The 490327-nt window shown below is 43.5% G+C and overlaps 29 protein-coding genes and 3 long non-coding RNA genes across 59 annotated transcripts in view; 16 read left to right on the top strand and 16 right to left on the bottom strand.

The window, feature by feature from the left end:
- Positions 1 to 18739: 18739 nt before the first annotated feature.
- Positions 18740 to 25766, bottom strand: myorg (myogenesis regulating glycosidase). Its single transcript, XM_086117593.1, has 3 exons — positions 25650 to 25766; positions 22191 to 22553; positions 18740 to 22026 (listed from the first exon to the last, which is right to left on the bottom strand). Exons 2-3 carry the CDS (start codon positions 22451 to 22453, stop codon positions 20235 to 20237), a joined length of 2055 nt encoding a protein of 684 aa, XP_085973719.1. The 5' UTR covers positions 22454 to 22553; positions 25650 to 25766; the 3' UTR covers positions 18740 to 20234.
- Positions 25767 to 25802: 36 nt separating this feature from the next.
- Positions 25803 to 31786, bottom strand: LOC147201606 (BOS complex subunit ncln). Of its 2 annotated transcripts, none has more exons than XM_086117594.1 (16): positions 31650 to 31786; positions 31367 to 31549; positions 31049 to 31239; positions 30579 to 30723; positions 30404 to 30501; positions 30250 to 30327; positions 29621 to 29724; positions 29459 to 29547; positions 29208 to 29347; positions 28302 to 28480; positions 27999 to 28086; positions 27520 to 27558; positions 27184 to 27356; positions 27044 to 27097; positions 26852 to 26930; positions 25803 to 26508 (listed from the first exon to the last, which is right to left on the bottom strand). In XM_086117594.1, the coding sequence occupies exons 2-16, from the start codon at positions 31512 to 31514 to the stop codon at positions 26452 to 26454; spliced, it is 1662 nt and encodes a 553-aa protein (XP_085973720.1). In that variant the 5' UTR covers positions 31515 to 31549; positions 31650 to 31786; the 3' UTR covers positions 25803 to 26451. The 2 variants fall into 2 exon arrangements, with proteins under 2 accessions (XP_085973720.1, XP_085973721.1); XM_086117595.1 differs by having other exon boundaries at positions 31367 to 31498.
- A 475-nt stretch (positions 31787 to 32261) lies between these two features.
- fam219aa (family with sequence similarity 219 member Aa) lies at positions 32262 to 41097 on the bottom strand. Of its 5 annotated transcripts, none has more exons than XR_015101597.1 (7): positions 40887 to 41097; positions 37834 to 37930; positions 36980 to 37073; positions 36211 to 36291; positions 35234 to 35309; positions 34387 to 34906; positions 32262 to 34279 (listed from the first exon to the last, which is right to left on the bottom strand). XR_015101597.1 is itself a non-coding variant. In XM_086117598.1 (7 exons), exons 1-7 carry the CDS (start codon positions 40944 to 40946, stop codon positions 34670 to 34672), a joined length of 564 nt encoding a protein of 187 aa, XP_085973724.1. In that variant the 5' UTR covers positions 40947 to 41097; the 3' UTR covers positions 32262 to 34669. The 5 variants fall into 5 exon arrangements, 4 of the variants coding, with proteins under 4 accessions (XP_085973724.1, XP_085973726.1, XP_085973722.1 ...); XM_086117598.1 differs by having other exon boundaries at positions 32262 to 34709; positions 34791 to 34906; XM_086117600.1 differs by having other exon boundaries at positions 32262 to 34709; positions 34791 to 34906; positions 35255 to 35309.
- Positions 41098 to 42490: 1393 nt separating this feature from the next.
- Positions 42491 to 62758, top strand: LOC147201602 (dynein axonemal intermediate chain 1-like). Of its 2 annotated transcripts, XM_086118238.1 has the most exons (20): positions 42491 to 42605; positions 42792 to 42836; positions 42958 to 43050; positions 43172 to 43252; positions 43764 to 43890; positions 44142 to 44197; positions 44340 to 44492; positions 44565 to 44624; positions 44711 to 44836; positions 44942 to 45026; positions 45153 to 45270; positions 45359 to 45402; positions 45496 to 45743; positions 45898 to 45987; positions 46531 to 46618; positions 46774 to 46853; positions 47216 to 47364; positions 48044 to 48143; positions 50337 to 50522; positions 62587 to 62758. In XM_086118238.1, the coding sequence occupies exons 1-20, from the start codon at positions 42570 to 42572 to the stop codon at positions 62689 to 62691; spliced, it is 2070 nt and encodes a 689-aa protein (XP_085974364.1). In that variant the 5' UTR covers positions 42491 to 42569; the 3' UTR covers positions 62692 to 62758. The 2 variants fall into 2 exon arrangements, with proteins under 2 accessions (XP_085974364.1, XP_085974363.1); XM_086118237.1 differs by lacking the exons at positions 50337 to 50522; positions 62587 to 62758 and having other exon boundaries at positions 42497 to 42605; positions 42795 to 42836; positions 48044 to 48412.
- Positions 51890 to 53889, bottom strand: LOC147201604 (uncharacterized). Of its 2 annotated transcripts, XR_015101705.1 has the most exons (3): positions 53531 to 53842; positions 52464 to 53271; positions 51890 to 52393 (listed from the first exon to the last, which is right to left on the bottom strand). It is a non-coding gene; the product is annotated as an uncharacterized LOC147201604 (long non-coding RNA). The 2 variants fall into 2 exon arrangements; XR_015101704.1 differs by having other exon boundaries at positions 51890 to 53271; positions 53531 to 53889.
- On the bottom strand, positions 57735 to 60852 carry LOC147201603 (uncharacterized). 2 transcript variants are annotated; one of them, XR_015101654.1, is made up of 4 exons: positions 60444 to 60852; positions 58611 to 58784; positions 58327 to 58519; positions 57735 to 57795 (listed from the first exon to the last, which is right to left on the bottom strand). It is a non-coding gene; the product is annotated as an uncharacterized LOC147201603 (long non-coding RNA). The 2 variants fall into 2 exon arrangements; XR_015101653.1 differs by having other exon boundaries at positions 57763 to 58519.
- A 5841-nt stretch (positions 62759 to 68599) lies between the features above and the next one.
- LOC147201601 (dynein axonemal intermediate chain 1-like) lies at positions 68600 to 76453 on the bottom strand. The gene is made up of 21 exons (XM_086118236.1): positions 76193 to 76453; positions 75645 to 75729; positions 74156 to 74194; positions 73997 to 74056; positions 73811 to 73891; positions 73564 to 73693; positions 73376 to 73407; positions 73106 to 73234; positions 72757 to 72816; positions 72514 to 72630; positions 72323 to 72407; positions 72120 to 72237; positions 71998 to 72041; positions 71652 to 71899; positions 71470 to 71550; positions 71217 to 71304; positions 70984 to 71063; positions 70464 to 70612; positions 70278 to 70377; positions 69848 to 70033; positions 68600 to 69734 (listed from the first exon to the last, which is right to left on the bottom strand). Exons 5-21 carry the CDS (start codon positions 73874 to 73876, stop codon positions 69627 to 69629), a joined length of 1821 nt encoding a protein of 606 aa, XP_085974362.1. The 5' UTR covers positions 73877 to 73891; positions 73997 to 74056; positions 74156 to 74194; positions 75645 to 75729; positions 76193 to 76453; the 3' UTR covers positions 68600 to 69626.
- A 147-nt stretch (positions 76454 to 76600) lies between these two features.
- On the bottom strand, positions 76601 to 96662 carry LOC147201600 (RNA-binding protein Musashi homolog 1-like). 2 transcript variants are annotated; one of them, XM_086117978.1, is made up of 15 exons: positions 96490 to 96662; positions 95977 to 96017; positions 95294 to 95375; positions 95090 to 95174; positions 91348 to 91377; positions 88056 to 88097; positions 87530 to 87622; positions 82477 to 82525; positions 81662 to 81744; positions 81275 to 81392; positions 80724 to 80804; positions 80133 to 80189; positions 79213 to 79269; positions 78977 to 79131; positions 76601 to 78799 (listed from the first exon to the last, which is right to left on the bottom strand). In XM_086117978.1, exons 1-15 carry the CDS (start codon positions 96645 to 96647, stop codon positions 78758 to 78760), a joined length of 1173 nt encoding a protein of 390 aa, XP_085974104.1. In that variant the 5' UTR covers positions 96648 to 96662; the 3' UTR covers positions 76601 to 78757. The 2 variants fall into 2 exon arrangements, with proteins under 2 accessions (XP_085974104.1, XP_085974103.1); XM_086117977.1 differs by lacking the exon at positions 91348 to 91377.
- A 6971-nt stretch (positions 96663 to 103633) lies between these two features.
- On the bottom strand, positions 103634 to 109931 carry LOC147201599 (protein unc-119 homolog B-like). Of its 2 annotated transcripts, XM_086118825.1 has the most exons (5): positions 109618 to 109931; positions 109093 to 109206; positions 108812 to 108911; positions 108567 to 108739; positions 103634 to 106590 (listed from the first exon to the last, which is right to left on the bottom strand). In XM_086118825.1, the coding sequence occupies exons 1-5, from the start codon at positions 109829 to 109831 to the stop codon at positions 106478 to 106480; spliced, it is 714 nt and encodes a 237-aa protein (XP_085974951.1). In that variant the 5' UTR covers positions 109832 to 109931; the 3' UTR covers positions 103634 to 106477. The 2 variants fall into 2 exon arrangements, with proteins under 2 accessions (XP_085974951.1, XP_085974952.1); XM_086118826.1 differs by lacking the exon at positions 109093 to 109206.
- Positions 109932 to 112575: 2644 nt separating this feature from the next.
- tnks1bp1 (tankyrase 1 binding protein 1) lies at positions 112576 to 129851 on the top strand. 2 transcript variants are annotated; one of them, XM_086117362.1, is made up of 11 exons: positions 112576 to 112769; positions 113050 to 113098; positions 115818 to 116633; positions 117568 to 120445; positions 126964 to 127076; positions 127464 to 127563; positions 127969 to 128113; positions 128247 to 128365; positions 128569 to 128738; positions 128833 to 128923; positions 129076 to 129851. In XM_086117362.1, exons 3-10 carry the CDS (start codon positions 115828 to 115830, stop codon positions 128903 to 128905), a joined length of 4404 nt encoding a protein of 1467 aa, XP_085973488.1. In that variant the 5' UTR covers positions 112576 to 112769; positions 113050 to 113098; positions 115818 to 115827; the 3' UTR covers positions 128906 to 128923; positions 129076 to 129851. The 2 variants fall into 2 exon arrangements, with proteins under 2 accessions (XP_085973488.1, XP_085973487.1); XM_086117361.1 differs by lacking the exon at positions 113050 to 113098.
- A 395-nt stretch (positions 129852 to 130246) lies between these two features.
- Positions 130247 to 132152, top strand: LOC147201597 (beta-crystallin B3-like). The gene is made up of 6 exons (XM_086117363.1): positions 130247 to 130390; positions 130884 to 130974; positions 131053 to 131168; positions 131262 to 131394; positions 131468 to 131610; positions 131726 to 132152. The coding sequence occupies exons 2-6, from the start codon at positions 130900 to 130902 to the stop codon at positions 132003 to 132005; spliced, it is 747 nt and encodes a 248-aa protein (XP_085973489.1). The 5' UTR covers positions 130247 to 130390; positions 130884 to 130899; the 3' UTR covers positions 132006 to 132152.
- Positions 132153 to 133476: 1324 nt separating this feature from the next.
- cita (citron rho-interacting serine/threonine kinase a) lies at positions 133477 to 165970 on the top strand. 2 transcript variants are annotated; one of them, XM_086117247.1, is made up of 50 exons: positions 133477 to 133590; positions 133761 to 133879; positions 133981 to 134122; positions 134420 to 134595; positions 136037 to 136138; positions 137824 to 137966; positions 138282 to 138375; positions 138453 to 138659; positions 139083 to 139236; positions 140278 to 140467; positions 142840 to 142945; positions 143974 to 144117; positions 144464 to 144583; positions 146294 to 146464; positions 146584 to 146637; positions 146716 to 146769; positions 147571 to 147711; positions 147866 to 147991; positions 148376 to 148471; positions 148566 to 148682; positions 149292 to 149401; positions 149803 to 149977; positions 150708 to 150905; positions 151143 to 151196; positions 151592 to 151789; positions 151986 to 152179; positions 152247 to 152382; positions 152512 to 152616; positions 153123 to 153263; positions 153431 to 153538; positions 154416 to 154608; positions 154721 to 154882; positions 155515 to 155538; positions 155851 to 155988; positions 156243 to 156423; positions 156543 to 156634; positions 156725 to 156829; positions 156926 to 157095; positions 157399 to 157443; positions 158305 to 158385; positions 158483 to 158618; positions 158814 to 158953; positions 159056 to 159148; positions 159232 to 159340; positions 159458 to 159586; positions 159757 to 159837; positions 159934 to 160012; positions 160235 to 160417; positions 162015 to 162402; positions 164026 to 165970. In XM_086117247.1, the coding sequence occupies exons 2-50, from the start codon at positions 133778 to 133780 to the stop codon at positions 164047 to 164049; spliced, it is 6411 nt and encodes a 2136-aa protein (XP_085973373.1). In that variant the 5' UTR covers positions 133477 to 133590; positions 133761 to 133777; the 3' UTR covers positions 164050 to 165970. The 2 variants fall into 2 exon arrangements, with proteins under 2 accessions (XP_085973373.1, XP_085973372.1); XM_086117246.1 differs by lacking the exons at positions 133477 to 133590; positions 133761 to 133879; positions 133981 to 134122; ... (4 more) ...; positions 155515 to 155538; positions 157399 to 157443 and having other exon boundaries at positions 138478 to 138659.
- Positions 165971 to 168779: 2809 nt separating this feature from the next.
- myl2a (myosin, light chain 2a, regulatory, cardiac, slow) lies at positions 168780 to 171692 on the top strand. The gene is made up of 7 exons (XM_086117248.1): positions 168780 to 168849; positions 169266 to 169358; positions 170491 to 170566; positions 170859 to 170963; positions 171045 to 171123; positions 171211 to 171259; positions 171329 to 171692. Exons 1-7 carry the CDS (start codon positions 168847 to 168849, stop codon positions 171431 to 171433), a joined length of 510 nt encoding a protein of 169 aa, XP_085973374.1. The 5' UTR covers positions 168780 to 168846; the 3' UTR covers positions 171434 to 171692.
- A 1274-nt stretch (positions 171693 to 172966) lies between these two features.
- On the top strand, positions 172967 to 193171 carry LOC147201594 (paxillin-like). 2 transcript variants are annotated; one of them, XM_086118755.1, is made up of 14 exons: positions 172967 to 173213; positions 183923 to 184116; positions 184228 to 184283; positions 184419 to 184555; positions 184653 to 184848; positions 184917 to 185061; positions 185389 to 186690; positions 187355 to 187624; positions 187856 to 188188; positions 189149 to 189307; positions 189658 to 189831; positions 190604 to 190685; positions 190773 to 190921; positions 190999 to 193171. In XM_086118755.1, exons 1-14 carry the CDS (start codon positions 173201 to 173203, stop codon positions 191263 to 191265), a joined length of 3477 nt encoding a protein of 1158 aa, XP_085974881.1. In that variant the 5' UTR covers positions 172967 to 173200; the 3' UTR covers positions 191266 to 193171. The 2 variants fall into 2 exon arrangements, with proteins under 2 accessions (XP_085974881.1, XP_085974880.1); XM_086118754.1 differs by lacking the exons at positions 185389 to 186690; positions 187355 to 187624; positions 187856 to 188188.
- A 74-nt stretch (positions 193172 to 193245) lies between these two features.
- LOC147201593 (uncharacterized) lies at positions 193246 to 195089 on the bottom strand. The gene is made up of 2 exons (XM_086118756.1): positions 193812 to 195089; positions 193246 to 193482 (listed from the first exon to the last, which is right to left on the bottom strand). Exons 1-2 carry the CDS (start codon positions 194945 to 194947, stop codon positions 193437 to 193439), a joined length of 1182 nt encoding a protein of 393 aa, XP_085974882.1. The 5' UTR covers positions 194948 to 195089; the 3' UTR covers positions 193246 to 193436.
- Positions 195090 to 195529: 440 nt separating this feature from the next.
- rplp0 (ribosomal protein, large, P0) lies at positions 195530 to 198294 on the top strand. Of its 2 annotated transcripts, XM_086118251.1 has the most exons (8): positions 195530 to 195566; positions 196039 to 196147; positions 196230 to 196405; positions 196634 to 196721; positions 197192 to 197338; positions 197553 to 197738; positions 197816 to 197956; positions 198090 to 198294. In XM_086118251.1, the coding sequence occupies exons 2-8, from the start codon at positions 196094 to 196096 to the stop codon at positions 198240 to 198242; spliced, it is 945 nt and encodes a 314-aa protein (XP_085974377.1). In that variant the 5' UTR covers positions 195530 to 195566; positions 196039 to 196093; the 3' UTR covers positions 198243 to 198294. The 2 variants fall into 2 exon arrangements, with proteins under 2 accessions (XP_085974377.1, XP_085974376.1); XM_086118250.1 differs by lacking the exon at positions 195530 to 195566 and having other exon boundaries at positions 195986 to 196147.
- An 886-nt stretch (positions 198295 to 199180) lies between these two features.
- Positions 199181 to 202151, top strand: LOC147201591 (golgin subfamily A member 7-like). Its single transcript, XM_086118757.1, has 6 exons — positions 199181 to 199204; positions 199571 to 199693; positions 199768 to 199920; positions 200664 to 200765; positions 200981 to 201044; positions 201305 to 202151. Exons 1-5 carry the CDS (start codon positions 199196 to 199198, stop codon positions 201026 to 201028), a joined length of 435 nt encoding a protein of 144 aa, XP_085974883.1. The 5' UTR covers positions 199181 to 199195; the 3' UTR covers positions 201029 to 201044; positions 201305 to 202151.
- Positions 202152 to 202647: 496 nt separating this feature from the next.
- On the top strand, positions 202648 to 209418 carry r3hcc1 (R3H domain and coiled-coil containing 1; the record flags this gene model as incomplete). Its single annotated transcript, XM_086117411.1, has 8 exons — positions 202648 to 202772; positions 202981 to 203118; positions 203562 to 204003; positions 204073 to 204248; positions 204338 to 204408; positions 204593 to 204688; positions 204826 to 204963; positions 207499 to 209418. Coding segments are annotated over 7 exons (1164 nt in total), but the record flags the coding sequence as incomplete, so codon positions are not given.
- Positions 205075 to 227934, bottom strand: LOC147201589 (lysyl oxidase homolog 2A-like). The gene is made up of 14 exons (XM_086118753.1): positions 227855 to 227934; positions 225299 to 225601; positions 223228 to 223403; positions 216829 to 217037; positions 214890 to 215106; positions 214604 to 214787; positions 213316 to 213467; positions 212948 to 213115; positions 207495 to 207660; positions 207147 to 207387; positions 206953 to 207068; positions 206537 to 206673; positions 206298 to 206409; positions 205075 to 206220 (listed from the first exon to the last, which is right to left on the bottom strand). The coding sequence occupies exons 2-14, from the start codon at positions 225591 to 225593 to the stop codon at positions 206150 to 206152; spliced, it is 2244 nt and encodes a 747-aa protein (XP_085974879.1). The 5' UTR covers positions 225594 to 225601; positions 227855 to 227934; the 3' UTR covers positions 205075 to 206149.
- A 1756-nt stretch (positions 227935 to 229690) lies between these two features.
- Positions 229691 to 255002, bottom strand: tacc1 (transforming, acidic coiled-coil containing protein 1). Of its 3 annotated transcripts, none has more exons than XM_086117329.1 (14): positions 254847 to 255002; positions 242843 to 242949; positions 235653 to 237495; positions 235111 to 235146; positions 234822 to 234885; positions 234391 to 234586; positions 234181 to 234239; positions 233463 to 233570; positions 233315 to 233391; positions 233197 to 233240; positions 232886 to 233049; positions 232696 to 232802; positions 231956 to 232076; positions 229691 to 231061 (listed from the first exon to the last, which is right to left on the bottom strand). In XM_086117329.1, exons 1-14 carry the CDS (start codon positions 254912 to 254914, stop codon positions 230996 to 230998), a joined length of 3060 nt encoding a protein of 1019 aa, XP_085973455.1. In that variant the 5' UTR covers positions 254915 to 255002; the 3' UTR covers positions 229691 to 230995. The 3 variants fall into 3 exon arrangements, with proteins under 3 accessions (XP_085973455.1, XP_085973453.1, XP_085973454.1); XM_086117327.1 differs by lacking the exon at positions 254847 to 255002 and adding an exon at positions 244290 to 244647; XM_086117328.1 differs by lacking the exons at positions 235111 to 235146; positions 254847 to 255002 and adding an exon at positions 244290 to 244647.
- Positions 247272 to 254465, top strand: aggf1 (angiogenic factor with G patch and FHA domains 1). 4 transcript variants are annotated; one of them, XM_086117330.1, is made up of 15 exons: positions 247272 to 247338; positions 247423 to 247487; positions 247643 to 247834; positions 248185 to 248284; positions 248367 to 248572; positions 248748 to 248879; positions 249262 to 249453; positions 250204 to 250621; positions 250871 to 250973; positions 251099 to 251150; positions 251228 to 251329; positions 252377 to 252542; positions 252647 to 252926; positions 253001 to 253100; positions 253881 to 254465. In XM_086117330.1, exons 3-15 carry the CDS (start codon positions 247649 to 247651, stop codon positions 254127 to 254129), a joined length of 2286 nt encoding a protein of 761 aa, XP_085973456.1. In that variant the 5' UTR covers positions 247272 to 247338; positions 247423 to 247487; positions 247643 to 247648; the 3' UTR covers positions 254130 to 254465. The 4 variants fall into 4 exon arrangements, with proteins under 4 accessions (XP_085973456.1, XP_085973458.1, XP_085973457.1 ...); XM_086117332.1 differs by having other exon boundaries at positions 247273 to 247487; positions 252647 to 252726; positions 252799 to 252926; XM_086117331.1 differs by having other exon boundaries at positions 247273 to 247487; positions 248751 to 248879.
- A 4203-nt stretch (positions 255003 to 259205) lies between the features above and the next one.
- On the top strand, positions 259206 to 264619 carry LOC147201586 (neuronal vesicle trafficking-associated protein 1-like). The gene is made up of 5 exons (XM_086117928.1): positions 259206 to 259440; positions 259695 to 259841; positions 260277 to 260393; positions 261910 to 262020; positions 263217 to 264619. Exons 2-5 carry the CDS (start codon positions 259713 to 259715, stop codon positions 263418 to 263420), a joined length of 561 nt encoding a protein of 186 aa, XP_085974054.1. The 5' UTR covers positions 259206 to 259440; positions 259695 to 259712; the 3' UTR covers positions 263421 to 264619.
- A 333-nt stretch (positions 264620 to 264952) lies between these two features.
- stx18 (syntaxin 18) lies at positions 264953 to 275924 on the bottom strand. The gene is made up of 11 exons (XM_086117927.1): positions 275739 to 275924; positions 268749 to 268816; positions 267987 to 268102; positions 267824 to 267901; positions 267642 to 267708; positions 267479 to 267570; positions 267090 to 267181; positions 266006 to 266064; positions 265794 to 265863; positions 265629 to 265709; positions 264953 to 265553 (listed from the first exon to the last, which is right to left on the bottom strand). Exons 1-11 carry the CDS (start codon positions 275889 to 275891, stop codon positions 265458 to 265460), a joined length of 972 nt encoding a protein of 323 aa, XP_085974053.1. The 5' UTR covers positions 275892 to 275924; the 3' UTR covers positions 264953 to 265457.
- Positions 275925 to 275981: 57 nt separating this feature from the next.
- Positions 275982 to 279640, top strand: LOC147201584 (uncharacterized). Its single transcript, XM_086118827.1, has 3 exons — positions 275982 to 276578; positions 277467 to 277593; positions 278029 to 279640. Exons 1-3 carry the CDS (start codon positions 276290 to 276292, stop codon positions 278405 to 278407), a joined length of 795 nt encoding a protein of 264 aa, XP_085974953.1. The 5' UTR covers positions 275982 to 276289; the 3' UTR covers positions 278408 to 279640.
- Positions 279641 to 335522: 55882 nt separating this feature from the next.
- msx1a (muscle segment homeobox 1a) lies at positions 335523 to 337588 on the top strand. Its single transcript, XM_086118888.1, has 2 exons — positions 335523 to 336098; positions 336667 to 337588. The coding sequence occupies exons 1-2, from the start codon at positions 335657 to 335659 to the stop codon at positions 337083 to 337085; spliced, it is 861 nt and encodes a 286-aa protein (XP_085975014.1). The 5' UTR covers positions 335523 to 335656; the 3' UTR covers positions 337086 to 337588.
- Positions 337589 to 342554: 4966 nt separating this feature from the next.
- Positions 342555 to 345053, bottom strand: cytl1 (cytokine like 1). 2 transcript variants are annotated; one of them, XM_086117869.1, is made up of 4 exons: positions 344804 to 345053; positions 344676 to 344720; positions 343345 to 343491; positions 342555 to 343248 (listed from the first exon to the last, which is right to left on the bottom strand). In XM_086117869.1, the coding sequence occupies exons 1-4, from the start codon at positions 344948 to 344950 to the stop codon at positions 343147 to 343149; spliced, it is 441 nt and encodes a 146-aa protein (XP_085973995.1). In that variant the 5' UTR covers positions 344951 to 345053; the 3' UTR covers positions 342555 to 343146. The 2 variants fall into 2 exon arrangements, with proteins under 2 accessions (XP_085973995.1, XP_085973996.1); XM_086117870.1 differs by lacking the exons at positions 344676 to 344720; positions 344804 to 345053 and adding an exon at positions 343772 to 343985.
- A 1090-nt stretch (positions 345054 to 346143) lies between these two features.
- On the bottom strand, positions 346144 to 357050 carry LOC147201581 (limbin-like). Of its 2 annotated transcripts, none has more exons than XM_086118185.1 (23): positions 356488 to 357050; positions 356309 to 356378; positions 355888 to 356063; positions 355735 to 355791; positions 355474 to 355660; positions 355274 to 355374; positions 355098 to 355163; positions 354859 to 354993; positions 353414 to 353553; positions 352837 to 353161; positions 352524 to 352763; positions 351805 to 351980; positions 351528 to 351687; positions 350929 to 351105; positions 350504 to 350796; positions 350044 to 350218; positions 349688 to 349831; positions 349049 to 349276; positions 348356 to 348549; positions 348156 to 348243; positions 347894 to 348069; positions 347208 to 347291; positions 346144 to 347021 (listed from the first exon to the last, which is right to left on the bottom strand). In XM_086118185.1, the coding sequence occupies exons 1-23, from the start codon at positions 356713 to 356715 to the stop codon at positions 346625 to 346627; spliced, it is 4017 nt and encodes a 1338-aa protein (XP_085974311.1). In that variant the 5' UTR covers positions 356716 to 357050; the 3' UTR covers positions 346144 to 346624. The 2 variants fall into 2 exon arrangements, with proteins under 2 accessions (XP_085974311.1, XP_085974310.1); XM_086118184.1 differs by having other exon boundaries at positions 348323 to 348549; positions 356488 to 357049.
- Positions 357051 to 357217: 167 nt separating this feature from the next.
- Positions 357218 to 363565, top strand: evc (EvC ciliary complex subunit 1). The gene is made up of 20 exons (XM_086118186.1): positions 357218 to 357581; positions 357661 to 357774; positions 357859 to 357945; positions 358648 to 358874; positions 358976 to 359060; positions 359335 to 359433; positions 359603 to 359731; positions 359810 to 359971; positions 360090 to 360306; positions 360646 to 360794; positions 360926 to 361024; positions 361116 to 361328; positions 361498 to 361607; positions 361854 to 362055; positions 362158 to 362382; positions 362470 to 362605; positions 362792 to 362894; positions 362961 to 363087; positions 363165 to 363279; positions 363344 to 363565. Exons 1-20 carry the CDS (start codon positions 357402 to 357404, stop codon positions 363493 to 363495), a joined length of 2931 nt encoding a protein of 976 aa, XP_085974312.1. The 5' UTR covers positions 357218 to 357401; the 3' UTR covers positions 363496 to 363565.
- Positions 363566 to 366663: 3098 nt separating this feature from the next.
- minar1 (membrane integral NOTCH2 associated receptor 1) lies at positions 366664 to 370321 on the top strand. The gene is made up of 3 exons (XM_086118306.1): positions 366664 to 368643; positions 369544 to 369762; positions 369836 to 370321. Exons 1-3 carry the CDS (start codon positions 366664 to 366666, stop codon positions 370028 to 370030), a joined length of 2394 nt encoding a protein of 797 aa, XP_085974432.1. The 3' UTR covers positions 370031 to 370321.
- Positions 370322 to 376151: 5830 nt separating this feature from the next.
- LOC147201578 (rac GTPase-activating protein 1-like) lies at positions 376152 to 383252 on the top strand. 2 transcript variants are annotated; one of them, XM_086118701.1, is made up of 17 exons: positions 376152 to 377305; positions 377611 to 377710; positions 378097 to 378299; positions 378412 to 378554; positions 378739 to 378808; positions 378888 to 378941; positions 379178 to 379252; positions 379321 to 379438; positions 379553 to 379704; positions 380223 to 380387; positions 380490 to 380585; positions 380714 to 380912; positions 381019 to 381124; positions 381229 to 381361; positions 381443 to 381551; positions 381640 to 381748; positions 382143 to 383252. In XM_086118701.1, exons 2-17 carry the CDS (start codon positions 377626 to 377628, stop codon positions 382210 to 382212), a joined length of 1887 nt encoding a protein of 628 aa, XP_085974827.1. In that variant the 5' UTR covers positions 376152 to 377305; positions 377611 to 377625; the 3' UTR covers positions 382213 to 383252. The 2 variants fall into 2 exon arrangements, with proteins under 2 accessions (XP_085974827.1, XP_085974826.1); XM_086118700.1 differs by having other exon boundaries at positions 376154 to 378299.
- Positions 383253 to 431850: 48598 nt separating this feature from the next.
- LOC147201577 (uncharacterized) lies at positions 431851 to 438785 on the bottom strand. Its single transcript, XR_015101527.1, has 3 exons — positions 438640 to 438785; positions 438149 to 438207; positions 431851 to 431995 (listed from the first exon to the last, which is right to left on the bottom strand). It is a non-coding gene; the product is annotated as an uncharacterized LOC147201577 (long non-coding RNA).
- Positions 438786 to 447147: 8362 nt separating this feature from the next.
- Positions 447148 to 490327, bottom strand: part of plxna1b (plexin A1b) — a 178254-nt gene continuing 135074 nt past the window's right edge. For 3 of the 6 annotated variants that reach the window (XM_086117857.1, XM_086117858.1, XM_086117859.1), the window contains 22 exons: positions 483061 to 483157; positions 481490 to 481680; positions 475920 to 476071; positions 472163 to 472286; positions 471957 to 472093; positions 468957 to 469124; positions 466635 to 466728; positions 465634 to 465870; positions 464935 to 465078; positions 463794 to 464028; positions 462077 to 462225; positions 460607 to 460863; positions 458585 to 458651; positions 456403 to 456549; positions 456013 to 456172; positions 455721 to 455824; positions 454983 to 455091; positions 453647 to 453837; positions 451785 to 451954; positions 451106 to 451318; positions 450882 to 451032; positions 447148 to 449672 (listed from right to left, as the gene is read on the bottom strand). In XM_086117857.1, coding sequence (XP_085973983.1) covers positions 449577 to 449672; positions 450882 to 451032; positions 451106 to 451318; positions 451785 to 451954; positions 453647 to 453837; positions 454983 to 455091; positions 455721 to 455824; positions 456013 to 456172; positions 456403 to 456549; positions 458585 to 458651; positions 460607 to 460863; positions 462077 to 462225; positions 463794 to 464028; positions 464935 to 465078; positions 465634 to 465870; positions 466635 to 466728; positions 468957 to 469124; positions 471957 to 472093; positions 472163 to 472286; positions 475920 to 476071; positions 481490 to 481680; positions 483061 to 483157 — 3393 coding nt within the window. In that variant the 3' untranslated portion in view covers positions 447148 to 449576. The remainder of the gene's footprint in view (positions 449673 to 450881; positions 451033 to 451105; positions 451319 to 451784; positions 451955 to 453646; positions 453838 to 454982; positions 455092 to 455720; positions 455825 to 456012; positions 456173 to 456402; positions 456550 to 458584; positions 458652 to 460606; positions 460864 to 462076; positions 462226 to 463793; positions 464029 to 464934; positions 465079 to 465633; positions 465871 to 466634; positions 466729 to 468956; positions 469125 to 471956; positions 472094 to 472162; positions 472287 to 475919; positions 476072 to 481489; positions 481681 to 483060; positions 483158 to 490327) is intronic. The other 3 variants (XM_086117861.1, XM_086117860.1, XM_086117862.1) reach the window with 3 other exon arrangements.

The raw sequence follows: 490327 nt of genomic DNA, 5'->3' as shown, positions 1-490327 counted from the left end.
AGGTTTGGGATCCATTTATTTCACATCCGACTCTGCCAATGGCAAACCTCGAGACATCTGCATCCATCACCTTTGTTTACTGTATGGCGCAGTGAAGCACTTTGAAAGAAGGACCGGGCATAATCATAGCTTCCAAAGTCTCAAGTTTACGATGAGCCCAACCTTCCGCTCATATGCTGAGTTGACAGTGACAAACGGCATGTGTTTGGTGTAAACTGTGACAGCGTCGCCCTAACATAATAAACATTGTTGCCTTCACTTGCCTGCAGGAAATAACCGTGATTAAAGAGACAGGCTCAAAGACGAGGACAATCTTAATACACCATAAGCTCACAATGGCCAGTTAAGCATTCAAAGCCGGTTGAGGGGGGGTGAATGCATGTGATTTTTTTTTTTTTCAATGAACATTGTGGAGCAGTGCTATGGGGAACAAGATTTTCATGAAGCGTGAAATGTGCTGTGTCCGATTTGGTGTAGATCTGCCAACCCAGGGAAGGGCTTTGAGTACCACAATCCCGAAATCATGCACTCACATATTGTTAACACCCACCGGTAGCAGTAAGACAGCAGTAGTACGAGATATGAGAATAAAATCAGACCATATCATGACGTAATCTCCCCATTTCCGTACGATTATGGCAACGCATGGCTGCAATGACAACAACAAAATTAAGCGATACAAAATACACAAGTGGCAATTAATGTTACTTGTCTGACTTAATTCTGAGTTAAATAGACAAGTTCCTCATATGATTATTTTTTTTCTAATGTTGCTCGGTCTGCAACTCAATTCCACCCCAATTTTTCACGTCGTTTTAGGGCAGGCTCCACACATAAAGAGCCTGTACTTCATCAACAAGACGGATTACACGTCTCAAATAGCGTTCTGATCCGAATACACAAATGCCTCAAAATGGCGCATGTTTACCCAACCAAGGTTGGAGAAACTGGGGCAGGAATCATGTCAATGTTCACAACTGTGACATCACCATCCCAGGGAATTCAGAGCATATCGCTTACCGAGTAATTTGGGGAAATTGGCAAAATATGCACTTGGTGGTCGACTTTCACACTTGACAGGCACCCAAGTGAGCCCGCTATTTGAATACAAGTCATTCAAATGTCAAGTTTCTCTGATATTTTCCATTTAAGAGAATAGAAGGGTCTTGTTCCTCCAGAGGCGACCGAGTCGGACCGCTTTGTTTACCTGCGCTAACGCAGTAGTCATAATGACAGTAAATCTTTCTGCCCATATGAAAATGACCATTTGAATGTCATCGGTAGGATGCATGACGGTTGTTGAATGAGTTTTCTTTTGTGGGTGTAAAGTTTCGGACTGAATTTCAACTCAAGCGACCTATAGCTTCTATTCCATAAAAGTTGGCAACAACACTGCATTGTATGGTCTGAGGCTGTCTGACCTGGCATTTAACATTTTCTGCACAACGCATACTGTAGTAGCTGTGACCAGAAGCTCTCATCTCCAGCCAAAAATCACCCGTTCTGTGTGAATGATGACTTGATGTCTAATCTCCCACCTGCTAACGCAGGGGTGTCAAGCATACGGCCCGCGGGCCGGAATCGGCCCGCAAGGAGGTTCGATCAGGCCCGCAGAATAATTTAAAAGTGAAAGAAATGCATAAAAGACACCGAATGAATATTTTTAATAAGGTGCAATTCATGGAGTATCCGCTAGATCTGTTGATTACATTTCAACATTGTCCTAATGTTCTTGTGCTTCTTTAGACCAAAACAAAGACATACATTATTTTGGTTATTTATAGCAGAGTATGGTATATATAATTTTAATGGTCCGGCCCACTTTACATTTACCGAGGCCATATGTGGCCCACAATGTGAAATTAGTTTGACACCCCTGTGCTAACACCTGCTTCCATTGTGACGCTCCCTCCCGCTCGGACTAACCTACAATGATCTTGCGTATGCATTTATAGAAAGGCTGTACTTTTTTTCCCCCCTTTCAACAGTTCTACAAATCTGCTGGAAAACTTCTCCCCCCCCCCCCCCCCCCGCACACACACACACACACCACGGGCAAGTGATGGGAGGAAGATGGGAGGAGAAGGTGATGGCGCTTGGTTGTTGCTGACGTTACGCAGCTAACAGGACTCGCCCGTAAATGAACTCATTTTTCATCCTGCCTCCCTCCCTCCTCCTCCCCCTCCTGTTAATGACTGGCACTTTCCTCATACAGCGCGAGCGCCGGCCCTCTGAAGAGCCTGGCGAGTGACAGCACACTATTCATCTATTTGCGATGGCGGAAGGTGGTGTTTGGTTGAAGAAGGAGCCATTGCAATAATATGGAGGCATGCAGATGCATGCGGCGGGTAAAGAAAGGTATCAAGGGTGGCGGGGAATAAAGAACATGACAACTCTGGAAGACACATAGCATGACAAACAGCCCAAGTGACAGATTAACGGTTCGTGAACCAATAATCACCATGCGGTAATGTCGGTAATTTTTGTTTTTACTTTGACCAACGTCCCAAACAGCCTTCTCCAACTGACAAACCACTTTCAGTTCAAAAGAGAAGAGAGGGCACTTCATTTTTATGACTGTATTGTCCGCACTATAAGGTGCACCTCAAAGCATTCCATTTTCTCAAAAGCTGACATTACACCTTGTAATCCGACGCACTTTAGGGATGGATCAATATTCTGATTTCTTGGACGTAGCATTTTAAGTGTTCTGTAAATAGCTTTGTTACAGCTACAGCGGTTGCCAAAGCACTATCCGAAAAAAAAGCTGGATTGTATTGTATTCCCTTTAGCGAGAGTAGCTCCAGCTAGTGGATGCATAACACAACCGCAGCCATTATTGTATTGTCTATTCTATGCGCCTTATATATGAAAACAGTTTTAAAATGGGCCATTCATTGAAGATGCGCCTTAGACTGCGAAGCGCCTTATAATGCGGGAAATACGCTACCCAAACACCTGTCCAATCAAGAAATCACTCAAATGGAACGTGTCTGACATAAGATCGCCAAAAGGTGTAGCAAAATTCCAGGCCCCAAAGAAATTCAAGAACCGATGAGAAATTAAGTCATTGATTGATGTAACCCTATGGAAAGGGTTACAATGCCCTTCCTAAAACTTTCGGACTCCAGCAAATGGCTTAAATAAAACAAAAATGATTTTGGAGCGGCCTAATCCAATTCTGGGCTTGAAACTGATTGAAATGCCATCACGTGACCTTAAAAACTCAAAAACCCTCCACTGTTGCTAAATTACACCAAATCTGCAAGGAACATTGGACCACTATATCTCGCATATTGTCACACATATATTTTTTTTTTCAGGACCAACTCCTTGTTTTTTTTTCCATTTTAAACTCCAAATTATATAACTTTGATACATTCAACCTTGGCGGTTCCAATGTAAACCCCGTGCAAGTTTCAAGAACATTTACACTAAAGCAAACAAAATACTGCATCATTAGCACTTACTGTTGGCGGGTTCGCAAGAGGTCTTTGTGTGGAAGGATAAAAAAAATAAAATAAAGTAAAATACTCCCAGCTTTAACCGATAGTTCATCAAAGTCAATGATTAGTATCGTTCTTTTGAGGGTTCCACTTTTTGCAGTCTGCAGAGGTTCAAAACGAGGCTGGTGTTTTACTTCTGAAATAGAACTGTGATTAAATATCCAAGCATGCGGTGAAGAAAAACACGCCCCACTGTTCAACACCAATCTAATTACGCTGCCTGTTTGCTTCTACTATCATATTACCTGTTGGTGGGATGACGGATAGCGAAGTCAAAAGAATGCTATTAGGATGGGAAGGCTGCTATTCGGATCCCACTTTTGGCCTTGCAGGGAAACAACATTACAGTTCTACAGAACGATTCGTTAAGATTAGACAAGAATGATCATAAATAAACAACGCTATTCAAACATTGCAGAGAGCACTCTTGTCTTGACGCATTGTTCCCTGATGATGAATGAAGCTGACATATTCGTAAAAATATATATATATACTGTATATATATGTTTTAAGCTTAAAGTCCACCGGGAAAACAAATGCTGTGTTGAATTTGCTCAATTTAATTTCGTCAAGTGGTTGCATTAAATAAAATCATCGGGATCCAGATACATTTTTTAAGGAGACTTTGCATCTCCTTACATACAAAGCGCATCAATATTCAGATGATTCCATTGCATGCAGCCGCTTGAAAAAATAAAATTGAGGCAAGTCAACACACCATTTTTTTCACTGTAGATCATAACATCAATTAATATATTACAATAAAAATGCGGGATTTTTAAAGTTATAAAATGACATAAAGCTTAAATATAAGGAGGGACATAGCTGTATTCCAAAGAGATATTTAAAAAAAGAAAAAAAAGAAAGAAGTGACAGACAAGGACTACATCCACTGTGTTTTTCTACATGACTGTGCTCAAAGAGAGTAGAAAGCTTTTTTTTTTTTTTTGCCGGCTGAGGGTGGCAGATGGAGTCAGGCTCAAAGTGACACGGCTATAAAGCAACACCTGGTGGAGATGAGCTGGTCGAGGCTACATCTGTAGCCATGAGGACTGCGTGTGAATGTGTGTGCGTGTCCTTCGGTCAGCAGGAGCAGAAACGTTGGCACGGTGTGGCGAGTGCGGGTGCCGGTGCCAACTTGAATTCTCTGTGAGATGCGCCAGAAATGCTGCAAAACACATCAGCTTGAGGATGAAAAAGAAGGCGATAGACAGCTGGGGAAATAGTTGCTGTCTGGACTGTCAAACTTCAGCCAATTCATAACTTCATAAGTTCTTCGTATTCCTCGATTTACGCCATATGATATCTACCCTGCAGGTCTGAAAAATAAGAAACGGCTGCAAAATTAATCATTTTTCTGATAGTTGAAGGTATATGACTGGGGAGGAAAAAAAAACCATTTTGCTTTTGATTTATAGTTGCACGTACCAAATTTCAAAAACAAAAACTATTCAAGCAACTATTTGCAGAAATTGAAAAGTGTTCAAAATACTACAAATGATCTTCATTTTTTTTCCAGAACTGTATATTGCTGATGATATGGACAAAAGTAGTCACACACATGACATCGACTACAGGAAGTGAAAATGGAATGAAAACGTAGTCCTGCCCGTCATTCCACGTTCCACTTGTTTGTGAAGACATAATGCAAATACTACAAATTTGTGTCCATGACTGTGCAAGGTTAGAGATGACTTAAAGTTCGAGAGCCTGGCTCACAATCATTCCAAACGTACTTGACGAGAGACTAGTCGAGCTACCTACTTTTGTTTAATGTTCTGCAGCACAGTTATTGGAAGTATACAGTAGAGCACAACCACAAATGACACTCGCGTTATCACAGCATAAAAATAGGTGAAGTCAAAAATGCTAACAACCTAGCCAAATGACTTGGGCTGTTTCCACTCAACTCCTAAACAAGTATTGTACATGGTCAATGCCGTACAAGATACAGTATCACTGTTTCAGTTCTCGGCACGTTCTTATAATTTCTTAAGAACGACCAAGCTGCCGAATTGTAAACACCGTTTGAAGTCGTTTGTTGTCACAATGTCAATCGTTCAAAAACAGACCCTTTTCTCATTACTTATTCTTACTGTATAATGGGGCAAATCATCAGCGCGGTTAATGTGGCGTATTTAACGGCCTATTGGACGAGTGAAGCTCGAGTGAACGAATATTTAACTTGGCCTGATCATTCAGAAAAAAAAGTATGGATCTTTTAGCAATCCGGCGAAATGAAAACAGTCCAAACACATTTATGAAATGGTAAACCCAGCTTTCCTTTCTTTTCTTTCTCCCAACATATCCTTTGCCCACATTGCCCCACAGTTAACCATTCGGAGGGCCTACCCTGTCCCGGCAGCCCACAACCTCGCCAGTCAGAAGTCATTACACCCACTATTAACTCCTGCTCAGCTTCATTAGGCATGCAAATTGAGGAGGGACAAAGACCTGAAAAACTTTACTCAGTCTGACGCACTCCACGTTCCCCCCGCACCCTCCTCTCGCCCTCTCACGCTCCCTTTGAGACAAAACTCCAATCTGTGCTCAATTATGCCTGAATTTGTATTGAGCGGGTTGATGTAGAAACTCTGGTATGCAATCTCCTCACAAACGATTCAGACCTGGCAACGTGACCTGGAAAAATAAAAAATAAAGCATCTGGGTTGGTAATGATTACATTGGCAAACTAATGTCCGGTGACAACAAAATACGCACACCCACTCACAATCCAAGCTTTGACTGGGCTTCCACCGGCTCATTAGTTGAGCTATCGCTGCATTTGTCACACAGTTTGCCGCACCGCGAGTTGGTCACCGATTAAACTTTTTTTTTTTAAAAAGGCAAACCAGGAGTGACTTCATCACATATTCATAAAGATCGCTCGGGTAACACAAACTGTCCTAATGAAATTTCATTGGGTCATAATGTAGACTCATGCAGGTGTGAAAATGAACATGGACATTGGAGGCTGTCATCATTTTAAATGGAGAAGGTTTTTTTTTCTTTTTTTCTTTTAACACTGTGACCTCCATCTCTCTTTAGTCACCCTCTGCTTTTCCCTGCTGTCCAAAGCCACTAACATCAGAAGTGCGGCCAACATGGGTCAGAGCCAATCCTTTGCTCTGACGGAGCGCAAATGTATCACCGGCATGCATCGCTACCAAAGGATAACGTGGCGTGTCACGCGGCGCCATTGTGCATCACACAACAGGTTCAAACAGGTGGAAAATGTATTCAGAGAAGAAGAATATCAAGCTGGTTTTGAACGAGGTACATTTTCTGGATACAACAGTTTACAATCTGGACACATCTAGATACAATTTTTCCCCATTATGCCAAACAAGAACGGCTTGCGAATCTGATAGGGGGGGGGGGGCGCGTTGAAGACTGTCAGTGTCTTGGTACCTCTAATCTTGTCGCGTTAATGTATTTCCAGCTGTTGCTCGGCAGTCCACAGCGTATGAATTTTTAATGTGTTAAGACTGGCGATACTGTCATAGAATCCACTCGTTTGTGAGCAGCGCAGCAGTCAGCAAAGCTGTGGAGCCATTCGGTAGTAAACAGTGCCTTCCGCTGATTTGTATAAGAACTACACTGACATCACTGTCGAGTGTTTCCCAACCCTTATTGAGCCGAGACACACATTTTACGTCAAACAAACAGGATGGCCCCAAAAAGTGAATGCAAAGGTGAATGATTTCCCTGTTGCCATCAAGCAGAAACAACTTATGATAATTGTGTCTCTCACTATATAGGTACATTGTTGGCATTCTATAAATGAGTGAGTCTCAAAATATGTAGTTCGAGGATAGCTATGGGTTCGCGGGCTCGCTCAGGTATGTGAAAGAACTACTGAAATAAATAAATATAAGAAAGGTTTACATGCAATTAGCAAACATATTAGAATTGTGTATAAATATACATATATATATATATATATACAGTATATATACATATACATATGTATAGGAGGAACATGCAAACTCCACACAGGATGCCGGAGCTGGAATCGAACCCGGCACCTCTGCACTGTGAGGTCGACACAATAAAAAAAGATTCTCCTTGGAATAAAACCCCCTGTCTTACTTTTGATGAACGCATAGTCCTACTATGTTACTGTTATTTGAAGTCCTACGTGGTGTAAAAGCTTTAAGAACAACTTGCATCCACCCATTTTCAACACCGGACGCCACCCTGAACTGGTCGCCAGTCGGTCACAGGGCACATACAGAGACAAACAGCCATTCACATCCATCACTCATCAATGAGTGGGAACCGATCTCACTCTTCCCGCTCACAAGTCAGACGAGTGTATCACTACATCATCGGTGACCTGTAGCAAACAAAATGCCAAATCAATTAAGTAAAATTTGTTTATTTCTTCTGGCACACTTGTGACCTCTCAAAACATTTATGAATTTGTATTCATAAATAATTGATAAAGCAACCTTTTCTCTCTTTTTTTACACCATAAATACATTATTTCAATGGGTTCCACAATGATGAAGCACATCTCAGTGAAAACGTTGCCAGCGCTAAACGCTACTGTGACGTGAATGACCCGGAGGCCAGGGTCCAGTCGGAGGACAGGTGGCAAGCTAATCATGTGGAAAATGAGAGCTTGGAAGGCAAGTGTCGTGTGGGCAAGGGGGCGCGCGGTTTTGCTCACAGGTCCCAACTCAGCTGGGAACAAGAGCAGCACCGTGTTCCGCCATGTTGTGCCAGCAAGACCCCCCCCCCCCCCCCGCCACGCAAAAACCGCACAACTCTATTCCGTATCTTGTCACACCCACTCGGGAAGGCCGGCCCGAGCACGTCTCCACGGGCCCCTTCACAACCTCATTTAGCGGTTTCTCAAGACACTAATTCATTAAGTCATTATGGTGATATAAAGAGGATAAATGATATTCTGACCTACCTGTCTGGTCAATGTAATCTAGTATTCCCCATTTGTCAATTATGTAAAGCGGTTGGAATTATACTGTACAAAGCCAACACAGCAGCCTATAGAGGTGGCAGACTGATCAGCGGCACTGCGGTTTAAACATCACATAGCGGCTAATTGCTTCTAAACTTACAGCTTTGTCATTGTCACGTAAAGAGCAGATATGATCAAGTGCTTTATTGTAAGTACGTGTAAAGTAGCCGGCGTGGCGACAGTAGACACACTCACTAGCTAATGCTAAGGCACAATCACATGCTCATGTGTTAGCTTCTTTTACTCTGACAATTTAAGGATATTTTCAAACAATACATCAGCCATCATTTTTTTTAATACAGTAATCCTTTTTTTACAATGCATTGTATTCTGCGTCCTGATTGGCTAAGGAACTGTAGACTATTGTTAACAGTCTCTGCGCCTAATCGCTGTACAGCTTGTCAAATTGTCTCCATGACAAAAGCCACGATATCAACAAAACGTTCTGGACAGTATTTCTAAAAACCGTCTGTTGTTTGTAAAAAAAAAAAAAAAAAGAAATTTTGATTCAAAACTGTCCTTAGAATCTATTTTTAAAATGCTGAAAAACGTCATCAACATTGGTGAAAGTATCCCATGAGATATTAAGTACTGTCACTTTGCAATTGATCAACAGACGATGTAAACACAATTGTTTGATGCCCCCCCTTGACAATTTAAAGTTTAAAAAAAAAATGGTTCCAATTGTGTAACTCTGTAGGCGCCTTGTCACAGAGGGAACAGATGAGATTTGCCATGTAACTGCAATACATCAAGCATGTTACAACATTGCGCTGATTAGATTCCTCAAAAAAAAAAAAATGCAATTCCGATCAGAAGTAGCACCTGCAGTTGGTATTAGATGCATCATTCACAAGGCGAAGTGACTTGGATAGTGCATTGATTTATTGTCCAAAGCTCCCACAGATCCAATAGAATCCAGCTGGTTTCAAATCCGGCTTAGTCCCCCCCCACCCCCCCCCCCCACTAGCCCACAGATAACTCGTAATGTGACCTAGCAACTTCTTTTATAACCTTTGCCTATTTCATTTGAAATCCCAGTTTGTACAAATTAGAGCTCTAAACTCTTGAGCTGAGTCGCACTCCTCTGGGGCGATTAATTTGGTGGGGACAAAATAAAACCCAGCAGAATGGGACAAATTTGCGACGGGAAAGACACAAAAATCGATTGTGTCGTCCCTTTTAGTAAAAATGTAGTTGGTAGCTCATCATACTCGCCACCAAAATTACAAATATAATGATACCGGATGGATATTTTTCCGTACGATCAGGACGTACCCTGTTGTGAGTCAATTAATGAGGAGAGTCCATCCATTAAACCTCCACCGGGGTAGTGTGCACGTGGCGTTTCAGCATCAGTATCAGCGGAAAAAAACGATAATGGGTTGGCCAGTGAGAGAAAGATAGCTCCGCCAACACCATTACACTTTTTCAAGGAGCCACTGAAACGGCCAGTGTGATAAAAGGCATTAATGCAGCGATGGCTCATCAAAGTCAGGGACGAGTGGCCGACGCTTGCCGCAGCGATATATTGTTTGCTGGGCTCACCATTTTGCTACCCTTGCCAAAGCGCTACGTCAAGCAATCGCTGAGTACGCCGATTCGTGAAAAGCACCAGTATTGACTGTGTCGCTTGACTCGACTGTTCTCGGACGACGAAAGATTAAATAACTTTTCACTTGTCTGTAATCGTCAGCTTTGAAGGAAGTCTTACATTCCACAGTCTGCAACCCAAAAGATATATTATCAAACATCAAAATTGTAGATTAGCAGATGAGGGGAAATCTATGAAAATCATCCTGTGATTTCGCCGACGATCTCAGATGTCAACGTCACAATTGCAAAAAAAAAAAAAAACAAGCGCAAGCAGGCTTTTGATGCGATGGTAACAGAGTCACTGTTTGGAGCCATAAAAAGCCAAAGCAAAGTCTGTCTCCTGGGTTAACCCTTCTTTGAGAAAATAAGAAGGGCTGCAGGGCAAGAAAAACAGGTCAATACCGCGGTGTTTTTTTCAGGCAGGCGTATTGTTTGAATGAAACTCCGAGAGGACTTATTGATCAACATTTCAGCATGGAAGAAAAAAAAAAAAAGGCCCCGCAATGACCTGAAATTGTCCCTCCATTTCTGCAAAATAAGGTCCGCTCACAGAAGCGTCTTATCATTCCAAGAGAGGAAGCTGTGAAATTGAATGTGATCCATTCGCAAGGGGGGTTCTTCATTTGCACTAAGGGCCCTCTCGTTGACAACATTTTCATCAAATGGCGTGGGAAAGTTTGAATTGAGAAGCATTAACTGAGAAATAAAAATCCTTCATTGATGTCATAATCGTGGCACTAATTCAACGATGGTAACATTTGCATAATCAATACCAGTCATTTTGTTGTGGTTAGGTGGCATCCTTGGCTCCATCTCATCTGCTGGCGTGCTGACAAGAATTGTAATTTCAAGCGGCCCCGACTTGAGAAAGCGGAACAAAATGAAATCCGTGTAACACCGGGGTTCTTTTTTAGTGCAGGGCCCAAATTAGAAATTTTGTCTCTCATCCCGGGATCCTGACTCATTAATATTTATTGCTACTTTTACTTTGTGGGAACACACTAAAAGCCAAGCCGTGACCCAATTTTGGGATCTGAATCACAGTTTAAGAATACATATGCACATTCTCAGATCAGAGAGAAACGCCATACGCTTTGCACAAATTTCAATGTAAAAATAATTAAGTAGCCCACTGATATCTCTCTGTGGATATGGAAAGAGGCACAGATCAGCGCATATGAGCATCAAAAGTGATGCTCGGAGACAGCAATGTGTTATCAAGATGCCAGAAGGCAAATCAGCATGCCTGTCCAACCCATCCATATGTTCCGAAGGTGATGATAGCTACAGATACAAATGAAAGCTTCAAAAAAAAAAAAAGAATGGGAAAGATGTGAACATTCTTTGTGCATTCTGAAGCATGTTGGTTATCATTTTCGCAAGTGGATTTCAGGCCACATTGAATGACTGTATTGTCGGCCGCTCCCCGTCTGTCAAAGAACGATCGGCAGAGGCAAGACAAGCCGAAGAAAAACACAGGCAGAAGAAAGAAAAGCCATTTTGGCCCTGTCGCCCTATTAATTTGAAGAGAACTAGGAAATGCCAGCAGGATTAAATGTGTTACTCCCACATCCCACCTCCCTCTCTTTCTTTTCTCTCTCCAAATTCAAATTAAAGGATGGGGTGGAGTGGGGGGAGGGAGGGGGTTGCTGCGATGATGGTGGAAGAAGAGAAGAAAGGTGTTAATTGCTTGCCAATCGATAATTCTATAATTACTTTGTGACAAATGGCTGGCTTGTGGTGCTAGGGTAGGTTCAGAACAGGGCGCAAAAGGGGTGAGGATGTTAAAAGGGAACGGCCATGATCAGGAACAGAAATATTTGCTTTGGTGCCTGCAGGCCCGGTTGCCCCCAGGGATTTGTGACAGGGAATTTACGTCAGGTTTAAACAAGAAGCCGAACCTCCCAGGGGCTACTTTGCTGGCTGGCAGGAAAAGAGCAAGTGCAGATAGGAAGATCCATGTGCACATAATGGCAGTCATCATGCACACTTTGGCTGATATTTGTTCTCGGGGCGAATGACTTATTGCATTCCTTACAGTAGACGAGACCGTGTGCGGCAGGAATGCGTTGGCTGGCACATCATCCTTTTTGCATCATTAAATTGTCAGGCCATTTCAAAGGAAAATCATGCAGTTTAAAAAAAAAAAAAAAAAAACTGACGCTGGTGTGTGATTTTAGCTGGACGAATTTGGGCGCTAGCGCCACCTGTCACAGTTCACTTTCTTCCAATCACAGTTTCATTATGCCAGTCGAGCATGAAGTGATGGCGTCTCCTTTGGCCAGAGGGGCGAGCTTTCGGCTGACAGCAGGTGGGCTGTCTGGAGACCTGTCTCGGTCAAGCCACTGTGACACTTGGCGCCCCCTAGCTGCTATGGCTGGGCGGGGAAGGGTCAGACAGGCCAACGTGAGATTGATGGACCGCCTTCATTCTTGTCAAATCACCTGTCAACGCACTCCTGGCACCGAATCCATTTTGTTCTAAGCCACCATTAACCTTGGACCACTTGGATTCATTTCCTTCCTCTACGGCCCGGGCCTTTGCTACCTTTGTCGACTACAGCTGCCAAGCTAGTTACTCGCCTCACCTTTTGTCGTGTTTGTTGAACTTTCGTCCACCCGCGGCTGACTTTTAAGCACGGCCTCTTCGTTGAGCTATTCGGAGGAAAATGACAACACATGATTCTAAAGCTGGGCAAACATTATGCAAATTAAGCCCTTTTCATTCCTGTTTCAAGCCTAATTCAGTCAGACACCTCACTTTTGAATTGGGGCCAATTTCAAGTTGGGTCAGGCATCATTAGTTGTCCAGTAGGTCCTCGGGGAGAAACAATGAGCCACTGACAGCTATCAAGTGATGATACAACAGCGGAATTTCAAATATTTGATCATGCGCAACAGTGAAACAAAGTTTTAAGCAGTTGAGATTTTTGTCACAAAGTTGATGAACAGCAAGCTAAAAATGTGTGTAGCTCTGTTGATGTGATTAGCATTAGCACCACATGTGATTAGCATTAGCACCACGGGTCCACAGAGACCAAGAATGTTTTCTTTTTGATTTTTTAAAATATGTTTTTTATATATACACAACAATAAATGAAAATGCCCTCACTCAAGAACTATTGCTGCTCTTGTTGTGCACGAATATATTAGATAAGATAAGATATCCTTTATTTGTCCCGCAATGGGGAAATTACAATCAGAATTCAGAAAGGAAAAACGCTGGGTAGGGAGAGGGAAAAAAAACCACGCTCGAACTATCCTCTTCCGAGGATAATTTAAGTCCAGGATAAAAAAGACCCTAGCACATGAATAAGCATTAGACAGTTACAACAAGTCACAAGACATAACATGTATAAGGGGGGGATGAATGGGAAGGGGGGGAGGGGGGTAGGGTAGGGTAACCGTGACCCGGCCGAAATGACCAGCTGCACGGATTCACACGAGCGCTCTGCATGTCGAACCACGTCATGGTGGTTAAGTGATATAATTCATTTGGATTTTCAATAACGTCCAATTGTGCTCAATCTCAACACTAACACAGGTTTGGGATGAAATTCAATGATCAACAAATTTGATAAAGATGCCATTCTCCTCCAAAATCATTTGGCTTCTTCAAAATCAGTTAATGGTGAATGTCGAAGCTTTTAAAGAACGACCTTTGACAAAAGTTTCAGGAATTCAGATGGGAGCTCTTCCTTGCATTTGGCTCTGAAAATGATCGATCGCCACGAGAGTTACAAGCGACTTGCGGTTGTTCTCTTAACTGCCCCACAAATTCCACTTTCGCTGAGCAGCTAAACATCCATTTTCTTGCGCTTTCTCGCATCAATCAATATATGTAGTGAGTCCTTCCTTTTTACAGAAAGCACGTAAAAGAAAAACAAAAAAAAATGCTAACTCAAATAGCGCTCCAGTAGCTAGCGCTTTGGGACTTTTAAAAGTCCACCGTTGATCTTGTAATGAATATGACCTTCCTAAAGAGTGATAGTACCAAAGAACAACATAGCCTCACTTCAGTCTTGAAGCTTAAGTATGGTTTTGTCATTTCTTACAAATTATTACTTAGGATTTGATATTCTACTGTATGTTTGAAACATGTATACATAAAGCATGGTTATGAGCAGATGTTTGATCATTTCACAAGCCTATAAAAGGGCGATTGGTCTGCCACTGGCTGCTGTAATACAGATTGATGTTGGGTAGGTGGGGGCCACTGCGCTGCCCTCAGACACACTCTGTTTATTTATACCGTTTGCCCACCTTACCACCACAGGGCTACATTTACTGAATTTACAGTCGGCAGATGAGGGAAAAAAAACGCTAATAACGCAGCACATCTCTGAGGAAGAAGCAGGAGGCTCCTTCGATCCAAACTTTCCATGGCCATACCAGTTTTCATCAGGCTGAATCTTCTTTCCGTTCACTGCCAATATTGCTCTCTATAGTACCCATCTATTACTTGCTGCTCTGTCTCCTGGGGCGTGCACAAATTGGATCCAACAATGAGATGCTGTAATGATTGTTTTTGCATATTTGGGCCTGATTTTCATTAATATATTTCTGATATTATTGTTCTGGATACGGCACCACTTAAATTGCACTCTTAGAGCAGTAACGGAACATGCAAAGGAAGTACTGTATCCTTATAAAGCAAGAGGATCAACTTGCCAGTGTCATTATTCGAATATAATGATGGCCTGAAAGCCACCCATGTTGATTATTTATATACTTGACGGGTGGCAAAAAGGTGCAGAACATTTCTGCTAAATTTTCATAAAATTTATGGGAAGATTTCATCAAAAGTACATAAAAGAGAGCCATACGTATATATACAGTACTTATATATATATAACACTCTCTCTCACACACACACGCACACACACACACGCATCATACTTCAGTTCAAAACCCAAATGAAAACATAAATTATGTATGTCATAAAAAGAGAAAGAATGCAAAAGACTAAGACACACACCAGATTGTAATCTTGATGATCCTAAAAAAATCATAATAATATTATTTATGGATTTATTTCATCCCAAATATTTTAATTTCCTTTTTTGACAAATGTGACTTTTTTTTTTGAGGAGCTGCTGTGAAAGCGCACAAGGGGCGAACACGCAAATTCCACACCGAAAATCCCAATGTCAAAGTTGAGATTCGAACACAACACCTTCTTACTGTGCTATCCTATCTGCTCGATCCAGTAGTGAATTTAAAAGCTTTAGATTTTGCAGCACGCCCACACACACAGAAAAAATTGTCATCCCATCATTAAAGGTGCTGAATAGTGAAGGCCATGAAGTTGTGTTCCAATTCCGAAAGCTTTGAAGCGGTCAATTGTTGGATGGGAGCTGCCTTACAGAGCATGCAGTCTGTTCCACTGAGCACACAGTAGCGGAGGGATCAGCCCATGTCGCTGACAGGAATGTGTCACAAAGTGTTGGCCTGTCCACTGAACAGAGGCGCGAGCCTCAGATCACTGGCGTTGGCCCGCCTTCGGGTTATTCTTTATGGCTGTGTGGCTGAGTGGCTGGCTCTATGCTGTGCAGCCCTCCAGATGGATGCTGGAACAGCGTCGGCCACGGGGCTGAAAATCCCATCAAGGACCAGTTCCAGGCCCTTGCACTGGGAAGATGAAGCACACCTGCATGCCAGGGGACACAGGGCCAAACCTTTCTGCACTTCCATCACCAACGCCAACCCCAATCCTCTTCTCTCACAATGCTCCCCCCCACCCTCTCTCTCTCTCAACTCCCTCCTTTTTGCTCACTTCTACAAGAAAAGACAGCAAGCTCAACCAGCCCGAATATGGAGTGTGGCCTTTGGGGTCTTGTGGTCCTCGCTTGTTAAATAAAGGAGCCGAGCGGCTGATTGATTGACCCTTACCGGTGCCTGCATGTTAGCCCTGTGCCGTATGCCTTTTTATTCAGCCTTTGTTGACCAGACCCGCATTAGATTCTCTTCCATGATGGATGACACCAATTTTCTGTCGAAACCCAGATGAGCCAGCCCTCCCTTGGTTTCTCCTCAGGTAACCCCGGCAAAGCGTGAAGGAACAAGAGTTAGCGAAAACGGCATCGATCAAAAATGCCACTGTGGAATATTTCCTGTGTGCTTTGACTTTTTGGTCAACATCTTGCACCCACAAAAGCAGGTGAAATCATCTTGGCCCATTTCTTTTTTTCACTCTAGGCCAGGGGTGGGCAAACTTTTTGGCTCGGGGGCCGCATTGACTTTTAAAATTTGACAGAAGGGCCAGGTCAGCACGAGCTACGGTACATTAAAAAAAAACTGCATTTGTTGACAGTCCATATCAAACATCAACAGAACAAAAGCATGAAAGTACGGTATTAATATACTTTTTTTAAATGACAAAAGTGTTGTTGATGACCTATTTTAGCCTGTGCATCGCTGCAGATGGGTTGTGATCAGACCAGTAGAAGTAGAGCGATACAGAGGTCCTAGGTGGTCGAAAAGATCCCCCCCCCCCCCCGTGTTCTGCAACTTCAAGTCAATGCGCCACCTGGCGGTGAAATGCCAGTCATTACAAGTCCAATTGAAATGAATGCAATCATTCACATCGAACCTTAATTGTGGACCAACCTTCAGCGGGCCGGATTAAAAAGACCAACGGGCCGGATTCGGCCCGCGGCCCGTAGTTTTCCCACCACTGCTCTAGGCTTTACACAGTCAGAAATTTCGAGCAGATCACTAATCAGTGAGTTTAATTGACTTCCGTTGAAAAAAAAAAACTGCGATTTCAAATTGCTCTTTTCTTGTCAGCACCAATTCATTGCCATTCAGGCATGTGTAAAAGAAAAGAAGATATTTGAAGGTACTTCAGAGGTACCCGCTCAAGTGCTGCACTCTTTTGCAGATGGCCACACAGGTGGAAACACAGGTGGGGAAAGAAGGGGGTGGGGAGTGCCCTGCCAGTTTTGTTTGCTCATGCATTACTAGTGTGGTTGGAGTGTGTGTTCTCATAACATCTGGCCTTTCCTCCACAGACGCGTCAGGGAGAGAACTCATTAACGAAGCTACACTGCACCCTCCTGGATGTTTGCAGCACCACATGCCCGTTAAAAAAAAGTACACTTCACTTTGGGTTTCACTATTGGAGAAAGTTTGGACCAGGGGGGCCCAACCTTTTTTGACCAATGATCTACTTTTTGATCAACCATACGCGCGCAGCACTTACACACGCCATAACAGCCACGAAGTTTTTGTTGTTTGTGAAAAGAAAATCACTGCCTACCTTGGTGGAGACCTGACGCGAGGCATGGGATGCACTTTTGCAGCGTGTTCACGATCGGACCTCACGTGTACCGTTTTAAAATGCTTGTGCCGGCACTCCAGATTTCCATTCTTTGCCTCGGTGAATTGTACACGAAACTAACACTGAATGACAACAATAATAACAGTTAAAGATAAAGCGCAATAGCTCTGATCGCAGACAGCTGGCCGCTAACAACTTCCGGTGATGATGTCACGCGCCATCGTAGGTTAAAGGTGACCTGCTTTTTTTTTTTTTAATATACTTTATGTGAAATTGAGACTGATAGGATGCTCGGGGTGCGGTGTGCACTAACACAAAAATATATCATATTAATAACACGCACACAGACGTTTTCGGTCCCCCCCCCCCTTTTGTTGTTGTTTGTTTTTTCTTCTTTCTTCTTTCTACCCACATTCTTGCTGCTGTAGGCTGTAAATTTCCCCAGTGTGGGACAAATAAAGGATATCTTATCTTATCTTTTCCACCCCTCGCGGTCGACGTATTGAACACCCTTGGTTTAGACCAAAACATCCAACTTGTTTTGTTATCTCCTCACAAATACATGGTTGGGAAGACTCGCAGACTCTGAAACTGTGTTGCTTTTTTTTTTTTTTTCCATGTTGAATTTTCCTCCAACCACTCCAGCATAAATGATCTCTCCAGCAGCCTCAGATACAAACAATATGATTGCAGAAAGCAAACAAAGATTATTGATCGCTGCTAGACAGGGACAGCTAATCAATGGATGTATATCCTGCCCACGCTGGGCTTTGTGACGAGATCAATTTGAAGAAAGACAAAGTACCAGCAACTCAAGTAAAATAGTTGGGAAGCATATCAGCACGTTGCGAATTGGAATACATTTTGAAAACAAATGTACGAGTGAAGGTAGAAGTAAGAAATACAACGTGTGTCCTAGCGTTAAAACAAAAGAGCCACTTGTGTAATTTCTTTTTAATCTTAGTATCTAGCGTACGCTTTTACTCTCTGGCCCCACACAATGAACCATCAGATGATTTATTGATCTGAACCGTCTTCCAAAGAACCTGTATAATTGTTTCATCATATCGCCATTATCACCCCAATGATGAGTCCCTCAAGGGCAAATCTTTCAATACTTTATTCAAAGGCACACTATTTTTCATACTTTGTCCATTGCACACCTCTAAATGTTCCTTTTTTTTTTTTATATTGGCCCTTTTATTGCATGGCCTTTTAATTGACCTGAAATTCCGATCTCTTACCTTTTTTTTCTGGAAGCCTGAAGGATGTTACGTATTATTAAAAAGTGCTCACCGTGGAGGTAAATGCCTTCATGTAACTGCATGTGAAGATAAACTCGATTGAATGAAAATAAACTTTGTTGGTCAGATGAGAGTTAAAAACGGTTTTATTGCATTCAACCAAAAATTAAAAACATGCAATTGGATGCACTCAACAATCAGTCGCCCGAATCCCTCACAAATAAGTTTGTGGCACGTTCGAAAAGCGAGAAGCAAAGCGACATTCGACCTGAGACAATTCTTGTCATGAGGCAAGAGTGTCTGCGACAGAAATAGCAACTGAGTGAGAACTGCTATAGATAGGCAGCACTGCGAGGATGAAACTATGTCAGAGGTACACACAGAGGTTAATGTGTAAGCTATATGTCGAAGTCCACAGTCCACATGAGTAGAAAGCAGACAGGGTGAATAATAATAATAATAATAATAATAATAATAACAACAATGCAATACGCATTTGTGGAGGTAGCCTGGTAAAAACTTCACTTGGAAAGTTTAGGGGAGGGGGGAAAAAATTCCTTTGTAGGAAGCAAAACACATCACAACTGAACTTGAACGTCATTGCATGCAGTACATCACATAAATATTCATAAATTATGTCATCAAAGTTTTTTAGACAGCCTTGCGAAAAAATATTAGCTCTGAAGTGTTTCTGTGGCATTTAAGGCTGTTCTGTGTCTGCGTCGTGCGTAAGTGACTCAATAAGTAAATGCAAGAAGATGAGAGGCAATGCGAGTCGCGAAAAACAAACGGTACAAATTAGAATCCGCTCGTTTCATGATGTCGCAGTTTGAACTCCGCAATCCCGTGAATTAAAACAATAAAATAACCTGAATTTCCCCATGCTGACAAGCTAAGGGCTCCTATTTCAACAAACTCAGTATGATCTTGGTGGGTGGAAAACATGCTTTTTAAACACTCGGAAAGTATATTTAACGATCCAACGGGACATGCATACATATGTACATTCGCTCTGAGAAATCAAACCATCCCTCATCGGGCCATCGTGGTTTTGAGTAAAAATAAGAAAAAAAAAAGAAAACTTCAAACTGAGCCTGAGCGAGGAATTACCTGAGAAAGCGTGTAAAATGCTTAGTACCCCCCTTTTGGAGACTTTCATAGTTACCGTATGTGCTGTGACTGTACCTAATTTGAAAATATGATGACGATCAATGCACTGCAAAGACTTTCTGCAAAATGTGCAATTGCATTTGCAGTCAAAATTATTCAACCGCGATTTTAGACGATTTTTTTTTTAAATGTATGAACGTTCAATTGATCCGTATTAAATAGATTAGTGGCGTTTTTTTTTTATATTGTTCTCATTTTGTTGCTTTCATTGCAAACAACTGCACATTTATAGACTCTACAAATAAATAAAACATGCAGTGTGGTTCTAATCATTTTGAGCGCTGTTGCATATCGAATCGTCGGCCAAGAAAAGATTTAAGGCTCTCCGGTAAGATTTTGAGGCTCTTTGCGAGCCCATTTAAATTTGAATCGAGACCTCTTTTAAGTCGCGATGATCAAAGAATATCCGAATTTTCAAAGCAAGCGCTTCAACTTGGCCGCCCCCCCCTCTTTCTACGCCCAAAGAAAGTAAGCAATTTCATCCAGGTCTACGGGATAATCCGTGAGGTGCAGTGGCTCTTTGATATCAAACCTCTCCCCTTTATAGCTTTTCCAGCGACCAGCCGGAAGGTAAATATCACGCTCTTGCTTTCCAGGCTCTAAGACGGGCGCCACCATGAGATCATCTCCGATCAGAAACTGGGAGTCGATTTTATAGGCGGTCTCGTCACCTGTGGCAATCCACCACAAGGGCCGTATAATTGGGTCACCGGTGTCCAGCACCTCGCCGGCCAGCTCCAAGACCCGCGGCGCGACGATACTCTGATGGAGGGCGGTGTATTTGCGGGCGATTTCGACAACCTCATTGTCGTATGCCCAAGGCGGGATCGAAAACTGCATTGTGGGCATGAACGCAGACAGCTCCAGCCAGCGGATGTAGAGTTCTCGGTCAGGCAAAGCCCGATTCCCATCGGTGCGGTTGAGATAGGCGTTCCCTCCGATCATGTCCGGTAGAATGAACTGATAGCCCAGAATGCTGATGGTGAGCACCGTGGGGATAAGCGATTTGAGCCCCAACTCGTAGCCCCAAACAGAGTCCCGATCGATAGGCCTGAAGAAGCAGGATATGTTTTGAGATTGGTAGCCACTGCGTAGCTCTGCTCGGTCATTGTACGGAATGGCCATCTCGGTGTAGCGCCTGGTGAAAAAACTCGGATCCCGAATGGGAGTCCTGGTGCTGAACTTCCACGGCAAGTAGTTGGTCTCGCCGGCGTCAAACTTGAACGAAGACACCCCGTATCTGGAGCGGAGGGAACGGAGCTGGGAGGCGAACCACTCACGAGCCTCTGGGTTCGTGAAGTCCACAATTCCGCCGATGCCGTTCCACCAGCGGACCAACGCCGGCAGCTGGCCCGTAGGCTCCCGCACAAACAGGGCCCTCTCCACACAAGTGTGGAAGTTCTCCGAGTTGTAGTTGACGAAAGGGTGAATCCAGAGGGACACGAGGAATCCGTCCGATTTGAGCTTCTGAAACATGGTTGAAGCATTGGGGAACTTCACCGGGTCAAACTCAAATTCTCCATAGCGGGGTGTGTAGCGGTCGTCCAGCTCCAGGTGGCTGCAGTTAAAGTTGTATTTGCGGATGTCGGCGGCATACGTCAGAAGTTTCTCTTGATTAATGTCCGTCTTGTGAAGCGCCCACGTGGACCAGACGGGGTGCTGGAACATGGCTTGGGCGGGAACTTTGTTGGGTTTGTTGAAGTAGCGACGAACCATGTACTTGTGGATGGATGTCACGTCCAAGCCGACGCATACTCTGTAGCTAAGTTCGGCGCACGGCGCCTCGCCCGGGTTTGGCTTGAAGGGGCTGTCGTCGTACCGCGCTTGGAAATACATGGTCTGCTCCGTGTCGTTCCAGCCCAAGTGGAACGGGACGGAATTATTAATTTTGATGGCCGTCGCGTTGGATGAAAGCCAATAGCTCTCCAAGATTCCTCCGAACTCGTTGCGATTGGCGTAGATGTCACTCGTCACGAACGGTTTGGGCGACTGCTGTCCGGAGATGGAAATAGGCCAGTGCTGAATAGCGGACACCGCGCCACCGTACCAGTGGGCAAACTTGTATGTCATTGCGTGTGCGACAGAAATGTCGGGAACCAGCTCCTCCCAACGCACGCGGTAGCACTGTACCGTGTCTTTGGGCCGCACTGTCTCAATGAAAAAGTTGAGGCTTCTATCAGTGGTGCGTCCGCAGCTAAGAAGCTCGCCTTCTTTAGTGCACGAGTCCAAATCCAATGTCCCCGACCTGCCAATAGATCAACACATTTGTGGTTTATAAAAGATAGCGTGTTCCGGAGATGGCGAACATTCACGATCACAATCACAGCTAGGGACAATGTGGAGTGCCCAATCAACATATCGCCCGTGTTTTTGAAATGTGGGATCCGAAGTCAGTCAGAGGCCACTCACCTAAAATCCATTCGGAAAACAATAGCTCCTCCCTGGTTGCGGATAATGTAACCATCTTTATTAAGATCCAGGAGCTGAGTCTTGAGCAGCTCAGCTTTTCGGAGTGAAGCGATGTAGTAAGACCACGCGGACACTGCCGCAATCACGAGCACCAGGCCAAGAACGCCGGCTCCGACTAAGGGTCTGGTATCCCTGCTGTGTTTCAGCTTGGGAATAACATCTGTTATTGTGCCACCGGCTCCTCCGGGAACAACCTGGTACATGACTTGTGCTGGTCACTGGACAAATTTTTGGGCTTCACCCTCAATGGATCATGGAATTGCGCTCGAGGGAAACCTCTTTGTTTCGCTGCGGTCCAGTTGTCTGTGATCAGAGAGAGGTTCGATATTATTTGGACAGTGATTTGACATGCATCTACCACATAATTAACCTGATTTACTGTACTTCAAACCAATTTCAACATATTTCAAAAATTCACACTTTTCAGTGTATTCCTCTTCTCATTCCAAAAAAATTCAACATTTTTAAACCAAAAATTCTACATTCATTCCTGATGGGACAGTCAACATAACATATTCACATTGCTACCATTAGGAATTCCAAACATTCAACTCATTCAATTCTCCTTTGGAAGAATTTTCAACTTAAAAAAAGAAAACAAAATCACTCATCAAAAATTCAACAATTTTACCACTAAAACTCCCACAAAAAATTCCAATGTATTCCCAATGACTCATTAAATAAAAAAAAAAAGATTCACATCAGTGTTCTCATTTGAATTTCAAAACCTTCAGCACATTTAATTAACCCCTCTAACGATTTTCATCATGCCAAAAATATCCATGTCCCACCTGTCCCACAAAAAAATTCCACATTCATTCCCACTCCGCATCATTGAATAGCATTTCATATCATTTCACATCATTCCACATGAATCCATGTGCATCCATAGTTTCTCCAGAAATTACAAATGTCCAGTTACTAAATACAGTACATTCATTTTTGCAACCGTTTCTCCATGTAATGCAGGTGCTACATTTGTCAGCAGAAAGTCTCTGCTGCATTCCAAACGCCATCTCGCATTATCTTTATTGATACATCAAGTGATTTCACAGCACAAAGAGGATGTAAACTTAAAAGGAATGTTTTGCGATCCAAACAACAAATCTACTCCCAATTACCCACGAGAGGATAAGGGATAGACTTTCCCTGCTGAATTTTAAACATGCAAGTTCAACTTAAGTCATTTGTATGTGAGGAAGTAGAAGGGGAAAGGAGAGGAGGGGGAGTTGGCTTTTCAGTCAAAGGAGGCAGAGGAAAGCATACTGAACCTTCTGCTTCATCAAGCAAAACAAAGCAAAGCCGACTGCTTTTGGTCAACTTGGGGGGGGGGGGGGGGGGGGGGGGATACAGAAGAAAAGACACACAGAAACTCATCTGCATTTTGCATGAGTATTTTGTAACACTGATACGGAAGGTATTAAATGTGGATTCAAATGCGCATCAGATAAAAGGTGAGCTAGTGCTCTCTAATTCCCCTTACTAGTGATTACCAATCGAAATGACTGATTCTGTGTTCAACCACACTCCGTATGGATTTTCCCCAAAGCAACAGGAGTGATAAGATAAAGCCATCACTAATTAACCTTTGCGCTTCGAGCTTGTTCCTCTCCAGGTGCCGTACCAAAGCAGGAAGCAAGATAAACCCCCAAAAAAGGTAAAGGTGTAGGGGACAAACTGTGTGGCTTGGGCGATTTTTTTTTTTTTTTTTTTTTTGTAGGTCTCAGCAATTACGATTCGTGCTTGCATCAGATTTCCAACCCACATCCAATTCAAATGCTTAGATGTACTGGACACCTGCACACACCCGCATGTGAACATGCACAAAATGCAGGTCAGCAACTACACACTGATGAGACAAAACTGGAGTGGGTTACATTTGCACTATGCTTACCGTTGCAAAAATGAAGCATACAAAAACAAAAAAAATTTTGATTTTTTTTTTTCTGTGAAACACGGAGTAGGCTTGGTTATTTCCTGGAGCTGCTATGCCCCATGGTGTCTTCAATTTGTGCAAAGTATAATGAAATCTCAAAATTTTCAAGGCATTCCAGAGAGAGATATGCTGCCTAGTGTCCGAAAGCAGTTGCAGGTCAACAGTCCAACAAGTTATTAACCCCTAAGAACGTCTAACAACCAAACATGATCTATTTTGAAGTACCCTGATGCAAATCTTATAAAATGGTCATGAATGTGTTCGTAGCTGATATATGAAGTCTAGAGAAGGGACCTTCAAACCTAAGACAGGCAGACCGCTTTACTCGATGAGTCGGCCAAAAGACTGGCAAAACCATGTACCGAGCTTGATGGCAGTTTCAAAAGTTGTTTGATTGCTGTCATTTTTTCAAAGGGTTGTGCAACAATACATGCAAAAATATGAAGTAATTCAGGTTGGCTTATTTTTCAAAAGAACAGCTTGGATCGAGAGAAAAAAACGGAAAAAAATGTAATTACTGTACATTTCACTGATGTTTAATTTATTCGTCCTTTTGTCAGTTTCAAGTTAATTCAATGACCATTGATGCTTCTTTCTGTAACAGAAGCATACGAACAATTTCGTCCATGTGAAAATGTCATTTGGTCACTGAGACACATGACAAAGGATATTTGAAATGTGCTATTTTGCGGCTTGTGGGACCGTTTTGAAAGCATTCTGTATAACTGCAGGGTGAGTTTCCATTTTGGGGTTTCATTTGTCACGGGTTTCATTTGTCATTCTTCATTATAATACGATTTTCTCAACACTCTCAAAATAATGGCTCACCCAGCAAAGAAAAACGTTTGGTGAATCAATGATTAAATCACTCACAAGTACTTTAATTGAACATTGGTTTATGAGGTTCTTGAAATGAACGTGCATAACCATGTCTTTGCATAAACTGCTTTTATTTCACACAGAAAACACGCCAATTTTTCATTTTGCTTCTGAGTGTTATTTCTAAAGCCTTGCGTCAAAATCATTCGCTCTGGTTACTTCGTTGACAGTGATTCGTCCTCTTCTGTACGAGTTTTGTAGTGTGAGAAAAAAATCGACATCGACGTTCTCAGCGATTGTGACAGTGGCAATAAACAAAAAATTTGCTGATGGAGTCACAACGCAAGCTCGTGAGAAATAACGACGTGCACAAAAAGGTTTACGTCATCGCATCTAATGGTTTTTAAAAATAGATTATTAAAACAGGACACAGATTTTGAAAAATGCAATATATTCTACGCTGCACATTTACAACGTCTCACTAGTTAGTCACGGCGAACGTTATTTGAGTGTGCGTAAATTGAGGGCAACGTGCCAAACATTACCGAGGCAAACAAGCACTAAAACTCGTGCAAGTCGCCAGCGACAATTCCAGCGTATTCACATGATCAAAATAGTCATCATCAAAACCTTTTTTTCCCTACCGAACCATGCAGAAACGAACCGGGATCGAGTTGTTGCTCCGCACAACTCCAAGCTGAGTCCAGAGAGTGAGAGAGAGAAAAAAAACTGAAAAGTTTCAAGACATGTTGCGAATCCGCCTTGTCCCCGCGCAATGAATCATGGGAGATGTAGTGTAAACGTGATACGAATTTATTGAAATATAATTGCTTCGTTGATTATTCCTGAAGTACTTATTAATAATTGCGTGGTTTCCAATATTGTGGCATTCATTTTCGTCAAACTAAGAATCCATCGTGAAGCTGAATTTGCGTGTCTTTTTTAAAATAAAAATGTCACGTTGAATTGAAAACATCAGGCACAATAAAATGAGTCAAAATCATACCTGAACATGGTAATTTGGTGAAAAGAATTTTGAAGCCCTTGTGGTGGATATCGATGGATTATGCTTGAGTGCCTAGCATGGCCATTGAGTGGAATAACCTCTTACTGATACATTTTGGTTTTATGAATGCAAAGCATTACAACCTAACGTGCTAACTGAACCGTTTTGCTGGAGAGTGTCTTCTTTGCCTTCAGAGAGTTGCTTTCAAAGTACGTTTCAATGTTACATCAATAATCAATCACCAAGGAGCCTATTCCGTTCCATCAATTCAACAATTGTCCAAGTGTTGTTTGACAGACATCATCGTCTTTGTCAAACCCACATCACCATTGCCTTGGTACAGCAGAGTGTCTGGCATTTGAAACGATAAACAAAACGTGTCTTTCTATAAATGACAATGGAAACATCTCCTGCGGTAAAATCGTCCGCATTCTGTCTTTTTAGTGGCGCTTGGGTTTTACTGCTGCCTTTAGTTTTGTGTACACGTGGTCAAAGTTCTGCAAGAGAAAAAGAGAAAGAAAATACAAGGCTTCATGGACATGTTCAATAGTCATATCATGATGGTACACCTGCACAAACAATGAGCTCCGGTTGAGCTGTATCAAAATGTCAATCTCTATGAAGATACTAGGGGTCACAATTTTATTAGAATTGTCTACTTCCAAGTATCAAGCAATTAAAATAAGAACTGTAGATACTTGAAAAGACAGAACCCAGAGTACAGTTCTTGTATTGAATCTTATTAGATTGCACCAGGCATGATGTTGTGACTCGGGAGTGTGTTACGCAATGTGTTTATATACACATCATACGACTATGTAAAAATAAATGTGAGCATACCTGTATTGCATAGTAAACAATGCCCAAATATGCCGTGATGCATCCACCCAGGAACAGATCAAAAGCAGCAGGTTTCACCCTGGAAGAAACAAGTAACAGTTTTTTAGCTTATATATATATATACAGTATATATATATATATATTTTTTTTTTTTTTTTTTTTTTGGGAGAAAGAAAAAAAAAACATGTGTACCTGTACATCACTACCGGCTGGCTCATTTGATCAAAAAAGGTAATATCAGAATCCCTGTGTGGAAAAGGTGACACTGAATCAAAATGCAAGCATCAGTGCAAGTCAGCACAGTGGAGCTTGTTTTTTTCCACTCAGGTTACCTTTTGTCCTGTCTAAAAGTGTGCCTGTGAACTTGCTGCAAGTATTGTTTGAATTCATGCTCCAGCGAGTTGATGAGCAGGATGTGAGCAGGCTCTTTATCCATCAGCTGCGTGGCACGAGGGACTGAAGTCAGGAAGGACATGAGACTGAATATTCGACTGTCATGGAAGTCCTGCAGTCACAAAATTAAAATTGAATAAAGATTGTAGAACGGTAAGGCACTAAAAAGTTGTCCCAGTTAAACAAAGAAATACATAAATAAATGGACTGTATGTAATGCCTGTATCTGAACACTAGAGGGCAGCAATTCGTTCATATTTTAATGAGACGCTTACCAAGCGGCCTTTGAAGAGCCGAACATCTCGCAGCGAGCTCTTAAAATAAGAGAAGAAAAATACATTAACCGTGTATATGTTATGGTCTATATTGGATGATCTGATTTAGCTATTTATTTATTTATTTTCATGTCTATTCTATCACCAATGGACGATGGGTGAAACGTAACCCGTTGTTTCATTGAGTGATATATGCATACATAATCATTTTGGCCTACGAGAGCACGCATGCAGTCAAACCGTATTTGTAAACTAGTGTGCTGCTCTAGTAACACCACAAGGCCCAAGTAGTGGGCATGTGTCACACACAAGTAGCACCAAAATACCCACTGGTGATTTTGATCAATTAATGCTACTAGTGTGCCAGGTGTCCCAAACTCGTGTGCAAAAACTAGTACTAGTTACTACATGAAGCTTAAGGTTATTGAAATAATGCTCAAACAGCTATTCACAATTTTGGCCAACATAATTTTCCTCACCTTGTCTGATAAATGGTACATGTACCGAGCCAGGGCTTCTGCTACGATGATACCATTCCTCTTAATTTTCTGGAGGTCCACCCGAGAACTGTTCAGACACATTTCAAAAATCAAAAATGTAAGATGCTCTATGGTATTTTTACAATAACATCTCATAGGTGAGCTGGAGCATAACCCAGCTGATTTTGGGCAGGAGGTAGAGTACAACCTGAACTGGTCGCCACCCAATTGCCACTTGCTGTCCACTGAAAATGACACACACATAGCCGCTCAAAATGAATATAAACAGAAGCGAGAACCTACGCAGTGTCAAGCAAGGTGCCCCGTAGCTCGGATTTGGGGTCATCCAGGTGAGAAAGAGTGAACGCAGGTATCCTGCGCAGGCTAAAGCGCTCGTGCTCCCAGGCGACCGTTGACTCCATAAGGTTGATCTTCTTATGGACCATTTGTGTCTTCATCCAAGGGAATATGGAGGAAACCACCTGGTTAAAAGGAAGGTATGATTATTAATCAGCTTGGGTAATATTATCCATCCATCCATCAATGGTCCAATCCGCCTATCCTCACAAGGGTCGTGGGGGTTGCTGGAGCCTATCCCAGCCAATTTCGGGCAGTGGGCGAGGGACACCCTGAACCGGTTGCCGGCCAATCGCAGGGCACACAAAGACGAACAACCATCTGCGTTCACACTCACACCTAGGGACAATGTAGAGTGTTCAATCAGCTTCCATGCATGTTTTTGGAATGTGGGAGGAAACCGAAGCACCCGGAGAAAACTCACGCAGGCGCGGGGAAAACATGCAAACTCCACACAGGGAGGCCGGAGCTGGAATTGAACCCGGTCGATGTGCTAACCACTGAACCACTGCGGGGTACTGTTATTTAAAAATATACAGGTATATATTCTTAAGCGCCAACCACTTAGGTAGGCTATACCCAGAAAATTAAAGTATGCTCTCTTACCGTCTTACATGCTTCTTTAAATGCCTTTTTTTTTTTCAAATTATGAAATTATTTATGAAATAAATAATTCATATCTGGCAGCCTTCAAATTTCACTGTGGACCAGCTTGTCCAACATGCTTTCAACTTGGTCCTTTCCATTTCCATTCTACATCCTTTATCCCAAGATAAATTTTAAAAGGGCGATACAATGTATGGTTAACTTTCTTTTGTTTTAAAATTGGAATGACCTCGTGACTGTATTTACCTCATCCAAATGTTGAATGAATGCATACATGGGAGTGTCCGATTTAGGTGGACGGGACACGTGCATGTACAGCTCATCACCATTGGCCAGTGTGTCCAAACACAGCACAAATGCCACGTTGTCATGTAGGAGACTTGATTCTGGCAAGAAACACAGATTCTAAATAAAAAGCAATGCGAGGCCATGTTCTTATAGCGCGACAGCAGTCCGAGGGGTCACAGCGGAGGGTTCAAAGTTCAACCGGAACTCACCAGCGTGATCCAGGTTCTCTTCAATCCACTTCTTGGTGCCGAAGAAATTTTGTTTTCCTCCTCCAGTCAGGGAGAACATTAAATGGTATCTAATTGACGAACATCAAGAAAGGGGGCAGAATTGAATATTGAATTGAACCTTGCAAATGAACTGTAACTTACCGTGGTCTGGTGCTTGGGCTACTATAAAGCATCTGGAAGAGGCGTGCTAACTCGAGCAAGATGATGACACCACTTCCATTAGAGTCGGCCCCATAGGACAACCACTGCGTAACACACACACACACACACACAGTTTGGATGGACGCCGTGGCATTGCATACTATTGTTAATCCATCATGTGTAGTCATCACACAATGTCAACGCCTGTTTTTGCTGTGTTTTGTTCATCCATCCATTTTCTGACCAGCTTTATCCTCACAAGGGTTGCGGGGCATGCTGGAGCCCATCCCAACTCTCTTCAAGCAGTAGGCGGGGGACACCCTGAACCCGTTGCCAGCCAATTGCAGGGCACATAGAGACGAACAACTATCCGCGCTCACGCTCACACCAAGGGAGAATTTGGAGTGTTCAATCAGCCTGCCATGCATGTATTTTGGAATGTGGGAGGAAACCGGAGTACCCGGAGAGAACCCCCCCCCCCTCCTAAAAATCATTTGTTTTCCAATCACATCTGCTTGTATCATAAGTCTGATGAAACGTATGTGGCGACAGATACCGCTGCCATTCATTGTGCTCAGTCACATTGCTTGATTTTGTCAACATGTATATGTTTACTGTAGTTAACTCACTGGTGCCAGTCCATATGAATCATAGTGGGCAGTGATCACAATGGTGGGTATGTCCTCAGCAGCTCCAGGAAGCACCCCCTCCAAAACACAAGCCCAGTTTTATATGTATTCCAACACAGGAAAGAATGTTAAAAAAAAAAAAAGCTACACTTACTTCCAGTGTAACGAGTGTCGTGTCTGTTATGGCCTTGATTGGGGAATTGTTGGTCACTAAGATCTGAAAGGCTGTTGCTGTGACCATACTTCGAAAGACTGTCACGGATTTCAAACGTAAAGGTCATGTCACGGGAGACGAGTTTCTTGTCAGTATGTTATGCTTTGTCCGTCACCTCGAATGAATATCGATGAGGTCCGCGCAGATGCCGCTTTCTTCACCTCCTCATACATGTGGAGCAGCTGTTCATCCTCAGGGGCCACGTAAACCGGCATGAGAGTCTCCGTCATCAAGGCTTGACTCTCGCTCATCATGAAGGACTGGAAGACACAAAATAATTGCAGTTTCCTGAACAAATTGTAAATTTAGCAGTGAAGCAAATGACGTTATCGAGCTTTTCGGGGAAATTACAGGTGAGTTTAATTTTCTAGACTTGTGTATGTATAAGTGCAGAACCGTTTGCAAAATTTGCTGTTCTCTAGCAATGAGCTGAATGGAAATTTGTTTTATTAATTTCCAAGGGTGTCCACTTCAAATTCAGTTCACCTGTGAGTGTTTCAATCCATTTTAAATTGACCCAGGAATTTTACAGTACCCGAAAGTCAATTATCCTCAATTGTTGTGGGTATAGTCGATCACTGTTACCTGAATTTCTTCAGGTAAAATACTTGTCATATTTTGGGGCAGCAGAATCAGAACGGCGGCAGCGTTTTGTCTCTGAGCCTCAGCGTATGTTTCGGTGGTGAAGTCCGCCACCCTCATGACGACACAGCGTCGGGTCAGCACTGGCTCATCGGCAGCTCGGGCCTCCGCCACCACGATGGCGCCTCGGCAACCTAAACATCCGGCAAAATGATCACGACAATATCGTACATCCATCCGTTTTCTATATCGTTTCCGCTGAACGCATCGCAATATTCTGTGACGGGTACAGGAAATCGCGGTGTGACGCCCTCAGCTTACCATGATTCCGTTTTGACAGGTTGTATTGCTGCATCCTGTAGGCGGTGAACTCATAGGAGGACGCAGAAAACAGATTGGAGCCGTGCAGACAGTTGACACGGAGCAGGAGCACGATGACTGCAAACCGCAAGTCTTGCAGGAGGAGCATGATGTCAACAAGAGAGATATGCCCGGCTATATACACTGAAATGCACATTTATGGAAACATTAAAAAAAATGAAAGAAATCATGGCCTGGCTCAAGAACACACACACACACACAACATAAAACTATCGTCCCTCACCTTTCTCATGAAATCGTTAAGGTCTTCCAAGACATGAGTGCTGTGCTACTCAGTGCAAACTATCTCCTCAGACTCCAGGAGTCGAGGTAAGCCACAATTCGCCATCTGCTCCCAAGGGATCAGCTCCCGGGCTAATCACCCAAAAACCCAACCCTCCCAACATGGACACGCAGGACAGTATTCTGTTACTCATCCATCTCACTCACTCTTCATTGTCGGTTGGCCAATCCCATCAGAATGTTTGTTGGATGCAGAAAAGTTGCGTTACCAAAGTTGTGTTTCTTCAAAGAGGAGGGAAACGACAAATGACAAAATATATTTACAATGATTGAAAAGCGGGCAAAAGTTCTCCCAGAGTTCACTTTTGAGACACTGCGCATTGTATGCACTGATTGAGAGCTCCAAAGATACACCATTTAAATCCAGTACTTAAATGTCATCCTTCACAGAGATCAGAAAGATATGAATTGACCAATTAGCAGCACGCAGACTCAAAGAGATGCCCCGCCCGCTCATTTTGAAATAACAGGTGTAGAAAGTGTCGTGGACAAACCGGCGTAGGTGGCATTTCATATATTTTCATCATGACATGAACAACCGACAAAAACAAGCCGGGCTTCAGCTAGCTTTTATTTCTTTTTTGGTGGTGGGGGACAGTTTGCACTTTACACAGAACTTGAACAGCGTGAAGTCTAAATGGAATCGTTGTACAGTCATCATAATAAGCAAAACAGTCGTTGAGTTGGAAAAGAATTTAAATTGTACAACTGCAAATAAATATGTGTGACGATGCATTGTTACGGACAGAACGGAATCAGAATTTGTGTTACTGACACACATCTTTGACACAATCTACTGTAAATGTTTGCTGTAGATAGAAGTTGGCAGGAACAAATCCAACCAGCAACGCTGGCACCTTACGAGTTTGGTTTTAGTCAAATGGGGAAGATTCAATCCAAAATGGGCAGACAGTATGCGGACACTCACTGCACTTTGTACAATTTGTCCATTTCAGAAGACCAAAATATGACCTCATATGCGGTACTTTAACGACATAAATGACCCCAAAAAGATATTTTTATATATATTGTATGTCTCAATGTAAGTTTAATTTTAACAAAGGGTGTCAACATACAGCTTTAGAACCAAGTTAGGAAGCATGAACACAAGATGTCCCTTTATTATTGTAATTCATGTTTGGTATAAAGGTAAGACTGACAATTGTACAAGTTGCTACGCAAGTACACTGTTCAACTCACTCAATTCTATGATGTCAAGTGGCTGCACGCAATCGTCTCATCTGGTTTTAGATCATTTTTTAAGCTTTTTTTTAATACTTAAAAAATTGTGTCATGATCTAGATCATTTTTTTTCGTGCAACCACCACTTGATGAAATAAAATTGAGTAAATTCGATACACCATTTTTTTTCACCGTTGTGTTACGTATGCACACAGTAGATCAGCTAATTGGTCACTATTGGCACACAAGGGAGTGGAACAAAACCAACGTTGTTTTGAGAAACTTGGGAGGCCTTGGGTCTTTTCGGGTCACTTTTATCAGGACAAATTCACACAATAGTGCTAAGCAAATACCGGGAAATGACCTCAAAGAATGCAAGTAGCGTCGTAAACACAAAAAGCGACCGTGTGGGGAAAAAAAAGGTGATTGGCAGTGACAATAAAAAGTTATGGCAGGTGTTATGGATATCTGTCCAAAATATACAGTACATCAGGTGGGATATGTACAAAAACAACAAAATCACACTTTAAATAAAACTGAAGAACTTGAAATATTTTACACTTTCTTTGACTCGGAAAACTCAAACTAAAAAAAAATAAATAAAAAAAAAATGTGGCCACCGAAGTCATGTTTTTTTTTTTTTTAAATTAAGTCAAACTTCACAGCAAGTACAATAAATTGCACATTGAACACTTTCTAATCCAGTGAGGTTCTCATGAGAAATTAGGAGGATCTGGTACAAAAACTAATGCATAGCAACTAGTTTAAAAAAAATAAAAACGACAGACACTTTGTATGCTCAGATTCTCCAGACAAAATTACCCTTGCCATAAATGGCATAACCCATAATGGCTTTAAAAGGATAACGTTCCTTTTGCTAAATATGACCCATTTTTTTGTAGCTTCAGAGTTTTGTGGAGGCTGTTGCATGCACACATAGCCCACACGCGCATGCGGTGATGCTGATGTTTCGGAGATGACATGATAGCATTTTGTACCATTTCTTGCTAAATTCTCAGGACAAGATACTCCTTTCATAACGACCCCTGGGTTGTCATTGGCTAACAAACTGCTCTGTTGCCATTCCTTACAAATGGCTCCTCAAAGAAAAACATAATACGAACAACAATAATATATTACGGCGAATGATGTCCGACGGTACGATGAAGAGTGAGCCATTATCTGCACAAGTTGGCCATTCGGCAGTTTAAACAGGCAAACATGCAAACCTTATGCTTTCACTTTTTTTTTTTGTTTTGTTTTTAATCACAATGATGAAACAGATGTTACATTTGAAAACAAAGATTTGAACTACCTTTAGTGCTTTATGGTGAGAAGTCCAATGGATGAGGCCACTTCTTGGGCTGTGTAGTACACACGCGTACACATCTTTATGTTGGACACACACACACACACACACACACACACACACACACACAGTAAATGAAGACAAAACAGACGGGCGGTGTGGAACCGCACAAATTCCAATCCTTTACCAGAAGCAGAAGAAATAATTCCTTATCTCCATAAGAGGTGTTTATTTCGTCTTTTGTCCAACGGTTTCTAATCAACAGTCCTGTATGGTCCTTGTGAGAAAAAAAAAAAAGTGAAGACATTTTCCTTCAAGCACATGTTTGTGCCATCATTGCAGCCCAAGTTCACCATACAAGGCAGAAGGTGCACACATCCAACCATAGGAGGAATGTGCACAAGACCCATTGGTGTTACCTACCTCCATCTTCTACTTTTACAAACCCTTTTTTTCTTCTTCTTCTGCTTCTAAAGGTGTGCAAACTGTTTAACCCACTCATTGTGGCCTCTGTAAAAAAAAATTCTTGTGTAAAGAGGAGGGCGGTGCTACTGGATCTGACACGCTGTGGAGGGAGGAGCTTGACAGCACATGCAGGTGGGGTTGACGGCTTTGGGCGGGATCAGATCCAGGTCCTCGTCATCTGGAATCTCATCCAGTCGGTAGCCGTCCTTCAGGAGCTGGATGTTGAGGTCCTGGTTGATTTGCTGCAGGAGACAGAATGAGGACGTGAACCACGTTGATCCAAGCGAGCGAAAGCAATCTGGTGTGGTGACACAGAAATGCGCAATGGGAGCTTTGAAAGTCACGACGTGTGGTCAGCGGAACGGTGAACGAGAAAGGAACAGTGGCAGACAAATGCAATGCATCCCACCACCGCTGCCCTCTTCCCCACGCAGCCAATTGGGGTACGACTAGTCGGGGTCGGGCTAAAGGGATGATGGGATTTGATGACCAGGCGGTGAGGGTTTGTTCTTTCACCAAAATGATTGCGGCTCACTACGTGAACTTCAATAAAATGCGTGCATAGATACCTGGTCCCTCAGACATCTCACCTCGGCCGAGGAGTATCCCGATGACGAGTACCTGGACATGTCGAAGTCGTCATCGCTGCAAAGCAAGAGACAAACACAGTTTAAGGAGATGCCGCAGCGGTAGGCAGATGTTTTGCTTGCTCTTGACGAATAAAGATTTCCCATGTGGATCTGAAGGTGTCATTTCATGTGTTATTTCATTTATTTTGAAGTGGCCAAATAGATATAAGGCGAACCTTTAAATGAGGATCTGTATCCCATCTCTGTTGTATTTTGCTTCTCTTTGTCATGGCAACCGCTGTGAAAGAAGCTGGTGTTGGTCTTCTTCACAATCTTGGAAACGGGACGTTTGGCCGACTATAATCAAACCTTTGTGTCACACTGATTGGGGTTTTGTTTGTTTGACACAGTAAAGTGGACCTGCATGTGGACAATGAGCTCATTTGTGCGTGTGTGTGTGTGGGGGGGGGGGGCTTTTCGGGACTCTACAAAATGACGCAATACACTACGTAGGCATGACATGACAACGCGTCTGCTCACAATGCCCCGAGCATCCAACAGTTTCTCGTCACTCCCCAAACGACCCAGCGTTGTGCACATTTATTTATTTTTCCCTCTTTCCCAAGATCAAGGGGGTCATCAACACGTGAGCTCATCTGTGACCAACACAAACCGAACCGGTCCAGGGTGGAAGCAGGCGCTCCCTCTGAGCTGCTTTTCCCACCTCGCCAAATCCTCACCCCGCTATCCTCTAATCCCACACCCTGCGAGAGGCTTTGCCCCATTTTTGGGATCCCGACTGATCCAACTCTTTCAAGTGGCTTCGTGGATGAATGCAACACGGTGAGACCAACAAACACTCCAAATCGTTCACTCCCCTCTGAGGTCAGGCTTTTTTTTTTTTTTTTAACTGTTGATTTTTGTATTTTGAGGTGTGAAATTATGTTTAGAAGGTGAACTGCCCAATATGCACATACCTGTCGGTGTCCAGTGCCACGAGGGGCTTCTCATCTGGGCTCTGGTCTAAAGAGGAGTAGCCTTTATTTGGCACCACCAACCTGCACACAATCAAAGAGGGTGTTTCTTAATTCGAGCGCCCTTTGAACAGTACGTTTCTTGCGCATTATTCTTCTGTGACAATTTGCTATTTATACCTGCAATGTAGCTAATGAATTCCGTATTGATCCAAAAAAAAAAAAAAAGAATGGTTTGAAAAGTGATGCATTCAAGGCTTTGGCGAAAATACACAAACACCATGCTCAGAAAGTCAAAAGGAGAAGTGCAATTGTGAAAAGTTCCCTTCGTGTGAAAGAATGCATTCAGTTACTGCACATTGGGCATTCAATTCAGTTCCACAAAAGAAGGGGAAAAAGTGAGGTACATCTGTCACCCCTCAGAATCCAGGACGAGAAGATGATCAGTCTGCCTCGGAGCATTTGGCATCGAGCCCCTCGGTAGCCTTTCATATATTCCCACTAATCCACCAGGGAGTGGGATTAGACAGAGGCAGTTGTCGATAGTGTGGGTTATTACACCAGCTTTCTACGCCGACTCCGTGCTCTGCATTTACTCACACGGAACCCAAATAAACCCACGTCTTTGTTGCCGCCGTCTCTTTTTAGCATTACAAAGTCAGATGACATCCCTCAAAAGGCTGGATGCAAACCTTTCATGCGCTTGTACGCGGCGGGCGCTATATTCCGGACTGAATGGAGCTCAACGCGGCTACGGGAAGGAAGTTGTTACCTTGTCCGAGCATTCTTCTTAGGTTGTTGATTGACAGGACTACCCACAGTGCCATTCTTCACTGATCCCTTCCTGGCAAGATCCCTCTGTTTCTCTGGGCAACCACAGAGGAGGGGGAGAGGGGGGGGGGGGAGGTGTTATCAGTAAACATGACAAGGAACGGCAACACTGTCGCTTGTGGCAAAGGCGGTTATCTAGCATAATAGGCTTTTTTTCATGACGTCGGCCGGAATTTCATTGATTCAATGCCAAAGTAAGCTTACGTTCACGTGAAACGGTAAATGCTGTTCGTTGGTAAGAAGGAAAAACTCAAGGACAGGCAGGGCTGACAGAATGCTATTCGGTGTGAATTACATCCTTCTTCAAACTCTCGTATGCCCATCAAGACACAATGTGCCTCAGTACAGTGGTACAAATTTAATTGGTTCTGTGAGCCTACTTGTAACTCGCAAAGTTTGTAAATCAAGGAAGGATTTCCCATTTAAATGAATGGACATGCAATGAATCAGTTCCAGACCCCAAATTATGGTAGATTTATGTGTATACTCTATAATCTTTCTCATTTTAATCAGTGTGTGATTGAAATGAAACACAGTACAGTATAAGCATAAGTGAAAATATCATTCAGAATGAAGAAATTGGCGAAAACTGCCAAATTCATACCTCTATTATGGTAAGCATTAAGGGGCCAAAAAATAAGTTATTTAATGATGATAGCATCACGTCAGCAACCCTCGTGAGGATAAGCCGGTTCAGATAACACACGGATGCAAATATTTTTTTCGGTTGTCGGACTCCGCCTCAAAAAAATCCACATTGACCAGTGGTGAGTTGCACTGTGTAGGTGGCGATACCTATTTGGACTTGCAGCGGTGAGGGCTTGTAGTTTATAGACACCGTCTCTCCTTTGGCATCAGCGTCAGCTTCCGAGTTGGAGGAGGCTGCCGGATCCTAGAAAAAGGATGGGAGAGTGAATTCTTCTGCTTTGTTGTACCATTTGAGTACATTCTGATGCACGCTGACACAAACACAAACATTGCCAGAATGACATAAAGCCTGCAAAATCAGCTCTCTTCAGATGGGATTCGTGTCCAACACCGCAGCACTAATTGCCTGACGACAACTATGGCCGCGTGGTGTGCGGCATCAATAGGCCCGAGTGTTCTGCGCCCTATACACTCCTGGCTCTCGTTCTTTCTGTGTGAGCGCTGATGGCACGGAGAGAAGGCCGTGGGAGAACAGAGGGGGCTCCTGTTGCTGCTGGGGCGTCAACAGATTGAGAGAAGGGAGCGGGGTCATGCTTGGCTTGCCCTGCTAACAGAGTTACACTTTATGCTCATTCGAAAGCCCTCCAGCGTTGCAACAGGAGGGGTTCCACAGGGCACATGGGTGGAGAGTAGAGCGCCAGGCCCTTGGCAGGAAATACCCAAGATTTACCATGGTGATTGATGGATGCTCCGAGGAATGAAACAGGACGAGCTTAATCTGAGCTAAATTAACTGTATCTTGCCTAATTGTGAGAATAATAATTCATTGGGTACACTCACATAACTCAATTACACCACCCAATACAAATACAAAGGAGTGGAAAAACAACAGAGCTTTAAAACGGATTACGAAAAGAAAGACAGGCCCGGAAGGCTATTAATGACGGCAGAATCATTTCCTTGGTGGTTCCCTGCCAGATCTGCGGCTCATTAAAAGTAGTTTGTAATGCCAGTTTGTAGCACAACAAAATCATAAAAAAAGGAACCATGCTGCTTTGAAAGATAATTTGCATGTCACTGCTGAAAATCTATTTAAGACTGATGACATTCAACACCAGCCAGGCTTCTTTTTTTTTATAGACGGTATCAAAAATAAAACCTGACCTGCTGTCCCTGCCTTTCACATCTCTTGTACAATATCGTGACACACCCACTTTTGAGACAAAAATGACATAATCTGCCAATGCATCCGCTTCATTAGCCTGATCTTCCTTGACCACCTTCCCCATTGACGCCAGCGCCACAAGGCTGCTGACGCAGCACCAAATCCACAGAGATTGAAGGAGGATTACACATCAACGCTTCATGGCTTCCCGGCAGCCAATCGCAGTGTGGCCTGACTAATCAGCTGACCACAAATGACATTAGCAACCGCTCTACATTACACCGTAACAGTCAGCACTGCTCTCTGTCATAATGGGATCTCGATTCAAGTAACGTGCTTATTAACATTTGTGTGCTAGCGTCTCATGTGGCCGCATCGAATGTGGCTCTCTGTGACTTTGGAAAATAAATGCTTCATTTTAATATACGAGTACTTTTTTTTTCTCCAAATATAATTCTATATTTCAAGATTATGGTGCTCTTGTGACATTAAAACATATAAAAACAACGATGTGGGTTAAGGACTAAAAATCAAATATGCAGGATATTGTACAGTGTTAAATGAAATGGTAGTTTTTAATACAAGGTGATATCCGACTGTGGTAAAATATGTACGTGACGACGGAACACAGAAGCCAACAGTATTTTTGGTTTGTTTTAATTTCATGAACATAAGGAAGATGAATATGGAAATGTACTCATTTGTTTGAAAGTTGGATTAAAATTGTTGTGACATGCAGAAATAAAACCTTGTGTCTTCAGTAGCAGTTTGTTGATTTCCGAAATGCAACACACAATTGTTATTTTATATATACTGGTTTAAAAAAAATCACCATAGATAGATGTAGTGTCAAATTTGTTTTGTGGCTCCCACTGTTTTTTTTTTCTTCCCCTGTGGTTGATGGCCAAAATGGATCTTTTAGTATTTAAGGTTGCCAACCCCTTGTGCTCGAGCACCCCACACGTAAAACCCAGGAGGATATAGAAGGAGTGTATGTTTGTGTGCGTGCGCGTGAATGTGTGTGAGTGTGGCAGATGGGAAGCTGATTCATTCGGAATGACAATGAAGTGTTTAGCATTACAAAGGCCTTGCCATATGTACAACTAACACCATCAGATATTGTAGCAATCTAAAGTGACTGCACCAATAAACTGGGAAAAAAAACACTGGCAAGCTATGGTTAGGGTATAATTATAATCTAGGATTTCCACCATTTATATCAATGGCTGACTGCAAATAGGAAAAATGAGGAAAAAGATGCTGCTTTGTAATTGCCTTATAGATACTACAAGACGGTGGCAAAGGACTTTTGTCTTAACTCACTTTACAGTTTCATTTAACGGGTAGTTTTTATTTACTATAACTAAAATAATATGTCTCTGTTCATCTATCGGTGCCATATAGTGACAGGCAGAGAAATTCCCCAAAATTTAAGAAGGTACAGGTGCATAGATGATGAGGGTAGATAGCATTTTTGGGAGACATTTTGGCTCAGTAAAGGTTGGCAAAACCGCTCGACGGGATAATGCTCAGATTCATGTGACTTCCTGTGACTGAGATTTGTCATATGACATTTTTAAAAATGGAAGCGTGGACAGCGTAGCAGAGCCTGCAGTCGAGAGGAGGGGAGCTCCTCTTCATCATGTGGAGTTGCACCCAAATAACACGTCACCAAATGACGAAATATGACAGTGTTGGGCGCAAGCTGCGTTAAAAGTCAACACCGACATACTAGGGTGATTTGAAAAGACGTGACTTGTGCCACGTTTAAGCAGGGACGCGGAGAATGCGTTGTTTACTCGCTCGTTTTTCATCCTAGGAGGGGCGAGACTTGGCAGCGATGCTCTTATTCGTTTATCAATCTCACGTTATAGTTTCTCCCATCACGAATACGAACGGAAATACGCTCCAATCATGCTCTCGGTCGGATAGAAGGCGAGCTGGACTAAAACGCAAAATGCACAAAACGAGACAAGAAGGTTTGCAATCGTTTCAATGGGCCGATTAGCATAAAGACGAGCGCTTGCTCGCTTACCAAAGGTTGCGTCTCTCCGTTGACAGGAGGCACTTGGAACCTGTCGATTTCCTCCATCATTTTTGCCAAAAACCTCCTGGTAACGGTTCGATATTCACGATAAACTACGGTTTGTGTCTAAGTGTCCTGATCTGAGATGCTCCGTTGCAGCATTATAGCGGCTGGTTTTCCTCCATCCCCACAGAGGTGACTCGACAGCAAAACAGCAGCACCGCCTTACTTCCGGGTTGATGAAATATTCATGAGGTTGCCATCCAATCAGGGACAATATTACCATCGAGTGCGCAGTGAAGTATTTGCATACCTCGCTTCCGTTTACAATTAATTGACACAAAACCACTGAGTGTGTTTGCACTGTGGGGGCATCCCTCAAATATTGTATATTATACAGTATATTATATTCGCATCCACGCAAACTGGTACCCTGGTAGAAGAACCTGAATGTAAATGACGATTTGGAAATTGGTGTGGAAACAACATTGGTTACTGTTACATTTATTTCGTTGTGTCCATTTATACTGACCAGTTTGCCTAGGAATTTTGCTCAAATATAATGAGATTCATATCATTTAAATCTTGAAAGGCTATCCCAATATACGTTATGTGTCCCTAAAGTCACCATACATTTCCTTTTTTTTTTCAATTTTGGTTCAGGTATCATTCGGACAGACGTCGGGCCATCATTATTTGACAGCGTAGGCTGTACAGTCTTGTAAGCATATCATTCTCTTGTTAAAGGCTAAGGCTCTCAAAAGGACCATGTTTCAGAATGTTTATGGCTATCACACTGCCGGAGTACAATTTACAGTACACTATTCATGTCAATATTTGGTTTCTGACATGAAATACAGCAGAAGGCTTGATACTACCATCACTGACTCAAAATACCACCCTCCCAGAGCAGGCAAAAGTCAGGGAACGTCTATTTTCGACGGTTGCAATGGAACTCAGAATAAACAAACACTAGATTCAGCAGAGAGTGTTGAAAACATCGCCTGTACCGACTTCAGCTTCAAGCGGAAGGTTATGATACTCAACAACCTGAAGCACAAATTGTATAGCGCGCTGGATCAGTGCGGCTGTCATAAAACTTCTGAAAATGCCGCTGAGCTGCAGGCAGAGAGAGAAAACCTTCTTTGCCGGGCCCTAATTTTGCAACCCTGTTCCAATGTCAGGATATGCCAAAATATTCATCCTGAAAATGAACTCAAAGTTTTCCCACAGTTGTCCACACAGAAATGGTCAAAACAAGACATGTATTAAACGCTCACATGGTGGTGGCACCGAACTCCTGTAAATAGCCCAGCTAAAGAAAACAAAAGGGGATGACAGTGGCACAAGCTTCAAAATGTAAAAAGTGAACTCTTCAGATCGGATTTGGTGGCGTGTGGACACGTATGCTTGTTCTGTTTTGCTACTCAGATTAATCAGCTCAAATGTGGTGCATGCATGCATGACGGAAGCATGTTTATTTTGATGATAACTTAAGTGGGTCAAGCAGAGGTATTATCCGCGGGTGGCAGTAACGCACACCACGAGTTGTTTGCGAGCTGCCAGAAGGACAATCGAAGAAGCTCTATTGAGACTTGTGGTTGTCTGGGCAACCGGTATACAACAGGGGCAGCCAAGCCTGGCTTCATCTGCTGGCACTTTGCTTTGGCTCCAAAGTTGACCTTTTTGAAGATGCCGACCAATAATGTTGCAGCACCCGGGAAAAAGGTAAAAATGATCAACGGAGTTGACATGGAATTAAGTGCATGAGAAATAGGGAAACAGATAACATGGGGCGGTGGCTCACTGAAAAAAACCAAAAACATTCTATAGGTAATATTGAAATTTTAGTTGAGCATGTGTAATCCTATCATTGTTGGGTTTTGATTTGTTTTGTAATACTTAACTTTTAAGAAGGTGCCTGCTGCAAAGTCACAAAAAGCAACCAACAAGAGAAAGGTAAGTCTCATTCCAAAACACACCCACACACACACAATTTATGTTTCTTATATTAATTCTTCACTAAAAACAAATGATGGAGGATGAGAAAAAAACACAGCAACTGCATGCCCCATTACAGGATGAGGAAGATGACTTTGGTGATTATGGCTGGGAAGAAAGGACTCATGGCAAACTTACGAAACCTGCTGATCAACTGGATCTCACTGAAGCTGTAAGAGAGAGCTCACACAAAACGACAAAACGAATCATCATGTTGACAATATGAGTTACCCTGATAAATGACTCAGGGTCATACTATGTTCTCTGCTTGTTTCTATATTAATCCAACTAAGGAGCTGAAGGAGGAAGTCACAAGGATTCTGACAGCCAGAAATCCACACGCGCCGCAAAATATCGTCCGATACAGCTTCAAGGTCAGAATATTACAGCAGTCTGAGCGCTCTTGTAAATAGACGAATCACAGCTGTCGTGGCAACAAATTATTCGTTTTAGTTTGTGCTAAAATTAATGCCATGAGACAGATGAAAGTGAAATGTCCAAAAGCAAAACTTTGCATCTTAATGACAAAATAATAAAGCGATTTTTGACCACTGTAACATTTCATATATGGCATCCAATTGTTTTGATACAATTTTTTTTTTGCTACAAACATTCAATCTATTTGAATACATCTTTTTCAAAACAACACATCGACTTTTGACCAACATCAGAATGAGAATGCCTCCACTGTCATTTTATTTTAGCAAATCCAAATTGAAAATTGAAAAATTGAAAATTAAGTGAGATACAATCATTGCCAGTGTTCTGTATTGCTATTTGTCAGATTTTTTGATAAACCAGAGGTTCGTCGTTGCATATCATAACGATCAGATCAATCACCCCAAGCCCATAGGACACTGAATGGATATTTTTGAATATTTTCAGGAAGGTGCTTTCAAGCTGACCAGTGTTGTTGATCAGCTGGCTGTCCACTTTGTCCTGGATGGTTGTCTCATTCATCAGGACTCTGATGAGGCTCGGAGGCTGGCAGCCAGTGAAGACCTTCCTGAAGGTGTTTGCGGCGTTCGCTGACACCTGCAACATTTTCTATTTCAAGAAAAAAAATTGGGGGGTCAATACAGGCCTTTTGTGTGTTATTACAACTGCAGGCAGCGTTCTTTCTGTTCGCGTAGACCACTTCGGCTGACTGAATTCTAGTGCAGTTCATACTTGTAGCCACTAGATGTCACTATTAACAGGTTTTGAAATAAAAAACAAACAAACTTGCATTTCAAGTGTGATTTGGGTCTTGATTGTGTACAGAGACAACAACGGTTGATACTGGAGTCGAGCCTGATGAGGGAAAAACAGAAACACTGGTAAATTGTGTTTTTATTCATTTTAATGAAATCCTTTTTTGGGGAATGTGAAAAACAACCATTCAGTTCTGGTAATGGTAGGATCCTTAAGTCGTCGTTCAGTGTGATTTTAGCGACAGCTTCTTTGTCGGTTTCCTTGCAGGATGCGTCTGGAGATGGAGGTGAGGATGAGGATGCTGGAGAAGATGACAGGCCAGATAGCGTTGCCTCCAAAACAAATGAGCAGGAGCCAAAATGTACAAACCAGTTCAATTTCATCGAAAGAGCTTCGCAAACACTCAATAATGCACTGCGGGTAGGAATGAAAAAAAACCCCGTCTCATTTCTATATCAATTCGTCAAGACTTCAAATTCTGTTTCCATGCAGGATAGAAGCTGCCAGACGGTACCGCCTCCACGCTGCAACTATTCGGCCACCGCTACTCAGGTGGCCGAATATTCTCTGACTTCAAATTCCGCTTAGAGCAGCTAAGAATGCTCAAAAATGCTCAACGGCACTTTTGGTCTTTTCAGTGGGAGATATATGATGCGTACACGGAGGAGCTGCAGAAACAAGAAATGAAAAAAGACAAGCAGAGAGCCTTCCAAATAAAGAAAGATGGTGACCAGAACAAAAAGAAGATATTGAATGACACGCCGGTAGCTCAACTTACTTGCCGTGTTTTTTCTTGCTCATTGTGCAACAAGAAACAATCTTTTTCTGTATTGGCCTGACAAATTGTTTATATTTTTTAATCTCTGCAGAGTGATGACATCACACCAATGGCCATGCCAGTCGCACTGTTGGAACGAATGGTCAATCAGAATACATGCAATGACATAGCACAAGGTGGGTTTATTATTTGTCCGACACTGTGTTAATCGTGTGAGATTATCGATTCAAAGGACCGACTATATTGCAGTCTGTCACACCGCTACTATAACAGTTTCCATTTTTCCCTGTGCGTCCTTTCAGATTTCAAATACTTTGAGGATGCGGCGGATGAATTTAGGGAGCAAGAGGGCACTCTTCTTCCCTTGTGGAAGTTCCAGTACGACAAAGCCAAATGGATGTGCGTCACAGCACTTTGCTGGTAGGCTTGCTCACCAACACGCCACGTGCTAGCTTAAACGCCAATGCAGCGCAAGACGAGTAATGTATGCATGCGCCTTATTCCACAGGAATGAGAAATATCCCGATTTTTTTGGTGTGGCCTTGGGATCTTGTAAGTCATCGACACGAACCAATGAATCATTACCTTTCCGAGAAGCGTATGTGGTTCTTAGCATGACGGAAGAAACATTTCATCTATCCTAAGATGACTTCAGCAAACAGGGCCGCGGGATGCTCCTCTTCTACACCTTGAAGAACTCCACCTTCCCCGAGTACATCTTCCCAACAGGTTCTGGCGTCCTGAGCCTCGATATTCATAAGCGACATTCCTATCTGGTAGCCGCCGGTTTCTATGATGGCTGCGTTTGTGTGTACAACTTGAAGAAGAAGGTACCAGAACCTGAATACAAGAGCAATGCGAAAACTGGCAAGCACACTGACCCTGTCTGGCAGGTGAGGGATTATATTACGGTACGTACAATATAATTAGCTCACCTGCGACCCTACTGAGGTCAAGCGGAAAAGAAAATGGATTGATATATTTATCAGTCATGTTCTGTCATGTAAAGAATTGGTTTATTGCAATTGATGATGGCTTTCCAATCAGGTACGATGGCAGAATGACGACATGGACAACAAGCACAATTTCTATTCTGTGTCCTCAGATGGCCGTGTTGTGTCATGGGCACTCATTAAGGTTAGTTTTATGACCGTTACTTATATATTATGTTTAGATGGTACAATCCAAGGTTACTTGTCAACACACAATAGGTTTTGTAGTCTGAACAAAATCAGACACAAAATGGCTTAGCCAAAGGCAAAGGACTCCTTTCCTGTGTTTTAGCGGCTACAGTTTTTAACTCATTCAGTACCAGCCAATTCTGGACCAAGTCTGAAAAGACGTTTAAAAACGTCTTTGGGAGTGAATGAGTTAACTATCCGGTATCTCCCCCCCAGATATTTGTGTTTATTGTGCTTCCTTCTGCAGCATAGCTGCTGAATGGTGTACGAAGTAATTAACATTTCCACATGCAACGCAGTGCTAACAATTTTATTAAACCGCCAACGCTGGCATTCAATTTGAAATCCCTCCTTCCGTTTCAAAATGGCAAAATCTTGACTGCTCATTGAAATCGAATGAGTTGACATGAGAGCAGTTCATTGCGCTGTCGGGTCTCTGTTCTTTTTTTTTTTTTGTGATCTAATAAATGTGTTTCGCATGTTATTTGCATGTCTGCAGAATGAGCTGGTCTTCTCAGACACGATCAGGCTCACAGTGGCTGATGCTGTGTTGGACGGTCCTGATGGTATTCAGGATCGCAGCACTGGTGAGATTTCACTTCCTTGTGGTCGTATCGTAAACCGTACCAGAAATTGTAGATCTAATTTTTCTCACGGAATTCTTTATGTACATTCGTCGGGCCGCTGTCTTTCATTGTGGACTGCACTTTTAAATGCCTCCATCCATCATCCTTGTCTCCAGTTGGCGGTACATGCTTTGACTTCCACAAACAGACCGACTCTCTTTTTGTCGTTGGCACTGAGGAGGGTAAAATACATAAGGTATGTTGAAATTCATTCCGCCGCCCAAGATTTGGCTGTCAATGAACTGTCAGAGGCTTGAAATACAGCAGCTGTGCCCACAAGCCATAAAGCTGATTTAGTCTGAGAGTGCGCACTTTATTTGTCACCGCACTCAGACCTGCAATCCAAACTGTGAAGTTCTTAAAATTAGACTTTTCAAAACTTCCACCACACAAGATTTAATTCTTCTTTCAAATGAACAACAACATTTTGCAAATTCTATTGTATTCTAATGACCACATTAGGTGTTTGACAATTTCAAAAGTGTATATTTGAACAATTGAGAGAAAAGTTTATCAATCACTTTTGGTTGACAGTAAAATGTTCTTGCCATTCCCTAGTGCTCCAAAAAATACTCCAGCCAGTTCCTCGAGACTTACACTGCCCACAACATGGCAGTGGATGCCGTGAAGTGGAATCCTTACCACCCAAAGGTTTTCATATCTTGCAGCTCAGACTGGACCATCAAGATCTGGGACCATACTGTCAAGTAAGACCAATGCTGGATGAAAGATTCAAAAATCAGCAAGAAACATCTTATTTTGAATACAATGAAGATTATATAGGTGTGTTTCTACATACAGGGTATATCATTTTACTGCGCATGACTTTATATTCTCTACATATGATTTTATAACACTTTTGTCAGACGTGTTAGCTTGACCGCTACATGACGGTAAACCATTCATATCGAAAAAAAACAATCATCCCTAACATTATGTATCATACATTGTTGCCCTCAACGTCCCTTATATCCTTTCTCCATCCCTCATTTTACCTATCTCCGGCCTGTACGTTTTTTATTTACCTGTCCTTATCATTTTGTTGACACTTTCTTAGAAAATCGCTTTCTGACTTTCGGGTTGAGTGAACGCTGGCGCGTTTTGGCTGCCGCTGCTCAACCCGTATTGTTTTGTGTTTTTTGTTATTGTAAAGTGTCCTTGGGTGTCTTGAAAGGCGCTTATAAATAAAATCTACTACTACTACTACTACTACCATGAAAATTGTCCAACTCAGGTGAAAACTAAGTCAGTCATGTTTGAAACATTTCAAAATTGCCTGAACAAAACCCCACTAGGGCTTGCTAAAGAATCCTTCAATATATTACGAATGAAGACCGATTATACTGACCAGGACTTGTCTGAAATGTTTATTTGTTTTTTTTCCAGCACTCCCATGTTCACAATTGAGCTCAACGCTCCAGTTGCTGATGTGGCCTGGGCACCACACTCCTCCACTAGCTTTGCTGCTGTCACCACAGAAGGATTGGTAAGAATCATTTGAAAGTAACAAATCAAGCAGGTAAAAAAAAAAAACAAGCCAATAATCAAACAATAATCTGATAAGATTTGATGGTTTGAAGTGATCAAGATTAAGCCACTGTGGCGAAACATAAGCAAGATCTTAGTTGACACATCCACAATTGTGGAGACACATTCAAATTTAGCAGCACAATAAAGTCTGTCCAAAGCTTTTCAATTGTATCCTGTTTTTTTTCAATCTTCTTATCAAGGTGACAGCTGACTTAAAATAAATAAATAAAAGCACATTTTCAGTAGACATAATAGCGCACCGCTGCCAAGGTTTAGCAATCTTAATATGGAGCAGCACCAAAGTGTAACCTTTCAAACATACACACTTTCTGCATGTGCCAAAATCTTGTCATCACAATGCATTTTTCACTGACATTTTCAAAATGACTTGCGGTGTTAATGAGAATGGAAATTACTGTACTCCCTCCCCCACTACCCCCTTCCGGGTTTCACATCAAAATTGAATGGCCTTGCAAATGCCACATTGTTTACATGGAATCTCACTCACGAGCAAAACAGGAGTGCCCGCATAATTTAAAACCGTGGATATACTGTACTGTCAATAAAACAGCAATTCTCATCTTTTTGCTGATGCATTTTTTTTCCACATTGGGACATTGTCCATGCCGCTGGGCAAGTATTAATTAGTCCTCACACACACCTCTGACTGCTTCTGTTTTGTCACAAAAAAAAAATATATATATATATAAATAAATCTCTCCACCATATCAAAAAAAGGCAGTAAAAAATGGTCAATTAAGTCTCAGCTGTAATATAATATGTAAAACGAGAGTGACGTGTATCATCAGTTCTTAAGAAGTCAGTTAAAGTTTGGTGAATTCCTTGGCCAGCATTTTCCAAAGTAAATACTCTTCACAGTTAAAACAGTGCAAAACATGAGAATATTAAACCGTAATGGCTCATTATCATCAGTCGACTTTTTTTTTTCTTAATCTTTGGGCTGTACCCAATTTTCAACTGTTCTGCCAAGCTAATACTGAGAAAGTGAACAGCTCACGCTGTGTTTTCCAAATGTAAGCCAGTCATTACATTTGTAAATGTCACTTTTGGGTATGTCACCTGTCAATCCAAACTGCATGGAATTAATCAGATGCGAAATTATCCCTTTGGAAGTCAATTTTAAGAGGATTTTGAGAAAACAGTTCCAGGACATAATACAATACAGTATAGCCATATTCATACTTGGCATTTGTCATTTTCTGTGACATCAGTTTGACTCATTTCGACTGATACTGTCTGTGATCATGTGTTTGTGAGGATGACAACATGCCTGGTGGCCCGAGGCGCGAAAAAGAACGTGCTCTGCCAAGACAACTCTGTTCCCATTTTAGGAGACTTGAAATCAGAGCTGACAGATGTGGAATTGTCATGTCAAGATGAAATATCGGTGGGCCCTAGTGAGATTATTGTGAAACCCCATATTTGCGCTGTCATCTTTGCTTTCGAAAGTCACTCATTTGCCCAAAGTGAAAAATATTATTTCGCGTCATGAGAGAGGGGGGAAGCTATTAAAAGCACCTTTCAGTATGACGCGCTGTCAATTCTACAATAAAATAGCTGTACCGTATTTTCCACACTAAAAGGCGCACTGGATTATGAGGCGCACCTTCAATGAATGGCCTATTTTGTCATTTTTTTTCATATATTGGACGCACCGCTTTATAACACTCAATCTACAATGCATCCACTAGATGGAGCTATGCTTGAGGAAACGCCAACAGAACGATCAGATGTCAGTAAAACTTATTTAATAAAGCAGCGACACAGTTCACTTAACCAACAGCAAGTTATAACATTGACTCCATTTCCGTGTTCAACTGCGTAACCGATCGCCTTAAGTTTGAACTCTGCGTTGTAGCATGTCTCTAGCAGGGAGCCATTTTGGGGTGGACATATTACCGTAATAACCATACACAAGGCACATGAGATATTAAGGCGCGCTATGAGCTTTTAAGAAAATGGAAGGCCTTTAGGTGCTCAGAAAACAAGTCTTTGTAAAGACAGAATTTAAAACGCAGCTCTTCGATTGGATCTCATGAGATTCTACAGGTGCTTTAATTTCGTGGTCGACGAGCGCAGGTATCCATTGTTTGCACAGCTCATGAAGTGTCCTGATCATATTTTCCAGGTCCACGTTTTTGACCTGAGCATCAACAAATATCAGGCTATCTGCCAGCAGCCGGTGGTGGCAAAAAATAAGACCAAACTGACTCACATTGAATTTAATCCTTTCCATCCCATCATCATCGTGGGAGACGACAGAGGCTCTGTCATCAGCCTGAAACTGTCCCCAAACCTCCGTAAGAAACCAAAGGTAAGAGTCCTGATCAAGAAGATCCCCGGGAAGTAGCGGCCATTTGTTTGTACCCTTGTCCCATGTCCCTGACACATTACATTGCTCCCTTGTTCTGTATTTATCACCTACGGCTCATTTTACTGAAGAGCAGCTGCTCCTCTAACTTGCTATCAGCGCCAACAATCGATCGTGTCCCTCCTGCTTTTTTTTTCTTATTCGGGCCAGTCAACAATTAGCAATGTGTACACTGAGCCGCTTGTCATTAGATATATCACCGCAGGGGCAAAAGAGAGATGATCTAACTTGTCTTCTTTAAAAGATTAGAACTGTTTTCCTGCAATTTATCCGTTTTACTATGCCTACGGGGCTTACCGGCAGTTCTGACCTTAAATGTATTGAATTTAATCAACCAAAGACTTTCAACGCATTAAATATTCACCATTTGCTTACAGCACGTTTCATATACGCATCGGGATACAGTTTACACTGATATTATTCTTTTTTTTTTTTACGCAAATGTTCTCCTTACCATAATAAGTGCAGATCCCAGAATGATTCACGCTCAGAATTTGGACACAACTTAAACCCATTGGAATCTAAAGTAGATGTGAACAGACATATAAACACTTACAATTGAAATCTGGAACCAGTCCAATTTGATTTGTATTATTCCTTTTTTAATGGTGCAATGAAAATCACTTAAATGCTCATAATCGTAATGTGTTACACATTTTACAAAGCATTGTCGGCCATACTCACAAACGGATCTCTTCAGCATTGAAAACACACACACACACACACACACACGCGCACACACACACACACACACACATACGTGTTTTGGTGCATTTTCAGGACGTCCGTTTGTTCACCCGACATATGGGTACATGCCTTTCCCGTGGTCCTACAGGCTCCAAAAAAATATGGTAACCATGAAAAAAAATCAGGAAGACACCCATCTATTCAGATTTTGGCTAGGACGTAATTTTTTTTTGATTTATGACAAAACTACTACATATGAGGACATTGACAGGTTTTTGTGTATTATGGAGACAGTCACCTCAAACACACTGCCATTTCATGTTTTTGTGAATTTTGAGCCCCCTAGATACACATCATTTTCAAGTATATATGACTTATGAAGACCAGCTAAGAGTAAAGTGTGTAATTTTTAGATTGACTCCTGTTACATACCAACAGTATATGTTAGGCACATGTGCCCAATTGTCATGCTCGGGCACGGGGAGAACTCTACAAAGGAAGGAAGCCCAGATTCAAACTATCAATTGCTGAACTATGAGGCGAATGTGCCAAACAGTCGTTGATATTCACGGTAATAATACAAGACAGTAAAACTAAGCTGTGAAGAAGAAGAGACAGTTAAATATGTGGTCAGTCCACTTTCTTATTTTTTAATTGCTGACAAATATGAAATTATGAACACAGAAAACATGCCACCTCCTCTCCATGACACAAGGCAGTGCAATAGATGAGGGTTGTTTGAACTGAAGAAGATTATGTCAAAATGTGAATACTGTGATGAAGAATTTTTAATAAATGTGGCCATATATTGTGCCATGTGTGTAGCAACTTCTTCTTTAGCTACCTGTTAGACAAAAGCAACTTTTCAAAAAGTATTGAAATTCTTGAAATAGGATGAATTCAAATGTTTTAGGGTTTTTCTGAAATATCACCTCAAACCTAATAAGCCTATCTTTTGTGAGAAGTTTGTATATTGTACGTACGTTTATATACAGCAGGGGTGTCCAAAGTCGGTCCTCGAGGGCCGCTGTCTTTTTGTTTTCCAGCTCTCCCAGGATGTTCTAATGCTGCATCAGAGCTGACTGTTGAACTGATCATCTGAATCAGGTGTGATGCAGCCGCGAGAGCTGGAAAACAGGCACGACAGTTGCCCTCCCGGCCCAGATCGGGACATGCCTGATATACAGTATACCTTACATGTTCGTACATCTCCAAGGATTTTCCAATTTGCTCTTGAAGCTCATGAAACAATAAATGTGAAACACAGTATTCAACAACAAATATGAAATCCGTAATTGACCATCCCACCCTAAATGCACCATTGCTATTGCTATAGTTAACTTGAACTGAAATGTACCCAGGCGTGCTCGCATTTCAATGGACTATCTATTCATTTCCCTTTTTAATGCAGTTATCCTGTTGTGGATGTAGTTTTTGATGGACACCCAGTCTCTGTCTTTCAGAGCTACTAGCTCTGCGTGGAGACAGGACTCACAGCTCGTTTTACCTGGAACGTTATGGCTTGTTATGAAATCAAACATATGTCTCTCAACAGCCTTCACTTCATCATCTGTCCACGTACGTCTCTTATTCCCACCTGTAAAAGAAGGCATTATTTATTAAAAATGGCATTGCAAATGTTAAAAATGCAAAATAAGATATTCCAGGAAATAATGAGAATTTTGAAAAAAATGCTCTTTAACCTTGCTTTTCATTGGAGCACTTTGACTTTTTGTTCATCAAAAGTACTTCAACTTCAATTAAGATATGTTAATTTTTGCCATTTTTGTTTAACTTTAACTGGTGTTTTTGTTGTCCCGTGTGATTGAGAAGGAAGTGTCGTCCACGTTCTCTAACTGGGTTGGAGCAGAAATGTTTTCCAGGGTTGCGACAAAACTGTCGTCAGTGTTGTCAAAGGTGGTTGAAGCAGAAGTGCCTTCCATGTTGTCCGATGTAGATGGCGCATATGCATGGCTTGGGTTCCCAGAAGTGTCAGAGCTTGAGCCTTTGAAAAATTATACAAAAATAGTTGAATGTGGCTTTTCACCATTGCTTTCTTATATGTGCCAAATCGTCTCCTAATTTCTCAATTTTCTTTCGGCTGTCGAGGCCTAATGTGTTTTCAACCTGCACATTTTGCATCTTTCAACACCATTTTCAAATACTGTAGTAAATTGTTTCTAATTCATACATAGTTGTGCATAAAGACTGAGATTATCAGGCACCAATTTACTCTGTCTTATGTCATAACTTGAGGACATTACCATTTTCTGTGTAAGTGAGAATCGCTTTTTCTTGATTAAGGTCAGCATTGGTTTCTTTGCTCAAATCGTCATCGCTCGTGGTTACTTCATCTGGTTGGGTTAAAAAAAAACAGACAGGACAAAATGCTTTTGTTTCAGGGTAAACGCAGAATGTTAGATGTTTTAAAAATGATATTTAAACAACATCAAAATATTCAGCATTCTTCGTTCTGACCAGTTAATAAATGAAGAAACATTATTTCTCATTGAACATTGCTCACAGGAGAGTTTGGGAATAACGTACCACACTATAGAAAGTTTAACTCTGTTCAGCTCTGTGGAACAGCAATATGGGGACATTCAGACACAGCCTCTCCAGAGTTAGGTTAAGACAAAAGTCATGTCACCTGAAACACACTCAGGTTTTTCAGGTCTAAAGAAATATGAGGACATGACGACTGAAATCATGGAGAGTCCATGTTTCTGATTTATAACTTCTCCTGTGTTTGTCAAAGAAAGCTGTAAACTCAAAACTGATATACACTGATAAAATGCAATGACCTGTTGTAAGGATGAAGTAAATCTTCCACTCTTTTCTTGATCTTCAGAAGGTTTCATCAGGATCCGAATACCTGGTGTCTGCAACATAGCAACAGTGCAGTGTCAGAAATATTCAAATTTATTCATCCTAATTAGTTAATAAATGAATAAACATTGTTTTTCATTGAACATCGCTCACAGGAGAGTTTGGGATTAATATACCACACTATAGAAAGTTAAAACTGTTCAGCTCTGTGTAACAGCAATATGGGGACATTCGAACACAGGCTCTACAGAGTTAGGTTAAGACAAAAGTCATGTCACCTGAAACACACTCAGGTTTTTCAGGTCTAAAGAAATATGAGGACATGACGACTGAAATCATGGAGAGTCCACGTTTCTGATTTATAACCTCTCCTGTGTTTGTCAAAGAAAGCTGTAAACTCAAAACTGGTATATAATGATAAGACGTAGTAACCTGTTGTAAGGATGAAGTGGATCTCTCATTCCATTCTTGGTCTCCAGAAGGTTCAGTCAGGTACCCGTCACTTGGTGTCTGCAACATAACAACATTACGGTGTCAAAATATTCAGCATTCTTCATTCTGACCAGTTAAGAAATGAATAAACATTATTTCTCATTGAACATCGCTCACAGGAGGGTTTGGGATTAATATACCACACTGTAGAAAGTTAACACCGTTCAGTTCTGTGGAACAGCAATATGGGGACATTCGAACACAGGATCTCCAGAGTTAGGTTAAGACAAAAGTCATGTCACCTGAAACACACTCAGGTTTTTCAGGTCTAAAGAAATATGAGGACATGACGACTGAAATCATGGAGAGGCCATGTTTCTGATTTATAACTTCTCCTGCGTTTGTCAAAGAAAGCTGTAAACTCAAAACTCGTATATAATGATAAAACGTAGTAACCTGTTGTAAGGAAGAAGTGGATCTCTCATTCCATTCTTGGTCTCCAGAAGGTTCAGTCAGGTACCCGTCACTTGGTGTCTGCAACATAACAACATTACGGTGTCAAAATATCCAGCATTCTTCATTCTGACCAGTTAAGAAATGAATAAACATTATTTCTCATTGAACATTGCTCACAGGAGAGTTTGGGATTAATATACCACACTATAGAAAGTTAACACTGTTCAGTTCCGTGGAACAGCAATATGGGGACATTCTAAAACAGGCTCTGCAGAGTTAGGTTAAGACAAAAGTCATGTCACCTGAAACACACTCAGGTTTTTCAGGTCTAAAGAAATATGAGGACATGACGACTGAAATCATGGAGAGTCCATGTTTCTGATTTATAACTTCTCCTGTGTTTGTCAAAGAAAGCTGTAAACTCAAAACTGGTATACACTGATAAAATGCAATGACCTGTTGTAAGGATGAAGTGAATCTTCCACTCTTTTCTTGATCTTCAGAAGGTTTCATCAGGATCCGAACACCTGGTGTCTGCAACAAAGCAACATTGCAGTGTCAGAAATATTCAAATTTATTCATCCTAATTAGTTAATAAATTAATAAACATTGTTTTTCATTGAACATCGCTCACAGGAGGGTTTGGGATTAATATACCACACTATAGAAAACTAACACTGTTCAGCTTTGTGGAACAGCAATATGGGGACATTTGAACACAGGTTCTCCAGAGTTAGGTCCAGACAAAAGTCATGTCACCCGAAACACACTCAGGTTTTTCAGGTCTAAAGAAATATGAGGACATGACGACTGAAATCATGGAGAGTCCATGTTTCTGATTTATAACTTCTCCTGTGTTTGTCAAAGAAAGCTGTAAACTCAAAACTGGTATACACTGATAAAATGCAATGACCTGTTGTAAGGATGAAGTGAATCTTCCACTCTTTTCTTGATCTTCAGAAGGTTTCATCAGGATCCGAACACCTGGTGTCTGCAACAAAGCAACAGTGCAGTGTCAGAAATATTCTAATTTATTCATCCTGATTAGTTAATAAATGAATAAACATTGTTTTTCATTGAACATCGCTCACAGGAGGGTTTGGGATTAATATACCACACTATAGAAAGTTAACACTGTTCAGTTCTGTGGAACAGCAATATGGGGACATTCGAACACAGGCTCTCCAGAGTTAGATTAAGACAAAAGTCATGTCACCTGAAACACACTCAGGTTTTTCAGGTCTAAAGAAATATGAGGACATGACGACTGAAATCATGGAGAGTCCACGTTTCTGATTTATAACTTCTCCTGCGTTTGTCAAAAAAAGCTGTAAACTCAAAACTGGTATATAATGATAAAACGTAGTAACCTGTTGTAAGGATGAAGTGGATCTCTCACTTCCTTCTTGGTCTCCAGAAGGTTCAGTCAGGATCCCGTCACTTGGTATCTGCAACATAACAACATTACGGTGTCAAAATATTCAGCATTCTTCATTCTGACCAGTTAAGAAATGAATAAACATTATTTCTCATTGAACATTGCTCACAGGAGAGTTTGGGATTAATGTACCACACTATAGAAAGTTAACACTGTTCAGCTCTGTGGAACAGCAATATGGGGACATTCAGACACAACCTCTCCAGAGTTAGGTTAAGACAAGTCATGTCACCTGAAACACACTCAGGTTTTTCAGGTCTAAAGAAATATGAGGACATGACGACTGAAATCATGGAGAGGCCACATTTCTGATTTATAACTTCTCCTGCGTTTGTCAAAGAAAGCTGTAAACTCAAAACTGGTATATAATGATAAGACGTAGTAACCTGTTGTAAGGATGAAGCGGATCTCTCACTCCCTTCTTGGTCTCCAGAAGGTTCAGTCAGGATCCCGTCACTTGGTATCTGCAACATAACAACATTACGGTGTCAAAATATTCAGCATTCTTCATTCTGACCAATTAAGAAATGAATAAACATTATTTCTCATTGAACATAGCTCACAGGAGAGTTTGGGATTAATATACCACACTGTAGAAAGTTAACACTGTTCAGTTCTGTGGAACAGCAATATGGGGACATTCGAACACAGGCTCTCCAGAGTTAGGTTAAGACAAAAGTCATGTCACCTGAAACACACTGAGGTTTTTCAGGTCTAAAGAAATATGAGGACATGACGACTGAAATCATGGAGAGTCCATGTTTCTGATTTATAACTTCTCCTGCGTTTGTCAAAGAAAGCTGTAAACTCAAAACTGGTATATAATGATAAAACGTAGTAACCTGTTGTAAGGATGAAGTGGATCTCTCACTCCCTTCTTGGTGTCCAGAAGGTTCCGTCAGGATCCCGTCACTTGGTATCTGCAACATAACAACATTACGGTGTCAAAACATTCAGCATTCTTCATTCTGACCAGTTAAGAAATGAATAAACATTATTTCTCATTGAACATTGCTCACAGGAGAGTTTGGGATTAATATACCACACTATAGAAAGTTAACACTGTTCAGCTCTGTGGAACAGCAATATGGGGACATTCAGACACAACCTCTCCAGAGTTAGGTTAAGACAAGTCATGTCACCTGAAACACACTCAGGTTTTTCAGGTCTAAAGAAATATGAGGACATGACGACTGAAATCATGGAGAGGCCACGTTTCTGATTTATAACTTCTCCTGTGTTTGTCAAAGAAAGCTGTAAACTCAAAACTGGTATATAATGATAAGACGTAGTCACCTGTTGTAAGGATGAAGTGGATCTCTCACTCCTTTCTTGGTCTCCAGAAGGTTCAGTCAGGATACCAACATCTGGTGTCTGCAACATAGCAATATTACAGTATCAGAAATATTCTAAAAAGTATTCTTCAGTAACTGAAGAAGTATGAGGGCATGACTGAAATCATGAAAAGCAACATTATACCAACCATAGAGTGTCAGAAATATGTCGTAGTTATATGACTTTTGAATAAATTGAACTACTTTTTTCAGTGACCACATTCACAGCACAAGTACTGTGTAGTACAGTACTCTTTATGGTACTTACCACTGTACAGCTCTGATAGCTAACAATTTCAGGACATCAGACACGACTGAGTTCAAATAATAAAGACAACACCCGAAACATACTCTTTCAGACTAAATCAATGTAATGACTGAAAAATGTGGAGTCCATGTTCCTGTCTTTGAATTTCTGTTGACGTCAAATAATCCTCTAAAACAGACACTTGTGTTAACTTTTAAAAGGTAATAAACTGTTGATGAAAATGATCTTTCACTCACCTATGAAATATAATGATTTACTTATTAGATCTGGTTGTCTACAGGTGTATATTCAGGCATTACTTACCAGTGCTCTCCATGCCCACTGAGAATCTCCATAGTCATAGGTTATTTCATTCCCTGCTTCGATATTTTCAATTGCAAACAAGCAAAGATGAGGTTCATCCTGGATTGTCAGCTTTTTCATTCTACAGTTTGGGCCTTTGTGAGCATCATTGACAAGTCGACCTAATGAACCATCTTCATGGGAGGAATCAATGCTGAAATTGAACAATGAAACATGAAATGTTTTTCCAGTAAAACTACAATGTTGTACAGAACCACATGATGTTTTTCTAGATCTTGACTTACCACCATGTGCTTCCTTTCCATTCAAAATCAAACAGGAAACAATTTTGCTTCTCTGTGTACTTTTTCTGTCTCTTGTCTCGTTCATAACTTGAGATTAACTCTCCACGGTACTCAACCACAAATAACCCCTTTTCGATTGGTTCACTTGTAGATACGTGGTAAATACACCACGTCCTAGGACACGAAAAGTTGACACTTAAATGTTGATTAATACAATCCAAATCAGGCTTACACAATGCAGTTAATCAGATATTCACAAATACATGCAGACCAAAAAATAAAAATTTAAAGAAGGGAAAAAACATGTTTAGTGGTACGATAACAAAATAATTCCATGTAAAAACAATTATCAGAATCGCTGATAATTTTCTTTAGCAATTTGTATCAGCACAAAATAATAATGTGGCTCCTTACATCAGAGTTGTTTACATTGCTTGCCTTCAATTGAACAGAATGTATGGAATAGCAAAGAAAAATACCAGCGGTTTGACCGACAGTTTGACTAAAGTGATCATCATAAGTCAAGTGAAGTACCATTTTTCCTCAATGGATAACATTCGAAACCTAATTTCAGTTCCTATACTATTCCACTCCAAACTGCATTATATGGTTGAGGGAGAGAAAGAGAAGAGCAATAAGGTCAAAAAAAAGTATGGGCAGCAATGTTGGTGAATGCATTACCACCATAGTTTTTATTTTGGTCACAGGCAACCTAATGCGGCTGCACAGTGTGCGACTGGTTGGCACGTCCGCCTCACAGTGCCTTCTTGTGTGGAGTTCTCCCCATGGCTGCATGGGTTTTCTCCGACTACTTTGGTTTCCTCCCACATTCCAAAAACATGCAACGTAGTAGGTTCACTGAACTCACTAAATTGTCCCTCGGTGTGATTGTGAGGGTGAATGGTGGTTTGTCTGTGTGTCCTGTGATTGGCTGGCACCCAGTTCAAGTTGTACCCTGCCTACTGTCCGAAGACAGCTGGGATCGGCTGCAGCACAGCCAGGCCCGTATTAGTATAAATGGGTTAGAAAATGGTTGGATGGGATGTTTTTTTTAATCCGATTAACTGTGCGTTTCTATTTTTGTTATTTTCTCTTTGTAAATACAAATGCAACTCTAACAATTGTGGGAGGGAAAGGATTCATCTAATTTCTTTGTAAGCTGTCCTGGCCTTTCACACCTCCGATCTCCAATCAGAAATCCCACTGAGCAATATACACCACTGCACATAGAAAAGATACATTATGATTAAAATAAAAATTAAGCAATCAACAATAATAGTCATAATGGTAATGACATACATAATTCCTGTGACCATTCTTTCAGTTTTAAACTAAGTAGAGACCTTTGATGGGCAGTACAAATTGCTGATAAAAATGTGGATTTGTCAAACAGCTACCACAGCCTTCTTCAATCAGGTGAAATAGGCATTGTGAAGGAAGTTTGAAGGCATCTAATTTTCCTCAACTATTACAGATAGTATGCGTTTTTTATGAATTGTGATATTTGTTGAAGCACAATATTTTAACAGAAGCCGAATAATTTCTATTTCTATTTTTTCATTTCAAGATATTCCTAGTTCTACATGGCAATACAATATTCTCAAGAATTGAATGATAATGGCTGCTAAACATTCTCTTAAAAAGTACTTCAATTATTTTTGCTCCAATATGATCAATGGCATAAAAAAAAACATGCTGTTGTTTATTGTGATATTTTTGGGGTAAATACAATGTGCGAATAAAATCTGTCACTGTGACAGGCTTTGGTTGCAGCTCTTGTCATGTGCGTGTGGTAGCCATAAGAATTAGATAGCAGGTAGATTGATAGCATACCTTTATAATCATTGATCCACTGGGCTTTCAAACAAGGCTTGTCGACTCCAGATAAAATAAAATGAGCAGCCTCAGATTCAGGGCTCAGTCTGGCTCTTCTTTGTGACATTATCACCACCAGTAAACATCTACAATGGAAAGTGAGAAGAAGTCAGCCAGACAAGCAAGCACAATACAATGGCAGCACTTATTTTGGCTCAGAAAGTACTGAGCCAAAGGAATATTATTTTCTTCCTCAAATATACAAAAATTCATTTCATCAAACATTTGCTGGTCAGATTAATAGATTCGGGCAAACCATTTGTCAGGCAGATAACAATGTAAAATTAAAATAGAGTAACACAATATTGTCTTGACCAAATGTACCAACAAAGCTGAATTCTGCTATAATTTCATTGCAAACGTTTGTTTGTTTCTTCATTGAAACGGTGTACAATTGAATCAACACAAGAATAAACAGTGTAAATACACCAGACTTAGCATAAAGGCTAGAAGTGCATGGCCCACTTTCATTAGGCTACCTGTACTAACTAATTTCAATTAACTGCAATCAAATAAAACAAATACTGCACTGAAATAAACATTTGGCACCAAAATCAAGTTCCACAGACTGTGTTGTCAAAGATTTAGAAAGGTTTTCTAGAACCTTGCCTGCAGGACATGTCCACATTACTTTTACTGGAAGCTTATTAGCATGCTAACGATCTAGCTAGCTAGCTAGCTAGCTGTCTAATTGAATGACATTACCTTTGGTGGGCACTGTTAAACACGGTTATATTGAACAAAGTCTATGTTACAGTAAGATAAACGAAAAGGAATTGCTTACCAGGTGGTCATCCACGCGTGGTCGTGTTTGTTTCAGAGAGTTTAATAGATATCTGGCTGTAGGATTGTCTGGCTGCTTCACATGTTGGGTTTTGTGTGACTGCTAATTGAAGTGACTTACCAGGACGAGGGCGGGGAAAATGTGTGAGTCAGTCCGAAAAAGATGACATATGAGGTCCTGCACAATGACGTCACTGAAAGTGTGTTAAAAGTGTGTTAAGGTACCGAAGTTGGCCACTAGTTTTCCAAATGAAAAGTGAGTCGAAAGTTAAACACACTTAAACACACAATTTCTGAAAATTGTGCTCTTTCAGGACATCACTTATTTTTGGTGTGGGAGTATCCTCGTGAGCTCTAGAGTAGTGTAGACTGCGTGGAAATATGAGGACGCGAAAAATGTCCTCATTTTTCCACAGGTCCTCATTGTGAAGGTGTGTTATCATAAAATTGTCCTGAGATGTCATGAATACAAACACACACACACACACACACGCACACACACACACACACACACACACACGCCGGGTGACACATGATTATTAACCTTCGACTTCAGCCCTTGAGAGTGCATTTGGGACATAATTATAAAGTTCAGCACTGCTGACGGTGCTCTAAGACCCCGGAGTGGCAAATAGCCACAACACACAAACACCCACTGCAAAATTATCAACAATATGCAAATAACGTGAACATAGAGGGCCCCAGAATTTGTGCAAACTTGAAAACGGCAAATCAACACTTGTACATGCAGCACGGAAACAAATTTCAGGATGTCGTGGAAAAAATGTCCCAATGCAGAGTGTGCAAATCAGACATGATACAATTGGCAGTTTAACAAGGAGAGGCAGTCAATGAAAATGGGAATTTAATGAAGTTTACAAAATGTCCTTTATAATCTAATTGTCTGTTCTATTGTTCTGAGCTGGAGGGCTGTTAAGTGAACGCCGCTGATGTACACGACGTAGAAATGCTGTTCACGTTGACGAGCGCAGGCTGTCATGCTGTGAATGGGGTTTTGTTGGGAATAATGAGAATCATAGAAGCAAAAAAAAAATACTGGTCGAATATTGACGTCGATATACAGTCTGTGTGTGTGTGCTTGTGTGTATGTATGGCATGGCTGCGTTCATCAATCCGAACAAATCAATATTTTACAAAGCGGACCATTTTTTGTTTTTGCGGTGTCGCTCAGTCTGCTCTTTTTTATTGTTGTTTTCAATACACCGACTGCAGACAGCTTCACCGTGTATGTAATCTCCCTGTGTTTACTCAGCAAAGGTCAAGGAAATCCTGTGTGCCTGCATGTGTGTGTTTGCAGGGCAAGAAAGGTCAAGAGCCGCCCGAAGGTCCCGAAGTAGAAACGGCCAAGATGGAGAAGCTTCTCAACCTACTGAGGGACTCGGAGCAAAGCAGTGTCAAGTGACCCCTCACCGTTTCCTTGTCGCCACGTGTCCAAGAAGTCAGTGCAAAAAAAAAAAAGAAAAAAAAAAAGACGTAATTTCTGCCCTGCATGTCAATTTATTGTCTTTTGTCACTTCCATCATGAACGTAAGAGGTGTTTTTTTTAAATTACATTTTATTCATTCGTTTGTTATTATGATGCTAGTTTTCTATCCATTTCGAGTAGTTGATCAAATTCCCATTAAAATGCATAGAGGGGTGACACCTGATGTATTTTGGAAAAAAATCACCCTTTGTCTTATTGTCATCATCCTTCGTCAAGGCTGGTGCCTAACAAACAAATCACTCACATTCAATTATAAAATGCATTTATTTATACCGGGTAGCACTTGTTACATTAAACGGGCAGTATTAGCACTGCAGTGCACTTCAGCGGTAATTCACAACGGCAATTCCATATGTACCAAACAAGTAGAGTGCGTGAGAGTGATCGGCAAAACAAATTAGCCTGATAGATGAAACGTCTTCAGACCGCAACCAGACAAAATGATGTTCATTGACTTGCACGTGCAGTCCCGGGCAGCATTCCAGGGATGAACCAAGAGTCTTTTGACTTCATTCTACAGTAGAGGGAGAGCTTTGCTTTGAGCCGTGATGCTGCCGGTTGTCTGTGACGCTCTTGTTCAGTGAAGTACCACTCAATGCCCCACCCTTGACATCTTGTTGCGGACACATGCGGCACTCTGTCCATTAACTGTGATTTGTTAGTTCAGCTCCTCTGGTTTTGGTTGGGAGAGGGCTGTTCGTCGATGTTGCTTTGACACAGTGAAACCTGCTTTCTTGCTGTGTTTTGTTTAACCGTGGTGTCGTGCACGATAAGGGCAAATGTATTGAGACATTCGGCCATTACACCTAAAGCGAGTAAAAGGGAGCAAGCAAGGCTATGAAAATCCACTCGACATGTCTTATTATTTAGGTCAGAGTCAGCGGGAGATTGTGTAAAGTGAACCAGATGTCAGAGACGATAAAGTGCTCGGCATAAAGTACACCCCAACGGATATCTAAAGTGCCCTCGCTAATCCAAAGTTTTCTATGGTATGTATTTATAAATGTGTGCTGGAGCCTATTCCAGCAGTCTTCGGGCAGTAGGCGGGTCACCCTGAACCGGTTGCCAGCCAATCGCAGGGCACACAGAGACGAACAACCATCCCCGCTCACACTCACACCTAAGGACAATTTAGAGTATTCAATCAGCCTGCCATGCAGGTTTTTGGAATGTGGGAGGAAACCGGAGTACCCGGAGAAAACCCACGCAGGCCCGGGGAGAATATGCAAACTCCACACAGGAAGGCCGGGATCGAACCCAGGACCTCTGCACTGTGGGGCCGACACGCTAACCACTGGAACACCGGGCCGCCCAAATTAAATTATGTTTCACTGAAAAGTTCATAAAATTGTTTTAAAAGTGGGCACAGTCATTTATGTTGAGCGCTGCACACTGAAGAGAACACTATACATACATACTTCGACCATTACGCAACAGGCCCCATCAGGAGTGCTGGCACACCGATCGCTGGGATTTATGAGTGACAATGACACACACGCACCGGCTCAGTCCCTGTTGTCAACAATATGCTGGGATGAAATGACAGGATATATTTAGAAACCACCTCCAGCAATCATTTTCCTCAGTTTGTGTGCATTAAACTTCCGGGTCTAGACATCACAGCTATTTTCATACAAAGCCCCTGGTAGTTTTGAATTTCCAGAACACATGCCGAAATATTGCTTTTCACCAGACCCGCTGTTTCTTCGCACTTTTTCCCCCCTTCATTGCTACATATGACTCCTCCCACTGCAGTCAGGAAGTCAGGAGGTACTTCTCATTTAGAGGCCGGCCTTCTCCCTCACTGGGAGACAGCACCATCAGTCTGTCTGGGCTGGAAGGGACCCTGCAAGCTCGATAAAGGACGAGACACAGGAGGAGGAGGAAGATAGCGGCAAATGCGTTACACACAATGGCCACCAATGCTGCTGTGGACAGTGCCGGCAGGCTCTCTTCAGTTTCCATAGTGGGGCTTCAGTGTCCTGAGTTCGCTTAAACGTTAGGCGGGATCCATCCTAGAGTCTTCATAAAGCAGTTGAGTGTGAATGTTTCTTATCTGCAAGGTCCCATGTCCACATTTGATAAGCTGGTATACAAAATGAGCATGAAGTAATTGTTGTTCCATTCAGCACATTTTACTTACAGTTAATTATCTAGATGAAATAACAGTGGCAACGATGACTTTTGTCGTTCGGGTGTCACATCAATTCTCAACTATGCATCTCTTCCGATGAGACTTAATATATTTGCTTGTATGACCGACTCCACGTAGGCGCAGTCAAAACACTGTAGTGGATGACGGCCAATATCTGAAAGAGATGGGGGTGGGGGGGGGGGCGGAATTGTACAGTCAAAATTAGGCTTATATAGAGAAACGTAGGCCTACCTGTAATTCTATTTAAAGATCAAATGGAAATAAATATAACTGCAGAGAGACGGCAAATTGAGCAGAAAATGAGAAGCCATGAAGACGGCGCAAGCGTCATCACCAGATAGCCTCGATTTGCATTTTCTTGCCTTTTAAAGCTGCTGGAAATGACATGGAAAGTTACCACTGACACAAATGTCTGCCCTTTGCTTCATGCTAAATGATGGCATCATGCACTGGAAACAAAATGGCAAAGCACCTTTTGTATTCTGTTGTTATATTGTTGAAAATGAATGAACCGAACTTTGCTTACAGTGTTCAGGGTCGGTGCTGGCATCATTTTTTACGTACAGACCTATTATATTAGTGCCAATGATCAGTCTCCTCAAGTGTCCCTTTAAGTTCATCAAACCTAAGTCCATTAAGTTAAACAAAATCGGAATAATTTTGTTAAATCAACCATGATAAGTTACACTGACCTAACTCAAGTGCATCGATCGAGACCACTACAATTGTTCATCATAAAAGACGACCACTTCATTGTGGAAATTCTTTCCATGTTTTTTTTTTAAAGTTCATTGAAAGAGATTTTTATTTTTTCCAGGCTGACTGAACATCAAATCATCCACATCACTATCTCGGCAGGAGTAATATCCAGACGCAAGCAGAACAAAGTCACATTTTATTGCTAATTATAGCAACCTCATCATCTGAGCAAATATCCCTGGGTGCCAACCACGTCACTTCGAGTCAAGTCTGGGTTTATTATTGTCGTGTTTTGTAGCAAGCTTATCTCTTCCGTTAGCAGACCTTAAATTGGGGCTGTCCTTGATTGGATGGGAGTTCAGTTTTAACTGACGCCAACTGCACCAAATTTCACACCTTCGTAGAAAACTGCCGATGCCCACTTGTTATTGAACAACAATGAATACACTGACAACAATGAGAAAGCTAAGCAAAATTCAAAAGTGAATGAAAGTGAAAAATTATAGATTTGATTGAAAATTTTATTCCGAATCTAGTGACATGATTTTTAAACGGAATCTCAGCAGAGCGATTTGTTTTAAATGGTCGTTAAAGTTCAATTAAACACAACATGGGCAAGCGTGGTTAAGTGGATGGGATAATTGATTCTTGTTTGACCGCGGCTAGGCATGCTAACGGCAATTACGCAAACGAGGTAACAAATACGACAGTGATAAAGTTCGCTCTCAATTTACAAGATACGCTCTGTAAGCAGTGCGTTCGTTCTATTTACACGAAAAGCATTTAACATTAGAAAGACACCTCGCCTCCGGGCCATTAAAAGCGCGTTATTTTTATTTCCCACAGATCATGCATCTTTTTCTCCGTGAACAGTAAAACTTAACTGCACAGACTCATACTAATATTAAAATAGTTGCTTACTTACCCAGCAGGCTCTTATTGAATGAACATGTAGCTTCCCTAATGTTTCACAGTCCACAGTCACATGAATCGAAGTGCTCTTCACCAGCCTTTCAGGCTCTTTCTACTTTTGTGTGCTGCTGCCCCCCCATCTCCATCTGTTCATCAAACACAATCAAAGACGAGGCAGCATCGCTTCAGGACTTGTGTGATAGCAAGAGATTGAGAGCACGGGAGAGAGAGTCGGAGAGAGCGCGAGAATGGGGGTCGGTTGGTTGGAGGCGGGGCCGAGTTGGAGTTAGTGGGTGTCAGCAGTGATATCAAGCGCAAAAAAGAGAGAGGAACCGTTCCGAGGCAATTACATCAGGATCCTGCTGCTGCTGCTGCTGCTGCTGCTGCTGCTGCAGCACGGGGGGGGGGGGGGGGGGGGGGGGGGGTTATGGCGAACAAGCACATTGCAGAGCTGAGGGCTGACAAAACAACTTTCCGCACAGCGGTGCGTGTCTTCGGGTAAAACTTCAATTTCGGGATGATTTGGTTCTATATGTAGGAGACGGTTTATGTTATTCACTTGATTTTCTGTTTTGTTTCATTATTTTCGCTTTTCTGAGTGTCAGTGAAGTAATAATTTATTTACGGGTTTTCAGAGGCGGCCCCTAAACGTCTCTCGAGTTGGACGGCAGCTGAAAAAGGCACGTCGTCCGACAGAGACGAGTCTGTATTTTCTTGAGTGTTTCACGAATTAATAAAGTGCCTATTTTAAACACCAACACGGCAGCTTTGTTTGCTTCGGAGCTGCAACATATATTTTAGACACACAAGCACAAAGAAGACAAGAATCCACGTTACAAATCCGTGTTACAAACCAAAGACACCCGTTTAATTGCAAACCGGCCACCCGAGTCACCATCTATCCATTTTCTACAACCGTTAATCCTCTTCGAGAGGCTGGAACCAATCCCGAGTGATTTGTAGGAAGGAAAAGCAGCCAGCCTACACCCTGGGCTGATCATCAGTCAATCAGTGGGCACATGCAGAGACAGACAACCATTCACACTCACTCATTCTGCCACTGAATAGAAGCGGAACCCACGCTGTCAAACAAGTCCTACACTATGAGTGGCCCCTGAGTCATGCATTCCTAATCACTAATCCCCCTTAACCTGACACATCAGATGGATGGCTTCTAAAAACGCCGATGGTATAGAAAAAGATGTGCTTTATCCAATCATAATTACAATTCGTTATTCTCTGGATTGGAAGTGACTTTCAACAAGACGACAACGGTACAGTAACTGCTCCCCAAAGAAGCTTTTACCCTGCTTCTAAAAATTTGCATTTTCCTGCCTTTTGTCATCGATGCTGATTTGTTTCAAGGGCACGGTCATAGATTGTGGTACATCACAGCAGCGGCAGATCCCAAATTTCTAACTTTCATACAGCAACATGGCATCACATGATCAGACACATCCGTGATGATTGCAGTCCCAGCGTCTAATATGAACAACCATGGCATAAAAAAAATAATTGGCCCCTTCCTGATTTACTTTTTCACCTAGGCCCAGATAGGTATGGATTATTTCCCTTACTAAAATCACAATTTAGCACCTGCCAAACAGATGAACAAATAAATATGAATAAATTAATACACTGACGCGAAGAATGGAGCAACACTGTTTAATGGTGCTGTGTGAAATTATGTTGTTTCGCATAAACTGACACGGAAGAAAGGCAAATTTTAAAAATGCCGGCATTTACAGGCAGTGAGGTCAACTATGGATCCAATATTCATATTTTGCAGTCGTAAATAAGAATGGTCACGGTAAAATGAACATGATGACACAGCACGGTGTGGCAGCAGTACAATAAATAAGGCTTCTCCTGTATTTTAGAGCTCCGTTTGAACAGGCTCTGGGGCCTACACTTCGATGTTGTGAGCCACTGCCCTCTACTGGTAGGTTGTATTACTGCCATTGGCATGAGCGCCATTGCATTGCATCTTCTCCCTAAATCATTTACATCAACCCAAATTTTCTAAAACATTATAATTGAGTAGGGACTACAATTAAGTCAAGTCAAGTCAGCTTTTATTGTCAAATATGCTCTATGTGTAACATACAGCATAGATTAATTTCCTCTCTCAACCACAGTGCAAACATGTAGTGCATTGAACACACTGTTAAAATTCCATTAGACATAAATATATAAATATGTTAAATAAAAATGACTAAATATTTATTTAAATTAATATTTTTGTATTAATTTCGTTTTGGTTGCACACAGACAACCAATATTAAAAAATAGGACTGCAACAGCGGTGAGTCAACAGTAGAGGGTGCTAGATCAACGAACTCATGAAGATGAAATATCATAAAAATATTTACTTTCTTTAGATGAGCAGGATAAATAGTAGCCGGTTTGAGTGGTTCCTGCCTTCTGCTGCTTCTTGGGTGTGCTGACCGTCCTTCAAATGGCCGTGCAATATTTTTTTTGTAAGGCTGTTATTGGCATGCAAATCAAGTGGATTAACGTTGCACACACCATAAAATGGTAATTTCTGCCTGGAGCAACTGCGATGGTTGGCGGAAACATTCACATTTGCTAGTTCACATCGACGGCGGAGTCCTGCGGGGCTATTTTATTTTGTTTTTTAAGTTGGGAGATTGCTACTCGGCTCTCACATTGTCCTTGAGTTGAGACAGAGAAGGCCAGAGTCCAGGGGAATGAAGATCAAGACAATTGGCGGCCCATTATTTTTGTGGGCTTCTTCTGCCTTTCTTCTTCTCTGTTGCCATTCAACAACCGCACGAAGGCTCTCTGCCACGGCAAGCTTGCAATACGGGGAGTATCAATGAGCATACCGTACACAATTTTTTTTTGACACAATATGACAATGGAAAGTTTATAATAATCTCATAATCATTCCATGGAGTGAATTTTGAAAAGTCACTTCAATTCCTGATCATGTATTTGTTCAACTACTGTACACACAAAGTTCTACAGAAGGCTCAGAGGAGTGCATAATAAGAATGTGCAAATTGTTTTCCTGTAAAATCCTCCATTGTACTTTTCAGTGCTTATGAGAAGAAAGCGTGGGCTACTTGAAAACAATACTTTGCTCAGGTTGTCTCAGCAGACTGAGTAGCTTCTCCATCTTGGCTACTTCTGCCTCAGGACCTTCAACCAAATCCCGACCCTTCTTGCCCTACACGTGCACAAAGAGACATGCACAGTATCACTGTAACATAACCGTGACACAAAATTTTTGTTTGTTTGTTTGTTTTTAATGAGAATGCGATAATGTTCTTGAAACTTTACCTTTGGTTTCTTGCGGAGGTTCGGGGACAGTTTGAGGCTGATAACGGAGCCTCTGTCATCACCCACTATGACGACGGGATTGGCAGGGTTGAACTCAATGTGAGTCAGCCTCGTCTTCTTTTTATTCACCACTGGCTGCTGGCAAATAGCTTGATACTTGTTGATGGCGAGGTCAAAAACATGAACCTGAAAAACCAAATCACAGCACTTTGTGTGCTGAACAAACACCGTGCATAGTGTGTATTTCAATGGGACGAGGTTAACCTTGCGTTAATGTGCCGTACGTGTGGGTGTGTCAGATGCCCACGTGCAATAAATTCAACCCACGACATCTACCCGAGAGATGACCGTAAATAGTGTTTCCGCGATCTGTGATGGCCCGGTTGCATGTACCGTACTTTTCAGAGAATGTGTTTAAAATGACTCTTACCAAACCTTCTGTGGTGACAGCAGCAAAGACGGTAGAGGAGTACGGGCCCCAGGCCACATCGCCAACTGATGCGTTGAGCTCAAACGTGAACATGGGAGCGCTTAAAACCGTTCATATAATGGTCAGAAAAAAGAATGTTGCATCGCCTGCTCATTTTTTTTAAGATCATTCATAAATTCATTTTACCTGTAATCCTGGTCCCAGATCTTGACGGTCCAATCCGAGCTGCAAGAGATGAAGACTTTTGAGTGGTAAGGATTCCACTTCACCGTATCCACTGCCATGTTGTGGGCATCATATGTGTTTAGGTACTGGCTTGAGTAATTCTTGGAGCACTGGAGAATGAGAAAAGTTGGATACTGCTCAATTTTGGACTGGACTAATCCACTGATATCCCTCAGAGAAAGAGAAGCTAAAGAAAGCAGGAGTAAAAATTGGACTAGAAATAAATGAGAAAAATCCGGGCCCAAATGTTATTTTTCGTCTCAAAATGCGTGGTGGAAAATTTTAGTTTTAGCGACGAATTTAGGGTTGAGCATTTTTTTTTCTTTGTAGGATTGCAGCTCCGATTGCGGTGACAATTAAAGTGCACACCCTCTCGTCTAAATCAGCTTTATGGCTTGTGGGCACAGCTGCTATCTTTCAAGCATCTGACAGCTCACCGACAGCCAAATCTTGGCTGGCGGAATGAATTCTTCCAGCGTACCTTGTGTATTTTCCCTTCCTCCGTGCCAACTATGAAGAGATCGTCAATCTGTGGGTGAAAGTCAAAGGATGTGCCACTAGCTGCAGACAAGAAGGATACGAGGCTGAAATGAGCGGCGCACATTGACAGAAACTCGCCTGGCTGACAAACGTAAAAGCATTCGGTGAGGAAATTCCGTTGGATTTGCAATATCTAGATGGCAAGGATGTCCCATAAATGGAGTGAAAACTCACCATTGGTGAGATCCTGAATCCCCTCTGGCCCTTCAGACACCGTATAATCCAGTGCAAGTCTGATAGCATCTGAGAAGACGAGCTCATTCTGCAGATAACATGAAAATGTAAAAGTACGTCCAGAGAGCAGAAACAACACATCTGATTCGTAAATGTCTGAATCCAGTGTTGTATAAAAGAGAATATATAAGCGCATATATCAAACGAGACACATCCATTCCAATACAGGATGTCTCCATTTCTCTTAGCGAACCTTAGTGAGCGTCCACGACACCACTCGGCCATCGGAAGACACTGAATAAAAATTGAGGCTGTTGTCATTCTGCCAGTGCACCTGAATGGAAAACAGTCGAAATAGCGATGAAAGCAATATCCCGTGTAGTGTTTCTCAACGTTTTGAAACGGCTGCGAATGGATCAAATTCGTCCCACTCACCTGCCAGACAGGGTCGATGTGCTTGCCATTGTTAACGGTGCTCTTGTAGTCAGGGTCCTGTGCCTTGTTTTTCAAATTGTACACGCACACGCATCCATCATAGAAACCGACAGCCACCAGGTACGAATGTCGCTTATGGATGTCGAGGCTCATGACTCCGCAACCTGTCGGGAAGATGTACTCGGGATAGGTGGAGTTCTTCAAGGTGTAGAAGAGGAGCATCCCGCGGCCCTGTTTGCTGAAGTCATCTGCCATTGGGTAGCATGTGAAAGACATTCAACGTCACAAATACTTTTGGTGTTACACAATGTCATTTATTGTTTGAAATATTTCTCTTTAGACTCACATGATCCCAATCCCACACCGAAAAAATCTGGATACATGAAATTCCTAGGGAATGAGGTGCATTTATGAAGTCGCCTCGCATTACGGCGAGTGAGTGCTCGATATGTTGGTGAGCATGCCTACCAGCAGAGGGCAGTGACGCACATCATTTTGGCTTTGTCATACTGGAACTTCCACAAGGGGAGAACAGTACCCTCCTGCTCGCGAAATTCATCAGCCGCATCCTCAAAGTATTTGAAATCTTGAAAGGAAATCCAAGGCGAGCAAAGAGAACATGCGTGACATATTACAGATGACTCCACCGACAAAGACCAAAGGTTGAACACCTTGTGCTACTTCACTATACGAATTCTGATTGACCATCCGCTCCAACAGCTTGGCTGATTTGGATACTTGGGTGATGTCATCGCTCTGTAGAGATAAAAGAAGTTGGTGGGGGGAAAAAAATGTATCAATACAGCTGGCTACAAACGCTTGACAGATTTGCGACTGGGTGCAATGCAACGGTGTGACTCGCCGGAGTCTCAATGAGCATCATCTTCTTTTTGTTTTTGTCACTCTCCTTCTCTTTCTGTTTCTGTTTCTCCATCTCTTGTTTCTCGAGCTCCGCCATGTACACATCATATATGTTCCACTGCAAAGGCGAAACAGGAGTCATGGCAGCATTTGACATGACAAGCGAATGTTTCTAAACTATTCAACTGTATGGATTTCAAAAAAATATTTATTTTTTAATTAAAAAGGTCACAGAATTCTCGACCTGACAAGCAGTTGCGTAGTAGTTGCAGCGTGGAGGAGGAACAGTCTGGCAACTTCTACCCTGCAGGAAAAATAATAACCCGCATGTGTAATTGTGCAACGGATACTTTTATCTCCAACATGGCTATTCAACTCGCACATTTATCATAACATGGACAAAATTAGGGTAGTAGTAGTAGTAGTAGATTTTATTTATAAGCGCCTTTCAAGACACCCAAGGACACTTTAATAATAATAAAAAACAATACGGGTTGAGCAGCGGCAGCCAAAACGCGCCAGCGTTCACTCAACCCGAAAGTCAGAAAGCGATTTTCTAAGAAAGTGTCAACAAAATGAGTTCTCCTTCCTACCTGCAGTGGATTATTGATGGTTTGAGAGGCTCTCTCGATGAAGTTGAACTGATTTGTACATTTTGGCTCTGGGATTGGTATGTCGTCTTCTGCGGGCTCCTCTTCCTCACCCCCATCAATAGATAACTCCTGTGTGGGAAAATCACCAAAGGAACAAAAGAGGAAGTTGTTGTGGGATGATATGTGAATTTGAGATTCTTTCAACTTAACTGCTGCAACCCAACAAGAGCAAATGCTCGCGAGCGTCAACCAAATCACAACGCGCCTCACCTCTTCAGATTCTTCTCCCTCTTCTCTCGTTGCTGCAAAAACATCATAGAATAAATACATCATAACACGCGTTATCTCTTTCGGAATTTCATGACTCGAGCCAAGAACACTGCCCGCAGTCCTCATAACACACAAATATTGGGATTGACAAATTCCTGTCAACAGAAAAGGTTCAGAGCTTCAGTAACCATCTTCAGTGAGCTCCTCGGTGGGTGTCACACTTTGGCTGTCATCAAAATCTTGATATTCGAGGCATCCCTCCAAGACCAAATGAACTGCCATGTGATTCACAACCGTGGTCAGAATGTAAGCACCCTCCTGGAAAAACAATAAAGCAGCAATGACACTGTTACACACAGAGACAAAAACAAAAAAAGCAGCAGTGATGATGCTGACAATGAAACCTTCATTTTAGAACAGATGTGATTGTCTTACGTGAAATTTGTAGTTGGCAATATTGTGGGGGGCATGTGGATTTTTGGCTGTCAGAGTCCGTGTCATTTCCTCTTTCAGCTCCTATTAGTAGCGAAACAATCCAAGAATATACAGTCGCTGTTCAACTTGACGAGACAAAATCCGATTTGTATACTTCATAAAACGACACTTTGCGTCAAGTCTTACAGCCTCGGTGAGTTCCAGTTGATCGGCAGGCTTGATGAGTTTCCCGGGATCGTCATCCTCCTGAAATGCGTTTCATGTGATCCAAATTGTCATGGTATCCATTTTCCTACATTGTTAATGGCTCGAAATATGACAACAAGAATGAGAAACATAACTTGCCTTTTTCTTGTTTGTAGTTTTGTATGACTTGGCAGGGGCCTTTTGATCATGAGAGCCCGTTGTGAAAAACACATCACCGAAAAAAGACGGTTAGAGTTAATATTTGTGCAAGTGTTGGGAGGTCACTGGAAAAAAAAAAATCGGAAGTAGACCTATTGTATCTACTCGGCACTTACTTGATCTTTACTCATCTCTTGTGAGTTGTATTTGTCCACAAATGTACAGTTACTTGTGCATGTAAACCCAACTGCATGTTTGTCTGCACTTCTTGCGTGAATTCTCTTTGCGATGACATCATAAAGGTTTTGATGACATCAGTGTTCATGCAAAGATGACATTGTGTCAATGCAAAGGTAGCGCATTTTTGACACAGAACATTTTTTAGATTAAAAAAAAAAAAAGCTGCTCTTTGTCACCGATTCTGTTCATAATCTTTAAGGACAGAATTTTTAGGCGCTGATGGGGTCCGGTTTGGCGGCCTCTGTATTGCATCTCTGCTTTTTGCAGATGATGTGGTGCCGTCGGCTTCTTCAAGCCGGTATCTCCAGATCTCACTGGAGCAGTTTGCAGCCGAGTGTTGGGATGAAAATCAGCACCTCCAAATTGGAAACAATGGTCCTCAGTCGGATCAAACCGCTGCTTCCTGGCCGGAATGTGTGATGGGATATGTTTGCAAGGAGGCTCTATCTTGTGCTAATGGAAGCAGCTGCCTAGACTGACCTATTTCGGTGAATCACAGAGCACTCTTTCAGCACACAGGCTATTGTGCAACAGCAGTGCTCCAGGTGACTTGAGGCATGCACACAAGTCACTTTTTTTTACATGACAAAAAGAAATCTTTCCTATTCACTGTACTGGTTCAGAGCAAGACAGTCCCACCGCGTTTCCTGAAAGTGGAGACTTCTGGAGGTGATAACTAAAGACTAACTACAATTCTTTTGTCTCGTTGCATGCGAGCAATTCATAACAATCAAGTTTCATATTATCAAACTGAAATAAGACTGGTGTCAGCAATCCCACCGTCATCCCTTGATTTCAGGAATGCTTTCTCGTCACCTAACCCTTGCCCTCATTTCATTCCTCATCTTGTTCTCCTAGGTTTTGCCTCTTGTGTGACTTCAAAGCGATGGCACTCCAAACACGTCTTTCACCTTCATGTAATGCTACTCATGGTCTCGAATACAACAAAACGACTGCTCACGTTTATTTGCGCTACTGCGTTTGAACATTTGAACGTAGCTTTTTTAAAACCAGAGGCACCACTTGAATTACTCCCACACTTTGGTACTACTACTCAGGTAAACATGCTGAATATTTGTGTGTGTGTGTGCGTGTGTGTGTGTGTATGCGCGTGCATGCAAAAAAATTGTTCACACAACTGAGATGGAAAATGCAGGATAAGGACAAGACACTTAAAAAAAAAAAATTAACGGATTGACATTTATCACCCATTTCCCTCTAGATCTGGATGCATCCAAGAAGGACTTACCGGGTATTTCTCCCTTCCCTCAGCAGGAGTCACACCAAACACCACTTTTTGGTCTTGTTCAGAATCAAATCAGTGACAGTCCAGGCTAAGAGCAAAGCACACGGGAAATATGTTGTATTTAGTTGAGGATATACTTTGACGTATCAGGCTACTGGAACATATCTCAGCTAAGTTTGGCCTTGGGAGGCATTTTTGTCTGGCCGAATGTGTGTCACTCATTCAATAAGCAAGCCTGGGATCAATTTTCTTTCACGACGAGTCTTGATTTTCTTGATTGACAGCAGGACAACAACAAAAAACCCCACAAACATAATCTAGTTTATCGTACATACTCTTTAAAAACATAAAATATAAAGTGCTCTCTTTTTTTAAATCCACAGACACATTGTCAATATTGTACATTATCAAGTCAAGTATTCTCAATTCTCTTCTTAATAGTCTGAAAGTGACATCGTGTGCTCTACATCTTTGTGCGAATATGCTAATCTACCTAAAAGCAGAACAGGCATGTGTCGTGAAACAATGAAATACTTTTAACACATACGCACCATGATTGAGTAGACCAGCTCGAGAAGGTTGACGGGATACGCAGGATAAAACAGGTTAAAAGAGTGGTTCAAAGAAGCTAACTTCGAAGTGGACGTTCCTTCCCCTCTACTGAATTAATCACAAACGTTACTCCCATCCAGTGGGCTGGTTGAGTACTCCCGGAGCCATTTTTACCAGACACCAAAGAAAAGGTCACAGGAGGATAAACCTCAAACGAAAGAGGACATTTTCAATTACCAAATTCTAAAACGCCACTTACTGCACCCCACACAGAGCGCCCAGAGCACGGGGAAATAGTCACCCATATTGGGGAAGTGAGTCTTTTCTGCCGTAGCCTTGCTTGTAGCCTCTGCATGCCACTGTTCAATATGTATCATGGTGGGGGAAAAAACAACAAAAAACACACAGACTTTAGAATAATTTATTAAGTTTTAAAAATTCAAATTATCTGGGAGTCGGGGTAAGAAAAGAATTGCTGTAAAGCTAGGCGGGGCCATCCCTCATCTTTATGAACTTGTGTCAGCGCTACAAGCTCAATTCAAACCTTTGGCCCTTTTCCTGACATCAACACAGGACAGATCGTCAAAATACAAGGGGGTCAAAATCTCAACACAGAAAAATATATATATTTTTTTCCTGAAAATAAAATCTTAATGCCGCAAGATTATCCACACATTGTCTGCTTTTACCAATAATAGCACTATTTTCATTTGCAAGGTACAAAATAACTTATTGCTTTATTGTAAGTTCAAAAGTTACAGTGTCGGTGTCCAGCAGTAGTTTTGTGTCGTGTCCCAGATGGTCTGACAGGAATGACTGGCTGGATGAGGAAGTGGCTTCAAGTGTCTTGCCATGCTCAACGTGAATCAAGGCTGAACAAACAGGTCACTTCTTTCCTTTTTTTTTTTTTTTTGCACATGTTGAATTTGTTCCAGCGTTGGACTTTGCCCTCCAGCCAGCGTTTGTCTCCATCGAGACCCTTTATCAGAGCCCACTGGGACCAGACCCTGTTACATTTCATGTTCCCTGCCCAAACCCCCTCCACCAATGTTTACAATGGAGCAGCAACTGTATATCATCAACAATAACGTGGAGGGGCACAAAGCAGTGAATACAAAATAGGTGATGCGAGGGATTCAGTAGAGAGCAGTGAAACCAAATGCAATAGGGGGATCATATCAGAGTGGAGAGCAGTGAAACCAAATGCAACAGGGGGATCATATCAGTACCAAATACAGGCAACTGGTCACAAGTCATTCCGTATCATCCTTTGATGTAAGCACACGAATACGCGCTCACACACTTTTGACGCGTTCGCATTCACCTTCCACAGTGAGAAGAGAACAGAACATTGTTGAGATGTTTTCTACATCTTGTTTCTCGGAGAATGTCCTTCATGTATTTCCACGGTGCTTCACCGTGCGAGCACATAGAAAGGAAACAAAAAAAAATTAAGAAGTGAGTGGATAAAAAAAATAAAATCCAAAAAGTCAACTCAACCCCCCCACCCCCAATCTGACAGAGCCCTGATTTTTCCGGTTTAAATTTAAAATGACTCCATCGACATAGTCCGTTAAGTAGTTTTCGTGCAGAAGCAAGAAATCAGTTTCACCAACATTAAAAGAAAAAAAAAAAGCTGCTGCTTGCAGAAAAGCATTAAAATGTGATGACTTTGAAAAAGAACATAAATGCCAGACAAACTCCCGTTTATAAGTATTTGCCTTATTATGGACAGTGCCACACTGCGTCCATGCTGGAGAGGAATGGCCAATAATGTACACAAGAACTTTTCACTTGCGTAATAAGTAGTGAGATGACCACGTATCGTTTCATATCGACGACTTCCAGTGAAATAGAAGCTCTCCAAACCAACCAATTTCATGCCAGCTGGTTCAGTAGTCCCTCACCCGCACTTCCCCTTCAACCCAAAGTCTATGTACAATATCTTACAGGAAGACATAAAAACATTGCTTTCAAACCAATAACAGAATAAAATACCTCACAGATTATCATATTATGTCAATATTAATAACAATATTACAAAGGTTTGTTTTTAAAGACTATCAAAATATACATTTTTTTCTCCGTGTTTCCATGAAGCTTAGAAAAATGACTTGTCGTTGATTTGTTCTTTGTATGTCAAAAAGGATTTTTGAGGAAAACGCTTCGTGCCCGGTGTTTTACCAGGGACAGCTCTCAAGAATTTCATGATGAAAACATAACACAGTGAGATACAGTAAAAATCTGGAAAAAAAATAGTCCTCTGCGGTTTTCACCGCAGCCTTTTTTTTTTTTTTTGCAGTTTTCTCAGTTTCAAAAAAATATTGGTGGGGTCTCAAAGATGATCCAGATGAGGACACGCTGGGATATTATGTTCGTGTGAGATTAGTACAGCAAAAACAGAGTTCAGGTTTTTAAAAAGATATTCAGTCGGTGGGTTTAGCCACAGGACAGCCAGCGGAGCTGCGGCCAGCCAATCAGGTTGTGCCGCCAAAGAGCACTCAGCATTCGATTGGCTCATCAGCAGAAGAGAAGCCTCCAAATCATCTATGACACGAGTCAACTCAGTGGTAGCCATTAGTAAACGCAGTAGCAATCAGGGGACCCTGAGGACGCACAGAACAGATTGAATACATATCCGCTGTTAGTGTCACAAATAAACACAGGGATTCATTCGTGCGTGGAAAAAAAATCATAACATCAAAATAAACCTGGCATTTGAACAGTGTGGCGTCAACTTTTTATATTCAAGGGCGTGCGTGGAGGTAGAAATGGTGACATACCCCGAGACCATGGCCGAACCCTGTGGTGGGGGCGGGGCTAGCCGCGCTGATGTAGCTGCTTATTCCTGAGTCCTGATTCGCTGCGGCGTACAAGTCAGCCATTGGTCCGGGGCTGCTGGTACTCAGAAATCCAGCTGTGCGAGAAGGGGTGGCGCCTAGGCAGCAGAGAAGTTGGGTCAAGCTTGAACATTAGACTTGCTAGTGCAAAGGCAATTATGCGCTTGGCACATACACACCTCGAACGACTGCCGCCGCCGCCGCTGCCATTGGTCCGTATGCAGTCAAGGGAATAGCTAAAGGTGACAGAAACGTACGGATTTACTGACGTTTTTGTCTCGGGAAGCTCAAACAGCTGCTGAAACACTTATCCGTCGGCAGATTTGAAACCAAAATCAAATCAAGCTTCGGTTTCTTGAAACAGTAAAGGAGGTTTCTAAGCCAAAGGTGCAAGTACAAGTCATGCTCACTAGGGGGAGTATGAAGACAGCTGCAGTCGTCTACTCGGCTCGTTCCGAACGTTTTTTTTTTTTTGGAGCCCTGGACCCCTTCTATACATTTGCTCGACCCTGACGACCTGCGACATCCCACCCGGTCTGGGGGTTTTGGAGTGCGGTTTGATTAAAAACAGCATTTTATGCCCATTGAAACGCCAGGAAGGGGGAGGGGGGGGGCTCATAATTTGAAAAAAAATGCAGATCATGTTGAGTCTGTATTAACAGCGTCATGGGGTAACTTTAACAATACAAGTGGGAACGCGATCTCATTAAAATATAATGAATTGCAGATGTGAAACAGATGAAGTGAGACAACTAAAAGTCCTTTCACCCTCTGTAGTTTCAGTAGCGATAGGTCTCAGTCACATTCGAGGAAACTAATCTTATTTCCAATGTCATAGGATGGTTTTTAAAATACTGTATAGTGTTTCCACTGACCACTTGCAGTTACACCAAAGGACCATTAGAGGTCCACAGACTCCCAGTTACGAAAAAAAAAACATTAGCCCAATCCTGAATCCCCTAGGTCACATTTAAAAGAAGTCCAAAATGGGACTATAAGGATCTCTGATCAATATTGTTCATGATTCTTCTTACTCAGCATGAAGTCAAATTTGGGGATTTGACTTAATGGCTGTTACATATAGTGGGTACCTACTGACCTGTCAGCTCAGGGGGATGGGAAGATGTCAGGAGGGGGGTCCTCTCTAAATGGAATTCTAGAAACAGAGAAGGGCAAGAGAGAGCGCTCTGTAAATACGGTCACCATCCACAAGCCGCACTACAGAGCCACAGCGGGACACAAACTTGAAGGCAAGCGCACAGAGCATCAAGGTTTTATGTGAAAACATCTATTGTGGGGCGAGGCAGGAAGGTGGGAACGGAGGAAAAGGAGGCGCTATTCAGCCAAAGGACACAAGGTTACATAAGTCAAAAAATAAACAGAGCAAAAAATTTGAGCAGACACAAGAGAAACTGAAGATGTTGAGTTTGGAAGACATTCAAAAAAAATTGTGCTGAATAGTGTTAAAAGTGACCGTAAGCGAGCAGAGACTCCACTGGAGGAGCGTTGGTATTAAACTAGAGCCTGTCTATCTTTGCGTGCGTGTGCGTGCGCACATGGCCTCTGTTGTTCCAACACATTTTGTGATCTCAGTGCAGCTGATTCAACTACATGCCACAACCCGCATCCTTTGGCTTTTCTTCTCAGCGACTCGCCTGTGCAAAGTGGAAAAGGGTGTACACACACTCACCTGGAAACTGGTAGGCGTAACCTGGCGCAATTCCAGAGTAACTACGGCTGGTGTAGGTGGTGGTCTGGAAGCCTGGGTAGCCTGTCGGAGGAAAAAAAAGAGAAAAAAACTGAACAACAATATGAGGATGTGCAATTGGGTTTTGCGAAGTGAAGAGCAACAAAACATCTACTCATCCACTATGCAGTATCTTCTACATGTCAATTCTGTACTGCTGGTCCAAACACTCCTCTAACTGTCCACTAGAGGGAACCAAACACCTGCTAATCATATTTAATCGAGCGTCATGGTCTTTTCCAGAATGTGACCTCGATGTGCATTTTGTTTTTTCTTTTGTAGGTTAATGTGAGGAAGATCAAAAAAAAAAACGGAAGGAGAATTATGTTTTTCATTAGTATTCGCTAAATGTATTTAAAAAGTGTTTTTAAAAAAATTAGTCTGATATTCGGACATAAGTACAACACACCCGCGCATCAATTTTCTGTAGCGCTTGTCCTCATTACGGTACAAGTGCAAAACATTTTTAAGGTAATTCAAGTTGTGAGTCGTACCAAGCATGCCGATGCCCAGCATGAAGGCGTCCATCCCATAGGGCATCACTCTGGATCGACCTCTGGCTGAACTTGTTGGTGTCATCACCTCCTTTGGCTGTGCTTTCTTACACTCTACCTACAGCACACAGGGGGGATATCATTTCAGTGATGCGAAAATAAAATGACATGCGCGGCCTAGGTAGGAAAATCTGCAGACATGAATGTAACGCTTACAAACACGCATTTTGACATGTAATTATTTTCACCCAAAAAAAGGCAGAATTAGCGATAAAGCAAAACATATTGATAAATAATATTGCCTTTATAATTGTGCAGCTGTCCCTTAGGCTGTTGTTGTTGTTGTTGTTGCAAATGTTTCGGTGTGTTGCGTCTCTGCTTGCCTACCATTTTATTGTTGATCTCGTGGAAATGAATCTCACACACTTTCTCGACCACATCTTCGTTCTCAAAAGTGACAAAACCAAAGCCTGGAGGACACAAAAACACTCTTGTAACACTCCTATTGTCTGTTAAAAAAGAGTGGCGAAAGCAGAGCCCGCCTTGCAAACACAAACACCTTTGACTGTGCATAAGCTTCACTCCGAACGGAAAAAAATCAGTCCATTTTTTAACAGCGTTAAATATCTCAGGTCTGATGATCCTGATCTTGCTTGCAAGGAAGATCGAGACTATTATAGGCTGATGACATGCGGACAGGAATAGACCGGACAGGAGTGACGGCCGTCCATTAAATCTCTCCTTACCCTTCATCACAGCAGGGAGGTAGCAACATGAAACCATTGTGACATTGCTCGCCTGTCAATCAGCTGTTGTTGATACGCTGGTTGTTCCCTACCTGAATTAACCTCGACCGGCCACACCCCTTTTTCCCCCCACCGGCTCATCTATTACCTCCTGGCTTCTTTCCTCTCCTTCCCCCTTATTCCTCACTCATCTCATTAAGTTCCATCCTCTCCTGGAACCAATCTGACCCTTCATTGCGACCCTCAGCAGGCGCGGCACTTCGGCCTCGCCGGGAGAGGACAGAGATAAATGAAGCATGGAGGAGTAGAGGGTGGAAAAGGCGCATGAATATGAAGATTTTTTTTTCCTGCCTTTTTTTTTCCCCCTCCTATTCTCCCACGAGGACTCTTCATAAGGTCCCGCACACCAATTACTTTAATTTGCGTACGTGTGGGTGTATGATACTCCATACGCACCTCTGTGTCTGTTGGTTGTTTTGTCGAACATAAGCATGGCATCATCGACCTGTGAGAACAAAGCAAAGGATGGGCTTTGACGTCAACACACACACATCATCACACAGCATGGGGTGCCATTGTCCCTCTTTAGCATTGGAGCAAGAGGGGGGGGGAACAGATGGAGAGGGTGAAGGGACAGGGAGGGGTGACAGGTGACAAAGGAGAAAAGACAGAATGAGGTCCAAAAAAAGCGATGACCGCGGTGTGCGTGCGGTAACTTGAAATCCACATTTTTAATGTGACAATCACCAAGGACCGCGAGATATCACAAGATACGTCAGGAAATTCTTCCCTCTTTTGTCCTCCTATTTCTGCACTTGCCGCTCGGCTTTCTCCACAAAGTTTACAATTGCCTTGGAGACGGAAAGAATTTCAATTAGAAGAACGCGGCTTCCCCCAACCTCATTTCAATTTTGGGTGGGGTGGGGTGGGGGAGAAAATGAGGAACTGTAATGCCGAATAACGTGGGGATCAAAAGAGGAGAAAGTTTTGACTGAACATGGAAAATTTGCTGACAAACACTTTGCATCTGAAAAAGAGTGAACAAGGGGCTTTGTCAACATGCACTGCTTTTCTTCTTCTCCCTCGACTTTCCTATTCACACTCATTCCACAGCCCTATTCATATTCCTCCTCCTCCCCTTTTTCACCACCAAATCCCCAACCCACCAACACCCTGCCTGCCTGCCTGCCTGCCCTTTGCTGGCAACAAAAGTTTTGAATTTTCTGACGGTGTCGAAGGCCACTCGTGGAGTCTGATCTTAAGGGCAGGTGACAAACGGGTCTAACTAAAATTGAATCGGTGGGTTGTTTTGGCATGCTCGGCTTATTTATGTTTTCTGTTGTTTTTGCCGGTCAGTGTCGACAGGAATCATTTTGCCGACAATGTCATCTTGTAGGTGAAAATGCAAAGACGCAGGCCGACCGTGTCGTACTCACATGGCGACACAGGTGGGGAATGACGACATGCCTATTTTCATGACGCGGCGGCGCCACTGAAACTCAAACCGGTGTAACGTGAGCGGCAGAGACCTCGGGATGACCAGGACGTCTGCTTTCTAACCGTTAATTCACATGATGAACACCCGTGCACGTCTGTGCGTTTGTTGAAAAAGTTTGCAAGCTAGATGTGCTGAGGATGGAAATGGAGAGGACCAAGGTTGCTTCTGCAGTCTCCATGACCCTTTTTGACTCCCATCTATCTCAATATATAGCACCCCTGCACGAACCCACGCAGCCCCCGCCCCCGCAGTCCTTCAATGAGTTTATTCTGTCCTTCCCGTTTCTCTACTCGTCCATACTCAATGACACAGCAGCGATCTCAGGGAACAGGACAGTAAGTAGACAGCTGCAAGCCAACATGTTAGCATAAGACTAGAGTTACATGAGCAGTTTGAGACCCTGTTAGCATCAGAAGTATTTATGCTAGGTTAGCATGAGCTGCTGGTTTTCAAGCGGAGCCCGAGATGGAAGCAAAAAAAAAAAAAAAAGACATGATGATAATGTAAGGATAACAAAACATTGAATTGAGACAGAAGACAATGGTGGACTATTTTGTTCAAAGAACTTGTCACGTGTATGAGCTTATGCTGCGGTCGCACACTCGCCCCTTGCCCTTGCCAAACACGATTTCCGATGTCCACTACCTCGGGTGCTGTAAGACAATCTGATTGGACAGTTGCGGGAGGACTGAGATTGGCTTAGCAGCAGCTCAATCTCGAACTACTCAGCATTATTGTCGAGAAGATCGACACGTGACCGAATGAGAGACACCTGAAAAGTATTCCGTTTTTTTTAGGTGCAGCTTTTTATGAGAAGAATAAGCGTTCAACATAGTAGATTGTGAAGGGTGGCGTTCACACCCCCCCCCCCCCCCCGCCTGCTCTCGATCCTCACATCTCCCTCTTTCATCCTTGCACGCTCTCTCCGGACAGCTCTCTAAACAGGCCAGCAGACAAAGTGTTCAGTCAAGCCTCATAATTGCTGGCTCATATGGGTGAGTGGAGTCCCAACTTTTCCCGTCTGCCCTGTCCATTCTGCTTTTTTTTTCTTTTATCTCTGCACTCTGTTCTCCATCGACAACTAATGTGCATCCAGATTTGTTTTCCCTTGCAGTGGCTATGGTTCTACTCAAGTATTTTAGTACATAGTCATTCGGCCTGTGAGGTGCTTTATAGTTCAGAAAGGAATGATGAAAAGACTGAAACCGGCTTTCCTTTGGACCATAACAGACGTGAAATGTTCACGGTCGAATTACTTGTGAAGTCCAGACAGTGGATTCAGATTCACGTACGGTAAATCTCAAGATAAACATGGTCGCTACAGTCACACAGGCTAGAAAATATGAACCTACAATAGCTAATAACATATTCTCCGTACGGACATTGCAAATAAACTCACACATCTGACATATTATAATGAACGGCCATTTCCCTCCACTCTGACAAAGCAGAGGAGTATAGATGTGCTTTCAGAAGTGCGCTTAAGGAAACAAACTTCAGTATGCATCAAAGAGTTGCACAAAACGCAGCGCATTCGGTGTTTTCTTTTCGAGGCGGTGCCACAGTATGAAAATAAACAGGACACTGAGTCCTACTCCATCCCAACCTGCACCTTGTAACCAGGCTCGGATAATAAACAAGAAATACCTCCTGCTCAGCAGGAATGCACTGTGAGATTGCCGCTACGCATGATACAGCTTCAGTCTCATGTGTCCGAGCAGTCCAAATATCCCCTTATTCTGTGGAGTCAGCGCTGTCTTTTGATATGAGAGAGTGTAACCACCGGGGAAAAGTGATTCGTCTCAGAGCTGCAAACATTTTTTGGGAACATCTAAGAAACCATGACACACGACACTAGCACCTGAAAATTTGAGTTTAGCACGTGTCACACATGTAATCCTGATTAACAGCAACCTACAACACGATTAATGGTGTGTTTTAAGGACAACAATGTAAGTTTTAAAAAATTTAAATATAAAAAATATTAAAAAAAAATAAATATAGCAAAACCGATTGAAAACACTGTAACGTGTATGCCGGGCCAGTAGGGGGCAACATGAGTTTGTAAAGAAACTCTTACGAGCATGCGCACTGCCTGCTTGTCCTTTCGGGTTATCCAACGCTGTCTTTTGACTGGACTGTTTACATAGCAACAACCAAGTGAAAACGAGAATTTCTTGTCAAGGTTTCACTACAGTGTGGCCAAAATGAACCGAGACAACTCATGAAAAGGACCAAAAATGCTGTCATATGCATGCTAGGGCAAGACTTTGTGATGTCACTTTGGAAAGAATAGCCTAACCACATGCGTATTCACCAGCTGCCTGTCCCAAAACAGATTCCCTGAAAACATTTTATGTACAAATTTAAGCAATGCAAGTACTGCTGCAGGATAGCTACGTAAATAGTTTGGCACATGTTTAAATCAGCAATTAATTGAAATAAACATGAAGAAGACAGTGCGGTATGGTGACATTATTTTTCATGACAAGTGGCGCACTGCAAATTCCTTTCCCCATCATAATCCATCTTTTTTTTTTCTAAATGAGTCTTTTTGTTTTCTTTTGAACCGTAACATGAAAGTGAAACCGTTATACTATTATCTGCATTCTCCAAAGAATGCATATTTATTTGAAAACGGTGCTGTGCAGGTTGGATATTTTAGCATCCTTTACAAACGTGTGCCCTACGGATCTCAACAGAACTGCTTGGTGATAAAAAGGCTTTAGACAACTTCACTTGAATCAAATCAGTGCCTTAAATATGCTTAGACCCTGATTCATAGGCCAAGCGAGACAAACAACATATTCGGCCTTTAGCACAAAGCCATGTCCAATTTTAGATGATTTAAGCAGACTTTTTGACAACAGAAACCCGTAACATTTACTGGATCACTGACTGTGAGTTCTGCTCTCGTTTTGTCTACACAAATGTATGCAAGCTCACCTTTGCTCAAAGCCAAAACGGTGCCACTGTCACACACGCCTTTCCATTCATGCAAATACACACTTAGCAACCCCAAAGGAAAAAAAAAAAAAAAAGAAAAGAAAGACAACATTGGATTACTGTGGGACTATGGACAAAAGCAGGTCACCACAGCAACAAGCTATGGAACTTGATCAGTGTGTGTGTGTGCGTGTGTGTGTGTGATGGAGAAGAGCATCTGTGGTGCTGATTTTTGGGGTAAAATGTGATGCGTTTGGTGTATGTAGGATGTGTGTGGGGAAGGGGGCTGGGGGGGGGGGGGGTAAAGGAGCAGCTGTTGCATTTGGTGAGTTATTAGAGAAAAGCCCTGAAGTCCTTAAAAGAGTCTCAGCCCCACACCCTCATCCAAGCTACAGTCGGCTAAAAAGTAAAAAGTAACCCCTTATTGCATGCAGGCTGGATACTTTGGTGCATTTCTGGCCCATCAGATGGCTGCCCCCCCCCCTCCCCGCCATTCAAACTTACATTTCTTCCTCAATATACCAACATTCCTCCTTTTCTCTGCCCTTCAACCCTTCCCAGTTCCCCCTCCCTCTCGCTCAATAGGGGGTTGCTTCTTCCCTTTCAGTCCCCCGCCATCTCGCTCACCCTCCTCTCCCCGCTCCCTCCTCCCTTTTCCTCCCTCTCCTTAGCCACGCATCTGTCCCCGCAGCGTGTGTTTGTCTTGCACCAAATTTCATTCAAAGAAGCAGTGCCGCTAAGTGAGATGATTAAAAATTGCACAAGGTCAGACCCATTTTATCTAACCACCTTTGATTCAGCTTTCCTCTACACGTTGACCTCCGAGACAAGTTTCTCCTACGGGAGGCCAAACAAAAGTCAAATTCAAATTCTTATTTCTCCCCCACCCTTCTCACTGATAATTTGGCAGATGCCTCGAGATGGACCGAGTAAAGGCAGCAAAAAAATTCAATGTCAATTTTTTGGGGCAGAGAAAAGGTCAAACATATGAACGGCATCAACGGGAGGCATGCTATTTATCGCGGGGGTGCGGTTTCCAAATTGAAAGAGTTTTTCCAAGTTTACCTTTCCAAATTGGTCAAAGTATTGCTTCACGTCTTCAATGGTGGTGTTGACCGAGAGTCCTCCGACAAAGATCTTCTTTGTTCGTGTGACCAACTGGAAGCACAGAAAAGGGAGCAGACCATTTTTTTAAAAAATGACTGATGATGCAACTTCTCTTGTGGTTGTTGTTGTTTTATTCACTGATCTAATTTCAAGTGCTGAGAGCTTGACTTCACATTCAGGCTAAATGAGCTAAATATTAAGTGTGTGTGAGCGCACAGGTGCATGCATGCTATATGTGTCCATTCATATAATTGCACAAAAAATGGCAGTGTGTCTGCGTGCGTGTGGAGGGTGGTGGTGGGGGGTGAGGGGGGTGGTCAGGAGTGGGGGAGGCGGGGTCAGGGTGACAGGGTCACAGTGTCAGGCCGGTCAAGTGGATTGCCGCCTCTCCTCCATCATGTGACCGACGCTAATCCTAACCAACCACAGAGCTGAGCGATTATGGCCGACACATGACATCACTTGGCGTTGCATGTGCACTCACCTTCGGCTGAGCACGGCGAGGAAAAGCCACTTTTGGGTCGATCTGTGCGGGAGACATGAGAGGAGACGGCTTTTATTTAGTCATACACACATCACAGCAAAGTATTTTCTCAGATTCTGGATTCTGAGTTTCAGATTCAGAGTCCAGCTTTGCAGTTTTAATTTATTAGTAAACTGTGAAGGCGATGGCTCTACTGAAGCAGCAGACTAACATATTGAATGATTTTGAGTCTGTGACATTCTTGGCACTGTCGTTATTTGAGGAATCATTTTGTCATTTGAGAAAAATGTGACACTCGTAACCATAAGTGACCTTATTCCTTACCACTCCTTGACATTGATTCACTCTGCGTGTAAATAGACGGTGCGTTCAAATTGTGAATTTAGGTCGGACGATGGGCCTTGAAAAGTAAATCACCACAAAGACGAGCGATGAAGCATGGACTAATTTTGAATGTAAGAAATCGCGCTGGCGTTTTATTAACAAAAACGATCCGCTGACATGATTTGACTCCTAGTAATAATTTCTAAAATTGTAATTTAACTATTTGGGATTTGGAAAGTGTCGCGGCAGCAGTTCAACTAGAGAAAAGATCAATGTTCACTCGTTTCAGTTTTCATATTCAGAAGCCCTGACAATATTGGGGAAATGTAATCTTTGACACCATTCGAGAAGGATCCGGCTAACTTCTAGCATAATCTTGAGCTTTTTAATTGATTACACATTTAGGGGACTTAATATCCCTGAATGGAGAAAGCATACAAATAATTGGGACATGGTATTTCTATAACTTAGCATAGCTTGTTAGTTGTTTTTTGTTTTTGTTTGTTTGTGGGGGGGCATTTCCAGGTAGAGCTTACTCAGATGAAACCAAAGATGCATTTTAACGAAAATGTTGTTGTGGAATGAGTGATGTGCGGTTATGAAAAGCTAAAATAAGAGAACATTCAATCCAGGTTTTTTTTTGTGTGTGTGTAAATGCAGTTTTTTGAGGACCCTTAAAAAAATAAAACATAAAATTTACGTTTCTGCGAGCCTTGCAGACAAAAATGAATTCATCCTCCAAGAGTGCTCATTTCTCCAAGAAACATGCTGTAGTTAAGTCACTGAGCGTATATGAAGGGCAACACATCCAGAAATAGAAGATATGCTAATGCTCAAGAATGTATAGTAGGCCCTTGTTGATGCAAGCACCCCAAACATCCAAACACACGGGTGTGGTGAACAAGATACACATTAAGACATGAACACATTGGCTTAAACGCTTTGTATTATTCCTAGTAGTGTATTAATAAACAAATTCATCTGGACCCCAAACTAGACAAGAGTATGGCAATCGGCAGCCGAAAACGAACACAGATTCCGATTTCCAGAGGGATTCTTCGCACTGACAAATCCAGACAACCTCCATTTAGGATTAACAAGATTTGATGTATCCATATTTCGCCCCCGCTGGAATGTCTGAGCAGTGGTCAAGGTTAGAGATAAATTTAGAAGCAAATGAGTTTTGAATGAGCCGGCCTGTAATAATGCTAAATATGCAAAGCCTGGCCTGGCATTTCAAATTTGCCTGGAATCTTGTGTTATTCCCACCCAAGCCAACAAGAGCTGATTTTTTTTTTTTTTAGGTCACAGAACCTTGTAGTGTATTAAGGTCTTAGGCTTCCATCTTTGTTCTAATAATTGGATGTGTGAAGAGAAACCCCTTGTGTCTCACACAGGCGTTGAATTTATATTGGCAACCAAAAAGGAGCCTATCAAAGAGCCAAACAACACGCACTCGAAAAGTGAGCAATGCGCACGATACGAGAGCGAGCGCGCTTTTCTTCAATATTCACACACTGTATTCATCACTCTCCTGTTATCATTCCCGGCTTCTGATGCCAACTCTTCAGACCAAAATATCCTTGGAGGACCTTTAAGTGTCTTTGCGGCCACTTGGAGAGCACAAGGCTGGGTAACTACCAGGCGGCAGCGGTGCCCTTGGGAGGGATTGCCGGGCGACTTTGCAGCTTCAAGTAAGACAAAAGACAAGAAGCCTCGTGTCACCTCCAGCTGGTCCGAGCCTCGAGACGGCGTACGCCGAGGTGACAAGGACACGCACTTTTGGCGACAGGAAGTGACCACATGACATTCCTTCCAGGATTTGACTCTCATATTTGACATGGGATTACCAACTTGAAGAGCGCAGGTGTCAACCGAACCCCTCATCATGCGGAAGACGCTCTCACCGATACGTTCTCCTCGATATGAGTGCTTGGACCAAAAATGACCCAAATTCAATACCTAACTACTTGGAGCAAAGGTCACGCGGACCTCTGAGGTGTAACGTGATAACGGAATAAGTAAACTGTGTTTATGTGAGTGGGAGACACCAGGTCCCAATTGGAGTAGAGACACATCATCCGGCGATGTTTTTTTTTTCTCGACGGCACAGGTGCTGTCGTTGTTTGTGTAACTGTCCCAGGAAATATTACATTTCTTTGTGTCCTTTCGTAATGTAATAATAAAGTGCAGATTAATATCAGGAGTTTCTGTTCGGGATGGGCCTTTGACAAACTGTATCCTAAATAAAACGAATGATAAATTTGATTCCTTGTTATTTTTAACGGGATGGGAACATCTCTGAATGTTGTATCGAGCAGAATAGTAAATATAATTTAAATGAGAAGGAGATCTTGGAGTAAAAACAGCCTAATACAGTACAGACGGTTATGACTAGGTTAGGCCTAATGCATCTTATTGTAGCGCGACTATGGCTACTGCAGTCATGCCATGCTGTTAAAAAATAAATAAATAGATAAATCATTCCACTTCAGCGAGAAAACAGAATGCATCTAACATGTAATTTCTACAACTGGCGGTACTCAGAGGAAGGCTCTGACAATCGAAAACTAAAGCATCTATTAAGACTGCCGCATTAGCCTTAAGGAAGACAGACAGGCCACAAAAGCAAAAGTAAAATGGCTTAGCCAGGTCACTGTTTGCAACACTCAGAAATAGCTCTTCACATCTTGAACAGAGAGGCTTGACATTTGAGAAGCGTTTCGACCATGTAACAGTCAACTGGCGAAAATGTGGCTAATCACGCACACTGTGGGGAAGAAAGCAATTCTTCTTCAAAAGAGTTACAACTGAGTGTTCTCGTAATGCTCTGACTAACACCCTGCTTCATAACACCCAACCCGCGCTGCGGCTACGCGGCAAAAAGACGGCAATGTGATTTCTTTTATTTATTCTTTTTTTAGTAGCTTGGCTTTTAGGACTAATCTACAACCAATAGTCACCTCACGTGGCCCAGCGTGTTCACCATTGCAACGGACTGAAAAACAAAAACACTTTTTTTAAGAATAGAACCTTAATCGAACATATAAAATAATTGCTGACCCCTCCCAAAAAAAAAAATCAACTTCCATCCGGTACCGTAATAGGTAAAATAAAGAGGGGGGCGGGAGGGGATGTGTAGGAGGGGGAATCAAGAAAAAACGCACGGGGAGAAAGAGAAAGCATTCATTTGGAAAAGAGAGTCGGCTCATGAGAAAGTGGGCCTGTCCAGTGTAGCGGTGCAGCGGGGCCGTCCCAGCAGGCAGCCCCTCTGATTTCATTAATTAACAGGACAAAGAGTACAAAACAGATGGGCCCGTAGAGGAACTAGGGCTCCCGTGCTACCCCCACAGGCCCGCATACTGTATACACAAGCATCCGGATAATGTAGCGCCAACATAAGCACTAACGTACATCGCCCGTGCTTTGACTGGCTCATTACTGCACCTCCACAAGTAGCGTGTGAGCACACTTGCTGAGACCTTCTTGGAACAAAAACGGCAAACAAACAGAAGGCACCCCCACTTTATCGTGGTATTATCACATTCAGTCACAACAACAAAACAGCTACGGGGCAAAATGAGACATAAGTATAGAAAGGGATTTGGTTTGGACCCATCAGGGTCAGTCGGCACAGCTCTCGTAATTAGCGACGCCTACTAATGAGGACCCCCGCCCCAAAACTACCGAACCAAACCCCTACGGCCCTGAAAGCAAAGGAGGTTTTTTTTTTTTTTGCTGTGCCAGGCCGGGCAATCGGGCATGCGTGCTTATGGTGGCGTGCACATGTAGCGCCTGGATCCACCTTCGGAGCCCGTCCAGGCTTTATCCACACATCTGAGGCCGCGCATGGACCTCGGAAGCCCAATCCAGTTTGTTTCCTTCAATCCGATTAGTTGCTTTTCAGATCTATACTAATTACAGCAATCCTCCCGCCCTCCTCTTCGCCTCCACCTTTCTCCATCCCTCTTTGTACGAGTCTTGACCACGTCAGCATAACCCGCTAATCTCCAGTAGAGCTCGCTCGGGCCAACGGCCAGCTTCTGCTAACCAGGTGTTCGAACAGTAGAAAAGTGCACTGCCATTCGGTGCACAGCAGCTGGTTCGAGCATATGCAGCTTCAGTGTGGCTGCAGATGAAAGCCATCGTGCCATACGGCCAGTAGCAAAAAATAAATAAAATAAAATCAACAAGACCGCACCGTGAGTTGATTTAAAGGTCCAAAAAAGTCATATTACTTCTGCTATGGATGTTACGTTTTGGTCAGTGGATTTTTTGGGTGAAAAATGACTAGCCGTAAATACATTTGTAAGAAGGTTTGTGGACAGGTGGAGTACAGATTCTGGGTCTTTTTTTGAAATGTTATTTTTGGAAATGTTTCGGTACCATTCTCGTTTCAGACTCATTTAATGACTCATGCTCCGTGCCCCATACATTTTGCATCTTCAATAAAAGTATTTGATTTTATGAGTCAAATTGGTGAGCATGCACCAGGTCAACTGTATCACGCATTACAGTCTCGAAAAATACATTTTTATTCCAATCACCCAAAACAACCCCTTTTTATCATCCATAAATACTGTTTAGGACGACTATTAGGAATAACACAATGGAATCTAAAATAATTTTGTCTAAAACCAGGTTAGGAGTAGAACACCCCCCCCCCCCCCCCCCCACTGTTCTCACTCGTTCTTTCTCCCCTAACTGCTTCCAGTGAAGCATTTCTCCTGAGAAAACAAATACCAGTTGTGCCCTTCTCCTGTGTCCAGAAAACAGCACACCGCTGCCCTAAGGCCGTTTTCTGCTCTGGCAGGAAATCTAACCAGCAACAACCTCGCTCTAAAAACAATACATGACATCGTATTTGTTGTCATTTGACGGTACAGTTCCAACAGTGTCATCAGAATTAAAGCTTCTGCCCATCTTCTAATGGAAAGCGAGATGTTAACGAAGGGTAAATGTTTAATTCCGCACGTCATGTCTCCGCGCTTTTACGGACCTTGCACCTGTGGATGTAGTTTATTCCCAAAGGCAGGACAATTCTGTTGATATCTCCTATCCTTGTCATATGTTGTACTTTAAAAGCGCTTTTTCTCACACAGCAAAGGTTTGGCTTCATTTGGAGACGGCCTAGCTTCAGATAATTTTTTTTACCCCGTCCACTCAGGAATGTTTGTCTTTCATGTAATCCCCATCCAACCGCAGGTGGCTGTCTGGATTTTAAGCGGCAAATATTGAGAATTAAAAATGGATCTTTTATCATGTGCCTTCGATATGACGTCTCATTCTTAAGGTGTTATTTTACGGTCATCGCGAAGTTGTAACGCTGGTTTTAACTGACTCTCTTTCAATGTCCTTTGCAAATTTGAGGTGTTCATAAAACACCACTAAACAAAAACGCAAATTATACATTTGAATGAAAACAAAACTGGAGGTTACCTTCTTTGTTCCAAGTGTGTTTTTGGATTAAACCCATTTAAGGCTACGTGTGTCCCAAACCAACTGTTTAGCCTTTTGGATCTATTTCAGTTTCCAAGAGTTTCCAACTGTTGCAAAACTGCGCATTCATAAGCTTCCTCCTCCAAGCGAGCGTTCACATCACACGAATCCACACGTGGATGAGCTTTCAAAATATGAGTTTGACATTTAAAATGAACACTTGATAGTTCTCCGGAAATTGTTTCCACACTGAAAACACAAACTATTGTGAGGACAACACAGTTTTTATCAGAGGAACTCCCAGCAGAGATATGCCACGTTCCGATTAAATCCAATTCACATACGAGCAAACTAACAAGATGCGTAACTATCGTGTGTCTATCCGTGCCACACGCGCGCGCACAAAGTTGTTCTTAAATGAATGCAAAATAGCTGAGAAGTTGTTATGGCGACATAAATCCCAACAGGCTGTGTACTTACAGCACTGTCTCCAGCGGCTGGCGTCACCCCCGGCAACAGGCTTGCTCCAACAACTAACCAACGCTACCTTTCTCCACCCTTGGGCCCATGCTGTGCCTCTCATTTTCGCTCTCAAATCATCCTATTGTTATGTGTGTACATGTGGTTAGGAAATGGCACAAGCTAACAACGCCCAATCTACATGACCAAGACTGCAACATTCACACCTTCATAGAGATTTAAACGCAGTGTGTCACAGCATCACACATGTAGGTTGTGTGTGTGTGTGTGTGACACATTTCCGAACACTATTGAGTGCCCACATGTTACATGTGTAGGAGGGGGAAATTACATGAACAGCGTCAGTAATTAAAACTGAACTAGCAGGCAGTCATGAGCGTCACTCCTGGCCTTCACAACAGTCACTCAACAACTCATTTCTTTTCTTCACATCCCCTTTCCCCTCATTGAGGACCACAAGAAAACATTTGCTACCAAAGAAAAAAAACTGCGTAAACACCGAGAAGGTTTTGCGGGGGGTTCCGACCCCATTCAGTTCCCCCAGGTAACCATGGCAATGAAGACCAAGAAAGAACGCTTTCATGTTGGCGCCATGAACCAGGATTTGGAGGGGGAAATGAGCAGAGAGAAGGGATGGGGTGGGGGGGGGGATTGCTACTCCAAAACGTACTCCTCAACTTTACAAGCCATACGGTGGGTGGCTAGATGCACTGAGGGGGAAAACACGCAACACACGTTTGGAAAAGTTACAACCGTGAGTGGCACCATAAAAAAAAAGAGGTGGGACTCACAGTTTTGGAGTCCAGCTCGTGTCTGTTTTGGGCCAGCACCTTTTCCACGCCGGCCTGGTCTGCGTATGTGACAAACCCGAACCCCCTGGGAGTGATCAGAAAGAACATAACTTAAACTTCAATCTACCCCATGTCCAAGAAGAGAGCATGCCAGGGTCCCATCCAGTGATTGGACAATGGGGTGCACAACGCCCTCCTTCTTACCTCGACCTTTTGGTGATAGGATCGCGCATCACCATACATTCCTTCACCTCTCCGAATTTGCAGAAGTAGTCCTTCAAGCCCTCTGTAACAAAACAATCATTTTGCTTGTGACATGACAGGATGGGCAATTTATACATGCGACCATTAAGCATATAACGGGTCTATAAGGACCCACACAACCAACGCTCCACTTGATGGTAATTGTTGTTTGGACACCATTGCAGTCAGTATGATAATAAGATGTAAGGGGGTGGGGCGGTGTGTGTGTGTGTGTGTGTGTTGGGGCGGGGGGGGGGGCACAGTGGCGGGAATAAACAGTGTGCTGCGCGCATGGCTCCTGTGACGGTGCACGGAGCGCTGCAGTAAGCAAAACAACACGCCAGCGTGGCCATCAATGGGTAAACTTGTGAAGGGATCATCGATCGTAGCATATTAGACGTTGTGTTTTATTTAGAAAAGGACACGCGAGTCGCTCAGTCAGTCTCTGTATGTGTTTTCAGCGTTAATCTCCTCGCGTCTCGGCAAGACTAAATCCTAAGAGATGATCCTCATTGAACAGAAAAGCAATGCGTTGAACTATTTACAGTTGAGTTGCAACTCGGTGGAATATGCGAGGGTAAACACGAATACATTCGACCGCTGTGTGTGCGTCTGTGTAAAGTAGCGTGCGGGACATCTCTCACCTTGTGTCGTCTGCCAACTCAGACCTCCGATGAACATTTTGCTGAATGGGAGAAACACAAGCAGAAAGTCACATAGGGAAACGTACGCGTTCCAGAAAAGCACAACACGGTAGCGATAAGAGGAGTGAAAAGTGGAGTCGGTGCGTGCGATACAGCATCAGTAAAGTAAGACGAAAGCATCGGCCATGTTGCGAAGTCACCAATGGGCCGGTGGGGCCGTTACAATCCCCAAGAGGACGAGAAGGCTGACTAAAAAGGGAGCGATTTTTCCCGTTGATGGTGCAGAAGTTGGAGCAAAATGTGGCCTCCGGAAAGAAGATGGATGTGGAAATTTAAAAAAAAAAGAGAGAGCGTCTTCTCCGCTTAGTGGATCCATCCCACACACACAGAAACACGCACACACGGCGTGCTTGTCTTTTGTCTCGGCTCCACTCCCTCACTCAACTCAACTTAAAAGTCCAAGGTGAACTCGAACCGGGACGGGTAGGCCGGGCGAAAGCGGAGGCTTTTTACCAGGGGTCGTGGGGGGAGTTGTCCGTGACGGACGACAGGCTGCTCGGGCTCCCTTCCGTGTCCATGCCGCTCTGCGCTGTTGTATTCCCGCACTGAGAGGAGGCGAGGAGAGCCAGTGAAGCTCCGCCGTTTGCTGCTCCAGACTCAGGGGCGGGCATAAGCGAGGGGAGGGGGGGTGAGGTGGGGAGCCGTGGGGCTGCTGGGCTGGGGGGGGGGGGTGCTTAGTAGGAGGAGGGGTGAGCTTCACGCACACACACACACACACACACACACACGCGCGCGTCCACGAGGAGGGGGGAGGCCCCGCCCCCGCCCGCCTGTCTTTATTCACGGCGCCATTGGTGCGTTCTCACCAGTGTTTTCCTGCGCTCACGTCATTGGCCCATCACAACGTGACGGCCCGTGAAGGCGCTTTTGAATATTTCGCCTCTATCTATACACCCCTTGCCTCTCTTTCTCCCTCTCTGTGCATCATTAGCATGAAGAGGTCATCATTCCCCGCATTATGCGAGAATAATCAAGGGGTTATGACGTGGAACAACAGACTGGAGTGGACTATATTTAATACAGTTTTATTTTTGTTTTGATGCATTACTGTACCGAGGGAAAGTCATGTTTTCCTTGTATTTCAAGGTCAAGTGTATGATGGACTCGGGCTTCTCTCGTGTGGAGTTTACTCCCAAAGACAACATGACTCTAAAGGAAAACATCTCCTTGGGACATGAAGTCTGCCTTTATATGTCTAGAGGAGTGAAAAGGGTCCTTCTTTTTACATTTGGCAGCAGATACTGTCCTTTTTTTCCACGCTGTTTGGTGGACATTTTCAGTAGTTTCTTGCAGAGCATAACATTCACCTTTATTTAAAAATCAGGCACACTCATGAGTAGCACGGCAGTCTGGTGCGTCGCGGCTCTGCATCAGACGGCTTGTGTTTGAATCTTGTCTCCAGTGTTCCTGTATGTTGTGCAATTAGCATCTTCGACCTGTCCATCTTCATTGAGGACTAAAAACATCCAAATATGAGTGTCATTTGTTGTTTTTGTGTATGTGCCTTGCGATTGGTCGTTGTGCAGCCCACCTCTCACCCAGAGTCAGTTGGGATTCACGCCAGCTCACCCATGATTCTAATGAACACAATCTTAGTCATTCCGTGTTTTTGTTTAATAGTGTGACAACATCCAAGCCTTGGCGAAGGTCAACACTTTCTGAGTGATCTAGGTTCAGTACTGTGTTTCTCACACTCAGACACTGGCCTAAAATTCAGTTGGCACAAGGCTCCTGATTTGCGCAAACCTACGAGGCTGCTTTGCTGATGTCAGTTGCTTTTATCAATCAACTGTCACTCCTGAGTGTCTCTTCATTGAGCATTTTACTGTCATGTGTCATTGGTGGGACCACTGTGTCCTGTGCATAGAATAATTGCAGCTAGCCTAATGTATGACAAATACATTACACCAAAGTAGATGAAGCATAGATGATTTGTTGAGCGTGGGAATATTGTCATGCATGTGTTGGAGGTAGGACTTGGAGTTGAAGTGAGCCAAACTTATTTCTATTTACACGGATGTACATTTTCATCATTAACCAACACCGAGTAAAATTCTAACTAGTACAAATGTTTGGTCAGAAAAAAAAAACACATTTAGGCCATAAATATCAAACAATCAAATGACAATGAGTAACTGAGTGCCTGCTTGCGCAAACCGATTCAACATGTGCAGTTCATAATTTCAAACCAAGGACCCCTGGCCTGATTATAGTTATGTAATCCATCTATCTATTTTCTAATTCGCTTATCCTCACGAGGCTCGCGGGCATGCTGGAGCCTATACCAGCTGTCTTCGGTGAGTCGGCGTGGGACACCCTGAAATGGTTGCCAGCCAATCGTAGGGCACATATAGACGAACAATTTAGAGTGGTCCATTAACCTGCCATGCATGATTTTGGAATGTGGGAGGACACCTGAGTACCCAGAGAAAACCCACGCAGGCATGGGGAGAACATCGAAACTCAACACAGGGAGGCCGGAGCTGGAATCGAACCCTGCACCTCTGCACTGTGAGTGCTAACCAGTGCCACCGTATAATATGATGATAAAGATTTTAAAGGATTTGACAATGTTGCAAAAATAATGAACTAAAATAATTTGGTGGTTAAAATGTTTTTCCATTAACCATATTTTCCGCATTTCGCACTTCAACACTCATCCCCGTCTAGCCCAACCCACCAATACCTCTCGCCACACCTTTTCAAGCTACCCAGTGCTCATTCCAATACATCATGCTCAAAACTGCTGCGGTCACCGCTCTACATCTCTCAACCGTTTCTTACCCAGCCAAAGTTCAACCTCATCTAACCCCATTCCGGTCTTTACTGGTCCTTATTTTGTACAGTATTTACTCCTGCGGTGTCAACCTCATGTGACAGACAGCTCTAACCAGCTAAGTGGAAGATTAGCAGCATTACATCAACGTCAGCTACACTCTCAACCGGGGAGAGTTTGGTCAGCTGAGCCGAGCTACTGTGACTAAAGCCAAATAAGTCATGGTGAAATTATTTCACTGTAAAGACAGTGTGAATTTAATCATAGAAATTAAAGCCACAATCACCTGTCAAATGTGTGTGCGTGCGTGTGTGTCTGTGCGCGTGTGTGTGTGTGTGTGTGTGTGTGTGTGTGTGTGTGTGTGCGCATGTGTGTGAGGCAAATCAGGGGGAGGGTGTGACTGTGGCCCGGTGGACCATAGCGAGGGAACAGTATGTAGGACAGGGCCTTGCGCCATGCAGCTAACCTATCCTGTTGGCTGGGCGTGCTCAATTTCTGCATGCATGATCAATGGTACTGGATTAAAAAAGGAGGGGGGTGGGGGGGTGGAAGTCAGCAGGGTGTTGGAGCAGCATGAACAACTTTGAGGGATTTGAGCAAGTACAATAAAGTAGGAACTCACTTCTCTCGATGACATTACTTGTATTTTAAACATAACAAACAAGGATCATAAGAAAGAAGCGACATTGTTTGTGCAGTTCATTTTTCATTTTTCCAATTGTAATGTGTTTGGAAACACAATGACATGATTCATTTCTATTTTTCAAACATACTCCTTCTCGTGTCCCTTGTGCTTTGTTGCCACTCCTCTACCTTAAAACACTGCGGTAGTTTGTCCAAACTAGTTCTTCACCCCTTCTTTTTTTTTTGTTTTCTTGACCACAACTGACCCACAGTGGGAACCCATTGTCTCTGTGTGAACTTTGACCTCTTAGGGCCTGGGACCTGTACCGCACCAGCCTCGGGGCACTTTGAAAGAGAGCTGAGAAGGAGAAGCCAGAGAAAAAGACTTTTCAGCATGTGAAAAGCCGGCAGCTGTGACAGAGTCGGTTCTTGGCTTTGATGGAGGCTGGAGACTTGACTCGCATGAGGAAAATGTGAATTACAACTCTAAGTTCAAATGACCCTCGATTCAGAATCTGAGCAGAAGCTTTCTGAAAAATTCTCCCTCTAAATTCGCACAACACTCCAGAGGTCAAATCATGACCGTGCGTATTCTTTGAGACTGCGGCTCAGTGAGCATTTAAAAACAAACAATGTCTACTTTTATGTATGCGAGTTATTGGTGAGCGCACAATTGTTTTTGAATTTTAATCGACAACGTATACTATAAATTGATGTTTTGTATATCTAGATTTTAGTTCCACATGTTGAAAAAAGCTAAGCATGGTGTCAAATTGCCTGCAGCCAGCTTCCCTCTATGCTTCCTTATGTGCTTCGACGACATCACGGGTCAGCAAAGGGTGAGTAGTTTACTGTGATTTTCTCTCATTATACTGTTGCTTGTGCTTTGTTGTACATTTTAGTACTTGCATGAAAGTTAGGCATATTAAGAATGTAAAATGACTCGCACAGTTAAAGTAGATCTGCAATACATACTTTTTGCAAATTGATCCTGTTCCCAGGAACAAGGATGAAGAATTGTGGTTACTTTACACACTTTATTTCTTGCCTTGCTGAAATCAACCATTTTTTTCGGAGCTCCCAAATGATGTGCAAGTGAATATGCACAGTTTTGTTGATTAAGTGCAAATACCGTAATAGATTTTGGGCTCCAATAAAAAAATAAAATAAAAATAACGATTTGGGTCAGTGTTGCAAATCGAAAATATATTCATCCAGTCACTCCTACGACAATGATGTAACCCGATTTTGTACATTAGTTCAATGATCATTGTGTCATGTTAATGCAGTAAAGTTAGAAGTACGGTAAATATTTGTGTGAAAAAAAAAATCTTGGCCACAATACAAATACATCCCACGAGAAACATGAATGAAAAAAAGAGAACAATGGTTGCTAGTGATCAACGAGGAAGTTGCCTGAAGGGTTTGGATGTGAAGTAGGTAATATGGATTTGTCATTATTGCATAAGAAAGGCTTGTATTTGCTAATTTGAAGGAGGTGGAGGAGATGAGTAACTGCTAAAAAGGGGGACACTGGGAGATTTTTTTTCCCCCCTCCATTTTCTCGATGTGGTTTACTGAACAGGTCCGCCCAAATCTTTTGCAGTTAGCAGTCTGAAATCGCCCCGCCAACTCCTTTCCTATCGGATATGTCGTCTGAACTATGTTCGTTTTGGGAACGCCGTTCCCAAAACGAACATTTTTTTTTTCTCACTTCAAAACATCTATCAAACACAACTGTTCACCGTTTCAACATCTTTGAAGCCAGCGTGCGTCCAAGTATGTATGGTATGTTTAGTTCATCAAACAACAACAACAACAAGCTGGAGGGCCAACATTGAATGCACCATTTGGCATGGGCGTAGTTTCAACTTGACAGGTGGCGTGTGGAAGAAATCATTAGATGTGAGAGGAGAGGGGGCGGAAATGAGCACACCTGTGCTGCAGCCAAGAACCCCACCTTGCTTCTCCAGCCACAAACCCTCCATTCCCCCGGGGAAGGTGTGGCAAATGAAGAGAGACAAAATAGGGAGGAGAGAAAGGGAGAGGAAGGAAGAGGAAGCTTTACAGACCTCGTCAACCACCGACTGAGGGTTGAGTTCACCTTTTATTAATCATTCGCACACAAAACAAACGTCTGGGCCGGCGCCGCGGGAAGGCTCTGAAGAGGTTTCTGAAGGTGGCTGTGAACTTCCTGCATACATAAACACACCACGACTTACAGTATAGTACAGTATTTACCGTGATGACACGGGACTATTTCTGTCCGTGGGCCGTCTGAGCGTAAGCACACGACATCTCTACGCTGTAATACCACACACACGTCTTTTAGGAAAGCCCCCCATTTCTACCACAGAAACAACATTTAAGCCCTGTTACAGAACAACAGGAACCGAAATCTTTGTTCGCAACAAGGAAATTAGTATCATAGCCAATGTACTGTCGGTGATTTTTGTAATTGGTAGCTCACTTTTAGGAAAGTCAAACAGTGGCAACTCTCCATCAGTGGGAGGAAGAGCAGTGCCGATTTGATGGCACCGTGCCAGTATATACAATATTTTATCATAATACCAACATAGCTTATCTTAAATAGTGATTTAATTGCAAAGTCAATGTTGTTGTTGTTTTTTTGTATGATTTAGTTGTTTTATTGTCGGCGGAAGAGAGTCCATCTATCCATCCATTCTCAGTACCACAAAAGCTTACAAGGGTCATGAGTGAGCTGGAGCCTATCCCAGCTGACTTTGGGCAAGATGCGGAAGTACACTCTGAGCAAAATGGGAGAATGTCAACTTGTCAAGATGATGTCCAGAAACGTCTCGATGATGGGCTCATCAATTTCATGTGCACCGTTTGTACAGTTACACACTTAGACGGCGCTTCTAAAAACAAATGAAGACAATTTTATGATGTGATGAAGAAATTAAGATTTCGCTTCTCCACTCCTTGCCGCCTTGTCCAAGAACGAGGAGTGTCAAGGCGATGAGAGGATCAATAAGTTGCTGACATTCTTCAACGATGAGTGTTGTGCTGGTCATTGACAATAAGGGCAAATCATAAAAGAAATCTGATAGATGTAGCAAAATTTGATACAGAGCAGAATGTAGTCTGCCCTTCACCCAGATTCGGCTGGGATAGGCTCCAGCACCCCTTGGGCAGCACGGTGCGCTAGTGGTTAGAGGTGGTTGAAATCTCGGCTCCAGCCTTCCTGTGTGGAGTTTGCACGCGTTATCCACATGGCATGCTTGATGTTTTTTCTCTTGTTTTCCTTCCACATTCCAAAAACATCCACGTGAGCTACATGAAAGATTTAAATTATCCATAAGCCTGTCACCCGTGACCGCGCTGTGGAAAATTTGGATTGTTGATTATCGCAAAAAGATGATTGTTATTGTTGTGGCTGTGTTATTTAGAAATGAGGTTGGTGTCTCACCATTTTTCTTTTCAAATAAACCTTCAGGAGGGCACTTTTGTAACACAATGAGCTATGTGTAAGCTTCTTGATCTTGGATGTTATTTATTCAGTTATACAACCCCTCCGTGTTTCCTTCTGCCCTAAACCCCCTTTTAATTTCGGGGTGGAGGTGATGTCACCTAAAGCAGTTGCTGGAAATGACATCATGACACAGACAGATGGAGTCACGATGTTGGAGAGCATTGTGCTACCAGCCTGCGGTGATTCATTATCTCTTTATCGGAAGATGCAGGCAATGTTGTGTTAACGCGCAGTGGCTGTCACAGCAGCACCTTGCAAAAAGGAGCGCAATGAGAGGAAGAGGAAGTGTGTACGGAAAGATGATTTCTCTCAGGGCAAGGAGGCTCATCGGTGGCATGATACGTACCTCTCTCCAAAGAACCTTCCAAACACACGCGCAAGTGAAAGTGCAGTGTGTCCCTGCATCTCTTTTAATCCTTTTTCCACTCCCCCCTCTATTCTTTTTTCTTTCACCGGACCTCTCATCGCCATTCCGTGCTGCTATTTATAGGAAACTACTGCACCCTCCCTCTCTCTATGTCCCCCTGCTTGAGTGCAGATTCGCGTGTGTTTCAAGGAAGCTTCAACAGACCAGAGCTTCTCGCTCCTAATCACTATAGTGTGTGAATCACTCATCAGCATACATGAGAAGGTGTGTGTGTGTGTGTGTGTGTGTGTGTGTGTGTGTGTGTGTGTGTGTGTGTGTGTGTGTGTGTGTGTGTGTGTGTCGTGGGAGGAGTGGGAGTGCAACTGATTTTTTCCCACTTGTTCAGTTGCTTCCGCGCGCCGACCCACCACTGACTGCTGTTCCACGAAGGCTTGGGAACATATAAATCATCCCTGGGAAGTTGGAAAGTGCAATAAATACATGTGGCAGCGCTTGTGTTTGCATGCTAATTTTACACCCACTGACATGATGTTTTTGTGAGATTGATATCAAACACAACACGTGGTCCGGTCGAGCGCAGCTGTTTTACTTGCGTGCTGCACTTTGTGCAGGCCTCCAGCGAGCCTGATGAAAAGCTGTGGTTATTGATTTATGAGATCACACAGTAATGGTGCCCTTCTTTGTGGGCTAATTGGCAACTGACACATTGGGCCTTCACAGTCTACCTCGTCATGCTTTATTTGAAGGGTCTCATGCTGAATTATGACATCAAATACAAATCCATGGAAGGGTTCCCCAAGGACAAATGGCTGCCGCTTGCAGTCCGACTCAGCGTTTTCAGGCAGTTTGATTGTCTTTTTTTTTCTACTGTTCTCTGTCCACTACCTGGCCAGGAGCAATTGGCTTGAGTAGCAACGTTAGCGTGTTCAGCCAATCAGCCTGTGGGATCGGCGCAGAACATAGCAAAGCCAAACGGGGTGTACTGGAAGCAAGATGGGCCACATACACATACTACAATCAACTCAATCATGATAATCATTATAGTGTATCCTTTATGGACTCCTCGTTGTCTGATTTCATTCCGCATGAGTGATTACAGAAGGGCCTCGGTTCTATAGTAAGGCTTGTGGTATGATGAGACCCTATGTGGATGCCTAACTAGCATGTGAGATAAAAAGAAAAGAGTTGAGAAAAAAATGAAAAATGAGAGACTAAATTGAATGAAGGAGTGGACAGGAAAGGGAGCTTTGTCATGCAGTGAGTGAAATGTATTTCACAGTGTGTGTGTAGGGAGGAGAGCGCAGAGGGGGTCCATTGTGGATCTTTGTGTGGCTCAGATTGTCCTCATCTCTGGGAAAGTGGAAACTCAACCCCGCTCTCCGGAGGTCTGGTTACCAGGTGAGAGAGCCCGACAGAAAAGGGGGAAAACAGAACGGGAGAGTCGCACAGGTGTAGGAAGAAAGACAGAAAGGGACCATGGGATTTCGGCCATGAGTGCTGGAAAGATTCACGGAAATTGAGAGAGGCTGCATGAGACGGATGAACACAGTTGCAAGAAAACAGTGTGAGAAAGAATTACAATTCCACGACAAAAGTCGTTTTAAAAAATATCTGATGTGCCTTCTATAAAACCACTCAGGCAAAATGTACACAAAGGTCTCAACGTTAGCTGGTCGAGTTATATTTCTAGAAACTTATCACCGTGGTTATTTTTTGTTTTTTAACAGCCGAGCAAGAAACGGAACTGAAACCAAAAGTGCTCATGTAGACTTGGAACAATACTCCCCCTGGTGGCAAATACAGGAATTTACTTTCCCATCAGCACAACAAAGTTAGCCTTGGCAATCTCAGGACAGACAAAGCATTATTCATGTTCACTTCACATCGATTAGGCTTTTAAAGTATTTAATCAACCGAATATCCGTGTTTTTTTTTTAATGCTGGAGGAAGTTCGGGTGCGTGGAGAAATCCCACGCAAGCACGTGGAGAAAATGTAAATTCCACACAGGAAAGCCTACTCCTGAAGTGCTAACCCCTAAACGCGCTGTGCTGCCCTTTTTCTGCCCACCACATTGAAATAACCGAGGCTCTTGTACTCTTTAATCTCCAAATGTTCATTTATTTCATCATATTCAATCAAGGTCACTAATATGAACACCAACACAAGCTTTCCTGAAAAGCACTCAGATTTCAGTTTGATTTCCAAAATCTTATTAATCTTGAATGTGATGGGGAACATATCCTTCACTTTCAACCAAGGGCTCAGACACTCAATACGAAAATATTTGACTATTTCATACGGTACTTGAAATGTCTTATTTTAAGGTCATTTGTTTCGTTTTAGACGGTGAGTAAAAAGTAGAAGAACATAACACTGACTGAATGAACTCTTACAGCATGATTGTCTGTCTGTGTTTTCATGCGAGGGTGTTAAAGCACGATAGGTTGTGGCCAGGGGGGTCGCAAGACTGACCATGTGTGTTTGACAGGAGTGTTTTTGTAGATTGAGCTTCTATTTTTCCCTTGGTATTGTCTGGAGTGAATTGTGGGGGCGGTAGCTCAGAAGAGCAGCTGCTTCTGACAAACACTGAGAACACACTGTGACACTCGGGGCTTGAATAAATTGTTTTGTGTGTTTATGTGGGTGTCGCTGCATGTTTGATTGAAAGGACATCTTTAAAAAAAAAAAAAATGAGGCCTACCATATTTGAGACCACCACAGCAAAGCCTATTTGGTCACAGCAGTCACCGGGCAAAGTAAGATTGCAATACATACTCAATATTATTATTATTATTATTTTTAATACAAGTGCATCTCAATAATTTTGAATACCATCGAAGAGTTTTTTAAAAAAAAATTCATTACTTCAATTGAAAAACTCTTTATTCTGTAGCTTCAGTCATATACCGGCACATGGGGAAATACTTTTCCTACCTAATTTGTACATATTTTAAAAATTATACATATGCTTTCTGTAATATTCTAATTGCTTGAGTTGTTAATTCAAATTATTGTATAAAAAATAAATCATGAAATATGTCACTGAATTAAATGAAGTTTTCCACAATATTCTTGATTCATTGAGATACACCTGCATGGCCAAGTACATGCATGCATTTGCGTTTTACCTGTGCATAAATGTGTTGCCGTTCATGAGTGTTACATGCTTGCAGCTATTCACTGCCCTCCGTTATATGCATAGTCAGCCTTGTTGTGCATGACCAGTCTGTTCTCCACAAAATAAAAGCTGTCGGAGCGGGTCTCGTAGGGAGAGTCCACCATCTGATGAACTGAAGCAACAAAAGACAACACAAGCAAGTTAGCCATCCCTACATCACAAAAGTTGAAGGTATGATCGGTGATACATTTGGAATGCCAGTTTTTAGATGACTATGAGGTCCTTTCTTATTCCTGAGGAAATTTCCATGAAATACAAGAGGAGGAGCAGTCATGGTTTCATGTGAACAACTAAAATGAGGCTTTAAATTCCCCTCAGGCGGGTGTTGAACAATGCTCAAATGTGCATGACGTGTTGGAGAGGTTATTGATCGCTCTGATCTTCCCTCCACTTCACAGATCCATTCCTCCGGGAAGCTACACTGGAAAAAAACGTCCTTTCAGTTAAGTGGCTCGTGTGTCTTCTGAAAATTACAAGCTGTTGAGTTCCCTTTTTTGTTTGCTTGTTTAGAGATCCATATGCAGGTATAGTGTTTTATTTTTTTCAAACACAGCGATAGAAAGAAATAGGGTAGAGGTGGTGTCTATTTCTTCCCCTCAGGGTACAATTTGCACTAATGTACAACACCCCATTGTAACTGTACTAATATCAAGGGCCAGTAAAGTGCAAATAGATACAAAGGTTCCGTTTCGGAGGCAAATTGACAGTTCTGTTCCTTTGGCCATGCTATAGTTGATATCAGTTAAATGGAGATCAAGCTGGAGATCGTAGATGAGATTGTTGCGGCAGCAGAAAAATCAATGTCAAATTAAATCAGGCCAGCATGACTTAGTGAATTGCCAATCAAGCAAACAAACAATTCAAATTTCATTGTCACACGCATGCATGTAGCCGGCAACTCAACTAAGGGGCGTGGAAAGGGGTTGGGGGGGGGTGGCCACAATAACCCCAAGCCACACACCCCTGGACGTGTTGGACAGAAAGGTGAGGATGTAAATCGACAGCAAATGGCTCAATCTTCAGTCCACACCCCCGACCATAAATTTTCTAAAGCATCCGTATTGAAGAAGGATGCACCCAGCCGAACAGAAAGCAGCTATATATCGACGGTAAGGTTCAAAATCTCCCATCAGCAATACTCCTCTCTTCACCCATGTTCCTTCTCCCAGTTGACAATCATCTTCAGCGGCCATCATTTCCAGGTGCTCACCCCAGCATCAGCTGCGCTCTGCATGCCACTTCTTACCCCAACAAAGGACGCTGAAAAAAAGAACCGAAGCAAACCACACCACAAAGTGGCCGCAAGGCGTAGATAACCAACCGATCTGTACTGTACCATCCTCCAGTGGCATGCAGTGAGTCATTTGTTTTGGAGAATTGTCACAATGGTAACGGAATGATAAAAAGACAAAGGGATCCTCAAACAAAGCTTGTCCCCACCCCCCCCCCCACCCCAAAAAAATGGTGGATGTCCTGTATTGTTTGCTTTGTCACAGTTCTCATCCATTGTTGGATTCACTGGTGGGTTACGCAAACGCTGTCATGTCCCGATGATGTCACCTTGTCAGCTGACGCACTTATCTCCATCACAACGACACACCCCACGGTGGAAACCCAAGTCAGAGCAGGGTTTTAAGTTCCCAAAGCAAAAGACAGACTATGCCCTGAATTAGTTGTCGGTCAATCCCAGGGAGACTGCGAATGGTCTTTTGAGTGAGACGTGATCTCATGTTAGCTTGACAAATGTTCTTTGTGAAGTCTTTCCCCAACCGCGCTGCGGGATATTATCCAATTTCACTTAATTGGTCTACGCTAGCGACATCAGTATACTTGTCCACTCGATTGCAGAAGGTACAATGCGCCTGTGTATCCACCTGTTGACACTCATACAACAGAAAAATAGCCTTGTGCTCAACTAAACGGGCCCACGTTTCACACTGTGTGGGCGCATCTCTACTTTGGGTGACATTATTGTTCGGTGCTATGCTGTGACTTTTGTGTCATGTAAAACATGACAACAATGGAAACACCGATCTATTTATGTGAACCACTACACCGCCACTGGTCCATGGCAGCAGTGCAACTTACCCAAGCTCTCGGACAGCTGAGGGAACTCGTAGATGTGCTCACAAGTATTCCGGCTATTTGGGATGCAGAAGCCAAAGTCAAAGTCGAAGCTTTTCAGTAGGCGATCTCGGAAATAGTGCCGCTCAATCATTCGGAAGTTGTTAAGAGGTCGGTTCCCGACGGTGAATTCCACTCTGGTAAGACGGAGAAGATCACAGACTGAAGTCACGGGGTTTGTGCAGGAGGTTGATAACTCAGTCACTCACGTGGCTCCCACGGTCATCAGGCGCAGAAAGGCCCTGGTGAACCGGTAGCGTGCAAACCGCCCCGCGCTTGCATCGCTCGCTCCATTTTCATTGTCCTCCTCTACAAGCCATAGCAAAGGGAGATGTTTTTATTTCATCTGACATCAACCTCCAAACCCCCTTGACATACACGACCCTGGGGCGTAGTTTCAGTTCGCTGAGTGTATGTTGCTTTGTAATCATCACTGACGATTAAGTTAAAGCTGAGACCATGACGCACAGTGTGCGCAAGCGATGGGTACCTGAGTGTGGAGGTTTGGCGATCTCAAACAGAACAGTGCCTGTCTCCAGGTCTCTGATCTTGAAGCGTACAAAGTCGATGTTATAAATATTGTCCTCGGGTTTACACAGGTAGCCTGCGATGATAACAGACAGTTTTGCCTGTTAGGACGTCAAACCGTCATGCGGTATAGTCGTTCTTCTAGTGCACGCTGAATTGCCGAACGAGCGAAAAGAGGACAAGAGTGTTCTTTCTAGCACCTTGATGGATATCAAGGATTTGAAATTAATGCTCTAATGGCACGGCCACCCACTAGTGGGGAGAGACAGAAAATATTGTAGCCTGCAGCTCCCATTTCATTTCATGCTTAAATTTGAACAGGGTTTTCAATGGCAAACGCTATCCAATAACTCTGACTGCAATTGGACTTTAATTGTTCACGCCGTGTATTCTGCAGGCTGTTAAGAGGTTATTTATGTCCCCATGCATTGTCAGTAAGGGGGTCGATAAAAGGGCCAATTCCAAGAGGCTCTGCAGGGAGTCAAACCTCGTGTGGGCAGCCGCAGTCCGAGGATATCCTCCGGCGTGACGGCTCCGTTCTGCGCCCGCAGGTCCTCCTCGGTGACGGGCCTGCTGTCCACCTGGTTCCTCAGCGACTTGAGCCGCTTGACAACCCCTCCGCTCGGCTTGCGTTCTCGTGGGGGGGCCGCGGAGCCGTGGCCGCAGCCGGAACTTTTGTCAGCCACCGGCGCGTCGCTCATCTTTGACTTCCCTCGTAGAACCTTGTCTGATAAAAACGTGCTATTTCAATGCTAAATAAAGATAGCGGGGTCGATTGCGAATGTGGAAGGAAGGACCAAACTCTTGCTTTTGTCTGCGCATGCTGTACTGTTGCCCAGACAACGCCAAAGCGTGGGGCCGGTGCAGAAGTTCTTCAAATGTCCGCTAGGGGGCAATGAACACTCTTACATTGTCTTATAAGCAGAAGTACTGTAGTGCGCTAATTGCAAATTGTTTTCATAAACTTTCGGTTATAATATTTGAGTTTCACGACTGATTTAAGTGCTCAGGTAACAACCGTCAAAGCTCACCTGTTTTGTGGGTTTGGTCATGTGACATTTACAAGCTGAGCCCTTAGGCACGCTCATGACATTTTCAGCCAACAGCAAGTGACGAAATGGCCACCCCCTGAGATGGATTAAAAAAAGGTGGACGTGGCTGCTTAAGTCATATTCCACAAACTCGATATTAATCGTTTTAGACTAGTGAACATTTTTGACTTGACTTCCCCTTTAAATAACCTTGTTATATTCTCAACTGTCACACAAGAATAAAAATAGAAAAGGTGTACTCAACCTTCAGTTGCAGTTGCTCACTGAGCTGAATTCTCAAAGATTAAACATCCAACACAATTACAGGAATTGCTTACCAAAGATGAACAGTTATTAATTTGTATATCTACAATTAGTTTTAAGTCTTGGAGTATGTGAATTAATGCTGAGGTACTCTAATGTCTGAAACAAAGAAAGTGATCATGTAAAAACTCTACACAAGGCGGCCAAAGCTTGGATTCCGACCCCATCCTCAGTACCGAGAGGGCGTTCTAACCCCTCGTCCGCAGGTATAAAATGTATTAATTTTAAAAGAAAATTAAACTGTCAACTTTTCATGCCAAATCCTTCAGATTGTCTCAAATGAATCAAATGGTACAATTTGATTAATGTATGTACAAATATTCCTCAACCATCTCAGCGGACGTTTCATTTTCATTTGTGTTTTTAATGCTTTTCTAAGTACAACAGGCAAATGAACTTTGTGGAGCACCCATGTGCTATGCAAATGAGGCCTTTTTGATCGTTGAGATAGTCCAGGTCACCTGGACAGTCCCAGTGACGCACAGTGAGCTGCATGGATCTACGTATTTCCTTTTCTCCTCAATAGCAGCGTACCTTCAGCAAAAACCTGTTTATCAGGTCCACAAGGCAGAGTCGTCAAGTTTATGTGAGCGGCAAAAGGAAACAGCTAGTAAGAATATTCAAAGTAAAATGTTCCCTGACTTCTGTCTGTAAAAATATCACCATATACACCATAACATGGTAGATATTTCTAGTGTTTCTGGGCTAATCGGCGACAATACACTTCGGTTCTAATTTAATCCATCCATCCATTTTCTCATCCGATTATCCTCATGAGAGTCGCGGGCGTGCCGAAGACTATGCCAGCTGTGTTCAGGCAGTAGGCGAGCTACACCCTGAACTGGTTGCCAGCCAATTGCAGGGCACACATAGACAAACAACCACTCACACTAACAATCACACCTAGGAACAATTTTGAGGGTTTCATTAACCTGCCGTGCATGTTTTTTGGATGTGGGAGGAAACCAGAGTACCCGGAGAAAACCCACACAGGCATGGGAAGAACATGCAAAGTCCACACACGAAGGCCGGAGCCAGAATCAAACCTTGCACCTCTGCACAGTTAGGAGAACGTGCACGCAGTTGACCACCGTGCCAATTATGATAAAGAGTATCAGTCAAAAATGTGTCAAAACACAATAAAAAGGGTGTGAGATGTATTTTATTGAGTGAAATGCCTCATTGGTCAACAAGTAAAATAGTACTTGGCGAAGAAACCATTGATGATGTTTGCGTACGTCAGGAGGTATTTTGTTCCATTTGTCTCGAGAGAAACTTTCTAAATCCTTCACGTTTCTTGCCACTGCTTGCAAAGGCAAAGCTTTAGCTCCTTTCACAGGTTCTCTGTCGGGTTGAGGTCTGGAAACCAACTAGGCCACACCTTGACCTTAATACGATTCTTCTAGAGTCACTCCTTTGGTGCCTTGGCATTCAATCCACAGCCCATCTTCAGTGCACTTGTTGAGGAAATAAGGCACGACAGCTCCACAACATTATTGTATGTTCCTACCTCTTGATAGTGCGAATTGCGTTCTCACTCTGATGTATTTATTTTTTTGTCATCCAAACACAGAGAAACACTTTGATAATTTAAGCTTGGTCTCATCTGGCAACAGCACTTACACGAAGACACATGTCACTGATGAGCTATCATTAGAATTGTCCCACGGGCTTCTCAAGTGGTCCTAAGGGGCTACCTGGTGCCCCCTGGCACCATTTGGTGACACCTGATCGAGCATCTGTACACAGCCATTGAAGACAGTAAAACAGGGCATCTTTTCGAGTGGCTTTTTATTGTGGTTAGCCCAAGGTACAACTGCAAAGATTCGTGCTGTCGACTCAGGATCTCTGATGTTGTACCGATGACGTGGAAGGCAGTGGAGAAGTGCTCACTAGATTTACACGGATTTGAACATCTTTGTGGACAATATTTGAGAGAATTAGGTATTTTATGCAAACGGGGAAATGCCTTGGATCTTTGCGTTGAGATCGCTCTTGATTTTATTTTGAAGGCCCGGTCTGTATTTTCCCCTCTATCAACATGTGTAACTTAACCTCTAAAACTGTGTGTTTGGTCGAGCTGAGGAGGAGTGTGGAGGAGGGCAGGGAGTGTTTTCAGAGGCGTCCACACATTGTGACGCCTCCTTCGTGGGAATGAGGAAAAAACAGCGAGAAGCAGGCGAGACGGTGGAGGATAACGCAAAGTTATTTATATTTTCCGTTCATAACTTCCTCCCACTTCCTTCCTTCTTCCCGATCTGTATGACTGCGTGAACTCCAAAAGGTAAATCAAACACGTTATTTTACATCTATACGGAGCAGGTGCACGCCACGCACGCCTTTTATATTTGTGCTGTAATTGTTGAACCGTGTGGAAATTTGCATGCCTTCAACGCGTTGGCCGATCGTTCTGGTTGATTTACTTGCAAAAGTTCCACACTTTTAATGAGTTTCTCCAGTTCAGTGACCGAGGGTTGACCGTTGACGTGTCTATCCGTTACTTATTAAGACGCTCATAAAACAGCTCGGGTCTAACGGCTTTTATATTGTATTGTTATTTCAAGTGGCGTCTTTGTGGGCTTCTGAAGGCGCTGCATCACTCGACGAAAGCAGGTGAGCAGCGCGTAAAAGGTGGGCAGCCAAACAAACATGACGAAGCAGAACGATTTCCCCGTTCCACGGTTAAGCGTGACTACATACACCGAATATATTGATGATCTATCAAGTGCACAGGCACAAGTTTGTTTCCGTGATCACCTGCGAGGAGGAGATGTTATTTAAAAAAGGTGGCAGCCTTTCATGTGATCGCTCATTATGCGCCACGCTCCAAGTCTGGGGGGGGGGGAAGACGCGACTACCCCCCCCCCCCCCCCCATGTAAATAAAAATAGACGCGAACAGTGATATTTGAAATCAAACAAAGCTCTACATTTGTGATTTTGTGTTCACGAGGCTGACACATTAATTCACCTTATGGGTGGGGATCTGAGAGACCAGTCGGTTCCAAAAGACTGACAGGTCAAACCAGATGCTGCAAACAATGCCTGGGGAATTTGTAGTGACACATTTGGAAACGCCACTTTACACTCCGTGTAAACACACCGTCACTCTTGTGAGAGTCCCTGCTATTGGCCAAAAATGCTCCCGTGGCTGTTCAGTAGCCGATCCTCAAACCACTATCGACATGTGGATCTCAGACCAAACCGATTCGTTTGCAAAATGTTCAATGTGGAAAAGTGTATGGAGAGGTGATTTCACTTTGAGTTGATACCTTTAATTCCTGCCTAAGGCATGTACTTGTCTGCTCTTTGTTCTCACCCCAAAACAAGTCACTCAGAGAACAATTGTTTCTAACTCGGTAGGTTTTTGTTCCCTCAAATGTCATTGACATTTCTGCACACCTGTAGGACAATTTTGGCATATTAGTAGTAGGACAATTATTTATGGTCCTAGTGAGGCAAAACTATGCACTGTGTAAAAAAAAAAGTGCTCTTTTTTTTTTAAACTGCGTGCTACTACAAGTGAAATTATAAAATTATTCTAGTTAACTTCTTGCAGTTAGCACGTTGTACTCGTAGTGTGCAACACCACAGCTAGAGACGAGACGGTTGTTTGACCATGCTGCAGTCATTCTACTTATGTGCTGAATTGAACTCGTGAGGGCAAAGAGCATACTAATATATGGACCTTAAGCTAGATATCCGGGATATCGAATGCATGTTCAAATGGCTTTTCATGAAAGTGTGATCGTAATTTTAACATCTTGAAACAATGGAGGCCTCAATAGATGTCACTGCTTGGCAGCAACCAGTAGATGGCTCATTTGATGGCTAGTGTGCTCCCTAAATGGGCTGCAGAGGAAATCAGCCAGGAAGTACTGTCTGCCAAGTCTGTAGAAGCTCTTATAATGACTTCCTGATCTAATTGACCCCGCATATGTGCCTGTTAGCCGCCAGTTTGGACAGCTATTTATTGTATGCTACACCGTAAACGACATTGGAAGTTGCTGGGTTCACTAATCTCAGACAAATATCTAAAGACTATTGTTGCATTACTTTGTAAGTCCTTACTTAAATTGGCCGACTTTCTGATACTCTGCTTGTTGCTTGAAATCATGGGTTTCAACTTTATTTGACCAAGTACATGTTCTGTAATAACATACAACCTCACAACGTCAACAAATATACATCCATCCTGCAACGGGCTTGTGACCGAAGGGCATGTCGTATTTCCAACATTTGAGTTACTTTAGCTGCGTTCGGGCAGTGACCAGTCCAGAGTCAGACTATCCCTCACCTTTCCCCTAAAGTCAGTTGGGAGGCGCACCAGCTCACCCTCAACTGTAGTGACGGTCGGCAGTACAAAAAAGTGATGGATTTATGACTATGATTTATGATGATTATACCTGACATATTTATTCAAAATATCCAAATGGAAATTATGGTGTTGTCGGAATACTTATGTATTTCAGTTTAATAATCATACACTTGCATATTAATAATGATGAATTGATTATGCTTGCAATGAAGAATGCTTATGCTCTTCATAAATATATGCTCATACTTAACGAATGCCTAGTGCACTGTGTGAGATTTAGTGGACACAACCACCTTTCCAAGAATGTGGTTGGAAAGAGATAAGGTAATAAGACAAAACGAGAGCAAGGCCGGACGTGGACGCAGCAGTCAACACCAGCTGCAGCTTACTTGGTGTTTTCAGGAACAATTGCACACATGTACATCATTTTCACTCACATACACACACATATAGTCAAACAAGTTCAGTGTGTGTCTTCAACAGCCCTCACTCCTTTGGTTGGACACACCCCTGTATTAGATTCTCAATGAGAAAATAAATGAGAGGGCGAGCGGTGAGATCCGTGGGTGACTGGCAAAGTTCAGTTTTGTAACATTGTAAGAGTTTGCCCAATCGTTTACGTTACCGATGCATGTAATGATTTATTAAGTGATCATTAAGAATTCTGTGGCTTCTGTTGAACTGGTTCTTGATAAAGCATGTCTTGAAGCAATTAAGGCAAAATGGTTGCCATACCTGGCTGTAAATGGCATAGGCACAGTTGGTCCAGTCTGGAGTTTGTGGACCTCGCAATAGGCAGATCAGTTCTCCCCTTTAATTTACATGCAATTATGATAATAATTAATAATGTCAAAGGGTAAAGCGAAATGAAAAAAAATGAAGCAATCCAAGGTGGATGGCTTAATGGTGTTGTAATGATTGTTTGAGTTATGGGGCCGTTTTCTCCATGCCTACATTGGTGTTTTCCAGTTGTTGTTTTTTTTTAAACTCCTCTTTTTCACTTTCTCTCATTTTAGAAACCCAACGATGCAGAGCACAGTTGACTCCCCGCAGGTGATAGATGTCACAAAATCCAAGCCATCGCTCCCCCCCAAGCCTCGACTTGCTCCCAAGCCTTTCTCTACACAGAAAAACACCATTCGCTCTATAAATGCTCCTCAGGCTGTTAATGTGTCCTCCAAGGACAAGGCTGAAAAAACTGTGGGTAAAACTCCCCCTAAACCCTTGACCAAACAGTCCACAAAACCACCTCAGCAAAAGTCCACGACTGTCAATACAAAGGATCCCAAAAAACAAATCAAAGCTGAAACCAAACCTGTTGCAGTCGAGAAAGAAGTTGCCAAAACGAACCACAAGGCAGAGACTCAGGTGATAACTAACACAAAATCGAATGATGTTGAAAAGAGTGAAGACAAATCTCCGGCGACCACGATCCAAAAGCCTGACGAATCACCGGACAATGACTCATCAAAAACCAATGAAACATTTCAGTGGGGCGGAACCAGGAAGCGCTTGTCCATGGAGCTAACCTCCAAGTTTAACTCTGGTGGTGCGCCTCGACCCATTGACCGCAGCAGATCTCTATCTGTAAACAAAGGAAAAGAAAATGCAAACCAGCCTAAGCCGACCATGCCAGAGTCATCCGCCCCAGAAAGTGATGAGGCCAAAGTGGTGGAAGAAAGCAGCGGAGGTGGCAGCATCAAACGCCGGATCAGTCTTCTATTTGACTCTGCGTCAAAGCCGGAGGTATCTGTGAAGAGAGTGCAGCCTGAGTTTGTCAATGAAACGGCTGGTGTCAAGGAGCGAATCAAAAACTGGACTCAGGAGACCAGGTCAGTACGCCTTCTTTATGCTGTGTTGTCATCATTCTCGGCAATCACAAATTTAATCATGAAGGTCCAATCTTTGATTGTACGATGTCACAGGGTACTTGTACTTCCACTAAAGTCGTATTAGTGCATCCCAGTGGTCGAGTGGTTAGCACGTCGACTTCACAGCGCAGGCAGAGATCGAAGGTTCGATCCCGGCTCCGGCCTTCCTGTGTGGAGTTTGCATGCTCTCCCCGTGCCTGCGTGGGTTTTCTCCGGGTACTCCGGTTTCCTCCCACATTCCAAAAACATGCACGGCAGGTTGATTGAACACTCTAAATTGTCCCTCGGTGTGGTTGTGAGCGCGAATGGTTGTTGGTCTCGATGTGCCCTGCGACTGGCTGGCAACCGGTTCAGGGTGTCCCCCGCCTACTGCCCGAAGACTGCTAGGATAGGCTCCAGCATGCCCCGCGACCCTTGTGAGGATAAAGCGGATCGGAAAATGGATGGATGGATAGTGCATCCCTTGATTAAACTTAAGTTGTTTGAAAAGTTTATCTAGACTTACCTCGTTGATGCTGGGGGGGGGGGGGGGGTAATAGTGTCTAGCTGGTTGCTCTCATGAACTCTAAGGTTACAGTGCTTCCTGTTTTCACTTCTAAGTTGGATTCAATAGAGAAGAAATGACCGTTAAAAACTGTGTACTGTATTAAAATCAGTATTGCATATTTGAAAGGCATGTACACGACGAGCGCCGGAATAAAAAATAGCCTCCGAGAGGGCTGAATGATATCAGGAAAAGATCTAATTGTGATTTTTGTTTTCGCTTACGGAGCTGGTCATTTTTCAAGCTCCATGACGGCCCCATGTCACAAACTGTCGAAAACTGTGGCTAACTTTCTGAAAGCTAACATGAGCGTTTGCTTTTCAATTGAATCACTCTAATTTTTCTCCCCAGCTCAGTGCCATCAACCATGCCAACGATAGAGAAGACTCAGAAATTGCCAGCTGTTTCCGAAGCGGAGACCACATCGTTGTCCGACACGACTGAAAAACCTCAGACGGAACAACTGCACACATCAGAGGAGTTGGAGCGCAAGTCATTAGCAGAAGACGACGATGCCGACGATGCCTCCTCTCCTGAAATGGATAAAAGCCGAGACGCTGCCAAACGCCGCTCTGCTCAATTCGCTGCGGTTGAGAGCGACGACGGTGAAGCCCCTCTTGCCACGGGATCGAAAGCGGAAAGCAAATCAAAGGAACAAGCAGCTCTCAATAGCAAGGACGAGGACATCAGTGAGGTGGAACAAATAAAACAATTGGAATCGGAGAAAAGGCTAAAAGCTGAGGAAAGAAAAAAGCAAAGCTGGAGTTTACAGGAGGAGAAGAATCGAAAAGAGGAGGAGGAGAACAAGAGGAAGAAAGAAGAAGCCAATCATATGAGAGAAAAGGAGAGCAGAGTGGAGGCCGAAAAAGAAAGACTAAGGCTGAAGAAAAAAGAAGATGAGAGGCAAAGAAGGGAGGATTTGGAGAAAGAGAGGCTGAAGAAAGAGGAGATCAAAAGAGAGGAGGAGAAAGAACGATTAAGGCAAGAAGAGAAGCAGAGAAGGGAGGAATTGTTGAGAGAAGAAGAGGAGCGAAAGCGGGAGGAGGAGGAGGAGCAGAAAGAAAGGTTGAGGCTGAAAAGGGAGGAGGAGAAGCAGAGAAGAGAAGCCCTGGAGAGAGAAAGGAGGGCGGAGGAGTTGGAAAGGATGAAAGTGAAGAAGCTGGAAGAGGAGAAGCGGAGAAGGGAGGAACTAGAGAAAGAGAGGCTGAGAGAAGAGGAGAGAAGGAGGGAAGAGAAAGAAAGACTGAGGCTACAGAGGGAAGAAGCGGAGAGACAGGAAAGAGAGGAAGAAGAGAAAGAAAAGCGAAGAGAAGAGGAGCGGAGAAGGGAGGAGAGAGACAGAATGAGGCTGAAGAGGGAACAAGAGGAGAGGCAAAGAAGGGAGGAATTGGAGCAGGAAAAAATCAGGGAAGAGGAGAAGGCGAGATTGAGGCTGAAGAAGGAAGAAGAGGAGAGGCAAAGAAGGGAAGAATTGGAGAGGGAAAGATTGATGGAAGAGGAGAGAAGAAGGCAAGAGATAGAAAGATTGAGGCAGGAGAGAGAAGAAGAAGAAAGACACAGAAGAGAGGAATTGGAGAGGGAAAGATTGATGGAAGAGGAGAGAAGAAGGCAAGAGATAGAAAGATTGAGGCAGGAGAGAGAAGAAGAAGAAAGACACAGAAGAGAGGAATTGGAGAGGGAAAGATTGATGGAAGAGGAGAGAAGGAGGGAGGAGAGAGAAAGAATACGACTCAAGAAATTGGAAGAGGAGAGGCAAAGAAAGGAGGAATTGGCAAAAGAAAGGCTCAGAGAAGAGGAGAGAAGGAGGGAAGAGATCGAAAGGTTGAGGCTGAAGAGGGAAGAAGAGGAGAGACGGAGAATGGAGGAATTGGAGAGGGAACGAATGAAGGAAGAGGAGAGAAGAAGGGAAGAGATAGAAAAATTGAGGCTAAGGAGGGAAGAAGAGGAGAGACTGAGAAGAGAGGAATTGGAGAGGGCTCGACTGCGGGAAGAGGAAAGAAGGAGAGAGGAGAAAGAAAGGTTGAGGCTGATGAGGGAAGAAGAAGAAAGACACAGGAGAGAGGAATTGGAGAGGGAAAAGCTCCGGGAAGAGGAGAGAAGGAGAGTGGAGATTGAAAGAATGAGAGTGAAAAAGTTGGAAGAGGAGAAGCAGAGAAGGGAGGAGTTGGAGAAGGAAAGGCTGAGAGAAGAGGAGAGAAGGAGGGAAGAGATCGAAAGGTTGAGGCTGAAGAGGGAAGAAGACGAGAGACGGAGAAGGGAGGAATTGGAGAGGGAAAGGCTAAGGGAGGAAGAGAAAAGGAGGGAGGAGATTGAAAGATTGAGAGTCAGCATGGAAGAAGAGGAGAGGCTGAGAAGGGAGGAATGGGAGAGGGAAAAGCTCAGGGCGGAGGAGAGAAGGAGGGAGGAGATTGAACGAGTGAGACTGGCAATGGCAGAAGAGGAGAGACAGAGGCGGATTGAATTTGAGAGGGAAAGAATGGAGGAAGAGGAGCAGAGGAGGGACGAGATCGAGAGACTCAGGCTGAAGATCGAACAAAACGAGAGGCAGAGACGGGAGGACTTGGAGAGGGAAAAACTGGAGAGGGAAAAACTGGAGGAAGAGGAGAGCAGGAGGGCCGAAATGGAAAGACTCCGGCTCATGATCAAAGAAGAGGAGAGACAGAGACAGGAGGAAAGGGAGCAGAGAAAACAGGAATCTCGGGTGGCGCAAGCGCTCAAGGAGGAGGAGTCCAGGACCAGACGCAAGATGGAGATGAAAATGCAACAACAAAAGGGGGAGATGGAGAGACGGAGGGGGGAGGCGCAAAGGGACTTCGGCGAAAAGACGGAGCCAAATTTCATCGCCTTTGATGCAAACGATTTTCCTCAAACGCCATACAAACCTTACGCGGAAACCGGCGTCGTTTATGACAACTTCTCGGTCAGCGAGCCCAAGCCTCTGGCGGATGTCGGTCATTTTGATGACTTTTCGGTGAAGCCGACCCGATGGGGGTCGCAGAAAAATGTGGAGGCAACCGCACGGGACGCAAGGGAAGACGCTCGGGGGGCTCCGGATGTTGGCGCTCGAGAGAGAGTGCAGACGGAAGGGGCCTTTGAGCCGAAATCAACCTTCGTGCGCCCGGACAGCGAGGAGGACCACCGAGAGCAAGAGGAGGAGTCTCAAGAGCAGGAGCCGCAGGAGTCTCCACAGATCGAGTTGGCAAAAGGAGGCAAATATTACAAGCATGAGGTAAATTCACATTGCTTTGAACTCTTTTTATGGATCTCTACAAGCCATGATTATAATTGAACATGAGCCCAAACGTAGACCAGGATTCAGTAAACGCCCATTCTGCGTCTTGTATTGAAGTATGACTCTTTTTTTTTTTTTAATGATATTAATACATCATTAACTCCTTCAGTACTAGCCAATTCTGGACCGAGTCTGAAAAGACGTTTAAAAACGTCTTTGGGAGTGAATGAGTTAAGAAATTAATTTCCCAATAACACATCAACTTTATTTGGGGTTAATCAAAAGGCACTTCAAATGGTCCTCAGTGTGTGCTGACATCCCTTCAACAGATTTGAAATGGGATTGGTGAAGTCTTCCTTCTGGATTGTTTTCCCTAACGGGTTTTAGGTCACGTTTCAAGGGGAAAATGTTTCAAATTGATTTTCTCATTAGTTGTGCACAAAAACCTGCCATTTGGGGTGGTGCATAGACTTTTTATACTTTATATGTTGTAGTGGAAACCCAGGCTTTAAAAGTGGAAATTGGGCAAAACCACAAAAGTCATTTAACAGACATTGTGTAAGTGATATTTTACCATTGACTCTGCAGCTCGCTGTCCGACACATGAAAAAAAAAATCTTGTTATTCTCGCTTCACCTGGTTACGCCATGCCCTAAAAAGAACACCGCTGTACTTTGTGTGGGTGTGAGTGATCGTGACTAATAAAACTACGCCAGCCATGAATCGACTTGACTTGCGTCACGATAGTCGATAACGACGATTATGATGATGGATGAGCGGTCAGTCTCTGCTGGCATTGCTTTGAAATGTGATACCTGTATAGCTCAAGCGGTAAAAGAATTATGAACTTCTGACTTGTGTCAATCCGTTGCTGCTTCTCAAATGACATTCATAACCTTTGTTACGCTCCGCTCTGTTCGCTGTAACGTTATGGTCTGCATCTGTGAGGTTGAGACTGAGACGTCTTGAGGAATTGGTGTTGGAACTTTTATTTATTTTTTAGTTGTTGCGCCCTATTTGGGGAAAGCTTTAATTGAAAATTGAATTGAAATATTGAAAGCAATAATCTGTTTTCCTTTTAAAATAGACTTTGTTTTTTTTGGATTAGATGATCTTTTATTGATTGGACGCTCTAAATTGTCCCTAGGTGTGAGTGTGGGTGTGGATGGTTGTTCGTCTCTGTGTGCCCTGCGATTGGCTGGCAACTGATTCAGGGTGTCCCCCGCCTACTGCCCGGAGATGGCTGGGATAGGCTCCAGCACCCCCCGCGACCCTAGTGAGGATCAAGCGGTTCGGAAAATGGATGGATGGATGGATGGATGATCTTTTAGGAAAGGGAAAGCCATCACTGTCATTTTGGTGGTAAACCCACACTATCGAATTTGTAGTCACCAATATTGGTGGACCAGCACACATCTCATGTTGTGTCGGCCGCATTGTTAACATTGACGATGTCAATAAACTGCTGTCTGTTTGTCGTTACCGCAATAGCGTAAACGTATTGTACTTCTCCCATCTGTAGGAGAAGCCCTGAAGTTGCTGCTTAAAGGATAAATTAACCCCCACCCCCACCCCACCCCACCCATTATTTAAAGCAGTTCCTAGGTGTCTTCCTTTATAAAATATCTCTGACATTCTTACGGCAAAATACACAACAGATAATGTCCACTTTGTATCTCCTGATCGAACTCTGGTTCACATTACACGATTTGTGGGGTCGGATCAGTCAGTCAACTGCTGAGTGTGGCTTCTGTTACCATGATGACTTGAGGTGGAGTTGGGATCCGATGATGTGGCTTTTCAATGTTCCCCACTTCGTGTCTTTGCGCGATATATCGCAATTTTTTTCCTAACCCATCTATTGAGTTAACCTTAAAAAAAAAAGAATAATAATTCAAAAAGGCAACAAGCAACAACATTTAGAGACTTTTTACGGCGTTACTGGCGACTCTCCGAATCCCTGCAGCACAGATGTTCACCCTTCCGTGTCCAGGCTGCCAATGAATAACACAGTAAATGAGAGAAGCCGCCTGCGACCATTTTAACCATTGTTTTGATTGATGCTTGCAAATTGGCAGGATTATAACCGATTTTCATGTGGAGCTGGTGGCGCGCGTGATAACATTTTGGTGCAAATGTGGATAACAAAGTGGATGGAGGAATGTTTTGTTTTCTATTTGTCAAAATAGAACTGTTCACTCATTACTTTGGAGTCAGACTTGTGTTGGCTTGCGATATACTGAAATGATATTTTATGCCAGAGTAGGATTTAACTGGCTTGTAGCCATCTCCTGCCTTGTTCTTGTCAGTCCAGACACTGCTGATTGCGTAAATTGTTGCTCACTATAAAACATTTGGACAAACAAACACAAAGATACTGTAATTTATTACATGTACAGAATTGTACTTTTTTTTTCTCTTCTTCTTCACTTCGCAGTGTAGTTTTGCGCTCCGCTGAATTACATCCAAGTTTTCCCTTTTTGGAAGTTTTCACCGCAAATCCTTTTTGTTATGTACAACAGCGACATATGTTTACACACGGTGTGTGTTCAGGCTATACGCAAGCACATACCTCTCATTAAACACAAGCCTTTAAGCCTGCACGAGATTAAAAAAAAAAATCGGCATATTATTCATCGCAAAGAAAGATCTTTTGAGAGTGCAAAGCAAGCAGAGGCAGATCAGATCACCTGCCTGTTTGAACATGCATCATTATTTTTTATTTTTTTGCAGAGAAAACTGTGGGCTCTGTTGCACTGATCTCTGTGGTTAGACAGTCTGTACTCAGTGCGTGCGTCATTGTGATACTCCCTCAATCTTTTTGCCTGTTTGCATGCTTTAGCAAACAAGCCCTAACCTACATGTGGTGAGCTATTATCAGATGGCCCTGCGCATGTTAAACTCTCTTAAAGAGAAAAGAGTCCAGGTTAAAAAAGAAATAAATACAGAATAAAAAACAATTAGCGCAATGTTACATTACAAGACATTACATGGTAAATCAAATTACCTTCGTTACATTACATAACTCTATCGATCAGGGGTGGGTAAACTGATTTTGTGTGATTTTGTGTGTCTTTGGGCAAGGCAACTGAGCCCTAATTTGCTCCCAGTAGGCCCAGCAGTGCCTTGCATTGGCAGCAGCAGCTCATTGGTGTGTGCATGTGTGAAAGTTAGCGTTCGTAATAGAGGATAGCTTGAGGAACATGAATTGACCCCCAACCATGCTTGCTCCACCAGGGGGCAGTGCTGATCCCAAAGTTAAAACTTCCCACTGGTGCTTTTGCTGTCTAGAACCCTGACATAATTTTAATTGTAACGCAATTAAGAATGTCTTGCCTTTTGAAGACTGCATCTGGGTTATGTAATTAATGAACTAAACCGAGAAAAGCTTGAGCAGGTCAAATGTGTCAATGGGCAAACACAACGTGCACAGTCGACTGAGTACTGTACATTTTTCCGGACTATACTGAGCAAAGTGCAAGACAGACAGGATACATCGGCCAGTATGTGTGATCACCACATCCTCATTTGGATCTGACTGAAAGGCTTGTGTGTCACGGTGACCAAACATGGTCAATCTTACATGCTGTCTAAGACTCTGCTTTGAGCCTGTCTACCGCCCCACTTCACAGCACACCAAAGAGGCCGGGCTTAACTGTGGACAAGAAGGTTTGCATGTCCTTTGACCAATCTGGAGCTCACATTTGCTCCGACATTCCAAGAGGATTCCTGGCTAGGAATGCCGCCCTCAGACAAGGCCTGCTTCGAATCAGTTAACTACATCATGACCCAGTCGAGGACACGTCCATTACTTTTTGGATTTTCTTTTGCAAAGCATAGATCTTACAAGATCAGCGCTTAATTTGACCCGGACCCTGCCTTTGGACGTCTTGTTTTGTTTTTTGTTTTCTCCCAAAAGGATACAGCACAAAATGGAAATGAAACTGCCTGTCTCTGAAGAAGACTCAACAACTGACACAGATTATTCTTGTACAATGAGGTACACTTGATGGGTTTCTTGTGATGGCTGTTTACAATGCGACTGCAGTGAATCTCTGAAGGCTCCTGTTGTCTTTTGCTGCCTTGAATGACAACAAATAGCTGGTTTCAGGTCGGGGCCATGAACTGAAATCAAAATATGAAAAGGAATGGTGCTTAATCCATGACAATTTTATGAATTTTCTGTGGAGACCCCAGTCGCCGTGGTATTTATATGAGCTCTCCAACCATGCAGTACTTTGGAGGAAAACTGTCAGCTGCCCAGCTTCATGTGGCAGGCTGGGTGGGCGGTGTACGACGCTCCTTTCAGGGGGCTCTTGCGCTTGTCTGGAGCACTGCAGAGGAGGACAAGGACAACGAAGAAAACAAAGGTGGAAACGGCAATGGGAGATTACAGAAAGCCGTTTTGCCTCTCCGCAGCTTTGCCCACCATAGCAGGAGATCAATGCGTCACTTTTCCATCAGAAGTCGACAAACTGTGCAAAAGAGATCCACTGAAACCTGCACTGTAAGAGCCGCTCTTGTAACCCAGCATACAGCACCATAAGTCTTGGGCCACCAAGGATTTAGTTGTTGTTGGCGGGGTTTTTTTTCTTTCTAATAATCATTTTAGAAAAAGTCCTATTTTGGTGTACAAAAAAAACTGACGAAAAAAATCCCACACTATCTCGATTAATATGTATGAATGAACGTCACATGAACAAGATCCCATTGCTTTTAGTGACGATCTGGAAAGGATCATTTCGTCATCGGTCAATATGTACACATGTGAATTTGTGGATATGAATGAGTGAGTTTGTTTCAAATAATGGTTCTTATCTACTTCTTCCTTTCATAACTTTGCTGCTGTGAATCGTAAATTTCTCCATTGCGAGACTAATAAAGGTTTTCTTATCTTATTGATTGTACCTGACCCAAGCCCTAATTCTTTTATGAGGGATTCCCCCAGACAAATGCATACAGTACACATGTAAAAATACTGGATGGAGCTTAGTGGTCAGCCTGTTTCAGGAAAAAACATGGTTACCCGATAAGGTCTTCCAAATGTGGTGTTTTATCAGTTCCACGCATGCCTTTTCCCTCTCTGTGGTGTCGTGTGTCATTGATAGGGCAGCGGACAATAACAATGTGGCAAAGAGTTTCATCCTACTTTGGCTGAATATGCTTTAGCATCTTGACTGGGTTTCTGACTTTGTAACCATGTAAATATTTGGGGTGGCCATACATCCTCGCTTTCCATGACCTTAAAAAAAACGGGTTACCAGTTTAAATTGTCCACGAATGTATTTTTTCAGTCTCCATGCATTCATCCTTTGCTCTGTCGCTCATGTTTCTCTGTGGTTCCTGCCATCTTGCAAGGTTTTGGCTGGGCTCATTTGAAATGTTAGACACAACACCACCGATTTGTTGTGCTGTCACAATACGTCTTGTAATTTTAGCAGATTTCATAAGCTTAAAATGTGGAAAGTTAAAATGCTACCATGCGAACAGCTAGTATGCTAACATCAGGCCTATTTGTATCTTTCATGGTTAAAATGCTAGCTGGCATATTAATCTAAAATCTTTCAATGTTCTTATCTGGCACGAGGAAGCATTGTCAGATCTCTAACGTTAAAATGAGAGGATACTTTTGCATTGCATTTTGCTATGCTCACATTTGGCAAGTGCTTTGACACACCCTTTGGTTTATTTGGTAACATCTCATGACTCAATGGCATTCTTAAGAGCGGTATATTCATGTGCAGTTTGATGCTTTTGTGTTCCTTTTGCCGAAGAAATAAATTAAAATAGGATGCCATCCACATAGGCCATACATATTTCGGACAGGTTCCCATAAATCATCTCTGGTATACATTTGGACCAGGAATGATCATCTGTCACTTCTACATAATGCTACTTCTCACAAGAATTATAGCCTCATTCTATTACGGTGGCATTTTGTTCCTTACTTGACCATTATGCTCGAGGGGAGCTCACCAATGCATTTTATACATTGTATTTAGTTCGTTTTTGCTATATTGCTTCAAGATTGTAGAAATTTTGCAATAAATGGACACCGGTTTAAGCACGTAAAATCATACGGAGGCTCGGCGGAGTTTTCCCTCTGTATCTAAGTGACGGTATCAGACACTGGGATGCCCCTGGTGACAGATTGCTTTTATTTGGAATGTGCATGTGTCCACATACATTCCAGCATGTGGGTGTGACAGCAATTTGGAACTTTAGGATATGGGTTTCTATATCATTGTGTGTCAGTCTGTGTTTGTGCGCGCTACCGTCTGCAAACACATGATCATGGTGTGAGAGTGACCACAGCCTAGCCTCTTCAAGCAGCTCATTAAAAGACGCTTGCTTGGTTGCTCCTCGCCCCTGTCTCCCTATGTAGTTTGTGATCTTTGCTCCGCGCACAGTTGATTTTCTCCTTCAGTTCTCCATTATGTCATCCTAACGTGATGAGTACAGGTGAGGTAACTGTGCAAAAATATCACAACTTTTTTTTTTTTTGTGTCCCTCAGGATCCCGACAGCAGTTACCGTACACGTAGACATGGTGAAGAAATGGATGCTTTGATTGACTTGGAGTCAGAGAGGCAGCATGCAGCCTATGAGTGGAGGTCTAAAACTGACAGGTAGGATTTACATGTTGACTGGTACAATGGAACTTAGTATGAATGGAATAAACACCTCTACTCATTTGAAGTAATTTACATTGTTGGAGGCTGAGCAGGGAGCAGAATTACCTTTTTGATCACATACACAGTGTCATTGAAGTCCCAATATTTAGCCCTTGGGTTGTGTGTTGGAAAAGTTTAACTCAAAGTTGAGCTGTGGCTGTTGAAGCTCAAAAATGACTCCCTGTACATTTGAGCTCTCAATGCCCTCTAGTGGTTTCAATTTGTAAGAAATTGAGAAGAGTTTGGACCGGAAAATTCACAACAATGTGACTGCGTTGCAACAATAACTTGAGCTTTTTCAGTTGGAGCCTTGCTTATGTTTTTTTCGGGCTGATTTCCAAGGACTGCTTTTCAACCAAGTCCGAGGTCTTTGACTGATCCATTTGCTGAGGTCTCTGACGATCTTGATGCAACTGAACTGGCGCCATCTCCTTTCCCTGAGGTTCGTGATGACTCTGTTTACACACCTTAGACCATTCAAGAATCTGATTTACACAAAGACATAACCTTTGAGTGTACCACTTTGCATATTCACACATTGTACCGTTGAACCATTAAGTTCAAACCAGGACACGGATCAATCCGATTTGTTGAGGTAATGGAAAAGTTTTCCCTGTACATATTGGAAATTGAAATAATCCTCTTCAAGGTGTAGCTATGACCATGATTTTTTCAGTCTCAAGATCCAAAAACAATTGTATGTTCAGAAGTAATCCTCATCCCCTGCATTTTTTCAAAAACAAAGTTCGGTATTCAAACTGTAAAACTTTAGGTCCATTCGCCTTCAGATGGTCCACTCTATACAGTTCGTATTGATTGATGCAAAATTCTAAATCCCATCGCACAGAGCTCCACCCCCCTCCTCAACACCAAGGCACAGAGATCCAGGGCGGACTTGGGCAAGCAGCGCATCCGATCACGCCCATCACGTTCCAGCCGTTCGCAACCATCTACGATAGAAACTCCGGACTGGAGGTCTTGTGACTCCACAGGTCATCCTTAATCTCATTTTCCATATATATATATATATATGTATATATATATATATATATATAGCTTGGATGTTTGTTTTAAATTGGGTCGCTAGCATCACATCCTAATGGATCAACTTTCTGCTGATTTCAGATGGAGGGCAAAGGGAGTCTGACTCAGAGGAGGAACAGCCAAAATTGAGGCTCGCCCCTTCTCCTTCTGCCCCCCGAAAGGTCCCCGTGTTTCCTGGCGTCAGCCCATTAACCCTCATTGTAAGTTCAAGGAGAGCTCATTCAGATGTTTGTCTTTTAGGATTTTGCATCAGCCAGAGGCTGAGCTGCACTGTATTTGTTTATAGAGTAATTACTAACTGGGGGGGGGGGGAGTTAATGTTTCCTGACGCTCATACCAAATATTGTATGCTCTGGTGTAGTTATCACTGTGTGATGATACTGAACTAAACACACTACTTTAGGCTCAGATGAAAAAGAGAGCAGAAGGGCGAGAGGAGACTGAAGACAACAAGGAAAGTCCAAATGATGAAGTGGTGCCACCTCCTTCCCCACTGCCCCGCCTTCCTCGCTCTGCTGCCCAGCTTGCCGGAGCCGCACGAGTACTTCCACCCATAGGCGCCACAGATGGAGGGTAAGAGTAGCATAAAACAAAAGATAAATGCTGGGTAAATAAGAGTTCTAGTCCCCCCCCCCCCCTCCACAAAATCTTTATGTGTGTCTCTCAGTGCGGTCTCTCCAGCTTGGCTGACAGAGCTGAAGTCTAAAAAGCGTATCAGTCAACATGAAGGGGAATGGTAGCAGAGCGGCAGGTGGCAGGTCAGGACTATGAGTCGAAAAAAAAAAAAGATGAAAATATGTTGTTCATTCATCAGAAATTTGTCACCTTTGCTGTGTGTTCTCCGTGTTTAAAAAGAAATGTATGTGAATGTTAGTCATTTGATGTCTTCTCTGGACTGTGTTCCCCACAGGAACCACCGTGCTAAAGGGCAGAATCCATCCATGTCAGATGTTTGTGCTGAGAGACACCTCACCGAGGTCTATATTTGGCACTTGAGTGCCTTATTTGTACATTTGAGCCAGATCTGAAATATGCAAAACGGAACGCAGGCCTTTTTGAAACGGAATATTTTCAGTCGTTGCAAACGATTAGTCCTGGAAATGATTTGCCAAGGCTATGTGACATTTTATAGTCATGGCAAGTACATGTCTGACCTAATGCTGCAAAGTCAACCGGTGATCGTCAACGAAATGCAGAACATGACATAAATTGACAATTTTTTTCTATTTTGTTCTTTGTTGCTGTTTATCAACTGTTATTGACCGGGACTCATGCCATTCGGCCCGCCTCAGGAAATCCAGAGTCACTCACAAGTTCTCGTCAATACAGATCACCCCTTGTCTTTCGATGAACATAATTTGATCTTTCATGGTAAACATTTGCACTTTAAGAAATACGGTAAGGAATATGGTTATGTACACCCTATGTTTGCCTCTACACATAAGTGATCAGACAATCATTTTACTTATATTCAGAGTACAACAAAGTAATCCAAACACATCATGATAACATCAGCAAGCTGAAGAGGAAGGCTTTTATGCTACCGCACCGTGTGAATATGTTTATCGAATTTAGATTTTTTTTCTTTTTTTATGTGCCTTTGTTTTCTAATGAAAAAACAATAACCGCCAGTCATTTATTTACATTTTGTTGCAATTTATTAAAAAGCTTTTCTATGAAATGTCATCGAGTGTAAGTTGTTATTTGTGGCAAAACCCGCACATGATGATTCAGCTGATTAAATGAACACTTGTGACAGAAGTTGGCGTCGTAAGAGGAGGGTTAGCGTGCAAGCTGAAGAACCAGCCATGGAGCAGCCAGGTGGAGAGCAAGGTAGCTGGGTGTGGTCCAGATTGCTGAGTGAGACAGATCTGATCTCAGCTGATTCTCTTGGCTTGCTGGCAGAGCAAGTGCCCACTATATGATCATGGTCAGGATGGCAGCACGGGCCGAGCTGGGCCGCATTCGCCAGGGACAGAGGGCAAGCCCATTGAGAAGCAGTGTGACGGACACAATGGGTGCGACAGACTTGCTGCATCAACAGGCTTTTTGCTGCTGTGGCCAGAAATAAACCATAAATACCCCCCTGGCCTCCACCGACTGCTCGCCAGGCCTCCACACCCACTCACGCACCCTCACACTAAGACAGACTGACAAGAAAGAAAAAGAACAACGCAAGACAGGGATATTGGCTTGTACCAGGTGCACTGACGCAAGCCATCCAGGTGAAAAAATATATATATGTGACCATCAGGATCCTTATCAAGTTTGTTTTTCCTACTTTCTAACGAGTTCTGCATTATCTACCACAGAATGCTTGCTTCCAAACAGTATGTACTATTAATGTGTAATTTGATTCTGCTAAGCCGCCAGATAAAAAAAAAAAAAGCCGCCTTCATCATCAATAAGCATGCGGTAATGTTAAAGGGATACCTCTTTGAATGTGTCAGTCAAAAATGAACATAATTGTAAAGGCAGACTTTTTATGTTTGGATCTCATTTGATTGTGCAGCAGCCTCATACATTGCAAATGATGTTTTTGTAAATGTACTTAACGCACGACTGTTTGGCTGTACAAGGCAATGAAACGACTTAAGATTCTATTCTGCAGAAGTAATTGAAGCAAATCTAAAATGAGCCCCGCAGACTATGACGGTGTGAGTGTGCCATATTGTTTGTCTACATTAGTGAAAACATAACAAATGTTAAATCGCATAGCAACGAACTAAGGAAAATGACAGATCAACAAGGAAGCCCAGACCAGTTACCTGCAGAGAAGGGCCAGGGAGGAGCTGGAGCCTCATATAAGGTACTTGAATGACACAAACTGAGTAAATAGGACTTACCAAAAAGGACTTGGTCATTCATGTTAATATTTGCATCATAGTTGACCGTTTTCGAGTCGGAGAACTTCCGTGGAAAGAAAGTGGAATTATCTGGCGAATGTAAAGATGTGCTGGAGAAGACACAGAAAGTTGGCTCCATCATTGTGGAATCTGGACCGTGAGTGATGCGTCTCCATTGAATAATTAAAGACCCCACCAACCAAAAAACACGGACCAATGTGTGTACGGTATTTTCTCTCCTGTGTTCCAGATGGATTGGTTTTGAACATCCACGTTTTGCAGGCGAGAAGTTTGTATTGGAGAAGGGGGAGTATCCCCGCTGGAGCACCTGGACCAACTGCCAGAGTCACTTTTGTCTGAGCTCTTTCAGGCCCCTAAAAGTGGTCCGTATTCATAATGCCCATTGCCACGTCAACAAATACAACAGGAAATTCAAGCGAGTGTGTCTCTCTCCAGGACAGTGCAGATCACAAGCTGCACCTGTTTGAGAACGCAGGTTTTGAAGGCAGGAAAATGGAGATTGTTGACGATGATGTTCCCAGTCTGTGGGTTTATGGTTTCCAGGATCGAGTTGCCAGTGCTAAGGCCATCAACGGCACGTAAGATACAATCTCCTGGCTTTTCGGTATTATCTGCATGGTTGAAATGCCGGTGTAATAGTTTGGATTATCGATGGAGAGCTGTCATTCAGTCCACTGTACTTTGCCTCTTAAGGTGGGTGGGTTACATGTACCCGGGCTACAGAGGACGCCAGTATGTGTTTGAGCACGGAGACTTTAAGCACTGGAATGACTGGGGAGCCACTGCGCCTCAGATCCAGTCTGTCCGACGTGTGAGGGACATGCAGTGGCACAAGAGGGGGTGCTTCATTGCCACTACTCCAAATCCGAATCCCAACCCTAAACCTAAACCCACTCCCAACCCCAATCCTGTTCCTAACCCTACTCCAAATCCCAAACCATCTCCAAATACTAAATCACAAACCCAGCCTTAAGCCTAAAGCCACAACTCCAGCACCTCCTTACACCTCCTGGGACAAGCCGAAGCCACTGTGATATGACATTGACTCATTACTGGCATTTGTAAGGATGAAATATGCATTTGTGATTACAAATAATAATTAAAAAAATCCCCGACTGTTGATTGTCTACGTGGAATTTATATATATATTTTTAAATCCGTAATATGATGTCGTGCAGTCACGGTGATTTCAAATTTTTTTGAGCCGAGGTACACATTTTACTTCAGGAAAATCTCATGTCATGTGTACCTTTTGCCATCTAAAAGAAAAGAAGGATATTTAATTATTTTGTCCTTCACAAGATTTTGCCTGTGTAGATATTTGAACAAAAATGCATTATTTGGAGAAGATAAGTAATCATTTTTGCACCAATTTACTGAATTTGGGCGAACTCCCGCAATACACATGAGCATCTCTATGAGCCCACTGATATGCCTCTGCACCCTGGTGTTATTGAGAATGTTACAAAACCAAGACAAAAGAAAGCTGGAAATGAGAGAAATGCATCCTAACACATTTTTTGGTATTATTTAAGTGTCACTGCACTCGATATATTTTTTTCTTAATTGGTGACATTGTGCGTATAATGCCATTTGTTATGATTAAGTGCAACCAGAATGTTTTCAATCATAAAATCTTAGCAAAGTAGAGTTTCAAAAAGACGAATGAAAACTATTTAAAGTAAACCTGACATAAAGTTATTTCAAAAATGAAAATGTGTTTTTATATTATTTAAATAAACTTTTAAATTTGATTTGTAGTAAACAATATGAACATAAATAATGGTAAAATAAACAAGTGTGTAAATACATTTATCAGTGTTCTATTTATTCGATTGAATCATTGGCTAATTAATTATTACTAAATATTCAGATGTTCAAAAGTAAAATGCATGTTCTTATTTCTTCAAACAATTTTATATACACATTTGCACTTTCTTTTTTTCCACCTCACCCTGAAATGAGCAGGCCCATCAGCCCATTCAAAATCAAATGTGACACTTAAGCACAAAACTTTCGCCCAAAAAAGTAAGCTATGACTCATCAAACATGAAATATTCATCCTCTGTTTTGCAAAGATGTCAGATGAGACTCATAGTGATATATTTAAAAAGTACTTTAAACATGCTGTATTGCGTTTGCAATGTATCGCGGACTCTATTCACGAATACATTAATTCAGGTTGGTGAAAACTGTTCACAGCTTCTTCCTTTTTAGCTGATAAACGAACGTCAGTCACTTCTTGCGAACCTGTGAAACGAAAGGACGGACTATGTGATTGGTTAAAGGTATGAGGACTGCCCACAAATATGGATCTAACCAATCAAATGCCATCTTTACAAGGCCCTGGCCAATCACATGCTATCTTATTGAAGTACACGAGAACAGACGGGCGGGCAACGCGCAAAATTTGAAAGTTTACCGGAAGCAATGACAAACAAGAAGGAAGCCACCGGTCGTTTTGTATTGTGAAGTCTATTAGTAATATATTCGTAAAGGGACTACTTGCATGGAAGTTCCATGAGGGGCCCCACGCTTTGGGTTTTATGTCTGTGAGTGTAAGTGAAGACGAAAGTCAAACTTTATTTTAGTTAACAAATAAGGGTTGCTAACTTACACTTAGCATGCTGTGTTTACAAATTTAACCCTTGTACATTTTGCGCTATTCTTAATCCATCACAACGTCACATTTAACTGTAGATCTGGTCTGTATGTGTCATTGGCATAGGATATATATTATTGAGAATGTTGAAGTTCAAATACGTCAGCCAGGGAGGCCGTAAAACGATGCCGACCTCCGCCGACGCTATCACCATCCGCAGCTCGAGACTCAATCAGCTGTTTCAGGTACACGTCTCTCTCCAACTGCTCCCAGAATATCAACATGTACAAAAACAAGCAAGTGCCATGAGGTAACTTCCTTTTTGTCCCTTCGTGTATTTCCACAGGGTCGAATCAGCCTGAATGGGCAGCAACCAGGATGCCTCTTGGGTCGGGAGGAGTTTGTGGACTCTCTGTTGTTACTGTACCAAGAGTGCAAATCCCCCGAGTTGATGAAGATACACCATGTGGCCAACTTTGTAAACAAGTGTAAGCATATGACACACAAGTGCCTGTAGGGCTCCAGTTTGACCCATACCCTAGTGAGGACAAGTCTTACGAAAAATTGATGGATGGATGTGTTGTACAGGATGAGCTCAGTAGTCGTATCACAAATCGATAAGCGACTCATTGTCCTGGATTGGCTGCCAGCAAATTGCAGAGCACTTAGTGGCAAATAACCATTCACACTTACATTGAAACCTACGGTCAACTCTTTTGTTAATGAATTGCCACTAAACTGATGACCTGTGTACTAAACTGATGTGTTTTTGTGTATGATGGCAGTTTCTGAGGTGGTCTCTGAGCTTCGGGCCTTGCAGCCAGGCCTTCATGACTTTGAGGTGTGCGCTGCGGTGGGTCACGGTCGCTTTGGCAAGGTTCAAGTTGTACGGGAGAAGGCAACAGGAGATATTTATGCTCTGAAAGTCATGGAAAAGACAGTTTTACGTGCTCAGGAAAATGTAAGTACATAAGTGAGTATTTCAAAGCTGATTTTTTTTCTAAACTGTTTTAATATTGCTTGATTAGATGATTTTTCATCAAGACAACATGCTCTGTGCTCAATTTTCAACTTCAATCTTTTTATTGCACTGGCCTCCTGTGTAGTTGCAATTAGAAGCACCTTGATTAGTGCAGCAAATTGTCAACCTTTCACTGCTGTGTTGAAGAATGTTAGTGGAGTTAAGGATGGTGACTGTATGTTGAGAGGGATGAATATTTTATATGGTCACTTACTTTTTTCTAGGAAGCATGAATGTTTTCTTAAAAGCTACGTTATATACGTTAGACATTGACTTTTCTTAATAATTGTATGACCATCAAGAAAGTGAAAAAGCTCTCTTTCACACTGGCTGTGAATTAACTTACTGTTTCCTGTGGGGGGGAAATCAGTTTTGTAATTAGTACATCCTGGAAGTCATGAAATGCCCTTTATTCAAATGAAGGAGTTGTTTTTGCTTTTCTTTAAAAAAAGGTTTGAGGCAAATACAGGTGAATGGTGAATATAAATCATTTTGATGTAGACAAGGTTTTTTTTCTGGTGTGTCATGACTTATCTTGTAGGTTGTTTGGAGTATTTGAAAACAACAACGAAAAAAAATGCCATAGTTGTGACCTGGCTTAATTGTTGCAGTCAAAGAAAATCCCACTGGAGGATGCTGTGGAGTCAAACACTTACAGTGCAGATACATCATTTCACAACATGTGACTAACAGAGCAGCTCACAGACAGAATAGTACATGAGTTGTAATAGAAAGAGAAGGAAAGTGAGCAATAAATGAGCAATGAAATGTCATGTACAAGAAATGCTTTGTTCAGGCTGCACATCTATGATTGAATCATTAAATGAAACCTCCAACATAAAAGGTTGGCGTTACATCTTTGAACTTTGATCTTTGTTTGTTTATTGAACATAAAACATATATACAGTAATAATTTGACAGAAAATAAGGTAGATAAAAAAAGTAAAAAGAAAGAAATCAATCTTCATTCAACACAGTTATTATGTTCAAGGGAGTAGGAAGAAGTAAAAAACTTATCTAGTCCTACCCCGTTATGTGATTGTATCTAATAAATCATTTTTATATCAATCAGAAAAGAAAAAAGTAAGAAGAAAGAAGTCTCCATTAAGGCTCATACTTTACCCTTAACCGTGATATTTTTACAACTTTTGGTTTGTATCGGGATTATATACTTCCACACCCTGACACTCTTGTGTCAATTTTCTCTTGTATTCATAATGGATATTTATATACCTTTCTCTATTTATCAACTTAGTTCTGATTTATCATTTCAATCACATGAAATGATTGGGTTTTTTTTTTCATTTAAAACCAACAGAAATGAACGATTGCACGTTTTGTGATTTTGTTCTTTGCATATTCTGGGCCCCATTTGATTCAGGTGGTTTTTCATGAAGAGGAGCGGAGAATTCTGTCTTTGAACTGCAGTCCCTGGATCCCACAGCTCTTCTGTGCTTTCCAGGATGACGAGCATGTCTATTTGGTGAGGCTGTGCTTTTATCCTCAATTCGCCACAACTCTTTTTATCATGACTATGGTACGTTGAATTCGATCCTCGGTTGCAATTGAAGGTTAATCTTGACCCTTGACAAAATCATCAGGCATCGTACTGTGTGAATTAGTGATCAAGCAATGAGCTGGGCTAGACAGCTCACCCAAAACCAAAATAAGAGATTGAAAAAATAAATGGATCGATACATTCTCATGTAGTTTATTTTGTAATTTGATTTACAAGAACACTGTAGTTATGTAATGTCAAGCCACTTTGAAAACCTTCAAACTAATACGTTGTCGGGCACTGAAAACAGCGACCAGACTAGCAAGTGTCTCTTGAGGAAGATGAATAATTTGAATTAGTTGAGTTCAATGATTATGGAAAGGAGTATAAATACAGTACATGATGATCTTGACAGTGGAAAAAGTATAATTCTGCACAAAACCTCACAGCGTACCAAAATGTACTTATCGTGCTTTTGTGAAGGTTACTGTTTTTCCATTTTTCCTTCACAGCTGTGAGTTTCAGTACGTGAAACTAATAGAACCGAGACATCAGTCAGAATAATACATGAGTTGCTCCGGGAAGGAACCTGAAGTGTGCGGTGTGAGGAGCAACTTGTTTAAAAAAAAAAAAAAAAAAAGCGACACTTTTGTGTTGAGGGACAAAAATAGCTCTCCTGAAAAACGCAAAATAAACCTTTTTTTCCCTAAAAAATTGAGAATGTCCTTATGGTTTAGAACGGGTAGGAGACGTTGATTTCCTCTAAGGTTTAAACAAAATGTAATTTTGAAAAAAAATGTAGTAGTGTCAGGATCAATAAATATTGATGTCAACATTGAATTGATTGACAGTAATAAAGAACGTTACTGTCCAGTATTTATGATAATCCGTGTCCACACTGTTGACACTGTTTAGAGAAGTGAGCCCTCACATGTTTATCCTGTCCGCCTCCATTTCTTTCTCCCTTCGTGCGTTTTCTTTATTGCCCCTCTGTCTCACCCTGCTCCCCAGCAGAGCATGGAGGAAAATACAAAGCATCCATCTCTATCCGTGTGGTAGAGAGGCTCCCAGTCTCCCTTGTTGCTAGGTAACACAGCAAAATGCTCCCTCTCATTCAGACTTGCCGACCATTCATGCACCAGGGGCTCTCATCTGTTATGGCTATAATGGTTGCCGCCTTATAGCTGAAATCAGCCTGAACAAAAGCCTTTCATCTCCGCTTTCAGACAATAGAGGCGAGAAATGGAGAGACACATTTAGATTTATGCTTGTAAACTTGGAAGACTTTTTTTTTCCCCCTCGCCTTGTACTGGTTTGATGCTTATGAATACAGACAGGCATGCTCTGCAATGATTGTCCCGTTTGTGCCATTTCAGTTTTCTTTTAGAGGAACAGTTGTTTGACTGCAATGTCACGTATAATCTACCACCGCATCTGATGTTACATCATCTAAAATGAAAGCCACCCTATAATCCTAAACAGAAATGTGGTTTGATCTCACACATGGTTCTACTGTTGCCTGTTTTTCTAAATATAGTCCCGCTTATGGGCATTTCGAGATCTATCCTCAACATGAGCTAGCTGCGTATTTTAGTCACAACCAAACCAGACCCAAATAGCGATCCCGCCGGTATGTATTTGGTTTCTGACTGCCTCCAACTGTGTATTAGGCAATGGAGTACTTGCCAGGCGGCGACCTCCTGTCCCTGCTCAACCGATACGAGGAGCAGTTCGACGAGTCCATGGCTCAGTTCTATCTGGCTGAGCTGGTGGAGGCCATTCATGCTGTCCACCAGCTGGGCTATGTCCACAGGTGAGACTGCTTTGTGATCTTACAGAGTCACGGTTGTAGTTGCAGTTGTTGAATGGGTATCTCCTGGCTAGAAATGACACAGGAAAAGGACACAAGCCTTTTGAGTGTAGTTGGAAATAGAATAAACAGTGAATTCATCTGGTCTCCTGCCACTTTCTTGTTTCATCAACAGCTCCAAGCTACCCATTCATCAAACAGAAATTCACCTCATTGACAAAAAAAAAAAAAAGTGCACTGACTTATTATGCATGTCACAAATATGAGCCAACCACCACCTCCTTTGAAAGCAATCTCTTCGAACATAACCACTTACAGAGATGTCAAGCCCGAAAACGTCGTAATCGATCGGACTGGTCACATTAAACTGGCAGATTTTGGATCAGCTGCCAAGCTCACAGCTAATAAAATGGTGAGTGGATTATAACGTTTGCTGTCTGTGTGAATGACTCTGTACTTGACTGGTGCGTCATTTTTATCTTTATCCAGGTGGCCACTCCCACAGTGCCCGTGGGAACCCAAGACTTCCTGTCCCCTGAGGTCTTGGAGGCCATGAACGGGGGCCCTCACAGCACCTACGGCGTGGAGTGTGACTGGTGGTCCCTCGGGGTCATTGCCTATGACATGATATATTCCAAGCTGCCTTTCTCTGATGGCACTTCAACACGGACCATCCACAACATCCTCAACTTCCAGGTGCTTACTGTTTTGAAACTCTCAAATACGCAAAATTATACAGACAACACGCTTCATTTGTTTATTCGCTTGTAATTGGGCTTCGTCTCTTAGTCCCCTCTGTAGTTTTGTTTTCTGTTTTAGCTTTTCTGACCGCAAACGGCAAAATACATTTGGAGTGAACTTGAACAGAGATTGTAAGCCATACCTTCTCATCTCAAAAATGTGACCTGACAAATTTTCATCTTAAGGAATGGACAAAAAAAAGAAAAAAAATCACACTAATAATGAGCAAAAACCAAGTTGCGTCAAATGGAATGCTTTCTAGTTCTTGCATGGTTAATGGACAGATATTGTTTACTCACTTGATTGATTACTCAATAAATACGTATATACCGTGTGTGTATATAACTGAACGTTGAAGTGGATGTTGTCTGCTTTTAGCGTTATCTAAAGATTCCAGAAGAGCCGCGTGCCAGTAAACAGTTTGTCGACCTGGTGCTCAGTTTGCTGTGCGGAGCTAAAGAACGTCTGGGATTCCAAGGACTCAGATGCCACTCGTTTTTTTCCAGAGTGGACTGGAACAATTTACGACAAGGTGAGGTAGAGATTCTCCTCTGGCTATCTGTTGCTTTCTTATAGGGCCTGGCCGATTAATCTGCTGGGCGATTATGTGTGCCAATATTAGGCCTTTTCAAAATAATAATGTTTTTAATAATAAAAATAATAATAATTTTTGGGGGGATGTCATCACTTCATAAACAAAATAATGGAGAAGAAATGTGATTAAGGGGCATCATGTAGAAATCATATTTTGTCCATCAAGCTTGCATGCTGAGTCAAAAGAAAAAAATCAAATCAATGAATGACTGATTGCATTGGCAACAGAACATGATGCTGGTTTGGATAACAGAGAAAGACGTGGAAGAGGTTGACATTTTCAGCACAGCGTCTGTGATAAAATTACACACACTATTCACACCGGGGAACATTTTCATTCAAGTGTCGTCACATTAGAATGCACAACAATGCTGTGATTCCCGAATTCGCCCGCTGTTTGCAATACGTCACGTTTCGAGATGAATCAACAAGTTATTTTTGGTATTCTGACGTTGTTATCAAATATTGATATGCAAGCCCTCCCCTCTCTTCTCAAACATTCTCATCTTTGCTGAATTTTGATTGTAGTCATCTGCAGACGATGTGCCAATGGAAGAATATGCTACCAATTTGTTTTGACAGTTTTTGAATTGAATTCCATTAACTGGTTAATAAACTGTATGAAACAAAAAGACACAGGTAGGCCTATGTATTTATCAATGGATGCAGATTGATATTTAGGCTTCAGCTCTGGTTTAAGATGGGAAGCTTGCTCTGCTGCAGTGAGAGAGGGCAAGTGAGCATAAGCGCAAGCGAACGAGTGAGTGAGCGTGAGGAGGGAGGGACGGAGGCACCATGTGCATCAACGTGCGATTTACCGCACTCGGCGCACACCGCTCTGCGAGGTTCCCCTCCCCTCCTTCTTTCCTCCTCTGTCCCCCCCCCCCACCCCCCTTTTTTGAACTAGCCTGTCTGCCTCTCAAAACATTTCCCTTGCCTTTTTTCGCTCCCGACTCTAATTCTTTCCCCACCCCGACAGCTGTCCCACCTTTTGTTCCTGCGTTGCACGCTGAAGATGACACCTCTAATTTTGAGGAGCCGGCGCAGGCAGCCCCCCGGCCAGCCTCAGCATCCAAGCGAGGAGCTCCCCCTGTGGGCTTCCAGGGCAAGGATCTCCCCTTTCTAGGATGGTTCTTCAGCAGAGCACTGACAACGTTGGCCAAATCAGAGTAAGTTCAATTTGTTCTCTGCACTGTTTGGCTTTTTTAAAAATATTTTTTTAAACACACTCCCTATTTCATCTGGTGGACCTCTTGCATACGCCTATCACCTTTGTTAATTAAAGACCCCATGCTACCATTGGCGCTTCCTGTGTCTCCACATTTCTAATTAGCTTAACAACAAATTCCAGGGCGCATGCATGGTTTTCGGTGACTGGGCACTTGGGTTGTCAGTGTCATGTCTGTTGAGGACAAATTGGGTTTTGCAAAATGCTGTGCGAGACAGCATAAACAGGAGGAGGTTTACTTAATCTGCATGTGTTGCTTCTTTTTCTGCGATTCTTTTTTTTTTTTTTTTTCTGTGTCTTGAGAGCACATGTCGTTGATCCGATGCCCAGGGAGTGCAAATTCACAGGTCAGGGGCTGTGAGCTGGTGTTGTCTTGCCATTGATGCTGATTGGTATGCAGCTGAGTGTGTCAATGAGGTTCGCTGAGAGGTGGAACCCCCCCCCCCCCCCGCCCCACACACACACACACACATTCCCGCCCTCTCTACTGTTATTGTGGGACCCAAATTATCCCTGATCCTGTTTGACTTCCTAACCTCCGGTAATAATCCAAAAGGACGTGTTTGATTAGCCTGTGCCAGCTTGATCGTGCTGGAGACTGCGGATCATGACAGCTGCAGTAACAGAGAGGAAGGAAAAGGCGCGAGCAGATTAGACAGCAAGAGCTGAGATTGGGGGAGCATCTATTTCTATGGTGACCAATGTGCGGTGTGTTTTTCCTTCCCCCAATTCCCCACCCCCATCTTGACTGTTCTCATCGCCTTGTCTTATTTTCTTCATTTTTAAATGTCTCTTTCTTTTGCTGTTGCATACCAGCAGTTATGTTTACTACTCGTACTGTATCTTTTGCTCTTGTTGACTCAGGAAAGAGAGGCACTCCTAGGATGTGTGGGCGCACGCATATGCATTATAGACTCCCGGGAAAAAAAGAGACAATTGAGCCCAAGAATGCTGGGCATGATGATAATGCTAATAATGTGGTTTGGGGGTTTGTAGAATCCTTCTTTTGTTGTCATTTTTGTTTTGGTGAACGTGTCTGACTGCTCATTAGTGACACTCAACAAAATCCCCTGAGCAGCGTGTCTGAAACTCATACTCTGTGCTTGACTGGTGATTTTTCGGGAGGGGGTGGGGAAATGAGCAACAGATCATGTGGCGTTTTATCTTCTGTTAATCTTCTTTTTCGTACACTTATCAAGGTAGCAATTTTAAATACCAAAGGTTAAAGGTGTAAAATGTATGTACAGGTGTTTGTTTTATTGTTCTTAACTCACCCATAAATGGAATGTGGAGGAAAATGGTCATCCTTGGTCAAAGTGGTTTGGTCAATTGTCCAACATTTAAATGGAGAGCTCAAATGAAATGGACAATCAGGTCAAATTGCCTTGAATGAACACAGCCAAGATGGCCATGGTGAGAGCTTTCATGACCCCACAGGGAATGATCTCTGCTCATTGAGGAGATCAAGTGGTCCTAAGTCTTTTTCTTGGCAAATATCTTGCCCTAACTAATTGCCAACCCCCTAATGTAGCAAATAGTCTCCTCCAATACCGGTAACGAGAACAATATTCACTTTTAAGTGTAAATGTGAATATCTCATCGAAAGATGCCATTTGAATCTACTTTGCTTTCTGAACTGTTCCACAGTCATCCTGGAAAAGGGCCTTCCCTAAACAGTTTGCAGATTGTTGGAATAAAAACAAGTGTCCAAAATGTCTCGTTACTGAATTTTGATTCACATGGACTTAATTCAATGCAGCCCCCGATTGATTAAATGATGGATTAAGCGATATGCCTCAATACTGCTGTCCGTGTGTGGTGTATGTTAAATATTCCACAACAGATTCAGACAATATTAGTGTATTAAAGTTATAGCCACATTATGGTAATCCTAGGAAGAGAGCAAATACAGTGCTGTGAAGAAGTTTAAAAAAAAATGTTGATGTTGGTTTTGGGATTTTTTTGTTTTATTACTTCATTTATTTTTTTTAAGAGAAAATGTGAAGCAAATACACACTGGGGCTGGGGGCTACTTCGCGCCTGAGGAGCACTTGGGGATATCGGAGTCTTGCTCAATGACACCCCAGTCATTTGAACTACAATTCAATTAAAATGTTCCGCACATAAAAGTTAAATAAAGATCGCATCTTTTTTGTAAAGAATTCTAGTTACCTTATGATTTATGTTTTAGCTGCGTGTTACTCACAAGTAACCACCAAGTAACCTTGATGTTTGGCCTGGTAAGGAGTGATGATGTGTTGTTGATTTGATTTTTGCCTTTGCTTTTTATTATTTTGCTTTTGTTGACTCTAGGGTAGTGTCTGCAGGCCTCAACTCTCCTGCTAAGACCAACTCCATGGAAAAGAAACTCCACCTTAAAAGCAAAGAATTACAAGAAACCCAAGACAAATGTCACAAGGTCAGACTTTTGCTGGTGGTCCCATTCCAATCATTTGCACCCCGCTCAATGGCTCTAAACAAACACTTTTTCCTGAGGTGTTTACATATGTATTTTATTCTTGTTTTAACATTGTTTTTCTTAAAACGCTTAGCGCCACCTTGTGAAATAGCGGTTTTGAGCGATTATGCTCCGGACACCGAAATGCGCTCTTGTGTTTAAGAAACTCATTGTTAGCTGTTTTATTTTTTCTGAGAGTTGTTTCATGCTCCAGTCATTTTGCCTTATAAGCAGCAGGAGAGAATGGGGCAATCCCCAAAATGATACCCCTTCAAGCATTGGTGTTTATGGCTTCTTTTCTGTTTATTGTCACTCAGTCCCCTATAAATGGTGACACTCTTCTTCCAAAGTGGCCTTTATCGGCTATCAGTTGAGTCATAACTCAGTCGTAACCCCTTTAGATGTCTTAAACCACCTTGTTGTTGATTTACTTACATGGGAACTGAACACAGTGCATGCTGGCCCGCTGCAGCTCCTCAAGGTCACACACGGTGCCGTGCGGAATTCATAAACATTCGTATTAGTACATAAGTAGCCGACTGCCAAAGTCTCTCTCAAGTGGTTACCAACACATTAGTGTAGTCAAACCAACAACATAATTGGTGTAAAACTCCTTTTTTTTTTTTTTTTTTTTTTTGGTCGTGTGTCATATTGTTTTCAACTCTGAGGGCCATATGTTATGAGCATATAAATGTTTAATTGCATCATCAGATTCTCACATACACACAACAAATTGATGGATAGCTTGTTGTAAAACCAGAAGGATTATAGTTGTTCAAGTTACCGTAACAAGGGGTCCGGTAAGCGAAAAATTGCTGCAGGAGATTGTTGTCAATTTTGGCAAAAAAAAAACATGGAAGTTGATGCACGAGATTTGCTTTCCCAGGTCACATATAATAATGTAGCAGGCCAGTTTTGGCCCCTGAGCCTGAGTTTGACGTCTACCAAGACAGGATTTTATTCAATGATTCATTTGACCCTGCATTCAGATGGAGCAGGAGATCTCCAGGTTCCAACGCAAAATGACTGATCTCGAGTCAGTGCTACACCAGAAAGATGTGGAGCTGAAGGCCTCTGAGACTCAGAGGAGCATCCTCGAACAAGACCTCGCCACCTACATTACGGAGTGCAGTGTGAGTCATACAGCACGCAATTATGTCTCTGTAGATGTGAGAGAATGCCTCCAGATATTTTGTGAGTTACACAAACACCTTCTGATATGCCCTCCCAAAAAGCCCAATTGCCTCAGCAAAATCTTTTGGATTTCCAGTAGTCATGCTAATGTGAAATGTTTCCATCAAGCAAGCTCTTAGATCTTGACGTTTCGCCCTAGACCTCTCTGTCTTTACTAATCAAATACAGAGGGAACTCAAATGAAAGCTTAAAACCAAGTCGTTCTCTCTAAAGGTTGCGTGCTATGGTGCCCTCGACCAAATAAACGAATATGACTTTGAGCCGTGATCCTTGCTGTGTTTGCAGAGCCTAAAGCGGAGCCTCGAGGAGGCGCGCGTGGAAGTCTCTAGAGAAGATGACAAAGCAATGCAGCTGCTGCACGACATCCGTGAGCAGAGCAACAAGCTGCAGGAAATTAAAGAACAAGTATGTATCATGGTTGCATCATTCCTTTCGTCATCGTCAATATAAGCTTGTTATTCCATTAGCGCCCGCATGATGACAAAATTCAAAGACGACCGGCTAAAAGGGAAAGTCTGTCGGCTCCGTCCATCTACCCATCGAAATGGGCGATCAGTCTTTGTCTAGACAGTCGCTGGTGTTGTAGTGGTGTACCTGCCTGGCTTCCGCTCAAAGTCAGCTGGGATAGGCTCCGGCAACTCCCCGCGACCCTGTTCAGGATAAGCAGTCCTGAAAATGGATGGATGGATGTTTGTCTTGACCTGTAATCATGAAATGGCGGAGTAGCAGTGCAATGCTGCACCTTGCATATTTCCCGGGCAGGGCACCACCTCTGAGGGTTTCCGTGGTTCTGTAATCATAAAGGTCATCCCTGCAGATGGCATCCCTGCAAGATACAGAAATAAGTGACTTTGATCATTAATCATCACGCTTGCCTACAGTTGTCTCCAGGGGTAAGATAGGCCTAATGATTCTGCATTTGGGATCGGAGAATGCTGTACACGTTTTACTGTGTAATACAGTACTTTACAAATACCCTTACAGTCATGAAGGACCCCCCCCCCCCCCCCCAAAAAAACAAAAACAAAAAAAAACAACCAAGTTATCATTTATCAAGATAAAGCAAAAATGTTCAGCAATGTGTTTCAGCTTGACTCTCCACTAAAGAATCGCAGAATTAGCTATCATAGATTATGTGAAACATTTAATCAGCCTTTCCGTGTTACCTTTGATTTGGTTTTGATGGAGATCAACAATCGTTACTGCAGTGCACTGCAGCTTCTATAGCTGGCTGCGCGGTGAAACAATGTCAGCACATCTTGGTCTGTAAAGCGAGAGAACAGCTCACTTGTTTTCATGCTGTTCAAAACGAGTCTCTGAAATTTGTTATCGCATAATTCGAATGCATAAAAGCACACAAAGCATTTAATGCAAACTTATGATAAAAGGGCCATTGAGAGAAGTACTTAACTTGCGTGAGTCATACATTACGTAGCTTGCTCTGTAAGGATTACTCAGTGCATTGGAATACGGTACTGTTTCCCTTCAATAATTTAACTGTTTATTTGTTGTGGTTCTTGTTTGTCGGAATGTGAGACTAGGATTTTACAACTGGAGTTTTATCAGAGTTTTCTGAAGAATTTGGGTGACGTGGTTTAGTTCCCATTGCATTGGTTCTTATGCTCTATACTACTTTGTACTTGAGTAGGCCTAATAATTTGATGTGGATTTGGACTGGCATGCAGGACAAACATCGTACCTCAAACATAAACAAAATAAATTATTTCACTTCATGTTGGTTTGCTGTTGAGAAGTTTTGTGCCATCCTTGAATGGTAATTTTTATGCAAGCACTGGAAAAAAAAATCACAACATGTTATTTTGTTGTTTGCTTCTATCTGTGTTGTTGAATAGTGTCTCTTTTAGACATGCACTGAGAAATAGTAAATGAAAAAGCGTTGATGAAAATTGTGGCCCCCTTCCGTCATTTAACTTGCCCATCACCAAGCTACATGTAAGGGACAAACTGCTGTACAACTGCAATAATAAATAGACATGAAATGAATGCTCTTTGGCTTTGTCTTGCTCACCTAAACGTTCTCATCTGTGTGATGGCACAATTGATGCAGTTCTTTTATTGGCGCCATGAGATTCTGTTACGGACGTGTTGTTTTAGGAGTACCATGCCCAACTGGAGGAGATGCAAGTGACCATCAGGCAGCTGGAGGAGGACCTGTCCGCTGCGCGCCGCCGTAGTGACCTCTATGAATCGGAACTTAGAGACTCAAGACAAACCAGCGAGGACCTCAAACGGAAGGCTGTGGAGTACCAGCAGAGGATTCAGAAGGTACACTATCCAAGAAATATGCAGTGTACTGTACAACACATCACTGCTCCTGTTGCCTTATTACATGGTAAACATTGGAAATTGGATAAGGTGTACTTCATCATTCTATATGCTTCCAGGCGAAAGAGCAAGGTAGAGCAGAGGTAGAGGAGCTTCTCTCCAAACTGGAAAAGGTAAAGTGAGACTCACGGTGTGATCGTTTCATGGTGCTGCTGTTGTAGTTATATTTCACCATTTGTTTACTTCTCAAGACAAATGCTGAGCAGCAGGTGAAAATCCAAGAGCTCCAGGACAAACTGTCAAAGGTACATTTATCGATGATTTATAGCAGTGGCTCTTAACCTGGGTTCGATCGAACCCAAGGAAATCGGTGAATCCGTGTCACGGATTCGACAGAGCCTCTGCCATCGAGGTTTTAAGACACACCCGACTCAACATGTCAATTAGTTATGACATGCCCGCTTGGCCATTACTGGCTGGTTCATTTTGTGCACAATTAAAAAAACGTATACTTTATACTGTTTACTTTTTTCTGTTTTTAAATAATGTGTTTTTTTTATGTCTTGAATTTGTTTTTCAAAAAAAAAAAAAATACTGTATACAGTATATATCATATTTTTATTTTTCACTAATGAAGCGTTGAACTGGTCGGGTTCTGTACCTCTAACAAGGTTAAGAACTATTGATTTAGAGTAATGCAGTCCTCTTTGTATGTTTGAGACAAGGAATTGTCTTAATGAACTAGAAAGCTGGGTCCGGCAATCGCCGTCGCCTTCCTTGTTCCCCGTTTATTCTGTATTATTGCTGTTTAATATTTCATGCCTGCAGATTTCCTTAAGTCTTTCATTTGATTTTCTGAAATGAGAGATATATTGTAGAGAAAGTTAATCCGTGGTCATTTTTCTCCATAAATGAGAGAAATCTGACTCCCTGAATATGACTACGGCAAGTCCACGAACAAGATTTTGAAGAATCTTAATTATGGCTTTCTTAAATCTGCAAATATCTTGTATTCACTGTATGAGTGCAAATGTCTGGTCCAAATGTTTCAGGAAGTCTGTCCAGGGATCCACTAACTTGCCTTTTAACCTCCTGATCTCCCTTAGGCGGTGAAAGCGAGCACAGAAGCCACCGAACTGCTGCAGAATGTCAGACAGGCCAAAGAACGGTTGGAACGAGACCTGGAGCGCTTGCGAGGAAAAAGCGACTCGAGTGACACGCTCAAACGACGTCTGAGAGAGACAGAGGTACCACTTTAGACAAAAATGCTGCACCTTGCTCTCCTTATTCTAAAATATTCACACACTGTTACCATTGTTCTACTCCCTCCACCTCTTTCAACTTTGTCGCCGTGTACGCTTCGCCCCATGTCTCATTTTCTTGTTTTTGGTGTGTAAGCAGGAGGGCAGGAAGACCCTAGAGAACCAGGTAAAGAGGCTGGAGATGGTTGAGCGCCGGGAGAATAAGCTGAAAGATGACATTCAGACCAAATCCCAGCAGATCCAGCAGATGGCTGAAAAGATCCTGGTGAGAGACCTACAGATAAGACTTCCTTAATACTCTTCAGCACTCCACCCCTAATCGTACCCACTGCCCATCTCTGGTTATCTTCATCGGTCCTTCTGAGAGCTCATACTTGCACACTGCATGAACTAGCTAGCTCAGCTCTCATAAATGGCAGCTTATCAACAGACTGTATAGACCGTCTCAGCATGAACAGGCGCAGCTACGGCCGTTTTGTGGATTTACAACTTCTCAATGCAAGTTTCTCTGTTTCTTTTCATTGTGTATTTGTTGCCATAGTAGCTTTGTGCAAACAGATCTGCATTGGTGTGTGAACATGCGTTTCCGGAAATGGTTGTTTATTCGACTCTTTGTATTATTCAACTAACCTAAACCCTTTCCCTCCAGGAACTGGAGGACCACCTGAGGGATGCGCAGTCGACGGCACAAAGGATGGAAACTCAGCTTATCCAAAAGGAGAGGCTTTATGAGGACAAAATTAAGGTGGCGTTACGGGGCTGAAAATTTCTTCGATAGGATGAACTTTCAACAAAAGCTAGACCCCATGACGTGCATTCGCTGGCTCTGTCTCATCAAGGTTCTGGAAGCCCAAATGAAGGTGGACCTAGCTGACAAGGAGAGCCTAGAAGCCCGGAGAGCGCAGCAGGAGGAGGAGTCAAGAGAGAACAGCAAACTTCTCAGCGAGCAGAAAGCAGTAAGAAAAATGGCAATGAACTTAAAATTGTCACATTGAGAACCGCCCTTAAATTCACACTCTACATTCAGATGCAGGTAAAGCAAATGTGTATTGTTCAGTTTCAGTCTCCATAAATAATTGTAACTCCTGTAAATAATAGAACAAGAAGGCTGTCATGTATTCAGTGTACATTTTGAATGTTTATGTGGGGAAGTTTATGAACTTGCATCTTTCAAAATTGACAGCGTTACTCCATCTTTTCCTTTCTTTCCATGCACAATGCATCACAGTGGTTTGGGTATATTGGAATGAGCACTTTGAAGAACGATTAAATTGTACTGTACATCATTTTGCACTGTAAAGTCTGGGCTCAAATCCTAATCTGGTTAATGTGGTAGAATTGAGGCAGTTAAGAAGCTTTTCATCTTCTGACATTGACAGTAGAAGATTCAAGCAACACTTTTGAGGGAAGCTAAGAGGATTTTACTAGAGTGAAACCTTCTGTCCCCCCCCCCCCCCCCCCTGTACCCCCCTAAAATTTGTGCATGCCAAAACTTGCATGATTGTGTACGCCTGGAGTTTTTATGTTATTTGCACCGTCACACTGTGCGGCCTCTCTTTCTGCAGACCATTAACGCCATGGATTCAAAGATGAAGAACCTGGAGCAGCGCATCGCTGAGCTGTCAGAGGCTAACAAGCTGGCTGCTAACAGCAGCATCTACACCCAGAAGAATATGTGCGCTAACAAGCCCTTGTACCCACATTGTGCTTTCATGAGGGTCCCCACCCACACTGACACCATCTCTTCCCGCCTCCAACGGGTTCATTAGTGTACATTTAAATCTTTTTGCACCATGGCTGATGGCTCCTTTTAATGATTCGGGGTGGCTCATGACGCTACACAGAGCAAATGTCACTGAACTAATCTTTGAATAAATGTTTTGTATTTATTTGAATGAATACATTACAATATCACATTATTTTAGCAGAAAGGTGTTTTTTTATCATACCACTGTTAATTTCACTCTTGTTGAAGATGTAACACAGGCCCCTCTGTTTTTAAACAAACAGGACAGGAGATCCATATATTTTTTTTACATTTTATTTATTTTTGTCTGTTTGGTTTTGCCTGATTAGGAAAGCCCAGGAGGAGATGATCTCAGAGCTGCGACAGCAAAAGTTCTATTTGGAGTCTCAGGCTGGGAAGCTGGAGGCTCAGAATGCCAAACTGGAGGAACATCTCGAGAAAATCAGTCAGCAGGAGCAGACCAAAAGGACCCGTCTACTGGAGCTGGAGAGTAGGCTACGGGAGGTGAGCCAATGGCAAACAGAAACAAAATCTTTCTGCTCGGGATTAAGTAATGTTCTTTAGCCATCTCTCGATGCAGCATTGCATTACAGTCTTACTGTCCACAAAGCGGATTAAGGCGGTTGATCGGCCACTGAGCTGATAGTCTTTTTAGATGAATTAATATACGGTAGGACTACAGATTAGTGCTCAGTTTCAGTGAGAATCAAAGACTAGTTTTCACCCATTCGTAACATTTCACCAAATTCAAAATAAACCACTTTAGCACACACTCCTTCTGCACCCCTTTTCCATATTACTGCAGACAATCTGTTGGCCGAGTGTTGCTTTTTTACCTACTGAGAATTGATGCAAAGTGTGCTACTCATAGCTGACCTCACATGCCAACACACCATTGCTGTCCGATGTCTCATACACATGCATATTTTACAAATGGTCCATCATAAAATCTGATACTCATTTCATCAAATTTTTTTTTTAACGTGTCGTCACGGAAAGCTGGTGTTGAAAACTTGAAATGTTACTTTCATTTCTAGAATTTAGGTTTAGGTAACCGCTGTTACCCAAGTTTTGAGATTGAGTTGTTTGTCAAACTGTTGTTTGTGTTTTACAAAATCTACCATCTGGTACTCTGCACCAACAAATGGTGATATTATATGCTAATATATTCCTTTTCAGGTCATTGTGACACCGCAGTAAACACACATTTACCACTGTCCTGTTGCCTTTCCAGATGGGCTTAGAACATGAAGAGGAAAAGCTGGAGATCAAGAGACAGGTGTCCGAGTTGACGCTCTCTCTCCAAGAGCGCGAGTCCCAGATAAGCAGCCTGCAGGCAGCTCGTCTTGCCTTGGAGAGCCAGCTGCAGCAAGCAAAGACTGAGTTGGAGGAAACCACTGCTGAGGCTGAGGAGGAGATCACCGCCTTGAGGGTAAGACGGCAAGTGCAAGTGAACAAATGACTGCCATTACCATGTGACGGTACGCATGCAAATTCAGGCAATACAGGACGTACATTTAAAAGCAGGAGCATCATTCACCATATGCGCAACATAAAGAGAGTCAACAAGTTAAAAAAAAAAAATTTTTTTTTTACCTTTTTAATAAATTGACTGTTACATTGTGTTTGTCGTTCCTAAATTTTGATCCACATTTTCCTGTTTTCATAGAATCACAGAGATGAAATTCAACAGAAGTTTGATGCCCTCAGAGACAGCTGTTCAGTAAGTGCTGATTTATATCACGGGAAGTGAAATATCTTTCATATCTTCATGGATGGATGGATGGCTCTATATGTCATTAACCAATTCACTCCCAAAGACGTTTTTTCAAACGTCTTTTCAGACTCTGTCCAGAATTGGCTGGTACTGAATGAGTTAAAATGGGTAGCAGAGAGGCTAGCATGTCTGCCTCACATTTCTGAGGTTTTCCTCGGGATTCCTATGTGGAGTTTACATGCGTTAGGTTTATGAAAGACTTTATTTGATCAAAAATACCAAGGTGAAACTTTTTGGGAGTGGAATCTTGGAGTATCAGTCATATCACTTGATTCATTGTCACGGTCAATTATTTGTTCCACAAGCGCTGCAGATTCATTGAGCTCTTTTTGTTGCTTCAGGTGATCACCGACCTGGAGGAGCAACTTACCCAGCTGAGTCAGGAGAATGCCGAGTTGAACCGCCAGAACTTCTACCTGTCCAAGCAATTGGATGAAGCATCAGATGAGAGGGAGGACCAACTGCAGCTGAGCCAAGAGGTGGACCGGCTCAGGAGAGAGGTGGCAGACCGTGAGATGCATCTCAACAATCAAAAACAAGTAATGTTGCCCAATGTTTGACCAAACTCAATTTTCAGTGTAAAGTATATCCATCTCTTAGTTAGAAAGACAATTCCAAACAAATTGGGGCTGAGACTTTTCTGCCACCGGAAATGTCGGCGGGCCAGCAAACAAGTTTTTCCAAATTCATGTGAATGACAGTCTCCTCAACCTGCCATTTTATTTACGTTCCTAGAACATTGAGACACTGAAGACGACATGTAGCATGCTGGAGGAGCAAGTGGTGGAGCTCGAGTCCCTGAATGACGAGCTGCTGGAGAAGGAGCGGCAGTGGGAGGCTTGGAGAGGGGCCCTGGAGGATGAAAAGAGCCAGGCCGAAAGACGCACCAGGGAACTGCAGAGACTGCTGGATAATGAAAAACAAAACAGGTAATGTTGAAACAGTCTTGAATGTATCAGGACTGTGATGAATAGTTCGTTACTGTGCTTTTCACAGGTTACGGGCCGACCAGCGTAGTACAGAATCCCGCCAGGCGGTCGAACTAGCTGTCAAAGAGCACAAGGCTGAGATATTGGCACTGCAGCAGGCCTTGAAGGAGCAGAGACTCAAAGCTGAAAGTCTGTCAGATACCGTGAGTTGAACTGCATTCATATTTCAGATTCAAGTTGAATGTAACTTCTAGATATGTGAGATTACATAATCATCCAATGCAGTCATTTTTGTAAAATTCTGCCAATGCTGATTACTCTTGTTTACACAGCTCAATGACCTGGAGAAGAAGCATGCCATGCTGGAGATGAACGCTCGCAGCTTGCAGCAGAAATTGGAAACTGAGAGGGAGTTGAAACAGAGGCTGATGGAAGAGGTAGGAAGTCAATTAGATTAGCAAGACATTGTCCACACAAATGAAATATATTTCAATTTCAGAACACCACAAGTTCCATCAAACACATTTTTAAGCTTCTTCTCTCCATTCGGCACTACAAAAGTGTGAGGAAATGCCTATTAGAACAGCTGAACTTGATGTGGGGTTATTCAGAGCCACATTACATGGTGGCAGCTATGTGCTGACTCCCATCTAACTTGGATTTGAATGTTACTGGTTAATTCTAAACACGGCCACATCCATAGTTACATTATCGCAGTTGTTTATTTTTCTTTCCCTCCCTAAAAAAAAAAAAAAAGAAATGGCAGATTATAGACCCCAATGGTTTTTTTTTAGATTCATTTTTTTCATGTCTCAAAAACTTGCAATTTGACGATGTTTGGATATACTTTACATTCACTGAATAGGAAGGTGTTATATATGGTTATTTTTTTTTATTAGCACATTTTTTTTCAATGACAGTTTGTCTGATGGTATTTTCACAGCAAGGGAAGCTGCAGCAGCAGATGGATCTCCAAAAGAGCCACATTTTCCGTCTGACCCAGGGTCTACAGGATGCACTAGACCAGACCGATATGCTCAAGACTGAGAGGACTGATTTGGAATACCAGCTGGAGAATATACAGGTGCTCAATTGCAATATCCTGGCAATTGAATGAGATGCTGTCTGGGGACCTTCATGACTGATATTCGAAATTCCAATGATTCCTGGGAGATCTAATGTAGAGCTAAATAAGAAAAGTGTTCTCAGTGAAGTCCTCAAAGGGTTTTACATTTCAGCTTTATTTTGCAGGCTGTATATTCCCATGAGAAGGTGAAGATGGAGGGCACCATCTCACAGCAGACCAAACTCATTGACTTCCTCCAGGCCAAAATGGACCAGCCTTCCAAGAAAAAGAAGGTCAGAAATAAATATTTAATGGACATACATCCAAATAAACGGTTAAAATTAGCTTCAGCACATAGATGGAAGTGAGGTGACAGTTAAAATAATGTAACATTCCCTGTACTGTATATTGCACACAAGTGAGCTAAAACTATTGGGGCGCCTGGCTGTTACGACTCTACAATGTAATACAATACAACGATGTAGCGCATTTCACAACAGCTGCAGCTTTTGCAATTACAAAAGACAAATTACTGATACTAACACATAAGTAGTAGACGCCAGAAAACAATAGAACAGTGTCAGTCTCATGTTGGGTCGAAAGTCGAAAGCCACTAAAGGAAGCCTCTGTTTCATAGCTTTTGTAGTCTGCTTTCGAGCAGTGGTTCTCAACAGTTGTCATCTTGTCACCCTTGGGCCCGCAACTTCCTATTGTTGCAAAGTCACGACCCACTTTTATAGTAGTTAAGAACAATAAATCCTTTTGTTTGTTTGTTTTTTTTTTTTAAATAGCCTCTGAAAATACATTTACAACAATGTACATTTTTAAATGGCGTTTCAAATGAGTTTGACATACCGTCAAAAGCATATTGCTAACTCTGATGTTTGCTAGCCAAAGGCTGAGCTGCACGGTCTTCATTTACAGAGAAGCTCGTGACTAGTGACTGACCCAATATTGTATACTTTACGTGGGTATTTGGTACACATTTATACTGTTCTGAAAAACCCAGAATAAAAATACTGTCTGTGACCCACCAGTTGACAATCACTAATTTGAGTCTAAGATCAAGGCTCTGTTTTTGTAGAGGGGACAAAGGGGAACAGCGCAATTGACAAAATGTTGTCTCATGATATAAATCGAATCATCTCTCCATGTTCCCTCTGCAAGCAGGGTATTTTTGGTCGACGGCGTGAAGATGTAGGCACTACAACTAATGGGGCATTGACTCCTCAACCCCAGCCGGCAGTTCCCTTGCAGTACAGCGACATGAAGCTTGCTTTAGAGAAGGAGCGCTCAAGGTGTGGAGAGCTGGAAGAGGCTCTTCAGAAGATGAGAATAGAGCTACGATCCCTGAGAGAAGAGGGTACGTTGTAACAGTCCATGTTCAGTAGCAGTCAGTGCCAGTCAGTTATTCATACAAGCTCTTCGTAACACAATGTATACTTCTACTGACTATTTTTGTTCTGAAAATACAGCCGCTCATTTCAAAGCGCAGGATCACATGGCTACTTCCACACCAGCCCAGGCTCGCCATCAAATCCTCATGTCGGCCATTGTCAAGTCCCCAGAGCATCAACCCAACCCTTGTGGGCTGCTTAACCCTTCAACCCGCTCAAAGGAGACATCCACGCCTGAAGGTGACACACACATGCATATACACACTCGGTCTACGTTAGATAAATCTTCAAGATCATGTGTATCCTATCACTGTCAACAAAATGGGCCCTTTGTTTGTTTGTTTCTTTCTTTCTTCTGTCAGTCTGTCTAAGGCAGGATTAGGTCCTAAATTACGTTGGATAACTATGCTCAGCACCTTGTAAATCTGAAACACAAACTCCTGTTAAAAAGAAAAAAAAGTTGTTTCAGTTTTTAGCCGCTGTGCTTTTATCCAGCCGATATTGTTAATCCTGCCTGGGCCTCTCTCGGAAGGGAAAGATAATGGATGAAACTGGTTTTAATGTATGTAGATATTTCTCTTTTGAAAGGACCGAATTTATCTCGTCGCACCAATCTGCTTGAACTGTTCTATTTCTTAAGTTTCCTAATGACTTCTGAAGAATCCTCCTATTATAGCAATATAATAAAAAGTAGACAGACCAAGAGGACGTGCTCTGATCCTATCAGATACACGTTGCTCAAGTGACAAGTCCATTGCCTTTCTTTGTGATTCAGGCCTCAATGTGTGTGTGTATGTGTGTGTGTGTCACTTTCACATAGCTATTGTTAGACTGCTATCTCCTTTCTGTCTCTTTCCTCTTATTCCTTGCAGAAAAGAGGAGGGTCACCTTTGAAAGTAAGTTAGCAGTCACCCATTCCTTTCTTACGTCTTCTCCAAAGAGGTGTGCACCTCAATTCATGTTTTTTGGACCTCCATACTTCATCATTTATGCATTCCATTCTGACTGGCATGCAGAGTGGCATTTTCAGCGGCTCACACGCAAACATCTGAGTATTTTCACCCCCCAAAATAAAATGTCTTTTTTATTTTGTCATTTTCACCATGCAAACTGTGAAAAAATAAATCTTGTGAGATGTTGCTGCTCTCCAGTATAACAAAATCTCAATTTCTGCTGACAGCTCTTTCCCCCATATTCTTACATTGCAGAGTTTGGTCGTCGCGTGAAGGAGAGAATGCACCACAACATTCCCCATCGCTTCACTGTGGGTCTCAACATGAGGGCTGCCAAATGTGCCGTCTGCTTGGACACTGTGCATTTTGGACGCCAGGCTGCCACTTGTCTGGGTTTGTCTCCTCTGTTTACAGAGAACGACGGGTGGTATTTCAGCGAGGGATTTATTGGCTACTCTTATCAAAATTGTTAACCATCGTCTTTGAAACCCATCCACCACATAATCTCACATGGACGTTTTTGGGATTGTAACCAGACCTATTTGGAAAATGTTAGAGTGTCAAAAAATAACATTTTTTTGGTTCCAGAATTTACCATGAATAATCTTTATAATTAATTATAATTGTGTGTGTGTGTCATTCTGTAGAATGCCACACTCTTTGCCATCCCAAATGCTCACCATGCCTTCCAGCCACTTGTGGCCTGCCAGCTGAATATGCCACCCACTTCTCTGAGGCTTTATGTCGAGAAAAGGCAAACTCCCCTGGACTACAGGTTAAGGAAGCTAGTGGACATGTTCGCTTGGAGGGATGGATGAAGCAGCCAAGGTTAATGGTTCACTCTTCCTGGCCATGGACAATGAATGTACCATGATGTGAAATTTGATATTAACCATAACGTTCTGCACTGATATTTGAATCATGATTATTTTTCGTGTTTTGCATAGAAATGGCAAGCGTGGTCAGCAGGGCTGGGAGACGAAATATGTGGTTCTTGATGGAACCAAAATATCAATCTACGACACGGAGCCAAGAGAAGGTCACAACATTTTTTTTTTCGAAGATATGAAAGAGACATCAGAGAAAAGTCAGTAGGCAGTGCAAAACTAATTTGACATGTCGTTTTTAGACTGTGTCAATGCGGAGGAAGAGTTTGAGCTTTGTCTTCCTGATGGAGAGGTAACTGTTCATGGAGCTGTTGGAGCCTGTGAGCTCATCAACACTGCAAAGTCAGGTCAGCAGTTCATTGCCAGCTAATTGTACCGCACTCGAAAGTATATCCACCTATCCGAGATTTGTCGATCCACATTTTCTGTGTGTTTGCTTCCAGACATCCCTTACATTCTGAAGCTGGAGTCACACCCCCACACCACTTGTTGGCCAGGCCAGTCCCTCTACTTCATGGCTCCCAGTTTCCCGGACAAACAGCGCTGGGTGGCTGTACTGGAGTCTGTGCTGGCTGGTAGCCGTGGCTCTAAAGACAAAGGGGATTCGGACGCCGTAAGCGCTAAACCTTTTGTCTGTGTCATTTCGAATAATACATGTTTTATGGCCGTGTCAAATTGTAATGGAACTCAAGGGAAGCGTGTACTGCTTGTTGCGGTTGAAGGTTACTAAACAACGTTACTAAATGCTCCCGACATTAGCCAGTGCCTTCATTTCTTCTTTCTCCTCTTCCGTCTTTCTCTCTCTTTGCATGTTATCACCAACCACATCTTCTCTTTGTGTGTTTTGATCGTCCTTGTTAATGTCATTATGTGCTGTGTGTATCCCCATTCGACGCGTTTGCGTGGACCATTATAGGCAGGTGTTTCTAAAAGACAGAAGAACCTGTCACCCCTGGTTCAGGTACAGTAAGAAGCTGCACGAATGCTTGGGCTTCAGTGATCAACTGGCTGAGCATGTAGTTGCTGTACCTGTCCATGCATAGAACACTATCACAGCTCTGTGCAGGATAACGCAGAACCAGGCTGTTAAATGGTTCCGTGGTCGCTGTTTTAAAGTGGCCAAATGTGCACAGAAAAAAGACTGTGCCAAATGCATGGGTCTGTTTGGAACTCTATACCTTTGGCCGTTAGCATGCTGTGCTATGCATGCGCATGCAAGAGCCATGCTGCTTCAGCTCTTTCACTGAAATATACTTACACCTTCTTTGCCACCTTATTGTGCTTCGGAAAGAAGAAAAGCTATTTGTGCTCGGTTGGCATTCGCTACCAAAGCTCCGAACCAAAATATATATGAAGATATTTTTAGGAGATTTCCATATAGTTGCCTTGCCTCCCACACCTCTTCAACTGTCATGGTCCCCTTTGCAGTGCAGCATGCCCAGATGATTCATTTCCCCCTATTGCTGTTATACGTGCCGCTGTGGCACTTTTGCGTTCACCAAAGGAACAGTTACATATAAATAGTCTCATGAATAATTGAAGTACTGAAAATTGGAAGCGCCCCGACAACCGCATTTGTTTGCATAAATTACAATTGTATAGGGGAATTTGGTAATGCCGGTGATATGTGTAAAATGTGACTCATTATTGTTTGTTAAGGCTACCATCTCATCTGTGGCTGCATGTTCTCCAACATTAAGTGGGTTTTGCTCTATCTGTATGAAGGGGATGTTTGAGAGCTGGCTGTCATTCTTGATAAACATCTTTTGATGCCCGCCCCATTTTTTTTCTCCTCACATCTTGTACTTTGCTGTCCTTACAGAAACTTCTGGGCAACTCTTTACTGAAGCTGGAGGGCGACGACCGTCTGGACATCAATTGCACTCTGCCTCTCACTGACCAGGTTCTGCCATAAACATTTTGTGCAAGCTTGTCGTTAGGCGGCTTCGCCATCCGCCTGCAGGTTTTACAACTACGGCCGTCCTTGTTACTCACCTTAGATTGTGCTGGTCGGCTCTGAGGAAGGATTGTATGCGCTGAACGTCATAAAGAACTCCTTAACCCACATTCCGGGCCTGACCGCCGTATTCCAGATTCAGATCCTGAGGGAGCTCGACAAGCTGTTGATGATCACTGGTTCGTCATTGAAGCCATTCACCAATGTTAATTCTTCTAATCCCCCCCCCCCCCCCCAGCCCCCAAGTACCTTTATTACCAAGTCGTAGAGGTTTTCATTAATCATGCCCATGCTTCCCTTCATGTTTTAAGTCTTTCAATATGCATTTCATATCGTGCAATATAAAGTGCATTTGTATGGAATGTGTGTTCCAGGAGAGGATCGGGCCCTGTGTTTGGTGGAGATCAAGAAGGTGAAACAGTCTTTATCACAATCCCATCTCCCAGCTCCACCTGACCTCAACCCCTTCATCTTCGAGACAGTGAAAGGGTGCCATCTATTCTCCTCTGGAAAGGTCAGTTAGATGACTTTTGTCAGATGGAGTAAAATCATCAGTTTGCAGAGATGAGCATTACCCCTCCCAAAATTTTATTTTATTTTATCCCCTCCTTCACAGATTGACAATGGGATCTGTATCTGTGCCGCTATGCCCAATAAGATTACAATTCTGCGGCTTAATGAAGGCCTCAACAAGTTCTGTATCAGAAAGGTAAGCGGCGCATACAGCCGAAGCTATGTTTAATTCTAGCAATGACGTGGGTGATAATGTTCAACTTTTGACTTGATTTACAGGAAATTGAGACCTCAGAGCCTTGCAGCTGTATCCACTTCACTGGCTACAGTATTATCATCGGCACCAACAAATTCTATGAAATTGAAATGAAGCAGTACGTGCTCGAAGGTTTGTCATCCGCCATGGCCTCTCGTCTACATTCGAGTGCTCTTGATATTAAATCGATTGCGCGTTCACTTCAACCTGACTGAGCCGCTTGACTAATGCGTGTGTCCATCCCCGCAGAGTTCCTGGATAAAAACGACGTGACGTTAGCCTCTGCTGTGTTTGCTGCATCCTCCCACAGCTTCCCCATCTCCATCATTCAGGTCACCACGGCTCCTCAGAAGGAGGAATACCTGCTCTGTTTCCATGGTGAGATGTTCTTTTCTGTGTGCCAGCGAAGGTGCCGCCATGCCAATGCAGTAGAGCAAATCGCTTCACTTTCTCTCATGTGCACCTGCTGCTGACACGTAGAATGTTCCCACCAACTTTAAAAGAAGTGCTGATTTATTTTGACTTGACAAGAAAATGTTTTATTGCAGAGTTTGGTGTGTTTGTGGACGCATACGGCCGCAGGAGTAGGACTGATGATATCAAATGGAGCCGCCTGCCTCTGTCATTCGGTCAGTGAATCTTCATTGGATTATAATATTGCATTTTCTATACTGTTTCCAAAATCAGCATGCCATGTGATATTCAATGAGAGTTTGACCTTTCAGCCTACAGAGAGCCATACCTTTTTGTGACCTACTTCAACTCTCTGGATGTGATTGAGATCCAGGGACATTCTGCTTTAGGGTAAGCTTATTATTAGAGACCGACGGGATTCTTCTTGTTGGTTGATGGCAAACGCACACAACCACACAGTACATAGGCGAAACCATTGAATGCTATGAAGTATTGTATTCAGGTTTAGCTACTGTAAGTAAGTGTAAATATAGTCACTCACACTGAATGACTATATTTTTTCATATTTCTGCCAAAACCAGTGTGCGTAGCTTCTTTCTCAACTCTTTTCAGGTCCCACTCATACGCTCACCTGGACATCCCAAACCCACGCTACCTTGGCCCAGCTATCTCCTCCGGCGCCATTTACTTGGCGTCATCATATCAGAACAAACTGAGAGTAATTTGCTGTAAGGGCAACTTGATTCAGAACCAGGATGGCGGAGGAGACTTGCAACATTGTGGCTCTGGACGCAGGTGAGGTCGCCTTTGTTTTCACTCAGGGTATGGACTGCACATTTTTTTCCTCCTCCAGCGTTTTGTATATGTGCAAATGATGCAATGTCCTGATTCCAAATAAATTTTTGTGATTGATTGAGCCACTTCAGCTTCAAGCTAGATGTTGGTATTTGTTTAATCTGACGGGAGGGAAAAAAACATTTAATTTATCTATCAGGGAGATCTTTTGATTGTCGAAGGAAAAAAAATTATCTTTAGTCAGTCTCTTGTTTTGGGTGTGGCGTTTGTCATTCACTTCTTGTTGGTGAGGGTTGGTCTGCTGACACCACTAGTGGAGCTGGCACGGCAGGGCACAGCTTGGCCTACACAGTTGGTGATGGTTAAGTTTGGCCTTCGTATTAAATTTTTTTTTTTTTTTATCAGTGAGAGCTGCATTTTCTTTTGTTTTGCAGGAGGAAGAGATCATTTTTTATATGTAATAAATCATGAGATAATTTAAACATGTAAATGTTGAAGGGGAGTTAATAAAGACTACATTTGGGATTTTACGTCATGTGATTGTGGTCTATTACAACATGATGCTTGCTTTTGAGGAGTCAAACATAGTGCGTAGTGGTACACTCGGCTGACTTGCAGCTAGCGTGGGATTAAGTCCCGCTCAGTGAATGTAGGCATGCATGTTGTTGTGAATGCGAGTGGTCACTGTGTGGCCTGCACTCGACTGGCAACCAGTCCGGACCAGTTTGCCTTTTGCCCACAGTCAGCTAGTATAAGATCCAGCTTCCCTGTCACTGAACAGGATCTGCAGTAGAAAATGGGTGGATGGGTGCTTGCGCTTTTGATGAAGTTAGCACTGGGAAAAAAATGTGCTGATGTCGAAAATGGGCTTTGATGTCTGCCCGGAGCTTATCTGCTACATTCCAAAGCCATTTGTATTGTATCTTTGATTCAGTTTAGCAACCTGAGTCCTGCATTGCCAAACAAATAGATTTTTGAGACTTTTTTAGAGACGAGTTTTGCATTTAAGCGTATTACATAACCGTTTTTCCCTGATTACTGTTTATTAACCGATTGTTTGATTCTTTTTGTTTATTGCTAAAAACAGCTTAATAACAATTGGGCAATATCACATGAGAGGGATTGAGACAGAAACCACAGAATAATTACTGCTGAGAGGATGTGGGCAATTACAGTTTACGAATAGATCGAAATGATTAATTTTAGTTTTACTTCCCCTCTCAAAAATATGTATTTTTTAAATGTCACAGAAACCTGGCATTTGAAGAGGGGTGTGTAGACTTTTTATATTTATGCTACACTAGTGGGGAAAGTGCAGAACAGCTCACAGACACATAAAATCTTTATGCAAATTCCACGATTTATTAGTGGGCAGGCATTCCACAGAAACCTAAATACAAGTGATGAAAAAGTACATTTTTCATAAAATGTCCCCTCGTGGAGCACTACCACAAAGCGGTGGATGAGTTATTCCGTTTCCCTTTACAACATCTGCCGAGTAGAACACAAAGCATTCCGTTTTTCTGTAGAATTGGTAGCCTTGACTCGTCACCCAGGGCACGCTTCCTTTTGTTCCTTTCCTCCTTCTCCCTGACAGCCCTAACAAACGCGGGCCTCCTTCCTACAACGAACACATCTCCAAAAGGCTGGCAGGCAACCCCCTTGTCCACGGGGAGCCTGGCACACCCCACCGCTACCGAGAGGCCCGCACCGAGTTTCGGCGTGACAAGTCCCCCAGCCGTCCTCTGGAGAGAGAAAAGTCTCCCGGCAGGATGCTGGAGAACCGGATCATCGCATCTCCCGGCAGAGCCATGGCCGACCCTCGATTAGAGCGCTCCCCGGCAAGGGCCATGGCCGACCCCCGAATGGAGCGCTCCCCGGGGCGTGTGATGGATGTGCGCAGGGAGAGGTCACCGGGTCGATTCGAGGAGCGCCAGAGGCTTCATACTGGTTCTGGACGCACGCCCATCAACCCCGTTCCCAAGGTCAGTTGATCGCTTTAAATTCAGTCCCGGCCCATTTTCATTTCCTTTATCATACCATGTGGAGAAAAAAAAATTATACATAAAGAGGTACCTTGCTTTGAATGCCTGGAATCTAACCCCCCTAAAAAAAATTTTTTTTAAAACATCAAAAACATCCTTGTCATTGAATGAGTGAACTCATTCGAATTTTCATGAGACACGGCACTTTTATTTATTTTTTTGCATTAGGAAAATATCGGACACCACCAGGAAAAAAAAATCCCTTCCCTGAAATAACGAGCATCTCAATGTCAATTTGCTCACAAAATCTACCGTCTCTGCGTGAGCCCTGGGCCTGTTAGTTGAACACTGTTGACGGAATGGCAACAGGTTGATACACAGGTTAATGGTACCTTCTGCCACCTTGCGGAAGAGCATTTCATTGTGCTGCTCGTCACTATTGGCATCGGTAAACCAAGATACTGTACATTATTTGTGGTAACTATTACCCCATCAATACATTTCCATTTACATATCGCTTGAGCTCTCGCAGCACCCGAAAGTTAATGGCGCAGTGGTTGCAAATCATGGCAGTTGTAGACGTTTCTGTTTGACTTCAGGTGCTGTTAAGAATCTATTTTCACTCGGAGTGATGGTGGGTGGACAGTGGCACAATGACAATATTGAGTCAATGCAGAGTAAACATGATGAAGAACGTTCTTTAAAAGTGGCTTCTTTGCAGTCTTTTGGAATGAGCCAGAAGCTCTTTCCAGTATTTATGCTAATTTAATCTGTCTCCTGGCGGCAGCTTGGTATTTACGATGAATATTTATGAATAGTCTTCTCGTGTTTGCAAGAAAGCACCCGTGTGTATCAGCCAAAAACTCGAGATTATTTACTGCTTCGCGTCCTGTGTCCAACTGTGAAGAAACGAAGGTACCAAAATGCGTGTCTGTGGTTGTTGTTGTTCACTAATGGTTTTCATTTATTACTAACAATCTCAAGACAAACTATACTCGGGGTCATACAAATTGGATTTCATACCACCAGAATCCTCATTATTGCGCAACTGTAGTACGTACAGTTATGTTGTGAGAATACACGGTTCTTTGCAAAAGTATTCACACCCTTGGATTTTTTTAAACCTATTTAGTTACATTACAACCTTTAATTTAAATTTTGGGACTTGTGAGGATAAAGCAGATTGGAAAATGGATGGATGGATATATGAGAAAATGTGTTGAATAAAAATTTGGCATTTGCAAATATGCATATTCATCCCTTTGTTAATGGGTGGCTCCCTAAAGAGCACTGATGCCACCCATTACCTTCAAAAGTTACATCGTGAAATCTATTTGTGGGCGGTCTGAAAGTGTTCAAAGTGATCTTTTAGTGGACACACCCGTTTCATGTAAGGCCACGTGACAGCTGCCCAACAAAACTTGAATCAGAGCGGCAGCACAGAGCTCGAAGGTAACGCTGGAGGAGCTGCAGTGTTCCACAGCAGAGGCTGGGGTCATTTCCGTCATTTCTCATGGTTTAAAAACAAAATAGCTTTAGAATCTGAACAAATTGGAGGTTGACCAGATGAGAATGGGTTCCGTAACTATATTGCTAATATTTTCTCTTGACTCTGTTGGACAGGTATGGGACCAGTCGTCTGTTTAGGAGCCTCTTCTCCGACAGCGAGGAGGTCCTTCTTCAGGAAAGGCAGAAGAGGACCAAATCAGAGAGAATGTCACCAAGTCACAAGGAAACACTGCCACACAGTTGTTTTGATTGGCATCCAAGTAGGCAACCCCACCCAAGAAACAACAATTAGCTTTCGGAAATAAGAGGCCATTGTTCGGGGAATAAACCGATGTCCAAAATGCTATCCGAACAACTTTTCAAGCAGGGTGTTTTGGGGTAGCTCTACCTTTCAGTTCAATGACCTTTAAAGGAAAAGAAACTAAACTTAATGCAATTATGCTCGAAAAGCTCAGCTGTAGCAATGCAAACTCACGTGGATTGCCGAAATATTAACAGAACCAGTTACAGGTCGAAAGAAGAAAAAAAACACACAAGCTCTGTCACGGCCTCCGTAGCATTTCGTTTTTCGGAGCATCTGCGACTGTCAACACATAATCATTAAGAGCTCCTTACAATCATTCTCTACTAATTTTCTGTTTGACTTTGTCATATTGGTACTAGGTTAGTGAAGCCGTGTATTTAAAAAAACAAAAACAAACAAACAAAAAAATCTGAACTAAGTCAATAAAGCCGCAAAGCAGAGGCTTGTCTTCCTGGGGATAGGTGAGAATTAAAAAAAAAAGTGCGCTAGCCGCAATGCCGTGCAGCAGGACCTTTCTAATCCTTCAGAATGCTATCTGACTGTAAATAGACAAGACATAATTTTCTATACATATATATAAATATATATTGAGAAGGAATTTCAAGGCTGGATAAGCCATGTCTATTTTTGTTAAAGGAAAAAAAGTGATGTTCTCTTGAATGTCTAATGAGTATTCTTTTAATATGTGCAAATGTCTCTAAAGGTGAGTGATTGCATTCTGGCTCTGACTAGTGTAGTGCCTCTATTTGTCAATGGCAAGCCTCCATTCCAAAAAAAAAAGAGAGAGATGAAAGCAGCATTGTTGGACTCTCCCATCCCGTCGATGAAATCCAAATTGGTGAAAGTAGTGGCTGAAAATAATTTGGTTCACTCTAGTTTGGAGTCAACTTGTGTATTTTCCTCTGCTTCTGCCTCGTTTGGTTTCTGTTTAAATTCCATCATTCAGCAAATGACGAGGGGAAAAAAAACAACACCGTTTCACATTCTGAGTTCTGTGTTTTTAAAGGCAGTCCTGATTGTGTAAAATGCCAGTTTAGCACTCAAATGAAATCGATTTCGGATTCTTTGTTGTGCTTCGTTTTGATTTGTGTAAATCCTAATGTGACCTGTGACATAAGTTACATTGTGTTGACACAAAATAGATGCTGTATTTTTTGTGTTTTGACAAGAGTCAATCACTGAACATGAAGACTTCTCAACTTCATGACGCTTTGATAGTTTTCAATGTACAAGCTTCCTTGAATGTATTGAAGTTGATCCATTTGGTTGAAAAGGTTTTTTAAGCAATTAATGAACCCAAATGCACACATTTCCTGCTGATCAGAATACAGTGAAGCCCCGTTATATACGTGGGATTGGACGGAGCCCTGCCAGGCATAACAAAAGTACACAACAGACACCCCAACCTCCTCCTAAAAAACAGGACTTATGTGTAAATAAAACTCCTCAACTGCAACATAGTTCCGTGATGACCCCCAAAGCAATACTTTTATCGCATCAACTACTGCTATTGCTATGGCCTGAGTACCGAAACGAATAATGTAGTGAATTCCCATATGCAGGACGTCCGGGGTTTCACTGTTTAAAAACCAGTTGTTTACCCATCCTTGTTTTATTTTTATACTCTTAGGTTGTACATTTCATTTCACTGCTTCGATGCTGGATATGATATCGATGTTTGCTAACAACCAATGTTTTATTCCAGTTCCCTGTGGAGATTTGGTCACAATATTAAATATATCCATTGACTTTGAACATGATGGTTGTTCGTCTGTGTGTGCCCTGCGATTGGCTGGTGACTGGTTCAGGGTGTCCCCCGCCTACTGCCCGAATGAAGACAGCTGGGATAGGCTCCAGCACACCCCCTGCGAACCTTGTGAGGAGAAAGCGGATTGGAAAATGGATGTATGGACTTTGAACATTTGTGTGCATATTTCCTACATTGCCTCGCTTGGGCTTCCTTGATCGTCTCAAGGCTTTAATGGCCGGCAGTGATGTTACCGTTTGTCCACGTCCATTAAGTTTGAAGAGGTCGTTCTATTTTTAGGCACACGCGTACATCCCACTGCTCAGCCTGCAGGGATACAATGGCCCGTCATTCCAGCCACAGTAGCTGCTTTGGCTGCTCACAAATCACAAAGGGAGGGGCTGCTTTCAACAATAGCATGTACCCCCCCCCCAACCCCTCCCCCCCAGTCTCCTTCGGGTAACAATAACTGTGACCTGGCTGTTCACATTATGCTTGCGATATGACACCCCTGACATCTGCCGCGAGGCCATCAAACTGCGTTTTATTTGACAGCGACTGGCGGGAGCGCCTCTCTCGATATAGCTCGCGCACACGTGGTGTCAACTCGTCATCCTGGCTCATTCTCACACACTGTCACTTTTCTTGACCTGGGAACCTTGACTCAATCTGAGAGGACCTGTTAATGAAGCGTGCTCACATTGTAAGGATGTGTTTATTTAGCTGCACATATTTGAACGGCTACTTGTGATGTCGCAGAGCTCGTTGGTGACAGCGAGCATGTGTCTCATGCGTCTGTTGTCTTGTTCTGTTCTGGGGTTTCCAAATCCAGTGGTTTTCAATTTTTTTTCCAACTAGTACCGTTGCACTAAATAATATACCGTATTGACTCGAATATAAGACGGTGTTTTTTGCATTGAAATAAGACTGAAAAAGTGGGGGTCGTCTTATATTCGGGGTCTAGACATTGTACCCATTCACGACGCTAGATGGCGCCAGATATCATTGAAGCGAATGCTGAACTTGATTCCCCAGGCCAAAGTGAACCCCTGCCACGAAGAATAAAAATAGCGGTAGCGCGAAGAAGAAAAATAAAAAATAGTGGTAAGAAGGAAACGAGAAGAAAATAATAGAAGAGACAACAGAAAATGGAGAAACGTAGTGACAATCTGGAGAAAAGCGGGTCGAAGATCAGCCAGGTTAACCAGCAGCTGAGGAGAAGTTATGATGTAATTTACATTTCAAACATCAGAAGCCATTCATTTACGAATGTGATTGCACTTTAGATTTGAACGAGGCAAACTAACATGCTTTTTCTCTCAAATATATTGTTATAATCATTTGTTTCAGATGTACTGTAATTATTTTCTGTACAAAAATTAATTTGGTGTTCAAAAAGTCTTTTTTCAAACTTGAGTCTTGAAAAAGAGGGGTCGTCTTATAATCAGGGCCGTCTTATATTCGGGCCAATACGGTAGTTAACTCTGAAAGCCCTAAAAATTAAGCCACTGTCAGAGCAGTTTGAACATAACACAGCAAAAATACAAGAAAGAATGGAATGAGATCATATTGCCATTACATTTCACGAGAACAGAGCAACAAAATGCCATTAACAAGTACAAGCTGTCCAAGAGACATTAAAAAAAAAACCAATCACCAACAGGGGGAGAAAGAACGTGAAGCCTGACAGGTTGCCGAAATGCGCCCCGATTTCTCAGACGAAAAAGAAAAACAAGAAAGGGCGGGGGGACAAACAGCCCCAAACTATGCTCCTGGAAGAGAGGAGCCCAGTTTAAAATTGTTTTTAAATAAATATGTAAATCCATGGGTGCTGAGCCGCAAGTATGCGTTGGTGGTAAGTATATCTAGCATGCGGAGCACAAATGAACATGTAAAATGTGCCAAATCGTCACTGTCTGTGACAAACAGCTTTTTGGGGGTCTTGGCTCTTGTTTGGTGTTCTTTCATGTATGGAATGCATGAGGTCTTCTGTAAAAAAAGAAGAAAACAGGATAGTCTTCGAACAAACGACCGAGTCCGTCACTGGAGTGCGGATGAACCAAACACTCGCACAATAGGCTGGCGCCTCTTTCTCGTGCTGTTCAGTAGCCTGGGCAGTGGGCACACACTGCTACAGGATGCCATTCCTCTTCTCAACAACTCGTCTAAAAATGGGGCATCATTTAAGATGGAAACAAACGAGCTTTCCAACTGGGTAAATATTTGTTGGCAAGCAGAACCAAAGTTTATTTTTATTTATTTTTTTAAACCAAAACACTCCCTCAAGCTTATTGTTTTGTTACTGTCATCCATACAACAATACATTGGAGCTTTGACATCTAATAAATGTGTCGGAATGCACTTAAACCCAATTTTATCTTACTTCCAATTGCATTTGGCCCATCTGGGTGGTAAGAGCGGGCTCTAAAATGAACCAACATCATCCACAAAATATATTGAGTTTACTGAATGCAGTGGCAGATTGTGTCCACGGCAAATGATTCTGCGAAACAAATACATGCATAACAGTCACAGATGACATCGTAAAGCCAGTGTTCCGTGGACACAGAGGGTGAGACTTTAACCTTGGGTCTGCTTTGGTTATTCTAATCATGTTATTCAGCTCTCTGCTAACAGTGACAAAAGCAAATTTTGCGGCGGTGCCTGTACGTGTGTGTTTGTGTGCTCAAGGGAAGAGGGCACATGAAATAGTATGTGGCCGACAAAGCGCGTCGAAGCATCGTTTACCTGTCACTTCCTAAAGTGGACATCGTTTATAAATATCATCCAGTGGAGATGACAGCTGGGAGGCTACAAAAGGCCACCCACCTTCTCTTCATTGTTCACTGGATCATTGTTGCTCTCACCTCCCAGCTGCTCAACCATGGTAAGTCACACTGTGTGTGTTACGAGACAAGAGATGCTGCCTTGAAGTGCGCAGACTTTTATGTTTCCTTCTCAAATTGAACCGCATGCCATTTTATGGGTGGGGGTTGCTCAAAAATGACTATTAGGCATAATGCTTTTGGGCGATATATTGCTACCTTTTTATCACCCTAAAATTGCTTTCAAGTCACATTATCTTAAAGGCATCATTGCCAGGGTATATGTATTATTTCATATTATTCACTGCAGTAAAAAAAAATGCTTCATGAAAAAGTATTTTGGGCTGATTTCTACAATAACAAGCATGATGATAATATTATGCCTTACAATGAGCCTGGCGACCAATGCGGGATGCATCGTGCCTCTAGCCGAGGTCATGATATTCATCATCATGAATTCCTTACCTTTGATCCACAGCCGCCCAAAAAACCCAAGAAGAGAACAGGAGAGGGAGCCAATTCCAACGTGTTCTCCATGTTTGAGCAGGCCCAGATTCAGGAATTCAAGGAGGTGAGTTTAAACTGCACAACCTGAAACCAATGGGGTGAATCGAAAAGATTACGCCTCTGTCACACATGGATCCTTAAAATTACTTTCCCGCTTTGTGGAAAGAAGTGTTATATGAATATATTACCTCACCAAGTTGGATGACCACATTTGACCGTCTTTGTCATATCGGGTCAAGTCCATAGTTCAAGGACATAATCTGAAATTTGTCAGCAGGGCGTGCAGCTTGACACACAAGTACTTTTGCATGCTTGTAAACCCCCTGTAACCGAGAACTCATTGTTTATCATACTATCTCCAGTCAGGGTTTCACGAAATAAAATTGTTCAACACTCATAAAACAAGCAGGATCAAGTCTTAAATCAAGAGCAACATTTTGCTTTGCTTAATTTACTCGATAATGGCATATTATTTGCTGTGACTTTTCTTTTGTCTACCATTGCATAGTCTACTTCTATCTCATGCGTCTCATTTGTTAGCTAATAGCCAATCAGTGTGATCAATTGTCATAAGCAATGATAAACAATGGCTTCTCAGCCACGTTGTTTACCTGGTATGAGGGTCATGATTTTAACTTACCGCATGAATCAAAGGTTCTTTACTTAAGACCGATTCTTTTAGAGTTTGCAATTAGATCAATTGTAAGATTGTTTTTTTTTTTTTAATGCAATTCATCTCAATGAATTATGGCAGAGTATCAAGGGATCCAAGAATACTAAACCCATGTAAAAATGATGGAAAAGTCACAAGTATCACAATTTTCCCCTAGATGAGGGGTGGCCTGAGAGTCCCCTGATCACCACGTAGCTCCGCCCCTGCCGTGTTTGGCCCACAAACACCTGTCGGCATTTCAGTCCATCCCAGCCTTAACAGCAGCTCGCTGCTGGCATGCGCTCGGCCAAATATTCAGACGGGTGTCATCGGCGATTAGGTTGCACAAGAAATGCTTCTCATGTGGTGCATGCCAAATTTAAACCCCATCCCCTGGGCTTCAGACCTCAACAGCCGTGGACCATGATGGAGATCATCGTGTGTTTCGTTTTTTTTTCAACAATCTCGTGTGTGTGTGTGTGTGTGTGTGTGTGTGTGTGTGTGTGTGTGTGTGTGTGTGTGTGTGTGTGTGTGTGCACCTCAGGCGTTTACCATCATGGACCAGAACAGAGACGGCTTCATCGACAAGAATGACCTGAGGGACACTTTTGCAGCGGTCGGTGCGTTTACACACTTTATCCCTTTGGTGATGTGTTAAGATTTAAACACACACACACACACACACACACACAAACAAAACATGATATGATAGCTTTTCATCGGTCAGGGAGACCAATTTAGTCATCTAAGCCAAAATGGATGCCACACACCTCACCGTAAAGCAGCAAAACCTGATCGTTCTGATAATAAACACAACTTTACAAATATTATAATTAACAGAGATAAATGATAAGTAACAAAGTAAATTATTATACAATATCTACTTAAGTGTCCTTGTGTTTGCTCCTATAGGTCGCCTGAATGTGAAACAGGAAGAGCTCGATGAGATGCTCAAAGAAGCTCCGGGCCCAATCAACTTTACCGTTTTTCTTACTATGTTTGGGGAGAAACTGAAAGGTAGCGATTTATTTAAAAAAAAGAACATGCATGTCAAATTGACTCTAACCACTCTGTGTGTGTGTCCGTCCACGTGGGAAGGCGCTGATCCAGAAGAGACCATTCTCAATGCGTTCAAAGTGTTTGACCCTGAGGGAAAAGGAGTGCTGAGGAAGGACTAGTAAGTGCTGACTGATAAACTCATATGCATCTATGGTACACAATAGGGGGAAAAAAGTGCATTGCTTCATGTCTCCGCTGTCCACAGTGTGACACAGATGCTGACAACACAAGCCGACCGGTTCACCCCCGAAGAGGTAACCCGCCGGTCCACGTTGCGACAGGGGAAGGAGCGGGATGAAAATGTGTTCTTTTGTGTACCGTAGATGGAGCAGATGTTCGCTGCCTTCCCTCCAGATGTGGCAGGCAACCTGGACTACAAGAACCTGGTGCACATCATCACCCACGGCGAGGAGAAGGACCAGGAGTGAATGTCCTGTGCGGGGACACGTGGAGAGAAACGGACTGTGATTCATTCATGCAGCGGCCATGCTGCTGTCGTCGTTTCTGTGCTACAAGCTCACGGAAAAGGTTCAAGATAAGAGCGACACAAGAACGGACTGATCCCCCCCGACAACAACCGTTAACATGCATTTCCGATTAGCCACATATATTTCTCCTTTTTATTGCTTACAATGAAAATATCCATCCAGCCGGTGGTTGTTTGTCAAATAAAAGTTTTCAGAGAAATCGTTTCTGAATCTGTCTCTTGAAATGTGGAAAAAGTGAGCTGGACACCGGAAGAATTTGAAAGGACTATGGAGGAATACTTCATTAATAATAACATTTTAGCAGCTTTGCAATAAAGTGGCCCACTTTTTTTCTGTCAATTCTTTCTAAATTTTGCCATACACATTGATGGGATAAATTCAGGGCCACAAGGTTATTGCCGCTACCAGTTTCACACCATGTTAGGTAGTGAATGTGCGTGGGGTTGGAGAAATTCCACAGAGATCAAGATGAAACCTTCATGCCTTCATTGACATTGTGTGCTTATGTGTGTGTGTGTGTGTGTTACATGCTGGCATCAAAATATCCGTCTCCTGACGCAGAGGGGCTTTGGCGAGACAAAAGCCTGTTGTTATTTTAGTGCAGTGATGTGAGGAGGGTAACGTTATACTAAGAGCACGGGTGCAAAATCTCACAATGGGATACCACCCACTCATCCGTGTCACCCTTTACCTGCCATACTCAAAAAGAAAGTGCATTTTTAAAGGATGTTTTTTTTCTTTTTCCTCACGTTGTTCTTTTTCGAACTTCTAGGGTAGTTTCAGAGCCACGACACGGGTGTTTATAAGGCGATTCCGCGATGCCAGAACCAAACATTTTCTATTGTAGTCAGTTTTTACTTTGTTTTGAGTTTTGTTTTTATAATTCAGTTACTTTTCATTAGGTTTTCGAAAAAAAAATCGTTTTTATTTTTTATTTTTGTTTAATTTTTATTAGTTTTTGTATTTGTACAGGCTTTTTTTAATCTGGAAGTTTTTGTCCAGTGCAATATATACATTTTTTTAAAAGGTCATTATACTTAATGTGTACGGTAAAATAAACTACAATTCTCAAACAACTGTGTGACCTTCCTTCTTCTGCATGGACATACATAATCAAAATGTAATTATAGTTGAAATTATAGTTAGAAAAAAAAAAGCATGGCTTGGGAATTTTTAAAACAATGAATCAGTCATACAGGCTGGCCATTACTAGAATGGAGATATTTTAGGATTGCATGGTGAGTCAGTCTCCACGGGCCTTAGGTTGCCCAACCCTGCTCTAAGAGGTCTCTTATACAGTACAATTTTTTAAAGTGAATTTGTCAAAAAAAGAAAATGTATTGCTTCACCAATTGATGACAAAAATCGTGCTAGTTGACAACGGCAGCAACGTTCACCATTTCCCTCATGTGCCGCTAGATGGCGCAAGCTCCTATGTGTTGAGCTGGTGGGCTGCAGGGCGGCTGCCGGGCTGGTAGGGGGGCTGGCTCCTGCTCTGACTGCTCGGGAGATTCTCCTCTCCGGGGCAATCTGGCGATGAGTGCTGTTAGGGAGTGTGCTTTAGGGGCAACTTGAAAACTTCGCTGCGTCCGTGCAGCACATTTGAGCCAGCGGACGCTACATCGGAGGAGCGGCCAGCCCAAAACGGTGCTCGACGGAGCGGGAACGTCGCGGGGTTTCTCTCAACAGTGTTGATTTCCGGCCAACATGGATGATTTAGGTAAATCTAGCCTAGCGCAACATTTCAATAACATGCGTGCGTGCGCTGGCGCTTTAGCAGCCTTCGTGTACCCAAATACCTGGTTAAGCGGCCTTGTTTGTGTGATGAAAACGTATATAGGTCCCAAGTTTGTGTACGAAGCTGAGAAAAGGCCCCGTGTGGTCATTTAATTAAATGTTCCCTTCAGGTACGTGACGAAAAGTCCACGAATTTTTACACACCTTTGCTCTCTTGTGTTAACAAACAGTCGCCACTTCAGGTCCTCGAACTTTTAATGCGTACAGCTAATAATTTGATTATAACATTTGATTAGAAGCTGTTCGTGTTGGGGGTTCGACTGGAGGTGGACGACAAATTGAGAGCAAGATTGGCATTCACAGGCTACGAAAACAACCAGACATGTTTAAAGTCAATAATTAACTCGATTGTCACGGCAATGGTGCGTTTCTGTTCAAGCCCAGCTGGAGTTGAATGCTGCCGTCCACATTTCATTTTTAGTCCGTTGCTCGCACCACATGTTAACAGTTACAGTATTTCTATTTAGGATCAGACAGTAACTTATGTGATCTCTGTAAATATTCTAAGTCAAATACTCCCTTGTGTTAACGGGAAAAACTGTGCTGTAATTAAAAACCTCGGAAGTAGGCTAATTAAGCCACCAGCATGTTGGGACTTTTTTTTTTTTGCCACGCGGACTTTGTGGTAATGTGTATTTAAAAGTCGGCTGCGTAAAGATAGGTTTAGAGGGAATTTCTGAAGGGATTTTGTTTGCCTTTGCAATAGCATGAAGAAAATCAATATAAATGGACATTTCATCAAGTGTTTTACTCAAATAATTTGGACATTCCTGTCCAAAAGCAGAGCTACTATTCACATCGGGCCACGCCTGTCGTTGCTAACGTGGTGGGAGTGACACTTTACAAAGAATATTAGTCATTCTATATCCATTCCATGTTCATGGATAGCTCCTTCGGCTTACATGGCTCTCCTTGAAGTGGCTGCTTAAAAAAGAAAAAGAAAAAAAAAGTGTGTCACGCAACCCAGTAAAACGTCCGCGTCACAGCGTTGTAAATAATATGCTTTTGCCTGCGGTCTCAAAAGTTATAGTTTCACATGGAGTAGTAGTATGTATCAGGCTTAGTGTTTTGTCTGCTGTCTGGTTGTAATTATCCAAACAGCACTTTGGGAGGTGAAAATGTCGATCCGCCACCCAGATGAGAGCCCCTTTATGTATTTTTAGCAGACAAGAAGAGTCCCTCTTTTCAAGTGATGAGCCAGCAGCAACCTGAAACCTTCCAATGGCCTGCAGACACCTCTCTTTGCTCTCTTTCACTTTGGTCTTGGATCCCACTAGGCAGCTTTGCATTCTCCTCCTCAGGCTGCACAGGAGTACACGCTGGATTGTTGGAATGTGTCGTATGACCCAGCCGTGGGAGCGAGGAGTCAAGCCACATGAAAGCATTGTGCCACAGCCATAATTCATGCTCCTCCTTGCTTCACGCACCCTCTCTCCATTCAAGCCTCCAGGTGGCCAGCCACACAGGCCACTGTCTATTGACAGTTTAAAAGCTGGCAGAGTAGATCACTGCAGATTGTAAATTTTGGTCGTCGGCTTTCTCTCAAGACAGGGAAACTGGAAACATCGAGCGGAGCGATGATTTGAATTGCTTTGTTGTTGACACAGATGTGTTTAATCTTCTCGTGATGCCGTGACATTGCTCAAGGCAAACTTACATTGACCTCGCCTCCGCACTTTTCTTCTACCAAAGTCAAACTCAGGCTATGCACAAGACACGGCTGTCAAATGGACTCCTTTCTCGGAGTGTGATGTGTACTACTTCTCATCTTTGTTAACTTCTCATTGTGATTTGCCACACTGTCATTGTAGTGGCAGCGTTTTGATGTGGGGCAACTCCCCAGAGCTCAGCCGCCGCAGCGTTGGAAATGTCTCTCATAGAGTACTTCTTACATGAGAACTGATGGAGCCTAGAAAGTCTTGTCTCTAAATTTAGGTTGGCAAATTGTTTACGCCAATAGAAAAGCTGCAGAAGTGACATGTGGTTACTTGAGATTTGTTTTACTCACTTTTGCTTTCCTTTTTTTAGCCCTGCCAAGTGTAAAAATGTAAAGGTAGGAGTTATTGTTTTCATGGGTGGTAGTTTGGCAAAATGTGCAGAAATGAAGGAATTTTGGAAAGATAATAATGATATTGAGAGCATTTTTTAAGCTTTTTAAATGCATGAAAAGCACGTTTTTTCTCATTTCTGCTCTCCATTTTGTCAAATTTTCTGACAGTAATATTGTAAGTCTGCCATCAAACAACTTGACTTCCTCTTTGGAGTTGGACTTCAAGTAACGTTGCCCTTCTATGTACAAGTCCGCACTGGATGAATGTAACTTGTGAGTTTTTGCAGGAATCCCTTTCATTCATTCCTGCGGAGTTTTCTCCATCTGTTTAACTTTGAAGTAAACTTGCTGAAGGGCTTTGAGCCATATGTTGGTCCACACACACACACACACACATATGCTCTTGAGATCACAGTTAGCTTGCGTGGACAATCTTAGTGAGCAGTGACAGCTCGTCAGCCAGCCATGTTGCTTTATGTGGGTTCTATTACTTAGTGGCTTGATGTAGGAACAAAACCAGTAAAATGATAAATCACATATTCAGGCTGTGATGTGGAAAAGCTAACATCTGTTAGCTGCATTGTGGGTACATGGCAGATTTTAGTAAGCTCTTGTTTGTTGTGGCTGCTCCTTGACTTGCGAAGGGCATGATTTGTGACAGGATGTGCCATGAGAGAGCTCCGTACCGCGGTGGCAGTCAAGTGCATTGTGTGCCGCGAACCAACACTGCAGGTTACAAATGCTGTGAGTCACTCCCTCCCTTTTTCGGTGGACTTCCTCAGTGAGATATCTGAGCCCACAGGGGCAAATCCTCATATCCGAAAATGTGTCTAGATGTGTGCTCTGCTTCTCTCGTGTGCCTCCAGGCTACCAGATTTTGAAGCTAATGTTACATTTCAAGAATCAATAAATAAAAGCAGCTCGAAGAAAAAAAGGGAGTCTTCGACCGAAACACTTGACATGAGTGTGATAGCTTTTATGTAGTCGGCAAAACCTCTCATTTCAAAAAGGGGACTCTTTGACCTGTTTAGATTCAGAGTCTGTGTTCCCCGTTACAAATAATGGAAATTGTACCGTTGCAGGGTCACTTTTCTGCATATTACCTGTACAGGCATTTTGTATTTTAAACAAAACCCTTTTTTACATTTTAATACTTTAACGCATACGTGTTGTATTTGAAGACTCAAACGGGGCCATATAATGCCATATTGACTTTGTTTTTAGATAACTCGTTGGGTTTTTATAGTGCTTGTCTACCTTTCAAGTATGGCATTATAACCCCCCCCCCCCCCCCCGAAGAAAATGTTCGTTTTCTGCATATTTCTGAAAATGTGTCCGTTACAAAACAATAGGGCTAATTTGAGAGAATAAAAAAACAAAAATAATTTTCAAGGGGTGGCCATCAAAGAACTCTTTGTCTAAGGCAGGGGTGTCAAACTCATTTTTGTCGCCGGCCAGATTTTAGTTCCAGTTTCCCTTGTAGGGCCGTGATGACTGAAACCATATGAAGAAGTCAAGAATAACGATTTATTCACCTATTGTATTGTATTACTGTAATGAGGGGGTTGGTAACAAGAAAATACTTACTGTATCACTCTTAATTACATATAAGAATTTGAAATTTTGGTCGGGTTTTTAGCAAGCATCATGAATGTTGACATCTTTGATTTGCTTTCGCGGGCCACAGAAAATGATGTGGTGGGCCAGATCTGGCCCCCGGGCCTTGAGTTTGTCACCAGTGGTCTAAGGCAAAATGTAAGCAAAGCTGCAGTGTTACCCTCGATTAGCATTAGGTACTGCAAGGTGTTTCCAGCAATAGTTTCTGACAATGTTCTGCTAAGTTGTCAACACCGTCAGTGTGTGCTGTTTGTGTGTTTGGCGATGTTTGTTTCGTGCGCTAGAAGAGGAGACGGCAGCAACTGTCAGTTCCTCTTCCTGCCCTACGGTCATCATCATATTTCTCCTTTTTGATCCCCCCCCCCTTTCCAATTGCCACATAAATTATGGTTGAACTCTGAACGGTATCACCTTATCAGTCTTCCGGTGTCAAGCTGGCACTGGTTCGAAGTAGATTGGTCGTGCCAACAGGCATGCTGCGCAAAGGAAAACCTTTAGCGTCGACCCCATGATTCAATGACTCCTCATGCTTCAAAAGCATGCTCTTGACAATTTGTCTTCAACACGTTCCGAGAGTTTATGTTCATTGTGGTGTGCGGGGTGAGATAAGCCGCGGCTCTTATATCAGAAAATGTTGGCAGCAGGTTTAATAAAGGCACCGCGATAAAGGCCTTTGATTAATGGGGAAAGATAAAGGATTCCCTCTGCCAAGTGGGACGAGCAAAGACGAGGGCTATTGTTTTCACACCTGTTTGTCGCTCGTTGTGGCACATTTTTATTGGCGGCTGTTCCTAATTGTCGAAACTATTGATTGCCCACATAGGCTTGAGCTCCAAATGTATCATAGAGTATCGATCAAGATTTTGCAGTCCCGTGAAGATTATTCACCTCCACATACAGGCAGATACGGTGCAGCTTCGCACACGGCTGATTGTTTTCCAGGGAAGTGCTTTGCTTCTGCTTTACCGTCACTGTCCTCTCACTTCACTTCCCTATGTCCTTGTCCTCCTGGAGGGGACAGAGAGCAGCTTGTTTCCGAGCCTCTGACCTACTTTACTGGAGGAAATACATAACCAGACTCAACTGATTGGATGTCGGTGGAAAAAAAAATATCAGGCCATCTTTCCACCCCATTGTTTTATGCACTCCAGCTTCCACACAAGTCTCACCACAAAAAAAAAATAATAATCTTAATTTCTCAAACTATCTTTTTCGTTGAAATACATTTGACACAATGATATTTGTAGTTTCCCATCGCAGACCAAAATGTTCACGGGCCGGAGCATTTTTGTGGCCCAAAAATATACCATCAAGAAAAAAAAAATGGCGTTCATGTATCAATTTTCCTCTTATCCAGTACTCGTTCAAAACGCTATTCTTATTAAAATCTCACACTATAATTTATCGGCCCTTGGTGTGGTGACGTCCTTTATTGGCAGGCGCGCATCAGTGATTTAAACCTCCTGTTTGCTTATCATCTAAAGAAGAGCCCTCGGGACCCCCCCATGCCCGTCATTGGGCCGTGTGCCAGACAGACGATGTGAGCTTTGAAGGATATTAGAGTGTCAGAAGCAGAGTTATTGCATCGAAGGGAGTGCCTATCAGTCTCGCAAAGGGCGGGCTCTGTCAACACACACAAGACGTTCGGTCGGACATTGTGCCTCGGACTTATTCGAGTTTTGTGTTTCGTGCCAAGTCAACAAACTTTCACTGCCATCCCCCACCCACACATCATGATGATTTCATTCCCTGGCAATTCAGCGTTGGCCAAAATCTCAAAGACAAGTTAGGCCCTCCAGGTAATTTTTTTTTTTTTTGGTGGTTCTGCTCCTATGAGACTTTCTGACCAAATTTCCTGTTCATTTCACTGGGTTTGACATCATAGCAAGTTACATGATGTAGATTTGTCATTTTAAGCATAATTAAGTGTCAATATAATGTGTATAAATCATGTAAGTGCCACATTATCCGCTCGTAACTTCCCTGACTCGTAATTTCAAAAAACACGAAAATCTAGTCACCTGACCTCTGAATTGTAGGAAAGATACTCATTTCAGCGGCTCATAAACTACGCCCTCGTTAGGACTTCCTGAATGGAGTCGTCCACGCGTCACCTGTTGCGTCTTGTCAGTGGCGAGTGTGAGTGCATGTCTGTCAAACGTACGCTTCAAAGTCAACTATTCGAGAACAACCGAGTGTGGCCCTTCGGTTGCACGGCTGAAACTGTAAGGGAAGTGGGAATGGCGTGGTGTCCTGTTTGTAAATGAATTTGGGATGGAAATGACGGAGTGTAGAAATGCGAAAGAGTGAGAGCAGTGCGCAGCTTGGAGGGAACATTGCACAAGACCATCAAATGCTGTCTGAACATCTAACATAGTACCCAAGTGAGTCACATGCTCTGGCTTCCTCTCGACTGTGACCGCCTATGTTCTACTTAACAGGATGTCTTGTGTCCTACAGGTTAAGGTCACATTGGGGGGGGGATTGCAAGCGATGAGGCTCCTGAGCATATTTTTTTGTTGTCTCATTGTTGCACCTGTGTTTTATAGTGAGGGGAAAAAGTCCTGTCTACTGTCAGAGTCCCTCGGGTGGGGGGGGCATCAAGTGCACGACTCACAAGCACAAGCTCCTGTTGTGGTCCAAACCCCGGCGTTGGTATTCATTGTGTGTTAGCACCAACAGGCCGTCTCACTCACAACATAACATGAAAGGCTGTCATATCGCATTATACGCTCACCCGCTTTGTTTTAACACACTTCTGGCGCTGCCCCTTGAAGCTATCTCGTTCGGTTGTTCGGCACCCGTGTGTCTCTCGACGACGAGCCGCGGCATGTCAGGAATTTCTATTAGCCACGTCGAACATGCAGAGAAGAATCAAAGGAATGAGTCAAGCGCAAACGGATAGAGGGTTTGATATTAGAGCAGTCTTACTTTAAATGTCATGACATTTAGAAACTTCCAAGATGAAGCCATTTTTTTCCTTGTTTGCCTTGAGCAAGAAAGGCAGCCCTATTTTAGTTTCAGCCCGAAACTCAACATCACCCCTGTGCAGGTTTCAACATCATGTTTCTCATGGTACCCCCTTGACCACCGCCGCAAACAAACCACTATCAGCCACAATCTTGACTTTATCAGATCTGTTGAGCGCATCGATTTGTTGCGTGCTCGCATTAGCTGAGATGCGTGTCGTGTACGATGTCAAGATGACACCGGGCGTCGCGCCTCTTTTGCCGTCCTTGTCTGGACTTAATATCTGCAATTAACCTTCATATTCTGTCTTTTGAGCTGCTCTTACTGTAGTTCGCCACAGCATTGTTCACAGTCGACTCCTTATATGGTTCTCTTTCCATACCCTTCTTTCCTGCAGTTCCCCCGCCCACCCCCTCCCTCCTTTTTTAAAATCCTGTTCCTTTTCATCCGCTCTCCTGCTGCTCAGATCTCGTCAGTCCCATTTTATCTTCCCCTCACTTCCTCTTTTGCTCTCCCGTGATGATCACCCGCATGAAGCAATGTCCGTGTAATTAAAATGCATACCGTTCATCTGAGAGGAAGGGAGTCTCCTCGGTTCTGCATCAACTCACGTTGTAGCCTTGAGAGCTGTGCATGTAGACACTTTCGCAGTTTCACTCACGGTCTCATTGCCGCGCGTCATTGTGCCAAGCCCGTTGTGCGGTTGTGATTACATTTTAAACATGAGCAGATTCTGATCGGCCGATTAAAAACCGTACAATCGCGATCATTTTGAAATCACGATTAAAAAAACCAGTTATTCATTGATTTAATTAAACATGTAGCATTTATTCAACTCAACTTTAAATGTAACTTAAAATAACAATCAGAGATTCAGTTAGTTACAAAGTAAAATAACAATCTACAGTGGTACCTGTACTTACGAAATTAATATGTTCTGGAAGAAATTTCTTCACCAAAAAAATGTAAGTAGAGACGCGTTTTCCATGTAAATGCCCTAATTCGTTCCAAGCCCCTCAAAATTCAGACATAAATGTTTTATGAAGCATAAAAATGCATCAAAATATGTAACAAACACGTTACCATTAGATTATTGCACAATAAATGAGAGTTGTGCATCATGTAAAAAACAAAGAATAAAGAATAAAAATGTTGGTCATTTAACTTTTAACCGCGTCCTCATCGTTTTTGGTGTTCTTTAGTTCATGTTCTCTCTGAGTGGTTTTTGCCTGGCGTTTTGTAAAGAACTGTTCCAAGCATGTTTGTGTGAGCGATCGCCCGACTGGTGAACACTTTATATTTTCCTGTTGAGGCATTTCGTATGAAGAGACGTTCATAAGTAGAGGTACCACTGTTTTAAAACAATGACACTAAAAACAAAACAAAACACGTGAGTTTTCTGTTTGCCTATAAATGGGATTTTACATGGACTTTAGCATTAGCACTGGCGATGTTTTACAAACAAGTCAAGATGCTTTCATAACCCGTAGGAACTTGCACACACTGCACCGCTCAGCCACTTGGTTGTTTTTCTTCGATTAGTTTTTTGGAACCTGATGAATTTTGAGGGCTCTTGTGATATTTCTCTCTTTACTGGAGGTAAATTTTTTTGGCAACGGGAGAATACATGTTTGTCCTCTTGGCAGAGGAAACTGGCACACATCTGTATTTGTGTAGTTGGTGGATGGGCCGGAGCACGCCGTTCAGTGAAGAGACACGCTTCAAAACATACTCATCACTCCGTCCAAGCTGCTTCATTTGCTTTTTGTTTACCACGTTATTCATGCCACTTTATGGATAATCTGCACATTTCATCCACCACCCACATTGTCATGTCGGGCAATTAAAATTGTGCGTTGCCTGAGGGTTAATCTTTCAGCACTAACTTATTTTGCTGCTGAAAATTGTTTTCAGCGAAGGGTAAAGCCAGTTCAGATGCGCAGCTAATTTGATTAGCATCCCCAGAGCAAACCATCTGGACTAACATCTGTTGACTGAGATCTTCAGCGGCTGCAGTTCAGCTTTGTTCTGACAGCAGCAGGAGTTGGGCACAATGATTTTAATGTCCTTTTCCAGTCAAATTTATGTTGCATCTTTTTCGATGACACCGCCTTAAAGATCTTTTTCGGCCCCATGTCGATATTGCAGTGTCACAATTTTCTCACATCTCACAAATTAGGGGCGGATGTCAAAATGGATCAAACTAGGGCTGGGCATTGTTGAGGTCAAACGCGGCTTTCGTCCGTACAACGTAAATGACATTGCAAGTGTCCTCCACTGACCAGAGTTGCTGAATCGACAGTGTATCGCGTGGGAAAGTATTGCAGTGTATTGAAGAATCGATATTTTTACCCACGTCTTGTTCCAACACAGGAAAACCACACAAACACATCTTGTCTAAAACCAATACTACAACAACGTTGACTTCCCCTTGTACTGATGCATGAAGGGTACAGATCTTGATGTGAGAGGCGATTGTATTGTTTTTTTTTCTCCCCTTTCTTTTCAAGAACTATTTTTCCGCCACTCACAAAGGTTTGGCTTCGGCAGCGTACACAATTTTGCAGTCCGCAATGTCACAGTGGGCGGTGTGACTGTCCACAGTGGAATCTCTGCTCTGCATCCCTCTGTAGTTTAGTGACATGAGAGCCACGCCATACATGCTAGTGCTCGCTCAGTCCGAGTGGATACGCTATGGCTGCGCTCCTTACCGTCTGATGACACGGTGCTATTCTGAGCGTTGGTTTCCAGGTCGTCAGATGTTCCTAATGTTACAGTTTGTGATCTTGCTGTTGTATTTAAAGACCGAGTTTGATGCTGAGTGGCCTGCCAGGATCCCATAGAAGGCCAAACAGCAATTGTTCAAAGTTTTACCAGAACGGAGTCATGGTAGAAAGAGGGACTGATAGGGCTGTTAATTTTTGTCATTGCTTGGCTTATTCTATGCCAAAGGTCACGAATCGACAGATGGTGGATCTTTAAGTATTCACTTGCTTTTAATTCATTGGTATTTCATGAACTTGAAGTTGGGTGTAATTGGCTTTGTTTTAATGTGAAAACTAAATTTTGAAAAAAATAAAACCAGCAACAGTGTATTGGACAATTAATGGTTGCATAGCTTACTTTTTGGCTTAGTTGTAACCACACGGCCCAATGACGTGCATTATAACTCTTCTAATGTGATCCGGCTCAGCCAAATTACTGTTTAGGTTCCCAAGTGAGGACCACTTTTCTCTATTCGACTTAAGTTCCCTCATCGTCTCTCCCGTGAGTAATGTGCCAAAGTTGGAAGACTCCTGTCAGTTGTCTTTTGCGGGCTTGGCTTTCTCACTTGGGACGAGTAGCTAAGTTGGTACTGGCATGCCAGTGCTGTGAGGTGAACCCAAGATGCCCCTGCCATTAAATTGAGTGCCCCCCGCCCCCTTTATACTGTATCTGTTTTGTAAACACCCTTCCCCAAAATGTTTCATTAACTCATCTGTTGTGGTTTATTTATACTTAAATACATGTTTCATGTAAGACTTTGTGACCTCATTTCTTAAATATTGGACTTTTTTTTTAAAAGCCTTTATGAAATCTTGCAAGAGAAATAAAACACCGCTGTGGTGAAGGGGTATGCTATAATAAGCCCAGGTATAGAGTGTAGTATCACCGTTTACTGTATCATCTGCGAATGATTCTTTCTTTTTCTGTGCATCGTCATTGCCTCCAAGTTTTTACATTGCAGCACGTGCTTGCTGTAATGGAGTGGAGGAGACACTTTACCGGTAGGCACATGAAAAGACTCCAAACAGATGAGGGTCAATGAATAACTCAAGTGTAAATGACAGTGTGAATGCTTCAAAGTTGAGAGTTTACGCTCATCTTCCCCACAAGTGCGTATCTGTTGTGGTTGAGTGTGCAAAAAAAAAAATGTTCAAAAATAAATCGTGGACACTCTGGAGTATTTTGTTGTATTAACTAAAATACAAAATCTTCATTCTGTGTTTCCGTAGATGCTTTGTTGGCAGACCTTGAATCCACGACATCCCACATTTCCAAATGTCCACTTTTCCTGTCTGATGAGACGGCCTACTCCCTCCCTGTCGGAGGTCAGGCCCAGCAAGACGTCGGCTTTTCACCCCAAGGCCTAGCCATTCCCTCTGAGAAAACACTCAATGGAATCCAGGAAGCAGACGCAAATGCTCTCGTAAGTATTTTAACTCTCAAGATGAACTGAGGTCGGTCACGGTGAAAGTGTACCTTCATTTAAATGGACAAAAGTCAACGGACTAATTCACATGTCACTCCCTCGCCTCAGTCAAGAGAAACCAGCAGTCCACCTCAACACCCTGGAGAAGAGGACCACGTGTACAGGTAAAACACTTGGTTGTAACATAAACCGCAAAAACAGTGTTGAAATTTGAACTTCGGATACATTGTTTTTGATGATGATGTTCTGGCCATTGTGACATTGTGAGTCGATGTTGAAGGTCTCCGCTTTATGTGCAGTTTTCCTAATAAGCAGAAGAGCAGTGAATCTTCACCTGCCATTAACCAGTCATTTGGCAACAACCTGTCAGAGCTGGACCGCCTGCTGCTGGAACTCAACTCCGTCCAGCAAAGCACCCCCGCCTTCCCGACTGAAGGTGTGCCCGTTCACCCTTTTTATCCAACTCTTCACGATTTCAAATGACAGCAATTTACAGTTTGCCGAAAGCGTCAATATCTTATTTTCGTCAATAGAAGAGGCAGCCCCGCCGCTGCCTGCTAGCGTCATGGTCCAAAGTATTCAGGAGAACGGAGTGTCCGTTCCATCCCAGGACTCGCCACCGCTGTTGGAAAAGCCCAAACGCAGCGCTGCGGTTCGGGGAATAGAAGATGTACGGCCAAGCGTGGAGAGCCTTCTGGATGAGCTGGAAAGCTCCGTGCCCTCAACTAGGTGAGAGAAATGACGTGAAACATTGTTGTGACAAGTCAACAACTGAATGTGAACCATTCTTCCTTTAGTCCAACTCCCTTGTTGGTATCGGATGGGCAGATTGATGGACAGGAAACACAAGGACAGCAACAAGCGAGAATGTCTGCGTCCTCGGCCACACGAGAGCTCGACGAGCTGATGGCCTCCTTGTCGGACTTCAAAGTCCAAAGCAATGTGAGCATTTAAAAAAAAAAAATGTTTGAATGTATTCGTTTGAGAACAATGATATCATGCATTGCAATCATATTATTGAAGGTCATCATTTGAAAACTCGAGATACAATTCGAAATCGAATCGCCATGAGTTAAAATGGAAAACGTTAACGACTGTATGCCTGCACTTGATTTGTGTGTTTGTTTGACTTCACCTTCCGTTCCCTTCATCTCAGTCTATTTTTCTTGATCTGTTTTTCTTTTCTCTATCACTGTGTGTGTGTCTTTGTGTGTACGTATGTACTGTATGTGTTACGGGCAATCTGGCTCTCGACTGTCAATGAACCAGGAAGTGGTAGACCCTTCATATCCTGCGGACTCACCAACGATAACCCCTGACGCTCCGTCCACAGTTACCCACATCGACTCGCGTGTGGATATTGATACGTTATCTTGTTGCACCACACCCCCCTGTACTCCTCATCCATTGGAACTCCACATAGATGAAGACGGTTGTTCAAGCCCTACCTTTACCGCTGGTTCGACTGTCGCGGTTGCAACGTCCAGAAAAGAAGTTGGTGGCGTTGTCACTTCAGAGATCTCCTGTTTGGAGAGCTTCCGTGGTTCGAGTACGCCAAAGCAACTCATTGAAACTGAATTTGGTTGCTCATCCAGTCCATCAGTCACTCAAGTCTCTGCTAATGAAGCCTCAAGTTCACTTGGAAGGAATTCACCTAGTTTCAGTTCAGGCCCTGCCGCTCGGAAACCCTGTTTAGTTGATGTTTCTATCCCAATTACACTCAGTTTGTCCAAACAGTCTAGTCTAACTTCGAGTCTGAGCTCCAGTCCTAAAGATTACAGTCCAGAACCTGCACATCCTGGCCAAGAGATACTTGAAAAGAAAGAACGTCCAGTCACAGCAACAACTCCAGAATCATTGCCAATATCGAACAGCCCAGTCACCGTTCCAAAACTATCAGGACAGGTTTCAAGCCATGTTCCCAAGAGTCCAGTCTTAATTCCAAGGCTCTCTAGTCCAGTTCCAAAGCTTGCAAGTCCAGTGACTGTCCTCGATGTCTCACAAACCAATACCAAAAGTTGTACTCCAGAATTCGTCCCTCAGACTGCACAGCCGGTAATACGTCCAAAGATTTCGAGTCCAGCAACAGTTCGAAAAAGCGAAAGTACAGCTCCAAGGAGTCCTGCTTTAGTCATCAAAAAGACCTACGCGGTTGCAGATACGAGTAGTAGTCTCAGACATTGGCCACTTTCACTCTCTGCTGCATCATCGGCAAGCTCATCTTCCCCTACAACCACATATCAGCCAAGTGAAATAATGGAGCTATCGTGGCCGTGCTGGGAGCCTGTATTGGATAATGCCTTCGATAAACTTCTAGCACTTGACTTGACTCAACCAGATGAAAAGCAACCGCCCAGTTGTCTTTGGCCTGGGGATGAGAGCGAACCATGGGATGAAGATGACGCCACGTACCCAGATGTGAGCCGAGAGGGGACCCTGACACCAATGACTGAAGCCAGTTGGATTGATGAGTGTTTCACCCCCTCCACCAGCCCGGGGACACCAGATGCAACGTTGGATCTGCCAACACAGCAGCCGTCTGCCATCGAGCGTTTGTCAGCTTCTGGCCAAGTAGGAGACGCATCAAATCAGCTCCAAAAATAACATGGCATGAAGTAAATCAAGAAGCGACAGTTGAAAAATATCCCAAATGGTTTATTCGGGCCGCGGGAACGTTCCTGCAGTTCGACACAAGCTTTGTCGAAGTCGAACCAGTGTGGTGTGATGCATGGAGTGTCAATGCAAAAGAATTGCAACAGGCTCCCAAGGGATAGGTTTCTTGTGGCTGATGTCGAAAGAATTACTAATAGGATGACTGCATGCTCCCACTTGCCTGAGTCAACAATTCTGTTTGCCGCAGGACCTCGCCTGTGACGTTTACGCAATGATGCAAACGTCAAGATTGAAAATTTGCCAGTGAAAATATCTTTTTACATACAGGATATATTGCCCTTCATGCTCAGCCTGGCCTTGGCTTGCGAAAGCGCTTTGTGATGCATCTGTATTGTCTTGAGTCTTCGGCATGCCATGCCTCACTTAACGATAGCGAGCGGCTTGGTTTTGCAATGACAGGAGAGTGATGTTTTCTTCGGCAAGAAATTCAATTGGGGATACGTGCGTGTGGCGCAAATGCAGAGCGTTTTGACAGCAGCATAATTTGGGTGCTCTTGATTGTTCTTCCTGTGCTTGACTTGGAATTTGGCACAACCTCCACCACTCCCATCTACTCTTCCAGCTCAAGTCGGTTATACGTCGCACAAAAGAGACGTCCAACGTGCATCCCATGTACAAGGACGGAGTCGTGCGGCGTAAAATGGGACCGGTTATCGTGAATAAGAGTCAGTCGCAAGATCGGCTCATTGAGGAGCTCGAGGGGAAATTGGGGATCGGCCGGGTGCGACGCCGGCGTAAACAACCGCCGGATGAGTGGCTGACGGAAGGAGTCATCGTGATGTCAAACCCGCAGCGAATACGCGAAGAAAGGGCCCTGCCACCGGTGGATAAGGTAGATGTTAGAAACGCAGAGCGGCATGATGACATCCAGTTCAAATCTAAAATGGCTGAACGATCTGGGAAATAAGTGGAAAATATTCCTTTGTGACGTGTTCACCTTTTTTAGTGGCAACTTTTTACTTTTTCACTGCCATTTTCTACCGTTTCTTCTTCTTCCTCCCTATTTGCTGTGCTTTCCTTTCCTCGCTCTTCTTTGCCATTTCCTTTCTCACCCCCCCTCCAGATCATCATCCCTCCTGAGTCTCCTGTCCCACAGCGAAAAGTCCTCTCCCCTCTGAAGTCCCCCGCAACTCCCAAAAAGATACCTCCAGTCAAACAGACCCCGCCGCCACTACCGTTACCCCCACCCCCTCCGACGCCTCCGCGCCCCCGGGAGCCTAGCCCGCCGCCTCCCAAGGAGCCTACTCCTCCCCCAAGGGAGCCCACGCCTCCTCCCGTGCAGCCCCCTCCATCGCCAAGCCCCCCACCCAAGCCCATCACACCACCTCCGCCCCCCAAGGTTTTTGTATCAGTGACCTGTCAGACCGAGTATGACGCCCTCTTCCCACCTATGCAGGCATGGTTCCCCCTCTCTTCACCTTTTTGCTAAAGTCATTCCATTTAGTGTCCTTTAAAACTACTCAAATTTGCTTGCTCGTGAAATCGCAAGTTTATACCTTCTGTATTTATGGCAGCCAAGGGGTTGTTTGCTCCTTAGGTCTGTTTTTGGCAGCAAGCTGAAAACCGATAACCTCTTTGCGTGTCGCCTGAAACCCAGTCAGTCCAGGTTATGAGTGGCGCTGACACCCAGGCTCGAGATTACGAGACCCTTTTTCTAATTCTGATGTATGACAGCGCCCAGAAAGCTGTGTTCTAAGTGGAGTTTAAGAGCTTAGAGGCAAGTTGAGCGTACCACCTACTGGCCATGTGCAGGAATGGGTTGGTTTGCGGTGCGACTGAAACCTCATCTGCAATATGAGGGCGCATTTACCGCTACACGTAAAGCCATTCTCACTGAACACTCATTAAACGATGCCATAGCTTAACTCATTCACTCCCAAAGACGTTTTTAAACGTCTTTTCAGACTTGGTCTAGAATTGGCTGGTACTGAATGAGTTAAAGACGGTCAGAACAGTGTACATTTGTATCATCATAATATTAGCTTCAGTAACCTCAGTCCAAAAAAGCCAAATGCTAACCCACACGTAATCCATTATCCGATCTGTTTATCCTCACGAGGGTCGCGGGTGTGCTGGAAATCGAAATCGAACCCTCCGGACTATAAGGCGAATGTGCTAAGCGGTCGGAGACCATGCCGCCCTTACACTTTATATCTTTGATTTTTATGAAATTGGAAATTCAAGGTTTTCAAGGAGGTTGGTCCTATGAGCTTTTAGACTTCACGCGAATGTTATTTATTTATTTTGTTTCCTGGACTGTCGGAATACAGCCAACAAACGCAGAAAAGAGAGGTTGCCCTTTTTTCTTGCCTATTTTTTTTTTAACCCCTCATACTAAATCTACAATGTCCGTCAGATCCAGTCGCAGGGAAAGACTTCTCCCACCGGACCACCGAAGCCCGCCAATAAACTGGACAACATGCTGGGGAGCCTGCAATCCGACCTGAACAGACTGGGAGTCCAGACTGTGGCTAAAGGTGTCTGTGGTGCCTGCAAGAAGCCCATAGTTGGACAGGTCGGTGATTCCATATACACTGATGTACAAACGCGTCGAACTTGCACACGGTCAATAGCAATCCGTCCGATGTAACTACATTCATGTACGACTGCAGTACACCAGCTTGACTACACGGTAAATGTACCCAAGGTGAAAATGAATTCTCCATAAAATGTGATGAGGTCATCATCATTAAATGCTCTCGGATGCCAATGAGGATTATTTGAAGTTGTCGTGACACGCCACCGTAGGCTAAGATTTCTCAAAACAAATCCCGTTGGGGCTTTGTAAGTTAACATTTTCTCTCTATCAGGCATTCTCCCTTGCAGCTCATTGTCATTAAATCCTTTGTGCGATTAATCCCTCAGGTGGTGACTGCCATGGGAAGAACGTGGCACCCCGAGCACTTTGTGTGCACCCACTGCCAGGACGAGATCGGCTCCAGGAACTTCTTTGAGCGCGAGGGGCAACCTTACTGCGAGAAAGACTATCACAGTCTCTTCTCGCCGCGATGCCACTACTGTAACGGGCCCATCCTGGATGTTAGTAATGCATACATGGACACACTCATGCCATAACCTACTGTAGACTGCGTGGATATTGTTTAGTTATTTATTCCGAGGCTAATGGAACATGGCCATTCATGGATGAGTAACTTCTTGTGTGGTATAGACAGACACATTCATGCCTTTTTTTCCATGATTAGCACACACACACATAAGTGCAACCAGTGCCCATGGGAGGGGAAGTAGACAGTGGACTTTAACCTGGGAATGCCCAAGATTAGTCACTCCCAAGATTTTCCAATCCGCCGCCTCAGAGATTGTTTGACACATCCACAGTTGACTTCTTTCAAAAGCAACTGGCATGAATAAATTGATAGCCATACAAATCTATAATGTTCAATCCGGTGAGCCCCAATACAAAAGCTTGATCAAAATCTTTGGATTAATATTTTGAAATGAAGGTTAAAAAAAAATGACAAAAATGGACTCACGTGTTTTTCACAGTACAGCCACAATATATTATGCAAGTGTATTCTGATGTTCTTGGAGAGAGTGTGTTTACACACGTAATTTGCCTAATTGTACATTAGTGGGTTTCCACTGATTTGTTTCGTGTAGGAGTAGTTGGTCTTTTGTAACCATGCCCCCCCTAGTGGTGAGATTATAATATGCGCATTATTTATACTTTATCTGTATGCGCTGAGGTAATGTGTTATTTTACCCATCGGACTGTTTTCATAAGATAAAAGATCCCTTCTTGGTTTCAGAATTGGACAAACTGACCAAGGTTGTTGTTGTTGTCTCACAGAAAGTGGTAACTGCTTTGGACAAGACTTGGCATCCCGAGCACTTCTTCTGTGCCCAGTGTGGAGCCTTCTTTGGGCCAGAAGGTACCAGAGCACTCTATGAATAGATTCAGGTTGGAGTTATGAAAAAAACATGCGGGATCGTCAGGGTGAATCATTGCTTCCGTGCAGGGTTTCACGAGAAGGATGGCAAGGCCTTCTGCAGGAAGGACTACTTTGACATATTTGCTCCTAAGTGCGGAGGCTGTGCCCGAGCCATTCTGGACAACTACATCTCCGCACTCAACTCGCTGTGGCACCCCGAATGCTTCGTCTGCAGGGTGAGAGCCTCGACTCACTGCGTCCACTCGACATATAAATAAAGCCCCGTCGTTTGATTGCACGCTGTCGTTTGCAGGAGTGCTTCACGCCGTTCATAAACGGCAGCTTCTTTGACCACGAGGGTCAGCCGTACTGCGAGGCGCACTACCACGAGCGCCGCGGCTCGCTGTGCTCGGGCTGCCAGAAGGCCATCACGGGCCGCTGCATCACAGCGATGGGCAAGAAGTTTCACCCGGAACATTTTGTGTGCGCTTTCTGCCTCAAGCAGCTCAACAAGGGCACCTTCAAGGAGCAGAATGACAAGCCCTACTGCCACGGTTGCTTTATCAAACTCTTCAGCTAGACTGTGCACCTTTCCTCGCTCTTCTACATGCACACAATTGTTTTTCTACCACACGCATGAGTCTGAGACACGGTGGGTCACATGATTACAATTTCCTGTTTGCGCCTTCTGACACCGAAAGGATTTTCTTGCCTGTCCAAACTCAGGAATTTGGCTAAGGGTGTTTGATGAGCCAGCCCAAAGAGATTTTTTTTTAAGTCATAATCGTGTCACGCAACAAAAGAACACATGGTCCCGCTCGTGTGTCGTGTAAGTTTAATACGCGTCAAAGGGTGAATGTCGCCGTATAAACGGTTGGATTCTCCCAAGTACACAACGAGACTTTAAACCACATGGTCCGCCTGTGTTCAAATAGTCTTTTGGAATTTTGAGTCAGCCGCTTAACTGAATGGAGTGTGCAGAGCTGTTAGGGCATTTGTGTGGCCAATTGGTGTGAATGATATAAACAAACCTCCAAGCAGTTGTTGTCTTTGCACTCTCCAAACACAGATCTCTTGATGGGACTGTCCCAATTGTCACATGGTGAATTTTACTATTTAGTGTGTTTTTTCCAAATAATTTTTCTACTCTAATATCAAAAAGAAAAGAGATCCTACTTTACTGGCTTGAGGTGCTTAGGTACCTTTTTACAACTTAAGGTGTAATCTATGTTAGTTGGTAACCTACTGGTGACTCTTGTACATGAGTTATTTTATACCACCGGGAGTAACCTTATCGCCCCTTATTTTTTTCCCCTTACTATTGTGCCATTCACTTCGAAATAGGTCACGCTTTATGATGTTTGACTATTGATGCAATTTTTTAAAAAAAAGGAAATGCAGATATTTTACATCTGTACTCATGCACAATTTCTAGAATTGCAACAAATTCTTATCAGGACAAAGAATGCATCTCTTCAGATTTTTACAATTTTGAATTGATCACTTTATTGAATACAAAAAAAAAAAGAAGAAATGGTTCATGCGAGTGCATGCCACTGTCATTTAGTTTTATAAGCACTAACAACCAGACATCACAAAGTGAATCGACAGTGAATTGATATCTCAATCCTTAGACAGAACTGTGTTTTGTCGCTGTTTTGATGAAAAGATATATTTGTAACTCACATTGCTGCGGAGAGAGCTGGCTCTACTGGCATGCAGGCTGATGGTAGTCCAGCCTGTTCTCTGCCATGCACACACAAACACACTTGCTAGCTTGTTGTTCAAAGAAAACCTAGTGCTCTGTTTTTTTCTTTCTTCTCTCAACCAACAAAACTCTATGTGGTTGCTACAAGTGCCAAACGGTAGCAGGTTTTTGTGGGCTTCTCGCTTTATATTAATTTCCCCCCACGTGCTTACTTTTCATCACAGACTGTGCAAGGTGTTCAATGTACATTTTGTAGTTGTAAATCGGAGGAAGCAACGTGCCAAATTTGTCAATGCAATAAGGTCGAATACACTGTGTGGGTCTTTCCTGTGATGTGAGCCTTTCTGGTGTGAATTCAGGGAGACTTTTGTCTGCTGTGCTGCATCTACTTTCCAAATGCGCAAAAGTATACTTAAGCAGAAGAGGATGGCGAGGGAAAGCCCCTTGGTGAACATTTTAACTGGCAATGACTGTACACATCCTGCTGATTTAAAAGTCCACAGCTTTTCGCATGTTGCACCTTCAGTTAGACTATTTGCCTACCAATATGAACAGGAATTGATTATACAGTTACCTCCTAGTTTCCGCCTGTCGAGGTAAACGAGCTTTCTACTTTTAAATGAGATTAAGCGAAATATGTAAGAAAATTTTGTGATGCTTACGAATTTTATTTTCAAAGGAGCTTTGGCTTGCTTGGGTGCTATGTACGCTTGTGTGGGGCCTGATTACAAATTGATCAATTCAACCAATGCAAATAAAATGAGCTCTATTTCTGGCATTGCTTTGTGACTTTTGGTTGGTTCATATTCCTGTTTGTCAACATGACTTTAAAGAAATGTCGGGCATTATACAATGGTAGCGCCAAATGTTGTTCATTAACGTGTCTAAAAATATATATTTTAGCAATTATATGATGAGATAATCCACCCGCGTCACAGGTGTCCTATCAATATGCTATCGATAATCTTGCTAATTGTCTTCATTATAATCCATCCGCTCTTTTCTCCCCAGATCGTAACGGAATTGAATAGTCGGAGCCCCATCTAGCGGACAAACGCTGCTAGGACACCATTCTTCTTGATTCCAGCACTGTTTTAGGAGAAAGTAAGAAATGATCAGCGCGTAGTCGGCAAAACTGCGTCTGGGTGCAATTACAAACGATGCAATTATAAATAACGACGTGATGCAGTACAAGTGGAGGCGTGGTCGCTTTATTTGAAAAATATATTTTAATCATGCAGTTCGTATGCACGTGTCAAGTGTTTTTTCGGCGCTAAAAACGTGACTAATAGCTGCAGTGACATTCCAAAATATCTCTTTGACGTGACATTGTGACCTGGAGCCTGTAGTTGGTGAGCATTTGGAGTTTTGCAGCTACCTTCGAGGATTGAGGCGAGCTATCCAACATCTCCACATACCTCAGGTCCGCCATCTTCTGAAAGCCTAAAAGGTCCTCTTCTGACACATGCTCACCTCGGACTTTGAGACTTTGGAGTTTTGGAAATCGCTGAGGGATTTGAGCAGCTAGTGTTCCCAAATGTGTGGGCCAGGTGTCGACGTGGAGGTGAAGGAGATTGGGTACCTGCGACGCAACGGACGCAAACTCCCCCGAGTTTAGTCCTGGAACACGCAGCGTGAGCCTGCTCACCGAAACTGGGATGAAGCGGACGTAACTGTGAACGCGCGGACCCAATTTGATGACCAAGGTTGACAGATGATGGAGGCCACTGAGCCATGTTTTCATGTCCTCACTGGCAGTAAGCCGCAGCTGAGACGGAACGTCGTAAACAGAATACATATAGACGAGGACCAGTGTCTGCAAGTTAGGCAGTAGCGTCATTGTCTCACGCAGTAATAAATGATCACAGTGAATGAGCTCCAAACTGGATAGTCCGAGTGTCGCCTCTCCTGGGATAGGTGCGGGGACTCGCTGTCCTTTCACACCACATCCACAGGTCAATGACAGATGCTTCAGTCGAGGAAGGCGGCAAAGTATATCCGTTAAAATATATGGCGCACTGATCCCAGTGTCATGACACACCAGAGACGTCAGATTTACAAAGTCTTGGAAAACAAAATCCAAGCGTTGCCTGGATTTCGAGGGGAACTCGACTCGACAGATGCTGAGATGTGTCATCTTCTCCGCTTCACACACTGTGGAGGCGTCCAGCAGAAGAGAGTTGGAACTGTACCTCACAGCCAGATGCGTCAATTGGGGAAAGTACTTCAAATAGCCCAAACTCTCTTGAGAGCTTATGTCCATAACCAAGGAGGTGATAGACGGGAGACCACGAGCTAACTGCTTCAAGTCCTTTTCTTTGGTGCTCCTCACCACCACGTGATTGATTTTCCTACGACGCAGCGTCTCCCAAAACTGACGGCTGTAAGAACCTTTCGGGAAACCCAGAATTATAGTCCAGTCTTTCCACAGCAATCCGCAGTCAACAAATTGCTTAAAGTATTTGCATGTCGCCCGGACGCTGTGCCTGTCTGCCACGCTGAGATATGACAGTACATGCAGCCACACTTCTCCTGGAAGTTGGTGCAGCGGCATTATTAGGTCGACGAATGATCAATTCATTAGCTGAACGTTGGATCAACAAGAATCTTGATATCTTGGGAAGCGCGCGTGAAGAACTTTTCAGCGTGCTGCCATGCGTTCCGAAGTTCATCTATTCTTCAGCGTCAGGCGAAGCGTTTTCTTCTTCTTGTGTAGTTTATTTTGTGGTTTCCAAAAGACCGAACGTTTGGTGTGTTACCGCCACTTACCGGACGGTAGTATAGAGCAGGATACTGTACTGTATAGGAAGTTAATAAACATTTTACCAAAAAAATCACATAAAAAAAACCTTTTGATATAGTTCTTTTTTTTACTTTAAATTTTGGCTCAGCCTCAAAAGTTGCCTTCCTTTTGTTTAAACTTTGTAATATGTGTATGTATTAATAACATGTTCGTTTTGTTTTCTGTTTACTGAGAATTGTATTCTGACTGTTCAATAAAGATTATTTTAAAAAAACTTGCCTTCCTTTTTCCTCACAAATGATTGACATTTGCATTGCCCAATAGTAACCATGGTCAGCCTATAAAGTCCAATGCGATTGGTCAAAATGTTTGTTATAAAAACCGCCTGTGTCAGTCGACTTCCTCTTTCTTCTACGCAGCCCTGGACGCGGTAAGCCATGTCCAGCTGACAGTCGAGCCATCGAAAAAAAACGTCCTGATCTAGATAAACAAACAGAATGTAGTCTGTTTCAATGTCTCGAGAGCATTTGCGTGTTTTCAACTGCGTGTTGAGTAGTACGGCAACATAGTCCTGTTGGACACCGCTAGCGTGCTAACCGCTGGCTAACCTTAGCGAGCGCTAGCAATCGAGCACGTGTCACGTTGGTCTTACTCAAATCTAAAACATGTAAAAGTAATAACTTACGACCGACATGTTAGGTTTGCTTGTTTTAAACAGTCATGCCGCACATTCCACCCTAATGTAGTTTGTAACACAAAGCATGTAAGTAGTGCAATGTCACATTCTAAACATTTAGGGTGCACTGTGTGAGTACATATCGTACGGAAGACGAAGATAGTCCGAACATAAACAGCACTGTGTTAATGATTCAGGTTTTAAAACAATACCTCTTTGGCCGCAGGTACTACCTTGTCTTTAAAACAGCTCTTAAGCGAATCCTTGGAAGCACTGCAAAGATGCCCAGGGAAGACAGGGCCACGTGGAAGTCAAACTATTTCCTGAAAATCATCGTAGGTACCCACTACATTCCGACTTTTCATGCGTTTTTATGCCTTTCCTATTCATTATGACTGTCTTCTGAAAAAAACCTAGCAACTCCTGGATGACTATCCAAAATGCTTCATCGTCGGAGCCGACAACGTGGGCTCCAAGCAGATGCAGACCATCCGCTGTTCTCTGCGTGGGAAAGCTGTGGTGCTAATGGGTAAAAACACCATGATGCGCAAGGCTATTCGTGGTCACCTGGAGAACAACCCTGCTTTGGAGAAGTGAGTATTACCACTTCCCAGTTTTTAAATGTCATTTGCAGGTCAGTTTTAATACGGCCTGTGTGGTGCTGTATTGTCGTTCCCCCTGCAAACAGAAAACTGTTTCCACGCTATCTTTGTTTGTCCAAACCTCCTGACAGCCAGAGACGCACGGTTTCAGACACCAGTTTCTCAAAATGTGAAAAATGCCGACATTGGCACTTTGACAGCAAAATATGCTTTTAACAGGCTCATTCCCCACATTAAAGGAAATGTGGGGTTTGTCTTCACCAAGGAAGATCTGGCAGAGGTCAGGGACTTGTTGGTGGCCAACAAGGTAATACAGATGCTTGTACACACTTGTTACTAAATAATACTACTAAACTTGTTAATAGTATTTTGAAAGCATTTGTAATCTGTTTTTTCCTCCTCAAAATGGGCCATCGTAATAAGCATTTTGGATATTAGTACGCAGGATAGGTTACAATATGGCTAGTTTGGTGCTGTGTTGTCGTTCCCCCTGCGAACAAAAACCTGTTTTCAGCTATCCCTGTCTGTCCAAACCTACTGATGGCCAAGGGACGCAAGATTTCAGACATATCATGCGCAGGATAGGTTACAATACAGCTAGCTTGGTGCTGTGTTGTCGTTCCCCCTGCAAACAAAAACCTGTTTTCAGCTATCCCTGTCTGTCCAAACCTACTGATGGCCAAGGGATGCAAGATTTCTGACATATTGTGGTGGAGTTGTGGTTGAACTGTAACAATTTGGTTAGGGCAAAACTGTAATGCTTCTGGAATGATTTAGGTGCCAGCTGCTGCCCGTGCTGGAGCCATTGCCCCCTGTGATGTGACTGTGCCTGCCCAGAATACTGGTCTGGGTCCCGAGAAAACATCCTTCTTTCAGGCTCTGGGCATCACAACTAAGATTTCCAGGGGAACCATTGAAATTTTGGTAAGCTTTAAAAGTACTTTGGCTAAGGCAAGGAAGCATTGTTTGTATACTGTATTTCATAGACAAACTAGCTTTATGTGCTTGGTGGAATTAAAAGCATTTGCTAATGATTCAGACATTTGAAAGTATAGTTTAAAAAGAACTGACTGAAAGCGTACAGTCCAGTCAAAACTAAGCCAAGTCGTGTGCAAGTATTAACTATCATTTCCCTCAGAGTGATGTCGGTCTCATCAAGACTGGCGACAAGGTTGGTGCCAGTGAGGCCACGCTGCTCAACATGCTGAACATCTCCCCCTTCTCCTTTGGACTCATCATCCAACAAGTGTATGACAATGGCAGCGTCTACAGTCCCGATGTGCTTGACATCACTGAGGCCTCCCTTCATGCCAGGTTCCTGGAGGTAAGAGGAAGGCTCGTGTCAGCTCAAGTGTTCTCCAGATGGAATTCTATTCAGTGTAAAATATTGTTTCTGTATAGGGCGTGAGGAACATTGCCAGTGTGTCTCTTGAGATTGGCTATCCCACTCTTGCCTCTGTGCCCCACACTGTCATCAATGGCTACAAGAGAGTCCTTGCCATCGCCGTGGAGACGGACTACTCCTTCCCCCTGGCAGACAAGGTTGGTATTTGGAAACGTGTGTCAGTCAATGAGTGAGTTTGGTCACAAAGACACCTGTCATTAGGCATAATGGATGTATCTTTTTGTACTGATTCATATTGAATAACTAATGGTAAATTCTCTTGTCCCACAGGTCAAAGCTTTCCTTGCTGACCCATCTGCCTTTGCTGCAGTGGCAGCGCCAGCTGCAGCTGAAACTGCAGCAGCTCCAGCTGCCGCGAAGGAAGAAGTCAAAGAGGAGTCTGAGGAATCTGATGACGACATGGGCTTTGGGCTGTTTGACTAAGACTACACCTACAATAAATCAACACCACGATTTCAATAAAATGTCAAACGGAGCTTTTCGGTTTTTCTGTCGCTGACATGACATTAGACTCGCTTGGCTTGTTGGGAGCACATAGCTTGTGATTGAATGTCTTCTCAAATGAATTATCGCTCAAGGTGATTTACCCACCCTAGCTGTAAATTCTTTGTGCAAAACCAAATCGTACATGAAGGTATGTGTGAAGGGAGCAATGTCTGTGTGAAAGACGAGTGGTATGCCTCAGCTGGCTGTGGTCTGCCTTGCTCAGTTGAACAGTGACTGTTGCCAAGCCTGAATTGGGCACATCCTTGAAATAGCACGTCTTATATTTGATTGGGGGGGGCAGGACAGGACTGAGTCACTTGAAATTGCTTTGGTGTTGAAGTGTGCTAACTATTAGCAGCACGGTGGCCCCTAACTGGGAACGTGCATACGCACACTAAATCAACTTGAGTATAAAATGAGTTTCCAATCCTTTCACTGACAAAAGTGCTGAGGTGTGGAGCAGAGGTTTATCAGCAACAAATATTCAGGAAGCAAAACTACTTGTGCATGTAGATCCAATTTACTTGGCATTATCTCAAATTTCAGGGGCAAAATGCAATTTGGGAGCCCCAAGGTCAGTACACCACCAATGACAAATTTCCTGGGAGTGGGGAATTTAAAGTCACAACTAGTCCAACTACCCAGATTTGTTAAAGTGCAGGGAGGGGACAGTCCGCACAGGTTTGTGACACCGCAACGCATCAGAGGTGCAAAATAATGCTGTTATCCCGTCACAGACCTGAAACTGATACAAGCATGCCGACGTATGCGAACTGCTTTAATTCAAACGAGTCTTAAAATTGAAGACGCACACCGGAAGTGACGTTTAGCCTACGATGCTGTGATTGCGCAGTACAGATGCGCAGCAACACAGGAGGAAAACGTTCACTATGGCTGAGGTACGACTTTTTGGTATTTATCTCTGACTGGAAACACATTGAGTGGTCTTAGATATCCTTGCAAGGGAACAACACATTGTCAACTGTTGTTCGCGATGGCAACAACGGACTTAAACTGTAGTGTATTTCACAACGACCAAATTGCTACACTAAGTGTAAGCTAAGTCTCATTAGCAAGGGTGAGGTGTCAATACTCAATTAGTGTATCTGCGATCTCTCTCTATGGCAGTCAATGAAAACGAAGCAAACGAGCTAATTTAGGTGTCATTGAGCTATCGCAAATCAATGACGACGTTTATGAATGAACGTGAATATCGATTTCGCTGCCTGTTTGAAAATGGAAGAAGTTGTCATTTTTTTGTGAAGACTCACAGTTTACAGGAACTCCAACATCCCGTTGTCAGCACCAAGGTGTTCATCCAGAGGGACTACAGCTCAGGAACTCTTTGCAAGTTCCAGAACAAGTTCCCCGCGGAACTTGAATCCAGGGTACGTTCTTGGCCGGTGAAAGCTGTGTGCAGTCCGTACTGAATCAATCCTCACTTGTTTTTGTTGCTCTTTAGCTGGACAGGCAACATTTCGAGGAGACCATCCAGACTTTAAACAACCTGTATGCTGAAGCAGAGAAGCTAGGGGGGAAATCTTACCTAGAGGGCTGCCTGGCCTGCCTCACTGCCTACACCATATTCCTCTGTATGGAGACCCAGTATGAAAAGGTAAGTCTGGTTCTTTTTTTTTTGAGGTCGCGGGGGTGAGTTATAGACAGATCTCCTGCCTCCTACCCCAGTCACTGGAGTGGTCCAAGAGATTGCTTCAAATGTTTAGCTTTATTCTCATAATAACCTATATTTTGTTGTTCTACTTCTTCCTGGGCGGCCCGGTAGTCCAGTGGTTAGCACGTCGGCTTCACAGTGCAGAGGTACCGGGTTCGATTCCAGCTCCGGCCTCCCTGTGTGGAGTTTGCATGTTCTCCCCGGGCCTGCGTGGGTTTTCTCCGGGTGCTCCGGTTTCCTCCCACATTCCAAAAACATGCATGTCAGGCTGATTGGACGCTCTAAATTGTCCCTAGGTGTGAGTGTGGGCGTGGATGGTTGTTCGTCTCTGTGTGCCCTGCGATTGGCTGGCAACTAATTCAGGGTGTCCCCCGCCTACTGCCCGGAGATGGCTGGGATAGGCTCCAGCACCCCCCGCGACCCTAGTGAGGATCAGGCGGTTCGGAAAATGGATGGATGGATGGATACTTCTTCCTTTCATAACTTTGCTGCTGTGAATTGGGAATTTCTCCATTGCGAGACTAATAAAGGTTTTCTTATCTTATAATAACCCATCTTATATCTCATTGTGTAATATTTTTTCTTTTCAGTGTGGCGCATATACTACCCTTATTATGTATAGAACTGTAATTATGATAAATCACCACTGCTCCACTCGATGGATGTGTGTGTCTGTGTGCGTGCAGGTGTTAAGGAAGGTCGCCAGATACATTAAAGAGCAGAATGAGAAGGTCTACATTCCCAGGAGCCTCCTGCTGACTGACCCCATTGAGAGAGGCCTCAGAGTCGTATCCTGTGTTTATCTCAAATTATTTTTTCTCACTGACAGGACTTAGGTACTTCTGATTAAGACAGATTTTTTTCTCACTGTTTAGAAAAGCTTGTATTTCATTGGAGCAAGACAGTAGGTGCTTGTCATGTTTGGCAAATTTGGGTGTAACCATCACATGAAAATTCACTTCTAAATCACGTTAAATATTGTCCTTAATTGACCATCTTTCAGATTGAAATTACAGTTTTTGAAGACAGAGGATTTGTCCCAACAAGTTAAGACCCCACTCCCCAGGGTATTGCTTTATTTTTGGTATTAAATACTGTATATTGTTTGTGTAATCCATATTGTTTGGCTTTGAAGTACTGTATATTTTCAGAAACTCCAAATTTGACCATTTTTGCAGATGCATTTGACTGTGGAGATTCGATCATATATTATAGAGCGTGTGATGTTCCCTCCTTAGATGCAATGGGATTAGATACGTGTGGTGCAAATAAAACTACATTTTGCTTATTGCTTGTGTTAACACAATCATGTATTTCTTGTGTGCAGATTGCTGACCGACGAATCGTGTGTCCAAACAGACGCTCAGACGTCTGCTTCTCCTGAATCAATGTATATAACAGTTTCTTTGCTCAGTTTTTTTTATTTATATGCTGTATATTCCACTAACTGCCTCTCCTTTTCTTCGTACACGTGGTGACTTTCTTATTGTACACTAGGTGAGCTATAATGCTGATCAAGACAGGGCCTTTAAACCTGTGCCATTTGTTTAACATTAACAGCAGTTCCTCAAATATTTTTTTGTGTGTAATATGTTAATGGAAAGAGTTGCTGTGAAATCAGAAGTGTGATGATGTAATTTGTCATCAGGAAATGAGTTAACTCATTCAATACCAGCCAATTCTGGACCAAGTCTGAAAAGACGTTTAAAAACGTCTTTGGGAGTGAATGAGTTAATGGGCTAATTTTTAAAATGTAGATTTTGTCTATCATAATTTGATATTTTTACATTTTTATAAGAAGACCATTTATAAGTGACTTGTAAGTTGTCTGAGTCTTCGTGAATGTTTTTATGATCACCACAAAATCACTCCACATTCCACACATGCTTTCTGTTGTGGGGTCGTGCTTTTCTTATTAAGACACATTTATTTAAATCTGGGATTCCTTCAGTTCAGGAGTCAAAGAACTGGGTTCTTCCATGGAACCTACTCACAAAATACACCATGTATGTATTGCCATAAAATTTACACACTACCTATACACTAATCGTGGGATCCACATTAGAGATTTGTTTGTGAAACCTTGATTTCAGTTAATGGCCTTTACTGTTAACCTTTTAGTCAGTTCAGCATTTATTGAATGTTACGTGAATAAACAGTACATGTACACGTAGCATTTTAATCGTTTATTCCTTTTTGAGTTAACTTTACTGCTGCAAGACACCACCAGAACGCACCATTCTTTTGAACATTGCTGTAGTAGACGGCAAATATATTGAACTCTTGGAATAATACCTATGTATGTGTCGTTAATAAAATACAACGGTCGCACAAATTTGGAATATTTTTAATATGTATGGAAATTCATTTTCTTTTCCACTCGGTTGAATTTTGGCTGCTCTCGCCACCCGTCCCGGAACTACACTGAGAGACGCAACCAACATTACCACTGGTGAATTTCACGGACATAAACTTTTCTAACTTTTTAAATTACTCACGTAATTATATATCGAGGCAATTTAATCGAATTGTGCGGGAGTTACGTTTAAGACTGCTTCCTTTTAGACTGATTAAGTACCGTTTCCAAATCCAATTGCTAGCTTAGCATGCTCAGATCAGTCATTAGCGTTTAGTTAGGTCTCTCCTTTGAGCTGACTCAATAACATTCATTTCGATTTTCTGGCCACACTGGCGTCCCCCTGCTACGACGGAGTTTATCTCCCAAAGGAAGAGCATGAATTTGTGCAACAGGTCTTGGATGAGCTGGAAACATACCAGAAGAGTAGCCCAAAAAGGTAAATGAATGGGTTATGACAACTTTAGTACGTATTCTGACATGGATATACTGTGTGACAAATAAGTAAAGCATACAATTAACCAAGAATTACAAATTAACATTAGTTCAAAATGGATGGTAGCTGTGTTTAGTGTCGTGTCAAAAAGTTAATGATGTTCGACTGCCTCTGTATTATCCCCCTGGCTCCTGTGTGTCCCCACCTCCAGTGTACTCCCGTTCCCACCTCTACCCAGCAGACTACGATACCTGATCCATAAGACCGTCGAGGAGCTCCCGGAGCTCACCACCTTCTCTGTGGGCGAGAGCTGGTGTCGTCAGGTGGTCGTCTGCCCCTCGGAGCTCAGGTATGCACAAACCGCAGGAGATCAACAATGGGATGTGTTCCGACGTCACTCGCCATTGCATGAAATCATGACAACAGTATTTTATTTGTACTCCACAAGCTGATCACAAAGCAGCCCGTCACCACATTTGTAATGAGATCCAGGATAAGCACTTTACCAACCCCCCACCCCCCAAAAAAACCCCCAACAATTTACAAAGATAATAAGGCTTTGTTTTGATTTAGCTATTTCGCACGATAACTTTACAAAAATGAAACTCAGAATAATATTCAACATTAAAAAAAACAAAATAGAAAATTGTATTTTTCGTAATGTTTTCCAACTTTAAAATATATTTTAAAAAATTGTATTTCATCGGGAAACCTAAAATATAGTTATCATGTGTGCACTTTGGCCGTTTGTGGTTTTCTTTTTCAACCTATGTAAGGACATTTGTTTTGTAGAGGCGAGGCACAGGAAGAACACAATGATGCAGACTGCAACTCAAGCCTGGATGAACAGCCTGTTCGAAGTCCTGAAAGTCAATCTTCCAAATCAACTCGAATCAGATCATCCAGGAGGCCAGACAAGGCGCTTTACACCCCAAGAGCTGCTCGGCAGAGTCTCCAGACCCAAAACTCACAAGTCTCCCAAGGAGTCCAGGAGTCGACCTGTTCAGCCTTCATCACCAGTCTATCGAACTCCTGTTCCTCGTCTGAGGGAAAGTCGTCACTTGTATTAAAAGAAGAATCCCTTCCCACTGCAGCAGATGGCACTGCTGACACATTAACGGAAGGGAAAGCTAACTTGAGCGTTCATCAGGATGACGTGACACTTTCCCGCTTGAGTGAAATGAGCCTTCAGGATGACGGGAATGAATCTGCCACATGCGACCTGATTGAAGAGGTTGGACCACCCGTAATGCTTTTGGTGACCTTTTTGCTTCAATGTTTTTTTGTGCATTTCACCGCTCAGATCAAGACACACCTGCTGGAAGCTGTGACTTTCACCGTGCAGCGTGTATACAATGACTACTCCGTTTACGAGAATGTGCTCATCACCCCTGAGGAATTTGGCCACGTTATCGAGATCTATGACTTCCCTGCCGTATTCAAAACAGATGATCTCTTGGGTGCCTTCACTGAGTACAGGTGAGGTATCCTTCACCTGTTCTTAAGTCTGAACGTTCACCAGTGAGCCCGGGGCTCCTCTAAAGCAATATTTTCCTGTTTTGTATCAGCGATGGCGGAATGAAGATCACGTGGGTGGACGACACGCACGCCTTGGGTGTTTTTGCCACACAAACGGCAGGTGAGATCACGAACAGACATTACGGTAGTGGTTAGGCAAACACCAACAATAAATATGAATAGAAGCTGCACCAGAAAGTGAGCTGTAATGCTTATAAGAAGTGACTTGAATCTGCCGAGTAGGAATATTCCTTAATTGTCATAAAATTTAAGGTTTCATTTGTTTGTGTATGTGTTTAATACAGCTCTGCATGCCCTCTCCATCTGCAACCCTCGGCTGAAGACTCGAACGCTGACTGAAGGCAGCAAAAAGGCCAAAGGCAAAGCCATTCGACGAGCAGGTCCAACTACATTTCTTAAATCTTTCCTGTCTTATCAATAATGTTTACGAGATAGTCATCTTTTCAAATGTTCCACCATTCCCCTTTCTTTAAGCGGCTATAGAATTATTGAGTAAGCTACTGACTGTGTTGTGCAGAGTTCATCCAGCCGGTGAAGGAGCGTCCAAAGACAGACAGCGCTGTTGCTAGGCGGATGGTGGCCCGAGCTCTGGGCCTGAATGGACGAGGGTGTGGACGAGGGCAGAGCTTCTGACAGAAAGTGTTGGCCAATGCAGGTGATTGAACCGAGAAAAGCCATAAGTCTCATGTGACAAAAAAACAAAACAATTTATCTATTCAGCAAATTAAAAAGCATTCATCACAAAGCTTTTATCACAGAAACTGGGTTGTGCTTTCACCGTCTACCTTTATTGCAGAGGATGTCATCCATTCCCACATATCAATCAAATCCACGAGGCAGTATGTGACTGACACCCTTATAAAATGAAGGGAATGAGTCGCATTTACAAAAATGACAACAACAAAGAGGCATTCTCACACAGACACATTTGAGGCTTTGCAACGGTCCCTGATAGCAATAATTTAATGGAAGATGAGGGGATAATACACGGATCATGGAGAGCATGTGGAAGCTAGAAGCAAAATGTCAATAAATAAAACCTTTTCGAAGGTGAGGTCAAGTATTTGCAAATCAGACTCTTCGGCAGAAGACGCAAATACTTTACATTGCATCGTCCTAAAGTCATAAAATCAAAAATCAAATGGCATCGTGTTGAATTATTACCTTTTGCCACTTGGTTCGGTTGATGTAGAATGTCAATTCAAATTAAATTTTAAAAATCAAATTTGGAAACAGCAGAAGCAATGCGATGTATCCATTTAACAGTCTTCCACTGAACTTCCAAAATGTTTTTCCTGGACAAAATGAGCGTGCGGGTTTCTTGTGCTGACCATTCAAAAGGCAATTGTTGGTCAATTTCATTTACAACAATATTTGGCTGCAAAGTTCCCTGACGTATTCATTAAAAAGCACCACAAATAAAAATGTACATTTCGACAAAGACACCACAAAGTAAGAGCTGTACTGCTTGTGGTCTATAGATTGAATAATTTACGGTATCATTTTCCTCACAGTCAGTTTGAAACAAACAAAATATATATATATATATATATATATATATATATGGCTGCTTTCTACCACATTGTCAGCTTATCGACAACGAAACAGGATTTGACAGACTTTGACATCTTTCCAACACATTTTGTAAAATGGTCTTTCTGTGAACTTACGACTGTAATACTACACGCTGCACATTCAAACATGTTCAAACGTGCCAAAAGTGTCCGTTTGTACTTTTATTCGGCATCCCACTTCCTTAACTATGGCCTCCTTCTCCTTTAGTGGTTGGGGAAACATTCCTCCTCTGCTCTTCGTGAATGTCCGACCATCTGTCCGTCTGTCTACCTGTGCGAAAGCTGATTGGTCAGCAGCCCGGGATATGTTTCTTCAGTTTCCGAACTCCGGGAGCCACCTGTGAATGCGGAAACGTTGGCAATGAATAGATGAACAGTTTTCTCGAGCGCTGCCCGTCTTCCTCCTCATGCTCACCTATTTGACAGTTGTACATCCAGACGCGATTTCCGTCGTAGCGGCTGCGGCACTTCATGATGTTGTTGGTGTAGTCGGACTCTGCGACCTCGTAGTTTGGGTTTATCACAACCTGCAATAGCGCTCAAGGTCATTTATCGGCACACTATTTGTGGCACGTATGAATGAGGTCGTCGGCGCCCGACTGATTGATCGGCATTTTGGTAGCCTCGAGACGACGCCGGTGAAAGCCGTTTTACCTGGAGGATGTAGTCGCCAGGCGGAACATCTGTGATGTCGATCCACTGGCAGTCAATGTCATGTCTGTAGGTGTCCGAGCAGCCCACCGTGATGCCCTGCGCTCCGAAGTTGGCGCATTCGTATTTCTTCTCGATGCCTGTCAGCGTTAAGACCAGCCATCGTAAGTTGCTAAACTGATATGGTCATCGATGTTTGTGGATAAAGGCACTGTGATGTCGTTTTCAGCTGACAGCTACTTTTAAAATGGCCGTCCCGAGATGGATGACAGTAGGAGGATTTTGCTGCTTGATTCATATTCCACAGAGGTAATATTAATCAGAATGCCGCGTTTAGACTCATGGATGCGCGTCAAACATATTGGAGTGAAATTTTGGGGCTAAAGTTCCCCTTTAATGAAGGCAACAAATGGATGTACCTTCTTTACAACGCGTGTCCTCCAGACAGAAGCTGGCTTTGTGACCCTCTGCCACTTTAGTTCCATTCACATTCATCAAGTCATAGTGAGTGAACACCTCCATGCTGTGGAAATGTCTGGATATAGATCGGAAATAATTATGTAAAAGGACCCCGTGTATCAGAACTGAACAGCAGTGGATGTTTTGGCATCACCTGTGGCATTCGTGCCAAGTCCAGGATTGATGCCCTGCCCGCGGCCTGAAGTCTGTCTGGCCATTGTTGTGGATCTGCGAGGAGAAGCGCAGCAGGCGGCGGTAAGAGTTTTGGTCGGCCTTGTCGGCACTGCTGGACAGGCACTTCTCCTCCTGGGCACACTGCAGGGCATACATCGGTCTGTCCTCCAGGTAGGCGGTGTGCTCCACTTCCTGGGCGTTCAGGACCAGGTCAGGGGCCGCTGGATAGGACACACCATGAACTCAGTGGGATTGGCAATACTAGCAATGGATGTTGTACGTAGTAGTGAACAGTATATTCAATAATAATGCATGCTTCTCTCCTTACTCAGAGTACAGGCCACCCCAGCAGCAAAGCGTCCACCACCTTTGGGACATTGAATGTGTTTCCCGTGATGCAGGCACTGATCCAGAGTCAGCTCAGTACCTGAACATCTCACTCCACTCATCACAATATCATCAGCTGTAGCGTCGCTCTGCCAGTACCAAGTTTCCTGATAACGACAGGAGCACAGAAGACACCCGAAATGGATCAGCCCCGGGCAGAAATGTGTATTTGACACAGCATTAATAACTTCAACTTCATTTTTTGAAGACATATTGACAAGACTTCGAAAAGGAATATAGCCTCTCTGTGATGGCACGGCGAACCCTGTTCACTTATTCTAGTGATCCATAACACTAATGGATGAAACTCACACACCGTTTTGCCTTAGCGCTGCATGATGTCATCATATTTCTGACATGACGGTTCTTAGCAGTACAGGCCCAAGAAATGAGGGAGGGCCAGTCTCAATTTCACGGCGTCACCTTTGCTTGACTTTACCAATACAAGCTTTATACATGTACATCGGATTTTGTTGTTTGCTGTCACCACTTTAATTTCTTTAGTGAGTGTATGTTTTAAAAAAAACCCTCACATTTTCCAACCGTAGAAGCAACAAGAGAGTTTAAAAACGTTTTGCGGTCAAGCAATGACTGTCATTGCCGTTAAATTTAATTGAAATGGTCCAGTGCATTTTTTTATAGCCACAAACTATAAATGGCACAGGTGGAAACATCATTTCGCGTTATTGCTGATCAGCGTCGACCAGAGACATAAGCGTATTAAGCAGCTGCTTGGGGGCCTCAAGCCTCTTGGAGGCCGCCCAAAAAGTGTGAGGATGATTAAAAATATTAACGAAATAAAAGATGTGATGAGCCCTTAGTTAGTTGCAGCAATCATCCAGCTTTTGTTCTTCAAATAAGCATAGTTGTTAAAATGTTTATTTGTAAATGGACACATCCTACACAATAAAGCCGGACTCACCTGGCCAGACATTTATTTTCCCCTAAATGAGTCATGTGTGGAAACATTGTCAGCCTTACGATTATCTCTCTGATAAATGTTTTGCCATGAGGCAAAACTCATCACAAAATAAATGACACCCGGCTAGTGGGGGGATCTGTTGTGCCCAAAGTGCTGACTCAGCCTCTTTCCTCGACCACATGGAAAGCGCCTTATAAAAGTCAAACTTTCCGACATGACTGATGAGGAGGATTTACGACGTCTGATGGAAAATACATGTAATTTTGCACGTGAGTTAAGGAATAGGACAGTCGTTTGGTGTCATTTATTCCATCTGGCGTGTGCATGCTGCAGCGTTTAAAGTCCAGACAGCCAAAATTGAGCATCATTATCACAATCAGGCAAATGGTGTTGTTTTGAGGGCAATGGGTTGGTTGCCTTGTTTATCAAACCGTCAAGTGCTGTTTGTTAGCAACCCAGTCAGCAAAGGCATCTGGCCCGGATTCGGCATGAAGCTGGCACAGCTGGCCTTGAGTCGGCACTGGCATAATGCATGTGGGCCGAACACGGACCAGGAGTGGCAAAGGAGGCACTGGCTTGACTCTGGCAAACCAGATGAGGGCCAGTTGTGGAGTGAAGTATTTGGGCCAGAAATCAATTTACAACTCCGGCCCGTATATGGCCAGCCAGTATTGAGCCACCCTTAAATGCAGTGTCAGATTTATTTCTTCAACACAGCCTTGTTTTACAATTGCACACCGATGCGGAATTCCATTCATCACACACGCACACACACACACACACATTATCAATTACTTGTTAAAGTTTGTACAATCAATGGGATCAGTTGCAATGCATATATGTGAATGATAAAAGTAAATTGCACATTTGTTGAAGGAAATCTAAGGTGCTTCATGAAATGTTTTGTAAAAGATACGTTCATTAAATTTCAACATTTTCCAAATGTTCTTGTGCTTCTTTATACCAAAACATAGGAAAGACATATTGTTTTGGTTGTTTATAGCAAAGTATGGAATCATTTTAATGGTCCGGCCCACCTGAAATCTACCGAGGCCGTATGTGGCCCACCATGTGAAATGAATTTGACACCAGTGATGTGTATATATAGTAAGGCATTTTTAGCCGAAAAAAACAACCATGTACAGAAAGGCGTTTTTAGCCGAAAAAACTACCATGTATATAGTAAGCCGTTTTTAGCCGAAAAAACGACCATGTATAGTAAGGTGTTTTTAGACGAAAAAAGCGACCATCAATAGTGAGGCGTTTTTAGCCGAAAAAAAAACGACCATGTATAGTAAGGCGTTTTCGCCGGAAAAAAACCGACCATGTATAGTAAGGCGTTTTCGCCGGAAAAAAACCGACCATGTATAGTAAGGCGTTTTAGCCGAAAAAAACGACCATGTATAGTAAGGCGTTTTCGCCGGAAAAAAAACGACCATGTATAGTAAGGCGTTTTAGCCGAAAAAAACGACCATGTATAGTAAGGCGTTTTCGCCGGAAAAAAACCGACCATGTATAGTAAGGCGTTTTAGCCGAAAAAAACGACCATGTATAGTAAGGCGTTTTCGCCGGAAAAAACCCCACCATGTATAGTAAGGCGTTTTAGCCGAAAAAAACGACCATGTATAGTAAGGCGTTTTCGCCGGAAAAAAAACGACCATGTGCAGTAAGGCATTTCTAGCCGAAAAAAAAAAGACTAAAAACGCCTTACTATACATGGTCATTTTTTTCGGCTAAAAGCGCCTTACTATACGTGGTCGTTTTTTTGGTCAAAAAACACCTTACTATGTATCCATGGTCTTTTTTTCGGCTAAAAACGCCTTACTTCACATGGCCGTTTTTTTTCCGGCTAAAAACGCCTTACTACACATGGTCGTTTTTTTGGTCAAAAAACGCCTTACTATACATGGTCATTTTTTTTCGGCTAAAAGCGCCTTACTATACGTGGTCCTTTTTTTCGGCTCAAAACGCCTTACTATACATGGTCGTTTTTTTCGTCTAAAAACGGCTCATCATTCACTTCAAAGAGTGAATGGATAAAACCCTTTTATCCGGCTCATTCGCGACCGACACATCACTTGTGAAAATGTAGGTGATTGAACAGTCAGAGGTGCTACCAAAAAGAACCCTTTCTGCACTGAAATACAATGAAATAAATTTTGATTCCGTTTGCTGCAATACAAACCAGATACTTCATACTTGACCATCAAGTTAATTTAAAACTTAGTACCTCAATTCAAAAACAAAATCTGACGTTGAAAAAAAACGTTTTGTATTTGTAAGACTGAATATGAAAATAAACAGAATTTAATTTTCAGTGAGGATCAAATACAGTTTCAAAGAAAAAAAGTCTAGCGTTTCAAATTCAGATTGTACAATTCAGATTCAGTTATTCAATATGTTTCAGAGTAAAATATACAAATCCATCCATTATCCGAGCGACTAAGCTGATGGTGACAGGAAGGAGAGCATGAGAAGAAAAGAAGACATGGAGAGCACAACAATTTGATGGACAGAAAAATACCGTTCAAGAGTAAGCTGCATCCCAATTTGGACTTTGTATTCACGGTTAAATAAAGAAAAGTGCATTTTTCCAGTGTATGTGGAGTTATATGTGAGGTTCACGAATTATGACAATAAACATATTTTTATAGCAGTCGTTTTTGAGACTTTTTTTTTAATGTGGGTCAAATATGGCTCATGAAAGATGTGGCTTAGTTGAGGTTGAATTCAGGCTGATATCAGGAACCTGTTCTGGCCCAGCGTCGGGCCGGAGTAGGGCCAGATATGGTTTTACAATGCGGCTCAGATCTGGGCCGAATGCGGCCCACATCATGGATGCCAGACGTGGGCCACTGCAGGACCGTCATTCATTGAGGTATGTGGGCCCAGTGTACGTGCCGTGCCTGCCCCAGAGCTGGGCCAGACCAATTTTGCTGACTTTCCCAGGCTTATAGAAAATATGTTTTTTTGGTTTTTATAATTTAAGGTAAACTTGAGTGGTGGGTTCTTGACCATATGAGAACCCCTCAATTATTGCCGAGCATTTGGATGAAGGTGTAACTGTTAAGCCTGACAACTTGAATCATAAAATGGTACGCCCCTACCTGAACCCGGAATTGGCCCGACAACATACCTAAGAATTCTTATTCAGTGGGTCAAGCTTACAGAGTGGCATTCTCATTTGACAGATTTGTCCAGGCGCGTTTTCATTACATTTGACGGTTAACAACATGCACACACAAGCAGTTGCTCACATGATGTCACCTAATTTACACATACCGTATTTGCCACACTAAAAAGCGCAGTGGATTATGAGGCGCACTTTCAATGAATGGCCTATTTTGTTTTTTCATATATTGGATTATAAAACGCATTATAAGACGCAATCCACAATGCATCCACTAGATGGAGCTACGTTCAAGGAAATGCCAACAGAACACTACACCCTGATTTATATAGCGACAATCAGATGTCAGTAAAACTTATCTAATAAAACAGCGACACAGTTCACCAACAGCAAGTTATAACTTTGACTCGTTAACGTTGAACTCTCTTGACGCTGCTCTATTTCCGTGTTCACCTGCGATCGCCTTAAGTTTGAACTCTGCGTTGTAAGCATGTCACTAGCAAGGAGCCATTTTGGGGTTGACATATTACTGTAATGACCATACACAAGGCGCAACGGATTTTAAGGCGAGCTGTGAGCTTTTAAAAAAATGGAAGTCTTTCAGGTGCGTCTTTAGTGCGGAAAATATGGTACTTTTGGACCAACGTGAGCATTTTTAACACCACGCACAGTACTGGACTGTATGTGAACATCTTAAGGGGGCCTCGGAGCAGCCCGATGTCACTGCTCGGCAGTGCTGTACACTCTGTTGAGGTGGGAGAGGCTCCCCTGAACTTCAAACCAGATGCCGTGGCAGCCGCGATGCTCCTGCTGAGGGAGTAAACAAGCGCCTGTGTCAAGGCTTTTGCTGCCTGTTTACAAGACCGCGGTGTCTTGATTTTGCCCTCAGGTATCAACAAAGCTCAGGTTGCTAGTTTGAGCTGGTTCTAATATTTATTTAGGTAACTTATTTAGTGAGACGTATGATGCAGCAAGGCGGCGCATTTTGACAGCAACAACAAGCACCATCATTGAAATGATGTTAATCGAATAGCTCTTGACGCTTGTCAAAATATGAGTAATATTATCTTTGTCAAGGCAGAATGTTTGGCACAGCTCTGACATTGGCTCTCTTTCGTTTGGGTGCAAGTACTGAGCGAATGAGTCATAATGCAACCAAAGTATGTTTGTGAGAAAATGAAATGTTCCCACCCAGTGTTATGAAACTGATTAGTGTCAGTAGAGGTTGCTTAGTCAAAGCCGATTTTGAAAAGGCACGTTTGGAGTGAAAGGGGGACCTGCAATTCCCAATAATATAAATTAGGCCTCGTCAAGAATGACTTTGAGTGGCAACAGGTACTACCTGAAAGGCGTGACTGGCAAATCCCAAGCCCAGCTGCCTGCACACCACCATGGCCTCCATGGTCCCCCAGCTCTCACTGCATACCGTACCCCACACCAGAGAGCCGTTCCTGTCCGTAAGAACTTCCACGCGGCCCTCGTAGGGATTACGTCCGCCGGACAACCGAACCTGTGATGAGGACAGACAGACACGTGTGTCCTGAGATGGCAAATGTATTCATAGTCTGCGCTTAAGTAGACGGACAGACATTTCAGTAAAACTAAAAATTTTTTTTTTTAAATACAGACCTGTGTGCTCCGTGTGTAAAAGTATCGATAACAGCAAAAATCTCAAATGATGTCATCGTTAGGGTGGGAGGAGCCACTCACTCTGTTCTGAAAGCCCATGGCAGGAACGTTACACTTGACTGCGACGTCTTCCTCGTGGCTGCAGCCCACAGAATCCCGATTGAAGTGACACTCGGTCAGAGATTTCTCAAAGCCAGAACACTCCACCTCATTCATGTGCACTGGCCCGATGCCTACAAAGGCAAGCACGCGAAGAACCTTTTTTATTCATACATCATAGCCGGAAGGTGAAATCGTCACCATTGCAATGACAAAATCCTACAACAATTAAAACGGCGGTGACTTCGCATGACCGACTGCCATGTTGGAGTCAACTCAAAGGCAAACGTTCGACTTCTCGCTCACTCAGTTGTTTCAAGAGGAAAATGGATGACGATAAACAACATTCTTATTTTCAAGTAGAAACAAAATAAAGGAATTTCAGTGAAGCACGTACTCCACAAAAGTGTGTCTGAGTACTCTCAGCATGCTGGCTTTCTTCCCGAGCGACTGAGGAGGAATGTCCTTGGTGGTGTGCGGCCAGAAATGTGCTCGCCACCGGAGGGAGTAAATCAACAAGCAGAACACTGAGCCTGAAACTGCAGCACTTACTACTTAAATTCCCTCCAGCCTGTCGTAACTGTTACATGATCACATTTTGTTGAGATTACAAAAGATTTTGGTGGCTGTTAAAAGAAACCCTTTCAAACAAAATGTCTTCGGTGTGTACTTTCAGACACCAGAGTAGCAAGTAAAGCTAATCAGTTGCATAATAAAATAGCTTATCTTGTCTTTTTTTTTTTTTTTTTAAAGCATACGGTTAATCAAGTTACGGATTTCCCAAAATCATCATCATCTATTTCGAGTCGGTGTGTGGGACGCTTTTTGCAAGCATAGTTCAATTCATGAAAAAGAACAGATCAAATTCCTCCTCTGGATTTCAGAACAGCTGTTTTTCTTTGCCGGAACATTTTGTACTCTCATCTTCTCTCCATTCACTCTGAGAACATGTGCACAACGAACTGCTTCAGCAAATGCAATTCCTGTAGTGGGATATTGCATTTCACAGAATCGGGTTCTGGAAGACAATTATGTATTGTCCGCACAGTCATTTGTTGGCCTCTTTTGCTGACTTCAGGTCTAGACTGAGTGAGATTTCATAAAAAACAGCAGGTGGAGATTTGACTCTTTTGTCCAAAAGTTTCATTTTCACAGCTGGACTCGGGTTGAGTGCAACTCGTATGCGAATTGTAATTTTTTTTTTCTTCGTGAATTATAACTTAAATAAGAGAACGATCAGTCTCTGCAAAAAAGTTGTGTTTCAGTCTACCTTGTCCCATACTGGCACCGGTCAAGGCCTCTTTGGCGCTGCCGAAGCCCAGCTCCCGACAAACCACGGTGGCAGCTCGAATGTTCCAGTTGTCCTCGCACACCGTACCCCACTCGCCGTTCCGCAACACCTCCACGCGACCCTCCCCGATCATGGCTCCGCCTTTTAGTCGCACCAGGGGTTGCTATGGTGGTTCGTGAGAAGGGAAAAAAATGGAATTTGGGATCACAGCCTTAAATGCTGTGAATTTAGACCTTTGATTTTTTTTCTTCCACGTCAAGTTTACCTCCACTCTGTATGCCTTCCTGTAACCCGTGCTGAGACTGGGAGCAAAGGTACGCCCGGGAACGCAGCTGACCACCACGGCCATGCCGTGCTCACAGGTGCTGTTGCCCTTCAGCTCGATTTCCCTGCCCAGTTTGCAATCGGACAGGTCGGCCTCGTTGCCGGTGCAGTTGACGGAGAAACCCCAGAAGTTCTTCTTGCGCTTCTTGGCCAGCAATCTGGGATGGGAAGCAATAAATCATTCGATTTGTTGGAGACACGGACGGATGGAAGCCATTAACTTCACATTCATTTACTCCAAAGCCTTTTAGACACATTTAAACACCCGGCTGATCTCCCGTTCTTGAACGAACTGACATCCAAACAGCACCAGCTCGGGCAACAATTTATCACCTAAACTATTCTAAAGTGTATTTGCATTTCATCATTGCTAGCGCGTATAAAATAATCAACATTTCTAAGCCAGGTGTTCGAGCTAACGTAAAATTGATGAGACTCCTCATACGCTATCAACAATGACATCAGAAATGGTTGTGCGGTAAATGATCGTTGTTGAGCTATCAGCATTCCTCATTGTACATTTGTGTACATGTCCTAAATGTATATTTTGTGGGATAGGGACAGAGCCCTGCCTCAAATCGCCAAAATAAACGTCCCAAAAAGAGGTCCCTACTGCCTAATAATGGCCCAAGATGGCAGCAAAACGCTAACGAAGCTCCTAAACTCACTTCAAAATAGTTCTTTGGCACCAAGAAGTCACCGGAAGAAGAAATGACTCATGTAGCTCCTTGACTTCAACAATTTCTTGGTAACACCAAAGCATTACTTTTATATTACTTGTACGCAAAGCTTTGTCCTCAGCATAAGACCAGCAACAGATGAATTTTTTGGCAGGTTCCCCAAAAAAATCTTAAAATAAATGAGTAAATACTTTTTGTTTTGTTGCTATAATACTACAGCAGCTTGACTCCAGTCACTGGCAACAAATTCCTTGTGTGTTTTAACACACTTGGCCAATGAAGATCATTCTGATTCTGAAGAAACAACAGTCATGTTCAAGCTAGGAGCACAAAAACAGTTGTGTGGTGAGAACACGACCCCATGGTCAACTCGAAGGAAACCAACTGCGGCCAACCTCGAAGTACAATTTTAGCTTTCCTCAAAATATTGTTCACAGAATGCGCCTTTGAGTTGGTGGAATGTGCGGAATATGTGCAGTGTTTGTCACATATTTTGTGCCCACCCTCCCTCCCCCAAAGCCACTCCTTGCAGCACCAAATATCTGAAGTTGAAAACAAACATGACATAGCGCTGCTTTGTTTTTCCTCCCTGAAAAATGAATTCCGGACATTGACTCCTCTCACATTCAATGGAGTGTCGTTGAGGTTTGAGAAAATTGTGACTAAGTTACAGTATTAAAAATTGCATTTAGGGTGAATTTATGATCAGTCACATTATTAACTTAAATTAAATTATAATCACCATTAATATTTCAGGCCGTGTTAAAAAAGTCTGTCATAGTCACTTTTAACTTTGGAACATAATTAGACACATCTGTCGGTAACTTGTTTGTGAGTCAATCCAGACTGGTACTGCCTTGTGGTAATGTTTCAGAATGCCAGCATGGGCCCACTCAAAGAGAGCAACAATAAGATGCAGGGCAGAGCCAGACACTTTCCCACCGAGCATTGGACAAACGTTCCCCTGCACATCACCCCAGCCTCTCCTCTATCCGCTAGGATTTGTTTCTGGCTTTGTTTCAAGATTCCCCACACTCGAATCAGCTCAATCTCAGTGAGAAAAGCAGTGAAGGGGTTAAGTGGCCACTGCCAGAAAACCAAGCGGTTATGCAAGACACAATCAAATCAGTTGGCTGTGCTGCAGCTTTTCTAAGCGGCGACATGTTCTAAATATATTCCCGTTGGCTCACGAAGACGTACTTGTAGGGCTTGTTGTTGAAGCGCTTGTCCGCAGGGAAGCCGTACATGCCACAGATGACCCTGCTGTTCATCTCCGTCCAGTCTACGTTGCAGATCTGCTTCCATTTTCCTCCGTCTTTCACTTCCAAAAAGCCCTCGGTGATGGGGACCCTTTTTCTGTGAGAATACGTGGCCCTTATTCGCACGTCCTCCACACTCACCGGCAAGCCCTGATGTACAAAGGGGATATTACATTAGTCACGGATATTACTAATAGGTTGCAAAAGAAGAAAAAAAAGAATTGCCCAAATGTTACCATCATTTTGTATTTGTAAATTAAAAGTTGCTAAATGACACAGTAGAGAAAGAATGCATGTCCAGGGAGCCATCTGTGGGGGCGCATTTGAACCCTTTGCACCTCACCATATCACTGAGTCAGGTAGACAAATATGATCTTTAAACTTACTTTGATGAATAACTGGCATTTTTCTCCCCCATAAATAGGGTACAAACGTAAAGGTCAAGCACAAGAATACGCATCCGATTAAAGTATCTTAATCGATGAACACCGCCAGTGTGAAGTTCTTCTTTATGTTGCAAACAAGGGGACAGAATCAATAGCGCCACTGCTGGTTGCAACCAAGTACTGCACCCCATTTTGCCTCAATTGTTTCATGCCGTGATTCATCAACACTCAATTTCACACCGTCGATTTTTTTAATGATCAAACATTCAATTAATATGCCTGACCCAAGTCCAGCATTGAACAATGGTTTCGTTTTAAAGACATAATCGATGGTCATAGTTCATCTCATACCTGTCAACTCATACGGTTTAGCCATAGTTCATACGGATTTTGGGGTGAATCTTACGTATATGGCCGTATCGCACAAATCATACGGATTCTGAAAATTTCCGCCCCCCCCCCAACAGGTAGTTTCGTTTGCTTTTGCCCAGAATGGTGATAGTCTACTCGAATGCTTTCATTTCGAAAGTAAATATGAATGGATGCTGTAACTTCGAGCCGATGGATCAGCATTTGGAGTTGGTGAAAAAAGTAACGCAGGAATACAACTCTGAACACAGTAATGCCACTAAGTAGAATGATGATTAGACCTTAACCAGATATTGTATTATGGAGATCTACAATAAATATCATTGAAAATTTCGTGGGTTTTTTTCCTGCCGTTATTTTGACATATAAAATGCTTTGGTATGTTATAAGGATTTTTTGCTCTTTATAAGGATTTTTTTGGTAGTTTATACAGGTTGGCGCTCCGAAAAGTTGACAGGTATGTTATCCAGATGGACTGGGAGAAGACAGAAGTAACTGCTGTCGAGTGAGTTGCTGTGACGATCTGCGGGTGGTCTCCGGGCAAACAAAAAAAAGCTGTAGAATCAGTTGGTAGGATGACTACCATGTGTCCTGAGCTCCTCTAAATCAAGCTACAACCTTTTGACTTCTGACCCTATGAGAAAAAAACAACAGCTTAATCATTGTTCATTTCCTTCCTTGAGCCAAGGGTTGTCGTGGGGCGTCTGCGAGGTTAAGCCAAATAGCGGCTTCAGATTTTTAGCGACTCTGCGAAGTGCTGATCTTACTAAATATGGGTCATTTTAGCTTTAGCGAAACCCCGACATGCAGGCACGTCTCCCAGAAGTATCAAATGTTTGCCCACATGGTGGTTTCCTGAGATGGCGTCAGCTTTTGAGAATGTTCTGTAACCCCAAAGCGAATGGAGAGCTCGAGGGGGGCAATTAAGTCAAACCGTGACCTCGACCCTCCTGACTGCTGCGGTTTCAGTGGGAGAAACGGTTCTTTCATCAGGGCTTTCCTGCTGACCATGGCATGATGTAAGCTTTTCCATCCCAAGTCTGGACGAAAAGGTGAAGACATGAGCTCAGAATAGATAGGAGGTTATCATTGTAAATGCTCACCCGGGGGGCCGCGACCACTTGCCGGGAGTCAAACAGACCGATGATTGATTAGGATAATCAAATTGTCTCGTCAAATGTAACAGCATAATGAGAATCGTTGTGCTCAAACGTCAAAAGTGTGAAATGTGCACGGTGGTGTTCGGTGTGAGGGCTAAAATCTTGGCCGGAACGTCCAAGTTTGAGGTTCAGACGTGTGCTTCCGGTGTTACTTTTGGCTCAGGAGGCAGGAAACTGGTTGTTTGAAGCACGAATCAAGAGGAAGCTAGGAGGACAGATAACCGCAGCTGGATCCAGTTCAGAAAAGAAAAAAAAAAAGAACAGACCAGCAGACAAAAACTCAGCCTAATCCTGTTTGGAAGAATCCCAAATCTCCACACATCCCGTGTTCAATCCTCGCTCCATGAATGCTGAGAGACAAGCATTCACACCAATGCTGTTATGCATCCAAAAATATTATGACCGATGGTGGTTTTCCACTGCGTCCCCCTCCCTTGCATCGAACACAAAAAAAAAAAACTCAAAGATGAGTGCATGGAACAGGAGAGCAGTGACACAGCAGTGACGCCACGTGTCTTCCGAAAAACTGATGTCATCATTGCACTGTTCCTTTTTCATCGCAAGTGATCGCGGAATGAAAACCAAAATGAGCAAAAGAGGTCGTGGTAATTTGACATTTGCAGAATTCACACATTTGATGCCCATCTGCAGGCTTGTGATTCGCTGTCGTATGTTCCGCCCAGAGGCAACGACGCAGCACTGATGTCACGCGTGATCTTGTGGGAATTGAAATTGCTGACTCGGCATCCAATCAGACCGATGTAGTTTATGCATTTATTCTTTTTCAGCAAAAAATAAATAAATTCTCAGCACTCATGTAAAATTATATGACGTTGACCAAGACATCCATTGATCAGGAGAGAAAAATCAGCAATGCGTTTTGCGATCCGATCATCAGTCTCAATAGTCATCTTTGTAACTCTCTGACTGTGGCTCTGAATCATTCATTCCCAAAATACTCCTTTTTTTTTTTCCTCAAATACATTCCCAGTTTACTTTGGCCACGTGTTTTTTTTTCTAGTGCCAGCCAGCTTGTGTCTCTCTCTGAAACCATGACTGAAATGTTTCCAAACAGTAGAGCAAACTTGTTATTTTAACTGCTCCGCACTCTCCGCATTGACCCCCCACCACTGCCCAGCAAGTCGATGCGTGAACATGAGACTCTGGTCTAGCCAGCATCTCGCTCAGACTTCCACTACTGTGCATTTCTTCCACTTGTTTTTTCATCCTTCGGTCCAAACGTCACGTTTTTTCCGCACGTGACCTCCCATCACCGCTCCTTCCCCCACCCGCACGTACGCAAACGCACACACGCCAACCCTGCCCGCCTGCCTGCCCCCCTCACTTACTCACTTAGCCCACCTTGCTTAAACATGGCGAATAAGGACCGGCATCATGCTCCAGTGAAAAGCTGAAAAGCACTCCGAGTTGAATTTCACAACGTATAACTTTGCATAACAGCAGTGTAAAAAAAAAAATGAGCAGATGACATGAACTCAGTTCACATCGATGGCCAATATATTTTATTTGAAAAGTTCCGGAGTCATCTGGAGCTTCTGCATATACTTTAAAAAAAAATTGCACAATTGTTGTTTTTCAAGAATTTGTTTCCTCTTTGTGTCCGATGAAAAATCCGTCGGTACAGCATTTCCAAGCCACGATTATGGCTGGCGTATAACTTGACTGCTGTACGTTTGCTGCTTAATATGATTTCTCTGAGGTTCATCGACACCTTTGAGGCTATTAGCGTTGCGGCAAAACATAACGTGCAGTTATGCATGTCAGGAAAAAGGGGACTTTGGATCGGCAAATCGTTCAGGCCAGGATGGGGGAAACATCTGTTGAACATGTGCTGATTCCGTGTCTGTGTTTCAATCCATAAGAAAGAAATTTGGCAAGAAACAACCTTTTCCCTCCCGTGGGGACGCTCCTTCTACCTTACAAGTCTCGCACATACATCGGACTTGTCGGAGGCAAGTTGAGCTTTGTCTCAGATTTCAGTGATTGTTTTTTCATCTATTTTTATTTATTTTTTGAACGATAGAGTATGCGGGGATTGCAAAATGTTGAAAGCGGACACCGGTGCAGCTCAGGCTGGCATGCAACCTTTCACCTCTTTAAGACAAAGCTTTTAATGCTGCTTTTTGTCCTATTAATTTTCAGTGAGCTTCAGATGCTTTTGTGTTAGGCGCGGGTGTGAGTTGGGTGGGACTGAACACCATGAGAGTGACGGTGGGAAACTTCAAACCACTTTGCATGTTTATTTCTCTCAGCCGGACTCCATCTTATCAGAGGATGAGCTCATCGGAACTTGAGTCAATCTGGAAAAGACTTTTCTTTTTTATACTTTGAGAGGAGCGCTGTACTAAGCCACAGTTCAAATAAATTATTGGCAGACAGGGGGCAACTTTCTGGAGAACAAAATGAAGAAGAATTCTGATCTCATTTTCCTCAAATGACACATGTGGTTTTTAGTCCATGTAGTTGTGACAGAAGTTGAAGATGCAACAACGGTGCGATGAATCGCGCCGCCGTGCCATTACGATCACTTGGACAAGCAAACATGAGTTTCCTTCCATCTCGGCGTTTGATTCAAAGACTTCATCTGTTCCACTCTCCCAACATCTGGAGACACTAAACTTTGTGTAACCAGATCATAAGTCGAGTGTCGTGCTGCATGTCAAAATCATTGGCCGTGATTCCGCACCTCGGCAACGCTGTTGCTGAGCGTCGCCTGACAGACTGAGTTCGTTGAGGCAGGAAGTACGGCTTTTTCCTCCACTGAGGTCGAGAGGAAAGATGCACATGACTTTGAAGAAATCGGGAAAGGAAGGAGATGAAATGGCAGCTCTGATGAAAGCTATATCTAAACTCATGCTGACTTGATAATCCAATCCGTCTCCACTCAAGAATAACGATGCTTCGTGAAGCTTCGCCAGCCTGTCAAGTCTAATATCGTAACGATCAAAAACTGTGAGGCGGACGTGCTGTCACCGTGCTTCCCTGACCGCAACACCTGAGCCAAATCCCCAAACATACAATGCAAAAGCTAAACAATTCTGCCGCTCAGATAGCCAACATAGCGATTCATCGCAGTTCTAATCCAACTGTTAACAAAAATAAAAAAATACAAACCTGTGGCAAGTTACCAATTTTTCGCTCTGACAGAATTAGGCGCTAGAGAGAATTATTTAACAAGACATGTATTATTCTGGTGGTTGTCGACAGTTGTGTCCTACTGCACTGCATCATACTCAACTTTCTCACCGTTTCAATCAACACAAAGCATAATTGTCCTTTTTGAGCGGCTCTCGTACCGGATGGCTCGAGCTAGCTTATATATGCACCTGATGGCATGACCAGTGAATGTACTTCTCGCTGTTAGCATTGACCTCTGTTTTAACTTGAATGTACACAACGTCGCCGCCCACTTTCCCTGACTGAGCACAAAACGCCAATTCATGCAGTGAATAAACATGACTGCCTGTTGCTTGGGCCGGTGCACGGTCAAAGAAGTACAGCGACAGCGGCTACACTCGGCCCCATTCCTTTCTCGTTTCCACTTGAAAGGCCTCACCCAGACGGAGGAAATATTTGCAGGGTGGGGGGACTAAATGCCAACAACGCCCCTGGGAGTGTAAACACACAACAAACCAGTGGGTGCTACATAAAAAGACCTCCTGTAAAAAAATTGGTAATTATCGACATTATGAGCCTTTTAAAATGTCCCTTCCAACTGGATAGACACAGATTTGCTTCTCTAAACTGACACAGTGGCAGCCGCCGTTCCAGACAGGTATTTCATTCTCCTCCTGCCATGACAAATTCTTAGGTCACTGACCATCTTCCGGTGTTGCTTCATCCACTTTAGTCTGGCTCAAATGGGAACCCCTTGCGTCAGAGAGCTTTTCAGACATTTCTTTTGCTTCCTGCCTGTCTTCTATCACGCCTACGTCGACTTTCCATCTGGTGTGGAGGTGTTGACGGCAGCCAGACGTGATGAGCTTCCCCTGCTCACGGGGTGGGAAGCCGTTTCAGTGTCTCGGAGGGAAGGGGGAGGGGGCGGGGGGTGAGAGGAGATGAGCGTTTGGGCAAAGAAACGGGCCTGACAAAGTCATTACTTTACTTTGGCAGAAAATCTGACCTGCACGTGCAAGATGACTCGAGGTTTTCATACCGCGGTGTTTGCTCATTCTTCACTGGCATATTTTACACATTTGGATGTTAAAATAATGATTCCAACTCAAAAACAACCGGCTGTGTGTCGGCTATAGTATCCTGACCTGCTCGTCAAAAGCCAACAGAGCGTGATAGATCAATTTAAGCTAGGCTACATCCACGGTAGGCGCGGCATATCCCATCTCAAGTTCACGTGCAACGATCTCGAAGCAAATGCGCAATGCATTACACAATGCGACATCCTACCTTGTCGCTGTTGCCCCGAGTCCGGATAAACTTGAAGCCTGGAATGCGCTGCGGGGAGCACACCACCCCGACATCTTCTGAATGTTTGCAGTCGCTCACTCCGAAGCCGTTGGAGCGACACTCGGCGAGGCTGTTTTCTCTACCGTTGCAGTCCACGTTGTCGAGCCAAATGCGGCCTGCAACGGACACGAGCAAAGAAAGAATTACATGGGTTACATAAATAATAAAGTTTAGGCGAAAGGCGGCCTGGCCTTACTTTTTATCTCTATTCACGGGAATACCAAACTAACTCACTTGGACAACAAACCCAGTCAAGCTAAGTGGTGGATCATGCCGGGCAGCTGATTCATCTGAATCAACCGCACAATGATTTAAACCGTGCAAACCACCAGACTGCTGGTCATTCTGAGCCAGCAAGACATCGACAAACATCCTGATTAAACCACAATTTAAAAAAAAAAAAACGTGACTGCATGTGAGACTGCCTGTCACTTAGCTACCTGGAACCTTTTGAATAAGTCTTTAAACATGTCCGTTACCCAGTTTTCCCGAACAATAGCAGCACTGCCAGTTGTGATAAACCTGCATTACCCCATTCAATGATATTTGCCGGTTTTATGGAGGAGTGAGTTTCGCGAGCCGTCAGCTTTTACGGCGGTTCTCAGTTGCACTGTGCAAAGCGTTCCCAGAAACATCCGAATAACAATTGGTTTTTGTGCAGTAGCAGTGGAGCAACGTCCAAACTTAAATGGCTTTTGCAAGGACCCGTCCATTTGTTTTACACGTTAAGGTTGCAAATGTTGTATTGTTGTTGGCAGCCGAGAAGCTTGTAAACCGTTCGACAAGGAGGAAAAGAATAAAACTCGGTCGGGATTACTGGTTGTGTACTTTCTTGAGTTGATTTATTTTCAAGCATCGGGTTCCTGACACATTAGTCACGATGATAGGATGATATTGAAATCCCCCTGAATTACTTTTATGGCTTTTTATCTCCAACACCGGTAAGGAAACAGCGTCATTGTTTCCATGCGGACACATAAAACAACAACAAAAAAAAAACACTTGCATGGTGTTTTTGTACACACCTCCTCTCCTCTACCCACCTTAACTATAACGCCCTCCGGTGTTGAAGTTAAACAAATTTGTGATGTCAGTTAGGATGTCAACATTTTTTTGAACTCCAGTATCTAAAATCATCTTGAATCCTTACAAAAAATAAATAGACAAATAAATAAATAAATAAAAACCCTCAACCTACTTATAATGAAAAAATGGGGAGGATTTTTTTTTTCTTTTTGGTGAGATTCCGGCAGCTAATGATGTAGCTTCCAATATGTCATATGTAACTTCCGTTTTATCATACAATGGCGCAACAGTGAGGTCAGCAATTTGGGTGAGATAAGAATGCAAAAAAAAGTCCAAATGGACGCATGACAATTAACAGCCAGCCCATTTTAAAAAATTGATTGTCAGGCATATGATTTGGCTCCAAACAATTGCCTTCCATCGTTTCCACACAAAACTTGATCAATTACAAGCAGTTATGCCACAGCAGAGCCAACGTGTAAGCAAGTACGTCATCAGAACTGCGATTGTTTTTATAATCAGGCCTGCTCTTGTTTAGCTCATGTCAAATATTTTGCATGCGGCGTGACACGTATCGGGTGTATCCATTCAAGAACGTCATTTTCAACACTTGAGCGTGACTGCCAACTGACATTCAGCAGCAGCTGGCCCAGAGGTGGAAATGTCATCAGTGGGGTTTTTTTTCTCCTACATGAATGCAGGAATTCCCCACCACCTCAAAACATGTGCATACACAACACACACACGCACACACACACACACTCACACACACACACACACGCGGTCGATGCAGATCACCGTGACTTGTTTCATATGGAAAACAGTGAAATGCATCAGTCGTTCGCTTCACCGACGAGACACGGAAGACAAAATTTGCAGCCCTAAGCCATGCCGGCTCTTGCCTCCCGAGTGTCCTGCTGCGTCCTTTTGATTGGAGGATACTAAATCCAGTACACGTGAAAAGATTTGCAGCTATTTTTCTTACCGTGCCCCCTGCCGTACTTGGCCGAGGGTGACCATGACTCAGCGTCCACAAAGCCGAGCTCTCTGCACACCACCTGGGCGGCGTAGATGGAGAAGTCATCATCGCAGACCGTCCCCCACTCGCCGTTGTAGAGAACTTCCACCCGGCCTTCGTGTTTCTTCAGTTTCTCTCCAACCAGACGTAGCTGTATGGCCGGAGTGCCGGACTCGCTTTGGGCATTGCACGGTAGCCACGTGCATACGAGCATGATGCATAAGAGCCAGAGGTCCGAAGAGGTTATTGCTAGGCGCAACATGATGCAGTCTGATGGTAGAAAAGACAATGAGTGTGAGCAAGATGTTTTTTTTTTAATTTGACATATATGACATTCCTTGTGAAAATTAACCAACCCATCAATTAAGTATGATGTACCCCTTTTTTTTCGCTCATATTGGATTGAAAAAATCTGCGAGTAACTGACACCAATCCAAAAGTATGGCTCCACATCAAATTCTGTAAGCATGGAATTACAGTGGAAACTCTGAGTTTGATCGCAGTCTATTACAAGACGCTAGTTGGCTTCCTCTGCGTGTATTTTAATCCTTTCAGGGACAGCGGTTACGACAGTGGACGGCTTATCATGTCATCAGGTTGCAGGGCGCATGAAAGGGTTGAAACAAATTTCCACATCAGAAATAATGGGAATCAGGAAAATTCATTTTCAAGGTCAAACAGTCACCACAAGGAAGCCTATTAACCATACAAGCTGCATTTTTTTTTAACGGAATGTGCCAGTTTATCGCTAACTTATGTTTAACATGTATTGTAGTTTCAAAACTCACAATTATGGTAATATTTGTATAAAAATCATTTAATGGCTATAATAAATACGTAAAAATGGCTCGCTGTGTGCTGTCAAAAATGGGACCAGCACGCTATTGGTTCTGCTTTAACGACACAAGCTTGACAGAAAAAGCTAAAGCTAATGCTCAATCCCTGATTCTCACTAACTTGTACTCTAGCGAGGCACACTGAGGTCTGACTGATGTCATGCTTTTGCTGGCAATTTGTGCAACTATTGAGGCCACTTTATACAACTTGAGCGGTGTCCCACTCAATTGGATGCCAATTGAGGGGATATTTGAATATGAACGCTTTTCCATATCCAAAGAGTTAAAACCGAGGGCTGGAACGGATATGGGGATAGGGATGAAGAGAGAGCAGTGTCAAGGAAAAAAACGGTTTTGCAACAGTTTGGCCTCCTCATCTGGCCTCAAAAGCGCCTCGAGAATCATGACCAGATTTTTATTTCAATGTGTCAAAAAAAAACAGATCTGACTGCCAAACAGATGCGGCTGCCAAACAGACTGTATTTGACATTAGGTAAGACAGAAAGTTCTGATTTGAGATCAGTAATCTCTCTTTCTCGCTCGCTCTCAGTGACAGCCTCCTGAGGAGCAAATGTTGGCTCCTGCAGGAAAAGTGCCGCCCTTTGTCATTCATCTTAACTACGCCCGGAGGTTCTGCCACTGGGGCTCAGGGGAAAGTCTACTCGACCTCGATATTTCATGAGCAACCATGCAACTGTCAGCCGAGGGACCAAGATGCCTTCGGGGAGGAATGTTTCAGGACTAAGTCGAAGGAAGGCAGGCAGTGAACGTGGGAGGCGCAGAGGAAGATCTCCACGTCACTTTTGAGCGAGGGGGAGGAGAGAGTTTTGCAGTTGACGTCAAGCCAACTGGCAAATCAACTGCAGTGGGCGCACGCACAAGAGAGTAACCTGGAGAAGACCCCCCCCCCCCCCCAAAAAAAATAGTTTGGCTGCAGGAGTGCTTTCTCTGGCTTCATCATCTGCTTGAGGATGGACTCATACTCCTTTCTGCCATTTATGGACTGTGAGAGCGTTTCATTATACTGTCATGAATTTTGTATGACCCTCGGAGGGCTTATAGGATAAACACCCAAATGGCCCCTGATAGCAAAGAGTTTCCTCACACAAAGCAACAATGAGGTATCGCTTTCACACTCTTTACCGTTGTATGTGAGTAGTTTCTAAGCACTGCATCATACAGAGAGATATTCCAAACATTGTTTGCATACATTACAGTACATTATCGATATCAACAGGACACAATATTGAAAATACTGTAGCTCTCTTTCTGGTGCATGCAATTGTACACCATCATAAACTTATCCATTCACATATTGTAGCGACAAACCTGAACTTGTCAACTGAGAATATATGTGTAAAGGAAATGCGAAACATGTTCTATAATTAAAGTGAAATGTTATCTACCTGTGAATAAAATGAGGAATTGCAGTGTGTTGTCCATTATATGATAATAAGTCATCTAGTTTTTGGACAGCAAAGAGTCCACTTTCACCAGGTGTCACTATCAATTTAAGTGTCATGGGCCTCAGTTAACAGTACATACTAATTAGAATAAATTATGTCAACTTTATCAAACAATGGAAGCAGCTTCGCGGAGTAGAAAAAAAATCGAGTGTCAACTGACGTGAGACATACGAAATTGACCTCAAGCCTTAAATATTAAAAGAAAGAAAGATCAATCTTACTCGTGCAGACGAAGAGTCCTTCCCAAAAGTTAGACTTGACGTGTTCAACCTGTGTGAGGGTTTGAGGTGTTAGGCGGTGTTCCCTCGTTCCTTTTTGTACTTTTGCTGGCTCTTCTCGCAGCTCCCCTCACAGCTGGCAGCGCGCTCCCGTCCCACTCCTCTGGCTCACGGCGGCCAATCAGCGACGGCCTCAGCATCCTGACCACGCCCCTTCACCCCACCCCTGCTCTCAGCACCACCAGGGTTACACAAACACACCATAACATGGACCTGCATCCATCATAGGGACTGCTGTGCTTTTGTGTAGCTTCAAGTTTTCGTCAAGCTTTGTAAGGATTGACTATTGTACGATGGACAACGCTATTCTGAGATGTGGGGTTTGAATTTCAATTCTGGCTATTTCTATTGTAAAATTATTTATGGGCGAAAGGGCACACTCACGCAACTCGCTCTCTGTGAATTTGAGTTTCAGCGTGGGACAATGGCTTAAATATGAGGAAAGTTATCCAATACATAGACAGTCTAATGTATAATTGCTCGGTCCCTTCATTTTTTTTAAGAATTCATGCATTTATGTAACTTCCTCTATTAGTTTTACTACAGTCACAATAAAACAGTAATTAACATACAATATAAAGGCAATCCTGAGTAGGTTAAATTGGGTTGTTCTGCGTTTGTGTAACTCATGCGCTAATGCGTTTGAATCTTGAAAGGTCCCCTTTGCACCGCACGTGACTTCAAGACGCCCGCTCGCGGTAAGAATGAGAATAAATTGACAACCATGACGTCAGCTCTGCAAGTTTTAGCACTGCTCAAAAGATTAAATAAAATGCATGACTAAATTAACTTACAAGATTTGCCCCTACTACTCCATTGGGGACTTGATGGAACTTGGCAAAAGTGCACAAATGGCTCAACCATGTTTTTAAACTCTGCTGCGTTTGGAAAGTCATCATTTTTGATCGGTGGGGAACTCACGTGCAGGACAATTTTAACATAGGAAGAAATGGCAAATGTATGCTTACTTCTCATATGGTGTGTGGTGTCGACATAGTATGACGACGTGATAATCTCGACCGAGACAAGCTTTAAATGTCCGGTTGAAGATTAATTCAGCCTGCGCTGTTAGTGAAAGTTACATGATCTCAATAAAATTGTTTCCGGGTTGCCTCCTAATTGGACATCGTTTCATTTGACGTCACGACCACGGAATACATGACCGGATTGAAATCCGCGTTGACTACACATCAGGATTTACAATTGAAAATATTCAACAGGTTTAACATTTACGATTATTGGCCTTGAGCGTTTTCTGAGCAGATTGGGGATGGGAAAAGAGAGCCTTTGCTGTCACTGATCGAAAGAGAATGCTCAAATTTGGCCCATTTCTGGGTAATATGCATGCTATTGCTGAAAACATAATCAGTCAACCTGTATAATGTAGACAAGTCCGATGTTTACCTGCATACCAGTTTGAAGAGTTAATTGCATGTTTGTCCCTACCGATCGTTATCAACGCTGAAAAGTTCGGAGACCTCGTATTTTCTTTGTAGCCGAGTCGCAACAGGACGGCAACGGCGGTAGCAGATTTTAAGCACCTAACTTTAACCTTACAGAGGTTGCGGACCGACTAACCCTGTCGTGACGCTTTCCAAATTCAAATAGCTCAGACGTTCGCGGTTGAACAAGTTGTACGCTGAGAAGCAAAAACCCACGAGTGGCCAGTAGTTTTTCCCTTCAAGCCAAAGTTGTAGTGTCTGCAGGAACACAGAAGCACCGATGGTATGTTGTGGGAGTTTGTAATCACTCAAGTGTGCAACAATTAGCTGGCAGTGAAACAGCAAACATGAACTTTTTATTTCAGGAATGCACAAAATATACCATACAATTTGAGTACACAGTAGTACCAATTCCATATACAAATATTAAGCCTTCTCATAAAGTATAAAATGTACATGCTGGATTTTTACGTTCAAAACAAATGAAACTCCGCCACAACGCAACATCATTCGTCATTATTTTGGCAAAGAGATTGTGCTGAACGGAGCCTTCCATGGAAGAGCAGACCATCCATCACATTGCAGCACCTGCATCTTCCCTCGGGTTCAATCCGACCTGAGAATGCCATCAACGCTGGAACATGTTCAAACTGCAAATGCACATTGTGTGCGATCGCAGCGTGGGATGGACGTGCGAAACGATCACTTTGGCCACAAGAGACGATTGCATGAGGGACTGACAGGAAACACGTTTTTCTCTATTCACAAAATGGACACAATCAAGGCACGCCTTATTTGGAGAACAGATGAATTTTGGGAAAACACGGTCGTGACAAAAATCTTCCGATACATGGCACAAGGTAATGACAATTACGGCTGTGCTTCCCAAAACTCGTGCGAAAGAGGTTGTGTGACTGAACGCGTGATTCAGTTGTCCCAAGGAGTGCTCTTCTTTTTAAATGATCCCACACATGTCGGGATTGTAAAGCTCATGATGTCACTACTATGCATATCTGTAAATATATACACTCTGAAGACCATCAAATGACGTAAAGGTCTTAATAAAACAAGCAGCATTTTAAAAAATGCCTTGAATTATGAAGATTTTAAAGAAAATTGTAGTTCAATTCAAAAAGTAAACTCATTTACCATTCACTAAACACAGGAAAATGTCTTTGGGGATTCAAATTCCTACCTCATTTCTGTATTAATGTATGAGTTCCAAATTTTAGTTATCTCCAATGTTGTAATTCACGGAGATGCACTGTGATGGGGAATCCAATAAAAGTAAACTTGTTTAAAAATTGATCGTATTCAAAATAGTCATTTTGCAGATGAAAACTCAGGAAGAAACTAAAATCCCACTTCAGCTCAGGCACTCACTGGCATGACTCCCAATTATTTGTGTGTAAATGACACCATGATCATAGAACCCCCCACAAGTCAATAAATGAAGACAAAATACAAAAAAATCTTTCCATATTGTCAAACTATGCCTCACTTTTGTGCTTGAACACTGCTCGAGTTCAATATTTCCGTATGAGGTATGCAAACATGTACAAGATTCACTCCAGATACTTGAAGTACGTTGATGTGCACATCCAATGCTTTGCGTGCTCTCTTAAAAGAAAACTTCACGTTTTTACTCCGTTCCCAATTTGGCAATCAGCTCATCGCAGATCTTTGTGAGCTCCTCAATCTCCTGATTCTGTGTAGACAAAAAGAATGTTCATAGTAACGCTGGGAAACACTTTTCTTTTTCCTTGAGTTAGGTCTGACGGCTGTTTTTGGGTGCAAAATCCAAAACGTATCTCGATTTTTCTCTTATCACAGCAACTTTTTGAGCTGTGGCATCCCCATTCTCTTCAAAAAATATGAAATAAGTTGATGGAAAGGTGATAAAGTTTGACCACACACTCCCTAAAAAAAAACAGCATAAAACAACAAAAAATATATATGTTCCAATGGTTTCAATGGTAAGAGAAAAGCCAGCACGAATCCTCATAATTTGCAAGCTGTCTGTTTAGTAAGGTGGCAAGTCTTACGACAGCTAATCAGTGAAATTTTGCTTATCTGCTAAACTGTGGAGAAAAACCCCCCCTCAATGTACGAGAAAGAAAACTGACAGCAATTTTGGAATCAGCATCCCAATTTTAGTTTTAATCCCTTTTTTTCCCCCTCCAAAATGTTGCCCAGTGTAATAGACATGTCATTTGACTGTGCTATTTCTTAAATTAAATGCTGCCCCCTTGAGGCACTGTTTTCATGAGTGAAAGTGCAATTATTTCAGGAATCGCGTCATAAAATGTTCTGAAAAAAGTGTCGTCAAAAACAAAGGGCCCTTCCGTGCTAATGCCATCAAGTACGGAAATATTTCCTTTCAGTATCTGGGGTGCCTCAGTCCGGTTCTCGAGAGCCCGTATACAGCCTGTTTTTCAGTGTCCCCCGTCTCCAAAACAGGCCCCCTGACCCATTAAAAATGATTTCAAAAATAATCTAACAGTTGACAAATCTAACACTGATTTTCCCCACCGTCAGTCGATGCTCTTCTCTCAACACCTTATCAAGTTGACAGCCAAATGCGGTATTTTGTGCGCCGTACCTTCTGAAGGACGGCCCTTTCAAGCGAGTCCACCTTCATCTGTTCCTTCCTCAGGCTGGCGTTGAGCGCTAGCCCCTCCGCATTGGCCTTGGAACGCACCTGCGCTATCTCCTCATTGGCGCTGTCACAGTAGGTAGAAATGACACATTTGTGCCAAAAAAAAAAGATTATCTGACACACATCAAGACGAAATTTGAGCAAATTACTTCGTCTAGGTCAAATTATCAGCCTAAAAGAGTCTGTTTTGTTATTACTGCTAGTCATACAAAGTTTGAAAATACACCGTGTTCCAAATGATCATAAAAGTGACGCATTTCTGGTTTTTACAAATAGGCAAAAGGCACTCGGCATCATTTTCAAGGCATCAGCTGAGACAGAGAAATTGCACCGTTCTGAATGATAACGCAAAGCAATTTTCAAGCCATTTTATGGCCTGCAAAGAATTGAAAATAGTCCTTTGCTGAATTCGCAGCATTAGGAGGTTGCATTTCCTCAAATGCGATTTCAATCAAAAGCACCTCAACAGGTCAAGTTGCATTTGAATTGCGGGACTTTGCAAGTCTTCTTCAAAAACATTCCATTTGTTCTCCAACAGGTGATGACCTGAAAATTACGCCGAGCACCAAATCAGCAAACCGTATCATTTGCAACCGAAAACTTTAACGTCAACATTTGGACATTTTTACGGCTTAAATGCGTCCGGGACCACAAATTGCACAAATATTCGACACGAATCTCACCGATCCAGTTTCTCCTCCGCGTGCACTTTGAGGGTTTGGTAACGCTGTTCCTCCTGCTTGATGCGCGTCAGGTAGTCCTGTGCGCATTTCTTCAGGACCTCCTCATTCTGGAGACGCATGCAGGGGGGGGGATATGCTGATGCGAGCGGTGCCCGACTCAACCTATCGTGATGTCCAAAGCTCGACTGACCTTCTTGAAGCCCTCCAGGACCCCCTTCATGTTTTCGTACCTCCTGAAGAGGTCAGCGAAGGAGCGCTCCACAGAATTGAGGTCAGACAGGGCCTGGTCCCTCTCCATCGTCAGCTGTATGACCGATTTACTACAGGACAGCGTCTTCTGCTCCTGCTCATCCTCTATAACAAAGATGATGTTGTTGTTGACCGTGTAGATGCGTTGACGACACTGATGGCGTCACAGAGAGGCATGAGGGCACTCTTTCTGGGCCTGCCGCGCTGACAGGAGCAATATACAGAAGCAACCACCAGGGGGCAGCGACTCACCAATCATCTGTGCAACCGTCTTCTCATACTCGGCAACTATTTTCCTGCCAGCACGAGAACACAGTGTGAGCAGCGCAAGTCATTTTTGAATACGTGAGTGGATTTGTGCTTGGTGTACCTCATCTCTAAAACTTCAGCTCTGCTCTCCTCGTACTTTGTCTTCCACTCGTTCACCTCAATCTCTTTTGTGATGATCTGATGGCGGCAACAAAGGGAGATGAAGACGTGCGCGATTAGGAATCTGACTCAGATGAGGGGCGACGTACCTCCTCTCTGATGAGGGTCAGCACCGCTGCCTTGTCAATCTCGGTCAGGGAAATTTTGTCTTGGGACGGGACCTCGGCATCGCCGCTGCACATTGTGGGATTCTCACGCTGTAAAACGTTGAGAAAACACACGAGTTTGACTTCAATGCTTCTTCATTCGAAAAGAATCTCAGTCCAAGCACGACAGCACATTTGTTTGGCGCTCCCCTTTTCGGAGCCATTGTTGACCAACCTTTGCGGCACATCCACACTGTCATAAACAGTTGGAAGCTGTCCGAAGGGTTAGCCACACTTCTGACTGTTTACAATCAAGCGTTTCTAACCACTGTTGAAGACCAGTTTCTCTTTCCCTCTTATCTTGTACGGAGGTGAGCATTCAAACTGTCATTCACGCCACCACTAAGTTGGAAGTGAGCATACACGACCTGCAGCAAAGTTAGGCCAGGAAACCGCCACACTGTCAGTGACTGTTATGAAGCACTCATGTGCTATTCAGGTTCCTGTTCCAGATCAAAATTCCAGGACTGTTTGTGATACATCTGCAATATAATGGTGCTCACATTTGTATTGATTGGCATATCCAAATATTTTTCAGAGCTGCCGTATGTAAGCGTGTTTGTCTGGGACAAACACTAAAGGGATTGAAGGGAGTCATTGCTACGAGCATTAAAAAAAAAAAGAAAAAAAGTGAAATAAATAATGACTACAGTTCACTGACCGTGTCATCCTTCACAATGCAGGCGTCCTTCTCATCTTCATGATCCACTGTCTCAGGAGCTATGAATGGAAACAGAGCACAGTTGTAAACAAGTCTTATTTGAAAATGTGTACCCGCAGTAACACTTTTGTGTCAGTAAGAGTAAATTATGGAGAAAGGTATTGGCACACACGCAAAAAAAAAAAGTTTAAAAAAGGCCTGTAAACTTACTATCTGTGACGGGTATGATGTCATCAAGAGTCTGTTTTTTGCCGCATGTTTTCTCAGATTCCGACTCTCCTTTCGGCTGGGGCTCGTCTTGCGTTGTCTGCCCCGTAATGCCCGTGGACGCCAGCTTCTCCTCGTCAGTGGCGTGATGAACTCGCTGTGAGATCTCCGGCGAGGTAACCACCACCTCGTTCTCCTCCTGGCCATGGGGGGAGAAAATTATTGTCTGACAATTTCAATGAGTTCACACAGTGTGAAAAGAAAACAAAACAAAACGTTGGGTGAACTCAAAATTTCAAGGCAACAAACTTTGAGTGTGTGGGGTGCGTTTTGGGAGTGTTTCGAGGTTGGACAGCTGCTAAAAAAAAAAAAAAGAAAAAAAAAGAACATTCTTGTTGAAAGAGTTCAGTCGCACGCTCAAATGATCAAATTACCGGCTTGCACACGTCCTGCGTTTGCGATTGGCTCTCGTCATGTTTCTCGACTTTACAGGGGTTCCTGTGAGACAAAAAATAATAATAATAATAAAAATATATGTTTGAAGCCTTGAGACTTCAATGTAACTCAAAGATGCTATTGAAGTGGGGCCAGTTGTAAATCTGACAGTAGCTGCTTCACATGCTTCTTTTAGAGTCACTGACTGACAGCACCGAGCCCGATGATATTTCGATAGGCCGCGGGCATGCTTCAAACAAAACGGGCATTAATAGCGATCGTACTTACAACAGAAAACAGAGAAACTTGGCTTGTTCAGATGTCCTGAGGCCGACAGAAGTAGATGAAAAGTGGAGATTTGGGTGGCGGGGGGGAGGGGGGGGGGTTGCGCAACAGAAGAGAGACAGAAGGAGAGAGAGAAGGATGAAGGATGGTTAATGAGAGCTCGGAGGGAGGAGGGGGGGAAGAAAAAGAATGCGTGAGCGACTGAAGGTGTTTATCTTGGCTTGGCTAATAACAGAAGCAAAACATGGCGCGTGCAAAAGCTCAAGGCTTCCTAACAACCGCCGCCACAAACACTTCCTTACAGCCTAAATATAAACCGGTTGAGGAATCGCACCAATGACCGCGATGCGGCGCAAAGTGTTTGGCATGTGCTCAAAGCATTTTTTCTGCTCTGCAACCTTCCCGTGAGGGGATGTCAACAACACATTCAGCCTGAAAGGGAAAGCTCAGTGGTGGTCAAGTTCAACATTTACTGTAGGTTCGCTGTGATTCTGTGACTCCGCCCATTTAGACCGGGGTCCATGATATTTCGCAGCGGTACTTACTTGGCTGCCCTGTCTTTGCTTTTCTTGCGAATCTGCCGAATTTTCTTCTCTCCCACCGGTTGCTCTGCTTTCTGTGTGCTTCCCTCTTTGTTTTTTTTCTCGGGCCGAGTGGAGCAACCGGACGAATCGTCGTTGCTCAAGCTGTTGGAGGGCTTGAAAGGGTCCACGGAGTCGTCAAACTTGTCTGGGTCGAAAGTGTAGGAGCCTTTGGGGAGCACTGGAGAATTGCTCAAAGTGCTGTTGCTCCCAAATGGATTGAAGTTGGGGTCATCCCACTGACTGGGATCAAAGTTATACGTTCCTTTGCTCGGAATGGGAACGTCATCCAGGTTTAGAGGCACAGCGGGGTCTGAAACTTGCACGTTCGTCTCTGGTGCTTTCTCAATCACCGATTCTGACGCCGCGGGTTCTGGTGCTGGTTCGCAGGGAATCTCTGACACTTTGGGCCTGACTTGCTTCTTGACTTTGCTGGCGGTTTTTCTACATCCTAATTTCTTTGGAGGCGCTTTGCTCACCGCCCCCTCGTCCGGACCAAACTCCAGCATCACAACTTTTGCCTCCAAGTGCGATTCTTCACTTGGCGCCGCCGCACTGTCTTCGGTCTGAGAGCTCCCGAGCGGCTCGGGCCTGGGGAAAGTTATTGTACCGCATGGAGGTGGAGAGTTCTGGATTTTGGATCCGCCACTCGTGAAAGGGTTGAAACTGTCGTCGATCTGGTCCGGGTCAAATTTGTAGGAGGCCTTGGGAAGGGAAAGCTCTTCTTCCTCATTTGATTGCACGTCCTCCCTCGGTGTCTGCTTTATTGACAAGGATGGAGGCTTGGATTTGCGGGTTTTATTTTTGGAGCCGGAAGCAGATTTTCGGAGGGCGCCGCTGCATTGTGCTTCAGAATCAACAAGAGGCTTCTCCTGTGTGCGCTCCAGAGCGGGATTTAGAACAGCTTCATAGCTTTGGATCGAGTTTGTTGCGGGAGCGGAAGATGGAGATGGAGATGGAGATGGAGCGAGATCCAGATATGGTTCATTAACCAAGACGGGAATTGGGTCTTGGGGTGGCTCTGGCAATGGAACTGTGCATTTCATCATTTCAGGAACCAATATTTCTTCTCGGGGGGGTTCGAGTGTTGGAACTGTACATTTCGGCACTTCAGGAAGAAATATCTCTTCTCGGGTGGGTTCTGGTGGTGGAAATTGGCATTTCATCACTTCAGGAAGCAATATGTCTTCTCGTGGGGGTTTGAGTCTTGGAACTGTGCATGTCGTCACTTCAGGAAGCGGTATCTCTTCTCGGGACGGTTCTGGTGGTGGAACTGTGCATTTCCTCACTTGAGGAAGCAATATCTGCTCTTGGGGAGGTTCTGGTAGTAGAAATTGGCATTTCATCTCTTCAGGAAGCGATATCTCCTCTCGGAGGGGTTCCACTGGTGGAACTGTGCATTTCATCACTTCGGGAAGCAATATTTCTTCTCGTGGGGGTTCTAGCGTTGGAACTGTGCATTTCCCCACTTGAGGAAGCAAGATCTGCTCTTGGGGAGGTTCTGGTGGTGGAAATTGACATTTCATCACCTCAGGAAGCAATGTCTCTTCTCGGAGGGGTTCCGGTGGTGGAACTGTGCATTTAACCGTTTGCGGAATCAATGTCACTGGGAATGACTCCGGAACAGGCTCATAATCCATTGGCTTTGTCAGGCGAGCATTTTGTGGCGCTTGGAGGTGTTTGCTGTTCATTTCCAGAGGATCTTGCATGGGGACGGCTGGTTCATCCTGACCCATGTTGTGGAAGAGCAAATTATTGTGATCCTCGATTGGAGCTGTAACCATCAGGTGCTCATCGTGATCCGCACCTGAAAAAGAACAAAGAAATGAATAATGGCCAAAATCATTAAAAAAAAACTTTTCTCCCTTAAAAAGGTCATGATGTTGACCGCATCCTCCAACAGATCATCCAATTCTAACCCCGAAATGAAATTCTTAATTAATACAATAAAATGAGTATTTGGTTCCGTTTTCTGGGGGGGATATTGAAATCATAGTTATGTAAACGACGGCCGCACGTGCTAGTTTCTCCAATCAGATCAGACCTCGGATGTACGTGATATCCGATTGGTTCCCTGAGAACAAATTACTATGCTGCCGACGGTCCCATCTGCGGCTGTTGCTATGGTAATATCTTGCTCGGAAATGAGCGCTGTGACATTTAAATCACCTGCTCGGGGGGATCATTGATAAGACACCACACATTATGTCGCACAAAACAACGACAGGAGCGTGAGCAACCACTTTGATGGAGTCTCTGACCCCAAAGACGCACGTCAACATATTTTAGTGTGCCTGTCATGGTGGCCGTGTGTAATGTTATGTTGCTAGGAGACAACAGCCTACTGGGTTTCTTCTACTTTTATTCACGAGCTTGCCAGAATATTTTTTTCCAATTCTCACCTCAAGTCATGTCACGATCAGTCACAGTCAAATATAAGATTTTTTTTTTTTTTGGGGGGGGGGGGGTGTCTCGAGGCGGAGATCTGCCTGTTTTCCATTAAAAAAATACAAATAATATGTTGCTGGAAAGCTATTGATTTACCGATGTTTAATATTGTGGCTTATACTGTTAAAAAAGGGTTCTCAGAGTGATGCGGTCAAATTCTAAACCCCTGCTAACTACCACAATTATTAATTATAATAAATGTTATTTTAAAGATTCATGATGAATGTAATTATTTATTAAATTAAATAATTTATTCAAACAGTGTCCATTAAAACTGAGCATTTTTTAAAATATACCTGTATATATATTTTTTTTTTTTTACAACAAATATCTTTGTGGGTTTTTACTAATTAGTATTGCTCTTTAAAGATGTACAATCCAACAATGAATATTGAATTACAACTATTAAAGTCAACATTCTAAAAGTATGAAGAATTTTAATGTTGTGCTGTCTCGAAAAAGATAATGCACAATGGTCAAGTTTGGACCTCAGGGGATAAGACAGTCACCAACATGACAAAAACATCTTGAGTTAGCGTTAGCGCCCGTCTAAGAGAATGCATACACAAACTCGTGTGATGTCGGAGAGGAGGAGGTTGTTGACTCATGAGGAAATTCTCCCGTAACGCTGACTCTCCTCACTATCCGAGCTTTGCAACGTCCTCTTACGAAGAAATGCCGTTTGACTGGATTGCTCTTTTAAAAAACAAACGTCTTTGGCATACACTGAGCACAAAATATGAGTGTGTTGTTTCAAAGTACTTTACACAGCTGCTTCAAAAGGCAAACTCTGTGACGGAAGCCCTCCATTCCCCCCCGCCAGTGACCAACACAAAACAGGGTTGAACTAAAGCTTTTGTTGAACCTATTTGAATTCCACCGCAAAGGCTATTTCCCACAGCCTTGTCACAGGCTGCGCCTCTTGGCCTTTCATGTTAAAAAGACGACACTTCTGCCAACCTGAACTAAAATATCCAGCATCCATCCATCCATCCATCCATCCATCTTCTACCGCTTATCCGGGGCCGGGTCGCGGGGGCAACAGCTTTAGCAGGGAAGCCCAGACTTCCCTCTCCCTAGCTACTTCTTCCAGCTCTCCCCGGGGGATCCCGAGGCGTTCCCAGGCCAGCTGGGTGACATAGTCACTCCAGCGTGTCCTGGGTCTTCCTCGGGGTCTCCTCCCGGTGGGACATGCCCGGAACACCTCACCAGGGAGGCGTTCAGGAGGCATCCGAATCAGATGCCCAAGCCACCTCATCTGGCTCCTCTCGATGTGGAGGAGAAGCGGCTCGACTCTGAGCCCCTCCCGGATGACCGAGCTTCTCACCTTATCTCTAAGGGAGAGCCCGGACACCCTGCGGAGAAAACTCATTTCGGCCGCTTGTATCCGGGATCTCGTTCTTTCGGTCACGACCCATAGCTCGTGACCATAGATGAGGGTTGGAACGTAGATCGACCGGTAAATTGAGAGCTTCGCCCTTTGGCTCAGCTCCTTCTTCACCACGACAGACCGATACAACGTCCGCATCACAGCAGACGCTGCACCGATCCGCCTGTCGATCTCTCTCTCCCTCCTGCCCTCACTCGTGAACAAGACCCCAAGATACTTAAACTCCTCCACTTGGGGCAAGATCTCTCCCCCAACCCGGAGGGGGCACTCCACCCTTTTCCGACTGAGGACCATGGTTTCAGATTTGGAGGTGCTGATTTTCATCCCAACCGCTTCACACTCGGCTGCGAAACGCTCCAGTGAGAGTTGGAGAGCCCCGTTTGAAGGAGCCAACAGCACCACATCATCTGCAAAAAGCAGGGATGCAATACTGAGGCCACCAAAACGGACGCCCTCAACGCTTCGGCTGCGCCTAGAAATTCTGTCCATAAAGATTATGAACAGAATCGGCGACAAAGGGCAGCCTTGGCGGAGTCCTACCCTCACTGGAAACGATTCCGACTTACTGCCGGCAATGCGAACCAAACTCTGACATCGGTGGTATAGTGACCGAATAGCCCGTATCAGGGGTTTCGGTACCCCATACCCACGAAGCACCCCCCACAGAACTCCCCGAGGGACACGGTCAAACGCCTTCTCCAAGTCCACAAAACACATGTAGACTGGTTGGGCGAATTCCCACATACCCTCGAGGACCCTGCTAAGGGTGTAGAGCTGGTCGACTGTTCCACGGCCGGGACGAAAACCACACTGCTCCTCCTCAATCTGAGGCTCGACTTCCTGACGGACCCTCCTCTCCAGCACCCCTGAATAGACCTTACCAGGGAGGCTGAGGAGTGTGATCCCTCTGTAGTTGGAACACACCCTACGGTCCCCCTTTTTAAAAAGAGGGACTACCACCCCGGTCTGCCAATCCAGAGGCACTCTCCCCGTTGACCACGCGATGTTGCAGAGGCGTGTCAACCAGGACAGCCCCACAACATCCAGAGCCTTGAGGAACTCCGGGCGGATCTCATCCACCCCTGGGGCCCTGCCACCGAGGAGCTTTTTAACCACATCGGTGACTTCAACCACAGAGATAGGAGAGCCCACCTCAGGGTCCTCAGACTCTGCTTCCTCCAAGGCAGACGTGTTGGTGGAGTTGAGGAGGTCTTCGAAGTACTCTGCCCACCGGTTCACAACGTCCCGAGTCGAAGTCAGCAGTGCCCCATCCCCACTGTACACAGTGTTAGTGGTGCACTGCTTCCCCCTCCCGAGACGTCGGATGGTGGACCAGAATTTCCTCGAAGCCGTCCGGAAGTCGGCTTCCATGGCCTCACCGAACTCTTCCCACGCTCGGGTTTTTGCCTCGGCGACCACCGAAGCTGCGTTCCGCTTGGCCAGTCGATACCCGTCAGCTGCCTCTGGGGTCCCACAGGCCATAAAGGCTCGATAGGACTCCTTCTTCAGCTTGACGGCATCCCTTACTGCTGGTGTCCACCAGCAAGTACGAGGGTTGCCGCCACGACAGGCACCAACCACCTTACGGCCACAACTCAGATTGGCCGCCTCAACAATAGAGGCACGGAACATGGTCCACTCGGACTCAATGTCCCCCGTCTCCCCCGGAACATGGGAAAAGCTCTGTCGGAGGTGGGAGTTGAAACTCCTTCTGACAGGGGATTCCGCCAGACGCTCCCAACAAACCCTCACAATACGTTTGGGTCTGCCAGGACGGACCGGCATCTTCCCCCACCATCGGAGCCTACTCACCACCAGGTGGTGATCAGTTGACAGCTCCGCCCCTCTCTTCACCCGAGTGTCCAAAACATGCGGCCGCAAATCCGATGATACAACCACAAGGTCGATCATCGAACTACGGCCCAGGGTGTCCTGGTGCCAAGTGCACATATGGACACCCTTATGTTTGAACAAGGTGTTCGTGATGGACAGTCCGTGACGAGCACAGAAGTCCAATAACAAAACACCACTCGAGTTCTGATCGGGGGGGCCGTTCCTCCCAATCACGCCCCTCCAGGTCTCACTGTCATTGCCCACGTGAGCATTGAAGTCCCCCAGCAGAACAAGGGAGTCCCCAGCAGGAGTACTCTCCAGCACACCCTCCAAGGACTCCAAAAAGGGTGGGTATGCTGAGCTGCCGTTTGGTGCATATGCACAAACAACAGTCAGGACCCGTCCCCCCACCCGAAGGCGGAGGGAAGCAACCCTCTCGTCTACCGGTGTGAACCCCAATGTACAGGCACTGAGCCGGGGGGCAATAAGTATGCCCACACCTGCTCTGCGCCTCTCACCATGATCAACTCCAGAGTGGAAGAGAGTCCAACCCCTCTCGAGAGAACTAGTACCAGAACCCAGGCTGTGTGTGGAGGCAAGTCCGACTATATCCAGTTGGAACTTCTCTACCTCACACACCAGCTCGGGCTCCTTCCCTGCCAGAGAGGTGACATTCCATGTCCCAAGAGCTAGCTTCTGCAGCCGAGGATCGGACCGCCAGGGTCCCCGCCTTTGGCTGCCGCCCAGCTCGCATTGCACCCGACCCCTTTGACCCCTCCCACGGGTGGTGAGACCATGAGAAGGGGGACCCACGTTGCCTCTTCGGGCTGAGCCCGGCCGGGCCCCATGGGTGTAGGCCCGGCCACCAGGCGCTCGCCAACGAGCCCCACCTCCAGGCCTGGCTCCAGAGGGGGGCCCCGGTGACCCGCGTCCGGGCAAGGGAAACTGAGTGCCATCGATTTTATCTATCATAAGGGGCTTTGTGAGCCGTGCTTTGTCTGGTCCCTCACCTAGGACCTGTTTGCCATGGGTGACCCTGCCAGGGGCATAAAGCCCCAGACAACTTAGCTCCTAGGATCATTGGGACACACAAACCCCTCCACCACGGTAAGGTGACGGCTCACGGAGGGGATATCCAGCAACACTTTTAAAATTATTTTTCAAAAACACGTAGCAGAAATCTATTGCACGGGGCAATTTGGGGGTCAAAGGAAAGGCAGGTAAAAAGTAAATCCTTAATGGGAGCTGGAATGCAGTAGCCAGGTACATTCCTGAGCCGGCCCGGCTACAAGTGAATCCAATTACACAGAACTTGATCTACCATGTATGCGCGTGGTTTCAGACACTGCCTTGAATCTGATTCAAGTCCATGTGTGTCAAAAAATAATGTTGACATTTGTACAATGGGCTTCTATGTTGACCTCTTTCATACTAACCCACAACCGACTCATTTGTTCCCCTTCCAGCCTGTTCATTCCCTCACCTGCTTCGTTGTCAGCGTTGTTACTTTCCAGCTCCCCTGGGATGAACGGTGGGCCGCGGACAGGAGTCGCTGCCTCGGGAGTGTCGAAATGACCGTCTGAGTCCGAGCTGATGGAGTCAAAGGGAGTGGGGGGGGGGGGGGGGGCAGTGCAATGACTTTAGACTCATTCCAAATCTGACAAAAATGAAAACAATCAAGAGAGAGAATGACACAACTGTGCTTTCACTTAACAACAGTAAAGAAATTAACCCTCTCACCCCCCCCATTCTCTCTCTCTACCCGACGACAGTACTTATCTTAGCGACCATGTCCCCCTGTCTAACAGAAACTTAAAAAAAAAAAATACATTTTAAAGGATGCACTCTGCTTTATGCACCCATCCGAAATACATAACTGAGAAACCAGTATCAGACGGCCCTAAAACTAGAAACCAATTGCCCACAACATCTGCAACATTGCTACTGCTTCTTGGCAGACACAGCTAGCTTTTAGTGGCCACTTGACCGGTTGACCCCTCGTGTTCTTGTCGAAATCTACACGTTTATAATAGTTCCATTCTGTACCAATACACATCTACGTCTCACTGTACCATCTATCTACAACTTTGATAACAAAAGACTGTTGCCAATCATCAAGCCTGCCCCGAATGTAGCCCTGCTGGCTAATTATTGGACTCATCGGGGTCAACGCTTGCCACCTTTTTCAGGGTCTAAAAATTGAGATACTATTTATATTCCCCAGTTGTAAAATCTGCAATGAAACAAAAGCAGTGCCAGCTCAGTGACAAAACATTGTCCCCCCCACCCCCCTGAAAGTACTGTACACACACAAGCATGAAGGGCAGGAAGTAAATGCAGTACAGACAGAAAGAGGAAACAGGCTGACCTACTGTCTTCCTGTCACACCGCATTCGACACTCTGCTTTCATGAGTCTTTCAGTCTAGTTTTGACACAGTAAGATGCATGGACCTGATCAACTTGACAGATTTGATATGATCACCATCACAATGTAAGAAGGGCGGTTGATGTCACTCGACCGAAATAACTGCTACACGTGAGGCTGTCCTGCCATTCCCACATTGGACACCTCCTTGCTTTGTTTGTTTTCTTCAAACTGAGAAAGAGACTAAATCAATGGCATAACGCCCAAAGCGTGAGTCATGAGTGTGTGTGAAGCATCACACCTATCTGCACTGCTTACTCTTGTTGCACAGATGACTACAGAGAACACATTGGCCCCAAACCACAATCATGCCAGAAAATGGACCAGCAAAATAAAACAAACCTCTGTAAGAAACATGCAGGGTCCTTTTAATTATTTTTCTCTTTCTGAGGAATTCCCTCATCATTTTGCATTTATTTTCTTGACAGTACATGCTCATCATGCACACGCACACGTGTCGACGCCACTTCCCTCCATGTCACTAGTGTCCAAAAGAACACTTGCCTGCAGCCTTGAGATCTCTCCTCCTCCTCCTCCTCCTCCTGCTCTCGATGTACCCCCTGCTCGCCCCCCTCTTCCTCTGCTCCTCGCACCGCCGTCCACGTCCATTTGGCCCATGACACAGGTGACAACCAAGACATCTCTCCTCTTCCCCCAGCGTGGCGCTTGTCGACTCGATGCTGGATGACGATTCGCTCACTTGGCAGCGACCCCTTTTGCTTCTTTCGCGTACTCTCTCATCATCCAATGAAAATTATTTTGCTCACAAGAACCCCCAACTGGTGGAAGGAACCATCTTTACCAAAACAAAAAACAAAAACAAACCTGAAAGCTCTTCCCTTACACTCCCTGTGCTTCTCTGATCAGCTGGTTTTCTAACTGCTCATCGTCTCTCCTCCAGCTAACCCCCTCCCGCCTGCGCAGCAGGCTGCTCCATTGACTCTAAACTCGGGCGGGGGAGCCAGCGAGCTCGCGGTGCGGGCGTTGACGTAGCTGTTCGTTCATGACTTCCACGTGTCCCCCTGTGGTTGGAGAATGGTACAATCCATCGGTGAGCCATTTCTCTCCGAAGCCGAAGGAGGAGGGAGTCCTAACACAAACAGTGAGGGTGGCGGAGGAGAAGGAGGAGCTTTAAAGCAGGGCCTCCTCGCTCCGTTTGGAATGTGGGGCTGCACCTAAAAACAGTTTTTTTGAACCCCCCCCCCCCCAAGCGGTTTAACAGTTAACTGGCTTTGCTGTCATGTGACAGACTGGGGCAACCAGTTTTAGCATCACCTCAAAAATACATTTGACTGGATTCAATTAGTCTGCAACTTTTATTTTTGACAGGGAGGGAGCCATCATCTTCAATGCACAACGCAGGTTGGGATGTGTTTTTGTCTTAATCGAACATCATAACTAGCCTTGCGCCTTAGTCAAGATGGAAGACTTTCTATGAAGAGCAAAATATATGGCATATATTACATGTATATGCCATGGACTGAAGTCGGACTGTTCCAACTGAATCCCACTCCTCAGGCTCCCCAGAAAAACAATTTGGGGCTGCTAGAGCGAAGGGTCCATCAGGAAACTGAATGTCACATTCAGGACAAGCAGTGTGGATTTCATCCTGGCTGTGGAACAATAGACCAGCTCTACACCCTCTGCCCGGTTCTTGAGTGAGCATGAGAGTTTGCCCATCCATTCTACAAGTGTTTTGTGGACTTGGAGAAGGCATTGGGCCGTGTCCCTCTGGGGATTCTGTGCGGGCTGCCTCGAGAATATGGGGTAGCGAACTGCCCTCTCTGGGTTTGGGATGAGATTCTGCCTCAAGTGAAGGAGCTCAAATATCTTGGGAGTTTGGTTCACGAGTGAGGGAAGGATGGAACGGGAGATCCACAAGTGGATCGGTGCAGAATCTATTGATTTATTGTCCCTCTCTCACCTATGGCCTATATTACAAAGCTTGTTACTGTTGAATGACTATTACAAATGTTCAATTATTCTCAACTCAACTGTATTTATAGAGCACTTACATAACACATTGCATGTGCGAATAGTAGAGGCAACATAATAGCGACAATTTGAATCTGGGAATGATTAATCGAATTTTCATGATTTTCACATATGGCAGCTGCGCACAAGTTTCCATCACTGAGCAGAGGAACACGTGGCTCGTTTAGAGGCTCCGCATTGGAGCACAAAGGGGGGAGTTTGTCTTTATTTACTGTGTGGGTAAGCTGAGGCATGCAGATGGTTTCAAGGCGGTCACCCGGAGGATGCAATTATTGTTTTGTAACAAGAAATCACTTGAACTGTAAAAGTAAAGATCACTTTGTAACTTAATTTTGGGGCAAATTCCTCTTTTGTGTCTGGGATAGTCATAACGGAGGAGAGTTTCCTTTGGGGTGTTTGTCTTGTCTAAAAATGGCATCGATAAAGAGTAGTAGGTAGCATTCGGAAACTGTGTGTGCCTCTGAATACAAGAATTTAAAGGCTGTGTTCCCAGCCCTTCTGCAGCCAGCTGAAATATGCCAAGAAGTCCGGAGCTGTACACAACTCAAAAAAGGCTCACATTTCAAATTCTGATACTACTGTGGGAAGAACTCCCCACATCATTTTCAGAAAATAGTCTCAGCAGCCGCAAAGAAAAACAATCTGACCATCCCTCCATTGTAAAGTTTTCTTCAGTAGAAACAACTTAAACTCCGCCTAAAGCAGACAATAGTTACAAATGGCGTATTTATAGTAAGTTGCTTTAAGGCTTGCATTGTTCACAGTGACAGCCTTCAACACAAAATCCACAGCAAATGTGTGCAAAGCATCATTACAGGCCTGTACAGTATTTACATAGCACTTCCGCTGTAAAACTGTTTCACTTTTTGATTAAAATAGTCACTCTTTTCTGCCTAAGTAAAACAAAAAAAATGGATACACGCAAATAATATGATCTTGGAGAAGACACAGTCAATGAGTCACAATATGGATAAGAATTTTCGGAAAATTGGAAAAAGTCAACATTCAAAGAATGTGTGTGTGAAAGAAATTAGGCGGTATCGTTCTTGAAATACCAAAAATACGGACTTCTCAAGTCATACAACACTAATACCTGCTCATTTTTAGCAAGCTACGTACAGTATATGTAAAATGTTATTTTTCTAGGCAGTCAAAAAGCAAAAGTACAATAGTGCCCTCGAGTGGTAAAATATTAACATTACCATAATTATCAGCCTCCGTGAGATTACTCTCTCGCCGTTTACTAAAAAGAGCTAGAAAGCGTCATAAAATGATAGTTTCTAACCCAATACGCGTTTTGACTCATCAAATTTGAGACGCATTTCAATAATTCAAGATTACGTAACTGTAGTGTGTAAAATAAAAAATAAAGAGCGCAGTAAAAACGTTTCTGGACAGATGGCGATAAAGCACTTGTAATATACATCAGAGTATGGCGGTGGAAACGGAAGTCCGCCAAACCCGAAGAAGAGTAGTTTCCGGTGTGGGTGGTTTGTTTTATGGTAGTTAATGGCGGTCGCGTACAGCGTTGTCTGTCAACATCCTCACGGTTTTAATTGTAACTGTCTAATTGTAATCAAACATGTACTCGGGTGTGTTGGGAATGCGGGGTAGTTACACGATATTTATGTTCAACTTTCAGGTTGGCTCATGTGCCGTGGTGCTTGGAAATTCACGGTTTAAGGCGAGGCGAAAACGACGTAAACGGTGAGACTTGGCACATGTCATATGCAAACAGTATTATGTGTTGTTTGCGTCATGATTACGTGCTACTTTCTGTCTTATTGCATCCATACATTCTGCGTGAGTTGTTTTTGTTGTCGTGCACGTGCACGGTACAACTATAATCGTGTCCGTTCCAGCTGAGTATGGAGGACGAAGAAGGAGAGAAAGTCAGCGGGTGTGAAGTAGCCGAACTCCGTCTTCAGGTGGAGTCGTTGAAGGAAGAGCTGAAGGAGTGCAAAGCTGAGCTGGCCAAGTTGCAGAAGCAACTGAGCCATTCCGAGAGATTGCAGAGGAGCACAGAGAGCTACAACGAGGATTTGAGGAAACAGGTTCGAACTTGTCAAATCCAATCTCCTGATATTCAATTCAAACGCTGTCAAAAATCTGTTGTCAAAGACACTGATATACTGTACATTTTCAATTTTTTTTTATTATAGTGACTGTACAACCCCACCTGACTGTTTTTTGTACTACAGATTATCATTAAAACGCTTGAACGCATCTCATTCCATACCAAGTGTGTCCAAACTTTTTACGAGTACTGTACCTGTCCAGGTGGTCCTTGGTTTACAATTGAGTTTGGTTTCCACTGCAACGACTTAAACAAATTTTTTTAAACCTCTGGTGGCCCATCACAGCCACATCGTTGGCTCAGATTGTATTTACTATCCAATTTCAGGTGGATCAACTGAGTGCAGAGATTCATGAGTGGAAGAAAAAAACTAAAGACAAAGTTCACACTGAAACTCAAACCGAAGAATATGTTTGGACTGACACAGGTGTCTTATGTTTTTACTTAGTAATTGCCCAACCCCCTAAGAGTTAGTAAATGGTCTCTAATGGTGTTCTCTTTCTCTCCAGACTATTATAACTACTACTACGGTGACTACTATCAGAACACAGAGGCTGCGGACTCCCAGGAAAGTCAAGGGGCGACTCAAGCGGCGGATGCAACTGGTGGAGGTGACTCGGCAGAGGTTGCAACAGTTGAGCAAGCGGATGCAACTGCGGCCACGACTGCAGATGTGTCTGCTCAACCTGATAGCAGCGTGGTAGCCAGCGCAGAGGTATGTGTGCCTCAAGAGAGCCAACTCATTTTTAATTGAACAGATTTTCAAACAAATAATCCCATAGGGGTTAAAAAGCTCCATCCAATTGACTACTGTAGCAGGCTGATATAATGTGAAGGGCAAGTTGTTGTTATTATTATTTTTTACAATGTACTTCCTATTTCTCCCCCAGCAGGGTGATGCAGCATCCATTGCTGATATGTTAAGAGCTACCGCTGAGGAGGCCATGACGCAGACGGGCTTTGTCTTTGACGAGACAACTGGCATGTACTATGACCACAGCACTGGCTTCTATTATGACTCGGTTTGTGAACATTTTCTCTGCAAGGATTTACAATTCATGCTTTAAATGGCCCAAGCTTTTTGACATTATTGACAAAGTTGGGACGTACTGAAAGTCATGGCATAGGAAATAGGGGGGGGGCACTTTATCGGATAGCTTAAGATCAACATCGGTCGTCTTCCAAACGTGGCTCAAAATCTGGTGTGTAATGCAAGTGTGGCGTAAAGGCATACACGGGGTATGCCCACCCTTCACACATCTGCATGCTGCCCTCAGTTACGACCGCCTTTCCTCCTATACAAACAACGCGTCGGGACAACATCAAGTCAGTCGAGCGGACCCCGCTAACACATTCCTGCACCTTTGGTACGACTTATTTGGTCCTGCGCGATTCTCGCCTCAGGTCAGCCAGCTGTACTACGATGGCACCACAGGCATTTACTACTACTACGACGCAGAAAGTGGACGCTACCAGTTTCACTCCAAGGTCGAGGTTTCTGCTGTGCACACTGGCGACCAAGATGATTGTGTGACTGAAAAGAAAGGCAGATGGTTCAAAAGAGGTGCGAAGAAAACCTCAGGGTACAACGATAAGGTAAGCGACAGACGGATCTATCCAATGGGCACGTGAATTACGAGTTGACTGCTGGCTTTAGAGCGTTCAGGAATTAATTTTGGTCTCAGTCTTTAAATGCATGTTGTCTTCCCCGTGTGTCAAAAATGTGAGGCTAGCACACAAAGACTATTCCTCCGACCCAGGTGCACGAGCTGACTAACTCGTTGGCTAATATGAAGATTTTCTCAAACTGGAACTCTGCTTCCCCCAGAGGTACACATTTTGAATAACCAAGACTAGACCAACACGCTCTCACCATTAGAAATCTTTCATCCCCAATAACCTACTTAAACATCCCAAAATGCATATAAAGTGCAATACAGAGTGATGTGCTAGCTGGTAAATAAATTCATTTGCATGATCTTCCAAATACACTGGCATCATATTAGCATGTGAGCCCGCAACCCTTGTGCGGATAAGGGGATTAGAAAATGGATGGATGGATTAACGTGAACAAATAGCCCTCCGTAAAACTGGGATTCATGACAAAAATGTAAAAAAAAAAAAAAAAAAAAAAGTGCCACACACACCTTAGCTTTTAAATCTGGTTTCAAAGGTGAGAATATCCTTTTGTACACTTTAACAAATGCCCGCCTGTCGTAACGTGCCTTTGAAGACTGAGACCGAATATATTCAAAACGTGCCAAATCACTTGGGATCTCCAAAGCCAGCGGTGCCCCCGTCAGCAAACATCATGAGAGAATCTGATTGCTCACTGTTTAATGGCAGGAGTACACGTTTGATGAGGTCAAGTCGGAGGAAGAAGAACAGCAATCAAAGCGCACAACAGAATCCCGAAAAACTAGACGACGGTCTCGTAGTCATGAGTCGCGAGAAAGAGACTCCAAACGGCGGGGCGAGAGGGACAAGTCTTCCTCCAAGAGAAAAAAGCACAAAAGTGGCTCAAGCCACGACGAGAAGAGAAGGTCAAAGAAGAAAAAGAAGCGTTCCAAGTCGTCGTCGCGCAAGAAGGAGCGCCGCTCGCCAACTCGGGGCGGTGACTTGGAGGGGAACAGCGAGGCCGAGGAAGGGGAGCTCACCGAGTCCGAGAAGGAGCAGTGGGAGTCTCCACCTTCTGTGTCGCCTTCTCGGAGCTCTCCTTGCAACCACAGCCCCGAGTCCGAGATGGAGACTCAGTGTCGGTCAGGTGAGCTGGCAACAAGCTGCATCAGCACTTTCCAGGACCTTTTAAGCCCGCTGACGGGAACCAGTAAGACCTGATAAGTCAGCTCACTTATGAATTTGTGACGTCTGAAAAAATTTAACTGGGCTATACCACGGCGGAAATGCGCAGAGCAATACGTTGCGAGAATAATACAGAGTGGCTGCTTTTATCACTTAAGCAGTTTAGTTTTTGTTTTCAAATCCTTCTAAAATCCTGCACTTGACATTTCAGAGTTGTGGCCGCCCTGCGTGAGAGTGACGGTGGTCCGATCCCCGGTGCTGCAGGTTGGCACCTTGTTTATCATCACAGCTGACTCTGCGGCCACCATCGGCAGGTGTGTTCTGTCTTGTCAACAAGAGACAAATAATCATCACTCAGACTTCAAGCAAATCACTGGAAAGGCGAGCGCCTTGTGGAGGGGGGGAAAAAAAAAAAGAATCTTTGCTGTCTGTGTTGCAGAGAGAAAGACATGGACCACGCAATTCGGATCCCGGAAATGGGAGTTAGCAAGGTACGGTCCTGCGTTTGAAATGACTCGAATTAATGAGATGAAAAGGATGTCTGACAATTGCTTTGATTGGTTTGTAGTTGCATGCCGAGGTGTACTTTGACCAGCAGCAGCAGAGCTACATGCTCGTGGATCAGGGAAGTCAGAACGGAACGGTTATCAACGGCAACAGAATCTTGCAGGTGCAGTGTTCCCTCCTCCACATCACGTCTCACCTACCGCCGCCCCGCCACATTGCTCGGTTATTTTCGCTGACTGAATGTTTCCATCCTCACAATATTGCACAAATCTGTGGTTTGTGGGCTTTGACGGTAAACCTTGCAGGGAAAAGACTAAGCAAACAGTGACAATCTGCGAGTAATTGACCTCCACACAAAGGGGTTGGAATTGCATGTCGATGCCATGAGATAGCAGTAAAGCACGGTCTGACTTGACTCACCTCAGTTCAATGCGGTTGCTTGGCATCAAAGATGGCACCAGATGATGTCAAAGTGGGATTTTTTTTTTATAATGGACTCTGATCTGGCCTGAGCACAAGTATGGCAAATCAGTGAGTTTTCAAGTCAAACGATTGTTTACCCCTCCAAAGATCCGCAAGTAGGCAAATTTTGGAATTGAACTGAATGTCCTCACATGTGGGAAGCTTCAGTCACCGCTGTGACCTTTCCAGCAACAGTACATGTCAAGAGAACACTTGACACACGAATACAACAAGCACGCATGCAGGGGCTGCCGTCGGCTACGGCTCAGGCCTTAGACAGCTGCACACAAACGCGCCGACATCACACGACATCCCACCAGGGCCTGCTTTCTAAAAGGCGTCAATCTAACACGTAGGCATTAAAATGCGAACGGTATTTTCTCGGGCTGAAGCTAGTCCTCAAGTAATTTGAGTACCCCGGTTTAAAAAAAAAAAATGCTTGTGTAAGCAGTCAGTTATTTGAATACCCGGTTATTTGATTTGAATTTTCCGGAGGATATTCGAATGCCAAAATATTCAAAAGCTGCATCCCGAGTATTTTCTATCATGTCTATGCACTCAACTTTTGTTGTATTCGCGTAGTTTAACAATGTATATTTTGACAAGTTTAAATGTGTGGGATAGGTACAACTATTGGAAATGTTCCCGGTATTTAGCACCTTTGGTAGGTGGGCCTGCAATGTGACCGAATGGATTTGGGTTATTTTTCGTCGGCAGCAGAGAGTGACTTGTTCTCCGCTGCCCATAGCCCAAAACCAAGTGTGAGCCGCACCCACTGACCCACGGCGACGAGGTGAAGATGGGAGACACGGTGCTGTCTTTCCATATCCACGCCGGGACCGACACCTGTGATGGCTGCGAGCCGGGCCAGATCATAGCTCACCTCAGCAAGCACAAGCGAGAGGACACGGCAGGTGAGCGTATCGGAGACGTTTTAGTTTTTTTCGTTTCAGATCAGCGTCCTCGTCACCCACCGTGACGCACGTCGATTTCCTCTTAATCGCCGTATTTTCCACAGGGCCAACGCTAACCAAAGAAGATAAGGAAGTACTGAGACAGAAGGAGCTCAAATCCATGAAGGCCAAGTATGGCCTCCAGGTAAATGGCTCCATCTGTATGCGGCCCTTCTCTCTCCCCTTCTGCATTTTAAGCTGCTTTTCCTCTCAACAGAGTAATGAGTTTGAAGAAGGCAAAGCCCTGAGGAACCCAAAGTACAGGGACCGAGCAGAGTCTCGGCGTCAGACTGTGGGCAGCGAGGGACTTTTCCAACAAGATGATGCCCCTGCTTCTGTTCATGTGTAAGTTTACACTCTGTGAGGAAAGACAAAATAAGGCTTCATGACTCATTTGATATTTTGTGCTTTCTCAAAAGGGAGATCAGCGAGGTCAATAAAGGAAGGAAGATGCTGGAGAAGATGGGCTGGAAGAAAGGAGAAGGATTGGGGAAAGAGGGAACCGGAATGAAAGATCCGGTGAGATATTTTCAAAGAGATCAGGCTTCTCTAAATGGGTCATCAATGGCCTATGTCAGGGATACTCAAATACAAATCCTAAAGAGCCACAAATAAAATGTTCAGTCAGTCCAAGGTCCATTGATCAAGCTACCTGTCATTTATCCACCCCGATCATTTTCTGAACCACTTATCCAGCCAATTGTAGGACAGGCGTGGACAAACGACCATTCACACTCACAATTTTCCTTTCAAACAAAAATAGACACCGCAATAAAATGGCATTTCCATTTTGACATGAATTTGAATCAATAGTTGGGTATAACAACAAACGATGTAACCGGAGAAAAGGTGGCTAAAAGTTTAAGCATTCCCCCCCCCCAAAAAAAATAGAGAGGAATGTGATGCAAAACCTGCGCGACGCAACTTGCCTTTCATTGTAGCACGACAGCGACACGCAAGCATCTAGGAAGCGAGCACTTTCTGGCTGATTTTCAATTTCTGAACAACAGGGGAAATTCTCCTGGTCGGCTATCTGGCGAGTTAGCCGCTAATATTGATGTCAACGTGAGTGAAGCTGCCCGCTTCGAGTTGTAAAAAGATAACATTATCGTTAGGCTTGTTTGTGTAACATTAACCACAGATCTGAATAGGAGACTCAATAGACCAATGTTAGTACACGACGGCCACGTTGGCGTGGACAACGTTCCCATCAGTCACAACTTACTTTTTTTCACTTTTCATGAGGCTTACCCGTTTTGGCCACATTGTAATTATTATTATTATTTTTTTTCCTTTCAGATTCAGCCTCAAATCCGGAAGGCCCAATCAGGTCTGGGAGCATGCGGGACCATGTCTGTGGACGACGCCTCACTGACCAGATCCAAATCCCAAAAGAACTGGGAGAAAGCTCGCGAGCGATTTGCCGACTCGTGCCAGGTTGACACGCCGTCGCCCAAAACCCAGTGCGTGTCCCCCAAAGCCTGGGTCAAAGCGGAGCCCGAGGCTGCCGACTCCCATGCTGACGTTGATCCAGAGACTCAAAGTTAATGAGAACATCCACATTCGGAATACATTAATCTAACCTCAGCAATCATACACACAATTCTGTGGAGAGAAGAACTCTGTGTCGGAGTCCAACCAGCTCCGGTGCTGTACTGCCACCGTGGCCGCCATGGATTGCTCTCAGCAAATATTGACACACCGAGGTTCTATTTCTCACAGTGAGCTCATACTGCGAGGAGATAACTGCAGATATGCTCGGATGTTGCACAGCGTAACAAGAAGTCCCAACACATGACCATGACAATGTGTGTTATTAGGAATATCAGTCATTCCTTACTTACTTTTATTTTTCATGTTGTCGATAAAACGTGCATCACTTGATTGGTTGTTTGCCTCAACTTCTCCTCATACACTTTTTGTTGGTGCGGCGCTCGGGCACATCACACGCACATACACACACATATCCTTTATCACGTCGGCGGGTGTGATTCACGTCGTCTGTTTTCAGTCTTATCTTTAAGTTCACGTTGAGGGTGTGTGAATAGTTGCATGTGCACACTCAAAACAAGTCAGTCACACTCACGCAACAGATTATACCGATCAAGTTTAGTCATGTGACTTCAGTCTATAAAGAAGAATAATTGGGGTTCTCGTTGAAATAAATAAATTGGTAATGCCAAGTAAGACAAGCAGAACGAAGAGTTAACAGTGTCAAAGAGTGTCAGCGCATTCAACGTCAACAAGGTGACCGAATCGACTCACGTGACACTGTCTGCGCGACTCCCTCTGCCGGTTCCCTCGATGCTCTTCTGACTTATCGTGCCGCCCATTTTAATCTCGCAGTCGTCCACCCAACATGGACGCAGCCTCCAGGTTTCCTCACTTGAGACAGACGCGCTCTTCTGTGCTTCTTGACGCCTCTCAATGCCGTTCACAGAACTCTCTGACACTTGACAGGTGACTTCCCTCCCTCCCTCAAAACAATTGCCTTCCACGAGTCTCCTCCCTCCTCTCAGCTGTATACGCTGCAAACAATCAGCTCACCATATTGTTGTCAAACATGGGAGGGAACCGAATGGCATAACGTCCTTGATGTGACTCACAAAATTAAAAGGGAATTCTTTTCTTGTTTGATAATGTGGCCTGTGTCTTTTGTGGGGATCTGGATTGACCAGTTTTAGACACTTCTCAAGTTTTCCGGGACAGTAGGTCTCTGTTCTATCAACTGCGGCCTCTTTAGAATGAATCACGTGATTTCTTCAGGGTGACATCAGCTAATGCAACTGTTTGATGGTTAGTTTGTTGGCGGAGAAGGTTTGTCCTGATCCCCGAAGCTATTGTGCAATCCTTGCAGTATGACTGGCAATGTAAAGAAAATTCACTTGACATCTCTCAGAGGAAGAATGTCTGACCAACTGCGGAAACTTCCCATATCCACTGAAACGCAAAGAATCGGGGGGTTAAAAAAAAGCCACAAATCGGCATACTTAAATGATATTGTCTTGCGTGGCTTTTACAAACCTACTAAATCTCTTTCACTGTTTCGTCATACAAAAAGGAGGCCTTGTTCGATTGCTCTGAGGATGGCACAGCTCATAAGTCATCTAGAAAAACCACGTCGGGTCATCCCCTCTCATACCGCACATTATGTCACGTCCGCGCACCCGACCAGACAAGTGGCTGTGTTGTCGTGTGAAACAAAGCAAACGGCGTCTTCCAGATAACAGAGCGACTGTATGTCATCAGGTTGACGCTGCACTGATTAACGTCACTGCTGAAAGACGTTGATTTTTAAAATTTTTTTTTTAAGTAGTAAACACACCTCGGGCACTATGCTGCCTGACTTTACAAAATCACATGAAATGGAAAAAAAACCCCAACAAAGATGGTGACTTGTCAGCATATCCAGCAGTTTTCAGCAAAATCAAGTATAATATACTTCTGATGCTAATCAGCATGCTTACTGAGGTCATCAGCAATATTTTCAGAAGTGAACTTTCTTTGAAGTCAACCGTCAGAAGCTATTTCCTATTGGGAGCAGTCTGGATTGCAGCATAAGCAGGCCTACGGTAGGCGTGGTCACAGGAAAAAGTGAACACGTCTCCGCTGGTGAACTCCAGAGTTGTGATTTCACTTCCTGTATTTTTATGCAAATGAGTGAATGACAGGAAGCAACAATTCCTCTTCCTGAAGATGGCCATGAATAGAAATTAAAAGAGGTCACGATCTAATTCTAAAAATGATGATTCGCTCACAATTTCAACAATGCGCATTGGATTAAAATTATGAACCCAAACGAACAAGTGCTGGGCGACTGATTTCGTCTCTTTCAAGACATTTTGCTCCAGGCGGCCACAGTGATCATATGAGCAGATTCAGGAATGAATGACTAAAACCTAGTCATCATCATCATCACAGTTTCCCTGCAGCTTCATTTCCACATCAGACCAAAGACTCCGCATGGTATGGACCGCAGCAGCACACTCAAAATAAAAAACACAGTGGGCAAATTCTAACTGAAAAAGACCTCTGACATTAACCATGGTCAGTTTGTGTTACAATATGGGAGGGAGCCATCAAAAAAAAAGCATGACAAAGCACAGTCAGCGGCGTGGACTCACAACACGGGTCATGTGGTCACTCATAGCTACCAAACGATGACAAAAGCTGACAAAAAGAAGCGGCAGGGAGGCGCGGGGGGGATATTCTGCTGTCAATGCAAAACCAAATCCTGAAATATGTTCTGTGTTATGTAAACTGTATGTAAATAATCTTGGAGTGTCCAAAAAACAGTATGATGATGATACTACATTAAAACCCATTTTTAAACATGGACAAAATACATGCACATGCTCTTAACATAATGCAGTTGACATAGTATATTTCTCAGTGAAAGTATAAAGGAGCCATTGTTCACCAACAAAGAGTTTCAAGCACACAACAAAATAACCTCGGGTGAGATTTGTTTTTCTTGTGCGATGGATTCTCTTGCATAAAAAATACCAATCAAGGACGGCACAAAACTGCTGAACAGTAAACCAACATTAAGTGCAAGGACACCATTTGGGCATTCTTTCACAAAATAAAAATGCATTCATAAATTTAAAGGCCATGTCTGTCATCTAGTGGTGAATGGCTAGATTACAACATAATACCATACAGTAGAACCCCGCTTTCTGGTTGCCAGTTGGCCATCTCTGGTCAATAGTATCAGGTCTACAGAGAATTCAGCACTTGATGGGGTGGAGAGGAAGTGCAGGAGGAGTGGGCTGAAAAGCTTCTTCCGTCACATGTTCTCAAACTTTTTTTTTTGGCCTGATGGGAAACGTTTCTCTCAGCCGCATTCCAGTGAGAACTTCTGTTTATTTCTACGAAAGCCCAATTTTTATTCATGATACCTTGATCTATTTTGGGTGAAAATAAGTGTGAAACAATAACGCATGGCACATAACGATAAAATCTTGCAATTTCATGCCTGAACGCCACATTCTCAACAGATACTGTTCTTGCAACTGTGTGCATATATGAATGGTTACTGTGGAAAACTTCCCACCCTTGCCTTGGCTGCCGTGAGTAAGCGAGCGTGTCCCAGCCTCAGGGTGTGTCTCCCTGTGACTTCATCCTCCCAAAAAAGCCTCCAGAAACGTCAGAAGCACACTCGCCCATATGATACAGTCACAGTTCGCCTGTTCATTCAACAGGATTTGTGTGACGACACACACACACACACACACACACACACACACACACACACACACACACACACACACACACACACACACACACACAACAAGACGGGTCAACTAGTCACGGAAATTATAGCTTAAGGAAAAGCTTTGTAAGAAAACACACAGAAAAGCTACCCAACACTCACTAAATCAGAACAAACTGTACATGAAAGTTGATAGTGCTGATGCCCAAAAGTTATGGAGCAGAAGCCATCACATCTACTTCTGTATCAGAGCTCAGTGGATGGATCCTACCTTGGTTTATCAATTGAGACGTTGTCTAGTCTTGGAAGAATGAAGTCCTCCGTGTGAGCTTCCGCCAGAGTTGTCCTGGGTGAACTTTGTGAGCGCGTGGTGGAGCTCGGTCCATGTGGCTGCACGGGAAATGGGAAATGAGGCACTGAGAGACAGAATGGATTTTAAAGAAACAGCAGTCACACCCCAAACACACCTAATTGAGCAAAAAGGAAAAAAAAATCACGCGCACACATTTCAAAATTCCCATGCATTTACAGTATGCTATGCCTCCATATGAACGGGGTGGTGTATATTTGTTTAACTGTTTTACAACGACATACGAGGCTCAGAACATTAATGTATGTGTATCACTCATTATGTTTTGGTCGTTTGCTTGTTTAACTTACTTTTATAGATACGCTGTTTCCCAAGATCTGTCAATAAAAACAAACGTTGTTTTAATCTAACGATATACAATTAGATAGAAAATTTAACACAGTTAGTTACGTTTTCTGATATTGTTCATTAAAGACGACAATACAGGAATGCATGTACTTCCTCTACTGCGGCCATCATTAAAGTTTGGAAACTAAACTAGCAGAGGTCTCCCTCTAGTGTTTGTCTCTCAGAATGCAGAATTGCAGAACAGCAATCTGACTTCCTTGGGAGAAGAGCGGATGGGGGGGGGGTCAAAATCTTTTTTTTAATTTACATTTTATTCTTTCTTCAGAAAAAATGAACATCTATACAAAATATTGATTATATTGATTTCGGAAAAAAAAACATTTCCGGAGTAGAATTGATCGATCTGTTTAACTAAAGATGTCGATTTTAGCAGAGAGTCGCCAGCATCATGAGATGTGGCAATAAATAAATAAATGAATAAAAAAATAAATACTTGGGGGGGGGGGGGTTGGGGTGTGGTCAAAATACGACTTTTAGGCCACAATTTGAATAAAGTGCCGATTTACATTTGTGATTCTTACATTTCCCGCATCGAATTCAGAAAATGGGAGGGGGAGAAACGTTTTTTTTTTTTTGGTAAATTGTGGGTATGATTTTGGAATTGGCCCCCAGCAGCGCCATTGTGGCGACTGGCGAGCCAACCGGATACGAGTGAAGAACGTGCTCAGCGGATGCAATGAGGACGTTACATCACTTGCAGTGCAGCATGCAGCATATAGAGGGGACTGAGGCAGCTTGGCCATATTGTGCACCAGCTCCTCTCTTCTCTCCTCTCTTCTCTTCTCTCCTCCTCCTCAACAGCGGCTGCGTCACACAATTCAGGCGCTTGGCGTGTGTGACACAATCAACCACACACGGTGCCGTTGAAGGAGGGAAAGCCACAGAAATCGAATCCATTTTTCCAAACATTACACTCGGCTGATAAGGTGAGTGTTCCGATATTTGTTATTTTGGTGTTGAACGCGATTGTTGTGCCCCCCCCCCCCACCCCCAAGTCCACAAAGGCGACACCTCACAACACCACATAATCACACCGCACGTGTTATTTATGCTTCGTATATCAGAAGAGAAGCGAATTTAGATTCAAACGACGGTTGATATCCGCACAATAGCATATGATGCTTGATATGAATAATAAAGGCCGGTGCATGAGCCCCCCTCCATCTCTTCTCTCCTCCAGGTTTGGTGTGTGCACAAAATGGTTAAACTGGGGAATAATTTCAGTGAGAAAAACAACGGGAAGGTGGCCTCAGAAGACGGATTTGACACAATCCCCCTCATCACACCTTTAGATGCCAGCCAGCTTCATTTCCCTCCACTGGACAAGGTAAGGGAATTAAAAAATAAATAAATAAATATATATATATATATATATATATATATATATATGTTTCAATAAAATGGATGTTGCATCGTATGAATTATATCTTATTATTGTTATTCAAATATTTTTAAAATCAGGGGAACCTATTTTCTGTACCGCTTATCGACCTTAAAAAAATGTACGGCCACACTAATCACAATAAACTCGATCAATTCCAACTCCTATAACCTTGCCACTCTGAACTGTTGTCCCTGTCAAGGCAGAATGCTTGCTGCAGCTCTTGCCTTAGATTAGTTCGTTGTACCTAATGAAATGGCCAGTGAGAGTATCTATTGTCCAAGCTACAGCTCATGTGTGAAATTTTAGCACATGCAGTTCCAAGTTAAGTAAATTCCTGCTTGTACCTGTGTGTGTGTGTGTGTGCGCGCACGTTTCCAGGTGGTGGTGAAGACAAAGACGGATTATGACGGCGAGAGCAAGAAGGGCAAGATCAGATCCCCCAAAATCGCAGAGTTCTCGATAAGCATCATCGAAGGCGTGTCTGAGCGACTGAAAGTAAGATTTCTGCTCTCTGAAATATCCAAAAGTAAAACGTTAATTTTTACTCCACAAATATGTACAATAGCTATTATAAAATATTCTCCCCTCTTTTTATTCGCTTGCATGTTATGCAAGCGAATAAAACAAACAAACAAAAATTGCAGCTTGCCTAATTTCACAAAGGAGTAAAAGGTACACAAAGCTGTTTTTAAAAATAAGGCGTAAAAGTAAAGGTTTTCAGAAAAACTGAAGCACAGACGCCTGACAGATCAACTTGAAGCCCCTCTCCATTCACCGAATCAAAGTGGCTCCGACCCACTTCAACTTCCTGTGTCCTGCAACTTGACACAAGAACCCATCGTGCTCAGCGATGATTCACTTGATGCTTCCCTCGGCCGCTGGCATGAAATCAGCTGTTGCCATGGCGATGGCCTCCCAGTGGTCGCTTGTGTCCGACCTCCCTGGCGGGCAAACGTCTCCGGTCTTTGGATGTGACCATTTGAAAATATGCTTGAATTAAACAGTCCTGGCTCGTCCCGAGCCAACAGATGAGCTTGTCATTGTCAGGTGTGATCAAAACCTCTTTTAAGATCACATGAGCTTTGAAGTACCGCAGGGAGTCCTCGCCTCAAAGATCTTCGAGAATCTCCTGTTGCGTTGCTTTGTGTTTGCCGCTCCGACGGGCCACACCTGGCGTTAAAAAGAAATGTCTTCTCGGGATAGACACTGGACTCATTTATTTTCCATCACCAACCTTGCCCACTTGTGAATTTGCAATTTATTATTATTTTTATGGGGCTCGTATCTTCTGTTTTTCGATGAAAAAAAAAAGTCACTTCTTGTCTCTTTTTGTTCTCAAGCTGAAGCAATAAAAGTGGTACATTCTGTACCATTTAGTAGCATCTTGGTGCCAAAGAGCTCCACTGAAGAGAGTTGAGGAGCTTGATTTAGACAAAAGTAGTACTTTGTCACCTTCCGGTGGCATCTTTGTGCCAAGCAACGATGTTGAAATGAGTTGAGGAGTTTCATTTGACAAAAGCAGTGCTTTGTCACCATCTTGTGGCACTTACAGACATCTTTAGGGGGAGGTGTCAATTACTGGTTATTTGCATGAGGAACCAGTTGTGCCAGGCGCTGCACTAGAGGTCGTATGGACTAGTCGACTCATGTACTTTACAACTTCATCATGATGTTCAGGGCGTGACATCGACTAGTCTCCACTCACATTTTTGGCTGAAGGAGGAGGCAAAGCCATTTGCAGCAACGGATGAGTGCGCTGAGACGAGCGCATTATCAATTTCTGAATGCGCAGCTTTGAGGGAGAACCAATAATCCGTATTTCAACATTCCTCCTCCCCTCCCCAGAAACAGCACAAGGTGTTACGTAACTCCCCCCGTGAGGCGCAAGCAGGACCGCGCAGATGATCACACAACTGCAGACTACACAACATTTTTAAATTGCCCTGACAAGCTTCTAATCCTAAACGGACTGATTTTTACTTTCGTTCATTGTTTGCCGTTTTTCCATCAGGTGACCTTGTTGGTGATCTGTGCTCTGGCCTTCTTGGTGTGTGTGGTGTTCCTGGTGGTCTACAAGGTTTACCAGTACGAGCAGCCATGCCCTGACAGCTTTGTGTACACGGTGGGTGGAGACGCTTGATTTGTTAAAAATGTATTGTCGTGCTTGGTTGTGCGTTTGCCGCTCCTGAAAGTTGTCTTCAATGGTCATCATTCCGTCGGCCAAATGCACGGCTGTTGAATCGACTTTGATTGAATGAAAAGCAAAATGTCTCATCTTCACTTTGCAATGACGCAAGTACTAAATCTGAGCTCAGACACGCTATGCATGAAAATAGTAATAGTAGTGCATTTGATTGCAATTATGAGTGCATTGAATTGAACTTTTGTGATTTTACAAGGATGGATAAAATTATATGAACCTCCTGTTTGATCATTAGTGTGCAACAACTATTTCATCATACCATGAGTTGCATAGGAGCAATTTTAACAAATCCAGGTGTGAAATCCACAGTGGCGAACCATCAGGGCCAAGTAAGGCTTTATCCGCTGACCTACATTTCCAACCTAAATTCTATTATTGGTTCCATGAAATTGTATTCCTTTCTTCCCAGCAGTCTCTCTTCATTCCACAGCAGTTCCCCTTGACTAATTCCAGTATGTCCATGTGGATGTTAGACTCGATGCCGGAATTAGATTTTGGCCTTTATGTGTCGCCATGACAATTTGATCTGCTCTGGCCCTTCAGAATCTGTATTACTATAACAGCAACGGGACAACTTCTTAAACCATTTAGACATCAAATTCACCATAGAGCTTTAGCTAACTGGCCGAAAGTATAAGTGACTCAAGTAGCGTATTTTCCGCACTATAAGGCGCATTCAATTTTCTCAAAAGCCAAAATTGCGCCATATGATCCGATGTGCCCTATATATAGATCAATATTCAGATTTCTTGGACGTACTATTTTAAATGTTTTTTAAAGCACTTTGTTACAGCTGCAGCGGTTGTGAAAGCGCTATATAAATAAACCTGTGTTGTATTGCATTCCCTTTAGCGTAGCTCCATCTAGTGGATGCATAACATAACCTCAGCCACAATTGTAGCTTCTATTCTCTGCGCCTTATATGAAAACAGTTTTAAAAAAGGCCATTCTTTAAAGGTATGTCTTATACTCCGAAGCGCCTTATAGTGCAGAAAATACGGTCATTTTCTGGGGTGAGATATTCTGTCGTAATGTTGATGAGATATACGCCACACATAAAGAGGTTAATTTGTCTTCTCCCTGTTCTGTCCGTCGACCATCTCTGCGTGGAGCAGCAAGGTCGCTGCATGCCGGCTGGGATGTACGGCGGCAACTTCCCCCATCAGGGGCCGGGGGGCCGCGGGCGCCTCTTCACCCTCATCAACCACTACAACATCGCCAAGCAGACCATCACTCGGTCCGTATCGCCGTGGATGACCATCATGTCCGAGGAGAAGGTCACCCAGCAGGAGACGGAGACGGCACAGAAGCTGGCCTAACCACACTGGGCGGGGCCTCGATAATAAATAATACGATTGTGCCATTCAAGCAAACCCGAGTGCTCGTCTTGCCCGAGGTGCTGTGCCACCTTCAAGGTCGGCTGAATGAGGCTTCTGCTGGGTTCATGGTTTGCTTGAATAGCAGATGCTGTTATTTATTGATACACAGTTGAGTGGGGGCATACATACATGTAGAAATGCCCCCCTGCCCACCACACACACACACACACACACACACTTGATATTAACATTGTACATACACATACACACGTTAGAGCTCAATTTAGTGAAATGACTGTGAGTTATCATGTTTGTGACACATTTAGATGGAGATGCACGCACGACAATTTTGCAGTTTTTTTTCCTTCATTTTCAATAGACCATGTTTTGAACTCTGTAGTGATCACGGAGCAATGTTTGCAGCATCAATGCCACTGCGGTGTGGAACTTAATTCTGTAGGGGGAAAAACCCCCCGTAGAAAAAGAAATCCAAGTATTATATTCAGTTGTAATATGAATTTTAAGAGCAACGTGGACACGCTATGCCACTTACACATAAGCAAATCATGTTACTCTCTGCTATTAGTTCAAAGCTGCATCGATAATTGTATTCGACATCAAAATTGCTGCTTTTAAAAAGGACACTTTTGTTTTTTGTACAAAGCCTACTAAATTGTTGTGACAAAAGGATCGACGTCCACTGGCTGCACCAGCAATAAATGTATTTTGCACAATTTTAGGTTGTGCAGTTTGACCCAAACTGCTTTCTGCAACATACTGCTGTCAATTGTTTTTGATGTATCAAGTGTATTTCGAAAAGATTGCCACCCATTTTGTGAACACAATGTGCATTTTTGCAGGCTACACAAGATTGAATTGAAAAGGCTGCGTTTCTCAGCATAACTTTCATGCTGCTCTACTGAATGTTTTTGCTTTGATAGTAATGACGCTGTATTGTGCAACTCTTTGTAATTGATAAATGTCAACATGTCGCCACCGAGAGCCATCGATTGGCTGACTGTTTTATTTGACTCATCCGAAAGTAGTTGCTTGTCTTGACGCTTTGTTTTCTTGGACATGTCATTAAATGGTCACAAATGCCCAATTTTCATACAGTGTTATCAAGTACCATTGAAGTGCATTTGCTACATTAAATGTTAAATGAATTGAAATAAAGTGCCCATGTTTCCCACCAACAATGTTGTGAAATCTATATGACAGTAAAGGTGACATACATACGGAGAACTTTTGCGTGGTTGTGGTTCGGCAATGGCAAATTCACCCAATCTGATTTTTTTTTTTTTAAACAGGTGTCCGTTATTTGCTGAAAAAACACAATTGCTGCTTTTTGTGCTCATACGAAAACAAAAGTGTTACTTTGGCACTATCTTGATGCAAAGGAACTATTTTGAAGTGCTTCTTCTGCCATTTTGTGGCATCTACGGGCAATTCCGAAGCTACATATTTGAAACTATCAACTATCCATTTTCACCTTGTAGCCTGAAGTAAACAAAGTACTTCGGAGAGGATAATGTGAGTAATGAGCTGCTTTATTCGTTCTACGGTCTGCTGCTGAAGACAAACCATTCTCAATCTTATAGTGAAGTTGAATTTACAGATGCACGGTTGTTCTTTTAAAATAAAAAAACCAAAGGTAGCAATTTTCATCTCGGAGGAAACCTTCAAATGCATCAAGGTTGTTCAAAAGGAGGCGCAACAGAACATGCATCATTTCGTGCAATGACGTTTGCCTTTTATCAAGCGTTTACTTGCCAAGACCACCGCGCCATCCAAAAGTGGACCTCGTGCTGAAAATCTAAGTGTGGCTCCATCCACAGAGGCGGCCTTCAACTTGTGTGAAGCAGATACATAACTCTGTTAGAAGAGGAGGCCACAAGAATCTGCTAAATAGTCTCTTGTCTTTCACGTTCAGCACGCTAAATCGAAAACCTCCCGTCTGGTGTTGTCGTCACTTTTTCACCATGTGACTGAGCCGGATCGTCTCCCAACATGCTGCGGTCCGTGATGGCGTGCCTGTTAGCTGTCATACCAGTCCAGGAAGAGCAGCGAGAAAGAGCACATCACAAGGAAGAAGAGGATCCAGACACGGAAGCCGGCATTGTTTTTGATGGCCTTGTGACATAAACAAAAAATGACATCAGAAAGCGCAGGACGGTCGAGCCCGTGCGGCGTTTCGCTGAAGCTCACCTCCCGTATATCCTCATTGCCTTCTTTAACGTTCTCTGTCGCGCCGACCACCAACTGATGTATGTTATCAATTTCAGTCTCCTGCCATGACAAGTGAGGAGTGACAGGTTATTCAAAATAAATCAATCAATCACACGTCAAACCCAGTTAAGAGCCAAATCTTACTTGTTGGAGGACTTTCTCAGAAAAGATTTCCTGCAGTCTTGAGATTTCCACAACCTTCCCCTCGATTTGCCTGGTGGAAGGACGCAAGAAGCAAGGCTTGAGTCCGAAAAATGAAAAAAAAAAAAAAATCCCCTCTCGCATTCATTGCTGAGTTCTTGCTGGCCAAGTTGATATTTCTGAGAGGGAGCAATCGTTGACCTCTGATGACTCACCTCACTTCATCAACCAGGTTGCTCATTTCACTGACCAGCCTCTGATTTTCCTGCTCAAACTGCACACATACAAGCAACAAATAATCAGGAGTCAGTCCCGTTTTGCCACAACAGAGAAATAATGTGAAATGCAAGGTCAGAGACAACCAGAGTGTATCCCACCGGCCACACAAAGTCACCGTTGAATTGCTTCATCATCATCATCATCATCTGGTAAACTACAGTTTGGTAAACCCTTCAGGCTACCCATCTATCAATGTATCATGTCCTAGTTGACTTTGGAGTTTTTGGACATCCCAGACTAGTCGGCAGCCACTCACTGGGCCCATTTTGACAAACACCTACTGTACGTTCACTCACATCTCAAAATTTTAAGTAATGTACAGTATTTCCCGCACTATAAGGCGCACCTAAAAGCATTCCATTTTCTCAAAAGCCGACAGTGCGCCTTATAATCCGATGCGCCTTCTATATGGATCAATATTCTGATTTCTTGGACGTATTCCTTTAAATGTTCTGTAAAGCGCTTTGTCACAGCTGCAGCGGTTGTGAAAGCTCTACATAAATAAAGCTGTATTCTATTGTATTCCCTTTAGCATAGCTCCATCTAGTGGATGCATAATGCAACAGCAGCCACTATTGTAGACTATTCTATGTGCCTTAAGATGCGGTGCGCCCTATAGATGAAAACAGTTTTAAAATAGGGCCATTCATTGAAGCTGCGCCTGATATACTCGGAAGTGCTTTATAGTGCGGAAAATACGGAATAAACCAAAACTGCACATTTTTGGAATGTGGTAGGTCGTTCGAGTACCTGAAAAAACCCACGAGGGAACAGGGAGAACATCCAAACCCCACACAGAAAACCCGAACCAAGGTTGGAACCAAGAAAGGCCTGACTGTCAGGCAGATGTGCTAGCCACATTCCCCAAAGTGCCTCCCACACTCCGAGCCTTTGGCCATGACGAATTTAAAACCTCCAAACATTGCAGAAGAAGCCATGTTGGACACATGTTGTGCCCCCCCCCCCCCAAATAAACAACAGCGACGGTATCAGTGGTGGGATGTCTCAAGAGTCACAAACCATTTGGATCTCCTCAGGAGAGAGCTCGTCCTCCACTTTGCCTTCCTCCCACAGGTTGACGCTTTGGTCCGACGCTTCTGTTGCACTCTTGTCTGAATCACACAAAGATTCATTCCGTGAATAGGAAGGTTGTCGGTGTCACAATGGCGCGTTGTAGTTGCTCTACAAATAGCTTTTGATCTCTGGACTGTCTGCCCATCATCACGTGTGAATTGAAACAATCAAGTGAATCTTTGTCTGCTGCCTATAGGTCCTGTTAAAACCGGGAAGGGCAAATTAGCTTTCTCAAAATCAATTTTTGACTTTGAACCTCTTTATGATGAGTTAGCAATCACCAGCCAAAGATAACGAGGATGCACGCATCACATAAACAGAGCTCGTTGACATACCAGAGCTTTGCTCCTTCGCCGTCATTTCCTCCTTGGACTCCTCATCCACGCTTTTCTCCACATGGCCGTGCTGCTCGGATCCCAGTCTTGACCTGAATTCAGGAGTCTCGTGTTTACGATCAGGAAACGAGGACAAGCAACAGCAATTGAAACAAATACTCACAGTCTCTTCTTGTCCACCATTCTCTTGACTCTTATGGCCCTCTGCTCCGAGTACAGCTTGCATACACCTTTGAAAGCGTTCCAAACAGGCGCACATTCAGGCCAATGCAAACATTTTCGCGGGCAAACAGTACAAAAGTTACAGAGCAGCAAACATCCTATTTCCAGTTGCTTCGGATTCACCTTTCAAGTACATTTCAATGAGGTCCAAGACCGCCCCCCTGTGCTCCTTGGTCTGGGCTGACGTCGCCGGCTTGTCAGCTAGAAAGCACGCAAATTAGAGTGTCATGTAAAAACGTTAAGGTCAGAGCGGGCCACATCTCAAATCAGTGCAGATGCTACACACCATCGATGCGTAGCTGTTTGATGGCGTCGGAACACGTCCTCATGAAGATTTGGGCATCCTGGTCAATCTGATCACGTTCGCTATCCGTCATGCGGGTGAGATCTGATGAGATGAGACTGTAAGATACACGACAACAACCTTCGCTAACGTAAATTGGACAAAAAAAAAAACCTTCAGGGGAAGTTTAGATGAAACTGAACTGCTGTGCACCCATCTTTTCATTTAACAGCATGTTGAGTCTTTTCATTCTGAAAATATCTTGACCCAAATGGAAGAAGGAAGAGTTTGTTTTTTTTGATTTTTTTTTTTACATTTTGAAAAAGGAAGGTCACGGGGGCCAACTCCAAAATATTCCAGTCAAAACAGAGCCAAAGTGGCGGAATAAGAAGGAAGCGCAAAATCAAGATTGCGGCAAACCGTTCAAGTCGATGAGATCCGAATGCGTACAAATGAATTGTTGATGGGTTTTCCCAGCGCTTTTGAAAAGCAGGCTCCGCCTAACTACAGACATCTTGATGTTTGGCTAATGTGTTGCGGTTGCGACTTGGAGAGAGGAAGTCGTACAGTTTTTCCGGGACGTTAATCCTTCTCCGCTTGGTTGCACTTCAATTATTGCCGACAACTAGGCTGGAGCCCGCTGCGTCAGACCACACCGCTCGATCCGGCTCACCAGAAAGCTCGCGCGCATTTTGACAACTCGCATCAAAGCGGCGTTTTTGTCACATTTTGTGAGATTTCCTACAGTGGCGAGCCGAGGCTTACCTTCCCGCGCTCACATAATCCTTCCTGTGTTGCAGTAAGAAGTCTTTGAGCTTGGTGATGTTAATGATCTAGGAAAAAGACGTTGTGTCATTATAAACATGTCAAAGCGTCACTTGAGCGAGCGGCAATTTTCTCGCAGCTACTTTTAGGCGGAGCGCGGCTAAAATGGATCATCTTGCGCTTATTGAAGATGACAGGTGACCAATGTCCGTCCCGGGGCCGTGAATTCACAATATTTACCTTTGACAATTCATCAGCATGCGGGACACTACTAAATTCAAACTTGCCATTTCCCTCCGTCAAGCTGCCCTTATAAATTAAAAAAAAAAAAATAAGGGGGGGGGGGGGCAAGCGACTGCACACACAGCACTGGCTGGCAGAGTGATTGCAAATACGCTTTAAATTCAGGATGTGTTTCTATTTATCGCCGAGTGTATATGTGTACAGGGAAACCAAAGGAAACATGCTTCAATTCAATATTTGCCCCCTGTAATTCAGTCAAATATGAAAGAAAAAAAAAAGACCCAATTGCTTCCTCCGTCTGCAGAGTTCTGTTGGCAGCGCAGACCCTCACACAGCGCGGCTGTGTTGGACGGCGCGCAAGACGCGACTCGGACAAGCGAAGGATTGAAAAATGACACAATGGCTTTGACTGTGACGGGAGCCCGCGAGCGCGGCAGATTATTATGATAGCATAATGTCTTCGGCCTTCAACCTTTCCACTCTAACAACACCAATTATCTAATTGCCCGGGCTGTAAGCAGTAATCTGGCACCAGCTGTCTAATAATATCTCTAAACATCCATTCGAGCATCACAGAGACCTGAAGTGAGGTTTTATTTGAGCTGACTCGGGAAATGTGGTGGGGGAGAAGAAAAAAAAAAAAGGTGTCCGAATTTACAGGCTTGGGCGAGTTGTTGGAGACATAGATGTCCTTTTCTTGCTTGCGTGATGAATGGCACGGCTGTGGGCCGTCCGCTAACCCAGGCAAGCCGACCCTTGTAATAATACAAATTATTTGGGGTCAGGAGTTAATTGTTGTTCGGAGCAGTTAAGCTCGGGAGATGAATTGAATGGTCTTTTGCTTCAAAGACTTTTCTAAACACGGTCTGTGTTGCAATGCCGCCGACAAGAATCAGAAAAAACAGACGTGATGCCATAACTGCCATTTACACGCCAGGAAAGCTCTCGCGGTGGTTTTTAGTTACTTAACGGAGCAAAGGTCTCATACACAATTCGTTGTTTTCCTCCCAGTGGCTGTTATTTCTTCTGTTCAGTGCAACTGCTGAAAATGAAACTATACTTTTTTTTTTTTGGTTTGAACAACCGCCACGCACAATACCACAGAGGAAGACATCGGCAAATGTCGTGAGACTTCAGACTTCATCAAAGACATTTTTTGGTGCGTGGTTTGATTTAGCTTCGGCATATTTGAAGCGAGGTCCTCGGCTAGGCGCGTTCAAGGAAAAACACATAACGAGAATAAACAGGAAATTAAATCAAGTTAGCAGAATTGCGTTCAAGGCCACAAGACTGCAGCGGGGTCTTAATACTTACGACTTGGCCCATTTTCATTTGATGAACAAGTTCAGGCAGAACGTTTCGTTTTTATTGGTTCAATACTTTTACCGTTTGAAGGACAAGTGAGAATGTTTCGCCTTTTACCATTGCCAACAGTTAACACCTTCAATCTCTCTCTACTTTTTTCCCTGGCTTAGACTGATGCGTGGGGCCCTTCCAATCGGCCAATCAATCCATTCATCTTAAAAAAATAAAACACAACAAAGAGATGCATGAGGCGCACATAACAATCCCAGATGCTAATCGTCACATTAAGACTTGACTGATTGATTAGGATCTGAATTTACAAGAGATTCTTTTCGACCAGAGCCTCTGCATATTTTCAGAGACGTCCACATAGTACTGCAGCGTTAGGCCAGCAGGTCGTGCTAAACCCCCAAACTGGAATGAAATGAAAATGCCAGGCAAGGCGTGTAGAAGGGGGCACAGCGGGGTGTGTCGAGAGTGCTGCTCTGGGGGTTGAGCTGTCTCCAGTGTGTATACATTGGAGCTCGGATTCCCAGCGCAAGCTCAAGGGCTTGCAGGGGGTCAGAGGGATCAATTGCTCTTGTAACTTAAGACCATAAAGAGCAAGTAATTCCTCGACAATGAGCGACGAGGTGGCCTCGCGGCATACGGCCCGGCCCCCGCTTGTGAAACGTGTACGGATGAACGTGCATCATCGTGCGCGTTTGCGCTGCTGCGCCGGCGCGCGTGAACGCGGGGGACACCTCGCGACTCGACGAGAAGGAGACAGTCTGCCTGGCTCAAACTAATCTCGACATCATCAAAGACCCCCACTTTACCTCCTCACTTTCTCGTTGGGCCTGCGGCGCTGACTGGGCCCAAACAAACCATCGGGAGGGATTATTATGAGCAAGACAAGAGAAAGGGCTTAGTTAGCAGATATTTTTTTTCCCCTCCACCCCGCAAACGGCTTGAATGTCCCTTTTGTTTTGTTAAATCCAGGTAACTGACAGAATTAGATGATGACTAACTCGATTCAGCTTAAATCCTGAAGGCTATTTATACTGACGCCATGCTATGTTGGATTCAATTATGGAGGTCTGATGCAGAAGGAGACTTGGGCAATGACAACATGTTGATTTTATTTTGAAGTTCAAGTAAATCTCCCATGGGGGTTCGGACCCCCCCACACCCACCCCCGCCCCCACCCTTTCAACATCGAGTAGATCGAGCTCTTCTCCTTTTCCAACATTCTCCTCCGAGAATCTGGTTGTCATAGTGACACTGCATGAGATTTCGGCAAAGTCAAACGAGACAGTGCTCCCAACACTCACACGAAAGATCTTCAACTGATCGAATTTCACTTCCTGAAAATTAGGTTTTCACGACAAATAATGAATCTCTGTTTTAGCGATCTCTGTGATCACTTTTGATTCTCAGCGAGAGAATCCAAAAGTAATGCCGCAAAGAACGAGACGAGACAGAAGCCGAGAACCTGTCGACTCTGGCTTGAAATGCAACTCCTCTGTTGTTGTTTCAAAAAGCAGCCGTTTCTCACGTGAAATTTTCAATAATGAAATGCAGCGACAGTCGATGAGACAAACATCTGCTGCAGTTTCATTGCGAAGCCACCCCCCCCCCCCCCGATACTTTGGGGTGTAAGGGTGGAGCAAACATCTGCTGCTCGTCATTGAGGCATTTCCCTGATTGTAAATAGCAAAACAACACCAGTTGAAGCAACAACATAAAAACAAAACTGTCAACTGTCGTCACTGCTACATCTTGATCAATACACGACTCTTAAGTTGAGGTGAGGACGATCATTGGCCTCAGCTTTTACCTGAAATATCTTCGTAGCGTGAGCCGTAAAAACCCTTCGAGTTTTATGTTGACATCGGTAGGAATCTTTTATTCATGAATAGGTATCGTGAGTGCGTGAAAATAAAAATGAAGCTTTAACCCGTTCGGGGGCAGCAGTTACGACAGTGGACAGCTTATCGTGTTATCAGGTTACAGGGTGCATGAAAGGGTTAATAAGATTTACGATCATTAGGGTTAGCGTTAACAAGTGCAAACTGGAGGGCTTGTAAATGTCAAGAGCATATGACGGCTGCTTTTGGGCCATCCATTTTCTGTACCGCACGAGAATAAATGTTGAATGCAGCTCACGTCAAAACATGTTGGGGAATAACATTCCGAAGGTAGAGATTAAGTAATATTTCTTTCGAAACATAAACTTTAACAATAGCGTATTGAAATCCTAAGCAAACTCCCCCAGTGTGACGGCGGTTCTATCGAGGCGGCCACGTTGAAAGATGTCAAAGAGAGCCAGTTTTGGAATGCTGATACAAAAGGCACAGCGGGGAGCCAGGCAATCCTTTCTCCACACAATTTAACAATTTCAGAGTGACCTCCGCCATTTAAACTTGAGAAGGGAAGCATGCTGTGGAGAGGGACGAGGTGAGCGGTGAAATGAAGATCACAGTGCCCTCAAGCGACCCCGTTGAGGGCAAAGATTCCCCTTGACCAAACCCGAATCGCCTGCTTGGCTACAGTCTCTCCAGTCGAGTTCGGAATGCTGTTTGCTTACAATTTCTTTTTAAACGAGCTGGATTTTAGTCGAGAAAAGCACTGTGCATTTGTCAAATTCAATATGTTCGTTTCGATTCTCGTGACGCTCCAAAGAGCGTTCCGCACGTCTCGGGAAGGGCACGCACATCTGTTGCGCATTAGGTGCCGGCCGTCAACATTGTTGCCGGGGACCTAATTTAATATTTTCTCTGTTTTGATCTTCCACCTTTAATCACTGGCTCTTGGGAGGATCGGCTTTCCCCAAGAAATTGTTCGAGAGCAGAAAGCAAATGTTATTCCAGTATGTTTATGGAATCGTGCATGTGAAGAGAGGACTCGCACACAAAGAAAAATGCTTGGCCGCCGAGTCTGACGTGGGAGAAAACCGCAATCGGACCGTAAGCAGTCAGGACATTCCAAAACTGGCAATTTAAATTTCTCCACTGAGATGGTTGCGGATGATATGTGCAATGCGAGTGAAACAGCAGTAGGGGGGGAAGAGAGCAGGGGACCCGCACCGCAGGATAGAATAGGGTTTCTTTGAATCAGCACCGCCGCTTTTTATTAAACCACCATTTCTAATACCAATATAGCATAACCGAACAAAAACGCGGTTGTGCGCGACTGAGCTGAGCGGGCTCATGTTTGATGCTTGACATCAGGCCCAACTTAAGTCCAGACTCCCTGAGGGAAATGTAAAGTGCTTCTTCAAGGCCCCTTTGAAGAGGTTTGTTTTCATGGAGCTCATGTTAGGCAAAGGACTCCTTGCTGCCGTCATGACATCGAGAAAAACCTTTTTGGGGGAAGGCGAGGGTGCCAACCGTCCTTTGCTATATGCCTGCACTTCGTTGGCACCCACAACAGAATGCTTTGGTCACATTTTCTGTCGTGTTTTTCAGTCAATGACAAAAGACTGAATTTTTAAGAGCGCATTAGTTCGCTGCACTTGCGCTAACGTTGCAGGAACTTTGAATGAAGGTTCATTTAACTATCAAACGACACTGGCCTAGGGTAGCGTCTTCAGATTTTACAACCTCGTCGCACCGTACCTCGGGGGACATAACGAATCTGTAACCATTTCCAATAAAATGGCCGCCAACTACGATGTATAATACAAGATCAACATTTATTGATATAACATGAACATGTGATACAGTATAAACATGTCATTTACAAATACGTGGATATAGTATGACGTAAAGATGATTTTACAAGACATGAAACAAACGACTGTAGCGTTCTTACTTCGTCTCGGAAAAGAATCAGCTGGAGAAAAAAAAAAGTCAACCCATTCGGTTGTGTCGACGACCAAAATTGCACAAAAATGTATGACTGTGATTAAACTTTAATTAATAATTTGAATTTTTTTTTTTGTGGAACTTGTTGCTGCGGATCACCAAGGCACGTCCAACCCGGCAACAAAAACGTTCGAACGGTTAAGTTTCAATTAAACCGGCACAGCGTTCTTCATATTTTGGTTTGAAAACCGAACTGTGGGATTGCAGGGGAATTTTGGTGTCTCAGGTGTACGTGTCAAACACAGGTCATGAAATCATTATGCAGCTTCCCAGCAGGGCAATTCGGGCAAGTTGAACGCTACAATAGCACAATCCGATCCAATCTTAATAATATCAGGCGCAGACCCTGGTGGGCTGACCTCTCCAATGTACATACTGGCCCACTTTGGACGCTTTGATAATCTCGGACATCTTAACCAGATCTGACTTGACATAAGCAAACATCGACATTCCTGAACAAGCTGTATCTCAGAAAAGAACCACTGTGGGCATCAGCCAAACACTGCAAACTTGGTTAGGTTGAGATCTGCCTACTCCACTCAAGAACAAACCACGGCCCTTCACTAAAAAATAAGGAACAGCCATTCAAAATCTACGCTGGAGACAGCGCGCCTTCAACGGTCAATACATTTGAAGAAGGTTGCTAATCACAGTCTGTGAACCATACTTACGACTCATTGGATAGTAGATCCAACGATCACGTTTGAATCTCTCTGTAAAGGATTTGTTTGCATTTGAAATGTTATTCAAGTTGGCATGTTTGATAACAGCATTGTACGGCGCGGTCAAAAGGAAAAGCAAGATAACCAAGGGTGCAGCTAACTGGTGTCTATTTTATAAAATACAACCTTTAGGTTGCTGCCCCATCAGCAATGCCGGCCTGCGTGACTGCAAATTATGCACATGCTAGGAATCACCACTGACTGAAAGCTTTTAGGTTTGTTTATCCATCGTGAAAAAAGAGCACCAAGCACAAGTCCTTTGAGAACCAGATGGAAGCTAGCAGACATCAAACAGGATGGCAATGCCTGTTCCATGGATAACCCAGCATTATGAAGAAAATTGGTCTCCAAAGGTATTTTGAGAGGCTTAATAAAATGTAAATATTACCTGAAAGCGAATGTCAGGCAAGACAATATCTTTTTTCAAGCATTAGCCTTTGAAACGATTCCAATGTCTAATTGTACTTTACATTATTAGACCATTAATTATTCAGCAAAATGGAGATTTAAAGAGCAGCACAATATTAGAGAAGAATACGCCCCCCAAAACACCGAATTTCAGTACGGCACACAAGAGAGGATCACTTTTAATGACAGTGTCAACAATAAGACAAAATAATATTAGTTTTGCATCACTTGCATCACTTGTGTGCCTATAAATGACTAGTGGGCCCACGTTAAGTGTAGAGTGCTAATGCGAGCGCGAGTTAAACATGCAATAACGAAATTTAGTTTTGCAACACCGCGAGTTAACATTCCAGCAAATGAACAGTGGTACGTTTTCACGAATCACAAGTTTACCGTGTCATGAAAGAGTTCGCGTCGGCAATTAGCATGGTGGTTAGCTGCAGTTAGCTTGAGCCAAGACTTACCACTTCTTTCGCCTTGGGAGAGAAGCCATTCTTAGGTCTGCTCCGCTTGAAAATCTCATCTTTGGCGGAATCGAAACCTATCCCTATTGCCTTGTTTCTGGTTTTGACCGTTTTGACACTGGCTTTGAAAAGTAGCGTTATGTCCACAGCCATGTCTGTGAGACGAGCAGCAGTTCGGGGACTTCCTCCTGTAAACAAATTGACACGTCACCCGGACGTGACGTTATTTCCACGCGACGACGTTTGCATTCAACTGGAGGAACAGAAAGACTCAAAGTCCGCCTCAAGGTTTACCGGAGGACAACGAATTACAGCGTGTTTAGGACATTATATTTTGCAATCTGTAGCTACTGTGCCCGTTGTGAAGATGCACTTTACTCGATCTTCATTTCGAGCTGCTTACCTTTTAATATCTGTGTGTTACATACATTGATAAAGCCTGTGAGAGGTCTTGACTTTTAGCAAATCACTTTGAACTCCCGATTTAGTTGGGTTGATTTCTACTTTCCTGTGCTGTATTCCAGTAATCTCTAAAACATAATCAATTAATCATGCCACTCCAACTTGAGGCGATGTCAAGCAGAAAGCGCAGACCCAATTGGACTGACCAGGAGTGTTATCTTCTTGCTCAGCTAGTCCGTGAAAGAAAAGAAGTCATCAGAGGGAAGTGCACCACCGGTTTATATGATAAACGGCAGGCCTGGGACGAAATAACACACAACATCAACTCAGCCTTTCCACAGATGGAGCGGACTGTGTCTGACTGCAGCAAAAAGTGGGAAAATCTCCTGGCAAAGTCAAGGGAGGAGATTAAACGACAGAAGATGCACACGGGTACAGGTGAGTAACATTTGCAGCCTCTTGTACACTGTGTTCTAAAATTTTATGCATACATGAAGTAAGTGAAATCACCATACTACTTTGTAATGTCCTGATGGATGGTTGGTGAATATGTGCCATGTGCCAAGAAGTTTCTAACTGATCATTTCCTGCCACGGTATTAAAAAAAAGCACCTTACCCCAGGCAGCAAAATAATTGCCATGCAAGACAACACAGCATTCCACACTGCACAAAATAGCATTGAAGCTGTGGCTTCTACAGGGATCAAGGTCAACTCAGGGTGTCCCAGCATCATCACTTGACCTCAACTCCAAAGAGAACCTGTTGAGCATCCTTGAAAGGAAAATCTTAAGACGGTAGACAGCAATACATCTGCAAACAGCAACTTTCACATGAAATTCTTGCAGTCTTAAATGCGATCTAATGTGTGTATGCCAATATGTAACTTGATTAGTAAATGCCTTTGTTGGTCAAAATGGCTTTTAAAACCTTTTTTGAAATTGTTCCCATATAACGAAATATTCCTTCAGACTTCTGTAAAACCCAGCGTGTTGGTTAATTATGGGCGTCTGCAGTTTTTAAAAATTAGATTTAGCAGTTGATAATGTGAAACATATGCCATCTTGTATTGTATTTTTAGTAGTGAAAAACTGTCAGCTGTGATTGCCAGTTAAAAATATTCAGTGAAATGCATAGATGATATGGTCAAATGAACGAAAACTGCAGATGGAAAAATGAATACTTTATAATGAGCAAATAAATGTATGAAAAGTTATAAAAATGAATAATTTGAAACACAGTGTTAGCCCTTCAGTTTGGTTGTGTTTTTTAAATGCCATCTATACCATAATCTGTGTCCAAAGATAACACATTGCTGCTTTTCACAGATGATGACCTATCCTTGGATCAGTTCAGTGCTTTGACCCAGATTGTGATTTCTGTGATGAATCCTTCAGTACTACAACAAGATGAAGACTCCCAACCTTTTGACCTGGTGGAAAGTCAACAAAACAGGTGTTGTATCGATCATCAATATTTTTTGGGCCATTTCATAATATGATGTACAGTGGTACCTTGACTTACAAATCTAATTCTTTCCATATTCATACACCTCAATTCAGTTAGCTTGTATATCATATGAATTTTCTCTATTGAAATGACTTGAAATGCTATGAATCACTTCCAGCGGGTGTTTTGTTTCGTATCTGTATATGTGATTGTTTGTCCTATTCAGTACACAGCTTAAAGTGTTCTTTTTTTTTTTTTTTAACAATTCACTCAAGCAGCGGCCTATCTGAAGCTCGTTCTTCACTCAACCAACGGCTCTCAACAGAAAGCCAAAACTCAACTAAGCAATGAGTTGTAACTCGAAAAAGCTTGTAGGTTGGTCAAGGTACTTCTGTAATAAGTTGCTAGTTGTTGACAAATCCAAAATTTCTTCCCTTTCAGTGGCACCAAAGATGGAAGCATGTTCTCCACTGGCGAGCAATTTAAAGCTAAACACGAGCAGGCGGATCTCGTGCTCCCTGCCGACGCTGCAGATCCGTCCACGACTACGCCGGGACAGAAACTTAACCCTTTTTGTAACATTCCCAAACAATTTGCAGTGCAGTTTAGCCCTCATTTTTCTGCAGCCTCCGGGGAGCAGTCCAATTCCCACTGCTGTCCTTGCACACATGCAGCACATTGCACCGCTTCGCAAGAGAGAATGGATTTGGAAATGTCGGTGCTAAGAAGACAGGAGGCAGTCCTCAAGCTTCAAGAGGAGTATTATACACTCAAAATTCAGCAGATGAAGAAGCAAACGGCAAAGTCCCTACAGGACTGAAGGCTTTCCACCTGTTGCATCTGCTTGTGTCTCGAGTGCTCTGATTCATTCTTTTATTGTGGTTGTACACTAAATAATGTAGACGTATAGTATGTACTTCATATTTTTGCCTCTGCGAATACAGTGAACGTTGTTTGCAGGGTTTAGGGACCAAGCCCTGATGCAATTATGGTTGTGAAAACGAGCAACCACCCCTAAAATGAATTACCTAAATTCATAGTTCAATCCCTACTATAAATATACACCATACTATGATCCCGCAACACGTTAACATGATTTGTGTTTGACCAGGTCCACCCGCGAATAGTGAAAAACTGGGTGTAATTGACACCCATTAAAATGCATTGGGGGGGGCATTTTATTATTATTTTTTTTCTTTTAGACACATGAGTATTCAGCTGTCCACTGTGCTACTCTCATATCAGCCATTTTTTTTAACGTCCACATCATAAACAAAACTTGTGGCTTCCAATTGAGGACCCAAATGCATAGAATGTATTTAAAAGAAAAAGAAAGGCTTTCATTGTTTCAAATGGTACTGATGTCGCTTGGGGATTACCACGATGAAATTTCTGGTAAAAAAATCTTTTTGGGGTGTGACATTTGGGTCTTATAATAAGAATGATCAAATATTGAGGCTTATCAAAAGCAGACATTTTCGAATGTTTTGCACCGCATTATTCAGTATCTCATGTCGTGATCATATGAATATGAGCTGTGGCTCAAAATTTGGTGGTATTTGGATATTGATTTTTTTTAGATCCAGTTGTTAATGTCTAATAATTGGTCAGTGGGTTACATGCCATTTCTTGCATAATCTCTGACTGTGAAAACATTTAAAAAATAAAAATAGATCTCATTCATGTGAGATCCAAATATGTTTGCAATCTCTGAAACATTCTGAAAATATGACATGCAAAATACTGTACTGTATGATGAGGTCTATTTACAAAGTAGTTTTTAAAATTATGATTTACTTTTGCATATTTGAAACCAGAAAGCAACCAGTGTGTTTTTTTTCTGTGGGAAATAGATTTCATGCTGCTTCGTAGCGTTTACTCTTGACTTGCAGTCCCCCAACATGAAAACGGTTCATGCCAAAATAAACGTGGTGGAAATAATGTCGAGTCTAGACAAAAATGTAGTCATTTGTGCGTAATATTTCTCATAAATCAGCCTTACACTGAAATGTAAGCACTGTAGCCAGACTTCAAATAAAAGCCTCCTATTTGCTGTGTGGTTTGCTCATTCCCTTTGTTAGTGTTGATGCATGTGTATGTTCAACCGAATGCTGTATCTTGCTACCATTTCAGCTTTCAAACCTTTTTTTTTTTCATACATTCTTTTTAGCTTTGCTGTGAAAAATAAACAGCTCATCGCAGAGCCACTTGAGTTAAAACTGCCCAGCATGATTGAATTCATGACACTGAATGCGTTAATGTGAGCCGTCTGTCCAAGTTTTCTTTCAACACACAAAATTACCATTTAAGCAGCCATGGCCTGTTGTAACTGGTTTTCGGAAAACTGGCTGACAGGCATGTGCAGATAAGCTCCTTGATGACAATTTTCTCGATGCGGCCTTCACTATGTTTTCTTAAAATCTCATTCGCATTCGGCTTAGGGTTTTTATTCATTAGCTTACTTAAGACCAAAGTGTGACAAGAGGTGATGTAATAAGCTCTGCTTGTCAACAGGTTTATACATGAATACATTGGACATGTTTGAAGATAATTGCTGAAAACACTGAGATGTTCTTTATGTAGTATTTAAGTGTGCATGAAACTTTTTTTCACCCATTCAGTTTTGGGGAGTTTTGGGTGTTGCCCAGTGACGCACTTGAGCCTTCATCACGAGTCTCCTTGTGCCACTACCTGTACAGTATATAATTATGAATCTTACAGCTTGCTTTTAGCGAGTCAACTATGCCTCTGCCCCAATTGTGCATCATCCCTGGATGGCACACGTTCCAGAACTGTCAAGTGTGATGTGTTTTATGTTACGCAAAGCAATATGGGTCCGTAACTAGCAGTAAGTATATACGTGCTCATATGGCTTTTATTTCCTGGAGCCACAGGTTGATTGACATCCGCCACTTTGTTAATAAATGGTTGACTTACACATTCATATAATGCCAAGCGATCAGTGATGTATGAGCCTGCCGCAATATGAACCTCCCGGAGCGTGTTAGCCCATGAGCTAGCTAGTGGCTAGCGCCTCTTGTTGAAGAATAGAAAACCCCATGACTGTGGGATATACAGAATGTATTCCGGCCACTGGATGTTTTAATCTAATGGAGTAGGAGAAGAAATTGAAGCAACCCTTTCTGGCTTCACTAACACCTTCCTAACTCATGCCTAATTTGTTTCCGGATAATATTTGCGTGCGTCAAATACTTCATTGTTGAGTTATTGTACACGCTACTGTGATGCGATTTCACAGTCTCGACACCGATCATCCTGCCTATGTCACTCACTAAAGGAAGCAAGCCAGATCGGGGTCCATTGATTCAAACAGTGTTGTGAAGAATTCAACTTGGTTCCCGTCAGTACAACTGGCTTTGTCACTGCTACTTAAGGAGACAAGCCGTTGCAAGTATCTGAAGTCCTTTTTATAGGGCCGAAGCCTGAAAACATTTGGCTTTGACATCAAAGTATGAATCTTGCACAAGATAAACATTTCAACTTTTATTTTCAGATACAATACCCACAATTCAGATGATACATACTTTCATACGCCCGTCATTTTATTTATTTATTTATTTTGTAAAATTCGATTTCAGTTGTCAAACCATCAACATTGTCTGTGCGTACGTTGGAGTTTTGGTTTCTACGAATGTATTCAAAACTACAGAAACAACTTCATTTCAAGGTAAGGTAGAGTATTTCTTTATTCTTTATTTCTATATTTTTAAAAAATGAACTTCCAATGCACAAGGCATTCTTTGGCATTCCTAGATGCTATCTCTTGCTGGATGAAGTGTCAGTGACAGTATCCATTGCCCCCATTCCTGACAGATGAGCCATGTTCTGGAGTGTCCTCTGGGCAGTCCACTTAAGAGCCTCAAAAGAAACCCCTTAATCTCCACTTTCTCTTTGTTTGCGCTATTATCAGACATGTCTGTCACGACTACTTTATCTTCACAGGACTCATCAAGTGGCTATCTGACATTGTCTTAATTCTATCAAAGGTTCTTATCTCATCTTTGCCTGAGGATGCGACTCCCCGAAAAAAAGGAAAACAAAACTGGCTCTGGCTAGTGTTGCGCTTATTTGAAGTGAGCGTCAGGCCTTCATGTTTTCCAAGTGCTGCGCCCATGCTTGTAGAGTATTCTTGGTGGTGTCATGCAGTTTACCACAAACAAGCCATCTGCTCTATTTTCTCATAATAAGTTATTTAATGGGGGTGGGGGGGGGGGTGAGACATGTCCCACCAGTGAGACAAACTGCTCAGGGCAGTTGACGGCAGTTAACAGTCTCGAAACAGTGGAGGAATGTCCCGCAGCCTGGTTGGATGAAGCATCATGACATGGGAGTTGTTGCCTTTGAGTTGGGAGCCGACCTGTCACACCCGCCGGGCTTACAAACGAGCCTCCAGACATGTCCCTCCCCTGTGTGCAAGACTCGCTTTTCTTCATGTCCCTCTTCCCATGACATATGACCAAAGCTGACACTTCGTGGACTTTGCCGTGGCATGAAATGTACTCATTTGGCCTGCTTTGGTTGGCATGATGTCAACAAAGCAAACAGACAAAGGCTCTATGAGCTCTGAAGAAATTGTAGTTCAAGAAATTCTCCAGGAATTGGTTTGCTTGAGTTCTAAATCTTATGTCATAAAATCATGCCGGTTTAATTAAAAAAAGAACAAAACATAAATGGCACACACACACACACACACACACGTTTTTTATATGCCGGTCATAGGTTTGCATGACTTAGTGTAATTGTTTTGTACCACCATATTTGCCACTACCCACTTTCTGGATCTGAATCAGCAAGTATTGCATGCAAGGTCATGTGCATCCAAGTTTCCCGGAAAAATAATAATGCAAAACACATGCAGCAATAGGTTGAGTACAGATGTTGCAATTACAAATTAAGACTTTCCATAAGGCAGCTGCTGTTGCAAATGTTCACATTTGTTTAGATTAGAGTGGGCAATGCCCATTACTAAAACCACCTCAGGCACAATGTGTCTGCGCAGTGGATTAGCTACAACCGATGCTTTTATTTAGTTGGTAAAAGGACATTTGAGAAAGGATTTATTATTATTTTTCTTTTAAGACAGAGTCACTTTTGCCTCTTTTTTTTTCATTTTAACATATCCACAACCACAAACAAATTATTGATTAAAGACTACATTTCAACCATAGTCATGTTTAAATATGGTCAGCAGTGTCATCTCTCTCTCTCTCTCTCTCTCTCTCTCTCTCTCTCTGTCCCCCTCTCATGAATTCTTATTGATTGCCACATTCCTTAAGTGGAAGTGTGTGTTACCGTTTCATATGGCCTCACTAATAGGGAGCCCAGATTAGAACATTCTGGATATGCCTGACTTGATCATTTTCCACAATGGTCTTCAAAAAAGGGTCAGCCATTGCTGTGCCAATGAAACGGGATCCTCTTTGTAATTAAAGCCAGAGAAAATTGGATCATTTTTTGCCTGGACAGCTTTCACATTCCTACCTAATATGGCACTCTAAGCTTTTTGAAGGGGCTAAATTGCTTTCCAAAATTATACCTTTCATCAGTCAATCGCTTAAAAAAAAAATGGCGAGCTGACATTTTCAATGCCTTATTGCGTGTGTGTGTGTGCCCGTGTTATCAAGATAAAACAGCAGTGACGGTACGATTCAAAGTCCTCAATTATAGCTTGCGCATTTTTTGAAGATGACAGGAACATTTTACTTCCTGACTTTACCTCTTGAATGGAATCTATTCAGCTTAGTTCTTGGACAAGTAGAATGGACGCTACACGTATCTAGTTAGGCCGCTCAATCGCTACAATAAAAAAATAAATAAATAAAAATAAAGCATTCAATGTACACTATATTTCTTTAATCCATCCTCTGCCCAATCATCATCAGTTAAATGTGAGTGCGCACGTTCAGGAGTTTTGTTCTTTTGTGCACTGTGAGGTGGTTGTGAGCACGACTGCCTCACAGCTCCGAGTTTTGGGGTTCAAATCTCGGTTCCGCTTTTCATTTGTGACGTGTTCATGTTCTCTCAGTGCTTGAGTAGGCTTTCCCTGGTTACGCCAGTTTTCGCCCACATTAAAAAAAAAAGAATTCTTATGTTTCGATTAACCTATGAATCGTGTGAATCTGAATGGTTGGTTGCTTGTGCCCTGCGAGTGGCTGGTAAGCAGTCCATTGCATACCCCGCCTCTGGCCTGACCCAAAGGAAGATAAGTGGTACAGTAAATGGATGGCGGTATACAGCTTCTGACTTTGTTTTGCATGCGTATGACAGTTACGAATGTTAAAAAGTGCAATGCGGGACGTTTCATTTCCTTCAGGAGTCTCTCTCTCCAAGTCCCCATATGTTACACTGGCCAGCATGTTTGACATCAGAAGGTTTCCATAGTATACTGTCAACCTTGACTGTAACCGCAAACTGAAAACTTGATATTCTCATTTACTATTTGGCTGGGGAGACCCCCCGCCCCCGCTGCCCCCCCCCTTTATTTTTTATAATGCTTCTATGAAATTGAATCCAGCCCTTTTCTTTTTCTGTCATGACTTTGCTTTTGACTGGTGTCATCTTGCTATGGTAATATAGTCATTGCGACAACCTTACATGTTTTTTATTGCTAGCAATTTAAAAGTTAGTTGGTTCAACTAAACATATATACAATTACCGGTAATAGTGCTCAGAAGAAGGTTGAGTGCTGCATGATTCCCCGGGACACAATTTGTTTCCCTCCTCAAGTCGATCACATTCGTTCGGACATTTGCACTTAGTGACCTCTGCGCAATCATCCAGTTCCAGTTTGACAGATGTGATGCTGACAAATATATGAACACCGACACAAAAGGGTGGGAAAAAAAGCTTCGTGGAAGCATTGACTGGGCAGGTTGCACGCCTTCCCATTGCCTCATCCCCAGTGGACAGATGTCACGGTGACATGACTCTGGGACAGAACACGTAATGTGTTGGAATTAATGGTCAAGGAGCATTATTTCTCCAACAGAATGTTGTATTTTGCTATGTGTCCAAACGGGTGACACATGCTGCTCTTTCGTTCCCGTTAGTTGACTTTGCAATGAGGCGGCTCACAAACAATGGCCACTCTTATGCATCCTTTGGCATGTTTACAAGATAGACTCGGGAATTAAACCTCAACAAGTGTGTCTCTTTGGTATTTTCTCCCACCCTGCTTCTCATGTTCTCGTCAAGGCCAGCGCATCGTTAACAACTTCTTGTATTTTTTTTTTTTCATTGGGCCAAAAAGATGACTGAGGCCACATGGGAGAAATAGAGACGAGCTCACAGTTGAGACAACATAGCACGACACTCCCAGCCGTTAATAACATCCGGTCCCCTGAGTCTGACTGTCTCGAGCAGCAAAAGGCTGCAAGAGGAGAAGGTCAAAGCAATGGCTGCAGCCAAAAACAAAGTGATTGGTGATTTAGAAAAGTACATGCAGGATTTGAAGAGGAAATGGTTTTAATGGCAAACACTCAATAGCGTGTAATTACAATCACACAACCTTGGAAGACGGTTTATTCCGTTAAGAGCTTGTCTTGTCCATTAGAGGGAGGAGACTGGGAAAACATCACAAACCCAACAGAGACCATGTCCAGCAGAAATTCTTCCTATCTTCCTATGTCCTTCAACTATTGAGCTGAGAGGCCAGCCAGAATTTCCTACATGTCATGATGACACAATGCTTGTGCATGATCATTTGATGCATTCATAATGCCGTGCAGACTTGCACAAAATATGAGCTGTTGCTTGCTGCTTGCCCTCTGTTGCGAGCGTTTCACTTGTGAGTGAGACACGTCATCAGTTGCAGCCATTTATGGAACAGAAAAATATAGCCAAACACACAAACAAAAATGAAGGCACTCGCAAGGGGCATGGTGCAGAAGTTGCAACCGCATTGATCACGAGGACACGACAAGACAAGAGCGATACTATACTTTCAGTGTACTTCCACTTTATGAAACCATTTTATTTCTGTATTTTACAATGCAGTGTTAGTTTTCTTTGTTTAAAAACGTACAAAAATTGCTGTATTGTAGGGGGTGCCGGAACAAATGAATGGGATTTCAATTCATTTCAATGGACAATATGGATTTCATATATGTCAGTCAATTGAGTTATGAGGTGTGTCACGGACTGAACTGAACAAGTCAAGGCACCACTGTTTGTTGAATCGGACCTTTGGGCAATTAGACAATTAAACAATGTGATTGAAGGCATGAAAATGACTCTTGACAAATTTTTGTGTCGTGTCCTAAATGAGGAGAATTAATAATACGGTTATAACCGTAACCCTAAACACAGAAAATGGTCATCTGATAAAACGGAGGACATGCACATGTGTTCAGTATTGAGTGTAAGTGTGTGGCAGACCACAGAGCCATTGATTATAATGTTTCTTGAGCAATTTAGCACACTTCATCCGTGTCTGACGGAGTTGCCTTATTTACACACGTAAAATATTAAACAACCGCAGACAGGATATGTTGTTTGAGGGGTTTTGAAAGGTGGTTTTAGAGAATAAAACCATGAGCATTTTTCTTTATTAATCAATGAATGGTTTGCATATTGGGCGGCCCGGTAGTCCAGTGGTTAGCACGTCGGCTTCACAGTGCAGAGGTACCGGGTTCGATTCCAGCTCCGGCCTCCCTGTGTGGAGTTTGCATGTTCTCCCCGGGCCTGCGTGGGTTTTCTCCGGGTGCTCCGGTTTCCTCCCACATTCCAAAAACATGCATGTCAGGCTGATTGGACGCTCTAAATTGTCCCTAGGTGTGAGTGTGGGCGTGGATGGTTGTTCGTCTCTGTGTGCCCTGCGATTGGCTGGCAACTGATTCAGGGTGTCCCCCGCCTACTGCCCGGAGATGGCTGGGATAGGCTCCAGCACCCCCCGCGACCCTAGTGAGGATCAAGCGGTTCGGAAAATGGATGGATGGATGGGTTTGCATATTCCAGTGTCTTATTCATATTTGCAGGGCTGTAGCAATAGGGCTGTTGCCTGGTTGTATTTACCTGGACATTTAAAAAAAAAAAACAGGAACACTTTTCATCTTTTTGACTTTTGAAGCTCATCATCAAGGGTTCTGTTTCAAACTGATGAAGGCTCTTTCCAGGGATAACAGAATCCATATCTAGCTAGCTAGATATTTTTTACCTACATCCTCACTTTTATAACAGGTCGTAGTACACAAAACAAAAACAAAAAAATCAAGCCAGTTGCCTTGTCACACTTCGCAAATATATGAAATTCTGAATCATGTAAATGCGCACAAACAGCATCCTCGGCTGTCACTTCCCATTCATTTGAATGGCATTTTGGTGATGGTATATTTCCACTGAAACGTCTTCGCACAGGACAGAGCTTTAGTCATTGCTTGAATACTCCAAGCTCCACTAGACTTTCCCATGCCTCACTATAAGTTCAGCCTTTTATAACCAACACATGGACAAATATCAGCCCACTTGGAGTCAGTGTGTGCGTCCGAGCCGACACCACACCCCGGTGGAAGAATGGGAACTCTGTGTGATTGATCGTCACTTCTAATTTAGCTTCAGGCTTTTTGTGTGTTTCCCCGCAGAAATATAGGCCCCCTTAACGAGACTGAACCACAGACGCGGTCAGGCCCACCGCTTTGAAATGTAGCAACCCCTGAACCAGAAAATAATCAGGGGGACTTAGGCATGCCACCGTGGCCGGAAATTCACTGCGAATACTGGTTACAGCCATGACCATTTCAGATCGCAAATTTTTGGCTTTTAAAATTCACTGCAAGTCAACCACCGAGCTCCCCTGCCACCCACCCCCTACTTCACTATACCACTTGAATTTATAGAGAACACACAATTTGTGCTTCCTCGAACCAAAAAGTGGATGAGTAGTCTCTCAGGTTTTTTTTTTTTTTTGGTGGGGGGTATGTGTGACTATGTGATGCACATAAATGTGCACATGCACACAGACACACACATATAGAGTAAGTCCCTTTTAGGCATGTGGTTTGCCATCGTAGCTTACAGCAGCACATCATAGGCATGGCTAGTTTTCTGCTCGTCCAGCACAAATTCTATAGCGACATTTTCCCCCCTCTGTTATTGCTCCGCGTCCTCTTCCACTGCGGAGGAAGAAATTGCGGTTGAGAGTTTATGCCAAGTCTCCCCACAGCTTGTCCTGATTACTAGGTAGACAAGTACCCACGGTGCGACGTTTCCCTTCCTTCAAGTCTCCAACTGATCATCTCCAAGGGAAGATTTTAATTATTCCTCGCCACGGTGGTTCATATGTGTTGTTCCGACGTTAGGACTGTACACAATCTCAATCAGCTTGTGGGAATGCCCAAAATATAATCACATTTTGAATAAACAACACTGGGCCGCATGTTTTTATAATGCCAACCAAACGTTCTTTTTGGGTAATCTGCAGCTTTACTTTTCCCCAGCCTCCTTTCCCTCTGATCACGACTTTCCCTCTGATTTGTATCTAAGGCTTACTGCCTTCAAGCCAATTAGCAAAGGCAAACACAACAATCAGCCTCTTGACTTAATATACTCCACCTCTTCAGCAGTAAATACCAAGTGATTCAAAAGTTTATTGTCATTCAGAAGAGCCTGCTGGCTTTAGTCTTTATCAAATAGAAAGGAGTCCTTTACACACGGAAAACCCCCACTGGCCCCCCCCCTCCAAAAAACCCACATGCACACACAAATTGTCAAAGTACGAGACAAAGAGGAATACTACAATGGCTGATGAACCCTAAGGCAGATTATAGCTAACTGACCTAGTTAGTCATTAGAGTTTGGTTGTTATACGCAACATCTGTTGTGAGTGTTCTGTAGATTTGGATTATTTTAAGGAATTATACCTTTTTTTCTTTCATTAGAAATGTCGTCACTTACAGCCACCCAATTATTTTTGACAAAATTACATCTTTACCAAAATAACATATAATAATAAAATAACATATAATAATAAATATTACAAATGCGTTCGATTGTTTTGCAAACGCCACTGTCAGCGGCATCATGGATTCGCAAGGATGTTCAAAATTTCCTTGCGACAAGAAAACGTGCTTGCGAACATATTTTTATCAACCCAGATGAAACCCCAAATTCGCTACGTTTGCTTGAATGATTTTTGTGAACGTTTGTATTTATCATTGTTGTTGTGGCTCCACGAGATGAGCTCGCAAGTGAGGATCTGACTAATTGACCACACCAGCTAAAACTGCAACCACTATAAAACACTGATAATTGATCAAGACCATGTCAATCAAAATTGAGGCTGTTTCATACAGTGCCTGAACTCTGGAAGAAATGAAGAGATCTGACTTTACTTTTAGCGATGTAGCATAAATGTGCGTTGTGAACCCCGTTAGTACAGCCTACTGTCATTACTGTCAAATGCATCTTCACTAATCCATTTACGACATTTATTAGTCAAGGTATTGTTTGCCTGCGGAGTAAATTGACTTTATTGCCTGCTGACAAAGTGAGAAGTAAAAAGCACGAGGGAGCTTCATCACAATCACAAAGGCTCATCACTAGACAGTAGCATGACAAAGGGAGCATGCAGTAAATGGAGAAATGCTTTGCATGTAAATCATTCTAGTTTCCTTGGCGTCATGTGAAAGTATGCGAGCGCGCGCAAAGCATTCCAGGCATGTTGCTAGTATGGGAAGGTCCCGACGCCAGACCGAGCGGCGGCGCCATTGTCAATTTGTCCATCCAAAAAAAACACAGAAGAGGGAGGGACGGGTCACCAGACAGCTCACAATAAAGGATGAAAGGAAAGTGAATATGATGTAAGAAGGGAGGGGGGGGGGGGGGGGAGATGGACCGAGCAGGGGCAAAACAACCCCAAAGGGGAGACAGGTGCCTGGAGGTTACGTTGGAGACAGAAGGGTGAGGATGGGTGAGGAGGGGGTGAGGCAGGAAGATGGATGAAGTAGACCCCCACTGGGTGTCCGTCTCAGACTCCTCTTCGCTCCTGTGAGCACAGTGGGGGAAACCAAAGAAAGCAGTTTTTGTCCACATTTGCACGATATTCTAATTCTTAAGTCCCCACCATGACCTTTTTAATGCTTCATTTGTAAATTGTTGGCGGGTGCGTTTCGTTAGTCTGCGGAATTTTGCTGAAGATGGGTAAGCTATTTCTACGAAGATTTGACAAAAACTGTTTCTGTTTTACAAGGAAACTGAGCTGTATATTGAGATAAAAATAAAATTATTCTCTTAATTCAGGGTTGTTAAAATCAGTTTTGTTGCGGGCCACATTGTAGTTACGGTTTCCTTTGGAGGGCCGTTATGAATTTTGGGAAACCATATAAATGTTTAATCATTCAATCTTTCTACGAAGATTTGACAAAAACTGTTTCTGTTTTACAAGGAAACTGAGCTGTATATTGAGATAAAAATAAAATTATTCTCTTAATTCAGGGTTGTTAAAATCAGTTTTGTTGCGGGCCACATTGTAGTTACGGTTTCCTTTGGAGGGCCGTTATGAATTTTGGGAAACCATATAAATGTTTAATCATCTCCACATACACAGCGCACAACAAATTGATGAATAACTAGTCTTAAAATCAGAAGTCAAGAATAATGACTGTTATTGCGGATTACATATGACAATTTGAAATTTTGGTTCAGACTTTAGCAAGCATTCTGGAACTTGACATGCTTGATTTGCTTTTGTGGGCCACATAAAATGATGTGGCGGGCCAGATATGGCCCCCAGCCCTTGACTTTGACACCAAAGTTGGTAAAAACAGATTTAGGGCATTTCATTTCATTTACTCCACATCTTTGTTTACTTTTCTTCCATCGTAGTCTTTCACAAAACCACGCCGAGCCCAAATGAGCTTTAAACGCCGATCGTCGTCGTATTGAAACGGCAAACACCACCAGTGCGGAATGGAGCGTGCGAGCTCGACAGCAAACTGCTTAAAAACAGGAAACTACAATGCATGCCACACATCTTCTACAAAGCCTTGTCCAAGATGTTGCTGTTGTTTTTTATTTTTATTTTTTTGTGGGTTTGAGAGTTTCCAAAACAGGCCCTCCCTCTTGTCTGTGCACCTTAGAGGAATGTGAAGAGTGTGCTGGTGGAAGCGAGCTGATTTAGCCGTTCTTTGATGCTCCCTCTAGTTAGCCGTCTCCCGCTGAGCTCCGACATCCTGTCAGCATGAAAGCTCTTCTCATCCCCCGGGTTTGTCACTACATGACCACAAAATGCTGTTCATGTGGGTATGTGCGTGAGGATGTGTGTGCGGGGGAGTTTGAGGCTGAATGGGAGAAGATGTTTCCGATGTAGGAGGAACTAAACAGAGTCAATAGACCAAAGGGGAAAGTAATCATTCGGCTCTATGATAGAAGGCCAAGAGCATGGGCCTGGTTGGACTAAATTGCCTTGTGTGTATTTGTTATACATGTATTAAAAATACAGTGTTTCCACAAATAGTGGCCAAGGGCGTTGGGACGGAATGAAATTATTGTCAGCTGTAGATGGTGCGATGCCTCCATTTGTAGCTTGGCCTTTATTTTTAGAAACCCATTTAGTTTGTGTTGTGAGCACTCGGTGTAACACCATTTATTTTGTTGTCAGGCACCACTCATTTGTCGTTCTGCGGCGTAATCAAGAAGGGAGAAGAAGAGGAAGCAAATGTCCCCTCTTAGTCAGGGGTGTCAAACTCATTTTTATCACGGGCCACATTGTAGTTACGGTTTCCCTCGGAGGGTCTTTATGACTGTGAATTTTGTGAAACCCTATCAATGTTTAACCACCTCCACATATTACATACACAGCAAACAACAAATAGATAATTAGTTTAGACATCAGAAGTCAAGAATAATGGGTTGTTCAAACATTGTAATTATTACATGTTATTTGACCATTTGAAATTTTGATTCAGACTTTAACAAGTATCATGGAACTTGACATGCTTGAATTGCTTTTGCGGGCCACATAAAATGAAGTGGCGGGCCAGATTTGGCCCCCGGGCCTTGACTTTGAGACCTGTGCCCTAAATAGAGATTATATTACTCTCTCTTCTCTCTCTCTCTCTCTCACTCTCTCTGTCTCATGACCTCCCCAACTGTTGATGGTCCATTAATATCACACCAATGTGAAATCCCGTTAGCCTGTCTATGGCATTTTGCATTCCACGCAAAAATATTTACTCCGTGACCATTACTTTCATTTGATATATTGATTTATTATTTATTGGGTTCATATGCAATGAGCATCTCCTTAATGTACTCCGGACACAAACCATTCAATGATTTATAGAACAGTAGCAAAATCCTAAAATCGAAAGCTGACTGGCAGCCAGTGTACAAACCCCCCCCCCCCCCCCCCGTACGACTGGCGAATTATGTTCTGATCTCTTTGTTCTCGAGCTGCAACATTCCAAATGAGCTGCAGCTATTTGATGCTCTTTTTAGGGAGTCCAGTCAGAGGACCACTACGATAATCAAGTCTACTGACGATAAACGTTAGACATTGTATACTAAGGTAATATATTTCAAACCAATGTATAAATCACTTTTTTTTCAATGATGTTGGTTTGCCGTTGTCATCCTTTGATCATTTTGTAGTTTTCCTTCCACAAAGTACATTACGTCATGCTCACCATCTCATTTTGGTTTATAGCATTGTTTAGGAAATCCGGACCTTTACCCTGAGGAATGGGTGGAATTGGAGGTAATTATGTGTTGAGGGAATCATAAATGCTCAAGTAATCCACACGGTCCTCAAGCATCATCCATGTTGTCATGTAAATGCAAAATGAGATTAGTCAGAGGTGAAATCAGGTCTCATGCCTCCTTAATTGTTCTGTGGGTGTTTGTGGCTTGATGTAATACACATCAAAATACGGAAAATGGCTTGACGAGGATGACTCATTGTGTCGTTATTATGTTGGTAGTCCTCTTTTGTTCTTTGATCTTATTCTGACAAAATACTTTTTCACTCGAAATGTCCTGACTTGTAGAGGTGGTACACGGGTTGGTTCCTTTGGAGGCCAGATCCAGTATTTCACTGACCGGTTCTCACGGTTCTCCCTTCACTGGAGGGCACTTTGACATTTTATTTAATCCTTGGTTAAGTGTGCAAGAATTTTCATGACAAAATGTTGACTGATGTAAGCGGTCCCGATTACTGTTTAGACTTTTGCGAGATCCTTTTGAGTTTTGCTTCATCCAATAAGTTTGATTTTCGCCAGTCATGCATTCGAGTGAGATTTGAGGGTGCGCGCGCGCGCGCACACACACACACACACACACACGCACACGCACACGCACACGCACACGCACACGCACACGCACACGCACACGCGCACACGCACACGCACACGCACACGCACACGGGTAATAATCATTTTTCTCACTTCAGCTAAAGGGAGAAGACAGGCAGCATCAGCAGTCTTGCTTCTTCGACAGCTCATTGCAGAGATTAAACAAACACTGGTAATTACCCCTGAGATCAGGTTCTGTTTTGACTGTTTGTCATCCGTGCGCCGCCTGATGTGTTTTTGATCTGCAGTCGAAATGGCGGCCGTGCCTCTTATTCACTCTTCACATCTCCGCTCCACGCAGAGAGACTGCAAACCACCGGCTGAGCAGGACACACACGCACGCACTGGTAAATTAACGACCACTCGGAGGATGAAGCAGACTTTTTCTTTGCTGTGGTCATCCACTCACCAAATGAGAGACAAAGCAGCATTTTATGGCTTTGTGGAAAAAAATAAAATAAAGAAAAAGAACCATGAATATGTTTGCATGCAATGTGCACGGAAACACCTCGCTCAACGTCATCTGACCGAAACAACTCAACAAATTTGTAATAGAATGTAATTTGATCTCATCATCTGATTGTAATGAAAAGTTCAAGTGGTAAAAGGTCATAAAATTTTAAGCGCTCGTGGTGGACAGCATGCACGGCCAGTAAAAAGCAAACAACTGTTGTGCATTTATAATGGCATAAACAAATCAAATCCAGACGACGACAACAGCTCAGGCCATTGTGACAAATTTCCCAGCTTGGATCGGCCACGGACCATCTGGACCAAAGTTCTTCAGTGCTTGGAAGAAAATGGGCTGAATGTAAAGTCAATAACTACCACATTGAATTCAAAAATGAACTGAAAAGAGAAATGGCCATTTCCAAGGTATGGTCAGCGAGAGTGCAGACCTCAGTTTACACGTTACTTGGAAGTGGAACTCCTCCAGCCTCGATATTATTAGTTCGGTTACAGCGGGAACAAAATGGAGCCATTAATTCATCCTGAACCGCACCCGTGCTGCACCCCTCTCATTAGTCTTTTTGTGTAATCCAGTCAACAAACAAATGGCAGTCAATTCTAAGATCAAAGGCAGAAGTAAAAACCAACACGCCTAGCACTTTTTTTTTCTTTACTCAGAGATACCAGTTAAACTTTTCAAGATATATACAGTATTTTTTTTGCGCTGATTACAAATCTATCCAGATTTTTTTTCCTTAACAAATAATACTAGAATATATACTGTAAATCAGTGATATATTCAGTTATTCATGAATTAAGGGGTAAGTTCAGCAACAGGTGCAATTTTTTTCACTGAAACGACATAGGCATGAATTACAACGCATGGTAAAATCCGGATTGCGGTAGCTTTCTTTAAATCGGAGTCAAAAATACCTCGAGGGACACACCAAGCTATCTGTAATTTATAATTTGCTGTTGACCGATATAATCAGTTGGAAAATACGATGACATTTATTTATCAAGAACCCACGTTCCATTTTCCATTTCAATTCAAACTCTTTTTTTTTTCCACACTAGGAGCTCCGTGTTTGGCTGACAAACGACGAGTGAGATGCTTGTGCCGTCAGTCCTGACGTGATCTGAGCCAGGTACTGCTGACCTTGTCGGCAAGTTCCCGTCAAGCCCGTCAACGGGAGTACAAGTGTTTCAGTAGCTCGGCCCGGCCCGACCCGAGCCGAGGTAAGGTTAATGCCTGCAGCGACAATCAGTCTGCTTCTCATTTTCAACCTGCTGGATCATCTCTCCATGTTTAAAGGTCTCTGTCAGAAAACAAAGTCTCTTTTTTCTCCCCCCCACGCAAGACATTTTGACATGTCAATTACTTTGGATTTACTGTTATTAGAGTGATTGCTGCACTAAATCCACCCTATGAGTTTCCCCATTCAGGCAGACTGTCGAGACTCCGGGATGCCTGACAGGGGAAAGTGCAAATATTTGGGTCCCTCCCAGTCAGTTAAAAGAACATATTAAGAAGTTAAGAACACCTAACGTGTTTGTTCTAAAATGTGACAATTTAATTCAAGCAGGATAAGGAATGCATTTCAATGCAAATTCATTACGGATAATATGTTGTTTATTCTTTGGAGCGTTGCTTATCTCCTGGCAAGCCCCCCCCAGCATTTACAGCTTGACAGCCACGAGAAGGGTTCAGCCTCCAAATGAGGCATAATGACAACCTACGGGCAAGGCGAATACTCATAAAAGCCTCTGACAACGGCACAAGGAATGTTGCCACAATTAATGAAACTTACCGGCCTCTCTTCTGTCTGGTGCCAGCGCACATGTGGAACCTCTAAAAGCTTGTGTATCTGGCTGAGCGAATTACCCCCTCCAACCAGTCACACCGGGGTATCAGGATGCAGCCTGGACTGAAGTTAAAAGGCCCAGCGAGGGTCCTAATCCCCCTCAGAGCAATATTGTATACATGCAAGCTATCGGCGATGGCTTGCGCACGCCTAAACGCAAAAGTACACAGACGGGAACTAAGTAGGACTGCAAAAATCAGTGATGGCCCAAACAATATATTGACAAAAGAGGCAGAGGGCAGAAGGAAGGATAAGAACACGAGTGGCGATCCTCCGTTAATGACCGTAAAGCAACATGGGAGCCGACGGAAGACCTTGGGCTCCTATTAAAGTGACCCAGGAGGCTCCAGACACAACAAGCTCTAAACTGTGCTGTCTCCACTGCGGAATGGGCCGCCTTAGACAGGCTTGAAAATCAGTGCGTGCCTGCTGCCTCGCCAGGTAGGCCCACTGTTGATGTTTCTCTAATAATAACTATGTAGAGCACTAAAATTAGAATTATATTAATGCATATGTGGTGTAAAATGCCACGAGACTGAGAAAGGATCACCTTTTTCGTCAATTCGAATTGTAGTGCATTTTAAGATTGGAACCAATTAATTTCTGCATTTGTAAAATGACATTATCGTAGTTTTAAGAGTACAGTACAAACACCTTGAGCCATTACTAGCTTAGCTGTTTGCTTATTCCACAGCCGTCATCGTGACGTAGTAAACAGTACGCGCCAATAGTCGCACGGGTGTATTAGGGCCGTATTCCATTTAGCTGTAAAAGAGGCCTTCTGTCGTTTTTGCTTTAGAGGAGGTCACACTGAATACTTGCCATGTGTCGACGCCCCTACCGAACCCCAAGAAGAAAGAGACATATTTTGGAAACAATAACGTGTTCTCTTTCCTGCGAGTACCATCACATCTCCGTTTACCGACTGTCCGAGACCTAGCTTAGCATCGGGCTAACAAAGCCACGGTGGCTCCACAGTGGGTGGAATCCTCAGACACCATAACCGGGGCCCTGCAGCTCACTGCAATTAGCCCTATTGAAGCTGTCACTCAGACCGATCCCACAGTGACCCGGCTTGAACATCAAGGAGGGGGCTCCAGGGGGCGAGGCCTCGGAGCCGCGAGGCCCTCGCACGCTCAATGCGGCTATCTGTTACGGCTTTAATAATAGTGCGGATTCTCGCTCTGTCTCTCTGCGGGCCAGAAGATCTCTTTTGACGTGCCGATTGTTTCATTGGCGTGACGTGATGTAACGAGGGACACATGTAGGCAAGGGGGAGGATGCATATGAAAGCGACATCAAAGACGTATGGTCAACTCGCAAGCCTTGGAAAAGTAGGATTTAACAATGTGTTTATGTCTCTCAATAAAGATCATTCAAATGGGGGAAATGTCGAGCTCATGTCAGAAGACACACACTAGACAGGCTTTGATAGGATAACTTAGTCCACATGGAATTACAACCCCCCCCCCCCCCAAAAAAAAAACACGCTTTTAATATTTCAGCCGAAATGGAAACAAGCCTACACATTACTTATTCATGGTGGATTTGTTACATGGACCCAGACAGTATTGTACTCACGAGATATGCAATTATGATCTTGAAACCACATTAATTCCCCTACACCACATTGATTTAAAAAAAAATTGCTTTGACAATCTTTTGGTTGTATAATTTAATTTGAACACAACATTGGCTTTGTGAAAAGGGAGTTCAGAACATTCACAGAGAGATTCTTCCAACCAAACACACAAAAACATGGTATTAAAAAAATAAAATAAAATCCAGGAATTTTCTCTTGGGTCGGTTGACAATGACACTTAAAGACGTTGCCTTCACTCTGACCAGAAGACTTATTTTTATTTTTTTGAAGGCTAACAACAATTTGATTCAATGCGCCCTTACGTGCAATTCAAAATTGACCATTGTCCTCACCAAACAGTCATTCTGTCCAGTATCATGTGCTGCTCATCAAACAATCAAGATAAAACAGTGCACTCAAATTCTTCATGGAAAACATCTTCTAGCTACATTACACACACAACAACAACAGCAAACCGGCGCCATTGTACGCAAATAAATGAAGTGATTTTTCTCGCAACGCTCATGTGAAAAGCGTTTGCATGCTGCGAAAAGCAATAAAACAGCTTTGTTACGACAGCCGGCGGTATTTGTTGGCCTAATTACCTTCATTTTCCTCCTGGCATTTTGATGTTAGAACACTTAGCTTGGGAATTTTTATTCACATTCGCTTTGAACACCATTGTCATGCATTCAAACCATAATTGTTCAAACCCATGGGCAGTGACTGGCCTTTTTTTTAATTTTCCAACACTCACTAAGTAGCCATGCCAAAGATTTATCTTTTTTTTTTTTTTTGCAAGGCCATGAGCGGTAAAAGGCTTTCATAAAATATTTCAGAGGGGTTGCAGTATAAGCCCAGTATTTTTTTTAAAAAGATACTTTGTCCTGTTTTTTTTGGTGTTTTTTTTTAAACAGTAAAAAAACGTAACCCAATTCTGTCCCTCTTAACAACACTCTTGTGCCTCGCAAAGTTAATGAAAGGTTAACCCCCAACTAAGAAACTAAAATGAAACATTGATCTTCAAACAACTGCTTTACGCTGTTCTCAAGGCAAAAGTTGAACATTTTTTGCTGGGAAGAGAACGCCATCCTGCGCAGATAAAATGGAGCATACTGTGACTTGCTTGGACTGATTAGTCTCATCAAAAGATTTCATCATCCCGGAAGGGTTTGTCTCCACACTTGCTGCTATGCTTGTGGTTTAGAACTAATTAAAATAAGTGTGTGCTGTTTTCCAGTCTATTTTTTTAAACATGCCTTTTAAATTGTTTCTTGCTTATTCATGTGGTATGATAAAAAAATTGTACAATGCGGCTAGTAAATTGCATTAATATTCGTGCCAAATGGAACGGGGACTCGGAGGTATTGTGGCGTGTTGTTAGAAAAGGTTCGTCCTGTTTAATTCCAGCCGAAAGTATGAGATGCACTCTCAAAGGCTTTGATTTTCGCGTTTGATTGTGGGGTCTGGCTTTCCATTTTCGTTGTGTAGGGGTTAGAGTGAGAGGGTTAGCGTTAGAGCAGGGGTGTCGAACTATTTTTTGTCTCAGGCCACATTTTAGTTACCGTTTCCCTTGGAGGGCCGTTATGACTGAAACCATATTGACGAGAAAAGTCAAGAATAATGGTTGATTCAAGTCCTGTTTAAGTTACTATAATAAGGGGTTTGTTAACATGAAAATGCTGAGAAGAATTTCTGAGAATTACAATTTTTGGTAGACATTTTAGAAAGCATCATGGAAGTTGACATGTTTTATCTATGGAAGTTGACATGTTTTATCTGCATTTGCGGGCCACATAAAATGATGTGGCGGGCCAGATCTGGCCCCCGGGCCTTGAGTTTTTCTCACATTGTTTTAGAGGGTTTGGGTTACAGTTAGGCGTTAGGATCACAGTTAGAAGGTTAGGGTTGGGGCTTGCTGTTCGGGGGTTAGGGTGGTTAATGTTAGAGGGTTAGGGTGAGTGTTAATGTTTATTTGGGGTTAGGGTGGTTAGGGTTAGAGGGTTAGGGTTAAGGTTTAAGGTTTAGGGTTTAGCGTGAATGTTATGTTAGGGGTTAGGGTTAGGTTTCAAGGGGTTAGGTTTCAAGGGGTTAGGGGAGTTAGTGGTGTTGGGGTTAGGTTTAGGGTTTGGGAGGTTAAGGCTGGGGTTAAGAGTTGGGGTTCGGTGTAGGGTTAGGGGATTAGGGTGTGAATTATACATGGATTTTCATTATTCACTGGCTAGCCTGATCCTTATCCCCTGCAAATAGCGGGGGTCCACTGAATATAAAATAAATCCAACGAAAGTAATGAATTTCATTCAGAGCATTGTTTTTCTGAGTGAATGCATTTTTGGAGGTTGATCATTGAAAAAGTTGTGCCTACCGTGTGCTTGATTATTGATTATGTATAGCTTCACTTGTGACTGCGTGGCACATGGACACATGGACGCCGCTTTTCATCACTCATCTCCGCATTGTGGTTTGTTTAAACATGAGTCTTAATTTACCAGGTCAAACCCTTTTAATAGTTTTAATTGTGAGCAATCAACAACAATTAACTAAGAGGCTCATTTTCACACTTAATCATTGAGTTGTTTCCTTGTTGGAATTCTCTTCCACATGATGACACATCATTGCTCTCGTGACACAAATGAGTGCGGGGGGGGGGAGGGGGGGGAGAACCACGAGTTAAAATTCATTCTTTCTCATATCTATTGTATTAGTGTCCTCTGGTGGGACACGCTGTAATTTCTCTCATCAGCTATTTCAAAGAAAATTGAAAGCAATTTTTCCATGACATCCGTGGAAGATCCTTGCACTCTCTCAGCATTTCTTCTTTTTTTGCCTATGCTACACTGATTAAGTTGCAAAGTATTTCCTGGTGATGATTATATGATTATATGATTATTATTTTGGGGCGCGGTGGATGTTCCCCAGGTGGATACCCAGGGCTGTTGGCTCCGCCCTCTACATGCCCCTCCCCCTCTGTTTGCAGTAGCCCACACTCATTAGTGATCATAGTGCTTTATAAAACCAGGAATTATGGCATCCTCATAGGGCGTAAAAGCAAGAAACTAAAGGATGTTTGCCCGACATGTAATATTATGATAAAAACGAATGCTGGGTATGTATGTTGATTTTGCGATGATGGCTCAGTTCACATTGGATACAGACAGAGAACCGAATGCAAAACTGCTCCTGTTTGGTGCGCGCAGCAAACCAATTTAATGGCAGAGTCACGTAGAAGCTGTTATGTTAGAATGCATTCTTCTTTTTTTTTTTTTTTTTTTTTTTAACATACAGTATGTCTAGCCAGAAGCTGAGCTGCACTGTGTTTATTTTTCTCATGTTGTCATTAAGGTATGTGGCAGTTGCAACGTCCCTTACTTAATATGCGCATCGAGAAAAAAACAAGATCACTTTTTTTCACGAGACGTTCTGAATTAAGCAGTGCAATACTGACATTTTTAAAATCCATTTTTAACAATACTGCAATTTACTGTCCTTTGTGTTTTTTCTCCTTGGGAGGTCTTAGCCTCGCCGTCTCATTTAAATGTGGAAACACAACAAATCTAATCAAGATGCAAACACAACAGCGCGTTATTGACGCGATCTGTGCACAAACACACGTTCCGCGCAGAGAACATTCCCAAACAAAGTCCACTTCAATCATATGTGGTGTGTCGAGTTCAATGCCTGTGTGATTCACAAAGGAGATCACAGGGCTGCAAGATTTATTCTGGAGTGGCTTTTAATTAAATACAATGACCGAAAAGACAGACAGAAGTCTTCAATCACAGAGTGGCTCGGCGGCACAAAAGCGAGCAATTGCGCACAAGAGCGGAATCAAACACACACGCACAATGCCGCAGTGGCTCCGTCGTCTCTTAGTCATGAGGCAGGGTGGTGCAAATCAAACGCTAATGACAATCTAATGGGGCATTAGCACATGGCACGTATTGTGTGTATGCGGCTCTGTATGTGTGTGTATGTGTGTGCGTGCGTGAGTCAGTGTAGTAAATGCGTGTGGTTTTTTTCCCAGGCGAACCTGACTAGGTGAGACTCTCTGGCACCAGCCTCCCTATGCTGCCCTGAGGGGAGGTGTACAGTGCTGCAGCCTGCTAACTGAGGTATGTAAGCACACCACACACACACACACACACACATGCGCATGCACGCACACACTCACACGCGTACACACGCACGCATACACCCTTCTGTTGTCCTTGTTAAAAAATAAAAAAAAAACTCAAATGCCTGCAAAGTAATGCTTATTATGATGATGGTTACTAATAACTTACAGTAAGTTGGATCGTGTGAGTTCCGGCACCAAGCCGAACGTTTTTGCCCTTTGCGATCACGTGTACACATCATGTTACACTTCACTCAGCGAGAGCTTGGTGCGGCGATGGCAGACTTTCGGGGTCAGGTCGCATCATGTGTTTGACATTATTAGCAGAGCTACCATGTAATCCAGACACAATCCTCGGGCCAATGAGACTTTACTGGGGGTAAAGGGTGACGGTTATGGAAGCTATTAGGCAATAATGGAATAAACTCTCCCCTTGAACTTATTTGGTCCCTGGAGGCTCGTCGCTTTTCACTGGAGTTCCTTATCGGCGAGCACTGAGACCAAATTAATGAGATACCTTGAAAAAATTGGGGAGCTCGCATTTATAAGCTCATCTCTGAGTCTGGCGTGCAGCGCAAAAGAGAACGTTCCCAGAATACAAGCACCAGGAAGGACGGAATATGATCCGCAGCTAATTTATGAGGGTAATTATAAATTAATTAAATATCTTTAAAAGCCTCTCTTCCTTCATCAAATGGTATTTGCGGCGCATGTTTGTGTTTCAATCCTCAAGGAAACTGTAACTTCTAAGTGGGTCAACGGTTGCAATCAAAAGCAAACCATAAGGCCCAGCTGAGAATAAAGTCATATCAAAAACGTTTTTAAAGCCGTGATGATTGTGAGCGTGCCGTCTTTCTTGCAACACCACAGCAATTATCCGTCATTAACGTCTATTACTCACCAAGTTGTTGGACTGATCATCGTCTCGGAAGAGGCCATAATTACAGGGGATCTTGCCAAGAAAGGTTTAGAAGCATCTGAGACAATATGTTCTGACGAAGACAAATTTGTCTTCATTCCCTCCAGCCTGTTATTTCTTTTTTTTCCTTTTTTTTTTAAACTACCTGCACCTTATCTGTAACTCGGCTCCTTTCTTCACTCTGTACTCAACTCAACTATAGGGCACTTTAAAACAGCCATCACTGTATACAAAGTGCTGTACATGGAGCAAATATCATATATACAACAATAACCGCACAGAGCATTGTGCTATGGCGTTATTTAAATTTGTGGCTACCAGAGGAATATGCTGCCGTTTGAATTTTTAGTCAACCTCCCAAAACAAATTTTCCGATCGAAAATGAAAGAAAATTAGCCTAGCGCCGTAAAAGTTTTGTCAACTCCTGCATGTTTTAAGTGACCTTTTTCACTTTAAACGATTCCTGATTTTAGTGAGGCTCCTCCTTTCTTTTGGAAGTATTACAAAAAAACAAAAAGAAAAGCACAACACAAGCACCCACTAACTCAACGGACATCTTGATTGACATCATGCGTGACAGCAGTTCTTACGACGTCAGTTTTCCCAAGTTGCACTGTCCCACGCAAGACCCGTTTGACCGCAGAGGTTCCACCGTACTCCCTTGAAGATCATTTTTCCGTCAGAGGACGAAACATGTTCTTTCACCGTCTTCCACTTTAAGCGCGTAGGTAAGCAAGCGTCTGCGAAGGGTCCATTCGGGGGTCTCTGTGAGAACGCGGCACGGAGGCTAAGCTCCCTGCTCCGCTGGAACGTGTTTTCCTTTCTCCATGTTTGGACACACAGCAGACAAGTGGAGGTTAGGACAACACTCCAGTAGGAGTCGAAAGACTTAGCCGACAAGTAATTAGGAGCGGGGTCAAGTTGAGAGAACTAAGCTCCGTAATTCCCGCTGCAATGCTGCGGGTGAGGTAAGGCCCGACTCCGCAACGCTGTGAGGGCGAGAGAAGGACACAGAAGCCAGGGAGAAGCACGAGGGAGACGGAGGACAAATACGGTAGGATGGATGGAGTATTTGAAGTGCTGTGAAGTGCGATAATCGACGGTATCAACCGTAAACTGGAAAGAGGACCAATTTTTCATGGAAATCAATTTGTCTTTCAATTTAAAACACACGGGCAAACAGCAACGTATGGATTCAAGTGAGTATTTAAATCGATGACTAATGCTATACATATAAAAATTAAAATTCAAACAAAATACCAATGTGATTTACTCCCATTTCTTTAATAATAATAGATGTTGTGTTTCATGAAGTAATAAAATACATCTTAACCCAAATCACCAAAATATTTATTCTCCCATCAAAGCTTGTCAAAATTCAAGCCATTTTTAATTCACACAACCTGCCTCGTGATATTGAACTGTCAACAAAAAAAGCTAATAATAATACAATTTATAAAATAATTATATATATATATGTATAATTTTTTTTAATAACCTAGAGGTTATCGTGGACATAAAATGCTGTCATGAGAAAATGGCCCCACTAGCCCACCATTGACCCCCACTTCCACTTTCATGTGGCCACATCCAAAGCCGCCCGCAAAAGCCGCAACATGCTCATAAATCACACGTTCACTACTTACGCAGAAGTAATTGTTCAGTTTTAAAGCCACATAAAGAATAAAATATGGGCCAGAAAACGGACATTCTGTAAGATGTTTTGCTGTTTAAATCACATATGTACATCAAAATTCACTTCAAAATGGCTTTCATCTCAAAAGTTATCGCCGCAACGCATCTTAACGGATGATTTGTGATTCTGCTTTTGATTATCGCATGAATAAACGTGACATTGATTTTTTTGGGGGGGGGTTGTTTTGTTTTGTTATTGTTACGTTGGCGACACAAAGGTTTTCTCTTTCCAGTGTTGTTTTTGTTATTGCCTCATTGGATTAAATTTAGAGGCTCGTCGCTGGAAAACACGGGATGTGGAGGTCTGTTCATTGGGTGTTCATTGATGAATCTAATGTGTGTGTTTAAAGTCAATTAGAAGGGGGAGAAGCCAAGCTTTAGGGCAACTGGTGATGAAAGACTCGCCTGAAAGTACATGGGGGCATTGCTGTTTTTCATTTGTTCAAATCGCTTTCTTTCTCATGCACGACACGCACACTCACGCACACATACCTGCACTAATGTTCTTTATACTGTCCACGCTGACTTGTCTCACACACACACACACACACACACACACACACACACACACACACACACACACACACACCCCTCTCTCTCTCTCTCTCTCTCAGTGGCCTACACATGTAAGTCATATACTAAGCGGAGAAGGCCTGGCGCCCAAGGAGAGCAGCCTTAAGAAACCAAATCCACTTTATCAAACTGCCAGATGTCATTTCCAATCCTTTTCCGCTGGACGCTACGTTCAGCAGGCAGCCACGCATGGCACGTCTTGACATTCTAAATGGATGTCCACTGCCTCGCTTTCATGCGCTGCGTTGCATTTCATTTGCATGTTAAACAAGCAACGGCTTGTAGCACGCCCGTTCGGATCACTGTTGTTTTTCAGCCGGTGAATTCGACAATGTTGTTTTGTCGCGATCAAAAAAGGGAACTCGTGAAATCAAGTGAAAGAGCCGTACAGGAAATCGGCTTCCACGACAACAATAAAAATGCTGCAATATTACTGACAGATAATAATTCATCAATTTGTTTCTTTTTGCCGTTGTAGTTGATTGAAATGGATTAACTTGACTTGTACAGCACTACAAGTTCAACTAAATTTATTCCTTCGATGATTTCATGGCCACGAACTAATAACAATAATCTGATGGTGTCCCTTGTTGATACTTGTTTTGTACAGGATTGGTCCCCTTTAAAAAAAAAAAAAAGTCTAAAATTAAATCCTTCATAAAGCCTTTACCTTTTAAATATGAAGTGTAAGACGCTAATTACCGTTCTCGCTAGCCAATCCAACAACACAACCACTCAAGTGTAGCTGTGGCAAATAAGGCATGCACCAAAAGGAGTTTGGGGTAAATTATTCTTCATTATAAAAGGGTCATGAGATGCCAAGCTAAGCAAACACATTTCAAAGTCCAACAGCTCCCTTGACGACCGGAGTGGCTGCTCAGATTGAACAGGAAGTTAGCCGTAATTTGCCACGGGTCCTGTCCAGTCTCACAACACCCCAGACATTGTGTCGTCCAATTAGAGCGCCGTCTCGTGCCTCCGCGGCCAATGTTCACGTTCAAGTTGGAAATGGATGCCTGTCATCCACAGACAGTTGTTGATTGACTTTTCGGTCATCTGTTTACTGCACTCATTCAATCAAAGACTTATTTCTGTTTTCATTTAGCCATGAGTGTGTCCATCTGCTTTATGGAGCCGGACCAGAATAACACGGATAGATTTCTAAACTCAATTCAAAGTTGTTTTTAGGGATTGGGGGACAATGTGGTTTGAATAAAACGCAACCTTCTTTTTGCTGTGATTGTGTAACTAATGACATTTCAAGCTTTCCTGTTTGCGAAATGAATGTTGTCTTCGGCAGGAGAGAGACATTTTAACCAATTTTCATGGCATAATTAATTTGTTCCACTTAATAGCTTGGCAAGGCCTTGATTGTACCATCAACATGCTATAACGCAGCTATCAAATCCACACGCAATCAATTACTGATTGGTCGCCAAAACAATCCTCTCGTTGTCTAAATGAGTTACATGGCTGGAGTTGTCACCATGAAGACAAATTTCACGTTGCGGTTTGGTGAAATGTCTTTGATTTCCGCAGACGACTACTTGGAATTGACTAGATAATTTCTTGGGAGGAGCTTTGAATCGTCAGGAAGCATCAATCGTAAAACTGAAGAATGCGCGTCTGATTCCCAGCAGCAACCGACTAAAAAGGGTGAACCGGAGCAAAGTGGACTGAAGTCAAACAATTTAAAAATGTAACCAAAATCTTGTGGGAAAACCAAACTTCAAGAGTCAAGCGTCATGTGCGGCGAGTCCTTTCTCGCAATTGAACATGTTTTTGACTCGCAAAGCGATGCGACAAATCCACAGCTGCGAGCAGCAAGACAATAAGCCTTTGTTTACATTCGCCGCATTGCCCCCGGAATAGTGAATGGTGACGTCGTGCATGACGCCGTGCACCAGTCCAATTTTCCCAACATACGCAGGAAGTGGTCTGCGAACCCCCGACCAATCCCGAGTCGACATGCTTGGGTAACATGGTGTCTCCTGACCACCTCTTCACATCTTCATCTTTTCCTGTCTTGTTTGTTTGTGCCCCTGATGTTTTTATTTAAGGCATCAAAAGACACCCCGCCACCTTCTATCCCCCCCACCCCACCAGCAACCCACACACTCCATCCCTTGCAACATCCCTCCCCGAGCCCCCTAGCAGCCAGGATGATTTGTAAACTTCAAACGACTAAAGAGCTCCAGCCTGGGCTCCTCTGCTCATTTAGGTAATTCAATAAGCCAGAGGGGACAGGAACAACGAGGCACTGCCGCCACCCCCCCCCCCCCCCAACCCCCACTACCCTGTGAGCCCCCTCTCTTCCGAATGAAATCTCTGCGGACCGTCTGCAACAAATGTGGAAGCTGCGTCCGCCAACGAGGAAATCATGATCGCAGATGCTCCTCTCCAGTTCTACGCTTTGACCACAAACACATGTCGCATTACTGTCACATCCCTAAATGAGATGATGACTTGCAAAAAATGCAGAACTGGTATCGGGGCTAGCCCAGCTCTCTGATTCTGATTCACAGGAAAGTTTTTTTGCACACATGTGGACAACAAGTGTAGCAGTCCACCACAGATTCGCCCTCCAGTCCAGACATGAGGCCACTTGTGGAGCCTCGAGTCAAACACCCCAAAAGTAGCGGGGTCAACCAAATTGTTCTGGTGCTTCAAATGTCAAACAAAACTGACGATTCCACGCACTCACATTTGCGGCAACAACAACTGTGGTGAGTTTTGTGTGTGTGTGTGTGTGTGTTGGAGCTGAGGGCAATATCTGTCAATCAACACAAAGTTACCGTCAATGGGAGTGGGGTGAGGAAGGGGAGTTTGGGAGCTTTGGTGGTTAGTGGGAGGGTATTCCAACAGCACGGAAATAGTCTAGCCTTTTGAGAAAATCCCCAAATTCTCAATGACCAGCATGCCCCTGCTTCTGAATATAGTATGAGCAATACAAAAAAATAATCCTACTGTAAAATCAAGTGAATAACACTAATTTAAAATTTTTTAAATACACACTCCATTTTTCCGATCCGCTTTATCCTCACAAGGGTCACGGGGCGTGCTGGAGCCTATCCGAGCCTTTGGACTGTCGGCGGAGGACACCCTGAACCGGTAACCAGCCAATTGCAGGGCACACAGAGACGAACAACCATCCACGCTCACACTCACACCGAGCGACAATTTGGAGTGTTCAATCAGCCTACCAAGCATGTTTTTGGAATGTGGGAGGAAACCAGAGTACCCGGAGAAAACCCACGCAGACCCGGGGATAACATACAAACTCCACACAGGAAGACCGGAGCCGCTAACCACCCAACACCGATATACCATGTATATATATATATATATATATATATTTATAAAATATACTAAAACTAAAATTAATACTAATAAAAACTAAATTATGACAAATCATTGTCAAAAAAGTAAGAAGTAACAATCCTGCTCTAAAAACGAATTAAAAGTAACTGAATTAAAAAAAAAAAAAGTCAAAGCGAAATTAAATTATGATCATGATCACCCCCGTCGCTATTCATGTGCCCCTACGAGACCAAAGTCACAAAGCCACCAGAGTCGATTGGAGCTCGGTCACAACTCGGCGTGATGGTGTTGATAGCGCGGAAGAGGCGGGACCAAAGAGGTTGGCCGCACTTCTTGTCGAGACAGAGGTGGCGACACAAGTCGCCGCTACCGCATTGGTCCAGCACCAGAAAGGCTGGAGGAGCATAAATCTCAAACTTTATCAAAACCGCACAGCTGGACCACTCCCATCAGCCGGCAAATCTGCATCTGATAATACTCCCTCGACCCCCCCGCCCCACTCCTCTCCCCAACGCCCACTGCAGCCCCACATCATACACAGCTAATAATTGCGCACAGAACCTGTTTAAAGTGTTAAAAAGCTGCTTTCACTAACACCACAGTCTTGACCTTGCCTGACTTGTTACAAGATAAAAGATAAATCACTAACCGGGCCTCCGTTTTGTGATGCAGCTATTGCCACCGCAGCATCCAAAGACAATAGTGCCCAATACACAACTTGAATTAGAGTATGATTATGAAAGTATTGCAAAGCAGCCTGTTGCTCTGGCTCCTCTGGTCTGCAGTGGCCCGCCCCCAAATGAGTGCAGTAAATGGCCCATTTTATCTCTTTGCTGTCAACCATAACCGCAACAGCACCAGATAATCATCTGGGGAGGGGGAAAAAAACCCCCAGCGAAAACAATTTAATTGCGATTTTTTTTTCTCACACAGTTGTGCAAAACCAGTTTGAAGGATGCAATTGCTGACCTTCTTCCGCAGGCCGGAAAAGCTGACTAATTACCTCACCGTTAAATGTGAGCGGCTCATCGTGGCCCGTCGGCGCTGTCCACGCGGCTGCACCGCCTGCTCTCGCCAAAGCGCATGACTTGCTCCGAAGGCAAAACAACTCAGGGGTACGAAACCTATTTGGATTGTTGCAGTTCAAATATTTGGACTTTCTTGGCCACCACCAACCAGTCTTGGCAAGGCAGCGGGGCTCTGTAATCGGTTTAATTGCCAGCGATTACTCCGCAGTTTTGCTGCGGACTGGGTACAGCAGACCCCATTCGAGGAGTTAATGATGTGTTTCCATCTTAATTAATGTTGCGGTCCGCGCTGCTTCGAGCGGAGGCGGACAGACGCATGCAGAAGTCATTTGCCGGAGACTGACACAGTTGGACGCGGAGGGTGGCCGTCTGACACGACATGAAATGAGTGAAAGGAGAGTTAATTTGTACAACTGTTGGGAAATGAAACGGGAGGTATTACCCGTGGATTTGTTAGGTTTCAACCTACTGCAACTGCTGGAACAATGAAAGTTAAAGTGAGGGTCCGTAAATGTGTACTGAAATGAAAATGCGTGGCTACAGTACGTCCTAAAGAGGGGGTGGGTGGGGTGGGGGGGTTCAAGTGTTATGTTGGAGCCTGTAAATGTCATGTTTGGTTGATGGTTTCCTTTTTTTGCCTTCTAATTGGCACTGGGGGATTGGGGTTTTTTTTTAAGGGGAGGAGGAGTTAAATCATTACAGAAAAGCATTAAGGAGACTGTGATGTTGGAGGGGGTTAAACCCACAAAATTGCCAAGTTGCTCCAGAACTGGAGTCTGTTTCCCTAGTCTCGGGGTGCTTAGTTTGTTTGCATCATTGAGAAGGAGAAAAAAGTGGGGTCGCACCGGAATAATAAACAAAGATTTTATTTGAAAGCACTAAAAAAATATTAGCCAGCACATTAAGGGGGTTACACTATATCGCTTGAAGCTGTCAAGGTGAACGTATCACATGAGGTAAACGTGGAGTGTCAAAGGCCTTCATCGAGACTTTACTCCCATCACATTTTTATTTTCAGAGCTTTCATTGTTTTATGGTGTGATTCTTGTGCACTTGGCTGCTGTAAAAAAAAAATTAAAAATCCACATTGCCGATCTCATAAAGGCTCATTCTATTCTATTTCAGAAGAGCTGCCAAACCGTTCTCGCACTAGTGAAACCGTTCTAAATCTAAAACGATGTCTCTTTTACGCTCCACGTTTCATCCAGCTGTCCTCTCACCAGCCCGCTCTCCACAGTGAGTGGGTTACTCTACTGTTTACAATATTTCAAATTCCCTCTCAAGTGTTTGGCTTGGCAGGTTGCGCGGCCTTTTCCTTAGCAATTACAGGCTTGCAGGCTTTCTCAAATGGGGCTTTTGAAGAAATAACACTTTTCTCCCTCAGCTCAAGGGGGAAAAAAAAAAACGGAGCCATTTGGCCCACGGCTCGCACAGTCAATCACACGGGTCCACCTCAAGTTCTGTCTGACGCACTTGGCTGCTAAAATACTCCCGTAGCTTGTAACTTAATTTGCCTCGCTGTGTATGTGTGAATGTTTGCGAGTGTGTCTGTCTGTGTGCGTGTGTGTGTCTGTCTGTGTGTGTATTGATGAAGGCAGACACGCATTTACGATGCAGTCAATCAAAACTTCACTGTGTTATCCCACTGCAATGGAAAAACGCAAACGCCTTCAAATTATTTAGCAGAATAAGTTGCTCATGGGTCAAAGAGGGCAAAATGCAATAGAACTTATGTGTTAAATATTACATGGTATGCATGAATGTAGACACCACGGTCATCGGTCTCATCAAAGACGGCGACGAGTCTGCGTACCGCCAACAAGTGGAGCAGCTGGAGTTCTGGTGCAGCCGACACAACCTCGGGCTGAACACGCTCAAGACTGTAGAGATGATCGTGGACTTCAGGAAACATTCTTCTCCACAGTTGCCCCTCACACTATCCAACTGCCCTGTGTCAACCGTCAAGACCTTCAAGTTCCTGGGAATCACAGTCTCCCAGGACATGAAGTGGGAAGTCAACACCATCTCCATCCTGAAAAGGGCCCGGCAGAGGATGTACTTCCTGAGGCTGCTGAGGAAGCATGGCCTGCCACGGGAGGTGCTACGACAGTTCTACACGGCAGTCATCGAATCAATCCTGTGTTCTTCCATCACGGTTTGGTTTGGGGCCGCCACAAAAAAGGACAAAATCCGACTACAACGGACAGTTAGGACGGCGGAAAAAATCATCGGCACCGCCCTACCCACTCTTGAGGACTTGCACACTGCAAGAATCAAGACAAGGGCACGGAAAATCCTCCTGGATCCCCCGCACCCTGACCACCACCTTTTCCAGCTACTCCCCTCAGGCAGGCGCTACAGATCCATGCGCACCAAATCCAGTAGACACTTAAACAGCTTCTTCCCTCTAGCAATTAACTCCCTAAACAGTCACTGACGTAGTCACTCTTCTTGTACTACAAATATTGCTACTGGTCACTCTAAAATGGTTCAATGATTTTCTGCACCAACTGTACAAACTGTCATAGTATTGTATTCTACCACTGTTCACTTAAGCTCTGCTTGATACTTTGCACATTGTCTCACAGTTGTCACTGGGTGGTACCACCGCACTACGGTTCACTTACATTACAAAATGTCCTTGCATACCTATTTGTCATGTCCTCGTTTACGATGATACTAATGCAGCGTGTTATACCGGAGACAAATTCCTTGTGTGTTCTACATACTTGGCCAATAAAGATGATTCTGATTCTAGATAGTCTGTGAATAACAAAGATGCCAGAGGTAAAAACAAAACGAGGGAAGTTAAGTGGCATACAATATGAGTATTTGGAGACATACAGTATATTGACATATCACAGTACCTGTAAATAAATGAAAAAAATATTTCCATATATATACACCGTAATTTATTATACTGTGCATTATCATCCTGCGACCCTGGTGAGGATGAAGCGGTTCGGAAGATGGTCAGAAAATGGATGGCTAGGATAATTAATTTGGTCATGCAAATGAATAAATGTCCGGTTGTTTTTGGAACAAACAGTAATGTGACAACCTGATCATATGACAGTCATCCACAGGACGCTACCACCTGGGGACAAAAAGTTGTTTTCTAATTGCATGAACAATCAACAGAACATTCAAACGGGTCCTGGTTCATATTAGTAAGAAGTCAAGAGAACTGAAATTAGTCTTGCCCTGTCCTCAGGAAAGAAGAAAACGGCATCATGAGTTTATTTGTTCATGAGTGGCAAAACTCAGCCCTCTTAGCGATTCCAATTGTCCCAAGGAGGTGGAGCTCACGTGAAGAGAGGAAAAGTGTGGATACAGCTTTGTGCAAACAGATTTAAACATTGCACCGCCCCTGTCAGACATATAAGCAGAACACTATTCTGGTCACCGGCATCAACATAATTGCACAATTACTCAGCTAAACGTTCTCTCTGAAGATTATTTGATGCCGGGTTCAGATGAAAGGCACAATAACATCAACATTAGTTGGACTTGTATTGTCAGGGGCAGAGAGAGAGGGGGGGGGTGTCTTTGGAGGGTGTGTGAGTCGGGTGTGGAGGAGTGGGGGGGGGTGCTTGAGTTCCTCAGCCTAAGGCTAAGAATTGCCCCTCCCTCCGCTCTTCCACCCACACAAGGGAGTTAAAAATCCCATTTACTCTGACTGGAGCCAGGAGTTGGCTTGAAAAGGCCGCGGACAAAAAGCAATTTTCCACGGAACAAAACCATTACAATGGTTCCTCTTTGATCTCGCCCCCCCTCCCCCCTCCCACTCCACTCCGACCAGTGCCAATTGAACTTTGTCACCATGCAACTGTCATCTGCGCAGGGAAAGACTTTCGACGCTGAATGAAGCGGTCCACAGCAATTTAGCCCAGACAGCACTTTGAAGTGCCAGGGAGAAGTCCAACTCGGGTTCAGAGTCGTCTGAACACTCTTTTGAGTGTTCCGTCTCTCCCTTTCCACTTTCTTTCATACGCCTGCCAATTGCTAATATCCAGCACGGACAGTCCCGCGGGGCAGCGAAAGAAGAGCGAGGGCATTAAGCATCCAGCACCTTTGCATTCTCCCCTCTCTCTGACTCCCTCCCGCCTCGCCTTCTAAGTAACAGAGGCATGCAGAGCTGGCATGTGGATAATCAGCCGTGGGGCCCCCGCGACATCAAAAGCTCGGAGAGCCCCTAAGAATACAAATGTGAGGCCTAATGGTACACTTCATTAATGTCCTCCCCATCAAAGGCCACTTTACTGACTTGGGAGATTGACTAATTTACACATTGTGGGAAATTGCTCCCAGCCATGCGTAAAACTGCCAAGCATTATATAGAGAGAGTCGGAGAGGGGCGGGAGGAGGAAAGTGGACGGGACAGCCTCCGTTCTCCTCTGGAGGAGCTTGGACTGTGTCAAGTGGCTCGAGGCCAAGTCACACATGTACCAATATATACCGACACCCCAGAGCTTACAGTCTCTATTACAGCGTCCCTTGTCAATACACTCGTTTAACATTAGTTGTGTGCTACTTGACTTCATGGATGAGACGAAAAGATAGCAACTACAGGTTTCTACAGCAGCAAAAATGCACCATGAAAAACAGTCTTAATCCATTCATGCATTTTCTATTTTGGCTTATTCTCATTGGGGTCAAAGGTGAGCTGAAGCTGAGCCCAGCTGACTTTGGGCAAGCAATACACCCTGGAATGGGCGCCTCCCATTTGCAGAATATACCATGTACTGTATTTACACTTAAACAATTGAGGTAACAGGCAAAAAAAAAAATCTACAGGTACATAACACTATTTATCCAGAGAGGTACTTTACACGAAATAGGTTTTGAAGTAGGTGAGTTTTGGACACCGACGGTTGACATCTTTTTTTTTTTTTTTTTTTTTTTAATATTGAAGCCCCTCTGAAGATTGCTTATGATTAAAAAAAAAAAAAAAAAAAAAAAAGGATTCACTGCACAGAAGCAGTTTTTGAAATGTCAGTATCATCTATGTACACTTACAACAACAACCCAATTAGTCACAAAAAAACAAAAATTATAATACAGGTACGAACTTCTGAACAAGACTCAAAGAAGCAAAAATAAAGCAAATTCATCAATCCGTTTAGTTCTGGCGGTTTCAAAACGGATGAGTCATTCCACTTTCAGACGGCATGCCACTATCTCCCGACTTACATTTTTATTGATTAGTTTCGGTCACGTTCCTGATTAACTGCGAAAAACTCCAGCTCTCCCGTGACCCGAATGAGGACAAACACTGCAGAAAATACATGGATGGAGATTTGTTGAGGCAATAGAAAACGATTGAATATCATCATATTTCAGGTTTACTCCCATGGGCGTGACCAAGCCAGAGGCGGAACAAATCAGTTCAAATGCACACGATTTGCTTTTTGAGTCATCATTTAGTTCCTACAAAAAGACAAAAGCGCATTATTTGTGACACTTGAAACATTCAAAGGGACTTCTTCACCCGACGGCTCCTTCACATGCGCGCGCGCACACACACACACACACACACACACACACACACACAATCTCCATGGAGACACGCTCAGCTAAAGTTATATTGCTGTCATCACCAGTTATGACGTGCTGCAGGCCACGTGCAGGGCCAGCGTGTTTTACAACCGCGTTAGCCGTGCACTCCTGGTGCTGAAGTGACGCCATCAAGTATGTTTTGTGGCCGTCTCACATGTATGCCTCAGTCGGCTCACACGCCGCCCGTGTGCGTGTCCCCAACGTGCACGCGGATGGCGTGAACGCCTGCCGACACCTGCGATACAGTGAGGGTCTTTCAGCAGCAAAATTATATGGCTTTAATTTGTCTTCTTGAAACAGCCAAGTTCCGCTCGACTGTAACATTGAGGAGAACGTTAAAAGTGTGTTGAGTGTCTGTATATGTAAGCGTAGCCTTGACATAAGCAAACACGGCGCTTTGGGTGTAACACCTGTTTATGTTGGAGAAGGAGCGAACTGACAGATATTCTAAAGAAGTTTTCAATGTCGCCAGAAAGTGGTCATGAAACGGTTTGCAGGAAAAAGCGCTTTGCCGCCGGACTCGGGGGTTTGCTGGCAAGAAAGGGAAAGCTTAATGTGTCTCCCGCTTTGCATAGTTTTGCGGTCGGGGCCCAGGCCGCAGTAGCACACACTCCACTCATTGGCTGGTCAACAGAGACCATTTGAATATCGTGACTAATTCGACCAATTAAACTGTCACAGGCCTGTTTTCAATGGGCCTTTTTCACAGGCTGCTCATCCATAATGCTCGCCTCTGTTGCCCCGGGCTTTGACTTTAATTCACTCCATTCACAGTGAAGCGAGGATCACAGGGTAGGTAAAAGCATAGTCAGAGCCACTGCTGGGCTCATGCTTCAGATGAAGGGACAGCCATACAAGTGGAACATAAAATGTCTGTCCAAACGCTTGAAGACGCTCTTCACTGCTCGTAAATCAAAAGAGGTCACAAAGCCATGAAAGTCAAATCGAAACTATTGAATACAATGACATCAGATTGATACAGCATAGCATCTTTTCACCCTTCGTGTATCTTATATTGTGGATACAGCGCGTGGGACGCCACTCGCTTTCTTGTTTTAACAGCCTTTTTTCCCCACAGTTGCCGTTTTTTGTCGTAAAAGAGGAAATGGTAGGACACGTTCAGGTGCTTTCAATTGCATTCATTAGAGCATAGGTGTCAAACGCAAGGCCCGCGGGCCAGACCCGGCCCGCCACGTCATTTTATGTGGCCCGCGAAAGCAAATCATGTGTGTCAACTTGCATGATCCTTGCTAAAATGTGCACCAAAATGTCAAATTGTCACATGCAATAAATAAGAATTTAGCTCTCATTTTGTTCTCCTGTTTACACTCAGTTGAACAATAACTGAGCAAACTATTATTGTTGACTGATGACAAAACTAGTCATCCATTAATTTGTTGTGTACAAATAATAATGCGATAAGACGATTAAACATGTTTGCGGTTTCAACTGTCATAGAACGGCCCACCGAGGGAACACGTAACTCCAAAATGGCCCGCGACAAAAATGAATTTGACACCCCTGCATTGCAGCTACATTTCAGAGAGGCTCCTGCAACACAAGACAATGGAACGGGTTAAATTTTTTTTTTTTTTTTTAATTCAGTTCAAATTATGTTTACTTTACAGCAGCAAGTCAATACTAGCAGCTCTCACCAGTAAAAACGTACAGCACTTTATAACCAAAACCTCCAAATATCTTTGTGCAAATGTACTGGTGCCAGCTCACGTTGTGCAAATGAACCTCACAGAGGCTGCTTGTTGGAGTCGAGGCCTGGGCGCTAAGCCCACCAGTTGGAGTGCATCTGACTCTTAACCCGAGGAACGGTGCTCACGTGCGCGGGAGCCTCAGGCAGGACCGCACCAGATAATGACCACCGCTACGCACAAACACAACGTGAGGCAGTTGAAGTGAACAGAACAAGGGGAGTGGAGTACAGCGTGTGGCAACAGTACATGAGTCATAAACACAATGCTAAATATGTAGATGTCAAACTGCACGTGAATAAATAATTCAAGCATGCATGCAAGAATCGTCAGCAGCATTGCACATAGTGAAAAAAAAAAACAACCCAGCATTGAGTTGCTCTTCTTTTATTTATTTACTTTTTTACCTTTTACCTAACATTCCTGGTTGCGAAATGACTTTGCGGCATGCAAATTTTACTATGTATGCTACAAATATTATTTTGGTGTAGCTTCACTGATTCTTGTATTCTGACTGTATTCTAATGAATAGACTGTCAAAAAATAAACCCCAACAACTCTGTAAGGCTTCAAAGGCTACATCGTTTGTAGTTATGGCTTCAGACTTGGACCTTGAAACTCGAATGATACGGGTTGAATTTTGTTTTGTCAATACATATACAGAGTGTAGTCAAACAATATTAACCTCTCACTGATGTAGCTGACTTCAACTTTTGACCTGCATAGGTACGCATAGGTAATCCAGGTTGTTTACTCCTGAGTATACACGTAATTTAGAGGCAGAAGTGCAGCTGACAGTGATTTATCGTCTCGGGAGGTTGTCATGGCTAACTTGGTTTGCATAAATCATGCTGTGTGTCACTTTACACAAGGTGAAACACTACAATTCAGCATGAGTATAGATGTTTTAAGAGTGTAACGTGCCAATGAAACCCACCGCTCACTTGACCAAACATGTCTGTCTGCAGTTTTCACATGCATCAATTATTAATGTATATTAGAATGTATCTAATAATTTACAGTCGTAAATGATAAACATCATTAACACTTACGATTGTGGGCCTGATGAAGGAAAAAAACCCCACTCTTAACTCAGTCAACATCACAGGGTGATTATTGCCAAGGTGCCCTTGAGCAGATCCCCAATGGCAATGTCCGCACACCCTGTCACTCTCCCGTTTCTCCTTGCCTGCACATGTGCAATTTGGTAAACAGTGAACCTCTGTTTATTGCAGGATTACGTTCCAGACCCACCCGCATGGGTAAAAATACACACTCAAGAACAATTTGCAATATCCCCTAGCATCACTTGTCGTGCTGTGTTCAAGACCGCACTTTCCGAGACCAAGACTTGCCCGGAACATGAATCAAGCAGCAAAATACCGCTTTTATTCATCTCAGGGTTTCGTTTCATGTCATGATCCTGTCCTTTTTGTTTGGTCTTTTTTTTTTTTTTTAAGTGTCTGGCAGAATAGGGGGGAGGGGGTGTTCCCTCCAGAGTTGCACTTGTTGCTATTCCGAGAATGCCGTGTTGAGACTAGCCGGGGGGAGGGGGGGGCGCACATCGAATATCTCATTGAAGAGATTATTTATTTTTACTTGTCTTTCCTTTGAAGGAATTAAGAGTTAGAGTTCAGCAAGTTACTGGTGACATGAACATGAGCGACATTATGCAGTTATTTTCCACTGTCAAAAAAGAAAAACAGCTCAGTGGCTGACCCATCGGGTGTTAAAACCGAAAGATCAAAACTGTGCTGTGTGGCTTCTTCCTATTACTGCACCAATTAATCCTGACATTGTTCAAATGATTAAAATTTTGCAATGCAAATTAGCGCAGATTTGCTGCCAGCACAGCTGACTAATGAGAGAAAGCTTGTTCATTTGATAACCTTGACAAACTGGTTCTGTGACTTGCCCCCAACGGCTGCGCAATTAAAACTGCGCCCTTATGCAAAACAACCACCCCATAAAATTAATGCCGCTCGACTGCTGTGGGAAAGTTCAGATGATGAGTCATGGGAACATAACACCTGGATCACTCGATCATGATGACTCAGCTTTAAAATTAAAAAGTCCAGCAAAACACCCGCGATGGTTGTTCCGAGACCCAACGGTGTCAGCGGCCCTATGGAGACATTTGGGGGGGGCCGAGTGAGGGGGCATCAATAGACAGCTCAAGTCTCCCGAAGCTCAAAGGGAGAGCTTGAATTCACCTTTTGTCCAGCCCTCAACGAGTCGCTGGGGAGGCAGCGCCAATCTAGCCCGCCGATCTCCGAGCGAGGGAGAGCCACACTTGGATTGAAGTAATGCGCTGCTCCTTGTTGAACAAATTCACCATTGTGGCTAGTTAGCCCGATACTATCCACATACCTGCTCTGCTTTTGGGGGGCGGGGGGGGGGGGGGATGCATTTGAAAAGGCGGCCCGCAGTCTGTGCCAGCGCGACGGATGGAGTCGTGAGGAAAAAGGAGGGGCTCCTCTTAATGGGTCGCAAATTCACATTGAGAGGAGCCACATCTGCATTTTATCAGCAGAGCCCAGATAGGGTTACAGGGGACGATTGTCTGCAGATTGGCCATTGGGCCTTTTAAAGTGGTAAATTGTTGAGGTAAAGCAGATCTGCATGCAGGATGATGTCGCTATGGACCCGCCTGCCACTCATGGGAGCTGTCGGGATCACACCACTGGGGGTCCAGTTGAACAGTCCCAGAATTTGTATTGTACATAAGTTGGAACGTGACAATGTCTTATTCTACAGCTATATATAAACAGTAGAAACAATAAATCTGGCGTGCCTTCTTGAGCTGTAGAATGTGTCTGCGCTTCACTGTTTACTGGAAAAAAAATCTTAAAAGGAAAACAAAACAAAACAAAGCTCCAGTTTAAGATATTTTCAAAAAAATGTGGCGTTTTAGTCTAACTGCCGTCATGTGAATAAGTGGGCTAAAAGACTTTCAAAACACTCCAGTGGAAACAGTTCCATAGAGAAATCTCCCCTTTTATTTACTTGCAAACATCAAAAGTACCATTGGCTAATTTAGCAGAAAGCCGTTATCTGAGCAGGCTGGGCCTCTTCCCATGCTTGACCCACAACATCCTCTGACACATCTTCTCCGCAGGGAGCTGTGGACGTGGGGGCCAGCGCGGTCTGACAGCGAAACAAGTCCCGAGGGCCGTGAGAGTCCCCGCCGAGACCTCTTGTCTCTGCCCTCTACTTCATTACCATCTCCCTCCTCCCCAGTCTCCGCTTTCATCTGCGGTTTGTTGCTGGCTCCACGTCGCTCGCATCCGGGAATATGGGCTGGGGGGGGGGGCTGGGAGACTACAAACGGATATGGGAATCGGCAAAATAAACACCCTTAACGAGAAGGGGGATTTTGGTATCACTTTTAAAGCCTCTCCAATGACTGTAAAGGTTGCCCCGAATGGAAAGAAGATATTCAGAAGTAGTTGGCCGATACGTTGTTGTCAATTAGGTGGTTGAATTATTCTTGTTGTCAGGACAATACGGTGGAACCTCTGCAGGGGAATGCGCCACAAATTGTACGATATGCCAATCAACCGATCTTGGAAAAATGACTCCGGTGTTATGCATTATGTCACTCAAAACAGATCTTGCTCAGCCAACATCAAAAGGATTGAGAGCCTCTATTCTTCTTTCTCTTTGGCTCCCCTCTGTAAACTTTAAAAAAGTGGGATACGAAGCATGCGCCAACTGTTTCTTTTTTCCTCTCCATCAAGGTTTTATTGTTTTGATATTTATCGGACAATCACTTTACAATTGTATGACAGTTTTTATGATACAGGATCGCCGACGGCAAAATATATTCGCCGTTATTATTGGAAATGTTTTCATCATCAGAGCGTAATCGACAATGCAACCTCCTGGAAAGAGATTCGACTGTATCACGCTGAAGGTTGAATGGTGAAGAAGGGCAGATCATTATTTTACAACGCGTCCGTTACATTTCATTTGCCTTCGTTTTAGTCTTTTATCATCGCCGAAAGGGAATTGAAATAAACGTAGTAAACATCCAGGCGATCCATAATTCACGGAAGGTAAAACGATTCCATGAGTCTAAAACGGAGCTCTTCATTTTATCTTAATTATGTGATTATAGTCACCAATTTAGAGTCTAATGGGGTGCATAAAAAGACACCGGAATAAACAAATTAGAGCAGATGGACACGATAAGGCACACACACTCGGACGCGCACGTTTCTCAGCGGTTCAATGTATTCAATGAAGTGGGATTTTGCAGTCACGAGAGTCATTTGTCGTGAGGAAAATCTCATTCTTGTCCAGTAAATAACCCCTTGGAAGCGTTTTCCAACTCAATACAATCACTTCTTGCCTCAGATAAATGTTGACATTGAAAAACGTTGTTGGCCCGCGATATGAAAGCAGTTCAGCCGTTTCATTTAATGAGAATTTGCTAACTGAGGACGGATGATTTGTAGCTTTACCATCTATTGGGGGCAGCTTTCGAGCATATTTTTCCTCTCCTTGGATTTGGTCAGACATGCATACATACCATTGTTTATTTCATCTACACACACACACACACACACACACACAGTCGTTATGATGGAGCTTATCGCCAGACTCTCATGCGCCCCCAGACCTCACTAATCAAGACAAACTCCAGCCATGTCCCAACCCCCTCACCCCCCCCCCCCCTCCAACCTCCGAACCATCCCCTCCCCTCTTCCATCTTCCCTCCCCTCATTTTGGCCTTCTGTGACCGCTGGGCTGCACCGGGACCCACTGTAATTGGTTTAGACATAATTTACTGCCCACTTGGTAATGTGGCATTTCAGCATCTGATAAAAATCATATCAAGTCACAGTGCTGGCCACTCCGACTTGAAAGGAACTCATTGTAATCATTTAGATAGACCTGTCTGCTGTGCTTTTCTCATTTCTCCACTTCCCATGCGTGCACAAGGACACTTCCACAATGACATTTGTTTTATTATTGTGCGTCGGACTATGGTTTACGATCGACGTCGTTTTCAAAGGTCATGATGAAGCGCAGTGGTTGTCGGCAATTATCGACTTAAATAACCAGGACATAAAGGGAAAATGCTGGTGAATTTGAAAAAAAAAAAAAAAGTGTGCAATTACGATGTTCAACCAAAGCACCTTGTTAACGTCAGTACATTCAAGTCAACCAAAGTGGGGGTTTTTTCCCCCCACGCATCCAGATGAGAAAAGTGGCACACTTGATTGTTCTATTTTAAAATTATTTTCACTTTCGGGTCACTTACACTTGAAAGGACTTTCCCCGCCGAATTTAAGAGCTGAAAGGTACTTTTGACCCAGTTAATGATGTAATGACCACTACGCTTGCTGAATCCTTTTGTGAGCGCGTCTGTATTTCAGCAATACGTATTATCTTCTATCGTCATGCTGTGGAAATATTTGGTGTCCTTCTAAAACGGATAAATTGCATACATTGAAGGAGAATATCCTACCATAGGGTCACTCGCTGCTCTGCTCCTTTCAATAAATTCTCCATAAATCCTCGTGACGGTTTTGTACCTCGGCAAAGAATATTAAAGATGTAAATGTCACCCCGCATACAGAGTTAAAAGGGCAGAAAGAATCACCATCACTTGGCTGTGGTATTTGAGATGGAAATTTAGTGGTCCTATTACCGGAGTCTGCAGTAGATATAAGTGCACAATTAGATCCCCCGCCTTGTGTTTTATGAGTGCCACTAAATCTGGCTTTTATCAGTTTTTCTAGACGTCCGACTCCTCTCTCGCTCTTCAGACTCATCTGCTGCACGCTTGACCACACAATCTCAACACTAAACAGAGGCCTTTGCGTGTGCAGCATTCCAGATAAGTGGACAGGTGATCAGCATGTGATCAAAGAGCCAACAATGCTTCCAAGGAGATTCTTTCCCTTTAAAACAACACAACTGATTGCGCTAATTACTGTCCGCCAGCCCTCGTTCAACAAGATAAGCCCTTATTTCGACGTCAAATATCTTTGAGGAAGTTGAAGCTTTGTCTGATGTTTTTCCAGACTGCACTGACTTCATAGCAGAAGAACGCGTTCCATATTTTCCATCCATTTCCTGTCTATCCACCTATTGAAGAATAGGTCATTACTAGCAAGTGAAATCGTTGCCTCTTCTCAGAAAAAAGTATGGTATCAGCATTCCTCACAGAAGTAATTAGTGACAAAAGAAACATGTGTGTGGGGTTTACTTGTTATTTGGAAGGTTTTAACTTTATAAAGAGATGCTGTCAACTTCTTTCCCCCCCAAACTTGAGAGACCTCACAAAAATGTGTATATATAGTGATTTTATTATTATTATTATTATTTTAAGCCTTTCAAAAGTTGACTTGCTGGTGTATTTTAGATTGTTGTCCTGCTGCAGAATCTATGACGATCACGACCTGATGGCCGATCATTCAACAGGATTTTCTGAATTCAAGGTTCCAAGTCGTCTAGGTCCTGAAGTTGCCAAGCAGCCACAGACCATCACACTACCGCCACCATGTTTGACTGTTGGTATCATTTTCTTTTTCTGAAATGGTGAGTTACCTTCACGCCAATTGTAATGAGACACACACCTTTTTGGAAGGTGTGTGTCAACTTTCATCTCATTAGTCCTTAGAATGCTTTCCCAAAATTATTGGAAATCATTCAGATGTTATTGTTGTTGTTGGTGGTGCAATGTGCATGAACAGTGTAATTTTTCATATTGCGGCCTAGGAGAAAACCTGCCATCGAGGTCAGACAAACAACAGAGTAACTGTCAAAACAATGGAAAGATGTTTTAAATATATATTTTTTTTTAAAAAGAAAACAAATGCTCTCAACATATGTTGAATATTTTTTTTTTTTAAATACCAGATTGCCTATGTTGTGTATTGGATTTCTTGTTCCATTCCTGTGTGTCTAAGCTTTGGAACAACTGAAGGCCACGGAGCAAAAGGTGTGAGTTTGCGCGTGAGCATGTGCGCGTGTCCTTTTGTAGCAACGGAAGCCGTCACGACGCTGCAGACGTCAAATGACGCCTCCGTCCGAGGTTATTTGTACTCATTCGGAAAAGTGCGTCGGAAAAGTAAGTGCTTGCTAAATTAAAGGCAGATTCAAATCTCGCTAAGAGGAGAGACTTCAAATTGAGTGCGTGGTTTTCCTGACGCTTCCAAACTAAATAAGTTAGAAAACTGTTTCCATCCACTTTGAGGCGGGATGATCTGGGTCCTAATTACACCGTGAGCAATTTAGCCATCTCGCAGCAGCACATCCATGACCATGTGCACAGCTGCAAGGTATTGGACAACCTTGAGCGAGGCCAAAGCTTGTCGACTTGGAATAACAGCCAATGGATTAACAATGCGTGTGGCTGAATGCGGTTGAACAGCCAACCTCTGACTTGATAGCCCTAACAACTTAATAATATGTACAAAAGGGCAAAAAATGGGATTCCAATTATGGTGGGAAAAGGAGGGAAAATACAATCTGTTCAAAGGGTGCCTTTGCAACTGGAAGCCCTTTCGCAAACAGCAAGTGGAGTGTTTTAAGTCGCTTCGCCTAGTTGAACACAACCTTAGAAATCAGATCCGGTGTCATCGGCGGACAGCGTAATTGCATATTAATCCCGTCTAATACGTCTCAGAACTCGCTACAAAATAATCATTCATCGCTCCGCTCACACGGCCGCCGTTACTTTTGTGAAACCTTATATGACTCCGCACTGTGGTCCTGAAATCATCATGCCACTCCAGTGCGCTCTCTTCACAGAAGAGCATCCACTTGACAAGAGTCACGGACCACTTGGGAGGCGTTTTGGGCGCTCGTCAAGAGTCAAGTGCAAAAGAGTCAAGTGCAACGCCCCCCCCCCCCCCCCCCCCATGGCTTTTCTTACAGCCCGACCCTTCTCACTGAGCTGGACTCTATTATCAAGGCATGGCGGATTAACTTCAGACCAATAACACGCAATTACATTTATTTTCCAATCCTAAGCCTATTAGGCCGCAGCCGAGCAGGCCTGGGTCTCGCTTTAGCTGGATTTAATTGTATTCCTTATGCCCAAATAGCTTTGTGCTGCGGGGGGTACACGGGTGCAGGAGGTGCTTGGCGGAGCCCCTCTTAAAGGGTTCCCGAGACAAACTCCTCTTCGAGGTTCAGGCAGAACGCAATTGACACTGCGAAAAACTCTTCAAACTGTAAATGGAAAACCAGCGCGCCCGTAATCGTGTCACTTTGCATGCTGCCTCTTTACAATGACATCATAATCCTCTTACCGCTCAAAATGAAGACATGACCGCATCTCCCGCTCGCAGCTCTCACGCTGTTGCTTTTACAGGCCGTGCCGGCTTTGTATACACGAAGCTCTGGCTGCCATTGTTGCCTCAGTGGGGGGCTCCTGCCGCATTGGAAGACAGAGAAGAAGGCATCCTTTCATTGCCGAATTTGGAACTTATACTCGGAAACTACCGGGCGGTGTCAGTGCACATCTTGTGAAGTGAAGCATTTTCAACAAGCGCAGAGTCGGCATTGAGGTGTGCTACTTTAACGGTCGTTAACTTTTTTACATTTGAGTAATCGTTTCATTTTATTCAAGCATTGCCTGTTCAGTTCACGTTTTACAATAGCGACAGTTCGTCGCTACGATTGGATTATTAGATTTATTTGGATTTCAATCGTGCGGAAGTAGAAAAAAAATGTTCAAGAATAGGGAAAAATGAGAAGACTGTTCTGGGGAGGAATCAAATGATTTTCTTTGGCTTTGGATAAAGGCAGTCATTCACACAAACAAAACAACAATTCATGTTCACGATCATACCAACTCATCTTCTTCTGGCTACATCCCCACCAATGTGAATCACCAAACAATCGTCGACAGGATTTTCTGAGCATTTCCATCCATAATCTTAATGACACCATTCGGACGTATGCAAGAATGGGTTCTGCATTGAGATCTCCAATTCCAGATGAGAACCCAGCTTTAATGGACAAGGTCTATTTTTATTCTTTTGTGCTTTGGCCAACGCCCCCCCCCCCTCCCCAAAAAAAGATGATTTATTTCTGAAAAGACAACAAAAAGGCTTGCTTTGTAACAACATTAATCAGGAGAGACAATTAGTGGCGCTGACAGAAGGCGTTTTGTCAGACGGCAACGCTCGACATTAATTCCTCTGATGATGCTCTCAATCAGAGCTGTACCTTCAGCCTTCCCTCTATTCTCCTCGATTCCCCTGCCTCTTGCTCCCTATTCAGCTCCACGTGATTGTCTGGCAAGTCGATAAATGTAAACTTCATCCCACCGTGTCTGGTGGATGCAGTACCTGCGCTCGGGAACAGAATACACCCGCAAGAAACGGTGCTCCATCACATCCGTCCCTAATTGGTAATGATCAGCGGCGTCTCAATAGAGACTCGCAGGAGCGGCGTGTAGAGTTCCCAAAGACAGATCATCACTAACCCTCCTTGTGGGATTCATGTCCGAACAACGCACGTAAACACGCTCTTCGTGTTTTTACCCACGTCGCGCACGGCCCAACAAATGACGGCCGTTTAAAGTAGATTGCAGGGCACAGAGTGAGACAAGAGAGCACTCAGAGACGCATCAAGCTTTTACGCGGCGCAATCAGAACAAAAACAAACATCTGAAGCGGCAAACTCTCATTAAACCATCATAGCCCAAGACCCCCACTTCAGTTTGAAACACTTCTTGATGGCTGAACTAACAAATCCGAACATTTTCGTGTTTGGCTTGGGGGGGGGGCAGATTAGTAATCATATCTCTGTCCTGTTATTCTATGTCTAGGCCTGGAGGAGGGGGGCGGCTTTAGATGAAGGAGGCATGAGTGGGCTTGGTGAACTTTTCGCTGAAAACGTAATTGGCCTGCCCCCCTCCCCCCGCCCCGTGACACCGTCTGTCAGATTGCGAGCTGGCTCTCTGCGCGTTGAGCGGGGCCCTGCAATGTTTCATTAAACGAGAAGCAGGGGCCTCCGAGATGTTTGTGCAGCCTCCGTGGCTCCACCGCACAGCGAGAGCGGACACCGCTGCAGCAGGACGCTCGTGTAATTAGCAAAAGAGACCAAAATTGATCATGAATCTCAAGCACACACATTTTTAACAGGTATACATACACAAGTAGCCTCCTTATCAAGCATTTAGACACCATTACAGCGACGATTTTACTGTCGTTAATTTGTACCCCCTCTGACAGACTCAAATGAAAAAGGCAAGAGGTAGTGTGTGCATTTCAGCTAATACTACTCAAAAGATTTTCACTAAATTTTGGGTGGCGCTTGCGCATCTACCGTCTTGTTTTTTTTCCAAGTGAATGCTGTTAATTGCAGAATCTGATCAAATCTGCTTTCTGGTGACTATACTCCAATGGACTCTGGTTACTTTTTTGAAAAAAAAAGCAAAGAGAAAAAATGTGCCTTTAATTTTTTTTAAATGCAAAAATTCTTTCAAAACTGCCAATAGACATTCAAAATAAATGGGCCAATTATTATTGATGATTTAAAATTGCAGGCATCGGGGTTATAATACAGTAGTTTAGGAATTTTCCTCATAGTTGCTTTTTATTTTGAGTTTTTTTTAGTTTGATTAGTTTTCAGTGTTTTTGTCAGAATTTATTTTTTTATATTTTAGTTTTTATTTGTTTCAGTATTAGTTTTAATAATTGCATATTTCATGGGGACAACATTTAAAAAAAAGATTGCAATAAGTACTGTGCAGTAAAGCCTCAACAAAAATATTTAAAAACAACCATCCACAAATCAAATAGAGGTCATCTATAACAGTCCACAAACCCAAACAGTAATCCTAAAATTCCTCATGATATGATGATTTGTGCGAAAGGTGGAGTAAATTAAAAGTCAAGGTGTTAGGGTTTGGATGTGACCCCAATAGCACGACAACAGGCAGGTATAGTTGAAGCAAACACTTGGCGTAGTTTATTAAAGAGTCTTAGAAAAGTCACTCAGGAAGAAGCACGAAGAAGCCACAGGGAAAATGTCCACAGGAAACGAAACCCTTTTTCAGGGAGAAAACTGGGACTTACTTAAACGCTCAGGGGGAAGCACGAGGAGTCCACAAGGGGGATGTCCACACATGGAACAAGAAAATTGCAGGTGATCCAACAGAGCCCACTTGTGTGGTGACACCACGAACTTGCACTGAGGAATGGTCTGAGAGTCAATTTATGCCAGTCCAAATGAGCAGATTGGCAACAGGTGGGTGGTGAGCTAACGAGTCTCAGGTGTGAGGTGCAGAGCACCCTGGCTGAGGAGGCTGCCAGGCTGGCCCCTCCCTAACACAAGGGCTTGCTTCAGTCCTTTTGTCGATTGCAATAATTCCATTTGCATGGTCATCATCACTGTTTTCCTTCTTTCCCATCTCTCGTATCGTTCTGTGGTGGCGTCACAAGAAGGAGTCCACTTTTGAGGCTTTCTAAGCGTTCTAAAAGTATTTATAATTTTTTTTAACGGTTGATGGAATATAAAGTGTTTGGTACAGTGCAGTGCAAAAGCATGATTGTATTTCCCAAGTATTTCAGGCGAAGTAAATTGACTGACGTGATGTTAGCTGGAAGGATAAGTTCCCTCCCGTATGCCGCTTCACACATTGTTGACTTGAATCTTATTAATAAGTCAATTAGGATCACCTGTTGGAAACACAAGCCAAACGAAATCTGTTACACTCTGAAATCAAAAGCACAAAATGAGTCCCAGTTGTTCATAAAAGGACTGCGGCTGCCGGTCATGGCTTTGTGTCAACAGAGAAAGTCATCGGCAATATTGAATAAGAGATGGTGGAGATAATATGAAGCCTTCAAGACGAGAGGGATTCGCGCTGCCAAATAAGGCAGCTGGAGGTGAATGGGGAGGGCGGGAGAGAGAAGTTGATAGTGAGGGGGACACTTCATCTTTGGTCAGGTTCCATAAAAGAATGTGGAAAACTATAGCGACAGTGGGCGAACCCAAGCGAATTCCATCGTGTCACACTCGGGGATTTAACGAGTCACATTAGAGCCAATGTTGCTTCAAATTTTCCACCTTTTGATCCCTCAAGAGGGGGCTACGCCGAAGCCCATCTCCAACACTGAATTGCCCCTAATTCCGCCATTCAAGTTGCGCTCGGTATTTTTCCAACCAGCCGTCCAATCCTGCGCCACCGCTGTTTCGTTTACCAGCCCCGGCCCATGGCTAAATGTACTTTTCACTATGCTCATGTGTCCATCAAGTGAAACTCAATCATCATATTTATGTAACTCACCCTCATCGTTCTCATCCACGCAACAGAAGCTGCATCTATTGCACTTCAGCCGCTAGTGTGCCTGTTAGCAATTAGCATAAAGGTTTGTGTGAATCCATTTTGTGTGCGTGTGTGTGTGTGTGTGTGTGTGTGTGTCGGTCTGGGTGTGTGTGCGTAGACTGCCAGGCTCTCCGAAAGATAATGAGCCTTAATCGGTGAGTGACGCGGTAATTGCAAAGGTGTACGGTGACACGACAGTCAGCGCAATTACCCTCCTTTTGACAACAATTCTCTCCTCAAATGATGTAATTGAAAAGTGACTCATTGCGCTCACACCCAAGGCGGCCTTGGTTTTTTTTTTTTTTGCTCATGCACATATGCAGCCCATAAGAGAGAAGAAGAAAGCACCTTCATTTAATTGGGTTGATTTGTCTCCAAAAATTGCAAGGCACTGATAAAGCGAAGCATGTCTCCTTCGCTGCCTGCGAGCCATGGAAAGTGACTGCAGTCGTCATTTCTGTTTCCACTTAAATCTGGCTCGGAAGCCAATTTACAAGGTGCCCGTGCGAAGCGTACACGATATTTTTTTAGTAAGTGTCAGAGGCTACCAGTGTTTTAGTCGTCACTTAAATATAAGTAGTAAAAATGTGTTAAGCAAATAGCTTGTTACAGTTTTATTGTCACACCAGACACGTTTCGTCCAAACCACTTTTGGGTCAGTCATGGACTAACTTAAAAGCAGGCGGTAATAAATACTAGTAACGAGAATGGGCTTTCTTTCTTATACTCCCACTTTTTTTATTGTTTTTTTGTCGTTGTTTTTTTATCAGTCTCATGCACGCTTGTACTACTGCTTGAATTACAGCACTGACCAACGAGTGGTGACTAACACGGGCGCAGGCAAAAGGCCACCGCCGTAAATAAGCGCAAGAATTTGTAAGGTTGACTTTTGCAATTAGGACGGCGAGGGGGGGAAATATAGCGGCAAGAAACATTTTAATCAGCTTCCACTTGGCAGTCGTGCGGTCTAAAGAGAGCATCCCGAGAGCAGTTCATCACTCAAAAAGTGATAGAGGAAATTCTTGAGGCTGTGAAATATTTCCCCGCCAAATATCCCCGGGCGCCATAAAACCTCAAGGTAATTAAAAAAAGGTTATTTTTCACTCCGTTTTCTGAATTCTGTAGCAATTAATCTGCCCAATTTGATTATGAAGTGCACAAATTAAACAATAAAGAGCTGTCTAATGAGGGATTAATTATGGCGAGCGGGAGGGGAGCGGGGTAGAGGCTGGGGCCATACGTCTGCGTCTCCCGCAGACAGCACAGGCCCATAAGGAAGACAAAGAGGCTCCTCGTCCATGTGCTGCCGCGCTGATAGGGCCGCCCCCCCCCCTCATCACAGATCAGTAGATCCACAGACCTTGGAGCCCATAAACCGCTGGGCCATAATTGAAAGTGCCAAAATCAATAGCGCTGACAGGCCTTAATTAAATTAAATATGTCTCCCAAAGGAAAGGGCTGGACTTTTGGTTAGATGTGGGTGGGTGCGAGCAAATGCGCGGATGCTCAAGTGAGCTCACTGTATGAGGTGCTCTCACTGCAGCGAACGCATCAGGCAGGTTCGACAACACCCTTTTTTTGGCCTGAAATCGGCGCCTTTACGTCATGACGGGGAGGCGGATTCTCACACTGTCCTTTTAAATAGATTCTTTCTTCACGTCAGGAACCATGATGATGATGTCATGCCATACACTCGCGCATTGTATTACTGACCGCTGTAGCAACGGGCCACCTGTGCGTGGGTATGTATAGCCAAAAAACTATGGCCAATCCTTTCACTATTAAATAGGACCAACAGACATCTGGCGTGGCGATTTTAAAGAGTTTAGAGCAGTGGCTCTTAACCCGGGTTCGATCGAACCCCAGGGATTCGGTGAATCTGTCCCAGGGGTTCGACAGGGCCTCTGCCACGGAGGTTACGACACACCGACTCAACATGTCAATTAGTTATGACATGCCCGCTTGGCCAATACTGGCTGATTCATTTTGTGCACAATTGAAATATACTTATACGAATTGTGTTTACTTTTGTCTGTTTTTAATATATGCGTTTTTTTAATGTCTTGAATTTGTAAAAAATAAAATAAAAAAATAAAAATCATATTTTTATTTTTCACTAATGAAGGGTTCGGTGAATGTGCATATGAACTGGTTGGGTTCGGTACCTCGAAAAAGATTAAGAACCATTGGCTTAGAGTAAAGGTTCGTGTCGGGCCATTTTATATTTTTATTATCCGTTCATTTTGATTTTGATTTTTTTTGGTCTATACTAATTATAGTGGATTTTTGTGGTGTCAAACCCTGTCAGAATACGGTCCACATGATGCATGCGTGTCATGTTTCTGTTTGTTACCAACAGGTGGCACTGTAAGGCTCTCCCTGTAGCTGCACACCTGTTGGTCGTTATGTCGTTATTTCTTTGAAAGGACTCCCAGCACGGCCACTCGGTGTCGGGTCATTGTTTGCTTCTGTCATGTTAGTTACTGTCACGGTTTCTGTTGCTTTGTGTTTATCACTATGTTTTTTGCTTATGCCATGGTTTTGTTTGCTACCTTGGGTTTGTTTTGTTTTCCAGACTTTATGTTTTCTGGATTTCGTTTCCTTTGTATTTTAATACAATTTGCCAAGTACACCCTGCTCCTCCCTCTTGCCTGCTTTTTGGGGTCCACCACCACCTCGCAAACGTGACAATGCGGGGGCCCCTGTTGGTGTCCGTCTTACCACTAGGGGAACACGGTAGAAACGAAAGAGCATCAGGTATATCTACTTCAAATAATAATAAAAATAAAAAATAATAAAAAACGTAGCTCCTCATCATTTCAGACTTTGCCTAACGGTTAAAGGATTAGGCAGCCGGAGTCAGTCAAGGGTCACTGACAGACTGTTGCTCCGGGCGGGAGGAGGACAGCCGTATGAAGCCCCCTTTGGATAAACTTGGGCTGTAGACATGGCGAGATTAACATGGAGCCAGCACGATCCATGGATGTGAAGCAGCTCGCCATCCGCGCATGTAGTGGCTTCCCACACCGCAGTCTCCTCCCTTCTTTTGCGGCTTCGGTTTGCTTTTCTTTGCTGGGGTCACAAAGATGCGGGGCAAGGAATGGAAAATGACGGGCTTAAAATTGGAAAGAAAGGGAAGGGCATTGTCATCGGAAGGGCAAAGCAAAGGTGTCTCGGATGATATTTTTAATGGCTTCACCTCACAGCGGTGCAGAAATCCCTTCTTGTCCAGACAATTCCCACAAAATAAATAACCATTACAGTGAATTCATGTCTTTATTATTCCTTACTCTCGTATATTTTGAAGAAATTGTCTCTGCTAAAAAGAAAAAGCAAATGCTTTTTATGTGATTATTAGCAGGTATAGTTCAGTAATTCAAATAGGTTGGTCACATATTACCAATTAATACTTAGTCATTATTATTGTGGTCTTGTTGTGATATTAATATGGTGTTATTAGTGATTCATTTCTTCGATCACTTCTGTGTCTTCTCTTAATTGTCTCCTGTTCACTGAAATGATGTGTGACCAAAATGATTGCTTGTTACGCGCTTATTAAGCATTTCATTCACAACTCCATTTCATTTCTAATCAACAAGCCCACTCAGGCAAATGATGTTTTTATCGACATAAATCATCGGACAATCAATCCCCTCGGAAGAGCCTGTATATCTTTTTATTGGCCAGCGATGAGCAAATGATTTGAGTCTGCTTCTTGTTTAATGATGCGAACAAATGGGAAGGCGATCATTCAAATTCACAGCAACTAAGGCGGCCCCCTTCACGATGGAAATCTTGTAAAAGGTGCCCCCTTTTTTTATCTCACCACTTTACAGAGGAAGCCCCCCCTCCCAAACCCTCTCACGCCATGATATTTTTCTAATTATTATTTCATAGAGTCATGCAGAGGTCAGGATAGGAGTGCGTGCGTGTGTGTGTGTGTGTGTGTGTGTGTGTGTGTGTGTGTGTGTGTGTGCGTGCGCGTGTGTGTGTGTGTGTGTGATCGCGTGTAGCGCTCTTGGGCAGAAATGATCGATTTTATTCATTAACATTGACGATAATAATAATTAGAATAATTACAAAATTCTTTGTTTAGTTATCATTGTCATCAATATGAGCAGAAACTACTTTTTGTTTTGCATTTTTAATTGTCTTCTCGTCAAGAAGCGACTGTTTTACATTCATGAAAAGCCTTTTGGTGCCATCGAGCAAAAAAAAAAAAGACAGTTTTCCTTAAAATGACGTTTTTAATGAATAAAGTTTGACTTGAACTAATATTATGCCAGCGAGCTAGTGCAGCTGGTTTATAATGACGTGGTCATGTGACCAAGCTGTCGAGAAACGTCGGCATTGCCAAAAGTAAAACATTATTATGATGATTATTATTATTATTATTGTGATTACGTCTTACACTTGTGCTACGGGACATCGTTGCCACTCTGTTCATGACGAAAAAACCCCCGTACCTATCATCGTTTAGAGGGATGAGATGCGAAAATGTATCGCTCGGGAGCGCAGATGTGAGAAACTGCGTCATTTTATTCAAGACAGACCCCGTCCGTGAGCATTGGAAAGATGTAAAAGAAAGCGTAAAAAGGGGAAGTCTAATTAAGTTATAACTGGGATTTACGTTCGTTTTAAAAGACAGCAAGAGTAGCCTCGTTTCGAATATACAAAGCGAGTTTAGCTGGAACATTAAATCAAGTAAATGAAAAGATCCATCCTGCAGCGAGCAGATGCATTTGCCTCTGGCATAGCCGCGGTTTGTTCCATCAATGCAAGCGGTGGGGGCCAAGCAGTCATTGTGTGCGGAGGGAAGCCTTTGGCTTGCACCAAGTGCAAACATTTAGCCTGCGGATGCCCTTTGAGGGCCGAGGCTGCCTCTTTTCTCGTGCGCACCGACAGCGGCTGCATGAAAGGGGCTTAAGACAACTCGGAGGGGAAGCAACAATGGGCCTTTGTGTGGAGCCCTGCCTCTTGACTGGAAATCAAAGCCAGTTTATAAAGTCAAATAAAAGAGCGATGAGCCTTACAGTTGTTTTCTCCCTCGTGCGTCGCCCCCGAGGATTGAACTAAAACGCATACTATTGTCATGGATGGAGGATCGGGCTTCTTGAAGAACCGCTGTTTGGGATGCTCGTTGTCAGCAACAGTTGTTTACGACCTCCTTTGTATTCTTCAAAAATAATTTAGGGAAAAGAAAATAGTCTTAATAAAGACATGAATTCAACTCATTCTCTTGTCTGTTCCTCCAAGTCATCACTCGAATGCGTTCTCCGGTTTGTTTTTACGCACACTCCTTGAAGCGCAAAAGAGCTTTCAGGCGGCCGTGGGAGCCCACAGGCTTCAAAAGGCTGCTCCACGACCCACCTTCTCGGGGACTTTAATAAGCGTTTACACACACGCGGCATGCAAGCAGGAAATGATCAACTCAGAGCAAAAATAAAAATACCGTATATTAAAAAAATGTTCCAATGGGTGCAATTTCGATGTGACTGTTCTGGACTTTTTTTTTTTTTTTTACACGTTGCGTCATTTTTATGCGGCATTTTGCTGATTCCCAGTCATGGCGTCACAATGCATCGTCACGTTAAACCCTGTTTGAGCGACATGAAGTGTCGGCCTGCATTCCTCAAAAACGTGCAAATGAGACGACTGCACCCATGCGCCACCATCACGCAGATATGCCGTTTAACACGTACTGTATACTGCATTATATAATCATATAACCGTTCGTTCGTGTCCCTCTTGGGAAACTGATCGAGAGAGGGTTTTTTTTTCCTTCCTCCGCTCTATATGACACTTCTGAGGCGCGTATTTGAATAGATTCAAGTGGCGTGCGATGGGCTGAGAAAAGGCAAAATTTTCAGCCTGAATGGCTCAGTGTCCCTGGGCGTGAGGAGGAGGAGGAGGAGAAAAGAGGAAGATGGAGATGAGGAGGAGGAGGCGCTGCTCTCTCTGTGAGGCTGGAACGAGTCTCGCTGAGTCGAACGCTTTGATCAGGCCTGCTGGCGCCTAAGAACAACATAACTTGTCTGCCCATTAGAGTGACTGACAAATCGTGACAGATTGTTTAGACTTGGCAATTAGTGAGGACGCAGACGCTTTGCTACAGACAATGCGAAAGAAAACTTTTCCCAAAATGAAAAAAAACAACAAAATTTCATGTAACGAAATATTCAGGATATCATATCAAGTCCATTTCAAATGTAAAGCTGCACAAAAGTTGCATAAAATAAAAACAAAATCTGGCGATACAACAGCTCAGAAATAGTCAGTGGCGAATTTCAATGCATGGCAGTTTCAGAAATGCTCATTATCATGATTATATATTATAGTCTCCTGTTTCTAATCATTTTATTTTCACGTGAAAGGCAAAAAAGAAGAACAAATAAATTTCATCATGATGCAACAAAGACAATATTAAACGTTTTGTCAAATCAATACCTCACATTGGCATGATTTTGAATCCCATATGCATTGTGGTACCTGTTGCATCGAGTAAGAGTTTCCACAATGCATTTCAACATACATTTGTTTTTAAAATGACCAATAACATTTTTGTTAAACGTAACAGTGCCAGACTGACAGTGTCACTCAAAACTGAACTCACTGCCAATTCTCTGCCAATGCAACATCTTATTAGTCCAAACTATGACGTTAAATGCGTACTGTACAGGAGAGTATGGCAGGTAAACTCATGTCCAACCCGGGTTGAACCCCGCCCCCCCCCCCACACTTTTGTACTCGCCATCATTTTTAATGGACTTATAGTCAAAGGGAAAGAATCCCAGTGATCCCTCCCTCAAGGCCGATAATTAGCCCTAAACGACTGCAAAGGGCAGCGTGCTGCAATCTGATTAGAGCCCTGCAGCTATCAATAAACAGCACGCTGCAAGGGGCCGGGCCCATTAAAACAGAGGGACAGGAAGCCCTTATAAGGCAATAGCCAACAAACGCCACTCAGCACTTTGAGGCGCCACAGAGCTTGTCACCATATCGTTAAGTGTTTTCTTTAAACACGATTACATATTACATCTACCGTAATATTTACGATAACATTATAACCAATATTGCGCACGATCAAGTTAGGATGTGCCACAATATTATTGATGTGATAATAAAAGTGATCACGTGATCACACGAGCAATACTGTTAAGCATCACCTTTTCTCTCTTATTTTTTGGGGGGCGGGGGGGGGGGGGTGCTGTTTTTCTTATTTACAACTCACTTTGTGAACCGGGGCATTTGCATCAATAACATCTTATTTTTATCAGCGCTATTTGATGTCAGGTATAAATTAAAACATCAAGTGACGCAACGGAAAGATATGAGTTGTACATGGTCTCGATGGCCCATGAACGGTTTGTTGTGTTTATTTGAAGCGGCTTCGCGGGGTAGTGGATGGGGGGGTCAACATTGTTAATTTTCCTTTTTTTTTTTTTCGTCCAGCCCATGTAGTCTGTGATTGGTTGCATCCCACTCCACGCCTGTTTTATAGCTCCGCTCTCCACTCGGCTAGCACAAACATGAGGATATCGACACCTTGACACAGCGACTTTTTTTAAAACTTCCTTTTTTTTAAAAAAAAATCCGTCAGAGTTCACCACGAGAGTCACCAGCACAGCTCCACGGTGTCAGTCGGACCTGTATGGCCCCATCGTCGGTGTCGATGTCAGTTTTGGCCGCCGCCGCGGGTTTAAAAAGTGAAGATCTCCCCTCACGCTCGGCGCTCGTCACGAGAGGCGACATGCAGACCAGCCTGAGCCCCACAGAGGACGCCGGGAAGCCCAAAGTGGCCATCCTGCCCTTCAGCGTCGAGGCTCTGATGGCTGATCGCAAACCGAGCAGAGAGGCGTCTTCCCCCGATGGCCCCTCCGTGGCCGGGACGTCCCAGTCTCTGGGGAAGGGCGTTCGGATGGGTCCTTTTGGAGGTCTGGATACTTCCGTACCTGCTATCCCGATGGGCTCCTCTTTTTCAGTGGGCGAGCTCATGAACATGAAAGAGGACGTGTTGATTAAACCAGAGAGTCCAGACAGCCAAGAGCGAACTTCCTGGATCCAGAGTCCTCGTTTTTCTCCCACACCTCCACGTAAGTCGATTTTCTTGTTTTCGCGTCCTGATGCGCATTGACGCACGATGTGCAGTCATAAAATGAACAATAGATGGACAATTGTGTCCAAATTGATTTTTTTTTTCCTGAACTATTTTAGCCGTGTGAATGCAAATATCACGAAACTCCAACGGGTGTGACTTTTTTCCCCCCGATGATTTTGTCATTTTCAGTATGAATAAAATACAGACCTACAGTTTATACCTAACACTAGCTTTTGGATCGAGTGTTGCCACTTTTGGCCCGTTGAAAAGCACGAAACATTTTTACATCTATGATATTGGATTGGATCATACAATTTGGGGTACAATGGCGTTTATTCTAATCAACATTTAAAACTGTTAGTTTACGTATTGTGCGAAGAAATTGACGGGATAAAACAAAAAGGTAAATATGCATTACTACAGGAATTGCTGTCAAGACCCGGTCCAGAAAAAAAAAGAAAACTTGAAATGGCACACTGCAGTATCGGCTACGGTTTGCGGCCAAAAGGGTCGTCCGTGTCCTATTATAAAGCGTGGTGGCTTCTTTTTTTTTTCCTATCTAGGGAGGCTGAGTCCTCCAGCGTGTCCTCTAAGGAAACACAAGACCAACAGGAAGCCTCGGACCCCTTTCACGACATCCCAGCTGCTGGCCTTGGAGAGAAAGTTCCGTCAGAAGCAGTACCTGTCCATCGCCGAGCGCGCCGAGTTCTCCAGTTCCCTCAGCTTGACAGAGACCCAGGTCAAGATCTGGTTTCAGAACAGGAGAGCCAAAGCCAAACGACTACAGGAGGCAGAACTAGAGAAACTGAAAATGGCAGCTAAACCCATGTTGCCTCCCGCCTTTGGGATTTCCTTCCCTCTAAGCGCTCACGTCGCGGGGTCCTACGCGGGCTCGCACGCCTTCCAGAGGCACTCGCTGCCGGTGTCCCCCGTGGGACTATACGCCGCCCACGTCGGATACAGCATGTACCACCTCACCTGATGATGGACTCAAGATCGTGGACACTTTAAAAAAAAAAATCATTATCATGAGTTGAAGGAGTTTTTTTCCTGCAGTTTTTCTTCTTTCGAGGACCCGATGTCTGATCTCGCCATGAGTAAGTCCTACAAAAAGATGTTTAATCTTGTGCTCATAGTGATGCATTTATAACAAAAGACAACTACTCGTAATAGGACACTCAAGTATGGACGCAAAACACAACTGTGTTGCAGTATTGTCGGCCTGCTGCAATCGTTTTGTGGAAGCATTTTTTTTATTATTATTATTTTCTAAACCGGATAACAGTGTCAATGCCTTTTGTAAAGATGAAAAACAACAGCATTTAAAAAAGAGAGTTAAAAAAACAGCACTAGTGTCTGTTGTTGGAATGATTCCCTTCGCAAGGGATACGTGTACTGTAAAATAATGTATATTTGGAAAAGTATCCTCATTTATATTATGAATATATTTGTGACATAACTTAATAAATTGTTTATTCTTTTTCATTTCATTTGTCTTGATTGGCATGATGTCATAATTATTGGCAAGCAGGAAGAAAAGGATGACGTTGGCATGTTTTAGATTTGCGCACGCAAGTTTTTTGCAGCGCACTTTTTTTTTTCTTTTTTTTACTTTGTCTGCTTTGGTGCAAGCAATGTCAACTTGTCACATGTTATTTGCAGGAATGTATTGCTACAGCTGTTGCCCATTGCTTTGAGACGACTAACCTAGATTCTGTTGGCGCCAGCAGAGTTTAGGGGTGGGGATCATGTGGGGGAGGTGGAGGTGGGCGGGGGTGCACGCTGACGAACACACTGATAAATATTGGAGCTTTAACTGGCCCACGTGTGTCATTAACGCGGGTTAAGGGGTTTTAAAACGGGCCAAATGACAGGCCATTAAGGGGTAGCACATCTTTTTTTGCGGGGGGGGGGGGCATTCCTCGTGCAGCACCTAAAAGGTAACCTCTCACGGAGTCATCCTTGCCCTCCAAAAAAAACGGCGTGATCGGATTGTTGCAAATTACAGACCATGTACTCTCAATACAGGCGCCCCCCCCCCCCCTCACCCTGCCCTCCCCAGTGAGCCGAGCAGGAACGGAGTAAAATAATTGTTTGTAATGAGCTCTGGCGGATGGAGGCCCGGCCCGGCTCCAGAGAGGCTGTAGCTGCAGGCAAGAAGGAACTTTTATCATTCCTAAAATATCAACGGGGGACTGGGACGCTCCGTTGCGGTGATTTCCTCCCCTTGCGCGATGACGAGGTCAATGAAAGCAGGCTTGCGCAACAGGAAGTTTTTCTGCTTGTGCATCTTAACTAAACATTATTTAAGAGAACGTTATTTTGAATCTACGGTGCAACGTTGCTTGTTGCACCAAAAAAAAAAAAAGTCACATTTTAAGTGTGAGTTAATCACACGGATGAGCACGACGTGACCGGGATGCGTCTATTTTGTAAAATGCTTGGGTTTTTTTTCCCTCTCTCTCTCTTTTGACCGCCTCTTTCTCGACAAGTAATGACAATCAGCCAAACGATCACAGCCGGCTGCTGTTTGTCACAGGTGCTCATTAGATGTCATTCATCGTCCCTTGTGACCGACTAGTGGGTTGGAAATCATCCGTGGTTACGAGACGTGCTCGAAAAGCCGTCAGATGTAGACCTACGATTGGATTAGAAACTACAAGTGCCCGTCGGAACTATTCTAGATGCATCGTGCATCAAATAGTAGGGACTAATCTGAAATGAGCCACCGACGGGTAATGTGATGAACATTGGATCAGTTGTAAGTATGTACTGTCATTTAGTAACACAGGAATATTTAGAATATCGTATTTTGCTATCATCTTGGAAATGACTAGCTGAGAGGGGAAAAAAACATTTTAATATAGAGAATTATTATGGCCATGAACAGTAGCTTTGGTAAACTTTTTTTAGGACGTGGGTGAACATTCTCCATTTATTTGACTGTATTTTTCACCACAGTTATTCAGTATTAGTGTATACTGTTATCTATATGTGAGGTACTTATGATTATAATTAGGTGACCTTACACCTTCAGGTAAGCAATTATCCTAAAAGCCGCAAATAACTGCTGTTTATTCGAACCGCCGGCCATTTTTTTGTTCAAAGTCACAATCATGCAACTCTTACTGCATTTCCAAGTTTGCAAGTGTTTAAACTACAGAACACACATTGTGAACACGTGCAAATCTGCAATTTCAAAGCTTTAAACTTGAAAACATGTCTTTTTCAATGACTACGGCACTTGCAAATTCCACATTTCTAGTTAAAAAAAATACACCAAATGAATAATTGTCTGCGCATCATGGTGGTTTAGCATTTTTGGTTTCAAGTGACACAGCTACAGTTTTCTGACCGGCATAACATTTTATAATCCATTCGCCTGACACATACGGACTGTATTTTACTACATTATTTCGAAGGCTTCATAATGTTGAATTATGAAGCAGAAGAGGTGCACTAACAGCCTATTTGGATTTGTCTTTCACAATGTCAGTTCATTAAAAAAAAAAAACAACATATTTCATCACACATCTTAAAGACCATAAATCAAATCTTTGAGGCGTATGTTTTCTTTTTTTTTTTCTTCCCTGGCAGGCCTGCACTTGAGCCCTGCCATGTCACATCAAACTTCGCAAAGCTACCGTTATTAATGATGCCGTTATGTTCGAAATCACTCTTTAGCTATCTGCTAATAAAGACATCAGCGCGTATGATTTGCTGCTGCACATTTCTAAAATATCATCTAAAAAAAAAAAAGCACGGCGCTGAGGAAAATTAGCTGTTCCTAACTCTCATTGACAGCAGCAATACATCACGTTGTAATGCAGCACTCAAAACAAAAAATGGATTCGTCTGTACGTAGTTATGGAATGAATGCATTCAATAATCAATATTTGCTCTTGATAAAAGCTAGGTTTTCACAAAGTTTACTCATCAGCATGAGATACTCCAAATGGTGAAAAGCTTGATTCTCTGTACATTAAATATAAAAATAATACCACAAGTATTACTAGTATATACTTTTGATTGGTGTATTTCGAAAATGGAGGAATGAAGGTGGAAAATGACCCCCCCCCCCCTTCACTCCGGCCTTTTTGGTTTTGCTGTGGCCTATAGTGTCCACAAGAGAGCAGTAAAAGCCTGAAGTGTTCGGATTGGATTGGATTGGATTGAACTTCAATTGTTTACCACGTTCCTGTATAACGCAGTGGATTAAAAAAAAGTTTACACACCCCTCTTCAAATGCCGGGTGTTTGTAATTTCATAACTTTTTTTTTGCTACCTGCAACCAGTACGACTGGATTAGAAAAAATTAAAAGTTTGAAAAGATAGGTAAAAATGTGATAGCACAAGTATGCACACCCTCTTAAAACTGCAGGGTGGGTCTTTTAAACTAACCAATCACATTCATTTTAAAATCATGTTAAATGGGAGCATACCACCTTTTAAAGACTGCTATTTCACACACTTTTGCAACATTATCTCAGTTGTTTATTTTGACTTCCTTTCTCAAAAAGGCTGGAAAAAAAACAAACCAACAATAAAACACTGAGTTGAACAAGCTATAGGTCACGTTAATGGTGGAAAACGTTCAAAACGGAATTATCATGATCTCATTTTTTTGTAGCGCAAAAAACGGGCATTTGAACAGGGGTGTGTAGACTTTTTATTTCCACTTGACTTTTACCAACCGCCGTCATCGAGCCACAGCCGTCACCACCGTGAGAATATTTAAAGACTGCCAGAATGTCAAGTTGACACAAAAACACATACAAATAACAGAGCTCTCCCGTTGATTATTATGGCGTTTTGGAGACATCTTTACAGTCGACAGGAGGCACAGCTTCAGTCGACTACTCCAGCGTCTGTGGATTAAACATTTTACTGTGCAACGTAATTATAACTCGAGTGCATCGTTTCCAAACATCTCTTTTAAGGGAAAACATTTTCTTAAGTCGACTAATGAGGCAACGCGTCTTTTTAAGATGCAATAAAAAGTGCCTAATGTGATGGAAAATTGCCTGAAAGCCCTATAAAGCAGAAGTGAATCACAAAGTGCATCACTGATCCTTTAATGTAAATAGGTTTCTGATCTGTACTTTATAAGCTCATTTATTTCAACAAAGCAGAGAGTGATTACTGTGACCTCCCCCCGGGCAAAGTTTTTAATGTTTTATGATCCAGCGTTTAACATTTTTGGTGCAGGGTCACAGAACATTAAATTTGGAAGTTATCCGGACGCCCGCTGACTGAACGTTTTAGTCTCATTTTGCTCTAATGATACAAAATAATGTGGTTCTGCAGCCCTGTAATGATGATCAATAAGTACAGCAATTACATTTTATTGCCGCTATTTATTTCTTTATTTTTGGTTTTGTTTCACAAGCCTCATGCTTCTCACTAACATTTTGGTGTTGGCAGGGTTCCTTCATTAGAGGAGTTCACCAGTTTCATGTGGTTAAAAGGCACATTTAAATCAGAGTTGTAAGACTATGAGCAACTCACGTGCCTGTTTTAAGATAAGATAAGAAAACCTTTATTAGTCTCGCAATGGAGAAATTCCCAATTCACAGCAGCAAAGTTATGAAAGGAAGAAGCAGAACAACAAAATATAGGAGCTGCTGGAAAGGCAGCCACTCTCGCGGCGCCATTTTGAAGTCAAAATAACAAAAATAACATAACACATAGGACACAGACAGTTAACAGGACTTCAAGTTACATGAGAAATATTTATAGAGACAAGTGTCATAGCATTAAACACATTCTTAAAAAACTGGTGGGAATGTTGTTGTGTGAACTATTATTCATTTTTTTACACACACTGAATCAAATTGGGATTGGATTTATTGTGGCAGATTACTCATAAGAAAAACGAAGCGGCGTTTTTAATAAACGTTCAAAACATCGTGTGTAATTTCATCATTATTTAAAATGGTTCTTCGAGATGTTGTGAAACTGCAATGACTTGGGATCCAACTAATTCATGAGATGATTTGAAAGTCCATGTCAAAGTGAAAAGCACAATTTGGACCAAACCTGAGGTGACAAATGCTGACAAGCATCACCATCTTGTGGCAAGTAACGGTATTGTGATTTTACGATTCTTGCCTGTAACCCTTCATGCATTTTTTTTTTAATTTAAATTAACCGTTGAGCAACAAGGGAGCAATGGGGAGAGCCATGTAGGGCGTTCGGTGCCTTATTTATGCCTAATTTAGAAAATATAAAACTTCAATTTATTTTCAAATAAAAATACATTTTTATGGATTTTAGAAACTTTCCCTGAGAATTAAGGACAATTAAGAACAGAATTTTACAACTTCTTTTTTTATGGATATTTATTAACTTTAAGGACCCGTGGGAACCCTGAAGATGTGCCATGATGATTTAGTTCTAGCCCTCCACCCCGCAAAATGTAATGCTAGCTAAGGTAGGTAATCAACCAGGCTTTAATGGTAAAACTAAAAGTTTATTCTGTTGTTTATGGGAGAAGAGATATACTGTATATAATCAACACAAAGGCAAAAGACAAAAACGTTCGGATAAACCACGATGTCATTATCTGCAATATTATGCCATAGTTGAATAAGTACAAAGAGTCGTGGCTTGCTTTGAAGCAGTGCTGGATTGCGACAACTTTACAAATGTCGCCAAAATGTTGCAGGTCATGCTCCTTCAAGACGTGTTCAGTCAGAGAGAGCGTTATGGCAACACAGCCCATTTCGTTTAATGACACACAGAGCTTTGATCAGCCGTGCTACGTAAACAAGAGGCTTGGGCCCCACTCACAAGCATCTCTTACTGGTTTATTATTTCAAGGTTTGCGTCGGCGCGGTTGGCATTCGGCAAATTTCCTGTGGAAAGTTCTGCCGTTCTTGCAGGAATGTAACCTGCACGCATGTTCCACTAAACGCGAGTGTGCGCGAGCGAGTCAGCGCGGCGTGCCGCGGCGCTTCCGAGTGAATACAATGCAGGGCGTGGTGTTTATGTACATAATCGCTTCTTCCGGCGGGCTGCTTTCGGGCGATTCCTCGTGTTGCTTAGCTCTCCTCCTGCAGAAGCTGAAGTCTGTCCTCTGCATAGTGAGGCCTGCTGTGTCCAGTGTCGATGGCCTCGCAGTCGTCTGTGAAAAACACCAAGTCCTGCCAAAAGCAATAAAGACGTGAGGTCGCGTCCAAGTGGCAAAACAGTCTAGCGGTGAGTCAAGAGTCTCCTGCAGAAGTTTGAGACGCTCTCACCCGATAGCAAATTCTTGTAATGATGGCATACAAGTTCTGGATTTTTGTTTTCAGCAGCACCATCCTGGGTCGCTCTCTGCAATACTGGCTGGGATGGTTCAGAAGCACATAGAGGAAGTCGCGGAGTTTGGTCGTGATGCAGGAGTTCTACAAGGATAAAGCCACCGCAGTCTTTCAATGGCGTCAACTAAGGCATGTTCACACTTGACTTCACTTAATTACGAACCCATAACCACCAAAATACAAAAACTGGACTGGCCCAACTCAAATGAGATGATTTTTACAAAATTGTCATTTTCCTTATTTCAGTCGTTCAATTCAAAAAGTGAAACTCAATATTATGCAGATTCACAGAAGAAAATTCAGCTGTAACATACAATCATCAAAATTGTAAAACCTAAACAACAGACTTCAAAATTATCCTCACAAGGGTCGCGGGTCCAGCTGTCTTCGGGTAGTAGGTGGGGGACGCCCTGAACTGGTTGCCAGCCAATCGCACGGCACACATATATGAACAACCATTCGCGCTCATAATGACATCGAGGGGAGAGGTATCAAACTCATTTTAGTCGTGGGCCAATTTGGAGTTGCATCGGAGGGCTGTTATGACAGTGAAACCACAAAATTATTACTTGTACACAACAAATTAATAAATTACTAGTTTTGAAATCAGTCAAGTCCATTGTAATAGTTTGTTCAAGTGAGTGTAAACAGGGTAACGGAATTATTGCATAATCTCAACATTATTTATTACATATAAATATTTGACATGTCGGTCCAGATTTTAGCAAGTTGACACATGATTTGCTTTCGCGAGCCACATAAATTGATCTGGCGGGCCTGATCTGGCCCCCGGGCCTTGAGTTTGACACCTGCGGTCTAGGGACAATTTAGCGTGTTCCATTGACATGCCACGCGTGTTTTTGGAATGTGGGAGGAAACTGGAGTACCTGGAGAAAAACCACGCAGGCACGGGGAGAACATGCAAACTCCACACTGGAAGGCCAGAGCCGGAATCGAACCCTGCACCTCCGCTTTGTGTGGGGGATGTGCTAACCGGTCGCTGCCTCGATAAATACAGAATTCAATTTTATTGAATTTGCCTTAGGCAAGATAAGGCAGCATTTATTTAGCACATTTCACACAGTAGACAACTAAATTACTTTGCTTCAAGTTCCTTGCTTCAAGTTGTGCCTCAAGGCTTCTAGTTTCTACTAAACAACTCGGGCGTTAATCGAGAAAATTCTCCCTTGCAAAAGTGGCTGTACCCACAAAGTTCGATAACCTCTGTAATAGATGGCGCAGGTGTACATACAAGTAATACAACTCACATGAACATCAAGGAAGATGGTTGGTAGCACCTCAGCACAAGTTTTCTGGCAAAACAACCGAAGACAACACAAATGAGAAACCACACACACAAAAAAAGTGCCAAGGCCACACAGTTGGGTGCGCATACCGTTCGATGGTAAGTGTGGATCTTATCCAACAGGTTCATCACTTCCTTGCTCAGGCTCAGCGACCTGGAGTAACAAGTCGGAGGCGCGCAGTCAGACAGACACACAAAGCTGAAGACACACAACGCGATGGCCGATCCGGCTCTCATGTTCGCCACGATCTAACTCCGTTGCACTTTCGCTGGTTGCTCCAAATGTGTGCGCAACGCTTGGACGCTCAGTAACAAAGCGGAGGGCGACTTGCTGCACTTTAAATGGCGGAATTGAGAAAAAAAAAGGATGTGGGGGATGACGTAGAGCCGTAGCGATGCCAAGGAAAATATTTTGACCGAGTGCACGCATCTTAAGTGGTCTAACTTGGAGTGGACACACGCTTGGAGTCATGTTCATCAATTCCCCAAAACAACTCGTTATTTATTTATTTTTTAAAAATATCATCTGCAAACTGAGAGAAGTCAAACTGAAAAATGAAAAAGTCATTTTACAGTGCCGAGAAAAAGTTTCCTGTTTAGGAATGGATAAAATTTCATCTTTGAATTTTGAAACGAACAGATGAGCCAAGTCATGCAGAGATGAGGTGGTGGGAAAAATATGTACGGTAGGTTATGTAAAATCATTTATATGAATCGTGAACGAGATTGCGTTGAGTGGAGCATCTTACTCTGGTTTGCGGATCGATCAATGACGTCATTGATCGATCAGGAAATTACGACATTATAACCGATGACCCATTTTGGATAAAAATGCAAACTATTTACCGATTCGATGCAACCGATCAGATCTGTGTTTAATTCTGGTAATACTTTGTGCCAATGATAGCAGATAAGACTTCGAACTGTATGAGTACGCACCAGTGAAAGTCTAGCAAAGCTAAATTAAGATAAAGACTTTATTCATGGTTGAGGCAAGCCATCACCAAATGTTCTGAAATTATTATTTTTTTAAATCACTAAGTTTTCAAAGGGGTAATTTATTTGTTGAGAACATCTGCATATGGCATGCATCTGACCTTTCACAGTACAGTAAACACTATTATGATCCAGGAATTTATTTATTTCTTTTTTTAAGTTCCAAAATTTTTTTTTGTCTGGATTCGCAGACATGCAGGCACCCTTGCGTAGGTGTTCCACCCAAACCACAAAACCTCAAATGCAAAGTCGGCAAGCTTTGTTATACTGGAGCATTTGGCATTGGCCTGCCACTTGGCTGTTGGTAATTTGTTCTTTTCACTCGAAATCTATTTGTAAGGCGTTGGAAATGATAGTTACAACGTTTCACCCGTCTGTTGTTCATCACGCTGCTTTTAACAATGCAAAACAAAACAAACACACTGGATGATGGAAACGGTTCAAATCAGCTGCTTTTATACAAAAGAAATACAAAGTGGAGTGATAAGACGGCAATGGTACACGAGATACAAAATGGCAACATCATAAATGACTAATCTTGTTTTTCACTAACCGTACTACTTCAAATTTTAAGGATTGTGACATCAGTTGCATTTTGGAGGAATGAGGGTTTTTTTCTCGAAATTGCCATGACACTTTTATTTGTGTAAAATATATCGTCGCGTCATACGCCTTCCTAAAAATAATGGAAGGGGTTTTAAAGAGTTGGCCAGCATCATTTTGATGGCAAAATGATATCGACCATTATTTTAGAAAGGTGCCAATGTTATCTATTTATTAGCACTGTTTAAGTCAAATAAAGAAAACATTTAAAATGTCTTCTTTAAAAATGCTAAAGCAGCAAAACCTTTGGCTCGGACTGTTTATTATGATGTTAATTCTTACAATGAATGATGACATACTGTCCAGTAAATGTCAAGTTTGGGTTGTTGGAGCCACACAGCCTTTCTTCAAATTGAGAAAGTTCCTTTTCTTTTTTCTCTTTGGAGAGCAAATACTAATGTGGGATTGAGGTGGATCCCGAAAGACAAACAGCCTTTCACCAGAGGCCTGACAGATCACTTCCCCATTTGCAGAGGTTGGAAGCATGTCTTCTTCTGCTGAGCTGTGGCGCGTTTCATTCCTTTTCTCTGCGTCGCCTTGGCTGGGAGCCTCACTGTGCCGCTGTGTGTTTTCATCGATGGCTGATTTATACCCAGGCAGATTTTCCTTCATAAAGTTATCCTCCTTTCCTTTTTCCGCAAGTGCCAGACGAGATCTGGGCAGAAGTCTTTCCATCAGGCTTTGCCTCTTTTCCTGGAGTCTCTGAGATCTAGAGTACAAAGGAGCTGCTGTTTTAAAGGCCGCGGCGTACATGCGTTCAACTCGGACATAGGCGCCTCTTGACGACATGCATATTTCACCGCATAAAAGAATCATGGATGTCGGTGTTCATGACCCCCGAGCTGATAACTAGCCTTGATGTTGAGCTGTCTTAATCTGGCAGCTGCTTACTCACCTTTCCCCTTCCACATGTGGCATGTTCGGCATACTTCTGTGTACAAGGTCCTCCTTCAGTCTGACAGGAAGATGCAGATTAGCCCTGGTCAGAGAGTCATTATGTCAGTCATGCGCTGGAACTGGATAAAGCGGATTCATTCTAACCAATTTTGCCACCGTGTTAAATGTTTTTTTTTAACTTACAAACTCCCCTTTAATATAACAAAAACAATGGTTTTACAACTTTATCGTAAAATGTTAGCACTTCAAAAAAAGTAACTGGCGTGTGAAAAGTATAAGCGTGGGAAAGACAAGAAAAACACTGCCTTTTTATTCATCCCTTGATTGCTTTTACTTCTCAGATCCAAAACATATTATCCATGAGACCTTAGTCAGCAGTAATTTAATCCCAACTCAGGCGGGGCCAAACTTGACCGAATGACAACTCAAACAATTTCTCGTGGTTCATCCCTTCACCTTGGTTCTCGGAAAATGACACAGCATTTTTTGTTTGCATTTCGGCCAATGGGCAGAGTTGACCGCAGACCTATTTCCTTTTGAATTTATGTTGCACCGGCCGAAAATGTGTGTTGACATTTTCGGACATACATTCAAAAGTAATATTCACAATTGATATGTAATGCGTTCTAATTTCAGTTCATTGCAAGTGAAATGACAGATAATGATGATTATCCTCATGCTCACCCAGAATGCTCGTGCTCTGAGGATGAGGAACCAAGATTCTGTTTTGGACAGAGGGCATCGGTGATAGAAAGAAGTTCACTCTCGGGGATCGTGGGGACCAGCAGGCGCAGGAGCTCAAGGAGAACCTCAACAGGCACGCGACACTGTTTTACCAGTTCGGATGCGAAAAGCAGGTCCTGAAATACAGAAGTGACCACAGAGAAGAACTTTGCCGTTAAACGCACATCCTTTTTTGCTGCCTTCCTATGAAAAGCGTCTGAACCTGGTCGCAGTTGGAATAAAGTCTCTTGAGCGCCATTTGCTCTCTCAGATCTTCCATCGTCTGATTGCCCGTCGTCATCTCCTGTAATCTGATACATCCGTTTTAAAATGTTTAAAAACGGAATTAACAAAAGGATGTAGTGCCCCAGAAGACCGCCGCAGACCCACCTGAGAGTCAATGCTGTGATTACTTGATCGCACCTATCGAGAGCCTCCTGGAGGATGGATGTCATTCGGCTCTCCTGTTTCAGCCCGAACAGCTCCTGCTCCTCCTCGCGGCCTTCCTCTGTCGCATCAGCGTCGTCTGTGTGTGGTTGATTTGACCAATGAACCGTTTCCAGACGGTCCAGCTCACCAGTCTCCTCCTGGAGATGACGTTCTGCTTCCTCAAGGCCCTGCAGGAAAACAACCCCATAACAGCTGTATTAAAACAGTGTCATGGTAAATATCATAATGCTCTTATTTTCAATATGAGCTAAATATAACAACTGCTGAAAGGCAAAACAAAAGATAAATCACGTCACGCATCCAGTACTTTGTCGACAGAATCTCCCGGTTTGAAAGAGTCAATTGAGTTAATCGTTCCAGCTAATGTCAACTAATTGCATTAAAAAAAAATTCTCAAAAATGTAAGATGTTTGGACTTTTTGGAATTGGGAAAGGAGGATATTTGAAACAGGATATTATACGGTGCAAGTCTGACATGGTGTGAGGAAAGAAAAAGGTTATACACAGAGAGAGAGAGAGAGATTCGTTTACATGTTTTCACTGGTGGAGAAGTACACTGCATCATGCTGTTTCTGATATTTTGGTTAACCAACCACAATTTCGGAGGAAGCCTCTGGCCGAAGCAATAAAATGCCCCAATTAAACTTGACATCAAATCCCCCTTACCAGGCAGTGCCTCTGTATACTTTGGGCCATTTCTTGTCTCGCCAGATTCTTCGTCTCCCGAAGGTGATGAATTAGCAGGCTGTGCAGGGCGTGCAGCGCTCTGGACGTCTCCAAGACTTTGTTCCTCCTCTCGGCCTTTTGGTAGTGAACGGCAGCCATCTGCATCGCCAGACTGTCGGCCTGCGAATGCAAGTAGTCCTCTCTCTCCTCTTTCATCTCCTCCTCTACCTGCAGGGTACAGTTCAGCAAGCTTCACCTCAGATTAACTCGTGATCCATTTAGACCAGAAATCTCAGACAGAACACTCACACACGACACTAACAGATATTTTGACATTCTTAATAATCACCCACGCTTTGCTCTCGATGTGGATCACTTTGGCATGAGAGAATGTGACAACGTAACCAGAACAGTAACGCAGATCGTGAACAAGGCTGACCTCACAAATTTTGTCACACTCCAAAATGTTCTCAAGAGGTTTCCCAAAACTGTACAAGCAGGTCTGTTACTTCCTCCGGAACTTCGGCCCATATGGTGGCGTTCCAGTTGTCTCTCTGCTTGAGCCAGTGTTGACGGGTCATAAAATAAGAGCATCACCAAACCAAAGAAAGCGCACATTAATGATCTTTTCTCTCTTACCTTGTTTATAATAACGCTATCCATCTCCCTTGTTCTCTCCTTTTCCAACATTTGGATCTGGTCATGAAGCGTTTTCCGGAAGTGAACTAGGTTGGATGTGGCTTGTTTTTTCTGACCGGCTTTCCCATTCAAATGTGGATTTATCTGCAATAAAAGAACAAAATGGCCAACTTGCAGTTTAGAAAGGAATCCTGGGCTGATGTCTTTTTGGGATCAGAAATGAAAGCATTCTGTGTGCACTTTCGTCCAGCGACCTCATATTTAAGGGGGCAAACAGGAGAAAATGTAAAATCTAAACTACTGGACTTCAGAAGTAACACACCGAAGCAAGTTTATCGTGCTTATGATGTCCTCACCATTTGTTGCTCACTGTCCTTCCTCCAATTTGTGAGGCAGGTGTGGATTTTGGTTCTGGACACAGCATGAGGCAGCATTAGGCATCGATCCATCACAGAGAGACACTTCTGGAACTCAAGTTTCATCGCCAGTCGCTCGTCGCCAGAGAGAGTCAGCTGGGATGAGCACAATGATCTGACAAGAACACAGACGAGGACAATCAGGCTAAGTGCGACGAAGGCTGGATTTACGGTACACTGCATGGTTCGAGTGCTTGCAATTGACAGAAGTAGAAATTTACTGTAATGCCCCTACATGTGGGCAAGGTAAGCTACTTCAGGTAAAAAGCTCATTTCATTCCCCACAATTCTCAGTTACTTCCCATCAATTCTCATGGAACATTCCCAAAAATTCAACATTCAGGTTTTCCAGAAACGTTCCATCTTAATTGGCGCCATATCGCCTCATTGCGACCCTAACCTGAAGAAAGCTCTGCAGTGAGCCCTGAGCTCCTTCTGCTCTTGCAGCTCCCTCTCCATGGCTCTGTTCAGACTCTCCCTCGTGGTGCTGAGAGTGTGCAAGGCTACTTTGCCTTCCTGGTGCAGCATCTCTTGGCCTTGCAGGAGAGTGCTCCCTCCTTGGCCTGCTTCTGGTTCTACTTGCAGCAGTGAGTGCTGCATGCTTGGCGGCAGGATTGTGAGCAGGCCATGCATCGTCGAGGGTTGAATGGCTTTGACATCTGCCATGGAGCTCTGGATTACACGCATGGTCACCTTGACGACAGACAGGGGAAGCCGCAATCTACTGAATGCACCCTCTGTATATTTTATTGGGACGATTTTGTGTGTGTGTGTGTGTGTGTGTGTGTGTGTGCGCGCGTGTCGAGTACCGTAGTTTTACTGTACCTTGCGAATGTCAGCTGCAGCCTCCTCGTCTAAGTTATTGATGAGTTCAGCAAGCTCCAAGCTGTGAGTTGTTAGTAAATCCCGCCAACAGTGAAGATGCTGGGCTATTTCTATGCTGCCATCTTGATTCTTTGACAGACCAGACAAATCCTTCTGTCTCTGCATGTGGACCCTGAGCTGAAGAATGGAGGACACCAAATTACAACGGTATAGTATACTCGGAGAGAAAGGAAGCAATAGCAGTCCCAAGCTATTGTCTACTGACCGGCCGCAACATTAAATGAACGCAAACCAACAGTAATGAAAACGTGCATGTGCGGATTTAAAAACTTCTCATAGTCACTTGTGATTCAGTTGCCACACTAACAGCAGTTTATAATGTTGAGCAACCATTGTGAAGTCTTCTCATCCGAGTGCACCGCATACAGCACACTGTAACGTTAAAAGTTCTCTCATGGAACTAAATATGACATTATTTTTTTTTTGGGACAGATCTTTACTTTGATCACCTTAGAATACAATGCATACGTGTGGACGCTGAAACTAAAGTGCAGTACTTGCAAGACAGGGGATGAATGAAAATAAACAATGTTCCAAACCATGTCAGAGATGAGCTCCCTCCGCTTCCTGACAAGTTCGCAGCGCATTGCTCGCTTCTCTTGGCTCAAGGCATCATCTAGTCTTTGCCTCACCATCACCAGGTCCTTCTGGGCTTTCTCCTGGAGCTGAGTCAGCTTTTCAGCAGACACCGTGCTCCCTCTGGTGGAAAATAAAAATTTCAATATTATGCATTAGCTTCTGCTAACCTTGGCACAATCACAACGCAACACAATTATGCGTCTTAACAGATGGTAATATTGTAATAGTCCGTCCGACCTTCTGATGTGTGCGAACATGCTGTCCAAATTGCTGGAGGTGCTGGCGAAGGTGTCAGAAAGGAGACTGTTGAGGCTGTGCAGGCTGTGTAACAGGAACTTCCGCTGTGCATGGCGTTCAGCAAGCACAAAACGCCAATTGGCAAGGATCACATCCAGAGTCTCCTCCAACAGATCCTGGACACAGATGGATCATGTACTTGCAAAAGATGAACATAGACTGGTGTTTAAATTAAAGCCAGAATCACTGCAGGCTTTAATGATGTAGATGTATTATTAAAAACTGACTACAAACAATCCATAAGTTTACTAAAATAAAAAGTAATGTAATTGAGTGCTTTTATTTTACTATACAGATGGGGTTTTTTTCATCTGCGTTTTAGAATCTATTCTGTTTTTATTTCATGTTGTGCATTTGACATTTCATTCTGTGACAGCATCTGCGATGTTTTTATAGAATGACAAAGTCTGAGTCGATGGTTCTGCACATTGTTTTTTGTTTTTTTTAACATGATGAAAATGATTCATGTATGCCTCATCTTCCAGGAATTCACGTAATCGTTTGTACTATTCTAAAACATACTAGTCTCTTTGAACCTTTCCTTAAGTTATGCAATTAAAGTGAACATACAATGTCAAATATTTGGCCAGAATATGAATCTGTTTGTGATCTACATTGTGTGATTATTGATGACCACTGTGAACACATAGGTTGCTCACCTGACACTGAAAGTAACTGTGCTGAAGACTACCGGCAGCGGTCTTCTCCAACTCGCCCATCTTTGTGGCCTCCTCCAGCTCCTCGGAGAAGATTTTATGAAGCTCCACCCGACGCCACTCAATGATCTGCCTCTGGACCTTCGCCGAGGCTTCTTCGTGGCGGACCAGCAAGCTGCGCTGCAGGTGAGCCTGGCTCAGCTTGTGAAGCTTCTCCAGGAGGACGCTACATTGGAGGAGCTCCTAGTGAAGTCAACAATAAAATGAATTGAAACGAAAGGAACCATCTACACACTACGGCATCCATTGTCACAACCTGTTGTTCTGCATGTTGACATAGCAGCTCAGCCTGGGCCTTCTCTGCAGCTGCCCTGCGATGCTCTGATTCCATCTCCTCCCGGGTCTCCAGGTTACACTTGCCCGCCAGCGCAGCCATGCGGGCACCTCGCTCCTCCTTCAGCCGACCCTCCATACCCAGCAACTGCCCATGGAGCACGCTGAGAAGTCTCTGCTGAGCCTGGAGGCTGACCTGGCCGCGGTATCGCAGGCCTCCCAACAGGAGAGACAGAACGTCTTTGTAGATCTGAATCCGAGTGGCCTCCAAGTTGTTGGTGGCGTGCAGGAGTGTGGACATTTCCAGGCTAACGTGGGTAAAATGAACAGAAAAAGATGTGTTTCACAAAATATTAAGGGAGTGGGGGGGGGGGGGGGGGTGACACAGATTCCCTGAAGGAAATGGGTTGTCTCCTGGGTAGCAGTGGCCAACACGCTTGTCACATCAGGGGATCAAATACATATTTTAAGTGACCTCCTATTTCATTTATTCCAGTTCTATAGTTTTATGAGAAAATTGCTTTAAAATGTAAACACATGTGAATGGTTTATTCCCTTACTTTTCCAGTGCCTGGTTCATGTTCGGCGGTTCCTCCAGCACCATAATGTCAACAATCCTGTCTTCAAAAGTTGCCTCATCTTTAACGGTCTCCGTCATATCGCAGTCTGCATACTCTGGGTCTGGATCACCTCTGTTTTTCTGAGGTACGAATATACAACAAATACTCATGCACAGAACGTTACAAATATATATATATTTTTTTAACTCCGTGAAAATGTTAGATTCAGACATGGTTTAACAAATGTAATAAAGCACCACCCATTGTAAGATGCCCTAAATTAACAGCATTAGAAATGACCGAACTCGTTTTGTATGCTTCTGTAACGGTTAAATCGACAACAGTGCTTTAACCGAAATTCATTTTTAATGTAAATATATATAATTTGGCCAACTGGCGCTGCACATCCATAACTGGTTGACAGCCAATCACAGGGCTGTTCTATGAATTTGCAAATGTATTATTTGTTTGTTTGTTTGTTTATTGAACATAAAACATATATACAGTAATAATTTGACAGAAAATAAGGTAGATAAAAAAGTAAAAAGAAATCAATCTTCATTCAACACAGTTATTATGTTCAAGGGAGTAGGAAGAAGTAAAAAACGTATCTAGTCCTACCCCGTTATGTGATTGTATCTAATAAATCATTTTTATATCAATCAGAAAAGAAAAAAGTAAGAAGAAAGAAGTCTCCATTAAGGCTCATACTTTACCCTTAACCGTGATATTTTTACAACTTTTGGTTTGTATCGGGATTATATACTTCCACACCCTGACACTCTTGTGTCAATTTTCTCTTGTATTCATAATGGATATTTATATACCTTTCTCTATTTATCAACTTAGTTCTGATTTATCATTATATTTAATGTTTTGAATTTATCATTTTAACTCTGATTGATGTAGTACTATTTTTTTGAATTTGTTTTTGAACTCAGCAAGCGATTTACTCATTTTCAGGTCCGTTTCGAGATTATTCCACAGATTAACACCTTTGATAGATACACTTCTTTGCTTGATGTTTGTTCTTGTTTTGAGTTTTTTGAATAAGTTGGTACCTCTTAAATCATAGCTGCTTTCTCGAATTTCGAAAAACTTCTGAATGTTTTGGCAGAGCAGGTTATTGTGTGCTTTGTACATTAATTGGGCGATTTTAAAGTCAACCAGGTCATAAAATTTCATCGTATTTAATTTGATAAATAGTGGATTTGTGGGTTCCGTATTATCATAAAAAAACCAATTAAAAAATAAGTACGCCCAAGATATCAAAATATAGTTATTTACTGGCTTAATTCGTGACTTCTCAGAGGTCTGTTATAGAAACGTGAATTTGATTTGAAATTCCTCTTTGCTGTCTCAAATGATGACGCAAGCTCACGGAAGTTAAAATAGAAGTACTTTGGATGGTTTCTACTCATTTTATGAGGACTGTCAATGCTCACCCTTTGCTGAAGAAAGTGCAGTCTGGTTCTTGGACCAATCAGGTTCATGGCTAGAAAGCCCAGCAACAGCAGCACCAAAGCAACAAAAAAACCACCAATAAATCCAGCAAAGTGCACACCATGGTTCGGATAAATCTAAAACAAGACAAAACAACAGTGCATGCAAGTTTAAAATACAGCATGTACTGTACCGTATCATAAAAATAGCCGCTTATTTACCACGAAGGAGTACAATTTACCCTGTCTGTGGAATTAACCCGCAGTGTTAGATTAGCTGTCAATGGCCCAAACATGCTGACATCGTTCTGTGGAACGAGCGGCAAAAGAAAGTGCGATTGTCGTTATTCCATAATCATTTGTGGAAGAGCAGGTCTGTCTCACGATACGGCAACAGAAATGGCACACTCGAAACTACCTGTGATAAGTTAGAAAAGGTGAGAAATGCTGGAAGGTCCAGAACTCCCCTCTTATGACTTCTTATTTGAGCTGTATAATTGAGAATCATTTGGGATCCAGCTGAAAAGTTTAAATAATAAGCTTCAAAAAAATTGCTGCACAGATAAAATGTTAAAAATGACATGTACTGTACAGTTATGAACCAAACGTCAGACATACCAGATAAAGAATCAATGGCAAACACTTGGTATCCTCTCTCCACAACCCGGCCTTCAGTTTTTAGGGGTACTATCCCAAATATGGAGTCCCGGATGGCCACCTGAGAGAGGTTGGTGCCACCCTCTGGGCTCAGGTTGTGAATCAGCAAGAAGAATGTCAGCTGTGGAGGGTCCGCTTCAGCCAGCACCTGGGGTGTTGTCACATGAGTTGATGCTGACTCTCAGGAGCAGACTGGTATGGTTATATATTATACATGTATACCTGTGCACACTTGAGGAACTTGACCTTAAAGGCTGCTGGAGGTGTCAAACTCTGAAGCTGCAGAAATATTCACAACATAGAATTATGATCAATACAAATTTATTTTAGAATGGACAGGAACAGTCTTGAGTGAGAAATGATACAAAGCATCACCTGAGGTAGAGTGTGGCCAGGATCGTATCTGGTGAGTGAGCTTCTGCGATCCCGAAATTGGAAAATAGCTTTCATGTGGCTGAAGGGCGTGTAGACGGAGTGCGCCCACGGGTCAGGAGAAGCAGATGAAAAAACAGGCCTCTCAGCAGAATATGCATGTTGGAAATCCATTTTACCTATGATGTCACATCGTGCAAGATTTCTTTTTAACATTAAGGTGCTTGACCAATTAAAAGGAGGCATAAATTGTTTCTTTCCGCAATGAGAAACAGTTACCGGGTGTCTTAATATGTCTGTAAGATGCGCTTGTAAAAATACCTACATGTCAGCTCGCTCACGGACACATTTTCAGAAATAGACAGATCACAAAACATGACCTAGGTGTATATTTTGTACATTTATTGAACATTTGTTTACATACAGTGTGTATGCAGCTGCAATCCTGGTGGGTTCCCTCCAATGTGTTTGGTTTCAGAGTAGCTGGAAATGCTCTGCCCCCATGTAAAAGACACAAAAAATAATGCAAATTAGACACGTTAGATCAACGTTGTTTTTCAGACACAAACAATCAAATACAGTATTCGGCAACGGGCTACTCACTCCATACTTGTTGCACGAATTTCTTGTAGGCAACGATGAGCACCAGCATGTATCGTGTAGTGTTCCGTTGCATAGAAGTTCAGGGCAAGCAACGCCTGGCCCCCGACCTTGGATGGCGTTGGGACACCCGCTTGACGATGGACTTGGCGGATAAAAACACGACACTTGGAGGTTGACTAAAATAGACCATATTGTCACCTTTTCCGCCATCAACTGTACCAGAAGCATCCGTTTTGGCTCTCACTCGGGAGAGCCGCAAGGCAGTGATTGCGTCGGTTCTGCTGTTGAAATACAAGAAAAATCCATATTTTTAGGTGGCTTAAACGGAGAACCGATGAAGGGATGATACGTGCTGCTCAACATCCAGGCTTTGGGACTCCCCGCACATCCAACAACACTCCATTTTCCCAATCATCGATTTCCCAAACTGTTCCAAAAGTTGGGAAGTGAAGGACGTGTTTTCAAAACAATCGAGATCAGCATCTGTTCCCGTTGTGGTTTTCAAATTAAAACGCCACGACCCACATTCTGCGCTAACTAAGGCTAAAAAGGGATAAATGCCAGTCTACATACAAACTTTTTTACTTTTTTGTTTTCTTAAGTCACACTAGCGCTATCCTGTGAGGTAGTGTCTCTTTTTGACGCGAAACCAACCAGAAGATTTTATTTTGAAGGCAACAATGTTGTTGTCGCCGATTGGTCAAAAACTTTAAACTGGTAACATTTTTCGTAAAAACTGTATTTTATTGTAGTTCGAACATGTAAAGATCTAGCAAGGCCCGAGTGCGGTTAAAGACAGATAATCTCAGGGATGTTTTCTTGGTAACAATGGTAACCATCGCTTTGTTGTGAGGTTTTCATCAACATCCCGATTTTATTGGGGAAAACTTGTGTGGAACTGCGACCCTCGAGACATGTCCGAGCAGGATTTAGTCCTTAAATGCAGTGCTGACGTTTTAGTCAATTATGTTGAGTCGCTGCACGTCTACACAGGGCTGTTGACAGTGGCTACAGTTTGTGGTGGACTGTCGGGAATATTAGCTGCTGCCCTTTTGTATGTGTTCTGCCTGAAGACTTTAATTTTCACCAGACAGGTAAGCAACCGCCAGCACACTACTTTTTCCCTTTATTTAACAGATTACAACTTTCTGCGCGTTTGTTGTATTCCATCAGGGGGACAATGCAAGGAGGCTTCTTGAATCTCATGATGGAGAATTGGAAAACAACACCAGCGATCATGCCAGCAACGACAGAAAAGAGGCTCCGCCTGCCACAGCTAGTGACAAAGTATTTTACTTCTATTCTTTAGTGGACTGGCATTTGATTAACCACGTGTTTGTGTGTTTTTTCTTCTCATGATATATGGAACAGGAGAAGAAGCAGGAACCCACGAATAATGACGTTGCAGCATTTGCATCAAGAGCAAAAGTGGTGTACCCCATCAACCAAAAATATAGAGTAAGTTTATTACTGGAATGCAGAATGAAGCCCAAAAGTGTATGTTGCAAAAGTAGCAAATCATTTGCATCCTTTATTCTTATTTTTAAATGTATTTTTGACTGATTACAATTATCCCCTCAAGCGGAAATTTAACTTACAAAAGTGCTATACATCTTTATCCAGGGATTGTAGCCAGGAGGAAACCAGAATCTCATCTATCATTGGTTGCCATTTCTTGACTGCATGATTCAAAGCCCGTCGACCTCACAGTGCAGAGGTCATGGGTTCGATCCCGGCTCCGGCCTTCCTGTGTGGAATTTGCATGTTCTCACCATGTCTGTGTGGGTTTTCTCCAGGAACTCCGGTTTCCTCCCACATTCCAAATGTGGCTGATTGAACACTCTAAAATTGCCGTAGGTGTGAGTGTGAGCGCGGATGGTTGTTCGTTTCTGTGCGCCCTACGATTGGCTGGCAACCGGTTCGGGGTGTCTCCCACCCGCTGCCCAAAGACAGCTGGGATAGGCTCCCGCGACCCTTGTGAGGATAATGGATGGATGGATGATTCCAAAGTCCTGTTAGATGATCAAACGGCACCCTCTTTCCATTATTGTTTGCGGTTGTGCAAGCATCATAATGTCCGAATCACATCAACGGGGTCTTATTGTGGCAATGTTAAGCATTGAAGTGACATAGTAATGCTTCCTCCAATGTTTGTGGCAGCCTTTAGCAGATGGAGCATCCAACCCGTCTCTTCATGAATGCTCCAAGTTGCCAACAATGCCAAAGGACGATTCGTCATCCTCCTTCACAGAAGGAGAGTCCTTAAGCCAAGAGCTGGACAACGATGACGGCAGCCAGTTCATCTCCTCCTCATCAGTCCCCAAGAACCTGCAGAACCAGAGCTTTGTCAGGGTCTCCCACTACTCTTACACTCTGACACAAACGGGGTAGGTGTTGCTGGGCTTTCAGAAAAAAAGTCTTAACATTTACAGAATGTAACTTTGAGTATGAATGCATTTAGCTTGGTAAATTAGTGTTTTTGCTGCAGTTTTGAAGCAAAGATCAACCTCCATTGTTTGGCCCTGAAGGATGTACAACAGCTTTGCTCTCAACTTCTGGAAGAAAAATATTTAGTGAGTGTTTGCCATGTTATTCCCCTTGCATCAATTAAGAGGCGCCACCACATTTCGCAAACTAAGCTCAGTATGGGTGATACATGGAAAAGCATCTGTCAAATGTAAATTTGGGAGCCAGGACTTATGTCGCACAATTATATAACGCAAGACATGCAGTCCAATAAGAACATGATATACTGTAGTGGCAAGTCACCACATTATGTTTTACGGATGCGAAGTGTATGGTAGAATGTTTTTGTTTTTTCTAATCTATTGCATTTTCCTGCCTTAGATTTTCCTTCAAATGGTGAAAAAAATATTTTGCAGCCATTTTCCAAGAGACAAAACAGATGCAGAGTTCACCAAGCGCCTTCTTCAAATGCAGCAAAAGGTAAACTTTTTATTTGAAATAAAGTCCATATATACTGTTATTATTTCAGAATTGTTGGTATTTGGAAAATATATTTCTTCATGTACTGATTAAGGTGATGGAAAGTTATAAATATATATTTTTTGCATGATACCTTAAATCTGTATGAATGCATGCACTGTTATTTTAGGAAGTGGAAGAGCTAACGAAACAGCTGCCAACGGGCCATGCTGTCAGCGATGACGGTGTTGATGCTCCTTGCACTTTGGAGGAAATGGAAAGATCGCAAAAAGATTTTCTTGAAGGCAGCCTTCAAATGGTAGGGATTCATTGAGAGCCTCTGATTAAAACCACATTGGTTGTCGATTCTGAAAGTAATAGACAATCGTATTTGCAGTCTAAACGTTTCAGCAAAATGGTGGAGGAGCTCTGCCAGCATGTGATGAAGAGAACCAGCAGTTTCACTGTGGATGAAGCACATGATTGTACACTTTCTCTCAACCAGACTCTTGTCTTGGTTGAGAATCACCTCATGAAAGCTCAAGAGGCGCAAATTATGGTTAGCTGGTTGGCTTTCTCGATTGTATAATATATATATATATATATATATATTTTTTTTTTTTTTTTGGAGCAAGTGGTTGGATTGACATAAACACCTTGGTGCCCTTCTTTTCAAGCAAATCCACCAGAAGCTTTTATGGTGGGAGGAGCTGACGGGTCTTCTCCAATCCCAACCGGCCCTAGTACAGCAGGAAGCGTCTCTGAGGCAGGCCTTGATGGCTACGGCCCTGGAGCAGCTGAACAGCGAGAATGTTTTGACTTTCAGCTGCATGGAAACGATACCTTCGCAAGTGCAACATGCGCATGCAGAGGGCCTTCGACAATGCAGAGAGGGTGGGATGAATCATCTCGTGTGCTTGTCATGAATAGCGTGTGTTATCATAAAAATGTGTGTGTGACAGCCAAGTTTATCATAGATAACAAAGTTGAACTAAATAAGTCCAACAAAAATGTTTTTTAAAAAACATTGTGGATTACAAAATAAAACCAGCAACGCTTTCCCTTAATTACCTGCAAAAAAGAAAAGAAAAAAGGGCTGTTAAACTTGTGTTTTGAACCATCATACATTGCCATTCAAATATTAATACCGGTAATGGTTTACAGTCATCTTTACAAACTGTCATTGCCTGTTTGTCATGCTCAGTTTAATTTATTTTTTTTGTCACAATCCAGATTACATGAGGAGAACAAAGGAATTGCTGGTTGAAAAGTGTAACAAAATGGAGGCAAAGCGAAAAAAACTTTGGACGAGCCAGGACAAAGAGAGGAGTCGTTTACTGGAGCTACAACAAACTCACGGTGACCCAGAGCAGCTGTCAAAGGTGAGCACATATTGGGATGTCACTTAACTGCTACATGATATGCATGCGAAGCACCTGGCTGTGGAGGTCTGCAGTGCATCAGCTGGGGCTAATAATTGTAAAAATACCTCTTCTTTATTCATTACCCGTAGGAGTACCAAGAGTTATTGTTAAAACAAAGGCAAAAGCTTTGCGATCTGGAACTACAACAGGACGACCGGATGGCTGAAAGCCTCTGCAACGTTTGGACAGTCGGTCTTTTCAATACGCTCCAGTATTCCTCTTCATGCACAGTTTCATGTAGACAACCATTACTTTGACCGCAACATGTCTTCTGTTCAGAAACTCCGCAGCACCTGGTCAAAGAGGCTTGAAGAACGAGCCATGGACATCTTTTGCATGTCCGTTACCACCCAGTGCAAGCTGTCTCACGAACGTTGTCAAGCGCTGTGGTTGGACGTAGAACAGCGGTTTGCCGCGCAGCAGCAGCAGACGGAGAGAACGATCGGACTGCAAATGGACCAGATACAGACTCAAATTGAACAAGATCGGCAGGTTACAGACCATATTGTACTTTCGGTCTCTCTTTGTGGGGGAAATTAAACATAATAACCTGTAACGTGATCACATGATCAGCTGTCCACTGTAGTAACCGCTGTCCCTGAAAGGGTTAAAGTACTCTAGTCTGTTCTAAATAGCTTTCATTGACTCTTCTTTCTTCCAGGTCTGGACTGAGTCACGAGCTCTGATGCATGCAAGCCTCAAGGATCTAAAGAACCAGCAGATGGAAATCCTGCGGGCCATGGTGGTCAGTCAGAGCTACACACTGAACAGGTGACACCGAGTGATCAGTAAGATAGAGAGAGGTGCTTTTGGCATGTTCCGGGGGCCAATCCTTCCAATCGTGTCGGCTAATAATCTGGAATGCTGAATGGGGTTAAATTGCATCCATAAGAACTAGCACACCGATTAACAAAAAAAAAAAAAAAAAGGAAAAAAAAGTGACAAGTTTGTAATACCCGACGTTTCATGAAGGACTCCACCTCGATCATGTTATTGTCAAATCTGTCCTTTTCTCAGTCATGCTGGGAAGTTGCTGGACAAGAAACACGAGCATCTGCTGGCAAGCGTGCAGCGCCAATTCATGGCCAGACACTTTTGTCTGCACTTGCTCAAAGAGATGAGGCTGTCCAAACTGAAGGTTCTGTCTCAGAGAGACTTTCGAGCTCTGCTGATGCAAGACCCCGCCACAGTCCCGCCGTGTGTTGATTCAGCTGTCAAGGTGGCGGGCGCATTATTAAATCAATTACCTATTCCTCATTGGGCATCTTGAATTGTTTCGTCAGTTTGAATTTTTGTTTTTGTGACCTCACTAACAATATAGGAGAGCAGTGCTAGCCTAGCAGAAAAGCATCTGGGTCCAGAGAGTCAGCTGGTGAGCCACAGTTTCCATCAGGAGTTCCTGTCTGAGCTGGAAACGGGGACGGAGATTCTTAAAAACCATTCGCAGTTGGTGCTCGGCAACGCCCTCAGCTTCGCCGTCTTACGGTTAATGGAAGGTCGGCTGTCTGAATCACAAAGCTGCTCCAGGCATGATGACGCCTCGAAGGTGTTGCGTCTCAGGGAACTGCGGATATTCTTTCTTTTCAGTCCTGTCATACTAACTGTGAATTTCTTACTCTTGTTTTCCCTTTAGCACCATCTCACAGAGGCTGCTTCTGAGAGCGTATACGTGACCAAAGATTCTCTAACTGCTCTCGTCCAAACCTACTATTCTCAATTACAAGATATCGCTCAAAAACTACGGCCACATCAGTCAAACACAAACCTTGGTGAGACTATCACGCCACTCTTATTATTATTCGACATTAGCTTTATTTCTATTGACAGAAAAATGTGTCATAGTGGGGGGAGAAAAAAAACATTCCACAATTTCTGCAGACTCACCGCTAACTTCATTGCAAGTGTGCAGTGCACCAAATTTGCATCACCTTTTTTGTCATATAACGTCCATACAGATGTGACCGAGGAAGACTCGAGTGGCAGTCAGTTGAACAAAGCTTTGCTGAGGGAGCTGGATAACTGGGGGAGGAAACCCGCCTCTGCTAGGTTTCAACAGAGGTACAAGACAAAACACTGTTTTTGGAAGTGCTTGAAGTCGAGTTGATGGCTTCTTTTCTTTTTCAGGGTTGAATTCCACAAAAGGAAGATGTTAGAGCAGTGCAATCTGGAACAGGAGATGAAGTGTGAGGACCTGAGACGAAGAAAAGTAGCCCAGGACCAGAACTTTGAAAGGATCAATGGTCGACTGCAGGTTAGTCAATATAGAGCAGGTCAGTAAAAAAGATGTTCATCAGTTTCCGGTGAGCGCTGTGTTGTTGTGTCCATTAGGAGGCTGAAAGAAACTTCATGAGTGATTTGGCAGCATTGGCTCGGGTTTCCCTCCACAGTCCGGATGCAGAAGACAGCGATGAAGATGACAACGCAGGGAAGCCCATGTTCTCTGGTGGGTGAAAGCACGCTTATACTGCTGTGTCTTTGGTTGGCTTTCATGAATTCATATTCCACAGGGGAAGAGATGACCTCGATAATGGACCTCCTTGCTCGGAACCCAGCTCTAGATCCAGCCTTGAATCCTTCACTGACTCCAACAGTTGTCACTCCAGCCACATCAAAACCGACAAAAAAGAAAAGAAGACAGCAAGAAGCTCAGAACAGTTGAATGCAAATATATTTTTTATACATTTGGTACTAGATATAGGGTTTTATATATTAAAAAAAAGATGAACTAATTTTTGGAGGGCATTTTTCCACGTTTTATTTTTTTCTACTATACTGTTTAGGTGTTCAGACAACGGAATCTTATTCATCCAATTTCTATAGTGGCATTCACAATCACAAATGGGGCCAATTTAGTGTCTTCAACGAGGAATGTTTGTGGCTAAAAACTTTAGAGCTGTGAGGCAAATGTGCTAACCACTAAGTTGCTGCCTCACGTGTACATACTGTGAATATAGATAGCTAAAAGGTCCACCTTACTTTTAAGTGCTGTTTTGAAATTGAGTGGCAAAAACCACTTCTGAGAGAGAACATGAACGAAAGAGGGCAAAAAACTACGAGGGCGTAGTTAAACGTTAAATGACCATCATTTGCATAAATCTCATTTATTGTGAAGTAATTGTAACATGTATTTGTTACATATTTTGATGCATGTTTATGCTTCATAAAACATTTATGTCTGAAATTTGGGGGCCTTGGAACGGATTAGGGCATTTACATGGAAAACGCGTTTCTACTTACAAAATTTTCTAGTGAAGAAATTTCTTCCAGAACATATTAATTTCGTAAGTAGAGGTACCACTGTATTTAGCCCAGGAATCACGCCATTTCCACCAACACGAAGATCATGGTGTACAAGTCTGTCGTACTCCCGACCCTTCTCTATGCCGCCGAATGTTGGACCCTCTACTGCAGCAGCATCAAGAGGCTCGAGAGGTTCCACCAAGGACGACTCCGATCTCTCCTCAACGTTTCCTGGGAGGAGAGAGTGACCAATAATGAGATCCTTACCCGGGCTGGCCTCACGAGCATCGAGGCCATGATCACCCTGGCCCAACTGCGGTGGGCCGGCCACGTGCAGCGGATGAGCGACGACCGTCTCCCGAAGCAGCTCCTCTACGCGGAGTTGCTGGAGGGCACCCGTCCCCGCGGTGGCCCGAAAAGACGATTCAAAGACCAGCTAAAGGGTCATCTTCAGCGGTGCCGGATTCCCCCGGCACAGTGGGCTGACCTGGCCGCGGATCGGGCGAACTGGCGCGGGGCTGTGCGGGGCGGGGTCCGGGTCCTCGAGACTCGACGCATCGCTGCGGAGGAGGACCGGCGAGCGCGGAGGAAGGAGAGGGCCCGGCAACCGCCCGGCCCCCCAACCCACTTCTGTCAATCCTGCGGGCGGGGCTTCCAGGGAAGACTGGGCCTCCACAGTCATCGGAGACACAAGCACCGGGAGCCGTCGCCTTGTCCTGGGGGCCGCATTCCTCGATAACGAGGGCCTTCACCGACCGACCACTGTATTTGCCATGTGTTTTTTGTGAGACAAAGCCAAAGAACATTCTTCATTTATAGTCGCTCCGGCCGGAAATGTTGGGGTTCAAGTCTGGCTCCCTTTCATTACATGACATTGACAGAGGTAGTACGTAGGTTGGGGGAGTTATTTGTTACTGGTATTCATCCAAAAGGAATCAAATATTGTATGTTCATACTTACATATACTTACTACACATTGCAACTGCATGTCAACATTAGCCTCATTGCACAGCTTGTTTTCCGCATTGATTCCCCCACTACTCCACCACTGGTCCGCTGCACTATGGATGCACAGTACTTCTCTTGACTTGCCAGGCAAATTAGACATGTCAATTCTGATTCCAGCAGAGTGCAGCCACTCAGAGGAAAAAAACTTGACCCTCCCTTGTCTTAATGGGCTTTTAAGTACAACACTTTATGGTTTATAATGTAGAGTAATGGTGAAGTCTGGGATGGCTGGAGCAAGGCAGACGCTTGTGTTAGTAGACTGCAATCCAGCAGGCAATCTAGCTCAGATTGATGGTTGCTTGGCCCGCAAGGCGTGTCAATTAGCAGACATGCAATTTGAGTCTGGTCTTTTCACATTCGCAAACTGTTCACATGACCAGTTTGGCACCTTGAAGAAAGATTCTTTCGAGGAGTCTAGTAAGATCCATCCATTCAGAGGGTGTGTCACTATTAAGTCATCCACAGTTGTTCAGAGTGGCTGCACTGACTTTGTGGTTAATGACACTCAACAGTGACGGGGGGAACCCATTTTGGATATATACTGAGGTCCCCGGGGGGACTTGTGGATAGATGACCTGATTTCTAATTTTCTCTCCTGCTTGAGCTGCGGACTCTTTTCTAAGGCTACAAACACAAGAGACACGGCAAAGGAGGAAGGCAGTATGATTTGGACTGGATCTAATTGGATTTTATTTTCCACTTTTGAAGGAGGTATGAGTGGCTGAAGTTGGTATTCAAAACATTCAGGTGAGTGAGTATAGTCTCAGTGTCCTTCACGTGTACAACATTGTCGTGTGTCTGATGGCACGTACACGCACCATGTGCATATGTCATAAAAGAATCATTTTTGGAATGCTTTCTAATACGACTGGCTTTGGCTAGGAAATACTGTCACTGTAGCCTCTATGTGAATCCTCTGTGGGACCATTTCTGATACTGCTGCACATAATTTCGCTGCCATACTCGAGCTGTTGCCAAAATAATTGTCAAATGAAAGGGGACTGCATGGAGTAACGCGTCATTAACGAGTTATTTTAGGACCCCAAAATAAGGTCGCTTTCTAAATTCACCTTCGAAGTATTCTTTTTTTTTTTTCTTTTTTTGCACTCACCCACCTCCAAATAAAAAAAACAACAAAAATCTAAAGCAGTGTCTCAATACTTTCATTACTATATACAGTATAATGTAAAATTTCCTGTATTTTTAATAATAATAAAATGAGTAATTATGCATTTATGTGTTTTTATTTTGTAGTTTTTCAATTCCTCAACTAAATTCCAGTAGTATCAATCTATTTTTGAGTTATCTTCCACAATTAATATTTTCTTTGGCATAATAGCCGACCGCAAATATTCACAGACTGTAAATGAGATTTGTCAATACAAACATGTATTGTCATGCTAAGAGATGAATTTAATTTTGCAAAAATGAGTACACACCAAGGAAAGTGGGAGTTATAATTCTATAAATGTAGTGGATAATACTGTATTTGTCAGACTTTTTTTTTAATTTTTTTTTTTACATTGCTGTGATTAAATTTCTATGCCATGCTTGCAATTTATTTCTCAGGAGGGCAGCCATGGCTAACCTGCAGCAGGAATACCCTGGAGTCCTCTTGGGGATCCTTGAAGAACTGGACAACCTGCGTCAGTCGTTGACCTTTCAGGACCTTTGTCGTATGGTCAGCACCCGCTTTGACCTGGAACACCTCATAGAGCTCAGGAGTTTGTTGTTTGCTGCAGCTAGTCGGGACCCCTGTTTTCCAGCCACTCTTTTTAGGGATCGGGTTTCCACCAGGGGACAGGGGCTGTCACCAATAGGTGTCGCTGCTGACATTGTCACAATCTTTAATCTTATTCAGATGACGGGTGGGGCCACTGACGACAGTCAACCAATGAGAGCTCAGGCGGTCCTGCCTGCGGACCAGTCCCCGCATCCCAGTCTGCCCGGGATCCACCAGCTGAACGTTCCTCGCAGGGAGAGAGCCCGCACTCGCTCTGATTCCAGTGCAAGCCTAATTGACAACCATTTGCTCTTTCCACATTCCAATTACTCAGTACGCAAGCGGGGCAGTCTTCCTCCCGATCCTATCTCATTTGTATCGCCCCTACCCGTCAGGACACGGGCGGTATCTTTTGACTTGCCTCACACCACCCTTTTGTACTCCAGCGGGCAGATCCCCGGCAAGGCCATGAAGGATATTTACTTGCCTTTGGAAACGGACAGTGAATCTAGTGGCGATTCAGCTCCACTTGAGGTGTTTGAAACCGAACAGGAATCAGCAGTCGACCAAAAGAGAAACATCTTCAAGAAGGACTTCCACAACCAGCCGCCTCTCGTACCACAGGTGACCGTCAACAGTGAGTCTCCCAGTCCTAAGGGGGAGAAAGGCTTTGACAATCACAGCTTTGAAACGATCCCTAACCCTTACCCTTCACCCACCACAGTCCAGCAGGCGCCGGAGCAGCAGACAAAACATGAAAGTCTGGATGACCTGCAGGACTCCACTTATTTCGGACCTGGTTTGATCCCAGAGCGGTCCCCGAAACACTTGCACCCTACCAGAAGTCAACGGCCCCTCTGGAGTAACAAAAGTCACAGTCTGGAGGACCGGGTCAGCCCGGCTCATGCCGGTATGGGACCTGAAACCCGTGGTGTAAAACTGCCGAGGCGATCGAGGCTTGCGATAAGCAAACTTGGCGGTTCTTTAGGGGGTGAGATTGGGGACGGTGAATTTGATGGGATGAAGGCTCAAGGAACCCAGACTGACCCTCCGGACACCAGGCGTCTCCGTAGCCTGGTGCACGCCGACCGGCTGTCCTTCATGACTTCTTTAGATGACCCAGACTTTGCTGATGATGACATTAGTGCCATCTTCCGCTTTTTAGATGACATAAGCATGTGTGGATCTACAGGAGTCCTGCATCCTCTCGATGGATCAGGGGGTCTCAACCAGGATACTCCAGAAGCCAGACGGGGCCGCCTCGGCCAACTCCAGAGGCTTTTCCATTCTCTGGAAAGCAGCGATGATGGACTAAAAGCCAGTGTGTGTAAACTGCTGCTCCGTATGAGCCAGATTGAGCGACAGTTGGAATCACTGAATGATGTCAAAGCGGAGATTTCCCAGGTGTTATCGGCTTTGCAGCGACTGGATGAAAAGATCCCGCAGCCTGCTGTTGGTAGTGGACAAAGCAGCGGTGGACGATGGCTGGAGCCCCTCAGCGGCATCTCCTCCTTCATGAGCCATCCTATTACCCCCTCTGAGTCGTCTGAGCCTCAACCTCTCTCTGTATCAGAGCATCTCTTTCCTGCAACCAGCACCAATAGTCTGGACTGGAACAGATGGAACACTCCTGGGGAGCAAACAGAAAGTGGCAAATGTCAAGGTGACCCAAAAATGGGGAAAGACACAAAATCTCGTCATGCCTCGACAAACGAGACCGGGGAGAGAGGGCCATGTGAGTCTAAGCAAGCAAACGTGTCAAGCATGGCAAAAGACTGGATGGTGTCTTTCTCCAAAATTAAAGGTGGCAAATCTTCACACGGAAAATCTGGGCAGGTGGAGTATTGCTCTAACTTACGCTACTTGGTGTGCATGATCACAGAGAATTAGAAAGTAACCTCAGAGGTTTTTTAGGGATGCTGGTCCGCATCTAATATGTTATGTACTATGCTATATTCCATGCATAAAATTGTGTAATTTTAAAGAAACATCGTAAGACTTGGGCAGCGATTGGGAGGGGGGGGGGGGGGGACGACGACGAATGGTTAGCATGTCTGCCTCACAGTTTAAAGATTCTGGGTTAGAATGTTGGCTTTGGCCTCCCTGTGTGAATCTTGCATGTTCTCCCTGTGATTGTATCGGTTCCCCTCGATTACTGCAGCATCCTCCCACGTTCCCAAAACACGCATCGTCAGTGAAGTGAAGACTCTAAATTGTTCATAGGTGTGAATGCGAGCCTGAATGATTGTTTGTTTTAGTGCACAGCCATTTCCTGGTGATTCATCCATGGTGTACCTTGCCTCTCTCCCGAATTCAATTCGGATACCTGCAGCTCACCCGTGACTCATGAGAACAAGCATTTTAGAAAATGGATGGATACATTGTAACATTGTTAAGTCCTACAAGTGTAAATATTTATCAATTTAGCAATTTGAAGGTAATGTAGGGCACAGTATTTTTTTAACATTCTTAGTGTGAAAAAATTTACTTCTGAAAATGTAAAAAACAACAGAACTTTCCGCTTTATGACAAAGAAGCTCCTGGTCGCACTGACTAAAAGTACTAAAATCACAAAAAAAAAACCAACAAAAAAAAAACGGAGACAAGATTAGCTCAGATTTAATTGTCTGTTGCTGACTTTGCAAGGTCTTGCATGTTATCATTATATGGAAATTACGAATTGTCAAGTCTCCAGTCTTCTAGTATATATATATATTTGTATATTTCTCTTTCTAGGAAGACCAATCAAGCAGAACTGCAAAACTTCTCTCCCAGAAGTCGTCCAGCTTGGTGGAGCAAATGTTTAGCTCGTCCTTGTTTGGCAACAAAGAAAGCAGCCTGACTGGTGGCCTCACTGCAGGGAAGATTATGGACCCCAGACTGGCGGAAGGGAGAGGAAGATCCGTTTGGACTGTAGACGACCGAGAGGCACGAGTCTCCCCTTTTGATTTACAGGTACATTGAAATGATTCTTAATTGTCGGCGGTTTCCAGATTGTTTTGTAAAATGAAATGATTGTGTCATGCAGGCCCGTGATTCTCTGAACCCTAACAACGTGGAGTTCTGGATGGATGATATCTACACTCCGGGCTATGACGCCTTACTCAGACGGAAAGAGGCTGGCCTCCGCCGGGCCAAAGTTTGCAAGTTGTTGGCACTCATTGCTGTTGCACTAGCTATCATTCTCATTATTGTGATTCCCATTGTCACCGTTCGATCATGAGCGGTTGCTTTGTGACATTGTGCACATCTACTGTCAAGTTTCTCCTATTGGAGACCAAATTCAAATTCAATTCAGATACTCTCTTTAACTTTGGAATTGGGGCCTCCATCTGTGAATGCTACTTAATGCTATTTAACACTGAGCCATTATCGCAGATATATGAATGCCTTGACAAGTCACTCCCGAAAGCTCTCTGGCTCTCTGTAATCATCATTGTTTCGGCTTTCCCTTGAAAAATGACATATGACGTCTATATGTCTCATCAGCATGAGTTTCAAATATACAATTTTCTCTTTGTTTTTGCCTTCTGAAACCTCATCTCAGCTATCAAAACTACAGAATGCATGTGGTATACCTGCACAAGGAATATATTTGCATTTTAGGGTCGGTTTTCAAGAAGAGAATGTCTTGCTGCTGCTAATGTTGGTGATAAGGAAGCGGAAACATTTTCCAGGAAACTCTCTCTTAGAGGGAGTTTCCACTTGTAATTCGATTGATGGGCTGTTTGGAGTGCATCCTAGAACATTAGCTTTTCCCTCGACTCAGTCAGCCGAGGTTTTTCCCAACATGCCGACTCAATAACAATTTCATTTCTCCTCCCCTCACAGTGACGAATGTGGTTTTCACTGTGGTGTGAAAGTCCATTTTGTTAAAAGTTCCTGTTAACCCAAGAGCTATAGACTGGCTTTTGGTGCCAGGCTGTTAATAGTGGTCAAATGTGTTCAACAAATACATCAGAATCAGAATCAGAATCATCTTTATTGGCCAAGTATGTAGAACACACAAGGAATTTGTCTCCGGTATAACACGCTGCATTAGTATCATCGTAAACAACAAATCATTGAACCATTTTAGAGTAACCAGTAGCAGTATTTGTAGTACAAGAAGAGTGACTACGTCAGTGACTGTTTAAGGAGTTAATGGCTAGAGGGAAGAAGCTGTTTAAGTGTCTACTGGATTTGGTGCGCATGGATCTGTAGCGTCTGCCTGAGGGGAGTAGCTGGAAAAGGTGGTGGGCAGGGTGCGGGGGATCCAGGAGGATTTTCCGTGCCCTTGTCTTGATTCTTGCAGTGTGCAAGTCCTCAAGAGTGGGTAGGGCGGTGCCAACGATTTTTTCCGCCGTCCTAACTGTCCGTTGAAGTCGGATTTTGTCCTTTTTTGTGGCGGCCCCAAACCAAACCGTGATGGAAGAACACAGGATTGATTCGATGACTGCCGTGTAGAACCGTCGTAGCACCTCCTGTGGCAGGCCATGCTTCCTCAGCAGCCTCAGGAAGTACATCCTCTGCCGCGCCCTTTTCAGGATGGAGATGGTGTTGACTTCCCACTTCATGTCCTGGGAGACTGTGATTCCCAGGAACTTGAAGGTCTCGACGGTTGACACGGGGCAGTTGGATAGTGTGAGGGGCAACTGTGGAGAAGAATGTTTCCTGAAGTCCACGATCATCTCTACAGTCTTGAGCGTGTTCAGCCCGAGGTTGTGTCGGCTGCACCAGAGCTCCAGCTGCTCCACTTGTTGGCGGTACGCAGACTCGTCGCCGTCTTTGATGAGACCGATGACCGTGGTGTCGTCAGCGAACTTTATGAGTTTGACAGCTGGATCTGTTGAGGTGCAATCGTTTGTGTAGAGAGAGAAGAGCAGTGGAGAGAGGACACATCCCTGTGGGGCTCCAGTGCTGGTGGTGCGTATTGATGATGTTGTTGCTCCCAGTCTCACCTGTTGTGTCCGTCCCGTCAGGAAGCTGAGGATCCACTGGCAGATCGTAGGGGACACACCGAGGTGGAGAAGTTTGGGGGTGAGGAGTTCCGGGATGATGGTGTTGAACGCAGAGCTGAAATCCACAAACAGAATCCTTGCATAGGTCCCTGTGCTGTCGAGGTGCTCGAGGATGTAGTGCAGACCTATGTTGACCGCGTCTTCCACAGACCTGTTTGCCCGGTAGGCAAACTGGAGAGGGTCCAGCAGGGGTCCGGTGACGTTCTTTAGGTGGTTCAGCACAAGGCGTTAGCAAGACCCTTATTGTTCACTGTTTGGGGGGATGGCATTCTATAGTTAGTGATTGCTTTCAGGCCATTCCATACAGATGCAGAGTCGTTAGCAGAGAACTGTGAAACTGATTTTATTAACAGTACACCTTTTCTAATCGCTTTGTGATTAGAAGCTGCGGTATGTGTGTTTGTATGACTTATTTTGCATGAAAGACACCTTCATCATTCACTCTTAGAAAGTCAATGAAATCTACAATTATTAATGTTATGTGAATTATACTGTATGTTCACCCCATGTTCATCATTTGATATAATGGACTTACTTCCTTTCTGAATTCCGATATTTTTGATAGAATCACTGAGGTTACATTTCCAAAACATGTTCCTTCTTTCCAGATCTAAAAAAGTTGCCTCTTGCTTTGAGTGCACAAATATACACAGGGTTTAATGAGAGTGTGTTTTGCTTCAGTGCATCCTCCTAAGTGGATATACATCTGCCATGTGTTCCCCACGAGAGTGTTTGTGGATCCATTACCAATGTTGCCACTAAAGAGGTCGAACTGTGTAGTCAGCACAATATGCAGGTGCTTTCTCTAAAACTTGTGTGCATTAGAGCCTCTTATTACCCTTTCTCCCCCTGAGATGCTTTCATGAATTTTAGACATTGTTGTTGCATTCTCAGGTAAATAGGCACTTCTTGTAAATGAAAAATACGATAAATAGAATATTGCAGCGCAAGTTGGCGGCTGGCAGCACTTTGTGAAAATGGCACATATTCGTTCATGTTGCCTGAATGAAAACGGCAAAGTGGGGTGATGCCTTTGCATAGCATTATGTGAGATGATTTATATGAACAATAAAACATTGGCGAAAGAACAAATGTGATGAAAGACAAGGCTACATGTATTAAAGATTTCATTTCCCCCCCATCCATCCATTCTCTGTACCAGTGATACTCAAATGGGGGTATGCGTACCCCGGGCTCTGTGAAGGCACTTTGCGGGTTATGTAAGATTTTATAATATATTTTAAAAATAGCATCCATGCAAAAAAAACTAAAAAAATGTGATCACTGCAGTTACCTCACTGCCACCAAGAATAACAAATATCCTCATTGAAGTACAAGTCCAAGTGTCTCACTAAATGCTGAAAGAATTCAGCAACAATGCAGTTATGTTTAATGTTGACCGCATTCAGTCTTCTTTATAATTATATAATAGTTATTTGAAGAGAATTTTTGCAAATGACTTTCTGTTTTTATTTAAAAGGAAGTGAATGATTTCTTTTTGGGAACAGATCTGCACTATGATCCCAAAGGAAGACACTTTATGTTGATAATTATTTTGGTTTGCACAAAACTTTATTTATATTTTAGTTCCCCCTCCGTGAGTCGTCACCTTACCGTGGTGGAGGGGTTTGTGTGTCCCAATGATCCTAGGAGCTAAGTTGTCTGGGGCTTTATGCCCCTGGCAGGGTCACCCATGGCAAACAGGTTCTAGGTGAGGGGCCAGACAAAGCACGGCTCAAAGACCCCTTATGAAGAGAAATATATATGGACCAAGGTTTCCCTTGCCCGGACGCGGGTCACCGGGGCCCCCCTCTGGAGCCAGGCCTGGAGGTGGGGCTCGTTGGCAAGCGCCTGGTGGCCGGGCCTACACCCATGGGGCCCGGCCGGGCACAGCCCGAAGAGGCAACGTGGGTCCCCCTTCCCATGGGCTCACCACCCATGAGAGGGGCCAAAGGGGTCGGGTGCAATGTGAGCTGGGCGGCAGCCAAAGGCGGGGACCCTGGCGGTCCGATCCTCGGCTGCAGAAGCTAGCTCTTGGGACATGGAATGTCACCTCTCTGGCAGGGAAGGAGCCCGAGCTGGTGTGTGAGGCAGAGAATTTCCGACTGGATATAGTCGGACTTGCCTCCACACACAGCCTGGGTTCTGGTACCAGTTCTCTCGAGAGGGGTTGGACTCTCTTCCACTCTGGAGTTGCTCAAGGTGAGAGGCGCAGAGCAGGTGTGGGCATACTCATTGCCCCCCGGCTCAGTGCCTGTACATTGGGGTTCACACCGGTAGACGAGAGGGTTGCCTCCCTCCGCCTTCGGGTGGGCGGACGGGTCCTGACTGTTGTTTGTGCATATGCACCAAACAGCAGCTCAGCATACCCACCCTTTTTGGAGTCCTTGGAGGGTGTGCTGGAGAGTACTCCTGCTGGGGACTCCCTTGTTCTGCTGGGGGACTTCAATGCTCACGTGGGCAATGACAGTGAGACCTGGAGGGGTGTGATTGGGAGGAACGGCCCCCCCGATCAGAACTCGAGTGGTGTTTTGTTATTGGACTTCTGTGCTCGCCACGGATTGTCCATAACGAACACCTTGTTCAAGCATAAGGGTGTCCATATGTGCACTTGGCACCAGGACACCCTAGGCCGCAGTTCGATGATCGACTTTGTAGTTGTATCATCGGATTTGCGGCCGCATGTTCTGGACACTCGGGTGAAGAGAGGGGCGGAGCTGTCAACTGATCACCACCTGGTGGTGAGTAGGCTCCGATGGTGGGGGAAGATGCCGGTCCGTCCTGGCAGACCCAAACGTATTGTGAGGGTTTGTTGGGAGCGTCTGGCGGAATCCCCTGTCAGAAGGAGTTTCAACTCCCACCTCCGACAGAGCTTTTCCCATGTTCCGGGGGAGGCGGGGGACATTGAGCCCGAGTGGACCATGTTCCGTGCCTCTATTGCTGAGGCGGCCAATCTGAGTTGTGGCCGTAAGGTGGTTGGTGCCTGTCGTGGCGGCAACCCCCGTACTCGCTGGTGGACACCAGCAGTAAGGGATGCCGTCAAGCTGAAGAAGGAGTCCTATCGAGCCTTTATGGCCTGTGGGACCCCAGAGGCAGCTGACGGGTATCGACTGGCCAAGCGGAAGGCAGCTTCGGTGGTCGCCGAGGCAAAAACCCGAGCGTGGGAAGAGTTCGGTGAGGCCATGGACGCCGACTTCCGGACGGCTTCGAGGAAATTCTGGTCCACCATCCGACGTCTCAGGAGGGGGAAGCAGTGCACCACTAACACTGTGTACAGTGGGGATGGGGCGCTGCTGACTTCGACTCGGGACGTTGTGAATCGGTGGGCAGAGTACTTCGAAGACCTCCTCAACTCCACCAACACGCCTTCCTTGGAGGAAGCAGAGCCTGGGGACTCTGAGATGGGCTCTCCTATCTCTGTGGTTGAAGTCACCGGTGTGGTTAAAAAGCTCCTCGGTGGTAAGGCCCCGGGGGTGGATGAGATCCGCCCGGAGTTCCTCAAGGCTCTGGATGTTGTGGGGCTGTCCTGGTTGACACGCCTCTGCAACATCGCGTGGTCAACAGGGAGAGTGCCTCTGGATTGGCAGACCGGGGTGGTAGTCCCTCTTTTTAAAAAGGGGGACCGGAGGGTGTGTTCCAACTACAGAGGGATCACACTCCTCAGCCTCCCTGGTAAGGTCTATTCAGGGGTGCTGGAGAGGAGGGTCCGTCAGGAAGTCTAGCCTCAGATCGAGGAGGAGCAGTGTGGTTTTCGTCCCGGCCGTGGAACAGTGGACCAGCTCTACACCCTTAGCAGGGTCCTCGAGGGTATGTGGGAATTCGCCCAACCAGTCTACATGTGTTTTGTGGACTTGGAGAAGGCGTTTGACCGTGTCCCTCGGGGAGTTCTGTGGGGGGTGCTTCGTGGGTATGGGGTACCGAACCCCCTGATACGGGCTGTTCGGTCACTATACCATCGATGTCAGAGTTTGGTTCGCATTGCCGGCAGTAAGTCGGAATCGTTTCCAGTGGGGGTAGGACTCCGCCAAGGCTGCCCTTTGTCGCCGATTCTATTCATAACCTTTATGGACAGAATTTCTAGGCGCAGCCGAAGCGTTGAGGGGGTCAGTTTTGGGGGCCTCAGTATTGCATCCCTGCTTTTTGCAGATGATGTGGTGCTGTTGGCTCCTTCAAACGGGTCTCTCCAACTCTCACTGGAGCGTTTCGCAGCCGAGTGTGAAGCGGTTGGGATGAAGATCAGCACCTCCAAATCTGAAACCATGGTCCTCAGTCGGAAAAGGGTGGAGTGTCCCCTCCGGGTCGGGGAGGAGATCTTGCCCGAAGTGGAGGAGTTCAAGTATCTTGGGGTCTTGTTCACGAGTGGGGGCAGGAGGGAGCGGGAGATCGACAGGCGGATCGGTGCAGCGTCTGCTGTGGTGAAGAAGGAGCTGAGCCAAAGGGCGAAGCTCTCAATTTACCGGTCGATCTACGTTCCAACCCTCATCTATGGTCACGAGCTATGGGTCGTGACCGAAAGAACGAGATCCCGGTTACAAGCGGCCGAAATGAGTTTTCTCCGCAGGGTGTCCGGGCTCTCCCTTAGAGATAAGGTGAGAAGCTCGGTCACCCGGGAGGGGCTCAGAGTCGAGCCGCTTCTCCTCCACATCGAGAGGAGCCAGATGAGGTGGCTTGGGCATCTGATTCGGTTGCCCCCTGAGCGCCTCCCTGGTGAGGTGTTCCGGGCATGTCCCACCGGGAGGAGACCCCGAGGAAGACCCAGGACACGCTGGAGAGACTATGTCACCCAGCTGGCCTGGGAACGTCTCGGGATCCCCCGGGGAGAGCTGGAAGAAGTAGCTAGGGAGAGGGAAGTCTGGGCTTCCCTGCTAAAGCTGTTGCCCCCGCGACCTGGCCCCGGATAAGCGGTAGATGATGGATGTATGGATGGATATATTTTAGTTAATTATTACTTTCTTTCTTTTTAATAGTACCACTTTATTTCCAAATGGTTGTTGGGACAGGGTACCACTAGAAATGGAGTTCCAAAATATAATAAATCAGACACAGATGGCAGAAGACTATTTTAATTTTTTTTTCACATCCAAAAATACTTTACACTGATTCGGGTGTTCTTTGCTAAAAAATATTGGCGGTACATCACATGGCAAGAGTCCAGCGAATCAGACAAAACGAACAATCAAACATTCGTGCATGTTTGTGGAATGCGGAAAGAAGCCAGAGCACCCAGAGATGGTTTTTGCGCATGCGTACGAGTTACTGGTTCAAAGCGATCCTCTTTTCTGCAGTTACACTTATGAACCTGACGTGACAGTAGAGTGTGCAAGTTCGAGTTTATAAAACGAAGTAGAAGAAAATAAACGGCGCTGGTTTTGAACTTTGTTGAAGAATGTGCGAAGGTGTGGTTCCGCAGCACCGGAGTGGGAATTAATCAATTTTGTGTTAACGTTGACTGTGTCGTTACATGTCACTCACATTACTACAAGGAATACGTTGCAGAGGTAACTGCTTTAATTTGTGTATCTATTTATATTTGTAAATCGACGAGACGTAGAGCTCGCCCAACAACGTTCAAGTCAACGGTATACCGACAGTTTCGTTGCGGGTAGAATAAAGGTGACTTAGTAACGTGCAAAACTGTCAGAATATCATGAATACTTTTCTGAATCTTGCGGTTAACACAATGAACGTTTTACTTTGCCTCATTAGTAACTGTGATTTGACTTCTTCTGGTGAAGCGAATCAGCGAATGACCAATTTAGCTTCCATAGCTAACGTTGCTTCCCATGTACGCTAACGTTGCTAGCCGCAGAACGACACAATGGAGTCGGCCGTGGTGAATCTGTACAATCAGTTCCTGTGTTTACGGACCTTGGTGGATGGTCTGAATGAGAGCGTTGAACCACGTAAGTTGATCACACTCTTCTCCAGTGTTTGTAACAACAACAACAACAAAAACATTTTCAGTATTCGTCATACATAGTATCACGTATGTTTGCCATTTATACATTTTTAACTTTACACTGTATTACTGAAGTATTCTCTTGTGGGTTCTGTTATTACCACTTGAAGAAGATTGTCTAAATGGTATGTACTTGGTTGCTTTCAAACTACTTCTCCACAGTTTCTCATATGTATAAATCAGGAAATGTGTATAATGTTAGTCATTCTTAGTCTTACATTTTTAATATGTACATAACATTAGTAAAGCACGATCAGAACCACTGCTTCTCACACAATGGTTGTGGCAATCACCGCAGACAGCAGCTCTTTTCTTCTGTTGTTTCATTAGAATTTCTTCAGATGGCCATAAACTTTGAGGACTGCCGAAAGAAGTGGCTTCAGTCAGGTGAGGAGCTGCTATCCTGCAAAGAGATGCTGGCTAAAGCTGAAACAGAGAGGGGAGCTTTGGAGGTTAAACTGAAGCATGCACGCAATCAAGTGGACGTGGAGATCCGTCGGCGGCAGAAGGCTGAAGCCGTCCATGAGAAGCTGGTTTGTGACTTTTTTTTTCATGAAGCTCATTTACAGTGGAACCTCCAAAGTCAGATACTGGCTGCTGTTAATCACAAAAATGTGGATTCGTCCTTCATCGTCTTGCCACCAGGAGCGTCAGCTACAGCTGATCCGGGACATGCTGATAACAGAGAATAGTAGTAGCATGCACCTAAGTGAGGAGCAGCGCTCTGCCCTGGCCTTTCTCAGTGCGCACTCTCAGGCTGCTAAGTCCAACCTTAACTCCAGCAGAAGGTTTGCTTTTCTATCTGTGGTTTGCCATTAAGAGTTCTTTTTTTTAAGAGACAAATTCGTGTTTCATTTTAAATGCCGAGACATATCACAATGTATGAAAAGTGTTCATGTGTTCAATATCCGTTGCATTGCATGAATTCCTTCCCACAAGAAGTTTAAAATAATGACACTCGTTTTCGTGCAGGTTGATGGCCATTGATGAATCAACCTCCATAATGTCAGACATCAGCTTTGATCAAACAGATGACTCCATGGTACATTTTTCCATATATTGTTTCAACCTTCTGCACTCGTTAAAGTTGACATGCTGCAACTTAATCCCATTTCCTTTAGGCCTGTGATTCTTCTGTCATGAAGACTGTGAGACTGCGGAAACGTCCGAAACGAGTGAGTCATAAATTTATTCTAATTTGAAATCAAAATACCGGTGTTGGTAACCAGGTTTTTGTGATGAACCAAAATGACACCAACACACACACGGTGTGAAACTGTTCATATGGTATTCAGTTTAAAAACCAAACTATACTCTTAACAGATGGAAAATAAAGCAAATAGTAAACCTTAAAAGTATGGAATGTACCAAAAGTAGATATGAGGAAATGTAGTTCCTTTGTAATCCACAGCGCTCTTCTCGAAAACTTGAGGTTCCTCCGCAAGCAATGAAGAAACCTCGCTCCACGGGCCGCGCATCTAATCGAGTAAGTATGCTTTGATAACAGAGACAATCCTTTGAGCACACATTTTCTGAAACTCTCATTGCATACAGATAAATGACTCCATAGTTGCCAAAACCACCATCACTGTGCCAGGAAATGGCTGTGCTGTGGAGGCTGTCTCCACTATCGAGGCTGTCCCTTATGGGACACGCAGTAGGAAGAAGAGTGGTGAGAAATTCTTAATGACAAATTTCACTCGTGGTAACTGTGAATTTAAATACAGTTTGTTGTTGTAAATTATTGTCATTTTATCTATATCATGTGATTTTATTGTGCTGACAGTTGCCCCATCCTGGGCCGAATCAACCTCTATTGAGCTGTCCGAAACCAACAGTGAAGCACCCAGCACACCACTCTCGGATTTTCCCCCTCACCTCCAAACTCCCAGACTCAAGAGAGGAGGGGAAAAGCAGCATATCTTTGTCCCCAAAACAGTGAGCCATTACTCAAACTTAGTTTCCACCAAGCTAATTGCTTTGGTTCCATACAATCAATATTACAGTCTCTGAATTATACTGTGTCATACGTACTACTACTCATGGCAGGTTTGATCCATTTAAAAATCACATTTACTTTTAACCCTAGATTATTTAAAATATGTTTGTTAAAAGGGAACATTAGGGAACCTTGGTTGAGAGGAGATGCGATTTAGAGACAGCACGGGGTCAAAAGGTGACTTCACCTGTACTGTTTAAAAAGCTCAGACCCAGCCAGGCTTTAATGTCATTCAGGCAATCAGTGAAGGTAATACACAACTTTGGCCATTTGGTGGCAGCGCTATGTAGATATGTGGACGTTGTCTGCATAAAATTGGAAGGAAATGCCATTTAAATACATATGCAATAATCACATTGTGGAGGTGGTCATAGTATTGTGGGTGTTGTTACCACGATCACTCTTTCTGTTCCTCGAGCTTTGCGTAACGGCTGTTTTTCACCACACTCTCACAAAGGTGATCAAATCTGAGTTCTGTGCACCATGTGGAAGAAGAACAAAGTTTGGCAAGATGTACCTTCGCTGTCAGGACTGCAGGATTGTGACTCATCCCGAGTGCCGTGACTGCTGCCCACTGCCCTGCAACCCCGTGTCCATCAGTACTCCCATCAGGACTGCAGAGGTGCGGCATGTCTTTCTCATTGATTCCCACAATACCTCTACTTGGGGGAATTTTCATATAACATGACTCAGAAAAACAATCTGAATTCACGTGTGCTTGCAGAGCACCCTGGCTGACTTTGCGCCAACAACTTCTCCAAAGATCCCAGCTTTAGTTATCTATTGTATCAAGGAGATTGAACACAGAGGCCTGCAAGAGGTGAGTGAGCCTCTTTCTTGTGACCCTTCCTTCTAGAAGTTGTGTGTGTATGTGTGAATTTTAATTCATATTTAGATCCATTCCCAGTTCACTGCATCACAACACCGTATTTCTTAATCTCTTCCCAGGTTGGACTGTACAGAATTTCTGGCCAGGAGCGTCAGGTGAAAGCACTGAAGGAGAAGCTGATTCGAGGAAAGACACTGCCACCGCTAAACAAAGTCGAGGACATCAACGTCATCACTGGTGTTCTTAAAGACTTCCTCAGGAACCTTCCTGAGCCAATTCTCACCTTCCGCCTCAACAAAAACTTTATGGAGGCAGCTGGTCAGTTTCCTCTCTTAATCGGCTAAAAGACAAAATGGGTGTAAAAGAAACCCCACAAAAAAATAAAATAAAAAGTTGACGTTATCTGTCTCTGGTAACGTTGTAGAAATCCAGGATGATGGGAACAGTCTTGCATTGTTGTACCAAACCATCAGCGAGCTGCCTCAACCCAACCGAGACACTCTAGCCTGCGTCATGATTCATCTGCAGAAGTAACTTTCACAAAGTTTTGAAGACTAACATCTTCAGCTGTAAGATTTCCTGAGTTCAACTATTTTGCCCGGATGGTGAGCAGATATGTCATACTTTCCTCCAGAGTGTCAAAGAGCGTGGATACAAAGATGGATGTGACAAACCTGGCCAGGGTGTTCGGCCCTACCCTTGTCGGCCACGCTGTTCCAAATCCAGACACTATGACTGTCCTGAGTGACACAAGCAGACAACCACGGGTAAAGTATATTCTTTACCTATTGTAAGTGTTATCGCTTTCTTCTGAATTCAGTTTGATTCATTTTTTTTTCTCCTCCCAGGTAATTGAGCGCTTGTTTAGTATCCCGGCAAGCTACTGGAGTCAGTATGCGTATCCGGATAATATAGACGTGGAGAGTTCTCACTTCACTGGGACTCCTAGTCATAATGGTAAATCACAGCATCAAGGTTCTACAGGACAGTGATGATTATGTACGAAACAAAACTGCACGTCTGTCAATTATGTGTTTTTTTGCAGTCAGCATACTTGGACCACTGACCACTCCTGAGCACCAGTTGATGGCAAAGACGCCCTCCTCCAGCTCGCTGTCGAAGCGGATGATGCAGACCTTCTCCAGCACCACCATGTAAGTTCATCCACGCACACGCTCGCTTGTGTTGTAGGGTGCATCAATCGCCACAAAAATATTAAAGCATCCGAATTTTCACTTGGCCCTGTAAGCTTGATGTTCTATACTCCAAAGTATTTGTATACTAGTCACATTTAGGAATAAAATGTTTGCAGACTGGGTTCACAAAGTGATCAAGAATTGCCCAATTTATGATTTTTTGCACCAGTTTTACATTTTTTATTTTTAATGTTGAAAATATGAATCAATATTCAAGGAAAATTATTCAAAATTTGGAATCATACAAATCCCAACACCTAACTTTGTTTAAATGCCTTTCAGGATTTTTATGAAACAGCTTTTTAGTTTGCATGTGTTAAAGTTTACTTCATCTATCCACAACCATCTTTAGATTTGCAGGCAAGAACAAAACAGCTGCTAGCCCCCGGGTCAACTTCTTCGAGTCTCCACATCTGAAGTAACGGCCCACTGGAGTTTACAAAAAAGCAGACAATGGCTTCTGTATTACTTGCTGCAATAACAAGCTCCATTTCCACAAGAATGTGAGTCAAACTAAGGTGCAGTTTTATCTTAAGAATGCATTATATCCACATCTCATTTTCTTTCTAATCAGGTGAAGTAGCTTACACATGAAGAATTTTTATATCTTTGATTAATAAGCAAGTCCTGACTTACCAAAAACTGTACTAATGAGGTTACGAGGCTTTAATGACCAAGCAACTCCAGCTAACCTTTGTGAAGGACCTTTTTCCTTTGTGTGTTCAATCATCCATTGCTCACTGTGTGGTTATAACCGCAGCCTCGGGGGATGGAGCAGCATATGAAACTGGGCCAAAGGGAGGAAAAAAAATGAATGATTAGTTGTGTTTGAGAATCTTGTGGCATTGAGCTGACGCCTACTTTAAAGCTTGCTTTAAACACTGTATTTTATGTTTATGTTGTGTGGTAAGGCCGATTCACAATCAGACTACTGTATATGGCCAAATAACACTACTAACACTGATACTGAATGGGAATTATGCAGTATTTTGCACTGTATCTATGCAACAAACAGAATGGTTGTACGCACCACTAGAGGCTGCTGTTGTATTACTATTATGCTTACATTATGCTCGTGCAATTGTAACTAACTTCTGTGATTGCCCTTGAACTGATAAGAGCACACCAGGTATCACTCACTTTGTGTGCCAACAACTTAACTACTGGATTCATATATGCATTTTAAGCTTAATACATTTAAATACCAGTGGTACCTTTTTATGTTCTAGTCTAAAAACCCCCAACTGACAACAACACCTTTGATTCAAACGAGTTGTCATTCTTTGGAGTGTTGGGAAAGCACGTGAGAGAAATGGTCATCCAACAGGTTTTGCTTTTTTTGTCAAAAATCTGCTCTGTACCCACTTCTGCAAACCCAAACTGGAATCCAGTGGAACTCTCAAGAAAGAACAGTCCACGGTTGATGTCAAAACAAAGCATTAAATGTCATTTCCTCTCTCTTCTTGGTGCTCATTCATTTCAGGTGATAAATGGATTGAGCCCGACGGGCATTTTTTCAGATCTCATTGAAGAGAAAATTTCCGGCCTTGAGACAGCTGGGCCGCAGAAATATGAAAATATGTGCCAGTTTATCTATTTATGTTCTTTCTTTGCGGAGGAGACTCTTCCAAAATGTTTGCATTTCAAATGAACATTAATAGTTCATTAGCCTGAAATGAGGCCTCCTGTGTGTCAATGTGTCCCCTCGTGTGGGAATGCTGTGTTTATTTACGGCGTACCGTGCAGCATAAGCTCGCCTGCTGCAGGCATCAAACAGCTGGTTGTGTATGTGTGCGTGGAGCTCCCTCCTTGTTCGAGCCAGAGTGTGCACTGTTAGAGTTCCACACTGCTGTGGGACTGCAGGGGCCAAATGAGTAACTAGTCCAATTAAGAGTGCTTAGCTAAATTACATTGTAAGCTTGTAAACACAACAACAACAACGGTATCAAAGTCCTCTATTTATAAAATGAAGTATGGGAAGTGGTGCAGGAGGAGGCCACTGTATGATTAGAGTTTCTGGGAGATGAACGCGATTGCTGCATGATTGTATTCCTAAACTTGGTTTATTGACTGTTTTGCAGATTGAGTTCACGTTCTTCATCCTCCAGCTTTGTAGAGCTTATAGGCCCGTGTGGTCCAATGTGGTCTGCCACAGCAAAAAGCCATTTTAAGACACAAACATGACAACCGTTTTGTGTTCACTAAGTGTTGGATTTGAAATTCTTGCAGAAAAGACACGGTTGAACGTATCAACTGCTACCTTACAACTCGAAAACGTGTGGCCTATGTAGTTCAAATGAGTAATACATGTATGTATAAACATGAGCAGCACTACCAAGATGTTGCATCCTTTGCAGGTGAGGCATGTGTGTCTGAAAAGTGCTCCAGCATATTTTATTTTTCTACTTTCAGTAAATTATGAAATCAATATTCTTTCCACTTGGTGAGTTAAATGTAGAAAATGCTGAAAAACCAAACGATACTTGACATGCTAACTGCAAATAAATGTGTGGCTTGTTTGCCTTTCAGTACTCTCTCACTATCTCTTCGCCCCCCCATCCCCTGCAAAAAAAACCACACACATACACTCCTTCTCCACGCCTTTGAATCAAACTGCCATCTTAGTCGGCTACCATGCGTGGTCGATACCTTGTTACCACAGAGAAATCAATTATCTTGACCAAGCAGCAGGCGTCAGCGGCAGTAATGAAAGAATGTTCCTTCTTTCCAGACAATGACCATGGTCATTAAATATGAATTTATCATTGGCTGATGAGATTTATGGGGCCCTGAGTTGATGCTCTCTGGCTACAACTGTAAACTATAAGTAACTAAGGCAAACACATCATCATCATCACGGTGATGATGATGTGTGCCCAAAACAGGACTGAAAATTGATTAGGGAAGTAAAATGATGCCATCTTTGCAATGCGAGAACAATGTGTTCCAGCTTATCCCAGCTGACATTCGGAATGTGGGAGGACACTAGAGCATGCGGAGAAATTCTACACAAGCACCGAAGAGAACACCTTGAGATTCTAATGTCAGAACAGTGCAGCGGACATTCTAACCATTAGGCCCAACATGCGGCACTTGAAGGCAGAATATGAAATAAAAATGTCTGTATTGGGTTGTTAAGATGATTGTAATGTGGCCAGCTGGTTTTTTAACTAGTATTGTATCGCAGTACTGTAGTAACAAATATTTTCATTGGGTAAAGAAACGAAGCAAGCCTTGTAGACCGGGAACCACGTGCCGTTATTGCCTTCAGTCATATACTTATTTTATGTGGCCACACTAGCTAACACATGAATAATGAATAGCACATATATATTTTTTTATATAAAGTCAAGTAAACCAAAAAAAAAAAACCCCTTTCAATATGTCTACGTATTTTTTGTGTGTGTGTGTGTGTGGGGGGGGGGCGCTATTTGTTCTTTCAGTGAAGATGTAATATCACATTTGACCACTAAGTGAAGGCACGTGACTGTTTTTAACACTCATTGTGAAAGAAGAAGAGAAAACAGGAAGTTGGTGGCTTTTTGTTTTTGCTGAAGAGATTTTTGAATGAATCGGTCCTTTCAGTCCTCTTTTTGACATCGACAAAAATCAATGGGTGTAAGTTCATTTTATAATTTACATATGTGGGAATGATTTTTGATGTTTATTGTGAGATAATTTAAACTTGTTACTTTGGAAAACCAGGATTTGTTTACTGTAATTATGGGGATTGAGACAGTAATGTTTGTACAATATTTTAGTTTTATCCATTCCTCTTTTCCTCTCTGAATATATTAAATGTTTTTAAATATAAGTGCAATAAATGCTGATATAAATGCTAAGGACATGCCTAGGTAGTGTTGAATATAGTATTTCTATCAAGCAGATTTCATTTATTGTTGGACTGGAACATAACCTCCACGATAGAGGGGGCTTTGCTGTAGTTGGGTCTCTGACATGAATGCCCACCCATCATGTGTGAAATTAAACTAGTAAATCTTTTATCTGCCCATTCCTAAAAAAAAAAAACTTCTGCACACCTGCCCCGATTACGTAACACTTTTACACATGGCTTCCCCACACAGTTTCTTGGACCCTGGTGACACTGATCCAGAGCAACAGTTCGGATGCCAGACTACACTATCTGAAACACCACCATGCGGAAAACGGCTAACTCCCCATGTTATCATGTTATCATGGCAAAGCTGCGTTGAGTTTAGTTGGATGCACACACAGATTAGCGATAGCTTCAGAAAAGCGGCATACGCTTGATTCTTAGTTGTCAGCACAGTGGCAGGGTTTTCTGTCATGTATAAAGTATACTATGTTTTTATCAACTTTGGGCTTGATAAATGTATATCACAGACATGATATTAAATAAGATCTAAGAATTGTTTTAAACATTAAAACGTGACTCCTATAATATTGAAGTCTTCTAACATATTTTCCCTTTTCTCTGCCCCCTCTCAAACCTTCTGTGCAACTGCGGTTTCCAATAAATACCCACACTATACATCACCAAAGAAGGGACTATATCAAACTCCCTTGTTGCACACAAAAAGGGTTAATCATGAAAAGGTGTAGGCCTACATATCCTCCATTGTGCATGCCCAAGCAGTCAAACAGGACAGGTTAGAAAAAATTAGGGAAAAGACCATAGAATTTGCTGTATATTTAAATCTCATGTTTTCTACAGAGTGTCAACATGGCATTGGCTGGCCTCATACGCCCCAATTAATTTTTTTTTTGGTGATGACAAAAGCCAATTGAAGCAAAAATTACTGGCCTGTGCGGGGGAAGTGGTGGACAATAAAGCACTAAAAAAATCCTTTGACATCTCTTCGGCTGTGCTCCAAAGTGAGTGGCACTTGCGTGAAATGCCACCGCTGCGTTCGTGGGCAGAGCAGGCTTTTAAATGTGATGTTTGGGCGCCGTTCCTTCAGGTGACAGGAGAGATGGCAGCGATGCCAGGAATGGCTGACGGCTATGTGGGCACGCAAGCGAGGCCATTTGGGTTTTTAATGAGCGCTTCCGACGACGTGTATGTCACTTGCTGATAGAAGTAGTGGTGGTGGTGTGTGTGTGTGTGGGGGGGGGGGGGGGGCTCATAGCACGCCCATTACTACAGTCTGGGAGAAAGTAAGGAGCACAAATGAGGGCTTGCTCTTAAGGCAGCAATAAATCCCGTTTTAATGGTGGACCACAATCACTTGCATGTCCCCCAGCAGTCTTGTGTTTGATGCCAAATTGTGCAGAATAAACAGATTTATTGTGCAGCTGTTCCGTGCACACACTTTCTCATTGTGACTTGCATGTTTTTTTTGTTCCCCCCCCATACACCATATTCCCCATTCATTGCTTTTGCGCAATAATTGAAAGAACTGTCACAAAAATGACAAGTGCTTTGATGCTGTTTTTCCCCTCGCCACACCGCTAAGCTGAGCGCTAATACAAGATGTCATTCACACACCAGCATTTTATTTTAAAGGGAGATGCAAGCTACGTCGCAATCAAGACAACACCGTCCTACATTGCTCCCTTTTTGTTTTGCACTTGATGAAACTTTGATCATTCAGAGTAGTCTTAGCAGACAAGCCGTCCACATACATGAACGCCATTGACTTTAGTTTTCCTCTTCCGAATTATGAATGTTATTCACATGCCAAGTCCTTACATGTGCATGCCCATATAAACAAATGAAAATCCCTGTAAGTGCAGGTGGACTTTGGCGTGTTCCTTTTCAGATGAGTGCTTCCCTGTTCTTGTGATTGAATGCGAATGTTTGTGCAAGCGTGCGTGATATGGAATAGCGCAGTCTGCATGAATGGCGGTATTTTTTCCCCCCTCTCTTTTTCCTTTTTTCATGCACTGTATGCGAGTCTATTTCAGATTGTTGTTTTTTTTTTTCTCTGCATGGATAGTCACTTGGCCATAAGTAACGTTTTAATGTCTTCATATATACATCGATCTTTTAAACACACGTAACCCAATGTCATCATATTATTTTTAGCGGTCTCATTTCGTTAGTGTCACTTGTCAGGGTACAACAGCACCACTCCCATTACCAATCGCTGATGTCACTTTAGCTTAGAGTTCAAGTCTGATTTAACATCTTTCTTACACAGTGCGTTCCACAGCAAAAAGGATTTTACGCTCTTAGTGTGATGGCAAAGGAGGCTCTCTTGGACTAACGGACATCTTTCAGCAGCAGTCAACAACATTGCACCTAGGCAAGAATTCCTGAGACCTGATACAACAAAGCTACAACACTCAATTGCCATTATAATACCAGTATATGTGACCTAATGAAATTATGTGGGATGGCCCCAGAAGTCTTCTTCCGCAAACCGCAGTCAACAACGCCCCCCCCCCCCCCCCATCAATGGAACCATTTATATGCAAGTGGCAATGGCAGTATCCTTATCATGCGTCCCAATTGAAATTTTAATTAGGAATGATAAGATTTTTCTTTGATGGGCTGCAGATATGACAGCTGTCAACTTCTTTGCCTCAACTCCGCCGGGAGGAACTCTTGATATTGGGTAGTACATAGTGCGTAAATCGCACCCCAACTATTCGTGTACAAACCTTTAAAAGTCATTTTTTCACATGTCACCTTTAACTCATGCGTATATTCAAGTCCATGTGACGTTTCTGTCAATAATATACAGTTGTGAAGTCCACGAATACAACACTGTGTGTGTGCGTGCATGCGTGACTTCATTGTCTTCTTCATACTGAACTAATTCTTAGTTTGGTGAAAAGTTGTCAAAAGACACGAGAGTGTCACATCTTGACGAAGATGCAGCCTTTGTTTTAATGAAGCATCGTGACTGACACCTGTTTCTGCGTTTCACCCTTGTATTATCCTCCTTCCCAGCTGTTGCTTGTCAATCATGTTTTTTTTTTTTCTTGCCTCCGTGTCTCAAAATAGAACCTCATGCCTCGGCTGTTCGCTGACCCGCCATGCAAACGACAAATAAATTATGTTCATTTTTATTTAGGTTAATCACTTTGACACTGAGAAATTGCATCGAAGACTTAGTAGGGGGGTTGTAATGATGCATTTTGCATAATTCTGGGTATTTCAAATTCCATTGAGCTTGAACTTCAAGAGAGAGGTGGGTGGGTGTTTCTCTTGTTTTATCCTGATGTCGTGACCAGCGTCATTATTTGTACTTTGAATGAAAATTTAGTAAAAATATGTATTCACCCTAACATTGTACTGTTTTGAGGTTATACTATATTACAATATTTTCAAGACGCACCTTCTATGTGTTCTAACATTTGTGACGGCGAGCATATGACTCTCATGTTGCCCAACATAATACAGTGCGTAACTCTTGTTCTGATGTCTTACTCAGTTCCCATGAGAACAGGACAAGTCCAGACTGAGACACGCACTTGTGAGCGAGGTGAGGCACGAGTGCAGCAGCCTCGCGCAAACAGAATCTGTGACAGATTTCCAACTGTGCTCCTGTGCAAACTCTGCCGTGCTGTCCAAATGTCTGTAGTGAAGGCCAAAAGAAGAACCTGCAGATGGTCAAGCATTTCCAAGTAATGCCTCCATCCAGCCATTTTCTATACCGCTTATCCTCACTCGCTCGAGCCTATCCCAGCCGACTTGCGCGAGAGGCAGCGTGTGCACCGGACTCTTCAGTTCACCTCGTAGATATGTTTTTGCAATGTGGAGGAAGTCGGAGAAAAGCATCAGCCATGGGAAACATGGAAACTCCACGCAGGAAGGACAAAATTGTGATGCAGATGGAATATAGTGCAAGATAATAAAATACTGTCGTTTGGATATACTGTCTGATACCTGTGTGCACCTATTCCCATTCCCAGCGTCATTTCGCCGCACTCACCTCTGAACCTTCAAACATTTAAACCTCATCACGTAAAAGCTGTGTATTTGAAGACTTGACGTTCTTTCGTGAACTTTGGAATTATTCTTGTGCAGAGGAGTGAGGTGAAAAGGTTTGCACTCAGTCTGAATTCATATCTGGCAATGCAATGCATCTCTTCTGCTCTTCCAATATCAGCAGCATCTCTCTTCTTCTTCCCTCTCTCTTAGAAATGTCCAAGTACTGAGTAGAAATTGGACCATTTGTGGCCCCTGATGCCAGTGTATAATTCTCGGCTGTCGACAGGAGGAACTACAGTATTCCACGCCAAACTTAATTAGTGCTCTCTGTAGAATGGACAGAGAGCAGACAAGGTCAGAGTTCAACACTGGCCTTTCAGTAGCTAATTGGCTGAGCTTCAGATTCCTCCCAGAAGGTCTTCTCATTAGTCTTCAACTTTCCGTCTTTTGTCTTCTTCTGGTCACGGCTGGTGTAGCCGCTGACTGACCCTGATACACTGCGTGTGTCATCCAAACCAGTTGAACACGATTCATTTTCCATCCTTTTATTTGAAACACTGAATCCAATGAAATCGACCGTAGAAGAGCATTTACAGTATATTTGACCACAAAGTATTATTCATTGACGAAACTAATTGTCAAAGTTGTGTATCTTTTGAAAGTGGAATTTACTCCTTGTCTTTGTAAAATGACAAGGATTAAAAAAAAAATGGAGTGACCTTTACCATATCTACCGCAGCGGTGGAAAAACATGGTTAGAGCCCCCTCAGAACCAGATTAATCTTGGCTTACGTTGGGCTCCTTTCCATCTTCGCTAAAGGGAAATTTTGAAGTGACCAAAAGGTCCAGAGCTAATCCTCCTGCAGTCAGGTTGCAGGGACAAGTTGGGAGATAAGACTGGGACACAGATAAGACCCGAGACCCCAGAGGCAGAATCACAAGCTATAAAAGGTGGGAGATCTGTGGTCCTGATAGAAAATGAAAGGTTCCGCAGCTCTGGGGCCAAGCCTCCAGGAAAATTAATCACGTCGAGGCCCGCATTACATCTTCCCCGGCAGCTGAGGACATCCTTGGATGGTGATTGTGACAAGAGGGGTTGTGTGTCAACAAAAAAGGGTTAACTAGAAGCCACATGTTAGAAGGTGCCACAGCAAATCCATCTTCATCTTTTATTCACACCACTTTCTCTCTTTGCTCTTCATAAACTTGACGCTGATGTGCTACCCTCTGACATCATGTTTTGAAGAAATGACGTAACTGCAATGGGAGCGCTTCAATACAATGGAAAATGCCTGCCGGTATTCATCAGTGGCTCATGCCAAAGAGGCCCCATAGGACTCTTTCTTTACCTTGAAGGCTCACGTGTCCACCGACAGGTTCGGGCATTTTTGCCACAACAGACTCCAGCTACCTTAATGGCAACTGTCCTGGTAGCCCGCCACAACAATGGAGGTGGAAATTCCAGCTCCTTCTGCCTTTGGCCTCTACAAGGCGTGCTCGGCAAACCCTCACAAGAGACGAAACATTTTGTACTTCACATTTACTCCACATTGGCAGTTGCATGCTTCCGTAATATTGAATCATGGATAGCATTGAGAGAGTGATATTGAACTGTAGTTACCTGTTACCCTCGTAGATTGTATTATAACAGTCTTTTCCATATGAAAATGCCACTGTTTCAGAATGCTCTGAGCGGTCAATATTCTTGCATTAGGTGTTGCTCTTCATACCAGAATAACATTCGATGTGTTGAGCAACAGAGATGGCCATTCCGACCCTGGGAGGGAATGTTCCGTTCGTGGGCCCATTTTGGGGGCAGAAGACAATAAGTTTTTTTTAAAAAGGACAGACTAAGCAATGACCGAAGTGGGGTTTCGTCCATCCCTAACCGGGTTAAGTATATGGAGTTGGAAGGCACAATAACAAGGCCAGAATGTAGCCAAACACTGTATTTTCTTAACAGCACAACACTAGTTCGGACGACTCACTTAGTCACGTTTACAGAACCTTCTGTTTTTCATCTTCGCAGGATTTTAATACCAACAGTCAGAGAACATAACAAAGTAGCTACGGGGCACCCGTTGCACTAATAATCAATCCAGCCGGTGAAGAAAACTGGCTTTGATCTATGTCTCTCGGTGCCCACCCACCAAGATTTTTATGCCCCCCATTTTGAGGCACTGATTTCTGAAAGTAAATTTTTTATTATTATTATTTTATTTTATCACAGTAACTATTTTCGTGTTGTGAAGTACTCATGTTGAGTCACTTATCACAGAAACATTAAAAATGTAAGGAATGCCGTTTTTGTTTGATTGATGGCCGGTCTTATCTGTAGCAGCCAATCACGGCGTTGCTGAAAAAGAGGACGGGGACGGAAGATGATTATCATCTGAATAATGGCGGAGAGACAATGACGGAAGGGGACCGGCAAAATAGGGTAAAGTGCCCATCTCTGTTGTGCAATAAGCTCCTACAGAGGAGCTTCTTCTATAACAGTCACTGTTCACACTTGCCTTGATATGCACCTTGCTCAAAGTATGTAGTGCTCTCATTCTCCAGACGGCTTGCATCTACTTGGAGCAGCGTTCATCGTGCTCCCACAGGGGCTTATTAGAGGGAATGGTTTGACTTCCTACTACCTCAGCACACTACCTTACCTTCTATACAGCACAAAAACCAATGGAGAAAATGGGAGAGCAATTCACAATTACCAGGCTCGTGTTGCCTCCCTTAGACACCGCAGTGGCTCTGCAGCAGATTCTGTGCGGTTTGTGTGAAAAACAGATTTCAAAGAAAGGAATTATCAATAAGATTTAAAAATGTTATGTATTATATGTACTCCGTGAATTTAGAGCCCCGAACAAGTTGCAAATGGTTTTGTTAACCTTGTTAGCCTGCAATTATGCACGAATGGTCGGTGGGTTGCATTTATAGAACTTTTTTTCCCACCTTCTTTATACATTTAGAACAGAAGGCAGCAATGATGACCAGCATCCAGGCACCATTCAAATCTTTTCTTTGTCATAATAGCGGTCATTGAATCATGCTTAGTCTGGTCCCTCACCTCACACCTGTTTACCATGGACGATCTTGGCAAGGGTATAAAGGCCCAGACAGTTTAGCTCCTGGGATCATTGGGACACATAAAACCCGCCACCACGATAAGGTGACGGCACAGGGGGGGAGCTCATGGGAATTTTGGCAGTAAAGTTCATAGTTACTGTAAGCCATTTCCCTTGTCTGGATAATGGGATTTGGTGTGCATTCTGGTTAATTGGACATCAAAAATAGCATAATACAGCATGTATGAGATGAGAATTATGAGCATACGTCATCACAGTCCAGCCTACTGCTCCCCCCCCCCCCCCCCCCCATTAGATACTTCATTGTTGGCCAAGAAAGGCTTTTAATTCCATTTCTCACTTTAATTTGCAATGGGAGATTTTACAAATAGCCATTTTATTTCCACTTGCGGACCCCATGCTTTGAGCTGCTAATTATCAGAGACTTAATGAGAACACAATAGTGAGTCTGGAGGACTTCATTGCAATTTGTCTTCTTACAGGGGCAATTGAGACCAGCTTGAACTTAACAGCTATTAAAAGGTCAAGCGCTACAGTTGTGGTGCAAGTCGAACTCTCTAAAGGTCAGTCCATTTGCAATTCAATCAAAAATGTCTGTAATATTTTCTGCATATTAACTTATATAGGTTGCCAAAAGTTTTTCTTTTCAGTCTCCAAAACAACATGGTACAACAGTAGCATGTAAATAACCACGTCGATTATGCTCTGTGCTGCTCACCGCAATATAAATCAATCTTTGGTTTGCGTTCTAGAATTTTGTACTTTAGTAGTAGTAGCAGATAAAATGTACAGCACCTCCTAACCATAGCGAGGCCTCACTTGCCAAACGGAGCTGATACTGCGCCATGAAAAAGTCAACATACTCCACGCTGAATCGGATGTCTGTTAGGAGACGTGGGTGCTTCTGCATGCACGCCACTATGTCTGTCACATGTAGGCAAAGTTTTGACACATATTGTTTCAATTTTTTATGACGAGTGGTTCATGTAAGTGTTTAAGGTTTAATGAAACAGGGTCTATTCCTTTTAGTCTTCCAAATCAAGAGGTGACATCATAAAAAACAAACTCACAACTTTGGGCATGCCCATTTCTCCATGGCTCTGTATCTCATAGCGGGAAAGGGAAAGGAAAAAAAAAATCCCATCAGCACGCCGCCTCTGCCAGTCTGTTGGATTTGAAGTTTATTAAGTATATCAAACCGGAGTCGACTCCCTCAGGGGACATTTGCAATCCAAAGCTCCACTCGCTGTTTCTTCCGCTAGCATCAAGCTGTCACAAACACTCTGCTTAATTTGCAAAGCAGCACTCATTGGAGGGGTGCGGGGGTGTTGGTGTGTCCCGTGTGCTTGGGGGGCTGGGGAGGGGGGTGGGGGGTTGGTCGGAGAGTGTAGGAGCGATGGGGCCATTGTATCCAGAGAAGAGTGATAAGGAAGTAAGAAACAAGTTCCATTCGCACCAAGCCATTTTTTGAGATAGATATTTATGACAATTAATTGAGAAGTAATAAATATGCGGTGGCACGATGGTCAACTGCTTAGCACGTCGGCCTCACAGTGCAGAGATGCAGGGTTCGATTCCGGCTCTGGCCTTCATTTTCTTCCGGGTACTCCGGCTTCCTCCCACATTCCAAAAACATGCATGGCAGGCTGATTGAACACTCTAAATTGGCCCGAGGTGTGATTTTGAGCGTGAATGGTCGTTTGTCTAAATGTGCCCTGCGATTGGCTGGCAACCAGTTCAGGGTTTACCCCTCATTTTTCAAATGAAAAATGATAACTCTGCCATAATGATTGCTGTCTATATATTATTGCATCAAAAATAAACGAATATTGTACTTGAAAAGACAGATACAGCCTCATCAAAGTTGTAGCATAACAAGAATACCAATATCATAACTTCTGTGTTATTAGCAATTTTTAACGTGAAAATATAGAAACTCTCAAAACAAAAAAGGAGCCAATTCAGAAAAGAAACAATATCCATTTTCAGATTCAACACCATCAAAATATGCTGAAACCGTTGAAACATTCTTGGCACCAAAATGTGTGTCGACCAGTGTTATGAATTTGGATCCTCTCCGCCTCACAAATCAACCGCATGCAAATTTCCAGTTGCCTTCTGACACGCTCACAAACTGAGGACCAATCAACTACAAAAAAGACAGGCTGTCCTAGCTTCCATACAAGATATACCATTTATCATCAGGAAAACATGTAGCGCGGGGGTTAAGGTGGAAGAGCTTTCCATCTGGTCTCACTACAGCAGCTACTACTCAGTATGCTCTACCTGGGCTCATTTCACCCTCCAGCAGACAGGAGAGTCTATATGGGCCCCCTCAGTGAAAGACCTGAGGCGCTCCCACCCACACCGGCGCTCCCCCGGCTGCCTGAGGGCCGGCGAAGACTGACAGGGCCAACAGGACAAAGAGTTATATCTCCAGATGTGCTCACGCTTGTCATTACCGCAGCAAGCTCATGCGCTTATGTCGGATTTGTCCGTCGCACTTGCAGTACTCGACATGCAAGTGTAACATCACTACTCGATACAATAAGAGAATAGACCATTTGATGTTGTAAAAATGGGATTTTACGCCCGCTCCGGAATTAAACAATTCATTACCGGCTTTCTTTTTATAACTATAGACTAATTATATTAGCCATGATGTCATAAGACTGCTGCGCTGGGTGCACAGTGTAAATGAATGGACCTAAAGTGATTCGGCGAAGCGGGAAGGCAATTTATAAGGCTGTGGAGCAGAACTCCTACAATAGCTCGAGGTCATGGTGCTGACACAAGCAATGATCCTGCAGGATGGTGTCACTCGCCGGACATTAGTCATTTGGGGTGGAAAAATGTCTGACAAGCTCATTTCTGCTGTCTTTAATCAAATGCTAATTTAACCACAGTCAAAGATTTTTTTTTTTGTTCTTGCCTCCTATCCTTTTGGAATTACACAGGTGAAATTTTGCCTGCTTGCACTAAATTCGGTTTACACTCAATGGCTACACTATGAGGTTCAATTGAAAAAAAATCAGGAGTAATCCACTACAAAAGCCATGTAAATAATTCTGCATATCTCGAATTATATATATACAGTATATATTGGTGGTTTCTCATTGGACTGCAGTGATGTAGAACTTCCTACACATATTTCCTGCAGAAGACCAGAGGCTGCAGGTTTTGGCAGGGATCGAAATATAAGATGACCCCCCGCCCCCCAACAACAAAACAAGAATAAAAAAAAAACTTTTTTGAGAAATTCCTTGACACGATGACCCTTTCTTCAAGTTTGCTTCAGCATTCGTGTCACACTTGCAAACTTAGAAGTGACACACACTAAACCAGTTTGTGCTCGTTTCGGTCTGCTTTTGCTCCCAATAGCAAAGTGCCATTTGACATGCCTTTCTTTGATCTCTCAAAATCGCAAGTATCCTTGTCTTTCAATGACACACATGCACAGTACACACACACACACAAATGCACACTCACTTGTGCCGGAAGCCACAGCTGGCACTGAATTAAAAAAAAGAAGAAGAAAAAAGAGAAGGGTAGTCATGTTGAATGAAGAACAGCAAAAGGGGGAAACTGGAATAGATTCAAAGGGAGCTCTGAATGACAATGTGCACAGATACATCTGAATTTCAATACATGAATCGTAATGATTTCCTAGCAGCTGTTCAAGTGTACAAAAATCAAGGTTTAAATATGTTACTAGTTGCGGCGTTAGATTTATTCTAATGTGCAAAAAAAACAAATTAACAATTCAATTAATGTATTGACAGTGCTGCTCCCTTTGATCCACCTCATGGGTGCCAATTTGCATATGCCAAAATCGACACCGCACTCACCATGTGAGTGAGTGAGTGAGTGCGCTCGTTTTCTTTGTTTTGCGTGAGCAACCTAAGGCAAGGGCCTTGCTTTCTATTCATGTTCCAATTATGCATTGCTTTGAAACACCTACATCTAGCACCATACGGTATTTAGCACGTGCAATGTAACACATCGATTTAATTCTTACACATATTGGCTCAAAATAGAAACTCTGCGTGATGCAAAATGTGCTCTGCATTTTCATTGATAATGTTGCCTCACAATCAATTTACGCGACCATTCCTTTATTATGCAGAAGTCTTCTACAAAAACCTGCATTCCGTGTTTCACTTTTAAACACCGAAGTAAAAGATTGTTCCTGAAGCTCAGTCTTAGGCCTGTTGCACAGAGTAATGCGACCGAACGTGACTGCACTGTCACTCAAGGTAACGAGTTTTAATGATTGGCTGACACTCAGCCACAAATGATGCTGCAATTCAAAATTTGTAACACAGGTGTACGGCATTATATACTGTACGTACCATATGTCTACACACATAGTGCCATGTTTGTACTTTAGAAAAATGGGTTTCCCGAAAAGAAAAAAAAAATCACTTGCAATCACTTGCACTTACAAGTCACTTGCATATTTACTATACAGATATTATTATTCCCTCCATGACTGTTTTGAGTTGCCATCAGACATCAACAAATGTTCATGAGCATTTATCACGCACCAGTGGAAGCCACTTGACCCAAAGTTGGGGCAAAAAGATGGGAGTTGATGGGAAGCCTCTCACTCCCGCATGCTGTTTGGAGTGGCAAGCTACGTCGTTTGCTTGGAGCTGTTTTTTTTTTCTTTTTTTTTCATCGGTGACACCAATGCTTGCATTAATGCGTAACCATCACTCTCTGCTGCATCTAAATGTTTCATTACAGCCTGAGCGCAGACACAATTTCGCGGCCTATATGGGGTCGCTCACCAGCTAGCGTGCTCTCTTGAGGGAAAAGTAAAGCATGACAAATTGAAATAAATGAGAGACGAAGAGAGGAGAAGAGACGCAAACGGGGGAGCAGGACGATGAGGCCTTTTCTCCATATGCTTGTGCAAGGGGAGTATTTTTCTTAATATCTCTGTTTCTATCTCCTGGCAATCGAAAACCTCCCACCCCTTTCCTCAGTTTTTTTTTTAATCCATCTACTGTATATTAGGACTGACCAGACGATCACTATCACTTCTGTTGATACTTTCATCAAGAGACTGGAATTGGATAAAAATATAATTTTGTGACGAACATGACCCAAAATATGGATATTTTCTCATGCAAAGCAGGTAACGGAATACTTTAAATTTCATTTTTAATACGTTAATACTTTTGGAACAGTATTAGCGCACTGATCATTGTAGCTCCAACTCTCTTCATACTTGAACAATTGTCGTTGATCAAGATTCCACAGCACCAGACACTTGAAAGTGCTCAAGGATTCTCCGTATAGTTGCAGACCTAAAGTTGTACCACAATGCTACTGCTGCCCGGTCCCTTCAAAATGGTGTCACAATTATCACAACCGTCATAGTATTGTATTGCACCACTCATCACTTGATGACTCTGCACATTGTCGCACAGCTGTCATTGGGCGGTACTACTGCTCAATTGCACCCTTACATAACGGAAAGTCTTTTGAAACTTATATGTCATGCCTTTGTTTATCATAGTTGCTTGTTATTGCAATACTAGTGTAGCCTATACGCCATAGGCGCATTCCCTGTGTGTTCAACATACTACAGGCTTTAAGAGACAAAACCAAACAGCCGCCAGCCTCCCGTCTTGCAGCAATGCGGCGAGTGCGATGATATGGCCATATCATCCGCCTCCTCCAGGAACACCCAATTAGGACAATCTTGGCCTTCAACCCCCAGCAAACTGGCTGGAGACGACCCAGAGGTGCCTTCCCGCACTCGCTGGTTGGACGTAATATCCCTGGACCTTGGGGCCTGCAATGTGACCCTGACACAAGCTCAACATCTTGCCCATAACAGACCCGGATGGAGAGACCTGGTAGCTATGGTTCTACGCGCCATGAAGTGCAAGAGGACTAAAGAAAGAAAGTTCTACATCCTTGACCATATTGCAGACTGCACTTCCTATTGACCTGCCTCTTAAGTGGACTTTTTTTTTTAAAAAAAAGCAGTCAAGCACGGGCATGCAGTATAGTTTGTTCATTTGTTTTCTGGTATTTATTTATTTATTTTTTTATATTGATTTGCAGTTTTCTTTTATCAGCTGTGGAATACGGTGCTTTTGGATTTGATATCTATTTTAACTTTGTGAAGCATTTTGTGAGTCCTCTCTGTGACAATTGCTATATAAATAAAATTGGCTTCAAAGTAAATGATCAGCAATTCGGATGAAAAATGAAACTGGAGACACGAATATGGATAAAAAAAAAAAACCCCCGAAAATATTTGATAAGCATTCACTCACCTCACCCTCAGCGTAAAAAACACAAAGTCCTCAAATCAATGAAGCGCAACGATACTCTGCAACGGCAGGTGTGTTGCTGTGGCAACAAAGACCTTTCCTTTCCCGGCTCCTCATTGGTATGCATATTCTATTAGGCATACTTACCCCTCCACCCCACGATGCCAATCAATCACAGTTTTGTCTCATCTCTGCCTTCCGATTGGCTTGTCCCTCTCATGCCCTCCTTCAAAGTATTGACCTTCATTGAGCATCTGACCGCTTGAATGACAATGAGGAGACTGTCTGTCACCTGTCCCGCTGTCAGCGAATGACTAAGACAGAAAATTGTGACAGGGAGGTTCGGAGAAACCACACCTGTTGCATGTTAGCTCCAGAAACAGGGGAACTGTTAGGGCCATGCTGAGGTCACATGATTGACGAGGTCAAGAACAGATGAATAATCCACAAACTATTCCCAATCTCATTTTGTCCTGACTAGAATACAGTCTGCACACATTACATACGTACGTGCTCGTCTTTACTTTTGCTGCATAAAATGAAGAGTCAATTGTCTTTTAGATTTTGACAACCCAATCTAATTGAATGAAATAGATAGGTATAGATAGACATATAAAAGGAGATGCCTCCCCATTGCAGCAGAATGGCAGCGTGTCTGCCATATTGCATGTGGCACACCTGCCCGTAAACTAATGCAAGTGAATTGGCTGTACTTCGTAAGACAAGTTTATATATAAAATGCAGTTTCTCTCTCTTTTTGTGCTCCCCCACCCCACCGCTCTCCCCCACCCTCCCGCTCTCTCACCAATGCACACACACACACCATGAATATATGTCGTACTTTTGCTGTGATGATCAATATTGAAATGTTTAATAGAGTAATTAATCTGTGTCTACAATAAGATTCTGAAATGTAAATGAGATGTGGGTTTTCTGAATAAAGAGCACGCACATTTACATTTTAAATTATTTTGATGAATCATTTTCAAAAAGTGATTTGTATTAATTTAACGACTAATTACGGTGATCACTGGAGACAGATTACAGTAGCAGAAAACACTTCCCTTCTGACAGTTGTTTCTCACAGTTTTCTCAGCCCTATATTTTTGGGACCCCTACATAGTATGAAAATATTTGGTTCAGCAAAAAAAAATATATATATATGGAAGCCCATGTGCCACATGTGCATTCTGAAATGGATTTTATCCTGCCCAATGTGAAGACAACTCAAGCACCTCTGTCATGTTTTTCACAAAACGACTCAAAATTGAGCACACACGTTTTTAATGATGTGATCAGGCAAAAAAGTGGTGTAGATTTTTTTTCAATTTTATTGCATGAAGTGACTGCATGCAATAAAAGCATCTGGGTTATCTAAATTGAACAGTAGTCGATATAGTGTATAAAATATATCTGGGCCCAAATTATTTTATTTTGCGTGGTATTTTGCGTCCAATTGTGACTACATCCATAGCACGTACTGTACAGATTTAACCCGGCGTTTCATTTGGACACAATTATTGATTATGTATGCCATGTCAAAGTGTACATGAATGTACGCCTCTGCAGGTATTTTACTATCTCCTATTCTGTTTTTTTTTTACTTCTGCTCCGTTTCCCTGGGCGATCACAGAGCAGTCAGAGACATTATTGACTTGCTCCTTTCTCTTCTTCCAACCGGTGAGCCTGACTTGTCAGCTTCACTGATCTCCTCAGGCCCACTTCATCAACGTGCAAGTGAGAATCTGAAAAAGTGCATCCTGATTATGTGGTCAGTTAGCTCCTCTTATCTCCTAGAACATGACCAAACCCAGAAAATACTTGAACCATGACGCTTGTTACCCACTTGATACCTAGCTGTATTTGCTGAGTATTACAACTTGAGTCTTTCCAATTTTATCTTACAGATTGTCCCAGACATCGATCAGGGGTGGCCAACCAGGCAAACATAAAAAGCCTCCTCATCCATTTCTGTTGATCTAAATGGATGTCCATTCTACAATACGGCAACCGAAACCTACCACGTTCGGCCGCATAATTAGGTACCACCGTGCAATCGAACTTTCTCTCTCTCAATTTGGCTGCCTTGCGCATTTCAACGAACATGTTTAAATATGAGAAAGCGCTCTCAGTATTATGCGGCGCACCGCTGCTTAGCCAAACAAACAAGCCACGTCTGTACCTGCGAGAGCTGTCAATATGCTTGAAAGTTTAAAATTCGGTCATTGGCAACATCAGGATTGTATATCCACTTACCTGTATATGCGCAAAGATTTTTTTTCTTCTCTGGAGACCGGAAAAAAAAAATTGACTGACAGGAAACCCTTGGCATAGTGCAGATGCTCAAGCCTTATATTGAAATGGCTTGATGTATATTTTTGTTTTTGGGAGGGCTGCTGAAGTCTGCTTTGAATTCACACCTCTCACAAATCAGTTTCTTTTGAAACGCTCTCTGTCATGATTATTAAAAAGGCCGTGAACAGGCGTCAGATGTGCAATGAAAGAAGTGATTGGAAACATTTACACATGCGGTGCCATGGTAACCATCTAGTCTTTAATGTATTTTTATTTTTTTTTGCTGAGCAGCTGGCGATTAGGAACGGAAAGAGGAACTTGCAGCTGAAAGGCTCGGTGTCGCACCGCCGGGTGAACTCTAATCGTCAGTCTCTTTCTCTGCACTCTTTATCACATATCCTCCAAAAGCTCCACATACTCGGCTCACTCTTGTTCACTTAGCTTTGTGCAAAGGCTGAATGAGAGACCCGATAAAATGGTCATTTAGTAGTTTCAAATGAGATGCAGAAATGGATTTTTTTTTTAAATCCCTAAATGGAGCTTTATGAAAAGAATCAAGGAGCATTGTTGCCTGTTGCAGCCACGCAGAGATTTTTGAATGGTGTGTCGCCACAAGAGTGTGCTAAGAGGCACTTCAGAGCACACAAAAACCTTGATTTTGATCAAAAGAGAGATTTACAACAGAATGGGCAGCAAAAACTGCAAATATTTTCCTGAATGGGTAAAACACAGTGCAATACAAGATGTGAACATTGTCATGGGTGCATAATTTGCACAGTGATAAAGATTCCTTATTCACCATGAAGCAATATTTACACAGGTGCGTGCATGCACACACACACACACACACACACACACGCGCGCGCACACACACACACACACACACACACACACACACAGATCCTCGGGCAACAATAATCAATTAGAAGATCCTGGCAAGGGCTGGTTGATCTATGTAAATGATTTGATACAAATGAGGTTTTCCTAATTAAACGGTCTAATTTGCCAAAAGGGGTGTGAGAGGGAGCCAACTGAAACTTATGTGATCGCTCCAGGTATTGTGGAAGATGATAACAAAGTAAAGCATTTTTTTTAATCAGCTTTTTACAGACGAACATTGTCATACGTTTGCGTTTCGTGACGACCATTTAGTGTTAGTGTTGAACAGTAGTATATCGTCGTGCCTAATTCTGTTTGACGAGCGAACAATTCGCGACTCCTCGCATATCACGCGAGCGCTGTCGCTATCATGATGCACCACCGCATAAAGATCCCCAACTATTTATTGTCAATAAAAAATATTTCTTTTAAACGGTATTTTATTTCCTTCATCGTCTAGATTTTCAATTCCAGCAAATGAATTCATTATTTCTGCGGTGTATAATGAGCGTTTCCCTGCTCATAACCTGTTGAGTCAAACATTGATGCTGATTACCTTTCCAAGGGCATTGTGGGTAATTTTGTGTGCCATACATTTCTCTTTCCCTGGATGTTTGGACACCCCTACAAAGCAACGTAACAGCTTACTAGTGCACTACATAGGGAATAGTGTGCACATTAGGACGCAAACGAACGAAGACAGGCAGTTGCTAATTGGTGACATGAGGTGCAACTGCTGGTTGACTCCAACAGACCTGTTTCCAAATCCGCAATTAAACACATCCTCACATGCACAAAGGTTAAAGTCATAAAAAGGCTGATGGATACACTGAATCACAATAGACACGTGACAAGTTAAAACCATCTTGTGCTTCTTGAACAAGGAATAGTACCGTGAAATATACAAGACTCATTTGAGTCCGCAGACTTTGTGCGGCACGCGGATGTTGTTTGACAGTCAGCTACTTTGAGCCACACAGCAGTCATGGCAGACCATGCTAAGAAATGTGATGCGGACATTGGTCTCTTGGGTGTCATTAATGTTCTGCCTCTGAGCTTTTAGCGGCAAAACAGTTAGCATATCAATCAGCAGGTTGTACACAAAGGCATTAGTGCAATATGCAGTCGTTCGACATTATTCTATGTGCGTATGTGCATTCTATTAATCCAACTAACGGTAGCTGTCAGAGTGTTGGAGGTGCACGAGAGCTGCTAGGTGATTTGATGGCCTGAAGGGCACTCCGAGACATTTTAATAATGAAGAGATCCCCGCTGTGCACGCGTGCATGCGTGAGCACGTGTGTAAATTCAAGAATAGCGTTGTGGAATAAAAATCGCAGGCTGAAATTACACCGAGGCTGAACTGTGAAGTGAAAAGAATCCTGTTGAGACCGCTTACATGGTTCGTATGATAGGTAAAGTAGGCGGCAGCTAGGTAGATAGGTGATATGGTAGGATTGAAGTGCTTTGGCGATAGGCAAAAAGTCTGTTGCAACATTTCTAAGTCCCTCAGGCATCTCTTCTAAAACTGAAGTGCATCAATGTTGCTTGAAACACGGAAGTAGAAAAGTTCAACTCAATGCATTCGTTGTTGTTTTTTCAACACGTTGTTCAAACTGTAATTCATTCATTGAAATGAATGAATTTGTCGCTGCACTGTGCAAAGACCATAATTAACCGAACAAGCCCAATCACCAGCACCAAACAGAACCGCGCAATTTCTATCCATGTCTTCTTAAATTGGATTATCTTCCGCGTTTAAAGCTGTTCACAACTAGAATTCAGGAGTACCCGCTGCTGTCTTGGCCAATACAGAGATTCTGAATCTCAGCGGGACTTGTGAAAAGGTGACAAACAAATTTAATCCAAAACAGGGATATGACCGTTCATCTTTTTTTTTTCCCCCTCCGTTGAGTTTTTTTTTTCTTTTGTAGGTAATTTCACCAAATAACCCATTGTCTTCACTTTCCATTTCCTCCGCTACTGCCAGGTTCAATCTCTCTGAGATGCCGTGCACTGATGATGTCAAGATTACCCTTCCAATTGTCATCACTGACACCTTGGAGGTCAGGCCTTCGACTAGCAACTTACATTTACGAACTGCGTGTGGTTATGGGAGCTCAACTGTTTGTGTCTACAAGGGTGCGTTCTGTTTCCTGTGCCGGATTAAGTCAAACCGAAGCCAACATTGTCCTCAGGCATGGTTCCGATAGAGGAATGTAATATGTCGAGGTTGTTAGGTTAATAAAAGAGTTGTTGCCTGGTAACTGCTCTGTGGAATTGAGAAATTGTGGTGACATGGAGTCGGAGGAACACAGAGAGGACCTCGAGATGTGTCCCAAGGGTTGGACACGTTTGCGCGGGTGGCGTGCTTATCAAATATGGGCGGAGACAAATGTTGAGTGATAAAAACGGGGTGTTGAAGTGCTGACTTTAATTGAAGCTAAATGGTTCCATCCAGATGGATCCGGCTGTGAGCAACGGGGAGATAAATAACACAGTCGGATAGCTCGACTCCAACTCTTATTCTCATTACATGTTCTCCCACGGTGACAAGAAATGCTCCACGTGAGACTTAATTAAAAAGCAAAAGCACCCTTGTTGACATATGTACCAAGAAAAATCAATGCATCATATGGCTTCTTTTTCAGTGACTGTTAAAAAGCACTGAGCAGCGCATAATCGGTCATCATGGTAAACTCAGTAAAGAATTGTCGGAATGGACAGAATTTTGTCCTAAAAAATATATTCCCTTCCAAAATTCTGAGGATGTATCCCGCACATAGATAAAGAATTTCTGCGTCTCATATTCCTTATTCTGCTTGCTTACTCGGTGCGTCAGCTGATCGGTGGATTCGTGTTTAAATGCACTGCTGTGCTTCTCATTAGGAACAAAGACGAACAGGAATTAATGGCTGCCAGGATTCGTATTCTAGTCTTTAGTTACAAGAGTGAGGCAAGTCAGTCATGACTGTGGATTATTATTATTATTATGTTTTGCCTGAGAATTCAGAACAGGCCGAACCAACCTTGCTGGTGCGAGTTGTGACTTAACTCGGAAGCTTTAACATCCAACAACAGACACGTTATCGATGATTACGGTGATGCTCTTTTCACCACATGATTTCAAATGGAATGTTCTGAGATGATGTCAGGTGTTATTTTCCGTCACACTGAATGTGATAACTCCACGGAATTAGCGTGGAAAACCAGTGATTAGTTAAGAAGAGCAGAATGTGGATTCAGTCCGGGGCCGTTTATTGACATGTTTCCTCCACTTCTGATACGCTCTTATGGCATTAGAACTTCAAAGGAGTTTACTCATATCACGTTATTCAAAAGTCATGGAAATGTTACGTTGCACCACTGAGACTAACACAGCTTGTCATAAAAATCTGAATTGCCTTCTCTAAGATGTTGTGTGAAAGACAGCCACGCGCAACCGAGTTGCTCCTCAATTGAGGAACTCTATCATTGCACGCTGTACGTGAAATCGGACAGAGCCGTATTTTGTGGTTGAAAAGGGAACCGCGGCATCACCTATCTAGCAAAAGAGACCGCAGCGTTCCTCTCTGAAAAAAGAAATACCGGTATAATAAAATAACATGACATCACATATCCATACCGCTTTTCTGCAGGTTTTGATCCTATTGCATTTACATTTTGGGCATACCATGGGGCACACCCTGGAGTGATTGCCGCTCAATCATAGGGCTGAGTGAGATATCATTAGTTATAATGAATGATAAATATTATAATCATATTTAATTATCATCAAGTATAATTAGCCGGTGACAAATTTAGCCAAAGTAAAACTTGACAGAGCCACATGCAAAATAACTGTGGAATACTTCAGTGAGCATCTGGATTTGAAAATAGGAATTTTCAAATGATTTCAATAAGCCGTGGTCTCCATAGCCAGAGCCATTGCCATGCTGAAAGTTGATTACTTTTCCTAAATTGACCCAAAATACACAAACACTCAAATACTTTAAAATGGCATTCTTTTGTACAGGCGATACAAAGTTTGTGTGCATTGCGTCTGATTGGGGTCAAATTTGACACGTGTCTACTGAAATGCATTTTAGATTTGCCACTGTGTGTTAAATCAAGTATGTTTGTGTTTCTTTACGGGACAAGTATAAGGATTCAATGAATTCCTCTTCTATAGTTGATGACTTATACGGACTACAAGAAACCCAAACACGCTTGCAACCCAGCAGCTGGTCATCTACCAGAGATGAATATGAATGCATCTTTTATCAGCCTGATCTTTTTTGCTGAGGTCCCTTGTGGGAAGGCATATTAGCCTCATCCACAAAGGAGACTTCTGGATCAGAATTCCTCATCCTCACACTTTAATGGCCACGCAGGTGATTTACAGTTTCCTCTGAGGATTTGTAACGACAGCTGGCTATCCTCGGCTGTGTTCACTTCTTTGTATACTCAGCACGGGGCCTTTGAGTGGTACGATGCCCTTTGTTAATTCAACGCATCCTCTCAAAAGAAAAGAAAATGCATCAAAGGATCCACTCTTCAATACTTGTTTGGATTGGGTTTTTCATTATTTTAGGATTGAATGAATGTGACTCAGGCACCGATGAATAAATTGGGAATACGTTTTACTCTGGTAGAAGAAATGAACGTCGTGCTTCATAAACCATTTACCAAACATTTTTTTCAGAACATGAAACCAGCGCATGTAAAAGCAATATTGAGAGGCCCGAGTTTTGCGACCGATGGCCACGTTTTGTTTTGGGTTCCTCCCCCGATACTCACCAATGAGCGTGTGATTTTGGGTCTTTTTCATTTTTGTGCTATAAACTAAAGAGAGTACTGTTTTTACTGACAACTCGCAGGGGTTGGTGGGTATGTAGGGGTGGGTACGCTCTTCATTTGAAATGGTTCGGTTCCAATTCCCCAGTACTTGGGAATCAAGACCGCTGTCCAACGGGACCAATTTTCAGTACTTTTTTTCTCTTGTATGTGGTAATACGTGTTAATTTATTTTCCAAAAAAAAATTTTTTAAAAATTCAACGTATAAAAAAATTACAACAGAACAAAACATTGTTGATTTAAAACAAATGAGCCAAAGAAGATGAAAAAAATGCAAGTGCCAAAGTATTAATAATACAAACAATAAGTTACATATGAGAAAAGACAGTGTTATGCAACATTCTTGACAATGAACTGCACAAGGAATAAAGTTTAACAGAAATACAAAGAACGAAAAATAATAGTTGTGCAAGTGTTTATTTATCTTTGTTGCTTGTGCGGTTTTTTTTTTCTTCCCAAGAACATTAAAATGGCCCGCCGTGTGATCAGTTCGAACCCAGCCTGGACCGAACCATCGCAAAAAATGACTGCTGGTTAGTATTGTCCTAAAACACAATGGCGTCCCATTCCTCTTTGCACTCAATCATTTCTCCAACTTTGTAAATACCCGGTGATTAATTAAAGTCATTATGAGCGAGCTTTATGAACACAATTTGATTGAAACGTGCATCACATTTGCATAATTACAGCACTGTGGCGTGGGGCTTAACGTTGCGATCCAATCGAACCCACTTAGACTGCAAGCATTGTTTAGTGGAGGCGACCAATATGAAATCACACAAATGTATTGTGTACGATGTTCTCAATTATTCACAATCACAGTCTGGCCTTTCAGAGGCACAAAAGCCTATTTCATTTCACCAGAAATGATTTGCACTTGTTTTTATCATATTAAACGGGAGAATAACATTGGCAACAAAGGGAATGGTGAAGGGGGGAATTTAGACTGAGCGAAAAAAAAAAAACATTTTAAGAAAAGTTTTCATCATGGCTTGTCACTTTTTCCTTGAATGTTGCATTGCTTTTGTAGATGTGACATTTTATCCCCTTACAAATACGTCCACAATTTTTATGACACCCTTTTAATCTGTTATGATTAAAGCGAGCATTACGTGCAGGGTTGTGACAAAATTCGACCAGCCGCCCCACCTTCACAACCCCTCGCACTTTGTCGAGGTGGGAGATTTGTATATGATGGAAACATTTTGGAATTTGGACTTTGTTCAGGTCAGCCAGATCTTTTTCATCTTTCAATCAGTCATTACATCAATGTGGAGGAAAAAAAAAAAAACAGCCCTGGGCGATGCTCGTAACGACACGGTCAATGTTGGCCCTGGGCTTGGAAATGCAAAGGTTTATCTCCAGGCGTTTCATCAAAATGACCTTTTAATCACACGGATCAGCAGCAGAGGATATCACCTAAGCTCATCCTTCATTTGAGGCAGGATATAAAAGGTAGAAAGATACAACCTATTTTTTCATCACGGCTTTTCGGATCGAATAAAATATACTGCGTTATGGTCTGACATAACTAAAACCTTGCACTTTTTAAAGATTCATACAAAACCTTCCTGGACCATATATTGATATGGTCTGTCAAGTCTGACTGATAATCTTCTTTGTGACTTGATCTTTGTGTTGCGTCTTCATTCTTGTCTATTTCGTGTTGTAATGGCGGCTCTTGTTTTTTTTGTTTTTTTGCAGGGCAAATTGCATCTTCAGCCATCATCAACAGACTCCAGATTATTTTTGAAAACCGTTTCTGGCATCAGACATCATGGGTGAGCACAAACAGCCCATTCTTCGGCTACCGTCTGTCTTTTTCTGTTGCTTCTCATCTGCCCGCTAATGCTGTTGAATAATGGAGAAATTGCGTGCAGTAGTCATGCTGTCACTCAGCCAGCCAAATGCACAGGGCCTGCAGGGAATACATATGTGGCTTTGTGTGCAATGCATGCGTGTCTGCGCCTTTGCTATTAGCCTCGAGGCGACAACCATGTACACTTCATGCTATCGGTTAGGGCTAGGGTTGGGGTTAGGGTTAGGGTAGGGCTAGGGGATAGGGTTAGGCGTTAGGGTTTAAAGTTAGGGTTGGGGTTAGGGTTTCGGGTTAGGGGTTAGGGGTTAGTGTCAGGCATTAGGGTTGGGGTTTGAGGTTTGGGGTTAGGGGTCTGAGTTAGGGTTATAGGGTTAGTGTTCGCAGTAAAGGTTAGTCGGTTAGGGTTTGGGGGTTTGGGTTAGGGTTAGAGGGTTGGGGGTTAGGGTTCGGGTCCGGTTGGGTTTCCGCGCACTGTTAGCATACAGATGGCACAGCTGCATAATATATGAAAAATTTCTAATACCAAAAGCTCAAACATCACTAATCAAGCCCAACTACTGATTCAAACAGCCGACAAGATGATGTGATCTTTGGATCCGCAGGGCAGCCGTGCAATTATTGAGCATTTTATACCCTGCCATCCTTTTGGCCGGGCTGGGGAGCCCCCTACTGCTACAGGCAGCTGGGAGGTGGACTTGGGAGCTCCAATCCCTATCTTTACATTGTCCGACTGGCAGAAATACATGCTGCAATAACCAGTGGGAGCCTCTCCACACCGTCCTCCCATTTAGTCGGCCAGATTGCCTGGATGTTGATCGTGTGCAGACATCACTTTTAACTCAACTGGCCAATGCGGCATCTGAGGTGGCCAACAGCTCGGCCAATAAAGAGGGTTGCACATAGGCAGTGGAGAGGCTGTCAAAAAAGGTGGAACCCAAAATGATATTGATCCAGCAAGTGCTCATGGAACTCATCTCCCTCTGTCTCTTCTCTCTTTTTCCATATCCACCCGGTGCCCGTCACAGTTGGGGTGGGGATTTTCCTTTCCTTTGGCCCAATTAGCCGAGGCTTATAGCAGACTTGGTCCAAACTTGGTGCAGTCTAGTTAAGCATGGCTTGTCTGCTGCTTGAACTGCTATGCAATTGTAATTAAGGCTCGTCTTTGACACTGTGGAAAATGTTCATCCCCTAAAAGTCTCGCATTTTAGTGCATGCATTCTTTGTGTCTTTTTTTGAGTTCCCCCAACAGACACAAATAAGCATCCAGGCTGCACTCGCACCCTGCAGCACACAGTTGAGCTCAGCGAACTGGCAAAGCTTCACATAGACACGAAAACTCCCGGAAGGCGAAGAGGAACAATACCATTTCATCCCCTCTCTTTAATAGCCCTATTCTTTCTGCACTCTGACTCACCCCCGCCCATTTTTGTCCGCCTGTTACTGTCTTTCTGGTTCTCTTCTGTTCCGCGCTCTAATCTCAGTCACTTTGTTCCGTGAATTCATTAAGATACGCGCAGTCAAGGATCAATGTTTGCCATCAGAACCGCTCCCAGTCTGCACTGCCACGCACAGTGAATGATTTCAGCTGCACTGCATAATGGGAGAAAAAAGGAGCAACTAAATTGGTCGAGAACACGGCCGCTCACGGGTATTTATTGCAATGAATTTAGCTGAATGAATCTAACTGTAGTATAAACCGGTTTCATGAACAGTTTATAGTCCGAAACGTTTGTCTCTGGGAGTTTTTTCTTATGACTTCTATTTGGCAAACACGAACGGGAGTCCACAATCCGTTGCACCCGTATAGCATGCTACCAAGCTACTAATGTCACCGCTGGATACGCTGCAGATAATTAGCGATGAGAGGGAAAAAGTCCCAATGACAATTCACCGAGGTTTCATCCAAGGAGGGAGAAAGATACGCTGGACTCGATGTGATGCATAACGAAAACAGACGCCTGCATCCAGGTTTTTCCAGGCACTTCCATTGAAAATAAATCCTGTCAATGTGTCATAAGTTATTTTGACAGGGAGCAAGAGCCACATCAGGAAACAGCAGTTTAATGATATATTTAACCTGCCTGTAATTGTTCTCCAACCTGAAACTCTGAAACAATATTAAAAGCTTCGGGCAGGCGTGATGTCAGTTTGATCTACAGCATACAAGATTGGATTCATGTGTGTACTCCTACCTCGTATCCACAAAGCCCGCTGTGCATCAATCACACGGCCACTAGTTGTGCAAGTTAGGGTAAGACAGAGCCCTCGGAGAAAGAAAGGAGAATTTTTCAAAATAGAATGTGGCGCTAACTGAATATTGCAACATATCCCGCAAGCCCGTGAGAAGTACGTGCTTTGCATGAAGACGAGTTTACTGTAGAGGCTGGAAAAGTCAAAGTTACTGTATCTGTCACCTTCTCTCTCGTAGTCGGACTCGAGCGGTGGCAAGCATGCACACTGATGCACAGTGTAACAGCCTTACAGATTTCAGATGGCACACGCACACACACACACACACACACACACACACACACACACACACACACACACACACACACACACACACACACACACACAAATACGCACCGACTTCAAGTGCATACCATCTGGCTCCATTGGAATTTAAATGACGTTTGACAAATGCCAAATCCTTTTGGCCTGTTATTAATTTCCGATCACTGTGTCAAGTTGTTTTCGTTTTACCGTGAATGTAACAACAGGCTTGTGTATGTAACTACTGCAGGTCTTTTTTTTTTTCTTCGGATCTTGTTCATGGTCTCGACGCAACGTCATTCAGCTTAACTGTTGACTCAGGTCTGCACATGGTGACGCTATAATAAGCCATCGAGGCTCTCCAAGACTTTTCCAGGAAATGTTGACCTCAAATCACAGAAGGAACTTCTAATACGGTGGCTCCTTAGCAAACTTTTGAATACGCACCTCAAAATGGATTTTTATTTAATTTTTTTTTAAGGTTAACAAACCGAAATCGAGAAAAATGGTTTTTGACCAGCCGATTACTCGATGGGAAAATAGATGCATCAATTCTAAAAATATTTGATAGTGACAACCTGAAAAATGTTTACAGAATGAAATAGTTCTCATGTCAATGCACATTCCTTCCCTCTTTGGAGTTGCGTTTTACCTGACATACGGTTCTTGTTGGCACGGCTGCATGTGGTGAGCATGTTATTGAGTTTTTAATGTGCTGCAGGTCAAGATCAATCTCAGGCAGCGAGGAAATGAACGGTGATGCCTGCATGGGGAATTTGGCTTTGTGAAGAGGTTGGAGAGTGACAACACAAAGGGTTTGCCTTTGATTGTAATTATAGTCGCTCTTTGAGGCCTTCTCGAGAGTCACGGGATGGATATAAGAGGGGTGTGGGCTTTGATTGAGGATGGGGCAGAATGAGGGATGATGGGAAAGGCGGAGTGCAAGTCTGTGTCCATATGCTGCAGGGATGGTGGGAATTTGCAAATGGAATTTTCACCTTGGCCATGTCGCGCTGATGCCTCAGGATGCTGTCCAAGGTTGAGAAGAGCGAAAGAAAAAAAAAACAAGTGGGAGGGATCACATTACTCTGTCTCAGCCTGAATCACAAGCACATCTAATTATCGACACAAATATGAGGACCCCATTAAGCACTCAATGATACGCGTTGCCCAGTAGCGCTAATGCCGCAGATGGGAACAACAGCGAACCGGTGACATTTGAATGTGTCACGAGTTGGGGATTTCAGTATTTGGACCTCGCAAAACACACTTGACATTTTCTTCAATGAATCAAGTGACAAGGTGCTTTATGTTTGAGTCAATACAAGTTTCAATGAGATTAGATGAAGATAAAAGGCTGTGGAACCAGATACGCCCGTGTTCCAACGTATCCTGCTAATAGACTAGCTTTGGAGTTCAGGCTTCTAACACGGTTGTTATTTCAAGTGAAAATGTCATTGCAAAAAGTCTTATTTTTCACATTTTTCTTCATTTACTGTGAAACCTGTGATGTTTTGTGCGAACGGGTTTGTTGAACAATCCAACTTCTGGAAAGGGTAGAGGTTCTTTATTTGGACTGCTGTCATGGTCGGAGATGGAGCGCAACAACAGCATGTGTACAACTCGTAGACTCTCGTACAACTGCCGAACGGCTGCACATGCTCAGTGTAGCGCTGTGGGCAGGCATCGCTAATCGAACAAGCACATATGATTTGTTCATACAGTATCATTAAAAATCCAACGCTCTCCCATTTCAGAGCGAGACCATCCGATTGTTTTGTATTCACATTGTTCTGCCCACTCACACGTTTTTACTGAATGTCAGAACCATAACCACCTTCAAAACTTCTGTTGACAGAGAAAGTTGATGTCCAAGTTTGAATCCATGCAGTTCATGGATCGCAATTTTTGCTTTTTTTTCTGTCTCACATCTTGAACCATACTGTTTTGAAGAAAACACCTCAAAAATGTATCTGGATTCAGATGATTTTATTTTGTTCAACCACTCAATAAAATTTAATAAATGCAGCACATTTTTTTCAGTGTAATGCTCAACTAGTTACACAACTTACATACTGAACACGATGGTGAGACGATGTCTTTCATGTTCCAAAAGTACCTTTTTAAAGCTACACCTTTAAAGCACAGGTTGTGTGAAAAAAGGACTACAAAGTGGGGAGAAAAAAAAATAACCATGTACAATTCTATGCAACCGTTTTGGACTGAACCACGTTTGATGACAGTAACAGGAACTGCACAACAGCAATTGCTTTAATTTACAGGGACCGCTGTGAAATGTGAAGGTGGAATAAATTTTTTTTAAAAACTACAATTATTGAAATAACCTAAAGATTATCCAGAAAGAGATCACAACTAACAGGAAAAAGTCAACGGAGACAGTGTTCTGCTTCCGGCCCTTTCAATTTATTATTCATACCTGATGCCCAGTGAAGAGAAGCAAGCCAGTCGACTCGTAACCCAGCTGGCCGCATACTGTACAAACACTGTCATCCTGTAGGCAATGCTGGGAGCAACAGAAGGGACAACACAAGACAGGTGGTGGCGACATGTGATTAATTGTTCTTGTAAGGACGCTCAAACCCGCATTGGCCACAAATCACTCCTCCATCTCCCGCTCTGCTCTTCCTTCCATCATCTGCCTTGCTCTCCTTCTCCGATTAGGTGTGAAGAATAATTGGCAGGCACCGAAGAGCGCCGTGTGGACTCACGGAAGCCTGGTCACTCTCCTCAGCACCAAATGTCTCTGGGAACACAGCTGCGAGTGGCCCACGCTGAATTCATAATGAGAACGCACCAAATGTATTTGTATGGTCACTTTACAGAACATGCCCCCCCACCCCCAAGATCTGTTCTTAACCACTGTATCCAAAAATGGCATTTGGAAAGCAAAATATGTGAGTGACAAAGACAAAAGACTTACATACGAGTGCCGCGTTTAAGTGGCTAGCGCAAGTCTTTAGAATGATTATGTAACTCTTCGTAGTTTGCGATTCGGAAAATGTGTCAACACTGTAAGAGTAAATCTCTCTGGCACATAAGTAGTTGGGTGACTTGAGCTAGGCCGTTGTCGCCGTCACCTTTCTTCTGGCATCTTCCCTATAGATCGGCACCCTTTGCACATTACCAGTTGAAACCAGTTCAGACCATGGAGTCACATATAGAAAGATACCAACACGTTTCGGTAAGGCTGCGCTCTTAGGTGGGCAGAGCTAAAATTAAGAATTGGGTTAGTTTTGGAGAAGACAGCCCATCTTCTCCAAAGGCACAACGCCTGTGTGTTGGCATCCATTAAATAGTTGATTTCAATGCAGAATTTGGGAACTTATTGAGCTGTTGGCAGTTGGACTATGAACATGCTGACGAACTGTGACAATCTGTTTTGAACTGGCACCTCAGATGAGCACAGTGTTGTTGTGACAATCGGTACAGTTTCCAGCGCCTACCCGTGGATACGGATCACAGAAGAATTAGTCTGAGAGTCTTGGGTTGCTAGCTATCGTGCAAGTTATTTCGAGCCAGTGATGAGCTCACACACACACACAAGATGTACATTCGGAAGGTGCAGAATACGCAATCCATTGGAGAATTTTTGCAGATGGCTCAAGATGTCATAAATCCACAGTAATATTGTTGCACACACTTACGTTTGTGTTTTTCACCCAGTCTGTCTTCAAAAATACATTCAGTCTCACACACTGAGGCTTCATTACACCACCTGCACGCACACTGCAGAGTTCAGAGCCACAACATGAAAGCGCAAATTGATATTTGCATTCACCTCACACGCTGTCATAGACAAAGTCATCTGGGCCTCACATGGAGGTGTGGAAGGATGCGGCGGCCAGACATTCATGCAGCTCGGAGACACGAGTCTGGGTCCAGAGCTCGAGCCGTGTGTGAGTGGGAATGAAAGTAGAATTTTGGAGCCACAAATGAGTATTTTGTGCACGCGTTACACCAATTTCGTGGTCACAAGTTAACATTTTGTGTGTGTGTTATTGCTATATTGTGGTCACAATATTCCCCCCGTCCCCCAATGTCATGTCCGTCTTATTTAAACACATGAGGATGACATGCTTCTAAAATTCAAAATGATTTGATTGTGAAGGTATATTAATTTTTTGGGCTGTACAGGTTACAGTATATGCTTTTGAAAAGACTGACGCAATGGTGAGCCTAGTGGAATGAAAACGGCTTCTTTTTCAGTTCCTGTGGCAAGCTACGGAGGTCACCAGTCAGCGTGTCCGACAGGTCCATGAATAAGAGAGGACTGTTATCTGTCCCGCCTCACCTAGGGACATTGCAAGATGAAACAAATGGGGAAAGTCAGCATGGATCAATAAAGGATGGACACTTGAAAGACTTTGCAGAGGTGAATCTACTTGGCTTTTTACACCAGTTAAATGCATACAAAGAGTCTGTCACGGCAATAATCACAATGTGGGACGCCAGACTGCAATACAGACTGACTAGACAGACTGCAGAGTAGCCAATTTAGAGTGTTCCAATAGCCTGCCATGCATGTTTTTGGAATGTGGAAGGAAACCGGAATACCCGGAGAAAACCCGCGCAGGCACGGTAAGAACATGCAAACGGGAAGGCCGGAGCCAGAATTGAACCCAGCACCTCTACACTGCGAGGCCGGAGTAAATAACCATTGAATCACCGTGCCGCCCAGTTTACTAATCGTCTAAGTTGTTTTCAATAGACAAACGAAGCTGCAGTTGATCTGGCAATGGATAAAAATGAAACTCATCTTGGTGGAGTCATGGCCAGTCAAGTCAATCATGTCAGACCAGAGAGTGCTTCATGCACACATGACGACTCGCAGTGCAACCACATTAATTAGGCGCCACGGATGGCACACAACCGAGAGGTGATTCCAAGCATTCCTGTCTGTCTGTCTGTCTGCGCATGCATTTGCACTCATGAATTAGGAATAGAGATCAGATGTGATGACCAACATCCAAGACTGTTTGTGGGTGTGTGCAAGCACCACCTGCCGGGGGAAAAGGAGGAGTGGGGGGGGGGGGGCACGGAGTGTAAAGCCATGACTTTGGTTAACAGTAAACACACCGCCGAGGGCTCATTAGAGGAGGCCTTTCTGCTCTCCTCGCTGCACTGCTCCAGTGACAGGGCTTCGGCTTCGGCTCCCGCACGATCTGCTATCCAGCAACTAACTAATTAGTGGCCAGCGCTCATTACGGTCAGGCCGTTGAGCGTAGCCCCTCTCCGGCACGTCATCTGTCAGAGACACAGCATGCGCATTCAAGGTCCAAACATATTCGGATTATCAAAGGCTAACTAAAGCGCTTTGCTAATATTATCGCGTTTGTCTCTATGTCTCCCCAGCTGATGAAAATGACATTTATCTACGGTACTTCCATGACTTGTGTTGGTCAGAGTTCGCCAATCATGCAGCGCTGAAAGGATTCTACCGGCTTATTATTCAAGGCGTCAAAGACAGGTCGACTTGATCTTCTCAAACCTAGGAAGCTTGCTTCAGCACTACAATGTTCTTCCTAGCCAGGAATAATAAAAAATAGTCAAGGAAATATCTAATTACTCCTCGTGGTTAAAGGTCAACCCTATTCTTGAACTTTACTGTAATGCAGCGCGCAGTCATCACCATCACACTCCTCTGGGTGTTAAAACAAAAGGAACCATGCATCCTTAATCAATAAGCCTATTCATCACCGAGGCTATATCCGCCATAATGATGCGTATAAGATAAGATAATAAGGCAAATGAGAGGGAGCATAATGCATCAGCTACCACGGTTCATGCACTGTCGCACCGCTGAGAAATGACCTGGCTTCCTGCCGCGCCTTCTCAGCATATCCCATTTGCACACGGCGGTCATCTACCTTTTAGCTCATCTACTGGAATGTAACAAGGTCAAGATCATTTTCATTCGTGGCTCCAAATGCAATTGATTAAAAAAAATCCCCCTCAAAAAACATGCCAGTCTATGAGACTGAGATACACTTCAGGAGAGGCGCACACCCTTCAAATCTCACCTGTTGAAGCGGCCAGAGTTGATGAAAACAGAACAATAGCAAAATAAGAGAAGATGTAGAATATGTGTGTGTGTGGGGGGGGGGGGGGGGGCGGGGGGCGCAATCTATTTGATGTAACTCAACCAGCTCTCGAAACACAAAAGTTCATCCACGCGAGTTCACATTCCTTGCTTTGACGTCGGCGATACACAATCTTTAGTTGTGCCCTTCCCTTATTTGTGACCTGAAGCTGTCACTGTCATCTGCCGCGCACTCAGTATGACTCCCACAACATCTCGATAACCGCACGCTCGCTCTTGCCTGCACACGTCCACCCACCCGCATCAGAAAAGCCTGTTTGAGCACACGCATCCCTCCCACAGCAACCCCCCCCCCCCCCCCCCCCTCCACCAAAGTATTTGGCCGACTACCTGTACCTGACTCCACCTGCTGCCAAGTGGAGCGAGTTAAACCATTGTGCCCTTGTCTTTCGCCGCAATGCTTGTGATTCCAACGTGCCTAATGATGCCATTTCATTTGCGGTGCGGCAGGTGCTGCACGATTGCCCTTTCAGCTCAGCTCAGCCTCACAACGACATTGTTACAGCGGCCTCAAGAAGAAATGCGGTAAGTTGCTTCTTGTCACATAACCTGGCAACCGCAACCATAGCAACCTGTCACACAGAGGGGGCCCCCGTGCATGCAAATGATATGCGGCAGAAGTATGTATGCATGTGCTAGTATGCGCGCCCCTTGTGCGAGTGAAGAGCTGTTGCCAGTTTGCCGGTGGGAAGCAAGATCAATCGGTGTCACCCTATTGACAGACAGTGCCAAATATCCCATCAAAATGGAACGATTAAGCTAATCACTACTGTATGCTAGGTATGAATATTGCTCACCACATGCAAATGTCCAACTGGCAGTTTCTGTTCGGAGACTCATAATTCATATTTCTGCAATGCAATTTTGATAGCGTTCCAGGTTCACCCAGTTGGCTACTCGACTATACGACACTTGTTTAACTCCAAAAGTTCATGTTACGTTGCCCGTGGCTTTAATCATGACTGTCTGACTGTAAAAATGAGTTGATTTTTCCTCCTCCTCCCCCTCATCATCATTAGAGGCAACCATTTTCATCTGCTCCATCTCATTTTGCTTTCATCTTTAGCACTTTTGATGTGTCATGACAATACAGTGTAGGTTCATCAACGAATGGCGCTCGCTACGTTTAATTGGTTTAATTGGCTTGAACCTATATCAGAATTTGACTTGGCACGGTACCGGGTGAACGCATCATGGACAGTTAAAAACGTGTGAATTGGTCAGCTGGCGTAGCTCACCTTTACATTTCTTTAGGATTGCACGCATGTGGCCAAGTGAGGGAGCGGTTGTCCTCTTTATGCCTCCGTGTGATTGCGTGCACCTGTGTGCGTGTGTACGTGTGGAACAGATCAGGAAGGAGACATTCTTCGTTGAGCATTGGGTTGGGGGTGGGGGTAGACTGTGTGTATTACCGCCTTCGGCCTTGGAAGTGTGCCCAACATCCGCGGGCGTGTGTTGTGATACCAGGGTGGCGCAACTCATGATGGATTATTGTCTTCGCACCAGTACACATGCAAAGCTAATGTTTATATAAGCAGGTGTTAACAACTACACGGATGCGCCCGTGCCTGTGCGTGTTTGGTGACAAGCAGTTCACAGCATTTGTGCATGCAGCTTTTTCTATGGGATATATATGATGTGCGTGAGCGCCTGAGGCCGCGTGGTGAAAAGAATGTCTTCAAAGATTCAAAAAAGTTCCATTCCATCCGTAAGGTTTTCAAGGTTATGCTTGCATTTGAAGAATCCCTTCTGACGTAGCTTGGTTGACCCACCGATAATATTTCAATATTTGCTAAGAAACAACCCCGCAGTCAGATAAATGAGCCATCGTTAGGCAAACGATACAATCGGTAGAATAAAAAAAACAAAACAAAACAGTGTTGTTTAATTGCTGTGGTTGTGCAGGAGCTTTCAACTTCATGCACATGTACTATATCACGTTGTGATGATGTGAATAATGATGATGACGATTTCAATAATGCAAGCGGGCTATTATCATGACTAATTAACAAGAAGGAATGATTGCATTCTTTTCAAAACATGTGCATGTTAGCAACAAATAGATCGCTACATCCCACATTTAGAATAGCTTGAAATGCTCTAGTTCTGTGTGTAGTGATTCGTTTAAAAAAAAACACCAAAAAACAAAGACGTACGGTACGCAGTCAGCCGCTTATAAATTGTGGCGCCGAAGCATTATCAACCCTTTTTTTAAACAAACGTTTTTTTTCAGTTTACACACTGCTATGGCTGGAAAATGCGTCTTCTTTTTTTCCTCAAGGTGATATTATACAATAGCTTCCCATTTCTTGACGACAAGAGGTTGAGAACAGGCATTGACGAATACTATGAAAAGTATGCGATGATGAATTGAAATGTGTTGAAAGCATTTGGAAGAGCAACGACTATTTAAAACATTTTTTGTAAGGTCTCTTTGTTGTGACGTTTTGCCTGTCACACTTGGGTCTCGGAGCATCCTCCGCGATGAACTGGAGCCAACTGTATATTCCATTTTCATCGCGGCTGGAGTGACAGGCGTGACGTCAGCGAAGACATTTCGAAATGTTTTTTTCAACTCCCGAAGTGTTTTCATGCGCGTGAGTATTTCCACATGACAAAAAGAGGCCAACTGGTCGTCCTCCGGCATTGGAGAGCAGCACCTTTTCAAGTTGCATCTTGGAGCTTTTTTTTTTCTGGCAGGCTCCCGGCTGTTTGAGTGCATCTGTCGGCCCCCTTGGCTCCCCTTCCTCTTGATATCGCATGCATTGCACCCAGTAGCCCAGCCGCCAATGCCTGTCTATGAAAAATTGATTCCTCCCAGTCCGCATCGCCGCGGCGCTACGCAGCGAACCCGTCGGTTCTCCCTTTTGAAAGATTTGCATCAAAGTTGCTTCTCTGAGGCGAAGGTGAGGGGCTGCGGCTAGATGGAGCATACGGTATATGAACAGTCATTTTGTCTCGTGGTATGATCAATGTCACTGGATTTTTCCTTTTTTTTTTGTTTGAACCCTTTAATAGACACGAGACAATTCATTAAAAACGTGCACGCAATGAGGTAGTTCAAATTCAACTTGATGGCTGCTTATCAGAAGTAAGTGCCTGGTTCTCCTCCGACGAGGTCATACAGATAAACAGGCCCGTTAGCATCTCACCTTATGCAACTGCCGCTTCCCCAACCGCATCCATTCGGCTTTGGCTCACGGCACGGTAATACTGTAATACAATATCAGAGAGAGGGGTGGGGGGCAAGGTGTAATTTCTTATCCTTGCGCTAAAACAAAAGATTAACGTAGAATACATTTGATAAATGCAACAGCCGAGATATTTCAAACAATTGATCCGTGCGTGGGATTAGCCAGAGTAAATTCAGCGATGATTACCTTTGAATAGAAGTATCTTTTAAAAAAAAAGAAAAATTGCGCTTCACCCGCATACCGATAGAACCAAAGAAAGAGCACCCCGCCACAAACGATGAAACCAGACGAGACTTGAGGTCAAAACGAAACGATTTGCAAAACCGGCAACGTTCCCATCAATTATGCAAAAACGACGAGTCGAGATTGGAGCGGAAGCCAGTCCGCATCGTTTCGTAGGACGCAATCTGTCACTTAAAATAGGGGCTCATTGGAAATTTTGCCCCGCCCTTCAGCAATTAAAACAAAACAAAAAAAACAAAGGCTCGTACTTCTTTGTGGCTATCTGCCACTCCGTCAACATATCTGCTGCTGCTGCTACCTTCTTTTTTTCATGAGGCACACGTAAATTTCTGTGAAGTGTTGCGCTGGCGGGTTAACAAGGATTTGCGCAGCCCTTATCTTCTCTTTGAACACAACTTTGATGGAGACAGAGATTTCAGATAAACAACCTGAGGTATTGTACGAGTGGAGCCTTGTAAACAAGTGTTTGAACAAAAAAAAAAAAAGTGCAAAAAACATCACAAGGTCTGAAATTCCGGAAGGAGGTGAGGCAGCCTCGATTCTCATCAATCCTTTCCAGGTTGCCTTTCTCTTAAAAACGGGAGCGAAGGAATCTAAGAAAAAAGGGTGATCAATGTTTCAAATGCGGCTGTCATCGTTTCGAGTTGTCTGTCAATCTGATGAAAGAGTATTTATGTTTTGGGGAAGGAGTTGATGCAAAAAAGTGTCCATGTGAAAGGTTATTTCACAAAGAGAGTTTGTCTTGCGCGCAACCCCCATCGGCCTATTTGGGCCTTTTAAAACCTCTTCTTCCCGTTAAGCCAGGGGTGTCAAACCCATTTTAGTCGCGAGCCGATTTGGAATTGCATCAGAGGGCCGTTATGACTGTGAAATCACAAAATGATTACTTGCACGCAACAAATTAATAGATTACTAGTTTTTTAAATCATTCAAGCCCATTATAATAGTTTGTTGAATTATTGTTCAAGTGAGTGTAAACAGGGGAACACAATTATTGCAAAATCTCAACGTTATTTATTACACTTGACAATTTGACATTTTGGTGTAGATTTTAGCAAGTTGATACACATTTTTTGCTTTCGCGGGCCATATAATTTGATCTGGCGGACCGGATCTGGCCCCCGGGCCTTGAGTTTGACACCTGTGCCTTAAACTAAATTCTGGACGGCTTTATTTTGCTCACATCTGGACTCTCAGTGCATCTGGACTCGATAAAATCCAGATCCACATCGTTCCGCCATCCAAAAGTCACTTTCCTTTCTTCTTCGGTGCGGCTCCAGATGAGCGTGATCATACGGGCCAACGCTCCGTCACCTGCTCAACCGGCCCGGAAGTCTTTGCACACCGCCTCTTGCTTCCCTCCACTGTCTCGCAGGCAAGAAGGTTACGACTCGGCTCGGCTGTCGTCTTCCTACTTTTTGATGCAAAGCTGCTCCCACTGTCACTGTCCTCTGACTTTGTCTCGCTCCTCTTTCCCCCCTTTTTACAGGCTCGCTTCCTTTGCATCTCTTGCCACCCCAGCCCTCTTTCCCGCTTGCATCTGTGGGATCTGCGGCGTTCCCAGGGGCCCTTGAGGGGCCAGAAGGGTCCATGAATAAGTCATTAAGAGTGGCCCCGAGACTCTGTGATCATCGGCAACCTGTTCCAAAACATGCTTCTTCGCCACCTCTCTCGGTCCCTCAGCACCCCTTCTTTCTGCATCCATAAGCAATGAAAATAGAAATAAATAAATCATAAGGGCCACGTGTGTGTTAGTGTGTATTTACGGCTTATGTTTTACAGCGTTCATTGGCATCTTGGCTGACAAGGAGATGATGTTGGATGAGCCAACGATCTAATCATATTGGCCTGTTTACGTATCAGCCCTTTGTTGGGAAAGACACGAATTGAATCTGAAGTCATCGCTTTCGAATGTCATCAAAGATGTTTTTTTTTTCATTTAATCACCGTGCTACCTTTGTCAGGTCTTCTAGTCGAGACCAATTTTTATTTTTATTTTTTTAGCCAAGCGTCAGCAACATTCTTTACTCCCCAAACAGATTTGATTATGTGTCCTTTCGTAAGATGTTTGCCTTCCTCGCAGAAGCGCGGCTTTGTGGCCATCGCCTTTGTGTGTGTCCGTCTGTGCGTGAAATTATGGATCTCAATGAAGCGCCTTTGTTCGTACCCACGCTCCAAGCATTCTGTTCATCAAAGTCAGGATGTGGCATAAAGTCGTGAACATAATATTCGAGTTGTCGCAAGTATGGGGTCTATACATATTTATTTTTCAATGCCACGCAGAGAAGCTCTATGTAGGAAGTTCACCTCTAGACCGAAGATGCTTCCTGCAACCTGATCTGAAGTGGGCTCGACAAGGTACCTTGAAGGGAGACAAATAAGGATTGTGATTTTTGTCTTTTAAGGTGACCACAAAAGGTTCCAAAACAGATCGATCCAAACAGAATGTAGTCATGTAGGATTTTGTGGCCATTGCATTAAAGTGTCAAGTGACATTTTTTTACTTTGTGTTTGGAATTTGGTGAGTGTTGGCAGTTGGAGTCTTTATGCGGTGCACCTGTTGTTGGCTGACAAATTAGCTGGTTGACAGGGGCAACAGTGGCGCAAAGGAGACATATTATTCCCTTTGCTACCCACCGCCTTGTTTTTCTTGATATTCCAGGTCAAGTCCTTTTGTTATTCCTCCTTCGTACACTGAAAAAAAGTCTGTGTTGAATTTTTAAGTGGTTGCACAAAATAAAATCATCTGGATCCAGGTACATTTTTTTAATCCATCCATCCATCCATTTTCCGAACCGCTTGATCCTCACTAGGGTCGCGGGGGGTGCTGGAGCCTATCCCAGCCGTCTTCGGGCAGTAGGCGGGGGACACCCTGAATCAGTTGCCAGCCAATCGCAGACATTTATTTTTTTTAAATTTAAAAAAAATTTTTTTTTTTAAGTAGACTATAAATCGACATCAAATTTTCAGTGTACTTGTCATTTTTACTCATAGGTCTCTTTCGGGCTGTTTTGTGGCTTTGCATTTTTCATTGGTTGTGCGGGTTGCGCACTGCGTATTTATTGTATTTGAAATCATCTCTCCTTTCCTCCCCTGCCTCTGTCCATCTCATGACTGGATATTTATAATGTTGACGATTATTCTATTGTGGCAACATGACAAAGGTTTTGTCATTTGTTGATGCCTTTTGCAAGATCATGGAGCCTAGTATATTACATTTTATTTTTCTATTGCCGTTTTCGTGTCGAGTTTGCCTCGGGATCTCTCTGCCCCTTTTGATGTAAACAGCCTGATGTAAAACTAATTTGTCTCCCAAGTCACCTATTGTGTGTGTAATTGTGGATTGGCAGCATCAACTAACTTCTGCTCTGCGTCATATAACAGAACAATATGAGCAATATAATGCACAGTTAAGCAACAACCTTTTAAACTCGACCCCTCCAGGTCTTCCGGAACCTTTTTTATCTTTACTCTCATAATAATCCCAATTCTCATCTTCACTTACTTTACTTCATTAAATCAAGATGAAGCCCTTGACTCAGAGAACCGTGGTCGTCATTGGTAACGCGGCGTACAAGTGAAAATCGAAAATTGACCTTTCTGCTCGCAACCTCCAAACTGCATGTATGATCAACATGCTTTTTAATATGGTGTCAGTGTAACCGTGGCGATCCTGCGCTATGAAGCCCCATTTTGGCTACGCACCCACCCTGCCAAAGTGTCACTGGTTAGAATTGTAAAAGCCCCGAGGAGTGATCTTTGCGGAGAGTACCATCGCACATCACAAGTGGGCATCCGTAAGATCAGCACACGAGTTTCTTTCTTTCCTTATTTTATTTTATTTTATTTTATAACCTAGTTCTTTGTCTCCATGGAGCAAGTAGTCTATATGAGAATACCAGAAACAAAATAACATCTACGGTACAGTGAATCAACACGGCAAATATACTGTCAATTTTGTGGTCACAAGTGCTAGTGGGAGATAACAGTTGGAGTTTCTTCAAAGTTCATTCCCCATAAATTGTTATGTACAGTACTGGTTTAAAAATCATTCATTTTCAGTGTCTGACAAGCCTTTGCCATGCAACATGCATTTTTTAAAAAACACATTAGGTTCGCTCTCAGACTGCACTACAACACAAAGCAGGAAAAGTGTTTTACACTTATTCAAAATTCTCACTAATGATGATTAGTAGACTCTCAAAAGAGCGCTGCAGTGAAAGATCGAAATTATTACCAATGAAAGTCTTTAAAAATGCAATGTCGACTAACATAGTTGTGGTAGTACGTAAGAATATTCCTCTGTATTTTAATGTCAGAATTCTAGTCCGGTTAATTTCCGTGCATCTATAAGCGTTTGATCAGAGGCAATAACTCTAATATCAGCCTCTGCGCCACTTTACAAGTGTCATTAATAAATTGGGTGCGTTTTCACGCGGAGTGTCTTGCCCAATGCGGCCTTCGTGTGCAGTCACGTTATCTTGAAGGGCTTCTTCGCGATGTGCCGGAGGAGTATGCGAATGCACAGTGCGCTGATGAGCATCTGTGGGTAGGGGAGGACAGGGGAGGACGATGGCGGGAGGACATTATGAGGACGGAAGGGAAAGCAGGTGGGGCTATCGGAGTGGAGAGCGGACGTCTGCCGGAGAGAGGGAGTGGGGGGTGGGGGTTAGGGCTCGGCTTGGCTCGACTTTGGAGGGAACAGAAGGAAGAAAGGAAAGTCTCACAGGCATTCCTCTTTTCTCTCTGCCCATTTATCAGTCCGTCTTCTCCTCTGTCCTTTTTCACACTGCATCTGGACTCAGTCGAACCCACTCCTCCCCCCCCCCCGCCCCCCCGCCCCGCTCTTTAAAACCTCATTGGATTCAATAATCATCGTACATCTTTTTCTACACTTCCTTTCACAGTCGTCTATCTCTGCTCAGCACCTTCTTTCCTCCTCTGCCTCTGCCCATCCTCTTTTGGCTCCATTTTTTTTTTCACCAGGAAAGAACTTGGCATGGGATGTGTGCCAGCGCGCTCTACATTATGCCATATTACCAAGAGAGTGGGTGTGAAACACAGACATTTTCACAGTGTGCCAGTGAGATGGCACCACATCCAAGCCAATGGCTGCAACAAAACATGAATACATTCTGTCTGCCGACACCCACTCATTCCCGTTTGAATTTTTTGGATCTCTTAGCTTTGAAGAAATGTAGCTACCGGTACTTAAAATGAAGCTACAGACATAGTAGTGGTCTTTTTAAATATCATATTCAGCTAGGCTAAAGCTAGCTTCAGGCTAGCTTAAACCTACTATATTTATGTAGAATTTATATGTTCTTGTGGTTCTCTTTTCTGGCTTCCTCACACATTACAAGTCCCCCCCCCCCCCACCCCTCTCCCCCCCCCCCCCAAAAAAACAACACTTACCGTACACGAGGTTCATTAACACGAAATAACTTTTAAGTGTTAATGATTGGACTACCAGTAATCTACGAGTTTAATTTACTGAAAAATGATTGCACTCTCCATCAGATGTGCTTTTTAAAAAAAATTAAATTCCATTGTAGTTGTGATATACTATCATACAAAATAGTTATGGGTGTAATTAAGCACTAACAGATGAAGTATCGTAACCCACCCCCTTGCCTGTGGGTGAAGTCTGCAGCCTCATGAAGAGGTCAACTTGCCTCCAATTCCTTTTTGTGGACTTCCAAGACCTGGATGACTGATAATTTCGGCGTAGCGTACCAGACATACCCTGAGATGTATCAGAACCTCTTCCAATCTCAAAAGTAATTTATGATTTGGAGGTGCACACTTGGACACGCACTCGAATCAAACAGAGCACCAGCCCGCCCCCACCCACATGACCCGCTCTATTCTGGCGGAAGTAAGCCGCGATCAACGGCTCGGCCGTGAGGTGGCGAGTGGCCCGGGCCGCTGTGACGACCCCACTCTGACAGAGTGTCAATACAAAGCAATTTACAAGCGCATGAAAAATCGACCCTTGATAACAGGCAATTTCTCTGCTCTGCTGCCTCAAGAGGCGTGATCCTCTTGGTCAAAGGTGGGGGAGGGGGGTGGCAGGGAAGAGGGGCGATCATGGTCCAATGGAGGTGATTACAGCTTACTGTGGGGAAAATCGGAGCTGAGGGGCGGAGGGGACGTAAATTGAACAGTAATGGGTCTGGAAACGGAATTGGTACAAGCGAATATAACCCAGTCAGCAAAATTGGTCTGGCCCAGCTCTGGGGCAGGCACGGCACGTACACTGGGCCCACATACCTCAATGAATGACGGTCCTGCAGTGGCCCACGTCTGGCATCCATGATGTGGGCCGCATTCGGCCCAGATCTGAGCCGCATTGTAAAACCATATCTGGCCCTACTCCGGCCCGACGCTGGGCCAGAACAGGTTCCTGATTTCAGCCTGAATTCAACCTCAACTAAGCCACATCTTTCATGACACATATTTGACCCACATTAAAAAAAAGTCTCAAAAACGACTGTTATAAAAATATGTTTATTGTCATAATTTGTGAACCTCACATATAACTCCACATACACTGGAAAAATGCACTTTTCTTTATTTAACAGTGAACACAAAGTCCAAATTGGGATGCAGCTTACTCTTGAACGGTATTTTTCTGTCCATCAAATTGTTGCGCTCTCCATGTCCTCTTTTCTTCTCATGCTCTCCTTCCTGTCACCATCCTGATCAGGAGCCAGATGTAGCCATCTTTTGTTTATGACATCAATTTCCTGGTCTGAGGCCCAAGATGTTAGGCTGTTAGGTCTCACAGCAGAAAACAAGAATACATTATATAAATAAGAATACATTTCATTTATAAGCATCTTTCAAGACACTCTAGGACACTTTACAACCAAAACTAAACTAGGTGTGACGCTATGGGGCGGAATATTTGCCACCAAAAACTAAACGTGGATAACATTTAAATAGTTTATACTGAATTTGAATTACGTGAATTGAAGGTCAGTGGCTCGGATAATGGACTGATTTGTATATTTTACTCTGAAACATATTGAATAACTGAATCTGAATTGTACAATCTGAATTTGAAACGAAATACTTTTTTTTCTTTGAAACTGTATTTGATCCTCACTGAAAATTAAATTTTCATATTCAGTCTTACAACGTCAACGTCAGATTTTGTTTTTGAAGTGAGGTACTAAGTTTTAAATTACCTTTATGGTCAAGTATGAAGTATCCGGTTTGTATTGCAGCAAACGGAATCAAAATTAATTTCATTGTATTTCAGTGCAGAAAGGGTTCTTTTTGGCAGCACCTCTGACTGTTCAATTACCAACATTTTCACAAGTGATGTGTCGGTCGCGAACAAGCCGGTACAAAAAGCCGGCTCTTGGAAGTGAACGATGAGCCGTTTTTAGCCGAAAAAAACGACCATGTATATAGTAAGGCGTTTTTAGCTGAAAAAAACGACCACGTGTAAGTCAGGCGTTTTTCGACGAAAAAAACGACCATGAATAGTAAGGTTTTTTAGCCGAAAAAAAAAACGACCATGAAAAGGAAGGCGTTTTAACAAAAAAAAAAAAAAACATGTATAGTAAGGTGTTTTTAGCCGAAAAAAACGACCATGTATAGTAAGGCTTTTTGAGCCGAAAAAAATGACCATGTATAGTAAGCCGTTTTTAGACGAAAAAAACGACCATGTATAGTGAGGCGTTTTTAGCCCAAAAAAACGACCCTGTATAGTAAGCCGTTTTTAGACGAAAACGACCATGTACAATAAGGAGTTTTTAGCCGAAAAACCCCCAACCGTGTGTAGTAAGGCGTTTTTAGCCGGAAAAAAAAACGACCATGTATAGTAAGGTGTTTTTAGCCCAAAAAAACGACCATGAATAGTAAGGCGTTTTTAGCCCAAAAAAAAAGACCATGTATAGTAAGGCGTTTTTAGCCGAAAAAAAACGACCATATATAGTAAAGCGTTTTTAGCCGAAAAAAATGACCATGTATAGGAAGGTGTTTTTAGCTGAAAATAATGACCATGTATAGTAAGGCATTTTAACTCGAAAAAAAACGACCATGTATAGGAAGGCGTTTTTAGCCGAAAAAAAGGACCATGTATAGTAAGGCATTTTTGGACAAAATTTTTAGCCGAAAAAAACGACCATGTATAGTAAGGCGTTTTTAGCCGAAAAAAACGACGATGTATAGTAAGGCGTTTTTGGACGAAAAAAAACACCATGTATCGTAAGGCATTTTTGGACGAAAAAAAGGACCATGTATAGTAAGGCGTTTTTAACCGAAAAAAAGGACCATGTATAGGAAGGCGTTTTTAGCCGAAAAAAACGACCATGTATAGTAAGGCATTTTTTGGATGAAAAAAAACGACCATCTATATAGTAAGGCATTTTTGGAAAAAAATTTTAGCCGAAAAAAACGACCATGTATAGTAAGGTGTTTTTAGCCGAGAAAAAGGACCATGAATAGTAAGGCGTTTTTAGCCGAAAAAAGGGACCATGTATAGTAAGGCATTTTTGGACAAAATTTTTAGCCGAAAAAAAGGACCATATATATATAGTAAGGCGTTTTTAGCCGAAAAAAACGACCATGTATAGTAAGGCATTTTTGGACGAAAAACGCCTTACTACACAAGGTCGTGATTTCGGCTAAAAACGCCGTAATATACATCGTCATTTTTTTCGGCTAAAAACGCCTTACTATACATGGTCATTTTTTTCGGCAAAAAAACGGCTCACTATACATGGTCGTTTTTTTCGGCTCAAAATTTTGTCCAAAAATGCCTTACTATACATGGTCGTTTTTTTCGGCTAAAAACGCCTTACTATACATGGTCGTTTTTTTGGCTAAAAATTTTGTCCAAAAATGCCTTACTATACATGGTCGTTTTTTTTTGGCTAAAACGCCTTACTATACATGGTCATTTTTTTCGGCTAAAAATTTCGTCCAAGAATGCCTTACTATACATGGTCGTTTTTTTCGTCCAAAAACGCCTTACTATACATGGTCGTGTTTTTTTTCGGCTAAAAACGCCTTACTATAAATGGTCATTTTTTTCGGCTAAAAATTTCGTCCAAAAATGCCTTACTATACATGGTCGTTTTTTTCCGGCTTAAAACGCCTTACTATAGATCGTTTTTTTTTTCGGCTAAAAAATTCGTCCAAAAATGCCTTACTATACATGGTCTTTTTTTTCATCCAAAAAGGCCTTACTATACATGTTCGTTTTTTTCGGTTTAAAACGCCTTACTATACATGGTCGTTTTTTTCGGCTAAAAATTGAGCCAGACCACCACATTAATTCTTGTTTGTTTTGTGTTTTCTTATATAAAGCTGCAATTGGTGGTTAAAGAAAGATGTGACCTTGTTGCAAACACTGGGAATTGAACACCCAACCGCTGGATTTGGGACGTCTGTTTTCTACCACTGAGCTAACCCACCACAATGAACCTTTGCGTTGTTTTGTGTTTTTCTTCAAATAAGTTGTATATGGTGGTTAAAGAGTAGACATTGTTGCAACAACCAGGGATCGAACACTCAACGTCTGGTGTGGTACTCCATCACTCTACCACTGAGCCAAAGCACCACATAGAGCAGTGGAGTTGTGTTTTTTTTATTAATCATGGTCGTTTCCTTTGGCTAAAAATTGACTATACATGGTCATTTTTTTTTCGGCTGAAAACGCCTTCCATAAATGGTTGTTTTTTTTCGGCTAAAAACGCCTTACTATACATGGTCGTTTTTTTCGTCCAAAAAGGCCTTACTATACATGGTCGTTTTTTTCGGCTAAAAATTTCGTCCAAAAACGCCTTACTATACATGGTCGTTTTTTTCATCTAAAAACGCCTTACTATACATGGTCGTTTTTTTTCCGGCTAAAAACGCATTCCTTATACATGGTCTTTTTTTGGTCGAAAAACACCCTACTATACATGGTCGTTTTTTTACGTCTAAAAACGCCATACTATACATGGTCGGGGTTTTTTTCGGCTAAAAACACCTTACTATATACATGGTCGGGGGGTTTTTTCGGCTAAAAACGCCTTTCTGTACATGGTTGTTTTTTCGGATAAAAACGACTTACTATACATCAATGGTGTCAAACTCATTTCACATGGTGGGCCACATACGGCCTCGGTAGATGTCAAGTGGGCCGGACCATTAAAATGATACCATACTTTGCTATAAACAACCAAAACAATATCTTTCCTTTGTTTTGGTATAAAGAAGCACAAGAACATTTGGAAAATGTTGAAATTTAATGAACGTATCTTTTACAAAACATTTCATGAAGCACCTTACATTTCCTTCAACAAATGTTCAATTTACTTTTATCATTCACATATACGCATTGCAACTGATCCCATTGATTGTACAAACTTTAACAAGTAATTTGTATTGTGTGTGTGTGTGTGTGTGTGTGTGTGTGTGAGATGAATGGAATTCCGCATCGGTGTGCAGTTGTAAAACAAGGCTGTGTGTTGAAAAAATAAATCTGAAACTGCATTTAAGGGTGGCCATATACGGGCCGGAGTTGTAAATTGATTTCTGGCCCAAATACTTCACTCCACAACTGGCCTTCATCTGGTTTGCCAGAGTCAAGCCAGTGCCTCCTTTGCCACTCCTCGGCCGTGTTCTGCCCACATGCATTATGCCAGTGCCGACTCAAGGCCAGCTGTGCCAGCTTCATGCCGAATCCGGGCCAGATGCCTTTGCTGAATGGGAATTGTCATGCCAGAAGTGGCGAAATTGCTGTGGATTCCTTCTGGAGGAAAAAGTGACAGAAAGGGAGGAGTCCTCTGAATAGTGTCGGACTGACAAGGAGACAAAGATTTGTGATTGTTTGCACGCTGGCAGGACAAAGTTGTTGTCTGGGAGTGAAAAGAGGAAATACAGCGAGGAGACACCAAGTTGATGGTGCGTGTGTGTGGGTGTGTTTGTTTTTGTGTCTAGATTGGAGGCCACAGGTGAGGACAGAGATAATGACCTCATTCCTCTTCTCTGTGTCCAAGATGTGTTCTTTCCAGGCCGGACAATTCATCACACCATCGCTTCATCTCTGGCGCCCATCCTTTCGCTCATCCTCCTTCCTGTTGGTCAAAAAGCCAGAAGTCACATCTTCATCCACTGTGACATGACCACTCACAAATAAAGAAATGTTCTGTTGTGTGTGTGTGTGTGAGACGCCTCTGGCACATGAAGCGGTCCAATGGGACCTTTAAAGTCCAAATCCCTCCGCTCAGGGTTGCTGAACTATTTCTCCCAAATGAACTAAAACAATAGTTTATTAGCTTCGAGATTTTCTCCTCAATCACCAAATGCATGTAATAACATATAGACTACAAATTGGTTGTTTTTTCACAGTTGCCCTACGATTTGACTGTCGACCTGCTCAGAGTGTGCTCTGCCTCTGGCCAAAAGTCAGTTTGGATAAAATCCAGTTTATCTGTGATCCTGAAAAGGACAAAGAGTTGGCCATGCACGGTTGGAATATCTGTAGGGTTCCATTTTATCATTCTCACCACTGTCCAAATAACTTTGCATTATAACAATACACTCACATTAGAAAAAATAAAGGCTGTGTTATCCCCCTAACCTCACATTCATTATATAATCCCACACGAGTAACCAACATATGAATTTCCTCAGCTAACTACTTGCTCCTCATCACATATCACGTGACCACCTTGCCACCATGGCGCATTAAGATCTCCGACTAATTATTGTCAATAATAAATATTGATTTAAAACTGTATTTTATTTATGTCGTACTTATTTTCAATGACATCAAATCAATAATTTCTGTTGTGTATATAGTGACTCTATGACTTTGTTGTTCGCGCCACAGGAGAATTTTTCTATTTTGTTTGTATTTGTGAAATAATAATACAAAAATCCAAAATATAATTTGAAATAATTTCTACGTCTCTGGTTGCTTGTGCAGTTCAACTTTGTTCGAGTGCTCAGCTCTTCTGAGTGCTTTCGAGCTGCTTAATGAAAACAACGCTTTTAAGAATCTAATTTGAGTTTGCATCAAATGCTGGTTCATTTAGGGGAGGTGTTTGATGATAGAAGAAAAAAACCCATCAGCAGCCTAATTAAAGATTTCAAAGTAACAAAGTAGACTTAAATCTTTTTTTAAGTTGCTTTCTCCAAATAGACCAAAAAGTTCTTCTGTCGAGCAGATGAACCGATGTCACTGTTTTGTTTCTTGTGATCCTCGGTGGGTTTTGGACTGGTTACACTTTCCCTTTGTTCATTTGAAAAATAAAAAATAAAAACCAAATAAATAAACACACATTTATTGTTATTTTTAACTCATTAACCATAAAAAAAAAAAGGCTGGAGCCAGGCGGCTGTCTTGCATCTTTTTAATTTATGTCAAATAACAACTGTGGATCCTAACTGCCAACAATACAGGCAGTACAATACAGTGTATGGGTGTTTGAGCGATATTGTTTCAAATACTGCGGCTAGTTTTAGGTTACATTTCTTGTCTGGCCGGCGATGTTACAAGCTGTAACAACAAAGCCCTACGAAGAGGAAAATGAGGTCGTTAAGAATGTCAAATAAATGAAATGTGCTTGGCACAGAGGAGAAAACTGGCAAATATGCTCCCAGAATGCACGAGAAAAAAAAAATATTTTCTTCCCCAAGTACTTGGCAAACAAGTCTTCCGTTATGCAACAGTGGATGAAAACTAGAAAATCAAACAAAGATATTGGACATGCAATATGCACACAGTGACTGCTCGGAATTCCCGGCAGACATCCAGAGACACTCTGTAAGGACACGCCATTCTTCCCTCCTGCCTCGTGGGGGGGCTAAAAGGAAGTGTGCATATTTCAAGCATGAAGAAAGATGATTCTGACTGAACTCGAGTTTGTTCTCAGGTTTGTGAGTTGCACTCCGCCGTGCTGCGCTGACATAATTGGCTCCAAAGTCGTTGATGTCATGTCACGAGTCATGTTGAAGACTTCACCATAAGCAGAGGCGGAGAGGAAAACCTGAAAACGTCAAAGTTTGTGTGAGCATCTTTCCGCGCACAGAGACTCATTCAAGCGATGGGGGAGACGCAACGAAAGATTTGAGAACAGCGAGCAACTAGTTGACTGACCTGAATAGAATTGTTCTTGATTTAATCATTTAACATTTTGTATTGTGACTTTTCCTCCCACTTCTGGCTTTTTGTGCACTGCAAGGCATATCAAACTATTCAGTTCGTTTACGGCATCCTGTGACTGGGCCAACTGCAAAGGTTGTGATTAAAGAAAGGAACTTAAAAGTCATGTGGCACCAACAGAATCTATAACAACGCCATCGTGAAGTTTGTCAGTTGCATCAATTGCAGATGTTTTGCTTGGTTTTATGAAATCCATCCGGAAAAAGGTAATGGAAAAAGGTTGGTTAAGTAGACAAAATGACTATGATATGAAAAATCAAATCCGGTTTCCAAATAGCCAACTTTAGAGCAGCCAACGCTACATCATCCACAAGTGGAGATCTTGCAGTTCCTTTTTACTGTAAATTTGGCTTTGCGGATGTTTTGCTCGGTTTTATGAGATCCATCTGGAAAAAGGCAATGGAAAAAGGCGTTTTTCAACGAAAAAAACCAACCATGTATAGTAAGGCGTTTTTAGCCGGAAAAAAAAGACCATGTACATAGTCAGCCGTTTTTAGCCAAAAATCATGACCATGTATAGTAAGGCTTTTTTAGCCGAACCCCCCCCGACCATTTATAGTAAGGTGTTTTAGCCGAAAAAAAAGACCATATATAGTAAGGGGTTTTTGGCCGAAAAAAAAGACCATGTATAGTAAGGCGTTTTTAGCCCAAAAAAAAAAACAACCACGTATAGTAAGGTGTTTTTTGCCGAAAAAAACGACCACGTATAGAAATGCGTTTTTAGCCGAAAAAAATGATCATGGATAGTAAGGCGTTTTTTGACAAAAAAAACGACCAAAAATGCCTTACTACACATTGTCGGTTTTTTTCGAGTTAAAATGCCTTACTAAACATGGTCATTTTTATTCCGGCTAAAAACGCCTTACTATACGTGGTCGTTTTTTTCGGTTAAAAACACCTTACTCTACATCGTCGGTTTTTTTTCAGCTAAAAACGCCTTACTACTGCTTAAAGCTTACAGCTACAGCTTACTACACCTTACACTACAGCATGGTCATTTTTTTCGGCGAAAAACGCCTTACTCGATACGTGGTCATTTTTTTTGGCTAAAAACACTTTACTATACATGGTCGGTTTTTTTCGGCTAAAAACGCCTTACTTAAACATGGTCTTTTTTTGGTCGAAAAACGCCTTACTCGATACATGGTCTTTTTTTGGTCGAAAAACGCCCTACTATACATGGTCGTTTTTTTTCGTCTAAAAACGCCTTACTATACATGGTCGGGTTTTTTTTTCAGCTAAAAACACCATACTATACATGGTCGGGGGGGTTTTCGGCTAAAAACACTTTACTATACGTGGTAGTTTTTTTTCGTCTAAAAACGCCTTACTATATATGGTCGTTTTTTTCGGCTAAAAACGCCTTATTATACAGTACATGGTCGTTTTTTTCGGCTAAAAACGCCTTTCTGTACATGGTTGTTTTTTTTCGGCTAAAAACGCCTTACTATACATCACTGGTGTCAAACTCATTTCACATGGTCGGCCACATACGGCCTCGGTAGATGTCAAGTGGGCCGGACCATTAAAATGATACCATATTTTGCTATAAACATGCCTTTGCTGACTGGGTGCTGGTTGGTTCCTTGAGGAAAACGTTGAACCGCAAGTTTGTGTTGTGAAGGCTGCTTCCCGTCACAGGATATTTGCACGCTCTTTGCTATCATAATTCCTGCTGGGAATTCGGCAGCCGAGTTTGGGTTTCTTCCTCCACCTGTCTTCTGAACAAAGCCCCCCCCCCCCCCTTCGCCATGCGGCATCATCCTCACATGCGAAGGCACCAGAGAAAAAGATGCTTTGACCCACGTCGCTCCTCCTCATCTTCTCATCTCGCTCTCATGTACAAGGACAAAGACAAGAGGAGGGGAAGCTTTGTGCCTCGAAGAAAAAAAAATGTACACCAAATCGGCAACAACTGCAGGTGAAAGAAGCCTTCTTGTCACGTTCATTTAAATGCGTACCTTTGAGTGGGTGACACATCAAAATCATTGTGAGAGATGAAGAGCGCATTGGGTGTGGTTGGTGTTCTTCTATGAAAGGGGGGGGGAGGGGAGCCGGCACACTATATGAATAATGTGTGAGCAGAGTAGAATCCCTTGTCATTACACAGGCTATTGTGTTCAATGATTTAAGATTCTTGTGAGTGTGCTGAATGGCAGCCTGTATGACAACGTGTCCTCTCTCTTATCTGTCTGCTTCTCCCCACAGGCCTCGTTGGTTCAATACTCCCCTCTCATCTTCCTGCTTGTCACTTTCCCTCCATGTCAATTACACGCTCATCCCCTTTGTCTACACTTCTTACACCTTTTTACAGTGGGCCGCATTGTTTTCTCTCCCTCCTGCTCGTCCTTTTCCGCGCCTTTCCTTCTCATTCCATTCTTTTAAGGCAGCGACGCGTCTTGTTGGCCACCCATCATCTTTGCAATTCTTTTTTCTTTTTTTTTTTTGGATCACTTTCCGCCTCGCGCTCTCTCCGCGTTTACCGCATCCCATCTTCCTGCAGGACGCTGAGACGCCGATGCTTTGGCGTCGTCCCTCGCCTCCATGCAGCATCTTCTCTCCTTCCGGAATCATCCTCGCATAGAGTGAGTGACTGACCTGAATCTGTCTCTTTGCATTACGGCGCCCGCCCTGTTGGTGGAAGAAGCAGTAGCATGGCGGCAGAACCCCTAACTGCCTTGCATGCCCTCATTTGTGGGCCTCAGTGTAAGTGCGTGTAATTGGACCTGCTGCAATGATAAGGCAGATGGCTTTTTGGAATGCTACTGACACATCTGTCTTTTGTGTGTGTGTGTGCGTGTGTGCGTGTGTGTGCGCGTGCATTAGGGCTGCCACGAGCGATTATTTAGCTGGTCGACTTATCAGCGACAGTTGTCGCGATGAGTCGACTAATCGGATCACATGTAAATCACAGTCAGCTGCTCTTATATAACCAGCATTAGCTTAGCGCTTGAACTCTTTAAAATATGTACAAATGAATAATACCGACACCTGAGATGATTGTACATTCAACTTTGACTAAACTTTGCAGCTTGCACCAGCATTCCGGACATGTTTTGTAAACGAAGGAGCAATTTAAATTGAAGGCAAGATTGTGGGCTTAACGTTTTTAGCTTTGAATGTTTTGGATATTTTAAAATGGAACTTCTGGAGTGTTTATCTGGATAAACACAAGGAGCGCTAAATTTATTGAAGGTGGGATCCATCATCATTTTTGAAAAGAAAACACTAAATTATCTCGCACTGCCAGGGTCTTGTGTGTGTGTGTGTGTGTGTGTGTGTGTGTGTCCATGATTGCCTGCACCTTCCTTTCCAACATATGCTTGCTTTACTCTGCTCAGTCGCAAACTTCTTCTGTCTTGTGCAGCAAAGTAAAACTTTATCAAATTGACTGTGACGAGTGCGCCCCCTCCCCCTCCCCATCTCCCCCCCCCCCCATGCCCTCCCGACACATGAGTGAAAGCATACATAAGAAACCTTCGAGCAAAAGTTTGCGTGGGAGTTAGATGGGGAAGAAGAAACATCATATCTGCCAGCAAGGAAAACAATCAAGGCACAGAGCACTGACTTGTCAAAGATTGTGACACCACCACAACACTTCAGTCCCTGGGAACCCCCCCCCCCCCCCCCCCCAAAAAAGAAAAAAAAAACCTAAAGTGACACAAAACATAATATCTCCAAATTTAGATTGATAATCACATTTTTTTCCTTCCTTCAGCTATATCTAAACATTTTTTCTCCCCTCCCCCCGAGACAGCACTCAGCAGAGATTGCGTAGCATTAGCTTAACTTGTACTTTCACAGGCTGCTTGTGGGCTAATTTATGCACCTCGAGTTTCGTCGTGACAGAGCTGCTAAAAAGCAAAGTGAGAAGAAAGGGAGACAAACGCTAAACATGGAACAGGCGCATGTGGAAACTTGGGCAAGGGTTGCAAAATTCAACTATTTCTGTATGCATGGCTGTAAGTCACCAGGCAATTGTTTTACTGCTTTGGTAAAAGAGAGAAATGACAACATTCTTCCATTTCTTATTGCGCGAGATCTCATTCAGTCAGCCTACCTTTGGGTGAGAAGAAGGTACATCCCGGGTGACACTGGTGAAAATCTCCGTCGGTCATTCTGTGAGTCGGTTGGAGAAAAAAGTGAGAAATCTTAGTTCAGTTTGAGAGCATGCCAACGAGCAAACGCAAGCAATTTGCTGCGATGCCCCATAAATGCCAGAATAGAACACAGATTCATTCATTTGACATGACAAATGACTCAAAATGGCAAAGACAGACAAGTGACACTGTTACAAAAGTGTCTTTTTTTTCACCATTAACATGTATGATTTACACTCTGTAGATCAGGGGTGCCCAAACTTTTCGGATCGAAGATCTACTTTTCGATCAACTAACCTCCCGGGATCTACCCTTCCCGGCACGCGGGCGCGGGCGCACACACACACATACATACACACGCATACACACACACGCCATGATGAGAAACAGCCTGAAACTGAGGCATGTGACGCACTTTTGCAGCCTGTTAACTATCGTAGCTCACACGTACCGTTTTAAAGTGCTTCCCTGGACCCTCCTAGATTCCAATTTTTTGCCCGTGCCCTCGGTGAATTGTACACGAAGCAAACTCTGAATGAGAATAATGACGAAAAAAGATTGACCGCGACAGCTCTGATCACAAGCTGCAATTGCAGACTGCTGAGCGTTAACAACTTCCGGTGACGTAATCACAAGCCACCGTAAATTCATGATTTACCTGCTTTATTTTATTTTTTAAATTTTTTTTTTGGTGAAAATGAGACTGATTAGATGATTAGGGTGCAGCGTACATGAACACAAAAAAAATATGTTACTAATTTGTACAAAGACACACAAATGGTTGTTTGTTTTTTTTCTCCTCGACACTCTTCGGATCTACTTGGGACCTGTCTTAGATCTACAGCAGGGGTGTCAAACTCATTTCACATTGTGGGCCGCATATGGCCTCGGTAGATGTCAAGTGGGCCGGACTATTAAAAATGACACCATACTCTGCTGTAAATAACCAAAATAATATGTATTTCCTTTGTTTTGGTCTAAAGAAGCACATGAATACTAGGAAAATGTTGAAATTTAATGAATATATTTTTTACAAAACATTTCATGAAGGACTTTAGATTTCCTTAGACAAATGTGCAATTTACTTTTATCATTCACATATATGCATTGCAGCTGATCCCACTGACTGTACAAAGGGACCAAACCTTTACAAGTAATTGGTATTGAAATATATAGTAATGCACTTTTAAGATTAAACGAGATATATAAAGAAAGGAATTTTTAAACCATTTACACGAGCATATAAATTCTAAATGTAATCCCTGTCTACACCTTACAAACTAAGGAGAGTGCTATAATGTGTGTAAAGAATAAAGTATTCACATATCCTTGATAGCGTCTGCTGTGTTGTGTCTGTCTCAGTGACAGACTGAGGCTAGTGTTGTCTTCTTCTCTGATCAAAACAGTGTGTCCCCCCTAGCGGATATTCCATGAATTGCACCTCATTAAAAATATTCATTCCGTGTCTTTTATGCATTTTTTCACTTTTAAATTATCCTGCGGGCCTGATCAAACCTCCTTGCGGGCCGGTTCCGGCCCGCGGGCCGTATGTTTGACACCACTGATCTACAGGTAGACCAGGATCGACGTAATGAGCACCCCTGCTGTAGATGTATTATAAATTCTGGATGTGGAAGACTTGAGAGGCTCCTGCAGGGCAGCTACCAGTGAGAGTTTTTCTTCTCCTTTTTTTTTTTTTACAGATGTTTCTCAAATAAATTTTGATTATGTTTATTATTTCTTTTCTAAATTTTCCATATGTGGAGTGAAACTGTGGAACAGATTGGGCTTGATACAAACCAATGTCCAAGCAATCTCCAAAACCCGGTTTGAAAGTGCTTCATGAAGCTTCATTTACCCATCACAGTGTGTGTGTGTGTGTGTGTGTGAATATATATATATATATATATATATTCACACACACACACACACACACACACATTTCATTTTTTCAATCGGACTGCAATGAATAATTTGAATTCCATCGTGTTTCCAAAGCTGTGGTGCTCTGCCAAACACAGAGAGAACGTCCTACAGTGGGGGTCACTGTATTTGATTGCATTCGGCAGGACAATTATTTAGGCATGGCAGCAAATGAGGCGCCATGTTGCGTCCGGTCTCGGATCTGGCAGGAGACCTAGTTTTTGACAAGAACTCAGCTAGTGCAGGCGATGAAAAAGGGAGCAGAAAGCAGAGGTGGCTGAAAAGACCACTGCGTGATTTTGGCCAAACCACACCCTCCACTTCAGTGTGGGTCCTCCTCCTGCCTTAGTATGTGTCGGATCAGACACACCCGTCGCCTCCTTTCCTTCCACTGATGCAACACCTGTATGGTAGTATCTGTTGGAGAAGCTGACGTCCATGGAGTTTCCTTCTTGAAAATGTAGTGTCAGGCCAAATACTTTGTCCCAAGGGCAAGGTGAAAATGTGCTAACAGACCTGTTGCCATCACTGTCAACACTCTTCCAGCAATCGCACGGTAATGGCTGTCTGACAAGTCAGTTGCCATAGCGACGTGACATTGAAGGCACCTTTCTGCTCCTCCGCGCCGCACCTTTGGCTTCCTCCACCTCCTCGTTTTCTTCTCGGTCTTCTCACTTCCTCTTGTCAGTCCAACACTCGCTCGGAAACCGCTGGAGGAGGGCCAGACAGCAAACATTTGGAACACAACTGAAATGAAGGTGAGAGGCAGACATATAAGAATAAATGGAAAAAAACAACAACAACAACACGCAGTCACCAGGTGTCTCTCTGCTGCGTGAGCTCTGTAGTTCAAAGTTTTACGCTCTGTCTATTTGTGCGTTCGCTCCATTTCTCCGATGAAATATTGTCTGCTGGCCATCAGCAGTTTATTGCTTATCTGTGTGTTTTTTTAAATCGTCAAACCCACTGGGAGCAATGAGCCGGCCTAAGTAAAACTACAGTTGAATAAAACCTTTTAAGTGGTTTGAAGTCTAGTTTACGTGGACAGTGTACTGCAAGTGTGTGGTTGTGCGTGCGTGTGTGTGTGTGTGTGTGTGTTGTCTGCGCCTTATTAAAACAATTCTTTTGATGGCTGCACAGGACACAGTGTGTTGGCAAATGTCAACTGTGTATAAACACACGGTGAACCACAGGGAGTCATTAGGTGCGAGCTCCTACTGCCCTCGTGCTGTGAGTCGCTCATGATGACATCATCATCATGGGACACTCAACAAGTAATGGCAAAGACACATACAAATGTATAACCTGTCAGTCCTTGCCGTTATATTATCCTTCTCTTTTTAACATGCCTACGTACGTGCATACATCTACACACGCACACACACACACACACTCACACACGTACAGCCTCCTTCCCACTGTTAATTAATTGAACTAATTACGGGTCCTCATGTCAGTTCCTTTGCCTTATCTCAATCCCACAATGCACTTGATCACAAGCTGCTGTGTTGGAGACGCGATGTGATAAATTCCCTCTGTCCCCGCGACAACAACGTGACAACGACGCACGCCACGCACACACTGCGAGGCGGCGCGTTCTCCGCTCATCTCATACAAGAAGAAGGCACAAACAGGCCAAACGGTGAACGCTTGGCAAAATGTTTGAGGGCTTTAGTTGAGGAAGCATCTGGTGTTTTATGATAGCATTAACCAGCCTTGATGATTCATAATAGAGTCTGATTTAGCATTAAAAAAAAAAACAATCTCACAAAATATGAAGAGAACATTTCCGTTTTCAAGCGTTATCTTACAAGAACATGCAATGCAATTTTATCTCCTTTTTTTAGAAATGTTAATTGGAAAATATTTCCAGGAGAAAAACAAAAATATGTGGATATCTATTTGTTGTGGCCCCTCACAACTTAACAGACCACAACTGATTCCTTCTTCTTTCTGAGGGAAAGCGAAACCTTTCAACGTGGCTTCAGTGGAGCCGCATAACAGAAAATCAAATTGGAGACATCAAAGTCAGCCTTTGTGTGTGCGTGTGTGTGTGGGAGGAAGCAAAGAAGCCACTGCGGACTCCAGAAGCTATTAGCAACAATTGTAAAAAAAAAAAAAGAAAAACTGGATTCATGGGCTGCTTGACTTATCATAAATTGACTGACAGTGTCTCACGTGGGAGGTGTAAACCGCTGACCTCCTCCTCACGTGCATTCGCGCAACAATCGATCGTGAGCGCACGCACATCGTCAAAGTATTTGTGCACAAGCCTTGTGGATGTCCGTGAGGGGGCGGCGGCACTAATTGGAGAGACTCGGGGAAGATCCCGGAGGGACGGGACCCATTACGGAGAGGGCAGCTCCCAAGTCTGACCACCAAATATATAAAGCGTAAGCTAACGTCAATTAGCTTGCGGCCACTGAGTCGTTGCGTTAAGCGAGGTTTGCGTAGGCTGGTCTTTGTCTTCGTGATCATGTTTGTGTAGAAAACATAGTCTGCTATGTTCCTACCACTGCTTTGAGTTCATTGCTGAACTGAATTCATGACAGGTGCATCTGACCGACTGCGTTATGTTTGACACTGGAACGGATTAATACACTTCATATGATCTCCTATGGGACGAAAATGCTTTTGAAATGGGAACAAATCATACGTCGATCAGCCTCACAGAACGGAATGTGTTCAATCTCGGAGGTTCCGCTAGTGTATCAAGTCATGTGTGCTAATGTCGCATCAGGAAACAAAAAGGTCAGCGGAGCGCAAGAGGGATTTTGTGCCGCGACGTTTTTCTACCTGTGGAGAAATTAACAAAGCAGTCAGAAATGATCAGCCGTGAAATTTGAGTTCCGTCTTTGACGCTGATGAATACTGAAAAGCTCCACCGAAAAGATGCTAGCACGTGTTGTACCGAGAAAAGTTGCTTTTGTTGCATGGCTACTTACATTTAAGTTGCTAAACAAGTTGAGCAACTTTGCTTCTCTGAACTCTTGTGGAAAATATTCAGTAAATTGTCTTGTAAAAGCCCACTTATGTTAAGTCATTAACGCCCCCTCCCCCAAGAAAATATACAGAGCAACAGAAAAACAAGGGCAACAAAAAACAAGCGTGCTAAATCAGCTAATTAAATCTGCTCATTAAAGCGCCCTTATCGAATATCTGCCCCTTGTCTACTTTGTAGTTGGGAAAAGTTTTGCACGTTTTTAGCCCTTTAAATGTGCTTTAATGCGATTAGGCATCAGAAAAATGCCTCTGGAGCGGAGCTGCGTCACTTTTCTTAATAACGCTCAGTTGTTAATTAACTAAAAGGTTCCATTCACATTTACATGGATTGCAACAATTTCATGTTTATTTCATTTATCCATATAAGCTTAATTCTCATTTTCAGGCCCGCGAGCAAGCGGCCAGTTGGGGCAAACATATTTAGAATTCATACTCAGCCCTTGCATAGTTTGGTCCTTAATTTGGCAGAATGCAAAGCATATGCAAGAATATAGGAAAATAATAAAGGAAAAAATAACAACCCCGTGATGTCATTCGGCCTAAGCAGATGCCCCATCATCATGGATCACGTGTTTTTCATTCGACAAAACAACTAAAGAACCCGAAGTGTTCATTTTGCGTCACGTCACCCGACACGCGGCTGCGTTGTGGCATTCGATGACAATGACATCACATACGCGTCAATCACTAATTCATGCAAACACACAATAGCGAAATTATGCACTGATTTTCAGAGTGACGATTTCCACATTGCGTGATCACTTGTTGCTGGGGAGAATTTGTGGGGCTAAATCATTTGAGTCTCCAGCCAGTCTGATTCACTTTGCAGTCTTCAACTTGAAGCATGTGGCCCTCGCCCCTCTGTATTAACAATAAATATACATGAGATATGATGGAACATTTTCTTTGCCTTTTTGTAAAGGAGCAGCAGAAGAAGAATGAAATAAAAACCCGCAGCTAACCTTTGAACAAATATTTTCTGAAAGGAAGTTCAGAGACTAATATTTGCTCTCACATTTTACGAATCCAATCAAAATGACAGATCTAAAAACGAATATTAAATGTACAATATCAAGTATTTTTTCCCTGAAATGTTGAATGTCTCTTTATTTGAACACATCTGTACTTCTTGCTTTCAAAATAACGTCTTTTTTTCTGCATCATCATGACGTCAAGAACGACATCAGCTATTTGGACTCATCATGCGTAGTCTTCACATTCTCTTGTATTGCCCAAAAATATTAACCTGTGCCGTTTAAACCCGGGTGCGAATTCTCATGAGCTCCTGCTCTTGTCCTACAAGAGCGCGCACATCAAAAAGAACCGTGAGTGAAACTGCTTGACGCTAATCCATCCCGTAGCAGCCTTTCAAGTAGTCATGGCTGTCACCTTCCCCTCGGCGGCACAAGTGCACCCTCACTGTGTCTTTAGGGCCCAGAGACATCATCCGGCGCGGCGTTGGTTCCGCCATGCTTTTCTTTCAACCCCCACCGCAAAAAAAAAAATGCAAACAAAAAAATGAAATTCAGATGCTTGAGGGGGAGCACAGAGCCCCCCTTCATTGTGCAGCAACAAGATTAAAGGGTAAGGGGTAAGGGTCAGGGGAGGGGGGGGCAAATATAGATCATGGCCTTATTAACAATAGCAGCATCATTGTGGATGAACTGGCAAGGTGGAGGGAGGACAGAAAGTGAGCACCTTGGGCTAGGCCAAGGAATTTATCACAGAGTCGGCGCGGCGAGATCATTTGCCTCTTGACAGGATCATTACGACATTCAGCGCTCCCGCAACCGCCGCGCAATTTCAGCGCTCTTCCTTGTATGGAATTTTAATTGAATTAGCTCGACTGGTTACACATGGTGCTGCCGATAACATTTGCCGTCTTATATGGTCTCGATGGGAGCGGGTTAATGATTTTAAGAAGGCCAAGAAGACGAAAAAAATAAAATAAAAATAAGACAAGGTGTTTTATGCTGATTGCAATACGCTTAATTTCGTTCCCTCTTTTGACTCTTTTATTAACCGTCAGCCAGTCTTGCATATCAGCGCCCGTGGAAGCCGAGGGCACCGGCATAGACGCGATACGGTTGGGGGGAGCTCAACATGTTGGTGCTCGAATGATGAATGATGGCGGTCACGCTCGGAAAGACCACGGAGGAGGGGAGTCATCACGCTGCAGGCTGACAACAAGGTGTCTCCTGGTTACTTTGATGCTACATTTGAGCAGCCATTAAGGAGATGAGATTAATGGATGCGCGCGATGCTAACGCGCGCTAAGGTTCACGTAGCAACATGATTCTTTCTGACATTGAGGAACAGGGCCAGATCAATGCATGAGTGGGTACTTCGCATGGTACAATGCCTAAAAATGGCCGTGGGGGGTGCGTGGGCTAGAGACATACATTGGATGGAAATACTCAGCCACCACTTCCCAACGCCCCTAAAAAAAACAAAACAAACCCCCCCCCCCCCCCATGGCCACGGGAAGAACATGCTAACTCGACACGGGAAAGCCGGAGCCTGGAATCAAAGCCTCGACGTCTGAACTATGAGACGAACGTGCTAACCTGTCAACCACTGTGCCGCTGCTTACATTCATTAATAATACAAAGCAGCACTGTTACAATAATGCACCAAAGCAAAAACAGACGCGAAATGTCGTAGCCCAACACGCCGATGCTCAACTGCCCTGAAACTCCATAACATCATTTCCCAGCCATTACGTTCTTCAGTGACCCATATAATGCCCTATGGAGGGCCTCGTTAATGCCCGATTGGGCCCCAGCCATCAGGAGGCACAGTGTTGCACGCTGGGACATGGGCAATCACTTTGCATTGATTCGCAGTGACCCTTGTGTCCAAGGGGAAAAGTGTCCTGTCCTGTCCTGTCCCCCCCCACCCCACAAAGGGTGACCACGTAAAGGAGTCAAGCATTCATGCGTGTGTGCGCATCTCTTCACTGGTAACATGTGAAGATGAATATTTACTTCTTTGCACTTCCAGTCTTGACCATTCTGATGATGCCTTTCAAAGTACCGGATTATAAAGTACCGGGTATATTCAATTTCTCAGTCTCAAATGTTGATTTCTGCTTTTCTGACAATGATAAGGTTCGTTATCAGGCTTCTGTTTGGTGACGAGCTGATCATTTGAATCAGGTGGGGGGTGGGGGCATTGAAAAAGGTCTGGATAGGGGCTCTCAAGGACCGGACTTGGTCACCCCCTTATCAACGACATCATTGGAAACCTCCAAAGACTCTGCAGTGACACATCCGGAGTCAGGAATCTCCCTATTAAAGAAAAAAAACAACTTTTTATTTAAGCCCCATGTTGGTGAAAAATATATACAGTGATCCCTCGCTATTTCGCGGTTCGTTTATCGCGGCTTCAGTGCATCGCAGATTTTTTCAAACATATTCATAATTCCGCAAAAGGTCCGCGAGAAGCAGCGAAAGTCAGCAAAACAACAGCGAGTCACATAGAGTAACATATACTACATGTATATGTTTACTGTATTTTGTTATTCATAAACTAGCCTAACTTATACATGTTTAAATCTATTAGTATACAGCATGTTAATTACTTCAGAATTTACTTCTACAGGCATGTATACCATTAAATTTGGCCTTATAAATATTATGTACATGTACCTATATGGAGGGGGGGGGGTAGCTACTTCGCTGATTTTCGTTTATTGTGGGTGGTTTTGGTCCCCATTAATCGTGATAAACGAGGGATTACTGTATTTTTAAAAATCCCATTAATCCCCGCCCCCCAGGAAAAGTCAAATATGGAAAGTGTAAGTGAAAGAAAATCACAGAACTGAAAGAGGTCCAAGGTGATGAGAAAAGGCTGCCCTTAACTCATTCAGTACCAGCCAATTCTAGACCAAGTCTGAAAAGACGTTTAAAAACGTCATTGGGAGTGAATGAGTTAATAAATCATAAACCATAATGTGAACGAAAGAGAAACAAAGGTTGATCGAACCCAGTGTTGCGCAAACTCATCTTCATCCTTCAAGAACAAAGAGACATTTTTTATTTAGCAAAAAATGTTTAATCTCTCCTTGATGCGTGTTTATGTACAAGTAGTAAATCTGCAAAGTAGGAAATAACAGAATATTTACACAATGAATGTTCACCTGCAAACTCGTGTGACAGTTGCTTCAAGTCTGAGACACTAAAAATGTTTCTAAAATTCCTTTGCCACTTGGTCTCAACTGGATTTCTGGTTGTCTTGCTTGGTATGCAGCTCAGTATGAAGACATGGGGGGGGGGGGGCAGGAAATCAAAGAGGTGGGTGATAGGACTTTTTCTTGTGTGTTACACCAAAGCATGACGTTGTTGTGACACACATGCTTTCGAACACATTTTGAACGAGTCCACGATCAACCCCAACAGTGCAAACGTGAGTGATGCTTCATTCAAAGCACCCGTTGTCACTTGATTAACAACGAGAAGCATGAAGAAGAAAAAGAAATTAAAAAAAAAACACAAGCAGACCATGAACCTGAGAGAGAATGAGTCCAGAATGTTCGTCATGTCGCCGCTTTTTTTGTCTGGTGTGCTTCTGCGGGGGGTCGTCTGCGCACTACACTGTACTGATCCGTACTCGTCCTTCACATGTAACGGCGCCCCAAATGTACGGATGCGGCACGAATGTGATGCATTGCTCACAGATGGGAAATAATGTTTCGTAAACGGACATTTTTTTTGTTTTTGTTTCGTAAACGGACATTTTTTTGTTTTATAGGATTCCCCAAATCTGTGCGCGTGGCAGGTAAACAAATCGAGTGGTAAAAATGTATCCAGTTGAAGTTCCGACAACGTCTCACTCATGTAAACAAAGTAGTGTGTTGACTTTGAACTAGGACCCAAAAAAAAATTATAATAATAAATTGGAGAGCCTCAGCATTTATGATCAGCATTAAATGACAGCCCAAAAAGATGGGCCGGAAAAACAAATGACAAGAATTTTAAAGCAGCAAAGTCACATTTCCATCACAAAGACACAGATGCTCATCATTTGGACCCCCACGGAGGTCCCATCAAGTACTTTTTTACCTTCAGGCTAACTGAAGATAGTTTTTGTGTTAGTGTGTGTCTGTTTTCTTTTTTTGTTTGCCTTCAGCGTACCATCAAATGTACAATTTACATGTTGGGGGGGACAAAACAACCTGATTACAAAATGAACACGTGAAAAAGTATACAATTTACAAATGAAACCATCATCGAGTCCGCAGTTTGGTTTTGGCTGAGCAGAAAAAGCAAAATCAAAACTGGATTTCTCGACAGCAAGTCGAAAAGAAGCCGACTCGAGCGCCGCGGTTCGAGGCCGCTGGTGGCAACGGTGGCCCGGGCTTGACAAAGAAGAGCTGCGTGTTAGGAGCATGATGACCTCCTTCGGACAAGAATACGCTCGGCACATCTGTGTCCAGCCAGCAACATTTTGGAACATGAATAAAACATGTGGCTTCAGGCTAAGAAAGACACCATCCGACTTTGTTCGACACGACAGCTAAGCGCCGCCTGACCTCACCGGGCTGCCGCGACTCTCGCGGCGATGTCACTAAATGTTTTTCTTCGTGCCGTCTTGTCGCGTTTTCGTGGAACCGGAGTGAGGCAAAAAGTATTTGGCCTCCCCTCAAATACTATTTAAAGCGGACGCAGCGGCGTGACCCCAAAACGAACCGCCCGCTGTCTTTTGTTTTCGTCTGACGGTCTCCAACGTTTCATTTCAGTCACAAGGCATGTTCATATTAAAAATCATACGGTAGCACATTCCATCTAACAAAATGTCTTTGCACTAAACAACATTCAAAGGAAACATGGCACAGTACGACTTTTTTTTTCTTGTTTTTTTTCCTTTTTTGTTTGTTTGGAGCGTTTTTCTTTGCACTTCAACTATCAAATGTACTGTTGTATCTTGTCTCTTGATTAAAACCAAAAAGGGGGAGAAAAAAAAAGAAGAACACCGCTCTCTCCCTAACCTTTAAAAATGTCGCTGTATTTATATATAACATCTATATATTCTTCATTTGTAGCGTTTCTGTAAATTGTGCAAATTCAGCAGTAATACAAGTGGCGAGAGCTCAGAGAGTGGGCAGTTGATTACATTTATACAAAACGATTGGAGGGTGGGGTGGGAGAAAAAAAAAAAGCCAACATCCTGACACGTGAGCCACAAAGCTTCTCTCCATTGTGCACGAGAGGCCCCGCATGGAGTTCTTTCAAAAAACATCCACAGGAACCAAAAGCTCTCACTGACACCTTTCTCCATGAACGCAGCGTGTGAAAATGTCCGCTCGGTCACACATACACGAACACACGTAGGGCATACACAGACCCGCCCACCTCTGCCGACCCCCTTTGCGTTTTGCAGTATACCGCCTCGATGCTTTTGCAGTTTGTGTTAGTTGTCTGTGAGCGAGGGAGATGGATGGACGCCGGCGTCGGATGATCCTCAGCTCGTCAGGGCCATTGTGTCGATGACCTGCTCCAGCTTGCTCCGCAGCCGCTGCCTCCTCGCTTGTTCGTCCCGCTCCAGCGCCGACAAGATCTGAAGATAGAGAAGGGGGGGCGGGGGGGGGGGGGGGGGGTAAGGGTTGGCGCATTTCTAACAGCAAGTTGCGCGGTCGTTAGGTGCTCAGCCCATGTCAAATCAACCAACCCAGAATTTCTTTGCCCTTCACCGCTCCCGATTTTTTTGTTGTTGTTTGAGGTGTGGTTGGAAATGGAAGGAAAAGGCAACGACATATTACTTCTCAAACTCTTAATTAAAAAGAGAGATCGAGGCGAACAAACGTTCATATAATTGGCGATATCGCTCCACTTTAAATATCGACACAACTTCATATTGGGACTGGATAAATGATCGAAAGGTAATGGTGATTTTGAGTTCGGCTTGTCACGAACTTAAAAACATGATAATCGAAGAAAAACGATTCATGTGTCGAGTGGTGCGGTGTGTTTGCAAGTTCCCGACGTTGTGAAAGTACCCTGAATGCACCATTGGTTGTGTAGCAAGCGTGTGACGCGTCCGTTATTCTGCCGTCCCTGAGCGTACTTTAAGCCGTTTAATGACACCCAAGTTGGAGTTAACCAATAAACTAAACACAACAAAGAGAATTACACACATTTAAATTAAAAAAAAGGAAAAAAAAAGCTTTGTTTAAAAGAGTCGCCAGTGCTAATGCTAAACGTGATGTAAAATCCAAATGACATGCTAGAGGAAATTAGCATTGAGTTTGGGAGTGATATTCCGTCAAATAACGACTATCCACACACAAATAATACAACGACAACCAAAAGCCCACATTCCTCTCCGTCCCCATCGATGTGTCTCAGATATGCGTTTGACATTTTGAATTGCGGCGCCAAAGTAAAGGACGCCTCCCACAATCTTGCGGCAGTAAACGCCACTCTTCAAAGAGTTGCCCTTTCATCAGGCGGTGGTGCCGAGGTGGGGATGTAATGAACTCCACCGGGCTGATGTGTTGCGCCGGTTTCGGTTTAAACTTAACCTTAAATGTCAGCTTTACAGGTGTCACGACTCCCCTTGTAGCTGGTGTCATTACTACCAAATACGCCAGCTACAAGGGGAGACGTAACATCTGCAAAGCTGACATTTAAGGGGGAAGTTTAAACTGAAAGCGGTGCCGTACGCAGCGAAGCTGAATGTTTGAGCCAGTTTCTCGAAAAGGTGCGCTCACGTCGTTCAAGTTGCTTCACTCCAGCCGATCTCCCGTAACTAGACGTGAGCTCTCACCTCGTCCTTATACTTGACAATGTAAGAGTAGATCTCGTGGAGGGCAGACATGCTGTTAAACTGGTTGGCGTGCAGCCGCGACTGCTCGGCCAGGTAGGCGCTCATGTCCTGGTCGCTGATGGCCGACATCCTCGAGATGTCAGAGTAGTACCTGGAGGAACACAAACGACAATGATTGACAGGAAGTCTCAATGAGGCCCGCTGGGTGCATTGGACATACACACCTCTCCACCCAGTTCTTGTAGTTGGGGATGTCTTTTGCGTAAAGCAGCTTGTTGGACGGCGAGTCCTTCCCTAATTTATGCTCGGACGTCGAACAGGAGTCCATGAAGGTCTGGGCCACCACAGACAAACAGGCGTCTGTAATGCTGTTCTTGTGGATGTCGAAGACGAACTGCGGGTTCTTGATCACATTCACCCAGAAGCGCAGGGGGAGGCTGCAAGGATGGAGAAAGAACAAGACACAATAGAAAAAAGCCAAAGGTGGACTCTTCATCCGCAGCTGCTGAAGGTTTAAGGAAGCCAAACTACGGCATCTCATTCATTAAATATGCCAACAAGGTAACATGGGTTCGGCACTTATATCAGAAAATAGAAGAGATTTTTTTTTTTGGGATCATTCATATGCAGTGTTACTTTGATGTGACCGAGTTCATCAATCAGCTTACAGAGAAAACTTGATTTAATTAACCGAGCGGAGGGGTCATCGGTGAGATCCAATTGACGCTCAACAAAATGACGATGCTCAACAAAGCACGTCTGATAATCATCATGATAAGAACAGATTAAAACAAAAACAAAACAAAACACTCCAGGCAGGGGAATAGTGACACCAATAAAGTTGCTATTTGCACAGCATCTCGAATGAAGGCCTTTCTTTCCCCGTGGTGCGCACAAACTCACCAGTTGCTCTTCCAAGTGTGCCGGACGTCCGAGTCCGAGATGGAGTGTTTATCGGCCTGCTCGTCCAGGAAGTCAAACATGTACTTGATGGCGAGCGGCAATGCGCTGCCTCTGTGGGCCGTGCTGAAGATGGTCTCAAACAGGTCGTCCACAAATTTTTGGAGCGTGCCCTGAGTGGGAAAAGTTTGGGTGCAGATAACTGAGAAATGAGACACAGATGGGGTGACGGTTACGCTGAAATTAAGGAAAGGTAGAGCCGCAATCATTAATGAGGCATCACATCTTGGCTGATGGTGTAGCTGTAGGCGACGGCTGTCACTGGCAGGTGTTTGAGTGTTGCTTAGCTTTTACAATCCCAACTCGGTGACGTGCTGAGTGCTCACTCTGCTTTTCTAGTCATTCAGATGGCTCCCAATGAGAGTTCAGCCCAAGGCTGTTTGACATTTTTTTTCTTTTTACCTCTCTCTCTCTATTTTTTTTTTTTTAATGACATCACACCGACTTTTTTCAGTCATTAAAAGCACTTCTGAAGCTGAAGTGATCTGATTGGGTCCTCAAGCTTTCACAAACACTTGTATTCAAACATCCTGGCCGCATCTCACGAAAGCTTCTTTTAAACCATCCAGACTTCCGACAATCAGAGTGCTAAACCCACAAAAGCTGCGGGGATGTCATGAGGAAGAACAAACTGCGGCGCTTCCTCGTTGCCTTCCCTTGGCTTTTCCTTGTTAATGACTTCCTGATTGAGGCGAGGCAGATCGTGTTCAACGTGCTGCGTGAACAATGGGAACGGCGAGCTAATGAGTGGAAACGTCAGGGGAGAGGAAGCATCGGGGTGAGATGAGTCACTGAGGAATGCTTCGCGTAACACTCTTGGCAGGCAGCGGGGAAGTGTCGACGGCGTCTGTGTACATGTGCAAGTGGAAAGCTTGCATGTCACAACTTTGGCTGCTGAACTTAATGCGGAAACAATGAGATTTTCTGGTTTTGAGAGATCGAGGGCGTGCTATGTCGTCTTTCAGAACGACGGGACCGCAAAAAGGATACGCGCGTGTGAAAACCGATGAATGGAACATCAATGAATAAAATCCGAGTTTTATGTCGGACGCATTTCGGCTGCAACGTTTGACACCCACATTCCAAAAACATACATGGCAGGTTAATGGAACACTCTAAATTGTCCCTAAGTGTGAGTGTGAGCGCGGATGGTTGTTCGTCTCTGTGTGCCCTTCTATTGGCTGGCAACCGGTTCAGGGTGTCCCCCGCCTACTGCCCAAAGAGAGCTGGGATGGGCTCCAGCACCCCCACCCCCCGCAAGCCTTGTGAGGATAAAGTGGATTAGAAAATGGATGGATGGATGTTTAATATATCAGATACTGCATTTTGGAAGTAACTTGCCCGATAAATAAATAATTCCTGTTCTCCCCAAAAACATTTCAAAATGACAGGCTGCCAATCAAATTGTCAGCGCAACAACTCAAGGATGAAACGCGCAGGGATGTCGGCTGTTTTACTCATCAACCTTCCGCTTGGGGGGGGGGGGGGACAGCAAGTGAGGACGCGTGCATGATGAAAGTGTATTGTGGAGGTCGTGGAGGAATTTGGAGAGTAATGATTGCAGGGTAAAGGCCTGGGCCTCTAAGCCCCGAGGCCACCAAGAGAGAGTCCAGTAACGCCAACAAACAACTCAATAGTCAAAGGTCATCTTACTAATTAAGACACACATTTGTTTTTGTTTTTTTGGCAAAGGTTATGAACAATGTTAATGAGCTCCGAGACCAACACAAAACAAAGGTCAACAGGGGGATGCTGAGGAAGTCGTCTTTGAGCTCAAGATGCCCCCCCCCCCCCACTTTTCTTACCTTGGTGGCCAGCAGCCGGGTCAGGTAGATCTCAGAGACCATCTTGCTCCCTCGGTCTCCCTCCCTCTGGTCGGAGTGGTCGTGGTTCTTGACCAGATGCCAGAGTTTGGTGCCGCTCTCCAAGTCAGGCGTGATCATTGGGGTTCGGGAGCGCAAACTGTCTGGACTGCTGGCTGTTCTCAGCATGCTCTCTGCAAGGGAGGGGGTGGGGGGGGTCAGGGTTAGTTTGCACACGCGCTTTCTCGCCAACCTCGCTAACGTGGGACATTGCCATGTTCGAAGTAGTAGATCATTTTAACGCAAAGCAACATCAGTGCCAGAATCTCGGATAGCGATAATTACTTTCTGACAAAAGGGCCGTGGACAGTGAGTGTTGGTTGTGAACATTCCTGACACTCCCCACACAAAGACGGCGTGCCACATTTGATGCCACATTGGAAGGCGCCAAATTGGCAGGTCGACTTCACGCCCCCATGCCGCATTTGTACTCTTACACATTAGTAGACGGGCAGGGAAAACGTTGCAAAAGGGCCAGCGTAAAAGCAGCTTTTCATTAGATGTCAAGACCCGTCGTGATTCATGAGTAAATATTTCAAATATTTAATATACGTAAAGAATCTGGAAAGAAAACAAAAATCTCACTCGCAAGTGAAAAGTGACAGGTTTCTTTCTACTTCCGTGTCACACTCTTTCATCCCAGAATGCATTTATCTGTCACCCACTCACTCCAACTCCCGCTTCCTTCCTGAATCTGTTGGACTGCAATCCGCCCTCTTTTTTAAAAGCATTTTGCATGAATGCTTTCGGAGTTAATGCTTGTCATTTCTGTGACAAAATAGGACAGGATAGAGTGGTCGCCAATGTCAGGTTAAGAATCAGGTGCAGGTAGTTGTCGTAGAATAACGGCGATGTTTGCATGTGTGTTATTGGGTCTCTGACGCTAACGAGAGCTTATTTGGACCACGGAGGACCTGCGATATTCTATTAAAACTCATTCAGTACCAGCCAATTCTGGACCAAGTCTGAAAAGACGTTTCAAAACGTCATTGGGAGTGAGCGAGTTAAGAAGAAAATGGAAAAGCTACAAACGAAAAGCAGAGGTCTGCTCCGCAGCCGTCGTTACAAAGTATCACGTTGTCAACTGACGCAAATGGAGCACCTTCACTTAGCTCGGGCACGCTTGAGAAATTGAAGTCCAATTAAATGAAAACCCCCGACTAAATACATTTCACTTTGACATTGTGCGAGTGGATTTGCAAAGTTGGAGAAGAAGGCTGCGCGATTAGTTTGCAGGAAGAAATTAGCAGACACACAAAACACACACACACAGACACACCTTCTCTCGTACCGTATCTGCTGAGAGATTTGGTGAATGTGGAGGAGTTGGAGATGTTGTAAGCAGAATTCTGTTTGGGAACGAGCGCAATCAGCGAGCCATCTGTCACCTGAAAAAACAGATCAAATCAATTATCACTGCAAAAAAACTAAACAAAAAAACCCCATCAAAGCCTGTAATTATTGTAGACAAAAACATTTGGGGTCAAGTCAGATAGAGAGCCATAAGAAAGTAAATCCTTCTTGTTTCCTCACTTTAATGTTGAAGATCGGCAAACAAAATGCCAATGGCCAACGGAAACTTAAACACAGTTTTAAACTAAACGAAACGAAACCTATTCAAAGTTACCTGGCCCTGTGTGGAAAAAAAGTACTCCCCCCCGTCTCTTCCTTTGCTAAATGAAATCATGAATAACGTGTGGCGAAAATCACATTTTTTTTAGAAAGGTGAGTTAATTTTCACTGGTCACACCCAAGCTTGATGACCTCGAGCCCTGTTCAATCAAGAAATCACTTTCATGTCTGACAATACAAAAAATACAAAACAGCGCTCAGCAGTGTCCAACCTCCCGAAATGATCCCGGAAAGCACAGTGACGACTCATCCAGGAGGTCGCAAAGGAACCCAGGACAACGTCTAAAGAACTGCAGGCCCACCTTGCCTCAGTCGAGGTCCAGGAGGGTTCCAGAGTGACTTTCAAGTTTCACTTCATCGAAGAAGAGTCAAAGCGGCAGCGTACCTGGTAGTGAGCCAGAGTGTTGAGTCTCTTCCAGTCATTGTCAATCTTAGTGGTCACATCTTCATCCTGAAGGATGATGCGAGCCATCCTTCCTTGCCGCCATTCTGGGACACAAAACACACACACGGGACATCAGATCAGGAGAAAATGAATCGAGAAAAGGACCAAAACACCAACGCTTAAATTTTACAAGAGGTTGTACACAATTGTTGAATCTGAATGCTTCTGTTTTCTTTTTTTTTAACCAGTGAGTTTCCCCGTGGTGGGATCAGAAGAGTCTTCCTCTTCTTACCCAGGTCCATATCGGAGGCCTTTGGTCTCTGGGAGTAGGGTGTGCCTTTGTACACGGCATCCAGGAGCTTCTCCTTGACTTGCGTCACCGTGTCGCAGTTGAGACTCTTGACTGTCACCTCGGGAGCGTTCTCATTCTCTGGGTTGACACAGTGCAGCGTCTGTGCGTGGGGGAGTCCGAGGCAAACATTTCAAGCGGGGAACTTTGTCAGGCATGCAAATTATGACCTGCGGTCAAGACGGATTTAGCTTTCCGAGCACATATACAGTGTACGGGGAATACGTCAAAATCTACTTCATATCAATAAATCAATACCTAGTTAAAGAATGAAAAAAAAGAGCAGTATAAACACTTTTCCTCCTGCTTCCCTGCCAAGTGATTTGCACTGACCAAAGTCTTGTAGTCAATCTGCTGTCTGATGAGCTTGTCCTCGCTGAGGGAGTAGCGGGCCTCTCCCGTGATCGCATCTATCGGCCCCTTCTCCATTTGCTGCTTCATGGCACAATACAGCATGAAGAGCGGTTCACCAGCACACTCCTGCAACAGCAAGACATTAAAAAAATAAAATTAAAACATCATAAAAGTACAAGTAGCGCAAACGCTGAAATATTTGCGGTCATGCATTTGGCTAACGTAACGGGTGTTAAATTTGGCATTAGTTTTGGCCCTCGTTGAAGAAAACTGACAAGAGGCTATTTTGTGACACTAATCCAACCTTCCTTGTGCCCCCCCCCCCTAGTTTAAGTGTGCGTGTAGGGTGAGGAAAAGAGAAAGTTGACAAAGTGCGAGTGAGGGGCAATTGATGGAAAAATTAAGAGAAGATTAATGACGAAGTGGCGAAAACGCTTGCGGAAGCACTTTGTTGTGTGAGACACATCAGACGGGCAGCGAGCGATGGGACGCCGGGACTCGACTTTCTGTTTTCCCTCGCGCACTCTCGTGCTTTTCGCTTCTCGCTCCAGTGAGGAGCATCATTCCAATAAGACTAAGGGAGCTCGCTGGAAACAAAAGAATATCAACTAAATTATATTGTGGCGATGTACACACAGAAACTTTTCCCCAAAGACAGATATTTTCCCTTGACATATAATACCGTACTGGCCCAAATATAAGACGGCCCTGATTATAAGACGAGCCCCTCTTTTTCAAGACTTAAGTTTGAAAAAAGACTTTTTGAACACCGATCTTCGACCCGCTTTTCTCCAGATTGTCGCTACGTTTCTCCATTTTCTGTTATCTCTCCTATTATTTTCTTCTCTTTTCTTTCTTACCGCTATTTTTTATTTTTCTTCTTCGTGCTACCGCTATTTTTATTTTTATTCTTATTCTTCGTGATAGGGGTTCGCTTTGGCCTGGGGAGTCAAGTTCAGCATTCGCTTCAATGATATCTGGCGCCATCTAGCGTCGTGAATGGGTATAACGTCTAGACCCCGAATATAAGACGACCCCCACTTATTTCAATACAAAAAAACACCGTCTTATATTTGGGCCATTACGGTAAGTGATGAATTGACTGTTTCCCTCTCATGAATGTCCATTCTGAACATGTACACTTGTGAATTTCGTGGAGCAAATTGAAGAAGGCCATTTCGTGTTCAGGCATGTCTTCCTATTCACATACATGAAATCCACAATGGTAAAATATCCAAACCGTGTAATGACATTGACACTGTGCTACGTACGAACCGGTGCGACTTGAGCATAGGATGGTTGCTAATGGAGGAGTACCTCCGTAACTGCAATTTTCCTTCAACACTTGGCATTTAGCCATTATCTGTGTTGGAACCTCAGCGGAAAGCCAGACACTGACATGGAGAGGTTATACAAACGAAGGGCCGGTAATTTATGAAAGCCAACGACAGTCCCAAGCGTTTTCCTGCACCATTTTTCATCGAAACCATGTTCACGCTCGCGTTTTATCATCCCAAAATAAACACTTAACTCATGGCATGCCTTTCTGGTGGGTATTTTGAATGTGTAAGCTTGCGGCCGTCTTGGCTCAGCCTGAACTGTTTTTGTTGGGAACGCCTGTGGGCTTTGAATGGGTCAGCGTTCACCCAAATGCCAGTTTAAGACGGATTGATTAGATGCGGCAATATTTGAATATGCAAGGCAAGAGAATAGAGTAGCGGGGAGGGAATGGAGATATAAGCCTCCATAATTCTCTCTGATTCTGAATCCGAGAGGAATTCAAAGTGAGACGGACAGACAGCTCAAAGAAACAACTCCCATATTCACAAAGGGAAAGCCACATACACATTCTGGATCTAAAATAATGAAAATGACGGACGGGAAGAGAATCCGCTGAAAAGCTTTGGCAGTCGCACCAACGCGGGCGAGCGCGTCTGAACGCAGCTTCAGACCCCATCCGTTCGTCCATTTGGAAGAGAGGGGCAGTGTCCGAATGAAAGGCGCAGGTAAGCGATAGGTAGCCAGTAGCCTCCGCCTTATCTAATGCTGCAGCTGTGCGTGTTACGGGGGGGTTGGGGGTTCGACTCGACTGCAAGCGGCTTCACTCCAAAACGTGTTGGTGTGCGTTTGCCTGTGGGTGTGAGAGACCTTTTTTTTTTACCTTGAGGAACTTGTAAAGAAGGAAGGTGAACCAGTTGGTGAGCATCTTTTCAGCAACCGACTCCGTCCTGGGAAAGACAAGGAAGGGCAAAGGATGCAAGGGGGGTGAAAATCGAATCTCAAAACACACAGGCATCATCTCCAAGTGCACCTTTCGATGTCAAAAGGCCTCCTCGGCGACGCTGTGTGGACATAAACTAACACTTGTGATCATATCAATTGTTTCTGCGTTATTAGATGACGGAGCTCTTTCTCCACTCACTTTCCCACAGAGGACAGACATTAGGCAGGGAAATCACCCCTCGATTTTATTCTTTAACACCCTTTTCCCTATTTCTACTTGCTGTCTTTTAACACTTCCTTGTCACTTTAGCTTTGTTGTTTTATTATCCATCCCTTGTTTCTGACTCACAGTAACTATTCTGCCGTGTTGCCTAATTGGGCCATATTCCCGACTTCTATGAAATACTGGCTATTTGCTTTGCACAGGTTGGCAACAAAAAACAAAAGGGGCGGGGGCTCACTCACTATGATGAGAAACGGCACCACGGAAATGTAATTTTACCGTGTTCTGCTCAACTTCTGTTCAAGATGAAGGAGAAAGGAAAATAAAAAACAATGGGGGGGGGGGGGGGGAGACTGGGAAACTAGGCCAAAGAAAGCAGCGAGTGAAAGCCTGTAGCAGGAGCGAAACGTGAACTCCTACGCTTCCGCCAGCCTCCCATTTGACTGTTGAATATTGTTTGATGTATGTGCAACGCTTTCTTTTTCATGTCTGTCAGCAAAATAACACCCATGACAGATGAGATAACAGGGAAAGGAGAGCTGGAGGTTGAGGGAGGTCAATACACCTGGACAGTACACGCTTGTGGGCACGTCAGGTTCTGACCGAGGGTGACACGAGTCATCCGCTCATCCGGGGAAATTATGCGCCGGCACCTGCATTGTTGTCGAAAATGTGCTTGAAAAGAAAAGGGCTCGCTGTAGCATCCCTGCCCAGAAAGAAAATGTACAACGAGAGTTAGCCCATCAAGTCTTTTTTTTTTTGCGGGGGAGGGGTTGGGGGGGGGGGGGGTCGTGGAGAAAGTTCTTGTCTTGCTTGGCGGTTAAATCTCCAGAAGCTAGTGTGTTCAGCAAGGACAGCTTATTGTGAGCATTCCCCACTGGATGGGATTAGAAAAGGCTTTTCAACGGCACATTGGTGGAAAGTCATTTATTTGATTAGATTGTTTTTTAATTAAGTATCTCTCCGGGGAGAAGGGGAAATGGGGGGGGGGGGGAAATAAGTTTTTATTATTGAATGTCAAATGCTTACTTATTTGGAGAATGACCAGTATTTTCTTTTTTTCTCGAATTGTGACTTTACCAACCACCTTGATTGCACCTTTTTCGATTGCCCTTCTGCTTTTTTTTTTTTTCCTGGGTCATCGGTTCATTTAAATGGCACAGGTATCGAATGGTGGGGGACCAAATCGCACCGGCAATACTCCACTTTCAGAACGGCGACAACAACAAAAATTGGACGTTGACGATGTGCATTATTTGTTTCTATATTCCTCCATCGGTTTGATCGCGGCTCCAATCTCCCTGCAGAGGTGTAGATCACACCTCCTCTGTCGACCTCTCTCTCGCTCTCTTGGCCACTGAGCCTAAACTCACTCTGGCCCTTTATTACAAACCTCCCTCCCCCTTTACACCCCCCGCCCCCCCTTGTAAATCCTCCTTCCTCTATCCATTGACATTCACTCCATTCCTTGTATCCCACAACTACCTGTGGGTGTGCACGTGTGTGTGTGAGAGAGTCTGCAGCTCCACCGGGAATGTGTGTGCTCAGGGGTGTAATCCTTTCTGACAGCGATGGGGTTGACAGCGAGAGAGGACGAAACATCACATATGCTTCTAAAAAAGCTCCTCCAGTCCCGTTGCCCCCCCGTCCAGCTTTGCGACGACACACAGCAGCTCCCAGCAATGTACGTCTTGGCAAATTGAGTTTTGACCTTCACGTTTCTCCCTTTGCGCATACCTCCGCAGTAAGAGCTTTGGGTGATTCTTGCTCTCCAGGTTCTTGTCGATGAGGTCAGACAGGAGCTGTTTAAGGACGCCCGTCGCGTACTCCATCTCGCCCTGGAGCGCCGTCATGATGAGGGAGGCCACGTTGCCGCGGTCTCGCATGGAGAAGGACCGCTGTGCTTCAAGGGTGCGGATGAACGTCAGCAGGAAGTGCTTTTTCGTCAGCATCTGTCCGAACAGCGTCAGGGCCTTCTCCACGTTAGCTGGGACCTGGAGGAGAAGCAGTTGAGAAAGTGTGAGCAAAGAACAAAAATAAAAAAATGGGCCCAGAGAAAGAAAGTGAGCTTGAGCAACAGAGTAGACCGGTAATTTAATTTGCCGTGAGTTACACAAGGACACATTGGCAAAAGAGTCGGCGGTGCGACGCGTGTCTTCGCACACTCTTGATTCTTTGTCTCCTTACAAAGAAAATCAGACAAATTGATTCCGTTTCAGCGACGTGCATAAACTAATTTATTGTCATCCCCTTTCACTTATTCCCATTACCTATTCTTCCCTCCGCAGCCGCCTTGATGCTTTATCTTTCTTCTTTGCTCCCTTCATCCGTCACTACCCCTCCCACAGGCTCTCCATCGAGTCTCTTCCTCTCTTAAAGCAGGCCTGAAGACCGGAATGTGAGCTTCATGCTGTAATAAGAAATTGATCTGCCTACTACTGCACTACTGTGGCCCGTGATTGCCTGGGCCGTACAAATGAAAATCCAATGTCGCGCTACACGATCCCTTTGGAATACATTTGATAGCGCCGGGCAGATACCGAGGCGCTCAAATGTAGCTGACACCTTCCATGCATGTCAGCACACAAATGCGCAGTGCGCATGCATGTGTGTGCGCGCGCTCGTTTCCATTGCAATGTGCACCATTTCGTGGTATTTTGAAACGCACAACGATGAACGTACACGGCGTGTTGTATGAAAGTGCCCGCTGATGTAAGAGAATGCGACACTGTTCGGCGTTGAAGTAAATTTGACTTCAAATCAAAAGATGAGTAGAAAATGTCATTTATGTCGCTGGTTTATTATGAGAGCCGAAAGAGAGCAAAGTATAATGTTACCGCTGAAGCAAAATGGCGCTTTCATGTTTCATAACTGAAGCTCTAGTCTTTCCTAATAGTAGTCTCGCGCAGTGGTCAACAACCCTTTTGAAACTGAGAGTGACTTCTTGAGTACTGAATAAGTTGAAGGGCTATAGAATAGAGGTCAAAATAATAGGAAGGAAAGGTTTTGAATGCCCCCCACCCCCCACGTCACAATAAGGTTACTTTCACAAATTATTGAGTCATTTATTTGTTTGTGTGTCCAAAACTTGCACAGCTGAACCAGTAGCTGTCACAAAGAGGCGGCCAATAATATTTTCACAGTGCGCATGACAAACGCCAACGTGACTTCTTTTCTTCACTTGTGCGTCGTGTGCTCTCTACTGACCAGTACCTCCATCTCCTTCAGCACAGGATGGTCCTCAATCCCAGGGAAGAGGACCCTCATGGCGTAGGTGCGGTAGTCCAGGAAGGGGATTCCTGCTCCGTCAAGCTCCTGAGTGAGCTCGTGGATGTCGGTCTGCAGTTCTGCGAATGCTGCATCAGACGCAAAAATGAGGAGTATGGTTATTGAAATGACATTTTAGTGGCTAGCGTTTATTAAAAAAAAAAAAAAATGCCACTATAAAAGAGAGTCAAAATGAGTTTAGTGACATATTAGTTGCATAATATGCAAGTCAAGTCCACCGCTGAGATTGCCCAACACGGTCATCAAAAATACAAGCACACACGGCAACATAACTGCAATAAATTACACAGCAGAGTCCAGACTAACAGATGGCTTTTGTCAGCCAATCCTCTCTTTATTTCTTCTCCCGGCTTGCCTTCAAAATGAAACCTTGGAGGTCGCCCCCCCCCCCCCCCCCCCCTCTCTCAACGACTTCTCCTCGCACGTGCCTCCGTCCGTGTACATCTTGTGTCATCCTTATTTGACATTCCGTATACAGTTCGGTGATGCGGTTTTCTTCATCGGGTGTACTTCTGGCCCGCATGAGTATTTACGCTCTGTTACAGAGAAGAGCAGCAAGTTTCCGCAGGCGTGTTCGGGGCCAGAACTTTTCCAACAACTGCATTTTTCTTACAATTGTCACGGCGTCACCAAGCCTTACGTTTGCAATACAGGGGATGAAAAAGCGCCGCTCATACAAACCGAGGCAATGCATCATGTGGGATGAACTGCTCGACCGGCCCACTGGGATCGTGATCATTTATTCTGAATCCCTTATTCTGAAGCCTTCTCCAAAACCATTGTAGCTTCAACATTTTTTTTAATACTCGGCAATAAATGACCAAACCTTTCATTTTATAGTGCACTGGTTGATAGTAGAAGTGAACCGGCGGATCCTTTTTAGCAGTCACAATGCGTGTTTTATTTGATCTTTACCGTGGCGGTGTGGAAGGGTAGGCTCATGATTATGGTTATCATTATTCCACTCTTTCTTCCCATCTGCCTCCCATACCAGACAAACCATTTAGCAGCATCAATAGGCACTTGCTCAATCCGTGCGGTAGCCTGCCAAATTAATTTATGCTAATGTGCTGGTGTGCAAGTCTCCCGCGACCCCCCCCCCCCCCCCCGCCTTCATTTGCCGCCTTACTATTCCCTCACTGTCCCACCTCGAGGCCCCTGCATCTATCCGTCCTCCATCTATGCCTCTCTCACACCGTGCATGGCAGTAAGGCCAGCCAGGAGGCGCTCTCACGAGGTGGAGAGCCAACATCTGGTGGCTGGCTCAGATCAAAGTATTCCTCTGGAATCACACCAACACCCCCCCAACCCCACTCCCCTTTCCCCCCACCAAACAGAGACGCACACACACACACTGCTGCCACATAACAGCAGGAGGGACGGTTTGGAAGTGGGAGGGAGGGGGAAACAGAGCAAGCGAGGAAATTGAGACTAAAAAGGATCGCAATGTTTAATTGGGGTTGTGCAGTGTTTGAGGTAAGCTGTAGCAAGGGAAAGATTTGCAGACAGTTATTTCGGGACACGGGAGCTATTTCGAGCGATTGAGAGGAGGTGGAAGGTAAACTAGGAGAACACCTCTTGGTTCTACGCACGTAGTTTCAGAAGCGCGCGATGGGTTTGGGTGACATCAACTTACCTTCTTTGCACTCGAGGGCCACCCTGGACTCCAAGTTGTCCATCTGCAGTTGGAGTCGTTTGAGGGTGCGGTCTGCATCGCGGGACTTCCTCTTGTAAGCTATGAGCACCACAATGATAACCAGCAGCAACAGGCCGCCTCCCCCTCCGATACCGATGATAGCAGGAAGGGTGAGAAGGCTGTCCGAGTAGATTTGCAAGGTCCCGGGCGAGTATTCAAAACCTCCGACGCGCACCTAGAGAGAGCAATCCACCTGTTGGTTAGACACTTGGATGCAACACAAAATAGAAAATGACAACCAATCAACACGACGGCCTTGCAAGTCGATGAAAAAAAAAAAAAAAAGAACCCATAATCAACCAGCTACGATAGAATCTGATGTGATGATAGGATGAAACCTGTCCAAATTCTACTACTGCACTGGCTGAGAATGTTTTGTGTCATGTCCAGACCAAACTTGAACCCTCCCCTTCAGCTAAACAATTATGCCCCGAGGCAGGATAGTACATCGTTTATAGATTCACTCACCATATCAATAAAAACAGTCCTGCGCCCGCTGAGGCACGGGAACAAAAAGTGATTACTTTTCTATCCATTTTCACCCTTTTTAAAAAAAAAAAAAATCATCCAGTGGCTTATGTATAAGCAATACGAAACGCAGGGTGTTAAAAAAGTAGTCGCAGGCACCAGACGCCCACTATTCATTTGGGTTTTCTATTGAATAGCAATAGCGTTTAAAGCCCCGGGAGTATGCTAGCCAGCCAAGACCAATGAAAAGCCTCTAAAATGTAAACACATTTGAAAACACCCCAAGCAATATATGAGCCAAGATGTGTGTGTGATTTCTTTTCCGGGTGATGATATATGAATAGGGAATGTAGAATGACGAAAAAGATTGAGCTTTTAGGCTTGGGGAGGAAAGAATGAGCGCAATGAATGAAAAGGCAGGGAGTGGATTGACGTAAACGAAAGGGATAAAGAACACAGGCCAAGAAACTGAGAATAATTAACACCCCCCCCCCCCCCCCCACACACACAGATTTTCTGTATTTGCCGAGACAACAAAAAGGTGATGAAGTACAAAAACTAGACATAATGAATATCTAATTTGGTCATCATAGCTTGGCAGTACAGTACTCACAGTGACTTTGTGTTCTCCAGTCAGGTTGGGCCACTCACACAGCAGCTGGCTCTCCGACAAGGTGAGAGCACACGGCGTCTCCCCGATCAGCACCGTGTAGTTCAGCTTCGTATTTCCAGGGGCTGCAGGAATTAGGTTACGGCCCTAGAAAAACACATCACATTGGTGAATGATCAACTGACGAGGTCATTGTTTCCGCGTCGCAAACACGTTTTGTCAACAGTGGGCCAGGTAGATTTGAAATTGTGCTCATGGTGGTTGACAATCGCAACAGTACAGCACAATGATACGGTCACTTCATGAGATCAATATTTCTGTTGGTACAAAACGACTCAATGGTTGAACATGTCCGTGGAAGTCTCAGAAAGAACCCAAATCGGGTGGAAAAAGCAACACACTTTGCAAAATTCCCCATGACGTTATTGAGTCAGACAAAAGATTGTTCTTTTTAAATCAAATGCGGGTCTGACATCAGGCAGGAATAAACCAGAGCAGGTGATGCTCGGGAGCACAAAGGCGAGGGGGCCGAGCCAAAAGGGTTCAAAGAACGATGAGAAGAGACAAAGCAGCTGAGATGACAAGAGGACAAACACAAAAAAAGAGAACAACATTACATGAAAGGACGTGAAACAAAAAGAGGTTTCGAATAGAGAGCAACAAAGCAAAAACAGCCCGATACTAAAAGCAAAAGAAATTTACCTTGAGTATAAGCGGAGAGCTGGGTTTTAGCTCCAACATGCCGTTCGGGCTCAGCGGTTCAAACACAGGGTCCGGATGGTAGCTGAATGTCTCATTGACCACCAGCACAGAGTGCACATCGTCCATGATGAAGCCAATTTCGTCTGGGCTGCTACCCACCTCGGAGAAAACTTTGTCAGACCCGGCCACGGAGGGAGCAAGACACACCATCACCGTGTTGTTGACCACCGTGCAGTTCTGCGGACGAAGGCGAATGACACATGAGTCATACAGATTCATTCGCAAGACTCAATTAGCAAATGAGGTTCGGCTAATCGAGACCGATATGTTATCGGATGGATTAATTGTGTCAGAGGTATAAAGAGCTGGGCTATATCTACATACAGTATTACATATCACTCATTGAAGAAGCAATTGAACGTAATGTTGTCACATTTAAGAATGAGGAAGTAAAAAAAAAAAGGTGTTTCAAATTCTATTCATAGGTCAATCGGAAAATTAACCAAGCAAAACCAAGCCGACTGCAGCGAGTGGCCACAAAGGCAAAGGAGGATATTTCTTTTTTCACTTTGAGTAAAGAACTGAAGAGGGGCGGGGGGGGGGGGGGGGGAAAGGTTAGCTAAGCCCCATGGTGCTATAGGTGAGGAGAGGGGGATTTGCTGGAGCCGCTTTATTACTGCTTGACATTTCAAAGGTTAAAGCTGCTAAAAGGAATTTCAACATCAAAAACAAACAGAAAATAGGCCCTTGGCTGCTTGACTGACAGCTAACGTGCGTGTGTGTGTGTGTGTGTGTGTGCACGCGCGAGTGTGTGCGTGTGTGTGTGTGTGTGTGTGTTTATCATTTGAGAATCAGTACTTCTAAAGAGGACGTACAAAAGAAAGATAGAGACACCATTCCGGGATACCTGTGTGAATTCAATTCACTCACTCATTTTGCGTGTGTGTGTGTGTGTGTGTGTGTGTGTGTGTGTGTGTGTGTGTGTGTGTCTGCTCACTTACATTCTCTGACTTGGCAGTTCCGTATTTGGCCCTCATCTTGGGTTCTTTAATAGTCATCAAATTGGTTCCCGTAACGGTCAACATGGTGCCGCCACTAAAAGAGAACGTGGACAGACGATTAAAGGCAAATGTCAAAAAAAAAAAAAAATCGTTGCGGAAAATAGTCTTTGACAGCGCGAATTACAAACACATCCTAAAAAAATAAAAAGACATTGGCTTCATGTTCTACCCCGCATTATATGAGAACACTGCAAAGTGAGCTGCTGTTGAAATAATCTCATCACATGACCTCGACTTATATTTAATGCAATATTTAATGAACTCTCGGGAGATATTAAATGGCGCGCACTGAAATTCTGCGCTGGTATTTGCAGCATGAAATAAATACTCGAAAAGGGTCGCGTCTTTCCTGATCTGATTGCGAAACCTTTACACCTGTGACCTATTCGAGGGGTCCTTGTGATGCTGACCAACAGAGACGTTGGAAACAAGGGTGAAAGAATTCCTTTTCCTCGCTGCCTTCTTAACAGCCCCTGCTGGCCTGAGATGGCGAACTTAAACTGTATGTCAACAAGTCCGACAGCAGCTAATGAGTTCACATCCAACTAAAAAAAATGGAGCAGTGTTGGGCAAGGTTTATGGCCCACTACCACATGCGCAGCTGTATACACTGCCGGGTTTTATACAAGCAAAAAGATATATCATAAAATAAATAAAAGAATAAAAAAACAAATTAGGAGTTCCAGGGTCTTATCTCTAAGTTTGGGGAGCCGGTGAAGAGATGGATGGAGGAGTTAGAAGGGGAAAAAAAACCTCGACTGAGTGTAGAGACGGCTTTAGGTGTTTTGAATGGAATTATGCTGGCTGACAGGCGGCCAAGTGGCAAAAAAAAAAACAAAAAAAACAAAACAACAATGTGAAAAGTGAAAAGACAAAAATGAGATTTTTTACACAAGATGATTTTCAAGGAGAATTAGCAGGGGGGGAAAAAAGATTTTAAAAAAAGTCTCATGGCGACAGGAGTAAACCTTTTCAACACTTGAAGGGTGTGAATTGCACATCGCTGTTTGAAGAAGAACTAATCTTTGTCAAATCACTTCAATGTTTTGTGAGCCCAAGAATGACTTTCAATGGGGGAGGGAGAGGATCAAGAGTGTTTTGGATGAGCTCTGTTTGAGAACAGGGTGACAAAAGAGGACACAGTCACATAAAAGGCTGCTGAATAGGAGGACGGCTGTACACGAGAGGATTGCATCTCCTCACACCAAAATAAAAGCTCCCGTGGTAAGGTAGTAAAAATCTATAATGGTGACGTGAATATGTTATCAACAGTGCCAAAAGCATATTTCATCCACAAACCAAAATACTGTCATGTTTTCGTGTGGCAAGACACCACAAATCGATCGTTAATTTGAGTCACATCTTGAAAGCGCCCATTTTTAATTACCTCCCATTATTTTCGAATATTTGTGCAATGCAACCCCATTGAAAGCTCGGAAAATAACGCACGAACGTTTCCTAGAAGTTTACAGTTGAAGTCGATGACGACCGCGTGAGCCGAAGAACAGAGCAGTTTCTAGGTCATATTAGTGAGCCCATTAGCATTTGCTTGCTGCAAGCCTTTTTTTATTTCCTTTTTTTTTTTAAACACTCCACAACACAGCTTGTGTTTGAGCAGGAATCCTTCCCATGGCTATAAAGCCTCATTTCAATAAAGTCAAGTAATATTTACACACACTGTATATCTGTGCTGCAGCTCATCAAGTAGCGGTGCATGGGAGCCCTCTTTTACTGCTGCTGCTAGTGCTCACAAACGTTTACTTTTCATACAGGACTATAAACAGCATAAAAAAAGAAGTCTTTAAAAAAAAAAAGCGAGAGAGAAAGAGAGATGAGGCTGAAAATTGAGAGCAATGTTTGTTTTTCTATCCGCGGAGATGCAGGCAGGGAGCACTGCTGGAACATTATTACATCAATGAGCTTATACGGGGAGTCAATATCTCAGTTTAGTCGCCGGGCGTCATATGAAAATAAGTTAATGTACAAGCAAACCATCAGATAGGATTAATAATGCATTGGTGTGTTTGCATCTGCTCTATAGATGCATCAAGCAGCATTGCAGATCAAACACAGTTCAAGGAAACTCAGATTTTTATTCCATTCTATATAGATCATGAAGTTGAGGGTGAGCAGCAAACAACTCCCCTCATAATTATTTGAGTATCCATCACTTTTTTTTTTTTATTGCAACGATTCAGACCACATCTGCAATATAAAGCCGATTTTGTCGTTTGAGCCCGTTCTCATCTAAATTCCTCTTACCTCGCAATACTCCAGTCGGGTTCAATTTTGAGGATGGTGGGATCATCCGAGTAGTTGAACTTGACCTCTGGGTTTCTCAGCTCGGCTGAATTGATGTCCACCATGACCGGGGTGGGGCCTGGAGCTTGTCCGGATGGGGTCACACAAACTATCTCGGTGCTGTTTCGCCTGGATGGGCGGGAGATCATAGGAGCGGTTAGAGGGACACGTTAGTCACGAAAAGGTTGGTTGCTGAGGGGCGGAAAGAAAAACAGCATCATTTCTAACTGAAGTAACTCAAATTATTTAACATTTGCACCCAAAACAAACTTTATGTCGGTCGCATGTCTCACAAGTCCTCGCAACTTTTTGTCTGCGCCGCAGCAGTTTCATCTGTCAGCCATCTAGCCTCCCCTACTGCGCCCTGCCTTGCTGAAAGATCAGATGTGACAGACGAAGCTGGTGGTCTCTGTGCGTGATGTCACGGCATCGCGAGCAGACAGGCGACCAGCTGTGACCTGCAGGGAAACTTTGCGTTTCACTCCAGAGGTTTATTTTAGCGGTCCTGCAATGTCAGGGTGAAAGACTGTAGCCACGCAATAGCGGATAGGCCTCCCATGAGTCCATCTGTCTGAGCGTGTAAAAAGGTGCTTGCGCACAGTGTGGGGGTCGGCCAATTTGCATATAAATACGGTAAACGCAGGTAGAACTCCCGAGCTTTCGCTCTCTGCAAATGTGAACAAGCTGGCACGTGGTGCAGTGTGAAATTCTGAGTAGGAATTGAACACATGGATCTATACCCCCCCCCCCCCCCCCCCCCGTCTCGTCTGCAGGGAAGCTGGTATCCGCCGAGAGCCAGGAGATGATGGGGAGGATGATGAAGTGCGGGTCTCCCCTGACAGCTTGCAGTGAGGTGGAGACAGGAGAGAATGGAAACATTAAAAAAAAAAAATAGGCGTGTAACGAAAACCGGTTTGAATCGGAAAATCGGTTTTGGTTCAAGAGACATGAGTGCATCGAATCAAATCGTTCCACTTCAAAACACATAAATGCACGTTGAACGTGCTGACAAGTTCATTCATACCGTAAAATGACAAGATCATTGCATCATACCCTCTCCAACGATGCCATCTCCAATCAAACAGATCCGTTCCACTCTAAAACGAACCGTGAATTGGATCTCACCTCAATCGGCTTTCATCGGAGAGACGCAAACCCCTTTGTACAAATATATACAGGTACATTTTGTGTATACTACACAAAACATGGAATCTATATTTGGTTTTTGTGAATCTCATCCCTACTGCCACTCAGGACGCAATTTGAACCTCTTTCCCTGTGGCATATGCGCACACTGAGAGAGGACTGAAACGGGGGCTGAATATCGAAGAAAAGGAGGATGACTTTTTAAAAGAGGGTTTTCCACATTCCACTAGTCCTCTGTTTCCATAGTAACTATTTTCACAACACTGTCACTGCTGAGCGTGCCTGTGGTGTCACGTATGTATTTCTGACAAGGTTGCGGCCAACACAAAAGAAAGCCAACGGGGGAAAGAGAGACAGAGAGAGCGAAAGAAAACACGAAAGAAGGAAAACACGTTGCGGAGGGAGATAAGCGGATGAGTGACTCGGGGTAAATGCGTTTTGATTAAAGTTGGGGCCCCGCTGCATAGAAAGACACATTAAAAAGACAGACACATCTAGTTCATTACTTTGGCCATAAAGGTTATTGCCGCTCAGTGGATGAAAGGCCAAGACTATTATGTTCACCTTTCTCGGGGTGTGCTACAGAGCTTTAAATTGGCCTTTGCTACCACATAAAAAGAACTTGAGAGGTCCAAGCTCATTAGCTGGACCTGTCACTTGTTGCGGTGGAAAAGGAAACTACTACAAGAAAAACAAATACAAGAGAGAACGAGAATAGAACTCAAAACGTTGGGCTTCAAAGCACTAGATAAGCAGGTAAAACCTTCATCATATCTCATTTATTTCTTAAAAGGAACCGCACAACACACACGTTGAATCAATATACGATCAGGAAACAGGCCAAAGTGTTGTAGCTTGCTAGCTTGCGGTGTTGTGTTGTCACTAATTGGCAAAAGTTAGTTGACATTCCATAACTCCTTTTTAAATTGGGGTGACACTAAATGGTGATATATAAATATTTGATTTATTCTGATGTACATATGAAGGGCTAGGTAATTAAAAAAAAATTTATATATATATATATATATATATATATATATATATTTGCAACACTGTAGAAATAACACTTTTCTATTGCTTTGTGTCGGAGGATGCAAACTTTTGCTATCAAGAAAAATAAAACGAATGCCGGAATGTAAAAAAAAATCAATAAAAAAAAGAAAGAAAAAGAAAAAAGAATTATATTGTTGTCATGAGTGTCTTATACACAAAGGGGGAGAAAATTTCTATTTGAATAGGAAATGTGATTTTTGTAAGAGGAAAAAAAAAGAGATTTGATGAAGATAGAGTATCTCGCAAACCAATAAAGCTAAAACGTGTTCCGTGACATTTACGCACAAATGCGATTTACAGGATGCACCAGGTGAGAAAGGAAGGTACACACAGAACCCTTGTCTTCGTAACTAGCCATAGCCACCAGTTTAAAAAAAAAAAGGAAAAAAAAATGAAAAATGCAGGGGAGAGCAAAATGTGAGTTTTTAACACCATGATAGTTCCATGGAATGTCGAGCGATGTCTGATCAATGCCTATATTGACACATAGCCAAACTTGAAAAATGATAGCAGCCTCACGGTCATTCTTATAATTCCTACAAGTCATCCTCCAACCAGGATTTGTTTTACAATTTGCTGCAAATCAAGATTATGTTTCCGCAACTACGAAACACTCGAGCATAGCTCGACTCATACCTGGTATAGATGGGGTTTAAAAACAAACAAACAAATAAATGAATAAATAAAAGGGAGCAATGATGTAGTATGCTTACATACAGTATCACAATGTACCGTAATAAAATGGGCACCGGGGTCACTCACTTCTCAAAGCGGCAGGCGTGGAGTCCAATCTTTACATACACAGCGCTGCCGGCGTTCAGGTTACTGCCGTCTATGGTGATTCTCGTGCCGCCAGACAGCGGCCCGGTTGACGGCCTGACGCGGGTGAAGTACGGCGACTGAGAAGGGACAGACAAGAAGACAGGTCAAGCGCGGCCGTGGGGCCATCCCGACGCATCGGCTCTTACCACAAAGGTGAACGCCTTGGTGGAGACGGCTTTGTAGTCTGGATGAATGCAGTCCCGAACACACACCTCCACTTGAGCCTCCTGCACCCGGTAGCCCGTTGCGTCATTCAGTCGACACACAATCCTAAAACAGACAGATGCCTTGGCTTGAATATTTTCCGATCATATAGTGAGGAACAAGGCTGACAAAAGAGAAAGAAGAAGAGGACAAACGCAATTTGTTTTTCCTTTCCAGTGCTCGTCTTGATTGGTGTCGCAAAAGCCTCATCTGAGTTTGGCAGCCAATTGCAGGCTACCGTTTTTTCCACACTAAAAGGCTCACTGGGTTATGAGGCGTACCTTTCAATGGATGGCCTATTTTGTCATTTTTTTCATATATTGGACGCACCATGTTATAAGATGCAATCTACAATGCATCCACTAGATAGAGCTATGCTCAAGGAAATGCCAACAGAACACTACACTGCACCCTGACTTATATAGCGACGATCAAATGTCAGTAAAACTTGAGACAGTTCACTTAACCAACAGCAAGTTATAACATTGACTCGTTAACGTTGAACTCTCTTGCCGCTGCTCTATTTCCGTGTTCAACTGAGAAACCTTAAGTTTGAACACTGCGTTGGAAGCATGTCTCTAGCAAGGAGCAATTCTGGGGGTGACATATTACCGTAATGACCATACACAAGGCGCATCGGATTTTAAGGCGTGCTGTGAGGTTTTAAGAAAACGGAAAGCTTTTAGGTGCGCCTTTTAATGCGGAAAAGAGCCACAGCCAGAGAAACAAAAATTCACACTCAAATTCCTACCTATGGACATTACCGTTGCGCTTCCTAACGCAGCTGTCATTTTAAAGAAAGTGTTTCAATAGTCTTGTAGGCATAAAGACAAAAAAAAAAAAAAAAGACCAATTACAGAACCATAAGCCTCACATTTGGCCCGTGGCGCTGGCCGGTCAAATGAAAATCCAGTAAAGAAATGACTGCAGTCTTGCCCGCAGGGCAAACACTTTCACACATTTCACCCAATGAAGTCATGCTTGACTTTTAATTAGCCAGAGGAAAGGAATGAGATCGAAAGAAAGACCGGAAAAGAAGAAAGCAAGCAAGAAAGAAAGAAAGGCGAGGCTCGAAGAAAGTACGAAGGAAGAGGCAGGGAGAGTAAGCGGGTTAAAGTGAGTGAGGCTGATTAATTGAACAAGCTCATATCCTACACATCTCCTCGGCTTCCCTCACTCCCCGAGATGAGTTATGAACTCCCCCGTTTCCAGTCTCGCAGCAGGTGGTCATGGCAACTGCGGTGGCACTGCATTTCACGTTCCGATGCGGTACGTTGTCCGTCCATTGTTTCTATTTTCCTTCTCGTTTATTCCCTCGGACTCCCACTAAGAGCTGTGATTAAAATGCTGGATAGTTCTCGGTAAGAAAGGCGGCTCCACTTGCATCACGTTCGCCAAAATGAGATGCCGGTGAAGTGAGAGGTGATTAAATCGCCATAAAGAGAATGTTCATGCTGAATTGATGGCAAGTGGATGAAATATGCCTTATTGCATTGGTGGAACGACATTACATTCGACATGTCAAAATCTATTAGTGGGATGTAAATCCAAGGATAAAAAAAACCTAAAGATATCCACTAGGTGCAGTGAAATTAAAATGACATGCTCATTTTTTGATTCACATAAGTTATGTAACTTTTATGTATGTAACATTTAGTTCTCTCTGTTGGTAAAGAGGGCGGCCGGGTGGGGCACTGGTTAGCGCGTTGACGTCACAGTGCAGAGGTCGTAGGTTCGATCCCGGCTCCGGCCTTCCTGTGTGGAGTTTGCATGTTCTGCGTGGGTTTTGTGTGGGTGTTCTGGTTTCTTCCCACTTTCCAAAAACATGGCGGCTGATTGAACACTCTAAATTGTCCCGAGGTGTGAGTGTGAGCGCGGATGCTTGTTCGTCTCTGTGTGCCCTGCGATTGGCTGGCAACCGGTTCAGGGTGTCCCCCGCCTACTGCCCGAAGACGGCTGGGATAGGCTCCGGCACCCTTGTGAGGATAAAGCGGATCGGAATGTGGATGGAGGGGTGTTGGTAAAGGGTGCTGACTTTATTGGCACCGGCTACTGACTCATGCTCGCCAATCCAAGTTGGGACTCCCACAAAGGTGGCTGTCTTCCGCTCAGGAATGTGGCCAACCTACTTTTGTCTTTGTTGCTCGTCACTTTTTTGAACAATCGAATATAGAGACAACGCCTGCCTCTTCTTCTATAACACGCAAGATCATTGCGCTTGCTCACTGGCAACGGCAACACACGCGCACATCAAAATCAAACTGTCAGATGACCAACACGTATCATTTTTTTAACGTAGAAAAAGAGTGAAAATGAATGATTATTTTAAACATGGAAAAATAAAAATGGGGTCACATTCTGGTGTCATTTCTGGCAGGAATTAGGTCCAATTCACTTTCGCGCTCATCCTTGAACTGTTTATATTTGTGCCAAACTATCAGTGCAAATCATTGTTCTCTTCCAGCAGCTGACCTTCGATCTCCAGCGTGAGTCGCATAATCTTGCGTCGCGTGTGTTACAGGCAGCTCTGACAGGGTCACGGGAACGAAGAGAGTAACCGGGCCACTAATGGCGCCGCATGGCGAACATCACTTTTAATTATCGGGACAGCTTGACTGCCAACTGCGGCCCCTCCTGCTCCTCTTCTGGGTGCCATGACAACAAACCAGGAAATGTAGAGTGTAACAGAGCAGACGGGGTTAAAAATTGGCACCTCTGTGGTTTTGGATGCCTTGAAAAAGACAAAAAGGACGCGCCGTCGATGTTCCCTGTGACTGTGATAATCGGAGTTTATGAATTATAAAACAACACAAACATGTCAACAGCATATTTCTAAAGCCATTTCGGGGACACCTGTCATCCCCGGCTGGAGCTGTACAACATTGTTTGTCTTCTGTCAAAGGATCAAAGTCAAATTTGTGACGTTTCCTTCCCCGTGACAGACGCGCAGATGAGAAATCCGCTGGGACTTGTGTAAAACTCAGCAAGTCTCTCGTTTGAGTCCAAATGACAGCGACGGCACTGAAAATAGAATATTGAGGACACCTCCGGCACCCAAGTGGGGGTGGTGAGCACCCACCCTCACCTAATTTGTCCCCCTCTAACACCGTATCTGCATCCCCTTTTTATTTTAAGTCAATTTCAAAGAAATGGAAAGAGTGGGATCATTAAAAAAAAAAAAAAAAAACATTGGCTGAACACAACCACTGCATTTGTTTGTCCTATTTACAGTGAAAAATCGAGTGAACCGCAAGCTCCTGCGCGCTATCAGCTCAAATCATATTTCTTCCTTAATATAGTGTTGTAGTTAGTAAAAGGAAGTCAGCCTGCGCTCAAATGGTCCAGAAATTTCCCAGAAAACATGACTTAATCAGAGGGAGGGTTCAACATGGCAAAGCTTTCACGAATATATACCACCCAACTCAAATGTCATTACACCGCTGTCAGAAGGGGCCTGATTTACTGTGACGAGGGGGGTTAAATGGGGGTAATTCAATTGTGATTGGGCTATAATTCTGATTGATAGTGGAGTCAAATGTTTCATGCTAAATTGGCTGCCATTTGTCTTCACGTGGACCTGCACTTTAAGTAAGAGCCCCGCGCAGCACGAGAACAGTAGATTTTGGTTTGGATGCAGGAGCCGACGCTGACATTGTCAGAGGCAAAAAAAAAAAAAGAGTTAAGATGATGTCAACATACTGCTCAGCACTGATGTACTGGTCTTCTTGAGGGTTGCAGGCCACTTTTCCAATTCGGACTCCATTCTGGATGTCTCTGAACTGGAGACCTAAATTCTCACCGGTGATGGTCAGCATGGTTCCTCCCTGCCTGGGCCCCGTCTCAGGAAATAGCTGCAGGGCACAAGCAATGAAAAAACAACTCAGCGTTAAAAGTAGGAAAAAAAAAAAAAAAAAAACCGAAATAAATAACATTCCTTGAGACAGGTCGCTGACTCCGATATTCATTTGGTACGACTTCAGATTCACCCACCCGGCCCCTCACTTACATCTCTCTTTTGACCCCGGCGCGATTAATCTACTGAACACAATTACAGCACACAGTGACCTCCGATCCCTCCATTTCCCCTTGAGTTCCGTGAAAGGTGTGCAGAGGTGCTAATGGCCACCCAAGACGAACCGTGTCGCTAATCACCGCGCCAATTCAGCCGCAGCATGGACGTGGACAACGGTCCCTCTGGTAATCAGTCATTACGAGGATAATTAGGGCTAAGGCTAATTGGATTAGAAATTGATGGGAGGGGTGGGGTCATCTGTCACGTCATGTCGGAGGAGGGTAAAACATATGCGGATGTGTTGGGCATCATGCGGTTTCGGTGTGGTAACACTTGCACTTTGCTTGAAGTAGACATGTCCGCTCGTGAGACGATTTGGTATATTCCGTGTTTGATCGCGATACCGTCGCAAAAAAAAGGGTTCCTCCCAATAATGGCAAACGAATAAAAGCATTACATGTTCATTGGCAAGTGCCTTTGTAGCTAAAAGTGACATCGTAAAGTTTCCCGTTTTGATGACTTCGGATGGGAATGGGCTCGGCAGCGTAGGAGGATTCCTCGCGGCCGCCTACTATCGCACATTCTCAGATAAACTATCAGCCTACATGCTGCTGTCTCTTCACAGGCGACCTCACAAGAATCTCTGCGGCGAACATCTGAAGAAAAAAAATCCGCTCACGTCACACCGATGTTGACGACATTGAGCAGAAACAAAATGGGAAGGGAGCGACGCAGGGTGTCTGGCGGGCCCAATCTGAAAGGCCACGGTGCTATAACGATGGCGTGTTCTCTTTCTTATGCTAACAAAGCTTATGGTGAATATCTTTTGCTCTCTCCCGTGCCCTTTTCCGTCTTCCTCTCTGCTTTTGTGCCTTTTCAACTCACTCGCCCCTTTTTTCGGCGTGCATGAACGCACGTGTTTCGGCGAGAGACAAAAGAATGATTGGCACACGGCGGCGCAGTAGTCCAAAGTCTCCAGATATATGGTAATCAAATCTCTTGCTCTGTTCGGCCCGGCTTATCAAAACACACCCAAATAGAAAACTTGTCATTTTTCACGCCAGACACCACAAACAAAAAGCAGTGGTTCATAAAAGCAGCCACCAGCTCAAACACTCGCTCTCTTCTCGCCTCCTAGTCACAGCTCTTGATTTCCATTCAAAGTCGCTTTTCTTTTTTTTTCTCATTCTCATCTACAACTTGTCCCGTTTATGTCAAAGGCTTTACGCCAGACCTATTGTGGCCGCTCGAGCAGCGGTGCAGAGATAACATCTACTGGTTAGAAAACGGGGAGAAATTGATGCGGCAGAGGGCACAGACGGACGGATTGTAAAAAGACCACGTGAGGCTTTGCGCGAGTTTATCGGCCTTCGCCCCGACCCTCAAAAGTAACTCGTTTAAAGTTTGCCAAATGTTCTTGTTTGCTGATAAGAAAAATCCGAGTACATCGGGAACAAATATTTGCAGCAAAAATGGAATATTTTCTTAAATAGAGGGGCCATTTTTCGACGTAATATCAACATATTCAAAGCCTTTCTCCATATATGTGTTGTAGAGCGGTTAGCATTGCTGCCTCACAGCAAGAAAGCCCCTGGTTTGAGCCCAACCTCTCTTCTTAACACCTGACTTCAGGGACTTTCTGTGTGGCGTTTTCGTCTTCTCTCTTCATTGGTTTCCCTCCACTACCACAAACATGCAAGGGTAATTTCCAGTCTGCTTCATTGACCAAAGTGCTGACACAAGATCCTGATTCACAAGGGGGGGGGGGGGGGGCTGCCGACCACTGCTCCTCCGGGATGGCTTCAACGCAACTCATTTAGCTCAACAAATAACAAATATTTGAAACATAAACATTTGACAGTAGATTAGAATGCGCTATAGCATGGCAGAATATATTTTGACTGACCGTCTCGGGTCGGGTGTATTTTTGCAACGCACCCTAAAAATTATGCTTGGATGGAAAAATAAAAAATAAAGAAGTAGTCGGCCACAGTGAAAAGGCACTCCCCCCCTTTCCAGCGCAAATATAGGCATGGGTTGTTTTAATTGGTTTCTAAGGGCTAGCTCGAATGCTTTTTCATTCTCCTAGGGGAGAACCGGTCTGAGAAGATGGATGATGGAGGACCAAGCAGCATCCAAGGCCATTACTAGGACAATGCTGCACTACACTGGAGGACAAGATGTGTGCGCGCGTGTGTGTGTGTGTGCGTGTGTGCCGTAGCCTATTTGATCTGTATCGTTCCAAATCGAAAACTTTCTGGACTTTTCTTGACACCGTTCTCTGTCAGCTGATTCAATTGTGCTCACGATGGCTATCAGGGGGTGCGGGGGGGGGGGGGGCAAACACAAGTGCCACACCAATCCTAAGAACCCTTTCATCATCATTTGCTGTGTTTGGAGACCATCGTATGCTCCAAAGCTATTAGTGGAACAGTACCCAACTGCATATTATTGAGGGGGAAAAAAAACAAAACATCAATTGGGTCATGCATACGCTGTAATGACACCAAATGGCCACATTTGCCGCCCTGGGAGTTTTGGGGAGTAAATGTGTTTGTGTCTGTATTTCACAGTTGCGTGGTCTTTCCTTCTACATCTTGACATACAATTCTCAAGTGCAAATGAAAATGACATTAGCAGCTGGCTATTACACTGCAACTAGCGGTACAATCCAAAAAAAAAAGAGAACAAAGTGGAGTAATATTCAATTTGTGTGTTCTTCCGGAGAAATAAAGAGTGATATAGCTGCAGAGGAGAGATTCCCTCTGCCGCCTACAGATGTTCTTTCGGCGTTAAATGTCACACTGTAAATGTCAAAGGTGGAGAGGAGAGGTGAGGCTCACTGGTGACAAGCGCTTCTTGTTTGTCCCTGCTGCGCTCCAGCTAAATTCTACTTCCTGCTGTTCGTGTTTTTTTTTCTCCAACGTTTGCTTTTTGACTGCCACCGACATCTTGCCCCGAGGCCAAGATTTATGCCTCAATATGCACGCACTTGCAGGCAGACGCGCAGCAAACAGCGCTAGCCCATCACCACCCGCTCTCTCACATGTACACGCACACACAACCCTCGGCTCTGTACGCTTGTTTCAAAGCGATAACCGAGTGAGTGAGGAAGGAGAGAGAGAGAAGAGAGAGCGAAATGACATTAACGAAAGGATTTATCAATGTGCTAGTGCCCCAATTATCCAGTACCTTCATTATGTATTCAGAAGGAGGTCCCAGAAGTCGCATTGGAAGTATACTCAGGGCTCAAGCAAGTGTGGAATGTGTATGCAGACATATTTCACGCCATTTAAAAAAGGAAAACTGGCATTTTTTTTCCCCCTGGCAACCCGCCCGTCCCTCCAAATGAGATGACTATTCGTGTTGTTTTGAAGGCCTCAAAGATGCCCAATGTATGGCTAGCGTGTATGTGTGTGTGTTCAGAAACAATATGCTATTTTCTGTGGTGGGCTGTAGTGACCCAGGTCACAGTGAGACACGGGCCACCTCCACGCTTATGGATGGCAACAGATGGAAACACCGCAGTGTATATACGCCTCAGCCCACCCGGCGTGTCAGATCTGGAGCACGTGCACGTACACACTCGGCGCTCATGGTGGGACACAATTAACACACGCCGCATTCACTCGGTTTCCCCATACGCACTTTCCAGGCAAACATACTCTGCTTTCCTTTGCTGTGGAGTGCGCCAATCTACGTTTGTGTGTATTCATCATCTCTAATCACATCAGTGTGTTTCAGGTTTGTGGTGCGTCGTGTGCGAATCGCCTCCTCCTGGTCGGCCCATCTGTGTTGTGCTTGCCGTCACGGTAATGGTGTCGAAGATGTCGACCCACCCTGCTGCCTTCAACCATGTTCGCTTTTCTCACCGGGGGCCGAACAATGATGCAGGCAGAGTTCGACCTTCTTCTCCTTTTAATGGTTTGCCTTTGGCAGTCAGGGATTCCCGTCAACCCGGCAAATGGTGGACTTGGGAGTTTTCGGAGCAAGAGGCAATCAAACCTCAGTTACAAAGTGCGTACTGTCAGTTAAACTACGCTGCCCCCTTGCCCACTTCCCTTACACAAACCTGACATGTTTGATATTTGGAATGTGGGAGTTGCTGGGCAAAACACACACACACACACAACAGAAGGAGGCGAGGGATGAGTATTTGTTCAATTTACAGGCTGGAGAATATGTTTCCTGTATCTGGTATTTCAAAAACTAATAAGAGGAAGGTTTATATCGGAAAAGAAGAGTAAACAATTGCGCAGAATATGATACAGGCATGTCCTTGTCTCAAATGCGGCTTATATTTGAATCTTGCGAAGACATTTCATGTGCAACAATGTGGATATGTACTCATTTAATCGCTGGGCTGTGAGAAACACCTACAGTGGTACCTCTACTTACGAAATGAATTGGTTCTGGAAGAAATTTCTTCCCTAGAAAATTTTGTAAGTAGAGACACTTTTTGCATGAAAATGCCCTAATTCGTTCCAAGCCCCACCAAAATTTCAGACGTAAATGTTTCCTAAAGCATAAAGTGCATCAACATATGTCGCAAATACATGTTACAATTAGATTATTGAACAATAAATCAGAGTTGTGTAAAAAACAAAGAATAAAGAATAAAAATTTAACTTTTAACTGCATCCTCATCGTTTTTTGCCCTCTTTAGTCCATGTTCTCTCTCAGAGGTGGTTTTTGCCTGGCGTTTTGTCAAGAACTGATCCAAGGGTGTTTGCTTTTGTCAGCTTTTAACAATCCTTCGAAAATGTCCAAGGCAAACATCAGCATAGTGAGCGATCGCCTGACTGGTGAACACTTTTTCTGGGTGATTCACATTTACGTTAAACTATCACAACAACTGATGGTGGGGTGAATGACGAGTATCTACGCACATAGATTCATACGATAGAGGTCCCTTCTTAGCCAATGGGATAACAGGATGATGCTTGGTAATAGCCAATGCTATCTTGAAATCTCTTTCGTAACAAGAGGTAATATTTTCCTGTTGAGACGTTTCGTAACTTGAAAATTTCGTATGAAGAGACGTTTGTAAGTAGAGGTACCACTGTATGTCCATTTTTGTCATATTTTAAAAACGTTATCTTCATAGGATGTCCAACCCCCCCCCGACACAAATGGACATATGTGTTTATCACAAGACAGTGACGGTTTGCTCTTCTGTCAGTGGTTCCTGAGACCGCACTTTGGAGCATGGCTATCGGCTGCTTCGTGCTCGTCTCATGTCAGGCACATGGCTCACCTTGGTGATCTTGGGGTGCGCACAGCGGCTGTTTCCCGTGGTGGCGTGCATCCAAGTGCTTTCTGTCGGAATGCACTCCTGCCTGAGGGAGCACTTTTTCTCTTGCACACACCAGCCGCACTCAAATCTGGGGTTGGCCTTCAGACACATGCCGCAGCTGTCTCTCAATGCGTAGCACTTATACAGGTGAGCTGTTGGAGAAAGGAAGAACATTTTATGGCAGGGAAAGATGGACTAAACAATCCGGAAGGCTTTCATCGATTGAAGATTAAAAAACAAACATATTCTGATTAACTTTTCGTTAGCATTTCAAAAACTGGTTCAATGTCACCATCTAAAAGCAATATTTCCCCTAAACGCCCCAGGAATTGTACAGCGGAATCCTTTCTTCTCTCCGCTATTCCATCCCCAAATCCCATTGGTCATGGAGCAGCTTTAAAGCAACCCCGTACCAATTACTGTCTGCTAAATGGCTCCGTCCTAATTACATTAACATATCAGAATTTTCGAAAATTTCTCATGCGACATAAGATGATTATCGTGATTGAGAAATAGGATAGGAGCTGGCAGGGAACGAAGATAGGCAAGAGGAAGAATAATATCTTTGGGCTGTCGCTTATGGAGGCTCAGTAGTGTATAAAACCTACAGACTCCCAGAAAGGCTAAAATTATGTTGAACATGAAAGATGTCAATTTGAAATGCGATGACCTGGAAAGTACAACAGGTTTGAATTGTATTATCGAGGCTTTGTATATGGAGGCTCATAATTTGATGGAACATTTACAAGTGAAATAATATGCAGAATGTGAGATAGTACATCACAGATCAAGCGTAATAAGAAAATACAGTCTACTCTAATTATAAACTCCATTTCACGAAAACCGACGCTTCACTCTTGAGCTGTAATCATCAAACAGTGACAGTCAGAGCAAAGCATGCTGATGTTTTACAGAGACGTGTCATCTGCTGGCCATATTGACGGTGGCAATGATGTTACTTTACCACACAGCGGGGGAAGGTTATGCCCCCCCTGCTGCGCTGTACGCTCCGTAATAATTTTGCAGCCGGCACTGTAAAGACACACCTACTAGCAATTACATCCAGCAGACATTATCTCATTGTCTGCTTCCACGGTGGTGCAATCGAATATGCCTTTAACCTTAAACATTATCGTTCTTGGGTTGGCAGGCTAGGAAGTTGTGGCGTCATTCAGTTTTAATCATATATCCAGGGAATAGCAGGATTTTGACCGGACGTAATTGTGACTGGCAGTCTTAAATGTCTACACGGTAATGTCGAGTTCGGGACAGTATGGTGAGCACGGGTTTCGTTGACATTCTTACGAGAGGCAGCACGCGTCAATTGAGGAACAAAGAATGTGGAGAAAAATGACTGCTTTCCTAGTACAGTTTTTCGAAACTGTATGCACTGATAAGCGGCGTTGAAAATGGATGGCTGGATGGATGCATGCGATGTCGATCACTTTCCTTCCTTCACACATTTAACAGTTTGTTAATGTGCACAGAGCACACACAAGTTGGCTGATGATTGTGAATGCAAAACTCCTTACCTTTAATGTTGTACGGGTTGTCGATGTTAAAGTGTCCATTCCAAACCACAGACAAATCCACTGGCAGGTCACTGATGTCATTGCCGTCGTAGGTATACTGAAAGTTAAGAAGAAGAGAAAAAAAAAGTCGCTCACCATTCACATTCAGATGAAATTCTGTAAAAGAATACTTTTCTCACGAGAGACGGACTTCAGAGTCTGCGAAAGGAAGAGAAGAACGTGGCAAAATAAAAAAAAAAACAATCCAGTCGAGTTGGCGGCTGGTAGTAATACCCTAACCTGCGCTGCTCCCCGAGTTGAAGGGCCATAAAAATGAGTGATGAGAGACAGGCTGTATTGTGATTTTAACACACCGCACATTCGCGCTGCCTGGCAGAGCACAGAGTTGATTAAGAGATTGTAATCCTCACCGCCGGATGACTCACTCCATTCAGTGATGAATGAAAAGCCTAATATATCTTCCACAATAACATTCACATCTAATTTCATTTTTTTGCATCCTGAACTAATAAGAGCTGAAATGTAATTGACTCTTTGGCGGCATAATCAGTTTTATGGAATGACTTTAAATGAGACAACAAGATTCCAAAGCAGCAACGCGATGGCAAGACATACAGCAATCTGTCTAATGAGAGACTCATAAATCATGAATGCTGAATATCATAAATTGATAAAATGCTGTTAATAACTTTTACCAAACTACATGATGCCATGTCAGTTTGTGCTGGCACGTTATGTAGGCTAGCGTGCCACCTAATATTTTTGATGAGCCTCATCGGTTATTTTTTTGTCACAGCAAAGTTTCGGTTTCTCTTACTGTATAGCATCAAGGATACACTAGATCAATATGTCACTCTTGACGCAGGTGAAGGCGTGCTTCTCGGCCACGTGATAGGTTACCGCTAAAATAGTAGAGCTAGCAAAATGAGTAAAAAACAAATGTCTTTGGGAAGGGGAAAAGGCCCAGCCAGGAGACAGAAGAGGAGCCAACGACTTCCAAGAAAAAGACGGCCACATTCAATTGACAATATCCGCAGTCCGACTTAAAATACGTATTTATCTCAACGGGAGATTCCCACGCATCAAGCCCACTCTGCATAATATGCGGCGATGGTGAGTCGTATTTTTCATGCACTTTGTATCTTATTTTGAAGGCAGATTTAAACGTTACCATCGCGACCACAGTGTTGCGGCCAGATAAGACGTTCCTTTTGTCATGATTCATGTTTATTATTATGTTTCGAAAATACCATCATTTTCATGCAGGTCATATGATATTATTTTGTTGTATTTTTCTGTCACACCTTCAAGGCCGGTCCCTGAAAATATATTGTCTCACATTAAAGCGGTCCGTGGGGCAAAAAAGGTTGGGGACCGCTGCACTAGATGACGTGTGACAGACACATTGGCCAATAGCGAGGAAGACAGTCCATGCTAACCTAATGCCTCTGTCAGTCAAAGGCTAGCCCCTAACTGTCACTACCACTGCTACGGTCACTACCTTCAGTGGCCCCAGGATGAGAGATAGCAGGACTATTATCTTCTACAAGAGCGGCGATAAAATCTGATGTGAAAGCCCTGTCGTGCGCCTCGAGCTACGGCACAACACAGGCCTATTCTCGCAACAACTTTGCCACCATTTGATATCAACCACTCCAATGTGATATTGTGGAGATTTATCGTGACATCAGTAACAATAGTGAATTGGAATGTATTTGAAGGGGTGGCGGGGGTGCGGGGGGAGGCCCTCAAGTACAAGAAATGTGTATAGAAAAGATAAGAAAATGAGAGCTAGGACAGACCAATGTCACAATGTGCGAGTGGCTGATTAATTCATTCTTCACGTTTGCGATTGGATGATTTACACCGAGCGAGCTCTAAAAGCATAGCGATATTCAAATTAGGGAGAACGTCTCCATGCATCTCATGGGAACTCTGAGGTTGCGCTTGGAATTTTATTCCATTTTTTAAAAAAATACTTCAGACAATATTCCCCTTGCCGTTTGTTTGTTAAGGGTAAGTGACTTTCCTTTTGAACCAATTTCCTCAAAATGTTTGGAGGGCTAGGTGTGTTTTGGTAAGGACGCTTTTCACTTTTAGTCACAAGTGTACAGAGCCGAGGATTGGGTGTGTACAATGGTTATCGTCTGCAGTGGTTGAGGACTTGCTATTATGCTGCTTCCGTACCGCGGTTTTCCTTCAAAATAGCACAAACTGATCCATCGACATCATCAGTGAAAATTAAGCCACAGCACCGTAGCAGTAGTAAGAGTTGAGACGGCTCTTAGAGGTACTGTCATCCTTGTGTTTGTACCAGGTTGAAATTGCGTCATCATTTTGTAACCGCAAGACAAAAACAGCAGCATTAGTGTATTGGTCTTGTACCAATAGAGGAAGATCATTAAAATGAAAAATGAGGAGAGAAAAAAAAAAAGCATCAGGTGGTGGTGGTGAACGAGCCAGAGAAAGCCAAAGTGAAGTTGAGGTGTGGTGATAAAAGCTACAAAGAGCAACGGGGCGGCAAACTGGGCAAGGGCGAGAGGATAACACAGCAGCAAGGTTGAGGGAGAAATGGCCAAGCGCAAGATGGATCGAGAGAGGTTATTGTGTGTTATTCTGTGGACACCATTCATTTACACATGGAATAAGAGGCCACGGCTCAGCCATAAACGGCTGAGCTGGTGGGCCCTAAAGTGAAATTGGCATTTTCAATTTGTTCCCTGACATGTCTGGCTGCTTTTACTCTTTTCACACTCCTCTTTTTCCTCTCCCTCCCGCCTTCTTAACAAACAGCTTCTGATGGGAATCCCATTCTTTCTCTCCTGCCTCCATCGCACGAGGCCCACCAACAAACACAGAGCAGATTCCTTCTTAACGCACAGAAAACCTTGTTTACAATGCTTGCTGTTAAAAAAAAAAAAAAAAAAAAAAAAAAAAGGGGTTTCCAGTGAAGTCATCACATCTGGACAGGAAATAAGACTTATACAACACAAAAGCACAGGGACCCCCCCCCCCCCCCCACACACATTTGGATGGCAGATGAAATTTTTGTCCTCTAAACTTAAAACATTTTTTCAATGTGTCTTCTCCTCTAACCCCCAAGAGACCACCCAGCATGCCTGGGAAAGCAAACTAAAGCAATGTTTGATGAGCTTCTAATTTTACATTTCTGATTCATGCCTGTCCCTTAAAAAAATACAAAAAAAAAACAAAACAAAAATAAAACGTGTGAGTAAATTGACGATGCATTATTTGGATTTTCATGTAAAGGCCACATACATACTGTGCGTGTGCCAAATACATAAACACCATAAACACACACCAGCAATGTGAGAGTCAAGTCAGCGCAATCCACCCGCTTGCCCGCATTCTAAGTTTTGTCCATGCACAGGTGTTTATGGTTTAACATCCACCACGGGGTAGGCTGCGTGAGAGTAGAAGCTGGAATCTGCTTGAGCATGTCCCCGCCCCCAAGTACATCAATATGTAAGGCTGCAACCAGTATGTGTGTGCATCTGTGTTTAATGGGCATTGGAGGCATCACAGAGGTTAGGTTACGATCCAATGCTCATCTTCTCTCATTGCACCAAAGGCTTATTAAACTTTCATACCACACCAGTGTTTTTTTGCTCAACACATTCAGGGAATAAGCGTCGCGCATGGCCACGGCAGAACCAATTTCTAAAATGGAAATATAAACATTACGCAGGCTTATTTTGAGAAAGGTCAGGATTTACATGTGCAAAGAGAAAAGAAAAATAAAGAGAAAGACTCTCACCCAGACGGAAACCAAATGAAATGAGAGTTCTATTATGGAAGCAAAGAGAGAGTTGGAGATGTAAAGTGCAGCTCCGAAATGTGCCTGCATCAGTGGCGGTGAAGAGGAAGGCTTAGATGGATGGCGAGTAGAGACAGGTAAGAAGTAACATTCGGTACATCGGGCACCTTCTGTGAGGGTCACAGCCTGATAATTAGTCATGTTGAAGGTGTGTGTGCAAGCTGGACTGCTAAAAATACCAAATCAGCCCAGGGCAAACTCAGAGCCGAGATAGAGTTGGTTAGGAACACTCGCTCTTCTCAAGGTGACGAGGGAAAAAAAGCCTGACCTCTTATAAACCATCACGCTACCTTTACGTAGTCACAGGAACGTACATGTGAGTACACCGCTGGACCGTGTGTTTTGAATCCGGGTACGGCACCTTCCTGTTGCATACACTCGCGCAACGCTGATGTGGCCTCCCAATCAAGGATCAAGTGGTAATCCGTCCTATAGCTCAGCATGAGTGTGCGCGCGTGTGCGTGCGTGTGAGTGTGTGTGTGTGTGTGCGCGCGCCACCATCCATATATGAGGGATCAGGCTCTGTTAAATCACCGCCAGCTCATAATGGGGGCCTGTTAGCCCGTGCTAATCGCTAATGCTAACAGGATTGGAGCATGGCTGGACCCCGTTACCCAGCTTATCTCTTCCACACACAGAGGAGAGGACCACACACACAATTCATGGCATAAAAAGAGAGCATGGGGGTGGGGGGGGGGGACAGAAATGCTGGCTTCAGGGAAAAAAACGGAGTGCTGTCATATGCATTAAACTTGTGTAGGGTTTCCAGACGAGTCTAATTATTTACAGAAACATCCATCTTGCAACCTTCTCATTGCTCACCTCCCGCCTCCCGTCACCAATGTTTGGCATTCTTATTATCATCATCATCATCACCAAAGAGAATCTCTGTTTATTCACAATTAGCTCAAATGCAAGCGATTCCATTATACCATGAAGGTCACCACCAGGTATGGAAATATAGTAATTGATGAGTTGATTGACTTATTGTTGATTTTGTCATTTGTATGGAATTGATTGTGGATTACTCATGTCTTGAATTAACTGAAAATGGAGGCCTGAGGAACATCAGCTACGGCCTATAAACAAAAAAGAAGCCTACTCGGTTCTTGTAGGCGGCTGGTAGGTCTGCATAATTAATACTGGCATAGAAACGGGAGTTCAGAACATTCCAAGAGTGTTTTACCCACCCCTTGATTGCTGCCTTGAATAAAGTAAGATTATAGTGACCGACTTTCCAACTAAGTTCACAGTCATGTAGAGAAGGTTAGAATAGAAATGAAGAGAATGCAAATCTCGGACAGCAGAACAGGAAAAGATCATGGTGTGAACTTCTTGCTCATATAATTGGCCATCAAGAGCTGACATGGATAGGTGGGAGAGTGCTACGAAAGGGTAAAGCAAAGTCAAGTAAAGGTCACAGATTACTTCAAATAGATGATGAGACAGTGGATGGGTAGAGGAGCTGACATGTGTTTAGAGCTTCACAGCAATTAATCTTTATTTATCAAGGAAATGGGAGGGAGATACTCCTCACCTGTCATAAAGAGAGGGGGGGGGGGCATTCAAGGCATGCAACCGGGAAGCAGAAGGAAAGGAGGAAGATGATGACAAAACAGAAGGACACCGTACTTCAGTGCATAAAAAAAAGCAACCTATATGTGTGTGTGTGTAAAAGAAGTTCTATCTATCTATCTATCTATCTATCTACCCAGTATATACCTGTATACAGTGTATATATATATATATATATATACAGTATATAGTTTCAGTAGTAAGTGTGAGAGCTAATCATCAATTATGTCCCTAATGACCCCTCATACACGTGTGCGATGTCACTAATACAGCAGTGGTGTGGCTCATGATAACCGCTTTCCAGGCTGATATGTTACGTGGCCTACCGAGACCTCCATTTACTCCATTTTGCTGTCTGCCACCTACCGTAAGGCTTATTTCCCATCAGAGAGAAGATTATTTCTTAGCTAAGTCGTTTCCGCCCCTCTTTCCAAAAGTCCATAAAGTCCTGCTTGCGCCAAGCAGGACAGTTCTAATCAGGTGGGTATGGCAAGCATTTTAACAGAGAGGTGGTCGAGGCTACCACCATAATGGATTGTTCTGCCGTTTTGGCACCTTGGACAGAATTAACAATTCCTGGAATGCTGCAGTGGTGTGTGATGGATTGCCAGCACCAGGGATGACGCCAGTATTTCTGTGCCCTAAACTGGGTATCTGTCGTGCTTCAAGGGTCCAGTATTGAGCCTTCTTTCTGCCTTTCTTTTTTATTGCTGTCAGAGATTTTCTCGGACAAAGTTAAAGAAATGACTCGGCACACAGGAAAATTGTCTTCAATATCGGCGGGAGCGGATCTCTGAGAGCGAACGACGGTTAGTTGCTCCGCGATCACACTCTCCTCCCTCTCCGCCGGTTCGAACTTTTATTGCAAAATACAAGAAAGACACTGCCCCCGAGATTTGCACCCCGCGCCCCCCGGTAATGATCTGATTTACCCGAATACACAAGTCACAGACTTTGCTGATGACTAATGTCCACCTGGGTGCGACAGCTGTTCCCAAACTGTCTTTTGGTATTCAACGACTCTTTGTTCCCAATTTGTTTATTCCCACTCTGTGATTGAATTTAGCCTTCGCCCCCCTTGCTTTAACGTGATTACTCAGGAAAGGCCCTCCGCCTAAACGGCCGACACCTCTGCGCTGAGTATGTCTAGACATGCCCAAATTAACCGAAACTTTAAACATGATACAATTTTGTTCGTAGATTTCTCTATCAATAGCATATAGCGCAATTTTAGTTAAGTGATACATAGTGCGGAAATGAGCCAAAACAACTTGAGGGACAATTCCATAATGTATGTTTGTCGTATCACACATGACTCTGTACTATCAATTTACATGCAGTCATGGAAAAAACATATATTAGATCACCTTGTTTTCTTCTACTTCTTGTTCATTTTAATAACCGGGCCCAGGAATGGTGCATCATGTGACTAAGAGACAACAAATACAACACGGAATTCCTAAAAGTACAACGTCATAGCTCTTGATGTAGAAACTTGCAAAACGGTTCGAAACTAGCTCTTACATAAAACTCTTATGAGCTTTTTTTTTGTTGTTGTCGTTATTGCATTTGCCCAAACAAATGTACCGGTACCTTGAGTTCTAGCCGCCTTTCAAAATGAACAAGAAACTGATGTTGCATTGCAGTCTAAATATTATTTTGACAGTTTTTCTTCCAAAATTTGTGCCAGGAGTGGCCACCCGCTTACTCAATCATTGATTAAGAAACATGGCTAATGATCCCCATTCTTGCCTCCTCTTGATCCAACTTTACTGTATAACTGCCACTTTTCTCTCCAACCCTCCTTCTGTCCCTCCTCTCTTTTTGTGTACATGCACAATAGCTGATCAGTGG

This window comes from Hippocampus guttulatus, chromosome 8 (genome assembly GCF_054856545.1).
Source record: "Hippocampus guttulatus isolate MCC_2025c chromosome 8, RoL_Hgut_1.0, whole genome shotgun sequence".
Lineage (NCBI taxonomy): Eukaryota > Metazoa > Chordata > Actinopteri > Syngnathiformes > Syngnathidae > Hippocampus > Hippocampus guttulatus.
This window is presented reverse-complemented; position numbering and strand designations above follow the sequence as displayed.

What these genes read in the sequence shown, in the direction of transcription:
- myorg (XM_086117593.1), bottom strand. Translation starts at nt 22,453, where the DNA reads ATGTACCAGGTTGTTCCCGGAGGAGCCGGTGGCACAATAACAGATGTT. An exon ending in GTTTTCCGAATGGATTTTAG is followed by an intron (nt 22,027 to 22,190) that starts GTGAGTGGCCTC and finishes ATCTATTGGCAG; the next exon opens with GTCGGGGACATTGGATTTGG.
- LOC147201606 (XM_086117594.1), bottom strand. Translation starts at nt 31,514, where the DNA reads ATGCTCCTCCTGCAAGACTTGCGGTTTGCAGTCATCGTGCTCCTGCTC. An exon ending in GGCACCTTGCTTGACACTGC is followed by an intron (nt 28,087 to 28,301) that starts GTAGGTTCTCGC and finishes GTGTCTGAACAG; the next exon opens with TTCTCGGGTGGACCTCCAGA. An exon ending in ACTTTTAGACAGGACAAAAG is followed by an intron (nt 27,098 to 27,183) that starts GTAACCTGAGTG and finishes TTTTCCACACAG; the next exon opens with GGATTCTGATATTACCTTTT.
- fam219aa (XM_086117596.1), bottom strand. Translation starts at nt 40,946, where the DNA reads ATGATGGAGGAAATCGACAGGTTCCAAGTGCCTCCTGTCAACGGAGAG. An exon ending in ACGGAGAGACGCAACCTTTG is followed by an intron (nt 37,931 to 40,886) that starts GTAAGCGAGCAA and finishes TCCTTTTTCTAG; the next exon opens with GATCCGGCAGCCTCCTCCAA. An exon ending in ACCGCTGCAAGTCCAAATAG is followed by an intron (nt 37,074 to 37,833) that starts GTATCGCCACCT and finishes GTGGTTGCCCAG; the next exon opens with AGAAACAGAGGGATCTTGCC.
- LOC147201602 (XM_086118238.1), top strand. Translation starts at nt 42,570, where the DNA reads ATGCCGACCAATAATGTTGCAGCACCCGGGAAAAAG. An exon ending in CACTCAATAATGCACTGCGG is followed by an intron (nt 44,493 to 44,564) that starts GTAGGAATGAAA and finishes GTTTCCATGCAG; the next exon opens with GATAGAAGCTGCCAGACGGT. An exon ending in TGTCATGGGCACTCATTAAG is followed by an intron (nt 45,988 to 46,530) that starts GTTAGTTTTATG and finishes GCATGTCTGCAG; the next exon opens with AATGAGCTGGTCTTCTCAGA.
- LOC147201601 (XM_086118236.1), bottom strand. Translation starts at nt 73,876, where the DNA reads ATGACACGGACTCTGACAGCCAAAAATCCACATGCCCCCCACAATATT. An exon ending in CCATCAATAATCCACTGCAG is followed by an intron (nt 72,817 to 73,105) that starts GTAGGAAGGAGA and finishes TTTTTCCTGCAG; the next exon opens with GGTAGAAGTTGCCAGACTGT. An exon ending in ACATCGACCCTGTCTGGCAG is followed by an intron (nt 71,551 to 71,651) that starts GTGAGTGGGACG and finishes TTTTCCATTCAG; the next exon opens with GTGCACTGGCAGAATGACAA.
- LOC147201600 (XM_086117978.1), bottom strand. Translation starts at nt 96,647, where the DNA reads ATGCCCGCCCCTGAGTCTGGAGCAGCAAACGGCGGAGCTTCACTGGCT. An exon ending in ACGAGATCAACAATAAAATG is followed by an intron (nt 81,393 to 81,661) that starts GTAGGCAAGCAG and finishes TGTGTGCTGTAG; the next exon opens with GTAGAGTGTAAGAAAGCACA. An exon ending in TTACGCCTACCAGTTTCCAG is followed by an intron (nt 80,190 to 80,723) that starts GTGAGTGTGTGT and finishes CTCTGTTTCTAG; the next exon opens with AATTCCATTTAGAGAGGACC.
- LOC147201599 (XM_086118825.1), bottom strand. Translation starts at nt 109,831, where the DNA reads ATGAGCGACGCGCCGGTGGCTGACAAAAGTTCCGGCTGCGGCCACGGC. An exon ending in ACTGCGGCTGCCCACACGAG is followed by an intron (nt 109,207 to 109,617) that starts GTTTGACTCCCT and finishes TTATCATCGCAG; the next exon opens with GCTACCTGTGTAAACCCGAG. An exon ending in TCAGCTGTCCGAGAGCTTGG is followed by an intron (nt 106,591 to 108,566) that starts GTAAGTTGCACT and finishes TTGTTGCTTCAG; the next exon opens with TTCATCAGATGGTGGACTCT.
- tnks1bp1 (XM_086117361.1), top strand. Translation starts at nt 115,828, where the DNA reads ATGCAGAGCACAGTTGACTCCCCGCAGGTGATAGATGTCACAAAATCC. An exon ending in GCAAATATTACAAGCATGAG is followed by an intron (nt 120,446 to 126,963) that starts GTAAATTCACAT and finishes TGTGTCCCTCAG; the next exon opens with GATCCCGACAGCAGTTACCG. An exon ending in TCAGCCCATTAACCCTCATT is followed by an intron (nt 128,366 to 128,568) that starts GTAAGTTCAAGG and finishes ACACTACTTTAG; the next exon opens with GCTCAGATGAAAAAGAGAGC.
- LOC147201597 (XM_086117363.1), top strand. Translation starts at nt 130,900, where the DNA reads ATGACAGATCAACAAGGAAGCCCAGACCAGTTACCTGCAGAGAAGGGC. An exon ending in CTTTCAGGCCCCTAAAAGTG is followed by an intron (nt 131,395 to 131,467) that starts GTCCGTATTCAT and finishes GTCTCTCTCCAG; the next exon opens with GACAGTGCAGATCACAAGCT. An exon ending in GCTAAGGCCATCAACGGCAC is followed by an intron (nt 131,611 to 131,725) that starts GTAAGATACAAT and finishes TTGCCTCTTAAG; the next exon opens with GTGGGTGGGTTACATGTACC.
- cita (XM_086117247.1), top strand. Translation starts at nt 133,778, where the DNA reads ATGTTGAAGTTCAAATACGTCAGCCAGGGAGGCCGTAAAACGATGCCG. An exon ending in ACCAGCAGAGGATTCAGAAG is followed by an intron (nt 146,465 to 146,583) that starts GTACACTATCCA and finishes ATATGCTTCCAG; the next exon opens with GCGAAAGAGCAAGGTAGAGC. An exon ending in ATCTACACCCAGAAGAATAT is followed by an intron (nt 149,402 to 149,802) that starts GTGCGCTAACAA and finishes TTGCCTGATTAG; the next exon opens with GAAAGCCCAGGAGGAGATGA.
- myl2a (XM_086117248.1), top strand. An exon ending in GGACACTTTTGCAGCGGTCG is followed by an intron (nt 170,567 to 170,858) that starts GTGCGTTTACAC and finishes TTGCTCCTATAG; the next exon opens with GTCGCCTGAATGTGAAACAG. An exon ending in GTTTGGGGAGAAACTGAAAG is followed by an intron (nt 170,964 to 171,044) that starts GTAGCGATTTAT and finishes CCACGTGGGAAG; the next exon opens with GCGCTGATCCAGAAGAGACC.
- LOC147201594 (XM_086118755.1), top strand. An exon ending in AGAAGCCCATAGTTGGACAG is followed by an intron (nt 189,308 to 189,657) that starts GTCGGTGATTCC and finishes TTAATCCCTCAG; the next exon opens with GTGGTGACTGCCATGGGAAG. An exon ending in CCGAATGCTTCGTCTGCAGG is followed by an intron (nt 190,922 to 190,998) that starts GTGAGAGCCTCG and finishes TGTCGTTTGCAG; the next exon opens with GAGTGCTTCACGCCGTTCAT.
- LOC147201593 (XM_086118756.1), bottom strand. Translation starts at nt 194,947, where the DNA reads ATGCCGCTGCACCAACTTCCAGGAGAAGTGTGGCTGCATGTACTGTCA. An exon ending in CAGAAGATGGCGGACCTGAG is followed by an intron (nt 193,483 to 193,811) that starts GTATGTGGAGAT and finishes CTCCTAAAACAG; the next exon opens with TGCTGGAATCAAGAAGAATG.
- rplp0 (XM_086118250.1), top strand. Translation starts at nt 196,001, where the DNA reads ATGATTCAGGTTTTAAAACAATACCTCTTTGGCCGCAGGTACTACCTT. An exon ending in AACAACCCTGCTTTGGAGAA is followed by an intron (nt 196,406 to 196,633) that starts GTGAGTATTACC and finishes TGCTTTTAACAG; the next exon opens with GCTCATTCCCCACATTAAAG. An exon ending in TTCATGCCAGGTTCCTGGAG is followed by an intron (nt 197,739 to 197,815) that starts GTAAGAGGAAGG and finishes GTTTCTGTATAG; the next exon opens with GGCGTGAGGAACATTGCCAG.
- LOC147201591 (XM_086118757.1), top strand. An exon ending in CCGCGGAACTTGAATCCAGG is followed by an intron (nt 199,694 to 199,767) that starts GTACGTTCTTGG and finishes GTTGCTCTTTAG; the next exon opens with CTGGACAGGCAACATTTCGA. An exon ending in TGGAGACCCAGTATGAAAAG is followed by an intron (nt 199,921 to 200,663) that starts GTAAGTCTGGTT and finishes GTGTGCGTGCAG; the next exon opens with GTGTTAAGGAAGGTCGCCAG.
- LOC147201589 (XM_086118753.1), bottom strand. Translation starts at nt 225,593, where the DNA reads ATGTTGCGCCTAGCAATAACCTCTTCGGACCTCTGGCTCTTATGCATC. An exon ending in TTCAACAACAAGCCCTACAA is followed by an intron (nt 215,107 to 216,828) that starts GTACGTCTTCGT and finishes TTCCCATCCCAG; the next exon opens with ATTGCTGGCCAAGAAGCGCA. An exon ending in GGAAGGCATACAGAGTGGAG is followed by an intron (nt 214,788 to 214,889) that starts GTAAACTTGACG and finishes GAACCACCATAG; the next exon opens with CAACCCCTGGTGCGACTAAA.
- tacc1 (XM_086117327.1), bottom strand. Translation starts at nt 244,426, where the DNA reads ATGTCTTGGTTGTCACCTGTGTCATGGGCCAAATGGACGTGGACGGCG. An exon ending in CGCAGGACGTGTGCAAGCCG is followed by an intron (nt 234,587 to 234,821) that starts GTAATTTGATCA and finishes CCCCATGGCCAG; the next exon opens with GAGGAGAACGAGGTGGTGGT. An exon ending in CATCATACCCGTCACAGATA is followed by an intron (nt 234,240 to 234,390) that starts GTAAGTTTACAG and finishes TTCCATTCATAG; the next exon opens with CTCCTGAGACAGTGGATCAT.
- aggf1 (XM_086117330.1), top strand. Translation starts at nt 247,649, where the DNA reads ATGGAGGACGAAGAAGGAGAGAAAGTCAGCGGGTGTGAAGTAGCCGAA. An exon ending in GCGTGGTAGCCAGCGCAGAG is followed by an intron (nt 248,573 to 248,747) that starts GTATGTGTGCCT and finishes TTTCTCCCCCAG; the next exon opens with CAGGGTGATGCAGCATCCAT. An exon ending in CGGAAATGGGAGTTAGCAAG is followed by an intron (nt 251,151 to 251,227) that starts GTACGGTCCTGC and finishes ATTGGTTTGTAG; the next exon opens with TTGCATGCCGAGGTGTACTT.
- LOC147201586 (XM_086117928.1), top strand. Translation starts at nt 259,713, where the DNA reads ATGGTTAAACTGGGGAATAATTTCAGTGAGAAAAACAACGGGAAGGTG. An exon ending in ATTTCCCTCCACTGGACAAG is followed by an intron (nt 259,842 to 260,276) that starts GTAAGGGAATTA and finishes GCACGTTTCCAG; the next exon opens with GTGGTGGTGAAGACAAAGAC. An exon ending in GCGTGTCTGAGCGACTGAAA is followed by an intron (nt 260,394 to 261,909) that starts GTAAGATTTCTG and finishes TTTTTCCATCAG; the next exon opens with GTGACCTTGTTGGTGATCTG.
- stx18 (XM_086117927.1), bottom strand. Translation starts at nt 275,891, where the DNA reads ATGGCTGTGGACATAACGCTACTTTTCAAAGCCAGTGTCAAAACGGTC. An exon ending in CTCCCAAGGCGAAAGAAGTG is followed by an intron (nt 268,817 to 275,738) that starts GTAAGTCTTGGC and finishes TCTTTTTCCTAG; the next exon opens with ATCATTAACATCACCAAGCT. An exon ending in CAAACAGCTACGCATCGATG is followed by an intron (nt 267,902 to 267,986) that starts GTGTGTAGCATC and finishes CGTGCTTTCTAG; the next exon opens with CTGACAAGCCGGCGACGTCA.
- LOC147201584 (XM_086118827.1), top strand. Translation starts at nt 276,290, where the DNA reads ATGCCACTCCAACTTGAGGCGATGTCAAGCAGAAAGCGCAGACCCAAT. An exon ending in GAAGATGCACACGGGTACAG is followed by an intron (nt 276,579 to 277,466) that starts GTGAGTAACATT and finishes TGCTTTTCACAG; the next exon opens with ATGATGACCTATCCTTGGAT. An exon ending in GTGGAAAGTCAACAAAACAG is followed by an intron (nt 277,594 to 278,028) that starts GTGTTGTATCGA and finishes CTTCCCTTTCAG; the next exon opens with TGGCACCAAAGATGGAAGCA.
- msx1a (XM_086118888.1), top strand. Translation starts at nt 335,657, where the DNA reads ATGGCCCCATCGTCGGTGTCGATGTCAGTTTTGGCCGCCGCCGCGGGT. An exon ending in TTTTTCTCCCACACCTCCAC is followed by an intron (nt 336,099 to 336,666) that starts GTAAGTCGATTT and finishes TTTCCTATCTAG; the next exon opens with GGAGGCTGAGTCCTCCAGCG.
- cytl1 (XM_086117869.1), bottom strand. Translation starts at nt 344,950, where the DNA reads ATGAGAGCCGGATCGGCCATCGCGTTGTGTGTCTTCAGCTTTGTGTGT. An exon ending in TCCACACTTACCATCGAACG is followed by an intron (nt 344,721 to 344,803) that starts GTATGCGCACCC and finishes TTGTTTTGCCAG; the next exon opens with AAAACTTGTGCTGAGGTGCT. An exon ending in CCATCTTCCTTGATGTTCAT is followed by an intron (nt 343,492 to 344,675) that starts GTGAGTTGTATT and finishes TTATCCTTGTAG; the next exon opens with AACTCCTGCATCACGACCAA.
- LOC147201581 (XM_086118184.1), bottom strand. Translation starts at nt 356,715, where the DNA reads ATGCTTCTGGTACAGTTGATGGCGGAAAAGGTGACAATATGGTCTATT. An exon ending in CACTGCAGAGCTTTCTTCAG is followed by an intron (nt 350,219 to 350,503) that starts GTTAGGGTCGCA and finishes TGTTCTTGTCAG; the next exon opens with ATCATTGTGCTCATCCCAGC. An exon ending in GTATACAGAGGCACTGCCTG is followed by an intron (nt 348,550 to 349,048) that starts GTAAGGGGGATT and finishes GTTTTCCTGCAG; the next exon opens with GGCCTTGAGGAAGCAGAACG.
- evc (XM_086118186.1), top strand. Translation starts at nt 357,402, where the DNA reads ATGTCCGAGCAGGATTTAGTCCTTAAATGCAGTGCTGACGTTTTAGTC. An exon ending in CTTTAATTTTCACCAGACAG is followed by an intron (nt 357,582 to 357,660) that starts GTAAGCAACCGC and finishes GTATTCCATCAG; the next exon opens with GGGGACAATGCAAGGAGGCT. An exon ending in ACCCAGAGCAGCTGTCAAAG is followed by an intron (nt 360,795 to 360,925) that starts GTGAGCACATAT and finishes CATTACCCGTAG; the next exon opens with GAGTACCAAGAGTTATTGTT.
- minar1 (XM_086118306.1), top strand. Translation starts at nt 366,664, where the DNA reads ATGGCTAACCTGCAGCAGGAATACCCTGGAGTCCTCTTGGGGATCCTT. An exon ending in CACACGGAAAATCTGGGCAG is followed by an intron (nt 368,644 to 369,543) that starts GTGGAGTATTGC and finishes TTCTCTTTCTAG; the next exon opens with GAAGACCAATCAAGCAGAAC. An exon ending in TCTCCCCTTTTGATTTACAG is followed by an intron (nt 369,763 to 369,835) that starts GTACATTGAAAT and finishes TGTGTCATGCAG; the next exon opens with GCCCGTGATTCTCTGAACCC.
- LOC147201578 (XM_086118700.1), top strand. Translation starts at nt 377,994, where the DNA reads ATGTACATAACATTAGTAAAGCACGATCAGAACCACTGCTTCTCACAC. An exon ending in ATCAAACAGATGACTCCATG is followed by an intron (nt 378,809 to 378,887) that starts GTACATTTTTCC and finishes CATTTCCTTTAG; the next exon opens with GCCTGTGATTCTTCTGTCAT. An exon ending in ACACAAGCAGACAACCACGG is followed by an intron (nt 381,362 to 381,442) that starts GTAAAGTATATT and finishes TTCTCCTCCCAG; the next exon opens with GTAATTGAGCGCTTGTTTAG.